Below are 576716 nucleotides of genomic sequence, written 5' to 3'. Positions count from 1 at the left end.
TACAAAAGAGGCGTTGTGCGTCACTTCGGCGTTTACTTGTGTAATCTTGATGGTGTGTACTCCTAGAAGACTGACGCAATATTTTACTTTCTCCCATATGTATCCCCCGAAATAATCATGACGAGATAATCATAGAAATTACTTGTCATCTTATCAGTCACAGTCACCCTTCCCGCAAGCCATTCGTGAACAGAACAGAAAAGGAGGGCAAAATATAGTGGTCCCTGAAGTACCCTCCGGTGCGCCCCACAGTGTGGCCTGCGGAGTATAGAAGGAGATGTAGATATAGATTACGTGTCGAATAGCATGTAACGGATCTTCCATCGGTAAGGAGCACCAGCAAAAATTTTTCAAAAATTTTGACAATAGTGGATGTAATAAGTAATTTGCAGACGACTTACATTCATGATTAAGAAATGGAGGTACATTACTGGAGGTGTTGTCAGTCAACTCCACCGTCTGTATACATAGTTCAGCAGGGCACTGCATGTTTGTAAATGTTGCTGCCAGACTATTGGGAGTGTCTGCCTGGATTTAACGGCAGTTGTTCTCGATAACTCACCGATGATGCGTCGTTTATTTTTGTACACATTACCTTTAAGGTGACCACACAGAAGAAAGAAAGGGTCAAGTCACGTGAATGTGGAGGCCACAATCCTTTGAAAATCGAAAGTGACGCAACCACAGGCGTAGTCACTTTAGACGTGCGGAGTGATGCCTCGTATTGCTGGTACCAGCCACGTGTCAGTTTCTCATCATCTAGCTCAATTACAGGTTCGTGAAACAATACCTGGTGCACTTCACTTGTGACAGTTGCGTCGAATAATTTTTACCTGACGATGGGCTGCTGCGATAATGCGCAGAACACAACCACCCTCTTTGACTGAAGGGGTTTCTGAGCGACTGCATGCTGGTTGTCACTAACCTATACACGGGTGTTTTATCAGATCACCTATCCTGTCAGGTGGAAACTGGCTTCATCACTGCACCACGCGTACTGCAATATTCCAGGCCTTTCAGCGATAAGTCTCGGAAACCAATGGCATAATCCTAGGCTTTTATTATTTTCAGTCTATATCAGTTCGTGTACAACCGTTAGCCGGCCGCGGTGGCCGAGCGGTTCTAGGCGCTTCTGTCCGGAACCGCGTGACTGCTACGGTCGCTGGTTCGAATCCTCCCTAGGGCATGGATGTTTGTGATGTCCTTAGGTTAGTTAGGTTTAAGTAGTTCTAAGTTCTAGGGGACTGGACCACAGATGTTAAGTCCCATAGTGCTCAGAGCCTTTTGAACCATTTTTTGTACAACCGTTAACTTTGAAACTTTGTGGGCGACGGCCGCAATCGAGTTTTTACCTAATTCACAATTCTTCCAATAAATGCAGGCGCCCACCACAGTGAAAATCTAACAGTGTGCCGGCCACGGTGGCCGAGCGGTTCTAGGCGCTTCAGTCCGGAACCGCGTGACTGCTACGCTCGCACGTTCGAATGTTGCCTCGGGCATGGATGTGTGTGATGTCCTTAGGTTAGTTAGGTATAAGTAGTTCTAAGTTCTAGGGGACGACCTCAGCTGTTGAGTCCCATAGTGCTCAGAGCCATTTGAACCATTCTAACAGTGTTCCCATTGTCTCCAGCTCCATCACTGGGCCTTGTTGATCACCATCACGTTCAAAAAGCGATACAGTATTGAAGTGCCATCGTTGTTCAGAAGAAGATGCAATGTTCCTTCGCAAATGAATGCATGTGCGATGCAACAGGGACTGCGACGACTAAAACTGTTATGAAGTGCTTGAAATGTATTCGCAGTTTCGAATACCAATAAGCATCAGCTGTATAATGCAATGACGGCAAAGAAAGTTTTTGCCGGTTTGGCGCTCGATCCTGGATTACTTCCTTTACTGGAGTGTTTGCCCTGACCGCTTTGGAGATTGGTGCACGACTCACGGGCGGAACCAAACTTCCACTTACTGCCTCACCTGTGCTCGTAGATACATTATGTAATTCCTGTACAGGGGAGGACATTTGAATATGAAGTCGCTGCCCGATATCGACGGATAAATACGATATTTCAGTGACTGGGTTGTTAAGGATAGAAAGAGGAACGATGAAATGTTCCTTCGCAAATGCTTACATGTATCTTCATTGTTATTCCCTTTTACAGCTGATAGTTGTTCGTATCCGCAACTGTGAACAGATTTCAAGCGTTCTAAATATATTCGCTGTCGTATCTTAAAGCAACCACTTATCCAACACTTTTTCACAGGAAACAGGCACTTATCCAATACTTTTTCACAGGAAACATGCACTCCTCCACAGAATGTCTATACATTGTCAGAATCAAACAGCACCGGAAGAAGGAAGTCGCACGGATCACGACACTACACTGGAACACGGCACCCACACTCAGCTCGCTCAACATCATTGTTGCTACATTTCACTGATGCTGCCACGTCGACGAGTTACGCGGGAACATCCGCCGTTGGACCCAATACTGTGGCAGCTACATTTACGAACGCGCAGTGCCGCGTTGAATCTCCATTTCTGAACAACAGATGTATGTCATGTACAAATTTGGTTCCATATCTTCTTTTATTAAGAGAGTTGTAATACTTCTCTCAGGGCTTCTTGCGGGGCATTGGTACGGATAGCGACAGACAACCCAGCTCCTTATACGAAAAGGAATAGACACCACGATTTATTAACTAATTCATCTCCATGGGCAATGAATCCACAACATTTATAAATTTAAGGTAAATAGGGGAAGAAAGAATAGGAAATGGAGAGGATCACTGCTGTTAGCTGCATCGGGACATGACGCGGAACCAGCGGCGACGAGTGAAAATGTTTGCTGTACAGCGATTCGAACACAGGACTTCCTGCTTAGTAGGGAGGGGCGTTAATCAGAGCACCATCCGGGACACAGCAACCGCGCAGACTATCTCGGCATGCCGCACAGCCGATCCTCATCTCCATCGAGTGCCAACTATCCACAGTCGTTGTCCATTGCCTCCATGTTCACTCTCCGAGATTCGCACACGAGGTCGGATGTATTTGTGCATCTGCACTGAAAACGTTCGATTCATTGCTCAGATAGCTCACTAAACGATATGAATGTGTGGTATCTGTTCTTTCAGGCGTGTCCGAAAGAACAGACACCACGCACTCATATGTTGTTGTTGTGGTCTTCAGTCCTGAGACTGGTTTGATGCAGCTCTCCATGCTACTCTATCCTGTGCAAGCTTCTTCATCTCCCAGTACATACTGCAGCCTACATCCTTCTGAATCTGCTTAGTGTATTCATCTCTTGGTCTCCCTCTACGATTTTTACCCTCCACGCTGCCGTCCATTGGTGATCCCTTGATGCCTCGGAACATGACCTAACAACCGATCCCTTCTTCTAGTCAAATTGCGCCACAAACTCCTCTTCTCCCCAAATCTATTCAATACCTTCTCATTAGTTATGTGATCTACCCATCTAATCTTCAGCATTCTTCTGTAGCACCACATTTCGAAAGCTTCTATTCTCTTCTTGTCTAAACTATTTATCGTCCTTGTCTCACTTCCATACATGGCTACACTCCAGCCGGCCGAAGTGGCCGAGCGGTTCTAGGCGCTTCAGTCTGGAACCGCGCGACCGCTACGGTCGCAGGTTCCAATCCTTAGGTTAGTTAGGTTTAAGTAGTTCTAAGTCTAGGGGACTGATGAGCTGATATGTTAAGCTCCATAGTGCTCAGAGCCATTTGAACCATTTTTTGCTACACTGCATACAAATACTTTCAGAAACGACTTCCTGACACTTAAATCAATACTCGATGTTAACAAATTTCACCAGAAACGCTTTCCTTGCCATTGCCAGTCCACATTTTATATGCTCTCTACTTCGACCATCATCAGTTGTTTTTCTCCCCAAACAGCAAATCTCCTTTACTACTTTAAGTGTCTCATTTCCTAATTTAATTCTCTCAGCATCACCCGACTTAATTCGACTACATTCCATTATCTTCGTTTTGATTTTGTTGATGTTCATCTTGTACCCTCCTTTCAAGACACTGTCCATTCTGTTCAACTGCTCTTCCAAGTCCTTTGCTGTCACTGACAGAATTACAATGTCATCGGCGAACCTCAAAGCTTTTATTACTTCTCCATGGATTTTAGTACCTACTCCGAACTTTTCTTTTGTTTCCTTTACTGAACCATGGACCTTGTCGTTGGTGGGGAGGCTTGCGTGCCTCAACGATTCAGATAGCCGTACCGTAGGTGCAACCACAACGGAGGGGTATCTGTTGAGAGGCCAGACAAACTTGTGGTTCCTGAAGAGGGGCAGCAGCCTTTTCAGTAGTTGCAGGGGCAACAGTCTGGATGATTGACTGATCTGGCCCTGTAACACTAACCGAAACGGCCTTGCTGTTGTGGTACTGCAAACGGCTGAAAGCAAGGCGAAACTACAGGGCATGCAGCTTTACGCACTCATATAGAATCCACAAAATTCAGTCCGGACGCACATTTACGTTCGACCTCCAGCGGGGATACAAAAGTTAGCGAGCATGGAAGATATGGACGGAGACGCCTGATAGGCAGTTTGAGACGGTCAGGGAGCGTGTCGAGACAATCCGTGCACGTGAGATTTTGTCTGGCTGACTCAGTGGTAAACGCAGCTGCCTAGTAAGCAGGAGATACCGGGTTCGTATCCCGGTAGGTTACACATTTTCTCTCGTCGCCGCTGATCCTGCATAAATTCCCGATGTAGATGGTATCATTAGTTCCTTTCGTTCCCTTTCTTCCTTTTTCTCCGTTAATTCACGTACCCAGGAACTTGCTGCGCCGAGACGAATTGGATGTGTGTGACGTAAGTCTACCAACCGTGGCAGTAACAGTTGCTGGCAACAGTTCCAGTGTATTCTTAATTTCTAGGGCACGTGTGCTGTGAAACGTTCCGTCACACTTTGCGTACAATGCTGCCGAGTGCAGGGCGGTATCCCCGGAAGGCATATCTAATAACCCCGGCGGCACCGAGGCACATAAAGAGCGCCGAATTACCCGGCAGCAGTAGCAGTCCGCTTCTTTTATATTTATATCCGCGAGCATGGCCGGCCCTCGTCACGGCGCTAACTTATACGGCGGACGGAGCGAATTTATATTCTATAGCCGATCGCAATATTCCGCGAGCTCCATTAAAAAGCGCACGACTTTCCGAATTGCTCGGGGCTACAAATCAGGGCAACTTTTATACTGAGTTTTTTCTCCTTTACGGCGCTGATAAAACATTCAGTTTACTCCCTCTTCTGCCGGCCGCCGGTGTTGGCAGCCGGGTTATAAGGTGGACGCGGTGTGCCCTGAATTTTAACGACCCCCTCGTTCCGGCTGATGCGCCGCGCCCACTCGACGCAGTTGCGTCCCAGTCCACACGCCAGGTGTTCCAGGGACACAGTAACCGACTGCCGGAAAGGAAAAAGCGCGTGCACACGCCAATGGCTTGAGGCAGCCGATATACAGAAGTGGGCCACACATCAAAGACGAGTCTCGTTTCGTATCACTGCTATGCACCTCGTACGTCAAAGGTCACCAATCTTTTGTAACAGTGGGTCGGATAACTGACAAAATCACGAGCGTGGGACGCATTTTCTTTCTGTACATTGCAGCAAACCGAATAAAAGCTGTGCGAGGGATAAAAACTAAGTTCAGGATTCTGTGTAAATCGTTGGTGAGGCGCACAAAATTCACAGAAAACACGGATGACAACTAAAAAAGATATCAAGGAAGGTGACATCAGCAAAAAGATAGTTATATCTAAGTTAGTATGCAGATATTTGAATCTCACAAACTAAGCAGCAAAAGACGTTAGTGAATTTTATGGAAGTCTGGCTTTCACCATATCATCACTGCTTGATTTCCAGAATGAGATTTTCAGTCTACAGCGGAGGGTGCGCTCATATGAAACTTCCTGGCAAATTAAAACTATGTGCCGGATCGAGACTCGAAATCGAGACGTTTGCCTTTCGCGGGCAAGTGCTCTACCAACTGAGCTACCCAAGCACGACTCACGACCCGTCCCCACGGCTTCAATTCTGCAAAGGTCTCGAGTTCGAGTCTCGGTCCGGCATACAGTTTTAATCTGCCAGGAAGTTTCAATGTTTGATTTGGTATTGCTGCATTAGAATCAAGAGTATTGGTTTCAAATGTTCGTCAGTCAATTTAGTTCGATGTCCTGACTTTACATACCTAATGTTTGGAAATGTTTGTTCACCAACAAATGGTTCAAATGGATCTGAGCACGATGGGACTTAACAGCTATGGTCATCAGTTCCCTAGAACTTAGAACTACTTAAACCTAACTAACCTAAGGACATCACACAACACCCAGTCATCACGAGGCAGAGAAAATCCCTGACCCCGCCGGGAATCGAACCCGGGAACCCGGGCGCGGGAAGCGAGAAAGCTACCGCACGACCACGAGCTGCGGACGTTCACCAACATAAGTTGTTCGAAATACTGATGTCAAACCAGCGGAAAATTTCTTCCTTTTTGGAAACTGAACATGAGATACGCAGCGGTAAAATTTTACAAGCGTTCTTTCTCTTTGCTTGTCTCTCAACATTTGTGCATTTGTGGTAAGATCTTACGGGACCAAACTGCTTAGGTCATCGGTCCCTAAGCTTACACACTACTTAATGTAACTTAAACTAACTTAAACTAACTTACACTATGGACGATACACACAACCATGCCCGAGGGAGGACTCGAACCTCTGACGGGGGAAAGGCAAGCGGACTGTCACAGTTCTGTGTGCCCATTCCGTGTTAATACGGGATAAGGGCCCATTTGTGCTGTTTGTAACGGAGAATTGTCGGTGTTTTTACGAAACGTGATACGTCGTTAGATCGTCGTATGAAAAGATATCCGAGTTCGTACGTTGAGATGCCGGCGAATGCGAAATGTAGAGATGCAACTCTTCACTTGCTGCAGAAGAAACGGGGGATCTACTGACAATTGGCCCTGTTGTTGGTCGAAATATGTGGTAGGAAGTCAGTATGAGCTGTTTATCATACGCGCATTCAGCGCGAAAGCTTCATTAGGGTTTACAGACTGCAGACGAAGTAAATCTGCACAGCAGCGGTAGGGCAGGTACGTCCCGTGTTCCGCACGTTTTATCAAGCAGATTCGTGTACTGTCGGCGATCTGCTGCCGCGGGCAGTATCCGGCACGTGGGACGTAGTTTGGAGACGTCCCTTTTTTTTATTCTTTTTATTTTGGGTCATCAGTCTTCTGACCGTTTTGATGCGCCCTGCCACGAATTCCTCTCCTACGTCAAACTCATCATCTCAGATTATTTCATGGATGTATTGCAGTCCCTGTCCCCCTGTACAGTTTTTTCCCCTCTACAGCACACTCTAGTACCATGGAAGTCATTTCCTGGTGTCTTAAGAGACGTCCTATAATCCTGTCCCTTTTCCTTGTCATTGTTTTCCACGTATTACTTTCCTCTCCGATTTTGCACAGAACCTCCTCATTCCTCACCTCATCAGTCCATGTAATTTTCAACATTTGTCTGTAGCTTCACATCTCAAATGCTTCGATTATCGTCTACTCCGGTTTTACCACAGTCCATGTTTGACTACCATACAATGCTGTGCTCCAAAGGTACCTCTTCAGAAATTTCCTCCTCAAATTAAAGCCTACGTTTGATACCAGCAGACTTCTCTTGGCCAGGAATGGCCTTTTTTTCCAGTGCTAGTCTGTTTTCCATATCCTTCTTCCTCCCATGGTCGTGGTTTGCTGCTTAGGTAGCAGAATTCCTTAACTAAATCTACTTCGTGATCATCAATCCTGATGTTAAATTTCTCGCTATTCTCATTTCTGCTACTTTTCGGTACTTTCGTCTTTCTTCGATATACTCTCAGGCCATATTCTGTACTCATTAAACTGTTCATTCCATTAAGCAGGTCATGTACGTAATTCTTCTTCAGGTTCACTCAGGATAGCAATGTCATCAGAAAATCGTATGACTGATATCCTTTCACCTTAAATTTTAATTCTACTCCTGAATCTTTCTTTTATTTTCATCATTATTTCTTCGGTGTACGGATCGAACAAGAAGTGTAAAAGAGTAAATACTTGCCTTAAACCCTTTTTAATCCAAACACTTCGTTCTTCGTCGCCCACATTCACTATTTGCCCTTGGCTCTTGTAGATATTGTATGCTACCTGTGTCTTCCTACTGCTTATCCCTATTTTTCGCAAAAACGCCTATCTTATGGCAAAGAATGTATGAACAAATAAGATCGTATGGAATGAAGTGCTGGGAGACCCCGAAGGCCAGGTTCAACCGCCTAAGTGGAAAGGTGTTTCCTATCCTCTGCGCTCGCAAGCACTTTTCCTTCGCGAAGTATGAGAGTAGTGTACGTGTATTTTTAAGTGTAGATGACTAGGTGACTGTAATGGTATACGTGTAGTATAGTGTGGAGTTCGTGTTGGAGATTATGAGAGAGAGAGATAGAGAGAGATAGAGGGAGAGAGAGAGAGAGAGAGAGAGAGAGAGAAACCCACTGCCAGAACATAGCCTTCTACACTCAAAGAACACTAAGGGCACCGCCGAGCATAACGTCCCCATTCAGGAGGTGTATCAACGTGAATAGGTTTGGAATTTGACCAGGATGTTGACGCAAAGGCTGGCGATCAGGAACTTTACACCATCACCCACCTTGTCCCCTCTCCCGTAAAGCAAAAGGGAAAATTGTCAACAACACGCAGCACATCGAGACGGCCACCCTTCCAAGTATTGGCTTAGCCTGGAGGTGCTTAACTTCGGTTATCTCATAGGAGGTGGTGTATGCACCTCAGAAAGGCCGTTAACATGAAACAAGAAGAACAGTTAACAAAAGCACAAACGCAGCAGATTGCAAGGGTCGTGCGTAGCAAGATGCATATTATGGAGAACTATTCAAACGCCAGAATCTTGGCTGAGGGATCGAGGAGAGTATAGACGGCTTTGCTAAATTCGATGGCTATGCGGTCGCCGGCGAGGAGGCCTTTGTAATTGATAAGCAGGGGGGGGGGAGGAGGAGGGGGTTGACTGAGGTGGCGGTTAGCCGTTGGGCAGTACATGGATGAAGGGAGACGGCCTTGAAGATAGCGACAATGTCAATACAACAGACTCTGGTTAATCAGAAATACTTTGAACTTAAACAATAACGCACAGTTTTTATGTATAGGAAAGCCAATCCTGTCAGAGTCACTGAGGAGCAGCTTTTGAGACACTAACATCCTGTACATCAAAAAACAACAGACGTTACTTCGTAACAGCAAATGTACACTCTTATAAAACAAACTATTAAATAATAACAACACGTGAAAGCTTCATGCAGCACTGACAATCGAAGTATTAAACGGAAGTGTAGGACACTAGCTACTGTCACGAAAATGCATATATCTGTATACATTTTATTCATTGAATTATAATATATTTCATTATTTTTTGATCACATAGATGAGCCACATCATCATATTCACCACGCTTCCACAGAACATAATGCAACGATTCTCCTTGTACCTGCCCTTGTGTGCCCATATGCCACATCACAGTAGAAAAATGTTATTGTTCATGTGTACAATGTCTCGTTGAAGTCTGAAGTGCTTCATTAGTAAAGTTTTTGAAGTATTAATTATGATGATAAATAAATGATTAAAGTATCATTCTAGATTTAAGTAATATAACATTGTGATGCTTCAGTTTCTCCCAGCGTATTTCTTGCTCAAACAGTCCAAGGGTGTTCTCCAGCGCGGACTGCGGAGGGAACGCCTCGCGAGGGGAGCAGTTTTAAGACGGCAGACCGCCCTCAGGAGCTCAGTTCGTCAGCGCACCTGAAGATGGCGACGTGGCTGATCTCAGAAATATTGTGCCCGTTGGACACTTAGGACCGGCGGTACACCCATGGACTGTTCGAGTATTGTAACACTCTTTATTATTCCACAAAGTAGAAAACCCCTACATGCGAAAGGAGGAAGCCATTATGGCTACAGGTGACCTTCCAACATTCCGTTTTGGGAACATCTTCTACATGGAAAAAATTTTACTACAGGCAGACCGAGCAGGGCAGAAGTACCCACACAGCTGCGGCAGTGGACAGTCTCTTCCTGTGAGCTCTGCAGAACGCTGTACTTCGAGCTAACATCTGCACAAAATATTGGAGGAAGATGTTTACTAATACTTCTGTATTAAAAAGCCGTGTCTGATAATTACTAGCTTCAGTAGTAGGAATTACAAGCTTTAGTTATGGGTTTTCAGCGGTTGCACAACTTTGCTTCAAGTATGTTGAATATAAAAAGCCTTGATAGTGTCCTCGTCATATCGTTTAAAACAGAGAAGTGAGGAAATTTGCAAATATGTTGTTCGGCACCTGCACTGCTCATAACAAGGAAAGCTACGACCATTTAATTCTCCTTAATGAACCGGAGAATCAAATCTAAATTTAATTCATTTTGTAAAGGAAAGTGTATCTTGCACAGTATATAGTCATTTATACACCTATCCAGTGTTACTGTTTAGTTTCAGGATCCACTTCTGTTTCCTCAAATCTTCCATTCAAACGTAACGATGCTTATTGTGACAGCAGCCGCCATTGCTTTAGTGTTTTCTTAGAGTTTGAGTCCTAACATTATCCATTTTTGGTGGACGCTTTGCTACATCGCTAGAGTATACTATATTTGCATGAAAAGTGTTTCTTGAAGTTACAAGGGCACGGTATTTAAATAAGAAGTATTAACTTTATCAGTAAAAATCTAAAACTAGTGAAAGGAAGTGAATGAATACCTTACCAGTTTCTTTCAGTTCCTCAAAAGCAAGTTTTCACTTTATTGTAACTTAGCTTGAACAACTGTTCCAAACTGAATGAAGACATTTAACTTCCAAAATTCTTTCCTCTAGAATGTAGCGACTGTATACAGTAAATAGAAGCATGAAATTTAAGGAGGAATTTCTCATGGCATGTTCAGTCACGAATCTTGTTCCAGAGTGTAAAGAAAATCGTAATCAACGTAATCAGTGAAGTGCGTTGAATACTGTGTTGCTAAATACAACGACCCAACTGTTTATCTACCAAACGCTTCAGGAGACGTACGATAACAAAATTAAATTTCAGTTAGGGAAACACTAGGTCACGATTACCTAAACAGTGCACTGCAGTAGAGTACAGTGTTCAAAGAGCAAAAAAAAATTTTTTTGGATTCGCAATTACCGTTTTAGACGCTACGCCAGACAGACAAAGTCGTAGCACGGTCGCATTGCTCCACAGATTCGAGAGAGCTCTCGAAAAAACTTACGTGTTCAGAACACTATATTTGAATATAGGAAAGAGGGGTATAGGGTCGCTATAATAGGTATAGATTATAAGGTGTTTTCTAGTTTGTGCGATTGAGTATTAAATTTGATCTTTATTAAAAATTGTCATCATTTGAAAATGATAATTTAAATGTAGTATGTTGTTATTGTGGTCTTCAGTCCAGAGTCAGGTTTGATGCAGCTCTCCATGCTACACTATCCTGTGCAAGGTTCTTCATCTCCCATTACCTACTGCAACCTACATCCTTCTGAATCTGTTTAGTGTATTCATCTCTCGGTCCCCCTCTAAGATTTTTACCCTCCACGCTGCCCTCCAGTACTAAATTGGTGATCCCTTGATGCCTCAGAACATGTCCTACCAACCGATCCCTTCTTCTAGTCAAGTTGTGCCACAAACTTCTCCCCAATCCTATTCAATACCTCCTCAATAGTTATATGATCTACCCACGTAATATTCAGCATTCTTCTGTAACACCACATTTCGAAAGCTTCTATTCTCTTCTTGTCCAAACTAGTTATCGTCCATGTTTCACTTCCATACATGGCTACACTCCACACAAATACTTTCAGAAACGACTTCCTGGCACTTAAATCTATACTCGATGTTAACAAATTTCTCTTCTTCAGAAACACTTTCCTTCACATTGCCAGTCTACATTTTATATCCTCTCTTCTTCGACCATCATCAGTTATTTTGCTACCCAAATAGCAAAACTCTTTTACTACTTTCAGTGCCCCATTTCCTAATCTAATTCCCTCAGAATCACCCTACTTAATTCGACTACATTCCATTATCCTCGTTTTGCTTTTGTTGATGTTCATCTTATATCCTCCTTTCAAGACAGTGTCCATTCCGTTCAACTGCTCTTCCAAGTCCTTTGCTGTCTCTAACAAACTTACAATGTCATCGGCGAACCTCAAAGTTTTTATTTACAATGTCATCGGCGAACCTCAAAGTTTTTATTTCTTCTCCATGGATTTTAATACCTACTCCGAACTTTTCTTTTGTTTCTTTCACTGCTTGCTCAATATACAGATTGAATAATATCGGGGAGAGGCTACAACCCTGTCTCACTCCCTTTCCAACCACTGCTTCCCTTTCATGTCCCTCGACTTTTATAACTGCCATCTGGTTTCTGTACAATTTGTAAATTGCCATTCGCTCCCTGTATTTTATCCCTGCCACCTTCAGAATTTGAAAGAGAGTATTCCAGTCAACATTGTCAAAAGCTTTCTAAGTCTACAAATGCTAGAAACGTAGGTTTGCCTTACCTTAATCTTTCTTCTACGATAAGTTGTAAGGTCAGTATTGTCTCACGTGTTCCTATATTTCTACGGAATGCAAACTGATCTTCCCCGAGGTCGGCTTCTACCAGCTTTTCCATTCGTCTGTAAAGAAATTGTGATAGTATTTTGCAGCTGTGACTTATTAAACTGATAATTCGGTAATTTTCACATCTGTCAACACCTGCTTTCTTTGGGATTGGAATTATTATATTCTTCTTGAAGTCTGAGGGTATTTCGCCTGTCTCATACATCTTGCTCACCAGATGGTAGAGTTTTGTGAGGACTGGCGCTCCCAAGGCCGTCAGTAGTTCTAATGGAATGTTATCTACTCCCGGGGCCTTGTTTCGTCTCAGGTCTTTCAGTACTCTGTCAAACTCTTCACGCAGTATCGTATCTCCCATTTCATGTAGTATTACAACCATTATTGAATAGAGCGCATAGAGACGCATTAATTTTTTCTTGGTGTCTTTACAATAATATCTTTATCATTTATCGTGAGCGCATGTGGATAAATTTCGTTTTTTTTTAATTGTGCATAAATTATTAATCGTAGGATGATGTATACTGTGTGACGGGTACCGTGAGAGAGATAGCGACATTTAATTCGTCGCATAAGTTGTATTTAGAAATGATTAACTTTAACTGAATTGAAAAAGTGTAAAAGCAGTGAAAGGAAGTGAATAAATACCTTGTCAGCCTCTCTCCATTTCTCAAAAACAAGTTGTATATGGTAGTCTTTTATGTATTGTGAGTTTCGACATTGTAAATTTCGTCATTGTAAATTTCGGGAGACGAATCGAGGGCATACGAGGGTGCGAAAATGGCAGCTCATCACATCAAGAAGCGGTGTAAGCAACCAGAAAAATAAAAAAATTGTGAATAATTTTAAGTAGAATATAGCGTTTCAGTCTTCGATCGCTATTCTTTATTTTCAATTGATTGAAAATTGATTAATTGAAAATAAAGAATAACGATCGAAGACTGAAACGTCATATTTTATTTAATGAACGATCGCGGAATTCCCACTGAGACAATCGTGTCTAGTTTCGGTAAATAATTTTAAGATTAGTGAATTAGGTTAAAGTTAGAAACTGAGACACAGTGCATCAAGAAAGAGTGAAATTAAAACGCAATGAAAATATATACCTTAGGTCCAATGGAACGGTAATCACAGTGGCCCTCCCTCCTCCCTCAGAGATGGGAATAAATATGATAAAGGAAGGGTTTTGGTAGTCCCGTGTTGGGCGTCTACGTTGTGCAGTGGATCAAGTAGCTGGGATGCTGATACCGTGGTTTAGGACTTGCGATGTGATAGCTTTGGTGGCAGCGAACCACCCTTTAACATTTGTTGGAATTTTCGAGTCAAATCAGTGAGGCATCTGGAAGTTTCTCATTTCACGAATGATACGCGATGTGCAGTGTTAAACAATGACCGTCTTTGGCTGCAAATCTGAAAGTACTGTTGAACAGACTGCGGGAGTTTCTTCGTGGTTATGTGAGTTTCATGTGCTGATCGCCATGGTGGACTTCGAATAGTTATGACCTGGCAAACATTTTGTTGTTGTTAATGGAATGTGACATTGTTTCCTCGCATGCCAGTGATGTTTAAATGTATATTGGGGAATCTGATACCACTTTAAATGCGCAATCACGAAAGCTTTCAGCATTTGAATATTACTGCAATTCTGTTTTGTGGTTAAATATGATTTGTTGGGCGAACATTTTAAGTTATTTTCGTGATTAACTGACTGAATAAATTGTCAGTTTATAACAGTCTAAAGCATTTTATTGTTTCTACATCAGTTATTCGATAGAATATGCATAATATTTTTCATTGGCTTATTGTTACATAACGCATTGAAAATTCTATTATATCAGTCCGCCGTACCTGAAGATTCTTAGCTATATTTGACGAAAGTAGCACAGGATGCAACTATTTCTGCAGCGAGTGTAGCTATCATGAAAACAGCATATACAACATTAGTACTGGTCTGTCAAATGTGCGAAGACCAAAGAACTTGTCCAGTGGCTGCACAAACGACGTGATATAGGAGTGGAAACTTTAGTGATCAAATTTCCGCCTCGTGTAACCATTACGTGGCCCAAGGTGGTGGCGGAGGGGGGGGGGGGGGGAAGAGCTGTTCAGCAGATGAAGCCTAGTCGCTAGCATAAATTCTGGGCTACAATTACTGATTCTGCAAATGATGGCATTAACATGTTATGGCAGTATGACGAATAATTCGGTAATTAAATAGTATGATTAAAATACCACACAAGCAAATCAACTAATTAACAGTTGAAGTGTACAATTCTAATGAACGAAGCGCACTGCTCAGCAGGTGGCAGCGAACCGAGGCAGCAGCACCTTCGAATAAAAGGTAGTGGACTCACACAGAACTGAGAACTAAAATACTTTTATGCAGTAGGGACAGCCACATGGGGTAGGCATGCTGTCTGAGGTGCCTAGCCACAGTTCGGGCGGCTCACCCCATCGGAGGTTTCAGTCCCCCTCAGGCATTGGTGTGTTGTCCTTAGCGTAAGTTAGTTTAAGTTAGATTAAGTAGTATGTAAGCCTAGGGACTGATGAACTCAGCAGTTTGGTCCCATAGGAACTTACCACAAATTTCCAAATTTTTCCACAAGGGTGAAGTTACTTCGCGTGATCTCTACACAGAAAATTAAGATACTGCGGCGCACTCTAACTTCTGATATGGTATTATGCTTCTTAATGTTCTTAGAGAAAACGACCTTTATTACTTGGTTGCTATACCTGGATACGATCTGACTCCTTTCATATGATGAAATGGACACAAGTTCGAAATGGACACAACAGGGGAGATAACGACCTTTTTATGGAGGGCTGTGGTTCCATCTAGGTCATGCCTTTAGCAAAGACACGATGTAAACGCGTAGGAAAGAGGGCACGAAGCTGAATCTTTTTTCCTTTTCTCGCAATTAATTTTTAAAGTGCTCAAATCTGGGTATGCAGGGGGTGGGGGGTCTCCCAGCTTCGAATGCCATGCGCCAGCTCATGATTGGCTTGAGCTAGAGTGGGAGTCGTCTAAGCATGTAAATGGCTTATGTTACCGAGCTGGCGAGGAAAGCTGAGAGAAAGAGAAGAACTCACTCTTGTACTGGCGCTTCACTAGTAAAGAACTGCAGGACTTTACCTAAATGAAGAGACTTGTGTCCTTTGCTAGTGTGCCACTTGGAGCCTGAGCCAGTCACCATCCGAACCATCAGAGGTTCTTGCTTCTAGCATCATGCACACTGTGATGTGTGGGTGTAATCATTTGTTTTGAGTCAGCGGTCTAAACATTTGATTTATTCCATCACGCATAGTCATGGCATGGAGTCAAATTGGTTTGGCAGACCAGCAAACGGGTCCACCTGCACACTGGAATCCATGGGGGTTTCAGAGGCTCATAGGGAAGTATCTACATTGCGAATTAGCCAAACGCGAGACTGTGTACTTGCACTTCTTTCTGGCGCCCGCCGTTAATAACAGATTGCTGCCGCCCATGATTCCAGTCCCCAAACACATCGTGGTGTGTCGCCCTGACCAGCCGGAGGGTAAAGTATTTGCTGCTACGGCGTAGGGCTCCAATACATGCTTCTCAGCACCCTCTTCTTTAGAAACATATTTTTCTTTATGGAATGGTATAGATGCTTGACAGTAGCGTAGTTTCTGGGCCATACCACGGATTCACATGTATATAGTCAGGTAAAGAGATTAGTGTTCTGATTATTGTCATCTGTTGATCCCTAGTTGATCACTTTGTTCACCATAGACTGCATATCATTGAAAGCGTTTGTCCTATAAAGAAAATGTTTGTGTGCTGTTTCTTTAGCCTTTCTTGTACTGTGATGTTAAGAATGAATGAATCTATTGTTATTTAGACCACAACTCCTCCGCATGATCTGATTAACATTATCTTTGTCATTTTTATTTAAGTCTTGATTGCAATTGAAAGTTGGAAGCTTGCAAGGTACACGATTTTTAAACCCTCAAAGGAAGGGAAATTTGAGAGAAATGTTAAGGGAATCAGCAGATTGCTTGTAACTCTATTACTTTCTGGTACCTTCGTTATCAGAGACGAGTTAATATTACTTAATTGTCTATTATTGCGTGTCATAACTACAAGAATACCTCAAAAAGTTACATATTGTGTAGGAGACCAAGTAATTTTTTTTGAATGCTCTACTACACTTCAAAGTGACACAAGATGCAACCATATTTTTCAACATAGTCGCCAAGATTGTGCAAAGAATGACCAGAACCTTCTAGCAATAGTTTAATTTCTCGAAAGCAGAAATGCGCTGCTTGGTGACCGAGTCATTGAAGAACCACGGTGTGAACTTCCGCATCACTGGAAAATTTGCGAATGGTGCGAATTAGTTCCTTGAATGCCTCGACACTGGCATCGACACTGGCTTGTGGTCGATTTCGATGGCATTGCACCTTTATCAGCATTGCCCTCGTCTGTGTGCCTTGGTCAAATTGTTTGCACCTCACACTACAGATGGACGAGACGTATCACATGGCATACACAGCACAAGCATTTCACACCGAGTCTTTTGTAACCTTCTTCACAGGACATTATTTATGCAGGTGAGAGGACGTACAGTGTACATAAAGTGAGTGTTATACCCTGCAAAAACACTGAAGAGGGGTGACACACGCTAAAATTATAGGTTCTCCCAAATGCATTATGTAACTGACCTGCATTAAATAACAGGCAATATATATAGCTGCATTGATAGTAAAGGATATAGTGTTATTGAGAGATGAATATACTTCGTGGTCACTGTTAGGGATGGTATTTACGAACACGTATTCAGAGAATTTTTTATTTTTTTATGACAGATGATCTGGTTTTGTGGTGTTTTATGGGTCACAAAACTCATAGGATACCTCTTAATATCATGTCGGGCCTCCATTCGCCCAACGTACAGCAGCAACTCGACGTGGCATGGACTCAACAAGTCACTGGAAGTCTCTTGCAGAAATATTGCTTCATGCTGCACCTGTGGTCATCCATAGTTGCGGAAGTTTTGGCAGTGCAGCATTTTGTGCAAGAAACGGATTTCTCAATTACGTCACATAAATGTTCAATGGAGTTCATGTACGGCTGTTTGGGTGGCCAAATTATTCGCTGGAATTGCTCAGAATGTTCTGTAAAACACTTGCGAACAAGGGTGGCCCTGTGACATGATGCATTGACATCCATAAAAATTTCACCGTTACTGGGGAAAATTAAGTCCATGAATAGCTCCCAAATGGTCTCCAAGTAGCTGAACATAATCGCTTCTAGTCAATCATCAGTTCAGGTGGACCAGAGGTTTTAGTCCATTCCACGTAAACACAGTCCACACCATTATGGAACCACCACAAGTTTGCACAGTGCCTTGTTTACAACTTGAATCCATGGCTTCTTGGGGGACACATCCAACAAGGTGTAAGGTGGCAGAATAAATGAAGGTCAATATCGTATCTTAAAAAAGAGTTTTATACATCGCAGTGGGAACGTGAATATGACACCTAACGTACTTCAGCAGTAATGAGCAGATATGCCTATAAGTAATGCGAAAGGGATGACACTTAATCGACAGTATTAAAACACTGCTCCTATATAATGCATGTCAATGAGCAGAAGCAGAAATTGAAACAAGCAGCTAGAAGAAATGTTTTGGGTGGAAGCAGTTGCGGGCAGAAGCAGAGGCTGCACCACAGGAGTCACCATGAAAAGCTTTTAGAGGCATTCCACGGTGAGAGTTAGAGACGAGACAGGTGACGTATACTGGAGAGCAAGTAACAGGCCACCAGAAGCAGGACAGAAAGAAGCTTTAGAAAACGGCGTTTCGAAATTCCTGATGGATACGAACGCAGTTAATCACATTAACAGCAAGTGATACACATGTGACATAGGCATGTAACATTTAGGCGTCTGGAGAGGGCACAAAACGTCCGATTGGCAGAAACGAACTAGGAAAGAGTAAAGTGCCTTAATTTCGATGCAGTTTCATGGTAGGGTCCTTGCAATTAGCAGAGAGTGTTTCCACAAAAATAAGAGGAACACTCCTATTGGTCGAAAAAAGCCATGACGTGGAAAACGAAAGAACCAAGGTGAGGAGACAGTTCAGCTACGAGAAAGATGAGAGCGAAATTTTCGGGGACTCTTCTCTGATCTGGCATCAAGTGCAGAACGGGGAACATAACCACCTGTAAGATGCAAAGGAGAAATTTGTGTGAACATTGCATTCACTGCCGATAACATTCAGCAGCAGTCAAGTGCAGAATGGGGCACATAATGCTCTGTACGACATAGAGGAGAAATTTGTATGAACACTGCATTCACTGGAGCTGACATTCAGCTAGATATTAGATGTAATGTCATTGATCTCCAACTGTGGAGAAGCGAACCAGCCAGTTAGTTACTTATTCTTGTGAGGACTGAAAGGTTATTTTAATATGCACACTGCTCCAGCCATGCGCTTGCATATCGCCGTATTCCAAGACTAGGGATGAGTACACGTATTCTTGCATAACGAGAAACATAAGGAGAGTTTCTGCTGGAAAAGTAATCAAAGGCTTAATTAGCTTTTATAGGAATTTCAGAGGATACGAGTAGCCATGCAGATGACATCTCATCACAGGTAAGGTAAATACTGCAGGCAAAGGCGTAAACGTGTTGGTTCACCAGTTTGCATTCACTGTAAACTCGAGTGACCTTGGGTAACCTTTTGCTCAACTTGTCACAAAACTAACCATCCTCTGTAGACTTGATTGTCATCCTAAATAGTACCTAACTTTGAACCAGAATCAGATGATTTATCGTAGTACTGGCCAACATCATGACGTAGCCGTAAGAATAATTTTGTAAAGAAATTTTTGTTAAAATTTACCATTGTTGTGTTTAGGATTATTTCACATTCTGAGGACGAGATGCGTTCGTTTGACAACTGTCATAACATTGTGACATTGTAAACTGTGTAAATGTGTGTATTTCTGTGATAAGATTGCAACATTCAACCAAAAATATTTACAGCTTACACAGTTGTTGTCCTGTGCTCAAAACCTTACAGAATGGCGACCCTTCCAGGATATCAATTGGTCTGCCTGGGTGGCAGCTCCAGCTACTATTTCACATTCAAAGCCTATTACTTCCCATCGTGAGACCATAATCATATCAGACACGTTGTTACATAAATCACATGAGTACAAATGACAGCTCCACTAATGCACTACCACTTTTGTACCTTGAATACATGATAATACCTCGTAATTTATATCTGCATATCTTTATACAATGGATTTTCTGACCTAATTGTAATGTGTATGAAGAGACAACTCGATGGTTCCCAAAAAGGGAGATGAATCTTTTCACACTGAATCAGAGCAGAAATCATTTCTGCCACATGATATCGGTCGCCATGTACTATTTGTGAAATCCATTCTGCCTCTAGTGAAACAAAACAGTTCTTAAAGTTTTCATGCTAGGTGAAGAGTGATGAATTCACCCTCAAGTGACAAATAAATGATTTTGAGTAGGCATTTTTAATGTATTTTGTTGTCTAACTTTCCAGATTCAGTTAACCTGAGCTTTGCTGATACTTGTAACAATAACTTATCTATCTTGTCTGTTATAAATAGTAACCATCATAGCAGTCAAGCAGTACATATTTAGTTACAGCATCTGCAGGACGTTTTCACTCTCATGAAACTTGCAAAATTTGGTTACAATTTCATATTTTTGTAAACGTCTTTATTTCAAATTAATCTCCCTGTGGAGGGGATACAATCAGTTCCTAAATATTTTTTATAGCAAAATATTATGCTTATGTATAATGATTTGACATTTTTGAGAATTTAAAACTATATATTACTAATTTTTGATCAATCCAAGCACATGGCCAAGTGGTCCTTACTCAGGATATAATTGCCTTCATATGATATTTGTATTTCGAGTTGTCTTTTCGACGTTATTTATGATTCAATGAGGTGTATTATGTGATTTTTAAGATCAGATGAGTCGCAGATAATGTTTTTAACTTTTGATATGGGATTTATGTGTTTGTATTTATGTTGGTACTTGTATTATTGGGATAAGTATGAATGTAGCAATAGACTTAGTAACGGCTGAGTTTATTTTTAAAGTAACAGTAAAATAACGTATTGTTAAAGCAGTCAGACAGTAATTAAAAGATGAAATTATTACTGATATGAAAGTGGAAATGAGAGTTAACAAGATATGGAATCTAAAAAGTCTGAGGAATAAATGAGAATTACCTATAAAATTTGAATACTGCAAAGTTTCTTTCATAATGAGAAAGAATGGAGAATTATAAGCTGGTTGCCCTTTTTATTACGTTTGTCCCTGAAATGAAGATGTGATGCCCACACTAGCACTTGGAGTGAATGGATGTGGTACGTTTAGAAAAGACAGCAGGAAATCCTCAAGAAAATTTAATTAGTTTCTTGCTAAAGAATCTTTTCCCTGTCAAAACAACCAACCCTCTTCATTCAAACTAAGCAGATCACAACACAAAGTTTCCACGGTGCTGTCACACTGTAATCAATATTAAGCCGACGTATGTGCAAATTTTCTCACGAGCAGAGGTTTAATGAGACAAAACAGCCTACTACTGGACGTACAGATTTTTTGTGATTTCTATACTTTATTTAAATTAGTCTGGATTAAGTTCGACCGATGTCAGTTGATGGATGATCATGTTTATAGGAAAGAGCCTCAGTGATTGCAGAAATTAGGACATCAATTAACAACCTACTCCTTTATCTACACAGAGCGAATCACCTAAAACTTACACTGCAAATATTGCGGAAATGAAAAGTGCTACTGATCAGCTGTTTTGGCAGAATGGATTAGTAGTGAGGGGCTCGTATTGTTAGCCAATCCACAGATTGTAATAATACTTAGCAAGTGTATTTTTTGCGTAAACATACACATTTTAAATGGTGCGATGCCTATTGACCTTAACAAACTAAAAGTTGGGTAAATTAGAATGTCAGTGGTGTTTTTTGCAGGATTTCAGTGGGAGTCGTTCATGAGATATAGTATTTTGAAAAGTATCCACACTGACAATAGTCTGTGCCATTCAACACCCGTAGTTGCTAGGTACGATGTTGTTATGTTTCCTTACAATGTGCTTATGTGTCCCTTGCGTCATTGCGACTTATTAGTCAGTGTATGACAGTCCAAACAGTAGGTCATGAATGGATGATGGGATTTGCCATTGCACAAAAAGGCGATACCTGGTGTATGGAGGGTGTAGGAGGAATACAATTCAGCCGCGAGGGGTAGCAGCGCAGTCTGAGACGCCTTATCACGTTTCGCTCGGCTACCACTCCCACACCCCTCCCCTACCACCCCCACCCTCACCCACCGTCCGGCATGGGCGTGTGTGTTGTCTTTGGTGTAAGTTAGGTTAAGTAGTGTGTAAGCTTAGGGACCGATGACCTCAGCAGTTTGGTCCCATAGGGTCTTACCACAAATTTCCAAACAATGTAATTTGCTCATGTACGGTGTGCAGCAAGGTATCCCAATAGATGTAAACCGTGTCAGTAGGTTATTTATCAACCTTTTCCACCGTTTAAGTGATAGCTGTAGTGTGTCACATGGAAATAATGTAACAGATGCAAACAACTGGCTACAGAAGAGGGGCAAATTAATGTTTTTGCTGCTGCTGCAGTTGATCCTCACGTTAGCTCCCGTGCAATCGCACGAAGACGTAGCACGAGTCAGGCAAGTTTCCCATGCATTCTGCATCGACATAGGTTTCATCCCTATCATTTCTCTCTCAACCAGGAGCCGCACGGAAGCGATTACGAGAATCATGTTAACTTTCGTAAATGAGCATTAGGAGGGGACGTTTCAGATGTATCTTGTTTAGTGATGAAGCCAGAATTACCAATCATGGCCACGTAAACCGCCCAAAACTGCACACTATTGGTCTCCTGACAAATCCCGTCGGCTTTGTCTTGTGGAAAGTCAGCATTTGCATAGTGTAAACGTGTGGTGTTGGGTTGTGAACCGTCAGCTCATGGACGCCCTTTTTCATAGATGGAATAGGAATACTAAAAGTGTACAAGCATCGCAGCCTTCTAACAGACCATCTTCCATGTGTGTCAGAAGAAGTTTCTCTATGGACTAGCAGCAAGCTGTGGTATCGACATGATGTCTTTCTAGCCCAGAGTGTACGAAGTACTACAGCCCTTCTTCACGAACTGTTTGCAGATCGTTGGATTGGATGCAGAGGACCTGTACCTCGGGCAGCCCATTTGCAGATTTGACTTTTCCATAGGGCAAGCTGTAAGACGCTGACTACAAGGACATACCAACTACCGCCGATGATATACAACGGCGTATTACGCAAGTGTGCTCGGACATATCCGCTGAAATGGTAACACATGTGCAGCAGTTGTTCCATACCAAACTGGAAACGTATATTGCCGCTGCCCGCAGTCATTTTGAACAAAACTGTGGTTGTCAATTGTCTCGTTACTGGTTAGAATTCACATAACTAATGTATGCACTTGTGTTGTTCTTTAGTGTGTGCTGCCACAGGTAATGTAAAAGTGTCTGTTTGGAAACTTTTCTAAGTACCATACATTGTAACACCAACGACATTCTAAGTTAGGCTTCTTTAGTTTCTTGATGTCAATAGGCATTTTTTCCTTTTAAAACCGTGCACGTTTGTACAAAAAATACATTTTCTAAGTATTATTACAGTCTATTGATTGTCTAACGAAACGAGCCCCGACTACTAACCAATTATGTGAAAATCGCACATCAGTATCACTTTCCATTTCCGAGATATTGCGGTGCACGGTGATCCATCCTGTGTACTGGCGGAAACAGCATATAATTCTTTCTGTAATTTTCTTGGAGTTGGTGAATCTCAGATGGGAGCTCCGCGTGAGAACGGTCAGACGTAGGTCCCATGAAGTCCGCAGTGATGAGCACCTTAGCAGGTGAGAAACCAAGAAATGGGGCAACGTTGTGCGGCAGAGCGCTAAGCTGGCCGAGCTTCAGCATTGTGTGGGCCTTGTATCTGTCCTATTGTTGGCATCATAGCATTTCATTGAAAACAGTTCACGTTGTGTGTGCTCTGGCCACCTCCCTAAGAAAATTATATGGCACAGCAGACGAACAGCTTGATAAGCCGAGCAATCCACAAATAGATATTTCCACGACCGAAGTCCTTCCCAGGAGAGAGTGCGGTGAAATGGCAAATACCTTCCGATACTTTGACAAATGAGGAAGCCCTGCTCCTTCGACGAGGCAGCCCGGCCACTTGTTGAAAATTTGAAAGGAATCATCCTATTGGTTAAGAATTACCATTTAGCCAAGGATAGGAGCCGCACACATGCTTCCAAAAAATCTAAACATGGAACCCAGAGCCTTATACAGTGAGAAAATCAGTTACTGAGAGAACTGATAAGATCTGCTCCCTTATATATTTCAGTACTTCAAAACTGATGTTAACTGGTTAATTGGGCATTTGTTGATTTATTTAAGAGTGTAGGATTGGTCAGAAAACCCTAAAGCTGTCTTATTTTTGGACAGGAAGTCATGTAGGTTCAAGAGCGATACTTTGTCTGGGTAGCGAGCAGGAATCACTTACTCTTCAGGTGTCAGTGAGTGAAGATTTCTCCAGTGGTTAATGCGAAAGGACTTTTCCCCATCAGCAGCAATCATCGGCAGATCATGCCAGGTAGACTATTCCAGTCAACGGTTTGCAGAGTTTGATGAGATTATGAAAGATTACACAAACAGAAAGTACTTGTAGGAGCGAGTAACTGTTGCGAACCTCGTAATTTAATGATAGTCTGCAGGCTTGTTCGCAATATTCATTCTTTGCTGCAGTATTCATGGTTTTGTTAACCAATTTTTCAGCGTGATCACATTGTCACTGAACATGTATTGTGAGTTTGTGCCTTCACAGCTGATATATTAGATGACATTCTCGTCTTCGCCAAGACCTTCTGTTCTCTTCAGCTAAGAGGTTATCATTCTATGCCGTCGGCGTTTCTGAACTTCAGTTAGATCTTGTGATGAAATTTATATTCGTGTATTTAAAAAGCAGTGCTTTTGCAATAAATTGGTTTTATTTAGAATCGTACTACCCTTTTCTCTACAGCTTCGCTCATGTATGTGTCTGGCAACTATACTTCCCTCGTCTCCTCCTGCCCCCTACCCAGTCTTGTTCCACTGTCACACATCTATCTGTGGATACCCCTCACCTCCTTATGTCAGTCTCCTGCTGTCACCCACTGTGTCAGTCTCCACTTCGCCGTCCTGTCTGCCGATCTCCACCTTGCCTGCCGATATCCCAGTCTGCTCCTTTCCCCTCTCTCTGCTCGCCTCCTCTTCCCCCTCTCTCTGCCGTCCCCCTACTCTCCCCCTCTGTCCTATCCTCTCTTGGCCTCCTCTTTGAGCATATCTTCCTCCAATCTCTCTGTACATTTCCTCCCACCCAGCTCTCCCTGTCTACCACCATCTGCAGCCCTCTCTCCTCAGCCCCATCCCCATCTTACTCTTTGGTCTCCACTTGCAATGCGTCTCTGGATGCATCTCCTCCCTCACCCTATTTCACTGTTCTACCCCCCCCCCACCACCACCAATTCCGTCTCTCTATCCCTCCCTTCTTCCTATCAACCTCCTCCTTCCCTTAACGCCCTTCTATCTTCTCCTCTGCTGTACCGCCCTCCTGCTCCCCTCTCTGTCTGTCCTCCATTTTCTGGCTCCCCCTGACCAAGCACTGCTGTCCCTCTCTTACTCAATCCACTCATGTCTTCCCTCTCTTTGTCTATCCCCTCCTGCCTCCTCTCTCCCTATCCATCCCCTCCTGCGCCTTTCTCTCTGTCCATTCTGAACTCAGTTAGTCCAAATCTTCACCACCCTGTGCCTAACTGAACATCTAGCCCATGCATGATAGTTCGATGATCCAGGCTGGTACACCGCCACACCAAACGTGCCATGCAAAGCAGCATGCACATCTTGGGCTAGAAAACCGATCCTTACCCCTCATGTTTAGGCTGTCCTGGAGAACAGGCTGAATTGCAAGGCCAGAAACGGACCAACACATTACTGACTTCTTCAATTTGTAAAGCTCTGTCTCTTGAATGAATAAAGCATTTCTTCCTGAAACCGTAATCGTTTGTTTGTTTAAATGGTTCAAATGGCTCTGAGCACTATGGGACTTAACTTCTGAGGTCATCAGTCCCTTAGAACTTATAACTACTTAAACCTAACTAACCTAAGAGCATCCCACACATCCATGTCCGAGGCAGAATTCGAACCTGTGACCGTAGCGATCGCTCGGTTCCAGACTGTAGCGCCTAGAACCGCTCGGCCACCCCGGCCGGCTCGTTTGTTTGCCTGCACTTGTACATCACAGCTACCAATTTTTCCCAATTCGGAAAAAAATTTGTAGTACGCCTTTTTTTCTTGAGGGTATGCTAATGGCTGCAGACTCAATCTTTAAAGACTCAATCTCCTATGTTTAAAACAGCATAAAACATCTGAGTAAGTTACGAATGAATTAATGTGTTAAATGTTTGACTTTAAGTGTGTAAGTGAGAAAAAAATTCAATAAGGGATTCAATCAAGAGACAGAGTTTCGTAAAATTGAGCAAGTCAAGTAACTCATTGGTCCACCTCTGGCCCTTTTACAAGCAGTTACTCTGCTTGAAATAATACTTAAAGTATACTGAATGTCACTATGTGCTCTCCTTATGAAAAATTGGATTAATATAGTGTGTTTAATTAGATGTCCACTTTAAAAAGCTACTTTTTCAGGTGTCCAAATATTTATGACGTCATATTTTCTGGCCTACAATGATATATATTTTGCAAGTGCACTCAGTCATACACTGTATGAAGATAGTGTCTGCTTACTCTGTTGCGAATAGAGTCGGTAATAAAACAGTAATGAATTAAAAGGTCATATCCGATGCTGAAGGGTTATCACATGAACACGGAAAATGTAGTAAGCAATGAACTTGTATTCTTTCATCATTTTGTGTGTGTGTGGGCGGGGGGGGGGGGGGTGGAGTACTGAGAAAATGTTTTGTAAGAGTTTAAATTGATGTGTATGATCGAAGACAGAAACTCAGTTCCTACTGTAACACTTGTATCACTGCTTTAAATTTTGACATCAGATAAAACATCTTAAAGAGCAAATTATGGCAGCGTTTCCAATTTATAAATTCGGTGAACAATTACGGGAAACTATGAAAATCAAATTTTTATTGCCCCTGAAACTAGTACAGGGTACGTGGTAGCGGTATCGTGGCTTAGTAATATAGATTCTGGTTCTCTTCAGTAAACGAGTGAGTAATTCGCATTTGGTTCAGTGTCACCGTTAGTATCTGCCACACAGCGAATGTACAGAGTGATGCTTCTAATGTATTCCAAACTGGCTCGCTGTCTGCGGACGATTTGTTAAAATTGCTTCCACGAGAGGTCGTGCGACTGTTAGGTGTACTGGTGATTTTAGAACCAGAAGCATCATAAAAATATAGTCTGATCTTCCCACAGGCGACACAAACACCAAACATTGGAGGACGTTTTCGTCAGAGCAGGAAGTAATTTATCATCTAACCGTGCCGCATCTGAAGGCGAATGGAAAGGAATTTACCTCGCCTCGGTGGCTGGAAGGATGTACGCCACTGACGAGTATTTGGTTTTACCAGCAGGAACGTATTGTTCATCATTTCCAATCAGTCTTCTTACCATTGCCATATGACTTTGTATCCTCACAGAGATTAGCATGTAGGGAGATATCAAGCAGGAAACCGTGCGATAGACACAAACTCGTACTTCCTACAGGCAAGTGACCGACTTTGAAAGGGATCAAATTATGGTCTGCCACGCGCGATTAGCCGAGCGGTCTGAGGCGCTGCAGTCATGGACTGTGCGACTGGTCCCAGCGGAGGTTCGAGTCCTCCCTCGGGCCTGGGTGTGTGTGTCTGTCCTGAGGATAATTTAGGTTAAGTAGTGTGTAAGCTTAGAGACTGATGACCTTAGCAGTTAAGTCCCATAAAATTTCACACACATTTTAAATTATGGCGGGGTGGTCCTTTTCGAGAACTGCCACACAAGCTGGACGTGCTGCGTCAGTTGTGGAACGATACTGGTATCAGCGGTCACGTGAACATTCTCACACCCGTGACTAGGTTCTGGAAGTTCACGCAGCACAGATGCTGCCAGGATCATCGTACTGTAAGGGCAGCAGTGGGAGATAGTACGGATAGTTATGCTTGTGATCACAGACTTGTCAGCAGGAACTGTTGCGAACCAGTTATGAGTAGTGGGACTATAGGTAGCCACACCTCTAGCCCCTCTTCCATTCATACTACTGCATCGACATGTACAGCTCAGTAGATGCCGTCAAATGGTCACTTGGAATAGCGCACCGTGGTCTTCAGCATTGAAAGCAGATTCTGTCTGCAAGCATGTGAACGTCGTTTGAGCATATGAAGTATAGCTGGTGAGCACTGTCTTTCAGAGTCCATTCATTCAAGACACTCTGGCCCCTCCCCAGTCCTTATGGTCTGAGGTGCGTTAAGTTACAACTCTAGTTTGACTTTGGTGTTTTTGTTTTTTTTTGTTTTTTTGAGGGGACAGGTAGAATGTTGTTAGGCCCGTTTTTTTGCCGCTCATGCAACAAGAACGTGATGTGACTGCCCATGAAACTCTAGGTGCTCTGGAAGAAGTGTAGCTACTTTCCTGACCAGCATGATCTCCTGACTTACCTGCAACTAGGCAAAGTGGTAAATGCTGGAAGAAGAAGTGGCTCCTGCGACTCGTCAACCAACAGCTCTTAGAAAACTACATGAACAGATCGAGCCAGCGTGAAGTAACGTATCCAAGGACAGTATTCGCCATATGAACGGTCTACTGAATGCCAGAATAATTGCCTGCGTTGCACCCGTGGAGGCTACAGCAATAAGGCTCTTTCGACGCGGTTCGATACCTGGTACCTCAGAAACCTCTTGTTCTATTGATGTATGAATGTAATCATTTCACGTACTCGATGTCCGCCCGCGGTAGCTGAGTAGTCAGCTTGACAGAATGTCAATCCTAAGGGCCGGGGTCCGATTTCCGGCTGGGTCGGAGATTTTCTCCGCTCAGGGAGTGGGTGTTGTGTTGTCCTAATCATCATTTCATCCCCATCGACGCGCAAGTCACCGAAGTGGCATCAAATCGAAAGACTTGCACCCGGCGAACGGTCTACCCGATGGGAGGCCAAAGTCACACGACATTTACATTTATGTACTCAATATGCACTCTCACAACAAAAATCCTGAGTAAATTGGAAAACTCTAAAACGGTATACTAATTTCTTTCTAGCAGTATATTTACTCGCTCTCACAACTAGCGGTACCACATACCAACATCAAGCATTTAGCAAACCACAACAGGCTCGAAAGAAGCCCTCTTCTGTCACAGGACTGCATGAGGATTGATCCCATGATCTCTGGAAGGGAATAAAACTCCCCGCTCAGAGACAAAAAGTAATCAACGTGCTTACAGCATATGTTCCGGGTACCATCTGTTGACGATCTACCCTGCGAACACGAACTATGTTTGATGTCTGACTATGGCTGCATTTCACATCGCAATACTACATTGTGGGGGTTTATTCACTGACGTACGTTACTCGCTCTTTGCAGTACCGCAACATGCCAGTTCAACCTGCACCGTACTTATAACTTGTCCTTTTTCTTGAAATAAAGGGAACGAATGCCACTTTCCAACAAGACTGTTCCCTATCCGAAAGCGTGAAACGGTACAGTAGTTTCTGCTCGATAAGCAGCAGGTTTCGCTGCTCGCTCGCACCGCGAAATACAAACGGAGGCGGCTCCGCCGCCAATTTTATAGCACGACGCGGCTGGCCGTGGGTGCAACAGAACCCATGTAGACGGGTGGACAGAAATGTGTCAAGCTTCATAATACTTATTTATATGTGTCGTGTATCACGCATTTCTTGTACGTGAAAGTGAATCTGCACAGGAACTTTCCTAATCCTCCTCACACCTTTCCGTAAAGCGTGGCCAAATCTTAGTTGGGAAGTAGTTCCGTAGTATAGTAGTGCCAACCTTACTCCTGGGTAGGGGATCAGAAAGACAGCACAGGCAGGTAAAAGTCAAAGACGTTCCAGTGTCACAAGATTTGGGGTGCAGAGGTTGGTCACGGCCAGGTGGTTCGACCATCCCTTCCATCGGGGCCCAGGAAGACCTCCGGGTGCCCGCGATATTCTGGGAGTGTTACAGAAGACGGGTAAGTGAGCATACATGCCCCCAGTGCGTCTATCTCGATGTTCACGCGTGGAAGAGAGGTATTTCTTTTATTTCCATCTTCGGACTGTGTAAGGAAATGAATGTTTTCGTTCAATCCGGAAATTTGACCCCTTGTGTTAATGTACCTTTTTCCGTAGTTTGCCCGTTATCCTCCTCAGATAGTGTATGTCCCATGTAAAATATTGGGAGACTCTGGTGGTATACATTTGGCCAACGCAATTCCGTCTTGCCCGTAGAAATGTGCGTGCAGAGCTATAAGTTGTAAAATTGTAATATCTGTAAACTAGAACAATTGCTGCAATCACTGTAAAGTCGAGTGATAATGTTCAAAATAAATAGGTAATCAATTGTCATCAATCTTTAGCATACCACAAAAATCAAGTTAAAGGAATTCATTTAAAATAAAGGATGTAGAATGCAGGGACCCACACATCAGCGTGTGAGCCCTCCAGCCCCTTGCCTAGTATCGTACACAAAGGGCACGCTCTCTAGGTAGCGCTCTCAAGGTCCCCTCCCCAGTTATCCGTTGCGCAATTTTTATTCAGGGCTTGACGACATCAACTTTCATCTGGCGTCCCTAGGCAAGGAGGTTTGACGGTAATCTTTCGAGCGAATGCGGCAGAATTTATCTCATCTTAGTGGGTGGAAGAAGGTAGGATAAGGGTGGTTTGACTCTGCCAAACGAAAAGTACTGTGCATCACTTCCTGCCTGTCTCCATCCCACCCGCGCATGACTTTGTAGCGCAAAAGCGAGGACATAACGTTTATGGGGACACAGTGCACTAAACAGCTTGATTCGGGAGACACGCTTCCTCGTCCGGCATCTCCGCTGTTTCGTATTCCTGGACGCCTTCGGGCCCTGTTAGCAAGCAGAGAGAGACGCAATAAAATGCCTCCCGCGGACGCCCGCAGCGCGTGGCAGCCCGCAGGTGATTTTCAGAGGCGACCACCGTGCTGCGCGGCGCTGCGCGGTGCGACCTGTCGGACGCTAATTGCACGCCGTGATTGACGTGGGCGGCGCCGCCCACGCCAGCGGCGACAGGCGCCCAGCGGTGGGGCGTCGCGGCCCCTGCTAATCGCGACGGCTCGTCGGTCCCTGCCGGCCGCCGCTCGCAGCGCGCGGCTAATCGTGGCAATTGCCAATTGCTGGCGCGGCTCGCGGATTGTGCCGTTCTTGGTGCAGCGGATTTGGGAGGGTAACGGGGAGTGGGTGAGGGTACGGGGTGTGGGGGAGTCGGTCGCGTTCGAGTAACGGAAAGAAATTAGCAAATACCGGAGGGGGAATGAAATCGTGTTACCCACGTGACCGGTTAACCAAAGTAGGCACGCCCGGAATTTGGCAACCCTCCGGCGGCCCTTGGAAATACCGCGCCTCGTTGCGGGTAGCAAATCGAGTCATCTCGTTACAGCTGCGAAGCGGTTACGCCTCTCTCGTTGTCTTGGAGCGCAGAGGTGTTACAGCCTCCTATCTAAGCTGAATTTCATGATAACACTTTTAAAATACGAACAAGCGAATACATATCATCTATATCGAACGTTCTCGGCGCATTTATCGCGCTGCTTCTCGATGAAAAGTACGATATTTCGGCTACATCCACCGCTCTCATCGTAAGGAAAGCAATTCACTGACGAAGAGCTAAGGAAATGGGACAGATCTAGCTGCTGCACTTGTGCCTCTGTGACCAAAGATGACATTGGTACCAGCGATGAAACTCCACTTACAGCGTCTCTGATTCCATCGCCGTATATAATACGTAACATAGGGTAAGAGTGGGGTACAAGAAACTCACACACACACACACACACACACACACACACACACACACACACACACAAACAAAACACACTCGCACACACACACACACACACATACACACACAAACACACACACGCGCACGCATATACACACACACACACACAGTAAATTCTAATTTTTGTGCACGCTGACACACACAGCTAATTATAGTTTTCGCTCACACTGAGACACATACACGCACAGTAAATTCTAATATAAGTATATTAAAATTATTCGGATACCGTTTGCTCCTGTACCGCCTCGCAGGGACACATGACTGAAAAGAACCGCTGCTATTTGATAGGGGACGGATCTCAGGTTACCGATCAGCTTCTTGGATTACCGCCAGTGGCAGCACTTGTCGCACCACTGCAGGGACAGTACCGGTACTACCCGCGCGATTTTCAATAAAAATAACAGTACATTTCGGAGTAACAAGAAGTTATCTATTTCTAGAGCTTTTTTTCCACGCACGGGCTTCGGAGTCTTGTGTTTTGTTTACATGCAAATAATATTTATGTTATCATTAGATACAATCGATATTATTCTCTATACTATAGGCTTTGAAAATTTATAGTACAAGTAATAATAACGGAAATGTTAAACTACCACTACATTACATTCCGGTTGTATCTGACGAATTTTGCGCTAAATCTGACAAAACATGTAGAATAAAAACTAAAATTTTTCGACTCTTATTTCTTTAACAGTCAGATGATCGAGAAATCAGCGCATAAATAGGTTGAGAATACCATGTAGGGAGCCGAACAAAAATATTTCTTCAAATGATGACCAGGGGAGGCAGTGAGAAATATTCACTTCCAAGAAGTACTTCAGCAGACAAATTTAAAGCGTTGTGCGGAAAGGAATAGGTTCTCATAAAATGTATTTAGGAAAGAACAACTTTTTTCGGAGAATACTCAGAGGTGAATGAGAAAAATAACGTACGATCATGTCAAAAATTTTGATAGACAAGCTATTCGTTGAGTGCAGATACATTCATAAATTATTGTAAACACTCCCAGAGCAACTGAAATTACAGCATCGATTGAATAAGACAAAAATAAAAGTAAGTAAAAGCTTTTACTGTGATTTTGTGAAAAGACATTGAAGAATAAAGCCTGAAAACAGCTAAATCCATGCGTTTGCAACGAGTAGCAGATTTCAGCAAGGAACAAGTTGACACATTTTTTGACAAAATAGGTGATCTGATGGATACGTTACAGTTCATGATACTTCACGAGCCATTTAAACCTTATTTCAACAAAAATAAATGTTTTATAGATTAAAATTTATTTCCGATACAGCCCGCCAAATATTTAAACGACCAAAATGCAAAAGGTAGTAGAACACTGCAAAAAATCAGCGAAAATACATTCTTATGACGTCGGATAGCCTTTCTGATGATTTCAGTCCCAGCAGTTCAATATGTGGGGTGGAATCCGTGCCTCCTCAATTTGGATTTTGTGTTGTTGTTTTTTTTTCGTTTGGTCGTGCTCAGCAGAAGCAGATTTTCCTGTATTTCTGTACATGATGTGCCGCTGATTTTCTGCTGCCTACTAGATTCATATAGCAACCACCTAGGACTCAAAGGCCATGACTATCCTTCAAAGGACGCCATATCTCTCGTTTTTATGAAGGGACTTGAATACAGTTTTGGTCCTATATGCCTTTGAAGCCGAACTGTCTGCTGTTGTAGCCGTCCCTCAACTTGCTCTTAAGGCTTTCAGGCTTTCACAAGTATAGGTCACTCGAAAAAACTTGATAAGATTGTCGTTTCTCTCTAATGTGACCAAAGTGACCTGGATGCTTGCTACAATCGGGGAACCCTTCAGCGCAAAACCGCAGCGCCACATTGTCTTTGGGGAAACTACAAATAATGCTGTACGTGTGAAGAATAAACTACACCAGCTAGTATAACAGCACATGATGAGAGAAACGCAATTCATATGTCAGTAGCGGTAGCGCACCACCGACGCATAACTACGAAGCAGCTTGAATATGCGAGTGAGATCTGCCACATGAGTGTTCTGCGAATACTGCTTTCCAACACATGTCATCCATTCCACATTTCGCTCCATCAGCAGCTTCAGGGTAATGACTTTCAAAATCTGTTGCAGTTCTCCGAATGGTGCATACAAGAAACAGTGTACATGGCAACAGCGTATTCAAGCACCATTTCAGTACTAGTTTTCGTTTACCGCTGATGTAACGCTTAAAAAATGGGAAAATTAATATTCTGAATGAGCAAGACTAGACGCAGATCTACGTGGACTGAAGGAAGTGGAAAATCAACCGTCTTGTTCTATCAACATGTGATGTGGGTTTGCCAACAACTGCACAATTGCTGATGGGACTCTAAATGGCTTCAAGCACATATCTACAGCTCCCAACAGGCATAATGCTGTGATTGTTCAGAGGCATGCAGTCCACATCGTACAAACATGATGTATGTCTCCACGTGTAATTACAACCTTATTTAGCAAAGCATTTTGAGAGCGCTGGATCGGTCTTATGGGGAACACGAAATGGCCTAGACACTCACCAAATGTAACACCTTCGGAGTTTTATCTGCGAGAAAACTAAAAACATGGGATCTACAATGAAGCGCCGACTATTTCTGAAGGCATTAAATATCATATAACACTGGCCTGTGCTCCGCTAAGTCCTAATGAAATTCAACGCGCAATATTATCTGTCCGGAATTTCTAAATTTATCTACAGCCTGTATGAATACTACCCGTCGAAATTTTGGGCGCTTGATCTGTTAGCGATAATAATAACGACACTAACCGTAACTAAGTTTCAAATCTACTTACAGTTGGCACAAAAGGGCATAGGTTTGTGCGTGCTCTACCTCTGTGTTTTGCAGCATTGACATTTGTTACTATTTGGTCATGTTACTCCTTGAAGGCTGTTTCCAGAGGCACAGAAGGAATTATATTCGTAATTCAACGAAAATATAAAAAAGTACTTGCTTACGTCGGGTAATTTGCCACTTAACAGAAACCACATTCTGATATGCAGATCTGTTACTGCGCATATTGGCTATGTAACTTAACATACAAATACGTTGTCATTTATATTGCAGATTAAAAGTTCTTGGGTCGTTGCTCATTCGACCAAGTGCAAATACGTACAACATTAAACAAAGTTAAGACTTCAGAAATGAGAAATAACAATTTCCTTTTCATAACATAACAAAGACTCACAGGTTCTCACTCACTCGACCTGGTATAAAATAACGAGTAAGGAAAACATTAGACATATCCCTATGCCTTACTGTGCTCCGTTATCATATACAATTGCAAATACGTTTAAAAAATTTCGGTATGTGGCTCGGTTGTCAAACCAATAACAAACTAGAGAAGATTCAACGACATAGTTGGAAAGCCCGTAAAATATAAATTTTGTAATGCCGGCGTGTACAGGATCAAATCTGGGTCCTATTACTGTTACTGCTTTGTCCAAATAGGTAGGGAATTCAAAATACGTTTCAGGGAGCGTGGATACATAACTAATGGCTACGCCCTGTACACCACTTAACAGGGAACAGAATCATTACTTACATGCATAAAAAAATGTTCTGCATCACCCCAGTTTCGAGAACTCTTGAAGAGAGACGTTGACTGTGGGTATTGTATCACAGACACTGTCCCTTTGACCAGAGATGTCACTAAACCCGCCCAAGGATGTAAACAACCATGCATGAGCAGCGCCTTTTAGACGGAGCGGTTCCGACAGCAGATCTGTTCCAGTCATTCCACCAGGATGGAGATATATGGCTGGTGTTGTCTGTTGTTCAACCATGCCTCGACCGTCAATACCGGGGTTCTATCACGTCCACATTGTTACTTTGTGCCAGGAAGAGTTCTCAACAAGGATTAAAGCGTCCAGGTGTCTCGGAGTGAACCAAAGCTATGTCGTTCGGACATGGAGGAGGTACAGAGAGCCATTAACTGTCGATGATATGCCTCGCTCAGGCCACCCAAGGGCTACTACTCCAGTGGATGACCGCTACACTGAGAGCAACGCCACCATGTTGAATAATGCTTTTCGCGCAGCCACAGGACGTCGTATTACGACGTGCACAATAGGCTGCATGACGCGCAACTTCTCTCTCGACGTCCATGGCGAGATCCATCTTTACACAATGCAGAGCGGTACAGATGTACCCAACAACATGCCGAATGGACCGCTCAAGATTGGCATCACGTTCTCTTCACCGATGAGTGTCGCATATGCCTTCAACCAGACAATCGTCGGAGACGTGTTTGGAGGCAAGCCGATTAGGCTGAACGCGTTAGACACACTGTCTAGCGAGTGCAGCTGCTGTTTTGGGTGGCATTATGTGGGGCCGACGTACGCCGCTGGTGGTCTTGAAAGGCGCCGTAACGAGTGCGCGACACGTGAATGCCATCCTCCGACCGATAGTGCAACAATCGGCAACCAGGAATTTATCTTCATGGACGACATTTCTCGCCCCCATAGTGCACATCTTGTGAATGACTTCCTTCAGGATAACGATATCGCTCGACTAGAGTGGCCAGCATGTTCACTAGATATGAACCCTTTCGAAGATGCTTGGGATAGCTTGAAAAGGGCTGTTTATGGACGACGTGACCCACCAACCACTCTGAGGGATCAGCGCCTAATCGCCGTTGAGGAGTGGGACAATCTGGACCAACACCTGACTTGATGAACTTGTGGATAGTATACCACGACGAATACAGTCATGCATCAATTCAAGCCGACCGGTGTATACAGCGATCTTGGACCACCAGATGGTGGTCTCGCTGTATGGTGGTACAACATGCAACATGTGGTTTTTTATTAGGAATAAAAAAGGCGGAAATGATGTTTAAGTTGATCTCTATTGCAATTTTCTATACAGGTTCGAGAATTCTCGGAAGCGGCAAAATACTTTTGATGTGTGTAGTTTAAACACTGTTATTGTTTATCAATATTTCACACCGAAAATAAGGGTGATAAATTTGATATACTCGAAGAAGTGAAATTTACCATCAAAAACCGGTCTAAACCAACCCTTTTCATTAATCCGTTACTGCGTTATTAATCGTTTTCGACGGCCTGTTCTTCCACCGAAATAAAATAAAATAATACAGTATCTTGCACAAATTCTTATCACATTATCTGAGCTGTTAATGACCTTTCATTTGCGAAAATTTAACTTAAACTAATTTTATACCTAAACATTCCACTTCGGGTCAGTAACAGGTCATAGGCCTTTATTATCTTGTGAAAATGAAATTTTAATCTCCCTCTTGTGGAGTTTCAACTTTGCCTAATGTTGTACGTATCTGTACTTCGTCGGATGAACAACGGCTGGCGCTGTCATCAGTAACATCACTATTGTGATCGAGCAATGAAGGTATTGGTTGCGTCTGGCCACTGTCGTACTTCACATAAGACAAAAATCGCTTTGTGTTTTCTGCCAGATTTCGAGACGGCCTTTCGTTGTGGGAACTGTTAAAAGCATCTCGGATAGAAGATGGCGCTAAATTTAGAGCTCCTGTAAAATTTCGTCGATCTTGTGGTTCCTGCGTTCTTTTAAATTTGACATGCTTTTTTCCGTTGCTTGTGAAATAACGTTTGGATCTGTTTCGGATATCATGGAGGATGAGTCCCATGTCTTCTTAATTTGCTTGGTACATATCTCTCAATTGCTGTCGACAATCTTTCTTTGAATTCAAACCACATCTGATCTACGCTTACCTACTCAGATTGGAAGGAATGGAGACTGTCTCTTAGGACGGCGTCAAGCGAAATTATATCTGCTGTATTTAAACAGCTTTGGTGGCTGTGGATGTTACTTTATTCACTGTAGCTACGACGACCTTATGGTCAGTAATACTTGTGTCCGTCATGATGCTCCTTATTTGGTCAGAATTATTTGTTACTAGGAGGTAAAGTATGTTTTCGCAACTATCTAAAATGGTATGTATTTATGTATCGAAAAGGTTTTATTCTTGAGTACGTTCTTTTAGAACTGACTTTTACAGAAAATTTGCGTTTCTGTAAAATTTGTACCATAACATCTGTTTCCTTTGTCTTCATGGAGGGCCTTGAGATGATGCATTAAACCTAGAATGCATCGTGACAGTTATGAAACAAATTCAGAGAAAAGCTGCGACTGTGTCGAGCAACCACACAGCCTTTTTAAATTATTTACATTGATTATAGTCATAATGGTTTCAAGCTTGTCAAAGCTGGTGTGGTCATTTTGTGAAAGGGTTTCTCCGAAACGAAAAGCACTTTCCTTTTACGTTTGCCACCCCAATTCGCGTATCCACCAGACTGTCTCGCCTATTTGACGATGATAGGAAACAAGCCTCCTTACTTTTCACTTCTTCTACACCCCGCCGAAACGGTATTCTGCTTCACTTGAAGTTCGTTCGCCATCTCAAAGCGAGTTGTGAGGAGTCTCTGGAGGAAGAATGAGCGAGATAAAGCATTTATTTATCACCCATTGACATCTCTTAATGCGTTTCCCATCCCAATAACCTTTCTGAACGAGTACATGAATGAGTCAACAGCTGTCTGAAACGTTTCACAGGGACCAGAGGTCCCTGGATGAACCGATAGATTTAACTCCATCCAGTGTGAGCTATACGGTTCAAGGCAGGCTATGGTGCTATGTATCCCCTCCATTCTGTGAAAATTGCCCTATTGGAATCTGGAAGGCACAGCGCCACTTCTCAGGTACCCATCGGGTGAGCACTGCCGTGTCATGGACTTCTTGGGCCAGGCTCCGAATGCAGTCACATTTAGTCCATCAGGAGGTCGTTCCGGAGCCATCGGCATAATTGCTTTCATCACTGGCAGTGGCAATCTTTGCATCCCAGAAGAAGACGTGGCCTTGACATGGTGACCAATCAGGAGACTTGAAATAATTCTTTGCACGTCTTCATAATTGACTCGCCAGACTTAGCAAATATGTCGTTGTGAACTCTGATTTTGACACGTCACCTCGAGACCTTGTTTGGGCCACACCGTGCAAAGACTTAAGTGTAAAACTGCTTGTTTATTCACCATTTAATAGGCTTTCTGCCTTAAGTACTATCTGTGTTAAGAGACTAAAATTTATTTTATCTGTGACTCTTTTCAAACTGACTTCCACGAAGAACGATTGTGTTACATTGATTAAAATGAACTTTTAATTCAATGTATACATAGGTATTCCTTTCTGACAATCAGATGCGGATACTCTAAGTATTATATCGAATTCTTGTGAACTTACTGTTAAAGTTGGGGTTAGGTTTTGAGTTGTTATTATATCCTGTAGAACTTCAGTACCATTTCACTTCAATCTTACTCATACAATCTCGTAGTTATCTTCGATGATGTACCTCCAAGATATTTAATACAGCTTTTGTTTTTTGACGAAGTGTTACCACGTGAACTGAAATATCATTCTTTACTACATTTCCAAATCCGAATGGTTTAGAAAACTGTTTGCTATCTAAATTAGCATGTGTCTTAGTATCTACACTTTGTTAGAGAGAACATGGCCCAGCACTTAATACAGGCTCAACCTGAAGTTCCTGATTGAATGACTTATAGCCTGAAGTGGTAGTGTTAAGCCATTTCGCTGTCCTCTTTTTGAGAATATTTTTACCACTAGTGAGAGAATTTTTTCTCTGTGTTGTACTTAGTGGTCATCAGATTCTGCTACATGTTCTTTAGATGCTGCAATGTGATGCTTCTTACAGTAGTATATAAAATTACGAACCGATAACAACCGATGTGGGTAATTAATTTCTTCTTATTTGTAATTTATAAAATTTAACGTGGTTTTCATTGGTTCGATATTTGACCAGTGACAGTGACCCTAGTCAGTTCCATAGTGGTAACTGACCATCTGTAGGTTCTTAGTAGTTCTCATTTCTTAATGATAGTTTACAAATTTTCATAGGTTTGAGTAAACTGTTTTCTAGTATGGCTGTCTCGCACTATTCTCCACGTCCAGTGTGAACATAGAGTGAGATACGTCTGCGGTAGCTTTCTCGTGTTGGTGAATTTGAATTATTAGTTATTTTAAAGGACCATAGAATTACAACATTTTTTCTTGTTCTACCTGTTTTGTTGGCTTAGGTCATCCTCATTGAAGCTTCTGTTGTAAAGATCGAGGACGTAGTTTATGTTTAAAGACAAGAAATCCGCGTTACATGATTACTGAATTATTATCTTCAATAAATGAGTCATATAGATCCCAAGTACACCACACGACACAAAATAACCTCTTATCGCTGCCTAAAGAGAGTTGAAAGGGTAGATGATATTAGTCACTGAGGTGCATGTAAAACTTCATCCGTGCGTCTTCCTGTAATCTTAAGCTCGTACAGCGAGAAAAGCTTTCATTTGCATAAAACTGATGTTAATTGTATCAGTGGTCAAATCAAGTCAGATTTAAATCCTTTACGTGCACACGTGCCTCATTCAGATTCATTAATATGTAGATTTATGTGAATAAATTTTAAGCAACTACCCCTACTTAGGTCCTAACGCCCTCTTTCTGAAAAACGAGTAAATTAAAACTTATTAAAAATCCTCGCCCCCCCCCCCCCACTAATCCTTCAAACCTGCTAAGAGTTCCGCACCACGGAGCAATACTTCAGAAAAGAATGGACAAGCTTAATATAAGCAGACTCTTCACTAAGTCTGTTGCGTTTCGTATGTGTGCTGCGGATAAAACATAATCTTTCGTTCGCTTCTTCCTCAACGATTTTTATGTGAAATATCCAGTTGAAACTGTTCGTAATGTCAATTCCTAGATATATAGCTGAATCGACAACCTTTAAATTTGCGTGGTTTATCGTGTAACCGAAATCAAACGGAATTCGTTTTTTGTATTCATGTGGGGCACCTCATAGTTGTCACTTTCCAGCCTCAGTTGACACTTTTCGCACTATATAGAATCTTGTCTAAACCGTTTTGTAATTGTTTTTGAGCCTGTGGTGATTTTACTAAACGGTATACGACGTCATAGAGATCATTCGGAACAATTTATGAAGGCTGATTACATTTTGTACCAAAGTATATGAGACAGAGAGAGATAGATAGATGGAGAGAGAGAGAGAGAGAGAGAGCAGATGTAGGCCTTTAATGCTTTCATGGGAACACACGGTTTCACTACATGATTTTCTCAGTTATTACGAACTGAGGCTTTCATGATAAATAACCACAGGTCCTGGCACACAGGTGAAACGAGATTCAAGGGGCACTCAGTTTGAATAGCCCGCATCTCGTGGTCGTGCGGTAGCGTTCTCGCTTCCCACGCCCGGGTTCCCGGGTTCGATTCCCGGCGGGGTCAGGGATTTTCTCTGCCTCGTGATGGCTGGGTGTTGTGTGCTGTCCTTAGGTTAGTTAGGTTTAAGTAGTTCTAAGTTCTAGGGGACTTATGACCACAGCAGTTGAGTCCCATAGTGCTCAGAGCCATTTTTCAGTTTGAATAACAGTCGCTAATGTGGAACGTTGTCAAATGCCCTCTGAAATCTTAGATACACAGAATCAACAAGATATCCCACCTCGTCAGCATTTATTACTTGGTCCGAATTTTTTGAGCCGGTATTGTTTGATAAGGTGCTTCTTATGTGTCAACAGATAGATTCCTTTGATGAATTTCGTAATTTTCGAATATACACTCCTGGAAATTGAAATAAGAACACCGTGAATTCATTGTCCCAGGAAGGGGAAACTTTATTGACACATTCCTGGGGTCACATACATCACATGATCACACTGACAGAATCACAGGCACATAGACACAGGCAACAGAGCATGCACAATGTCGGCACTAGTACAGTGTATATCCAACTTTCGCAGCAATGCAGGCTGCTATTCTCCCATGGAGACGATCGTAGAGATGCTGGATGTAGTCCTGTGGAACGGCTGGCCATGCCATTTCCACCTGGCGCCTCAGTAGGACCAGCGTTCGTGCTGGACGTGCAGACCGCGTGAGACGACGCTTCATCCAGTCCCAAACATACTCAATGGGGGACAGATCCGGAGATCTTGCTGGCCAGGGTAGTTGACTTACACCTTCTAGAGCACGTTGGGTGGCACGGGATACATGCGGACGTGCATTGTGCTGTTGGAACAGCAAGTTCCCTTGCCGGTCTAGGAATGGTAGAACGATGGGTTCGATGACGGTTTGGATGTACCGTGCACTATTCAGTGTCCCCTCGACGATCACCAGTGGTGTACGGCCAGTGTAGGAGATCGCTCCCCACACCATGATGCCGGGTGTTGGCCCTGTGTGCCTCGGTCGTATGCAGTCCTCATTGTGGCGCTCACCTGCACGGCGCCAAACACGCATACGACCATCATTGGCACCAAGGCAGAAGCGACTCTCATCGCTGAAGACGACACGTCTTCATTCGTCCCTCCATTCACGCCTGTCGCGACACCACTAGAGGCGGGCTGCACGATGTTGGGGCGTGAGCGGAAGACGGCCTAACGGTGTGCGGGACCGTAGCCCAGCTTCATGGAGACGGTTGCGAATGGTCCTCGCCGATACCCCAGGAGCAACAGTGTCCCTAATTTGCTGGGAAGTGGCGGTGCGGTCCCCTACGGCACTGCGTAGGATCCTACGGTCTTGGCGTGCATCCGTGCGTCGCTGCGGTCCGGTCCCAGGTCGACGGGCACGTGCACCTTCCGCCGACTACTGGCGACAACATCGATGTACTGTGGAGACCTCACGCCCCACGTGTTGGGCAATTCGGCGGTACGTCCACCCGGCCTCCTGCATGCCCACTATACGCCCTCGCTCAAAGTCCGTCAACTGCACATGCGGTTCACGTCCACGCTGTCGCGGCATGCTACCAGTGTTAAAGACTGCGATGGAGCTCCGTATGCCACGGCAAACTGGCTGACACTGACGGCGGCGGTGCACAAATGCTGCACAGCTAGCGCCATTCGACGGCCAACACCGCGGTTCCTGGTGTGTCCGCTGTGCCGTGCGTGTGATCATTGCTTGTACAGCCCTCTCGCAGTGTCCGGAGCAACTATGGTGGGTCTGACACACCGGTGTCAATGTGTTCTTTTTTCCATTTCCAGGAGTGTAGTATACATTAATAACTTTACTACAAATGAGTGTTAATGATACGGGTCTACAATTCAGCGAATTATTTCTACTGTGTGTATTCGCATACAAGAGTCCAGCCTCCGGGAACCGATTTTTCGTCGAACTACTGGTTACATATGTGCGCTAAAATTGGAACTGTTTCAGCAGCAAACTCTGATAGGAATCGAAATCGTACGAAGTCTGTTCCGGAAAGTTTTCGTTTATTAAGGTACATAAGTTCATTCCGCACACCGATGGTATGTACTTCCCAGTTTCTCATGTTGGCAGCTGTGCTCGATTCTAATTATTAAGTGTTTACTCCATCTTTTTCGGTGAATGAAATTCGGAAAGCTGCAACTGCAGTAACAGGACTATTATTAAGAAGCCGTGATGGTTCTGATTGTGTCTTGTCGGTGGCACAGTTCACAAACTAGCAGAACTTGACGAAATAAATGTCGGGTGAACAGGCTGATATGAGTGTGCATAGGACACAATGTTTCGGAAATCGACCACGTTGCCATCATCAGGTGCGCTGATGTACTGACCGGCGGTGGGCCGGTGCCACGTATATGTAGGACAATCTCCCTCCTTCCTCAGGCGCTTCCTATGAGTCGGTGCAGTCCGCGCCCCGCGCGCGGTCCAGGTGCAGCGTCCGTTCTCCCGCCGTCTGGGCGCTGCGTCCTAGGTCTTCTCGTTCAGGAGGGTCTGCCGGCACCGCTCACGTTATTCTCCCCTCGTCCCCCGAAGTCGGTACACTCTGGAAAATATCATTTTTCTTCTTAATCCGTGTTATCGCGGGTTCTCACGCCTTGCTAAGGATGTAACCGCTGTCACGATTTAGTTGTGGCTCCCTTTCTCTGATCTCAGAACATTTTTCGATTTTCTTCAGGATTCCGAGAGAGTTTCGCTGTGGAAGCTATTGGACACTTCTCGAGCTTCAGCGACGTTTCTGGTTTTGCTATGCACGTAGAGGGCTGATAGTGGAGTACGAGGCGACGAGTGAGCAATATGGCGCCGTCGAGCTCCAGCCGGCAGTACTGCGCATTCCATAAAGCGGAGCTGTGCTGCGCGCCGGAGGCAATAAGGCCCTCCCGAGTGCCTGGCGGAGTGTCGGCCAGAATATGGTGCATAAACTGCGAGTGACGGGCGGCACTTACCTCGTATCAAGGCGACTGTCATCGCTCCCTGCCGGCGAAGCCTCTGGGATAAATCCAGAGCGCTCGACCGTGGCAGCATCGCAACGCGCCCGCAGGACATATTTTCTTTACTTTCCTCTTTTTTCATTTTGTTAATTTTCTTGTTATAGACTTAAAGCACATCATTAACTATACTAAACAATAACAAATGTGGGAAGGTAACTCGCCATTCTTTTTTCATTTTTATTCAGAGTGCCACAGGACGAAACATTTAGATGCCACTGGAGAAAAACAGTGTGTAGCCTGGGTCATAGAGGCGAAGCAGGATACAGTACGAAACTTCGCACGCACTACAGAAGGGGACCACTGTGCTGATCTACTATTCATGCTTGGCATACGTCGTTTACGTAAGTCACTCATTGGTTTCATATGTCAATGCCGAGAGGAGCCTGGACGGCAGCCGTTTGCAACGACTGTGACAGAATCAGTACATACGGCGTCAAGAGAGATGGAAATACCACGATAAACATTGTACAAAGTTTTGCATAAGAGCTTACATCTTAATGACAACAATGTACAGCTGTTTGAGGTGTTAAGGCCGAAGTACAAACCTCAGAGCGAACATTTGTGGTGGATATGTTAGCCAAGATTGGGGCAAACAGTAAGTTTTCGCATATGATTTGTTTCTCTGATGAGGCAGCTTTTTATGCATCCGAAAAAATTAATCGTGAAAATGTTCGCATGTGAGGTTCTGATATCGTCACGTTTCACATCAGATTGGAAACTACAAATCTGAGATTAGCGTTTGCTGCGGACATGTTCAAATGTGAACTACTGGCCATTAAAATTGCTATACAAAGAAGAAATGCAGATTATAAACGGGTATTCATTGGACAAATATATTACACTAGAACTGACATGTGATTACATTTTCACGCAATTTGGGTGCATATATCCTGAGAAATCCGTACCAAGAACAACCATGTCTGGCCGTAATAACGGCCTTGATACGCCTGGGCATTGAGTCAGATCTTGGATGGCGTGTACAAGTACAGCTGCCCATGCAGATTCAACACGATACCACTGTTCACCAAGAGTAGTGACTCGCGTATTGTGACGAGCCAGTTGCTCGGCCACCATTTACCAGACGTTGTAAATTGGTGAGAGATCTGGAGAATGTGCTGGCCAGGGCAGCAGTCGAACATTTTCAGTATATAGAAAGGCCCGTACAGGACCTGCAACATGAGGTCGTACATTATCCTGCTGAAAAGTAGGGTTTCCCTGGGATCGAATAAGAGGTGACCTTTACGTGTAACCAATGGCACCCCAAACCATCACGCCGGTTTATACGCCAGTATGGCAATGACGAATACACGCTTCCAATGTGCGTTCACCGCCATGTCGCCAAACACGGATGCGACCATCATCATGCTGTAAACAGAACCTGGATTCGTCAGAAAAAATGACGTTTTGCCATTCTTGCACTCTGTGATGCAGCGTCAAGGGTAACCGCAGCCATGGTCTCCCAGCTGATAGTCCATGCTGCTGCAAACGTCGTCGAACTGTTCGTGCAGATGGTTGTTGTCTTGCAAACGTCCCCATCTGTTGACTCAGGGATAGAGACGTGGCTGCACGATCCGTTACTGCCAAGCTGATAAGATGCCTGTCATCTCGACTGCTAGTGATACGAGGCCGTTGGGATCCAGCACGGCGTTCCGTATTACCCTCCTGAACCCACCGATTCCATATTCTGCTAACAGTCATTGGTTCTCGACCAACGCGAGCAGCAATGTCGCGATACGATAATCCGAAATCGCGATAGGCTACAATCCGACCTTTATCAAAGTCGGAAACGTGATGGTACGCATTTCCCCTTCTTACACGAGGCATCGCAACAACGTCTCACTAGGCAGCGCCGGTCAGCTGCTGTTTGTGTATAAGAAATCGGTTGGAAACTTTCCTCACGTCAGCACGCCACCGGCGCCAACCTTGTGTGAATGCTCTGAAAAGCTAATCATTTGCATATCACAGCATCTTCTTCCTGTCGGTTTAATTTCGCGTCTGTAGCACGTCATCTTCGTGGTGTAGCAATTTTAATAGCCAGTAGTGTACATTGAAACTTCATGCAAATACATGTGTGTTTTCTGTATATCATCTCTCAAATGCGATATAAATCAAATAATATGACAAGTGATGAAAAAAGTAGATTAATACTTAAGTTTGAGCGGGAGTTAAACCGTCGCCTCTTACATGTTCGTCTTACGAAGCTCGAACGGTAATCGCTTGACCACTTTATTTATTTAGTTTTTTTTAAGTAGCTACCTCTTTTTCTTTACCAAATAATACTGAAAATTCAATAAAATCTCATGCAGATACAAGTGCCTTTTCATCAAATTACCCTTGAAATGGAATGTTGTACGAAATAATGCGACGAATGTTGAAAAAATATAAATTAAAAAAATGTGAGCTGGATTCTACCCAGCGATCCACCAGTTCACGAGTTTTTTTTATTTTGTGGTCACCCTCCAAAGCACTTATTTAAGGCAATCAATTAAAAATAAGACAAAAAAGTCATTTCGACAAAAACAAAAGGGTTAAATCAGAAAAACGTACCTTTTTTCCTCGATCACTCCTACATCGTGTTACATTTAAATACAAACATGTGTGTTCTCAAAAAAATGGAGGGAGAGGGGGAAAGAAGACATTATTCTAACCCTCCCCACCGGAAGCCGAGGAATCATTGTTTTTTATTTACAACGCGCCTCTGCACGTGCAGATTGACAACGCTGTTTCACACCACTCCGTGAAAATATACACTCTTGATGTGGAAGGGTTGGCGATACGTCAAGCTCCGATTTGATAGAGGATCCATCTGCACTGCACTCATCGGAAATCGGGGAGCACAATTCAGAACGGCTTACAGCAACATCATGTACAGAAGAGACAGGTAATGCAGTAACGGTGTCGGATTGCAACACCTGATCATCAGGTTGAGAACCCGTAGAATCCTGTTGCCCCACCATCTCAAGAGTGGAGGAGGATTGGTATTTCACTGGAACACTGTAAAGACTGGCCAGCAGGCAACGTCTCTGCGGGAACATCTGAACTCACGGGAACCGTCGCGTCTACAGGTGAAGTGGGGGACGCGGATACAACACTCATTTCAACATCAACAGAAGCAGCTACATCATCTCTGGTAATACTGGAATCACAATTAACGTCAGTAGACAACTCATTACCGCCAGAAGGTGCACCCTCTGTCAACACCGTATCAGAAGAACGAGACTGGAGAGAGGCGCTCTCGAAATCTGTACCGTCCTCAGTTCGCTGGCGTTTGACTTGCGCTGCAGAAATCGTCCTCCCTTCATGGACAGAGGCCGCACTGGGACACGCCGGAAGCGGTGGACGCTTTTCTGTTGGCGTTTGGGGCTACCTCTCGGCTCGGGGAGCATTTCCCCTATGGCATATTGAGAGGAACCTCAACGGAGAAGCGTATGTTAAAATTTGAGAACACATAACGAAGTTAAGCGCTGAGCTGGAGTATCCTCAAGGAGACCTCTATTTCCTGCAGATATGAACAACAAGTAGCATGAAAGCTGTTTCATAGTTCGCAAATACTGATTCACACTCTTACTATGGTCTACAATTTATCGAAGAAACCATTGTATTCCGTCGTTTGGTAGTCTCTTGATGTTGCATTTTGTTCTGGTAATGATGTCCTGAAAGTAGAGATTTCTCTTCGCCCTCGTAGCCCCTAGCCTCACACCTTATCCGTAACTACATTGATGAGGATGAGGATGTATATAAAGATATATGATTTGCACCTTCCTTCTGTTTATTTTCCCTATTTGCCTTCCTTACCATCTCGTAGTTCTTTCAGATTTTTCATTCTTTCCATCCATATTGTTCTAGCCGCCGTCCCTTGCACGTAAACTACTGTTGCTTCCAGAAAGTTCTCTGCTTGATTGCCTAGAGTTATAGGGATGTAAATCCGGTACAGTTGATTTTGCATTGCATTTATGTATTACCTCTTTGATGCGTTTAATTCTTGAAATGTCTTGGCTATAAATGCTTGCTTTGTTATTACGATTCTTCTATTTACTTGTACTAAGCATCTGTTATCGTTAACTAAAGACCACGTTCGACATAGTTGAAGACCTCGACGTGATTAACTTTTAGTACCCAACGCTTTTCCATGTGCGTTGATCTCATTACTATTTTTCTTCATTGCCGTCCATTCTGTGGGCTGCTTAATTAGATGTTACTTTGAATCTCGTCTTTCATAATGCGTTGGCTGGCACCTGAATGGTCATTTTTATTTCCTGAATTTTGTATTAATGCTACTACTGTTATTATTTATTTATTTATTTATTTGTTTATTTACATTGCTTAGACCCGTAGAGAACCACATAAATCAAATTCTGTTGCTGTTGTTTTTCTTGTGCTTCCTGAATTCATTCATTATCTAGCTGTATTTAGCGCTACGTCCTTCTGTCCATTCTCTCCTAGATATGTTGCGTTTATCTTCTGGAATTGTTTCCCAACGGTGGATTTTATGTCTGTGGGTGTAGTGTTGGCATTTTTGAGATCAATTTCGACTTGTTTGATCCAGACTTGTAGTTTTTAGTTTCTGTGGATGCATAAACATTTTCCTTGCCAGTAGGCTGTCGTCTAATCTCGTGATGTGACCGTAGAATTTCAGTCTTCGTTTGCAGAAATCTGTTTCGATGTTGAAGTGTTTCTTTTTAATTAATGTGTGTGATTTTAGACGTTATTCTTCATGTGTTAGTTTTAGCCTAAGGATTTTTCGGGTGATTTTTCTTTCAGCTTTCTTGATGTTCTCGATGTCCCCTTTGTAAATGAGGTTTAGCGTTTCACTGTCATAGTGTTTCAGGTTTGGTAATAGTCGTGTAGCCTCGAATTTTGGTTTTGATGTTCAAGCATTTCTCGTTGTAGATGCCCGCGATTTTTCCATATGCTTTCTGCATTTTCAGTTCGCGTGTCTTTCTTTTTTGTGCTAATCTTTCCGTACCTATGGGTTGAATGATTTCATCTAACAAGGGAACCTCCCCATCGCACCCCCCTCAGATTTGGTTATAAGTTGGCACAGTGGATAGGCCTTGAAAAACTGAACACAGATCGAGAAAACAGGAAGAAGTAGTGTGGAACTATGAAAAAAATAAGCAAAATATACATACTGAGTAGTCCATGGCAAGATAGGCAACTTCAACGACAGTACCAGCACAGGAGTGCCGTGGTCCCGTGGTAAGCGTGAGCAGCTGCGAAGCGAGAGTTCCTTGGTTCAAGTCCTCCCTCCTGAGAAAAGTTTAATTTTTTATTTTCAGACAATTATTATCTGACAAACTCTCATGTTTTCATCACTTTTTGGGAGTGATTATCACATACACAAGAAAAACCTAAATCAGGCAAGGTAGTAGAATCTTTTTACCCATTCGCCAAGTGTGCAAGCTAGGTGGGTCGACAACGTATTCCTGTCATGTGATGCGCATCCCGTCACCAGTGTCGTATAGAATATATCAGACGTGTTTTCCTGTGGAGGAATCGGTTGACCTATGACCTTGCGATCAAATGTTTTCGGTTCCCATTGGAGAGGCACGTCCTTTCGTCTACCAATCGCACGGTTTTGCGGTGCTGTCGCAAAACACAGACACTAAACTTATTACAGTGAACAGAGACGTCAATGAACGAACGGACAGATCATAAGTTCGCGAAAGTAAAAAAATTAAAATTTTCGTTCGAGGGAAGACTTGAACCAAGCACCCCTCGTTCCGCAGCTGCTCAGTCTAACCACGGGACCACGGCACTCCTGTGCTCACATGGTCCTCAATGTTGCCTATCTTGCCCATGGACTACTCAGTTTGTATATTTTGCATATTTTTTTCATAGTTCCACACAACTTCTTCCTGTTTTCTCGATTGATCTGTGTTCAGTTTTTCAAGGCGTATCCACTGTGCCAACTTACAACTAAATCTGAGGGGTGTGCAATGGGGAGGTTCCCTTGTAAGTATTTAAAGTAGTTGACTTGTTTATACTGCCTATTTTGCGATCAAATTTTGTTTTGTTGCCTTGAATTCGGTTTTTGACAAAGAAATTTGTAGTTCAACTTTCTCGGCACATTCTTTGAGGACTTGCAATCTGATGAATTGCTGTTTGTTCATCTCCGGAAAGGATCATAAAATCGTCAGCAAAAGGTAGGCATGTGACGTTGATGTTATGCTGCTGTCTTCCTAGCCTGGTGGGTCTCAGGATGTTTGTGTTTCTCATTTCTTTTTTCCATTCTTTGACGACTTTATCTAGGACGATGTTGAAGAGTAATCGGGAGAGGCCATCACCCTGCCGGACGCCAGTCTTAATGGAGATGAGTTGTAAGATTTCTCCGTTGAATTAGGTTTGTTGGATGCGTCGTCTTGTTTCAGGGTCGAGATTCCTTTCTTCGAATATATTAAAAAGTAATTGTCTGTCGATGGAGTCGTAGACTTTCCTGAAGTCGACTAATGTGCAGATGGTTGGAAGATTTCTTATGGCTCTTATTTTCAGTGTGGATTTCAGATTGAAAATTTGTTCGGTGCCAAATCTGTGTCGTCTAAATCGCACTTGGTATTCACAGATTAGGGGTTCGACTTGTTCTTGTGCGCTGTGTAAAAGGCACGCGGAGATGATTTTATAAGAGACTGAAAGGAGAGAAATTCATCTGTAGTTACTCACATCAGATTTGTCTCCTTTTGTTGTGGAGTGGGTAGATCAGCGCACATTTCCAGTCGTCTGGGAGCTTTCCACTTCGCCATATTTCCTGAATGTGTTATTTCCTGTAGTGATCGTGGTCCAAGATTTTTCAGTAGTTATGCGATGATTCCGTCTTCTCCGACGACTTTCCGTTCTTGAGTTTTTTGATGTGGTGATGGATTTCTTCTTGTGTCGGTGGATCGCCTTCGGGTTTTGTGTATCTTGGGGATATGTGTGGGAATAGGTTGGTTCGAGGTAGTTAAGGAGATCGGAAAAGTTCTTCACAGTTTTCTTGGTTGGTGAGGGCGAGTTTTTCACTTTGTTTCTTGAAGGTCAAATTTTGTGATGAGTAGCCTTTAATTTTGTCGTCGAAAGTTCTATAGAAATTTCTGCTGTTGTAGTGTCTGAAATTCTCCTCAACTGAGTTCAGCTGTTTGGTGATGAAATTGCGTTTGGTTTTCCTGATGGTTCTGTCTGTCTGTTTGCGGATGTCTAGGAAGTGTTGTAGGGTTCCTATCAATTTGTTGCTGTTGTGTTTTTGGAAGGCAAGTCGGCGATTGATGATGGCTTGATCGTAGTTGGAGTCCCACCATGGGTGTTTTGCCTTTTCTGAAGAGGGATTAGTTCTTTGGCTTTTCTAGTAATATTTATGCAGAAGAAAGTCGAGTTGTTCGTCGGTTCTTTCTCCCATTCTTCTGTGATATTGGTTTCTTGAATTCTGGGTGGGTCGAACTTTTGAATGCAGAGATTTTTTAGCTGAATTCTCTTCGGAGAGAATTTTACTTTAACTCGTGTGGGGTAGTGGTCTGAGTCAATGTTCGCACCTCGTCGGACTTGAATATCGTGTATGATTCTGTAGTGGGCGTAGGAGATGGCAACGTGGCCGATCTGGTGTTCACCAAGATGCTGGATCGGGGATCGCCACGTTTTCTGTTTTTCTGGTTTTTTCCTAAAGTGGGTAGACATCATTTTGAGGTTGAATTGTTGGTAAATGTCAAACAGGAGTGCGCCGTTGGTGTTAGTGTTTTGGTGCGCTGAATTTTTACCAATGATTTTTCTATAGGTGTTTTTCTGTCCCAAACTGAGCGTTGAAGCCACCCAATAGGATTTTCACGTCATCTTGGTGAATTTTGCTCATGGTTTTTTGCGAGTGGGTTCCAGAATTTTTCGATATTTTCATGAATTTTCTTATTTCCGTTGGTGGTGGGAGCATGTGCCTCGATGTGCGTATATTTTTTATTGGAACTATGAATGCACATAGTCATGAGTCGATTGTTGATGGCTGTGATTTCTTTGACAGACTTCATGATGGATCTGTGTACGAGAAATGCCATGCCGAAGATTAGTCCGCCTTTCGCTACCTTTTGTTGTGTTTTGCTCTTGAAGAAGCGATAGTTTCCGTAATGCAAGGTTTCGTTGTCAGTTTGTCATATTTCTTGAAGAGCAAGGATGAATATTTTTGTCGGCCGATTTCTTATGTGAGATTATGTAGTTTTCCTTTTTGGATCAATGTATTGATATTTATTGTTCCAAAGAATGTTTTCTGCTTGTAGGGAAGTTTACCAGAGACCTCAGATATTCTCTGCTGTGCAAGCCTGGACCCCTCAGAATCCGAAAGTCCAGTTGCCGTCTATTGACGGGCGGGTTGTGTACCACCTGGGGTAAAGTTGAATTTACTTGCAATGTTCACGTTTGATTGTGCTTCATTAGTTTGACCTGAATGATACCAGGACCGGGTAGGACCAGAGATTGTTGAAGCCTTCGGAAAAAATGTTTTCAGCCGAGCTCATTGAGCTAACAGACTCTGACCCAGAGTACAATTGATTTTCACTTAGAGGTGTCAGGATTGTTGGTTCAACAGGCTGAGTAGGCATTGAGGATTGTGTTAGTATTTGGTCCACCCGAAGTATTTGCTTTCCTCGGTACCACCCATATCTGGGAGGCTTTTCCCTATCCGCTACCTGGGGAGGCGTTCGATGGAGAATCTAACAACCTCACACGTGATTGTAATTATTATTTTTATATTAGCAAATCCGATCTGATGTATCTTTCCACCACTAAAACAGGTGTATATTGTTCGATTCAATGTTTCCACCACATAAATAAAGGTTATAATTACGTTACATTACTGCGAGTATACATATTTCTCACTTTTTCTTAGTTGCTACCTGTTACTCCATCAAAGCCCCCCAGGGGGCTCACCGGTCTTTGGCACGTGCTTGGCGACCACGGGGCCCCAGCCCTCTCAACACCTGTGAGGCCACTACCCGAATTTACTGTATTATTATTAGACCATGCGGCATCGGACTTCCGGAAAGCGGGTCTCGCTTGTAATAGGTTTGAATAGACACCCTATGATGATCCAACTACTACACGGAATTTTTGGAATAAATAATGATAATGGCGCGTAACAAACTTATTTTTACGTCTGTGTTTGATTATTAGTAGCACTGATAATCTATTTGAAGTGACTGAACAGGGAGCACTTTATTCTGTATGTTTGATATTGCCGAGCAAGAGGGCACTATTCATTTAAAACAATACCAAAGTCTGATATCGTTTCCTAATACATAAACACACATGATAAACACTTGAACTTGTTTTAGGTTAATGTAAACTACACAAATTGTAATTATTGAATTTAATGTTATTGAGCTTGCATTGTGCTGAAGGCACTATGTGTATTGTGGTGGCAGCAATTTCCTTGAACGCTTAATTAAAGAACAATATAGATCTGCTTGTCAATATAGTTACTGAAAACACTAATTGAGAATCACGTTGCTCGGACGGAACCGAGTAATTTTAGACTATGGCAACGTACTGAAAAGCCACCACATCGAGCTGGATAGTAATTAAGGTGGCATCACAGTACCTGTTTGTGCTTCATTAGTTTGACCTGAATGATACCAGGACCGAGTAGGACCAGAGATTGTTGAAGCCTTTGGAAAAAAAAATGTTTTCAGCCGAGCTCATTGAGCTAACAGACTCTGACCAAGAGTAGAATTGATTTTCACTTAGAGGTCTGCAGGCAATTTCGGCCTTAATTCCGACTATTTTCTCTTGTAATATAGCTACGCCGATACTCGCGCACCATAACTTTTCACTGATGTTGCAGCACATAGAAATCACTGGATATGGGGTAATAATGAGCTATTTTCTTTAAATAATTGATTACGCTCGGGGAATGCAATTTAAACCACAAAATTATTATCTCCTCCAAACATTACACACTGTAGAGAACTTGATTTGACTATTACACAAACTAATTCACAAAATAAAAATGTACTGGTAACGGCGTCGGTATAGCAACCACTGTTCATAATAATACTCTTGTAAGGTAACTTCTAGTTCGTTGCTACCGCAGTGAGCTCACAAATGGACCTCATCAGTTGTTGAGAACACAATACGCCGTTGGATGTGGCTACTGGTCCCTTCATACCTCGCCGTTGGCACAAGCAACTCGTCGCAATTAACCCAGCATTGCGCCATGCAGTGCCATGTACCTCAGAGCGGGAAACCGTACTATTTTGCCGCTCACCTCCCATCTCCGTCGTAATACCGCATCTTACAAGCCTTAGTGTCCCTTTACGGTAGCTTGTAGCCATACGATAAGCGAAGTCCATATCTGTTTTCAGCTCACTTCTAAATGGTCTGTTAGCAACATTACCGTAGCACACACCGGCAGTCACTTTTACGCCACGTAACACTTGTTCTGCCTCAGAGCTACGCCAACTTACTCCTAGCGCCAATATTACGCGCCAACCTGTACACTGTTCTCATTCTCGGGGATTCCCCCCACACCTAAACATTATTTTACATTACGCCAAGTTCTCTATTTACAATTAAACATACCATAGCATTACAATATTCAGTTACAGTAATTTTCATATATTAAAGTAATATTACATTTATATTTTTACTACATGTAACAATATTATTTTGTTTAATTCTTTTGTTATTTCGCTGTCAGAGTGCAGTAAAAGCCAGACACTGTCTCCTGCATAGCTTTCCTTAATTTAGGTGCCACCAGGCGGAAGCACTTCCGGTTTGCTTTCGATTCTGGCCACAGATGGTATAAGCGTCCACTTTCTCTACCGTTGCACTTTGCCCCTTGTTACATTACACACCGCTTCTCTCTCTGTGCTGCTTGTCTCCCCTTCTCCCGTCCTTTTCCCCCCTCTTAGGGAGATGTCTCGTGCCTCCATGGGCTCTTGAAGGTCATTTGCATTGGTTTGCTTGTAGCAATATTATCTCTTGTACTGCTCTTTCCCTGTACTGCTCTTTCCCTGTACCGCTCTTTCCCCGTACTATTTTTTCCTCGTTTTGCTCTTTCCCTGTTTAACTCTTTCCCTGTTTAGTTTTTTCCCTGTTCCACTCTTTCCTTGTTTCACTCCTTGTTCCACTCTTTCTTTGTTCCACTCCTTTCTTGTTCCACTCTTTCCTTGTTCCACTCTTTCCTTGTTCCTGCAGGATAAAGCAAAATCCCCACACTGCAGTCCACGCCAGGCAAACCTTGAGGTATGAGTATCTAAGGATACTTGAGTGGTCTTCCTGGTCCCTTGGTATGTCACACGTGAACATGCCTGGGATGCAATTAGAGGACTTATACTTCCATAGAAGTGTCCATCCTGCAATGTTCTTACGTTGTCGTAGCATGTGTTCAGGTATGGCCAAAAATTTTTCCAGATGACATTGGGAGGCTGTCTGCTCCAATGTCACAACGAATATAAGAGTGTATTCCCGCCTGCGGACCTCATAAATGGTGGCCGTTGGTTTAGAATGAAATGATAGTTTAATCATCAGTACCCATTAGATGATAACCCTCTCCTCAAAGTTTAATAAATACCGGGCGAGTGCGTTAAGATGTTACATATGACCATGAGTTGTAACTCTCTAAATTTTTTTGTTGCTACTTTGTATCAAAGAGTTTCTGTTTCGCAGCTGCTGTATTCCACCACTCTCTCTCTCTTTCTCTCTCTCTCTCAAACACACACACACACACACACACACACACACACACACACAACACACACACGAACACGCCCATAAATATATATTGCTCTTTCGCTCTGTCAATTTCCAGCAATTACCGAAGAACTGTGAAACGATATTTGCTTTGTGTATTCTGTGAAACCACTTCCTGTATTCAGTTGTTTCAGAAGACGATTTCATCTCCATCGTCAGTACAATGCTATGATTGGAAATAAAAATTTATGGAAATAGGTTTCTTATGTAGAACCTGAAATCCCGCTCAGGCTGTCAAGTGTGTGTACTCAATACGGCAGATTCATCTTCTGTTTTCAGTCGAAGAGCCCGCATCTCGTGGTTGTGCGGTAGCGTTCTCGCTTCCCACGCCCGGGTTCCCGGGTTCGATTCCCGGAGGGTCAGGGATTTTCTCTGCCTCGTGATGGCTGGGTGTTGTGTGCTGTCCTTAGGTTAGTTAGGTTTAAGTAGTTCTAAGTTCTAGGGGACTGATGACCATAGACGTTAAGTTCCATAGTGCTCAGAGCCATTTGAACCATTTTATTCAGTCGAAGAGTTGGCAAGCTGTCGACATGTCCCAGCGCGGAGCCCCAGTAGCCAAGGGGGAGGGCTCGCACGTTGACGTATGTTTGATTGGCCACTGGGCGGCAGATATTATGCAATTTGCGGACGCTCGTGCTGACAGCGCGCTGATTGGCGGGCAGCGGCCACGCCGGGAATCCCCTAGCTGCGTGCCAGGCCGCAGGGTCCCGGCACCGCATTCCTGCAAACAACGGCCCGCAGCTGCAAAGCTGGTAGCTCCCCTCAGCTATGGGCAATCTCGCGGTGCTCGACACTACTAGGTCACGCTAATGCGAATTTTAACATACTGTCTTACGGAAATAGTTAAGGTCGCACAACGAGTGGAGGAAATGATACGAATACCGAATGTTGCGTGTTTGGTTGTTATTCGATTTTTACGCACCAGACAAAAAAATTAGTCATCCCTTAATGACATATCGGTAATACCGTATAACACTGTCTCTAACCTCAGTAATATTCTTCGTTCGGGGACGTATCCAACTGAAGCTACTCGTTAATGATTAGACCCACTAGAGCTACCAAACTGCACGAAAAGTAATTACTACGTTTCACCTGCTATTGCAGACGGTCCCACGTATTTTCTGTTAGATTAAGATATAGTCGTCCAATGGAGATCTGATACGATACCTGATTGTTCATCAAACTAGAAACATATGCGTGCAAATGCTTTGATTATCGTGGAAGACGAGACCGTCATGCTTATCACGAAGACGGAGCTTGTTGAAATAAACATCCTGGTTCACGTTTATGGTAAGCAGAGTGCGTGGGCCCAACTTACGTTATGGAAAACATTAGCAAAAATTCACATAATGAGGTGTGGCTTGAAGAACACCCACTACTCACTGTAGGTTAAACGCTTCATAGAACCATTGAGGTACTTGGTGCCTTGCGTCATCTCAAGAAGAGAAAAAATAACTACACGTGGTTTGAAATGCACCCAGTGCACACTCCATTGAAATGCCTCATAGAACCATTTGAAGAAATGGGAAAAATCACTGAACAACTTGCCGCCTGAAGTACACGGCAGGTTAGATCAGTCATGGAACCATCGAGGTGCTCGTTGCTTGGCGTCATTTGAAGAGGGACAAAAATTGCAACACGTCTGACCAAACCATGTGTTTCCAGTCAGGTTCTGTTCCGTTCCTCTGTTGAGTGCCTCACTGAATGTGCGCAGCTTTATGTGCCGTTTCTTCAAGATTCTAGGCTACAAAATGTCGATTGCATCGTCTCCCCTAGGAAAGTGAGATATAACACTCTTCTCAGGTGCCTGTCAGTTGTGATATACACTCCTGGAAATGGAAAAAAGAACACATTGACACCGGTGTGTCAGACCCACCATACTTGCTCCGGACACTGTGAGAGGGCTGTACAAGCAATGATCACACGCACGGCACAGCGGACACACCAGGAACCGCGGTGTTGGCCGTCGAATGGCGCTAGCTGCGCAGCATTTGTGCACCGCCGCCGTCAGTGTCAGCCAGTTTGCCATGGCATACGGAGCTCCATCGCAGTCTTTAACACTGGTAGCATGCCGCGACAGCGTGGACGTGAACCGTATGTGCAGTTGACGGACTTTGAGCGAGGGCGTATAGTGGGCATGCGGGAGGCCGGGTGGACGTACCGCCGAATTGCTCAATACGTGGGGCGTGAGGTCTCCACAGTACATCGATGTTGTCGCCAGTGGTCGGCAGAAGGTGCACGTGCCCGTCGACCTGGGACCGGACCGCAGCGACGCACGGATGCACGCCAAGACCGTAGGATCCTACGCAGTGCCGTAGGGGACCGCACCGCCACTTCCCAGCAAATTAGGGACACTGTTGCTCCTGGGGTATCGGCGAGGACCATTCGCAACCGTCTCCATGAAGCTGGGCTACGGTCCCGCACACCGTTAGGCCGTCTTCCGCTCACGCCACAACATCGTGCAGCCCGCCTCCAGTGGTGTCGCGACAGGCGTGAATGGAGGGACGAATGGAGACGTGTCGTCTTCAGCGATGAGAGTCGCTTCTGCCTTGGTGCCAATGATGGTCGTATGCGTGTTTGGCGCCGTGCAGGTGAGCGCCACAATCAGGACTGCATACGACCGAGGCACACAGGGCCAACACCCGGCATCATGGTGTGGGGAGCGATCTCCTACACTGGCCGTACACCACTGGTGATCGTCGAGGGGACACTGAATAGTGCACGGTACATCCAAACCGTCATCGAACCCATCGTTCTACCATTCCTAGACCGACACGGGAACTCGCTGTTCCAACAGGACAATGCACGTCCGCATGTATCCCGTGCCACCCAACGTGCTCTAGAAGGTGTAAGTCAACTACCCTGGCCAGCAAGATCTCCGGATCTGTCCCCCACTGAGCATGTTTGGGACTGGATGAAGCGTCGTCTCACGCGGTCTGCACGTCCAGCACGAACGCTGGTCCAACTGAGGCGCCAGGTGGAAATGGCATGGCAAGCCGTTCCACAGGACTACATCCAGCATCTCTACGATCGTCTCCATGGGAGAATAGCAGCCTGCATTGCTGCGAAAGTTGGATATACACTGTACTAGTGCCGACATTGTGCATGCTCTGTTGCCTGTGTCTATGTGCCTGTGGTTCTGTCAGTGTGATCATGTGATGTATCTGACCCCAGGAATGTGTCAATAAAGTTTCCCCTTCCTGGGACAATGAATTCACGGTGTTCTTATTTCAATTTCCAGGGGTGTATTTACGACCAATGATCTTACTCCATGTTGCAGACTCTGGAACATAGCCATTCCTCACTGACACGTTGGACGGTCGGGCAAATTCTTTCACGGTGTGGCCATTCCCCCACGTCTCCCCGTCGATCAGTCTTACTGCCATGATTCCATACAGCAGACTCGCACATGGGCACAGCACTACACTGCCATTGTCGTCAGCGGTGGAAGGTCGTCTGGTCGCTTGGCACCAGCTCTGCGCCACTGACTAATTTTCTTTTTTAAGAGTGAGAGAGTCTTAGATCAATTAACAGTAGCCAAGAATAGGTTGACTAAGAGTTTTGTGGACCACCCCATTCGTACAAGAATTACATTTCCGCAAGATTCCTCCCAGTGAATTTCCATCCAGGATTTCCTTTCCCCACAACTGGTTTTATGTGCCACTGCACTTTAGATCGCTCAGGATACGCATTTTTACGCTGTTTATGGGCATTACGTTATAATAATTTATGCTCTGGTCAACTGGAATTCCCAGCCAATAGTCGATCCTCTGCGGGTCTTGCCCGATTCCGTGTTCTATAAATTTGGCTGCTTTACTTGACAGACGTCAATGATGTTGTCTGGTTACAAGATTCTGTCTGGGTATTATACTGGTTTGAGTATATTTCTGTTTCGTCTAAAAGGGTCACTCCTTTAGGTATTACATTTAGGATTTTTATTGCATGATCGAACTGGTTTACGTTGGAGTTCACTGTTTTTCAAACGAAAGAAAACAATGTGGGGTTTTGTGGCGCCCTTTCGCTACAGCTTTCTGGCGTTACTACTTTCCTATAGACAGCAGAGTCCTCCGTGATTAGCCTAACGGAGCTTCTAGCGTTGTGTGCCAGTGAGACAGATATCACTATCGGAAGTGATACACGTTATTGTACTTAAAGAGGAAGCAACATGAAATGCAAACAGAAACATGAAACGGCTGCCTAACTCTATCAGAAATTGTTTTCGACAGAAGAAGATACATGAAAGATTGGTATAACACGGAAAAGAATGTTCTTACATACTTCTTACATATTTAAAACTGTCTTTGTATGCTGACCATTAATGTGTATTGTAAATACTAGCGGGTCAGTAACACTTTGTTTGGCTACTGCCGAAATTACCTTACACCTGTCGATTTTGTTGAACGGAGAAGGACGTGTTGAATTCTATTTACTTTGAAGTCCTCTATCCAGTTGCAAGTCTGGTGCTACATTTGATGAGCTAATATTTTGTTCACTAAACGACAATGCCTACGTGAAGTGAAGAAACATGGCATCAACCCGAGCATTTTTGCCTACGATACCGCGGATCTCATGGACAAAGAGACATAATTAGTACATGAAATGTATTCGCAGTTGCCAATACAAACAACAACGAGCTGTATAGAGGAATAATACAATGAAAATTTGTACCGGGCCGGGACTCGAACCCGCATTTCCCGCCTTATCCAAATTATTGCCTTAACCGTACACGACTCACAGTCCGACCCAAACTTCCATAAATATAAAGATAGTAACTGTTCTCTAAAGAACAGATACCATTGACGACCGTACAGCTTCTCTAGAATAAATGAAAATCAATTGAAACCCTCAACTGCCAACAGGTGTTGTTGATATACCTCGATGAGGACAGCTGAAAATGGTTTAAATGGCTCTGAGCACTATGGAACTTAACTTCTAAGGTCATCAGTCCCCTAGAACTTAGAACTACTTAAACCTAACTAACCTAAGGACATCACACACACCCATGCCCGAGGCAGGATTCGAACCTGCGACCGTAGCGGTCGCGCGGTTACAGACTGTAGCGCCTAGAACCGCTCGGCCACACTGGCCGGCCCGCTGAAAATGTGTGCCCCGACAAGGACTCGAACCCGAGATCTCCTTCTTATATGACAGAAGCTCTATCCACCTGAGCCACCGAGGACGCAGATGAATAGCGCGACTGCAGGGACTTATCCCTTGCACGCTTCCTGTGAGACCCACATTCCCAACTGTCCACAATCTACAAACGTAATGTTCCTAATAGGTATTTGCCCATCCACTCATTACTCCTGCCGACTAAGGTGACGATTTCCGTAAGAGTTCGGGCAACCATTGCGCAGTCACACAGACGAAGGTCAATGGCCGGGTTGCCCGGACTCTTACGGGAATCGTCATGGCACCTTTTCACTTACAGGCCACATATCCTGAGGATATACATTACGTATCATCAGTGCAGTTGTTTCCATTGCTTCCTGTATCCTCATACCGCTGATCATTGCCAATTCTGCCAGCTTTTAGGATTAGTGTGCCAACTGCATGGAAAGAGGGCGTCCGTTTCTCCACCCTTTTTAGCAAGGACACAGTTTGAAAGACGGATACTCCTTATACCAAAAGTCGTAGGCCGCAAATCCTCGTGTTTGTATCGGCGCTCAAAGGCAGTGTCCTTAGTACCTACATTAAAATATTTTCTGAGACTGGCGTGAAATAAGAAAAATAAAAAACTATGAAAATATCAGAAGACCCCACAAACCTTTCCCATTAGGTAAGTGCGACTGGCGTATCACTTGATTAAGAATGGCGGAGAGCTTAGACTAAATACACAAAAAAATTAACTTAAATACATTCTTCAGGTTACCCTCCATTCAGAGGCTGTTGCACTCAGCGACCGTTATTTTGATTTGTAAATAATAGATTTCAGCTATCAGTCGTCCTTTGGAATTTTTATTGGTAGATCTATATTTCAGCTAGCAACTAGCCATTCGATGAACCCTCTGCCAGGCACTTGAATGTGATTTGCAGAGTATCCATGTAGATGTAGATGTAGAGATTTGCCCCTCCTATGTTCATGGGATCCGCTTTAGAACCCGTGATAATCTCGGACGTCAGTTTAGAGGAGTTTACATAACAAAGTGAAAAATCTTACACTTATACTAGGGAAAAATCTATAGATCCTCCGTGCTGTTGTTCCTGTGTGCCAATGACGTTGTCATTTGGCAAGCACAAATTTTTTAGTAGCTTCTTTTTAGTGATTTTGTGGGCAGTGCAATCCTGTGCATCTACTAGATTAACTCTGGGCATACTCCTAGATATTTTACTTTCACGCCTATGGGGCTAATTCTTAGCAAGACTTGGCGTACTTTGACAGGCGTTGTACTAAGAGCGTCTGCCAGAGTTACCAATCTTTCTCTTTGGACGTGTTGCAGTTTGACTGCGACGACATATTCACTTCTTAATTTGGAATCCTATCCATAGTTTTATCCTACAAATGCAGATACTGGTGGCCGGTACTCTTTTATAAATAATGTTAGAATGTTCTGCTTATCTATTGTAGTCCTTCACAAATATGAGCTAAGGAATTCCATCTTTCGTGTAGAAGGACACCCAAATACTTGCAAATTGCACTTACCAGAATCGAGACCCAGTATCGCTATAAAGAGGTACTTTTTACCAACTTACCATGAAGTAGAATACATGTCATCTTATTTGCAGAGATCTTAGTTTTTATTGTGAACTCCGTGTTTCAGCATCAGAGGTTCGTCTCTCCAACTATTGTCTCGAATTGTGAAATGCAGTCATCATCCTGTCATCAGCACATGTTATGACGCCATCAATGAATGAATACGCTAGAAGTGTCTTAAACAGTGGAGCTATTATTCCAAAATATGAGGCCATACGCTGAGCCCTATGGAATTCCTTTTATAACAATCTTTTTAATTTTGTCTGTATTTGTTTCCCACTGCACTACCTTGAAATTAGTTCTGATTTCCTCCATTTGTGCTATTTATTAAGTTCATTCCGTAAGTTTAATAAACACAACAGATACAGATAATAGATCCTTTAGTCATCAATAATATAGTCTCCTTCAGTATCTGCAACGGTCTTCCAATACTGGCGTAACTTTTCGACTCCGCGATCGTAGAAATCACGCGCTTTTGAGGCGAAGAAGTCATCGAGTCATGTTCCGAGAGCATTTTCAACTGCAAAGGAAGTTCCTTGAAGTTTTTTCACTAGAAAGGGCGCAATATGAGGTATGTAGTGTGGGTGGGGGCATGGGTGCTTTCTGTCACTGTGGCAGAATGCCAGGGGGCGTTATCATAACTTAACGCTGTCTTCCTGGTCGTTGTTCTTGGATTGCATCTGCAAGACGTCTCAGTTGTTGACAATAAATGTTAGCAGACACATCTCGGGGAAGCAATTCTTAGTACACCACACTGTCGCTGCCTCACCAGATGTATAACATTATCTAAGGTGAATGCGCGAATTTTTTGAACGCGGAGTTGCTGCTTTGCTTCGGCTCAACCATTCCGTTCTTTTCCTTATGTTAGCGTAAAGACACCATTTCTCGTCACCATTTACGGTACAGGATAGGAATGGTCAGTGCTGTCCACGTGTCAATTAACGAGGAAGCTAAGATGCACATAAGGCCACCAGCTGATTTTTGTTATTGTGGCTTAGAGCATGCCATACCAGATCAACCAGTTTTTGGGCCCACCGCATGCAATTGCAAATGTCGCATCATGGTGGAATGATCACCCCGAATACTACGAGGCATGTTCAGTAAGTATGTAGACTGTATCGTTAACGGACTGTGGTTTTTTGTTTTTTAATTGTTGGCAATAGTTAGTGGTAAAGCTGGATCACCTGGCCGAAGCGAGCATGGAAATAACACGTAGTACGTAAAATCACGGTGCAGTGTCCAGTTGCGTGAAAAGTGTCCCGCCGAGTGCGAGCCGTTCGCAGTGATCCGCTTCCTAGTCGTAAAACTGACAACGGCTGGGAGAGCGATGCGCTGACCACGTGCCCCTTCTTATCTGCATGCCGTGATGCCTATGGGCTGAGGATGACATGGCGGCCGGTCGTATCGTTAGAAAAAATAACAACTACAGATTTGTTTTCTCGAATCAGAACGCATTACGGGGAAGGAGTTATGAACAGAACGAGGCTATGGAATTGGTAAAGGGCCTGTAGTGGCGGAAGAGTAAATGTTCGTGATGACCGGAGGTGGGGAAGTCCTTTCTTTTCGACTGATGCAAAAAGTCGAGGGAACTATCTGTGAAGATCGCCGATTGACAATGCATGAAATTTCTACGATGTTTCCACGACTCTTTAGAACTATCTTATACGAGATACTCACAGATACACTGAGATAATCGAAAAGTGTGCGCAAGATATGTCCCAAAGCAACTCGCGGAACGGCACAAGAAAAATCATGTCTATAGCGCCTGCGAGTTCCTTGAGCGACATAAACTGGAACGCGAGGGTTTTCTGTTACTACTGCATAAGAAATTAGGGCAACTCATTATACGCCTCAGACAAATAGACAGTCGTCAGAGTGGCGTCACACCAATTTCCGACCTGCCAAAATATTCAAAATCACAATTTCGGAAAAAAAATTATGGCATCTGTTTTGGGATCGAAAAGGCATCATTTTGATCGAATTCCTGCCTCAGCGAGAGACAATCAATGTGTAAGCCTAAAAAACTCAAAAGGAACATTCAGAACAAAAGGAGGGCAATGCTGACGAGAGACGTGTGCTCGTTGCACGACAACGCCAGTCCTCACACAGGAGTCCTCTTGGATTTGGCGCCTTCAGATTATCAAACTTTCACCTCCCTGAAGGCACACCAGTGTTGAATTAAATTTTCAGCCGACGGGCAGGTGCAGAAGAGGTTCTGAGGCAGGGAAAGAAGCTGGCGGGAGAATTCTTCGAGATGGGCACAAATGAGCTTGTGCCACGGCTCGCCATACGCATTGAATGAGATGGCCATTATGTGGAAAACTAGTCAATAAATATATGAATAATATCCTGCTTTTTTTTCAAATGCGCTTTTTCTAAAAATCTAAAACACTTAGTTCCCGACCATGCCTTGTATACGAGAAGTTATGCTGCTTAACATGTCACTCTTGTGCGGTCTTTCCGAAGTTACTTACGTCTCACTGCTCATTGTCCATGTGGATAAGTTCCTACTTGACAAGCAGCCATCGAAGGTTTCTTTCCATTTTCTGCATTAAACTGTGTAATAAAACGTTGTGGAACTTTTCCTACTTCATTGTTCATTGCTTCGGACATCACCATCGAACATGTCACAAAATACCATTGGAGTTGTATTGGAGAATATGTAGCGAATCACTTCTCCAATACAACTCCATTATCAAATGGTTCAAATGGCCCTGAGGACTATGGGATTCAACTGCTGAGGTCATCAGTCCCCTAGAACTCCGAACTACTTAAACCTAACTAACCTAAGGACATCACACACAGCCATGCCCGAGGCAGGATTCGAACCTGCGACCGTAGCGGTCGCGTGGTTCCAGACTGTAGCGCCTAGAACCGCTCGGTCACTTCGGCCGGCGAACTCCATTATCATTTGCTGAAAATTGCGAATTATGAAGTGCAAAGGTATTACCAGAAATCGGTTTATATATTCAGAGAAAGTCGTAGGTGATTAATAAATTCACCCAACACCAATTTTTAAATTATCGTCAAAAAATTATAAAAATAACGAGAACTATAATAATAATTATTATTATTATTATTGTTACTATTAACTACTATTATTATTATTATTATTATATTATTATTTAAGGCGTCTTTTTAAAATCTGGACAAACCTGTTAATTCCACATTACATGTTTTTTAACATTTGTATGTAAGTAAAATAATGCAATACATCTTACTTATCTGTATCCCAAAATCAAATTTCTTTTATGATTTCTAATTAATGTGTGCACCGATTTACCCATATACATCTACATCTACATACACACTCCGCAAACCACCATACGGTGCGTGGCAGAGGGTACCTCGTACCACTACTAGCATCTTCTCTCCCTGTTCCACTCCCAAACAGAACGAGGGAAAAATGACAGCCTATTTGCCTCTGTACGAGCCCTATTCTCTCTTATCTTATCTTTGTGCTCTTTCCGCGAAATATAAGCTGGCGGCAGTAAAATTGTACTGCAGTCAGCCTCAAATGCTGGTTCTCTAAATTTCTTCAGTAGCGATTCACAAAAAGAAAGCCTCCTTTCCTCTAGAGACTCCCACCAGAGTTCCTGAAGCATTTCCAAAACACTCGCGTGATGATCAAACCTACCAGTAACAAATCTAGCAGCCCGCCTCTGAATTGCTTCTATGTCCTCCCTCAATCCGACCTGATAGGAATCCCAAACGTTCGAGCAGTACTCAAGAATAGGTCGTATTAGTGTTTTATAAGCAGTCTCCTTTACAGATGAACCACATCTTCCCAAAATTCTACCAATGAACCTAAGACGACTATCCGCCCTCCCCACAACTACCATTACATGCTTGTCCCACTTCATATAGCTCTGCAATGTTACGCCCAAATATTTAATCGACGTGACTGTCAAGCGCTACACTACTAATGGAGTATTCAAACGTTACGGGATTCTTTTTCCTATTCATCTGCATTAATTTACATGTATCTATATTTAGGGTTAGCTGCCATTCTTTACACCAATTACAAATCCTGTCCAAGTCATCTTGTATCCTCCTACAGTCACTCAACGACGACACCTTCCCGTACACCACAGCATCATCATCAAACAGCCGCACATTGCTATCCACCCTATCCAAAAGATCATTTATGTAGATAGAGAACAACAGCGGACCTACCACACTCCCTGGGGCACTCCAGATGATACCCTCCCTTCCGATGAACACTCACCATCTAGGAAAATATACTGGGTTCTATTACTTAAGAAGTCTTCGAGCCACTCACATATTTGGGAACCAATCCCATAAGCTCGTGCTTTAGTTAGGAGTCTGCAGTGGGGCACCGAGTCAAACGCTTTCCGGAAGTCAAGGAATATGGCATCCGTCTGATAACCTTGATCCATGGTTCGCAAGATATCATCACAGAAAAGGGCGACTTGCGTTTCGCAGGAGCGATGCTTTCTAAAGCCGTGCTGATGAATGGACAGCAACTTCTCTGTATCAAGGAAATTCATTATATTCGAACTGAGAATATGTTCGAGAATCCTGCAACAAACCGATGTTAAGGATATTGGTCTGTAATTTTGAGGATCCGTCCTTCTATCCTTATTATATACAGGCGTCACATGCACTTTTTTCCAGTCGCTCGGGACTTTACGTTGGGCAAGAGATTCGCGATAAATGCAAGCTAAGTAAGGAGGCAATGCAGTAGAGTACTCTCTGTAAAACCGAATTGGAATCCCATAAGGACCTGGCGATTTATTTATTTTCAACCCATTCAGCTGCTTCACAACCCCAGGGATGTCTATCACTATTTACTCCATACGGGAATCTGTACGAGACTCAAACGGCGGTATGTTTGTACGATCCTCCTGCGTGAAAGATATCTCAAATGCTAAATTTAAAATTTCAACTTTCGTTTTGCTGTCTTCCGTTGCCAGGCAAGACTGATCAGTGAGTGACTGGATGGAAGCCTACGACCCGCTTACCGATTTTACGTAAGACCAGAATTTCCTTGGGTTTTCAGCAAGATCTTTTGCTAAGGTATGCCGGTGGTAGTCGTTGTATGCTTCGCGCATCGCTCTTTTTACAGCAGTACGAATCTCTACTAATTTTTGCCTGTCCTCATTCTCCTGATCTTTCTTGTACCGCGAGTGCAACTGCCTTTGCTTCCTGAGCATTCTCCGAATAGCTCTGTTAAACCACGGTGGGTCTTTTCCATCCGTAACCCACTTTTTCGGCACATACTTGTCCAATGCGTGGTTTACAACGTGTTTAAAATTTGCTCATAATTCTTCCACGTCCATCGTACCGGAAGTAAATGAAGTCGATTCATTTACTAAGTGGGATGCTAACAACTGCTTATCTGCTCTTTCTAGTAAGAATACTCTCCTAGCCTTCTTGTCTATAACTTAACTGTCGTAACCATAGTCGTAATGACAACATCATGATCACTAATTCCTGTCTCAACACTGACACCGTCGATGAGGACTGGTCTGTTCGTGGCTACCAGATCTAAAATATTTCCATTAATCGTTGGCTGTCGATTTTGCTCTTCAAGACAGTTTTCGGATAATGTGTTCAAAAGTAATTCACACGACGGCTTGTCTGTTCCATCTGTAATGAATCCATAGACATCCCAGTCTATACCTGGTAGGTTGATGTCGCCTCCGACTAATATAGCATGATCCGGGTGCTTCTGCGATACAGAGTGTAGACTCCCTTTGAATGATTCTAGAACTGTCACGGTGGAACCTGGTGGCCGGTAATAACACCCAACCATTAACTTTATTTCTCCTACCCCTGTTAAACGTGTCCAGATAACTTCACAATCACACTCTTCTTCGACCTCGGTAGACACAATATTTTTGTCAACTGCAATGAAGATACCACCTCCTTTGGTGTCTAATCTGTCTTTCCGATACATGTCCCAACCCTCACTAAATATTTCAGAACTATCTCAGGGTTCAGCCAGGTCTCAGTCCCGAGAATAACTTGCGCGCCACACGCTTCCTGGAGAGCAGTAAATTCAGGAACTTTATTCCGAACACTCTGAAAATTTAGTGCTAATATCTTGATAGCTGAAGCGTTTTTACACTGAGCGCGTCCTGATTTCCCCGTCTGCACGTCGACTGGTGAGTGTTCATCAGGACACCTCGCACTACGGCCTAGCCTAAAACAAAACCCATGTGCACGCCACAAGTAATCTGCTACCTGAGTAGCCGCTTCCTTTGTGTAGTGCACCCCTGATCTATCTAGGGGCGTCCTACAATTCCCCACCCAATAGCGCAAGTCTAGAAATCTGCAGCCACAGAGTCGACGAATCCTCTGGTTGAGACACTCCACTCGGCTCCAAACCAAAGGACCCCGATCAATTCTGGGAACGATGCTGCAAATAGAGAGCTCTGCTTGCACCCCGCTTGCGAGGCCAGCGGTCTTCACCAAATCGGCCAGCCGCCCGTACGAACTGAGGATCGCCTAAGAACCCAAGCGACAGGCATCATTGGTGCCGGCGTGAGCTACTACTTGCAGACGACTGCACCCCGTACGCTCGATAGCCGCAGGCAAGACCGCCTCCATATCTTGGATGAGGCCCCCCGGCAGACAGTGCACGTTGGAATTCTTTCCAGTCCTGTACGCTATTTACCTAAGGGGCTCCATCACCCGCCTAACGTTGGAGCTCCCAATAACCAGCAAGCCTTTGCCCCCGTGTGCCTGCTCGGGCCCTGCTGAAGGAGCGGCCACCTGCCCACTGGCAGGATGAACGGGCGAGGCCAGCCGGCCAGCCTCCACATTAGCCCTCCGCCTCGAGCGACGCGAACGCGTAGCAGTCCGCCACTCACCCTGAGGTGTGGGCGGCCCCGACGCGCCGGTTACACTAGAAGGTGCCTAGGCGGCTGAGTCAGCGGACGCAGCAAGCGACACCTGGAGTGTCTCAAGCGACGCGCCAGACCCTCCGCCGTCGCTGCACCTCGAGGCAGCAGCCTGAAGGCGGCTGACCGTCGCTAACAGCATGCTTAGTTGCTCGCGAACCGCGGCCAGTTCCTCCTGCGCCCGCACACAGCACGCATACACCCTATCCATACTACTGCTAATATCTGGACGTATAGAGTTGCGACAAGTAAAACAGCAATATGCGACTGCACAGTTGCGACACCAGCGCCAGATTGAGCTGCGATATATGAACAATTACTTACGAACTAAGCAATCAAATGACCACGACTACGCCACTGTACAGATATAACAATGCGATCCTACCGCTGTTTTAGTACAAATGACAACCGCCTACGCGATGTTACACTCTACCGTTATTAAAATAATTCGAATAATTCGAAAATACGCAAAGATCCAAAAAATTTCACCACGTAAGCACACAAACACACAAAGTAATTTGAATTAAACCTGCGGAACTAATACAAAAAACTGAATATACGACTAGTTTCTGCTACTGCTGCTCGCACACGTCACTCTGCAAGCACAGATGAAACTGCACTGGCTTCTGTGTGCTGCTAACTGACTCTACGAAATAAACAGAAAGCACTGGATGTCCAAAACAAACAACTGACTAACGACTCCGCGAATTTATGCTCTACGGCTATAAATAAGTAATATTACTCCTCTCAAATACGAGAATACGCAAGGATTTTATGTAATTAAATATGCAAGCGCACAAACACTCGGAACGAAATTAAGACCAAACTACAAAACATATATGAAAGCTAAATATGCGACTCCCTACTGCACTGCTGCTGTACTACTGATGCAATGATACTTCACCATCGGCTGCTCGAGGCTCATTTCATCTGAGCGCACATAGTAACCAATTTATTTAAAGTGTATCGAGAAGTACAAATTGTAGCGTAAATGGGTCACTGACCAGTTCCATTTCGTAGGCCTTAAGGCTGCGCTAGAGTTCTAGAAAAGTTCATTTCTTTAAGCTGTGCAACCGGAGAAGACCACAGTCGAGGTGCTGTCTCCGTCCCACTGCAAAAAACTCCTCTTTGTTTACCACTGTGGGCAGGTGAGAGGTCACCGCCTGCTAGACCTGCGCTGCATTCGGGTCAGTGGGTCGGCCATTCGCACAGTGTTAACTACGTCACAGGGCGGCCCCTACTCTCGGTGAGTTCACGTGCCGGCGCCGATAGCCCCACTCGCGAGCAGCGCTCCCGTAATTTTCTCTTAATTTATCACGCAGATAATGGCCGCGCGATGGAGATATTTCGTTGACGCGCAAATAATGCACTTCCGCTTGTAGTAACGCTTCCCTTTCGTTGCCTACATTTCCTGTGGGGCGTTTAAAACACGCGAGGATGCGCCTTGCTCCCGCGTTCTTTCTGCCTGTTCTGTTAACCCTCTCATTACGGTTATAAATTTTCGGCATTTGCGTGCTATATTTTCAGCGTAGACGAGAATATCTCAAATCTGAATCACCACGGCACTTTTAAGCCAGCTGAAAATTTTTTAATTATTCTCTTAAATCTGGATTCTCAACATTATGTGGAAAAAAAGTATGAAAAATCCATATGAGGGTTTTTCCTTTGGAGACTGCTGCAGAAGAAAAGGTCAAATATGGTAAATTGTAAATGAGCTCAGGCGAATACGAACACACACATATGCTCGTTTGTGCCAGGAAATAACTCATTTGTTATGATATTGGTATACGAGGAAGGAGAATTGCAAACAACATAAACTTTTAGTGCGAGCCTATTCACAACCCACTGCTCTGATTAGGATAACAGAAATGGGCTATCGATCTGTATCATGGTGAGCGACGAAAGTGCAGTAACAACTGTGGAAAGATGAGGTTTGAAAAATTAACCAAAACATGGGATTTCAATCTCATCTATTTCGTATGTACTAGGCCCTAATCGGGATGTGCACACTATAATAACCGTGTAGACAACCTTGTAGATAGGGCAACCGCAGCTTTGGGTAATCATCTTGAGCAGTAATAAACCGCTTCAACTGTATTTAGTACTTTGGTTTTAGATCACTACCAGTTTTCACCTGACGTGGCTCATAGTACCATGAAACCACAAATGATCTAAAAATGAAGGACTAAATACTTCTGAAGCGGTTTATTAATATTGAAGACTGTAATAATTGTTACTAACAAAGAAAAGAGAATTATATATGAAGGTGTTGCGTTACTGAGTTCACCAAGCGAAATAACATACCACGAGCATCTAGTTTGTGATGGTCCCTAAGTCTAACTCAATGGAATAGATAACCTTGATCCCAAGTACTAACGTTTGTAATCAATTACAATCCATGTATAATCTATATGATTGTGATTGAACCACAGCTATTAAACAGCTTGACTAAAAATATCCCACAAATACTTTGTTTCTTTAGTACAAAATACGTTACTCCGTCTGAGTGCGAAACTTCTATGGGCCTCAGCTACGGGGCTTCTCCCATAAATCAACTGAATTAAAAGTTGCAGTTGCAAATAAAAATCGAAACCAAAATGCTTTTGTGCACATTCGGCCTGAATCTTCATGATCATGTGACCAATGATGAAATTCGCAGGCGGTACGGAGTGTCACCTATCTTCGAGATGAAGAGTGAAAGAAGTCTACAGTGGTGTGGACAGATACCGCGAGGAGATCAAGAAACAAGAGCAGAACGCAGATTTTCGTTAAAAGCTGATGGTCAACGACCTATTGGCAGACCGACACAACGTCAGTTAGGAACCTTCCATATAGCAAACATCAAGAGAGTTGGCATCGCCTCCGATTAAAATACCGATTGCATCAACTGGAGACAGACAGCCAGAGGTGCGAACTACGCTACATTGTGGAGAAACGCTGTGGAACAAGAGGAAGAAGAAGCAGGAGAAGGAGAAGAAACAGTTGTATCACAGTGTAAGGACCAATTACATTTTTAATTTTAAAACTTTATATCACTTAAAAGCAAATGAAAATAACTGAATCACATATTTCCATCACTTTTCAAACGCTCCTGCAATTGCAGGGGTGGTTTGAAAATAAACACCAATGACTTTATTACAATACGATTTTAACTATCAGTTTTTTAAACAAAGATTGCGGAAGTCACCTCATAGCATTCCTTGTTAATTCTTCGAGGATTCCGCCTAGTGCACATCAAATTTACCTGGTGCTCAGTCTCCTGGCAAGCGATGATGCATGAGGTTTCAGAGGTTCTTTTATCGCTTGTAATACGAAACATGTTTTAACGTATAGAGTAAATTACGTAATTCACGCACTCGTTCCACATTTTCCATCTCTTAGAAAAGGATACATTTCTATAAAGCATCTTCCAATTTAAATGATTGTTCTAGAGAGCAGCAGATATTATTACGCTCATGTTTCTGTGCAATTGTTGACGTTTTTTCAATAGCCACTCATTACTTGTTGGGTATATTTCATAAAGTATTTAGATTTATAAAATTTCATATTGTTTTTAAGTAGCTTTTACGTTGTATCCAATTCCGCATCAACTTAAATTTGTATTATTGTTTGCATGTATGCTCCGCTATTGCAAGAAAGGTGCACATCTTTCCCCCTGATATGTCTTTCACTCTACAGAAACTAAATCCTGTTAAAAAGCCGTAGTTTTACTTCCACCCTATCCCCGCTAACCAATTTCACAAGTACGTTACCTTGCCGAGGTATGAAGTAACCCAAACCATTCTCAGATTCTTTTTCTTGTAGTTCATACTTCTTCAGCTTCTCTTTAAGATATAAAGTGGTGAAAATAATTTGTGCTGCGTCATTGACTTTGCCAATAAGGTATTTCATATTGTACAGAATATTATTAATATCACATGCTTCAGTAGAGATCCGTGCTACACTGTGAAATCAGGACAAACAGTATTCTGCTTGTTGCTACTAAAGTTGAAACTTTTGTCCATCTGAGACTACACTTGCAAATATCACATTCTCTGGAGACTGCTTCGTGAGATTTTTATTGGATTGTAAGAAGAATGAAATCTGAAAGTATTAGGTGATTAGAAAATTTACAAATCTCTGACAGGTGATCTTCAAAAGAATGAGTCAGATGTGCATAATCGTATAGTTTCTTCCTCCTTTATTGTGGTTTTAATTCTGCGTCTCTGTTGGGCAGAGTGAGGTGCCAGCTGCAGAAATTGAAGATTTCACGTAGCCTGATTTCCAGTCACACACACTAAAAGATTAACTCTATATGTCTATGAAAAACATCTGAGAGGATGTTTAAAAACAATGGCCGTGCAGAGTGGCCGCGCGGTTAGAGGTGCCATGTCACGGATTGCACGGCCCCTTCTGCCGGAGGTTCGAGTCCTCCCTCGGGCATGGGAGTGTGTGCTGTTCGTAGCATAAGTTAGTTTCAGTTGTGTGTAAGTCCAGGGACCAATGACCTCAGCAGTTTGGTCCCTAAGAAATTCATACACATTTGGACATCAAAACAACTCACCCTCGGTTGAACTGCATTCTGTTAACACTCCCGTAAGACGTGAACAAATCATTTCTCCTCAATATCATTTCAACTAAGAGATTTAGTTAATAAAGTTATGCAAAACAGCAGCAATGAAATTGGAACGTAGGTGAGTTTCGTTTGGGATGCCGGGCCAGGAAGACGAGTTCACCATAGCTCTCGTCTTCAGATGCAAACACGCATAAGAGCAAGCACTCAGCAGAATGTAACAGTTATGACAAGAGCAGAAACGGAGCAGTTCTCCAAGCACTGAGGCGTGCATGACCGTTACAGTTGGCCGTTGAATCTCTTTTGGATTCCTGTTTGGTCCGCAGATGTCTGAGAAAGTTCGACTGAGGTAACATGGAGTAAAAATCTTATAATGCAACGTTTTGGTTAACGCTGTCTATGTTAAATTGATAACGATTGAGAAAAATTATTGCGAAGAGTCGAATTGCAACAGAAAGAATAAATCAGAAATGTCTCTGGGGGTATTTATATGGTTGTATGACCTCGGGGAAGATCAGTTTGGATTCCGTAGAAATACTGGAACACGTGAGGCAATACTGACCTTACGAATTATCTTAGAAGAAAGATTAACGAAAGGCAAACCTACATTTCTAGCATTTGTAGACTTAGAGAAAGCTTTTGACAATGTTGACTGGAATACTCTCTTTCAAATTCTAAAGGTGGCAGGGGTAAAAAACAACGAGCAAAAGGCTATTTACAATTTGTACAGAAACCAGATGGCAGTTATAAGAGTCGAGGGACATGAAAGGGAAGCAGTAGTTGGGAAGGGAGTGCGATAGGGTTGTAGCCTCTCCCCGATGTTATTTAATCTGTATATTGAGCAAGCAGTAAAGGAAACAAAAGAAAAATTCGTGGTAGGTATTAAAATCCATGGAGAAGAAATAAAAACCTTGAGGTTTGCCGATGACATTGTAATTCTGTCAGAGACAGCAAAGGACCTGGAAGAGCAGTTGAACGGAATGGACAGTGTCTTGAAAGGAGGATATAAGATGAACATCAACAAAAGCAAAACGAGGATAATGGAATGTAGTCGAATTAAGTCGGGTGATGCTGAGGGAATTAGATTAGGAAATGAGACACTTAAAGTAGTGAAGGAGTTTTGCTATTTGGGGAGCAAAATAACTGATGATGGTCGAAGTAGAGAGGATATAAAATGTAGACTGGCAATGGCAAGGAAAGCATTTCTGAAGAAGAGAAATTTGTTAACATCGAGTATAGATTTAAGTATCAGGAAGTCATTTCTGAAAGTATTTGTATGGAGTGTAGCCATGTATGGAAGTGAAACATGGACGGTAAATAGTCTGGACAAGAAGAGAATAGAAGCTTTCGAAATGTGGTGCTACAGAAGAATGCTGAAGATTAGATGGGTAGATCACATAACTAATGAGGAAGTATTGAATAGGATTGGGGAGAAGAGAAGTTTGTGGCACAACTTGACCAGAAGAAGGGATCGGTTGGTAGGACATGTTCTGAGGCATCAAGGGATCACCAATTTAGTATTGGAGGGCAGCGTGGAGGGTAAAAATCGTAGAGGGAGACCAAGAGATGAATACACTAAGCAGATTCAGAAGGATGTAGGTTGCAGTAGGTACTGGGAGATGAAGAAGCTTGCACAGGATAGAGTAGCATGGAGAGCTGCATCAAACCAGTCTCAGGACTGAAGACCACAACAACAACATGACTGTGTGCTGGAAATAATACCTCAGAATGTTTTATGTGAAAACTCTTAAAGTACTTTAAATGAAATACGAAGGTAGCAAGAAGATGATTCAGGATGGAGTAACTGTTCACTACTTGCAGCAGTCCACTGCTGTATAGGTGAGTGGTCGGCTGTCATTTGCCCGTCTGTCAGCTATTTCAGTTCCCACTGATCGACAGCGACACTTGTTAGCGACGCCTTTTGCGAAGGCTGTTATCGACGGCTTTTCTCCGAATCAAGGTACAACCCCGAGAAAGAAGCGCATTAAACGCCAAATGCGCCACGCGTGATTAGCCGAGCGGTCTAGGGCGCTGATTCCGGCGGAGGCTCGAGTCCTCCCTCGGGCATGTGTGTGTGTGTTTGTCCTTAGGATAATTTAAGTAGTGTGTAAGCTTAGGGACTGATGACCTTAGCAGTTAAGTCCCATAAGATTTCACACAAACGCCAAATGTCTGAGCGGCCTCAGAGTTGGAATAAGCCACATATCGTGCACGAATGATGTGGCCCCGATCAAATGCATCAATATCGGGTCAATATGATATGGTACTCGAATAAGTTCGACGTGCAGCATATGGTCTAACGATAGCCAAGTGATGTGATACTTTGAATTATTGGTTTGGTGCATAAGTTCGTAGCATTTTTCCCTAATTTTAACGAAGATAAAGAGACTTTATTCATCAATAACATAGTCTTATTTACTATCTATAACAGTTTGCCAATACTGTATTAACTTTTGATTCCGTAACTGTAAAAATCAAATGTTTTGAAAACGAAGAACTCATGGAGCCATGCCTGGAGCGCATTTTCATCCGCCTTGAAGGCTGTTCAATAGAGAGTAGAAAAAGTTAAAAACTGAGGGCACAAGATCAGGTGAACATGGTGCGTGCAGAATGACTTCCCAAATCAACTCCTGTATAGTGTTTTTTTGGTGGTCCAGCAGAATGCGGCCGGGCACAATGGTAGGATAGCATCGTTTCACGCAGACTTCATACTCGGTTTTCTTGGATTGCGTCCGCAAGACGTGTCAGCTATTGACAATAAATGTCAGCAGTGGTGGTACCTGATGTGTTGGCAGAAGAGCCGACACCGTATAGCTAGAGGAGGCCGAAATGCACGCGTTAAAGCTCACGCAGGCTGGCGTGAGGTCTGGAAAATGACAAGGAATTATAGTAGCCAAAAATAGTACATAGCTTCTGGAATACTTAACTTTAATCCATAATTGTTGTACATCGCTCTTGATGATACATAAGTGCAATCTCAATATACACTGGTAATGGCGCCTTGCTAGGTCGTAGCAAATGACGTAGCTGAAGGATATGCTAACTATCGTCTCGGCAAATGAGAGCGTATTTGTCAGTGTAGCTTCGGTAGCAAAGTCGGCTGTACAACTGGGTCGAGTGCTAGGAAGTGTCTCTAGACCTGCCGTATGGCGGCGCTCGGTCTGCAATCACTGACAGTGGCGACACGCGGGTCCGACGTATACTAGCGGACCGCGGCCGATTTAAAGGCTACCACCTAGCAAGTGTGGTGTCTGGCAGTGACACCACAGTAACACCTCGGGGAAGTAATTCGTAGTACGCCATACCTTCGCTGCTTTATAGCACTGTCTTTTGTGGATGAGCGTCGGACTAAGTATCGCGAGTTGGTACTTTGTTTTGCTCTTTGACTACTGTTTTTCATTTATGTTAGCATAAAGACACCATTTCTCGTCACCAGTAACCATACAACATAGGAATGGTCGGTATTGTTTACGAGGCAATTGCTGATAAGCAAGCAGACACGGCCACACGCTGAAATTGTGATTTTGGCGTAGAGCATGCGTATTTTGGAACCTTGCTCATTGTACGCAGATGTCGTACGACGGTGGAATGATCGCAATTCATCGCATCTGCCAGTTTTAGAGCACAATGGCGTTAATCATTGTGATTTTATGAGCTTAAACAATCATCACGAACCCCAAGGGTCTTCATGAACCTGGAGAGTCATTAATGTTAAAATGATTTTCCTTAAAACGAGGAAACAATTTTCTTGTCGAGTCCCGCCCAATGGCAGTATCCCCACGCGGCGAAAATGTTTCTGGCTGCGTCCGTTCCTGACACACCTCTACTGAAATCAAACAGAAGAATATATCGGAAGTGTTCCGATTTCTCCACTTGTTACTGCATTTCTTACCGTCCGCGGCTCCACTCATCTCCAAAATGAGAAAATAGCATTACGTGAAGTCAAACAACAAAATGAGAAAATAGCAGTACGTTAAGTCAAACAACAATGGTGAACTACAAATAAAAAAATGACAATCGATAAATAAACCCATATCAACCGGAACACCAACATACAAAACAAACACCCTTCGAACATACAGTTGCGCTCTCTGCACAACACAGCATCTACCACAAATTTAGTTCCTCGTGAGAACATTATTACCTGCTCACATAAAAGGCAATGACCTGAGTAACAGACTCAACATCACCCATCCTAAACCACTAAGGTTAGAAACTTGAAATTTGAAAACAGCGTTGATCTTACAATGTAGGCGTCCTTTAAGAAGGGATCTTTTTTTTAAATTTCAGCGCCAAAGGGGGGTGGAACGGGGGGTTGGGGGGGGGAGCGAGATATAGGAGACGAAATGTTTTATCAAAATATATCATTATGGAAGCACTTTTAAAGTGCATGTCACTATTTTTGGAAATTCAACCCCTAAAGAGGGTGAAATAAGGTGTGAAATGTTTTATGAAAAGATTTCATTGTGAAAGAATTTTTAAAGGTAAATCCTTGAAAAATTGTATGTGGCTTCACGGTTAGAAACGAAAAAAAATATGTTTCGCTCTTTTTGGAAATTCAGTACCAAAGCGGTGTGAAATAGGGCTAGACTGACCCATCATTGCCCAATGCATACCGTCAAGGACAGAATCTTGAAATTCGGAGAGGATGTTAATCTTACATTGTAGGCACCGCTTAAGAAAAGGCTGTTCAAAACTCCACTCCTAAGACTATGAAATAGGGAACGAAAGACATTTTGAAAATATTCCGATATTAATGCAATGCTGAAGCTACAACTACGAAAATTTGTATTTCATTTGTCAGTCAAAATTTAAAAACTACGTGTTTCAGAAATTTTAGAAATTCAAGCGGCTAAAATAGTGGGTCAAAGTTATTTTGAAATCAATTATTATTACTGAAGTAGTTTTAAAGCTTTGAAAACTGGTACTTGACTTCTGCGTCATAAATGAAAAAAGTATTTCCCTGTTTGAGGAAATTCAAATCCTAATGGGATGAAAATTTTTAAGAAAATACTTCGTTATATTAGCAGTTATTAAGATAAATCTATGAAAATTTGTGTTTCAATCCTCGGATAGATGTAAAAAAATATGTTAGCGGATGAAAGCTTCTACGGAAATACCACAATAAGAACGAAAAAGGTGTGATTAACAAGAATCTTGGACTCTAGCTACTAGAATCGCTTCTGCTCAGAAGTACCTTCTGAAAAGGCGATGTTCCAATGGACATAATTAGCGCTAAAACATTAGAAGGTATTTCAATTTGTGAAAATACGTCTGAAACGAGAGCAAATAATAATAATTTCACTGTCGTCTGAGGGTATACAGCGTTCGACAGAAACTATACAGAGCTGTCATCTATGGAAGCATCAACTGTTGTAACCAGACAGGGAATCGAATCCAACTGGGCTGGGATGACAGATGGGAGTAAGTGACACCAGGCTGCTCCAACTAAACGCTAAAGTTCGTCAGTCATAGTAGATGGCGAGATGTGGCGTAGCAGCCTCTCGGCAGTCCACGATCAGATGTTTGCAGTGGGTGAGAGACCTGCAGAGCAATAGCGGAACACTGCCTTCGTTGTGGTAGATCAGGACAATACGGGAAATACGCGGTCTTATGGTTGAAACATAGCGCCACACAGACATCCAAGGCAGGGCGAAGTCACGGCCAGGGCAAAGTCACGGCCCTCAAGATGTTAGTAACATAACGTCTACTGTAGAAATTACCGGCTATGCAAACCAGAAGTGGTCGTGTTGAGGGCTCAGTAGCGGTTCATAGTACGATGGCAGCGCTGGGTCCAAGTGAAATGCTATGTGGTGAATCAGGGCTCGTCGAAAAAGACAGTGTGTTACCACTCTTCTGGCCAATATTGAGATGTGCACCGCACTCCCGGCACGCCACTCTCGTCTTCCGTGTCAAGGGAAACCTAACAACTGTCGGCTATGCTACAGATATCACATCGTTCACATGGGTATTTGTTTTGCTAAAAACCGGCCTGTCCCCTTACTAAATCATATGACGTGGTTCTGTCTAGCAAAAACACGGGTGCTCTTTCGGGCGCAAGTGTTGCAAGTCCGCTGAAATCCTACACGGTGTTGAGGATGCCTTACTACAAACCATAGTCGTAAATGTTCCCATTACAGTCGTGGGACACTGACCAAAACGAGCAGCAATATTACGAAGCGACATGGTGTGGCGGTTGCACACTCTAACCTTGTGTACCAGTAACACAACCAGTTGGTAGTTGCAACACTACTTTATTGATTACACATACACATGAATTCATCAGCAGTATTAACCAATTTGCATATCAAGGCCCTATCCACAATTAGTATTTACAATATTAACCGTCGCACTTGTGACAACGGCCCCACTACGCGACGGTAACAACAGATAACCAAATGTTTACGTCGGCTATCGCCTTTTTCACTCAGTTTTACACTTACTGAAAAGGTAAAATTAATTTTATGCTAACTGACCTGAAGCATACTATTAATTGTTCTGTTTACACTTAGCATTCTACTACACTCAACGCCCAGAAGATTCTAGACTTTGTGCAAAATGTCAATTTGATGAACCTGTGATGGACGCGAGCAAACGTTAATCTATTACGATTTCACAAACACGCGATCGAAAGGGTGAACTTATACTCAGCTTTGGGCAGTAGGAAATCTTTTGCCTAAAACAAGCTTTCGTTGAATGGAATATAGGAAACGCGCCTTAACGGGGTCCGGACGGCCCTGAGATCAGATTCTGAAATTTCCGTCACACTGCAAGCTAGCGGGGCGAGGTTTGCTCGCGTCGACCACTATACACGTTTCTGAAAACAGGAAAACATGAGCGGCAGACACACTGTAGTATATACATGTTACAAAAAAATATATATATAGTAAAGCAATACCTTAATATAAGCATATTACAAATTAACCACGAACGGAATTAAGGATCTTAGTTTCCTTTGATCCAGAACAAAATCAAAACAACAACAAAAACAAAAAAGACAAAAAAAATCTAGATACTACGTGGATAGATGTGCCAGTCCACACTCAGTGACTTACGGTAATCTGTCTTTGCTGAATGACTGACACCACATAAATCAAACGTGCAGTACGTAATGTGACAATCAACCTTCTGATAGGTATTTGAAATTCCAATAGGAAACCAATGTCACTTCAATACACACAAGAAATTATTAAGAAACAACAACTACCACTAGTTTGTAAAACCAGAAAATTCTAAATCTATAACTTAATTAAGAAATGACGTTCATGTGAACCAGCTACCGTCAGCGTGCCACTAAGCGCCAAATCCAAACTTACAAATGCGAGGCGCTATTTCTAGCCACTTTAGTAACATGATTTCATGGCCATTCCAATACATAACTCGCCTCGCCACCACTGCAGTGAATGTTTTGCTGGCCACTAGCACGAGCAACTGCAACAGTCAACAGTCCTTAAGTACACAGTAATATTCACTATATATAGGAGGAACCCACCACGAAAGCTTGGGTATTAATATTTTTCTTCTTCATGTGAAATTCACACGCCCTCCATCCACACAGCTCTCGAGATATTAGCAAATCCTGGTCGCCACTGGCCAGCCGTGTCAATACAACTTTAATACCTTCCGGCAGCGGCCCATGCTTCTTCGTTGCTCCAATCAACTGGTCCTCACGGCATACGGCCGTGCCACGTGACATGGTGTCGCCAACTCCGCACAACGACAACATCGAAAGCACGTCACGTCACGGACTGACTCGGCTCATGCGCGGACCCACTCTTCTCGACTTGCGCACGCGCGCCACCATAAATAGCCTGCCTCAAAGACGCAAAGAGAACAAGGCACAGGGACAACGATCAAAGATGGAAGTAAGAATCGATATCGCCTGGCGCCAGAAACCCACCGGCTCAGACAAACCAGAGTCTCAATAGGCTACGATCCTGTTACTGTTGAATACCAACAAGTGGCGACAGATACCTGTATCTCTCCTTTTTACACAAGACACAACAATATCATGTCACAGACAACCAGCACTTAACGTTATTTCTGGATGAGAAAACAGGTACATAATTTTTCCGTAAATGCAGAATGCCTATGGCGTAATGTCTGTATACACTACTCTGCAGAACTTAAGGACGGGATAGATAAAGTAACGTAACATATTAACAAATCAGTTGGAGTAAATGGAAGTGTGGGAGCACGTAGCCACAGATTTCCTAGCCGTGCATAGAAAGTTTACGTCGCATGCCGTGAGCTCAACATAACTATAGCGCCAAGTGCCCTGCAACTCGAAGCAACTGAATGAACGGGAAAGGCAGTGTATGGCAATCATCGAGCTGTTGCGGTGAACTGCAGAGGTATTATTTATTGGAACATAGTGTAAGTAGGCTGTTTATGTTTTCTTATTGGCAATGTTACGTAGCTCTCTGTATGAAAATCACTGGCTGTGCTGTGTGCAGTCTGTGGCTAGTTTGCATTGTTGTCTGCCATTGTAGTGTTGGGCAGCGGCAGCTGGATGTGAACAGCGCGTAGCGTTGCGCAATTGTTGTCTGCCATTGTAGTGTTGGGCAGCGGCAGCTGGATGTGAACAGCGCGTAGCGTTGCGCAGTTGGAGGTGAGCTGCCAGCAGTGGTGGATGTGAGGAGAGAGATGGCGGAGTTTTGAAATTTGTAATACTGGATATCATGAACTGCTATATACATTATGACTTTTGAACACTATTGAGGTAAATACATTGTTTGTTCTCTATCAAAATCTTTCATTTGCTAACTATGCCTATCATTAGTTAGTGTCTTCAGTAGTTTGAATCTTTTATTTAGCTGGCAGTAGTGGCGCTCGCTGTATTGCAGTAGTTCGAGTAACGAAGATTTTTGGTGATGTAAGTGATTTGTGAAACGTATAGGTTAATGTTAGTCAGGGCCATTCTTTTGTAAGGATTTTTGAAAGTCAGATTGCGTTGCGCTAAAAATATTGTGTGTCAGTTTAAGTACAGTCCTGTATAATTGTACAAAGGGGACGTTTCAATAGCTCGGATACAACATCTGGATGACTTCACACGTGCAAGAGTAATGGAGAATCTGTAACATGTTCGAAGTATGACGTGTGTAGTTCAGGAGCTTGGTATTGCTCACAGCTTTGCTTCATGTGCATGGGGAGCATTCCGAGCAGCATGCACCGCTACTGGAAGTTGTGGAGTTGGTCGCCCAAGGTCAGACACAGCAGCAGGTGACGCTTCACGATGTTACGGGCAAGATGCACAACAAGTGCGATTACAAAAAGAGTTAACAGGACTGCAAAGCAGTCCACAGTGGCACGGCGACTGCACGGCCGTGATCCTTTTTCCCGATGACTATCTCCTTGTTAAAATTGAAAGTGAAACCTTTAGCTCTGATTTATTTTGCACAATTCATTATTAGTTTCTGTCAGCGGTCATTATTAAGCTTAGCTTTGTGTTACTAGATGTCGATGTGGACTTGCCTCGTGACGAAAATTATCATACACGTTGTTACTGTGAGAAATTTTGTACGTACAAAGGGCGTTTAAAAAGTCTTGCACAGTCGTCTCTAATTTTTTTTATTTTCTGCAAGAGGAGAGCGAATTTTTTGTGAACGTACTTGCAACATTTAGCTGAAAGTTGCCATATAAAAATATTTTCTTTTATTTGCAGGTGAGCCATCATGAACCGTGAAGCAGATGTCAGGTTGCGACAACGGTCGGTGATGGAGTTCGTCTTCAAGACCGGTGATGACTCTGTCACGTCGATTCACAGGAAATTGATCCCTGTTCATGAGGCGGACACAGCGGATCGCAGCAGTATCCAGCGGTGGTTGCAGAGGTTTAACGAAGTTGATTTCTCTTTACTGGACAGTCCATGATGCAGTAGACCGTCGACCGTGTTCAAATAAAGCAGAATTACAGATTTGTGACGACACGACAGCTTTCTGAAGTGACTCGTTTGTCACTGGGTAGTGTGGTTTCCCTGGCACAGTCACTAGGTTACAGAAAAATCTTTGCACGTTGGGTGCCTAGATTATTGACTAGAGAAATGAAACCGATGAAGAAGAATGTGTGCGAGGGTCTCATGAAGACCTTTACTAAAGAGTGGAAACAGTGTTTGGACGGCGTCATTACCCAGGATGAAACATGGTTGTCTTTGTCCGAACCTGAGAGCAAAACACAAACCATGGAGTGGTGTCATCCGGATTCACCTCGGAAGAAGAAACCAAGACTTTCACGAACAGCAGGCCGAAAGGTGATGATCTCCTTGTTCTGTGATCAGTGTGGTGTCATTTTCATGACGCCACAATTAACTGGAACGGTTACTGTTTGTCATTAGACAAGCTGCGACGTTTCATGAAGACGCATAGACCATAGCTTCAGGGTCAGCTCATCAGACTACACCATGACAATGCCAAACCCCATGCAGCCTTTATGACGCAGGAGAAAACCAGGAAAATGGGCTGGAAAATTGTTCCTCATCCCCCCTACAGGCCGTACTTGTCTCCGTCTGATTTTTACCTCTTTGGTCGTCTGAGGGCCCACCTGCGCCGTAAAACAATTGATAGTGACAAAGTCCTTATTTCCTGTGTCATGGCCGGCCGCAGTGGCCGAACGGTTCTAGGCGCTTTAGTCCGGAACCGCGCTGTTGCTATGGTCGCAGGTTCGAATCCTGCCTCGGGCATAGATGTGTGTGATGTCCTTAGGATAGTTAGGTTTAAGTAAGAACTACTAGGGGTCTAGGTGACTGATGACCTCAGATGTTAAGTGCCATAGTGCTTAGAGCCATTTGAACCATTTAAACCTGTGTCAAGCGATGGTGCAAAAGTCAATCCCCACAATTTTACCAAAGTGCATTTACAACATGAACGTTGGGCAAGATGCGACACAGCTGATGGAGGCAACATTGAATAGGCCCAATGTATAGCTAAATGTTCCAAGTATGTTCACAAAAAAATTTCATTTTTCTCCTGCAAAAAATAAAAAAAATTAGAGACGACTGTGCAAAACTTTTTCAACGCCCTTTCTACTGTGGTGTCCTTATAAGAGCAACTTATTTTTGTTTAAATCATGGTATAACTTACAGTTTTAACGGTCAAAAGACCAAATAGACGTTGCCCGTTGAGACGACCAACCGAACGACCGACCAACGGTCCCCCTGCTCCAATCTCCTTCCGTCGGACAGTTCATGTGTGTCGCCAGCGGTCGGTGAGCACTGGCTGTCCCCACCTCACTGGCGCTCCGTCCACGACTTAACTGCTGCTGCGTCCGGACTGAACTCCCAACTGACTGAACTCCCAACTGACTGAACTCCCAACTGACAAGACGACCTGGAAATACTAGCGGTCGTTCCAGAGATGGTACGACAGTGCCCTTATTGATAAGCGCCGACTTAACTGCTGCTGCGTCCGGACTGAACTCCTAACTGACTGAACTCCCAACTGACTGAACTCCCAACTGACTGAACTCCCAACTGACAAGACGACCGGGAAATACTAGCGGTCGTTCCAGAGATGGTACGACAGTGCCCTTATTGATGAGCGCTGCTGCTACCACTCACGGGCAAGCAAAGCAGGAACCTAGTGACGCCATTAAATCCTATTAAAAGAAAAACGAGGCGACAGAACCACAGAAACAGGATGACGAGCAGTGAACGGCATAACCACGAGCCGCGTACAGCTCACAGGCTTTCAACAGTTGGACACATTAATGTCAATGGGCTGTGTACTATTATTATTTTTTAAATTATTATTATAACGGAATTGAGCCGCTGTTACAGAGTGAGGTGACATAGTGGTTAGCCACTGATCTCGTACTGGACAGGAGACGGATGAAGTCCACGTAGGGCCATCTAGACTTAGCTTCTCCGTTGTTTCCCCTAAGTAGATTTACCCAAACCCCGGAATGTTTCCCTTGAGAAGGACAAGGTCAATTTCCTTCCTTTTCTTTGCACAGGCCGAGCTACAAACCCGTATCTAATGACCTTGCCGTCGATGGGGACCTTAATCTTATTTTCTCTCGATTTAATCGTTATCCTGTCCGCAGCTCGTGGTCGTGCGGTAGCGTTCTCGCTTCCCGCACCCGGGTTCCCTGGTTCGATTCCCGGCCGGGTCAGGGATTTTCTCTGCCTCGTGATGACTGGGTGTTGTGTGATGTCCTTAGGTTAGTTAGGTTTAAGTAGTTCTAAGCTCTAGGGGACTGATGGCCACAGATGTTAAGTCCCATAGTGCTCAGAGCCATTTGAACCAGCCAATCGTTATCCACTTAGGAGGACCACACACTGCCTATCTAACCTATGTTAATTTAGACAAGTATTTGACCCATTTCTGAAAAAACAATTTGATGCAGGACCATAATATTTTTACTGTATGTTACATGATGCTAATAGACTCAACTGTACTAAAATCTACTTTATCCATTTTACAGTTTTTAAGAAACACTTTTTTAAGTTTATTAACAAAAAATATTATGTTTTTTTCTGCAGAAAATATTTTTTGTGACCTTCCTAACGGGTTAATATTAATGAATGTAGTACCAGAAGTGGCTTTTCATGTTACGCAGAGTCTCTGAAAATTTCATTCATTTATTCTGATAGTTTCTGATATAATGGGGCATATGTACTAAAAATTTTAGTTTGTGGGAAATTGACTGTAAAGAAAAACTTTTTAAATTTGTTAAAGTTAATTAAAAGTGTCCTGTTGCATATGATGTCCCTTCATTGGCCTCTAGCAGTTCTTCCAGCTTCTTTTTCACCTTCCTGGATGTTTGTCTTGCTTTCTTGGCCATATTGGATGCAGACCTGTCTGCATCGGCTATCCTTGATTTTATCGCAATGTGATCAATTTTTCACCAGGATTAATTCCCAGATTTTTCAGTAGCCAACACTTTCCAATATTACCACAATTTAATATAATAACAGCATCATGAGCTCCTAGGTGCAATGTATGCATGCCTACAAATACAGTTTTAGGACGGCGGTTCCAAATTATACTGTTGAAACATTCATGTGGGCTCTGTGTCTGCCCATGCAGACATTTCCTTAGAAGGTAAGGATGAGCCAAGTCTCTGAAAATAGGTTTAATTGCTGTAATAACAACAACAGGAAGAGAATGCTGGTGAGAATAAGATTCTACAGTTGCCTGAGCCCTATTGTATTTGCACCGCGAATTTTCTCCTGATAGACACAATCCATGACATGGCCCAAACATCCCTCTTCATTGCCTCCAGATTTTCTTTATTTCTTCTAATTGCCTGCCCATGTATACCTGCTCCCTTTTCTACTTCGCTTTTAGTTAACCGACCCTGTCCAGTCAACAGTTTTACATCTAATTTTTTTCCTATCATATCAACAGTTAGTCAAATTGTTCAAATGTGTGTGAAATCTTATGGAACTTAACTGCTACAGTCATCAGCCCCTAAGCTTACACACTACTTAACCTAAATTATCCTAAGGGCAAACATACACACACACACACACACACACACACACACACACACACACACACATGCCCGAGGGAGGACTCGAACCTCCGCCGGGACCAGCCACACAGTCCATGACTCCAGCGCCTTAGACCGCTCGGCTAATAGCGCGCGGCAACAGTTAGTTTTCTCAGCCTTGTTCCCAAACGTTTTTTAACATGGCCTACACATTATATTTTGCTAATAATGGCATCTCCATATGGTTTAGAGTTGACAGTGGGTGGGTTGACAGTCGGTTACAGACAAGTAGGCGTGGCACATAAACACACGTGGTAGGAAACTGCTCTTGAAATGCTCGAAAAAAAATTTTGCGGCAAAATCCTTTTCAGAGTACTTAAATAAAATCTTAATCTATCGAAATATGATGAAACTCGAAAATCGATTATTTTCGACCTGAACCACGGTGTGGTCCCCTTAACAGAGTTACAAGATACAATGAGTGCTTGGAATAAGTAACAGATCACAATGAAATTCAGAATTAGGAGTTATTGCAGAGTTATTAAGAAGAGACCGCCTACGGAGCCATTCCGAGACACGGGGGTGTCTGCGCCGCGGCCCACTGCGCAGCGGCGGGCGCAGTGGCACAGTGTCGCATCCGCAGCTCTGGCTGCCGGCTGAGAGCTTTACGGGCGCTGATAACGCGACCGGGGGGCTGTTGGTCGCGCTCTCGCGAGGCATAAAGTGGCGCCGCAGTTAACGCCGGCTTTGTTACGCCGGCCTGAGTTACGGTCTGATATTTCAGCGGCGCAGAAAGGGCCTACCCGCGGCAACAAGTACGGCAGGAGCGTCTGGGCCACTGCACGTGCAATAAACCAGCGCAACAAGGCGGCGCCCGTCTCGCGGAAGTTCGCAAGACGGCGCCAAAAGCTACACGGCGTTCATGGGAAGCACCGCTGCGGATCTGTGTAATTATATCGAAGTCAACTCTGTTATCTTCTTCTTCTATACCTCCCGTTTCATGATTCAAATTTTGTTTCATCAACGTTAACTGTGAAACCACGTCTCTTCTCAGGTCTTCCACAACTCTTGAGTCAGACCTAAAGTAGTAAAATTATCGTTGGCCACCGTAGACTACCGTAGTATTCCAACGAGGCTTGGTCATTTACACTATTGGCCATTAAAATTGCTACACCAAGAAGAAATGCAGATAATAGACGGATATTTATTGGACAAATATATTATATTAAGACTGACATGTGATTACATTTTCTCGCACTTTGGGTGCATAGTTCATGAGAAATCAGTATCCAGAACAACCACCTCTGGCCGTAATAGTGACTGGCGTATTGTGACGAGCTAGTTGTTCGGCCATCATTTACCACACGTTTTCAGTTGGTCAGAGATCTGGAGAATGCGCTCGCCAAGGCAGCAGTAGAACATTTTCTGTATCCAGTAACGCCCGTACAGGACCTACAACATGCGGTCGTGCATTATCCTGCTGAATTGTAGGGTTTCGCAGGGATCGAATCAAGGGTAGAGCGCCGGCCGGTGTGGCCGTGCGGTTCTAGGCGCTTCAGTCTGGAACCGCGTGACCGCTACGGTCGCAGGTTCGAATCCTGCCTCGGGCATGGATGTGTGTGATGTCCTCAGGTTAGTTAAGTTTAAGTAGTTCTAAGTCCTAGGGGACTGATGACCACAGATGTCCCATAGTGCTCAGAGCCATTTGAACCATTTTTAGAAGGGTAGAGCCACGGGTCGTAACACATCTGAAATGTAGCGTCCACTGTTCAAAGTGCCGTCAATGCGAACAAGAGGTGACCGAAACGTGTAACCAATGGCACCCCATACCATCATGCCAGGTGATACGCCAGTATGGCGATAACGAATACACGCTTCCAATGTGCGTTCACCGCGATGTCGCCATACACGGATGCGACCATCATGATGCTGTAAACAGAACCTGGATTCATCTGAAAATATGCACCCAGGTTCGTCGCTGAGTACACCATCGCAGGCGCTCCTGTCTGTGATGCAGCGCCGGCCGGAGTGGCCGAGCTGTTCTAGGCGCTACAGTCTGGAACCGCGCTAACGCAACGGTCGCAGGTTCGAATCCTGCCTCGGGCATGGATGTGTGTGATGTCCTTAGGTTAGTTAGTTTTAAGTAGTTCTAAGTCTAGGGGACTGATGACCCATAGCGCTCAGAGCTATCTGAACCATTTGAGCATGCCCTTTCATACGTCAGATAAATCGCTCCGTTTCTGCTATAAATGAACGGCTGCACTGTTTTCCACGTTCCCACACTTCGTATACCACCCACTGCTAGTGCTGCCACCTGTTATATGTGTGGGGGGGGGGGTTTATTGCACGTTGACGTCCAACATAAGCGATGGTCTCATTAATGGTACAGCATCATGTACAAAACGGCAGCGTAACTTAAGGAATATTTTTGTTCTACTTAACTGTTCCTCCTGCCTTTTATTTAAAAATAAACCATATTTATAGTAAAATTGAAATTGGCAGTGTTTAAATCAGGTTTTATTCGAAAATTGTTGATTTGTAACTTGAAGAGGATGGACGTTGTAGTGAGAATAAAAAAAAAAGAAAAGAAATCCCCAAAACAAAACATATCAAATATCCCTTCAGTACTACGCCTAGCTTATAAGAAACATGTTTCTGTCACTCATAAATAATTTCAGCACTTGTCAATAATGACAGGAAACTTTTCTTTCTATCGTGATAAGAATTTTGTATTTATTACAAAATGACAACAATAATTATATAGATTTTTTAACGTTTTTAGTTGTAAACCTCAGTTGTATCAGAAGTAATTCCTCTGGTTACATGAAAGGGTAGAAGCAATGGTATAAGCTAATTTTATTACTTATAAAATGCACATTATATTTTATAGCTATATTCAATGCAAAATGGACTAACACTGTATACGCTCAGTTCCAATTATGTGCGAAACAAACAGTCAAAGAATTAAAAAACGAAGAGAATTCGTCGGAACTCAATTCCTGTCCTGTTTATTCATTTATTTTCCTTTCCCCACCAACGCTACAAATATTACCAGTAATCCTACTGTTTTTTACGTCATTGATGTACTGCATCAAAATTACATCACCGTAGTTTTGATACAGCGTACATAATACTAATTCGAATTCCAACAACTTTTGCTTCCGAAGTATTCAGAACCGTGTAATACATAAACGAGCCAAAAACGTTGTGGTTGTCTGATTAAAATCTTCTGGCCCACCTTCGTAACCAACATAGCAGTGAGTCTACGTGAAATGGATTCGACAAGCCATTGGTAGATTTTCTTAGGTATGTGGAACCTGATACCAAAGCACGGTTCGCTTTGTACCTGTAAATTTTGGTTTATGTTCTTCGTCTGATAGACAATGCCAGCAGTTAGTCCAAAGTTGTAATAGAACACAAATATGCCATATTAATCAACATTCTAAACGTGTTCTGGAAAATGAACAGTGATTGATAACAGTAAATTTTTTTCTCCCGTGTTGTGAACGTGTCTATCTGTCCAAGAGGCATGTCAATTCAATACGACTGCGCCAATGGTAGTGCTGAAAGCAAATACACAAACAAATAATGCGACTACAATAGCTGCATTTATTAGAAAACTCAGAAAGAACATAGAACTCTCGTTTAATTGAACACAAACAGCCTTTCCTGAAACAGACAACTCCCAGTAACTAAACCCGCAACTTAACATGCAATACCACTCTTACAAGTCTGTACCCATCAAGTTAAATTCCGAAATGACTGAGTGGAGGTCTACTGTACTGACGGCGGTATCGCTTGCTTCTTAGCGTGGACTCCACAGTGGACTGGTCGCGCCATGAACTGGCTGTGGACTTGCTATGGCCTGAAAGTTGACTGGCTCTAGAAGTACGGCGATGCTGGGTATGTTATCACGTAAATGAGTGCGCTCAATATGCGTGATTGGTTGCTGCTGGCTAGGATGACAAGCTGCCTGTTTATTAGCCCTCCATGAAATCTGATGTCATCCGACAGGTGATTGGTGTCTGCGGAACGTGTAGCAAATATACTTCCACCTGCTGAGATCCCCTCTTGGGGCAGTCGTCGCTATGTGCCCTGCCGGATGGTCGCGCCTGTTGACTATGCAGCCCGTGACACTGCGCTGATCAAAGGGATGTTACCTGGCGGGCGCCGGAGTACATGGCATTTTGGTATCTCTCGCAATGTGCAGATATATTCTTCCAATTTTTTATCTATTTTCCTTTGTCTTGTTGCCGTATATCCCGCTTCACACTTTTTGATCGGTAGCTTGTCTTAACACATGTCTCATAGCGGACGTTGCATGCACTCTTTTAAGTATTCGTGTGCATTTGCTATTAGAATATCTTCATGGGTGATATGCCTTGAGGTGTACGCCATCTATCTGTTGTTGCGGCATTGGCTCTTTCGGGCAACATGTGAATCAACAGTTGCAAAAATCCAGTAGCAGGCACTGACATAATGCTACTTTAGTCTTCTGCACTCAGCAAGTTGTCTTACAGCAGGCAGGTTACTCCACATACAGTACAACGTCTGTTGCAGGGCTTTTAAGGTGTACATAACAATAAGCAGAGCTTTTTACCGGAACAAACGCCACCCACCGAGTATAGCTGCGTCTCCAGTCCAGCGAAATATTCCTTGCGTAGGGAACATGTTGAAGCAAACGAAGCGCTGTATCATGTGTGAGATACAGAGGCGAGCGAGTGCGTCGGGACTTACCCCCTGTTCACTGCTAGTAGCGCCACGTCACCTTAACGCGTCTGCATGTAGCGCACAAGTATTGCACCACAATTTAGTATGAAATTAAAAATCAGAATTAATGTTTAGAACTTTGTTAAATTATAGTTTAGTGTAATAACGTTCCAAACACAAAGTCTTGATGTTCTAAACTTAATAGTTTACGGAAAAATGCCGTTTTAAGAGAAAAATCAGAGGCGCTAAATAATGACGCTAGGAAGCCATAATTTGGTCAGAGGGCGCAGTTATAAGTTATAAATAAGTGATGCTGGTTTCCAAACCCATAAAACAGAACTCAACGCCAGAATCCACGATCTTCGGAAAAATCAGAGGCGCTAAATAATGGACTTAGAAACTTGAAAATTTGTTTTATGCTTCAGTACACCCCAGAAATAATAACAGAGAATCCACGTTAATCTACCTCTTATAGCTTTTGAGTAATTAAATAAAAACTAATTTTGTAACTAAAATGTACCTAAGTGTTGTAGATTAAGTACTTTAAATTTTAATGATAGAGAATTTTGGTTAAACCAGGTGATCAAATATATCAAATAATAGAGCTACACCAAGTTTAAGACTTGTAACATAAATAGCAACTGATGTAAGTCTTAGCAAAGGCATGGTTCAGAGGTAACAATCTACCGTTAATTCCACAAAATAAATTCTATTAAGCAACGTTTTCATTCTAGCGAGCTGAAACTTTCTACGTGCTTTCAAACTGCTTATCTGCATACCAGAAAAAATTAAGAAGTTTCTGAAGTAATTGGTAACTATATTATTAAAGATTATGTGCCCAAGATAGCGGTCGTTTGTAGACTGCCGCCGTATGCAAGTAGACAGATACAACAGATGTTTTCTCGGCAGTCCGCACCGGCACCTTATAAATACAGCCCCTGAAGGAGGGGGAAGGTTCACTTCGCTCTCAGACACTGTGAGGTCCACGCCAGTTAAACTTCTGGTCGCGCTCTGCCTTGGATGACGTCAGAGCCGAGCTTTGACAAACGCGTATTTGGCAGTGAAAACGGAGAGTGAACTCGCGATGACTGTACACCGTCCTGGGTCGTTTAGAATTCAGTGAAATAACTGTTAGTGTGCCGTCCGTGTGAAATTCAATTCCGCGTGTCAAGTGGTGAATTTACTTCCACTTGCATGGCGAGCATTAATTTTTGAACATTTATTGCTAACTTTCAATTGAGTGATGTTAGTTAGGGAGAAAAACAGTCTGGCAGGAAATGGGATGAGAAGTTCCGCCTTATGCAAGACACCTTTTTTCTTTTGTTTCACCCATACATGTTTCAGCACTTTTGTGCTATCATCAGTGGGTTCTATTTTTATTTTTAACTTACATTATGTTATTGTCCTCTTGTTTTGGTAGCTGTTATGCTACACAATATACAACATGTCATAGTTTTGAAGTTGTGGTACGTTTTCCTGTTTTGTTGGCGAAGTAAATAGGCTTACTTCTTTGCCTGTGTTCGCGTGGCAATGCAGTTTTACGATTACTCAAAACATAAGCAGTTTTCGCTGCCATTACGTGTTGTTGTGCCTAAGGCGGAACTTCTCATCCCATTTTCTTAGCAAGCACGGATACAACAAGAAGAACTGCACCAAAAGATGATTAAATCTGGTAGGAAGTTACCGTAGAGGTCGCCTCTGAACTGGTAAAGGTGCTGTTAGATTAGAAAGACTTGTTTACAATTGAACATAACGCAATTTTAAGTGTTGTTTGTGAGAAACTTGAATTAAATTAAATCTTGATTGGAACTTTAAACTTTTACAGAAGTCATAGTCCTGATCCCGCAAAGAAATAGACACTTTTCTTTCAGTGGGCTGGACCGGAATGTGGCCGTGTAAACTGGAAACTAAGGTCAGTATGTTTCCCTTCGCTATCTGGCTGACCACCAAATTAGTTGCCAGGCTCACGTGGTTAATGACGGCATCAAAACTTTAAAACCAGTCAAGTAACTTACTCGCCACCCCACAAAGTCTCTCGTCAGCCAGCGTGTTACCCGTCCTGTCCTGACGTCTGATGGTCTTGCCACACGACCACCGCTGGCACTTCGGTACTGACTTCGACACTTGGTCACCGCCGATGCAGTCTCAGCGCCTGCCGGCTGCCTCCTCACTCCGCATCTCAACTGGATGCAGTTACTGATGTGCCAGAGCCATATAGCCTAATAGCCTACGGCACCGAACTGTGCCCATTCTGGTGGAGCCATACAGTGTATGTCAGTACCTAGCACTACGTCGTCGCCGGAAGTCCTAGGTTGGACTCAGGCTACTCAGAGCAGGTAGCCATCTCCGGGTCGGTCGGGAGCACTTGCTGCCACTCCGACAGAGGGTTGTGTGGACACCGCATTCTCGGTCAGGCCTCCCCAGACGGTTGTTCCCGACTCTGCGATGTTCCCATTCTGCCACCTTTTCTGTTCTCCACTACAGTCACTGGTCAACTCTGCTATACAGTTTGGGCTGTCAATAAAGACTGTTTACTTCTGGGACCGTTTTCTGGCTTCGCCATCGCCATGGACGCGGCATTTTTCCTATTCCCTGAAGTCACCCCAGTACAACATCCTGATGACCAAACGGCTATCATGCCTTGCGTGTGTCAACAACTGGGCTGCTACACCCTCTTCAAGTGAACGTGTAGACATGCTACACCAGTGTGTACGGAATTTTTCTCCGATTTCACTTTAAGTAGGGTTACTTTTATATTCATTTTAATATTGTCTGTGTTATTAATCCCATATTAGCAATTTAAAAATTGCAAATTTTATTCTATGATGGAGCTAATTGTTGCCTGCCAATCAGAGTGCAGATATATATATATATATATATATATATATATATATATATATATATATATATATATATATATATATATATATGTATGTATGTATGTATGGGTCATGTGATGAGTTTTTTTATGCTATTAGACATTAGTACGTATCAGTATCTTGTCATAAATAAACTATCTACAGAGTGTGAATGTGTGCGTTGGGTGCCGGGTGGGGGGGGGGGGGGCTATTCTTCGGGAGGCGTGACGACGGCCAATGATCTCTTTAGTGTAGATAGACACGAGGCTCGTAGTCTTACGGAAATCGGCAAAATGCCACGAGTAATGAAGATAATGACCAAGGGAAAATAAATTTGTAGTGTGTGGATAAGTTGAGAATTTGGGTCTGACAGTGCTAGTGTAGACCGTGCAGCTGTAATGACAACTGCGTCCAGATGGCTCAGTGGTCAGAGCACCTGCCTAGCAAGCAGGAGATCCGGGTTCTTGTCGGGCACAAATTTTCATCTTTGCCAGCCGATTTCAACCAATGACCTCTCGCAGCCAATGTCTGTAATTCTTTTGTGTACTTATCAGAGTGTGTTAAGATAATTATTACAGCTCCTGTTTCGTAGAACACAGCCGGTAGACGATGGATCTACAATTGCATCCACTCTTGCATTTCCTCGTCCATCTGAAAACGACGTCCACGCATGTCTTTCTTCAGGTCGCCAAAGATGTGGAAATCCCACGGTGAAGCATCTGGACTGTGCGGATGATATTACAGCGTTTGTCAACCAAATCGCTGGAGCGTAGCCTTAGTCCGATTGGCAATTTGGGGCGGGTATTATGATGCGACAAGATGATTCCGCCCTGGAGCGGAGAGCCCCTGCAGTCGAAGGAGGTCACCGTGACTTTGCCGAAACGTGAGTGAACAGCTTTAGATTTCTTTGGCGAGGGACGGATGGGATGTTACCACTGATGGCTTTGCAGTTTGCCCTCGGGCTGTCGGACGGAATCATCCATTTGTACGATAAGGCCCTCTCTCACTCAACGTGTCGGCCGAAGGCTACGCTTCAGCGATGTGGCTGGGATACACTGCAACATCCTCCATACAACCCGGATATTTAACGGTGTGATTTTCACTTCGTTGACGACCTGAAGGAATAAGTGCGTAAACGTCAGTTTCAGTCCGACGAGGAAGTGCAAGAGTGGGTGCGGTTGCGAATCCGCCAGCGGTGGACCGCGTTCTGCGAAGCTGGAAATGATCGCCTCCCAGTGAAATACTTTTCTTAACGTGAGTGGCGATTACTTTTGAATGGAAACGCTCAATGGTACCGTTGTGGCGCGTGTTTGGTTTTCATTTGACTAACCCTTATACGTGTATACAAAGTTATGTATATCTCAGTAGTTAAGTGTGTATATTCTAAATAAACTTATTAATGTGTTAATTCTTTTATTGGCCACATTTACTACCGGCGGATCACAAACGAAGCAGGTTACTTCCAAGAACTACGTCGCGTCTGGAATCCGAGAGCGATGCATAATCGATGGCCTAAAACACAGACAGAAGTGTACGTCACGACTGAAAGCGAGTTAAGCGTCAATTGGACCGATGAACAAAGCCAGGGTTGGCTTAAACAAAACATGCGATCAATAAGAGCCTCAGGCCGAAGTCCTGCTTCGGATAAGCGAAGTACCTGTTGTAGGTCCATATTTGTGAGTGCTATATGACTGACAAGTAATTTCACTCCCAGTCTCTGTGTCAGTCTCCGTATCGCTGGAATCGCTGGATGTTAGATGACTTTAAGCAGTGGAAATAGGTAATGGATCAGTTCGGTGACTCGGAGCAGGTCAGACACAATAAGCGTAGTGTTTTTGCTAGAGGGACGCTGTGCTACATTTAGTCTATATGCGCAGAGTGTGTGAATTTAATAGCTTTAACTCACTTCCACCTTGGAACGTGAGAAAAATAAATAGCCAGGGCTGAGAATCTGATTCGAAATCCGAAAAAAACAGACAATAATTAAATGTAAAACCACCTGAGAATTTTATGTCGCAGACATCAGACCACCTAATTAACACAAAGAAATATATTGGATCAAAAGCAAACCTGAAACTGTCACTTCCTATCCATCCTAATGAACGTCCTCATTAGACTAAACTAGCGACGTCGGACCTGGTTATTAAACAACATAAATATGAAAATCTTATCTGCCCCATTCCTACCGAAGACAACATAGCTATTACGTCCACCCCGAAGTATTGTATCTCTCTTCAAAACCTGGAAGAACGAACCACCATTTTCGCGTGAAACTAGGCAGTTACACTCATATCCTACACAAGCTCACAAAGTTCCTGCACCTGCTAAACTATCTAGAATACTTTCTTTCCTCACAACCTTCCGAAAACTGAATTCCAAAACCGTACAGTCTACCTCATTTTTAAGAAACCGGCCTTCTGGTGCTCTTGGTTATACCTAACACATCTCCCAACTGCGATATACATTTACTTTCTTGTCTGTAATGTGGCATGGTGCTATATTTTCTTTTCGCTGATGCTTTTCTTCATACCGATTACGGGCACATTTGTTGCCAAGGTTCCGTTCAACCACGTGTGACCTCCATAAGGGAGGGTGACTGAATCGTGCACCAAACACAGCGGTGACCGTATAGTGCACCGGGCACACCACGACCCCTTCAAATCTACTCCTAAATACAAGGACAAGCAACAAGTAATGGACTTCTTGCAACTACACTCCTGGAAATTGAAATAAGAACACCGTGAATTCATTGTCCCAGGAAGGGGAAACTTTATTGACACATTCCTGGGGTCAGATACATCACATGATCACACTGACAGAACCACAGGCACATAGACACAGGCAACAGAGCATGCACAATGTCAGCACTAGTACAGTGTATATCCACCTTTCGCAGCAATGCAGGCTGCTATTCTCCCATGGAGACGATCGTAGAGATTCTGGATGTAGTCCTGTGGAACGGCTTGCCATGCCATTTCCAACTGGCGCCTCAGTTGGACCAGCGTTCGTGCTGGACGTGCAGACCGCGTGAGACGACGCTTCATCCAGTCCCAAACATGCTCAATGGGGGACAGATCCGGAGATCTTGCTGGCCAGGGTAGTTGACTTACACCTTCTAGAGCACGTTGGGTGGCACGGGATACATGCGGACGTGCATTGTCCTGTTGGAACAGCATGTTCCCTTGCCGGTCTAGAAATGGTAGAACGATGGGTTCGATGACGGTTTGGATGTACCGTGCACTATTCAGTGTCCCCTCGACGATCACCGGTGGTGTACGGCCAGTGTAGGAGATCGCTCCCCACACCATGATGCCGGGTGTTGGCCCTGTGTGCCTCGGTCGTATGCAGTCCTGATTGTGGCGCTCACCTGCACGGCGCCAAACACGCATACGACCATCATTGGCACCAAGGCAGAAGCGACTCTCATCGCTGAAGACGACACGTCTCCATTCGTCCCTCCATTCACGCCTGTCGCGACACCACTGGAGGCGGGCTGCACGATGTTGGGGCGTGAGCGGAAGACGGCCTAACGGTGTGCAGGACCGTAGCGTAGCTTCATGGAGACGGTTGCGAATGGTCCTCGCCGATACCCCAGAAGCAACAGTGTCCCTAATTTGCTGGGAAGTGGCGGTGTGGTCCCCTACGGCACTGCGTAGGATCCTACGGTCTTGGCGTGCATCCGTGCGTCGCTGCGGTCCGGTCCCAGGTCGACGGGCACGTGCACCTTCCGCCGACCACTGGCGACAACATCGATGTACTGTGGAGACCTCACGCCCCACGTGTTGAGCAATTCGGCGGTACGTCCACCCGGCCTCCCGCATGCCCACTATACGCCCTCGCTCAAAGTCCGTCAACTGCTCATACTGTTCACGTCCACGCTGTCGCGGCATGCTACCAGTGTTAAAGACTGCGATGGAGCTCCGTATGCCACGGCAAACTGGCTGACACTGACGGCGGCGGTGCACAAATGCTGCGCAGCTAGCGCCATTCGACGGCCAACACCGCGGTTCCTGGTGTGTCCGCTGTGCCGTGCGTGTGATCATTGCTTGTACAGCCCTCTCGCAGTGCCCGGAGCAAGTATGGTGGGTCTGACACACCGGTGTCAATGTGTTCTTTTTTCCATTTCCAGGAGTGTATAATGCCACCCCGCACCGTCGGTCAGAAACTACCAGCACCCAGGCCAGGTAACTACCGCCCAGAGTATAGGCTGCCATTAACACCGTAACGCTAACGCCGGAGTTTGGAGTTGTGCCTTGACCGGGAATAATGGAGTGCTCATGTAGGGAGTCGCACTGTGTTCGATACTGAATCGCGTTTCTGCATTACTCCGAAAGACCGGCGTCAGTAAGCTGGACCTTTGCCTATCGTGGACTGTTGGTCTGCCCATAGAGCTACCCAAAGCGACACACGACCCTTCCCTGCAGCTTTACTTCCACCAGTATCTCATCACCTACCTTCCAAACTTCACAGACGTTCTCCTGCGAATCATTCTGGTACTTGTTTCCTGTCTCATCAAACACTTCACATCCTTTCCCAACGTAATTTAAATCGCCTTTCCCTCCCAAATTAAGATCTCGTCCCTGAAATCCTATCCTGTTCTGCCCAGTCCCTCCCAAACCAACTTTCCAGCGCACTTCATCTATCCTCATCTGGTATCACACTCTCTGGCCAACACCCGATTCCAAATACATGTCTGACATCCTTTTCCACATAATATTCTCCGCAACACTTCCCATTTTCCTCACCCACAGTTTCCATGACCAACTATCGTACCACACTCATATGAGAATTAATGTGCTTCACAACATCGTAATACTATCACAAAATTAATCAGCTGTGTACTTCCTGAAGTTTTACTTCATTTTTCGGGAGCGCATGAGCCCATCCAGTATTTATTAACTTATCATTTACTCGTGTCCCGATATTTCGTCTGACAACCTTTAAGCAATTCCCAAGTTCTATCTAACGATTTTGTTACAACAGTATTTTCTTTAACGAATGCGGGTTTAGTACGTTGAAACGTCTCTGTGAAGTCGTTTCATAAGACGCTTGTCGAATTCGGTACAACCTATTCACTTTACTACCTGATTTTAGCTCAATTCATGAGCTCTTCGAAAAAGACTGAGCACTCAAATAAGGCCTGTTGATTATTGTATGTGTGTTTTAATGTGGGTTTCGGTTTTGTTTTATGGGAATCGCTGACTTGGTCATCGTTTGCTGGGAGCAGACGATGTTGCTTCTCGTTCAAAGGAGAGGACAGGATGACCAACTTAGGTTTCCAATACCTGAACAGAGAGGTTTACCCATGTTAGTCGAGGGCTGTGTCGAAGACTGTTTTTGTGTGTGAGGTTGGTGACGGAGGGCTACCCCTCTGGCAGCTTCCGCTGCACGAGGAGCTAGGTAATCTGGAAGAGAAAGGGGCACTCTTCGGTGAACGCTTGGTGAGTACGGATGGTAGCTCTTAAGGGGGCCTTTCAGGTGATAGGAATCAGTTTGAGTTAGGACTTCGTTATGTTTAACTGGTGAAATACTTAAGAACTTTAGATTGTCTGAAGCGTGTGAAGCGAGTTATTTTTTTAATGATTTTTAATCTTATATTTTGTGGAAATTGCTTTTGTCTTTGGGTGTCGATTTTGTGCCACGTGTTTGGTAATGACTCTTCTGGTTCACCACGGTACCGCAATAGGCTTTATTTTAAGAGTTTGCTTGTTTAATGAGCCACAATTTCTGCAAGAATATCTGTTCATCGTGCGCTTTCTACAAAGCAGCACAACAGTTTGAGTCAGAATGCACCACGTGCTCTAGTTCGGCCGTTTTCAAGCATCAGACGCAGTTACTATGTTAAATAATTATCGCACAGCCTTGTGTATTGGTTAAACCTCTGTCCAGAATAGTGCATGCGTAGAATCGTAATGCAAATCTCACTGAGATATTTTTATGGTATTAATGCAAAGGAGGTGATAGTATAATTGTCTCCCACCCCCGTCTTCTGTGTTTCTTACTGCTGTAGCTAAATTGTGCTCTGTTTCATTCTCACGTAATTCTTACTCAAATATTTCGAGTCAGGCACCAGTTATGTGTAATTAGGATGTGCAACCAAATATTTGGTTACAGTAAATAATTTTACTCTAATTTCCATTCCTGAATTAATCAAGTTGATTCATGCGTGACATGGAGTGCTATTTATCTGGCTGTTTAAAAAAAATTGCGTGCTTGTAATTAAATTATTAAAGTAATTAAAGTAATAATTTTCCAGCTCCGTTTTTTCTAAATGGTTAGGAAAGGCTTGGGCTTGTGGCGACCCAGAATTTCTGAATTTTTATGATTATTTGTGTGAGAGAAGCAGCTAGCAATGCGAGATAACGTATATGGCTCGATGAGAAATGTCGTAAACATAGTAATACGTCACAACATCGTGCAACATGCGCTAAAAATCTTGAGAGGCGAAATATCGGTACACGAGTTGATAATATCCCGAATTCACTCCCAAAAAATGATGGAATAACTAATCATCTTCTTTCCCCTCCTACATTTTTTGATGGAATACCTGGCATTCAGTAATTCAGGTGCAAGCATCCTGCAGCCAATAGTGGTTATGTAAATAACCATTAAATGTAAAAAAGTATCTGCTAACCTTGTGTGACCTCGTGTGTCAAGAAGCCGGTACATGTACTGTTCTTCGCACCTGCACCGCGCACTTGCGGCTGAACCCCGCCAGCAAGGCGCCACCAGCGGGCCCCCCTACTCTAGTCTCTGCCCTACTGTGGCGAGGGCCCGTTCTGTCCCGGCCGGATTACCCGACGGATGCGATCGGCCGCGTCGGGATGACGTCCGCCGGAGCTGCGTCTTCAGCGGCCACGTCGGCAGAAAGCGGCAGATAAGCTGCCCCGGGATTAGGCCCGCGGATGGGCGCCCGGGCCGAAACAACGCGCCCCGCTTTATGCAAGCGCCGATTTACGAGGCTTATCTCGTCCACGTCATGCGCCCGGCCGTCCGCCCGACCAGGCACACGACCGCCGGTCCCGCGCAGCACAGATACCGGATGGCCTGATAGCCGCTTCAACACGGAACAGGGCCGCGACGTGTACTTCGACTTATATTGACTCTGCAACGACGTTCCTTTTATGCTATCGGTCCATGCACGACAGTGCAAGGTACCAGTATGTTCCACAAAGCCGCTGCGCGAAGATGTGATTTTCCGGCGGGCCATATCTCGGTAACTATTGGTCATAGAAATAAGGGGTCAAGAGTTTTGGATAGCCGTTGGGTTGACAACCATATGTATACCTATCGGAAAAACGGACATAGTGTAGCTCCTCTACGGTAGAGCGTCAAAACTGAAATATTTTACTCTTCCTTCAGCCATGGCAAATTAAGCGAAACGGATGGCTCATTTGAATTAGCTGTTGCCTAGGACGAACCTTAGACGGCTTATGTGAGCACCATTTGTCCATGAGCCGTTTCTGAGAAACCTCCGAAAAACAATTATTTTTGGGCACGAAAAATAGCAGCTGTGGTGCTGGCCATTTCTATAATTTCTGCTTGTGACAGACTCTCGAAATATTGACCATATGTTCTTAAGATGTCATTCACTTAGGGCTTCGAAACTTTTTCCAAATCATTACTAGTTACCGAGCTCCAGAGGTTCAAAAGCAGCGAAAACCGGTTTTTAGCCGTATTTGTACCGTGGACCGCAATTATCTAAATAATTAACCATGGAAAATGCCTAAAATTTCAAATATATATTCCTTAGATATTCATTTAAAGACATCATTTTCCCATTTTCGAAAATCAGTATCCGTCATCGAGATACGCCAAAAAACTACGAATTTTGGATACTAAAAGTACAAATTGAAGGGATAGAGACTGCTATAATTTTTATTCATGGTAAATGGTAGAAATTTTTCCGTAAGTTTTTGCGATGATGTCCTTAGGGAAACCTGAAGTTTTTTTCGAAATAATTATCCGCTACCGAGATCTAGAGGTTCTAGACCGCTGTGCTAATGCCGTAAAATATGCGCGTAATATCCGGTTTCGGCCGCAGATTTACTCTTAGCTGACATAGGGAACACATAGAAGGGGTTCTGGGACCATTGCAAGGGGTCAGAGGTTACCAACCTACATTTTAATCAGCATTTTTACCAATAAAACTTCACAACGATCTTTCTCTGAGTAGTGGGCATTTCACGTCTATAGAGACACATCCAAAGTCGTACTGCAGTGACAAAGAAAGGACTAAAATGATCTTAAAGAGCGTGTAAAGAACGTAAAATTACTATCAAAATTATGTAAGACTAGAAATATTGTAAATTCAGTAACGTATTTCTAATGACATGTTTACTCTATTAAGATACACATTATAAACTGAGTAATTTCGCTGAACTGCTATCGGTGAGAAAAACATCCTTAAAGAATGTAAAGCAAATGGTTTTGTGTTAATCTTACATCAAGTGTACTTATTTGTTGTTAATGTTTATCAGCGTATATAAATATGTCGAAGTACATAAATAATCTGTTAAATTTTACTAATCTATAGAAGTCATTCTATGTAAGCAGCACGCCCTGCTGTTACAGAGAAAAGAAGGGAACCAGCGATAAAATGCTCCTCTTGGAGCACAAAAAAGGTGAATACGCTCCTCTCTAAAAGACTCTGACAGAAATATGGAGAAAGAGGTGTCTCAATTCTGAATCCACCTTCGTCACCAAAAGATTTTGCATGTGAACGTATTCGCATTTTTTTGTGCTGAAAAAGAGTAGGGGGAGAGACAGTGATGGTGGAAGAGAAACGATAGAGTGACAGTTAAAGAGGGAGGAGACAGTGAAAGAGAAAGATGGATGAAGGCAACAGCAGTGAGAGCCAAAGAGAGAAACGATATTGGAGGAGATATTGATGGTCACTGAGAGACAGAGACAATGGCAGTGTTGAAGAACCGTGACAACGCGAATCGGACCACCAGTCCTGAAATGTCGAGGTACGATGGAAACAGTGGCAATGGCAGCGGGCAAGAAATACAAAAGGATACATTGTGAGAGAGGTGACAATGGCAGTGGAATATACTGCAAGTCAATGGCAGAGAAAGGAGGCAATTGGACAGAAACATGAATGTAGACAATGGCAGTGAGAACGTTTTGAGTTAAACCACCGCGAATAGGTTCGTATACCAAAATTTATGGTGGAGAAGGAAAAATGAAGATTGTGGCACATGGTTCCCCATCATTCCGTCAAAGGCTTTTAAACAGGAACATTGTGTTGCAACAGGAACATTGTTCCGCTGGTCAATATTTACCTAAGCTCTACTGTTGACTGACCTATTTCTGCAGAGAAAAAAAATGGTTCAAATGGCTCTGAGCACTGTGGGACTTAGCTTCTGAGGTCATCAGTACCCTAGAACTTAGAACTACTTAAACCTAACTAACCTAAGGACATCACACACTATCATGCCCGAGGCAGGATTCGAACCTGCGACCGTAGCCGTCGCGCAGTTCCAGACTGTAGCGCCTAGAACCGCTCGGCCACCTCGGCCGGCTCAGAGGAACAATGTGGTATTACAGGGTCAGCCTAAATGCAAACAATGTGTCAATTGTCCCTCCTTCTCTCCCCCAAACAGTTTCAGCAAAAAGTGATCAATATCGGTTTGTTTCCCTTTTATTCTACAAAGTTTTCCAAAATTGTTATTACAGGCTACATTGTACACGGGACCTAATGGAATGAAATTTCCACTTTGAAGCGGAGCATGCGATGATTCGAAACTTCCTGGCAGATTAAAACTGTGTGCCGGAACGAGACTCGAGCACGGAACCTTTGCTTTTCACGGGCAAAGATTCTAGAAACTGAGCTATCCAAGAACGGCTCATGACCCATCCTCGAAATTTTACTTCCAACAGTACTTAATAGGTTAAAGTTCTGGTAACGGTTCCATGTCCCAAAATGATATCATGTAAATCAGAAGATCGGATCGCTCTGAAATGTGTTTCGCATTACACATGCAAACAGAGAAGAGTGCTCCGCTGTTAGCCGTTTTGTATTATTACATCGCATACCAATTTCTCCCAGTGACAACAATGGCTGCGAGAAACTGGTACGTTCGCAGTTGGGTGGGTTAACTGTGAGGCTCGATGGATGCGCAGCACTCTCGACTTTGAGGACATCCTTCGTTATGTACAGGAGAACCCAACGACGAATACTCGAAAGAGTGTCAGTATTATGGACTCATCTAGATCATATAGGCCAGAGCTAGTTCTCCCTGCAGTGTGCGTACCGTGAAGCGAGAAGTTTGAAAGTGATCCCAACTTCAAACTTATTTTGCGTCTAGACGGTTCATTTTCGGGCATGTGTTCCTAATCAAAATGTTGTGACGTAGCAAAACAGCCACACCACTCGGAAGTAGCCGAAAGGCACGCGTTAAGCTCACGCAGATGGGCGTGAGGTCGGGAACAGGATACGTAATGAATGCTATAAAGAAAAGTAAGTAGCTTCTGTAATACTTAACTTTAATCCATCATTTGTATACAGCATTCTTGATGATACAAGTGAGACTCTCTCTAGAAATGGATAATGGCGCCTTGCTAGGTCGTAGCCATGGACTTAGCTGAAGACTATTCTAACTGTCTCTCGGCAAATGAGAGAAAGGCTTCGTCAGTGTAGTCGCTAGCAAAGTCGTCGTACAACTGGGGCGAGTGCTAGTCAGTCTCTCTAGACCTGCCGTGTGGTGGCGCTCGGTCTGCGATCACTGACAGTGGCGACACGCGGGTCCGACATCTACTAATGGACCGCGGCCGAATTAAAACTACCACCTAGCAAGTGTGGTGTCTGGCGGTGACACCACACAAAATATTTTCTGATAAGTACGCTCTACCTCCTATAGGACAGGGACGGCCAGAAATACTCCACACGTACGTAACTGCTGCGAATGTACAACTTCCTGGTCACAGTGTGCACACTTGCCAGTAGTGTAAACAGGGAAACGGAAGCGTCATCGCTCATTTAGTGTGTGTCTCTAAGCATAGATGTCACCTCATCGCTTTAGCCATAAGCTGGGATACACTCTACCTGGGGCACTCTCGTGCTCTTTTCACGTGTGCAATGCAGTCATGGGATGGTATCGTTTATTTCATCGCCCTATCAACATATGTGACGGTTCTAAAACGAAACAGAAAAACAAATATCCCGGATTGGTTTAACGCCCACGTTAGGTACGTATGTACCATTCGTGGCAATGGTATCAAACATGTCTCTCAATAATTAAAGGTTAAATTTTAACCGTGTAAGTATACCTTGGATAATCAGTTAATACCAAATTTTTCAGATAACAAAGTTTGCCTACGTAACATGGATCAGGGTGAGGCACAGTTACTAAACAAGAATTTGGAATTAGGAAAAGAAATAAATCCGAAACATGTTTATCACTGATGACAAGAGACGATAAAGTTAAAGTCGGGCACAAAAGCACGGCACATTGATAAACGCAAGTAGTTGCGAAGATTTATTCATTTTCATTGTGGAGAAAAATCTTTCACGCATATTCGGAGATCCGAACATGGACACAACTCTCGCAGCTTCGTGCTGCAGGCGTGGAAATTCTTGCTGTGAAAAGTTTTCGTAGCATTATTTTCTACTGCGTACTGTAGGCCGTACTTCAGCTAGGTATTGCAGCGAGGGGTCATCAGTTTGTAGCGTCTTCAATTGATGCCGAAAACGGCCGTGCAAAGGAACAAATGACAGGTCACACACTCTTAACATACACAAATTGTGATCGAAACTTTTCATTAAGTTTTACAATTATTCACATATTCTTGAAACTAGCACTTTATTGGACCAAACAAAGGGTCAGGGTAGTTAGTAATACGAGTTGGAAGTGTGAGGATGGAGTACAAGTTACGTGTTAGCGTCGTGGTTGATGTTGATTTGTACTGCGAAGTGAAATGACTGAAAATGTGTGTGTTCGACGCCAGAAAGTGCACCATTGTTCATATTCAGATAGTTTACAGTACGCACGACAACTTGCATGACGTTCTTTAATGCTACTGATTTTGCACAAGGCGCCTCTCGATGTATAATGCAGTAAATTCCATTTGGCGTCTCTTCTGTGCGTCCTAGCTTTTTACGCGTCGGTGCTATGAGTCCTCTCTGATGGCCTCGCATTGCTGATGCTGTCCGTCCCCGGTAGCTGAGTGGTCACGGCGACGGAATGACAAATCTAAGGGCCTGGGTTCGATTTCCGGCTAGCTCGGAGATTTTCTCCGCTCGGGGACTGGGTGTTGTCCTAATCATCATCATTTCATCCCTATCGACGCGCAAGTCGCCGAAGTGGCGTCAAATCGAAAGAATTGCACCCGGCTAACGGTCTACCCGACGGGAGGCCCTAGTCTCACTACATTTACATTTACTTTGCTGATGCTCCATCCGTGGTCACTGAGATTAACCGATCCTAATCCAGACCGGGACCATCAGTTGCTTGCTCGAAAGCTTGGAGTAAGTCCACTCCTATTGTAGTCCCTTTCAAAGGCACTAGGTCCAAAACGTCCTCTGCTACATGCATAGCATTTTCGACACCTCGTATGTATATCACTGCTGAGCTGTATTTGTAACATCCGTTGCTTCATCCAGCGCAACAGAGAAGGCGACAAAGTCTTTAGCTTCATTTATCAGCTGTCTCTGCACATCGTATACGGTGTCATTGTTTGTTTGCAAAGGCCGATTTCTTTAAATCTGATAACGTTTCTGGGACACGAAAGTTCTGCAGCATCAAGGAGGCAGTCTTTTACAAACTCCCCTTCGGATAACGATTTCACGGAACTTGCTAATCTTAATGCAGTTTTGAACCCTGCTTTTAGTGCAGATACGCTGTAGTTGTCATTGTGGAAATTTGAAAACAGTACGGTGTACAGTAAAATATAAAGGAAAGTACCACAAGAAACGGAGATTTCAAGAGGAATCAATATTATGATTTACATTAAAATCCTGTTGATATACCTCAGCCATTTTCTTACGCCCATTTAATTTGGCTTGGTGTTCTTCATTGTTCAGTACACTACATTAGTCTTTATGAAATGAGCTGTAGTGTCTCTCAATCGTGAACTTGCGCTGGCCGCCTATTATTCGGCTGCACAGCAAACACTGTGAACTTTCACCTACTGCTGTAAAGAAGAAGTGCAGTTTCTAGTCATGTTTAAATGACTGAGAATACAGAGCTCCCATTCTTTGCTTTTCTGCAATATTCGCCATATCTCCGTACTTCTCACGTAAGGCTACCGTCGGCAGAGGGCACAAGACCGAGTGTGCTTCGGTCCTCCAGTTACCGCGTAAACCACATGAAGCGCAACCATCGCCTCATTTGATGTACACGTCTAGTCACAGATGCCGCTGTTCCGCGTTGCCCGTGGGCTAAGATGTCCGCACCTATGCCACACTTCCGCAATTTTTCCGAGAGTGCTGCATTTACCCGGCCTTGGTCTAGCGGCATGTGCTAGCAATTGTGAAACATTCGGGAAAACACATGAAATATACATTGATACGGAGTACAATATATTAATTTTTAACTGTAATTTATTTGTTTATTTTTATTTAATGTCCTAAGGCTCTCCGTTACATCTGACCTGGAAAACCACATACCAAAGTATTTTACACAATAATAACAATAATAATAACTGACTATAATAATAATAACCGTAATAGAGGGAATTAAGACTGATATTGATTATTTTGGGATTTAGCACATCTGTAGCGGTGTTTAACATTATCAAAGGTGAAAAGGATAGTGAACGAGGAGAAGATTGAAAAGGAAACGAGAGTGTCTCTTAAGAAAGAACAGAATATCAACACACAAATGTGGAGGCATTCGGGAGGCAAAAGTGGTAGAAAAGGGGCAGATGTCGGGAGTAAGCAGCAGACACGTATGTGGTAGAGATAGCTACTGCGCCAGAGAGTGCACCATCAGCTGTCTTTTGAAGTTGGAAGACATTTTAATTTCGTTAATATTATGAAGCCAGTTGTTCCAAATTCGCGTTCCTTATACAGAAAATGGTTTAGAGAACATCGAGGTGTTATACAGTGTTACAAAAAGGGTTTTACTTCGATAATAACGAGTGTTTCTGCTGTGTTGTTTATATAATAGCTGTAAAGTAGAAGCTGAATAAGGTGGAATGCAATTAATGTAGTTCCAATTGAATTTTTGCTGTGTTCGTCACGGTAGCTTTTAGTTTCTATGTTCCTCGTTTGTCGCAGCTTTGATAGCCTATTGTGAATTTATTATTCAGCAAGCATTTTACCAGTACGGGCGACAGTTATGAATGAATTTTTGAATCTTACTTACTGTGGATATACTGAAACTGCCGAATTATCGTTGTAATAAGAGGATTCGGCTGGTTTTAAGTGAACAGAGCATTTGTTTATTCACTAGCTGGTTTCAAGTTACCACTGGTCTAGACTTTCTACATGGCTGCTTTGTAAACGTATTTACGCGCTGAGCGCAGTGAGTTACCTCTCGATTTGTGTGTCAGGGTACTTGTGTGTGTCTAGTGATAGCTTACAAGGAAACTATACTACTGAGTAACATTTGAGTGACACTATACAAGAAAAGTGGATTTTTATGTATTTGTTTGATATATGCGTGTCTGCGGATCATTTTCTGTTCCTGAGACGTGAGACAACCATACAAATACGTTCTACCCCCGTTTTATCCATGCCTGTAAATGTCTTTCTGTTTCTGCGACGTGATTAAACTATACAAATACATTCTAACCCTGCTTCCTCTTTCAGGCTGACCTAAACACTATGTTGTAAGTAAGTCACTGTTGGCCAAATAACTACGATCAACACGAACAAAGAGAACAGCTTGCGTAGTGGCAGTATTACATTGAATTATGGTGAATTCAATTGGAGGTGACAAATTTTTTGTCCAATGTGTTTATTATTTATTTTTCAGCTAACAACAAGCAAATTCATTTATAGTTACTACATAGGTTTCACAGCTAAAACTGCTGTTATCACTTCCATAGAAACTGCTGCGCTAGTATTAGTCTTAGTCGTAGGAAGCGGGAATTTTGTTGAAATTCAGTAAAGGCGCGGTTGGGCGATGAAGTCTGGGGCCGCTGGCAGTGTGTAGTAATAGTTGGCAGCCAGTATTCCAGGCGGAGTAAATATGGCGCGGAGCTGCAGCGGCGTATTGCACGTACACTACTGGGCATTAAAATTGCTACACCAAGAAGAAATGCAGATGATAAACGGGTATTCATTGGACAAATATATTATACTAGAACTGACACGTGATTACATTTTTAAGCAATTTGGATGTATAGATCCTGAGAACTCAGTACCCAGAACAACTACCTCTGACCGTAATAACGACCTTGATACGCCTGGGCATTGAGTCAAAAATTGCTTGGATGGTGTGTACAGGTACAGCTGTCCATGCAGTTTCAACACGATACCACAGTTCATCGAGAGTAATGACTGGCATATTGTGACCAGCCAGTTGCTCGGCCACCATTCACCAGACGTTTCCAATTGGTGAGAGATCTGGAGAATGTGCTGGCCAGGACAGCAGTCGAAAATTTTCTGTATCCAGAAAGCCCGTACAGGACCTGCAACATGCGGTCATGCATTGTCCTGCTGAAATGTAGGGTTTCGCAGGGATCGAATGAATGGTAGAGCCACGGGTCGTAACACATCTGAAATGTAACGTCCACTGTGCAAAGTGCCATCAATGCACCCCATACCAGCACGCCGGGTGATACGCCAGTACGGCGATGTCGAATACACGTTTCCAATGTGCGTTCTCCGCGATGTCGCCAAACACGGGTGCGACCATCATGATGCTGTAAACAGTACCCTGGATTCATCCGAAAAAATGACATCTTGTCATTCGTGCACCCACGTTCGTCGTTGAGTACACCATCGCAGGCGCTGCTGTCTGTGATTCAGGCATGGTCTCTGAGCTGATAGTCCATGCTGCTGCAGACTTCGTCGAGCTGTTCGTGCAAAATGTTGTTTTCTTGCAAACGTCCCCATCTGTTGACTCAGGGATCGAGACGTGGCTGCACGATCCGTTACAGCCATGCGGATAAAATGCCTGTCATCTCGACTTCTGGTAATAGGAGGCCGTTGAGATCCAGCACGGCGTTCCGTATTACCCTGCTAAACTAATCGATTCCATATTCTGCTAACAGTCATTGGTTCTCGACCAACGCGAGCGGTAATGTCGCGATACGATAAACCGCAATCGCGATAGGCTACAATGCGACCTTTATCAAAGTCGGAAACGCGATGGTACGCATTTCTCCTCCTTACACGAGGCATCACAACAACGTTTCACCAAGCAACGCCGGTCAACTGCTGTTTGTGTATGAGAAATCGGTTGGAAACGTTTTTCATGTCAGCACGTTGTAGGTGTCGTCACCGGTGCCAACCTTGTGTGAATGCTCTGAAAAGCTAATCATTTGCATATGACAGCATCTTCTTCCTGTCGGTGAAATTTCGCATCTGTAGCACGTCATCTTCGTGGTGTAGCAATTTTAATGCCCAGTACAATTTGTTTAGAATGAAGCAAAGGTGAGGCAGGGAATTCGTGCGTTGCTTTACGTGACTGCGATGTATGAGGCGAGGCAGTAGGCCAGAGCCGGGAGTGGTGATGTGTAAGTGGCTGACGCATGGAAATTTACCCCTGCCATAGTTTCTGTCTCTCTCTGACACAACTTCAGAAGCGAGGGGAAAAGCAGTATAAATAGTCAGGCACTTTTAGCTTGAGAGGTGTGCCAGGTCAGTCGAGAGTCGGGTTTGACCTGTGCTGGTCAACGCTTATTGGGGCCAGTCTGGCAGCGATATTGTAATACCTGTGAAACCTGTTCTTTGTTTCTATGTACTTGTTTGGGCTGTATTCCGCCTCCAGGAACACAACACCGGGGCGGGACGGAACAGCAGCCTTGTACTTGTGAAACGTCCCCTTTGAACAATTATACATGACTGTGTTTAAACTGACACATAATATTTTTAGCGCAACGCAATCTGTCTTTCAAAAATCCCTACAATAGAATGGCCCTGACTAAATTAACCTATACCTTTCACAAATCACTTACCTCACAAAAATCTTCGTTACTCGAACTACTACAATACAGCGAGCGCTACTACTACCAGCTAAATAAAAGATTCAAACTACTGAAGGCACTAACTACTGATAGGCATAGTTAGCAATTGAAAGATGTTAATAGAGAACAAACAATGTATTTACCTCAACAGTCATAATATAAATAGTAGTTCATGACATCCAGTGTTACAAATTTCAAAACTCCGCCATCTCTCTCTCCACGTCCACCACTGCTGGCGGCTCACCTCCAACTGCGCAACGCTACGCGCTGTTCACATCCAGCTGCCCAATACTACAATGGCAGACAACAATGCAAACTAGCCACAGGCTGCACACAGCACAGCCAGTGATTTTCATACAGAGCGCTATGTAACGTTGCCAATAAGAAAACATAAACAGCCTACTTACATAGCCCCCATGCTCCCCACAAATAATTTTACAAATTGTTTTGGGCAGTGGCCAATAATGATTTGATAAAATTTTTCATAATTACAATAACAACGATATCAAATGGACACACTTATTGATACAATGTTGGTCAAAAGCTAAAATTTTCTCGCAGTCCATAAGGACAGTCCTGATCATTCATCACAGTAAAATTGCAGTGTTTTTCTCAAAGTCTGAGCAGTAAAAGAAAATGCACACAGAAGTAGTGGATTTCCATGCAGTCTTGAAGACGTAGTGTTGTCCTTCCAATGGAAAGACAGTGCTGACTCTTGACATGCAGACAGGTAATGGGCCACAACAGAGCAAACCCACAGCAGAGTCAGTCGAAGTTGAAGAATATTGGTAGGTAGGTCATCACAGAGCAGACCCACTGTAGTCCTGGTAGAGAGTATGGTATTGGTGGGCCACCAGAGGTGCAGACCCACTGCAGTCCTTGTAGAAATAGTGGTATTGGTGGGCCGTCAAAGATGCAGACCCACTGTAGTCCATGTAGAGACGGCCAGCAGCCATCTGTTGCGACTGTGCAGGTGCACAATCACCATCGAAGAGTCTTGCGGAGAATATAGCAAGTCCATAAACCACCACTTGTGCACGCACAAAGTTTTTGGAATTGTGCTTAGAAGTCTTGCAGACAATATAGCAAGTCCATAAACCACCACTTGTCCACTCACAAAAAGATTGTTTGAAACTTCCTTAGAACCAGCAATGCTGTTATCCAGTCCCTTGCTGAATCATTAACACACGTGCAAACACTATCAGTCCCTAGTTCTCAAATATTGTCCATATACTATGACCAACAGAAACGTGTGCAGTGAAATGTAACTTACAAGTTACTTAATTTGATGAACTGGTGTCAATTACAATTTTATAACATGAGAATACAATAACAAAGGTACAAAATACATCATTAAAGAACATAACAGTACAGATAACATTTGTAGTAACACAGGCTTTACAAAAGAATCGAAATAACACATACATCAGTGTTACAGGAATTATAAGTACCTACATAAAAGATCAGAATAACTTCTGAAACATCAACTTCACACATGAGCAACAAAACAGAACAGATAAATAATGTATAAACATCTTTACAAAGTAAATAACATATTATTAATGCAAATTATATTTGAGGATAACAGTATTCCTCATCATAGTGAATGTACCTGAGTATTAGAAAAATTCTACAACATAAATCGTATCAGATAAACACATAAAGACAGGATGAACACAAATACACAAGGGTACACAAACATATAGCGGAATAATACAAAAGGAAAGGACAGGGTTTGTTTTACTGCAGTATTTTGCAAACAAAACTTTCTTTACTTCTTGGAGATCTTCCTTCATTCATCATTATTCCCAAAAAGTTCTATCTATACCTGCTTTCTGTATTCTATTCATATTTGTTTCAAAATAATTATTTCTCAGTGTACAATACTCATTTTGGCCCAAATCTTTTTCATATAACTTCTCAATGCATTCTTTCCCTATTGTCTATAGTCAGTTTCTTATATAGTCTACACCCTCTTAAGCTAACTTAAATCTAATGAACTCAGATGCATAAACTAAGGGACGAAGCAATGCAGCAGCACAAAACAATTAATACAAACAGCAATGACAAAAAATGGAAATTGGCGAAGCAAGCAGCATTACAGAAATTAGCAAAGCAATTGCAATATTACAACTAATATAAGGCAATGTGCAGCAAACAATAAAAATAAATCAGTAGTAAAACTGGCTTAACAGAGTAATACAAAATCGAATTCAGTAACATTATGCCTGGCAAAGAGCAGCAGCAAATGCAATAATTTATAACTAAACATGACAAAGCTCAAGCAGAAAAAATATTACAGTAAAGATGGCCATGTCTAATATCTATGTCACATCTTAGTGTCTATGTAATTAAAGTGGTGCACCACAACAACTTATTGTAAAAAAAATATTAGCATGTACTTGAAATGAAAATTATGTATGCAGTTACTGTTACTAGTCCCTTCTTATTGTTCTTTCCTTTCCAAGTGCTCCTTTTTTGAAGAATTTGGATCACAAAATTATTATTTAATAGATCTGTTGACAGAAAGTGTTCACATCAGCAAATGCATTTTATTATCCCTACAATAGAATGGCCCTGACTAAATTAACCTATACGTTTCACAAATCACTTACCTCACAAAAATCTTCGTTACTCGAACTACTGCAATACAGCGAGCGCTACTACTGCCAGCTAAATAAAAGATTCAAACTACTGAAGGCACTAACTACTGATAGGCATAGTTAGCAATTGAAGGATGTTAATAGAGAACAAACAATGTATTTACCTTAACAGTCATAATATATATAGTAGTTCATGACATACAGTGTTACAAATTTCAAAACTCCGCCATCTCTCTCCCCACATCCACCACTGCTGGCGGCTCACCTCCAACTGCGCAACGCTACACGCTGTTCACAACCAGCTGCCCAACACTACAGTGGCAGACAACAATGCAAACTAGCCACAGAATGCACACAGCACAGCCAGTGATTTTCATACAGAGCGCTACGTAACGTTGCCAGTAAGAAAACATAAACAGCCTACTTACACTTGGAGACAGCACGGTCTGCCTGAAGGAGGGCAGTGCCAGTGGTCCACAGCACGTCCAAGACAGGCAACATTCACTTCCCACCTGGCGTACTGGTGTCCGGGCGAGGCGTACGCTGCAGGAGGTGCAGCAGCGCTGGAGCAGTGCCAGGGACGGCGGCGGGTGTTGCCATCCGGCACGCACCATTAGCGGGAAGTTGCGGCACCGCATACAGGAGGGCACGGGTTTGAGTCAGGTCCTATCCTGGAAGCAGTGGTGGCCCGATGGCCACGAGTGACCAGCACATCCACCTTCATCCCATGGTCGGACAGAGCAGGCCAAACGGGGTGGAGGGCGGCGGGGCCCAGGGACTGTAACAGCCTCCGAATTTGCGGGCAGCTACGCGGTGCAGGACGTGATGCCTCAGTGGGCGGCGAGCGGGCAAAGCGCGGCCGACTCCCATCTGAGATGTCTTGATGACGGAGCAGCGGCGTCGGCATAACAGGAGCTGCTGAGCCGGCAGGACTCATGGAACAATGCTGCGGGTGGCAGGCCGACACTACGCTGCACCCATCAAAGTACCGTAAATTATGTGAATAAAGCAATGCTACCGAATACCGCTGTATTACTCTGCACTGCCCCTCGACGCTATTGAACTTGCTGGGCCTCCTGATGAGAAGTGGCGCGGTGGGCCCCAGCTTCAGCTCTGCCAACCGGAGTCACGGGTTCGACCATCGACACCCAGCAACAAAACCCTTTCATCGGCTGGGCGTTTTAGAGTTCCTTTATTTTACCGACCAGCATCTTCACGCAGTAAAGGATAATATCTGTCTTATACCTTTCTAAAAGTCAATAATTATATACTGTGAGCTCTAGAAACTATCAAAACCACAACGCCAGTGACGAGAGGGTATTTACCGTCAACAACCATCGAGATGGTCCACGCTTAGCCTCCAAAGAACCAATATGAACTTATATTTCATCAATTGTCTCATAATTACTGTGGGTTGTTTCTCATACAATTTTGACACACTGTTTCACGAACTTATTTGATGAGCAATTACCAAATGCAGAATCCGTTATATAAACATCATCATAGTAAGAAGAAATTTATTCGTAATGCAGTGTAGACACTCAAGTGATATGTATACCATCTGAAAACTCATCTGTCGTGAAACAACGAACTTTTATTAAGATACCTTGAATTGTATCAATTATAGGCTCAAAAAAACCTTCGTGTCATCTCAAGAACACGTTGAACATACAATTCACATACAACGGCTTTTGAAATGTATTTTTACTGTAATAAGTAGCATTGAGCGTTTAAGTGACATAATTAGGAACATGACTGAATTTAGTCCCGCACCACTGCCCGTTGATATTCATTCTTCATTGCACTTAAATGTGACACGGACCGCTTGAAGCAGCCACCAACAAACATTTGCTCGTTGTATCAGTTCCATTACTTGAAAATAATCGTTAGACGGCCGCGGTGGACGAGCGGTACTAGGTGTTTCAGTTCCGAACCACATGGCTGCTATGGTCGCAGGTTCGAATCCTGCCCAGGGCATGGATGTGTGTGATGTCCTTAGGTTAGTTATGTTTAAGTAGTTCTAAGTATAGGGGACTGATGACCTCAGATGTCCCATAGTGCTTAAAACCATTTTTTGAAAATAATCATTGTAGTAATAAAGGCTTTTCAACAGTCAGGCCGAGTAATAACGAGTCATTATTAAATTTGGTAGAAATCTGCTGACTCACTGTTCTACCCTTGAAGATAGTAATACTGAGTATTTAGAAATACGAGACTGCGTCAGAACAGTCGACCCAGTGGTGTCCTCATACATAACATGTTCCTAATTTTATTTAAGGGCAAAAATGTAGGAGAAATGAGAGTGGCAATGTTTGTTGCTGTCTTAAAAAGAATACATCTAAACATTTTGTTCCATACCACGATCGTCTGATTAATGTTGACCTCATTGCTGCTAATTATTACTTTGAAATTTATATTTTCTGCTTCTTGTTTCAGTAAATAATCCACTTTTTCGAGGTGGGTTTCGTGTTATTAGCCCACTGCCTAGCAGAACTGACAAGCATAAGGTTGTGTATAATAGTATAAAAGTAAACAGCAAAGAATTTGCAGTAATCAGATAAATTTGTTACTAATACTAAGCACGCAAAATAATAAATTCACAATCATAAAATACGCAAGTACATAAATACCTGGCATATCGCTTTATACCTTAGAGACACTAAGCAAAAACTTTTTCTCCAGAGACTAGGCCCTAATGAACAAATGTGGAGTCTGTAATAGCAGACGTACAGAGTGTGGGTCATACTACGCGGGAGAAACAGGCAGATCTAAGAGCCCTACACAGGCACCGAAGCTGCAGAAGGAAGACTCCGCTTTTACACAGGATTGTCTATAGAACAGAGTTACAGCACAGTGTGACTGAAATGCTGGCACATGAGAATGAATGGATCTGTAAATAGGAGTTGCACTGGATTCGTTCTGTCAGCCGCGGGAAGATGGCAGCAGAGGTGTTACCGACAGCAAACGAAGACTCCAAGGTAACGGGTAAAGGTAACATGGCCTCTGTAGTACTGCGACGTTCATTGCTTAGTAAACATTTCGTTTTTCCAACAGCGACGAGTTTTCGTTGTTGAACACCGGTTTCCCAGTCTTTTCCAGGCACGTGTTTTAGATACATTTCAGGGGAAAACATCCAAATGCCACAGTGTTGCACAGTTCGACAATAACGAGCTGAAGGGGGGACGTATGACAAAATACACAGGTACGTATAAGCTAATGTAGTTTTTGCTGTATGAGGAATAACTTAACCAAATTTTGCACATATTATCATTATATTACTCACTATAATCTGGAAGTTTCTGGGAAGTGCTTAACTTGATCAGGACGTTGCCGCATACTTTCAGAACGCGTACTACTGTATCAGGAACATTTCTCAAGGGTTATTTAACTTGTCACTTGAAAAATGTGGTAGATCATCCTTAGTAATCAGATAATTTATGTGCTTGGCACATAGCGATTTTTGTCTCTCATAAATTTAAATAAAGTTGACAGCAATGCCCTCCGATAAATTTTGCACTACAGGAAGTTGTGTTACAGAGTTTACAAAGTCTGCACCAGATTTAACTTTTTTGTTTGCAGTGGTTCAGAAGAAAATAATCCTAATACGCTAAAAAGTGGAAGTTGGGGGGAATGCAGAAAAAAGATGTTACTAGTATTGATGTCAGAAACAAATCTCCTAACGCTGGCCATAACTACCCATTTGGCCTCTTTTGTCTTTATCTAGGTCTTTTCTTCTAGTCTGGCACTTCTGGCGGATCCTTTTGGCAATATCCTTCAGTGACATTTCAGAACTAGCAACATACAGTTATCAGTCTTCAGTGGGGTTTCGGTGCAGCAGCGAGCATCACATCCTTGTCTCATAAGGGTCCTGTTTACTCGAGGATTACCGTCACTGAATACCAGACAAATATCATATGACAATGAGCAAAATGTTGTCTTTGGTGCCTGTTCTTGAGGAGCTTATTAACGATATCGTTTGTATTTTTTGTTCCACAATGTGTGTATTTCTTCAATAAATCCTATTTAATTGCATCGTGAATAGGCTCACAGCTTCCTATGGTCTACAGATGGTTTCTCTGATGGAAGGAAGTAACAAAATATGGCAAACAGCGACAGTGCCATGCAGAAAAGGGGGCGTGGCACTGCACATTGGTTGAAACGAGATGGCATTTACATCATCTGTAGCACGAAATAAACTGTGAAAATTGGATACAATATTCTCACTTGCTACAGAATTATATGCTGGCAAAAAAAAATTTCAAAGGTGTTGACCAATTTTACATACATCCCCCAAAGCCGGTTTCCGGTAATGTGACTAGTTGCAGACAAGAAGAAAAACAAGAGACCGGCCATTTGGACGGCTGATAAACTGAATGAGATCAACGACGTGACGATGCGTTCGCCTTCACAAAGTCTGAGGAGACTACCTATCAAATTTCCAGAATGTGATGCAAAACTTAAAATTTCGAGTAAATCGCTTTGTAGTGTGCAGGAATTGAATACGTCGGATAAAGAAACGTTACTGTAAATGGTTTTGGTCACTTTTTGATATCCATGGAATTCCATAATTTGATCGTGTTCCCTTCACTGATGAGGCGCCGTTACATCCTATTGGATTCGTGAATAGTCCAAATACAAGAAACTGACTAACCGAAAACTAAATATCAAGTGTTGTTTGTCGTATCATGTCATCAAATAGTGGGTCCTATTTGCTTTGAATCTATCGTGAACAGGGGATGTGCACCAGGGCTTCACTACACTGTTTATTTCCCTTTTTGAAGTCGTAGATCGTTGTACATACAATCGCTTGCTCGACGAAAGATCAGTACCTAAAGACTGCAAACTTGCACAGATCACACCAGAACTCAAGAGACAAAACAGGAGCAACCTGCTGTATCAGAGACCCACATAACGAACGTCGATATGCAGTAGAATTTTGGAACATACACTGTGTTCGAACATTATGGCAAAGACGTTTTATTAACAAACAGTCAGCACAGACAAAAAATATTTTTCTTGTCAAACAGTACAAGTTCCTTATTCACACGAAGTATTGAGTGACACTGACACGGATCTTAAATTGATTCCATATTTATAGATTTCCAGAAGGCTTTTGATACTGTTTCTCACAAGAGACTTCAAATAAAACTGCTTGCCTAAAAAGTATCGTCGCAGATGTGTGACTGGATTTGAGAATTCGTCAGGAAGGTCTCAGTTTGTAGCAATTTGCGAAAGTCATAGAGTGAAACACAAGTGAGACCTGACGTTCCCCCAGGAGGTGTTATAAGCCCTCTGCTGCTTCTAATCCATATAAACGCTTTAGGAGACAATTTGGGCAGCTTTCTTGTATTGTTTACAAGTAATGCTGTCATTTAGAGTACATTAAGGTCATTAGAAGATCAAAAGCAATTTTCTATTAATATTTATTTGACTAAATATTGAAAAGCAGATTGAATTCATCCACACCAGTATTACAAGGAATTTGCTAACTTTTGGTAACACAGTAAGCAACACAAATCTAAAACTTGAGTATTCAACTAAATACAGAGTGACAATTATTGAATTACATAAAGAAAACGTAAATTAGTTACAAACTGCGGGGTGCACACACTTTATTCAACATGTAAACTTCACTACAAATATTCAGATCTAGGTTATGACATGTTCGATATGCATGCCATCCTCGGCGATAATATGGCGCATGACCGGTGAAGTGTTGGAACATCGATAATGTCGATAACCTCCTGAATGGCTGTTCTCAACTCAGAAATGGTTTTGGAATTATTGCTGTATACATTGTCTTTAATGTTGCCACATAAAAAGGAGTCGCATGTGTTCAGATCCGGAGAATGTGGTGGCCAATCGAGGCCCATGCCAGTGGCTCCTGGTACCCCAGAGCCAGAATGCGGCCTCCAAAGTGCTCCTCTAGGACATGAGACACTCTCCTGCTTCGATGGTGTCGAACATGAAGTACATCTTGTCGAAATCAGAGTCATTTTAAATAATGGGGTTAAAAGTATCTTCCAATACCTTCACGTAGCATTAGGCAGTCACCCTGCTATCAAGGAATATAGCACCGGTTATTCAGTGACTGGACATTGCACACCACACAGTCACCACCTGAGCGTGAACAGATATCTCTGTCGCGAAATGCGGATTTTCAGTCCCCCAAAAGTGCCAATTTTGCTTAATGACGAATGCATCCAAATGAAAGTGGGCTTCGAAGCTTAACCAAACCATACATTCGCCTGCTAATTCCCATCATGAAACGCGGCATTTTATGGCGATCTTACATCATATAGTTCAATAATTGTCATCCTGTACTTAGGGATTACAGTTTTCCATGACTGAAATTGGAACGAGGATACATATAAGCAATGGGAAAAGCTAACCAAAGACTGCGATTTATTGGCACAACACAGGATACAACAGGTCTACTGAAGAAATCTGTTACATAGCCTTCCCTGCCACTTTTCGTCCCCTAGTGGAGTGTTGCCACGTGGTGTAGGTCCATATCAGATTGGACTGGCGGAGGATATCCAGAAAGCTTAAACAAGAAAGCTCGTCTTGTATCATCGCGAAATCTGTGAGAATACTGGGGATATGATATGCAAATCAAGTGGCAGTCATTAAAATACAGACATTTTCAGTTGCAGCAGGGTCTTATTGTCTAGTTTCAATCTCCAACTCTCTATTCCGAAAGGGAAAATATTTTTTGGCGCCCATGTGTATAGGGAGAAATGGTCATGGTAAGAGGGGTGTTCAAATAAAAAGGTGCGGTACGATATGGAGGGCGTAACTGCAGTCTTTATTCAAAAGTAATGACCAGAGACTTCAGCACAACTGTCCGAGCGCTAGAAGATTCCCCTTACCAGAATTACTGTGGCTGCCACAGGAGCCAGTCCTCGACTGTGTCCTTCAGTTCGTCGTGCAAATTGAAGCGCTTCCTTTTGAGATTTCTTTTAGTGGACCAAACTCTTGGCAGTCACAAAGTAAAATAACCGGTCTGTAGGGTGGATTCGTACCTTTTCATTTGAACACTCCTTATATTAAAATAAGGGAAATTAGAACTCACACTGAAAGATTTAAGAGTTCGTTTCTCTCATCGGCTCTTCGAGGGCGGAAAGGTACAGAAGTAGCTTGAAGGCGGTTCGACGAACCTGCCAGGCAGACGATTGTGAATTGTAGAAGTCATGTAGACGCTGATGATGCGTGACGGAGACACTTGTTACAAACTTAATGAAAGCGTTCATTTCCTAAGGAACTTCTATCGTTATGCAATAATCTTTGTAGAATAATGGTCCCCACGCGCTCTCAATTTAAGTTCAGACTTCTTTATGTGGAACGAACTGAAAGGAAGAATAAAAAATAACAGACGGTATGCACTGATGGAACCACTGATTAACTAATAACTCGTGTGTCATAGTGCCCAAAAAGTGTCCCGAAATATGATAAAACGAACTATATTATATTCTGGGCAGTCGCAGCTGTTGGAAGACATGATGTTGGGAAGAACTTCGCTAACAGCTGGTAAAATTGTTCTTTATTAAAACACAATCGGTTTCACGGCCTGAAGCCATATCATGAGGTGTAACCTAGACGGTAAAAAGCAAAGAATATCGTCATAGTACTAACAATATTCTCTGAATAGTAAATTTTGACTAGATGCGATGGCTATGCCTATTATCTTTCAAAGTTGTGAGTGTATTTTAGACATTTCTTTATTGATGTTAATACCCACAAAATGTTGTTATGCGGTACTTTGCTTTTTACCGTGGAGTTTGCACCTGATGATACGGCTTTAGACCGCGAAACCGGCTGTGTTTTAATAAACAACTATTTTACAAGCTCTCTTCGGAGTTCTTCCAAACATGATCGTAAAACGAGTTTCAGAACATGGCAACCATTTTGGGGATGTGTTGTAAACAATGTATCACCCGGTGGACTTATGAGTAGAAGTATTGCACCATACGGCCACGAGCCTAAAGTATTATCACTGCTTGAAATACTCGAGATCGGGAGACACTACAAGACTCATCTGGAATCACTACCGAATTAGTAAAAATACTTAAGGCGCCCTCCGTTTCTTGACGCTACTAAACCTCACTAGCTAGCCAGCCCATTTTTTAAACTGTGCCCCACTGCACTGAATCAATGTGCATCGATTTGGATTCCTGTGAAATGTAGGAAGACGCAAGGCAATACTGACCCTACGACATCTCTAAGAGAATACACTGAGAAAGGGCAAACACATGGTTACGCCTCTTCTCGACTTTGAGAAAGCTTTTAGCAATGGTGACTGGGATACTTTCTTTGAAATTCTGAAGGCAATAGGCATAAAATATAGAAAGCGAAAGGCTATATACAGCTTTTACAGTAACCAGCAGGTAGTTATAAGGAGTCAAGACGCATGTTTAAGGGAAACAGTAGTTCAGAAGAGAGTGACACATGGTTGTAGCCTGTTCAGTCAAGCAGTACTGGAAACCAAAGAAAAATTTCGAGTAGACCTTAAGGTTCTGGGAGGAGAAATAAAAACTTTGAGGTTAGCCCATGACATTATAATTTTGTCAGAGACAGAAAAGGATTTGCAAGAGTATTTGGAAGAGTAGTTGAACGGAATGAATAGCTTCTTGGAAGGAGGATATAAGACGAACAGCAACGAATACAAAACAAGATAATGTAATCTAGTCGAATTAAATCAGGCGATGCTGAGGGATTTGGATAGAGAAATAAGACACTAAACGTGTTAGACTAGCTTTGCTATTTTGACAGCAAAATAATTGATGACGGTCGAAGTAGAGAGCAAATAAAATGTAGACCGCCAATGGCAAGAGTAGTGTTTCTGAAGAAGAGAAAATTGGTAACATCTGTTGTAGATGTAAGTGTTAAGAAGCACTTTATGAAGGTATTTGTCTGGAGTGTCACAACGTATGGAAGTGAAACATGGACGATAAACAGTTTCAACAATAACAGGATAGAGGCTTTTGAAATGTGGTGCTACAGAAGAACGCTGAAGATTAGATAGGTAGATAACGTAACTAATGAGGAGGTACTGAACAAAATTGGGGAGGAAAGAAATTTGTGATACAACTTGACTAAAAGAAGGGATCGGTTGACAGGATACGTTCTCAGACATCAGGGATCACCAGTGTAGTACTGGAAGGACGTGTGTGGAGTAAAAATCGTACAAAGAGACCAGGAGATGAATACACTACGCAGATTCAGAAGTATGTAGGTTGCAGTAGATGTTGGGAGATGAAGGGGTGTGCACGGGATAGAATGGCACATAGAGATGCATGAGACCACTCTACGGACTGAAGACCACTCCAAGGACAACATGCTCCACTGTAAAACTATGTTTATTTATTTATTTATGATCGATTTATATGATTATAAACGTATAATTTCTTCGCTGATTGTAAATTCTTTGCTGTTTGCGTTTATACCATTATGCAAAATCACATCTTTGTCCGTTATGCTAGACTTTGGGCTAATAGCCCGAAATATATGTCGCAGAATAATTACTGAAACGAGTGGCGAAAACATGTGTTCTTCTCACATACACATGTAATTTGTGGTATGCTGTCTCGTCGCTATAATTATACAAGTCTTTACATGGCACAGTAGTTACGCCATTAGCGGCTGCCAGAGCTGCGTACGCAAGTTGTAGCACAATTAAAAAATGGAACATTAGTGAAAGTATTGCTCTGGTCGACGATGTGTGTATTGCGTGTGTCCGTTTATTACGCAGAAGTCCCCGGAGCAGCTGGGAAGAGGGGCGTCATGCCGGCACTGAGGGCGAGTGCTGCAGAGCGGTGCAGACATTCCTTCTGCGCACACGTTCTTGGCGCTTTTTATAAGTTACAGCAGCTGGCGTGATGCGCAGTTGCACGACCACAAGCACTGTGCTGGAAATTACTTTTTTAAAATTAAAACAGGGAAAGATGCACACTGTTTCCACTACACAAGTAATGTTTGTTTGTTGTGTCGCCGCAACGCGGCCAACCTGCTTTTTACTGTTAGTCCCACGTGTAATTTGTACAACTCATGCTAGATGTATGGGGGAATTCTTTTAACGTCTCCTACAGAACTTCGTTGTGAAATTACCCAGAGATTCTGCTTCTATGAAACACATGAAGTAGCCGTTTTGGAGTGTACTTCGACGTGACTCTTCTACTTTGATGAACCTTTTCGTTATGCATCTCATCCACTCAAGCGTAGCGTTAGATGACGTTTGAATGAGTGACAACATCTCAAATGAAGTAGTTTCTAGAGATATGTGGTGCAGTGGTTAACAAATGGGACTCGAATTCCGCGGTACACTTAAAATCCCCGTCCGCCCTTCTATGTTTGCCCTGTGGTATGACTAAGTTACCGAAGGCAAATGTAGGGATTATTGCTTATAAAACGATCGATCGACCACAAATGGTATCAAGGTTGCAGTCAAAGAGGACGCGAAAATTTCAACCAAACGATATAAGGACGTCATGGAATATGCTAAATGAAACAAACCGAAAATTTCTTCCAGAGGATATGCAAAAATGTAATTACAATTTTAAAAAATGCATTAGAGATTATGAGTGCGAATGTGATGAAAAATTAAGTAATTTTGTGTAGGTACCACATTTTGACAGTTGAGATAACTACACAACAGTAACAAAGAACAGAGGAAATAGAAAAAAAAAACGTTATGTCACTTTTCTAAGAATGTATGTGTGGTTCACGAAATAGGCTACGAGCATAGATTCCTAATGTAATGCCATATTTTGAAGCACAGATCGCGGCAGAATTCGCGAGCCCCCTTACGTTATCGTTGAGGTAAGCAACATAGCGTCACTGTCTGCTAACATAGAATAAAACATGCAACGAAACGAAGAGCTACCAAAATATTGTCTATAGTTCTGAAGCTGAAAAACTATTCTAACATGTCATAATGTTTTAGATAATAAGGGACAAATTTATTTCTAGCGTCTACCTCTTGTGTTCAACAAAGTAATGAAGAAACGCTATTTAGAATGCACTGTACTAATAAAAATGTATTGCAACTTATCATGATAACATCATGTAAAACAACTTGTAATAAATTGTCACAGATTACCTGGATATTACGCACTTCCTCCTTCGAAACCGTATGTTCTACATTCAGTCCACAGTGGTACTAAATTAGCGTTACATGACTACAACGGAAGTACGTACAAGGAGCAGTGGTGTTAGGTATGTTAAAAAAGCAATTATAATCATTTAGTGCCGCAGTTAATAAAATTGACAGAATCAGAGAAAGGAGACACTAACAAATGTGCAGCTCGCCTTTAGATCTACATGGCACAGGATGAAGGTGGGGACAAAACTTATGGTGAAGAAGTTTTCTTAGGATTTCATTACTGATTGTCGATCTACCTGCGCCGGCCGGTGTGGCCGAGCGGTTCTAGGCGCGTCAGTCTGGAACCGAGCGACTGCTACGGTCGAAGGTTCGAATCCTGCCTCGGGCATGGATGTGTGTGATGTCTTTAGGTTAGTGAGATTTAAGTAGTTCTAAGTTCTAGGGGACTGACGACCTCAGATATTAAACCCCATAGTGCTCAGAGCCATTTGAACCATTTGATCTGCCTGCTAGTGGCTCTTTCTTAAATAAAGTAAATTCTTGTAGCCAGTGAGACTGTTAAAATTGAAACTTAAGAATTTCTTCCACTTCAAGTGCAAACACCTGCCCTCGACGCCTGCCCACCGGCTATGGCTGTGCTGATCTCTCACATGGCGTGGCCTTTTTTAATTTTTATTTATTTACTATTTTTAAAAGTCACATCACGCTACTCAAAAAGGAAAAGAAGCAAAATCGGAGTTAATCCTGCTTGGCTTCCGCCACTGAAAAAGAAAAAAAAAATACCATCTCCAGTCGTTTCCTGCAACCATTTCATGTTCATTTTCTACTAATTAAGGAAACAAGACGAACACGGCAGCAAAAATAAAGTAAACTGTGTGACGATACGGGAATACCGCGAGGACTCATTAACTACCTTTTTTTTAAATACCGTACCAGAAGCGAGGTAATAGGAATGAAACATCCGAACAGAAAAGGGATTCTACACATCATCTGACTCCTTAACATTTGAATACTAGATACAGCATATTCGCAAAAAGAACACGATAGCATGGCATCCTCTGGCCATAAACTTATATGGGTTATATGGGTAAAAAGCACTCTGCTCCGGGTCGTACCTGCTCCCCACCACGTAATGAACATAATGCACGACAAGCCATGCTGGGATAGTAGGCTGAATCGGGACGCAGCAGACTCTCACTGTAGATTGTCGCTTCCGTCGTCCTGGCAAAATCATCGGCGAAGCAAAGATCATTGTCTGTGTCCGCCAGTGATCAACCGATGACGGAATGTATCCGTTTCATGGCAATGCATCGGTTTGTCTCCCTAAGGCCAATGAGAAAAAGTCAAACGTTGGTGGAAGCAAAGTTATGAACGACTTGGTGTCATGATGGAGCCACATCTGAAATAGGGAAGCTGGACCAATCAACTTTCCGATCTCTCTCTGGCCACAGTAACTCCACACAGGAAGCTCGACTTGGGAAATTCCAGCGAAATAACTAGTCACTCGTGGTCTAGGGGAGTCGTCAAGATAGCTCAGCGTGCTCGGTCAGAGGGTCAGCTGTCCTCTGTAATATAAAACTGAGTTAATGGATCAACGACGAACTGAAACGGGTATCTTGCGACGTCCGCCCCGAGCAGATACAACGAACCAAAGCGAACAAAATGAGATTAAAAAAAGTGGTAGCGTCATTCATTCATAATCAAAACGTCTTTTGTTCCAGGTTCGAATCCCACCGCTGATAAAATTTTGATTAATTATCAGCACTGGCAGCCGAAGACTTACGGCATAAGAAGTCACCCTCATTCCGCTAACGGCCTTGTCAAAGAATGTGGAGAAGCGGACAGAGGTTCAGGGCACTCTCTTGTCCTAGGGGTGGGAAACTGCCCAAATAGGTGGAAGAATCAGCAATGATCAACTGCATGAGAATAAAGAATGCAATGAAAACCAGTACATTAAGTACACGTAATATGTATCCACAACATGTGGCCTGTAAATGAAGAAGTGTCATGATGATCTCTACACTGGCAAAAGATTCCGGAGTAGTCCCCCATTCGGATCTCAGGGAGGGGACTGCCAAAGGGGAGGTTACCATGAGGAAAAGATGGGATAATCAACAGAACAATAACGTTCTACAAATCGGGGCGTGGAATGTCAGAAGCTTGAACGTGGTATGGAACTAGAAAATCTGAAAAGGGAAATGCAAAGGCTCAGTCTAGATATAATAGGAGCCAGTGAAATGGAAATAAGAGAAGTATTTCTGGTCACATGAGTATAGGGTAATACCAACAGCAGCAGAAAATGTTATAACAAGAGTACGATTAGTTATGAATAGGAAGGTAAGACAGAGAAAGTGTTAGTGTGAACAGTTCAGTGACAGGGTTGTTCTTATCAGAATCGACGGCTAACCGACACCGACAAAGATATTTCAGGTATACATGCGGACGTCGCAAGCTGAAAATGAAGAGACAGAGAAACTGTATGAGGATATTGAAATGGTAATACAGAATGAAAAGGGGGAAGAAAATCTAATAGTCATGGGGGAACTGGAATGCAGTTGTAGGGGTAGAACAAAAGGTTACAGGAGAATATAGTCTTTGGACAAGGAATGAGAGAGGAAAAAGACTAACTGAGTTCTGCTCAAATGGTTCAAAAAATGGTTCAAATGGCTCTGAGCACTATGGGACTTAATAACGGAGGTCATCAGTCCCCTAGAATTTAGAACTACTTGAACCTAAGTAACTTAAGGACATCACACACATCCATGCCCGAGGCAGGATTCGAACCTGCGACCGTAGCAGTCTCGCGGTTCCGGAATGAAGCGCCTAGAACCGCTCGACCACCACGGCCGGCAATTAAGTTTTGTAACAAGTTTCAGTTAGTAATAGCGAATACACGGTTCAAGAATCACTAGAGGAGGTATACTTATACAAGGCCTCCGAAATCAGGTATTGGATTGTAAGGCGTACCCGGGGGCAGATATAGACGCAGATCACAATATAGTACTGATGAAGAGTACGCTGAAGTTAAAGACATTAATCACGAAGAATCAATACGCAAAGAAGTGGGATACGGTAGTACTAAGGAATGACGAGATACTCTTAAAGTTCTCTAAGGCTATAGATACAGCAATAAAGACTAACTCAGTAGGCATTACAGTTGAAGAGGGATGGACATATCTAAAACCGGCCATCACGGAAGTTGGAAAAGAAAAATTTAGTACAAAGAAGGTAACTGCGAAGAAACCATGGGTAATAGAAGAAATACTTCAGTTGATTGATGAAAGGAGGAAGTACAAAAATGTTCCGGGAAACTCAGGAATACAGAAATACAAGTATTTGAGGAATGAAATAAATAGGTAGTGCAGCCGCATCTCGTGGTCTCGCGCTAGCGTTCTCGCTTCCCGTTCACGGGGTCCCGGGTTCGATTCCCGGCGGGGTCAGGGATTTTTCCTGCCTCGATATGACTGGGTGTTGTGTCGTCTTTATCATCATCATTCATCCCCATTACGGTCGGAGGAAGGCAATGGCAAACCACCTCCACTAGGACCTTGCCTAGTAAGGCGGCGCGGGTCTCCCGCGTCGCTCCCCTACGCTCTGTAAAGGAGTATGGGACTCATCATCATCATCAGGTAGTGCAGGGAATCTAAGACGAAATGGCTGCAGGAAAAATGTGAAGACATCGAAAAGAAATGATTGTCGGAAGGACAGACTCAGTATACAGGAAAGTCAGAACAATCTTCGGTGACATTAAAGCAAGGGTTATAACATTAAGAGTGCAAAGGGAATTCCACTGTTCATTGCAGAGGAGAGAGCGGATAGGTGGTAAGAATACATAGAAAGCCTCTATGAGGGGGAACATTTGTCTGATGTGTCAGAAGAAGGAACGGGAGTCGATTTAGAAGAGATATTAGATCCAGTATTGGAAGCAAAATTTAAAAGAGCTTGGGAGGATTTAAGCTCAAATAAGGCTGAAGGGATCGATATCATTCCATCAGAATTTCTAAAAGCATTGGGGGAAGTTGCAACAAAACGACTGTTCACGTTGGTGTGTAGAATGTATGAGTCTGGCGACATACTACCCGACTTATGGAAAAGCATCATCCACACAATTCCGAAGACGGCAAGAACTGACAATTGCGAGAATTACCGCAAAATCAGTTTACAGCTCATGTTGCTTAGAAGAATAATATACAGAACAATGGAAAACAAAACTGAGGATGTGTTGGATGACGATCTGTTTGGCTTTAGGAAAAGTAAAGGCACGAGAGAGGCAATTCTGACGTTGCGGTTAATATTGGAAGCAAGACTAAAGAAAAATCAACACACGTTCATAGGATTTGTCGACATGGAACAAAAAATAGGGGTAAGCTATTGGGAGAGATGGGTCATATAAAGTACGTACACCCGCCGAGATGGAATAATAAGAATGGACGACCAAGAACGAAGTACTCGTATTGAAAAGAGTGTATGTAGCCTTTCGCCCCTACTGTTCAATCTGTACATCGAGGAAGCAATGATGGAAGTAAGAGAAAAGTTCAGGAGTGGAATTAAAGTTCAAGGTGAATTGATATCAATGATACGGTTCGGTGACGACATTGGTATCCTGAGTGCAGGTAAGAAGTACATCTTCTATCGAAAGGAACGAACAGTCTAATGAGTAAACAGTATGGATTGAGAGTAAATCGTAGAAAGACGAAGGTAATGAGAAGTAGTAGAAATGAGAACAGCGTGAAACATAACATCAGGATTGATGATCAATAAGTAGATGAAGTAAAGGAATTCTGTTATCTAAGCAGTAAAATAACCAATGACGGACGGAGCAAAGAGGACATCAAATGCAGGAGCAAAGAGGACATCAAATGCAGACTAGCAGTGGCGAAAAAGGCATTGCTGGCCAAGAGAACTCTACTAATATCAAATATCGGCCTTAATTGGAAGAAGAAATTTCTGAGAATGTACGTCTGGAGTACAGCATTGTATGGTAGTGAAACATGGACTTTGGGAAAACCGGAACAGAAGGGAATCTAAGCACTTGCGATGTGGTGCAACAGACGAATTTTGTAAATTAGGTGGACGGATAAGGTAAGGAATGAGGAGATTCTACGCAGAATCTGAGAGGAAAAGATTATATGGAAAGCACTGATAAGGAGGAGGAATAGGACGATAGGACATCTGTTAAAACATGAGGGAATGACTTCCATGGTACTAGAGGTAGCTGTGGAGAGCAAAAATTGTAGAGGAAGACAGAAATTGGAATACATCCAGCAAATAATTGAGGACGTAGTTTACAAGTGCTACTCTGGGGCGAAGAGGTTAGCACAGGAGAGGAATTCGTGGCCGCATCAGCTAGTCAGAAGAGTGATGACAAAAACAAAAACAGCATTTTTACAGAGAGATGGTACTGGGAGAGAATGTCAACCACCAAATAACTGACATAAATAAAAAATTCCCGTATATGCCTTAATTTGTTTTTATCCTACCATTATCATCTGGAGTGGTTAATCTCGCAGGTGAGACATAGGTAAATAGACGAGCTGCGAATGACTGTGGGACATGAAGGAATAAATAAAGCACAAGGCTCGGTCTGAACATCAGGGAGGCCCATATCTCCCATCAGCCGGATTTTCAACATAACCTCATAGAGTTTCACTGGATAAACTTGCCCGACAATCGTCGTAACCGTTGGGATATCATGGGAGGGAGTTGAAAAATTCATACAACAATATAGACTTTACGCAACTTATAATTTAGAAGGTGCGAAACTTATGAAGTAACGAGAAGAAGTGACGCTAGTGTTCAAAGATCACTCTCTGAATCCTGTCAATGACGGACTTGCAGTTCATCGCAGCTATCTTCATCGGACAACACTCAAAAATAACACCCAATGTTTGCCGGCCGCTGTGGCCGAACGGTTCTAGGCGCTGCAGTTTGGAAACGCGCTACCGTTACAGTCGCAGGTTCGAATCGTGCCTTGGGCATGGGTGTGTGTGATTTCCTTACGTTAGTTACGTTTAAGTTCTAAGTTCTAGGGGACTGATGACCTCAGATGTTAAGTCCCATATTGCTCACAGCCACTTGAACCATTTGAACACCCAAAATTTGATGGTGGGAATAGCAACCGCGCCATATCACCACAGATTAAGAAACTGAAATTTCCGATGGTTAAATTGTGCAAAATGCATTCACAGCGTCCTTGAGCATTTTTATGTTGTCATAGGTGCTATAAAGTGCCGTAGTGTCATCGAAATGCTCGTGGACAATAAGTCTTTCTCCCAGTAACGACCAGCCACAGAATCAAGCAGCGGTGCACCGCATTGAGGATTCCAAAAAGAGCATGAATAGCGACATAGATAGAAGATTGGCCTGCGGGACACCTCGACACGCTTTTTTGGGGGAGGTGGTTCAAATGGCTCTGAGCACTATGGGATTTTACATCTGAGGTCATCAATCCCCTAGAACTTAAACCTAACTAACCTAAGTAATCTCACATATCCATTCCCGAGGCAGGATTCGAACCTGCGACGGTAGCAATCGCGCGGTTGCGGTCTGAAACGCCCAAAACCGTTCGGCCACAGCGGCCGGCTCTTGGAGCGAGAGAGAGACGACACTTCACATCAGTAGACGCCTAGCTACTATTAGTTAGAGAGATGATCATTGATCGTGCAGCTGCGTTAAAACCAATAGCCGTAAACACTCGCAACACAACGGGATGGATGTGTACTCATTTCATTACTACCTATCAGAAGAAAAAAATCCGAACCGAAACTCATTTGGGAACGCCATCCAAATCCGATGATTTGCGGAAAGGAGAGTGAACTACAATGTAAGATATCTTATCATGGCGAAAAGTTGCGAAAAATCGCCTCATGGGAACTGGCGTAACAACACTATCAATGAGGGAAGTAAAGTACCGTCTGATCCACCACAGTGTAATGATTGGTAAAATAGCGGGGAAGTTCTCACATTATATCAGATTGGGATGACCACTCACTTCCATCGATAGAATGAAGGTATTGACATACATTCTTTGAGATCACTTTCGATACCGAATTAGATGATACACAGTCGCTAAAACCAAAACAAACAAAGCCGCTAACTAATCCTGGAGAATCGAACGTGATTGGGAACGCAAACGAACCCCATCTGACTACAATCTTTGTAGTTGCAGGAGTTTCGCCTTTACGTGGTGAAGTTCCATAACTCTCAACGGGACGTCTCGAGCACTTACACAAAGATCACGAAAGACAGCACAAGAAAAGTCCCGAGTGCTATTCATTTCAGTCACATTACCAGCCGGCCGGGGTCGCCGAGCGGTTCTAGGAGCTACGGTCCGGAACCGCGCGACCGCTACGGTCGCAGGTTCGAATCCTGCCTCGGGCATGGATGTGTGTGATGTCCTTGGTTAGTTAGGTTTAAGTAGTTCAAGGTTCAAGGGGACTGATGACCTCAGAAATTAAGTCTCATAGTGTTCAGAGCCATCTGAACCATTTGAATCTCATTACCAGTGCTAAAACACAGGACTAACCGTAATTGACAGAAGGGAGGCAGACGAAAACGCGCGAGTCGACTATGAGTCATGCCGGATCACATCGATCCCACTTTCGACGTGCTGGCGCTACCCGTCGCGCTTCCGCGCCGCTAAGTGGCACTTCGGCTCTTGGTGAGCAGCCATAGCGGCAGGAAGAGAGTTGGGCAGTCTTCCGGGCCGGAGGCGGAGCGTGACGGTATTGGCCGGCGTTGATTGAGTACGCGTTGCTTTCCGTGTCGTGGAGCGCTTGCTGGTTTCTCTTTGCGGTCAGTTTGTGGTTTCATCGTCTGGTTGCCTTTCGAGGGCTATTCGTGCATTGCTTATATGATCTGTTCTTGATGCCTTGCTTGTACCACCGATGCATGACTTTGGTGGGTAACCCTTGTGACTGTTGATTCTATGGGTCCGTCTGGCACTACATTATTGATTGATGCTCCGGCCCCCATTGCCCTGAGTTAGCTTACTATCTTGTTAGCGACTTACTGTGTAATTTTGCTGGTGTCTCATTAACGTCTACTTGATATTTGTACTACTGTACTTGTTTTACTAAAGGCAAGCTCGACAGCGTGGAGTTTCATCCCACGCCGCTGTCTTTTTAGTTTTGTGTTTAAATTTTCTTATTGGAGTTCAGGCACATATATATGTAAATTTAATAACGTTATTTTGGTTTTTTATTGTGTTGGTCGTTATTTTCCTGTAGAAGCTCTGGTAATTTGACGCTACTAGGGGTTGGAGAGAAGTAATCAGTGGCATTTCGGTTGGTTATTTGGGTCGCACTCTCCTGTTACTGAATGTCGATATATTTTGGGGTAAATGATTTCACCTGTGTACCTTTAGCATTTAGACTTATTCTTCAGGCGGAACTCACTGTGGCCTCCTGTCTGTTGCGTCGGTGCTGGCCGTTATGTACTTTTACGAGGCTGGCGCCGGGAACGGCAGGCAGTGAAGTACAACTTGTGTTGACTCGCTGCGTCATGGCTCCGGCGAGTGTTATACTTGCCCGTGTGGTGGTTTGATTCCAGTCTCCCTTCCTGTGTCTTTGCCAGCTCTCCGCCGAGATATGTAAGTCGAGTTTCTTGCTTTATTTCAGCCTAAATTGGTGGCCGTTAAATTAGTTTCGGGTGCGATCCTTACTTCAGTTAGTTTGGGAATGAGGAGTGCCTCTTCTTCTCTGAGCAATTCTGTAACTGCCATCAGAGGGAGGTGGGGTTTTAAGGGAGAATGTTTTATGTTCATATTCTCGAAAGGTTCTTATTTTACTTACATTGCAATTCTTTATCTTTTGTCACCTAGATTAACATGGTAACTTATTGTAATTGGTTGTGCTGTCTTGTTGGTTATTTCATTCTCAAGATAAGCTGAATCATTCACTCGAGTTCTTGTAATTGTCAGTAATTGTGTAAGTAGGCTGTTTAGGTTTTTATGTTGGTAACACCACGTAGCGCTCTGTATGAAAACCATTGACTGTGCTGTGTGCAGTCTGTAGCTGGTTGGCATTATTGGAATATTCGCCATTGTAGTGTTGCGCAGTTGGAGGTGAGCCGCCAGCAGTAGTGGATGTGGGGACGAGATGGCGGAGTTTTGAGAGTGGATGATCTGGACGTGTGTCCATCAGAGAGAGTAAATTTGTAATATTTGACATCATTAACTGATATATATATATATATATATATATATATATATATATATATATATATATATATAATAGTTATACATATATGATATATGACTTTGGAACATTTTAAAATATTTTAACGTAAATGTTTGTTCTCTATTAAAATCTGTCATTTGCTGACTATGCCTATCAGTCATTAGTGCCTTCAGTAGTTAGAATCTTTTATTTCGGTGGCAGTAGTGGCGCTCGCTGTATTGCAGTAGTTCGAGTAATGAAGATTTTTGTGAGGTAAGTGATTTGTGAAAGGTATAGGTTATTGTTAATCAGGGCTATTCTTTTGTAAGGATTGTTGAAAGTCAGACTGCGTTGCGCTAAAAATATTGTGTGTAAAGAGAGTAATGTCTGAGTACGTTCAGTTTTGGTCAGCTGTTTGAAATGCAAATAACGTAAGAGGTTTATCAGCAAAGTAATTCATTAACTCTCACCGACCCTGGGAGCAGCAACACGCAAACAACAGTGATATCTCAAACAGTGGGGGTTTCAGTACTGGACACGGTACACTTAACTTCAAACGTCGTGGGTTCGGTCGTCGGCCACAGCCCCTTAGTCCGACAGTGCCGGTACTTCGCCAGTGGTCCCAGTCTGCCCTTGCGCCGCGGACCTCCTCGCTGCTCCGTCCGAAGCCGAACTACCGACACCAGTACGCAGGCAGCACTTAAATAACTGGACATTAAAAATCACACAAGATACACACGGATCCAAGAAGACAATTCCACAATGTTTCAAACAATACTAAAACCAGTCACTGTGAAACAACAGAAACGAATTATAGTTCGGCACAAACACAGAGAATCCAAAAGCGGTCGGAAAACCAAATGCACGTCACCCGCTGCGACGGCCGACCGAACGACAAGCCAACGGTCGTCCCCACTGAAGTCAGGCACCGAAAATATCCCAATATCAATCGTGGACTAACAACTTATTGTGATGAGGGCACTTCGACGGGCGGACACACATACACACACAGGTGAAAGTTGCACTAATCAGATGTGACGGTTCATTTAACCAAAACTCGCTGAATCCGGTCTTTGACGTGGTCTTGCACTCTCGCGACCGCATCCTTCCGTCGCACAGTGCATGTGTGTCACGAGCGGTCGGGCGAGTACTGGCTGTCCGGCCCTCACTGCTGCTCCGTCCCAACTCCCTGGACACACGACGACCCGGAAATACCAGAGGCCGCTCCAAAGATGGTACCACAGTACGCGCTATCGATAAGCTCTGTTGTTGCCACTCACGGTCAGACAAGGCGAGCAAACGTAGTGGCGCCAGTGAACGCACTAAGGAAACGAGACGCCACTACCGCTATTACGAGACGCCTAGCTATGAACGGCATCAGCGCGAGCCCCACACGGCTCAGTGTTTTACTCCCCGCTTGGTAAAAGTATTGAGCACTTAAGGGGCTCCGGAAAGGCTCAAAATCATGAAAAGTTCAATTTTTACATTTTTGCGTTTTCTGAATCTGCAGACTATTACCTTTTAATAGATATATAATTTATTCAATTCCGAAGACTACAACTATTTTTAAAATTTTTTTTGAAATGTGTTCTACATGTGCGTGATCTACTGTGGCGCTGTTAAACTGCTGTCAAATGGTGTTATTATTAACGTCCGTGTTCATCAGGTACATTTTAGTGATGTGAGATAAAGTATGTGTTGTGGCTAACCTGTGATGGTTCAATATATATCGTTGGTGTGATTGTCGATTGTTTCATGTTTATTTTCTCTGTCGTTATCTCGAAAATATTCTTAATTAATTCTGTTTCTTGAGTCTCTGTTTTGTTGAAGTACAATAATGAGTAAAAGTTAAGTTATTAGAAATACACAAAGTGTCGACGAAATGAAGAAGGCTGTTTGGGCTCTTTTTTCTCATACTTCTTCAACCGATGAAAATCCCCAACATAGCTTGTGTCCCAAAGAAGAAGACAGTTGGTGTAAATATAACAAAGGATTGCTAACTGGTGAAGTGTACACTCATAAGCATAGTCTGCCTCATGCAATAATGGAGGTGATAAAACCTATTTTCAGAGACTCAGCAGCACCTGAACTGTTCACAAAGTGTATTCACGGAAAAACTGAAGACCCCAATGAAAGTGTAAGTAGTGTTATATGGTCGAGAATCCCCAAGACTGTATTTGTTGGAATAGAAACACTTCACTTTGGTGTGTATGATGCTGTTGCGACTTTCAATGATGGCAACATTGTAAGGTGCAAGGTATTTAGAAATATGGGAATGAAGATAGGTTCTAACATGGTACGAGCGATGCTTGCTTTAGACAAGGAACGCCTTCGGGCTGCAGACAGGGCTGTAAAGAGTTTAGAAATACAAGCAAGAGTAAACAGGAGGAGGAACAAGAGGAAGCTGGAGGAGTTTGCAGAGGATGAAGATAATCCATCCTATGGACCTGGAATGCACTAAAAAGTTAATCCAATCTTTGTCGCTCGATTCCCAAAACTTTTATTTTCTCATACTAATTACATGTTTTCTAAGGATCTTCCAAACATATTTGTTTCAAACTTTCAGTAAATGTTACACAGTACTTTCTGCATAATTTAACACAGCATTTTTCCAACAAATTGTATATTTTTGAATATATAAATAAAAAATTGCAAAAAAATGTTGTGAATTTTCATTACAATTGAAAAAAAATCATCTTCAACAACTGATCTAAAATTTTGTAAAATCCCTGTGTTAAGTTGTAGCACATATTCCAATAAATAATCTGTAAAAAGTTCAACTTCCTACCTCAAATACTTTGTCTATATCGTCTTATAACATGTTTTATTGATTGTGTTTACTGATTTTTTTAAAGGTTACTCATTTGCCTTACAGCAAGCTTGCAATGTGTGAATGCGTTGTCGCATCAATTGTTAACATTTTAGAAATTGATAGTAAATGCAACTATTGTTGCTGAAGGAATATATCTAATTTGGGGCCCGCCCTTTCACGTTTACCCGGTATCCTTCTGGTTCCCTATCGTGTGGCATTCCAGACTACTAGAAGTAACTGTAAAATACGTAAATCACGCTAATATGGTATATATACAGATCCAAGCGTTCTGAAGACTCAACCACGCCACCATAGCATAGCAATAGATGTAACTGGAAATCTGATCCACAGCAAATAAGACGCAGTCTAAATCTCCCCCCTTCAAAATTTTCTGCTGATTGTGACGAAGTAAATAAATGGCAACGTACTTATAAAAACGCGAACGGTCATACGTACAACCAGATTCAGGTGGAACATAAAGAAAAATTAAGGAGAGATCATAAAAACGACACCCTATTCCCAGACCATTGTCAAGCGTTTCAAAGTCCGTCAACGGAATACCGTCCCTAGAAGACACGGCCATGCCAGTAGAACTTTCCGGAGGAACATTAAAAAACACAGAATACTCATGATGACAAAACACATTAAATAACTCTTCTAGAAATCACACTATATCAGCTTGGGAATCATAAATAATATGCAGCAAGCCGTAATGGAGAGCTTATCTTATTAACATTTAAGGTAAGGAATATATAGATCTGCATTAGTTAACACATGTAAGGCATGAGAGTAGAGTTCGAAAGAAATGTACATGTCGCACTCCTCTCTCCACAGTACCAGCAGACGGCGGAGACGAAGGTACAGGATTTGAATCATCTCTGCCGGAATTTTCAGATCCCATACTTTGTGGTTTAGCGTCACAACGCTGTTTGTGCAGGTTGAAAACGTTGTTTAACTTCACTCCCTGACAGCATAACTTCTTAACGTGGAATTGCAGACGGCTCATCAAAGTTCCGCTGAAAGGGAGGGGGGGAGGGGAGGGAGGGAGGGAGGGGAGGGAGGGGAGGGAGGGGAGGTATCCCAATCCACTCCACGGATTACGAGAAAGCCAACTGGGAGCAATGAAAATCATCGTCAGATAAAGAAGAGACAGGCAATGCAGCATTTGAAGCTGGATGCATCATCTGACTACCCGGAGATGAATACGTAATAACCTGTTGCTCCACCATATCAGAAAGTGAAGGTAATGATATTGCACGAGAACACTGTAAATGCATAACCGTAGACCATGTCTCCGTTAAATCATCAGACCCGACCAGAACAGACGTTCCTGCGGATAGAGGACAGGACGCAGAAGCAATATCCATTTCAACATGAAAAGAACCTATTTAGAACCGATTTCCTCGGTCATGAAGAAACAAGAACTGTAGTTAACGTCAGTATTTAAATCATAACCACTGCAAGAAACACCTTCCACTATCACCTTTTCGGAGACGCGAGATTGGGGAGGGATGACTCCAAACTCTTCACCATCCTGAGTCAACCGACGTTTAAACTCTGCTACCGGTACCGACGTCTTTAACGGCAACAGGGTCACGTCTGAATGTGACGGTAACGACGGAGATTCGCGCGTAATGTGGGGTAACGTCTCCACAATGGCCTCTAAAGTTGAAAAAGTACTGACAGCAGATTCCGAAGACACTAATTCACCTAATATCAAAGGACAACGTTTCCATAGGTTTACTTTCAAACAGTAACACGACGTAGACCACTAGATCTACGATGACCACTTTCGTTGCAAAAGAAGCAGGTTTCTCCTTGACCTGCGTACGTAACATGAATTCTGTAGCCACAGACATTCAGATGTGATGGAATATTCCTCTGAACACAGATTTCTGTTTTTCGGATACCACTGTAAGATTGCAAGTGACGTTGTGCAGGCCAGCGATCCCGACCGATAAGCTGGACGAATTAAAAAGCAAGCAACGCCGCCTTTGGAAATGAATCGTCCACTTCGGGTAGAAAATTGTAACCAGAATGTACTGGACTGCCGCGTTTGAAAAGATAACTTGACTAATGGAACCATCAAAATCTAGAAACTTCACGTGGGAACCACCTGGAGAGAGAAGCCAGTCTAATTGCAAGGGATCTTGGAACTTCACAAAGAAATTACACAAATCAAAACAAACAGTGTCTACCAGATCAGGTGTATTACGAATTGCATCAAGCAGCCTGCCGTGAATTTCTAAAGAACCTCGCTGAACTTGACACGTACTCTTGGTAATAGTGAAATTAACGGTACCCCAGTGAGGAATATTCTTGGGAGCCTCGACACACATCACGGTGCAGGCAGTGAAAGCCGCCGCCAGACAACTTGACAACAAACTCCGCTGTGCAAAAACGATGCGTCACCGACCGATACACCCCAAGACTGAGTACACACAAGTTTGACAGGCGTGGCGCTGCAGTACGGGCGGAAGTAAAAACAACCTGCTCGCTCGACGCGCGAAGCGGGACACAGTGATGCGCTGGCACCCGACTGCGTCATAGAGCACTCCTTGGTTGTATCAGTGGTGGCTAACATGGAGTATTCACTACATAAATGGCGATGTAACCTGCAAATTTTCGTTGGAACGACCTTGTAACAGCGAAAATGCAGGATGCATGGCACCTGCTACCGATATATATATATATTTTCTGATTTGTATGTAAATATTTGTAATTTAAATGCTTTCCTTTAATAAGTAAGGACATTGCTTCACCATAAGTCTACCTTTAGGTAGACGTCTGTTGAAATTTCATTGTAGTTATCTCTGTCTTACTGTGAAACTTACAAGCTCTGGGGAAAAGCTAAAAAAGAATTGTTATTTGCAACACCTAGCAACGATAATAGCAGTGCTTGTGCGTTGTAAAATCTTTGGGTAGGGAGTTATTGCGCGGAGCGTGCGGAGACAGGGAGACGGGTTCCAGCGCTTGTAGTGTGCCGAAGTCTCGTGTTAACGGTCTCGCAGTAGAGAGTACAATTACTGCGGCATCGTGTACGCGCGCCGTCCATATGTCTAGTAGCAGGAGTAAGGACAGTGGACGGGCGTAAGAGGCTGGATTAATTACGATTGCCGTTCCTGTAATTAGCTGTGCTCCACAAGATGCTACCATCTTCAACAACAGTAGCAGTTCAATCAACGCAGATTCGTTGTCGGCTGCGAGTTTCGTCGTATGCACAGCACTGTAGTAAGACTGTTCATTGGTAGAAAGTATTAATGGCTACCCAGCAGCGCAACTGAATGTGATTTAATTGATTAAATTTATTTAAATAATAGTTAAACTCAGGGCGATTGTGTCCTCATTGTCCTCAAACATTGTTACGAAGCAGGGTCCTTGTTCCTTTTCTTTTCTTTTTTTCGTTATATGCTAACCGAGTGTCATAAGAAACAAATTGAATACTTACAGCCAATTTATTAATGAATAACTTCATTTTTAAGAATTTTAGCCTCAGTCTACTTTCAATTAACTGTTGTACAACAGAGGCTTCAGTATATGAGTAAAGTAAAGCAATTTCATTTTTCAAGTTTGACAATCAGTCCCTGGAAAAAATCCAAATCTAAAGAAATTCACAAATTAAGAGTGCGGAAGTTTTATTTATTTGTCATATAGCTTGGAGAACTTGGTAGTTTGGTTTGGTACATATTCTGTTATTTATTTCTGTTCAAGACAGTAACCAAAGGGTCAGTTGTTTAGACAATAATTTCAAATCCAGTTTGCAAAATAAGTAACTGCAATGTAAAAGTGCTTGCTTTTTTTTCTAAATTTCGTTGATGACGTTACGTTGATGTTACTGAAAGTCATTGTTCACATCACGAAGTTCAATACCAACATACAGTTTAACTGCATATTTTCAAATTATTGCTCGATTTTTTTTAAAATTTAATGACAAAAAGAACGTAAGAGTGACTTCTCAGTTTTCTTTATCATTACACACTTACTTAAAATTAGTGTCAAAAAACGTGAAAACCTTCAGTTGCCACGTCAGTGTTTAATAATACATGCTTTTTTTCCCATCATCTTGTATAGGAATTTGGATGTAAATTAGCCACATGGGCTGGCGACCGTATTTCCTTTTCGTTCATTAGTGTAACTTTTGGAGTCATGATCAGTGGTACCCCATTTCTGTCCAGTGTTATTCGTGAGTGAATACACAAAATAACTTTCATTTTTCCAAATTATAACTCTGTTCATTTTAATTACTTTTATTTTTAGTAGACTTTTCCATCATAAGGGTCTGTTGTACACTTTCCTCCTATTTATCGGTATTATCTCTTCTGGAATGATAGCCTTACCCAATTAGTAAAAATCCATTAGACATACATGCGATCCAGGGTCATAGTTTATATCGCAAGCAGGATGGGCCGATTAGTAAGGGGGAGGTTACAACCTTCCAGGATTCAAAATATGATTTTGCTTCCATTGGGTCTTTCAATAAGTGATAATAATTCAGAATATTCAATTTAAATGATAAAAAAATCAAGTGAATGGACAGAGATAAATCTGAATAATTAGAGGAAGTACATCAAAGGCCAAAATGTTGCAAAATATCAATAATGTTTATATATGAGGGGTGTCTGCTCCTCACACATGTCTGACACAACAGACATCACTCGTGATGACGTGGCTGGTGTATACATTTAAATGAAGTAGAGTAAGAAAAATAATATTAAGAGTTGAGCAGGAGTTCGTGACTTTAAGCCGCACAGGGTTGTAATGCAATGGTGAAATTATAAAATTTGTGCTGGACCGGTACTTGAAATCGCACGTATCGGTTTTCGTGAGTGATTGTCTTTACATGCACTAAAAAGAAAATATTGAATGTAAAAATACAACGTCCTCGAATCGAACACGGATCAGTGGTTTGGTAACCTAATGACTTGACCGCTTTTTAATCTGTATCTGTAATTGCTTACATTCTCCGCATGCCACCGAATGCAGCGTGACGGAGGGTACCCTCTACCACTTCTAGTCACTTCGTCGATATGCCTTTGTACGAGCACTAATGTCTCTAATGTTATCTTCATGATCCTATTGCGAGATTTACTCTGGCGGCTGTATAATAGTTCTGCACTCGGCCGCAAATGCCGGCTCTCTACATTTTATCGATAGCGCTCCTTTGAAAGAACGTCTCATTTCCTCCAGTCATTCCCACTAGAGTTCCCAAAGCATCTGCGTAATACCTTTGTGTTGTTCGAACCTGCTGGTAATAAATCTAACAACCCGCCTCTGAACTGTTTCGATATCTTCCTTTAATTCGACCTGATGCGGATCCCAAACAGTGGAGCAGTATTTAAAAATGGGCCGCACTAATGTCCTACATGCCATCTCCTTTACAGATGAACCACACTTCCCTAATATTCTTCCAATCAACATAACTCGACCAATCGTCTACCATACTACATACTACACTCATCGTCTACCATACTACATACTACACTCATCGTCTACCATACTACATACTACACTCATTCCATTTCACATTGATTTACAATGATGTGCCTAGATACACTCCTGGAAATGGAAAAAAGAACACATTGACACCGGTGTGTCAGACCCACCATACTTGCTCCGGACACTGCGAGAGGGCTGTACAAGCAATGATCACACGCACGGCACAGCGGACACACCAGGAACCGCGGTGTTGGCCGTCGAATGGCGCTAGCTGCGCAGCATTTGTGCACCGCCGCCGTCAGTGCCAGCCAGTTTGCCGTGGCATACGGAGCTCCATCGCAGTCTTTAACACTGGTAGCATGCCGCGGCAGCGTGGACGTGAACCGTATGTGCAGTTGACGGACTTTGAGCGAGGCCGTATAGTGGGCATGCGGGAGGCCGGGTGGACGTACCGCCGAATTGCTCAACACGTGGGGCGTGAGGTCTCCACAGTACATCGATGTTGTCGCCAGTGGTCGGTGGAAGGTGCACGTGCCCGTCGACCTGGGACCGGACCGCAGCGACGCACGGATGCACGCCAAGACCGTAGGATCCTACGCAGTGCCGTAGGGGACCGCACCGCCACTTCCCAGCAAATTAGGGACACTGTTGCTCCTGGGGTATCGGCGAGGACCATTCGCAACTGTCTCCATGAAGCTGGGCTACGGTCCCGCACACCGTTAGGCCGTCTTCCGCTCACGCCCCAACATCGTGCAGCCCGCCTCCAGTGGTGTCGCGACAGACGTGAATGGAGGGACGAATGGAGACGTGTCGTCTTCAGCGATGAGAGTCGCTTCTGCCTTGGTGCCAGTGATGGTCGTATGCGTGTTTGGCGCCGTGCAGGTGAGCGCCACAATCAGGACTGCATACGACCGAGGCACACAGGGCCAACACCCGGCATCATGGTGTGGGGAGCGATCTCCTACACTGGCCGTACACCACTGGTGATCGTCGAGGGGACACTGAATAGTGCACGGTACATCCAAACCGTCATCGAACCCATCGTTCTACCATTCCTAGACCGGCAAGGGAACTTGCTGTTCCAACAGGACAATGCACGTCCGCATGTATCCCGTGCCACCCAACGTGCTCTAGAAGGTGTAAGTCAACTACCCTGGCCAGCAAGATCTCCGGATCTGTCCCCCATTGAGCATGTTTGGGACTGGATGAAGCGTCGTCTCACGCGGTCTGCACGTGCAGCACGAACGCTGGTCCAACTGAGGCGCCAGGTGGAAATGGCATGGCAAGCCGTTCCACAGGACTACATCCAGCATCTCTACGATCGTCTCCATGGGAGAATAGCAGCCTGCATTGCTGCGAAAGGTGGATATACACTGTACTAGTGCCGACATTGTGCATGCTCTGTTGCCTGTGTCTATGTGCCTGTGGTTCTGTCAGTGTGATCATGTAATGTATCTGACCCCAGGAATGTGTCAATAAAGTTTCCCCTTCCTGGGACAATGAATTAACTGTGTTCTTATTTCAATTTCCAGGAGTGTATTTGATCGACGTGACTGTGACAAGCAGCAAATTGTATGCGTAAACTACAGGTTTGTTATTCCTGCTCATGTGCATTACCTTACTTTTTTCTATACTTAGATCTAGCTGCCGTTCATTATACAAACTAGAAATTTTGTCTTCGTCATCTTGCATCCTCCTACAGTCATTCAACGACGACACCTTCTCATACACGACAGCGCCATCAGCAAACAGCCGCAGACAGTTGCTTTCCCTGTCCGGTTGGTCATTTATGCGTATAGAAAATAAGAGACACTGTTGACTATACCACTGTCCCTGATGGACACTCGCCGTCGAGGACTACATGATGAGTTCTGTTACTTAAGAAGTCTTCGAGCCACTCACATACCCGGAAACCTATTCCGTATACTTGTGCCTTCGTTAACAGTCGGCAGCGTGAAGCCGTGTCAAATGCTTTACGGAAATCTAAGAATGTGGAATCCGCCTGTTGACCTTCATCCATGGTTCGCATGGTATCATGTGTGGAAAGAGCAGGATGACTTTCGCACGAGCGATGTTTTCCAAAACCATGCTGATTTGTAAACAGAAGTTTTTCCTCTCAAGGAAATCTGTTATATTTGTGCTGAGAATATGTTTAAGGATTCTGCAGCAAACTGATCAGATATTAAGATTAATGTTCTGAAATTTCCGATTCAGTTCATACCTGTTTAAGTTTAATCCTTAAAAATGAAAAAGCTGTCCGTACTTCGAACCGTCACTTATATCCCACCAAAAAGCTATTGTTCGTCTTTAGGCGTTGCTCCAAGTTGTTCCCAAAACTTTCTCCAAGGCGATATTATCAACGTTTCCATCTATTTCTTTTGTTTTAGTAATTTTTGTTGCTTATGTGATTATAATTAATAAATGCGCACAAATGAAAGACGTATAAAACGTAACCTTGTAAAACGTTTATTCAGAGTATAAGGGAAAACAACAATTGTATATTACTTGCTCAAATACAGCTAAAGGATCCTTGTTCAAGAAACGGTCCAATTTGACTTTACTTGTCTACTGCCACTGCTGTTTTCTGTCTCCAACCGTGTGGTGCAAAAACATATACAGCAGACCTATTCTACTTTGTTAATGACTCAGTGATTGCGGCTTTCCATGAATCAGCCATTTGCTTTCCTTTCTGACCGTTTAAGGTCCAGATGCTGCATGGGACGTCAAACTGAGCCTGTCACTCCCCAGCCATTTTGGAGTTAACGAAAACACTCAATAAATAAGTTGCGAAAAGTATACGGCCGGTCGGTGTGCATAAGAGGGCTTAGTGAACGTTTTACACGTACCACCAGTAATCAAGCGTCATTTTCTCCTCTTCGCCGAAAGATATAGTGGTTGTTCACTCCTTGAATTATGTAAGCAGGAAGGCCCAATGTTCAGTTACGTCTGGTGTGAAACGGAAGTAACTAGTTAAGACCTTCCGTGTCGTCACCAAATGCCTGATGACGACAAACACGTGAAACGATGTTCGCCTGTGTCCAGTAGGTGACTGTCAGGGCAAAGGGGGGAGTCTGTTATGGACATTTGGGTACTAGGATTCGACCATGTTGCGCAGAACCGCCCACAGAAGGGTGACAGAAACCCTTTTGCCTACAGTGGGCGTGCTGCGGGGAGATTCTAGATCGCATATGCGTACTCGAGAGTGTATTTCAGTGCATCTGAAAGCTTTGTTGCAATGTGCACCACCGTCCTGGTGGGATGTGGGAGATCAGCACGAGAACCTGCAACAGACGAACTGTAAGGGAGGCGTATTATTGATACATCGTTTCCACATATTGCTCATACAGTGGGCCGCTCCTCGTGCCTGGACGTTAACCACGTACGGGGGGATGTTGAGAGTGTCGTAATGTACTTCGAATGCGTGTCCAATGTGCAGGAAATGGGCGAGGACTGCCTGAAGTATGTGCCACGTGATTGTGTTTTGACGCCACATAGAGGTTCAAGTAATCTACTTATTGCAGCTTGTTCAAGTCCCAGAGCAGGTTCTGGCGCACCATCAGGAATACGATCTGTAGTAGCCATTGATGGCTTTTTGCGACAGTCCCGCGTATATCCATCGTAAATGTGACTCACAAGTACTTCATTTCAGTAGTCGGTGGGAGGGGTGCGACAGCGCCTGGCCTGAAACTACGCTTGATTTCACAGCCGCCGACTTGTTGATATACAGTGAGCTGTGCGCGGCTCCTGTTCGTGCCGTTCATTGCTTGACATCTTGTCTCTGCGGTACTGCCGTCCCGTTTCTTATTCGATTTACTAGCGTCACTAAGTTGCTGGCTTGCCTACTCGTGAGTGGCAGCATCAGCGCTTATCGATAAGAGCACTGTAGTACTATCTTTGGAGCGATGGCTAGAATTTCCGGGTCGTCGTGTGTCGGGAGTTCAGGCAGGATGGAGTAGGAGTGAGGTCCCGACAGTCATGACTCGCCCGACCGTTGCCGACACACATGACTTTAGTGGGGACGACCTTGGTTGGTCGTTCGGTCGGTCGTCTTATCGGACAACGTGTATTTGGTTGCCGAGCGCTTCTCGGTTCTCCGTGTGTGTCGACTTGTGATTCGTCCTTGTTGTTCCACAGTCATTGGTTTTGGTATTGTTCGAGTTGTTTGTGGAAGTGTTATCGTGGAACTCTGTATAGCTTGTGCTGGTATTGGCTGAGCAACTATTTTAATGCTGTCTGCGTGTGTGGCGGTCATTCGGTTGGGACGGAGCAGCGAGGAAGTCTCCATGGCGCGTGGTCAGGCCAGACTGCTGGCAGCGAGAGCGTGCTGTCGGATCGTGAGGCGCTAGCTACGAAAGCGCAAAGTTCATTGCTCACCGACCTGAATGCTGAAGTTGCGTGATCAGTTAACCTGTTAAGAAACCTCAACTATTGTGACATCTCTTCGTTCATTTGCAGGTTGTTTCTGCCTGGGCTGTTCAGGCTTGCAGCAACGTATGATAGAGTTGGCGAAATCTTGGAACTGTCTTCCTATATTGTGATTAATTATTAAATTGACTATTTCTTACCAGTGAAGTGCACCAGTGGCTGTTGCACCCCATTTGCCTGACCTGGTCGTTAGCGTACTTTTCCGGCAGTGTGCGTTTCCTCGTTCTAATCCAGCTCAGAGATTAGTTCTACATTCTTTTAAGTTGTTTGGTTCATATTTGCATAGAGTGGTTATTGCTCCCTTATCTGTAATTGAACGCCAATTTCTGAAGACATGGTGCTGTTCGTATCCTCGCCCTTGGGCGATATTTTCCATCGTTGTGCCTTTGGTCGGATGGAAGGCAATTGGTTAAATTGTTGGTCGGGCCTGGGGCCGTCCCTAGTTTGGGTTGCCATCCGATTATTTAACTTCAGCTCTTGGCTGCCTCTCTCACTTCACCTTACGTTTGGGCTACATTCTCAGGCCGACCCTTGGAACGCTTCTGAGCACCACTTGTTCTGTTTGTTTAAGATTTTCTTTGTTTAGTTTGAAGGATTGTGCAAGGCCTTCGGCTGTGTATTAATTCAGTTCTTTTTAAATTTTACATGAAGGTCTTCAGCCGTTTTAAATTAAGATTTTGAAGATTGATTTTATTTTAAAAAAGAAAAAATTGTTTCTATCTGAAACTGTTTTTAATCCAGACCCTAAGCCGTTAGTTGTTCGATGTGTTATGTGTTGCCTTAAGCCAAGAATTTACGTGAAACCCTTTTAATAAGACGTTCAGCCGTATGTATTCTTTAAAGGAAAGTTTTTTATTAGAAGGGAGGGGTTTGTTTTTAATTGTTTGTCTCACTTGTTGTTCAGGCCTTCAGCCATTGTTTCAAATTTGTTTGTGGCCTTCAGCCATGCTGTAAGTTAATATTTCTTTAATTAGGCTTTCGTTCTGTTGTAAGTTTAAAAATAATTTTCTTGGTTCCAAAATTTTTTTGTTAATGTGTTTTAATTATATTTGTCCTTCAGAAGTGTAGTGTAGGCCTTCAACCGCATTTCTAAGCCATGCCTCCAGCTGTTCTTGTTCTGGTGTGGTTTTTGCGCCTACAGCCCAGAAAGCATCTCAAGTTCTTTAACTAGGCCTTCAGCCGTATTGTTTAGTTGAGATGTTTTAAAGCAATCTGTAAATGAGCGGTTCTGTCTTTGATTGTGCAACTCACAGTAACTGTTTACGGCACCATCCACAATCGTAACCTTATCCTCTCTGAGTACCTACCAACGTGGTTTCATTCAGAAGACTACCTGTGGTCTGCTGCATCGCTCGATCCACTTTAATGCTCTGCGGACCTCACTAGTGGAACGAACCGTCAGTATCAGGTCGTCGGCATATACTCTGCACTGAAATGTGATGACCCACAGTATAACACCAGATAGCCTGCAGTTGCTCGAGGGCGACTGCACGAAGATAGTTACAAAGGCGGCAACTTTGCCACTGAGATCTCTCAATGTATATTGGGTCCACCTTCCGTCTGTCGAATTGGACTTGTGAACTGGCTCCTGCCAGAAGTCTCCGCAGGGTGTCAATGAGGTTTGGGGCGAAAATCCCACGTCCATCACCTGTAGGAGGGAGTAACGGAGCACTCTAACGGAGACCCAGTCGAAATCTATGTAGACGACTTAATGCGGCCTGCCGAAAGCCTGGAGAAGCTCTTCTTGTAGGTGTTGAACATTATAATTGGCCTATAGTCCTTGATAGTTCGCCCTTTCATTTATTTGTTTTCTATTATAAGACGTCCTTCTACAGAGGGGAGTGCAGTTGGGTACGTGACTTTCCGGAACATTGTAACCCAGAGGCGCATAAAGGAATCGGGGAAGGTCCAGTAAAACGCGACTGGTAATCAGTTAGGTCCTGCAGACTTACTGACAGCACCATTATCGAAGGTACAAGGCATCCCCCATCTCTTCAGGCGAGACTTCCTTCGTTAACACGGCCACCATTGCCGTGCTGATATCGTCACCTGCTCTAACATTTCCGGAGTTCCCTCGTCATCTGTGGTTCTTTCCTGGTAAAGATGACGAAAGGAATCCTCCATGATATCCATTACCGTTGCTCTGGTTGTGCAGGAGTTACCATCTTGTGTCATAAGCCGTGTGATTAATCGTTGGCGATGTTGGCCCATCTTTGCTACAATGTGGTGCACGGTGGGTACCTCTGCAGCTATTTTGTGGTTCGGTCGTGAACGGACTACAGCGCCCTCTAATTGGCTTTCCGATAATATATGACCCTTGCTTCAGTTTCATTCTCCTTGTCTCTCTCGTAATGGGAGTAGAGCGTCAACATCCCTGAGTGCTGCATAATAAAAATTCAGGATCTGTCAGTGCCACACAGCTGTGTCCTTGTCAAACTGCATAAGTGTCTCGCAGATTGCCGGTTTGGTGCACAGCAGCCACCATGCCAAAGTAGATGAGTGTCGGAAGTGACGTTGCTCATAGTTGGCGGTGACTAGTGGCAGTCCAGGTCCTGGAGGTGAGTTATGTTTATCTTCCAAAAGATGTTACTGTGCCAGAATTGTTGTGGGTGGAGATACATCATGAACATATAGGCGCTGTGGTCGGATTTGACGAGAGGCCATCGTTCAGCGGCTACCGCTACCTGTGTAAGACCATGTGACACAGATATGCGATCCATTCGGCTAAGTTGTATGAATCCAGAGCTGTCCCTGTGTAACTTTTCCCCCGCGTTTCACACGTGAAGATCATGAATCACTATACCAGTTCTGGACAAGTCGTGGATTGTGCGATGAAGGAAGCAATGAAAATCGGCAGCAAAACCGCTGTGTTCATATCGTTCTAGGAACAGGGAGGCGATATTCCTGGGGTACAACCGTCCTTGTCACGACCTTTGGTGATGCTCAACGGTGCATAAACATTAATGAACCCGGAGTTAAGTGCCGTGGCCACTAATCCTAGAGCGGAGGAGAGATAGTTGATTTCAGTGCCTTCGATACCGTCACACACTAAAATCGCCGGTGCTGGGGTACCACCAGGCGTCACGTACGATATGTAACCATATAGTCCTGGGAGTGCGTTTGTTCGCACTTCTTGCAGGAGTGCCAAGTCTTTTCTTGTGGAAGGCATTGTTTCTCTCAGTGTGTGTGTGTGTGGGGGGGGGGGGGGGGGGGGGGAAGGGGTTGGGGTAGGAGACCAGACTGCGAGGTCATCGGTCTCATCGGATTAGGGAAGGATGGGGAAGGAAGTCAGCCGTGCCCTTTCAAAGGAACCCTCCCGGCATTTGCCTGGAGCGATTTAGGGAAATCACGGAAAACCTAAATCAGGATGGCCGGACGCGGGATTGAACCATCGTCCTCCCGAATGCGAGTCCAGTGTCTAACCACTGCGTCACCTCGCTCGGTTTTCGATCAGTAGGTGAATCTTGACAGGGAAGGTAATCGTGTTGATATTCATCATGGCCAAGCAGTAAGCCTGGTGGTGTAGCCGTTGAGCGGTGTTATCCATGGTGACGTTGGAGAGAAACAGACGCCATGAGTGGCGTCAGCACAGTGCCTACTCTGCCATCCCGATGATGTCCAGACTGGGCGGTCTACTGACATCTGACGACCCATGACATAAGCGCAGAAGTCTGTTCATATTTCATAAGATCGTAGTGGTGGTAGGAAGGGATCGAGCTGCTTCGCAACCTGCACTGGGGCATTCTTGCTGATCACTGTTTGCCATAGAAGAATGGCAGATGGTCTGCACCCGACTTACCGTTCGCTCTGCAGGGTTGGAGTAGGTGGTAATGGTGTCAACCTCATGGGTGGTGTCCTGTGGGATCAGTCCTTCTTCCTCTGGTAAGTGGGAGCTGCCGAGTTCGCAGCATTTCTGCGACATCGGTTGGAAGTTTCGGTGAACGCTGTTTGGATGCGTGTCCATTTTTGTCGAACAATGGCATTGACTAGTGCCTCGCCGGCACAAAGGCTTCAATTGGTATGATAAGTGAATCGATTGTTATTCTGCTTTCGGCGGTGCTGCAGTGTTTAGTGGTATCGATGGTATCATACAGCGTTTTGCCACGATCCAGGCTGACTGTTCGTTCTGGTGTCAGTTCATGGACGGTTTCTCCCGTACAGCAACGTCGATCTGTTGTATATGAGCAAGTGAAGACGTCGCGAGTGCCACCGCCTAAGTCACAGGGAGGATTGTCGGCATCGGTGGAAGCATCATGTCCTGCAGTGAAAGTGGTATGACCCGATGCTGGACGCACATGGAATGTAGGTGACCTTACTAGCCACATCTGAAACATGTTTCGGGCTGGCGTCACTAATAACTTTGGCGGGACAGCCTCGTATGTAGAAGTATGATGAACTTACATGCACTCCGTTAACGAGTGGACACATCTTAAATCGGGTCCACTTTTCTGCCATATGCTCTTGTGCTGAGCCAAAGTGGTGGAACGTCGTCTGCTGCTAAGGGGTTTAAAGGTAGTTCGAAAATGCGCGTAATACACAGCCCCAGCCCTGCGGGGTGAACCTCAATGTTGTCAACATTTCTGTCTACATGACAGAAGGGAAGTCTTTGCTTCAGCTGTCAAATATCCTTTTCGCATGGAGCGTCATTAGTAAGTTTAACATAGACAATGCTACTTACGGTCGAAAAATGGATGCCGATGCCGACGCTGGTCTTTGACTCATCCTTTGAAAAGCTGTCAAACTCGTTTCAAAAAGCGAATGTCAATGTTGATTTTTTGTATTGATTCGTCATGATCTAGTCTCGCTGTGGCGTCACGTTAGGAAGTAAACAACCCGTGCGTGCTTGCTCAGCAGGCAGAAACACGGTCGAAAAATGGATGCCGACGATGGTCTTTGACTCATCCTTTGAAAAGCTGTCAAACTCGTTTCAAAAAGCGAATGTCAATGTTGATTTTCTGCATTGATTCGTCATGATCTAGTCTCGTTGTGGCGTCACGTTAGGAAGTAAACAACACGTGCGTGCTCGCTCAGCAGGCAGAAACACACAGCACATCTTCTCCACTCGGCTGCTAAAGCTGAACTGTTACCGCTTCAGCCATCCAGTCGTAGTTCCTGCCCGACTCAAATTTCCAACACATCACATGCAGCAATGCAGCGTCCGTTGTACATTAACCTCCAACTCGCAAAATATTAATTCCCTCAGGGGTTTGGACGATATTAGTGCAACTGGATGCGTCTGACATACGTCAACGAGCCGTCGTGCTCTTACAGAAGGGTGTATACTTGAGTGGCGTGTGTTCTGTTGGACTGTCCAGTATGGATAAACCGTTCCGAAAAACATAAACTAGTAATCTCGAAGAAGTCAGTGGAAAATTTGATCCTCGAGTCCAACAATAAGCACACTATTCGACTGAACGGCATAATAATACGTATGCAACAGCTCCAAAATCTGGAAAACTCCCAAAAGAAACCTATCATTAACTTTTCGGCAAAGTTTTTTGAACTTGCATATAAATAGAGGCGTTTCTGTCAAAGCTGTTCCTCTTTATACTATCAGCTGATTGTCAATGAAATCGTGATTTTGAACTATTCACTGAAGGCATTTCCGACAAAGTGTGTGCCGGTTTGTCAGTCCTATGACGTATACTTTCACTGAGAGGTGAATAATGACATTAGCTGTACTATTCTCATCGCACAGCAAGCGGAAATCACAAGTAGAAGCAATGCAGTTAATAAAATACACGCCTCAATGTGTAATCAAATGCAGGTTCCAGTTGTCGAAAAAAGTTTTGATATGCTTTGTCTTCCGCGGAATTATTGCCATATCGCAGTGTATGTAGCAACGTTACCGATGTTACTTCCCTAACGATTTTCGCATTAAAATACATGACTGTGGCATATGTGCCTTCCGGTATTGCTCGTGCTGCCCTGAATTTTATATACATTGAATGGTTTTATGATATATCTCACCCTGGGGAATGCACTGGCAGTCTTGAAGTAAAAAAAATACAAGCATTTATATTTTTTATATAAGGTTGTATGAGAGTTGTGATGGTAAAATCTGTTTTTCATAACGTTTTGAGGGCTTGAAAAAAGCAGAATTTTATTGTCAAAGCATCACACGCAGCTGTATTGTAATCATCACGAATAGACAAAACTTTGTGTCTCCTTTTTTATGGGATGAATGAGAATTTTACTTAAGAATGACCATTTTGCTAAAGAATGACAATTTTGCTTAAGAATGACACACTCGACACATTACTGTCTACATTTTTTGTTCCTCGTGTCAACATTACTATCAAAACTGCTTCTCCTTTCATGTTATCAGAAGCTGGAATATAAATTTAATGACAATGATTCTTTTGTTCAATTATCTTCTCATTTTTCGAGTCCTTTTCTTTCGGGAATTGCACTGGATTTTCTTGTATGATTTGCTTTACTCATCTGAAACAATGTGTTTTTCGCAACTTATGAAACTCGATTACAATACACGAACATCAACAAACAGTTTGATGTTGTCTTTCTGTTCGTGTTATTATGTGCTAGAGATGGTGCTAAAGCAGGCATTCTTAAGGAAAACGGTTTTTAATTATATAACATTAAAATGAATGCTACTGATCGGTAATATTAATAACGTCTGGTGACGCTAAAAATGGAATCTCTTCCGGAGAATGAGATTTTTAGTATGCAGTTCACTTAAGACGGTAAAAACAAAAATACCAATGATAGGTACTGTAGAGGACCACCACCCAAACAATTTTCCCTTCTCATTATTTCTGATGATCAAGTTGCAGTCGGTGCATCCTGATATTATTCGTAACTACACCTTAGACCTAAATTATAGTTACAAAAATGCAAATAAAACTCCTTGGACTATACTTTAAGATACTTCTTCAGCCAGTTAATGTGATGGCAGCTGGCGCCGGGCGCGGTCTTCAAAATGCGTTATAAGTCAGCGCAAGCCATCTCGAGAAACACTACGGCTCAGAAAATGTGTTCTGTCTGTCACCAGTCAAATGGAAAACTGGCAACCGTGTAGAATACAAACGGGAACAATGTTGGCTTCTGTTTAATTCCTGGAATGTTTCAGAATTACACAGCTCTATTCATTCGATACTGTCTCAACATTTAGATTAAATATTCTGAATTAGTCTCACTTCAGGAATGACAAAGAGGTAGTAGATTGGTAGTTCTTGACTCCAAGAAGCTCGTTTCAGTGGAAACTACAGCTTATTTCGCCATTTATGTTGCCAATACTCTGTCTTAGCAATCAATGGGACAGTAAGGGAGTGCTGCCTGACGCAGTTGTACGAACCTGATAGCTTAGCACTAAAGAGATTACTACTGAAGCGGATGACTGTCTTAGTTCTCGATTCTAATCTCTCTGGAGTCTTCTGTGACAGCCAGTTGCAGGTAGATCAACAATCAGTAATTAAATTCCAAGATAATGTATTCCCAATAAGTTTTGTGCCTGTCTGCATTCCGTATCCGGAAGATTTAAAGGTGAAAACCTTGCTGGATTGTACACTTATTAGCGGCTGTTTTTTCTGTTTCTGTCAGTTGTACTGACTTAATCGTGGCATTGAATGATTTTTTTTTCAATTGACTTTTGTTACGCGTCTAATCCAACTGCTATAATTCCCATACATTCATTATAGTCCTGTAACGATACTTCAGTATGACGCTGGAGTTAATATAGACACAGACCAATTCGAAGCCGAAAGTGCATGCTATCCCGTTAATTCGTCACAAATTGAGGTACACAGGTTTACCAGTAAATACTTTCCCTAAATTTATCTTAATAAGCTGTAATTCTTTTGTGTTAGAGCTGTGCATTCTAAATAGCGTTTTTTCATTATTTTGCTGAACACAACAGTTAAACACACAAGAGATCAATTAATCAGTAGCAATACATTGTCGCTCATTATCTTAACAATCTGACATGCCAGGATAGTTTTTCGACGTCATACCTGTAGAAAATATGTCGGTAGGACCCTGCCTCCTTGCATGTTAAGCTGCGTTAATAGACAGTAAGGCTGTGCAGTTCAACATAACGATAAAACAAGGGGTCTCGCGAATTCTGTCATCGACTGTATCATGTAATTGTTATTTTTACCCTTTCAAGCTTTTTTCGATTGTTCTATTTCGTTATATTAATAACATATAAGAAAATTAATATTTGTTGTGAACTTTATATATCTGATTTTAAATTATATGATGACACCAGGGCACTGACGTCCAAATGTTACTTTAAATACCACTAAATACGGGAGACACAACGCTAGACCTATCTGACAGCTGTGAACTCAACCGCATAGTGCAGTAAATTGAAGGAGCTGGTGACACTGGGAGAGAGGTCGCGCACCTAAGAGAACAAGATTAGTAATTGCGCATGCGTGATACCTTAATTCCTTTGTGCCACCTGAAAAACGATGAGCACAGAATTTTTATAAAATTATGATCTACCACTTGAGCGAAAGAAGGTCACGTGACTGTTGTTAGATTGCCCCCCAAAAAATGTACGACCCCTATCTCTTGCTAATCAGTGCTGCTGTTATTATCATTAATAAATTTTATCAATGAATCGCATTGTAATAATCATGTAGGGCTAAGAAAATGAATGTCGAGGTCACTATTGTTGAAGTTGATGCCTTAATCAATCGTGATAATCTGCAAAGAAGTTCAGAGTTGCAGTAGTTAGCATGCAATAAAAATATTACGATCAGACATTTCTTAGGTGGAGAATTGCTTATGGTGAGACTCAAATAAATTTCATTTTGTGTCAGTTAATGGCATACAGCGGTGGATAATGTGTAGTGAATAACTAGTTGAAAAGGAACTACACTGAAGCTCCAAATAAACTGGTATAGACATGAGTATCTAAATACAGAGATATGTAAACAGGCGGAATACGGCGCTGCGGTCGGCAACACGTATATAAGGCAACAAGTGGATCGGTTACTGCTGCTACAATGACAGGTTAACAAGATTTAAGTGCATTTGAACTTGGTGTTATTGTCGGAACACGAGCGACAGGAAACATCATCTCTGAGTTAGGGATGAAGTGGGAATTTTCCCGTACGAACTTTTCACGAGTGCACAGTGAATATCAGGAATCCGCCAAAACATCAAATCGACGACATCGCTGCGGCCGGATAAAGATCCTGCAGAAACGGGACCAGCTACGACTGGACAGAATCATTCAACGTGACGGAAGTGCAACCTTTCCGCAAATTGCTGCCGATTTCAATGCTGGCTCATCAATAAGTGTCAGCGTGAAAACCATTCAACAAACCGAGCGAGGTGACGCAGTGGCTAGCACACTGGGCTCACATTTGGGAGGACGACGGTTCAATCCCGCGTCAGGCCATCCTGATTTAGGTTTTCCGTGATTTCCCTACATCGCTCCAGGCAAATGGCAGGGTGGTTCCTTTGAAAGGGCACGGCCAACTTCCTTCCCCATCCTTCCCCAATCTGATGAGACCGATGACCTCGCTGTTTGGTCTGCTCCCCTCAAAGAACCCAACCCCATTCAACAAGTGTTGCAACACGACTTGGCATGCACTCGACTAATGTCTGAAGTAGTGATGGAGGAAACTGACACCATGAACGCAGCAGGACTGTCCATAAATTCGTAAGAGTACGAGGGAATGGAGATCTCTTCCGAACAGCACGTTGCATGACCTCCCAGATATGCTCAATAATGTTCATGTCTGGGGAGTCTGTTGGCCAGCGGAAGTGTTTAAACTCAGAAGAGTGTTCCTGTAGCCACTCTGTAGAAATTCTGGACGTGTAGGATGTCGCATTGTCCTGCTGGAATTACCTAAGTCCATCGAAATGCACAATGGACATGATTGGACGCAGGTGATCACACAGGGTGCTTAAGTACGTGTCACAGAGTCGTATCTAGACGTATCAGGGGTCCCTTATCACTCCAACTGCAAACGCTCCACTCCAAGACAGAGTTTCCAACAGCCTCAACAGTCCCCTGCTGACACACAGTCCTTGGATTCATGAGGTTGTTTCCATATCCATACGAGTCCATCCTCTCAATGTAATTTGAATTGAGGCTCGTCCAACCAGGAAACATGTTTCCATTCATCAACAGTCCAATATCGAAGCTGACGGGCCCATGCGAGGTGTAAAGCCTTCTGTCGAGCAGTCATCAAGGATATAGAAGTGGACTTTCGGCTTCGAAAGCCCGTATCGATGATGGTTCGTTGAATGATTTGCACGCTAACACTTTTTGATGGCCCAGCATCGAAGTCTGCAGCAATTTGCGGAAGAGTCGCACTTCTGTCACTTTGAACGATGCTTTTGCGTCGTCGTTGCTTCCGTTCTTCGAAGACCTTTTTCCGGTGACAGCGATGTTGGAAATTTGATATATTACCGGATTCCTGATATTCACGGTACTCTCGTGAAATGGTCGTACGGGAAAATCCCCACTTCATCGCTACCTCAGAGATGCTGAGTCCCATCACTCGTGTGCCGACTATAACATCACGTTCAAAATCTCTTAAATATTAGTAACCTGCCATTCTAGCAGCAGTAACCGATCTACAACTGCGCCAGACGCTGTTGTCTTATATAGGCGTTGCCGATCGCAGCACCGTATTCTGCCTTTTTTGTATCTGAATATGCATGCCTATACCAGTGAATACTTCTTAGTCATGCTGCACTGTTTGTGGATATCAGGCCAAGAATTTTTGTCAGTATACTATGAGTAGCCTCCTGATCAAGAGAAAGAGATAAGTTACATTTTTAATTTGTCTGTATTTGTGGTTGGAAATACTGTACTGTGGAGATTGTCCAGAAGTTTTTTATGTTGTTCCTGAGTTGTGGACGCTTGAGGGGGAGTTGATGCATACCTCAGAACAGAATATATTCCTTCTGTTTTAGTGATACGGTCTATTGCTCAGAATGTTGTGACATGGTACCCGAGACTTTTGTACCTTTTCTTTGCCACAATTAATGATGCAGCTACATCATTTTCCATTCCGCCGAACTCTAAACACTGAGCATCATAAATAATTTTTGGATATTAAATTTCATGTGCAATATCTTGGCGACCGTCGGCTTGGTTTGCAATATTTCCTGCTTGGGTCGGACAGCTCAAACAAGTGATGATGTGTCGCTAACATGGGAATATTATATGTTGACTGATAACATTACATATGGCAGTCTTGCATTCCTTTGTGTTGATCTTGTCTCATTGGTGTCACATTTTGGCGCATACTGTGGTTTCCGTCACGGCATGTGCAAGTGAGACATTACATGATGAGGCATACCATCTCATTCATTTCATCAAGAAATAAATTACGTGTGAAGATGATAGCATGTTGAAATATGCGGTTCAAGTTGGTGACAAAAAAATATAAATGAAGATTCTAAAATTGTTTATAGAATGATTGCGGGTAGAGACAGCTTCGAATAACTAGAACAATAATGCAGTAGTCGTGCTTTATTATAAGGGAAACAGATAATACGTAAAGACTATAGACCTACGGTCAGAAGCTATCAGGAAAGCTAGTGGGATTATTGTAGGGTAGTCTGTGCTGGGATTACATTGGTGCGTACAGAAAACCCTCAAGGGGGTGGGGGGGGGGGGCTAAACATATCTTAAACTACCTTTATTTTTACCGTAATAAAAAATTAACCAAGTCACATGCAAAGTTTAAGAAAGTTTTATTTAAAATGATTATACACATATACAAGACTATGTCATCTTATGATATAAAAGAGTTACAGCGGTGGTTCTCTTCCTTAAATGATGAATACTATGTGCCTGTTCCTCCTGGCAAATTGACGTCACCCGGCAATTTATGTATGTGGAACTTTTATTGTTGTATCCGTTCCTTTCTAGAACATTCGATAGAGGGCCTACATAGTAACAATGACTTTTTAGGACTCTTCTCGAAAGTCACTATTACCTGAGATATACGCGTTGTTACGTTATTAATAAAAATATTATTACGAGTCTCGTAACAATATTTTTACTGAAAAATTACTATGAATTAATATTATTAATACTTCACAATCAACTTATCACGCTCACTCCTGACTAATCTTCACACTTGCACTTGCTAAGACTGGGACTTTTTACATATTCATTCTTCAATCTTAATATTTCTGCTTCTAAATGTGAACTAGCTTTCTATTCGGCGAATATTCCGTATGTACAGCATTACGTTCAAATGGTTCAAATGGCTCTGAGCACTATGCGACTTAACTTCTGAGGTCATCAGTTGCCTAGAACTTAGAACTAATTAAACCTAACTAACATAAGGACATCACACACATCCACGCCCGAGGCAGGATTCAAACCTGCGACCGTACCGGTCATGCGGTTCCAGACTGAAGCGCCTTTAACCGCACGGCCACACCGGCCGGCTAGCATTACGTATCGAAGATTCTCTGTAGAAGAAAACAGTAGAATATCTCCGACTTTTCTCAATCAAATGCGAGACGGAATAAGCTATCGAGATCACTACAATGACCGCGAGTTTCCTAGTAGGTACGTGTGAGCCAGACAGAAACGTATGCAATACGATTTAACAGACGCACGTGCTACATAAGACAGTACAACTACTGGATAACTCGATTCAGTCGAGTCGACTGACGGAAGAAACGAACGAATAGCGAGCGGGCTGTCCAGCGGTGGCGACGCGGGTGGCAATGCGGGCGGACCCGCAAGGGGCCACTCGCTGAGAAAACAAACAAAAAAATCAGTAAGATGCGCCGTTTCCGACTTAACTAGCGTTGAAGTTAGCCAGTCAGGCCGTTACACGCGCAGATTCAAACCGGCCGCCTGATACAATTAGTAGTGTCAGTTGTTCTCACATCATAGACGGTAGCATAGGAGCAGCTCAGTCTTTGGTTCGGCTTCGATCCTTGAGACCGTCTCATGTTCAACTTTTCTGTAGCTCTATTGTTAGATTTTAGTAAAGCAAACGAAGAATGTGTCTGGCGACATCGTCTCTGTCAGGTCACTTGAATTTGAGTGGGCAATGCCGTGATTTGTTAACAGCAGCGCTAATTAACCTCGAAGAGGAGCAACGAATCGAATTGTTTCTTAACGATTACTTCTCAGCACAACGTACCCTGCTTCGCCCTTACAAGTTTTTCAGATCGTTACTGACCACAGCGTATATTGTTATGCGTATCCAGTCGATCCTGGTAACAGTATAGTTGTGGAATCCGAGGTCTCTACTACCCGTCTCGACGGTCGTTTCTATAAGAGGAATCGACACCCGGCTACGACTGGAATCCTTCTAAGTAGTTGACGAAAGGCTGATTTTGATTCTGCACATTAGTTTTTGGTGGACCCAGTAAGTTTACATCGTAGGCCTACAAGAGAGATATCTAACTTGATCAACTAGTTAATAGTCGGCTTGCACACACGTAACTTCAGTGGAATCTGCGTTGAAGAGCATAGCCACAGTCTTGGCTAGGGACGAGGGGGAATCTCATGTTAGTTTCGAGGATGAGCAAAGGGTGGATGAAATGAAGCAAACTTTCTGATAAACAAAACTCAGAATAATCGAAATGTCATGGTCATTAACCAACAGACATACCAATTTTATCACTTTGCAATTAAGGTTCCTGCTGCTTATAATGTAATTAAGAAGGACAATATACTTTTGGATGAAATTTGTACATATTACTTTGCCGTCAGGCAAATAACATTAGCTGGTAACACAGCAAAAACCATTACCAACTGAAGGTACAACGCTATCTGAAACTTTTAGAATACAGAGACACATAGGATTCGCAGTTGCAAGCTGTATAGAGACGAATGTCAAATTAGTTCTGGGATTTCACGACAAATGTCCGTCGGTACATTTGGTACTCCTCAGTATCCGTGGTGCGGACTATGAGCTTGGTTTGCGAAAAATACACATTTTCTCCTTGTGGTGGCGTTGGATTGCAGTTGACTTCCCATATGAGTTACGAAATACAGCCAGGCCCAAAATTGTTAGGCCATATATGCTTCACTTCATATTCCTACATTTGTCTCCTGCCATGGAATTCAGCTTGTACAGCTCCTTCTATTACCCTTGAGGTTATTCCTTGATGTCTCATCATCCTCTCCCTTCATTTTGTCTATGTCTTCCACATGTTTGTCCCCTGACCAATTCTACGGAGAAGCTCCTTATTTTTTATCTAATCAGCCCACCTAATTTTCAACATATTTCAATAGCATCATATCACAAACGCTTTGATTCTCTTCTTTTTCCAGTTTTGTTACAGTCTATGATCCACTTCCAAACAATTTTGTGCTCCACACACACATTCCCAGAAATATCTTCCTAAAAATTTAGGCCCATTTTTGATATGAGTAGACTTCTGTGGCCAAGAATGCCATCTTAGTCTCTGCTAGTCTGCTGTGTGCGTCCATGTTTCTTCCGTATTGTGTTACTCGTTTTTTTTCTTCCAACGCAACCGAATTGCTTCACTTCGTCTACGTTTTAGTGCCCAGTTTCATGTTACATTTGTCGCTAATGTCATTTCTGATATTCCACGTTACCATCATATTTCTTCGATTTACTATCAGACCGTACTGTCTGCTTATTAAACTGTTCATTCCGCACAACAGGTGCTGCCGATGTTTCTTCATTTCGGTGGGGATAGTAATGTCATCAGCCAATGATATCATTGACATCCTTTCACCCTGGAATTTTAATGCTAGTCTTGAAACTGTCTTTTACTTTCGTCATTTTTCTTTGGTGTATAGACAGACTGAACATAATGAAGGGAAAGACCACGTCCCTGTATTAAACGCTAAAATTTCATTTTGATCTACTGTCGCATAAAACATGAGCATTACAGTTATTTAAATGTTATGTGTCTTACTGGTATGCCTCTAATTCCCTCTATATTAGATAAGATACAATATGATACATACAATTTAATAGTGTAGCCATATCGGTAAACAGTACGGTTGGACTGATCGATGTAGTTGCTTTCGCACTCACAGGACATGCTATAAATTCGAAAGATTCTGAGACTGAATCTGTCCTTAACCAGGTGCAGAATCTCTTCTGTCTTTAATGGTCGGTAAACACGCCTTATTCCTCATCTTCTCAAGACTCTGCCTCTTTTGCTTGATATGGTGTCGCAGAAACGGAGGAGTGGCTCTGAGCACTATGGGACTCAACTGCTGTGGTCATAAGTCCCCTAGAACTTAGAACTACTTAAACCTAACTAACCTAAGGACATCACACACATCCATGCCCGAGGCAGGATTCGAACCTGCGACTGTAGCGGTCGTGCGGTTCCAGACTGTAGCGCCTTTAACCGCTCGGCCACTCCGGCCGGCAAACGGAGGAGTACACTCGGGGCTGACCACGAGATTGTTCAAGTTTTTCACTTTTTCATTTGTTGGACAGTGCCAACGTTGTATCACGTGAACCATAATCACCTGGAAATACGTACTTCAGGTGCTTAATTTAGAAATTCAATTGGTTCTCATCAGAAACAGCAGTAGCTCCATATATCAATGTATTTAATACGGCTCTCTGCTCGACTGGATGGTGCAAACTCTGTATGCTGCGACAAAAATCTTGTGAGTCAGTTTATGGTTCAAAGTGACCGAGATGTCCATCCGGCTACGTTGTAACAAAACATCTAAAAATGTCACGGTTGTTCTTAATGCTACTGAATATCGTAGCAAAGCATTAGCATTGTCGGAGGACAATATGTATGAATGGGACCGTTATCTGTCACACAAATTGGTGTAACTGCCGCAGAATTTTGGTTTACGAGAGGGTGTCGTAAAACATGAGTTTCCACACCTAGATGACCCAGGCCCTCCGGATGATCTAAAAACCCACAAATAAGGTATGCCATTTAAACCCGTTGACGCTATTGGTTCCCACACCTACTGGATATGTGTAACCATGATTACGACTTCAGCACTTGTCCACTGAGAACATCACATTGGAAACTCTCTAATGTTCATTTAGAAAATCAGACAAATTGGCGTTGGGTCAAACGGTATTTTAGTCAGCCTGGATGTGGTCTCTCTACATAAAAATAAGTTCATGTGGAGGACAGAATGAATCTGTTGGCGTACTAATTCCCTCTTTTTGTGGATAATTTCAAGATATGTGCGTTAAATTTGGCTCCAATTCACACTTGTTCATTTTCTCATTAGGTTGACAATATGTTGTTGATCAGGCTTCATGGCGTGTAAGCTTTTGAGTGGTTCCATGAATACACATACACGGACAGCAGACATCTAGGAATATAATTTATTGTGGGAACAGAGATACAAGGAAACCTGGCAGTTTTAGATGTTTTGTTACAACGATAATTGGATGGGTATCTAGGCCACTCTGTGTGCCACAGAGCTACCCACACTGATTTATAACTGAGAGTGATGAGTTTCCACCATTAAGTATGGAAGAGATCCGTTTTAAATTAGCTCATATAGCGTGCAAAAACTGTTTTTGACAGGATTACGAAATTAATCTACTGAAGTATCTTGTTCCAAATGAACTGCTGTAGTTCACGTGATGTACAGTTAGCGCTCCCCAAGAAACGGAAGCGTGGAAGTATGGAACATTCATGTGATGTAACAACAATTGTTGCGGTGCTACATTTAGGGAATAACAGGTATTTTATGAACACTTATGTAGATAGAAGAGAACAGGCGCCCGATTAGCGACATTCTCGGTATCAAGGTCCCTGAGATTTATGGAATATTGTGTGAGAGCGGAAAGCCCGGTCAGTCCACCCAGTACCGTTTTCGACCACTGTGTCCAACACTATCCACTCTCCCTCTCATAGATGCATGACTCTGTACCTCAACAGCGAGGTGACAGGGCACAGGGGGCTGGCACACTGAACTAATTGAGGATTACAGCACGCCAACCTGCCTGCTATATCCGCTCTTTCATTCCCAACAGTACCCCTGTGCCCTCGCACCAAACTGAAGGATATATCCTTCTCCAGGCTTTGTAAGTGGAGAATGGTGTCATGATTACTGTCGACTACTTTGTCCTTCAATCTCTGCAAGGCTTGTATTCAGCCGATACTCTGGGAGTCGGCACACACGAGAAATTTAGCAAGCATATCACATGTCATCTGCCACAGCGCCCTCGTGATCCAGTACACTTCAGCACAGCAGACAGTGAATTCTGGAGGCAACCGAAGCTTGAGGACATGTCTACATGGATACTCTGCAAATCATATTTAAATTCCTGGCAGAGGGTTCATCGACAGGGTCAGGGAAAACAAAAGAACAACAAACGGCAACCCCTGTTTAGATCCATCCACCAACGAGCTACATAGTTGTAGGGCTCATTTAAAATGTAGGAAAATTTTGTATTAAAAACAAAGGCAGGAGTGCAATCTCTCCTGTATTTCGCTAAAGCTAAAATTACTCTGGGCCTCTGCAGTAACCAGTGTAGCAGTTGGATAAAACCGCAGACTTGAGCCTGTACAAGCGCCGCAACAAGGAACTCTAACATACACTTTACGCGAATCACCAATGGCTTTGTTCCAATAAGTAAAAAGGCGTTCCACTGCTGGACGAACAGCTGCGGAAATCGAAGTAGCGAGAAATGGATGCGTCTGACTGACGCTCCATGAGGTGTTTTTCCCGTACAGCTAGTGACAATTCACCAGCAAAAAAAAAAAAAAAAAAAAAAAATTGGAACGATGGTGGTCCTGTAAAAAGCCCAACCCTTGGAACGAGGGTGGTCCTGTAAAAGCCCGTCGCGAGACTGATCTGTTCATGGCACCCAGCGTCAATTATATTTAGGTATTCAGGTAAGAAGGTCTCGCTAATCTGTATACTATGCACCCATTGTCCAGCTCGGATCACGCAAAGACCCTGTGGAACTGGAGCTGTGGTAAGGCACTTTAAGTTGTTCCGTGCCTTCCTGGACCTTGCTTCAGATTTCTTATGTGTGCTAACCACGGAAATCTGAGTTATGAATGAGACCCAGAAACCTCACTGACTCTTTAAAAAGGAGGGTGGTATCCCAAATATCCAATTTAGGTAAATTAAAAATAATTCGAACGTGATTAAAATGAACACACAGGTACACACTTCTCTGCAGAAAATGTAAAACCAGCGTAGCTGGGTCTTCCAGGCTGAGCTCCATCCATTAGATGAATCCACAGTGGGAAGCGGTTACTAGAATGAAGGTCATCAGTCACTTCGCACTGAACAAAGCCCACTCGTACTAGAGAGCAGAAAGAGGTGTCGATGGCTAACAATGACCCAGTAGACGTACAGAAATGAGTGGGAGTCCGTATGCTGAAAATGTACAGCTTCACGAAGCTCTCCTGGACAGTGGACCAGAGTGAACCTTTGGACTGGTGGGGAGCTCCGCACCGTCGTAAACTACAGGTTTTTCTGATGTTCTGCGGATGGTCTTCCAAATAACTAGAACAGTACAAGTGCGTTGACAAATGCAGCTACTAATGCTGACACTAGGAATGACCGTTTCTGCAGCAACATCAGTTTCCTGAACAGGCTTTTTAAGAACTGATGCAAACGAGCTAGCGAATGTGAGGGGGGGGGGGGGGGTCAGTGTGCCCTTGTACATTTCTTTGGGCCTCAACAATGTGCACTTCTTCGTTTTGGGCTCTACTCCAGACATGGGGATTCCCAAAACAATGCAGAGACTTTAAAGGCAATGAAAAAATGTATCCTTCGTGGGTGGCTTTACCACATTTTCCGTAACTGGGTTATCCATTACATCCTAAAGTGCTGTGCCAAAAGCACTGCCATTTAAATCAGCGCACTGGGTTGAAAACATTGGGCGGCCAGCTTAAGTGAAGGGAACCTGCCTTGTCATGCTAAGGGAGTTTTGTACTGTTGAACGTAAGTACAAAGGAGTCGGATTTTAGCAGATCCCCCTCCACCCTCTGCGGATATTTAGCACTTCGAGTATACCTGTTGAGCCCACTCTTTCCTCAGCTCTTTTTTGGGATCCCTGCACATCACAACACCTTTGCTGTAGTTTAAGGTGACAAGAAGCTCAGTTTTAGTGACGCATTGCCCTCGAGCATTTCACTTTGTGCAGGTGTCACTTGCTGGGAGCTAAAGATTTAGACCAACAGTGTGCATTGTACAACCGCTTAACAGATTTTACTGCACCTGTGATGTTCTGCAAGCCATTATGAATGTAGAAAAGGAAAAGTTTCTCAAAGTTTCCCTCTGTTCTTCCAACTGTCAAAAACACATTCTGAGCTACAGGATGCTATCTGTTCCTAAAAGCTGAAACACCTCGAAGATATCCGCGATCTGGAGGACTCATCACTCGATTCCTCTCGTGCAGTTGGGTGCTGGTAACTACCAGCAGTCCACTGACTCCGCTGGGAGTAAGAGGATAAAATATCAAGGGTTCCTTTTCAGCCCACGAACAGCTTGGAAATTAAAGGTCCACCCAGACAGAACCGTCCGCAGCTCGTGTTCCCGCGGTAGCGTTCTCGCTTCCAGAGCACGGGGTTCCGGGTTCGATTCCTGGCGGGGTCAGGGATTTTCACCTGCCTCGAGATGAGTGGGTGTTGTTGTGTCATCTTCCTCATCATCATTCATCCCCATTACGGTCGGAGGATGGCAAACCACCCCCGCTAGGATCTTGCCTAGTACAGCGGTGCGGGTGTCCCGCATCGTCCCTTACGCTCTTTCACCGAATATGGGACTTCATCATCATCAGACAGAAACCCGCAAGTACACAACTGAGGTGCGGCAGGTTCCACAGAAGTAAGTTGTTCCAGGTAGGCACTCCTGACGTGACAGTTGTCAGTGGAGGCAAGGCTGAAGAAAAATAATTTGTCGACCTGGGAAAAGCGTTCGACAGTGTAAAATGTTGGAATATTTTTGGAAGTCTGAGGAAAATACCGGTAAGGTATAGGGAAAGACCGGTGATATACAATACGTGCAAGAAACAAGAGGGAAAATAAGAATGGAAGACGAAGGACGAAGTGCTCGGATTGAAAAGGGTGCAGGTAATGTAGTCTTTCGTGCCTACTGTTCAATCTATACGTCGAAGAAGCAATGACAGAAGTAAGAGAATGTTTCGAGGGTGGGCTCAAAACCCAACGTGGAACATGCCAGTAATAGTAGTCGCCGACGACATTGAAGTCTTAACTGAAAGCGAAGATGAATGAAAGCAACTGCTGAAAGGAATGAACAGTCTAATGAGTACAGAATATGGAATGAGAATAAACCGGGTAAAGACGAAAGTAATGAGAAGTGGTACAAATGAGAATAGCGGGAAACTTAAAATCAAAATCGGTGATCACGAAGAGGATGAAGTTAAGGAATTGTACTAGGTAGGTAGCAAAATAACCATTGACAGGCATCAGAAGTAGATTAACACTGGCAAAAAGTTCATTCCTGGCCAAGATAAGTCTACTAGTATCAAACATAGACCTTAATTTAAGGAAGAAATTTATGAGAATGTACGTTTGGAGCACAGCATGGTATGGTAATGAAAGAGAATCTGAGATGTGGTGCTAAAGACGAATGTTGAAAATTAGGTAGACTGGTAGGGTAAGTAATGAGGAGGTTCTGCGCAGAATCAGAAAGGAAAGGAACATGTGGAAAACACTAACAAGGAGAAGAAACAAGATAATAGGACATATGTTAAGACCATCAGGGAATGACTTCGGTGGTACTAGTGGGCCAGCAAAAAATTGAGGACATTGGTTGCAAGTGCTACTTCAAGGTGAAGAAAAGAAAAGGCTGTTGCACCTGAACAGCCATGCATCTAATCTTTGGCGCACAGCACACGTAGAGACCAAGGTTTTTCTTTATAAAAGTTTTGACCACTCGTGCTATCCAGGCGGTTAGGCAAAGTTCCCTCTTAATAGAGTGCGCACTGAAGCATGACTGGCTACGCTTACCAACTATCACCTGGGAATCCCTGGGGTGGCCAACCTGTACCCAGAAAACGACTGCTGAGCCCCTGAGGGCGTAAAAAAGAAGGCAGGACAGCCAGACAGCGCACACGGCACCGTAACAAAGTAAATGACAATGTAGTGATTGGTATGAAACTTCCTGGCAGATTAAAACTCGGTCCGACATACAGTTTTAATCTTGCAGGAAGATTCATGTCAGTACACACTCCGCTGCACAGTGGAAATTTCATTCTGCAAACACCCCCTAGGCTGTGGCAAAGCCTTTGTCTCTGCAATATCGTTTCTTCCAGGATTGTTAGTTCCACAAGTTTGGCAGGAGAGCTTCTGTTGAGTTTGGAAGGAAGGAGACGAGGTACGGGCGGAAGTAAAGCTGTGAGGACGGGGCCTGAGTCGTGCTTGGGTAGCTCAGATGGTAGAGCACCTGCCCGCGAAAGGCAAAGGGACCGAGTCTCGGTATGGCACACAGTTTTAATCTGCAAGAAGTTTCATATCAACGCACACTCCACTGCAGAGTGAAAATTTCATTGTTGTGAGTGGTAGTTCACAAGCTGCGAGTACCTTTGCCTATCACTTTCTAAATGTAGTAGTAAAAATAGGACTATGTACTTCATTTGAAGAAGTAAAGTAATGTACTAAAATGCCGTTCCACAAAATTTTGTTCAACTAGGTATAGCATCAACATTTTTCATTAAAATTAAAAGAATTATAAACATTATAACGGACCGAAGGTTCTTTCAAACAGAATTGTGGAAAGTGGGTCATCCTTAATAAGTAATGTTTCTAGTGATGTATGTAATGCATCATACGCACTGAAAATTTTTACAGATATATTAAAATATGTGATTGTTGAACAACTTTGTATGAAAGATGGAAAGAAAGATTTAACACTCTATGGTGCTATTTCCTTAGTGAAGTCATCTTCCACAACATACGTGAAAGAAATGTTCTCAAGGTTAGATCCACACGTAAGCAGAAATAATTTACTTAGCATATCATATTCTGGATTCCAGAGGGGTTGCTCGACTGAGAGTGCACCCACAAGTACGCATGCTCTCACACACACATACACACACACAAAATGTTACAGGACTTCTGCCGCCAAGTATTGGCCGCTCGTATACATTGTGATTTTTCCAGTGCATTTGGTTGTGTAGATCTTGTAAATCTTAAGTTTAATGGAATTCATGCCTTTACACTCAATTAGTGTGAATCGTAATTAACGAACAGAATGCAAAATGTTGTGCTGAAAGATTCAGGTATTGTTGGAAAGGTAGAAAATTTTAGTGGGGAAGGGAAAAATCGCAAAGTAAGTCTCACAGGTTTCTCTTTCGGTTCCACTCCTATTCCTTATGTATGTGTATGACCTTCCACTGTATTTTTAAGAAGCTGAATTGGAACCATACTTTCTGAGACGATATTGGTGTTATAATGAATTCCGTCGAAATGTATAATTTTTCTTATTACGTCATTTCTTAAAATGTACAAATTCGCATAGTCAAACTTTTCACTTTTAACGCAGAAAATCTATTTCAAAAGCGTTTTGGTCTGTGGAAGACCTCTTTAACCTCTACGTTTTCCACGATAGCCCTGTTTAACCCTTCTTATTCATTTTACAACGTAGCCTCTTTTTAGTTGTACAAGGTTACAACTTTCAAATTCCGGCCATAGTTGTAACGCATCTCCCTTTGAGTTATGTGACAAACATAGCGTCTCATTTATGTACGTAATTACAAGTTAGCAAATAAATTTATTAAAAATTTCAAACAGTCACCTTTTAACTATTTGTTTTGCGTACTGCTAGATATTTACCATAACAGGTTGTTCACTACGAAGTGCAGGTTATTACGTTAAAATGAGCGCGAATTGCAGCGTTTCATTGTTTACTGCTCCAAAAATTTGAAGTGAAATTTATTTAGTTTCACATAATTTTTACGGTGTCTGGCACACTACATTACTAGCGTTTCATACAATATGCTATATGCTGGCGAATCCTGATGCCTGATGTGTTGTGTTCTCACCAACATCTGCGCTGGTTTACAACACCACAAAATGAAATGTTTTGAGTCTCACGTCCACGAAGACCTATAGTAAAACAAGAAGGTAATGTTAGAGACGTATCCCTTCTGAAAATGTATGTGCTCTACTAGAAAACGCGTAAAGTGAAATATCTAACCTTCTTCGCCTGTGAAAGGTAATATTTTTCACTTTCTCGAATGTAATCACGCAATTATACGTGACACAACTCTGCACCATTTTTCTTCACGTGCACTGGATGTGTAGAGAGTACAATTACATCAAACAAATACTGTATGTTCGACCAATCTACGTACAATGTTCGGTCTGTGTCCTTACAAGTCACAATACACTTCCCCATAGTAGACTCTTATCATCACAACGGTGTCCCGCCGAAGGTTCAAAATATCCTGCACCCCGCCCTTGGGAAATCTACTTAATTTTACAAGGCTTATTTAAGAATTAGAGAGTTCCGCCGCATTAATTACGCTCTCACGCTAGTTGTGGTGCCATTAGCACAGATTTTAACACCATAATTGCAAGCATAACAGTAATTATCGAATAATCAGTAGCCATTCATGAGGTGTATGATGCCGCCACAGCAGCCACCCACACGGCCAGTTGCTCATTACGAAGACGTCGGTAACCGTCAAAGCTCAAGGTTATACCAGGAACTGGCAGGGCAAAAATTCCGAGAATATTTTATGCAAGAGTGTCGTCACGAAAAGCTTCGTTGCCGTAATCTCCTTCACAGACTGATTTCCTTGTTCTAGTATTCTACAACTGAACCGAAGTTTGCCACCTGATTACCAAAGACTAAGCCTACAGAGTTATTCCATGGGATATCTTTACAAAGTGTCGCACCAAGACATTTGTATAAGTTGACCGATTTAAATTAGTACCCATGCAGACAGTAGTAGTAAGATACTATGTTTCTCAATTTTATTTTAGAACATTTAAAGGAATTTGTGTTGCTGCCTTAAGACTCTACTTCACTACAGATAACTGAAGAATGTAAAAAAGATGTGAGGTTACAGTTAACATCGCCTGTCTTATCCTTAACTTACAATATGAATAGAAAGAGTCCCAGCACACTCGTGTGAGCCAAACCTGGAGTTATTTTTAAACAAATCCACTTCAGGGATTGCCTGTACTACGCTTATCCGTCATCTGCTGTGCGGTGTGCAAGCCTTACCAGAGACGATTCACAGAAGACATGAAAAATCTTCAAGGAAGCAACTCGTTCTGCATTCTAAGAAATAGGGGAAAGAGTGCCACAGATATGACACGTTAGTTGTAGTGGTAATCGTTAAAACAAAGGTGTTTTTCGGAGCGGTGAAAGCTTTTCATGAAATGTCTGCATCTTTGTTTTTTGGAAATTTCCATCTCAATATTTGTCCTTCAAAGTGGAAAATATTTTGTTCACGCTCACCATACACAAGGAGAAACGGTCATCGTAATAAAATAAGAGAGATTAATACTCGCTTGGTAAGATTTAAGAGCTAGTTTCTCCCTCGCGCTGTTCGAGAGTAGAACGGTAGGGAAAGTGCGTGAAAGCGCTTCGTTGAACCTGTGCCAGACACTTATTGCAGAGCAGTAACGTAGACGTAGATATTTCGATCATTTACTGTCCAGTATATCAGGCTGCATCGGCCGTACCAAAAATCTTTTGAACTACTAAGAAATTGTGTTTAACGCCCCAAACGATCCTACTTTCTTTAATAAATATGGTATAAATTCTTCCCGGAAGACGGTAAATACTGAATTTATCTTGTTGCCTTTATGTATGGCTTTTCATATGTCATATGAGAAAATTTCTAGTTACGTTTCGCATGCCTGTTCTTCCTTGGAGTCATGCCGGTTGGCATGGGAGAGATTATTCTGATAGACAAATTATATTTCACATGCGTCTGTCGTAGAATATTGGAATGTGTCAGAGGTGAAAGATTATATACAATAATATCTTTTAATCATTTTTACAATTCTTCCTTTAGACAGACTTGACTTCTGTTTTCTTCCATCTACTAAGATTCTTCAGAGAACTGTTGTTTACGTAGAACAGTTAAGTGTCGTGGGAGTTGCGCTGGATTACACGAGAGTGATGGTGTAAGAACTCAGCGTTCGTCTCGCTCAAACATAGACACTTTATGCCGTACTGGAGTGGAGGAAAATATTGCCCAGGAATCGTCAGGAAATTTGCCAAGATACAGAGTTGAAGTACCCACATTATTAACGGTTGATCGAATGACAAAATACATTCCTAAAAGTTATTGTCTGTCGATATTCAAACTCAGAAGAAAAACAGAGGTTAAGAATCGTTTCTGAAGCTACTTTATGTGAGACATGGCGAATTAAGTTCCAGTTACAGTCAGTGGCAGCTTGAAGAACATCGCTCCGGACAACAACTACGAGCAGTCACCGACGTGCGCTGGTCGAAGTTCGATGCTCTGCGGGCCCTTCGACAGACTGCTGAGCTACGTTGGCGGCCATCGTTACTATCGACACGTCAGTGCGTTCGGCTTAGTATAAGATGGGTGTTAACGAATTATTTGTCAGTGAAGTAGGACATAATGCAGGAGGACATGCGTGATAAACTGGACCTCACCGAGGTCAGTGCTGAGCGTGGCTTTGAAGAGGTAGACAATGAAATGGTGGTAAGCGACGAAGACCTTGAAACTGCTGATATTAGATCCATAGGGTCAGAATTGGATTACAAAAATAAGTCATCTGTAAGGTGTAGTTAATCGATAGTTGTGAGACCCCATCGGAGACTGGAACGCAGGAGTGCAGTGGATTTAACAGATAGGGATTCAGTGGAGTCCACGAAGGAAAATTTACTATTCAGTAAGAGAAGCGAACCTAGAGAAAGGACTACAAGTGCAATCTGTGCTCTTAGAAACATGTACACAAAAGTAGATAGTATGTTGCACATGAAGTTTGAAGTTAGCATTGCAAATGTGAGAGACGTTGGCTGTATGGTTGTGGGCTGGATTCTCTGTCCAAGCTGAAGGATGTGAACATCAACAGAGGCCGTTCCTGGTGAAGATACAAAAACTATTAATTTTCTCTTCTAATTTGTACAGTTCAGAGACTCTTAATTTGTCTGGTCATAGTGTCCGTAGTTGCTCTATAATTCTTGAGGGTGTTTTTGTTCTGTCGTTGCAGCCACAAAAATGCGTGACATTTTTCACGAGAAACGTTTCACTTTATCGAGGTAAAGAATCATCAGTGGTCTGTAATGAAGTCATTTACATTTTGATTTGCTTTTAGATCGAAAAACAGTTCGTTAAGAATAAGTTGAATTGTACGTACGGCGATTTTCGGTTTATTTCTCGCTTACATCGGGAAATGCCGTCTGCTAGCACATTGTTGTTATTCTGCGTAAGACACTGATAATTTTGGTCTAACTTTTAGATATTCCGCAGCACTATGCACTTCTTATGTTTTCCAAAACACATTTTTATGCACACCAATGTATTTTGTTTGTTGTTGTACTCTAAGTACGTCTTGTGGTTTGTGTTTTGTAGTGTTGCCAACATTACCTTTCCACTACTTTATCTTTGAGCTATAACATTTTTTTAAAGTTAGATTATTATATGTGTGTACTTCTATTTAATTATATTTCCGTGTATTTATGTACTGTGTAAGAGTATATAAGGAATAGTGATGGAGTTTTTTTGTGTAGAGAAGGGAGAAACCAAGCTGAGTGGACATAAGTATATAGTAGTGTGATGGAGTGTGAGTTAGTGGAGAAGGTGAGTAGCAGGAAGTGAAATGATCTTTCAGAGTGGGACGGCTGTTGTTGGAGAGTGGGAGGGGGTGAAGGATGAAGAAGGCTCTTTCTTTATCATGTAATTTCATCAATTATACTATACAGAGTCTGGATTCAAATATTTATTTGGTCATTGAGCATCTGTTTATTTTGTGTTAATGCTTTTTGAATATGGAAATTTTCTTGGAAAGGGAGGTGGTGTTGTGATAAACCTTTTGCATTTCCTTTATGTTTTCGTCTTCTTTAAAGGCAAAGAGACAAGATGAAGCGGTAGCCCATCATAGAGCCTATGCCTACCGTCATGTATTTTTTGACTTTCAGTTGTTAAAAACAGAGGATTTTTTCTGGTACCAGTAGGAGGAAGGAAGGATTCGCGCTCAGCTAGTGAACGAGTGAGAAGCACGCCATTTTTAGCGAGTAATTGTAGACCGCCATTTTGGGGTCGCTATGAATAAGTGAGGAGTATGTATTTCATATGTGCACCGTTTAGAAAAATACAGTATTGTTTTATTAACAGAAAGGTCGTGTGAGTTGTTATTTCAAATAGTACAATAATTACAAGAACTGAAGCCCACCTGTGTACTTTGGAAAATTACGAAGATCCGATAAGCTTAATGGGAACACGGTCAAGACTTCAAAGGTGAACACGGCGACCAAACGTAGCATTATAAAGAATGGTAAGCACAAATCTACAGCGGAGAAAGAAACTACTTCGCCCTGCAAAATAATATGAACTAATACGAACTTATTTCCAGGCATAGCTCAGCTTATTGTGCATGTCATTCATGCCGAAAAATTAATCTCATTAATTCAATACATTTTAAAAAGCCATGCATTTTATTATCATCTATTCCATTATTTTATTATATTATAGTGTCTATCTTTACTGATTTTCATAATATTCATATCGTTTTCAATATTGCTTCGTCTACGGTGTTCTCGTTTTAGATTATCTGCAAATGTTGAATGATTTGTACAGCATTTAAATGCTCTGATGTGTTCTTCGTACGTGTATCTTGTGTCGAATCTCCTGCCACTCATTCCAATGTATATCTTCTCACAATCTCTGCAACTGAGCTGATAGATACCACATTGTTGGTATCTGTCTGGTTTTGATTTAAGTTTTGGGGTGTGCTCTTGTATGGGACTGTTTGTTTTGTAAGCAATTTTTATGCCTTGTTTTTTGAATACATGACTTATTTACTGTGTGAATTTGTTGTGGTAGGTCACTGTATGCTATTTATTGGTTGTAGTGCAAGCTGAACGAGTTAGTGTGGTTTTTTTCATTATTTGTCTCTTTTTTTGCTTAGTTTGTCTACCATTGTTTCTTTTCAGCAAACTTTTCATGCCATTTTTGTTTTATAATGCCTAGCTGTTTCTGGTAATTAGAAGTGTTTAGGGAGATCCTGTTCAGACTGTTTAAATGTATCTGACTGCTGCTTATTTGTGGTTCTGCTGGTTGTTTGAGGTTGCTTTTAAGATAATGTCACTTGTTGTGGGTTTTCTTTATATGTCAAACGTGTGTTTATTATTGTCTTTCCTAATGCTTATATCTAAAAAATTGAGTGAGTTTTCTTCTTCTCCTTCTACTGCGAACTTTATGTTTTCGTGTATATCTGACTGTGTGTAGTTGGTGTATTCTGTTTCTACGTTCAACTACTATGAATATTAGGTCATCCACGTATCTCTACCAGTAGATGACATTGTAACTTCTCTTTGTTTTTATATTTTCAAATATTGACTTTTCTATATGATTCGTGAAAATGTTGTCTAAGTTCCTGAAATAGGTGAACCCATGTGTAAACTTTCTTCTGGTATGTAGTATTCTTGATTGAATGCAAAATAATTTTGTTGTGTTACTAACTGTAATAATTTTTTTGTTTCATCTGTGTGTTCGTGAGGTAGCTGTATGTGTGTTTTCAGGTTTTCTTCAATTATTTTTATGATTTCATTAACAGGGATGTCACTGCACATACTTTCCACATCAAAGGAGAGCAGTGCTGCTGTGTCAGAGATTTTAGTGTCTATTGTATGCTCTACCAGTTGAGAGGTATTTCTGATTGTTTTATCATTTTCTAGTTTATAATACTGGGTGACGTGTGACTGCATATATGTGACTAGGAGCTGCTCTGAAATTTACTATCGGATGGACTGCATAAAGTTCTTTATGGACCCTTGGTTGACATCTCATGTTGAGGGTTTGAGGGTTGTTTTCTACAAGTTGCTGTTTCCCTCTGTCTGTAAATTTATACTCCATGTTTTTGAGTGTGTTTCTACCATATATTTGAAATCTGTTAGTTGGGTTTGATTTTAACTTTTTTGTTGTTTTTGCTGATGAATTCTTCTGTTTTTTCTATGTATTCTTTTGTTTTCATGATGACAACACTATTACCTTTGTCAGATATTGTTATAATGTCTTTTTCTGCTTGCAGTTTTTTGTTTAGACTTATAAGCAGTGCTCCATAACAATTATTTTTGAATTTACTGTTATTTTTAATCTGTGTTGCTATGTTTTTAATTTCTTGTTTTATTAACTCCCTAGTTAGCCTTGTGTTTACACTACTGTTTTAATTTTCTCTCCTATAGTGAGAATATAGTCAGATTCTATAATCAGATCTTGTATCTGTTGTTCATTTGCTGATGAGTCAACATTGTGTTTTAAAGACCTTTCATCTAGTGTTACATCGATAAGATTGACCACCCTAGTATAGACTTTGTGTGTGTGAATGTGTTTGCTGTTACTGTGTGTTGCAATTTGAGATTTTCACATTTCTTATTATGGTTTAGTCACATTTTGTTTATAGCTTCGCATGTGCAGCATAATGGAAGCAAAAATAGCCAGATTATTTCATTTCTGTGCCAGCTAAAAGTGAATTTTGTATAATTCCTCGTTTAATGTCTCTTTCTTTGTATGTAGTGATTTAATTTCGTGTTTCAGCCAAGCATTTTTAGCGGCCTGTCTGGAAACTTTTGCTGTTTTCGAACTGTTTTTGATCTATACTTTTACGTATTTTGGCATAAGATCATTATGTTTACAATGGTTATTGAATCTATAAAATAAATAGCATTAAAATGGACACAAAGGAATAATTGTAGGAAAACTAAACAAAAAAATAAACAGACAAATAATTAAAAAACTAACCGAACGACACTAACTCGTAAAACTTGCACTACAACAAAAAATGGCATACAGTGAGTGAACAACCACAAAAAATTCACATAAAATGGGTAACATATTCAAAAACCGAGATGGAGATGATGATTAACGAAGAGACATCTGAGAGCGCAGCTGCTTTGTTCCTTAACGAGGAAAATTCTATGTTTAATCGTGATACCTTGCCGAAAGCAGAATGTGCATTGCGGGGCAATGCCGTCAGTATTACGATAGTTGAATAGAACAACGGGCCACTAACAGTGGATAGCCGAAGGCCTGGCGGGAATGTAGCAGGTTACAAAGAGCACATAATTGGGACGGATGAGGATGGGAGTCATTTAAGACATTAAGAAACAGTAGTATGTTGGATTTGGTCATGTACTAATACAGACATTGCCAAGTTGGAATATTGTGTTTTTATTCTTGAATGTTGTATTTAAATTGAAATCAAGGTAAGGATTTTAAGTGGTGCATTGGTGTATGAATATACAGAAAATACAGGGCTGTTGATTTTGAATACGGTTGGAAGTGATTAGTAGTTTGGACTTGGGTGACTTCTTCTGTCCAGTAGTTACAAAATACCCTGGTATAGTTTGAACTCAATCAGTAACAGTCTTGATTGAAAACAGGGAACAGATTACACGAGTGACAGTTTACTTACACGGTGGCAATGAGGCCACTTGACCTTCTGTGCTACTTGCCTTAGATCTGTCACTCCAGTGCGTTTCCAGCTTGCGTTATTAAACTAAGAAAAACAGCAAAAACGGAAAACAAATCAATCGCAATCCAACTATTTCCTTTACATATGTTTACACTAAAAAATATGCAAGTTGTCTTACTTGGACTAGTTTTCGTTTGTTTTAATTCGAGCTGAGGCATCGGTTTATCAAGATCCATTATTTCAGATTTCTCTTCCAAAATTAAGATTGAGAAATCTGTTTCTAAAAGATAATGAACGGTGTTTATTCTTCTATGGAAGGAGACTACCAGAACAGATGAATATGCATATGAATACCAAGCTTCAATAAATAACTCAGTACACCGTTAATGACTGTAAGTAAATCACTCCAGCAAAATGAAGAAGAACGGGCTAACTGTTTTTGTTGTGGGCTGTAGCCTTTCAGTTTAAGCCGATTGTTGATTTCCTGTCAGTGTCCGACTCGCATTTTAGCTGGTCTTACCACTAACACAAATGCACATACACTGAAGAGCCAAAAAACTGGAAGAGGCATGCGTATCCAAATCTAGAGACACGTAAACAGGCAGAATACGGCGCTGCGGTCGGCAACGCCTATATAAGACAACAAGTGTCTCGCGCAGTTGTTAGATCGGTTACTGCTGCTACACTGTCAGCTAATGAAGATTGAAAAAGCTTTAACGTGGTGTTACAGTCGGCGCACGAGCGATAGCACACAGCATCACCGAGGTAGCGATGAGGTGCTGATTTTCCCGTACGACCATTTCACGTGAGTACTGTGAATATCAGGAATCCGGTAAAACATTAAATCTCCGACATCGCCGCGGCCAGAAAAAGATCCTGCAAGGACGGGACCAACGACGGCTGAAGAGAATCGTTCATAGTGGCAGAAGTGCAATGCTTCCGCATACTGCTGACGATTTCAATGCTGGGCCATCAACAAGTGTCAGCGTGCGAACCATTCAACGAAACATCACAGATACGGGCTTTCGGAGCCGGATGCCCACTCGTGTACCCTTGATGACTGCACGACACAAATCTTTACGACTCACCAAGGCCTATCAACACGGATATTGGACAGTGGTAACCGGAAACCTGTTGCCTAGTCGGACGAGTCTTGTTTCAAATTGTACCCTACCCTACCCTATACTATGCAGGTGTACCACGTTCTTTGGCTCTTTAGTGTATTACTAGCGACGTTTCCTCTTACCTCCCTGCCGGAGGAACACTCATAACATTATTCTCGGGGGTTCAGAAGAGGAACTGAATCTGGCAAATGCTGGGGCAATGCTTTGGTACGTATACGTCCTACCTGAATGACTCAACTGTTATCATACGAAGAAATTTAACTTCGACAATACCGGGGAATGCTTTGGCACATATGATTCGTATCTGAACGACTGAAACATATACACGTAACAGAAACGACATGTACACATTTTAACAATCAACTTTATTTCCAGAGGGTTCATTGAATAACTGAAGACATAGGAGGTAGCAGCCTCTGCTGTCGTCGGTAGCTCCCACCAAAACGGTAAACGTTAGCAAAGAGGCGAAGGAGTGGAGCTGACGTAGAGAAAGATGTCTGTGTCCTATCCTTTGCTGTGACGCCCGGGATAAAGTTTGATGAGACATTGGGCATGAGGTTTACAGAACCACCCCACAAGTGTCAAAGGTGGCAGCCGAATTACAAGTTTCCGTCAGGCGCTGATAACAGTCACGTGGAATCTGGTTGACCCAAGGGTGTGCACCCACTGATCCATACCTCCAGCATCTCCATACCACGAGCGCCCTCTGCCGCCGCGATATAGAAGGGCCGGTGGCAGTGACACAGCCCACTTGCACTTGGAGCCTCTTCTGTGCGACGCTGTGCAAATGCCACCTGGTCTTGGCTCCGACACCATCGTTGGTGCTTTAGTTCAGAGCGTCCCATACTTGTTGTTATTGTATCAACTGGACTCTACTTCCTGCTGCATTATTTGTAATGAATCTTCCTAAGTTTGGAGAAGTAAAAGTTAAGTAAGTCTCCTGTTTACTGTGTTAACTTGTTAGATATTCGTTTCAGCTTCTTCCCAGCTTTCCTACGACGATAGTTGGCCCACCACTCCGACCCCACCTCTTCGTACCGTTGTGTATGAAGTCGCATAAACAGATCTATCCATGAGAGCATGCCGTTGTCACCATCCCACTCGATGCGAAGTCATAATTCGTACCTTCGTGAACGGGAGCACCGGCCATTTGCCATTAAATCATCACGCCTAAAGTGAACATAGTTTCCATTAGAATGGTTCAAGTGAGCGACAACTAGGGCGCGTTCTGCACCAGTCACCTGCTCTTAAGTTCAGAGAGCGAGGAGGCAGAGAAGAACGCTCCCCTCTCGGTATAAAGGATGTTTGTATTAACTTTAGACAACCAAGTATCTCGAAAACGACTTATCGTACGAAACTAAAGTTCAAGGTGAAAAGTTAATATGTATCAGTAAAGTGGACATTTGTCTGTGCTACAGCAGCGGGGTCGGGGCAAACCTTGTATTTTAGAATAAGAACTCCCTCTTTTATTATGTATTCGGATTCTACGAATAAAAATACGTACTGTTAAACAATTGTTTTCTATTCGAGATAACTGGCGCTGTAATTGAAAAATATTAAAATTGCCTGTTTTCGTAACTGAGTACCGACCCATTTGATTCTGCATTTAATTTAAGACGGTTGATATTTAAGTTGGATATGTACCTTAGCGTTGCAAATCTGATTCTACAGGACAATATGGTTAGTCATCTGATGACTGGTTAGAAACTACGTTTAGCTCGATATAGGAATAAAGACGTGGATGTAATAATTTCTGTTCGCAACGTGAGTGAGTCCCCTTGTCTCTCACGACTGGGGCGCTTGATTTCGGCGAGTACCCAGGGCAAGTGAGTGTGTCATTTCCCTTGTATGGACATTTTACCTTATTACTCTGTTGTGGTTGGTATTCCTCAGGTAGACGCGTAGCCGACAGTGGAAGAGTAACGGCTGTTGTGTGGAAGCATATACGGAAATCAGTCACCGTGATGGCGGTGATCGAGGACGGTCACGTAAGTCAAGCATTCTGTTGGTTTGGGGACACACCACAATCAACCATCTAGGGAAAAGAAAATTTTGTTGCCTTACTAGTAGCTTATCTGCTAGAGATGCGAACGTCTGTTCACCTCATTTGTACTGTACAATCACATTTGCAATATTCAAGTGACATTTGAACAACAGTATCAACCGTTATAACACTAAGGTTAACATTTACATCGTAAATGAAATGTAGAATCAAAGGCGTCTGTTCTTAATTGAAAATACAAGCATATTTGATATATGTCGATTACAGCGCCATATATCACGAATGGGGAATAATGGTATGAGTAAACTATAGGTATTTCTTACGTAGAATCCGCATACACATTAAAAAATGGGAGTTACCGTGTGAAATTTAAAAGCTGACCCCCCCACTCAATCAGGAGCGGCAGTTAAGAGGTGGCCTGTTGTAGAACAGCCAAATGTCGCGTTTTGCTAATGTAAACTTTTTACCTGGAACATTTAATTCGTACAATGCTTCATTTTAGAGATACTTAGTTGTCTCAGTTAAAACAAACGCTCTGCATATTCTGTCCCATGCAGGCAGCGTTTCAAACAAGACAGAACTTGTCCTGAAGGAACGTTGTGCTAAGTTTTTCCCGAATCCTCCCTCTGCCTCCAACTGACCCCTTTGTGTTCCTGCGACCAATAAATGTATCTACACCCTTTAAAATTTCCGAAATAGTAGAATAGTACAGAAAATAAACGATAAACTGAGAGTTGCAGGAAGTATACAATCTTTCAGAAAATTCCTTGAAACTGTCTATCCATTCACAGAAAATGGTCTTAAATTACTTGTTCAGAACTTTTTTGCTACGCTGTGGCAGACTATACTGGAACTGGTGACGTTCCCGACACTTACCACTGTAGCAGATTCTGAGGTAGTTATCAGTCAATTGTACCGCCGGAAAGTTTATCCTTTAACTAATATGGGGATTGGCTAACGCATGCATAGTAAAATATTTATAAAACACATTTTGAAATTGTTTTGGTAGATATAGGACAGTTCGTATTCAAGAGCAGTCTCATTTGGTAAGCGGTCATCTACACCTGGAGCTTCATACGAGAACCATGCGGCAACATTGTAATTGATGGATACAGGGGAATTTCTTCCATCTGCATTACAGCTCATTAAATTTATTTTAGTTGTACATCAATGCCTTGACTTCGTAGCAAGTTCAATTCCCGGAAGATAGCAAAAACACGCCAGATATCACCTTCCCAGAGCCTTCGTAACGCAGTACTTGCTGCGAGTTGACGTAAGTGTGTGCGTTCGTAGGCCGTGAGGCAAAGTGTCCTTTGCAGAGCGCCTAGGGCAGAAAGATATGGGACAGGGGGACAGAGGGGCTTAAGTGTGCGCCCAGCAATGGGCGGTTTGCGAAATCCTCGTCGGGCATCTCATTAAAACGAGTAATGGCGGCGCCGCGGCTGAGCGATGACGCAGGAAATTAAACTGGAGGCGTGTCCAGCGTCCATTCCACCGCCAGCCGCCCTTCCCGTTTTTCCAGGCTGGACCACGCTGCTGCTCGCACGTACCGCGGTTGATGAACCGGCCCCGAAGAAGTGACAAAGGAAAAAGCGAGAATATTGGTTCTGATAGCATCAGCCGTTTGCAATCATCAAAAGCTTACATAAAAACGTACAGTTCATGCTAGAAAAAGAGAATAACGGCACGACCACTTTCCTGGAGCCGGAAGTGCACAGAACATGTAGCGACGGCTTAGGGAAGTATGTAGGAAATCGATACAGACCAACTGATATCTAAACAACCACCATCCAGCACAAAAAATACTGTGCTACGTTCAGGAAGATATTCAGGTTTTGATGAAGACCGTTTGAACGCACTAAACCAGGTCAGTGTACTCGAAAACCGTTACACGTGATTATCTGTGATTATTCCGCCATCGTGTAACTTCTTCTTGTAATTGAAAAGTATCAAAAATCAGATGTATGCGTACCGCATGTTCCATGCCAAAATCACAAAATCATCAGATAGTTATATGAGCATATTAGCTTCTTCGTCATTAATTGGCTAGTGAAGAACACAGTCCATATTCTGTGTACCCGTGTTCTAAAAGTCAGTTGGCTTTTAGGCGTGGACACGTGTGGACGGGCTCCGCTTTTACTTCCGCGTCGCGGTATTTGTGTTGTGTAGCGCCCGTCACTATTTTTCCTCATGGCGCACTCTTGCTGCAGAGCGCACTTAAAGCAACATTCCAAGCAGAATTATGTATGACCACGTGCTTTTGATATCGAACAGTTTATTCGCGAAGAGATACGTCTTGATCCACAGGAAGTGACAGGTATTCACTTCTCTATCAGCGGCAGTATCGTCTACATTAAAATGTCGACAAGGAAGCACGTGCTGCGTAGTTCGACAACACCATAGGGACTCAAGTTTACGCATTTTGACCGGTATGTTTGGAGGATAAGAGTAGATCACGCTAATCTAGGCCTTCCAGAAGCTATGGTCCTCGAAGTCTCCCGACACTACAGCAATGTTGTTGAATACATCGCGGAAAAGTGGCAGACGATCACGACATACCGCGTTTTAAGTGGTGTCCGACAGATGAAGTTCGAACTTTCCACATATCCTCGTATCTGCTGATAGGTGGTGTATGAGCTGTCATTAGGCATGATGACCAGCTCTGGATGGGGACAAGAGGGCCATGTTAGGTCCAATCGTCTCCATCGCCGTTTGCTACACTTCCCAACCAGTGACGCTGTTCCCAAAACGATAGGCATTTCTTTAACAGACAGTTAAGCCACATCCAAGCGCAATTCTGATGCGTCACTTCAGGATCCGTCACTTCTCCCCGTTAGATATGACGATGCGGCCGACATCTCACCGGCACCGTCTCCTCTCTACTACTCGATGAACGCCTCGCCTGTTACGAGTGGCGCGACTTTGGGCGCCGAACGACCACATTCTGACACAGAACAGAGGTCTCCCCGAAAACGGAAGAATCGAAGTTGAACACCCTCCGATGACACACTTCTTCATATAGCATCCATCACAGGCAGTGGACTGGATACCAGACAGTGATCTCCCTTCTTGCATCCTGAAGTGATGACAGCAGTGGCCACTCCAGCTGTCCCATGTGGGTATTGTCTATTCTGTCACCTGCAATCCCACCTGACAATGGCTGATCCAGTGGAGAGAGTTTCCTTGGATCCCACTGAGGTAGCATCTCATTCCATAGCCTTCGGTGGGCGTGAAAGTCGGCTGCCACCTATTCTGATCTTCTGGGCTGATGATGTTGACGATGGAGCAGATCAGAATGGTGGCTCACCCTCAGGCAGTGCCCTACAGCAGCAATGCCCTACAGCAGTGACTGTCTCACCATCCACCCAGTGATTGTGGCCACAGTGGCTGCACTGGGCGTTTCACATTAGCCAGACGTCTCTGCTAGACCCTCCATGCCAATATCAGGAGCACGTCCACAACACTACTGCACTGCACTGATGAATCTAGTTCACCATTCTGGGTCCCATAAACTAGCAATGTTTTGGGATACTATTGCCCTCCTACAAGAATTGATCGTCACTGGTTTCTATGTCGCCACTGGCTACTCGGCGTACACCTCCCATGCTCCCTGATGAAGATTTAGTGTACCTTCCTAATGTTGGAGGTATGGCGCTCACACTGTTCAGCGTCCGCATCCTCAGTGTATATGCGCCATCTGGCTCCAGTAGAAATCGTGAACGACGCACCTTCTTTGCTGACAAGGCTTATTGAGGGTCCTCTGGGTGAAGTGGTACTCGGTTGCGACTTAAACTCCACACAAGAGCCTGCTGACCAACTTCCATGACATTCCCCGTGTGTGGCATTCTCTGTCATCAACGACTGACTTCAGCTTGTTGACAGAGGTTCATGCCGCCCACACAGGTTTCACATACTATATGACATACACGTCCAGTCGCCTCGACTGTGTATATGTAATACATTCCCTTACTGGTGACACTCGACACGACGATGTTTGGCCTCTGTCTTTCTCCAATCATGAGTCCTACATTTGTTGTGTCGTCCTCGCCTGCCAGTAGGTGTGGTACAGTCACGACCTGTGGAAACTAAACATTGAAACGCTCTGCTTAAATCCACAGGACAGAACAGGTAGTTAGAATTGTGGAAAGGGGCCAAAAAAGGCTGTCAGTTACACTCAAACATATAACTTTATTTAGTTGTCCCAACAATACAGCCTAAACGTCAAAGGCGTAACCGCCCACAACCAAGTATGCATAAGCTGTCAAAACTACACACACTGTGAGGAAAGGACAGTCAGTGGACAGGGCAGGTAGCCGGAACGCTAACGGCCACAAGGCAGAAAGTTCCGCTGGTGCACTTGGACTTCAAGTAACCAAAGTACAGTTAAGTACACCGGATGGTGGACAAACTTTCGCCAAATCGCTGTTGCTCACGGGAGTACCCCCAAAAGCCAACCATGTGAACCAGCAGCACAATGTGAACAATCTGGCTTCGGTAATTAATCACCACACAATTTTGATGTCCTGGGTCGGTGAGCCACGAACCCCTTAGCAATCAGAACAGCTCCCACACACTCTGACCACCAGCAGGCCCGGTCCACTGCGCCGCGCGGAGATTTCCTTGCTGATCCACACCAACCGACCGACTCACTCCAAGTACGCCGACAACATTTAAAACAAGTTGTCAGTGGAAATGACACCAACTACACACATAGTTTGACAAACACTTGCACAAAGACTTGAACGACACTAAGCAGTGGCTGTGCAATCACGAAGACAAATACGGAGTCGATACACACACACAGCCAACCCATAAGCGATCGGCAAGCCAATTCACATCGTCCGGTAGGACGAACGACCTACGATCCACGAAGACTGTCCCCGGCTCAAGTGACGTATGGCGGCAACGGTGGGGCGAGCCATGGACGTCTGGGCCTCACTACTTCTCTAACCCGAATGAACTAGTGCCGTGTTCCAATTGCCCGACTGGCAAGTCCGAACTGCACTCCTGGCACGATCCAACTGACTGACAGATCCCAACTCACTCACAACACACGTCAACCAGGAAGTAATAGCAGTCTGCAAAGACAATACGCCAGGGCTTATATCGATAAACGCTGCTGCTGCCGCAGACGGGTCGGCAAGGCAGCAACTCAGTGACTCCACTAATTGAAATTAACGTATCGAGATGGCAGTACAGTAAAAACAGGATGTCAAATGAGATATGGCACGAACACGAGCCACGCACGGCTAAAAAATTTCCAACCTTACTGTCCCTGATTGTCAACGGATCTTTGAGGATGTGTAGGCTCTCTATTGTTGACGTCGCCCACCTACACATCCTCCTTAGTCTGGTGGCTACCTTGCATGAAACCGACTATACACAGAACGCCGATGCCATCATAGTGATCTGATACAACACCTCACCGATGCGGAAGGAACTATATGCCACGCAATGCACCATTGGTGATGCTTTCCATTCTCATTTCAGCCATCTGTACTTTGCGTCCCTCATCACCCAACTTTAATTGTGGAGGTTCCGGCATTCACGGTCAATACTGTGCCAAAGGACGTGGCTCAAGAACTTCAGGAATAAGTCCTAGAAGCTGCCAGTAAGTTCCCTGGACTTGACTGCCACCCCATCGAATTTTACAAGTTTTTTAGCTATCTATTAGTACCTTACTTGGACGTCCATCTGTCGGGAACTGAAGTCACCATCAACGACGATCCCAGCCACCTTCCTTGATGGGGTCGTCATTCTGGTCCCTAAGCCACATGGACGATCACGGATCTGTGATTACCGGCCCATCATTCTACTCAACAGTGACATGAAAATTTTCGCCCATTTGTTGGCATCACTACTCAAGAAATGGTTCAAATGGCTCTGAGCACTATGGGACTCAACTGCTGTGGTCATAAGTCCCCTAGAACTTAGAACTACTTAAACCTAACTAACCTAAGGACAGCACACAACACCCAGCCATCACGAGGCAGAGAAAATCCCTGACCTCGCCGGGAATCGAACCCGGGAACCCGGGCGTGGGAAGCGAGAACGCTACCGCACGACCACGAGATGCGGGCACACTACTCAAGAAGGCAGCAAGATACATGACATACCTTGATCAGACTTCGCCGGGTGGTGACGACTTTATTTATATGGCCCTTTACCGTTACAGAGCATGATCGCACTCGCCAGGTCGCAACATCAAGCTAGTGCATTGACATCGCTTGACTTCAGTCACGTATTCGACCGTGTCGACCACAGTCCTCCATCAGTGTCGAACACACTCCGCCAGCACAGGGTTTTTCCGCCTCATTAAGTAACACTGGCAGTGCACATCTTGAGCAGCGTGGCTTCAAGACTACTCTGTACGGTCGCTTCACCACGGCGCTGGCGATCGAGCGATCTGTCCCACAAGTTGCCGACATTCCTTCATACTATACGCTATGGCGTTAAAGTGCCTACTGCAGGGATTTCACCAATACCTCGTGAACATGACATTGCATGGACATCGCTTCTGTTGTATGGCCTATGTTGACGATCTTGACCTTTACCTACGCAATGAAGATGATACCCAGGCGACTATGATTTAGGTGGCGGCATATGGCAAGGCACCGGGCAGTTCTCTTACCGTTTCCAAATCTGCTGTTTGGGCATTGATTTCATAAATGACCTCCATAGTTCAGCGGCAGCAAACAGACGTCTCCTCCGAACGATCAGGGCTGGCCTCGAGGACCACCGGCTTACACCCCTTGACATCGTACAGCGTGCGTGAATGTCTACCACGCCTCCGGCATCCCCAATGTGGTACAAGTGTTCCCGGTCCCAATTACCCTCGCCCGGCGTACGTTGATGGTGATGGGATGCTTTGCCTGTATTTGTTTATTATTTACGATTCAATATTCCTCCCTTGCCCTCCCATGGGAACATGATGGGATGGGCTTATTCCACATGCCAGATAGAGTTACGGCACTTTTCATTAGCTCCCAACTGAAAGTCTGGCGCCGTTGTCCAACGAGCCAGAACGGACTGCTTTTGCACGAAATGCGCCAGTCTGCTTGTCAGCACCAGTCATGTTATCAGACATTCCACCCTCCTTTTATCACTTTAGGCATTTCTTTCTGGAATTAAGTTACATCTTCCACTCCTTACCAGTTCCACGTTTACTCCAGACACAGACTGTACACGACGCATTACAAATGCGTCGACTGCCACAACCCTATCGAACAAGTTTCCGCAGATCGTATGGCGTCGTGTATGGAAAGCGAAGCATGCAGGTTTGCTCGATACCAGCGTGCAGTCCGCCTGGTATATCACCGTCAATGGCAAATAGTTCAACCAGTTTCGTTTGCACCGTATCCAGCTCGCTTACACTCCCCTATGTGATCACTATGGTATGGACGACACAGAGGCTACCGATTCTCATGTGATCTTGCGTGACGTCTGGAGGCTCTCGCAGCATAGCTTGGCTTTCCTTACCCGACAGACACCTGCTCAGATCTTTTTCCAGACTCTTTTATTTCCGGACGTGATTCCCTACACCGCAACGAAAACTGAGCTGAGAATGGGACACGCATCCATGCGATCCATAACCTTTTTGGCCCCAACGAAAAATCGGAAATGAGTTATTGTACGTACCTTAACAACAGACACTCTGCAACCATTCGCAGTCCCAGATACAAGCAGTTCTTTTCCAATTTTCTATGGAGCACCTTTCATGACCCGCCTTGTAGCTGGAATGTCCAAGCTCTGAACGACTAGGAACCTCCATTAAAATTTAGAGAATGCACATTTGGATGTTCCGACAACCCTGTGATTCTGGTACACGAAATAAAACAAAATAAAAAAGGAAAAAAATAAAAAAAATACGAACAAGGACAAATAAATAATGATAAAAAACGAAAAACAAAAAAATTAAATTGAAAGAAAATGAATTAAGAAAAAAAAGCCCCTACACAATTACTTTCATTTTCATTGCTACTCTGCATGTTATGTCCTCCTACATTCTTCTTTTCCTATACCCTGTTAGTAATTGGTTAGTTGTTTTGGGATTGGAGTAGATAGGCGCTAACGTCTGTAGATGTGCAATTTCTTTGTTTCCTTAGCACACAAGTGGAGGTAGGAAGTAGATCTTTTGTTTTTCTTTAGTTTCCCATTCCTGTCCAGGGCGGAAAAATAAGTTGGTAGAGCACTCCCCGTGAAATGGAAAAAATGATTAGCGTGTTTGGTTAGTAATAAAAATGTCCTCGGTCCTCGGCTAGTACAACGCCACCGCCTACATTTTGAATAAAAATCACTAGTAGTGGTGGCCCATAAATCCTGGCATAAGAAGTCACCGTCATTCTGCCAACGGCCTTGTCAAAGAGGGCGCAGGATCTGACAGAAGTTCAGGGTACTCTTGCACTTGAGGTGGGAAACTGCCCCCTAAAAGGCGGACGAATCAACCACGATCAACGGCATGAAGATGCAGAAGGCAGTGGAAACCACTGCAATAAAAACACAGAATGTGTATCCACAGCATACGTGGCCTGTAATTAAAAAAGTCTCATGATCTCTCCATTGGCTAAAGATTCCGGTATAGTGCCTCATTCGTATCTCTCGGATGGGATTGCCAAGCAGGAGGTGACCATGAGAAAAAGGTTGAATATCCAATGAAAGGATAACCACCAACGAATCGGGTTGTGGAACGTCAGAAGTCTGAGCGTGCTAGGAAAGCCAGAAAATCTGAAAAGGGAAATTCAAAGGCTCATTATAGGTGTAGTGGGATAAGTGAAAAGGAATGGAAAGAAGACAAGGATTTCTGGTCTGATGAGAGTAAGGTAATATCAACAGCAGCAGCGAACGGTATAACGGGACTAGGATTCGTTATGAGTAGGAAGGTACGGCAATGAGCGATTTATAGTAAATAGTTCAGTAGTCGGGTTGTTCTGGTCAGAATCGACAGCAAACCAACACCGACGACAATAGCTCACGTAAACGTAACGATGTCGCAAGCCGAAGATGAAGAGATCGAGAAAGTATGTGATGAAAGTGAACGGGAAATTCAATACGTAAAGGAAGATGAAAATCTCATTGTCAAACGGGATTTGAATGTGGTTGCAAGGGAAGGAGTAAAAGAGGGTTTCAGTAGAATGTGGGCTTGGTACTAGTAAAGGGAGAGGAGAAAGACTAATTCAGTTCTGCAATAAACTTCAACCAGTAATAGCAAATGCTGAGTTCAAGAATCACAAGAGGGGAAGGTATACTTGGAAAAGGTCTGGGAGATACGGGAAGATTTCAGTTAGATTACATCATGGTCAGGCGAAGATTCCGAAATCAGACACTGGATTGTAAGGCCTACCCAGGAGAGATATAGACTCAGATCACAATTTAGTAGTTAGGAAGAGTAGGCTAAGGCTTAAGAGATTACTCAGGAAGAATCAATGAGCAAAGAACTGGGATAGGAAAGTACTAAGGAATGAGCAGATACCTTGAAGTTTTATGAGGCTATAGCTCAGTAGGCACATCACATGAAGACGACATCTCTAAAAAGGGCAATCTTAGTAGTTGGAAAGAAAAACATAGGTACAAGGAGATAGTCGCTTGGAAACCATGGGAAGCGTGAGAAACAATTCAGTTTAACTATGAAAGAAGGAGGTACAAAAATGTTCAGGGAAATTCAGGAATGCAGAAATACAACTCACTGAGGATTGCAATAAACAGGAATTGCAGGAAGCTATGAAGCAATGGCTGCATGAAAAATGTGAAGAAATCGAAAAAGAAATGATTATCGTTTCAAATGGTTCAAATGGCTCTGAGCACTATGCGACTTAACTTCTGAGGTCATCAGTCGCCTAGAACTTAGAACTAATTAAGCCTAAATGACATCACACACATCCATGCCCGAAGCAGGATTCGAACCTGCGACCGTAGAGGTCGCTCGGTTCCAGACTGTAGCGCCCAGAACCGCACGGCCACTCCGGCCGGCAAGATTATCGGAAGGACTGACTTAGCATACAGAAAAGTCAAAAGAACCTTCGATGAAACTAAAAGCAAGAGTAGTAACACTAAAAGTGCAATGGGAATGTCACTTTTAAATGCAGAGGAGAGGGCAGGTAGATGGAAAGAATACACTGAAGTACTCTATAAGGGGCAATATATGTCTGATGTAATAGAAGAAGAAAAGGAATCGATATGGGAGACACAGGGGACCAGCATTACGATCAGAATTTAAAAGAGCTTTGGAGGAATTGAGATCAAATTCCCAAAACTATTTGGGGAAGTAGCTACAAAACGATTACTCATGTTAGTCTTTACGATGGATGGGACTGGCGATATACCACCTAAATTCCGGAAAAATATCCACACAAATCAGAAGACTGAAAGAGCTGACAAGTGCGGAAATTACTGCACAATCAGTTTAACAGCTCATGCGTAACATTCTGACACAAATATTATACAGAAGAACGGAAAGGAAAATAGAGGATGTGTTAGATGACGATCAGTTTGGCTTCATGAAAGGTAAAGGCGCCAGGGAGACAGTTCTGACATTGCGGTTGATAATGGAAGCGAGATTAAAGAAAAGTCAAAACACGTAGATCGGATCTGTCGACCTGAAAAAAAAAGCGTTCGGCAAGTAAAATGGTGCAAGACTTTCGAAATTCTAAGGAAAGTTTGGGCAAAGTATAGGGAACGATGGGTAATGTACAATTTATGCAAGAGCCAAGTGGGAATAGTAACTGTGGCGGACCAAGAACGATCGGATCAAATAACGCGGAAGACAGGAATGTACCCTTTCGCCCGTACTGTTCAGTCTGTACATAGAAGAAGCAATGGTGGAAATAAAAGAAAGGTCAGGAGTGGGATTAAACTTCAAGATGAAAGGATATCAATTACCAGGTTTGCTGATGACATGGGAAGAAGAATTACATCAGTTGCTGAATGGAATGAACAGTGTAATGAGTACAGAATATTGATTGAGAGTAGACCGAAGAAAGACGAAAGTAATGAGAAATAGAAAAAAATGGAAGAAGCTTGAAGCTTAATATCAGAACTGATGGTCACGAAGTAGATGATGTTAAGGATATCTCCTACCTTGGCAGAAAAGTAACCAATGACGGACGGAGCATGGAGGACACCAAAAGCAGACGTACTGGCAAAAAGGGCATTACTGACGAGGAGAAGTCTGCTAGTATCAATCACAGTCTTTAATTTGAGGAAGAAATTTCTGAGAATGTACGCTTGCAGCGCAGCATTGTATGATAGTAAAACATGGACTGTGAGAAAACCGGAACAGAAGAGAATCGAGACATTTGAGATGTGGTGCTATAGACGAGTGTGGAAAATTTCGTGAACTGATAAGATAAAGAATAACGATATTCTGCGCAGAATCGGAGGAACGAAATATATGGGAAACACTGACAAGACGAAGGGACAGGATGCTAGTATCCAACGTCTGTTAAGACATCAGAGAATAGTTACCATGGTAATAGAGGAATCTGCAGAGGGTAAAAACTATAGTGGAAGACAAAGACTGGAATACATCCAGTAAATAATTGAAGACGTAGGTTTCAAGATGAAATTTCTGAGATGAAATGGTTGGCACATGAAAGAAGTTGGTGGTGGTCCGCATCAAACCAGTCACAAGACTGATAAAAAAAAAAAAATCATTTGTCACTCGTAACTATAAATGGAGTCTTTATGTTAACAACACAGGGGTGGTTCAAAACGCAGGAAATCATGGAGGACGTACCCGAAATGTTCGGACATCAGACTTGGAGGAAAATGTGATTAACACTGTGGAAGGCTATCGCCGTGTCAGTACCAGGCAGTTGGATTGCCAGTACAGAGTAGGCCAGACGACTGTATGGAACCTTCTCCGTGACAATTGTTTCTACCCTTATCACTTACAGCGAGTGCAGGGTTTACTAGCGACAGATTTCCCACAAAAGCAGCATTTTTGTCACTGGTTTCTTCACCAGGCAACCACGATTCCGCCATTCCTGTCACCCATCCTGTTCGCAGTTGAGGACACCTTTATGCGGAGTGGTATCTTCAGATTTCATAACAGTCTCCTGTGGGAAAGCATGCAGAGTCCCCACGGCATGGTAACAGCGAATCATCAGCATCGGGGCAGGCAGAATGTGTGGGCCGGGATAATTCATATTTTAGGATCAGTCTTCCTTCCATGTCGCCTAACAGGCCGATACTGTCGGCCTTTCTTTCGGGTAGCAACCTCCCCTGTTAGAAGAAGTGCCACTGATGATACTAACAAGGGAACCTCCCCATCGCACCCCACTCAGATTTGGTTATAAGTAGGCACAGTGGATAGGCCTTGAAAAACTGAACACAGATCAATCGAGAAAACAGGAAGAAGTTGTGTGGAATTATAAAAAAAATAAGCAAAATATACAAACTGAATAGTCCATGGGCAAAATAGGCAACATCAAGGATAGTTTCAGCACTGCAGCGTTGTGGTCCTTTGGTTAGCGTGAGCAGCTACGGAACGAAAGGTCCTTGGTTCAATCTTCCCTCGAGTGAAAAGTTTAACTTTTTATATAATCAACTTCGCTCTCCAAAATTCCAGGACATGTTCAGATTTGCTTGGACATATGCAAGGTTTGACGGTCTACACAAGGAAAAATTTGAAAAAGTTAAAAACATATGTTTTGACAGAGCACAGGGAAAACTGTGCGACTGTGAAACTGTTGCATTCACTTGTTGCAGTTTATGTGACAAACTCTTTTGTTTTCATCACTTTTTTGGGAGTGATTATACACAGCCACAAGAACCTAAATCGGGCAAGGTAGAAGAATCTTTTTACCCATTCGCCAAGTGTACAAGTTAGGTGGGTCGACAACATATTCATGTCATGTGACGCACATGCCGTCACCAGTGTCGTATAGAATTTACCAGACGTGTATTCCTGTGGAGGAATCGGTTGACCTATGACCTTGCGATCAAATGTTTTCCGTTCCCATTGGAGAGGCACGTCCTTTCGTCTACTAATCGCACGGTTTTGCGGTGCGGTCGCAAAATACAGACACTAAACTTATTACAGTGAACAGAGACGTCAATGAACGAACGGACAGATCATAACTTTGCGAAAATAGAGAAAGTAAACTTTTCACTCGAGGGAAGACTTGAACCAAGGACCTCTTGTTGCGCAGCTGCTCACGCCAACAACGGGACCACGGCGTTCCTTAGCTCACTCTCTCCTTGATGTTGCCTATCTTGCGCATGGACTACTCAGTTTGTACATTTTTGCTTATTTTTTTATAGTTCTACACAACTTCTTCCTGTTTTCTCGATTGATCTGTGTTCAGTTTTTCAAGGCCTATGCACTGTGCCAACTTATAACTAAATCTGAAGGGGGTGCGATGGGGAGGTTCCGTTGTAAGGGTTATGTGGTTGCTACATAATGGTGCTCCTGCCCACTTCACCGTTGAGGTCCGGACGCATCTCAACCGTGTCTTTCCTGGTCGACGGGTCGGACGATGGGTTCTAGTTGCATGGCCTTCTCGTTTACCGGATCACAGTTAGTGCGATTTCTGGAAATGGGTCCATCTCAGAGCCCATTCCAGATTTGAAGATACTGGAGCAGTGTATTAGTGCTGCCTTTGACACTGTTCGGATGCAACCTGGACAATGAGAACGTGTGAGACAGAACATGCTACGGCGTGTACACGCATGCGTTAAGGCACATGGTAACATTTTCAACACGTACTGTAACTGTAGCTGTATGGTACAGCCAGTGTTAGGCCACAGTCTCTGTAACAATATATGATTGAATAAATGGTCTCTAGCATGGAAAGCGTGCATTTCCGGACAAAATTCATTACACTTCTTTCAGCCGTATTCTATCATTAATCAATCCCTACGGTTTGTAAATGGCTCTGAGCACTATGGTTCTTAACTGCTGAGGTCATCAGTCCCCCAGAACTTAGAACTACTGAAACCTAAGTAACCTAAGGAGATCACACACATCCATGCCCGAGGTAGGATTCGAACCTCCGACCGTAGCGGTCGCACGGCTCCAAACTGTAGCGCCTAGAACCGCTCAGCCACTTCGGCCAGCTACGGTTTATACATGGTGGAAAAAATCACACTGTATAAGCATTGACAACGTCAAATGTTGAGTGACGCGGAGATCCATCGGAATCGTATAAGACAGCATTATCAGCACTTAACAGTGTTTGAACGGGGGTGCATTATAGGTCTCCATTTGGCTGGCTGCTCGAATCGTACGTTGTTCGGATTTGTGGAGCATTCGGATGTGATAGAAGGCAGATAATGGACAGCATGGAAAAGTGAGGGCAGGCAAACTCGTAGTAGTAGAGCAGAGAGCGGCGCATAGGTCTGTGAGGTTCAATGTTACATCACTGGGACGCTGGTCTACTCTCTTGGACAGGATTACTGTTTGAGTTAGTGTCAAAAAGTCGCATCTGCGCAGTACTTTTACCTCTGGACAACTCGCAACACGCAAGTCCTTTAAAACGCAACATGTCTTGCATTTTATTGATTCTGATTTGGATTTAGTATTCAACAGTTTCCCTTAACTGTATCTGTGAGCTGCTCAGACTTATTGGAACCTCACTTGCACGTCCGCTAGCAGTCTGCCTCGTTACTAGTTTCAACTGCTCGTAAATAATTGGGATACAATCAATTGTCTTGTTTGATAAATACATCTTCCTTGTTGAAAAGCCATTGTTAATAATTACTTTAATGCCTTTGGACACCAAAGTTAGCCGGCCTTTGTGCCCGATCGGTTCTAGGCGCTTAGGACCGGAGCCGCGCAGCTGCTACAGTCGCAGTTTCGAATCCTGCCTCGGGCATGGATGTGTGTGATGTCGTTAGGTTAGTTAGGTTTAAATAGTTCTAAGCCTAGGGAACTGATGACCTCAGATGTTAAGTCCTGTAGTGCACGGAGCCATTTGAACACCAAAGTTCCCGAATCTGTGATAATTTCGTGGATAGTTAAGATTATGCAATTTTTAGTTTTAAGCCAGCTTTTTCTTATTGTTATACAATTATTACAACAAATTCCATTTTTTATGAGTACCACGGACCTAACATTGTACTGTATACTCTGCGTCAAGAAATAAACTTGATTAACCAAAGGTGACACTTTAACTGATGTCGTTCAACTTCATGATTCTGAATAGGCGACGCTTCATTATTGAAAATCCTATAAATATGTTCAGTCACATTAGCTTGTTTTAATCTATCCTTTGCAATAGAGGTACCACCAGTGAGATAAGCTGAGGGATTTTCAGTGGAGAAATTTGATTCGCATATTCTGCATGAATGATTGTTCAATGTGCAAATATCTTATTAATTTTTCGAAGGCGTGAAACCACTGATAGGAATAATAGAGAAAAGGAACTGTGGGTTGTGAGAGTTGCAGTTAGATTACACGACTGCTGCTGATCCCCAGAATGTCTAATTGCAAAATTAGGCCAATAAGGATAAGAACAAGGAGGAAAGTAACATTTATAGTGTTACAGTGGTATAGTGGTACACCAGCGCCGATTCCGCCCCAGTGTATTGGCAGGTACCACTGGCGACCGCCTCGTGCACTAGTCATCCTTCCACAACGCCTCAAAGGCGAGGCATAGCTGCACTTCCTCTTTGTGACCCTGCCTCCGCTGCTGTAAGACGTTCCTTTGGTCGTAGGAGGGGTAATGAAACTACTACACGATGCTATCCAACTACTTTCCACTTTTCCATACGGATACATCTCACAATATCTACCTGGACTACACATTGATACTGAACTGGTGGTGATGATTGGCTACTACCACACTACTAAACCGCTAACACAGACAGGTCATCCAGTTTGTGTTGTGTTGTATCATGTGTGCTTTCAATCACTTAAAACTACTCTCCCAAAGATTTCTTTCCACTATCTTCAAGTAGGTGTACACATTTCGAACCAAACGTCTCTATCACTATTTTCGGCTCTTATACTCTTAAGAATATTTTCACGTAATTTGTCCCCAGAATCCCCCTGTATATTATCAGACATATTTTCAAACATGTCAGTGACCCGAGCTATGGAGATAACAAAGGAACAACATGGGATGCATATCGTTACACTTGGGTCTTGGTTGTGTTTGACGCAAATTCACACAATCGTCGCGTCTTGTAACAGAAAGTGAAAGTGAAGCCTTTAAGTTCAGTCTCAGCAGAGAAGAGAAAATACTGCTTGAGACACAGGCCTTGTACAGAAATCTACCCTAACAGTAATCTAACAGAAATATATTCTTCAGTCAGTTTTGAGGAAGAAGACGGCCTACAACACCAAATATGTTGACAACTTCGGAGGAGTCACTGCAAAAGAGTCTCTGAACTCAACCATCGATGAAAGATTAGCAGTCTTCGTGGTCGAATAAATGGTGGAGTCTAATCGGGCGTGCACTGCCAAGACTGATGATCTGATGTTCCCCTTACTCAACGAAATTCTGTGTGTACCGTCATAGTTTGTGTACTGACTTCATTAAAGTTGCTGCAGATGTTACCTGTGCTCCTAATTACTAATTACTAATTACTAATCAAGGATTACTAATCAAGATGTCCTAAGAAGAATGGGAAAGGAAAAAGAATTAATTAAAACTATTAAAGTAAGGAAGCTACAATATTTAGGCCATGTTATTAGGGGAGTAAATTACAAAATATTGCAAATAATACTAGAAGGGAAAATTTGTGGGAAGAGAACGAGGGGTAGAAGACGGACATCCTGGATTGACAATTTAAAAAATTGGTACAACTGCTCAACGTCAGAACTCCTTAGATCAGCCAAATCAAGATCAGAAATTGCCATGATGACAGCCAACCTTCTTAGAGGAGACGGCACATGAATAAGAAGTAAATTATTTTGCTTGAGCAGTCCAATTAATATACTGAGTATTGTTACCACACCTATTTTGCAGAGCTAAATCGAATCATTGTTACAATATTACTGTTGAAGCAGTCAAGCAATATCAAACGGATGCCCTTTGCTTCAGAGCATTTTTTGAAAACTATCTTAGTTGTACTATTTCGTTACTATTTCAACACATAAAATTAATTCGGCACATTCATTTAAAAATTCAGACTGCCAAAGGCTATTAACAATCTCAAGTGGAGACGACAGTGGGAGGTACCGCCATTGGTTAGGTCCTATGACGCAAGTATGATCCCAAATGAAGCGTCAGCACCATCTTGTTGAAGCTCATGAAAGAGGTACGTGGAGATGTTAACAATGTAGAGAGCTTGGGCAAAATAACTTGCACCTGACGCAGAAACGCATTCTCATCCACAGCGTTAGCGGGTCCATCCCCATATTCCGGAAGGGGCACCTCCTCAGTTGACTGCTGCGTGATTAGCGCTTACCAGCGCATTTCGGGCGTTTTCACTGCTTTGTGTTTACTATACAGCATGGTACCGCAGTCTTCGCGCACGATAGCTTAAACGAAAGTTACTCATAAGCAAACAGGTTTGGTTATACATAATGTCACTAAATTTATGTGTGAAGAGCAAACAAGGAAGCATGAATATTTCTGAAGCTCCACTAGAGAAAGTTGCATGAACTTCTAGCTATTTCAGTCATACAATAAAGAAGATAAAAGAGGAGCAGGGAAACATAATTACAACTATCGCATAAGGCGACTTCAGGTCAGACGTGGAAGCAGTGGGAGAAAACTACATATTTACGTACCAACAGCCATCAGCCCTTGCTGTGCATGGCCGGTCAATGTTTTCGCATTGGGGAAATAAATTACATACAAAAACATTCCTTGTGAATCACACAGTCTGCATGTGAAACACGAGGTTAGCCTTCACATACAGACAATAAAACGCGGAGGGGGACTTTATTAATAAGTATAGATGTATAGACTACCTAACAGGTTGTAAGGGTGGTGACTCAGAGGACTGCGAAGCAATTTTTATGCATGATATATTATTTATTTTACATTGTCAGTATTGTAGTAAGCGACATTGTCCGGTACGCTACGTCTGTTTCACCTGCTCCTTCTGACAGTGCACAGTAAGACATTTTTGAGTTGGTTGATCCTATATTATGTGGTTATTACTTTTTCGGTACTGGAGTGACAAACTATTGGCTTTGGACGTCTATATTTGTTGTATTATCCGTTGTACCAACACAGACTGTTAACACGTTGCTTACAGATGCGCTACCTGTATTTCGCCTCCCCTAGAGCGTGGTAGCCGGTTAGAACGGAGCCCCACCACTACCGTTATCCCATACAATTCGCGCCATGTGCGCAGGTACGGGACAAATAATCTTGTACGCACTCCACCTTCACATTTTTCGAAGTGGAGCTCTCCCACGCACTAACCAGACCCAATGACAATGGACGTGAATACCACACTGTTGGAAACTGGAGATTTATTTTAGACAACATTTATCCTGTTGCTCACAACGTTTCGATGAGAGTATCAGTGCATATCAGTGTAGCCACTTTCTATGCCACTGTTACGACCTTAGTTGCACTGAGGAAACGTCTTCTACCGACTCTTCTGTTGTGTTTTAAATAATCCGCCTTGGTAAACTGTGTTGTCCACTGTTCTGCACAGGCGTTCTCTAACGCTGTTCACATGTGGTTGTTAGAGTTTTCATTACGAAAACTGATGATGTTGTCTTCATGACAGCCAATATGTGGAAGTCCCTTTTTCTCTGTACAACCACTTCACTGAATTTCCATTTCAACCTTCTTGCTCGTTTTCAACGTTGGTCTCCCTCTACAGTTTTCGATCGTAATACCTCCCTACAGTGTCTAACTATACTTTGTTGCCTAAATATGTGCTCTATCAGTCTGTCTCTTCTGTTGGTCATTTCTATCTTTAAACTATTTCCTCTGCAATTAGATTCAGTAGGTACTTCTTCATTACTTACCCAATTCTGCGTTTCTCCACAACAAATACAAAATACTGGAAGCGATGGATTATCCACAGTTTACTAGGTAACAAGGCGCCAATTACGTGAATCGACGAACATGAAGACGGGGGGGGGGGGGGGGGGGCAGTATATTTCAAGGCCCACAGATGCGACTGTAGACTTTCCACCATGTCCTCTAATTTGTAACACAGAGCAAGCAGTATAGGAAGATAAACATCAATGAATGTAAAACGAAAGTCAAGAAGCATAGTGAGATCTGGTGATGCCAAAGGTTTTGTATTAGTAAATGAATACCTAAACTAGTAGAGGAGGGTTACTATTGCGACAGTAAAATACAGACGAAGGCAAAATTATACAAAATATGAAGCTCCGACTGGTAAAAGCATGAACAACGCCGCCTACCAATGGCTTTAAGCCAGTACTTACACAGGAATGTTTCTTAGAGTTCCATGTACCTATTGCAATTTTCGAAGGCTCTGCGAACTCCTGTGTCAGCATCATCTTCGAGATAACCAACAAAAAATTACTTTTCATTTGCTGCCCATCCCTCCCGATCATGAACATTAAATCATTTTCAAATTGCTGGAATCTGAACGCATTGACAAGCAAACCCTCGAGTGCGAGGTCACAAGTGTGATGTTGAGAATTGCGACTCACCATGAGCATCAGGAGGGCTACAGAAATCGAGTGTCTCGTAAGTGCAGAGATCGACCTTCTACGGGATGTATGCATGACATTTCACAAAATGGACATCGTTGACATTCAAAAATGTTCAAAACAAGCCATTAACTAGCACCATGAACGCTTAATGAGAAATGGCGCACCACACTGATCACAAAGGTTTTCCCCAACAAGGTCGAAGGCGAACTCCTTGGGAGTCACAAACCGTGCAGGACGTTCAGCTGTTTACCCACTTTTAAGAATGCATATAGGATCAAATTGGTGTAATGGGGTGGTGAGAATTCATGGAATGTAGTGGCATGCAACCGAATGCGAAACAGTCTGTCGTGGAGATTATCGTGAAACTGGCTATTCTTTAAAGCTTAGCTGCATCTCTTGCGGCAAAAAGTTTCATAGGCACGGAGAGAGAAACAATCAGAGGCTGAATTTGTCTACTGAGTCCACGTGGTGTGAATTGTAATGTCACACACTTTTCAGGAGAGACAGTTCGGTCTAAACGAGTGTGGTTTTCATATGCAGATCAGGAGTCAAGCAAAATCAAGTTTTTTGCCCAGATATTGACCAAAAACCGTAGTTGTAGTTCTCTTAAGCCTATTTTCCCACTCTTGATTGCTGGGACTTAAATATTCCTAGTGCTCCTGCAATTTCACGCACACGAGAAAGAATCGTAGGAGGTAGAGAACCTCCAGCTTTTCGCAGCACAATAAGTAATTTTCCAGCTAATTTATCATTCAGATCAACAGTTAGCATAATTGTATACGAGTACGTTAAGACATTGATGTTTGCTGCTGTTGAGACAGCTCTCTTAGTTTCTTTCATAAGCATTTCCTCTTCAAATCCCGATTGGTCAGAGCTCAGAACAAAGTCATTAGTCAACGATGGAATAAGTTTGCTTACTTCATCTACTAATTTTCTGCCCACGAGGTAGCAGTCCGCTGCATTACGAAAATTTCTCAAACAGATAGCAGCTTTACAATACTCTTACATACAACGTTATTCACTCACTTATGTTTGAAAGTAGGTTCTCCGAGACCAACTTTTCTTAAATTGTGCTTCAAATCAACATATCAAGTTCTGTCCGACGGTCTCTGTTAATTTACAATTTTCGGTTGTTTTAGAAGTGAAATTGTCGTTGCTGCCGACAGCCAAGTTCGCAGTACGCAGTTTGTAAGTAGGCTGTTTATGATTTCTTATTGGCAACGTTACGTAGCGCTCTGTATGAAAAATCACTGGCTGTGCTGTGCGCAGTCTGTGGCCAGTTTGCATTGTTGTCAGCCATTGTAGTGTTGGGCAGCGGCAGCTGGATGTGAACAGCGCGTAGCGTTGCGCAGTTGGAGGTGAGCCGCCAGCAGTGGTGGATGTGGGGAGAGAGATGGCGGAGTTTTGAAATTTGTTATACTGGATATTATGAACTGCTATATATATTATGACTATTAAGGTAAATACATTGTTTGTTCTCTATTAAAATCTTTCATTTCCTAACTATGCCTATCAGTAGTTAGTGCCTTCAGTAGTTTGAATCTTTTATTTAGCTGGCAGTAGTGGCGCTCGCCGTATTGTAGTAGTTCGAGTAACGAAGATTTTTGTGAGGTAAGTGATTTGTGAAAGGTATAGGTTAATGTTAGTCAGGGCCATTCTTTTGTAGGGATTTTTGAAAGTCAGATTGCGTTGCGCTAAAAATATGGTGTGTCAGTTTAAGCACAGTCTTGTACAAATGTTCAAAGGGGACGTTTCAAGTTTTATTGCAGAGGGCAGCGTGACAGTCGCCTGTGATCGCCTGCAGAGCTGCACTCTGACATATCGGGTACCGTGACGACTATCGCCATGACGTTGTTGTTTATCTTAAATATTATTTCTTAAACAAGTGATCCGGGAAAACGTGACACATGGCGTTATTCGTGGATACGTTACAGCTGTGACGTAGCATCACCAAAGAAAACAGGGGAAAAATACGAGGTGTGTTCAATATGCAGTACTTTTTTTCTCGACCAATTTAGGTTGAAAAAAGGTCGAATTTCTTTAGGGACATTGAGAAAAGTTTCCGCTTCAGCCCCTACAGTTTCACGAAGCTCCGATAGTTTGTGGCGCTACGGGTAACCTTCAAAATGCTACGGACTGCGCGGCCCTTCCCGCCAGTGGTTCGAGTCCTCCCTCGGGCATGGGTGTGTGTGTGTTATTCCTACCATAAGTTAGTTTAAGTAGTGTGTAAGTCTAGTGACCGATGACCTTAGCAGTTTGTTCCCTTAGGAATTCACACACATTTGAACATTTCGAAATGGGTCTGTAATGGAGTTCCGTTCCAAGAAGAGAGCTTTCGTTGACTTTCTTTTGGCGGGAAACCAGAGCATCGTAAATATTTGTAAGTGTTCGCAGAATGTTTGCGGAGAACTGGCAGTGAACGAAACCACGGTAAATCGATGGGCGAGGCGTCTGTTATCATCGCAACAAGGTCACGCAAACCTGTGAGGTCTCCCGGGTGCCACCGAATCCCCATACACTGTGCAATCAAAAGTATCCGGACACCCGGCTGAAAATGACTTAGAAGTTCGTGGCACCCTCTATCGGAAATGCTGGAATTCAATATGGTGTTCGCCCATCCTTATTGAACAGTCTGAACAGTCAAAGGGACTGTGATACAATATCCAGTCACGGTCTATCTTCAGGAGTTCTGGGAACCGAGGTGATGCAAAAAAATTTTTGACGTGTGTATTATGCGTACCAAACTGAACGAAGCATTGAAAGTGGCTTAAAGATTATTGTGGGCACTACAACAGAACCGTAGATAGGCCACACAAAGAAAACGGCATGTATGAACTTTGTACAGTTGAAGAACAGACGTAAATGTTGCACAGAGCTGGAAAGGGTTTAGAAGGGTGTGTTAGAAGAATTTGAAATTAACCCCAACAGCTAAAATAAATAAATAAAAAAATAAAAATAAAAACAAAAATGAAGAGAACTGCTGAACGAACAAAGTCGTTTTTCGGAGAATACTGATTATGAAAATTTTAAACAGTACTTTTAGCGTTTATCAGCGCTCGTGTTGGGACAGGAAGGTACGCTTTACCTCGCGTCTGCTGCGGTGGAACTTCGGGCCCTATGGGCGCTGTGTCGAGTCTGATACGACGGAGGAAACTTCAGCGTGGCGCTTCTTTCTGCCTGTATTTTACGGAGGTAATTCTAAGAAGGTTTTATGGAAGAATAGGAGGACACATTCTTGAAAGTTCTTTTCACTGTTTCCCCTTAATATAACATGTTTGTCAGTCAAGTCATCCTGTGTAATGATTAATGCTGTGGCATGTTTTGCACATATATTATTTCAAGATATATTTTTAAATCCGTTAGTATCTCATTAACCCTACAGCCTTCTTCTATCAGCCAAATTTGTTTTAAAATTTTAATATAAATCGACAGCATAAAAGTAAGCCTTTACTACGAGGGCGGTTCAGTAAGTAATGCATCTCATTTCTTTCTGAAAGCAGATTGGTTTATTCAGGATAACAATACACCAGTAATTGTGCTCACATTTGGCTACAAAATCCCATTTTTCAACATAATCTCCGTTCAATGCGACGACCTTACAACAGCATACTTGTAGGGCATAAATGTACTCATGGTATCACTCTACTGGCCGGCTGCTGTGGCCGAGCGGCTCTAGGCGCTTCAGTTAATCCTAGCTGCTGCTATGGTCGCAGGTTTGAATCCTGCCTCGGGCATGGACGTGTGGTGTCCTTAGGTTAATTAGGTTAAGTAGTTCTAAGTCTAGGGGACTGATGACCTCAGAAGTTACGTCCCATAGTGCTTAGAGCCATATGAACCACTCTGCTGGTGGATGTTGGAGCTAATGTCTTGTTGCATCAACAACCTCCCCATCACCCACGTCGTCTTCGCGCGGAGTGCGTCCTTCGCTGGGCCAAACGGATGAAAGTCGGGAAGTGCGGGTTCCGGGCTGTAGGGTGGCGCCACTCCATCGATCACGGTGCTCAGGTTTTCCGCCAAAAGAAGCCCAGTAGCAGCTCTCTGCTTGGAATTCAGCTTCATTACAAATGCCATACTGAAGGCTACGTATAACGCCTGCCGCTATCTGGACTTTGTGAAACTGTAGAGGCCGAGGCGGGAATATTCCACGATATAATAAACAAATTCCGCCTTTCCTTCAACTGTAATTTACCGAGAAAAAAATGTTTTGCATTACTTATTGAGTCGCCCTGCTAAACCCGCAGGACAGGACAGGTAGCTTAAACTGTCGAAAGGGGCAAAACAAGTGGCTGTCAGTTACACTCGAACATACAACATTTTGTTTGATCAATCATTACAAGAGCAAAGAAATTTTTTTTTCAAAAACTGAACACACGTTTGGTTTTGGAACTTAATTAGAGGCTGAATGCGCCGTACAATCTAATGCCTTAAGGACAAGACCACTTTAATTTCGGCTGAAACCAATAGCTTAAGGCTCAACCAAAATCAGAAATTTTAAAGGCAAAGCCTTACCTTAAAACAGTTCCCTAATTAGGCGGAAGGCCCAAAGAATCTGACAGTTTAAGAGCAAATACCTTAAATTCAAAATCAGATTAAGTAAAGACTTAACTTTCGTGTCCGGCATGGGTGACCCACGAACCTCATACCAATGGGAACAGAACCACACACTGCAACACCACGTAGAGGCCACCAGCAGGCCCAGACAAACCACAAACCGCGGAGATTTCCTCGCTACTCCACGCCAACCGACCAACTGCCTGGCCCGGAAACGGTGAAAGGACCAGGTATACGTCGGCCGATGAGACGACCAACCGAACGACCAACCAATGGCCGTCGCACTCAAATCTCCCTCCGTCGGACAGTTCACGTGTGTCGCCAGCGGTCGGCGAGCACTGGCTGTCGGCGCCTCACCAGCACTCCGTCCCCCGACTTCACTGCCGCTGCGTCCCGACTGCACTGCTGGTCTGTCCCGATCTGACAGCCAGACGCAAGACGACCCGGAAGTACTATCGGTCGCTCCAGAGATGGTACTACAGTGCACTTATCGACACGTGCTGCTGCTGCCGCTCACAGGCAAGTAAGGCAGGAAGTTAGTGACGCCAGTAAACTGTGTGGCAGTACCGTAGTAGAAGATGACAAACAATAAGTGGGATAAACGCAAGCCATGCGCGGCTCACTTATTTAGGACTCCTGGTATATGACAGTGGCTCCTTTAAGACTGGTTATGGTACTATGTAACTACTGGAAATAGTATATTGTACAACTTTTAGATTTTAATTACATTTTTTTCCTGTGGAACATTGGAATCACTGGTTTAGAAGCACATTTTCACTTACTTTAATACTGAAACTTCCTGGCAGATTAAAACTGTGTACCCGACCGAGACTCGAACTCGGGACCTTTGCCTTTCGCGGGCAAGTGCTCTACCAACTGAGCTACCGAAGCACGACTAACGCCCGGTCTCACAGCCTTACTTCTGCCAGTATCTCGTCTCCTACCTTCCAAACTTTACAGAAGCTCTCCTGCGAACCTTGCAGAACTAGCACTCCTGAAAGAAAGGATATTGCGGAGACATGGCTTAGGTAGCTCAGTTGCTTCGGTAGCTCAGTTTGGTAGAGCACTTGCCCGCGAAAGGCAGAGGTCCCGAGTTCGAGTCTCGGTCGGGCACACAGTTTTAATCTGCCAGGAAGTTTCATATCAGCGCACACTCCGCTGCAGAGTGAAAATCTCATTCTGGAAACATCCCCCAGGCTGTGGCTAAGCCATGTCTCCGCAATATCCTTTTGTTTCAGGAGTGCTAGTTCTGCAAGGTTCGCAGGAGAGCTTCTGTAAAGTTTGGAAGGTAGGAGACGAGATACTGGCAGAAGTAAGGCTGTGAGACCGGGCGTTAGTCGTGCTTCGGTAGCTCAGTTGGTATTAAGTCGTGCTCAGGCACTCGGCCAGTGCACATCGCGCGGTGACGGGCGGTAGCGCGGGCCAGTGTTTACGTCGCGAGCAGTGCTGCGGTGGAGAGCTGAGCAGCGTGTGCGAGCGCTGTTAACGTTTGTTTCTGTACCACTGTTGTAAGTAAGATGTCGACAATTAACAGAGCGAACAGCGTTCAATGTGTTTTCGATCGTGCTGCCTTGCGACCGACGGCTTTTGAAATCCATGAGTGGATTTTTGAGGATCTGAAATTGCCGGAAGATATAGTCGACACGTTCCAGTTGGACTTTGTGCAGTACTCGTTATTTATCAAATTTATTTCGAGTGACACTTATGAGAAATTCGTTGAGGAGCATGCTGGTGTGAGACCATTTCGTCATAATGATGGCAGTATTAGTAACGTCCAAATCGTGCCTTCGGGATACGGAGTGAGAACCGTCAGGGTATTTAATGTGCCACCCGAGTGCCCTAATGATCTGATTGCACGTTCTCTGTCACTGTACGGCGCTGTTTTGTCAGTTACCAATGAAAAATGGTCGAGTGCATATCGCTACCAAGTTAACAGCGGGGTGCGAAGTGTACGTGTCGACTTAAAAAAGCATATACCTTCGTATGTTGCCATTGGCGGCTGTCGTGCACAGGTAACTTACATTGGACAACCCCCTACCTGTTCCATCTGCCATTCAACGGAACATCTGCGGATGAACTGTACACGTCGACGTCCATTTCAACTTCCACGGGAACATCCTGCAGACGCTAGTGAAAAGCTTGTTCCGCTATTGAGTGAGGTAGTCGCGGGGACGGTACCACCACCTCGGCAGCCGGAACGTGTTAGCGATGCGGAGGTGCCAGTTCAGGTGGAATGCAGTGCCAAAGACATTCGCGGTAGGACGGATGTCGATCCGGCACCGTCATCCTCACCGGGGCAGTTACCGCTGGATACCAACGATGCCCCAGCCACCTCTGAAACTAAGCCGTCTGAGATACAGGAGCGGGTGCAGATCGGTTTGCCTGAGCCACCCCTATCGATAGAGACTGCAGCAGAATCGAAGAAAGGCCGTCGAAGGAGAAGCAAAGGGAATAGTAGCAAAGAGGAAAAGTCGGATGATTTGCGACCCGTACACGTGTCAGGAAGTGGCAGCGAGTCTGAACCTCAATCTTCTTGCTCCGTGCGCTGCGAGGACACAGCGAGGCAAGAACGCATTCGAGAACAAACAAAACACCTGAAGGCAATACTGAGTGCTGAGAGGGAACAGAGCACTGTAACGGCTAAGAGGAAGAGCGAACAGAGTAGCGAGCAGCTGCAGCAGCGCTCCCGCAGGCACTCGCTGACGTCAGTCGCAGCCCCGCGTGGTGGACAGGCGGACGCGACCAAGCTGACAGACTCAGCCGGCGGTGGCGGGCAGGGCGATGCGCGCACCGCGCAGCACCCCGACAGCGATGAGCCGTGGTGGCGGCAGGACGAGGAGATGCAGCAGTAGCTGCTCTCGCGCATGACCATCGCGCTGCGACATTTCCACTCGCTGACCCATTATTGGTTTTGACATTTCGTTTCGTACTCCAGACGTTCCCAACGAGTTTGATTCACAGCCGTCGAGAAGGACGATCCAACACAGAGCTCATTGTCCTCTGAACCATCATGTGCGATAGCCAAACCTACAACGTTACCACACTTAACGTCAATAGAATTCAAAGTGCGGTGAAACTCCGTTCGCTAACTGATTTCTTGTATGGTACCAGCGTTGACATTGCCCTCCTACAGGAGGTAGTCACAGTCTTAGAAGTGCCCGGTTACGTTCTCATTGATAACATCAATCTCCAGGATGCTTTAGGCACTGCCATACTTCTGCGCGACGGTATACCTTTTACAGATGTGCAGCGGCTGCCTAGTGGTCGTGGCATTTCTCTTCGAGTGAATGGTGTGCAGATTGTTAACGTGTACGCCCCCTCAGGTAGCACTCATAAGAGAGATCGCTCAACATTTTATAAAAACGAGGTTCCCATTCTTCTTAGCGCTTATCGTGCACATCTCATCCTCGGTGGTGACTTCAATTGTGTGCTCAACGATAGAGACCAAACTCCTAACACGAACAGATGTATCGAACTTGAACATTTAATTCATGGCATGCGTCTTCACGATACATGGCAACAACTGCACGGTGAACGGGTAGCGTACACCTACGTAACCAGTCATTCTGCCAGTCGGCTGGATAGGATCTATGTGTCCGAGGCCCTCCAGCGACACGCTGTGAACTGTGACATAGCTCCTGTCAACATCTCCGACCATTGTGCGTATCAGTGTTACCTTAACCTACACCGCCAGCAAATATACCGCGGGAAAGGCTACTGGAAATTGAATGTCAGCCTTCTGCAGGATGCCCAACTTGAAGAGGAGGTGAACATAACGTGGCAACAGCTCCAGCGGCAACGTCGTCGTTACGATAGCGCTCTCCAGTGGTGGACTCAGTGTGCTAAGCCTAAATTACGCCTCACCCTCATGAGTTACGCCCGACAAAAAAGCTTTTGGCAGAAACAGACTATTGAATTTTATTATCGCTGTTTGAGAGAACTGTACAGTCGCGCTACCAATCCTTCTCGCGATATCGACATAAAGATCAAACGATATAAAGCGAAAATCACGGCGATACAACGCCAACGAATGCAAGGCATCATCGTGCGAGCCCACCCTAAGGACGTTGCCGCCGAAGAACGGGCCTCTCTGTACCACATCCTGAGAACGACGAAACGGTGTAAAGCCATGTTGATTGAAGCCGTCGTTGATGACGCTGAGAATGCCATCACGAAGCAACGTGACATCATCTCGCACGTCTACGACTATTATAGTCACCTTTACAAGAAGCAAGCCGTTGATGAAAACTCGTGCGACGATTTTCTTAGGACGTTGAACTGTCGCTTGTCACAACAGGATAATGAAAATCTGGAATCTCTTTTCACAGAGGACGAAATCCGACTGGCGGTCCACAGTGCAAAGAAAGGGAAGTCACCAGGACCCGACGGTCTCAGCGCTGAGTTTTACCAGCGTTACTGGAACCTCCTCGGTCCGACATTCCTCCAGATAGTGAATGAACTCTGGCACCTGGAAGTTATCCCCAAGGCATTTACGGAAGGTATCATCCTGCCCTTACCGAAAAAAGGGAACAGCAGGAAGGTCGAAAACATGCGACCCATCACACTCCTGAATGCCGATTTCAAAATCATCACCAGATCGATTAAGCTAAGGATGCAAACTGTTATGCACAAGGTTTTGGGCAGTTACCAGTACAGTGCAGTGCAAGGCCGAAGTGCAATTTCAGCAGCCTGCGATTTGAGGGACATCATCTGTTCGTATGCTGTAACCAAAGGACAGGGCGCTCTGATCTTTCTAGATTTTGAGAAGGCTTATGACCGTGTACGTCATGACTTCCTCTTTAAAAGCATGAAGAAACTAGGATTTGGACTTCATATCATAGAATTAATTCGCAAACTTACTACAAACGCCTCCTCACGGATTCTCATTAATGGCCATTTTACAAAAGAAGTTTCCATTGAGCAATCCGTCCGCCAAGGATGCCCTCTGTCAATGATTTTGTACGCCATTGCAGTGGAGCCGCTACTGAACAACTTGGCGCATAGCGGGATCGGACTTAGCGTCGAGTCTGTCACTATCCCATGCATTGCGTATGCTGACGATATATGCGTAACTGTGTCATCATCGCAACAACTTCTGTCAGCGGAAACTCTTTTACAAACATTCACGTTTCTTTCAGGTGCCATACTCAACAGAACTAAAACCACAGCTTTGCAGATCGGTGGCGGTATCGGAGACATATCCCAGGTTACGTGGTGCGAGGTCAAGGATTCTCACACAACCCTCGGTGTTACTTTTGAGGCCAAACCAGACAAATTCCTGACGAAGAACTGGTCACACATGCTTAATAAATTACGTGCTGCTTTGATACTTCACTCCGACCGTGACTTGAACATACTACAGAAAGTTAAGACCATCGAGATCGCCATCACGAGCAAGATGACTTATTTGGCGCAAATTCTTCCAATCTCCGACCATCTAGCCAAGAGTATACAACAAGCGTTATGTTGGTTTCTTTTTAGGGGGCACATTTTCAAAGTTCAATTCGATACCTTAACCTTACCTTCGTTCAAAGGTGGCCTTAACCTCATTAAAGTACACAAAAAATGTGTCACCCTGCTCCTAAATCGCATCAGGAAGGAGTTCCGTACCCGGAGGACCAGTATCATCACAAACCTCATTCAGCGGTGGAAGCCTCATAGCCTTGACCCACCCGTTAATATCGCCGGCATTCCACTTTGTTACCGACATGTGCGACTGTACTACATGGAAATGAGCTACATTCGACACAACATCGTCGATAACGGAAGCCTGACGAACAGGAAGCTTTATGGCCTTCTCACGACAACAAACCACAGGAATCGTCTCGAAGAAAAACATCCACATACACACTGGAGTATAGTATGGCGGAATGTGCACAGCGACGTGTTACCGTCACGCGTCATAGCCGACTGGTATCTAACAGTCAACGATAAAATAGCAACGAATGAAAAGCTACATAAAATTGGCCTTCATCCAACGCCCAACTGTGACGCATGCGGAAGGGTCGATACGCTTCTTCATAGGTTCACGTGCGGACATGCAGCAGAAATTACTACATTTCTTCGTCAACGATTGTCGGTGATAGACCGTACGACACCCTGTGGTGTAGATCCTTTAGAGATCTTTCAGCCACAAAAACTGAGATATCCACGAGCCAAAAACAACGCTGTAACGTGGATCATGGGCCACACAGCATCGTTTATTATGCAGAATAGGCATGCTACTTTCCTCGACTATTATTCTTACATAGAAATTGAACACTTTAAAATGAGACAACATTGTGACTACAGGAGGATATTTGAAAATATGCTGAACATCATAATTAACGGTTAAATGCTTCAAATACAATATTCCGGATCGCAGAGGTTGCCAGTGACCTGTATGTATGAATCCCATTTGTTTCCTGGGACTTCAGTACTTGTCGGAAATATACGATACTATTCAGATGCTCACTAATGCAGAAAGCATTTTTTCTTTCCCATTTTCGTTTTCACATTTCCCTTCTCTCGCAGAGCAGCGGAGCAACTTACCTTCACTTACGAAGTGATAGTCCTTTGTGCACCATAAAAATTTCTGTTTACTATTTGGACAAAAAAAAAAAAAAAAATAAATAAATAAATAAATAAAAATAAAAAATAAAAAAAAACAAAAAAAATCAAATAAAAAAAGGCCTCAAGAAGACATTTCATTTCTTATATTGCGCTACGGCGCCCTAGCAGAAAAAAAAAAAAAAAAAGTGGTAGAGCACTGGTCTCGTAAACCAGGGGTCGTGAGTTCGACCCTCACAGAAGGCATTCATTTTTTTAACTTTGCTGCTGAGAGCAGAGCTAGCTCGAGCAGCATCTAACAGATGGCAGTGCACTGAATGAAGGGGAAGTTCTACAACCGATAAAGAGTGCTCTAGTTGCATCAGAGGTTTACTGAATGTGTAGGTGGAACAAAAAAAAAAAAAAAAAAAAAAAAAAGACAAAAAAAGAAAAAAAAAGTTGGTAGAGCACTTGCCCGCGAAAGGCAGAGGTCCCGAGTTCGAGTCTCGGTCGGGCACACAGTTTTAATCTGCCAGGAAGTTTCATATCAGCGCACACTCCGCTGCAGAGTGAAAATCTCATTCTGGAAACATCCCCCAGGCTGTGGCTAAGCCATGTCTCCGCAATATCCTTTTGTTTCAGGAGTGCTAGTTCTGCAAGGTTCGCAGGAGAGCTTCTGTAAAGTTTGGAAGGTAGGAGACGAGATACTGGCAGAAGTAAGGCTGTGAGACCGGGCGTTAGTCGTGCTTCGGTAGCTCAGTTGGTAGAGCACTTGCCCGCGAAAGGCAAAGGTCCCGAGTTCGAGTCTCGGTCGGGCACACAGTTTTAATCTGCCAGGAAGTTTCATATCAGCGCACACTCCGCTGCAGGTGAAAATCTCATTCTGGAAACATCACCCAGGCTGTGGCTAAGCCATGTCTCCGCAATATCCTTTCTTTCAGGAGTGCTAGTTCTGCAAGGTTCGCAGGAGAGCTTCTGTAAAGTTTGGAAGGTAGGAGACGAGATACTGGCAGAAGTAAGGCTGTGAGACCGGGCGTTAGTCGTGCTTCGGTAGCTCAGTTGGTAGAGCACTTGCCAGCGAAAGGCAAAGGTCCCGAGTTCGAGTCTCGGTCGGGCACACAGTTTTAATCTGCCAGCAAGTTTCATATCAGCGCACACTCCGCTGCAGAGTGAAAATCTCATTCTACTTTAATACTGTTTAACAGATGTGAGCTGCCCGAAACAGTGAGTTTGATATAACAGAAACAGAAATCCGGAGAGAGGGTTCTTTTTTTTATGAGGATCGCGGATACATCCGTGTGTCAGGTATACTTCTGACGAGAATGGCGAAAGTGATTAGGTAAAATGCGTAATGTGTATTGCTTTTCTGATGTTTCTACAGAGTGTTAGCATATCGCAATGGTATAATGCTGTATTGTAAATTCTATTTGGGTATCAGGTATTACCTTTTATGCTTCAGCAAAAACTGAAGGTTTTCTTGTTTCTGGTAGTAAAGTGATGGGTGTAGGTGAGTTCGGTTTATGTAATGTTTTTGCAAGCTCTGGTGACGTAATTACATAGCTGTTTTACATTAAAATGTAACTTGTTTAAATTTCAGGGATACACCGCCATTGGGATGACGTGCCCCAAAATCAAGGTAAAGTCATAATCAATGCAGCACCCGATACGTGAACACGTCATTCCCAAAATGGTTCAAATGGCTCTGAGCACTATGGGACTTAACATCTATGGTCATCAGTCCCCTAGAACTTAGAACTACTTAAACCTAACTAACCTAAGGGCAGCACACAACACCCAGCCATCACGAGGCAGAGAAAATCCCTGACCCCGCCGGGAATCGAACCCGGGAACCCGGGCGTGGGAAGCGAGAACGCTACCGCACGACCACGAGATGCCACGTCATTCCCGTCGTCTATAAAACGTAATGATAACCTCAAGATCCAATATTAAACGGAAAATGCCATTCGGAGATACCATTCTATCGCTGGAATTGGCTGTGTAATGTGTGGGAGAGTATCGCAGTATGTTGCTGTTATTCTGCCTCTGAGTAGGTATCGATCACAGCGAATACAAATCGGCCGAACTTGATCCCCTCAAGAGCTCTTCTCGTGTGGACAGCGAAATTCTCTGGCGACCGGATGCCCGGCAGCCGCCGTTACGTGTGCTGGCGGGTGAATTCACAGTCCGCTGCTGTAGGTCTTTCTTTTTTTTTTCCAAGGGAGCGGAGCGGCGGACGCTGTGTCGAGGCTTTGCAGACTCGATGTCCAGCGTTCCTTTTTTCTCGCTGGGGAGTGTAAGCCGTGACCCTGCAGGTGAACTTCGACGAGCAAGCAAACAGCGCCACACACTATACGGGATTTTCTGCCCTACATGCCCTTAGGAGACAACGCCTGTTCCAGTGCAAACTCTTTACTGAAGACGAGGGTGAACCGCGGCCAGACGCGCTCCAATACTTCACGTAAAACGGCTCTATATGGCATTACTGACAAAGTCCAGTGCATCAACTGTGATATTCAGTCAGACGATATTATTCCTATGGATTAAATTTCACTGCAGTATCATTAAATATTTAAGATATATGTTTGACTTGTGTCAGTCGTTGGACCTATCTAAAATTTATATTATTCTCTAAGAGTAAAGTTTGCCAAGATCGTTAGTAAAACTTTTTATTATTATTACCAGTTTCGACAAAGTTACACTGTTGTTGGTATGCCGGCCGGGGTGGCCGAGAGGTTCTAGGCGCAACAGTCTGGAACCGTGCGACCGCTAGGGTCGCAGGTTCGAATCCTACATCGGGGCATGGATGTGTGTGATGTCGTTAGGTTAGTTAGGTTTAAGTAGTTCTAAGTTCTAGGGGACTGATGACCTTAGTGTTCAGAGCCATTTCAACCATTTTGTTGTTGTTGGTATTTAGTCTAATATTGTTACGATGTTCATCTACCTTTCCCTTTAAACTAATCAAACGTTTTGTTCAATGCATTACGGACATGCCTCTCAATAATAGGTTGAAATAGCCTCCTGTTAATTTTGTATTTATATGTTAGCATTTTATGTCGTCTCTTAGTGTTTTTTATTGTATTTCAATTATTCATCCTTTAGCTGGCTAAATGCCGTCAAATGCCGAGAACCAGGTCAAAGAAAATAAAACACAACTACCATGCACGTGAGAGTGCAACTGGTTCTGTAACTTAGGATGGTCGTCACCGGTGGACATGCGTGCTTCGCGCAAACGCAGAAAATCTTCATGTGATGTATTATCGCCAAATCGGAGAGAGAGCGTCGCATATCTGATATAAGAGTTGGGCTGGTAATCAAAGGCGTCATTCGCTGTGGCGAGATCTTTTCACGAAATTTCAGTCACGAATGAATGTGAAAATATTTTGTTGGTGCTAACCTACATCGTGAGAAGTCATCATCGTCATAAAATAAAACACGTTAGAGCTAACACGGAGAGATTTAAGAGTTCGCTTTGTCCTGCTTGCTATTCGAGAGTGGAACGGTACACAAATAGTCTGAAAGCGGACTGATGAACCTTCTGCCAAGCACGTAAATGTGTAGAGCAGACATGTCACAGTATGTTGAGTGTCTTTGGTTGTTCATTGATCATTGTTGCTACGTCTGTCGTTACGAAACGGGCCAGACAGTAGTTGGAAAGCCGGTCGCGGTGGTCTAGCGGTTCTAGGCGCTCAGTCCGGAACCGCGCGACCGCTACGGTCGCAGGTTCGAATCCTGCCTTGGGCATGGATGTGTGTGATGTCCTTAGGTTAGTTATGTTTAAGTAGTTCTAAGTTCTAGGGGACTGATGACCTCAGATGTTAAGTCCCATAGTGCTCAGAGCCATTTGAACCATTTTGAGTAGTTGGAAACCATTTCCTAGCTAAGGAATTAGGACGTCAAGACACTTTTTATTTAGCGCGAAAATTACGCACTTGTCTGACAATATGTATAAAACATTTTGCGATAGATTATTTAGCACTGGTAATTGAAAAGTTTACAGTATAGCTACGTAAAGTATGAAAACCTCTATGTACACTGATTTGCGTTGTTCATACATGTTCGACCACGCCTAACACACTCCAAAGATACTGAAAACATTTTGACTTATTGCAAATTAAAAGAGGCCTCCTTAAGTTCTTAGTCAATCGGAATCCCGAGAATGTCAATGTTCCTTACAAGGTGATGCGATGTGTCTGTTGCTGCGGCCTTGCATCCATCACAGGGAGTCAGGAAAGTGAGTTATTAGCTTGTAAGGTAGCAATGCAGGCGCGGTACTGTGAGTGCAAGGCACTGTTCAAGAATTTGCGTCTTAATGAATTGCCCTTGAAACAGCTTGACAGCTCTAGTTAACGTATAGAACTAACTAAACAGTGTCCGATGTATGTTTGTATTGTCTCTAAAAGAACTGCCATCAGGTATACCGCACGCTGAGGCACTGTACAATAAATGCCATAATCAGCCCCCATCCACCAAGAAACGGACATGCTGAAAAGTAATGCCTCCTAATTATTTATGTAAGTAATCTTTAATGTTTTTTAAATAAAACACATTATCAACGTTCTACATCTCTATTCTTCATGTCTCCATATTGTATTTAGTTACGTACTTTTATAATATAGGTATTTATAATGTAATAGTGTGACCCTTCAAAAAGACTAATGTTTTGTTGAAAGGCAACTTGAGGGGAGACATGCGCGAAATCGACTCAAAAAATTGAAATTTCTTTCATGGTCATTTCAAATACTTTGTAGTTTTTTTATAAAATGAGCTTTGTTTCATGTAAATCTGACGATAATTTTCCGAGATATCGTCAATTTTACAATACGTTGTCCGTCAAGTGCCACATATATTTTCGTGTTACTGTAATATTTCGTGCATATGACCTCGTGGTATGTCCTTGTGGTGTTAGTATCTTTGATTTACATTTCAATGGGTTTCCAGACTGTAATTGAAAATTGAACGTCGTTTGACAACAGATGGTGAACACTTTGTTTTGTTTATTTGCTCACGTGAATTGCTGCTATGATTCATTTCTGCAGAGGAAATGCCGAGAATAAAGAAGTTCTCCCCAAAGATAAGATTCAGAGGAAGTCAATATACAAGTAAGAAAAGCAGCAAACAAGAAGAATATCTGCCTTGACGTACTTCAAGCAAGCAACTCGCAAGTGCATCAAGAATGAAGTTGAAAGTAAAACTTGATTCTGTGTTTGACTGTCACATAAACCTTCATAACAGAGAAGACTGTGGCTGTATTATAATAGACTTGAAGATACTGAGTGAATTTATAATTTCTATTACACGATGTAAGGAGTGAGGTGGTATTATATCTTTGGGTCAGAACAGAAATATTCGCAAGGGTATTGTGAGTCAGCTAGTTTTAGAATGTGCTAAGTGCAAATATACTGCGGCAATAATGAGGTCTAGTTTACGTCCAGCGAAGTTATATACAATAATATACGCCTTGTACATGGACGCAAATAAATAGATAAAGGTATGCAGGCAAGAAAGATTTTCTGTGCACTTTTAGATGTTCCTCAGCCTCTCAGGCGATTTTCAGTTTATAATAAAGTCATTGGTACAGCTGTCAGTGACGTGTGTAACTTGTCAATGAAGGAAGCAGCTCAACAAGCGATAAATGAAAACACCGAAGATAATTCCACTCACATAACAGCTTGTTTTGATGGTTCATGGCAGAAACGAGGATACACGTCTCTCACTGGCATCGTTTCTGTCTCATCTTTTGACACTGGAAAAGTTTTAGATGTAAAAGTGGTGAGTAAATTTCGCTTTGTTTGTCAAAATGACCCAGGAGCAAAACACATCTGTGAAAGAATCATAGTGGACCAAGTGGGGCTATGGAAGTGGATGGAGTACGAAAAATATTTCAGCGCTCTGTCAGTGCAAGCGGTGTCATGTACACGAAATATCTCGGTGATGGCGACAGTAAAGCCTTCGCAAAAATCTGTGAAGAGAAGCCATATGGCCCTAACATTCATTTCACAAAACTAGAATGCATAGGACACGTTGAGAAAAGACGTTGCTTAAGGCCGAGAAAGCATCTAAAGGAAAAGGCAGGAAATAAATTAGAAGATGGAAAAAAACTTGAGGAAAAGGACGTCTTACAAACTGTGAAATAGACAAGCTGTAAGTTTACTATGGGTTATCCACAAAAAGGAACTGTAATGATTTGGAAATTATGAGAAGAGCTGTATGGGCAATATTTTCCCAGAAAGTATCAAGTGATGGAGACCTCCAACACAGCATTTTCCCAAACGATCCTGAAACTTGGTGCACATATAATAGGGCATTATGTTCTGGTGAAAATTATAAATACGAACATTCTTTACCTGTAGCAGTTATGAGTGCAATAAAACCTATGTTTATGGACTTGGCTAGTACTGATCTACTCAAGAAAAGCTTATATAGAAAAACTCAAAATTTGAATGAAGGTTTCAACTCTGTAATTTGGAATCGCCTACCGAAAACGATTTTTGTACACCATGAAACTTTAAAATTTGGGGTATTAGACGCTGTTTTGTGTTTTAATGATGGAACATCTAGAAAAATTGAGGTACTGGAGGGACTTGTAGTAAATGCAGGTGCAAACACTAGATTGGCGTTGCGTAATATCGATTTTTCAAGAATTCGTAAAGGCGACATAGCTGCTCTCAATTGCACAAAAGAAGAAAGATAAAGAAGAAGAGCCAAGACTAAAAGAAGGGAGGATGCCTACAATTCAGATGATGCTGAATATGGTGCAGGAAAATATGAATTGTATATACTGTAACAAAAATTTATAAATAATATACAAATAAATATTTAAATCAAACTTTTCTCAATACTACATTTTTTATCCTGTAGGTACCATCATTTCCTGAATGGTTTGACACATAGCGTTGAAATTTTGTGCAGTTTTTCCAAGACAACAAATGAACAAATACATGCACATTTGGCGTTGTGTGTGTATTTCTTTTGAGGTAGGCCAAAAACAATTATAAATTAAAAAAAAACCGAAACCAAATGTTTGAAAAAATGTCAAACGGTCTCTACAAATTCGATGTGCCTGAATCTGCACTATATTAAAGCAATTATTACTCACAATATGCATACCAAGTTTGAAGGTTCTATGTTCAATAGTTGTTTCAGAAGCGGTAGCTGAATACCTAGGAAATTTGCATTGCCGGCATACGGAAGATGGCTTGCATCTGTCTCCCCTTAAGGTTTAACGTTCTGAACACCTTAGAGCCTTTAAAGGCAGCAGCGTTACTCAGACTTTTGGACAGCTTCCCACCATGGCGACGATCACATTTCTCCCAACGAGCAACCAATTTGTTGACACCGTCACTGTTGAATGTTTGATTTTGATGACGGAGGCATAATCTGATCTCTACTTCACCGCTTCACCACTATCAAACTTAAGTTCTCGAAAGTGTTCCTTAAGTTTTCGAAACAGATCAAAATTTTATGGAGGATTATCAATGACAGTGAAACCAAAGCTTCGGATTGTTATAGAGGTCGTATTCCTGGTGCCTAGTCTGACATTGTCATGCTGAAAGTGAGGTGCTCCATTTGTGGACGAAATCTTGTGTTACGGGACGCTGTTACGTTACCGCTACATTGAGCGCTACACTTCGGAGCTCTCTAACAGCAATGCCTGTAAATATGTAGCTATAAAGTCTAAAGAAGTAGTATTAAGAAGGTCTCTTTTGTTGTAAAAGCTTTAACTCATTTTACAAAAATATTTCTTACCATGCCCTCCTCAACACCCTCAAAGACCATTTTGGTGGAAAGTGATGTGACAAGTAGGTGATGACTGTCACAAATTCAGACCAAATTATACACACATACCACAGTCGTATCAATACGCAGCAGAGCCCCCCTCTGGCGGCAACGAAAGTTTGTATTGTTGCATGCAAACGATCGTAAATGTGCCGAATGGCATCCTGCGACAAACTATCCCACGCAATTCGTTAATGGTTCATGCTGGCTCAGAGGAACGAGTAAGTTCCAGCTTAAACATGACCGTTACATGATTAATTGGAGAGCGATCTGGCGATCTTGTTGGCCAGGGCAGTTGTTGTAAATCATCAAGAGGACGATGCGTCGCAACAGCAGTATGTGGACGTACACTCTCCTGCTAAAAAAGCACACACGTATGTCGAAAAAAGTGGCAGTAGCGGGAAATGATTACTTGCAGAAACAACAAAGGTGGCTGCGACTCATAAAGGAAGAAACTACTCTCATCACTGAAGGCAATAGTGTTCTATTCCAATCTCCAGTCGGCTCTTAATTATACTCAGCAGTACTGCTCCAAGCATATGGCTCCTAGACGTGCTTGGTGAGACGTAAGGTAAAACATGTGTTTAAAGTTCTTCCCTCTATGATGTTCGCTCGGCTCGTGCTGCTGTCAGAATACGTCGATCTGGTTGTTCGTCTGTAATACGTGGACATCGCGAATATGATGTAAAATAGCATTTAGTGCCTTTCTCGGTTCCTATCTGCAGGTGAAGAGCATTTATGATAACAAGAAAAACTGAACCAAGTCATAAAATATTGTCGCTCGCTATGGGATACATACTACGCTAGGTAAGCTAGAGACAGAGGGGTAAGTTACAATTAAGGAGGAACACGTGGTGCGTCTCTTATTAGTGGCTAACACAAATACTTTTTGACAATTAGCAACTGTAATTAGCTGCCTTGCTTTTTGTTGGCCTGGTTAAGTGTAAGAACGAACAACTGAATTGCTGTTATTAAGAATGTAGGAATTCGTACAAATGTTAGCCGTTGGTAAATAAACATTCTATTTACTTGGCATGACATCCTATGCGAGAATCCATGAAAAACTCAAAGACTAGACACTGTATTTCGAAGCTTGATACAAAAAAGTCAGAAATGTCGCCATAGTCGACAGTGACATATAATTTAATTTAATCCTAGGCACGTCCGATGATTTGACCAGCGCTTTACGCGCTGATATTACACAACGTTCAACACGAAATGGTCGTGTGGACGACATCATGCGTGAGCAATGACTATCTGCTTGTTTTAGCCTCGTGCGTACTGCAAATTCTGAATAACGGTTTGTATACAGTCGTTTTCTAAAGTGTATTTACAAAGTGTCTTGTACTACACAAAGTAGAGGACATATGGGTACGTGCTCCACAGTTCAGCAATTAACTTGACTAGGGAAGTACTCGCTATACAAGACTAAAACGTAGCATGACATAACTTTTAAAAAGTCTCTTTTTCTTAATAGTTAATTATTATATTTTCGAGGTAAATTAAAGCTCATTAATGCAGAAGTATGTAGTACTAGGCTAACGTCAAACAGTAAAAATAATATCCGCCAAAGTTGAAGGTTGCACTAATACATGCTTTGAATGAAGGTAACATACAGCCTGTGGTTGGTCATACTATTGGGATATGTACACAGATGGTGCTACTTGGGAATTAAATTTCCAGAATCGGGGGTTGTATGAGCAAAAACTATATAATAAGGTCTATCCATGAAAATCTACCATCAGTCTTCGTAGAAGATCCTCATAAGACCGCACACGAAACTATTTACGACTTGAACAAACGTTATTGAGGAGAATTTCATATTCATTCGTGATCATTGCTCGACAGGCCGCCGACCTTGCTACAAACCATTCGCTAGTTAATGAAATAGGAAGAAGAGAAGTGATTTTGCTAGGGGACAGTGCAAGTGAACACCAAGAGATTGTGAGGTTGTGTAAATTCACTTGTGTACCTCCGAGATTCAGTACCTACGTCAATCTACAGGTAAAAGGTACCATCCACGCTAACAGATTCCAGTCATGAAGCATGAAGGAGGAAACGCGTTGGGGATGCATGTCCAGCAAAGGTGTACACAAAGGGTACCATGAACAGTCCGACGACAGGGTTATTTTGACAAACATAAGTTACCAAATCTTACAAAGCATATTCCACGAGACTAGATTTCTCAAAATTTCAATGATACAAAGCACCTTCCAGTGTGCGTCCGAGAATGTCTTAGGGAAAAAAATCTAAAAATTTTAACGTGATGATGTCAACACCCGGATTTAAACCTGGCAGATTATGTGTGCGTGTGTGGGTGGGTGTGAGGGGGATTGGGGGGGGGGGGAGGGAGGGACCGGAAAGATCTCTGACTCTGAGAGACTACCGAAACGAATTTATATTAAAATCTGCAGTCTGAATGGAGAAGTATTTCTCAGAGCAGAATAATACATTTCATTCAACCGAAGGCTGTAAAATTTGCTCTGTAAAATCAGCAAAGTGTTTTGGAATGAAATATTAACATTATTTTTTATAAATAAGTGTGACTGCTTTTCTGTTCACCGCCATAAACATCTGATTTACTGTGAAAGAACTTACGAGCCATGGATTTATGAATTTCCGCTTCTAACACATTTGTCCACGGATTCTTTCGCTGTGGCATGCTTTAATAAAATCTCAGTTTGCAAGCTGCAGCACTTCGAATAGAACACTCGAACATTCAAGAGCTGCCTCCATCATAATCATCAGGAGTTAATATCACAGATTGCCGCGTCCGACGCGGTGTTCTCTTTATACAGACGCAGCGGCAGCGTCTGGAACCTTCCGCACACGGCAAGTATGACGGATGCGCAGGAGGCACGTTGTGTAGCTCCAGCACCTCCGTCCCACCGGGCGACCGACTGACGTCAGAGGTCAGCGCCATGTCTGAAACAGCCACTCCCGCGGCCCTGCAAACGTCAAGCCTCTTTTAAATTTATTTTCATGCCTGTATTCTAATAAAAGTTCTGCCACGCCAGACTTCTGAATTATCCTTTGTTCAGTACGTCGTGGAAGATCTGCAACACGCTCAGCAACAATGCAAATAGTTCGCCCTACACTATGTGATCAAAAGTATCCGGGCTCCTCTAAAGACATAAGTTTTTCATATTAGGTGCATTGTGCTGCCAACTACTTCCAGGTACTCCATATCAGCGACCTCAGTAGTCATTAGACAACTTGAGAGAGCAGAATGGGGCGCTCCGCGGAACTCATAGACTTCTTAAGTGGTCAGGTGATTGGTTGTCACTTGTGTCACATGTCTGTACGCGAGAGTTCCACACTCCTAAACATCCCTAGGTCTACTGTTTCCGATAAGATAGAGAAGTGGAAAAGTGGAGGGACACATATAGCACAAAAGCGTACAGGCCGACCTCGTCTATTGACTGACATAGACCGCCGACAGTTAAAGAGGGTCGTAATGTGTAATAGGCAGACATTTATCCAGATTTGATTCTTCAGTTTCTCCCGGCCTATGTCTTGCTCGAACAGTCCATGACGATGGCGACATGTCTGATCGCCGAAATACTGTGGACACTATGGACCGGAAGTACACCCGTGGACTGTTCGAATCTATCCAGATCATCACAGGAATTCTAAATTTCATCTGTATCCACTGCAAGTACTACGAAAGTTGGGCAGGAGGTGAGAAAACTTGAATTTAATGGTCGAGGGGCTGACCGTAAGCCACACATCACGCAGGTAAATGCCAAACGACGCCTCGCTAGGTGTAAGGAGCGTAAATATTGGACGATTGAACAGTGGAAAAACGTGTGGAGTGACGAATTATGGTACGCAATGTGGCTATCCAATGGCAGGGTGTGGGTATGCCGAATGCTCGGAGTAAGTCTTCTGTTAGCGTGTGTAATGCCAACAGTTAAATTCGGAGACGGTGGTGTTATGGTGTGGTCGTGTTTTTCAAGCGGGGGGCTTGCAAACCTTGTTTTTGTGTGGCACGATCACAGCATAGGCCTAAATTTATGTTTTAAGCACATTCTTGCCTGCCACTGTCGAAGAGCAGCTCGGAGATGGCGATTGCATTTTTCAACACGATCGAGCACCTGTTCATAATGCACGGTATGTTGTGGAGTGGTTACACGACAATAACATCCCTGTAATGGGCTGTCCTGCGCAGAGTCCTGACCTGAATCCTATAGAACACCTACGGGATGTTTTGGAACGCCGACTTCCTGCCAGGCCTCACCAACCGACATCGATACTACTCCTCAGTACAGCACTACGTGAAGAATGGGCTGCCATTCTACAAGAAACTTTCCAGTACCTGAACGATGGAACGCCTGCGAGAGTCTAAGCTGTCATCCAGGCTATGGCTGCGCCAACACCATGTTGTATTTCAGCATTACATGGAGAGCGCCACGAACTTGTTTTTCAGCCAGGTGTCGAGATCTTTCGATCACACAGTGTACCTAAATGGCACCACATTCATAGTGGACGCCATAGTCGCCACCAACTTTATGACCTAAGCTGTTTTCACCAGACCGTGACGTATCACTTATTCTGGATTCGGACCAAAGCACTGGTCTCAGTCTATGGCTCTTCACCACGCATCCTGTCTTGCTCCTAGTTGCGCCACTGTGTGGAAGGAATGCACCTGGCTTGTCCTCATGTAGTGATTCACGATGCGTGTTTCATCGGTGACACCAGAAAGTGTTTGAAATTTCTCTCTTGCAGTAACCATTTTCTCTGATCACGCTTCAGATGCAGAAAAAAATGGTGCAAATGGCTCTGAGCACTACGGGACTTAACTTCTGAGGTCATCAGTTCCCTAGAACAGAAGTACTTAAACCTAACTAACCTAAGGACATCACACACATCCATGCACGAGGCAGGATTCGAACCTGCGACCGTAGCGGTCACGCAGTTCCAGACTGTAGCGCCTAGAACCGCTCGGCCACCCCGGCCGGCTGAACCTTATCGCCAACATCCTGTATACACTAACAGGCAATGACAAGCAATTAGAAACAGTCTGTCTCTCAATATTGTTCTCCGGAGGGATACAAATAAATCCAGGACAAACAACCCTGAGACTACCGTTCTTGTAATGGGCCTATTGTTAAATCCTTTTTTCACTCATTGTGACGCAGAGATATTATCTGTTTCACAACGGTTTTTTTGATAACGGTGTGTTCCAAAACGAAACATTAGTGGAAGTAAAGCTATTCCGGTGCAATTTACTGACGTTCGTACTACAATTTGTAAGTGCTGTATTCAAGTACGATTATTCTATAACTAGACTTGCCCACAGCTTCACCCACCTACATATAGGTCACTTATGTTTCACACGGATACACAATTCACAGTATACAATCGAAGACACGGATATACAAATCACAGTATACAGTCTCAGACAAAAAAAGAATGCACCACGAATGTATTATCCGAATGGGACGGAATTTCGTAGATATACATGTAAAGACAAATGAATGATTACATTTTAAGAAAAATTGGATGATTTATTCAATAGAAAGAGCATCAGAAATTGAACAAGTTAATAACGCATTGGTCCAACTCTGGCCGTCATATAAACAGTTATTCGGTCTGGCACTGATTGACAGAGTTGTCGGGTGTCCTCTTGATGGATACCGTGCCAAATTATGTCAGCTGGCGAGTTATAGCTTCAAATTCCTGATATGGTTGGATGGTCCTGCCCATATGCTCCAAAGGTTCTCAGTTGGGGAGAGATCCGATTGCCTTGCTGGCCAAGGTAGCATTTGGCAAACACGAAGAGAAGCAGTAGAAACTCGGTTTTCCAGGCGAGCATTATCTTGCTGAAATGTAAGCCCAGGATGGCTTGCCATGAATGGTGACAATACGCGGTACAGAATATCTTCGACGTATCGCTGCTCTGTAGCCGTGCTTTCTGAGGTTCGCGCGGGTTCCCCCCCCCCCCCTCCCCACCCACCCACCAGTCTGAGGTTCGAGTCCTCCATCAGGTATGGGTGTATGTGTGTTGTCCTTAGCGTGAGTTAGTTTAAGTAGTGTGTAAGCCTAGGGAGCGATGATCTCAGCTATTTGGTCCCATAGAACCTTACCCTAAATTTCCAATGTAAGCGTGCCGCGGATGACAACCAAAGCTGTCAAGATATGAAAAGAAATCGCGTCCCAGAAGATCAATCCTGTTTGTCGGGCTGCATGGCACGCGTCGGTCAGGGTGGTATCCCACCGTCGTCTGGGCCGTCTCCAGACACGTCTTCATTTGTCATCGGTGCCCAGTTACAAGTGAGAATCATCGCTGAAGACAGTCCTACTCCAGTGAATGCGACTCCAGGCCGAATAGGTTTCTGTAAAGGCCCCGGACAACGATGGGACATCAAACCGACTGTCACCCACCATATGGCTCGACAACAAAGATGTAATACATGAAATTTATTCACAACTGCGAATACGGACAACCATCAGCTGTATAAGAATATGACGACAATGAAATTTGCATATACACTATGATGGACATGTCGGAAAGAACAGATACCATCGGTGACCTAGCAGCTCGTTAGAATGAAATTACAATGAAGTGAAAACCCTTAGCTGCTTACAGGCCGCTGGTACAGCCAACCATTGTCTGCTAACTGTTCCTTAACAGTTGGCAGTAACAGTTGGCAGTGCACTATGCTGTGAAATGTGTTCATATCCCTCCGCATTTAGCGTTTTCTTAACCACAGTAAGAGACCACAAAGACACCTATACCGTTAACACCACCTGTCCATACTTCGCTACTGGTAATACACGTAACGTTCTCCAGGTGTTAACCAAACCCAGAACTTCCCATCGCATTGCCACAGGGTACAGTCCAAATTACTCGGAAATTAAGTAAGATCCGCATGAGCACAGGTTGTGCCGCAGGAACGACGGCGTGTGGAAGTTTACCTCTAGGCGTGGGTCGAGCACAGATAGCCAAAGCGGTTGAAGTGACAGCTCGCGTAAAACGGGAAATTCGGGCTCGGATCCCATTCTGGCACAAATTTTCATTACAGTGTAATGAAAACCCTTAACTGCTTACAGGCGTTGACATACGTCAACAAGGACAGATGAAAATGTGTGCCCCGACCGGGACTCGAACTCGGGATATCCTGCTTACATGGCAGACGCTCTATCCATCTAAGCCACCGACATCTTAGCCACGGACATCATTCTAACGAGGTGCTTGGTCACCGATGGTGTCTGTTCCTTCGGACATGTCCGAAAGAACAGATACCATCTTAGTATATATGAGTATATATAGTTAAGGCTCACCGGCCACTTGACCATCTTCTTCTTCTGTGCGTATGCACAAACAGTGCCCGAACCCTTACGGCAGGGGCGGGCAGGAATCCTGCACATGTGCGGTGCACTTGCACGCGTGCAGTTAACAGATGTTCCGCGTGCACACAGGGGCAAGCTGGCCACCCGCTTATCTCCCATCCCCACCATACCTTCTGTCCGCTCCTCCCTCTGTAATGCGTTTTGTTTCCTAGCTTCCTTTACTGAGTGAATGAATAAGGTTAGTAGGAGTACTTGAAAGAAATCATGGTTTGAAATAGTACCTATTACCTACGATACGTTTTATTTAATTATCACAGGTGGAGTTTACAATACGTTTAATATCTGGAACAAAATTTCTACATACACACAAACACAAACAGTTACGTAAATTTTCATCACTGATGTTTGCTCTTAACCGAGACTTATTAATTCAGCAAACGATTTTCCAGCTCTCGCTATATTAAGCGCAGTCTTATAACTTGCGCATACCGCTGGACTATTATTGTTGTCGTCCTGAAAACTTGAAAACAGTGCTCCGCAAAATGTTAAATCAGTTAGATGAGAAACATGACGAGAGAAAGTCGCAGATCTCTCGTGACAACAGCAACTACGACAAATTCAAATGCCTCTGAGCACTATGGGACTTAACTGCTGTGGTCATCAGTCCCCTAGAACTTAGAACTATTTAAACCTAACTAACCTAAGGGCATCACACACATCAACCTGCGGCCATAGCGGTCGCGCGGTTCCAGACTGTAGTGCCTAGAACCGCTCGGCCACTCCGGCCGGCCAACTACGACAGATTCATCTGGTATCGTCAGATCGCTCTTCTTAAGCTCAGTCAATTCCCCATTCGCTGAGAATCCGACAATAAATTGTTCTCGTCCTTGTGAAATTAATGCCCTTCAATACTAAACTTCCGTTGACCAGCGAGAATACTGCCACATATTAAACATTTCGAATTTTCACGTTTTTGCACAAAGAAAAAATGATTCTCCCATTACTTTTTAAAAGATAGCAAATCTCCACTTCTCCGTTTCTTGAAATACGACGTTCACTACATAGTGCTCGCTTAGCATCAATGTCCGCAGCTTAGCCTGGCACTACACTGCCGCAACCTGCCAGCTGTCTCCACAGCCCCGGTCGACGCCTGCACGCGAGCAGCACACGTGCAGCGCTGTGCGCTCATGAGCCGCGTGCAACGTTTGCCCGCCCCTGCCTTACGGGAATCGCCAACGCGCCGGGAGTAATGAGTATAATGGGCGGGGGCACAACGTATGTAGTGCGGGACAATACGTTGAGAATGTGGGTTTCAACGGAGGCGTGCCAGAGATAAATCCCTGCAGTCGCACTATCATCTGTTTCCTCGGTGGCTCAGATGGATGGAGCGTCTACCATGTAAGCAGGAGATCCCGGGTTAGAGTCCCGGTCGGGGCACACACGTTTCATCTGTCCCTGTTGACGTAAGTCAAAGCCTGTAAGCAGCTAAGGGTTTTCATTACACTGTAATGAAAATTTGTGCCAGAATGGGACCCGAGCCCGAATTTCCCGTTTACGCGAGCGGTCACCTCAACCGCTTTGGCTATCTGTGCTCGACCCACGCCTAGAGGTAAACTTCCACACGCCGTCGTTCCTGCGGCACAACCTGTGCTCATGCGGATGTTACTTAATTTCCGAGTAATTTAGCCTGTACCCTGTGGCAATGCGATGGGAAGTTCTGGGTTTGGTTAACACCTGGAGAACCTTACGTGACGTCATGTGTATTACCAGTAGTGAAGTATGGACAGGTGTGTTAACGGTATGGGTCTTTTTGTGGTCTCTTACTGTGGTTAAGAAAACGCTAAATGCGGAGGGATATGAACACATTTCACAGCATAGTGCACTGCCAACTGTTACTGCCAACTGTTAAGAAACAGTTAGGAGACAATGGTTGGCTGTACCAGAATGACCATCAAGCGGCATCTGTGAAGCAATTGTTTGTGGGTAATAACATTCCTAAAATAGACTGCTCTGCCCAGAATCCCAAAAAGGAACACAACAGAAAACTTTCGAGATGAGTTAGAGACTGACTTTGCTCAGATCCCAGCATCCTTCATTGCTATCTACTTTGATTTCGGCTCCTGCGGTAGAATAGGTAGCCATTCCTCCACAGACATTCAGACACCGCCATGAAACTGTCCTCAGCAGTTTCAAAGCCATCAAAAAGGCGGAAGGAGGAGGTAGGCCACATCAATGAGCACTAACAGGTGTCTGGGGATATTTCATAAATTAGTGTACAGTTACTGTGCACCTTTTATCGGACACTAACGAAGGTATACATAGGGACCCCAGAAAGTAAGTTACACATATCATCCCAAGCTTAGATCCTTACATAATGAGACTGGTACATTGTCAAATGAGAGTTTGTGGCGACTGTCCTAAAAACAAAATTCTGCTGCGACACTCGTAATCGTTAAATCCTCGTCTATCTATATCTACATCTACATATACATCTACGTGATTACTCTGCTAATCACAATAAAGTGCCTGGCAGAGGGTTTAATGAAGCACCTTCAAGGTGTCTTTCTACCGTTCCCCTCTCTAATGACGCGCGGGAAAAACAAGCCCTTAAATATTTCTGTACGATCCCTGATGATCATTTCTCCCTATGTAGATGGATTCCAACAGAATGTTTTCGCAATCGGAGAAAAAACTGGTGATTGAAATTTCATGAGAAGATCCCGTCGCAACGAAAAGCGCCGTTGTTTTAATGATTGCCACTCCAATTCACGAATCATGTCTGTGGCACTATCTCCCCTATTTCGGAATAGTACAAAACGAGCCGCCCTTCTTTGAACTTTTTCATTGTCATCCGTCAGTCCCAACCGATGCGGATCCCACACCACACAGCAATACTCCAGAATAGGGCGGACCAGTGTGGTGTAAGCAGTCTCTTTAGAAAACATGTTGCACCTTCTAAGTGTTCTGCCAATGAATCGCAGTTTTTGATTTGTTCTACCCACAACATTATCTATGTGATTGTTCCAATTTAGGTTATTTGTAATTGTATTCCCTAAGTATTTAGTTGAATTCATAGCCTTAAGATTTGTGTGACTTACAGTGTAATCGAAATTTAGCGGATTTCTTTTAGTACTCATGTGAATGACCTCACACTTTTCTTTATTCAGGGTCTGTGAATGAAATGCCATGGTAACTGGAAACGTACTCGGAAGTTGAAATTCAGGAGACAGTACGGTTTCTTGTGACAAAACGTCTAAATTGCACCCAGATTCACCGCGAAAATCCAGCGGTGTATGGACCAAACGCGATATCGCGACCAGCTGCAGTGAAATGATGCCAATAGCTTTACCACCTCGCTCTAGGCAGAGAATCAGAAGCAACGACGAACATTAGTCTGCCAAGGGCAAGGTTTTTCTTCCGTACATTAGAAAGGTCACAGCTCGCATTGGGAAAGTCTTAAGCTAGTATTGAGTGGAAAATATTTTCAGACCCACCAGGAAAATAAAAGAATATTTAAGATCGGCAAAAGGTGCACGACGTCCTTTGGCTACACTGTGGGTATGTAAAATTCCTTTTAGTTGTGGACAGGTGTATATCGGTACCACAAAGGGAAGTGTGAACACCCATCTTGTTGATCATAACAGGAATTGCCTGGGTCACACGGATAAATCAGCCGTAGCGGAACGTGTTTACCAGGAATGTGTTCATGAAATAAAATTCAGCGAGACGAGCGTCATATCTAAAACCTCGCATGTATAGAGAGGCTATCAAGATTGATAAACACCGTAATAATTTTAACAGGAAAGACGAAGGTGTTGAACCGGATAAAATTTGGATGTCAGCGTTGCACCGCAAGCGTGACGATCGATTACTTTCAAAAAAATGTTCAAATGTGTGTGATGTCTTATGGGTCTTAACTGCTAAGTTCATCAGTCCCTAAGTTTACACACTACTTAACCTACATTATCCTAGGAACAAAAACACACACCCATGCCCGAGGGAGGACTCGAACCTCCGCCGGGACCAGCAGCACAGTCCATGACTGCAACGCCCGAGACCGCTCGGCTAATCCCGCGCGGCCGACTACTTTCAATCGAGAATGTTGGCGTTACCAGAGGCAGTCTCATAGCGGACGTCACTTGGTAGACAGTGGCGCCCTCTCTACTGCCTATATAATCAGCGCTTCCTCGAGTTCTCTTCGCATTTCGCCTCTTTACTTCGGAGGATGTCTGCCGCAGTCGGAGACGAAACCTCAGGGGAGAGTTTTATACGTCGACCACGGCCTATCAGCCCGCAAGGTTTTAAGTGAAGACAATATCGGCCGTGAAAGCCTACATTGTATGGTCAGCTTTACCAAGCCACGCAGACGTGCGTGATGCTGGTCGGCCGTAGAGTTCAACTATTGAGCCATCTGATTTCCATGTTTTCTGCAAGCTGAAAGAACTTCTAGGGAAACAGATTTTACAATGACGAGGACGTTCATACAATAGTTCTCTTACGACTCTGGGATCGCTGAGCGGATTTATCACCGAGCAACTGAACGATTGTTAGAATATTCTGACCGTTGTGATATGATGACTGATGAAATGTAGTGTAGTGTATCTCTGTCACTTTCAAGTCTAGTGTAGCATTTAATAAAAGTTCGTCTTTGATGACCTCGACGTCGACGGAACGATAAATCCTAATTGCGCTTCCTTCTTCATTGAATAAAAGTTACTTGACCTGTCATGATAATGTGTAACTTACCTTTCGAAACTCCACTCTACTTGAGAAGGCTCTGAGGGACTGAACTGCACAGCACCTCCTGCCGTTCCTTCCTTGATGATACTTTAAAGAATGACTATTAGGGTTTAATGTCCTGTCGACTACAGACACATTAGAGGCGGAGCGAATTGGCAAGTTCTTTGAAGGGAACTGTCCCAGTGTTCCCCTCAAGTAATTTCGGGAAATTACGAAAACCTAAATCTGAATGGCCTGATTAGCTTTCGATACACCATCCTTCCGAAGGAGAGTCCAGTGTCTGCATTTCAGTGCACGTAATGAGGATCTATCCCAACCTACGACTATCGCATGTGCTCTAAAGTCCTATCCCTTTTGTACTCTTATCCTCAGCCACAATCTAGGTGATTTGTTCTGGTTGCCAGGCAACAGTACCCTAGTCTGTGGCTAAACTATTTCGCCGCTATTACCTGTCCTCCAGGTGTCGGAGACAAACTTGGAGACGCGCTGGAATAGTTTGATGATTAATTTTATGCGGTATTTCGATCTGATTTTTACGCCTTCAGTGTAGCTATTTTATGATATAAATTCAATTGTCCTTCTCTTTACGAATACTTGAACTAAAGCAGAAAGACCAATTTGCGTTCATCAGGTCGTTGAATTACACTCTTTTGTGACGGGCTCCGTCATGCAGAATTGGTCACCATTACAAGAGGCACAAGTATAGGAATATTATTTCGGAGAAAGAAAGTCAAATATATTTCAAATTTAACATGAGTGCAGTTTTGTTAACTTACGTGCTCGAAACAATAATGAGCCAAAACCGAAAAAGAAGTCATTCTTCTGTTATTTATGTATGTCAACTAGCCCAATTAGAAACTTGTGTTTCCAGATTAATTTGCTACATATCTCCGGAAATGAGGATTCATGTTCTTTTATACCTGCTTCACCCCACACCAAGAGCCTATAATTTAATTTAATTAATTGTAAGAAGTGGGATTTGTAGCATTATTTTATCCAAGCCAAATAATATCATCTCTCGACAGGGAAGTACAATGTTGTAGACGAGGAGAGAAAATATATACGACTCAGTATTCACTAAAAATAAGAAATCCCAATTCTAGACAAAGTCTGACACGGACGTTCGTCAGTCACAACATATTCATCGTAGTAAAAGTCAGATGATTCTAAAATATGTTCATGCCACACGGTCACAGTACTTCATTCAACTCATCCTCATCGATAACAGCCATGGCGATGAAACTGATTCAGTTGGTATCTTTTTTTCCCTCATGGTAGATGGTACGTGGTGGCGTAAAGTCGGTTTTCGTTTAGGGTTTGTCTGATAGACGAGCATTTGTTTATCATGATGGCTCTGTGTGAACAGGGAATTTGCTAGACAAATAGCATACGTTTACTACCGTTTTCTTTGTGTTCACCGTTCTGCAAATAGTATTCATGGATTACTTGTATAATACATGTTGCTCGGCGCTGTTACCATCTAGTTATATCAAATTACAGATCTAGCATTTTTAAGTACTCACTTAAACCTTAACTATTGTAATGACCTTTTAAAGTCTTTAGGCGTGGAAGCTTTGTAAAGGAGTTTCAAATTTTGTGCATGGCTTTAGTGTTGCATATCACACTATACCACTGAAAAGATATTTCCCGTTTACATGTCAATACATGTGCATAATGGTCGCATGTATCAGGAAAGTGCAGTTGCTGGTAATGCGGTGCGTTAATTCAAGTCCACTTTGACAGAAGCGTTGAAATCGAATGAAAGCACTGCGTTAATTGATACGTGTGGTATTGCGGAAGCTTGGAGGGAAGCCATAGCTGGGACTATTACCAAGTCTCTGGCAGCGACGATTGACAGATGCTGCATATGCTTGTGCTCTGTCTGTTGCAGAACACAGGTTTAAGCACAAGTAACGTGCTATTGGCTTTTATGTAAAATGGCCAGAGTACCAATTAACTCATTAACCTGAAGGGGAATCTCTGCTACAATCACTGGCGTGAAAGAGCTACGCATCTTTCTTTGTGCCGAGGTGCAGAAGTTCTTTGGATAGTGCAAAAAGGAAACCGGAATCTGACGTACTTCAGACACTCTTTGACATGTTTCCAGACTAGATTTAGAAGGCCAGGAGTATTGCCATCGATCACGTCACAACTAATTTTTATTACTTCATACTTTAGATAATATAAATTGTTAGAGGTAAGCTATGGCTATAGACGGGCTGTGTTTCAGTGTTGAGACATAGAATTTTGTTTTTTGGTTTGCCAGAATATATTCTTCAAATATATTTCGGTGTTGGAGCACGCGGTAGCAGACGTCATCTGTTGTGCAGATTTATAAATCAACGTACCTCATGCTCAAATTCCGGAACATTTTGATGCGATTGCTCTCTCTCTCTCTCTCTCTCTCTCTCTCTCTCACACACACACACATACACACACACACACACACACACACACACACACACACTAAATATCCGCCTGACCATTTGGAAAGTGGAAACGTTAAATGTTGCATGTTCCAAATGTCGTACGTGTCAAGAGAAACTTCTCTTTTCGTACACAAGTAATTTGTATCCAAAAAACTGACAAGATACTCAGATATTAGAGAATTATGCTTCTCACTTCGTTACTGCAAAGAATGTAGATAAATTAAAAACTGAGTGGTTCTAAATGCCAATAAAAATGATTTTCTTTCAAGTACCATTAATACTCAGGCACTACGCTTTATTTGTGATATTAGAAGTACGGAAATACGGCAGTAATGTTTAACCCTTACTGTCCCAGATGCGATCTCGGAAACCGCTATTGCTTATTGTTACTCTTTTGATAATGCGTAGGGGTGGAGTAGGAGATTACAAAGTCGTTCGTCTACCGTGGTTTTCTTTGTCAGTAGCCGCTTAAGCGTAATGTGGGACGATACTGTTACGTAAGTAACCAAAATATCATAACTTTAATAGATTGTGTACAACATTTAAAGTCGTTTTGTCTTCTGCTCGTGGTCTAGTGGCTAGCGTTGTTGCCTCTCGATCACGGGATCCCGGCTTCGATTCCCGGCTGTGTTGGGGATTTTCTCTGCATGGGGACTAGGTGTTTGTGTTGTCCTCATCGTTTCATCATCATCATCATCATCATCATCATCATCATCATCATCATTCGTGATAACGGCTAGATAGGACTGTGTGAAAAATGGAACTTTGTACGGTCGCTGATGACCACGCAATTGAGGGTCTCACAAACCAATGATAATCAAATTCGTTGTGAGGCATAATTACAGTTTAAGGGACATTGTCTCGCATCTTTTTTTGGTTGGAGAGCACCACCACCCAAGACAATTTCATCATTCGGAAAAACAAAAAGTATAAGCTAATGTAAAATGTATCTCAACGTGAATTAGCCGTCTGAAGATGAAGTGTAATGTTCGAAACCGGTATCGGCGCTATTTAAATTAATAAATAGCATTATAAAAAGTGGCTGGTTGGTGTCATCTTTCATGTAAGAGTCCTCCTATACTTTTTATACAGCCATGGACTCAGAATGTCAGTTTTCGACAAAATAGAATGCAAACGCTTTTTGTGAAAAAGATGACACTTCGAACGTTTGACATTTCCACTCCTCCTTTTTTAATGGGTTTTTGGACAGAAATCAGATCTGTGTTAGCATTTTTATAGATATTGACAGGTTCCAACAGCGCCACAGTAATCAAGTAACGAAGGAAGGAAGGAAGTGTATAAATTGAGAATGAGTATTTCGGTTCGGCGGAATTCCTGCACAGCGAATAGACTAATTACAGTATTGTAACTCCGCAGCCGAAATCTTTCACAACTCTACCAGACAAAACCACATCGTCTCTTGAATGAAGAAAAAATTTTATTTTCCCATTTCATAGAAACTGTATATTGAATGTATTAAAGGTATTTAATAGCGGATAAACAATTTCAATAATTTCTTCATGTACGGGTCTATAGCCTCAACACTTTTATGTTCATTTAGTTATTTATTCTTCATAGTTACAGCATATTATGCGAAAAGCCAAAATTGGTCATACAAAACACATTTCCTTAGATAGTAATAAACTATGTATTAATTACTTATTTCTGATAATTAAAAATATGTTTACTCTAAACGCCTGTTCGAGAAAATGCGCACTTCAATAACTGACACTTCCACTACCTGTGAATACATGAACGACTTGCCAAAAGCGGCACTTGCCACAAGAAAACACCCTTTAAACACGGAGCGGACGTCAAGATGCAGCCGGTCTTGCAGCCATCTTGTCTCAATATATCGTCTGCATGATAGAACCACTTCAAACACTGTAGGCTATTAGTTTTATTCCTGTAATGCCTCATGACTATAAAGACATTACTGGCCATTTTAGGGCTTAGGCGATTATCAGATGTACGATATTCGTGATTTGTGTGCCACATTTAAAAGTCATTGTTTCATTATATTTGGGGACAGCCACATTCCCACACATACACATGCCGAATGTTAGAGTTGCAGTCTTGCACGTACCCATCAGCTTACAAGAGCAACTTTCACAACATGTCATCTATGCAAAAACGTTATTAAGAAGTAGCTTACTGCCCCTTGTACACTCCTTGAGCAGCCTGCTGTACCTTTCTGCATTCATACATATACATAACTGTTATATCATATATGAGATGATAAATAATTACATTACTGATGTGTTACACATGACATAAATTCTCCACTCAGCCCATGAACGTATTTTAGCACCGGTTCTGTTATGACATATGAGTGTGAAATGGCACATGGTGTTCTACTAAACAAATATGCAAGGGCCAGTAAGCAATCTGTTTGTAAGGTTTTTTCCCACATGAAGTGTTGTTAAAGTTGTTCTTGTTAGTCTGATAGGTATGTGCAAGACTATATCTTTAATTTTTGACAAGTACATGTGTGCTAGCGTGTCTGTTCCCAAACGACATGCAGCAAACATTTTCAAATGTGGCACACACACATCACTAGTATTATGGTTTAGGTTATGTTCTTAGGCCGAAAGTGGCCAGTAATGTAATTTATAATCATGGTGCATTATAGGAAAAAAACTGAGAGCCCAAAGTAGTTCAAATGTTTCCATTAGTTAAATAATGATTTCATTACTGACACATTACACAGAAAATAAATCTCCTGTTAGATGTATGAACGAATTTTAGCACCAGCTCTGTTACTACACACACAAAAACAAACACATACACAAGTAATATATTTACGGTACACAATAATTAATTTAGTTTGAAAGGATTTTCCTACCGTGGCATGCCGAAACTAGCTGAAGAGGGTTCTACAAGGCGAGTGCCGCCTGGATTGCGAGTTGTTTTCTCCACTCGGGCGCCACGCCGGGGCTATATTTATGCCGAGAGTTTCCTCTGGAGAGGGGGTCGGGGGTGGCAGTGGGTGGCCGGCGATAGCAGGAGGGGAGGGCCCGGGGATGGCGTGGTGTATGGGACGGCGAACACTCCCGCTGGTATTCCTCCGCGCCATAAACGCACGCAGGCCGTGACGGAGGAAAAATACTTTTGCGATGTTCGTCCCGATATCCTATTCGTGGTTTATGGGCAGCCGATTGATGCGATGAAGTATCTTCCTCCCTTTTAGAAGCGTGGGCGGAGTGACGGGGGGGGGGGGGGGGGGCTTTGCGGAAGAGACGTAAAAATAGATCGAGATTGAATGGCGGCCGACCGTTCTGAGGGGTGGGTGCTGTGTGCCGTTCTGTCTCGCGGGGTTCTTAGCCTGCCTCGAGCCATCAGACGCAGCACGGCAGGGGCTCAGCGTTTAATGTTGTCGCCAAGTGGTTCCCTCTGGCACCGGAGGCGCGGAAGCGTTTTATACGTCGCAGGGCGCTCTAGTATCTCCTCGTTAATGTTCTCCTAGGCTCAGTCACAGTGTTACAGAAGTATGCAGAGCAAAAACCGCAGCGCAGCGTATGATTTGGTCGCTGTGAATGTAACTAATTACAGATGGCATTGCTCTCACATGAAAAGTGTTCACTGAGGTGATAAATTGCCCGTTCTCGTGTCTCAACATGGCCAACTTCACAGAGATCTTTGTCGGTCTGCGTCCATTCAGTAAACGTAGAGTTTATTCAGAACATTTTCAAGTAGCGCCATTAGTAGTACAATTGATACACATCTTGTACCGTTACAGTTACTGGTTAGATAGAAATTGTTATTATTATTATCCTCTAGTTCGTAAAAATTTTCTCCCAAATGTACATCTTGATGCTCACCTAGCATAATAATAGCTTATGCAGGGTTTTCCTAATTTAGACAAACTTCATAACATAATTCATTTACTTAATTATTCATCGCTTTCTCAGAACTGCTCTCCCGTGTGTGTCAAAGCCAGTATGAAAAACAATGAATGGCCTGTGTGTTTGCCCTACTGCAATACCAAAAATAGTAATTTATACGATATAACTTAACCTACGCTGAGATACAGGCAGAATTGCTGTATTATATCCAGTGCCGGAAAGCCTCGGCAATAGTGAAGATTTAAGAAGGGAAAAGTAAGCTACAGCCTTGAATTGAAGACAGTGTTAGGAGAACTTTAGCCTAGAGTAGTTCATGCACTTGTGTTACCTACACTGCCTCAGTGGTGTAATGGCATTCGGAGGCGTGGTACTTCCCGCAAACGAAGACGATCTCTGAAGTGAATTTGTGGACACGCAGTTCACTACTTCTTTGGTGATGGCGAGAAAAGTATCCTTGATTTTTGGCAGATCCTTAATGAATGCTATTGTGCAGTTGTCCGCAATCCAAATTACAGACAACTTTTCTTCAATTTCCTTTGCAGTGTCTTTCTTAACCCACCGCGGAGTTGGGGTGTTCATGTCATGAAGAGTTGATACGCACCACTCCCACACTTGGAACCGGTATATTCTCTGATGATTAATATGTTCTTCTCAGAAAATATTATGTCGATAGTCTCAATGAGTCTGACGTTTTGCTACTCCCTCTTCCTCGTGACGCCGGTCTCCTGGTATTCTCGATGGTGTTAATGTGACGAAAATAAATAAATAAATAAAAGTTGTTAATGGCACATCTACTCCACGTTTCTACGCCTTCCTTCGTACCTGGAGGATGGGTACGGGACACAGTGGCAGGCTTTGAATTGTGACCCGTGCCCACTTTGCCCCCACCCTTCCCTTTGCGCGCCGGGATGGGAAAAAGAATGGCTAGCACACTTGCCTAGGGAGCAAGGTCAGCCAGCTTTAAGTCCCGACAGGGGCAGAAGTTTTAAATCATTTCTTTAGTTTCCAACATTATCATCAACAAGGTATATTAGAAAGATACTAACCCTATACCGAGTAGTGTTGCAAGTTGCGTACCTGTCAGATTCCATGGGGCAACAAATACTTTATTTATAATATTACGCGTAGTTACAGACCGAATTTAAAAAATTAAAATGCTGTCATAAATTACTTATTAATAGGTACAATTTTATGTGAAAAATTAACACAGTAAGGTAAGTATTGCAGTTAGAAACTGTGTGTTTGTTTTGAGGCAGCGTATAACTGATGGCACGCAAAAGCCCGGACTTCATTCATCCGGTATTCTAGAATGAGATCATTCAGCGACTGCAAAATACTTTACACGGAACTTCACACCTTTTTTGAGACTTTTTCTCACTGACACTCCACACATAAATATTAAAGGAAAACATGAAATTACAATGAAATCCAGACCATTAGCTGCTTACAGGTGCTGATAAATATCAACGGGGACAGGAATGCAGTAGAAAGGCAGCCTCAAGCATTACGTTTTAATTTACTACCCGTTTACTACTAACTCCATGCATGACACACTTTGCATATAGTATCCACATACATTACTGAATGTACCTATAAAATTGTATAAATCTACGACTCATAGTGCAGGAGATGTGACGTCGCAGATGTGACGTCGCAGATGTGTGAAAAACAAGCTTTTTGGTTAAAAATCTAGCTATGTACGAGTAGGATTCGCACACTGACAGTTCCGTACGAATTCAATATACACAGTTCATTCGTCCTGGGAATCGAGAGTCTCAATTACGTTGCCTGTTATCCATATCAAAAGAGGCAAGATATTGGTCCCAGGACTTCGGAGACCGTACCAAAATCTCTACAGTAGCTCCTCAAAGTAGCCTAGAAGCTGAACATACAAAGAGAACCAAGCAGAGAACTTGTACATATTACATTTTACATTTTCATGGAGTAATAGTCGTTCCTTATGCTCTTAACAGATGATTAGTGTAATGTATGTTCGTATGGTAAAAGATATTTTTATGTGATGTAATTACAATGTAACAGGTTTCGGATTTTTTACTATATTTGAACTGTGCAGCCTCGCTTCTTGTCGACTTTCATGATTCTAGGACAACGGGAAGTATCGTACAGGTTTTGATGATTGAGTGACATAAATGACCGAACTTTTTGATTGCATTGATTTAGAAGCTTAAATTTCTTACGCAGCGAAGGGATCATGCAATTCAGCATTTGCAACAAATTTGAACTTGATACGCGATCACGTTTCAAACAAGAAGGCTCCTTAAAGCATGACATACTCTTATAAAAAGACGGATAAAAATGACAAAAATATTTTTTCGTCTGATGTAATTACAAATTAACTTTTGTCGGAATTTTTCCTTTATTCGTACTGCGAAACCTTGCTTGTCGCCAAATTTCATGATTCTAGGTCAACGGGAAGTATCCTATAGGTGTTGACGATTGTGTTTTCGAGTATCAAAGGATGTGACATAAATGGCTGCATCGTTTGATTTAAGTGACTTAGAAGCGTAAAATTTTTACTGCCCTAATGGAGCCCAGACGTTAATACGTAACATAAACGTGAGCGTGCTATTTCACCCGTTCCTGACAAAGGGTTCTTAACAGTCGGTTATACAGACAGGCAGACTGACAACAAAACGAACTTATAAGGATTTCACTTTTACAGATGAAAGCACGGAACCGTAAAAACGGACGCAAATCCTGTGTTTGATAATGAGAGCACATGCGACTTCCAACAAACTTTAAGCATAATTTCCAACCTATCCTAAAGTTTTCCTCACTTAAGTCCTTAAAGTGAAATATTTAACAGATTAAATCATTTGTAATCAGATGTTTTAAGCTTTTTTTTTACATAAGAGTTGGTTTTTTTTAAAGAGTCGGGGTTTAAGGGAAAGAAGAATAAAGTGGCGACCTTGCGGAAAGCAGCCACTGCTTGTTTGATGTCTTCGACAGTGCTGCTTCTTATCGAGAAATGGTCATACTAGCTGTAATCGAGACCACTATTGTTGTAAGCGACGTCGACAAAGGAAGCTTTCTCTGATATCTTTCTCTGAAAACATTTAGGATTTTCGGTCCTTTCGTGTAAGGTAAGTCACAGTACTTTAGTTGCTGCACTTTTATATAGAGCAATAGGTTTTTGCGATATCACGGTTCACGCAATGCCTTTTGGCCTACAAATGTAAGTCTCTGTCGTTTCCTTCGGTCGTATTGTTTTGCGTGTGAGCCACTGACACGAACACGGCGTTCGACCGGGAAAGCTGGCCACACTACACAGATGTCCAATGTTTGCGACAGTTCTTCCTCAGTCTGCCTCTCCCAATGAGATTTAAGTATTTCATATTTGATGCATAGCATAACAACTGAAATTAATACATTAAAAATCGTTTTAAACACAGAAGCAATATCCATTATATTGTTCTACTCTTCTTAAACGGTTTGCAAGAGCTTCAAGAAGCTAAGAAAATACATGTAGAAAACAGAGCAGTAAATGTGATACCCTGTTGCGATGCAGAGGGTAATTGAAGCAGTAAACAATGATACAATGTCTTTTTCAACAACAGCAAAACAATTCAATATTGCAGGTAATAAGCAAAAACGAAGAGTGATAGGGAAAAATAGAGGGGCAGTTGACAGTAAAAAGGTTATGACCTGCTTAAGGTCAGTGTTCAGTAAGGAACAAGAGCAAGAAAACCAATTACATTTTTGAAATAGAAAAGCAATTTTATGGAATCATAGTGAATGGCATGCGACGAATAGCATTCCAGTTGGCAGAGCACAACAAAATACCATATCGTTTCAATGGCGAGTCTGAAATGGCAGGCAAAGATTGGGTGGATAATATTTCTGAGTTGTAAACGCTGGGCTCATGAACTGTGCGCTGTATGTGACGAGGATGATGACAACTCACCAGAGAATTTTGTACATGACTGAATATTGTTTCTGAGTGGATAATTTGTGAATGAATTAGATTGAAATAGTAACCCATACTTAAACTTTATGTATTCATTTATGTCATCAATTGTTGACCTTTTTCAGCAACATGTATTGAAACATATTTCTTTCTCATTTGTATTATTGTTCTCCTAATAATAATCAATGCTGAAGAAAAACCATAAGTCTACCCAGTTTTTTAACACTAAAATATCCATTTGAAAATGGTGGCGAAGTTCTCGCCATTTTACCCCATTAGGTAGGGAAAAGTGGCCACTACGTAAGAATTAAGAAAAACTGTTATATGTCTTAAAAATAGCTATAAATATATTGTATCTTACAGTACGTAGATTCGAGATGTATATGCCACAAGCTTCAGTTAATAGCCACGATTTCATGAAAATTCAATTTCAGTTAGAGCGGCCACTTTCCCCGACCTTCCCCTACCTTCCCCTACACATAACTATATAAAAGAATCATAGCTGATTACTATCAGATTGCAATGAAATTAGCTAATAAAACAAAATTTACGGTTTTTTCCAATTTTCTATCAAAGTTGTACGTCGTCTTGTTTTCCAAACACCGGATGAGAAAACATAGCCTGACAGTCATATGTGCGTTATTTGCAAATAAAGCACCTGCTCGTATCGATTAACACGTAACGCGTTAGCCTGTGACATAGAATTATGAGCCATACCAGAACCGAAGCCACGCGGCGGGTTAACGATAGCGGCTGTTACACCAGCCAGATTGTCTCTGGGTTTTGAGGAATTTCAGACGCTGGTTTAGGCACATGGTTGACCGTTCCCTCAGATATTACGATAAAAAAAGTTAAAATGCCATCACACACAGAATCAAGTTCACAGAATTCACATGAGAGTGGTTCACATGACTTCCCCACTTCGCTAAGTGCGACTACCGCAACAGGAACGGCACACGGGCTCAAAGTAAAATAAAATAAATTGGCAAACACTGTGTCCGGTGTTTGCCATCGTACGCGGGATTAACGCTAATGGGATAAAGAAGAAAACCTTAAACAATACTATTAGGAATCCGTTGTGTGAATGTGTCATCGGCCTATGTGTGGCTTTGCAAGTCTCGAGCCAGTACAACCCGATACGACAATCAGAATCTATTCGCATACTACGTAACTGCGCAACATTTAATACTGCAATTACACTACTGACCATTAAAATTGCTACACCACGAAGGTGATATGCTACAGACGCGAAATTTAACCGACAGGAAGATGATGCTGTGGTATGCAATTGATTAGTTTTTCAGAGCATTCACACAAGGTTTGCGCCGGTGGCGACACCTACAACCTGCTGACATGAGGAGTTTACAACCGCCGCTAACACAAATAGCAGTTGACCGGCGTTGCCTGGTAAAACGTTATTGTGATGCCTCGTGTAAGGAGGAGAAATGCGTACCATCACGTTTCCGACTTTAATAAAAGTCGGTTTGTAGCCTATCGCGATTGCGGTTTATCGTATCGCGACATTGGTGCTCGCGTTGGTCGAGATCCAATGACTGGTAGCAGAATATGGAATCGGTGGGTTCAGGAGGGTAATACGGAACGCCGTGCTGGATCCCTATGGCCTCGTATCACTAGCAGTCGAGATGAAAGGCATCTTATCCGCATGGCTGCAACGGATCGTGCAGCCACGTCTTGATCCCTGAGTCAACAGATGGGGACGTTTCCAAGACAACAACCATCTCCACGAACAGTTCGACGACTATTAGCTCGGAGACCATGGCTGCGGTTACCTTTGACGCTACATCACATACAGCAGCACCTGTGATGGTGTACACAACGACAAACCTGGGTGCACGAATGGCAAAACGTCATTTTTTCGGATGAATCCAGGTTCTGTTTACAGCATCATGATGGTCGCATGCGCGTTTGGCGACATCGCTGTGAACGCACATTCGAAGTGTGTATTCGTCCTTGGCATATTAGCGTATCACCCGGCGTGATGGTATGGGGTGCCATTGGTTACACGTCTCGGTCACCTCTTGTTCGCATTGACGGCATTTTGAACAGTGGACGTTGCATTTCAGATGTGTTACGACCCGTGGCTCTACCCTCCATTCGATCCCTGCGAAACCCTACATTTCAGCAGGATAATGCACGACCGCATGTTGCAGGTCTTTTACGGGACTCTTTGGATACAGAAAATGTTCGACTGCTGCCCTGGCCAGCACATTCTCCAGATCTATCACTAATTGAAAACGTCTGGTCAATGGTGGCCGTTCAACTGGCTCGTCACAATACGCCAGTCACTACTCTTGATGAACTGTGGTATCGTGTTGAAGCTGCATGGGCAGCTGTACCTGTACATGCCATCCAAGCTCTGTTTGACTCAATACACAGGCGTATCAAGGCCATTATTATGGTCAGAGGTGGTTGTTCTGGGTACTGATTTCTCAGGATCTATGCACCTAAGTTGCGTGAAAATGTAATCACATGTCAGTTCTAGTACAATGAATTTGTCCAATGAATACCCCTTTATCATCGGCATTTCTTCTTGGTGTAGCAATTTTAATGGCCGGTAGTGTATATGAAGTTTTCTGGCTTGCGTGCGGCACATCAAAATCTAATCGCACTTCTATGTAGAGAAGCATACCAAAAAAATTAGTTGCAAATAGACTATGGAAAAAAAAGACGCATTACGAAGGAATTATCCGAATGGGAGAGAAATCTGTACATGTGGCATACATTTACAGACAGAGAAATGATAATTTCAAGAAAATTGAATGATCTATCCAGGAGAAACACACAAATTGGGCAACGCGTTGGTCCACCTCCGGTCCTTGTGGCAGCAGCTATTCTTCTTGGCATTCATTGAGAATTTCTGGATGTCCTCCTGAGGGATGTTGTGCCAAATTCTGTCTAATTGGCGCCTAAGATTGCAAAATTCCGAATTAGTAGGAGGGCCTTGCTTGTAATGCTCCAAAGTTTCTCATTTGGAAAGAGATCTGGTTACCTCCCTGGCCAAGGTGTGATGTCGTAAGTACGAAGACAAGCAGTAGAAACTTTCGCTGTTTGTGGGCCGGCATTGACTTGCTGAAGTGTAATCGCAAGATGGCTTTTCATGAAGAGCAAGAAAACCGGTCGTAGAATATCGTCCACGTACCGCTGTGCTGTAAGGGTGTTGCGAATGAGAACCAAAGGAGTCCTGCCATCAAATGAAGTAGCGGCCAGACCATCACTCCTGGCTGTCGGGGCCTATGGCGGGTGACAGTCAGACTGGTATCTCACCACTGTCTGGGATGTCTCCAGACACATCTTAGAGGAATGGAATCTTAATGACTGAAGAAGAGCTCTCTTCATGGGTAAGTGCCGCTTCGAACTGAGTCGCAATGACCAGCGGGAATCAGTGGTAAGCCAACCTAACTGTCGCCCGCCATACGTCCCGACAACCAGGAGTAATGATCTCGGGTGCCATTTCATTTCAAACCAGGACGCCCTTGGTTGTCATCCGCGGTGCCCTTACAGCACAATGGTATGTCGACGTTATTCTAAGCCCCGTTTTCTTGCCTTCCATGACAAGCCGTCCTGGCCTTACGTTTCGGCAAGATAACGCTCCTACGCACGAGAGAGAGTTTCCAGGGCCTTGTCTTCGTGCTTGTTAGTTCCTACCTTGGCCACGAAGGTCGCCAGACCTCTCTCCAATTGAGTGTGTCTTAGGAAGATACTGACTGTGCTCACTAACTAGTAAACTGGAGCCTACATTGAAAATTGTGACCAACTTATCGACTTGTACTGGGATTCTTCTTATGTTCCTTCCTATCATTTTCTTCAAACATTTTATATTTACATTCCTGTTTTTTTTGTATCTAATCCTGCATTTACCGCCATTACCCCTTATTTTCCTAGACTGAAATCTGGACTGTACTACTCGAAGATCTGAGCCTCTATCTTGGGAGGTAAAGTAGTTTTACGTCCTATCTCTACGTCTGCAGATTCACCCCTTTGCGACTTTAGAGTCCTCAATACGCCATGTTCTCGGTATCCCAAATTCACGTACCGCTTGTTTAATAGACGTATTTTACTCTTGAACAGCTTTAATTGGACTGAACATTGCATTTTTGTCTCAGTTGATGATATGCTTAGCTATTTACACAAATATAGCTTTGGCCCCTTCCCCCGCCCCCCCCCCCCCACACTACTTTTAAACCAACCAACCAACCAACCAAATATCGCCCGGTGCCATAATTAGGTCCGGTTTGGGGACCATATAAGGAGAGCGGCAAGCATTGTATAGGGCTCGTGATGGTACAGTTGAAGTAAAATATCTTCAACGAATCCAAATTAACGGAAATAGTGCTGACTACCTACGATTAAAAAACTCTAATATATTTCGCAGTGAAGCACATTCTGTAACCAGAACATAGCAAAAACTTATCTTTGTTCCGCAAAAAGAAAACAAAAGATTCCTTACTACCACAGAGAAAGCTTCTCTGTCGTTGCTAGGTCCTCAGTTCAATATACGCAATACACCGCTGGGAGAACTGCGAATGTGTTAATGTTAACAGGCATTATCATTTCTTGCATTGGGAAATGTAGATCAGCTTAGCAAATGCATTTTCAAAAAGAAATGCAAGGAGGTTCAAAAATGGTTAAAATGGCTTTGAGCACTATGGGACTTAATATCTAAGGTCATCAGTCCCCTAGAACTACTTAAACCTAACTAACCTAAGGACATCACATACACCCATGCCGGAGGCAGGAGTCGAACCTACGACCGTAGCGGTCACGCGGTTCCAGACTGAAGCGCCTAGAACCGCTCGGCCACTACGGCCGACGAAACGCAAGGAGTGCTTGGTGACCTACTAAACCTAGAATCCCCCATGACAAATGTTCCGGTACGCTCTAACATTATGTAAACCAATTAAGACAGCAGCCACAAAGCCGCAAACAAGCTACAGACTCATAGTGCACGAGGAAGCTACCCGCATATCTGCACAGAACAGGTGTTATCCGCGCTGTTAGCGCCGCATCGCTGTTTATGGGATTTCAATTACGAAAATCAGCGCTAACAGCATAAATTATTGTTTACTCGGCATGTATGCTCACAGCGAGCGGCCCGGACGTTTAGCGACAAGAGTTGGGACGTGGAGGGTGTAAATGAATCACGATGCCTGTCAACGTGAGAGTGTGGCAAAACGTCCGACCGCTGGCCGGGTGGAGCTAGTACCTCCCTATGGTGGATATGTTGTAGCTAGTGGCAGCGGTTAATAATGTAGCGTGCATTTTCGCGCGCGCCTGTTGTGTGTGTGTGTGTGTGTGTGTGTGTGTGTGTGTGTGTGTGTGTGTGTCTGTCTGTGAGTGCTTAATAGTGCTGAAGGAGTGGACTAGTAATGGACCTCTAGTGGATCGAGCACCCTCAGTAGATCCATTAGCTATCAGCGCAAATAGTCGTAGCGAAGGACGAGTGTACACTCAGCTCCAAAAAACACACACACACACACACACACACACACACAAGCGTGCACACGCACATGCACTCACACATGCATACATACACGCACACACACACACACACACACACACACACACACACACATACGCACACATATATGCATACACCCGCGCACACGGCCTGTGAGGAGGCATGTGGGAAAGTTGCAGCGTCACAGTTACAGCCTGGACAGGATTTGTAAGCAGGTGCGAGTTTTGCACATCACCCGATGGTAAAAGAGCCAAGTCTGATGTACGAGGCATCGTTGCTCTGCGTTCGACGAAAACATTGTTGTAGACCCAACGCCATAGCTAGGATTACGTGGAGTGCGACACACGTTTTCCAATGAGTAACAGGAACTGCACCCGCCCAACTGTTTGAATGACTGATTCTTCTGTCATCGCAACTAGTTATGGCCAGAGCTCATCCTCTGATGACAGCGAGGATTTCCCCGAAGAAATTTCACATTTTTGTCCCGCAATATAATAGAGTACTAATGATTTTCTGGGTTATAAAATCTTTTACCTTACATTATGTCTGTACATTTTACTCATTTAAGGAAAGTTGTTTTGTACTCTATGTGATCAAAAGTATCCGGACACCCCCGTAAAACATTCGTTCTTCATATTAGGTGCATTGTGATTCCACCTACCACCAGGTACTCCATATCAGCGACCTCAATAGTCTTTAGACATCGTGAGAGAGCAGAATGGGGAGCTCCACGAAACTCACTGACTTCGAACGTGGTCAGATGATTGGGTATCACTTGTGTCATACGTCTGTACGCGAGATTTCCACACTCCTAAACATCCCTAGGTCCACTGTTTCCTATGGGATAGTGAAGTGGAAACGTGAAGGGACACGCACACCACAAAAGCGTACAAGCCGACCTCGTCTGTTGACAGAGACCGCCGATAGTTGAAGAGGGTCGTAATGTGTAATAGGCAAACATCTATACAGACCATCTTACAGAATAAACTGCATCAGCATCCACTGCAAGTGGTATGACGGACGGGAGATGAGTCAGGGTCGCATGCAGCCCTGAAAAGACGCACGGGTGATATCACTTTCGTGTCACAACAATGTTCGCCGCTAAGTGTGCCGTATTCAGAGATTTGGATATCACTACGCCCATGAAACGAGTGGGATCGGGTGCTCTTATCAGATGAGGGCAGACTCATTTTCAGTAGCAATTTTGTCTGTCTCCTAGTGTGACGAGGAGCACTTGGATTTTACGGTCGAGCGGCTGCACGTAAGCCACACATCACGCCGGTAAATGCCAAATGATGCCTCGCTTGGCGTAGGGAGCGTAAACATTGGACGATTGAACAGTGGGAAAACGTTGAGTGATGAATCACGGTACACAATGTGGCGATCCGATGGCAGGTTGTGGGTATGGCGAATGCCCGACGAACGTCATCTGCCGGCGTGTGTAGTGTCAACAACTAAATTCAGAGGCGGTGGTGTTATGGTGTGATCGTGTTTTCATGGAGGGGGCTTGCACCTCTTGTTGTTTCGCGTGGCACTAACACAGCATAGACCTACACTGATGTTTTAAGCACCTTTTTACTTCCCACTGTTAGGGGGCAGTTCAGAGATGGCGACTGTATGTTTCAACACGATCGAGCACCTGTTCATAATGCATGGCCTGTGGCTGTGTGGTTCACGCCAGTAACATCCCTGTAATGGAATGGCCGGCAAAGAGTCCTGGCCTGAAACTTATAAAACATCCTTGGGATGTTTTGGAATGCCGACTTCGCGCCAGGCCTAACCGACCTACATCGATACCTCTCCTCAGTGCAGCAGTTCGTCAAGAATGGTCTCCCATTTCCCGAGAAACGCAAACAGAGAAACACGAATGTGCAAAGCTGGTGGCCCTGGCAGCAGTCCACATACGCAGAGTTGTGCTGGTGCATCTCAAAGTACGGCGTAGCGAGTAAGTGCGCAGATGTTTCCAGGCGTGCTAATCGTGACTGTGTGTTGAAAATGGCTCAGAGAACACATATTGATGACGTTATGGGGGGTAGAATAGTAGGACGACAGGAGGCTGGACAAACACAGCAGGACGCAGCACGGGCCCTCCGTGTGCCACGAAGTGTGATCTCACGATTATGGCACGATTCCAGCAAACAGGTAACGCGTTTAGGAGCTACAGTACGGGACGTCCACAGTGTACAACGCCACAAGAAGAGCGGTATCTCACCATCAGTGCCCGCAGACGGCCACGGAGTATTGCAGGTAGCCTTGCTCGGGGTCTTACCGCAGCCACTGGAAAAGTTGTCTCCAGACACACAGTCTACAGACGACTCGCCCGGAGACTTGCAACGTGAATTCCACTGACCCCTGGTCACAGGAGAGCCCGTAAAACCTGGTGTCAAGAACACAGTACATGGTCATTGGAACAGTGGTCCCAGGTTATGTTCACAGACAAGTCCAGGTGTGGCCTGAACAGTGATTCTCGTCGGGTTTTCGTCTCGCGTGAACCAGAAACTAGATACCAACCCCTTAATGTCCTTGCAAGGGACCTGTAAGGAAGTCGTGGTTTGATGGTGTAGGGTGGGGTTATGATTGGTGCACGTACACCCCTGCATGTCTTTGACAGAGAAACTATAACAGGTCAGGTATGTCGGGACGTCATTTGGCGCCAGGTTTTAAATTGTAAGACATTTCCAGGGGCAGATATGGACTCTGACCACAATCTATTGGTTATGGGCTGTAGATTAAAACTGAAGAAACTGCAAAAAGGTGGGAATTTAAGGAGATAGCACCTGGATAAACTGACTAAACCAGAGGTTGTACAAAGTTTCAGGGAGAGAATAAGGGAACAATTGACAGGAATGGGGGAAATAAATACAGTAGAAGAAGAATGGGTAGCTCCGAGGGATGAAGTAGTGAAGGTAGCAGAGGATCAAGTAGGTAAAGATACGAGGGCTAGTACAAATCCTTGGGTAACAGAAGAAATATTGAATTTAATTGGTGAAAGGAGAAAATATAAAAACGCAGTAAATGAAGCAGGCAAAAGGGAATATAAACGTCTCAAAAATGAAATCGACAGGAAGTGCAAAACGGATAAGCAGGGATGGCTAGAGGACAAATGTAAGGATGTAGAGGCTTATCTCACTAGGGGTAAGATAGATACTGCCTACAGGAAAATTAAAGAGACCTTTGGAGAAAAGAGAGCCACTTGTATGAATATCAAGAGCTCAGATGGAAACCCAGTTCTAAGCAAAGAAGGGAAAGCAGAAAGGTGGAAGGAGTATATAGAGGGTCTATAGAAGGGCGATGTGCTTGATGACAATATTATGGAAATGGAAGAGGATGTAGATGAAGATGAAATGGGAGATACGATACTGCGTGAAGAGATTGACAGAGGACTGAAAGACCTGAGTCGAAACAAGGCCCCGGGAGTAGACTACATTCCATTGGAACTACTGACGGCCTTGGGAGAGCCAGTTCTGACAAAACTCTACCATCAGGTGAGCAAGATGTATGAGACAGGCGAAATACCCTCAGACGTCAAGAAGAATATAATAATTCCAATCCCAAAGAATGCAGGTGTTGACAGATGTGAAAATTACCGAACTATCAGTTTAATAAGTCACAGCTGCAAAACACTAACGCGAATTCTTTACAGACGAATAGAAAAACTGGTAGAAGCCGACCTCGGCGAAGATCAGTTTGGATTCCGCAGAAATGTTGGAACACGTGAGGAAATACTGACCCTACGAAAATAGATTAAGGAAAGGCAAACCTACGTTTCTAGCATTTGTAGACTTAGAGAAAGATTTTGACAATGCTGACTGGAATCCTCTCTTTCAAATTGTAAAGGTGGCAGGGGTGAATTTAGGGAGCGAAAGGCTATTTACAATTTGTACAGAAACCAGATGGCAGTTATAAGAGTCGAGGGGCATGAAAGGGAAGCAGCAGTTGGGAAGGGAGTAAGACAGGGTTCTAGCCTGTCCCCGATGTTATTCAATCTGTATATTGAGCAAGCAGTAAAGGAAACCAAAGAAAAATTCGGAGTAGGTATTAAAATCCAGGGAGAAGAAATAAAAACTTTGAGGTTCGCCGATGACATTGTAATTCTGTCAGAGACAGCAAAGGACTTGGAAGAGCAGTTGAACGGAATGGACAGTGTCTTGAAAGGAGGATATAAAATGAACATCAACGAAAGCAAAACGAGGATAATGGAATGTAGTCGAATTAAGTCGGGTGATGCTGAGGGAATTAGATTAGGAAATGAGACACTTAAAGTAGTAAAGGAGTCTTGCTATTTGGGGAGCAAAATAACTGATGATGGTCGAAGTAGAGAGGATATAAAATGTAGACTTTCAATGGCAAGGAAAGCGTTTCTGATAAAGAGAAATTTGTTAACATCGAGTATAGATTTAAGTGTCAGGAAGTCGTTTCTGAAAGTATTTGTATGGAGTGTAGCCATGTATGGAAGTGAAACATGGACAATAAATAGTTTGGACACGAAGAGAATAGAAGCTTTCGAAATGTGGTGCTACAGAAGAATGCTGAAGATTCGGTGGGTAGATCACATAAGTAATGAGGGAGTGTCGAATAGAATTAGGGAGAAGAGGATTTTGTGGCACAACTTGACAGGAAGAAGGGTCCGGTTGGTAGGACATGTTCTGAGGCATCAAAGGATCACAAATTTAGCATTGGAGGGCAGCGTGGAGGGTACAAATTGTAGAGGGAGACAAGAGATGAATACACTAAGCAGATTCAGAAGGATGTAGGTTGCAGTAAGTACTGGGAGATGAAGAAGCTTGCACAGGATAGAGTAGCATGGAGGGCTGCATCAAACCAGTCTCAGGATTGAAGACAACAACAACAACAACAACATGTCCGCCCTTTCGCGGGTGCAGTGGGTCCCACCTTCCTTCTGATGGATGATAATGCACAGCCCTACAGAGCTGCCTTCGTGGAGGAGTATCTTGAAACAGAAGATATCAGGCAACTGGAGTGGCCTGCCTGTCCTCCAGACCTAAACCCCATCGAGTACGTCTGGGATGCTCTCGGTATTGCTGAACGTCTTCAAACCCCTACGATACTTCAGGAGTTCCGGCAGCCACAGATGCAAGAATGGGAGGCTATACCCCAGCAGCTGCTCGACCACCTGATCCAGAGTATGCCAACCCGTTGTGCGGCCTTTGTACGTGTGCATGGTGATCACATCCCATATTGATGTCGGGGTACATGCGCAGGAAACAGTGGCGTTATGTTGCACATGTGTTTTGGGACGGTTTTCTCAACTTATCATCAATACCGTGGACTTACTCATCTGTGTCGAGTGTGTTCCCTCTGTGACTATGCCATTAGCGCCAGTTTTGTGTAGTGTCACATTGTGTGGCACTACATTCTGCAATTATCCGTAATTTATGAGCATGAGTGTAGGTAAAAGGGTAGGACTACAGTCTCAGAACAGCGCTTACCCGTGTGTCTACCGTGTTCAAAGACTTCGAGGTCAGTACTCCCATGCAATATAAATTCCTGCCCACAACATAACACCTGCACCACCAAAACGATCATTCAACAATGTTCCTGAATGTATTGCGTGATCTCACTTCTCGCCACACGAGGAGACAGCCAAAATCGCTACTGAGAATTAGTCTGCTCTCATCTGATAAGAGCACGCGGCCCCACCCGTTTCATGGGCGTACTGACCTCCAAATCTCTGAATACGGTTCACTCAGAGGCGAACATTATTGTGACACGATACTGCTTTCACCTGTGCGTCTTTTCAGGCGTGCATTCGACCCTGACTTCATTTTCATGGATGACAATGCGCGACCACATCGAACTGATGCTCATTGAAAGAGATCTCGGAATCACAAGATATTCACTGAGTTTACGTCACCTCTAGGAAGACTTTCAACACTGTCAATAGACATTTCGTGCGCCGCCGAACAAATCACTAAAACAGAAAAGACTTTCGGATAAAAATTTCTGAACACCACCTGGTTATTCTGCATATTGATTTCGTTGGGAAGTTTGGAAAAAAAATCACAGGTGGATCACACGACTGTATGCCACTCACAAATGAGCCGTTAAAAATGGTCAGCTTCTCATAAGCTTCAACCAAAATTTTATTCACAAAATTATGTAAACAAAATTCCTGAAACCCACACAAAAACCCTATAAAGCACTTCGACAATTCCAGATTGACCATATCGCTACCTCGAGGACGAACACCAAATAAGGCCTAAATGTAAAGAATTCTTGAAGTCAGACCTCCACTTACTGCAAAGGAAAGTAAACTTCCAGCTCAACGAGATAAGGACAAGTGTTTCTAGACTGATCCAGAATACCAACAACACAACAAGAACAAGGTCATTGAAGAAATGTGTAGTGTGGATACCACAAACTTATCAGAATTCTCGGAGAAAGAGAAGTAAACAATAACAGTAGGTGAACCCCAAAGAAAAAAAAATGTAAGTGTCGGAACATCATACGTGACGAAGCTGTCGAATATAAGATTAAGGTGTAGAATAAATTCAAAAGTCATAAAATAACAGAAAAGTGTCTGGACCTCATACAACCGCGGACCAACGATTCTAAAATTATTCGATGCGAAAATCGCAAATAGGACGACAAGCAGTTCAACGGTATAGAACACCACTTTACCAAGAACACCTCAGGCCGTGTTTGCAGTACGTTTAGAGAAAATTTACCAGGCTGCGATCCTCCTAGCGTATGCTTCCAACTACCTGATGGATCCCTCGAAACTAGTACAAAGCATAATTGTAATATTGTAGTCAAATATGTTATACACCTCACAACTACGAAGAGCAATCTGAACAATTCTGATTTACAAAACATGCACGAAATCGTCGTTCGCTTCCATCCTCACACAAGGAAATAATAAAAATAATTACATCAGTAAGAAACAGTAGTGCACTTGGCCAAGATTTCATTCTGCTGAGTTACGGAAACTGAACCAAAAAAACACATCACCTAAAATTCACAGAATAATGTCAGAAATTTTGGAAACTGAGAAAATCCGAAAAGAATGGAAGAGCTTATTGATACACCCACTCCAGAAGAAAGAAGTCAAAACAAATCCGAACAATTAAAGATGAATTTAAGTTCTTCCAGTAACGATTCTCTTTAATGCTGTGCTGAACCGACTTACTCCGCAAGCGGACCAACAAACAGAGGAATTCCAGGCGGGATTAAGAAAAGGGAGATGCTGTACTGAACAGATCTGACATCTGAAAACCATACTACACGTCTTACGATACCGGGACACTACAGTCACATTTCTACATTTCAAAGAAGGTTACGATTCTACTGACAAACGCTGTTTAATAGTATGTAAGAATTGGGAGTCGACTGAAAGACCAAAGCTACCGTCCAGGGAACTTTATCAGGAAGAACCGCAAAAGTGAAATGCATGGGAGAAGTTTCAAATTCATTCGAAACTCAATCAAAATTCATACTAGTAGACTCCTTGTCGCCACTATTTTTCAACATTCTACTAGAAAACTTAAGTTTTGAGATGGGAAGAAACGAAGTAAAGGAAGAAAAAGGAATTTGTCACATATTAAAAGGTATCTGGAGTCAGCCAAGCTGCATATTAATAATCAAAACCTTAACATTTACAAAAATTTTAATTGGCTTTTAAATATAATTTTTGAGCGATGAACTCGCCACCCACGTAAATGATGGTGGATGGGGCTGGTCCTGTACAACAAGAACTGCAACAGACTAAGAACTAACATTAGAAAACTATTAAAAGTGCCTTGCTTTACAAAGAGCGGCACATATTTTATTATATTATCATTTAAGAGTCAAATGTATATATAAATATAAAAAACATTTGCCCTGTTAGTGAATATGGTGATAAGCAACAAAGCACTTACCATTTGGATAGAACTCTCATTACACGAATAAGAAAACCAATACGGCTTCCGTAGCCCCAAAATTAATTGGCAATCAGTTACTTAGTTACTTGTACTAATGATGCAACAGGGACAGTCATTATACACTATATAGAAATGAATGAAAATTTAAACTCGTTGACTTCTAAAATATTTTGCAGAAAGACACTAGCCATAAGTAACGAATCAGGCAGCTCTTAGTAACGTAAACTCCACTGTTTCAGATAGATAAGCAACCGTATCTCAGATGTCAAACTTGGTTTACAGGCTGCCAATAACATCTGCGGTAGAAAGCACATTTTTATATTTGCAGAATTTACAACAGAAAATCTCAAGGCGCGTCAACTTACAACCCCACCAAAATGTTTTACAAATACTTAACTAAATTGATTATTGTGAAAAGTCTCTCTGATTAGACTTCACTGTATTTAATAGGAAGAAAGACACGCAGTTCAGCCCTCAACATGGTCCAGAATAAACCACTCGAAATATGATCAATTTAAACAGGCAGTTCTGCCTAACGTAACTGTACTAGCTCTGTAACACAGACCACTGAACTTCCACACATTCCACAAACAATTGCAAACTGATGTCTGTAATGAAATACAGTTGCTTCCATTCAGGTAAACGTCAGTTCTCTCGGAGCGAGCTCCTGAAAACAGCAAACACAGCAGACATTCCGTCAAGGAGGGAGTAGTTGCAGCACCAACCCTTTAACAAAACACAGAAAGAGTAAAGAATACTTGATGAGTTGGTAACGAAGTGGCACTCGATATCTCCAATCGCTCGGCACAGGCATATTTCCAGACTTCCATCGCCACCTCAGCCAGTCTAAAGCACCACCTTCAAAGATGAGGTCTATGCTCCGCAAAATCCGCTTTCCATCACCTCCAGATGGCGGAGGTAAACCTTCCTCGCGCGGCGCTAGTGCTCCTTCGAATTCGGCCCACAAATTCCAAATCTCACTCTCGTGCTGGTCGAAACACCTTGCGCGGAGAACCACCAGATTGTGTTCCGTTACCGCGATCTATGATGACTTCCAGACTTCCATCGCCACCTCAGCCAGTCTAAAGCACCATCTTCAAAGATGAATTTAAGTTCTTCCAGTAACGATTCTCTTTAATGCTGTGCTTAACCGACTTACTACGCAAGTGGACCAACAAACAGAGGATCGATGCGAGGTGGCACAGCTCAACCTCCTCCATTTAAAATTAGGAACCCCACATCCCCCCAAGTATGGAGAATGGGCTTAAGCTTACTTTAAAATCCTAATTTGTCCTTTTATTTGGGAAAACATGGACCCGGGATACCTTGCCCGTGAGGAGCTTATTACCGAGAAGCTGACCAGATTAACACTTTGATACCTCAAAGGGTGCTACGAAGGGAGGAACCAGTTTACCAGATATCGTTGTGTCGTCTCGCCCTGGCCACGGAAGTTAGACATGTAGACGCGGTCACCAACCTTCACCTGGCATGCTCAGCGACCCTTACTGTATCGCTGTGCCTGTCTTCGCTGTGCGATAATGTTCTTCCTGATGGTCTTCCCGTTTTGCTGACCACAAATGAGCGAGTGGGGAATTGAGAGGGTCGCTCAGTATCAACGACGCAGGCGTTGCCTTCAACACTTCGTGATTGGCCGAGGTAAAGGCTAAGTTAAACCACGGTACGGACGCATCCCTTCTGCTCTACGACTCAGCGTAGAAAATTATCAGAACCGATTTCAAGTAGCGGTTCGGCAAGTGACATTTGATGGTAATACGGTCGTGAGACTGGTGGTGGCATGGTTAAAACAGAAGCGCTTAAATTGCCTCGACAATGGTGGCGCAGCGTTGTTACTAACTAAGGACCGGGGAGGGCCAAAGGTGGAAAAAATTCTAAACAAATGCTAAATAATTAAGGATGTAGTCACTCCATTGCTTGGGATAGTGCACAAAAACCTGCTAAAGGCATTCATTGCCACTAAAACATAACAACTCCAGTTTTTTGTATATTGAAACGGCCCGATGTAATCAATGAACATTTAGTCCATAGCATTACCTTCTAGACTGAACTGAAGCAACAGTCTCCGTAGACTTGAACTGAGCTTGACAGCTTTACAATCTTCGCACTGTCCCAATAACCTAAGGACGTCTTTAAGCTAAGTGGGACACGTCTGGTGCTGTTTAATTTTCTTCAAGATTTTATTCACGCCAAAGAGCTCACCAATCAGGGAACCATTAAGAATTTAAAGATCACTGGAACCAGTTCTTTAGGTAAACAGATGTTAAAGCGCTTAACATTCTTGGTCCTATAACACACAACGCCTTTTCTTAATTCATAGCACGGCACCTGCTTCCCAGCAACAAGCTTTTACTTGACCCTCTGAATTAACGGATCTTAGCTCGCTTCTCCTTTAAGTTCCCGAAGATCATTTCAACGCCCAGAGACTCCCTACACGGCTCCTGCTCAATTTCATGCTAGTGGAACATACGGCTGTGGACGTCCACTACCTGATTGTCGGCTCCCCGAATATGCTTGACGGAGAAGCGAAAGGCAGAAATAGCACAGCCCACCTCGCGATGCGTCCTGTCTTCCTGGGTCCAGCCAGCTCCCAGCCCAAAACTTGATTGTCGCTTTTCGAGGTCAAAATGCCAGTGCTCCAAATAAAATTTAAACTTCTCGAAAGCTAACATTACCACCAGGGCCTCCCTGTCACACACGGAGTATTTCAATTCTGCTGTCGACATGGCTTTGAAAGCGTATGCTACGGGACGATGCTCACCCTCACGTTCTTGTAAAAGCACGGCAACTATTCCAGAAATGGATGCGTCAGTTTGCACAATAAAAGGATGTTCAAAATAAAGAATAAACAAAACGAGTAGGCTATTTAAAGCTACTTTAATCGCGTCACAGACAGCTTACTCCATTTGCCCCCACTGGAAACTCACTCCTTTCTTCTCAAACTTGTGCAATGGAGCCACCAGTTGGGAGAAATTTGGCACAAATTTTTTGAAAAAATTTAACATTCCAATAAAGCGGGCTATTCCTTTCTTATTAGCCGGCCGTCGTGGCCAAGCGGTTAAAGGCGCTACAGTCTGGAACCGCGCGGCCGCTACGGTCGCAGGTTCGAATCCTGCCTCGGGCATGGATGTGTGTGATGTCCTTAGGTTAGTTAGGTTTAAGTAGTTCTAAGTTCTAGGGGACTGATGACTTTAGAAGTTAAGTCCCATAGTGCTCAGAGCCATTTGATCCATTTGAACCTTTCTTATTATTAAGGAGAGCAAATTTCTGAAGGTCCCGAGTCCTTTCGTGATCTACTTTAAGCCCGTGATTAGTGGAAAATGTTCTGTAAAGGAGGTCTCACTCAGATTTATCTTCGACGGCTTCATGCTCAGATTTGCTCCCCCCGGGCGAACGAGGACCTGCTCAGTATGCTAGAGGGGTTCAGAAAAGGCGATACTTTGCACGACTACATCGTCTAAGTAATTACAAACTGACTCGAACTTCAGATTATCCGAAACAGAATCTAACAAATATGACAATACAACCACACCAGTGAATAAACCAAATGGAACAGGACTAAATTCATATATGTTCCGATCAGTGCAAAACGCTGTCACATGCTCAGAAACCTTAGGGAGAGGAATGTTGTGGCAGCCGTGCATCAAATCTAAGACGACAAAGTATCATGCCCCGTCAAATGACGTAAAACAGTTACGCAAGTCTGGTAGTGGTACAGACTGGTCCCGACTCTAAAATGACTTTCTGATTGAGAATTCTACAATTTACCACCGGACGGTAATTACTTTTCTCCGTTCAGTATCAAAAGTATGGCAGACACATATGGAAAGGTTAAACACTGTATCAGTCGTCTCGAAACATGTTATCAATCAGCTGTCTTAAAATTTTCATTTTTGCTGGCGACTTTCGGTATTGAAGTTGGCGAACCGAAATATTTGTAGTCAACATGAGCTTATATTGAATTCTGTTAGTGACTTCCAGGTTATTGGTCAATACATCAGGAAAGCGCCCAAGTACTTCCAACAGAACTTAGCGTCGCACTCCCCCAAATGACTGACCTGCAACTGAGTACCAGGTACTGCGACACTATTAACCCTTTTGATAGTCTAGGAAGTACCAGCTCAAAATGCTTCCTAGAAAATTTTTTAAAAGAAAACTTCTTGTCAGCATAATTAAGAATGAAGCTCGTTCACTGCAAGAAGTTGCAGCCCAATGACAGATTAACTGGTAACCCTTGGATGACTTAATTCCACTAGCTACCAAAATCTGTGTATAGCCGAGCTTCCGCGCGAGATGACCCACTAAAGGCAACACCTGCCCATTGGCATTACAACATCTCTGCTGAGTTTCCTGCTCTGGAGCGAACTTGTTGGTTGGTTGGTTTGGGGAAGGAGACCAGAGAGCGTGGTCATCGGTCTCATCGGATTAGGGAAGGAAGTCGGCCGTGCCCTTTCAGAGGAACCATCCCGGCATTTGCCTGGAGTGATTTAGGGAAATCACGGAAAACCTAAATCAGGATGGCCGGATGCAGGATTGATCCGTCGTCCTCCTGAATGCGAGTTCAGTGTCTAACCACTGCGCACCTCGCTCGGTGGAGCGAACTTACAAATGCCACGCCTCTCCAAATACCAGTTATGATCAATAAGAGAAATACTACTTCCTGAATCTGTAAAGACACAGACAGGTTCGTGATTGGCATAAGCACAAACATAAGGTAAAAACTGACTACTTACTATCCTGATATGGTTACACCATGTGGGTTGTAAAGACCCCTAGGACGCCAATGATTCAGGCTCAGCTGCTCGGACGCACAATATGCTGTAGATGACAGTGGGGCACAAAATGATAGGTATCGCCACAACTAAAACAACATTTCGCCTTTGATGGAACCGTTTGCATACTCCTCTTGGTCTGAAGCCTTTCCACACGTTCGCATTACACTTCTCTTTCAGAGATTGGATTTTACATACTAATTCATTTAACTCGGAAAAGGTGGCTAGTCTCCGGGAAAACATCAATCGTGACTTGTTTTCCGGCTTAATGCTTTCAACAGTATTTTCAACGACTTTCTCCCAGTTACTGACAATTCCAATGTTGTGCTCTTCAATATACTGTTGGGCTGTTTCGCCCTGTGACTGAACGCGAAGAAAATATGTATTCATCAGTTCGCCTCTAACTCTCAGACAGCCTTTCTCCTTAAGTAGCCTAAGGTTCCCAAATCTTCCAGAACCTCAGCTACCCTGTGACTTCACAAACTGCTAGTGAGTGGATACATCAACTGAAGTATCACGTGATGCGAGACGCCAAGTGCATCAGCGTGTTTCACAAAACGTACCAAGTACCTCGTTGCTCGAGGAGATGGACTGTGGGTGAAGAAGGAAATGGGAGGAGAGAGGGGAAGGAGGAGACGCATGGAATAAATATATACCCGGGCAACGCCGGATACTCAGCCAGTAATAATATAAATTACGGTATCATCAATCAGAAATTTTGCCAGACAGTGCACTCATTCATGGAACACCGACAGTCAGAACTCATTTTATATCGATTAATACGATGTAAATGCTTTTATGAACCTGATGATGGTCTGTGGATCGAGGTTGTTTATTAACCGAAAAAAAATTACAACAGCTCTTAGCGTTAATCATGACGCTAAAAGCTAGAGAAGACGAATTTGTACTCTGGTCTGTTTGCTTGAGATGATTAATATATTGTCTCCGTCCAGAAACATCGGACCACTGTGTTAGACATTCGAAGAAATGGAGGTCATTTCAGGTCCACGTCTGCTTCTGGCTAACCGGAATCCTCGGACTCAAAAGCTCAGATTAAAGGGGCGCGCCGTGGCACGTTTATATCGGCACTAATCATCCCTTCCGAATCGTCCGCGGCGGATAATGGGTCGCTGTACAGAGGGCAAAGTGCCACCCACGTCTCGTTGGCGGCTTGCGCCGTCCGCCTACTGCGGCCTCAGCCGCAGGACAGCCGTGGGCCTGGCTCTGCAGTAACGCAGTAAATTGAGTGGGCGGAGGCAATAAATGCGGAGGTTAGCCCTCTACCGCCTCCCCCAGCCTCTGCCCAGAGGGCTCTTTGAGCTCTTCACTCGCGTCTCGCCTGTAAACCCGCCTGCTGGGGGCCGTAATATTTAATTGCCTGGAATGGCATAGTTGTAAATACACGAGGCTCTGGCGACAGTAACTGGGGAGGAAAAGGCCAGGTCGAATCTTCCGTGGTGAGCAGGGCAGCGCTGTTGAGATTTCGTCGTCGCCCTTCTCACATTCAAGCTCGATGAGCTATATTTTCTGTTTAAACGTAATTCGTGTTTCGTATTCTTTGCTTGGATATCTTCTCCTATTTTTTGTTTTAAACATCCATTATTAGGCAACCGTTTTGTGAACAAAGATAAAACACCACGTTGCACCAGGAAGGAACTATCCGAATGGAACGGAAATTGGTAAATGTGGTGTACATGTACAGACAAACACATAAAAAAATGGGAATCAGGATATGGCACCGTTGGCCGGGAGGCCCCATTAGGGGAAGGTCGGCCGCCAAGTGCAACTCTTATTTCATTCAATGCTACATTGGGCGACTTGCGCGCGGAGATGAGGATGAAATAATGATGATGACAACACAACACCCAGTCCACGAGTGGAGAAAATCAACAACCCGGCCGGGAATCGAAACCGGACCCGCTTGCATGGGAGGCAAGCACGTTACCACTCAGCTAAGCAGGCGGACGAAACACAAGTAATTACAGTTTCATAACAACTGGACCATTTGTTCGGGACAAAGAACTTTACAAACTGAGCAAGCCGATATCACGTTGGTCCAGCTCTGGCCTTTACGCAAGCATTTATTCGGCTTGGAATTGATTAATGGAGTTGTTGGATGTCCTTAGAGGTATCCAGTTTGGCTGGTTAGGTCGACAAAATACCGACATAGCTGGCAAGCCCTGCACATAATCCTCCAAGGTTCTCAGTTGAGGAGAGATCCGACATCCATGCTGGCCAAGGTAGGGTTTGGTAAGGATGACGACAAGAAGTAGAAACTCTCGGCGTATGTGGACGGGAATTATCTTGCTGAAATATAAGCCCAGGATGACTTGAGGTAAAAAAAAAAAAAGGGTCTTGGAACATAGTCGATGTACCGCTGAGCTGTAAACAGTGCTGCGGGTGACAATCAAATGGTACCTGCTATGAAAGAAATGTCATACCAGGGTGGACGTCTGACTGCATGGCTAGCGACGGTCAAGTTCGTATCCCAATGGTGTCTTGGCGGTCTCCAAACACATCTTCGTTGGTCATTGGGGCTCAGTTCGAAGAGGGAAACCGGAACCAATCACTGAACACAGTTCTACTCCAATCAAAGAGATTCCAGGTCGAAGATGTGTCTGGAGATGACCTGGACAGCGGTAGGGTAGCAGCCTGACCGTCGCCCACTGTACAGCCTGACAATGAGGAGTGCTGGTGTGGGGTGACATTTCTTTTCATAGCAGAAGGCCTCTGCTTGTCATCCACGGCACGCATTCAGCATAATGGTGCGTCGACGACATTCTACGCCTCGTTTGTTGGCCTTCATCTATATCTACATCTACATCTACATGGATACTCTGCAAATCACATTTAAGTGCCTGGCAGAGGGTTCATCGAACCACCTTCACAATTCTCTGTTATTCCAATCTCATATAGCGAGCGGAAAGAATGAACACGTATATCTTTCCGTACGAGCTCTGATTTCCCATATTTTATCGTGGTGATCGTTCCTCCCCATGTAGCTCGGTGTCAACAAAATACTTTCGCGTTCCGAGGAGAAAGCTGCTGATTGGAATTTCGGGAGAAAATTCCGTCGCAACGAAAAACGCCTTTGTTTTAATGACTTCCAGCCCAAATCCTGTATCATTTCTGTGACACTCTCTCACACATTTCGAGATAATACAAAACGTGCTGCCTTTCTTTGAACTTATTATACGCCGCCAGTCCTATCTGGTAAGGATCCCACACCGCGCAGCAGTATTCTAAAATAGGACGGACAAGCGTAGTGTAGGCAGTCTCCTAGTTCTGTTACATTTTCTAAGTGTCCTGCCAATAAAACGCAGTCTTTGGTTAGCCTTCCCTACAACATTTTCTGTGTGTTCCTTCCAATTTAATTTGTTCGTAATTGTAATACCTAGGTATTTAGTTGAACTTATGGCTTTTGGATTAGGCTGATTTATCGTGTAACCAAAGTTTAACGAGTTCCTTTTAGCACTCATGTGGATGACCTCACACTTTTCGTTATTTAGGGCCGACGGCCACTTTTCGCACCATTCAGATAATTTTTCTAAATCGTTTTGCAGTTTTTTTTATCTTCTGATGACTTTATTAGTCGATAAACGACAGCGTCATCTGCAAACAACCGAAGACGGCAGCTAAGATTAATCGTTTAAATAGATAAAGAACAGCAAAGAGCGTATAACACTACCTTGGGGAACGCCAGAAATCACTTCTGTTTTACTCGATGACTTACCGTTAATTACTACGAACTGTGATCTCTCTGACAGGAAATCACAAACCCAGTCACATAACTGAGACGATTTTAGATAAGCACGCAACTTCAGTACGAGCCGCTTGTGCGGTACATTGTCAAAAGCCGTCTGGAAATCCAGAAATACGGAATCGATCTGAAATGCCTTGTTAATAGCACTTAACACTTCATGCGAATAAAGAGCTATTTGTGTTTCATAGGAACGATGTTTTCTAAACCCATGTTGACTGTGTGTCAATAGACCGTTTCTTTCAAGGTAATTCATAATGGTCGAACGCAATATACACTCCTGGAAATTGAAATAAGAACACCGTGAATTCATTGTCCCAGGAAGGGGAAACTTTATTGACACATTCCTGGGGTCAGATACATCACATGATCACACTGACACAACCACAGGCACATAGACACAGGCAACAGAGCATGCACAATGTCGGCACTAGTACAGTGTATATCCACCTTTCGCAGCAATGCAGGCTGCTATTCTCCCATGGAGACGATCGTAGAGATGCTGGATGTAGTCCTGTGGAACGGCTTGCCATGCCATTTCCACCTGGCGCCTCAGTTGGACCAGCGTTCGTGATGGACGTGCAGACCGCGTGAGATGACGCTTCATCCAGTCCCAAACATGCTCAATGGGGGACAGATCCGGAGATCTTGCTGACCAGGGTAGTTGACTTACACCTTCTAGAGCACGTTGGGTGGCACGGGATACATGCGGACGTGCATTGTCCTGTTGGAACAGCAAGTTCCCTTGCCGGTCTAGGAATGGTAGAACGATGGGTTCGATGACGGTTTGGATGTACCGTGCACTATTCAGTGTCCCCTCGACGATCACCAGTGGTGTACGGCCAGTGTAGGAGATCGCTCCCCACACCATGATGCCGGGTGTTGGCCCTGTGTGCCTCGGTCGTATGCAGTCCTGATTGTGGCGCTCACCTGCACGGCGCCAAACACGCATACGACCATCATTGGCACCAAGGCAGAAGCGACTCTCATCGCTGAAGACGACACGTCTCCATTCGTCCCTCCATTCACGCCTGTCGCGACACCACTTGAGGCGGGCTGCACGATGTTGGGGCGTGAGCGGAAGACGGCCTAACGGTGTGCGGGACCGTAGCCCAGCTTCATGGAGACGGTTGCGAATGGTCCTCGCCGATACCCCAGGAGCAACAGTGTCCCTAATTTGCTGGGAAGTGGCGGTGCGGTCCCCTACGGCACTGCGTAGGATCCTACGGTCTTGGCGTGCATCCGTGCGTCGCTGCGGTCCGGTCCCAGGTCGACGGGCACGTGCACCTTCCGCCGACCACTGGCGACAACATCGATGTACTGTGGAGACCTCACGCCCCACGTGTTGAGCAATTCGGCGGTACGTCCACCCGGCCTCCCGCATGCCCACTATACGCCCTCGCTCAAAGTCCGTCAACTGCACATACGGTTCACGTCCACGCTGTCGCGGCATGCTACCAGTGTTAAAGACTGCGATGGAGCTCCGTATGCCACGGCAAACTGGCTGACACTGACGGCGGCGGTGCACAAATACTGCGCAGCTAGCGCCATTCGACGGCCAACACCGCGGTTCCTGGTGTGTCCGCTGTGCCGTGCGTGTGATCATAGCTTGTACAGCCCTCTCGCAGTGTCCGGAGCAAGTATGGTGGGTCTGACACACCGGTGTCAATGTGTTCTTTTTTCCATTTCCAGGAGTGTATGTTCTAAAATCCTGCTGTATATCGACGTGAACGATAAGGACCTGTAATTTAGTGTATTAATTCTACTACGTTTCTTGAATATTAGTGTGACCTGTGCATCTTTCCAGTCCTTGGGTACGGATCTTTCATCGAGCGAACGGTTGTATATGATTGTTAAGTATGGAGCTAATGTATCAGCATACTCCGAAAGGGAGCTAACTGGCATACACTCTGGACCAGAAGACTGGCTTTTATTCAGTGATTTGAGTTGCTTCACTACTCCGAGGATATTTACCTCTACGTTACTCGTTTTGGCAGCTGTTCTCGATCCTAATTCTGGAATACTTACCTCGTCTTCTTTTGTGAAGGCACTTCGGAAGGCTGTGTTTAGTAAATCTGCTTTGGCAGCACTGTCTTCGATAGTGTCTCCATTACTATCGCTCTTCATGACAGGGAATCCTTGGTTTAAATTCCAGCAAGATAACGTAGACCGCATTCGGTGACCATTTCTGTTGCTTGTCTTCGTACTTGCCAAACCTTATCTTTGCCACCAAGGTCATGGAATCCCTCCCCAATTGAGAACGTCTAGATCATTATTGGTAGTCACAGTATCCCTCCGGATGTGCGACAACAATCAAAACCAAGCCGAATAATTACTTGCATAAGGGTCACAGATGTACCAGCAGGAAATTGACTTGCTCTATCTGTGAAACTCTTTCTCTCGAGTAAGTTATGCACGTTTTCTGAATCAGTAATCAATCTACCGATTTCCGTCTCATTCAGATAATCCCCTCATTATGCGGTATCTGACTTTTTTGTCTTAGAGTGCACCATCTGCACGTCAATACGCGAAACTACTTTTGCATTGTCAAGTAGCATAGCTCGATGAAGCATGGATCATGTATAGAAAGAAATGCAACATTATATAGCAGAAGTTAAGTTAAAGAACTGCGCAATTAGACTAACAGAAACGACACTTTTATTTAGAAACGGTAATTACACTGCAGTCTCCGCTATTTGTGATGGTCCCTAGGATTTTACAAATGGCACGGTAATGTTCTTAATAGAACAACCAATCAGCACAGTCATCATTGCGTACTCCGCAACCTGCTCCCATTCTGGCCGCAAGGCTGGCAAGAGTTATAGTGATACGACGTACCTTTCCACAACGACTGCCACTGGTAAATGTTGGGCGGTCGTTGGTTCATATCAACCTGCTGTATTGCGTCTTTAAAAAATGGTTCAAATGGCTGTGAGCACTATGGGACTTAACATCTGAGGTAATCAGTCCGCTAGAACTTAGAACTACTTAAACCAACCTATCCTAAGGACATCACACACATCCATGCCCGAGGCAGGATTCGAACCTGCGACCGTAGCAGTCGCACGGTTCCGGACTGAATTACGTCTTCCCAGTGGCTCCCGCCAGTGCTCGATGGGAACAGGCATGGCAGGTCAGTCAAATCGCCGAATATTCTCTCGTCCGAAGAGCTCCTTCAGCTGCACTTTTCGATGATGTCACGCATTGTCAACCCACAAAAATCAAATCGCTGCCGAATGCATCCCTCAAAAGGCACACATTGGGTAGGACTACAGTGGCACAGTAACGTTGACCACTCAGTGTATCGTGTTCAAAGATATGGAGTTCGGTGCACCCATGCAACATCATAATTCCCTTCGCCGTAACACCTGTATCACCGAAATGATCATGTTCGACAATGTTTCTGGATGCATTACGAGTTCCCATTCTCGCCATATAATGGTATGTCCTGAATAGCTACTCAGACTGAGTCTGCTCTTGTCCGAGAAGAGGATACGACGCCACTCCTCTTTAGTCCACTCCCTATTCTCTTAGAACCATCACAAACTGTGTAGCCGTGCAGCTGATACAATTTAGTGGTCGTCGGGCAAAGAGACCACACACATGCAGTCGCCACATCTCTGTGGATCTTGCCTGTCAAATGTATTTGTAGTTGCATCTGCTGTTTGACGACGATCCCTTCCTGCCTGCTGCACTATGTTGCGTTCATTTGCTGATGTAGTTGACAACAGCTTTTCACAAGGTTGACTGGAATACTCTCTTCCTATATCTGAAGATGGCAGGGGTCAAATACAGGGAGCGAAAGGCTGTTTACAATTTGTACCGAAACCAGATGGCAGTTATAAGAGTCGAGGGGCATGAAATGGAAGCAGTCGTTGGGAAGGGAGTGAGGTAGGATATAGCCTATCCCCGATGTTATTCGATATGTATACTGAGCAAGCAGTAAAGGAAACAAAAGAAAATTTTGGAGTAGGAATTAAAATCGACGGAGAATAAATAAAAACTTTGAGGTTTGCCGATGACACTGTAATTCTGTCGGAGACAGCAAAGGACTCAGCAGTTGAACGGAATGGACAGTGTCTTGAAAGGAGGATATAAGATGAATGAACATCAACAAAAGCGAAACGAGGATAATGGAATGTAGTCAACTTAAATCATGTGATGCTGAAGGAATTAGGTTAGGAAATGACGCACTTAAAGTAGTAAATGAGTTTTGCTATTTGGGAAGCAAAATAACTGATGATGGTCGAAGTAGAGAGGATATAAAATGTAGACTGGCAATGGCAAGGGAAGCATTTCTGAAGAAGAGACATTTGTTAACATCGAGTATAGATTTAAGTGTCAGGAAGTCTTCCCTGAAAGTATTTGTATGGAGTGTAGTCATGTGTGGAAGTGAAACATGGACGATAAACAGTTTAGAGAAGAAGAGAACGATATGAGTTTAACACCGCTGGACCCAACTCATCACACGCCACACAGCCATACACTCATAGATATAACAGCAACAAAGCGACCAGATAAAATAATTCGCGCCAATCAGACATCCGCTCCATGACTCTCTGCTCACGACGTGATATTCTTAAATTACTCAGTGCATACTACCAAAGAAAAATCTCACTTGGTAACCTACAGAAACCTAAAAAATGTTAACCATGACGCTCTTCAAAAGGATTGCTCAGACATCCCTTGGCATGATATAAGCAATGAACCGACTTTAGACGGAAAAATTCGGGAATTATGTCGCAAAATTATTGCACTGTATGATAAACACGCTCCTCAACGCACTGTCAAGGTAAAGAGAGCTCCCGCTCCGTGGCTCACCACTGCATTACGCCAGTTAATGAATAAACGTGATGCTGCACTTAGGACCTTCAAGCGTAACTCAACTCCCGAGGCGTACGAAGCTTATAGGAAACTCCGAAATAGAACCAAGCAAAGCGTGAGGAATGCCAAATTCAGACATGCCCGCTCTGTCGTGTGCGGTATAACAAAATCTGCTGCACTGTGGAGAAAGCTGCGCAGTTTCGGTATAGGGAAGCGAAGATCAGACGCTGTTTATCAAGCGTCTGCAGAAGAATTCAACGATTTCTTCTCAACAGCTGTAAACTGCCACGCAGCGACAAATTACCAGCTCCAAGATATCAATCTCTCGAGAGACAAGTTTTTCCTAAAACATGTAACTACCGGCACAGTACACAAGGCAATTATGAGAATCTCTTCCGAAACAGTAGGAAATGATGGAGTGAGCATTGGCATGATTAAGAACGTCGTAGATACTATTACTCCAGTTATCACAGACATCTTCAACCTGTCTCTTGTCAGTAGTACATATCCTACTGAGTGGAAGCAAAGTTTAATTCAACCTATACCCAAGACTGACAACCCTAAGTCGCCAGGTGACTACAGGCCGATCAGCATACTACCTGCAATATCTAAAGCCCTAGAATACATCGTCCATGAACAGCTGACGGATTACCTCAAAACTCATAACATCCACAACAAATATCAGTCAGGCTTTCGAAAGCACCATAGTACAGCAACTGCATTAATCAAAGTAACTGATGACATTAAACGTGCTATGGACAGACGTGAAGCTACCACCTAACACTGCTTGACTTTAGCAAGGCTTTTGATACAGTTGACGTTGATATACACTCCTGGAAATTGAAATAAGAACACCGTGAATTCATTGTCCCCGGAAGGGGAAACGTTATTGACACATTCCTGGGGTCAGATACATCACACGATCACACTGACACAACCACAGGCACATAGACACAGGCAACAGAGCATGCACAATGTCGGCACTAGTACAGTGTATATCCACCTTTCGCAGCAATGCAGGCTGCTATTCTCCCATGGAGACGATCGTAGAGATGCTGGATGTAGTCCTGTGGAACGGCTTGCCATGCCATTTCCACCTGGCGCCTCAGTTGGACCAGCGTTCGTGCTGGACGTGCAGACCGTGTGAGACGACGCTTCATCCAGTCCCAAACATGTTCAATGGGGGACAGATCCGGAGATCTTGCTGGCCAGGGTAGTTGACTTACACCTTCTAGAGCACGTTGGGTGGCACGGGATACATGCGGGCGTGCATTGTCCTATTGGAACAGCAAGTTCCCTTGCCGGTCTAGGAATGGTAGAACGATGGGTTCAATGACGGTTTGGATGTACCGTGCACTATTCAGTGTCCCCTCGACGATCACCAGTGGTGTACGGCCAGTGTAGGAGATCGCTCCCCACACCATGATGCCGGGTGTTGGCCCTGTGTGCCTCGGTCGTATGCAGTCCTGATTGTGGCGCTCACCTGCACGGCGCCAAACACGCATACGACCATCATTGGCACCAAGGCAGAAGCGACTCTCATCGCTGAAGACGACACGTCTCCATTCGTCCCTCCATTCACGCCTGTCGCGACACCACTGGAGGCGGGCTGCACGTTGTTGGGGCGTGAGCGGAAGTCGGCCTAACGGTGTGCGGGACCGTAGCCCAGCTTCATGGAGTCGGTTGCGAATGGTCCTCGCCGATACCCCAGGAGCAACAGTGTCCCTAATTTGCTGGGAAGTGGCGGTGCGGTCCCCTACGGCACTGCGTAGGATCCTACGGTCTTGGCGTGCATCCGTGCGTCGCTGCGGTCCGGTCCCAGGTCGACGGGCACGTGCACATTCCGCCGACCACTGGCGACAACATCGATGTACTGTGGAGACCTCACGCCCCACGTGTTGAGCAATTCGGCGGTACGTCCACCCGGCCTCCCGCATGCCCGCTATACGCCCTCACTCAAAGTCCGTCAACTGCACATACGGTTCACGTCCACGCTGTCGCGGCATGCTACCAGTGTTAAAGACTGCGATGGAGCTCCGTATGCCACGGCAAACTGGCTGACACTGACGGCGGCGGTGCACAAATGCTGCGCAGCTAGCGCCATTCGACGGCCAACACCGCGGTTCCTGGTGTGTCCGCTGTGCCGTGCGTGTGATCATTGCTTGTACAGCCCTCTCGCAGTGTCCGGAGCAAGTATGGTGGGTCTGACACACCGGTGTCAATGTGTTCTTTTTTCCATTTCCAGGAGTGTATTACTAATTAAAATGAAACAGCTGAATTTCTCAAACAGCGCAATACACTGGTTCGACAGCTACCTCATAAACAGAAGACAACAAGTCATTTGTGGGTCGGAAAAGACATCATGGAAAAACGTGCGCTCTGGAGTTCCCCAAGGCACCGTCCTTGGTCCATTACTCTTCTCACTGTACATTAATGATATTTCTTCAGTGATGCACTCCTGCAACTACCATCTATATGCCGACGACATCCAACTGTACATAAGTGCAAACCCCAAGAACATTGCTGACGCAGTAGCGAGTATGAACGCAGATCTTTCGTCTGTTTCTCGATGGGCACAAAACCTAGGTCTGAAACTAAACCCCAAGAAATCGCAGGTCATACTTATATCTCATCCAAAGTTAATCAGTCGGTACTTTCTCGAAACAGTCCCTCAAATACTCCTCAATGGTACCCAACTACCATACCAAAAAACAGTAAAAGACCTTGGAATAATCTTGGATGAACACCTAAACTGGGAAGAACAAACAGTCACAGCTTGCCGGAAATCGCTCTCCTCCCTACATGCAATTCAAAAATTTAGAAGAATATTTCCAACCTAACACTAGTCTTGCCTAATCTTTACTACGTGATGTAGTTCAACACGGCACAAATAATGAAAATTCGAGATGCCTCGAGCTAGTGATGAATGCTTGCGTTAGATACGTATGCAATATACGGTTGTATGATCATATCAGTCCTTCATACTCCCAGCTAGGTTGGATACGCCCACATAAGGCACGCGATCTCCACACGATGTGCTTACTTCATCGATTTCTTAGCCACTGGTGCCCCCAATACTTATGTTCTCACATTAAACACCTATCATCATTCCACAACCGCAATACCAGATCGGATACGTCTAGCATCTTGGCTGTACCTTTACATAACACAAAATCTTTCTCTGTGTCATTCTCCATCTCAGGCATACGACTATGGAACGCGCACCCCTGTGATCTGCGTCTTATCCAGAACCACTTAACATTCAAGAGGGAACTCAAGACTTACATATTAGGGACGGTATAGCCACCATTGTCGTGCCCCTCTCATCTTTTTCTTTCTCCTCTCCATCATAGCTTCGAATTTTACCATTCTATTTCTCTTCCTCTAACCTATCTACCTCTTCTATATCTCTTTCACCCCATTCTATCGTATTATGTCTCTGCTTGATGAGAATAACTCACTAGCTGCAAGAATATAACGAGAAAATTCCCAACTAGCAATAGGACTGACATTCATAAAAGAAAAAATATGTTTACTTTCCTATACATAGTCATTACTATTATTATTAATCTTGATTGTTATAATTATTTTTTGATTGTTATAATTATCATTGTACTACTTTTATAATCTCTAATTTTTTCTGTAACATTAATACTGTATAACATGTTATATGTCCTTAATGTTCTGTAGAAACTGAAATTTGTTGAATCTGAGTATGCCTGGTTAGGTGTAAGAGAGGGCCTGAAGGCCCTAATCTTGCCAGGTAAAATAAATGCATAAATAAAATAAAATAAATAGAAGCTTTCGAAGTCTGGTACTACAGAAGAATGTTGAAAATTATATGGGTAGATCACGTAACTATTGAGGAGGTACTGAAGAGGATTGGGGAGGAGAGGAATTTGTGGCACAACTTGATTACAAGAAGCGATCGGTAGGTAGGAATGGTTCTGAGGCATCAAAGGATTACCAGTTTAGTATTGGAGAGCAGCGCGGAGGGTAAAAATCGTAGAGGCAGACCAAGAGATGAATACACTATGCAGATTCAGAAGGATGTAGGTCGCAGTAGTTACTTGGAGATGAAGAGGCTTGCACAGGATAGAGTAGAATGGAGATCTGTATCAAACCAATCTCTGGACTGAAGACAACAACAACACCGAGCGAGGTGGCGCAGTGGTTAGACACTGGACTCGCATTCGGGAGGACGACGGTTCAATCCCGCGTCCGGCCATCCTGATTTAGGTTTTCCGTGATTTCCCTAAATCACTCCAGGCAAATGCCGGGATGGTTCCTTTCAAAGGGCACGGCCGACTTCCTTCCCCGTCCTTCCCTAATCCGATGAGACCGATGACCTCGCTGTCTGGTCTCCTTCCCCGAAACAACCAACCAACCAACAACAACAACAACAACAACAACAGTTGATAGTGGACAGTAACTTGTTCTCCTTAGGGCAGCGACGCCTGTGGTTCGGAGCATTACTCATGCTCATAAAACAATGCTGTGAGCAAAACCACTCCTGGGCTATTCTCGTCGCACTACGTCTTTCCCCCAGTTTCCAGATTATTCCTTCCATTGCGAGATCAGCCATATGTTGTCTCTGGGACATGTTGTAATGACGAACACAACCACTGCATACCTTAACTGCTCGCTTATTGGCACAGACTGTCTTTTCTTGTTCCTTCAACTGCCTCGTGTGTCAGATCCAGCCACATTTGGCGCTGTAGCACACAATGTGACGTCCAGGTTAGTGTGCACGCCTGGGAGAATTCTGGAAACATGCTCCTGCACTTTCATTCATTTCCACCCAGTAGTTAATAGTTTATTTTACTCTCTCTATCTCGTCCTTCAGTTTTGCCGATCAGTTTATATATAATTTGCAAGCCGCTGTACAGTGCACAGGAAATAGCAGAGTGTACATAGTACCAACATTATTGATCCTCTGCAATTTTTCATACGCATATCGTGCGATGCTGTAACTGTTTGCATACCTGTGTATGCTCTTTAATAACCCATGTTCTTATCACCATCCCTGCGCGAGAACACTGTCGGGGGTAGCGCAACTGTCACGCAAGCTTCTTCGGACACGAATTCCCTTACAGTTACATAGCAGAGTTTCACAAGAAGTACCGTACGCCATATTGTATATTCGGGATTCCCCGTTAAGTACACTGAAAATTTTTGTTACACATCATACTGATGTGTTACGATCCTATCACAGCCTCTCTGAATCTGATATTTATTGCCACGCCTACTTCGTAAGGGCGCCAAATACTGTAACATTACTCTAGAACTGAAAATAGACATATTATCCTTGCGTCAATTACTTATTTTATTTTTCTCAAACTGGTCAGTTTAGGTCAGTTTTGCCCGTATTTAGATCATATCTCATACTACAGTGAGAAAGGTGGTGATTCAGAGGAAGTTTCATATTTCGTGAGAAGATCCCGCCGCTATGGGAATAGTCTCTGTTTTAATGATGTCCCTACCACAACTCCTGTATCATGTCCGTGATTCTCTCTCCCCTATTTCTCGTCAAAACATACTGCTCTTCTTTGAACTTTCTCAGTGAATTCCGTCAATCCTTTCAGGTAACAATCCCACACGGTGCAGCAGTACGTCAAAAGAGGACGGACAATAGTAATATAGGCAGTCTCTTTAGCAGATCTGTTGCTTAAGCTGGAGATATGAATTAAAGTCTGTGTTGGAGAGGGCATTGGCTTGGGTAATTCGTGCTGCAATGTTCACCATAGTGCAGCGCTGGTGTAAAAAAAAGAGTGTAATGGTCAGCATTTCTGCCTAGTAAGCAAGAAGATCCGTGTTCGAGTCCAGGCAGTAGCAAAAATTTTCATTCTTTTGTTCAGCTTTCATCATTATCATCATTTAAGTGTTCTGTCAGTAAGTTTCGCCTTCGCAACAACAATTTTTACGTGTTCTTATCAATTTAAGTTGTTAGTTATTGTATTTCCCAGTTTTTAGTTTAATTTACGCGCTTTGGATATGATTGATCGTGTAACCGACGTTTAACGGATTTCTTTTAGCACTCATGTGGATGACCTCACACTGTTTGTTATTTAGGGTCAATTGCCAATTTCGGAGATAAAACTCAGTTCTTAAGGACTAATCTTCATGCTTTTAGTGGGACATCTGCTCGAGTTTTTCACTATTTGAGCCGCTGGGTATTTTCCGTCTACACCAGTGGAATAACTCCGAAGTAGTTTTTACACGTGATGTTTAGCAATACTTGTATGAAATGTCACTTTCGTAGAGTTGATATTAGGGATAATGTGAAAGTTTCCGCTACTAGACGCACCAAATAATAACTTTAAACATTCATATAGACATCATGTCGAAATAATTGACAAATATTTAATGAGTAATGTCAGTTGGAAAATATTTAACCCTTTACCAAAGTGTGAACTCGTTATGTTTCGTTATTTATATTGCACACTCAGCAGGATTTAATGTATTGCGAGTCATAGTCTCAGTGATGGAACTGCGTTCGTCAGCTTACAGAGATCTCATAAAGGAGCATTTGCTAACGCTGGCAATTGTTGTCTCGCCGACGCGGTTTCCACGGAAATCACGCAGTTGACAACATTGATGGCGTCTACATCGCTGCTCTCGCTGCAGCTACAAGAGCGGGCAGCTACTCACTGTGAGTACTTAATGCTTATGCGCTCACCGCGAAGTACAGCTGACACTGAGTCCCACGCTGGCTTCAGAATACTGTTTTCGTATCGTCTGTCACGACGGTGGAAAACAGTGTTAACCGAATAGGCGAACAACAGGATGAAACCAGATCATTACTCATGGTTTAAATTATCACGACAACTGTGAAATTTGCTAGGTGGACTTCAGTGCAGAAATAGCATGTTGCTTTATTAATAGTAACGTATTTTCCGGATATGGCCTTCAGTTCAAAATAGAGATGTTTTGGGTCAAGCAAATGGTACGATTCCACTCGTCCGCTTTGACCCATAAAATCCTTTATGATGCCAATAGTTTACGTTGCGCAGGCTGTAAGTGAGCTGTTGATAAGTGTTTTCTGTACGTCTGTTAGTTTGTAAACTATGTTGTTTTTCCAGATATGTCATGTACGTGGATATGGTTTTGGTGCAACCTTAGAGCATAGTTTATTAGCTTAAATTAGCTGTTTTTGTAACGTGGCAGTGTTATCTTATAATTGGCTATAATATAGTTCCAATACCGGAGGGCTCTGCGAATAGTGTGTGGCTGTGCGGTTCTAGGTGCTACAGTCTGGAACCGCGTGACCGCTAGGGTCGCAGGTTCGAATCCTGCCTCGGGCATGGATGTGTGTGATGTCTTTAGGTTAGTTAGGTTTAAGTAGTTCTAAGTACTAGGGGACTGATGACCACAGATGTTAAGTCCCATAGTGCTCAGAGCCATTTGAACCATTTTTTTCTGTCAATAGTGACAATTTAGGGGAAAAATAAGCTGAAGATATGAAGTTTGTTGTTGAGGAGGGCAATCGACTTGGGTAGTTCGTGCAGCAATATTGACAGCAGTGCTACGGTCGTGTAATGGTCAGCACTTCTGCGTAATAAGCAAGAAGACTCGGGTTCGAGTCCTGGCAGTAATACTAATTTTAATTCATTTACTCACCTTTCATCATTATCATTATCTTCTAAGTGTTCCGCCAATAAGGTCCGCCTTCCCACCAACATTTTCTGTTTTCTCTCCAATTTCAGTTGTTAGTAATCGTATTTCCTATTAGTTTAATTTATGCCCTTTCGAGTTGACTGATTTATCGTGTGACCGAAGTTTGACGGATTTCTTTTAGCACTCATGTGGATGATCTCACACAGTTCATTATTTAGGGTCACTTGCCAATTTTTTCTCCGTACGAATATCTTTTCTAAATAGTTTTGCCATTTGTTTTGATCTTCTGATGACTTTACTAGACGATAAAAGACAGCATGATCCGAAAACAAATTAAGAGGCTGCTTGGATTGTCTCCTAAAACGTTTACATAGATAAGGAACGGCAGGAATCACTTCTGGTTTACTAAGAACTGTGATCTCTCTGACAGGAAATCATGAAACCAGTTCCGCAACTGAGACGATATTCCATAAGCATGCAATCTGATTATAAGCCGATTGTGAGGTACAGTGTCAAAAATCTTTTGGGAATCTAGATGGCAAGAAAAATAAGAAAATTGGAAATTGCTATAATTATAAGGTCGGTGTGTGTGTGTGTGTGTGTGTGTGTGTGTGTGTGTGTGTGTGTGTGGAGGGGATGGGTGAGGGGCGTTACGAAGGCTCTGCGCAAATAATTTGCGAAGAGATGTAGACAGTACTTTCAAATGTGCTGTGATTGTCTTGTAGTTATTGCCAATACCCAAGATGCATCTTCTCATCTGAGAATAAGTAGCAAGTGGACATACCTTTAGGTCCTTACGATTGAGAAGTGGGTATACTTCGGGCATAGGACGATACCGTGGTTACTCCTACGAGGCAGAGCGCAAAGGAAGCAGGCGAGGATATTATATACCAGCATCCATACTTCCAAAGGTGATCCACATATTAAACGGTGTTCTCCAGTGTCAGGGATGTGGCACTGCAGGCAGACGAAGACTTATCAGCGCGATGCCGTGTAACCTGTCTCTCACCGAGGATTTCTTGTAGAAAAACTTGTATCGTGTTGTTCGTACCCGTGTAGGGATGAATAGCTGTTTGACTACTCTCCACATTGCAGGGTGCGCAGTTGCGAGGAATGGACCTCAGCAGCGAACGATAAATGTATCCCTTGCAGCCCGAGTAGTGGGAGGATCGGGGTGCACATAACTGCATTCGAGTATGAATGACAAGATGTGGGAAAGAGAGAGAGCGCTGTGCGCAATCGTAACAGGTGGCATGGTGGCTACGGGCATCAGTTTCTCTGACAGGTGTCCCGGAAGTGAGGTATGTTGACGAGTCCATAGTTTCGCCATTGTGTGCAAATATAAAGCTGCAGACCTCATTCATATATTTATGCCGTGGTCCGTCCTCATTTAGTGTAAGGGTGAGGGTGTGGCAGAAGACTTGAAATCGGATTCCAGCAATAAGGTTATATCCAAATGATCCTGTTATTCAGTGGGCAACCGCTGACGGTAGATTGTGAGCCATGTGTATCAACTTTGATAGCACCTGAGGTTTGAGAAACTGAACACGGCATAGGAAATCCATGTGTCGAATTAGTTTCTGGCGAATTTACGTGCTCATCACCTGCGGTAGTCATCCACAATTCGTGGTAGTCATGCGGCGCATGTACTGTGTAAATGTAATGCCCAAATATCTGAACGCATCCACCTGTGGAAGTGCACCATGCAGCCATCCTGAAGGCTCCTCGCAGTATGCATCATCTACGAATTGGCTACATTTGTGTGACTTCTCACCGCCAGTACATATCACATGATCACATGATCCATTCGAGAACAGAGCGCACTTCGTCACCTGATTGGGCTGCCAATAGAATGTCACCAGTGTACGTTTTGCAATGGGTGGTATGGCCCATCAACTTATTGTTAATTTGCTCTACATCTCCGCTTAAGGAACTTTGGGGATCGTGGCTTTTGGGTGTATCCTTCTGTCCCTGTGTATCAGATGAAGACAACGACACACGGAACTCCGGCACAAAGGCCACGATTGACACGATCAGCATGACTGTGACCATGAACTCGTCGTCTGTCGACGGGGGTGCCACTGTCAGAGTGGAGTAGAAAGGGCATTTCATTTCCCCGCCACATCGGAAGATGCTGCGTTTAGTCATCAGGGAGTGTCGGATGCCGCGGTGAAGCGGCAGCAGTCGTGAGGGTGGCACGGGTAGCAGCATCACCTGCGACGGCAGCGCCACGTCTGCCGGTGGTAGTTACGCGAACCGGCGTTGGATGCATTCGGATCGGAGGTGCCACTCCTTCCCACAGATGGAAAAGGTTTTTGGTTGTTCGTTGCAAATGAGAATCGCCGTTGTGACGGAACATCGCTTTTAAATTCAATTCGGATTTGTCGGAATCCGTTCAGAACAGCATATATTCGTAACTGTCAGCATCTTTCCGTGACATGACTACTCAACATATCGTAGGGGCAAAGTGCAGAGTCGACATCTGCCGATGGGAGCCAAACTGAAGTTCGAATATGCTGACTGCACGGAATCTCAAACCAACATGATTAACACCCATGGTACTCACATTGCCATCAACGTGGCAGAATCGGAGGCCCCATTTCTTCTTCCATGAGATGCCTTCACATGTCGCATCGTTAACGATCTTTACATAGACCATATTGATCCCGATGAATAACATTATACCGATGTCGTCGGGTGCCGGAATTTTCACCTCTTCAGGTAAAAATCGCTCTTCTCCGAGTGTTTCGGGTAGTTCCATATCGCTTGGGGAACGTATATTAGAGCGTCGATGTTTTGTGTTGGTATGCCATGCTGATCTGTTTGTTTAAGCCAGCTCATTGCTAAGTAAACGCCGGCACGGTAGAGCAGCGTGTTCGGTTAGAGGGTTAGCTGACCTCTGTAATAAAAAAACTGAGTTAATGGATCAACGATGAACTTGAACAAGCGTGATGAGACGTCTGCCCCGAACAAATAGAACGATCAGTAACGAACAAAATGAGATCAACGCTAATAAAAAAAAGTAAACAAGACGGACGGTAAATCCGCGTCGAGGACACGAACAGCAAGTTAGTACCGCAGCACTTCCAAAGGCAAAAACTGGCACTTCGACTGTCCAAACACGTCTCTACGACCAGCCCAGAGTCGAAAACCGTTAAGCTCGCACATTTTGTGATTCCGAATAGGGAGAGACAAACATTTTATCGTCGTTTTAGCTCGTCCAGACGTGATAGATCACTTACGTTAACGCTATGTGTTTAGACATTGTCTCTATCTTCACATTACATGCATTCAAGCATATCTGAAGTACACTATAATGTGGAGATACAGACTTTGTAACCATCGATGACGTATCTTTACAAATGCTTTCGAACCTCCCGAAGACTTTCCAACGAAACTGTCTTTTGCTGCCCTAATAATGATCTCTGTATTTCATATTGCTATTTAGTATTACTCCTACGATGTGGTGAGCTGTAGATTTTCACCACCAGTCTTGTAATCAGGTACTATCGGGACCACCCTGTTGGCTTCAACGTCATACATTTATCCACTTTTAAAAATAATGCCGTTCACTGAACCAGTTCTAAATTTTGTCCAATTCTTTCTGCATCTCCACCAACGATACTCTCCTGCGAATGAAATCAACGTCAGCAAATAATTTTCTTCTTCTGCTAATGGTATCCGGTAAATGGTTTTGTATTGAGAACATCTGTGGTTCTGTTACACTTCGTTGGCACACACAGGTGTAACCTTCACTTTTGTAAAATACTTTCCGTCCATCGTACAGTAATGGGTTTAATTATTCAAACAAAAATACATCTTAGCACATATTTTCGGAGATCCTCCCATATTATTGTTCTTGATTACAAGCCGACGGCTTGATACGCTGCGGAGGAGCTTGCGGTAGGATACAGAAGTATATTAGTGAGAGGCATGGATACGTTTTCATATTCGAATTCTCTAGCTAGTCAAACAGTGTGCACGTGGTGGCCATGAAACATCCCTTCAACCAAAAGTATCTGATTGTGTGAGCGCATGCTTCGGCGGGCATTGTCATCTTTAGTAAATCTTCGGCTAGCTGGCTGCCACGTAATGGGGTTATACAGGGTGTCGCAGCTATCTTGTCCACTCAAAATATCTCTGGAACAATAACAGCTATTGGAAAACGACTTTCACCGGTATCACTGTAGGGCTGGGGCCCATGATTGTACATATTTGGAAACATTCTAAAACGAAAGCATATGTGTTTTTTAACATAAACTTATGTTTTTTTTTAAATGGGCCTCCTATATTTTTTCTTGAGCAATCCATAGCATGACAAAGCACATACACAATGGCGTTGATTGCATCGCAATATTCCCATTACATCCCGAGAAATTAAGACGCGAATTTGACGCTTGAAACACCCGACATGCGCTGCTAGCGCACGTCCTGAGGCTCAGGCGTGAACCCCATGCTGCCCGTAATCGCGATGTGATTGACATACGTAATCACACTTCCATACTTATCAAGAGGTCCGAAACGCATAATACGGTCTGCTGCCATCCTGCATTAACGTCGTACATTCCAGCAGGTATTCATCCCATAGGCTAGGGATGATGCGGTTCTGCAACATATCTGTGTACCGCAACGTTAGTCACAAAGTTAACTTCGCTTATCGTTAATCCGTTACTAAAAAGGTAATGCCGTTCGACGTTAAAACTTTACTTTACTGTAGATCTAGCGCAAGTGACAGTTAATCATTCACTCGTAATAGTAAAATTCATGTTGATGGTTTTAGTGAAACGAGCAAGTGGACTAAAAGTTTTACCGTTGTTTAGGTAAAAATGTTTTGATTTGGGAAGTTCAGGTAGGACATAGAAGATGAATGTAAACATGTTTAACCAATTAGTTTTATTATCACATAATTATCAATGTTATGTTTATCTAATGCGTTAAATGACAAATTGTTGCAAACAAATGTTTCTTAACATCACTGGGTAAAATGGCCCTTTGTAGAAACTTCCACTGTGATACCAGCACTACATACTAAACATAGCGTTCACATCTCGTGCTCAAAGTGATGCCCATTGGCTTGCATACATAGGATCACTCTGCGGATGAAGGATGACCTACTTCGTGCTACTGTTTCCTCTTTGATGGCCGTACAAGCATCAATAATGCGTTGCTTCATGTCCTCTGGTGTTGTTGGTTCATGTTGGTAAACAGCATCCTTCACTGCTCCCCAAAGAAAATAATCCAGCGGTGTAAGGTCCGGAGATCGGGCAGGCCACCTAACTGGGCCACCTCGTCCAATCCACCTACCAGGGAACTTACGGTTCAGAAGTCGTCGTGCTCGTAAGGCGTTATGTGCAGGGCATCCGTCATGCTGATACCACATGATCATTCTCCGGTTCAGAGGTACGGTGTCCAAGACAACAGGAAGATTGTGTCGTATAAATCTGGAGTATTGTCTGGCATTTTGGATGCCATTTATAAAGAAAGGTCCGATAATGGTCTCTCCAATAATCCCACACCAAACATTAACTTTCCACGGACGTTGATGCTCTACCTGACGGAGCCATTTTGGATTATCTGCGGACCAATAATGCATATTCCTCATACTGACAAGTCCTTTGTTGGAGGATGATGCCTCGTCGGTAAAGAGAACATCTGCAAAAAAATTTGCATTAGTCAGAAGTTTTTGCTGAGCCCACAGACAAAATGTTACCCTATTGCGGAAGTCATTTCCATGAAGATCCTGGTGTAAATGAACATGATAAGGATGAAATTTATGACGTTTAAGAATACGCTGTGCACTTGATTTCGACACACAAACTTCACGTTCAATTTGACGTGTGCTGATTTGAGAATTCACAGGTATGGTAGCAAGCACAGCAACTTCAGCACGTTCATCTGTGCGTGTTCTAGAACGATGTCGAGGTCTTGGATTTAAGTTTCCCTTTTCACGTAGACGAGATGTGAGACGACCAAACATCCGGCGCAAAGGCGATGGCTTGTCAGGGAATCGTCTTCTGTACAGTCGTTCTGCCTGAACAGCATTTCGTCCACCTACAACAGGTACAGTACAGGTATGTAGAGTACGGTAGAAAACAGACATATTAACTTAATAATCATAATGTTCGCTAACAGTACTACCAACAAACAAGCAATTTCATAACGTATTTCCCGTCAACGTACATTCTCCATAGATCAGCAGCATTTCTACCATATCTTCATGTATGTACATTATACTGTACAGTATAAGTTCCACAACACAACGTTTATTCACAATGTGTACTACCTCCGTGCCGTCACTAGATTACTCTGATGCACGACTACACTGGCAAGCGGTGTACTGCACGCCAAAGCAACAACAAATGGGATGCTCGGAGGGTGGTAGGGTATAGGAGTTTGTATGGGTCGCAAATTATAAACAAGGCGAAGTGGTAACTGTGACAGTAGTGGGAACTACGTTGGACACTTGACTAGGTAGAGCCAGGCCCTGCGCGACAGGCACAATGGGTCATATAACGCATTAGATAAACCCTATTTTGGTTATGCAGGATAAATAAGACAACATGACGGGTGTACACCGATCGGTACTGGTTAATATTGTGTACGTAGATTCGTAAAACGTGCAAGAGGAAAACCATTAGGTGCTTATGAGAGTTGATGGCAGCAGACCGTATTATTCGTTTCGGACCTCTTGATAAGTATGGAGGTGTGATTACACATGTCAATCACATCGCGATTACGGGCAGCATGGGGTTCACGCCTGAGCCGCAGGACGTGCGCTAGCAGCGCATGTCGGGTGTTTCAAGCGTCAACTTCGCGTCTCAATATCTCGGGATGTAATGGGAATATTGCGATGCAATCAACTCCATTGTGTATGTGCTTTGTCATGCTATGGATTGCTGAAGCCCCAGCCCTACATTGACGCCGGTGAAAGTCGTTTTCTAATAGCTGTTATTGTTCCAGAGATATTTTGGGTGGACAAGATAGCTGGGACACCCTGTATAGGCCAACGTTTTGGCCTCTGCAATTGACTTTCACCAGGGTGGGATGTTTACTACTACGGTAAAAATGTTATCCGAAAGAAGGTCATTACAGCACTGATCGAAACGTCCGTTATTAAACAGCATGGCTCTGTCACTGTTCCTCAGCCGTGCACTTAAGAAGTTTCAATTTGTGGCTAAACACTGCGGCAAAAATCTATAGATTACGTTACCTTGCAAAAAAGTGACTACGTGTTAACGTAAGAAAATAGACCACGTAATTTTCAGAACAAGCTTGACAACTAGTGTCACGATTATACACTGAAGCGCCAACGAAACTGGTATTGACATGCGTATTCAAATATAGAGATACATAAACAGGCCGAATACTGCGCTGCGGTCGGCAACACCTGTATAAGAAAATAAGTATCTGGTGCAGTTGTTAGATCAGTTACTGCTGCTACAATGGCAGGTTATGAAGATTTAAGTGAGTCTGAACGTTGTGTTGAAGTCGGCGCGCGAACGATGGGACACAGTGTCTCCGAGGTAACGATGAGGTGGGGATTTTCAAGTACGATCATTTCACGAGTGTACCGTAGATATCAGGAGTCCGGTAAAACATCAAATCTCCGACATCGTTGCAGCCGAAAAAAAAATATCCTGCAAGAACAGGACCAACGACAACTGAAGAGAATCCTCGAATGTGACAGATTCGCAACCCTTCCGTAAATTGCTGCAGATTTCAAGGCTGAGCCACCAAGTGTCAGCGTGTGAACTATCAACGAAACGTCATCGATATGGGCTTTCATAGTCGAAAGCCCACTCGTGTACCCTTGATGACTGCACGACACAAAGCCTTACGCCTCGCCTGCACTCGTCAATACCGACATGGGGCTACTGATGACTGGAAACCCGTTGCCTGTTCGGACGAATCACGCTTCAAATTGTATCGAGCGGATGAACGTCTTAAGGGTACCGTGAAACTCTCATGAGTCCATGGACCCTGCATGTCAGCTGGGAGCTGTTCAAGCTGGTGGAGTCTCTGTAATAGCGTGGGTCGCGTGCAGTTAGAGTGATATGGGACTCCTGATACGTCTAGATACGACTCTGACAGGTGACACCTACGTACTCATCCCGTCTGATCACCTGCATGCATCCATGTCCGGACTTATACAGTTCTAGCAGGACAATGCGACACTCCAGAAGTCTGTAATTGACGTATCAGGGGCCGCGTATCACTCCAACTGTACACTACCCACACTATTACAGAGACTCCATCAGCTTCAACAGTTCCCTGCTGACATGTACTTTCCATGGATTCACGAGATTGTCTCCAACCATTACACGTCCATCCGCTCCATACAATTTTAAACGAGACTCGTCCGAACAGGAAACATGTGTCCAGTCACCGACAGTCCAATGTGGGTGTTGACGGGCTCAGGCGTAAAGCTTTGTGTCGTGCAGTTATCAAGGGTACACGAGTGCGCCTTCGGCTCCGAAAGCCCATATGGATGATGTTTCGTTGAATGGTTCAAACGCTGACATTTTCTGATGGCCCATCATTGATATTTGCAGCTATTTCGGAAGGATTTCATTCTGTCACGTTGAAGGATTCTCTTCATTCGTCGTTGGTCCCGTTCTTGCAGGAAATTTTAAATAAATAAAACGAAAACAATGACGTTCGATGGTATCGGTAAATATACTGTTAGAATCAAAATGATATATTAGACAAGTCACGGGTCTTAATTATTTAGGAACACATGTCAGTTATAAATATGAAATGGATTGTCCATGTTCCAGTAAAAATGCGGTACAGCAAATAGAAACCCAAGAACTGAGACCAGAAAAGAAACACTAATAAACTGCTACAAAATAATGTGTGTGCCCCCTTTTTGTATGGACCTTAAACTTGGAGGTTGACGAAGGCTAATAAAAACAGGATACGGGCTGCCGAAATGAAATTCATAGGAACAGTAGAGGGATGTAACCTTACAAATAAAATAGCAAATGAAAAAAAAGTAAGGAAAGAACTAGGAATAAATACTTTGCAAGGAAAAATTGAAGACTATAGACATGACTGGAGGCAGCACGGCTGGAGTGGCCGAGCGGATCTAGGCGCTACAGTCTGGAACCGCGTGACCGCTACGCTCGCAGGTTCGAATCCTGCCTCGGGCATAGATGTGTGTGATGTCCTTAGGTTATTTAGGTTTAAGAAATTCTAAGTTCTAGGGGACTGATGACCTCAGAGTTTAAGTTCCATAGTGGTCAGAGCCATTTGAACCATTTGGAGGCAGCAAGTCGAAGGACAGAAGGAGTACCGAATGAGGGTATCCAAAGAAGCGTGTTGTCCTACAAAACTAAAGAAATAAAATATGCCGGAAGATCAAGAAAACGATTGTCAGATGAGTTTTGAAGACGATGCAGGCAACACTGATTAGTCACGGATTGCAGGAGGAGAAGAAGAAGATCAACTACAAGAACAAGAAGAAGAAGAAGTACTTACACTAGAGTACATCGTGTTGTTGTGAATCGAAAGTGACTAGTAGTTTTGCAAATTATTTGGGGCTTCGTTGCTAGACAAGTCTTAACAACAACCGACGCTAAACCCTCGTTCTGCATAGCACCTTGCAAAGCTTGAGAGTCTAGACGAGAAAGTTACCTGTTGAGTTAAAATCATCTACATTACTCTATATTCCGACATAACTGTCGTAAAGGACGGTGACTATAATATTAGTTAAATGTCTATTTGACACTACAATACTGGAGCCATAGTCACGGTACATAATGTTTTCTTTAAAAAAAAGGGGTTACAGTACCGGTTTCAACGAACTACGTCTTCGTTTTCAAATATAAAATATCAGTTGGAGAATATATAATGGGAATTGTGATCATACATGTGACAATAATTACGAAAAATAGTGATAACAGGCCACCGAGGCAATGGTCGCACAATCAAATCACAAGTTATGCTCATGCTTGCCCAACCGTTCACTCCATGTACTAATGGAGAATAGATAAAAACTACACCAAAGTAAAAATTGACAAAGATTCTTGCAATCTGTCATGCTCTGACACAACGATTGTACGGCTGATATAAATTTAGAGGTCGTAAGTGTCCCATCAAGCTTCCATGTGGAATGTGGCACATAATTTTACTATATTCCGAAAAAGTTATCTCAAAACACGCTGTTTCTCATGTAGGACCGACACACAACTAACTTGTTAACACAACATTGCTCCATTTTCATGGTACAAGTTTCTTCTGTCATTATTATCACGCAACACAAATAATAATAATAATAACAGATAAAATATTAACCCAGTGCAAGGGTAACATTGTAAATGCAAATACCTGTATACATTTTTAATTCATATAGTAATATTGGTATATTATATAATGCATCACATTTTGTGCATCTTTTGCAATCGTCAGAAACAGAATGCGTTTTACTTTTTCATGTTTACTGATTTTTATTTAATACTTAATGTTAATCTTGAAATCATCTGTCTGTGTTTAAATTAATTGTAATAATATTTTGCGAGAGTTTAGATATGTTTCGATAGGAAGCGACTTCAGATAAACACTGAGTGGAGAGTAATTACCTATGAGTGGTGGATTGCTGTCGGTATGCGAGAGAGGTTAGTGACATAAGTTTTGTGGAAAAAAATTGTGAACAAAATTTATTTAAATGTTAAGCGTCTCGAATTAATCTTCCATGCAATGGTGTAAGACTGTGATAAGGGGCCAGTGGAGATACACCTTTATTATCTGGACGGCTTACAAAGCACATCGCGAACTGCCGTGTTAAAAATTTCACTAAGTAGTTGCGGTTATTATTGTGATGTGGACGAATATGAAAGCAATGACTGCGGAATCAAAGGTTTATTGAGTGAACTGACATCCATATTGAGCATTTATAGTTCTACGAACTGTGTACCAATGACAAAGTGCCTGTTGTCATCAATTAATGTGTCGTGTACAGACATGAAATCAGGAGCTATTAAGGGGCGTTTGCCGAGTTATTTCAATATTGAGCGCATTCTCAGAACTGTGTGCGATACACGAGAACTACTACATTCTAACGGTGTTTACATGTGCTTATTACATGTAGCGACGTTTGCAAACGTCGCATTACATTTGCATCGTCGGCCACCAACGTTTCCGACAACAAGACAGTAAGTATTCTTTACGGCATCTTAACATTAAGCACCTTTTTCGACAGGAAAGTTGAAGTGGCATTATTTAAAGAGCATTACAGTAAATGAAGTACGTTTGTGTGTCGTCAACGTGGGACAACCACACGCCGTTTCCGACAACCAAATTTCTTTCTGAACATCGTTACTAAATAAAGCGTAACTTCCCTTTGACGAGTTCATATGCAGATTATTCTGTGTTGTTCATCCACCTCACGCAACTTTTTGACATTCATTTAAATAACTTTTCCATTAATTGTAAACAGTGATTTAAAGTCACTGTGTAATGCTTGTCACAGTAAGGTGTTAATTAGAATGGTATCTGTTTTCGTTAAATTCCTTCAACACTAGCATGCGTTACACATACTTAACATCCTACTGTAAAAAGAAATGTTCTACTTTTCTGTGTGTTTTCTTACTGTATGTAAATTGGTATTTGCAATGTTAATAATCTTTGCTCTTTCATTCGTATGTTTAGTGAGACTTTTTAGTAATTTATTCAATATTTAATATACTTTGTTAGAGAAATATGGGTGTGAAAAATATCTGTAGTTAAACCATACAGCTTCGACCGAAAGCAACACAATATCTTGGTTTTCAGTGGTAGAATGCTTAGACAGTAGGAAAGCTTTAAAATGGATATTTGGTTTCTATTGTTTGATAAATCCTGGCAATAGTCAAACTTTACAAATTTTTGAGTCGTTCAAGGGATTAAATATATAATACTTTTACTCGTTTCATTAATGAGTAATCAGGTTTCTTCCAATTTCTCTAACTTTATTCACTATATTTAGTCCCGATTTAACATGTCAATTGGTTATTGCTACCTTTTTTTTGCACAAAACGGTAATTGCTGGTACGAAAGTTTACTACAGGGGGGAGGAGGGACTCCTGATTTCGTCACATGTGGCAATGTGTGTGAATCGAAAATTATAACCGAAAAATCGATCTGATTGTTCTGATGATAGATTGCCTGACCATTACTGTTGTTGCAAAATTTGTTGTCAGGGAACTTTAAGAGGAGAAACAAGAAAAAAAACAGTAAACATGGATTCTAAAACGCATACCTTAAGAGCTATGAGCACTTATTCACCTTCAATACTGTAATAGACATCTCTTCTACTGCAACCTCTTTGCTTTCCATTTATTTGGAGGCAGTAGTATGGACCATCAAGAAAAAGTTTCCAGTAAATATGGACTCTACAAAGCATACCTTATGAATAATGAGCACTTGCTCTTTACAAGATATGATTTTCACAGAGTCGAAGCACATTACAGCACACAGAATTCAATCGTTTAACAGCACGTGTTAACAAGACTTTTTTTCTTGTTTTCGGCCGTAACACTACCTTTAAAAGTTACCTACCCTACAATATTAGCGACAAATGTACTAGTACACCTGTTCCAGAGATATCGGGATTATTTTCGCACATGATTTTCGACTTGCGCACTTCTGAACCGGGTCCCTTACCGCTGATTGACCCATTTATCTTTCTTCATCACCAATGAAAGTTTCTAACATTATCATGCAAACACCCTGTATAAAGATGATTAGTATGGGGAAATTTGTGAATCGTATGAGATCAACAGGTTTGAGAGTCGTGGTAATTTTAGAGGATGTGAAGATTTCTGTAACCAAAGCAGTTGAGAATCCCGTACAGAAACGAACATGTTGGAACAGTTGGGGTCCAGCCTGTTGTGAATGACAGGAGAGACCCAGTGTGCTGATAGAATTGTCACACTGAGTCTTAAAATGATTACATAGTTCGATCACAAAAAAGCAAGATACATAACGTCAAACTGACAAACAATCTTGCTCCAAGTTATAATAAAAATGATGAAGGAAAAGTAGTACTGAAAAAAAAAAAGGTTCAAATGGCTCTGAGCGCTATGGGACTTAACTTCTGAGGTCATCAGTCCCCTAGAACTTAGAATTAGTTAAACCTCACTAACCTAAGGACACCACACACATCCATGCCCTAGACAGGATTCGAACCTGCGACTGTAGTGCCTAGAACCGCTCGGCCATCCCGGCCGGCAGTACTGAAAAAAGTTTGTATGTTTGTGGTACCCAATATAAAGTCACCAATAGCTAGTGAGAGATGATGCACAAGATATGGAGGAGATGAGAGCAATATGTTGAATTATGTCAGATGTATAAGGGATTGGATGAATATAATTGTAAGCAATAGATAACAGTTTATAATGAAAGAAGGAGCCAACAGCCATGCCGCAGATCGCCGAAGTTAAGCACTGTCATGTTGGCGTGAACTTGGATGGGTCACCATACGTGTCTGAAGTTGGCAAGTGGGTTGCACTCAGCCCTCTTGAGGCTAGTTGAGATGCTACTTGATGAAGAAGTAGCGGCGCCGGTCACAAAAACTGACAACGTCTGGGAGAGTGGCGTGCTGACCACACGTCTGGTGGCGCCTTACAGCTGAGGATGACCCTGCGGTCGCGCGGTACTGATGGGCCTTCAAAGCCTGTTTGGCCACTGCTTTTTATTGAAAGAGCGAAGAAAGAAAATAATGGAGCAATGACAAATGCTGTGGAAGTGAAAGGAGTAATTATGGTTGTACCGAGAGAGCATGTAATATAGGAATTCTGAGGCCCATCAGTATGCGACAGAGATGAAGATGAATGTGTCAATGTGAAAGGGAGCTAAATATCTCAAACAAAATGTGTCATTAGGAAGATGTAGAAGAGGTATTGAGAAACTAGACAAAGAAGAAGAACGTAAATTGTTCATTTGTGAAAGATTGGAGGACAGCTAACCAGTTGAACACAGCCGGGAACTCAAGATGAAATTATATCAAATAAAAAAAGTTGGTATCATAGATGCAAAAGATGAGTGGAGGCAACTGAAGAAGATCTTTTGCAGGAAGATCATAATAATGCTCCTGGTAACAGACAAAATCAGTTAGTGCTTTTCAAAGTACACAGCATAGAACAAAGAGTGTTCCTATATACAGGCAGTTAGAGTGGTGTTAGTTTGTGGGAAAATAAAGAAAGAAGAAGAAATAGTGGATTCGAAAGTATCAAGATTGATGATAGTGGGAGTAGCAGGAAAACTAATCGGTAATATTTAGAGATAAGTGATCACAGATTTTCAAATAGGAAAAGTTGGTGTAATACATACTTTTTTATAATTCTTGATCTTATGTATAATTGTTGGAATGGACTTGTTGACAGATTTTAAAGCTAATATAATTTGTGACCAGTATGTAGTCCAACTGGCAGCAGAAAATGGTGGTGATGGATTCAAACAGTAGATTAAAATTGTCAGCTATGTCCGTAGGACAAGAATGGAAAAGGGAGACAAGAATGACAAACAGGATCAAGAAGAAGGGGCCAAAACGATTGATAATAAATGGGAGTGAATAATGGATCATGTGAAAGGTATAAGTGAGTGAATAAAGCAACAGTTGTGAGAAGTGCTATGGATGAATAGAGGTGTATTCTCTAAGAACCCACGTTGTATTAAGAATACTGAATACAAGTTTCATGAAAAACTAAATTAATTATTTGCAGAAAAATAATGTCCCATACCATTCACAGAAACGGAGGTTGTAACACGGGAAATTAAAATAAATTTGAGCTGAGGACTAATAGAGAGGTCTAAGTGAATAAGTGAACTCATCACTGCTGGCTGGGAAAAAAATGGAGGAGTGTGCACAGGAAAGTATGTGGAAGAACTTAACGTGACTATTACAAGAGAAATGGCTAGTAGAGATTGTGGAAGAGATTCTTATAAGAAATTTAAGGCTGTGACATGTTTAAGAATCCTAGGTTCAACTGCTAGGTATTAGAAAATTCCATTAGTACAAGCATACCAATAGCATAATGTATCTTCTGAGTGGTGGGCGGGGGGGGGGGGGGAGGGAGGGAAGAAATGAATTCAGGGTATTGCAATGTGGCCTAAACACCAGTGTGTCCCTCTTTCCAGAGCATTAGACTCAGTGCTGGTACCTGAATTAAGTGCAAAAATTGTTGTATGTGTTGATGATTTTCTAGTTGCTACATCCACAGCAATTGAGTGTTGTGAATTGTTAAATGAGGTATGATCCTACGATTTATAAAAAAAAACTGCATTCTTGAATCGAAATTAAGTAATTAAGTTTCTGGGCGAATTATTGAAACAAAATATATCACACCAGACCAAGAAAAATAAAAGTGTTAGGAGTATTCGAAATCAAAGAACAGACCGAAACTTGAGTTATTTTTAGGGACGTGCAGCTTATATGAAAATTTTGCACCAGGCAAATATTCAGTGATCCAAATTGTAACAGATTACTGAATCCAAAGGAAAAATATGAACAGAATGACAAATGTCATGAAGCAATCGAGGGTCTGAAAGAAGCACTCGATAGAATATTACATCATCCGGATTTGAGCAGGCCTTTCTGTATCACTATAGGCAATAGTGGGTTTGGAGGAGGAACAATGCATTCTCAAAGATTTAGGGATGAAGATAACAAAGATACTCAAACAACCTTGTCTGCAAGCCGCACTTTGACTAGGTACGAAAAAAATTACTGTGTAATAGAGTGTAGGATTCTGGCCATAGTTCGGAGTTTACAGAAATTCAGGATAAATCTGTGGGGCATATGACATATGAAGGGCTTACTTCAATAGTGTTACATGTCTATTACCTCCACTTTTCTGCCTATAATGCTTCTGCAATTAATGATCTAAACAAACAGAACGAAAGGTTCATCTTTAGCAAGAAGCCATATGTTTGGATATTTCTGGTATCTCAACTTCAGATTTTTCAGCGCCCAATTATCTTTAGGACTCTGCGCCTCACAATGAACAAAAATGGACTTGTACCACTATTGAAATAAGCCCATCATATATACACCGACCATCAAGCATTAGTGTTGCTGAAGAAATTCAGATTAGGTCATGAGTGACTAACTCGGTGGACACTATATCAACCAGAGTTGCAGTATGAAATTGAATTCATTGAATAAATACATGATAGGATGCTAAATTCAATGTCCAGGTTACCTGTAAGAGAGGATGGGGATGATAGGATAGGAGAATCGGAATGAATATGATTTATGGAAATCAGTTAAGAAAATTGCCCAAATTTTTATAAAATACTTGACAGAGCTCTGTTTGTGAGGACCCAGGAAAATACAGATGAGTGGAGAAGCTATGTCCAGGGTTTGTTGTGAAAGACGTGACTGATTACTGCCATTTGAGCTATGGGTATGTAGAACCAAGAAAATTTGTTGCAAAACTGAATGGTACTATCTGTTTGGCAATGTGGTAAAAAGAGTATATGAGAGGATATGGGTGTTGATATCATATCTGTGTTGATACGGCAGGTGTTGACAGATGTGAAAATTACCGAACAATCAGTTTAATAAGCCACAGCTGCAAAATACTAACACGAATTCTTTACAGACAAATGGAAAAACTAGTAGAAGCCGACCTCGGGGAAGATCAGTTTGGATTCCGTAGAAATACTGGAACACGTGAGGCAATACTGACCTTACGACTTATCTTAGAGGAAAGATTAAGGAAAGGCAAACCTACGTTTCTAGCATTTGTAGACTTAGAGAAAGCTTTTGACAATGTTGACTGGAATACTCTCTTTCAAGTTCTAAAGGTGGCAGGGGTAAAATACAGGGAGCGAAAGGCTATTTACAATTTGTACAGAAACCAGATGGCTGTTATAAGAGTCGAGGGACATGAAAGGGAAGCAGTGGTTGGGAAGGGAGTAAGACAGGGTTGTAGCCTCTCCCCGATGTTATTCAATCTGTATATTGAGCAAGCAGTAAAGGAAACAAAAGAAAAATTCGGAGCAGGTATTAAAATCCATGGAGAAGAAATAAAAACTTTGAGGTTCGCCGATGACATTGTAATTCTGTCAGAGACAGCAAAGGACTTGGAAGAACAGTTGAACGGAATGGATGGTGTCTTGAAGGGAGGATATAAGATGAACATCAACAAAAACAAAACGAGAATAATGGAATGTAGTGGAATTAAGTCGGGTGATGTTGAGGGTATTAGATTAGGAAATGAGACGCTTAAAGTAATAAAGGAGTTTTGCTATTTGGGGAGCAAAATAACTGATGATGGTCGAAGTAGAGAGGATATAAAATGTAGACTGGCAATGGCAAGGAAAGCGTTTCTGAAGAAGAGAAATTTGTTAACATCGAGTAAAGATTTAAGTGTCAGGAAGTCATTTCTGAAAGTATTTGTATGGAGTGTAGCCATGTATGGAAGTGAAACATGGACGGTAAATAGTTTGGACAAGAAGAGAATAGAAGCTTTCGAAATGTGGTGCTACAGAAGAATGCTGAAGATTAGATGGGTAGATCACGTAACTAATGAGGAAGTATTGAATAGGATTGGGGAGAAGAGAAGTTTGTGGCACAACTTGACCAGAAGAAGGGATCGGTTGGTAGGACATGTTCTGAGGCATCAAGGGATCACCAATTTAATATTGGAGGGCAGCGTGGAGGGTAAAAATCGTAGGGGGAGACCAAGAGATGAATACACTAAGCAGATTCAGAAGGATGTAGGTTGCAATAGGTACTGGGAGATGAAGAATCTTGCACAGGATAGAGTAGCATGGAGAGCTGCATCAAACCAGTCTCAGGACTGAAGACCACAACAACAACAACATGGGTGTGCGACCTTTGTTATAAGGTAAAGGTGAAGAAAGAACCCAGCAGATCACCAGAGCTAAATATCCAACCAAGTAAACTTACAGAGTTATTAATAATAGATTTTATGCGCTATTGCGAATAATGGGAGGAATACTTAGCTAATACATTTGTGTTTTTGGAAGTTTCTTTCGAAATACATCAGGTTATGTCTTTTAAGATACGCAATATATAAAGTAGTATTTGGAAAACTGAAGATAGAATATTTTGTGAAGTACAACCAACTTAAATGGATGCTATGATAAAATTGACCCCAATCTAAAAGGCTGAAGGAAATACAGTTATCAGGGTGTAAAAGTAAAATACAAAACGACAAATTACTACTCGAGTAATACAGTACAACAGTATACAAGCGAAATTGTCGATTTATGTACGACATAGTGTTACATAACCCTAGTTCTCGTGGAAACATTGTAGTAGATACAGGAAAAGTAGTTCACTTCGTGGAGCTTGCTGTAATTGGGCTTAAACCATTTGAGATAGTGTTGAGCAAGAGGAGTTTAAGTTTAGTAGTAGAGATTATGTATTTTCTAGCCAGAAAATACTTGAACTAGGAAGGTGCGAAGGAAGACACATTAATATCTTGGAACTATAGGAAGGAATCACGTATCGAATCCAAGGTCAGAAAATAGGACAAAGTTGGAAGAGTAGGCGTATTTTGTGAGTTCTTAAAAATGGAGAGTGACAAAGAGTACTTTGTAAACATTTTCCATTATAACCGATATATGGCTTTGTAGGAATACAGAATATTTTGTAGAGAGTAAGAGTCTTCGGTGTTGATGCATGTATTTCATGCAAAGGAAAATGCTTTTTTGAAATGAAGCTTGTAGTTCAAGTTCACTTATGGCAATGGATATATGAAAGTATGGCAAGATCTTGGTTTCGCTATACCGAGTAACTATGGGAAAAAGAAATGATGTTCTTTATGCTCAAGAAATGATTCCACCCGACAACAAGTCTTCTGAAACATAAGGCAAGAACCATATCTTTCAGTGAGAAATTGTGATATAATTTTAAAACTGATTCATTTCACATCATGTCGATTAGCTGCAGTTGCGAACCATGGAACAAGCGATTAACCAACTAAATCATTGGAACTTTTTATGCTTTCTTCCTCTTCTCATATACTTACATATCCTACACTTGGACCAAGGAGCCTGCCTAATATTATTTAATGTTTTCAATGCCCTCGATAAGAGAAGTCCCCCTTGCACACCATAAAACTTTAGTCATCTCATTGTGAGCAGCTAAAAATAAACCATTCTTGTGTGGTCCAATGAACTAATCTTTTATCGTTGTTTGGTTTCAGTTTAGAAATGGTGGACCGAAGTTTAGTTTGCAGCAGCAGACTGGCTCGAAAAGCAATTTAAATTCTTTTCAGAGATAATACAGACATCGCAGACAAATTTGGTCTTGCAATGGCTATTGGTTAGCATTCAACAAATACACATAATGGTACAAACGTTTTTTTTTCGGTATTGCTTTTCCATTAGGGAGCAAACTAATGTGTTATGTACCGTGTAACATTAATAATAAATTTTGATCTCTTAAGTGTACTAACGCACAGTGGGAGCTGTGGTATACAATATGTCAAACAAATGGGCAGGAATTTTTTCAGCGAAGATAAGAACGCATTTGTAAACAGAGTAATGAAATACCATGCAGTGAACACATCATCGCCATTGGACATATTATGAAAGCCATTCAGGCCGATTTAAAACGGCTACACCGAGAACAAAATGGTTCTTAACGTACTAAAAGAAGCCGAAATCTGTGTTAATAGATAAAGCAGCTACGTGAAATCCGTAAATGAACAAATCGAGCTGATAGAACACCTAGTTTGACATTTTCAAGAATGTGTTATGACAGACCACAACTCGAGGGTGCCGTCTATTGCGAGTACAGCATATTGTGATTGCCTTCATCCTTATTGTGGCAACTGTGAATCACGCTAGTAGCTTCCTCACAAGGCGTTGATGGCAGGACAAGGCAATTATCAGTGTGCGCCACCGCCATTGTTGCGGCTACTATTGCTGATAATCACTTTGTATCCAAAAGAACAAACATCAGGTGAAATCCGACGCTGTGATACATACACTCCTGGAAATGGAAAAAAGAACACATTGACACCTTTGTGTCAGACCCACCATACTTGCTCCGGACACTGCGAGAGGGCTGTACAAGCAATGATCACACGCACGGCACAGCGGACACACCAGGAACCGCGGTGTTGGCCGTCGAATGGCGCTAGCTGCGCAGCATTTGTGCACCGCCGCCGTCAGTGTCAGCCAGTTTGCCGTGGCATACGGAGCTCTATCGCAGTCTTTAACACTGGTAGCATGCCGCGACAGCGTGGACGTGAACCGTATGTGCAGTTGACGGACTTTGAGCGAGGGCGTATAGTGGGCATGCGGGAGGCCGGGTGGACGTACCGCCGAATTGCTCGACACGTGGGGCGTGAGGTCTCCACAGTACATCGATGTTGTCGCCAGTGGTCGGCGGAAGGTGCACGTTCCCGTCGACCTGGGACCGGACCGCAGCGACGTACGGATGCACGCTAAGACCGTAGGATCCTACGCAGTGCCGTAGGGGACCGCACCGCTACTTCCCAGCAAATTAGGGACATTGTTGCTCCTGGGGTATCGGCGAGGACCATTCGCAACCGTCTCCATGAAGCTGGGCTACGGTCCCGCACACCGTTAGGCCGTCTTCCGCTCACGCCCCAACATCGTGCAGCCTGCCTCCAGTGGTGTCGCGACAGGCGTGAATGGAGGGACGAATGGAGACGTGTCGTCTTCAGCGATGAGAGTCGCTTCTGCCTTGGTGCCAATGATGGTCGTATGCGTGTTTGGCGCCGTGCAGGTGAGCGCCACAATCAGGACTGCATACGACCGAGGCACACAGGACCAACACCCGGCATCATGGTGTGGGGAGCGATCTCCTACACCGGCCGTACACCACTGGTGATCGTCGAGGGGACACTGAATAGTGCACGGTACATCCAAACCGTCATCGAACCCATCGTTCTACCATTCCTAGACCGGCAAGGGAACTTGCTGTTCCAACAGGACAGTGCACGTCCGCATGTATCCCGTGCCACCCAACGTGCTCTAGAAGGTGTAAGTCAACTACCCTGGCCAGCAAGATCTCCGGATCTGTCCCCCATTGAGCATGTTTGGGACTGGGTGAAACGTCGTCTCACGCGGTCTGCACGTCCAGCACGAACGCTGGTCCAACTGAGGCGCCAGGTGGAAATGGCATGGCAAGCCGTTCCACAGGACTACATCCAGCATCTCTACGATCGTCTCCATGGGAGAATAGCAGCCTGCATTGCTGCGAAAGGTGGATATACACTGTACTAGTGCCGACATTGTGCATGCTCTGTTGCCTGTGTCTATGTGACTGTGGTTCTGTCAGTGTGATCATGTGATGTATCTGACCCCAGGAATGTGTCAATAAAGTTTCCCCTTCCTGGGACAATGAATTCACGGTGTTCTTATTTCATTTTCCTGGAGTGTACTATGTAAACTGAAGGTCGAGAGGCAGAGAAGAGAAACGAAAGGCAAGGAACCAATAATATCACCTGCATTGGGACTTTCGCGGAACCAGCGGCAACGAGTGAAAATATACGCCGACCAGGACTCTATCTGGGACGACCTGCTCACCAGGCAGTTGTGATGACTACTGTTCCACCTGGAAACAGCGTTTATCGCAAATCCACAGAGGACCTCAACACTCTCCCTGGCAGACTCATATTCCCTCACAGCGTGACTTATTGTCTGTTCTTGTCCATGACTTCCATGTTTGCTAATTTTAGACCTCCGCTGGATGTCTAACGAGAATCTGTATGTGTAGTGAAGGTTGTGGATTCATTGCCAATTGAGGCAAATCGATTACATGAATACGTGGTGTCTCTTCTTTCAGACATCAAAAAACAGACTTCATGCGAAATGCGCTGATGTTTATTATTATTACTCTCGTATCAGAAACATACAGGTACATGTACATACATTTTACACAGTTATGATTAAGTTACTTTTGACCAAAACTTGGCCACTACCAGGGCATTTTCCGTTGCTTGTTGAAGGTATTCTTCTGTGCAGGAGACTGGACACAATCGACACCGAAGCATGTGCTGGACTGTCTGTTCTCCACATTCACACCCCAATTTGCCAGGTTAACTTTTGAAGATGGGGGAGTGAGAGAAAGGAAAAGAAAGGGAACGGAAGGTGTTAATGATATCAGCAGCTTCAAGACTTTATGTGAATTTAGTGGCGACGAGTGAAAATGCGTGCCACAGCGTGACTCCCTACAGGATCTCCTGCTAAGTGGACTATTGTGTTAACCACTGCGCCCAACAGATACAGCGTTTTTCGCAAACGCGCTGATTAACTCAGCATGCTTCCCGGCTGACTTCCATGCCCTCCTACTGCCACCTACCTGCATTCCCTGTCCATGTGCTCCATGCTCGATAATTTTAGGTTCCCACTGGAGTTTGAATGTAAATGTGTATCCATACTGAAGGTTGTGGATCTATTGTCCATCGAAGCCAATCATTTATATATGAATGTGTGGTGTTTGTTCCTTTGGTGTTCTTTTGGAAATGTCTGAAGGAACGGAAACCACACATTCAGGTAATCCGTTGGCCTCAATGGGCAGTAATCGACAACATTCTACATCTACATCTACATCCATACTCCGCAAGCCACCTGACGGTGTGTGGCGTAGGGTACCTTGAGTACCTCTATCTGTTTTCCCTCCTATTCAAGTCTCGTATTGTTCGTGGAAAGAAGGATTGTCAGTATGCCACTGTGTGAGCTCTAATCTCTCTGATTTTAACCTCATGGTCTCTTCGCGAGATATAGGTAGGAGGGAGCAATATACTGCTTGACTCCTCGGTGAAGGTATGTTCTCGAAACTTCAACAAAAGCCCGTACCGAGCTACTGAGCGTCTCTCCTGCAGAGTCTTCCACTGGAGTTTATCTCTCATCTCCGGAACGCTTTCGCGATTGCTAAATGATCCTGTAACGAAGCGCGCTGCTCTCCGTTGGATCTTCTCTATCTCTTCTATCAACCGTATCTGGTACGGATCCCACACTGATGAGCAGTATTCAAGCAGTGGGCGAACAAGCGTACTGTAACCTACTTCCTTTGTTTTCGGATTGCATTTCCTTAGGATTCTTCCAATGAATCTCAGTCTGGCATCTGCTTTACCGACGATCAACTTTATATGATCATTCCATTTTAAATCGCTCCTAATGCGTACTCCCAGATAATTTATGGAATTAACTGCTTCCAGTTGCTGGCCTGCTATTTTGTAGCTAAATGATAAAGGATCTATCTTTCTGTGTATTCTCAGCACATTACACTTGTCTACATTGAGATTCAATTGCCATTCCCTGCACCATGCGCCAATTCGCTGCAGATCCTCCTGCATTTCAGTACAATTTTCCATTGTTACAACCTCTCGATATAGCACAGCATCATCCGCAAAAAACCTCAGTGAACTTCCGATATCATCCACAAGGTCATTTATGTACATTGTGAATAGCAACGGTCCTACGGCACTCCCCTGCGGCACACCTGAAATCACCCTTGCTTCGAAAGACTTCTCTCCATTGAGAATGACATGCTGCGTTCTGTTATCTAGGAACTCTATAATCCAATCACACAATTGGTCTGATAGTCCATATGCTCTTACTTTGTTCATTACATTCAGTGCACATGCATATTTGCCTTGGACCTCCAGTAGGAATGTAAAATTATGAGCATAGAGGACATGCACAGGGACTGGGGGTACGTGGGGCTGGATGAGAGTGTTAGTCAGCTGGAAAATATGCTGAGACAGTCCGTACATTTGCGACAAACGCTGTGTCCGGTTGGTTCATTGGTTAACACAGGAGATCCCCGGTCGGAGTCACAGTCCGGTGCACATTATCACTTTTTTCTCTGATTCCGCAGAAAGTCTCGATGCAACAGACGGCAGGAGTTCCTTCCTTTTACCTTCCGTTATGTGACCCATCAACCTCCAATTTACTTAACACGTTTCGCAGCTGCATACTCTGCTGGGTGTCTGTCCTTTTAGACATGACCAAAAGAACAGACACCATGCATTCACATAATCGATTCATCTCGATAGGCTCAAATGGTTCAAATGGCTCTGAGCACTATGGGACTTAACATCTGAGGTCATTAGTCCCCTAGAACTTAGAACTATTTAAACCTAACTAACCTAGGGACATCACACACATCCATGTCCGAGGCAGGAATCAAACCTGCGACCGTAGAAGCAGCGCGGTTCCCGACTGAGCGCCTATAACCGCTAGGCCACCGCGGCCGGCTTCTAGTGTAATATGATGGATATTTGATAAAGCGTGTATTAGGAGAAAGGACAGTCTGGCGACATGAAATCACCAAGACTACAGTTATTGAATTCTGTTGCCAGAAGTAAGTGAAACAAGTGAGCCGTGTTATCTCGTTCTTTGTTCTTACATATTTGCCTACTGACGCCATCCGTCTCTGTCTTGTCCCCAGTTAGCGCTTCGGTAGGCTGTTAGTTGAGTCTTTGGTTGTAGTTACTTGGGCGCTTTGTTGACGACATCTACACTCAATCGGTCTCAGTCAGGGCGAGAGAGAAAGAGAGAGAGAGAGAGAGAGAGAGAGATGGGACGCACATGTGACGTACGGGGGACTGTTCACGGAGCTTACGGGCGCACGATTGCCTAAGCGGCCAGTCGTCACTAGAGTTGTGTTGGTCGTATTGTCAGACGTAGCCGATTTACCCGACACTCAGGAGGCGTAGTTGCTGTTATGGATGTTGGAATGCTGCTTATTTTCTGGTGCCGTCTGTTTTCTCCTCGGGGGTATGCTACTCGGCACTTGATTGACACATGTGCCCCCGTGTTGAAGTAACTCCCACTACGTTCGATTGCCTGTGGTTCTCCACCCCTCTGTTTGAAGAATTCAGTTCACGATCTGGTGCCTCTCTTTGAAATTATTTTATTGCCACAATTGTGTGTTTCAAAATATTCTTTTAGATTACAACTTGTTCAATGTTCCTTCATTTGTCAGCTGCGCCTCAAATTAATTGTCATGCGTTGTAGTGACCACTGAGGTCGAAATTGAGTCTGATTTGTAATGGAAATTGTTGCTTACCTGAATAATGTAGCAACTAAACATATAAAAAAAAATCATGCATCAACCCGGTTCCGAGAGTTCCGGAAGCTGTACAGAAAATTGGGAATACAGATCACCATAAACATCATTTCCGTCCTTTTTATTGCTCATGAAAACCACACATTGCACGTTGAACCAACATACAGCGAGTCCTTCAGAGGTTGTGATCTAGGTGCTGCACACACCGATACCTCTAACACCCTGTAGCACGTCCTCTTGCATTGATGCATGCCTAGCCGGCCGCGGTGGTCTAGCGGTTCTAGGCGCTCAGTCCGGAGCCGCGCGACTGCTACGGTCGCAGGTTCGAATCCTGCCTCGTGCATGGATGTGTGTTATGTCCTTAGGTTAGTTAGGTTTAATTAGTTCTACGTTCTAGGGGACAGATGACCATAGATGTTAAGTCCCATAGTGCTCAGAGCCATTTAAACCATTTGATGCATGCCTGTATTCGTCGTGGCATACTGTCCACAATTTCATTATGACTCTGTTGAGCCATATTGTCCCACTCCTCAACGGCGATTCGGTGTAAATCCCTCAGAGTGGTTGGTGGGTCACGTCGTCCATAAGTAGCCCTTTTCAAACTATCCGAGTCATATTCTATAGGGTTCCTGTCTGGAGAACATGCTGTCCACTCTAGTCAAGTGATGTCGTTATCCTGAAGGAAGTCAATCACAAGATGTGCACGATGATGGCGCAAATTGTTTTTAAATAAAGACGAATGCCTCGTCAATATTGTTGCACTATCGATCGGAGGACGACATTCACGTATCGTACACCCGCTAACAGTGCCTTCCATGACCACCAGCGATGTATGTCGGCCCTACATAATGCCAACCCAAAAGAGCAGGGAACCTCCACCTTACTGCATTCGCTGGACAGTGTGTCTAAGGCATTCAGCTTGACCGGGTTGCCTCCAAGCATATACGATACTAATCGGTGAAGAGAACGTGATGCCAATCCTGAGCGGTCGATTCAGCATGTTGTTGGTCCCATCTGAACTGCGTTGCATGATGTCCTGGTTACAAAGATGGACCTCGCCATGGACAGCGGGAGTTAGGCGGCGCATTATGCAGCCTATTCGGCACAGTTTGAGTCGTAACACGGCGTCCTGTGGCTGCACGAAAAACATTATTCAACATGGCTACATTGCTTTCAGGGTTCCTCCGAATCATAATCCGTATGTAGCGGTAATCCACTTGCAGTAGTAGCCCTCGGCCTGCATAAACGAGGCATGTCCTCGACAGTTCCTGTCTCTCTGCATCCTCTCCACGTCCGAACAACATCGCTTTGGTTCACTCCGAGACGCCTGGACGCTTCCCTTGTTGAGAGCCCTTCCTGGCACAAAGTAAGTATGCGGATGCGATCCAACCGTGATATTGACCGCCTAGGCATGGTTGAACTACAGACAACACGAGCCGCGTTCCTCCTTCCTGGTGGAATGATGGGTACTTATCGGCTGTCGGGCCCTCTCCGTCTAATAGGCGCTGCTCAAGCATGGCTGTTTACATCTTTGGGCGGGTTTAGTGACGTCTCTGAACAGTCAAAGAGACTGTGTCTGTGATATGTTTGTAGTTTGCACAGTCAATGTTTATCTTCAGGAGTTCGGGGGACCGGGCTGATCCAAAATGTTTTTTGATGTGCGTATAAAACTGCCTACCGTTGTGGTAAGCAAACACTAGTGGCCCCTGAATCTTGGCTCCTTTGTGTAATTGAGTGCAATAACTCTAATGAGACTTTCGTGTTTCAAGGAAATTAATACACTCCTGGAAATTGAAATAAGAACACCGTGAATTCATTGTCCCAGGAAGGGGAAACTTTATTGACACATTCCTGGGGTCAGATACATCACATGATCACACTGACAGAACCACAGGCACATAGGCACAGGCAACAGAGCATGCACAATGTCGGCACTAGTACAGTGTATATCCACCTTTCGCAGCAATGCAGGCTGCTATTCTCCCATGCAGACGATCGTAGAGATGCTGGATGTAGTCCTGTGGAACGGCTTGCCATGCCATTTCCACCTGGCGCCTCAGTTGGACCAGCGTTCGTGCTGGACGTGCAGACCGCGTGAGACGACGCTTCATCCAGTCCCAAACATGCTCAATGGGGGACAGATCCGGAGATCTTGCTGGCCAGGGTAGTTGACTTACACCTTCTAGAGCACCGTTGGGTGGCACGAGATACATGCGGACGTGCATTGTCCTGTTGGAACAACAAGTTCCCTTGTCGGTCTAGGAATGGTAGAACGATAGGTTCGATGACGGTTTGGATGTACCGTGCACTATCCAGTGTCCCGTCGACGATCACCAGTGGTGTACGGCCAGTGTAGGAGATCGCTCCCCACACCATGATTCCGGGTGTTGGCCCTGTGTGCCTTGGTCGTATGCAGTCCTGATTGTGGCGCTCACCTGCACGGCGCCAAACACGCATACGACCATCATTGGCACCAAGGCAGAAGCGACTCTCATCGCTGAAGACGACACGTCTCCATTCGTCCCTCCATTCACGCCTGTCGCGACACCACTGGAGGCGGGCTGCACGATGTTGGGGCGTGAGCGGAAGACGGCCTAACGGTGTGCGGGACCGTAGCCCAGCTTCATGGAGACGGTTGCGAATGGTCCTCGCCGATACCCCAGGAGCAACAGTGTCCCTAATTTGTTGGGAAGTGGCGGTGCGGTCCCCTACGGCACTGCGTAGGATCCTACGCTCTTGGCGTGCATCCGTGCGTCGCTGCGGTCCGGTCCCAGGTCGACGGGCACGTGCACCTTCCGCCGACCACTGGCGACAACATCGATGTACTGTGGAGACCTCACGCCCCACGTGTTGAGCAATTCGGCGGTACGTCCACCCGGCCTCCCGCATGCCCACTATACGCCCTCGCTCAAAGTCCGTCAACTGCACATACGGTTCACGTCCACGCTGTCGCGGCATGCTACCACTGTTAAAGACTGCGATGGAGCTCCGTATGCCACGGCAAACTGGCTGACACTAACGGCGGCGGTGCACAAATGCTGCGCAGCTAGCGCCATTCGACGGCCAACACCGCGGTTCCTGGTGTGTCCGCTGTGCCGTGCGTGTGATCATTGCTTGTACAGCCCTCTCGCAGTGTCCGGAGCAAGTATGGTGGGTCTGACACAAAGGTGTCAATGTGTTCTTTTTTCCATTTCCAGGAGTGTATTTATTGTTTCAAATATGATTGCGAATGTAGTTGTGTGAGAGTTAGCCTTCAAGATTTGCATGTTACACCCTACGCCGCTTAAGTTAATGTGTCTGAGGGCTGTGTGATTGTTCCGTTTACTAGTTAAATTTTATTGGAAAATTTACCGGTTAATCGTTTTAATAATTCTTCTCCTAAAATTCTTGTTGTTACACGCAATACTTGGTGGAGACGTGGGGCCACGCTCATATGAGCTCCTCGTCTTGGTCTGAACATTTTCATATGTTCCATGATTATTACGCATGATTTATATGTCTGGTTGTTTTTCTTGGTCTTTCGATCTGTCCGTAACGTTTGGAGGCGCTGCTCCTACGTGTTATTTGTTATCCGCTGGTCCACCGGGCGTAGCCTTTCCGCGACGGCTGTGTGCGTGCGCTGCTTCCCGTCTCGCCGTAACCCCTGAGACGCTACGGCCTCCCGGCTTGCTACGGCATCCCTCATAAGTTGAGTCTATGTCTTGCAGCAATCGAGCGTAATTTGCCTGCCGTACCTATCACTTCCGTGGTTTCCCTCTCTGAAGATTGGTTTTAACGTAATAGTTTTAATATTGAAGTAATGGTCAATTGTTAAATGGCAATGGTGACAGACGTGTAACCAATGGCACCCCATACAATCACGCCGGGTGATACACCAGTATGGCGATGACGAATACACGCTTCCAATGTGCGTTCACCACAATGTCGCCAAACACGGATGAAACCATCATAATGCTATAAACAGAATCTGGATTCATCCGAAAAACTGACGTTTAGCCATTCGTTCACCCAGGTCCTTCGTTGAGTACACCATCGCAGGCGCTCCTCTCTGTGATGCAGCGTCAAGGGTCACCGCAGCCATGGTCTCCGAGCTGATACTCCATGCTGCTGCAAACACCGTTGAACTGTTGGTGCAGATGGTTTTTGTCTTGCATACGTCCCCATCTGATGTCTCAGGGATTGAGACGTGGCTGCACGATCCGTTACAGCCATGCGGATAAGATGCCTGTCATCTCGACTGCTAGTGATACGAGGCCTTTGGGATCCAGCACGGCGTTCCGCATTACCCTCCGTAACCCACCGATTCCATATTCTGCTACCAGTCATTGGATCTCGACCAACGCGAGCAGCAATTTCACGATACGATAAACCGCAATCGCGATAGGGTACTATCCTACATTTATCAAAGTCTGAAACATGATGGTACGCATTTCTCCTCCTTACACGAGGCATCACAACAACGTTTCACCAGGAAACATCGGTCAACTGCTGTTTGTGTACGAGAAATCGGTTGGAAACTTTCCTCATGTCAGCATGTTCTAGGTGTCGCCACCGGCGCCAACCTTGGGTGAATGCTCTGAAAAGCTAATCATTTGCATATCACAGCATCTTCTTCCTGTCGGTTAAATTTCGCGTCTGTAACACGTCATCTTCGTGGTGTAGCAATTTTAATGGGCAGTAGTGTATGTTTTCAGAATTACGTGTTGCAATTTGGCCAGTGTTATAAGAAATTAATTTTTTTACCTGTAAATCTGAATTAATGTGTTTCCATTTTTAATGTATGTCTGAAAAATGCTCTATAATTATGGTGGTAAGATGAAATAGGAGAGTTCAGAAGAAATGTGCTTTTTTTTTCACGCACCTGAATTATAAGGTTTATCTGTGCAATAAAATAGCGTTGGATTCTTGTGAACTAGCGAATGAATTGTGGTAAAGGACCTACACTTTACCATGCCCGCTTAATTGTTCCTTCGTCCTGAGGCGTCCACTGACATTTCAGTGAAGTAGATTATAAGGTCGATGCAAATAGCGTTACAGCCTTGATAAAGCAGAACATGATCCACGAGTCGGTACACAATCAGATGGTTATGACTTCCTGACTTTGTATCATCCTACACTGACTCAAAGCGGCGGTATGTTGAGATACAACACGGTTGCGAAGTGTTCTTTAGAAGTGACATCATCATTAAACCACTCTATGCCCCTCGAGATAGAGTGAGTATTGTTGGAGAAAACTTTCGTACGATGTATGTCCAGGCCAGAGATTTGCCATTACGGACGAACGAGTCGTGTATTATGAAACATGGAAGGTGTGTTAAGAGCTTGAAATGGTTCAAATGGCGCTAAGCACTATGGGACTTAACATCTGAGGTCTTCAGTCCCCTAGACTTATAACTACTAAATCCTAACTAACCTAAGGACAACACACACATCCATGCCCGAGGCAGGATTCGAACCTGGTCTGTTCCGGTCTGAAGCGCCTAGAACCGCTCGGTCACAGCAACCGGCTCTTATGAGCGTAGGAGGGTGTTTGGAAAGTGACTGTGACCTAGGAAATAAGTCTGCGGTGCCAGAGAGCTCTATGGAGCCTCTCCGTGTCAGAAGGAACAGTGGATTGAGATATTAAGATTTCTTATAATGAACTTCATTTATTTAATCGTATGCGTAGGGGCCCCCGTCGGGCAGACCGATCGCTGGGTGCCGGTCTTTCAATTTGACGCTACTTCGGTGACCTGCAGTCGATGAGGATGATAGGATGATGATGAGGACAGCACAGTACCCAGTCCCTGGGCAGAGAAAATTCTACGACCCAGCCGGGAATCGAAATCGGGCCCAGAGGAGCGACAGTTTTGTGTAATGGATTCATTGAGCCAAGGAACAGTGGTGTCTTTCCTACTCAATAAGCTTGAAAGGTTAGCCATGCCAATGCTGCCACTGACTCCTCTCTTTTGTTAACAGTTTTGCTTACTTGCTATGTCATAGTGATTAAGCAACAGAGCAGATTAATGTAAATGAGTTCGCACCAGTGAAGATGTGGCTGGATTGTAATTTTGAGCGCCAGAGAGTGCATGATATTTTTTGATAAAGTTAATTTGAGGTATGATTGAACGAGATATACGAGACTTTTTTATTGTGTATTAGTGGTGTGCTATTATTATGCAGGATGCATAATAATTAATGCCGAGCCCCGCGGGGTAGCCGCACTGTCTCAGGCGCCTTGCCACGGTTCGCGCGGCTCCTGCCGTCGGAGGTTCGAGTCCTCCATTGAGCATGTGTGTGTGTTGTCCTTATCGTAAGTTAGTTTAAGTTAGATTAAGTAGTATGTAAGCGTAGGGACCGATGACCTCAGCAGTTAGGTCACATAGGAACTTAACATCAATTTAATGGCGAAGACGAATACAGTTGACAGTACACCGTGCTAGAAGCAAGAAAATCTCACTATACACTGGTTACAAAACGCGTACATTAAGAGCTATGAGAACTTTTCGATCTCTGATACTGTGAAACAAATCTCTTTACAGGAGACTATATCATACATCATCCACTTTCTCTGGCGCTGCAGTTCTATTCTTCTTCTGGACTCGTAGTCCATCCATTAACCAAAGCGAGGCCTCATCTTCCCAGAAATGATGAGTCCATTTGCGATGTTCCAGGTAAGCAGCTGCTAACACATTTGTATAGTAACTCATCTTCAAGACTTCTTCTTTCCTCATATAAGCAGTTTTCGTCGAAACAGCACCAATAATCGTATTCTTATTAATTCGTGTAGCGCCTTTAAAAAGATACTGAACACGTCACCGTATTACAATTTAAGAACAACAAAATTAACGTAGTTTAATACACAATAATTTATGTATCTACAGATCTAGTTTCACAAAGATAAGACAGACAGTCGGCCGTGGCCTTACAGTAGGAACCTTCGCGGTAATGCCGGAAATAAATTTGGGAAACCAAAAAACTCAAATCGAGTTAACTGGACGAAGACAGGAACCAATACAAGTCTGATCATTTAGAACAGTTCAAACTTGTTCGGTTTATCCTTATTGTTCAATACTGTTTGGCAAGTAAGTTATTTAATAACTTGTAACGTTAGTGGTACACTGTTCATTCATCTAACTAACAGACACTGTTTCATAAAGTCACGCTATATACACTGTCGGCTGACACCAGAACTATAGCAAAGACGTTCTGTTATCATTTTGTGCAAAAGGAAATATCGCTCTATAAAATCAGAAATCCTCACTCTATGCTAACTTAACAGGCAGATTTTGCCAACCACAGTTATTTTAATAATTTTAAAGACTTATTTTAAATTTAATACTTTGTATGGCAATTTGAGTTGCATAATTCAGACGGTTGGACCAAAATATTTAAAGATCGCGAAAAACGCATGCTTGAAAATAAATGGAAATTCTAGCCGAGACTGCAGTTTGTGCTGCTGTATTTGACTAAGAACGGCGCCTCTCCAATGTTCTCAATATCTTGGAACTGTCAGCCGTGGTCGGACTCGTGAGTACATTACGTCGAATCCAACTGCATTAGTATTTGGGCAGGTTGTTGATCTCGTACGGTGGGAGCTTCCGTAACAAAGGAAGCCGAAGTGTCTTGTGTTTTAGGAAGCACCAGATGGAAAATTTATACCGCACAGAGGGAAGGCGGAAAAAAGTCATCCATAAAGTCACAAAGCGGACGAAAGCGTATTGAGTGATGACGCCGGACGAACATTGAAGAGGATTATGTCGAAAAATAAGAGGACGATAGCTGCAGAAGTCATTGCGGAACTGACTGTCGCACACAGGAACCCCGTGACAAACAAAACAATACGAGTGGAGCTCCATGGGCATGAAATTGCAGGGCGAACAGGAGTTTCAGGACTACTAATCCGTATTTCAGATGCCTGTAACAGGGAAAGGTGGTGCCGAGGACATAAAGCATGGCATATGGAGCAACGGGTGAAAGAAATTTGCAGACAACTTTGTAGGTGGGGCAACCACAGCTATGAGTAGTCATCTTGGGTATTAATAACCGCTTCAGCTGCATAGATCTGAATCGGTTATTAATACCTAAGATGAAAGCAGTTTGGTCGGATAAGTCTTGTTGCACATTGTTTCCAACTTATGTCCCCGTTTACATCCAAATAGTGAAACGTGGCTGGGGTCGGTGCCTATGTGGGCAGCCATATCGTGGTCTCCACAAGTAACAGCATTGTAGCGTTACTGGCAGGGACTTGGTGCCAATTTTGGATGATCAGGTCGATCCCATGGTACACTATTAATTTCCTAGTGATGACGTTATGTTTCAAGACGAGAGAAACTCTGCTCACACAATTCGCATCGTGCAGTATTGTCTTATATATATATATATATATATATATATATATATATATATATATATATATATATATATATATATATATAAACAGGCTCAATTGTCACATTTCCTCTGGCCACTACAGTTACAATGTCTCCGTATTATCGAACTTTTGTAGTCTTCCTTCTGTGTCTCAGGTAAAATTGTATAAGATTCCCAAGAAAAAACTTGCAGGAGTTTATTGATCCATTTCTAAACGGATGGAAGTTCTTTTGAATGCCAAAGGTTTTCTACACGTTATTTGGCAGGATAATGTGTTGTGGTTTTGATGTTTCCAGATTTATGTCCACCCCACTCCCTTCCCCTTATATTTTCACGGGTCTCTTAAAAGAACTAAATATGAACAACGTTAATGCACAATGAGATTTTCACTCTGCAGTGGAGTATGCGCTGATATGAAACTTCCTGGCAGATTAAAACTGAGTGCCGGACCGAGACTCGAACTCGGGACCTTTGTCTTTCGCAGGCAAGTGCTCTACAAACTGAGCTACCCAAGCAAGACTCACGCTCCGTCCTCACAGTTGGAAGGTAGGAGACGAGGTAGTGGCAGAAGTACAGCCCGCAAAAGGCAAAGGTCCCGAGTTCGAGTCTCGGTCTGGCGCACAGTTTTAATCTGCCAGGAAGTTTCAACATTAATGCAATCTGGTGGCCGTCATATCTGTCATGTCTGTCACACAGAATTGCAACTGTAATCATTTACGCACCTGTCGATGACGTATACATTTACGAAGGTATAAGTACATTGACACGTGACGATATAGTCTGGGTGCTTTTTTCTTAAGGCAGTATGTTTTAGTATTATGATACCCTGTACTACATAACAGGCTTCATCTCTGATAGTCTCATATTTTACTGTATCTGTGAATTGTTTTGAAGTGTAGAAACAAGAGTGCGCCTTCCACCACACTCGTATATTTAGAGAAGGCGTAAATTAACGTTCCGTGACATTGCAGCATAAAAAGATTCTTTCTGACACTATCGGTGAATTTTTTCGCTGTTTATCATCTTTCTTCCGTTGTATGACTCGCGAATTTCGAAGTTTATCATCTAACCTTCGCGTAACGTGAACGTACATTTCGTATTATTTCGCTCAAGAACAGGTAAAATAATGTATTAAACTAACTGCTATATGCGATGGACCAACAGGGTCCGAAACGCCCTAATATGATTTAAAAGAAAACACAAAATTTTTGTGAATGAAGGCATTCCGATTCACATTTCCTCTGACGCGAAGGGCTTTCCGACAAGATTTCTTCCGCCGCAGGGAACGTTCAGTTGGTGCCAACTGCCGCTGCTGAGACGTGCAGATCCGCCCGGCGCGTGTCGGAAGTGTTCCCAATAAAACGGCACGGCCAGAAGATGGCGAGGTCGGCGCCGCTCGATGGTCGCCCACGGGGGCCACGTGGGTCGCGAATGGGAGTTGCGCGTATGAATAAAACACGGGCCCCTCCGCCGCGAGGTGCGCGCCTCCGTTAATGAATACTGCAGGCGGCCCTGAATAACGGAGCGCGCCCTCCGAGGCATCCGCTGTTCGCTCACGCCCTCCCCCGTTCTGTGGTATGATCGCGAGGACCGACTCCTGTGTACATCACTACCAGCCACTGACCGCGTACTTCGATCCGTCTGACTAAACTTCTCCATCAAGTGTGCAATGTGTGTGAGACAAGGGAAATATCCCCAGACTTCAAGAAGAATGTAATACTTCCAAATACAAAGAAAGCATTTGCTGAGAGGTGTGAATGTTAGTGAATTATTAGTTTAATAAGTCATGGCTGCAAAATATTAACACGAATTCCTTACAGAATAGTGTAAAAACTGGTAGAAGTCGACCTTAGGAAGTTCACCTTGGACTCCGGAGACGTGTAGAAACACTTGAGGCAGTACAGACCATACGACTTACCTCAGAAGAAAGGGTAAGGAAAAGCATATCTACGTTCATAGAATTTGTAGACCTAGAGAGAGCTTTTCAAAATGTCGAGTGGAACACTCTTTTTCGAGATTCTGAAGTTAGCAGAGGTGAAACACAGAGAACGAAAGGCTGTTTGCACTTCTACAAGAACCAGACTGCAATTATAAGAGTCGAGGGTGTTGAAAGGGAAGTAGTAGTTGAGTAGGGAGTGAGACATGGCTGCAGTCTTTCGCCTATATTTTTCAATCTCTACACTGTGCAAGCAGTAAAGGAAACCAAAGAGAAATCTGAAATAGGAATTAAAGTTCAGAGAGAAGGAATACAAGCTTTGAGATTTGCTGATTACATTGTAATTCTGTCGCATCCAGCATAGAACAAGAAAGACCAGTTGAAAGAAATGAACAGTCTCCTGAAAAGACGATATCAGATGTTCTTCAACAAAACTGAAACACGGATGATGGAGTGAAGTCTAATTAAATAAGGTGATGCTGAAAGAGTTAAATTAGGAAATGAGGCACTTAAAGTGTTGCTATTAGGGCAGCAAAATAACTGATGATGGCCGACGTAGAGAGAAAATAAAATGTGAACTGTCAATAGCAAGGAAAGTGTTTCTGAAGAATATGAAACGTCCCCTTTGAAAAATTATATAGGACTGTGCTAAAACTGACACACAATATTTTTAGCGCAACGCAATCTGACTTTCAAAAATCCCTACAAAAGAATGGCCCTGACTAACATTAACCTATACGTTTCACAAATCACTTACCTCACCAAAAATCTTCCTTACTCGAACTACTGCAATACAGCGAGCGCCACTACTGCCAGCTAAATAAAAGTTTCAAACGGAAGGCACTAACTACTGATAGGGATAGTTAGCAAATGAAAGATTTTAATAGAGAACAAACAATGTATTTACCTTAATATCATCAAAAGTCATAATATATGTAATTTCAAAACTCCGCCATTTCCTTCCAGACATCCACCACTGCTGGCGGCTCACCTCTAATTGCGCAACGCTACGCGCTGTTCACATCCAGCTGCCGCTGCCCAACACTACAATGGCAGACAACAATGCAAACTAGCCACAGACTGCACACAGCACAGCCAGTGATTTTCGTACAGAGCGCTACGTAACGTTGCCAATAAGAAAACATAAACAGCCTACTTACATAGCCCCCATGCTCCCCACAAAAAATTTTACAAATTGTTTTGGGCAGTGGCCAATAATGATTTGATAAAATTTTTCATAATTACAATAACAAAGATATCAAATGCACACACTTATTTATACAATGTTGGTCAAAAGCTAAAATTTTCTCATAGTCCATAAAGACAGTCCAGATTGTTCATCAAAGTAAAATTTCAGTGGGTTTTTTTTTTTTCAAAGTCTGAGCAGTAAAAGACAATGCACACGGAAGTAGTGGATTTCCATGCAGTCTTGAAGAAGTAGTGTTGTCCTTCCAACTGAAAGACAGTGCTGACTCTTGACATGCTGACAGGTAATGGGCCACAACAGAGCAAACCCACAGCAGAGTCATTCGACGTTTTGAAGAAGATTGGTAGGTAGGTCATCACAGAGCAGACCCACTGTAGTCCTGGTAGAGAGTATGGTATTGGTGGGCCACCAGAGGTGCAGACCCACTGCAGTCCTTGTAGAAATGGTGGACAGGCCCACTGTAGTCCTAGTGGAGATTGTGGTATTGGTGGGCCACCAGAGGTGCAGACCCACTGTAGTCCTTGTAGAAATAATGGTATTGGTGGGTCATCAGAGATGCAGACCCACTGTAGTCCTTGTAGAGATGGCCAGCAGCCATCTGTTGTGACTGTGCAGGTGCACATTCACCATCGAAGAGTCTTGCGGAGAATATAGCAAGACTTAGAGAAAGCTTTTGACAATGTTGACTGGAATACTCTCTTTCAAATTCTGAAGGTGGCAGGGGTAAAATACAGAGAGCGAAAGGCTATTTACAATTTGTACAGAAACCAGATGGCAGTTATAAGAGTCGAGGGGCATGAAAGGGAAGCAGTGATTGGGAAAGGAGTGAGACAGGGTTGTAGCCTCTCCCCGATGTTATTCAATCTGTATATTGAGCAAGCAGTAAAGGAAACAAAAGAAAAATTCGGAGTAGGTATTAAAATTCATGGAGAAGAAGTAAAAACTTTGAGGTTCGCCGATGACATTGTAATTCTGTCAGAGACAGCAAAGGACCTGGAAGAGCAGTTGAACGGAATGGACAGTGTCTTGAAAGGAGGATATAAGATGAACATCAACAAAAGCAAAACGAGGATAATGGAATGTAGTCAAATTAAGTCGGGTGATGCTGAGGGAATTAGATTAGGAAATGAGACACTTAAAGTAGTAAAGGAGTTTTGCTATTTAGGGAGTAAAATAACCGATGATGGTCGAAGTAGAGAGGATATAAAATGTAGACTGGCAATGGCAAGGAAAGCGTTTCTCAAGAAGAGAAATTTGTTAACATCGAATATAGATTTAGGTGTCAGGAAGTCGTTTCTGAAAGTATTTGTATGGAGTGTAGCCATGTATGGAAGTGAGACATGGACGATAACTAGTTTGGACAAGAAGAGAATAGAAGCTTTCGAAATGTGGTGCTACAGAAGAATGCTGAAGATAAGGTGGGTAGATCACGTAACTAATGAGGAGGTATTGAATAGGATTGGGGAGAAGAGAAGTTTGTGGCACAACTTGACTAGAAGAAGGGATCGGTTGGTAGGACATGTTCTGAGGCATCGAGGGATCACAAATTTAGCATTGGAGGGCAGCGTGGAGGGTAAAAATCGTAGAGGGAGACCAAGAGATCAATACACTAAGCAGATTCAGAAGGATGTAGGTTGCAGTAGGTACTGGGAGATGAAGAAGCTTGCACAGGATAGAGTAGCATGGAGAGCTGCATCAAACCAGTCTCAGGACTGAAGACCACAACAACAACAACAACATGACCAACAGAAATGTGTGCAGTGAAATGTAACTTACAAGTTACTTAATTTGATGAACTGGTGTCAATTACAATTGTATAACATAAAAATACAATAACAAAGGTACAAAATACATCATTAAAGAACATAACAATACAGATAACATTTGTAGTACAAGCTTTACAAAAGAATCGAAATAACATATACATCAGTGTTACAGGAATTATGACATAAGTAAATACATAAAAGATCAGAATAACTTTTGAAACATCATCTTCACACATGAGCATTAAAACAAAACAGAATAAATAATGTCTAAGCATCTTTACAAGGTAAATAACGTATTATTAATGCCAATTATATTTGAGGATAACAGTATTCCTCATCATAGTGAATGTAGCTTAGTATTAGAAGAAGAAAAAGTTCTATGAAACTACACAGAGACAGGAAGAAAACAAATACACAAGGGTACACAATCACATAGTGGGATAACACAAAAGGAAAGGACAGGGTTCGTTTTCCGTGTAACATTTGGTACTGCAGTCCAACCCAAAACTGCATTCAATAGATTTTACGTCTTATTTCAACATTTGTTTCCACCAAAAAATCCTATCCAAGCATGCTTTCTGTATTTATATATTCACATTTTTCTTACGTCATTATTTATTTTTCATTATCGTACCTCATCATTTATTTCCAAGAAAATCCTACCTATACCTGCTTTCTGTACTTTTTTTGTACAACGTCTCAATGCATTTCTTCCAATTAATCGCAACTCATTGTCTTATAGTCTACCCCTTCTTAAGCTAACTTAAATCTACTGAGCTCAGATGCTAAACTAAGGGACGAGGCAATGCAGCAGCACAAAACAATTAACGCAAACAGCAATGACAAAAAAAATTCAAATTGGCAAAGTAAATCTAAATTAAAAGAGAATATGCAGCATTACAACTAATATGAGCCAATGTGCAGCAACAAGAAAAATAAATCAGTAGTAAAACTAGCTTAACAGAGTAATACAAAGTGAAATTTAGTAGCACTATGCCTGGCAAACAGCAGCAGCAACTTATATCTAAACATGAGATAGCTCAAGCAAAAAAAAACATTACACTAAAGACAATAATGCAGATAATGGAAATGTATATTCACATCTTAATGTCTATGTAATTAAAGTGGTGCACCACAAAAACTTATTCTACAAAAAAATTACCAAGTACTTGAAAAGAAAATTATATGTGCAGTTACTGTTATTAGTCACTTCTTATTATTCTTTCCATTCCAAGAGCTCCTTTTTCGAAGAATGTGGATCATAAAATAATTATTTAATAGATCTGTTGACAGAAAGTGTTCACATTAGCAAATGCATTTTATTTTATTTTATAAAACCAATGCTGCAACACAGCTGGAAACTAGATATCAAATGAAATAAGCAACTATGAAAAGCAAAGCATAAAAATATCATTCAATAGTCATGTGACATTTCATAAGTTAGTAGCTCTCAACTCTCGTAGAAAGACACTTGTCATAATCAGGTTTGCAGATGTAAGAATATTTCCCATCTATAAGCATTTCAGTAAGTAGCACAAAGTACGATATGTTTCCAAGTAATGAGCGTGTCGTATTTGCGATGTTTTCTACAATGGAATGTCAATAGCGAGGTTAATGGCCTCCCTTTTTTTTCTGCCTGTGCCTCTGAAAGGCTTTTTTTTCGGGCGTCTGTCGCACAGCTGGGTGCCCATGACGCATTACGTGAAGGTGGTCACTTAACTTTCTTACGGAAATATTTACGACAGCAGTTTCCGCTACAGTGACAGTCTCATATAAAAATATTTCACAGGTCGAGAATTTGCGTTGCAAATGTGTAGAAACAAAATCCTATAACTATAACAGTCTCCAAAAAATTTTCGCCGGCATTGTGATACATTCACGCATATACACACACATTTCATAACTCTTAAAGTACGTTTCTTGGTTTCCAACATCCTTTTCATAAATCAGAGTCCCTAACCACTACTCATTATTCCTTACCTTATTACACATATATATATTCGTCGACGCGTCAATCTTGCGACGACACTTCAATATTTCATCATAATAAATATGTAGCATAATCAAATTCCTCATATAACATCGGCTTATTGATCATAAACATACCTCAACAGCATAATACACATCGTCGTCGTAAAAATAACATCATAACACGTCAGGCAACTCTCAAAATCGTCGTAGCTTTCTGCAATAATTTCAAAACCTAAAGAAAATTCTCTGCTCATGTCAAAAGTGTCATCTGCCGCAAACGTACTTTAAAAATCGTGATCCCATACCAAATATATCATTCAAAGCTCTCATAATATCACAATGGGTCCGAAAAACTATGAACAATTCACACAGTACGGACAAAATACAATTTCGTAAGTGTGAAGTTACCCAACTGTGTAACTGCGTAAACATGTGTCACTGATGTAGTAAAAAAGTTTGTCTCTCTCAGTTAAATGATCAGATAGCTGTGTAATTATGTGTTAGAGAAATATGGTACCGATGTGTAAAGTTGTATAAGCAAATACCATATTATCTAGGGCTCCTTGTGCTTGCCAAACACATGGTACACAAAGTAAGCGTGTACCCCCCTGAGGATTAATGTAATTATACCCTCAGGTGTTACAGATTACAAGAATGGAATGAAATGTGTTACGGAAAACCTTTGTATCACTGTACTTCAAATATCTTTAAAGATAAATGATTTAAGTACAAAATTAATCACTCAAATACGTGTCCTGTAGCGCTAAATGTGCGTCTTGCTGTAAGATAATCTCTGTGGAAGTGTCGTAGTTATTGTCCTCCGAAAGCTAAGTTCTGCAGAAGTCAATGTACTTACCTCATGATAAACAAAAGTGAAATGCTTTGCGTATAGATATCTTACTTATTACGCTTATTGCCGTGATGAAGAAAGTACTGTGCTGTAACGTATTGTTGTGCTACAGAGAAGGCTGTCTCCTTGTAGCTATACCACAAAAGTTACTACTAAAACATGTTTTGCTTTCCAGAAGAATTCAGAAAAACCGTGCAGATATAAAACAGATACTCCGCAAAAGCAACATTGTAAATTGTCACTCATTAGTAGCGTCGTGATAAAATCGTGTAGCTGTCACATAAACTAACCACTGTGTCATCTGGCATTTCACAGAAAGCACCTCAAATCCAGAATCCACTCGTAAGCAAACCAAAATGTTGCATGTTAACAGTTTCTTAAGTCTGACAAAGCATACTAGAAATGTGAAGTGAAAAGTCTTATGGCAAAGACAAAGTTAAAAGGCAGATTATCTTTCAATAAACGGTTTCACATGTGAAATGTGGTCTAAACCTTTACTCTTCCTAGTACGTAGTGTTTCAACTTCGACGCAATTATCATGTGGTATACGTCGGGATTCTGTAAGGTCCATTGTAAACTAGAAAGAATTTGTGACTCAAGTGTTTCTTCTTATGTGACAATGAATGACCTTTAATGAGAACTTTCTGACCAATACATAATTTCTTTGCCTTTGCTTTACCGTGTAGTTTTCTCCTTTTGTCTGCTGCAGATTTTATATTTTTAAGAGCCAAATCAATTATGTCTTTGTGTCGAAGTTTACGTGTATTCGGGAAAGGTACAAGCTCTCTGATTCTGTTCGGTGGTTCTACATTTTTCAGTACAAGAGTAGGTGGTAAAGCAGTGGAGTCATGAGGCATTTCATTCAGCACGTTTTGAAATAAGTGTAAATATTTGTCCCAATGCTGATGCTTTCTGTGACAATAAAGTCTGCAAAGCTTATTGATTTCTTTCATAATCCGTTCAGACGGGTTACAATGTGGTGAGTACAATGAAATAAAAACAGGTTTGATTTTATGATTCCGAAGCATGTGACCAAACAGCAGATCTGAATTGCGGTCCGTTATCTGAAATGACTTTAGCAATGTGGCCTACTTCACGTAAGAAATTTTTAACAAAGGCGTTGGATACAGACCGTCCAGTGGCTTTACGTAACGGAGTGAAAGAAACAAATTTTGAAGTAAGTTCAACAGCGATTAGAACGTACGAAAATCCATTAGATGTTCCGACAAGCGGTCCCAAGAGATCAACAGCAGCAAATTCTTTTAATTTAGAAGGAATGATAGGAAACAGAGGAGCACGATGGGAGATAGTAGATGGTTTCGCCTTTTGACAAAGTTTACAAATAGACAATACTCTTCGAATTCTCTTTTCCATATTGTTAAAATAACAAGTCGTCCGAAGAATATGATAACATTTTCGTGGACCAAAATGTGCGGAGCTGAAATGAATGTACCAAATGAGCTTATTAACAAAATCGTATGGAATGCAAAGTACCCATAGCTAGTCATCAACAGTGCAGCGTTTGAACGGTATGTTGTTTCTCACCAGATAATAATGCCGAATCTGTGTGTGTGTCTTTTCATGCCATTTGCTCTTGATGTCTTTCCAAATCGGATTTTTATCTTGTTCATGAGCAATGTCCATTAAAGATGTGGTGATGAAGTTTTCAAAGGCGACTTTCTGAATGTAAAGAACACAAATTTTTTTCGAGGTTGCCTTCTGTGTTACTTTTCTCAAGCCCAGCCGGTGCGCGTGACAGCGCGTCCGCAACAATGTTCTCCTTGCCGGGAATGTAGACTATTGTGAAGTGGAATTCTTGAAGAAACAATGCCAAACGTTTTAACCTCTCACGATTTAATTTTGAAGACATAAGAAATTGTAATGCACGATGATCACTGTATACTTTTACGTGCTTACCAGAAAGAAAGAAACGGAATTTGTTAAATGCCCAAACGATAGCTAAAGCTTCTAATTCAGTAACGGAATTATTTTTTTCATATTTTGTTAGCACTCGGCTAGCAAAAGCAATGGTTTTCTGAACAGTAGTGTCATATTCTGTGGCTTCTTGAAATAAATGAGCACCAAGACCGACTTTAGAAGAATCCGTGCTAAGGCAGAAATCTTGTGACAGATCTGGATGAACTAGTATTGGCGCGATAAGTAGCGATTCTTTCAAAGAATTGAATTCCAATTGTGCTTGTTCGTCCCAGTTCCAAATAGTATTTTTTCCAGTGAGAGAACAAAGTTCTGGTGTAACTAGAATTTGCATATGCAGAAAACGACGGTAAAAATTTACGTGGCCTAGAAAACTGCGGACTTGTCTTTTTGTGGATGGAACTGGAATGGCTCTGATTGCTTCGAACTTTTCAGGATCCGGCTGAATGCCTTCAGAAGAAATAATATGTCCCAAAAAACTCACCTTTGACCTACCGAATTCAGACTTTTCCAAGTTAACTGTAATTCCAGATTCTGCAAAAATACGTAACAAACTGTTGAGGATGCGATTGTGTTGTTCCCATGAGGCTTCTGCTATCAGAATATCGTCCACATATAAGGTGATGTGACGTTTTAAGAACTCAGGTAATATAGAATTTAGCCCGCAAATGAATGCTGCCGAAGAAGTGTTCAAACCAAAAGGAAGTTTCCGAAACTGATAACAAACGCCGAAACAAAGAAAAGCTGTGTATTTTCTACATTCTGGGTGAAGTTCGATCTGATAAAAGCTGGATCTGAGATCAATCGAAGACAACACTTTTACACCATTAAAATTTTGAAGAAGTTCTTCCAAGGTCTGCGGCCTGTCTGTTTCAGGAATAATGATAGTATTGATTTGTCTCGAATCTAAGACAAGCCTAATCGATCCATTTTTCTTCTCAACAACATGTAACAGATTGTTGTATGAGCTTACTGCAGGCTCAATAATGCCCTCGTCAAGCATAGATTGTATTTCTGTTCTAACACGGTCCCCATAATGTGCTGGAATTACGTATGGTGTAACACAAAATTTAGTATGCTCACGAACACGAAATTGGTATTGAAATCCCTTGATTGTTCCTGTTTTGTGAGTAAAAACTGTGGAATGTGCTTGTAAAATCTCAAAATGTCCTGCCTATCAGTGTCATTACAATTCTCAATTGTTTGAATTTTATTCTGAATTAACTCATTAATTTCAAATATGCCGTCGATATCATCCCTGTCATTACTTGCAGAGTGATTGTTAGTTTCTAGTTCCGTAGAAAATTCCGAACTGTTGTCTAACAGAAGGTAAAGCTGATTAATTTCCTCGTCATGGTTTGAGAGCCAGTCTTCAGATTTCAAAGCTATTGACTTACCTTCTTTCTCTAAACTTATTTCAGCATCGTGAAAGCTTAAGATTGCTTTGTATTCATTCAAAAAGTCTACTCCCAGTATAATTTCCGTCGACAATAATGGAACAATAAGAAAGTTCATAGAGAAGCTGTGGCTTTGACAAAAGTATTCTAAGTTGGTTTGTTGGCGTACATCTACACTTTTTCCAAAGATTGCACCTTGTAATTTAATCTTATGTAACGTATGTGTTTGGCAATCGTTCGATTTGTTGCACTTACTAAAAGCTGTTTCACTAATTACTGAAATGGGACTGCCAGAGTCAAGTACTGCCGTAAATTTTACGTCATTTACTGTAATGTGAATCACAGGATATGCAATGTTGTTATGTTTTACGTCATGCTCCTGGAGTAAGATGTCCCTAATGTGTTCCATTTTTACGTAATTACTAGCAACGGCAGCTGCGTCGTCAGTTTCATAAGTACGTTTTGTGGCTGCCAGCGGTGTGAGTCATTGCCTATTGTCTCTTTGTTGGCGTGCGTCGCGTCGTTATTGGGATTTGGAGACCTAACTTCTACAAATTCACCGTGACGAGAGGGCTCTGCTCTGTTTGAATCCCGCCAGTTATGATGCAATTCAGGTCTGTCATTACGATCATATCGTCTGTCATCATGTCGGTAGATTCCATAGTTTCTTTCTTGTCGGTCACGTGGTGGAGAATTTCTCCCTGAGTCATATCTGCGCACTGGACCATTGCGTCTAAATTTATTCTGTCTCCCTTGATAATAATTATTTTGGTTCCCATATTGTCTGTTTCTCTGATTGTCTCTGTGATAGTCATTACCGCGGAGAGGTGATCTTTCCCTGTAATTATTACTACTCTGCCAACGGTTGTCATACGGGTGGTGTCTGTTTTGGTCACGATTTACGTTGTAAGAATAGCCTTGTCGTGTCCATTTATTGTTTCTGTCATTGCCGAATTGTGACAGATGTGACCTGTAATTGTTGTACTCCTGTTTTCGCGTTCCGCGATTGTCAGTGTCAATTTCCAGTTCTTGTAACAGTCCCTGAAAAGCTTCAATGTCGTCTTTGCAACGTCCTGCTAAAATAATATGTCGTAAATGTTCAGGCAGCTTGATTAAGCAAATGCGGATGAGTTCTGAGGGGCTGTATGGGTTTGAAAGATACTGATTCTTATGCAACATGTCTTCAAAATATTTCATAAGACTGGAAAATTCAGGTTGTTCGTAACGTTTCATCATTATGATGCTATGTTTTACTCGGTCTTGTGTAGCTTGAGACCAATATGCTGAGAGGAAGGCATGATAAAATTCTCCTTCACTGTGACAATCGTGAATGACCGATCGCATTCTTACAGCTGGTTCATTCCCCAAGTCATCATCATCATCTTGGACAGTTTCCAGCCACTGGCTGGGTCTGTCGGGAACACAAGCCTCTCCATCGTGTTCTGTCTTTCCACCATTCCCCCTCTTCCACCTTCGTCCAGTTCTCTCCTCTTCTCGTCACACATTCCTTCACTCCCTTCACCCATCTATCTCTTGGTCTTCCTCTGGGCCTCTTCCCCTCCAGTTGCAGATCAAACATCCTCTTAGGAATTCTTCCCTCATCCATTCTCTTCATGTGTCCATACCACTGCAGTCTTGATTTTTCTATCCTGTCCTGTACTGGTTCCTCCTTTAGTCTTTCCCTCACATACTCATTTCGCAATCTGTCTCGTCTTGTTACACCCAACCTGCTCCTCTGGAACTTCATTTCGCTAGCCTGTATTCTACTTTTGTCGCTTTTGTGCATTACCCATGTCTCACTTCCATATGCCAATATGGGGACAAAGTAGGTTCGGTATATAATTCCCTTGGATTTCTGTGGCACCTCCTTGCTCCAAATAAGCCCCCTAATGCATTTGTAGAACTGCCCTGCTTTTCTGCACCTTTCATTTATTTCCATTGGGTTTCCCCCCTTACTTTCAATCACGCTTCCCAGGTACTTGAAGTTCTCTACCACTTGTAGTTTTTCCCCTCCACAAGTTATATCCACATAAATTCTAACCTGTGCTCCAATGACCAGTTGGGAGGAAAACAATGAGAAAATTGATGACGCCATGCTTGTGGATGAATGTCGTTGCCAGAATTCTTAAATGTTTTGAATTTACGTGTAGTAATGAACAGCTTATAGTCGAAATCATCGTGTCGGCGAGTCGCACATCGCTCATTGTTACTTCGTTTCGGCGGTTCCATCTCAAAATCCAATGCGCCTTGCCAATTTCTTTCATAATTTCCGAAGTGTCCTGTGTTATTATTTTGTGGTTGTTCCGTATTTCTATGTCCCTCTTCCAGTACTGGGGCGCGAGTGTCCTCTGAAATATGTAATTCTTGTATTACCTGCGTCAACTGCTCTTGTAGTTCCCGGATTTCTCTTTTGTACTGTGTATTGATTTGATTTTGATTTTGTTTGAATTTTCTATTTTGTTCATACTCTTCTGTGTCAGTGAAGGCTACGGGTCTTGTGTCATTCAGATCATCATCTACCTTTGTAGATAAGTTAGTGACCTGATCCGAAAGTTCGGCTACTTTCTCCGATAGTGAACACATTTCCTCAGTGTGTTTTTCTGAACCAAGTTTCAGAGTGTCCATTTGTGTTGAAATCGAATCTACTGTGTCCTTTAAGTTTTCCTGAGTTTTTGCAACTTGCGTAACCGAATCGGTAGATGCAACTGAGTCAATTTTAGCTCACAAGGTCTCATGATTTTCATGAACAATGGTTTGCAGTTCTTTTATGGCTGCTTCGTGATTCTGTAATGCATTTTTGTGCCGCGAAAAAATAGGTTGAAAATGCTCAGGTGTTGTATCACAGACACAGTCCCTTTTTCTTTTTAGAGATGTCACTAAACAAGTCCAAACATGTAAACCATCATGCATGAGCAGCGCATATTAGACGGAGCAGATCCTGCAGCCGATAAGTTCCAGTCATTCCGTCAGGAAAGAGGTACACAGTTCGTGATGTCTGCAATTCAACCATGCCTAGACGCTCAATACCGCCGTTCGATGGCAACCGCATTGTTACTTTGTGCCAGGCAGGGCTCTCAACAAGGGAAGTGACCAGGCCTCTTTGAGTCGGACAAAGCGATGTTGTTCGGATATGGAGGAGATACAGAGAGACAGGAACTGTCGATGACATGCCTCGCTCAGGCCTCCCAAGGGCTGCTACTGCAGTGGATGACTGCTACATACGGATTAAACTCGGAAGAACTCTGACAGCAATGGAACCACGTTGAATAATGCTTTTCGTGCAGCAACAGGACGTGGTGTTATGACTCAAACTGTGCGCAATTGGTTGCATGATGCGCACCTTCACCCCCGCATCATGGAGACATCCATCTTTGCAACCAAGACACCATGCAGCGCGGTACAGATCGGCTCAAGAACATGCCGAATTGACTTCTCAAGGTTGGCATCACGTTCTCTTCACAGATAAGTGCCGTGTATGCCTTCATCCAGACAATCGTCCGAGACGTGTTGGGAAGCAGCCCGGTCAGACTGAACGCCTTAACACATTTTCCATCGAGTGCAGCAAAGTGGAGTTTCCCTGCTGTTTTGGGGTGGTATTATGTCGGGCCAACGTACGCCGCTGGTGGTCATGGAAGGCGCGGTAACGGCTGTACGATATGTGAATGCCACGCTCCGATCGATAGTGTAATCATATCGGCAGGATATTGGTGAGCCATGTTGAATAATGTTTTTGTGCAGCCACATGGCGTCGTGTTACGACTCAAACTGTGCCCAATAGGCTGCATAATGCGCCGCCTAACTCCCGCTGTACATGGCGAGGTCCATCTTTGTAACCAGGACATTATGCAGCGCGGTTCAGATGGGCCCAACAACATGCCGAATCGACCGCTCAGGATTGGCATCACGTTCTCTTCACCGATTAGTGTCGCATATGCCTTCAACTAGGCAATCGTCGGAGACGTGCTTGGAGGCAACCCGGTCAGGCTGAACGCCTTAGACACACTGTCCAGCGAATGCAGTGAGGTGGAGGTTCCCTGGTCTTTTGGGTTGGCATTATGTGGGGCCGATGTACATCGCTGGTGGTCATGGATGGCACTGTTAGCGGGTGTACGATACGTGAATGTCGTCCTCCGATCGATAGTGCAACAATATTGACGAGGCATTCGTCTTCATTTAAAAACAATTTGCGCCCTCATCGTGCACATCTTGAGAATTACTTCCTTCAGGATAACTAAATCACTCGACTAGGGTGGCCAGCATGTTCTCCAGACATGAATCGTATCGAACATCCCTGAGATAGATTGAAAAGAGCTGTTTATGGGTGACGTGACCCACCAACCACTCTGAGGGATCTACGCCGAATCGCCGTTGAGGAGTGGGACAATCTGGACCAACAGAGCCTTGATGAACTTGTGGGTAGTATGCCATGACGAATACAGGCATGCATCAATGCAAGAGGACGTGCTACTGGGTATGACAGTACCGGTGTGTACGGCAATCTGGACCACCACCTCTGAAGGTCTCACTTTATGGTTGTACAACAGGCAATGTGTGGTTTTCATGAGCAATGAGAAGGGTGTAAATGATGTTTATGTTGATCTCTATTCCAATTATCTTGTACTTGTTCCGGAACTCTCGGAACCGAGGTGATGCAGAACTTCTTTGATGTGTCTATGTTAACATCAGACGTAGATTTAAGTTTTCGGAAGTCTTTTCTGAAAGTATTTATCCGGAGTGTAGCAACGTATGGAAGTGAAACATGGACGGTAAATAGTTCACTCAAGAAGAGATTTTGAACTGTGGCGCTACAGAAGAATGCTGAAGATTCAATGGGTAGAACACGTAAATAAAGAGGAGATACTGAATGGAGTAGTGATACACGAGATATGAGGACAACTTCACTAGAAGAAGGGAGCCTTTGTCACGATATATTATGAATCATCAAGGGATTACCGAGTCTGTACAGGAGGGAAGCGTGTGTGGTAAAAATCATAGAGGGAATTCGAGAGATGAATACAGTAAGCAGATTCAGAGGGATGTAAGTTGCAGTTGTTATTCGGAGATGAAGAGGTTTGCCCAGCATAAAACAGGATGGAGAGATGCACCAAAACAGTGTTCTGCCTGAAAACTACAGCAAAACAACACCCCGATGTTAAATAAATTTTCATCGACAGTCATTAGCGGTGAATCGTAACGTTGCTCAAAAATATACTACCTGTGAAATACCACTTTCTGTAAATATAATGTATGAGATTTTGCTGTTGGCGGCAAGCATGCTCACAGTGTGAATAGGAACATCTTCCTGGCTAGCATGCTCTCTATAGAAACTCAAAGCGCAAGCTCATCAATGTGGTTAGTTAGATAAATGAAAGAAATCTTGTGTTTACCGAAACTTGCTATTTATTAGATTTTCTTGTCATTTTCCAGGCTGTTAGTGTCCATAGTACTGTATTTTCCTAATGCTAGCTGAATCTTTTGGGTATACATTTGCGTAAAAAAAATATAGACGCTCTCTGTAAAATGTTGTTTTGGAGGGGGAATCGGATTTACAGCTGTGTGTGTTAACGCACAGATTCCAGGATTCGGAAATCGAGCAACCCGCTCTTCCATTCCACAGTGCAGATTAACAAGGGCTGGTGAGACGGCTATCATGGTAGTCGCTTTTTTACGCGGTTTTCCACATCTAGCCACGTGAATACCGGACTGGTACTAAGTTCCGGCCTCGGATACACACTAATCAAATATCTGTAAAACATTCTCACACATGAAAATGAGTTGTACCTTAGGTACAGAGAGTTGGGGGGTACGTAAATTTCGTCCCATGGTGGAGTAGTGGCATGAGTATGTACATCCGGACACAAAATGTCAGGAACATTGCCAGAACGCGTGTAACAAATTCTGACCCCGTAGTGAAACAAGAAAAGCCAAGAACGAACATGATATTTGTGTCTAGGTATGAGTCAGGGCAGGGTGTAGAGGAAGGACCATTAATGATCACAATGACCTCCCCTACCCACCTCTCCTTCGACCCATGCCTGTCTGCATCAGTGACAGATGGTGTCCTATGTGAGTGCAGGCTTTCTCGGCGGGTTTCATATATGAAGTCTTCTCGGGTTGTCAGCCGAGTAGCATCGTCGTCCCGTAGCAACGTTTCGATGGAATGCATCTCCATCATCTTCAGGCGAAGTGTCGGGATATCGTCGGTCGCGGGCTTATATCTCTGCTAGACCGCTCTCCGCTTCCCGCGGCCGGCCAATCACGCGCCCGCGGAATCGCCCGATGCGCCTGGATCGGCAGGTGGTGTGGGGACGCGTGCGCGGGGTTCGAGTCCCGGTGTCCGTCTCTGTCTGCTCCGTCCGTGGCCCTTGGAGGAACGGAACGTTCTTCTCTGATTTTCCTGATTGCAGGCTCCCAGGCTGTGCTGAGATGGTAGCCACATTCGCGGTTGATTAGGTTGTCGTGTAACCGTATATACATATGGACTCTTTGATTACTGCGTCCCAGAAACCGTCTGTACTGCATATTTTCTTTGTGTCCTCGAAATCGAAGGTGTGCTTCTCGTCAATACTACACTCCTGGAAATTGAAATAAGAACACCGTGAATTCATTGTCCCAGGAAGGGGAAACTTTATTGACACATTCCTGGGGTCAGATACATCACATGATCACACTGACAGAACCACAGGCACATAGACACAGGCAACAGAGCATGCACAATGTCGGCACTAGTACAGTGTATATCCACCTTTCGCAGCAATGCAGGCTGTTATTCTCCCATGGAGACGATCGTAGAGATGCTGGATGCAGTCCTGTGGAACGGCTTGCCATGCCATTTCCACCTGGCGCCTCAGTTGGACCAGCGTTCGTGCTGGACGTGCAGACCGCGTGAGACGACGCTTCATCCAGTCCCAAACATGCTCAATGGGGGACAGATCCGGAGATCTTGCTGGCCAGGGTAGTTGACTTACACCTTCTAGATCACGTTGGGTGGCACGGGATACATGCGGACGTGCATTGTCCTGTTGGAACAGCAAGTTCCCTTGCCGGTCTGGGAATGGTAGAACGATGGGTTCGATGACGGTTTGGATGTACCGTGCACTATTCAGTGTCCCCTCGACGATCACCAGTGGTGTACGGCCAGTGTAGGAGATCGCTCCCCACACCATGATGCCGGGTGTTGGCCCTGTGTGCCTCGGTCGTATGCAGTCCTGATTGTGGCGCTCACCTGCACGGCGCCAAACACGCATACGACCATCATTGGCACCAAGGCAGAAGCGACTCTCATCGCTGAAGACGACACGTCTCCATTCGTCCCTCCATTCACGCCTGTCGCGACACCACTGGAGGCGGGCTGCACGATGTTGGGGCGTGAGCGGAAGACGGCCTAACGGTGTGCGGGACCGTAGCCCAGCTTCATGGAGACGGTTGCGAATGGTCCTCGCCGATACCCCAGGAGCAACAGTGTCCCTAATTTGCTGGGAAGTGGCGGTGCGGTCCCCTACGGCACTGCGTAGGATCCTACGGTCTTGGCGTGCATCCGTCCGTCGCTGCGGTCCGGTCCCAGGTCGACGGGCACGTGCACCATCCGCCGACCACTGGCGACAACATCGATGTACTGTGGAGACCTCACGCCCCACGTGCTGAGCAATTCGGCGGTACGTCCACCCGGCCTCTCGCATGCCCACTATACGCCCTCGCTCAAAGTCCGTCAACTGCACATACGGTTCACGTCCACGCTGTCGCGGCATGCTACCAGTGTTAAAGACTGCGATGGAGCTCCGTATGCCACGGCAAACTGGCTGACACTGACGGCGGTGGTGCACAAATGCTGCGCAGCTAGCGCCATTCGACGGCCAACACCGCGGTTCCTGGTGTGTCCGCTGTGCCGTGCGTGTGATCATTGCTTGTACAGCCCTCTCGCAGTGTCCGGAGCAAGTATGGTGGGTCTGACACACCGGTGTCAATGTGTTCTTTTTTCCATTTCCAGGAGTGTATGTTCCGCCACAGCAGATTTGTTGGTCTGACCCAAGCGTACATGCCTAGTGTGTTCAATGCGGCGCTGTGAGATGCAACGCTGCGTCTGTCCTATATGTTGCATCCCACATTCGCATCCGATCTTGTACACGCTTGGTGCCGTCAGACCTAGTGTATCCTTGGTTGAACCGAGAAGGTCTTTGATTTTTCCTGCTCCGCGGAAAACGGTCTTCACTTTATGAACCTTGGAATTCTCGCGATCTTGGACGTCGGAGTACCTGCGTATGGGAATAACGCACAGCCCATTGCTTCGTCTTCATCCGGTCTCTCTTCTCTCTTCTTGTGGTCGGTCTTCAGAGCTCGCCTTATTTGTGTCTCACTGTATCCATTTTTCTTGAAGGTGTCGTTTAGGTGTTGCAATTCTCCTGGCAAACTTTCCTTATCGCAGATGGACCTGGCCCTGTGCACTAATGTGTTGAGTACAGCGTTGCGTTGCGCAGGGTGGTGGCATCAATTGTCGTTAAGATCGAGGTACGTGTGTGTTTTCTTTCTATACACTGCGTGTCCCAGCGTGCCGTCCATGTTTCTTGTGATCAGGCTATCCAGAAAGAGTAAGCATCTGTACTGTTCTATCTCCATGGTAAATTTGATATTTCCATGTATGCTGTTGAGGTGTTAATGGAACTGTAGCAGTTCGTCCCTGCCATGTGACCAAACTACAAAGGTATCGTCAACGTACCTGAAGAAGGCTTTTGGCCTGTGTTTAGCAGTGTCCAGTGCTACCTTTTCGAAGTGCTCTATGTATAGGTCGGCTCTGCCTGGTGCTAGGGGGAGCCCATAGCTACACCATCTATTTGTTCGTAGAACTTCCCACCACACTTGAAATTGGTGGTGGTTAGAACATGGCGAAAGAGCTTCGTGATATCCTCCTCAAAGTGTTCTTCGAGTAAAGCTAGGGAGTCTTCTATTGGTACACTTGTGAATAAGGATGTCACATCGAAGCTGACTAGTAAGTCTTCATTTTCCAGCCGCATTCCCTGTAGTATTTTCACAAACTCAGCCGAGTTTTTTACATGGTGTGGACCGTAACCCACTATGGGTTTTAGCATCTGTGATAAATGCTTACCAATACCATATATCGGCGAGTTAATAGTGTTTAAAATAGATCGTAATGGGACACCTTCTTTGTGCACCTTTGGGAGGCCATAGAGACGTGTTGGTGCCGGTGACCTCGGGGCAGCTTCCCGATGATATCCTTCTCTAGTCACGAGTTGTTGAGCATCTCAACGGTCTTGCGGGTCACTATTGTGGTGGGGTCCTTTCTTAGTCTTTTATAGGCAGGATCTTGCAGGAGGACGTCGATTTTCTGCCAAATATCTTCTGATTTAAGCAGCACCGTGGCGTTGCCTTTGTCCGCTGCCAAGACCACTGTGTCCTGGTCATCCCTGAGCGCCTGTAGCGCCTTTCGTTCTGCCGCCGAAATGTTATTCTTCGGCATCTTTGCTTTGTCTAGTAATCTGCTGACGTCTCTTCTTCCTTTTCTGCAGCTTCTTCAGGTAGTCTTCTTACGGCTTGCTCTACCCCACTTATGATGTGCCGTTTCGGCAGGGTGCTCGGAAACCGGGGCGAAGTTTAGGCCCTTGGACAGCACTTCTTGCGTATGGCCATGCAGTTCCTTATTTGTTAGATTAATGACCACCTTGTTTGGGAAATGGTTATTCTTTCTGTTGTCGCACTTCCGGAAGTTGAAGGAATTTCTTGCACTGCCTTTCGGTGGCTTTCTTCTTGGACCTACCTTCTGCAGGTACGTTGACGATACCTTTGTAGTTTGGCCACATGGCAGGGACAAACTGCTACAGTTCCATTAACACCTCAACAGCATACATGGAAATATCAAATTTACCATGGAGATAGAAGAGTACACAAGCTTACTCTTTCTGGATATCCTGATCACAAGAAACATGAACGGCACGCTGGGACACGCAGTGTATAGAAAGAAAACACACACGGACCTCTATCTTAACGCCAATAGCTGCCACCACCCTGCGCGACGCAACGCTGTACTCAACACCTTAGTGCACAGGGCCAGGTCCATCTGCGATAAGGAAAGTTTGCCAGGAGAATTGCAACACCTAAACGACACCTTCAAGAAGAATGGATACAGTGAGACACAAATAAGGAGAGCTCTGAAGACCGACCACAAGAAGGTAGAAGAGAGACCGGATGAAGACGAAGCAATGGGCTGTGCGTTCTTCCCATACGCGGGTACTCCGACGTCCAAGATCGCGAGAATTCTCAAGATACATAAAGTGAAGACCGTTTTCCGCGCAGCAGGAAAAATCAAAGACCTTCTCGGTTCAACCAAGGATACACTAGGTCTGACGGCCCCAGGCGTGTATAAGATCGAATGCGAATGTGGGATGCAACATATAGGACAAACGCAGCGTTGCATCTCACAGCGCCGCAGTGAACACATTAGACATGTACGCTTGGGTCAGGTCAACAAATCTGCTGAGGCGGAACATCGTATTGACGAGAAGCACACCTTCGATTTCGAGGACACAAAGAAAATATGCAGTACAAACGGTTTCTGGGACGCAGTAATCAAAGAGTCCATATATATACGGTTACACGACAAACTAATCAACCGCGAATGTGGCTACCATCTCAGCACAGCCTGGGAGCCTGCAATCAGGAAAATCAGAGAAGAACGTTCCGTTCCTCCGAGGGCCGCGGACGGAGCAGACAGAGACGGACGCCGGGACTCGAACCTCGCGCTCGCGTCCCCCCACCACCGGCCGATGCAGGCGCATCGGGCGATTCCGCGGGCGCGTGATTGGCCGGCCGCGGCAAGCGGAGAGCGGTCCAGCAGACATATAAGCCCGCGACCGACGATATCCCTACTCGCTGAGTAGCAGTCGAGGGTTGAGCATCGCTCCTCTCACTCGCATACTGTCAGCCATAGGCTCCCGCTTGCACGGGAGTAAAAACAGAAGTGATCTCCGGCTCTGTTTTTATTAAAACATTGATGGGCACTTGCGCCTAGGTCTTAGCACGAACGGCACTTGGAAAAAATTTTTGCATGGCGTCGCCTGGCAGAGTTGTCGTGTCTTCTCGTCGTTGTGGTATGTCGAGCTTGGGTGGCGCCTTGGGGTCGCGGCGGTCTCTCTCCGCGTTTTCTTGTTGCCGCGGGACCGCGCGGCCGGCCGTCTCGAGCACCTCAGCTGCCGCAGAGTCAGTCTCTGCCCCCCCCCCCCCCCCCGGCAACCCCTCCCTCCCAAAGAACAGGGAAAAAGTAGGCCAGGACCTGGAAGCGGGCCGCGGAACCACAGAAAGGTTTTCCGCCACCCCCGTCCAGAATTCCGCGTCTGCCATCGTGATCGTAGGGTCAGCAATGCAACCGGAAAACCCCACGGTGTCAACAAAAGTTGCAACTGACAATAACCTGGCAGCAAGCCCCCTTTCCGCTACCGACATGGCAAAAATACACGATACACAAACAAACAAATACATCGACAGTATTTGCGATCCCGCCCCTCCCTCCCCTCTCCTCAGCCCTCTCCTGCTTGCCAACGACTGTGACCGCCTTGCTGAACATATCCTCAACCTAACTGAAATCGGATCTGATTTGACCAGACCACGTTATACCAGTCGTCTAGGATCCAAAAGATATAGTCACGAGCCCAGGAGACCTGCTGGAGGCGATTCAGAGCTGTCAGCAAAGGCACTGGAGTTAGTCCTCTGTTACCATAGTCCATTAAGGCAAAATGTCGAAGCACTATCCTAATGGATACGTGCGTCCGCAGCTCGTGGTCGTGCGGTAGCGTTCTCGATTCCCGCGCCCGGGTTCCCGGGTTCGATTCCCGGCGGGGTCAGGGGTTTCCTCTGCATCGTGGTGACTGGGTGTTGTGTGATGTCCTCAGGTTAGTTAGGTTTAAGTAGTTCTAAGTTCGAGGGGAATGATGACAATAGCTGTTAAGTCCCATAGAGCTCAGAGCCATTTGACCCATTTGATACGTGCGTTGTACGTTCCACATTGATTTCTGCCGTTATTTCACTCAGTGTTGCTTGTATGTTAGCACTGACAACGATATGCAAACACCACTGCTGTCGGCTGGTAAATGAGGGACGTCGGCCACTCCTTTGTCTGTGGTGAGAGGTAATCCCTGAAATTCGGTATTGTTGCCACACTCTTGACACCGTGGATCTCTGAATACTGAATTCCCTAACGATTTCCGAAATATAAAGCCCTATGCGCCTAGCTCCAAATACCATTGCACTTTCAAAGTCTGTTCATTCCCGTCGTGTGGCTATAATGACGTCAGACACCTTTCCACACAAATTGCTGTTGTTGTGGTCTTCAGTCCTGAGACTGGTTTGATGCGGCTTTCCGTGCTACTCTATCCTGTGCAAGCTTCTTCATCTCCCGGTACCTACTGCAGCCTACATCCTTCTGAATCTGTTTAGTGTATTCATCTCTTGGTCTCCCTCTACGATTTTACCCTCCACGCTGCCCTCCAATACCAAATTGGTGATCCCTTGATGCCTTAGAATATGTCCTACCAACCGATCCCTTCTTCTGGTCAAGTTGTACTACAAACTCCTTTTCTCCCCAATTCTACTCAATACCCCCTCATTAGTTATGTGATCTACCTACCTAATCTTCAGCATTCTTCTGTAGCACTACATTTCGAAAGCTTCTATTCTCTTCTTGTCCAAACTATTTATTTTCCACGTTTCACTTCCATACATGGCTGCACTACATACAAATACTTTCAGAAACGAGTTCATGACACTTAAATCTATACTCGATGTTAACAAATTTCTCTTCTTGCCATTGCCAGTCTACATTTTACATCCTCTCTACTTCGACGATCGTGGCCAGAATAATGCGTTCACTATGCTGTTTGTCGTAGCTTACCCGTATTCCTACTTTTTTATTCACATAAATTACCAGAGTACTAATGACAGCCGGCCGGGTTCGCCGAGCGATTCTAGGCGCTACAGTCTGGAACCGCGCGACCGCTAAGGACGCAGGTTCGAATCCTGCCTCGGGCATGGATGTGTGTGAGGTCCTTAGGTTAGTTAGGTTTAAGTAGTTCTAAGTTCTAGGGGACTGATGACCTTAGAAGTTACGGTCCATAGTGCTCAGAGCCATTTGAACCATTACAAATTACAGTTCTGCCAATTCGCTGCCCTTTTGTACTCCAACATGCAATATGACAGCCATCTGCATACATACAGGGGTAAAATTTTAAGTTGACATACCAGAGTAACTCGAAAAATAAGCTTCACACAAAAAAATGTGTAGAATCCAAAGTTGATTACTTTCGAGGGAGACATCTGCTGGTGCTAACATTAGCCCGCCACCACAGCCCCTTGGGGGTGGGAGTGGGAGACAACTTTAAAATTTAAAATGGAAACCCACATTTTTTATTGCTGAATGAGATTCCTCATAAAAAACTATGAACATTTTGTCTTAAACATTTGTTTTCGTTCTTGGTAGTTGGCGCTGCAATTCAAGAGATTCCATGTTCTCATTTTTGCGTGGAAAATGGTTACGGTGACATAAAAATTACTTATTTACTTCATAAATTTTCATTCGCTATAACTAAAACTCTCTCTCTCTCTCCGCATAGGGTGGGGTTTGAGGGAGAGGAATTAGAGTTTTACAAAAGTTGACTCAAATATTTATGTCAACATTTGTAAAACTCTAATTCCTCTCTCTCAAACTCCACCCTATGGGGACAGAGGGAGAATTTTGGTTTTAGCGAATAAAAATTTATGAAGTAAATAAGTATTTTTTATTTATCCGTAAATATTTTCCACGCGAATTTAAACATGGATTTTATTGAATTACAGCGCCAACTACCAAGAATCAAAACAAATGTTTAAGACGAAATGTACGTAGTTTCTTTACGTAAAATCTGATGCTGCAATAAAAAATGGGAGTTCCCATTTAAAATTTTAAAGTTGCCTCCCGCCCCACCACAAGGGGGGGGGGGGGTGGCTAATTTTAGCATCAGCAGACGTCACCCTTGAATATAATCAACTTTGGATTCTACACATTTCTTCGCGTGAAGCTTATTTTCCGAGTTATTCTGGTATGTCAACCTAAAATTTACACAGCAAATAAACAATTTTTTCAGCCTTCAGTTGCAAGGTAATTTTACTCGTTTACCTAGGTTTCGATTCCAGTAATGGAATATTCTTCAGAACAAAAAATGAAATTATTTTGTGAGCCAAACACTGGCCATGTCACAGATTAAAAATTAAAACATTAAAGACGCATAATCATAAGATTATGTCAGTCAAAATTAAAACCATTAGGGCGAACGTAGACGGAGCTGCGCCGGCCATATATCAGGACCACACGTAAGCGGCTCGAAAACTCTTACGCTTACGTGTGGTCCAGATATATGGCCGGCGCAGCTCCGTCTACGTTCGCCCTAATGGTTTTAATTTTGACTGACATAATCTTATGATTATGCGTCTTTAATGTTTTAATTTTTAATCTGTGACATGGCCAGTGTTTGGCTCACAAAATAATTTCATTTTTTGTTCTGAAGAAGATTCCATTACTGGAATCGAAACCTAGGTAAACGAGTAAAATTACCTTGCAACTGAAGGCTGAAAAAATTGTTTATTTGCTGTACATTTCACAGTTGCTGACACGCTGCAATATGTTAAAGATTTCTAAAATTTACACCCTGTATATACACTACTGGCCATTAAAATTGCTACACCACGAAGATGACGTGCTACAGACGTGAAATTTAACCGACAGGAAGAAATTGCTGTGATATGCAAATGATTAGCTTCTTAGAGCGTTCACACAAGGTTGGCGCCAGTGACGTCACCTACAACGTGCTGACATGAGGAAAGTATCCAACCGATAAATCATACAACAACAGCAGTTGACCTGCGTTGCCTGGTGAAACGTTGTTGTGATGCCTCGTGTAAGGAGGAGAAATGCGTTCCATCACGTTTACGACTTTGATAAAGGGCGGATTGTAGCCTATCGCAATAGCAGTTTATCATATCGCGACATTGCTGCTCGCGTTGGTCGAGATCCAATGACTGTCAGCAGAATATGCAATCGGTGGGTTACCGAGGGTAATGCGGAACGCCGTTCTGGATTCCAATGGCCTCGTATCACTAGCAGTCGAGATGACAGGCATCTTATCCGCAAGGCTGTAACGGATCGTGCAGCCACATCTCGATGCCTGAGTCAACAGATGGGGACGTTTGCAAGACAACAGCCATGTGCACGAACAGTTCGACGACGTTTGTAGCAGCAAGGAGTATCAGCTCGAAGACCGTGGCTGCGGTTACCCTTGACGCTGCATCACAGACAGGAGGGCCTGCGATGGTGTACTCAACGACGAATCTGGGTGCACGAATGGCAAAACGTCATTTTTTTTGATGAATCCAGGTTCTGTTTACAGCGTCATGATGGTCGCATCCGTGTTTGACGGCATCGCGGTGAACGCACATTGGAAGCGTGTATGCGTCATCGCCATACTGGAGTATCACCCGGCGTGATGGTATGGGGTGCCACTGGTTACACGTCTCGGTCACCTCTTGTTCGTACTGATGGCACTTCTCGGTCACCTCTTGTTCGTATTGATGGCACTTTGAACAGTGGACGTTACATTTCGGATGTGTTACGACCCGTGTGTCTACCCTTCATTCGATCCCTGCGAAACCCTACATTTCAGCAGGATAATGCACGACCGCATGTTGCAGGTCCTATACGGGCCTTTCTGGATACAGAAAAAGTTCGACTGCTGCCCTGGCCAGCACATTCTCCAGATCTCTCACCAACCGAAAACGCCTGGTCAATGGCGGCCGAGCAACTGGCTCGTCACAATACGCCAGTCACTACTCTTGATGAACTGTGGTATTGTGTTGAAGCTGCATTGGGGAGCTGTACCTGTTCACGCCATCCAAGCTGTTTGACTCAATGCCCAGGCGTATCAAGGCCGTTATTACGGCCAGAGGTGGTTGTTCTGGGTACTGATTTCTTAGGATCTATGCACACAAATTGGGTGAAAATGTGATCACATACTAATTCTAGTATAATATATTTGTCCAATGAATACCCGTTTATCATCTGCATTTCTTGTTGGTGTATCAATTTTAATGGCCAGTAGTGTACATGTCGCTACTCGATGACTTTTATCTCCTGAGTGCATATGCACTTTCATCTACTTCCGACCGCGAACATTTCCGGTTGGAGCACGCGACAGCTGCTTTTAAACACCCTATACATGGGAACCACGGGCCAGTTGTGATAGTGCGTCCCGTCTAAGGTGCTCCATGGGCTGTTGACGGAATGTGCTGATCCCAGGGAGGGAAACGCTCTCGCACCAGGCTGGCTTCGCCGCCTTCGCTGCCCTCCGTCCCCACGGCTCGCCAGCCGAATGACCGGACGAGCGGACTCCCTACCGCTAAAAACGACCGACGGCAGCCGGCGGCGTTTCCACGTGGCGGCAGGCCTGAATAATACGGCGCGCCCGGGGGGTGGGAGAGGAAGAGGGAGGGGGAGGCCAGCAAATCATCCCCCTCCCTCCCAGCACTGCTGGGCGGCCATTTGTTAGGGAGCGGAGGCGGCCCCTTCTGGAACCTGGCCGGTGGCTTCCTACGCCCACACACCGACGCCACTGCGCGGCTCCCACGCACCAGGTCCGCAAAAAAGACCCGCCGTGCCGGAGAGGCGCGTGCAAGAAGTCCTCGCCGGCCACTCCGAATTTATTCCTGGCCGAGGAGTCATTTTTCATCCGCTGGAACCGCGGTTCAAGGAGGGCCGACACGAGCGTTCGGAGCGGGGTGCGAGAGAAATTAAACTGTGGTCGTGGAATTCGAGTGGGAGTGGAGAACACGTTTCGCCGGCCGTTTATTCGCTGGAGTGGAGGAGCCATCTCCCACGAGTGCCGGAAGCATCTCTCTCTCTTCCTTCCTAACATCTGTAGTAGGAGGCTCTAACAAACCTTGTGACAGGGCTGCTGTTCACTTATGGTATATCGCCCGTCAACTTTTAGATAACCAGGCGTCTTGAAATCCACACCTGTCGACAAAGATTTGGGTCAGTCATGTGAACAGTAGGAAATTCTTCCTGTAATTATACAAATATTTTGAATCATCACAGCGGTACTCGATGTGTGGTACTGAGACAATGTTACACTGAGGTGGCAAAGTCATTGGAGACCGACATGATTATACAGGGTGTTACAAAAAGGTACGACCAAACTTTCGGGAAACATTCCTCACACACAAAGAAAGAAAATATGTTATGTGTACATGTGTCCGGAAACGCTTACTTTCCATGTTAGAGCTTATTTTATTACTTCTCTTCAAATCACTTTAATAATGGAATGGAAACACACAGCAACAGAACGTACCAGCGTGACTTCAAACGCTTTGTTACAGGAAATGTTCAAAAGGTCCTCCGTTAGCGAGGATACATGCATCCACCCTGCGTCGCATGGAATCCCTGATGCGCTGATGTAGCCCTGGAGAATGGCGTATTGTATCACAGCCGTTCACAAAACGAGCACGAAGAGTCTTTACATTTGCTACTGGGGTTGCGTAGACAAGAGCTTTCAAATGCCCCCATAAATGAAAGTCAAGAGGGTTGAGGTCAGGAGAGCGTGGAGGCCATGGAATTGGTCCGCCTCTACCAATCCATCGGTTACCGAATCTGTTGTTGAGAAGCTTCGACTGAAATGTGCAAGAGCTCCATCGTGCATGAACCACATGTTGTGTCGTAAAGGCACATGTTCTAGCAGCACAGGTAGAGTATTCCATATGAAATCATGATAACGTGCTCCATTGAGCGTAGGTGGAAGAACATGGGGCCCAATCAAGACATCACCAACAATGCCTGCCCAAACGTTCACAGAAAATCTGTGTTGATGACGTGATTGCGCAATTGCGTGCGGATTCTCGTCAGCCCACACATGTTGATTGTGAAAATTTACAGTTTGATCACGTTGGAATGAAGCCTCATCCGTAAAGAGAACATTTGCACTGAAATGAGGATTGACACATTGTTGGATGAACCATTCGCAGAAGTGTACCCGTGGAGGCCAATCAGCTGCTGATAGTGCCTGCACACGCTGTACATGGTACGGTGGTTCTCCCGTAGCACTCTCCATACAGTGCCGTGGTCAGCGTTACCTTGTACAGCAGCAACTTCTCTGACGCTGACATTAGGGTTATCGTCAACTGCACGAAGAATTGCCTCGTCCATTGCAGGCGTCCTCGTCGTTGTAGGTGTTCCCCAGTCGCTTCTCATAGGCTGGAATGTTCCGTGCTCACTAAGACGCCGATCAATTGCTTCGAACGTCTTCCTTTCGGGACACCTTCGTTCGGGAAATCTGTCTCGATACAAACGTACCGCGCCACGGCTGTTGCCCCGTGCTAATCCATACATCAAATGTGCATCTGCCAACTCCGCATTTGTAAACATTGCACCGACTGCAAAACCACGTTCGTGATGGACACTAACCTTTTGATGCTACGTACTGATGTGCTTGATGCTAGTACTGTAGAGCAATGAGTTGCATGACAACACAAGCACCGAAGTCAACATTACGTTTCCTTCAGTTGGGCCAATTGGCGGTGAATCGTGAAAGTACAGTACATAATGAAGAAAGTAAAATGAGCTCTACCATGGAAAGTAAGCGTTTCCGGACACATGTCCAGATAACATCTTTTATTTATTTGTGTGTGAGGAATGTTTCCTGAAAGTTTGGCCGTATCTTTTTGTAACACCCTTTTTTACAGATGGCGGCAGAATCGCGTATACAACCTTTAAAAGGGCAGTGCACTAGCAGAGTTCTCATTTGTACTCACGTGATTACGGTCGCAAGACGGAAGTTTTCAATCTGGATGGTAGCTGCAGCTAGGCTGATTGGACATTCCATTTCGGAAATCGTTAGGGAATTCAATATTCCGAGATCCATAGTGCCCAGAGTGTGCCGAGAATACAAAATTTCCTTCGTTACCTAAAACCACGGTCAACGCAGTGACCAATGGCCTTCACTTAACGACCGAGAGCAGTAGCGTTTCCATAGATGTGTCAGTGCTAATAGGCAAGGATCAGTGCGTGAAATAATCTTAGAATACAACGTGGGACGTACGACGAACGTGTCCATTAGGACAGTGCTGCGAAATTTAGTGACTCGAGTTCATTTGCTTACAGCTCGACGTCGCCTGTAGCGCCTCTCCTCGGGCCGCGACGATGTCGGTTGGACCCTAGACTGGACAACGGTCGCCTGATCGAATGAGTCCCGATCGTAATTGGTAGGAGCTGATGGTAGTGTTCGAGTATGGCGCAAAATCCACGAAACTATGGACCCATGCTGCCATCAAAACAATGTGCAAGCTGGTGATGGCTTCATAATAGTGTGGACGGTGTTCACACGGATATGTTTATGTTCGGCTACTGCTTATGTTACTCCGGAATTTGCACTCCTCGACGCTGCCCTGTCTTGTCAGCCATTTAAGGAGTTAACGCTTCGAAAGAACGATGGAATTTTTATGGATGTTAGTGCACTATGTCGTCGGACCCCAGTTGTTCGCGATTGGATTGAAGAACTATCTGGACAATTGAAACGAATCTTTTAGCCAACCAGATCGTCCGACATGAATCCAATCTAACGTTTATGGGATATAGTCCATAGTTCTGTTCGTGCACGTAATCCTGCACCGGCAAAGCTTCCGCATTTGTGGACGGCTGTTGAGGCAGCATACCTTAACGTTCCTTCAGGAGACTTCCAAGGATTTGTTGAGTCGATGCAACGTCGATTTATTGCACTACTCCAAGAGGTTCGAGACGATGTTGTGAAATATCCGATGACTTTTGTCAACTAGGTGTATGTGTTAACCATGCAATACTTCGTTTCAGGGCCGGAATTTACCTTACAAGATGCTACTTCAGTCGGATGTAAAATTAGTGTGTGGAACGGAAAATAATGAATGCTAAACTGATGATATGGCTCTCTCTGACTATCCTCCTGAAGCAGATCTTAGGATCTCTTAATACTCCTTAACATACAAGTTACAACCTCAACATAAATGAATGATTAAGGCAACTAATATTACCATATGATAAACGTTGTTTCTTACTATACATTTATTGTAGATTAATACAGCTCTTTGTATTACAATTGTCTGTATATCCTGACTAAAACTGCTGATCAATTGCCCAACTCTGCCCCTTTTTATGGTCACGCGATCTAACATAAATCACGCGAAATGGCTGACGTCATCTACGTACCAAACGCTAGAAAACACTACTTTCAAAGATGATCTACGGTGGTGTGGAACCTCAGTGGAAATAAACTAGCGTGATCACAGCTACTTAGCTTTATAACCCTAATAAGCTGAAGCAATTAGCAATATCACTATATGTACTGCGTCCGGTTGTTTGGAGTGATGGTTCTCATACACAACAATGGAAGAACTCCAGTCACAAAATGAAACTCTTTCAAACACTAGGATGTCAGAAAGCGGTCCTCTGAATAATGTACTCTAATACTGTCTTCTACTCTCTGTGCTCTACAGTCGAGAAACGCGAACTCCCAGCCACAAGGACAGAGTTCAAATAACGTCTCAACTTAAGTATAGGCAGAAGAAGTGCTCTCAATCACTGAACGCTGCGTACTCAACGACGAGATCCAACCCAGAGGCGAACTCCAGAATCGTATAAGTTCGTAACAGTACAGTGCCTAACCGTTCTAGCTATAACCATCCTGAGAGCAAAGATAGCAAGTCCGTCTGTACCAACAAAGCTGATACTGAGCGACCATCACACTATGATGTATCATGCAGCGTAACTTGCTGTGACAGTGGGAGAGAGAGAGAGAGAGACAAAGATATTGTTTATTACTCTGTGGCGGTCAGCGTTCACATAGTTATTCTTAGGAGATAGAGCTTTTAGAGCTTTTCTTCTTCTTAAGAGTAAAATTTTAGGAGAAGAGAGCCATTCTTGTGATGTAAAAATCGACGCCATTGCGAGTTTTTGATTCACATTGCAAAATATATGTGTATATGGAAGGAAATAAGTTAATAGAACAATAAAATATTGTTCATTTCAAGAATGTACGTGTTAATATGCACCCAGCGATACACTTCTGTTGTGATTTACTAATAAACACCAGCTTGAGAACAGTTCCGACGGGAGCGTTCAGTTCTAGAAAAATAGTTCGATGTTTTCTCTCGGAAAAGAAGTCACTTCATGGATCATTCAAATCTACAATAGTACCTGGACATTTCTCAGCAGTGAAAGCAATCTGATTGCTATGCAACAGAGCCCCGAAGAATGTTTCTCCGTACTTTGGTTACCACTTTAAGCTCAACACGGTATCTGCAGCATCTGGAGCAGATTTCTACAACAGCGGAAGCGTGTAATCGCTGTCAGTTTCACACATCGCCCTGTGTACGCTGTATGTATTTACCCACAACAGTGAACATACAGTTAATCACACACATAGAAAGACAATACTAGGTGGTGTGGGGAAACATTTCAGTATAAAGGTCCTGTAGAGCTAAACAGTAATTAGCCTAGTAGTAGTAGTGGTAAACAAAAAAAATTTTCCTTTTTTTCCAGAGGAGTCTTTATAACACACGGGTGCTCAAAACGCAAGACCACTCCCTCTCCACCGCTGGCTTCCCAGCAAGACTCGTCTCCTCTCCCTCATAACTGCAGAAGGCGAATCATATGCTCGAAATCCCGGAGTATTCTCCCTGTGTATAGATTCTTCTGAACAGCGACCAACTATTCCCCCTGTCTATAGATTCTTCTGAACAGCGACCAACTATTTTTTAGCCTTTTAGTCTCTGATTTTAAACTGAGTTTTTAATGTGTTCTTGGTGGTTGGCTTTTCCTCTTTTTTTCTCTATGGTCGGCCAACCACCATCACTCTCTGTGTGTTTTCATTTGTTTTGTCTGATCTGTGTCGGAGTCTTTCTTGTCCCGTGTCATCTGACGTCTTTCCTGTTGTTCGTTTTTTATTCTCTTTGGGCGGTTTTAATTTTTTTGGAAAAAGGGACCGATGACCGTCGCAGTCTGGTCCCTTTCATCCCACAAACCAACCAACCAACCAATGGTAAGCTTCTGAGTAAAAATCCTTGAAAGTAACCCATCCTGCGTCATTTCCGAGGTGACGCTTCCTTGTTCCTCTCAGTTGTCTCCTAGTGTCCTAGATTTGCAGAGTTCCCGGTCATCCTTCCGGTCCGGCTACAACATCCACCAGCCGCGACTCTGTTGTGCTCCAGCGCTCAGGTGCCCCAACGTCTGTCTTGCTACCTCCTGTGTTTAAGCGTGACCAACACGCCTGTGTAGGCCTTCCACACAGGGCTTGAGTTCCGCCTGCCATTTCATCTCTGTTGGCGTTCTAACCAGAACTAGTATAGGCAATCATTCATTACGCCGTTTTGGTACTAAAGACACTCCGTCCCCTTTCATGCAAAAACGTTAACAATTATTTGCAAGGCATACGTGACTATGACAGTCTCTTTAAATATTCATATATACGATGTACAACCTATCAAATGATAACTAATTATGGTTGTAAATCACAGCAAAGTATGTAGACGAGTGCTTGTAAGGTGCGAAATTACAGCCACCTTACAACCTACTTGATGATTTTTTGTGATTTTTGATTTATGAGGGTTAGATCGTGATCGAGGTTCATTTCTCTACTTGACGTCACGTCTTCCAGTGCTTGAGTCACCATCACAGTCTATAACGACTCACAGACCACCTACAATCTCCAACTGCAGAGTTCTCGACAGAAATATGGGTTACCCGCCTAGAAGTCCATGTTTGAACATAAATCCAGATGCAAGCAAAGCCGGCGGGTAGTGCTGTTTTAAGTGATCACGGAGAAAACCTGTACTATGTCCCCAACAGGTTTGCAAGTGTCATTCGTGGACAGAACAATGTTCTGTACAGGTGAATTCGAGCGATGACAGATGGGTACTCACAATTTGCTTGCTTCCGTAACCAAGGTAGGCGAAGTGTTTAGCCTTTCCAATACAGAGGTCGAGTAGGCTAGCAGAATTGGCGTTCCCATCTGAGAACGGCAGACTCTAGTGGTAACCTACGAGGGATAGCCTCTGAGGTGTGCTTGGAGACCCACTGAACCGCGCCGTGTGTTTTGTTAACCACACCATGCTTCTGTAGGAAAGAAAGAATAAGTTGGTTGAAGACATATCAGCTTCTTCATGTTCTTTACGACATATTCTTTCACATATTTCATTAATCACGTTTTATTATTTCTCCCTCAACTAATACGATGAAATAATGTTCATAGTGGTTCCCTGTCGCGTTGTATAACCGACAACATTTAGAAAACCGATTTCCTTTCAGCAAAATCTTGTGATGACGATAACAACATTCAGTATTGCAATTTGCGGTACTTAAATGCAATTTATTATAAAGATAGTACATTACCTTTTAGGCGATGGGCTTTAATTTATAGTGGAAAATGTCTCACAGTAGATACCCAGTACCTGCTGTTTTAAGATCACATATTTTAGCTACAATGGAAGTGTCAATTGTGTAATCAAACACTGAAGTAGTATCGCAGTGCACAAATCCATCTTTAATATGCCATTAACATTACCAAAACCAAAATAAAAGACATGAAGCCAACACCTACCACAACTGTTACAAGTTACATACGAACTAATAGCTAAGGATTTTTCTTTTCTTTCCTTTTTGTTTTTTTGTATAAGTCATCATATTTTGACTGATTGAATGTTCTCATTATGAGGGCATTGAAGGGTAAGCTGTTTTAATGGTTAAAAACGATTAAAAATCCAAGATCTATAGCATCCCCATTGAAATACTAAGAAAAGACTTAAAAATAGTATTTATAAAGAAGAGACATTTAAAAATTTAATAATAAGTGGATACTTGCCACTCAGGCGAACATGTATTTTTCTCATGTATCCGTATTATAATAAATTCTCTGTGTGAGTTTCGAGTGCAAATAAATATAACAAAATGATCTAAAGAGACGACAAGATACGTTCCTTTGTTAATTTTTTAGTCGTCTTTACTTCTTCTCTTGTCTTGGTTGCGTGTAGAGGGACATCTTGCGAGTGCTGGCAAATGTAAGCATATTTGTACTAATTAAGCAGATAATATATTGATTTAATATTATTGTTCACTTTTAATTTGTAAGAGGTGATCCCGATTTCGTGTCCGCCTTCCTTGAATTACCCTGCATTCGAGTAATTTACAGTGCAACAATCGCAGCGGCCGATGCAGCAAACGTCGCCATTACGTGCCGATATTAACTTATAAAACTTAGCGGAAGCGAAAACAAGTCCGCTATTAACATAATATACATTTTTATCCACAGCCGCCCGACGCTGCAGAAAATACGTAGCTTTAAGATTCTTATTTTCGGTACAAGAGCCGAGAGCCAGAGCCAGGACGCCGACTACAATGCAATGGTTAACGGAGGTAAGAAGAAATACACTCGCGCGTGTGTGGGCCGCAGTTGTAATTAATAACTAAAGATTTTTTGCTTTAAAGTGAACTGACTAGCCGAGGAAATTAATATGAAAAGTTTATGCCATTGGTTAACTTATATGCTCATGTTTTAAGATTCAGCGAGTATAACGTTCATTAACGTAACAAAGATTAATATGGTTAAAAAAGAGAACTTCACAAAAGCATTTAATTTTAAATCAAAGTTGAATGATATATCATTTCGATTAAGGCCCACCACGTAAGTCGGCAACAATCACCATTACCAATCAATTTCTGTAGTAAATAATAAATTAAATTACGACGGGCGACGGATGCGAGAGATTCCAGAAAATATTTTTATTCAAGGCAATCGGTTTCGAAATTCTTAGCTGTTATCTTCTGACTGGTTTGATACAACCCGCCATGGATTCCTCTACCTTGCCAATCTCCGAGTAGCACCCGCAACATACGTCCTCAGTTATTTGCTGGATATATTCCAAGTTCTGTCTTCCTCTATTGTTTTTATCGTCTACGGCTGCCTCTGGTACCATGGAATTTATTCCCTAACGTCTCAACAGGTGTCCTACAACAAGCATTAACTAGCAATACCTTTGAACAGCTTGCTAATACCCTTGATCAGCAAGATAAGTTGTATATTTTATTGCAAGAAAATTTGTTTGATCACTTGCGGGAATTGATGTGTACATCACTAGTGACCACTGCAAACAGCCTTTTAGTAGCAAAAATTTACAGCTTGCAATTCAGTTAACTTACAGGGACAGTCAGCAAACAATCTACATCTACATCTACATGACTACTCTGCAATTAACATTTAAGTGCTTGGCAGAGGGTTCATCGAACCACAATCATACTGTCTCTCTACCATTCCACTCCCGAAAAGCGCGCGGGAAAAACGAACACCTAAACCTTTCTGCTGGAGCTCTGATTTCTCTTATTTTATTTTTATGATCATTCCTACCTATGTAGGGTGGGCTCAACAAAATATTTTCGCATTCGGAAGAGAAAGTTGGTGACTGAAATTTCGTATATACACTCCTGGAAATGGAAAAAAGAACACATTGACACCGGTGTGTCAGACCCACCATACTTGCTCCGGACACTGCGAGAGGGCTGTACAAGCAATGATCACACGCACGGCACAGCGGACACACCAGGAACCGCAGTGTTGGCCGTCGAATGGCGCTAGCTGCGCAGCATTTGTGTACCGCCGCCGTCAGTGTCAGCCAGTTTGCCGTGGCATACGGAGCTCCATCGCAGTCTTTAACACTGGTAGCATGCTGCGACAGCGTGGACGTGAACCGTATGTGCAGTTGACGGACTTTGAGCGAGGGCGTATAGTGGGCATGCAGGAGGCCGGGTGGACGTACCGCCGAATTGCTCAACACGTGGGGCGTGAGGTCTCCACAGTACATCGATGTTGTCGCCAGTGGTCGGCGGAAGGTGCACGTGCCCGTCGACCTGGGACCGGACCGCAGCGACGCACGGATGCACGCCAAGACCGTAGGATCCTTCGCAGTGCCGTAGGGGACCGCACCGCCACTTCCCAGCAAATTAGGGACACTGTTGCTCCTGGGGTATCGGCGAGGACCATTCGCAACCGTCTCCATGAAGCTGGGCTACGGTCCCACACACCGGTCCCACACGCCCAACATCGTGCAGCCCGCCTCCAGTGATGTCGCGACAGGCGTGAATGGAGGGACGAATGGAGACTTTGTCGTCTTCAGCGATGAGAGTAGCTTCTGCCTTGGTGCCAATGATGGTCGTATGCGTGTTTGGCGCCGTGCAGGTGAGCGCCACAATCAGGACTGCATACGACCGAGGCACACAGGGCCGACACCCGGCATCATGGTGTGGGGAGCGATCTCCTACACTGGCCGTACACCACTGGTGATCGTCGAGGGGACACTGAATAGTGCACGGTACATCCAAACCGTCATCGAACCCATCGTTCTACCATTCCTAGACCGGCAAGGGAACTTGCTGTTCCAACAGGACAATGCACGTCCGCATGTATCCCGTGCCACCCAACGTGCTCTACAAGGTGTAAGCCAACTACCCTGGCCAGCAAGATCTCCGGATCTGTCCCCCATTGAGCATGTTTGGGACTGGATGAAGCGTCGTCTCACGCGGTCTGCACGTCCAGCACGAACGCTGGTCCAACTGAGGCGCCAGGTGTAAATGGCATGGCAAGCCGTTCCACAGGACTACATCCAGCATCTCTACGATCGTCTCCATGGGAGAATAGCAGCGTGCATTGCTGCGAAAGGTGGATATACACTGTGCTAGTGCCGACATTGTGCATGCTCTGTTGCCTGTGTCTATGTGCCTGTGGTTCTGTCAGTGTGATCATATGATGTATCTGACCCCAGGAATGTGTCAATAAAGTCTCCCCTTCCTGGGACAATGAATTCACGGTGTTCTTATTTCAATTTCCAGGAGTGTAGATCTCTCCGCAACGATAAACGTCTTTGCTTTAATGACTTCCATCCGAATTGGCGTATCATATCTGCCACACTCTCTCCCCTATTACGTGATAATACGAAACGAGTTGCCCTTTTTTGCACCCTTTCGATGTCCTCCGTCAATCTCACCTGGTAAGGATCCCACACCGCGTAGCAATATTCTAACAGAGGACGAACGAGTGTAGTGTAAGCTGTGTCTTTAGTGGACTTGTTGCATCTTCTAAGTGTCCTGCCAATGAAATGCAACCTTTGGTTCGCCTTCCCCACAATATCATCTATGTGGTCTTTCCAACTGAAGTTGTTCGTAATTTTTACACCCAGGTACTTAGTTGAATTGTTAGCCTTGAGAATTATACTATTTATCGAGTAATCGAATTCCAACGGATTTCTTTTGGAACTCATGTGGATCACCTCACTCTCTCTGCAGGAGAGACGCTCAGTAGCTCGGTACGGGCTTTTGTCAAAGTTTCGAGAACATACCTTCACCGAAGAGTCAAGCAGTATATTGCTCCCTCCTACGTATATCTCGCGAAGAGACCATGAGGATAAAATCAGAGAGATTAGAGCCCACACAGAGGCATACCGACAATCCTTCTTTCCACGAACAATACGAGACTGGAATAGAAGGGAGAACCGATAGAGGTACTGAAGGTACCCTCCGCCACACACCGTCAGGTGGCTTGCGGAGTATGGATGTAGATGTAGATGTAGATTTTCGTTATTTAGCGTCAACTGCCACCTGCCACACCATACAGCAATCTTTTCTAAATCACTTTGTAACTGATACTGGTCTTCGGATGACCTTACTAGACGGTAAATTACAGCTTCATCTGCGAACAACCTAAGAGAACTGCTCAGATTGTCACCCAGGTCATTTATATAGATCAGGAACAGCAGAGGTCCCAGGACGCATCCCTGGGGAACACCTGATATCACTTCAGTTTTACTCGATGATTTGCCGTCTATTACTACGAACTGAGACCTTCCTGACAGGAAATCACGAATCCAGTCGCACAATTGAGACGATACCCTATAGGCCCGCAGCTTGATAAGAAGTCGCTTGTGAGGAACGGTGTCAAAAGCTTTCCGGAAATCTAGAAATACGGAATCAACTTGAGATCCCCTGTCGATAGCGTCCATTACTTCGTGCAAATAAAAAGCTAGCTGCGTTCCACAAGAACGATGTTTTCTGAAACCATGCTGATTACGTATCAATAGATCGTTCCCTTCGAGGTGATTCATAATGTTTGAATACAGTATATGTTTCAAAACCCTACTGCAAACCGACGTCAATGATATAGGTCTGTATTTCGATGGATACTCCTACTAACCTTCTTAAACAGTGGTGCGACCTGCGCAATTTTCCAATCTGTAGGTACAGATCTATCGGTGAGCGAGCGGTTGTATATGATTGCTAAGTAGGGAGCTATTGTATTAGCATAATCTGAAAGGAACCTAATCGGTATACAATCTGGACCTGAAGACTTGCCCGTATCAAGCGATTTGAGTTGCTTCGCAACCCCTAAGGTATCTACTTCTAAGAAACTCATGCTATCAGCTGCTCGTGTTTCAAATTCTGTAATATTCCATTCGTCTTCCCTGGTGAAGGAATTTCAGAAAACTGCGTTCAATAACTCCGCTTTAGCGGCACAGTCGTCGGTAACAGTACCATCGGCACTGCGCAGCGAAGGTATTGGCTGCGTCTTGCTGCTTGTGTACTTTACATACGACCAGAATTTCTTCGGATTTTCTACCAAATTTCGAGACAATGTTTCGTTGTGAAACATATTAAAGGCATCTCGCATTGAAGTCCGTGCCAAATTTCGCGCGTCTGTAAATTTTAGCCAATCTTCGGGATTTCGCGTTCTTCTGTACTTTGCATGCTTTCTCCGTTGCCTCTGCAACAGCGTTCGGACCTGTTTTGTGTACCACGGGGGATCAGTTCCATCTCTTACCAATTTATGAGGTATGAATCTCTCAATTGCTGTTGCTACTATATCTTTGAATTTGAGCCACATCTCGTCTACATTTGCATAGTCAGTTCGGAAGGAATGGAGATTGTCTCTTAGGAAGGCTTCTAGTGACACTTTATCCGCTTCTTTAAATAAAATTATTTTGCGTTTGTTTCTGGTGGATTTAGAAGAAACGGTGTTGAGCCTAGCTACAACGACCTTGTGATCACTGTATCTGTCATGATGCTCTCTATCAGCTCTGGATTGTTTGTGGCTAAGAGGTCAAATGTGGTTTCGCAACCATTTACAATTCGTATGGGTTCGTGGACTAACTGCTCGAAATAATTTTCGGAGAAAGCATTTAGGACAATCTCGGAAGATATTTTCTGCCCACCACCGGTTTTGAACAAGGATGTTCGCCAAAATATTGAGGGAAGGTTGAAGTCCCCACCAACTATAACCGTATGAGTGGGGTATTTATTTGTTACGAGACTCAAATTTTCTCTGAACTGTTCAGCAACTATATCATCGGAGTCTGGGGGTCGGTAGAAGGAGCCAATTATGAACTTAGTTCGGCTGTTAAGTATAACCTCCACCCATAACAATTCGCACGGAGTATCTACTTGGACTTCACTACAAGATAAACCACTACTGACAGACACAAACACTCCACCACCAATTCTGCCTAATCTATCTTTCCTGAACACCGTCTGGGACTTCGTAAAAATTTCTGCAGGCTTTAGCCAGCTTTCTGTACCTATAACGATTTCAGCTTCTGTGCTTTCTATTAGCGCTTGAAGCTCAGGTACTTTCCCAACACAACAACAACAATTTACAACTACAATTTCGACTGTTCCTTGATCCAAGCAGTCCTGTATTTGCCATGCTGCCTTTGAGATTGCAGCCCACCCCGTACTTTCCCGAGGCCTTCTAACCTAAAAAAACCACCCAGTCCACGCCACACAGCCTCCGCTATCCGTGTAACCGCCAGCTCAGTGTAGTGAACTCCTGACCTATTCAGCGGAACCCTAAACCCCACCACCCTATGGCGCAAGTCAAGGAAATTGCAGCCAACACGGTCGCAAAACCGTCTGAGCCTCTGATTCAGACCCTCCACCCGGCTCTGCACCAAAGGTCCGCAGTCGGTTCTGTCAACGATGCTGCAGATGGTGAGCTCTGCCTTCATCTCGTAAGCAAGACCGGTAGCCTTCACCAAATCAGATAGCCGCTGGAATCCAGAGAGAAATTCCGCAGATCCAAAGCGACACACGTCATTCGTGCCGACATGTGCCACCACCTGCAGCTGGCTGCACCCTGTGCTCTTCACGTCATCCGGAAGGACCCTTTCCACATCAGGAATGACTCCACCCAGAATGCACATGGAGTGCACACTGGATTTCTTCCCCTCCTCAGCCGCCATATCCCTAAGGAGCCCCATTACGCGCCTAACATTGGAGCTCCCAACTACTAATAAGCCCACCCTCTGTGATTGCCCGGAACTTGAAGGCTGAGAATCATCCTCTGAAACAGGGCAGGCAGCTGCATCTGGCTCAGCCAGAGACAGTGCGTGAAACCTGTTTGTCAGACGCACCGGGGAGGCTTTCTGATCAGCCTCCGGTGACGTCTTTCGCTGCCTGCCACGCCTTGGAACGACCTCCCAATCAACCACAGGCGAGGGCTCAGCCCCACTGCGCGTAGCAACCGGGGCAACCACAGCGGCAGACCGATCTGGGGACAGACGGGACGAGCTTGACATCCCCGTGACACCCAAGTCCGGCTCCCCACAGTGGTGCCCATTGGCAACAGCCTCAAGCTGCGCGACCGAAGTCAGCGCCGCTTGCAGCTGTGAGCGAAGGGATGCCAACAATAATGTTGAATTAACTCAACAATAATGTTGAATAAAATGGTTCAAATGGCTCTCAGCACTATGGGACTTAACAGCTGAGGTCATCAGTCCCCTAGAACTTAGAATAAGGACATCACACACATCCATGCCAGAGGCAGGATTCGAACCTGCGACCGCAGTGGTCGCGCGGTCCCAGACTGAAGCGCCTAGAACCGCTCGGCCACTCCGGCCGGCTATGTTGAATTACCATATTCTCCATATGTATTTGTGACATTTTCCATAAAACATAAATTTGCGATGTTATCCGTAAATCATCACAGTTCGTTCATGAACGGACAACAAATAACTCGCCCGGGTTCCCGGGTTCGATTCCCGGCGGGGTCAGGGATTTTCTCTGCCTCGTGCTGACTGGGTGTTGTGTGATGTCCTTAGGTTAGTTAGGTTTAAGTAGTTCTAAGTTCCAGGGGACTGATGACCTCAGACGTTAAGTCTCATAGTGCTCAGAGCCATTTGAACCATTAGAGCAAATAACTGGTTGCATATCACGCATGATTAAGTGGGCTGGGAGTGTACGAGTCGGCGATGGGAAAAGTATTGTAATGCAATTCTGCAAATGGCGCCATACATATCTGGTTCAGGGAAGGCTTTTCCGCTGACTTCAGACATCATGTGGCAATTCTCACGCATGTTACAGGATGCACTTACGTCGTATAAAAGAATGTTTAATTACCATTGGTCTCGCAGAGGCAGGATAGTCAAAAAGTAGTACAGCAGTTTGGCAACAAAAGTACCGAATCGACCATTACATCATAACAACTAATATGGTGACTGGGAAGCTAATTGTTGTGACTGATCCTATAACTACTTGAACGACTGGGCTCAATGTTTATGGTCATCTAGTATCTTGTATTGTGCTACAGAGCTTATGGATATAGAGGAGATGCAAAAAAAATTCTGTTTAGTACTTCAAGCCAAGGCGTTTCCGCAAAAGGATGCAATCACAGATGTACAATGTTTCGGTAAAATAAATTGACTGTAAGATGTAATTCTTTTGTCTCGTGTATCTTACATGCAGATTGTTATTTCTTGCAATAAGTATAAATATTATGAACACAGGAGAGGAAATCTTTTTTCAGTCAACACCAATTTCAGTTGCAGATCAGGCATTGATAAGCATTATGATAATCGAAGAGCCCTCTGTGTTAAAAATCTATAGATACAAATTGGTGAAAGTTGACGCTTATTTTGAATGGAGCAGATGTGGGATTCTTTCTGCACGTTGGTCAGGGGGCCTCAAGATGGGGCAATATTGGGCTAAAACCGGTTGCTCAAATAAAATAACAACTATAAATTTAGAGGGCGAAGGTGTTTTGATTCGATATTTTTTATTTATAAGGTTTTCAACGTTTTTCTTGGTGTCAATAAAAGTAGTTTCTGATCTGTTTATAATAACTATATTTGAGGCGGATGTTAGTACCTTGTGGTCCTATACCTATAATCACGATGAAAATGGTCATGTTGCATTCTAGATCTTATACTTCACGTTAGGTTATTTTTATCATGTTCCATGTTCCATATAACATTATACCAAATACTTGCAAACATTGACGAAACACTGGATTGTACTCTATACTCTCCATAAGTGTGCAGCTTCCTGGACACCTATTATAAAATAATTTTTTTATAATTCAAGATCATCAACGGTTATGATATTTCTCTCTGGAAAAGTCTTAGCAGCTGTAAAGAGAATAGTACTCTCAAATCATTTAAAGGTCATTAAAATTCTTTCACTCGTATTCGGTATATTCACCTATTCTTAATTTTTTTTGTCTTTCAGGCAGTAAAGTTTGCATATTATCTTACGAATAGAGCTAACTTCTTCAGTTTTTCCAGCCCTTCTCTAAGTTTGTAGCAATGTCAAAATTTTCGTAATGTTTCCTCTTTATGTACCTTGTTTTTAAGTCAGACTTTATTTTTTCGGCGTTCGATCAAAAAAGTTGAATGAAATGTGACACTTTATGTTGTGAGAGGCCTATATGGGTTTATATCGACCATTGATAAAGTTAAAGCACCCTCTGAATAATAACTGGATGTAAGAGATGCCACTCTTGGTTTCTGTAACGATGTATGTACTGGACCAACTCACCAGCCAGTGCTCCATGACAGATGTTAACTGTGCCAAGTCATGTGCGTATTCTCTGACTGTGATGAATGTTTTCTGGTAGCAATGTTTTTATTGTTTTTGAATCATCAGTCTTCTGAATTGTTTGATACCCGCCACTAATTCCTCTGCCAACTTCTTCATCTCAGAGTAGCACTTGCAACATATGTCCTCACTTATTTACTGCATATATTCCAGCCTCCGTCTTCCTCTATAGTTTTTGCCCTCTACAACTCCCTATAGTACCATGGAAGTCATTTCCTGATCTCTTAACTGATGTCCTATCATCCTGTCCCTTCTCCTTGTCCGTGATTTCCACATATTCCTTTCATCTCCGATTCTGCGTAGAACCTCCTTATTCCTTACCTTATTAGTCCACCTAATTTCCAACATTCGTCTGTAACACCACATTTCAAATGCTTTGATTCTCCTCTGTTCCGGTTTTCTTACAGTCGATATTTCACTGTCATACAATGCTGTGCTCCATATGTATATTCTCATAAACTTATTTCTCAAATTAACACCTGTGTTTGGTACTAGTAGACTTCTCTTGGCCAGGAGGCCTTTCTTCAAGTGCTAGTCTGCTTTTGATGTCCTCGTTGCTCCATCCGTCATTGGTTATTTTACTGCCTAGGTAGCAGAATTCCATAATTTGATCTACTTCATTTTCCGCCCCCAGTAGATGAATGGTAAGAGTGACGGATTCTCAATACTCTGGACCCGGGTTCCATTCCCGGTTGGGTCGGGGAATTTTCTCCTCCCAGGGGCTGGGTGTTGTGCTGTCCGCATCATGGTCCTATCAGCCTCATCGACTGCAGGTCGCCGAAGTGGCGTCAAATTGAAAGACCGGCACCCGGCGAACGGCCTGCCCGAGGGGGACCCTAGCCATACGATTAAATAAATAAAATCTACTTCATGACCATAAATCCTGATGTTAAGTTTCTCGTTGTTCTCGTTTCTGCTACTTCTCTATACTTTCGTCATTCTTCGACTTACTCTCAGTCCATACTCTTTACTCATTAGACTTCATTCCATTCAGAATGTCATGTAATTCTTCTACGCTTTCACTCAGGATAGCAATGTCATCAGCGAATCGTCTCATTGATATCCTTTCACCTTGAATTTTAATTCCGCTACTGAATCTTTCTTTTATTTCGATCACTGCATCTTCGACGTACAGACTGCGCAGTAGGAGCGAAAGATTTCACCCCTGTCTTACAAGCTGTTTAATCTCAGCACTTCGTTCTTGATCGCCCACTATTATTATTCCCTCTTGGCTCTTGCATTGTATATTACCCGTCTCTCCCTGTCGCTTACCCGTATTTTTATCAGAATTTCGAACATCTTGCACCATTTTACATTGTTGAACGGCTTTTACGGATCGAGGAATCCAATAAATGAGTCTTGATTTCTCTTTAGTTTAGCTTCCATTATCAACTGCAACGTTAGAATTGCTCTCACGTGCCTTTACTTCCCTAAAGCCAAACTGATCGTCATCAAACACACCGGTATATTTCTTTTACATTCGTCTGTATATTATTCTTGTCAGCAACTTGGGTGCATGAGTTGTTAAGCAGACTGGGCGACAATTCTCGCTCTTGTCAGCCCTTGCAGTTTTCGGAATTGTCTGGATGATATGATTTCTAAAGTCAAATGATATGGGGCAAGACTCATGCATTCTACACACCGACAGTCCCTCTGAAGCCACTTCCCCAAATGATTTCAGAAATTCTGATGGAACGTTATCGGACACTTCTGCCTTATTTGAACATAAGTCCGCCAAAGCTCTCTTAAATTCTGATTCGAATACTGGATCCCCCATTTCTTCTATATCGACTCCTGTTTCTTCTATTACATCAGACTAATCTTCCCCCTCACAGAGACCTTCAGTGTACTGTTTCCACCTATCCGCTCTCTCCTCTGCATTTAATAGCGGAATTCCCGTTGCACTCTTAATGTTACCACTCGTCCTTCTAATTCCACCGAAGGTTGTTTTGACTTTCCTATAAGTTGAGTAAGTACTCCGACAATCATTTCTTTTTCAAATGCTTCACATTTTTCATGCAGCCATTTCGTCTTAGTTTCCTTGCACTTGCTATTTATTTAATTTCTTAGGGGCTTGTATTTCTGTATTCCTGAATTTCCCTGAACATTTTTGTACTTTCTTCTTTAATCGATCAACTGAAATATTTTTCTGCTACCTATCGTTTATCCGCAGATACATCTTCAACTGTACCGCCTACTGAGCTATTCCTTATTGTCGTGTCTATAGCCTTAGAGATCTTCAAGGGAATTTCCTCATTAAATAGTACTTAAACTTCAGCCCACTCTTCATCACTACTACATTGTGATCTGAATCTATATCTGTTCTGAGTAAGCCTTACAATCTCGTATCTGATTTTAGAATCTCTGCCTGACAATGACGTAATCTAACTTTCCGTATCACCCGCCCTTTTCCAAACATACCTCCTCCTCGTGTGGTTCTTGAACAGATATTTGCTATTACTAGCTGAAATTTATAAGGGAACTCAATTAGTCTTTCTCATCTCTCATTCCTTGTCTAGAGCCCTTATTCTCCTGTAATCTATTATTCTACACCTTTCAATCTCCTCATACACTTTCTCTCTCTCTCTCTTCACCTTCAGCTTGCTGAACTATCGTTGTCGGTTTGCTGTCGATTCTGATAAGAACGACCCTATCACAAACTGTTCACAGTAACACACTCTCTGCTCTACCTTCCTATTCATAACCAGTCCTTGTTTCATTATACCATTTTCTGTTAGCCGGCCGGATTGGCCGAGCGGTTCTAGGCACTACAGTCGGGAACCGCGCGACCGCTGCGGTCGCAGGTTCGAATCCTGCCTCGGTCATGGATGTATAGTCTGGAACCGCGAGACCGCTACGGTCGCAGGTTCGAATCCTGCCTCGGGCATGGATGTGTGTGATGTCCTTAGGTTAGTTAGGTTTAAGTGGTTCTAAGTTCTAGGTGACTGATGACCTCACAAGTTAAGTCCCATAGCGCTCAGAGCCATTTGAACCATTTTCTGTTGCTGTTGATATCACCCTATATTCGTCTCACCAGAAATTCTTGTCTTCTTTCCATTTCACTTCGCCGACCCCTATTATGTGTAGCATGAGTCTTTGTATTTCCCTTTTCGGATTTTTTAGCCTCCCTACCACGTTCAAGTTTCTGACATTCCAGGCACCGACTCGTATAACGTTATCCATTCGTTGGTTATTGAATCTTTTTCTCATTATCATCTTCCCCTTGCTGGTCCCTTCCAAGAGATCCGAATGGTGGACTATTAGCCAATGGAGAGATCATAATGACACTTTTTCAGTTACGGGCCACATGTTCTGATCATATACATTATGTGCCTTTTAATGCAGTGGTTTCCATTGCCTACTGCATTCTCATGCCGTTGATCATTACTGATTTTTCCACCTTTAGGGGCAGTTTCCCACTCCAAGGACAAGAAAGTGCCCTGAAACTCGGTTCGCTCCTCCGTCCTCTTTAACAAGGGCGATGGCAGAACGAGGGTGACTTCTTATGCCGGAAGTCTTCGGTCGCCAATTCTGAGGGTGCCATGTTTCAAACACGGGACGGAGAACGTTTTGATTACTAATCAAAGACACTACAACTAGGCCACGTATGCACACACTTGAAAATTCCTGGGGCTGTGAACGTCCCTTGCACATTTTTAATGTTTACTGCAATAAAAATATGCGAGGGACATTCGTGGCCCCAGTAAATGGGTCAATGTCAGCGGAGCCGTTATGTAACTAAAACTTCTATCTGACAGGTTCACCGCAATGTAAACGTAGAAAAAGTTCTGATTATAGCTGCAATACGATCTGAGTTCGGTATAGAAGCGCAGAGTGAGTTAAAGTAGGACGGTAACAAGAAAACATGAAGAAAACACGACACCTTGACACCTAGCAAGTTAACTAAAGAAGCTTCGCATACTTTGGGTTAATTGAATAAAAACATTTTCTCATGTATATCTCTTACATTCTGGAAATCAGTGGATCAATGACCGAGAGAGAATAGAACGGAAACGACCTCTATATGTCTCTTTTCTCTGTAAGAAAGATTGTTATGAGGCAAACTTCAGATTTATGCATACATCAGCCACATACGTTTGGTTCCTAGGGTGTTGAGAAACAGCTCCGTGACTGTGAAATGGTTGGTCATCCGCGGGTAATGCAACATGGTGTTGTAGGGAACACTGGATGATCTATAAGATGCAAGAATGGGATTTGTTACTCATACTTGACTTTCGTCAGCGAAATAACTTGTGTAAACAGTATACGAGGGTTGGAACTTTAATAATGGTGACTATTTATTTATAGCTCGAAGAAAATAGATACGTGCTTCAAAGTTTTACTATCCTTCAATGTAGTCACCAGCATTGTGTATAACCAGTTGCCAGCGATGCGGAAGTCGTAGGATTATCTTAGCAGTGCCAGTTGCGTTGACAGTTCGAGTGGCGCGGTCTATTGCCCGACGAATTTGTAGCAGTTCTGAAGCGAATGCCGTGAAGTGTTTCCTTCACTTTACAAATCGAGTTGAACTCACGAGGGCTTAAGTCAGGGGAGTGCAGTAGGTGGTATAGCACTAGCAGCCCCGTCAGTCAAACAAATCAATAACAGTTTGCACTGTACGTGCTTGAGCATTGTCTTGCAAAATGATGGTCAGGTTCTGCAGAAAGTATCATCACTTCTGTCTCTATGCTGTTCATTTTTTGAGTACAACCTACGACCAGCTTTAAGACTGTGCAAACATGCGCTTACGTAAATATTTCCCTTCTAACATAGGTTTTAGGATGCTGTCTTCTTCCTTCGAATTAAGTAGCTAAAATTTTGTTACTTTGCAAGTTTTATGGCGGTGGATTGACAGTTTTCAGTAACAGAAAGTATTCATCACTGGACACGTGAGCTGTCTCCTGAGTCTTCTCTAATACCACATTTACTAGCTTCTGTTCTCCTCTCGTGCGTGCTCTTTTCACGTCACGTTTCAGTTTCATGTAAAACTATACACCAGTGAATTACTTTCAGAGCAGACGTCCTACCACTTAAACATATGTTGATGAGCCAAAACGTCATAACCACTGCCCACCGCGAGATTGAATACAACTCGATGGTGTTTTGGGCAAGTGACTCGGTAAAGGCAGTATCGTCTGTAAGCGGAGTATAAACGAATGGAAAATGATTCTGCGATATGAGCCGTAAACAGATAAATTAATTAAAGTAATCCATTTTGACAGAAGGAAATTTCTTTTGCCTGTGATGCCTGAGAACGGGTATCTTTGAAACAGGAAGGCAGGTTGGTTGTCCACGTGGTAATGTCATGAGCATCTATGCAAAGCTATTCAATGACGGGTAAACCACGACAAATTCTACATCTACAGCTACATACGTACTCAACGAACCACCGTACGGTGCGTGGCGGAGGGTACCCCGTGCTACTACTAGTCACTTCATTTTCTGTTCCACTCGCCAACAGACGAAAAAATGAGTGTCTACGAGTCATAATTTCAAATACTTTATCCACGTGGTCCTTGCGTTAAATGTATGCTGGTGACATTAGAATCGTTTTGCAGTCAGGTTCAAATTCCGATTAACTAAATTTTATCAATAGTGTTCCGCGAAAAGAACGTCGCCTTCCCTCCAGGGATTCACATTTGAGCTCCTGAAGCATCTCCGTAACACTTGTGTGTTGTTCCTACCCACCAGTAACAAATATAGCAGCCCGCCTCTAAGCTACTTCGATGTCTTCCTTTAATCTGACTCGAGCAGCACTCAAGAACAGATCACTCTAGCGCCCTATGTGCGATCTCCTTTACAGGCGAATCATACATTCCCCAAAATTCTCGCAATAAAACAGAATCGACCATTCGTCTTCCCTATCACAATCCTAATACTGGACGTCTGCAACCCATCACAGAACATGGGTGCCGGAGGCTTTGCCGCTTTGCAAAGTAGAATAGGGAGCGATGTTTGGCGACAAAGTACAACCCCAGTGCAAGCATAAATGTTTAGGCGCACACCTTTCACAGAACATTGTGCTACAAAGAGCAGATGATCGCTAAGTAAACCCATGTTGACCCACGACATCGTCAGCTACGATGGATTATCGAGATAAGACAGTGATCAATGGAAACTTATTGCCTGGTATGGCGAATCGCCGTGTCCAGATACGTTGTTGTGCAGGCGAACTGCGGTTCAACACATGCACCACGCAACGGTAGCAAGACACTTGGGCAGTATTATGCTATTGGCACATTCTCCTGGGTTTGCATCGGATCTGTGATAGTAATCTAAGGCAGCACGATAGCTGTGGTTCCCGTTAATATTATTGTGGACCACATACGATCGCTTATGTTTAATGTGTTCGCTATCAGTGATCACATTTTGCAGCAGGAATAATGTCCGTGTGACAAGGCCAGAAACGTGCCACACCGCTTCTGGAAATATGATAGTGATGGCACGTTGGTGTCATATTGTTTTCCAGAAACAAGTTACGACGGAGGTCATAAAGTTTTGGCTTGTCAGTATATATTACACAATTCTTGCATTTAAACTTTAGCTACTTGAGTCAGTGTAGACGGAGAACTATTTACCGTATGGATAGCCAGCTTTATAGGAATGATGTTCAGACTGAGCTGTGCACAATTTGCGTTATAGCACTGATGTTCAGACTATGTGGTGCAGGATTTGCGTTGTTAGCAGTGTCAGCATCATGACGTGCCGTTAGGTGCCGATAAGGTACGGCGCCTAGGGTTGAAACACAGTCATCAGTGTGCATTACGGCTGCAGACAGTCAACATCGGTCGGGACAATGTGAGCAGGGCTTTACTCGTAAAGCTGTTCGATCAAAACAATTGCAACAGTGTTACTACTTTTTGCGAGTGTAGGCATATTAAAGGAATTCCGCACTTGGGTGGTGTTGTGGATTGGCAAGAGAGCCAACCCGTTTTTGAGAGGAAGCCGAAAGGCACGCGTTTTAGCTCACGCAGGCTGGCGTGAGGTCTGGAACAGGTCAAGGAAATTAGACTAGCAAAAAAGGACGTAGCTGTGGAATACTTAACTTTAATCCGTAAATGGTGAAAATCACTCTTGACGGTTCATGTTTTACAGCATCAATAGTAACTGGTAATGGCGCCTTGCTAGGTCGTAGCAAATGACGTAGCTCAAGGCTATGCTAACTATCGTCTCGGCAAATGAGAGTGTATTTTGTCAGTGAACCATCGCTAGCGAAGTCGGTTGTACAACTGGGGCGAGTGCTAGGAAGTCTCTCTAGACCTGCCGTGTGGCGGCGCTCGGTCTGCAATCACTGATAGTGCCGACACGCGGGTCCGACGTATACTAACGGACAGCGGCCGATTTAAAGGCTACCACCTAACAAGTGTGGTGTCTGGCGTTGACACGACAGGTGTAAGTACATGATAAGGAAGTTAAGATGAACTGGTGATTTGGGAAATGCTCCTGGGAGAGTCCGACGGCCAATTGCACCACAAACTGTTGATGAGGTTACTGTTGCCATAGCTGAGAAAGCTGGACGCAATGTACGATCTTCAATCAGTGCACGAGGTGTGTCAAGACAGCTGAACATTCCATGGTTCACCGTTCGATAAGTGCTGCGAACAGTTGCGAGAAGGAAGGTTTAGTGCTGTTCCAGGATCTCGTTGATACAGATGATCGTCACATTGAACAGCGTTTGTAATCTGGAACGTAAACGTGATACGCAATGAACAAACAAATCTAATGCTCTCGCTTGAAAATAAAATGCGTTTGTATCAATGGCTTATTGAATATTTCGCTTCCGCATGTCGTCATAAATGTTTCCAGAAGATTCATGGTCCTACGATCACTGGTTTTCCGCGAGGCTCTCTCAAGTGGCAAACTTCAGTTAAAACCACGTGTACTTGTTAACGTATTTTTCGTGTCCACAAGTGCTTTCTCCTTTATCACATGTTCCCATAATGCATTCTGTTTACGTCAGCCACAGTCAGCCAGCTATAAATCCCGTTGCTGTTGCCGTAATTTTTAATATGGCATGTCTGAGATTTTTTTTTATCTTGGTGATTCCTGGACTTCTTTAAGCAAGGAATGATTTATTAATTCCAGTAACCGATCTCGGTCTAAGAAACCGTCTTCAGATAAGGAGCTCCATGACGACGCGTGGAGCCGGTTCATGGAGTTGCTGCTGTTGGTGACTGGTACCTACTGATAGTCACGGCAGCTTAGTGAACAGGCTCCGTAAGTCATCATGAAACTTGTGGCCTGAAGATGGTCGATTAGACCGAAACCAGTAACCGGAATTCGAAACGAGTCTCGTCCGACCAGGGAACATGTTTCCAGTCACAAACAGTAAAACTTCGGTATTGACGGGCCCAGGCGAGGAGTAAAACTTTATGTCATCGAGTTATCAAGGGTACACGAGTTGGCCTTCGCCTCCGAAAACCCATACGGTAATGTCTCGTTGAATGGTTCGCACGCTGACATTTGATGATGATGTTTGGTTTGTGCAGCGCTCAACTGCGCGGTCATCAGGGACCCTACAAAGTCCCAATTTGTTCAAAATCCAATTTTTTCACTGTCCAATCTACCCAACAGGATGACGATGGAATTATTAGGGCAACACAAACACCAAATCCCCGGGCATAGAAAATCCCAGACCCGGCCTGGAATCGAACCCGGGTCCCCGTGACTCAGAGGTAGCTACGTTAGCCACAAGACCACGAGCTGCGGACGACACTTGGTGATGACCGAGGACTAAAATTTGCAGCAGTTAGTGGAAGGGTTGCACTTCTGTCACGTTGAACGATCTTCTGTCGTCGTTTGCCCCGTTCTTGCAGGATATTTTTCAGGCCGCAGCGATGTCTGAGATTTGATGTTTTACCGAATATTAACTGTACACTTGTGTAATGGTCGTACGGGAAAATGCCCAGTTTATCGCTACCTCGGAGATGCTGTGATGATGATGATGATGTTTGGTTTGTGGGGCGCTCAACTGCGTGGTTATCAGCGCCCGTACAATTACCCAATCTTTGCTCAGTCCAAATTCGCCACTTTCCTGGATGATGATGAAATGATGAGGACAACACAGACATCCAGTCAACTCGAGGCAGGTGAAAATCCCTGACCCCGCCGGGAATCGAACCCGGGACCCCGTGCTCGGGAAGCGAGAACGCTACCGTTAGACCACGAGCGGCGGACTCAGAGATGCTGTGTCCCATCGGTCGCGCGCAGACTGTAACATCACGTTCAGAATCACTGAGAACTTGATAACCTGCCATTGTAGCAGCAGTAACTGATCTAACAACTGCGCCAGAGACGTACTGTCTTATACAGGCATTGCCGGCCGCAGCGCCGTATTCTGCCTGTTAACATATCTCTGTATTGCAATACGGATGCCTCTACCAGTTTTTTGGGGTTTCAGTGTATAAGGGGCAGTGCTGCAGCGCATATGCAACGGAGCACAATATGTAGGCAAAGTATCAGTGTGGCATTCGTGTCTTTCCGACGTGCGTGTGGCAAATGCGGAAACGTGAAACAGGCCCAGCGTTGCGTTTATCCCTTTCTTGGCTGCTGAAAGACAAACACCGGTAGAAATCAGCCGGAGAATGAAGAGTGTGTATGGAGCAGCATGTCTCTCGGAAACCACCATCGTTTAATGGTGTGAGACAAGGGGTGCAGCGGCTGGTCCCGGCGGAGTTTCGAGTCCTCCCTCGGGCATGGGTGTGTGTGTTTGTCCTTGGGATAATTTAGGTTAAGTAGTGTGTAAGCTTAGGGACTGATGACCTTAGCACTTAAGTCCCGTATGATTTCACACACATTTGCATTTTCTTTTGCAAGGGGTGCTGCTGATAACACATGTCCCCATATCGCAAATCTAACGCACAAGTTACCCCAACTGAAGTAGAAGACACTCGATTACACGCATTACAATCTTGACTTCTCCTAATGCTATTATCGAGCCTTCGATCCTTTAAAAAAAAGCCTTGAAGGATCAAGGATTCCCATCGGACGAAGACGTGCAGTGGGCAGTTGCGGAATTCTTCACGCAGCAGAACGCCATGTTTTACCAAACGGGCGTATCAACCTGTACGTCGGTTGGATGCTTGTACAAGGCGTTTCTGCCTGATCGTCAAACCGATTCTGGACTCCACGGCCTTCGAACGGAACTCTTTTGATCGTACGTTATACGTTTGGATGCATGAAAATCCAGCTTTTGCAGAGTAAAACTTCAACACCAGGCAATACCTTTTAATTTATTAGTTCTCCTCTATTAACTCTATCGATAACTCACTATTCAGACAGTATCTACATATATCATTGAATACATTAAAAAATATAGAAACAAAGTAATAACAACATATAATGACATTTCCACTAAGATCAATGGCTATAGCTTCAGATTTCTGAAGTGGTGGCCACCCACCGTATTACCTTCATCCTAAGACATATCCAACAGCCATTAGTGCATTAGTGCACTACAATGGTTGCATTGCCAAACGGTAGTCTTATTAAAATGTAATACGTAAGTGAGCAAAATCTGTGGATTAGAAAATATGCTCACTAGCCCCTCCAGCAAAGCACAGGACGCTTAAAGACAATTTGCTTACGACAAATCAAATTTTACACCAAAACTGCTTGGGAATTAACTACCTAAAATTGAAATCTCAAATTTAGCGAGTTTTCCGAAGTGACCTGGCAGCTAACCATTTATAAATGACCAGTACTCAACCAAGGCAAATAACAAACACACTTTTTTAGGTGTGGACTTTAAATGACTTATTACAGTCTAATAGGACACTTTTTGTTAAGCGCTGTTACGTAAACAACAAGAATAAAGATAATTTCGGTTTGAAATCAACAACCACATTGAGCGACACGGTAACTGTCGGTTCCCTAAAAATGCAACACTTAAATTGGTGCTTTGAGATTTTGCTATTAAACAGAATTAACTGTTTATTCCTTTTAAAATTTAACCGCTTAAGTGTGAGCTTTACGTATTTGTCATCCAAGAGAGTAGCCCACAACTTTACTCTTGGAAATGATGAAACAAGAATACACAATTACTTACAGTACCTTGAACCGACTACCACCTTTCAGCATTCGGGAATCAAAATTATAATACCCATTGCGTTTCAGATTGTTTATCAATGCGTTCTGCGATCGTCAGAAGAACTGTCAATCGGTAAACACAACCCATCAGCTGATAACGTTAAGCGAGCAACACACTGAGGACCTTTCACTGCGTACGTATATACCTTCCCACTTCTACAACAGTTAAGAGAAAGAAACGTTAATCCGCACTGGAGCATGAAAGACAGCACCCGCCACTCTTCTCAAAGCACGAGCAACAAAATTTTCAACATGCAGTTAATGTGCTGGATCAAGTAGAACACCGTAACTGAAGTACTAGTGGTGCCCTTCCAGCCGAAGACAGACACCTCACTGGCCCGCTTTCGCCTCTCTGCGGCACATCAAACAACTGCCGAATACAGACTGCCGAGGCGCGGCCGTGTTCTCCGAATGTTATTCCGTCAAACCTGCTTGTAGGGAACCTCTTCCGTTCACGGCCCTCAGCTCACTGTTCAGGCGCACAGGCAGAGGGGTATTCTATGCTCGTGGCGAGTACTACTTCAGCCGCATACATACACTGACACCGCCGATTGACAGGTCCAATTGATACGCACGTGTCAGTGTCAAATATTTGACTTTAAGCATCGAAGCGAGATAAAGATTAGGCGAGGTTAGAAATTATGCGTAAAGTTGCTAAGTGCTCTTATTATGAAACACTGGATGAATATAGTCTGGGTAAGTTTTAGCAAAAGCTAAATGATGGTCAATGGTTATGAAGTCGTATCTCATGAACTATTTCTTGTGCAATTTTGGTAGACTGAAGTGTCTAGAGCCGCTCGGCCACACCGGTCGGCTTAATGTATTACTAGTGCCTCGAAGTAATTAAAGAAATGTTGTTAGTTTTGTTAGAACCCTGTCCAATTGATACGCACGTGTCAGTGTCAAATATTTGACTTTAAGCATCGAAGCGAGATAAAGATTAGGCGAGGTTAGAAATTATGCTTAAAGTTGCTAAGTGCTCTTATTATGAAACACTGGATGAATATAGTCTGGGTAAGATTTAGCAAAAGCTAAATGATGGTCAATGGTTATGAAATCGTATCTCATGAACTATTTCTTGTGCAATTTTGGTAGACTGAAGTGTCTAGAGCCGCTCGGCCACACTGGTCGGCTTAATGTATTACTAGTGCCTCGAAGTAATTAAAGGAATCTTGTTAGTTTTGTTAGAACCCTCTAAGTGACTTAGTACCATCAATCAACAATGTTAACTGTTTTTCATTTAAATAAAAAAATTCATGATTTGGAATCACGATGTAAGTAATCCTGTTGAAAACCCTAAATACCAATGTATGAACCTTAAACGATGTTAACAAATGCTTTCTAAATCTGTCGTCCAGAGGCTTTCCACGCAATGATTACTGTATGCAAGCTATCCTGCTCTAAAGGTTTTAATAGGGTCGTTAGTTCCGAAGTAATTCCATCTACCTTCACCAGACCCGACCTCTCTCCCCTACCCCCCCACCACCCCCCCTCTCACGTTCCTATTAGACGCGTAATCCATTCGTAAAGTAATCGGACGTTAGACTTTTTTAATGATCTGGGGTTACTGGTATTTATGTAAGCGATCTAACGGGAAAGAAATCACTGAAATCACGCAGCAGTTGAGTGCACTGCGAACTGTGTGTAATGATTCCGGTGCAGGACCACCGCAGTCGGGTTTCAGATCGTGTGGGGACGGAGGCACCCTTGGCGCTAATGTACTGCGTTAGGGTACGTGACGCGGCTTATCGCAGCGGTGCAACGCCGATAAACCTGTACTAATAGACCAGTACATTGGTCCTATACGTGCACTTGCATACGTAATAGGCGCGTGTAGTTTGACTTGTACGTATCGCTCACACAAACGATCACATCGGGGTGTATTAATAAGACACTAAGATCGATAATATTACGCGTAGTATAAAGAAATAAAAATAATGCAACTCATATTTATAGCTCTTATCTTCATCGACATGTAAATGGAAGTTTAAGACATAGTTAAACGTTGCGGTTTGCGTGTCTTTCAAGTGATGGAAACAGGTGATACTGTACTGTGCCCATTTTACACGGAGTATTGAAATATTTCTGCAGATTTTCAATCACAGACGCAGAAGTGAATCTCCCGGGTTCACAAGAGTGTGCAAGATACTTGGTATACCTTTTTATGCCTTGCTCAGTTCTGGGCTCCAAATATTGTGTGGCTAATTTCAGATACTACGACATGCAAGTGTTGTGGCTCTTCCGGGCCGACAAACGTTACAGACATAAGGTGTCACGCTGGGGTGGAAACACCGAAGTAGTCTGTTTATTCTAATTTTCTGAGTAACACAGTTTTTATCAGAATTTTTAGTATACTATCAATTGTGGTTATCAGATGCTACTCTTCACTTTCAGATCAATAAAATAGTCGTCACAACTGTTCCACCTCGGCGACGCGCAAAACATCTGTGACGAGGTTCGCCACCCAAAGATGACCTCGACTGGCTGAACCGTAATCGACACTGTTATGAAAAGTATAATCTAGATTGTGTTATCTAGACACTTAAAATGTGATCTGATTCAGTTTATGGCTTGAGTTTATTCGATAATTACACCACCTACAAGTAAAAAAATAAACGCCCAAATGGAAAGAATGAAACGAAGTTTGATATCAAGAGTTGAGATGGTGTGTGATATTCTTTCAGAGATTTATCGAGTGAAATTAACGAAGAATTTGGCAGCATGAGTCCAATTATCAGTATAATGTTGTACTCCCTCTGGATCCAATGCTTCCACTGATTCTATTGGGAAGTGTGTTACACTGGCCCACAATTGTTGTAACTAAGCCATGATATCCTCGATATATTGAGACTGGGAGCAGTAGACTTTGAAGATACACCCAAATATGTTCCGTCGTAAGACAAATCTATGAATCTTGCTGGCCAGGAAGTGCTTTAACATGACGCAACAGGTCATAGAGACACGTGCCAAGTGCGGACGACCATTGGGCTGTTAAAAAGTGGCACCATCATAATGTTACTTGGCATTTAACTCATGAGAATGTCCATGATGTACACTTGTCCCACCAGAGTTCCCTCAGTCACTGCCAGCCATTACCTGAAGATATATCTGATGGCTCCCTGCAGTAACACCACTTTGGCTCTCGAAAACGTTGGAAGAAATAAGCGTTTCACCAGCTCACAATAATCGCCGAAGATGGTCATCCGGGTTAATGCAGTACTGCGACTCATCGCCGAATACAACGCAACGCCATTCCTTTTCAGTGTATGTTTCCCGGTCACGGAAGCACTCCACACGCAAGAGTTTGTGTTGTGGTATTAACGGGGGCCTTAGCATAGGGCAGTAATTCCCTAGTCCAGCAACTGCCGGTCTCCGACTGATGACGCGGATGACATAGAATGTTGGAGCGAGTCCGCTACTTGTTCTCGGATGCCAGATGCAGACAACTGAGGAGTCTTGGCGCACGATATGGTACTCTTCCATTGTGCTGGTCTGGTGTGGTCGACTTCGACGATAGTACCGGTATGTCTGCACTCACTTTCCCATGCAAGCGAATGTCAGGCCACTGTCACATCCGAACGCCACACAGCTCTGCATATTGCTCGATTCGACCATTCGGCTAAATCGGTATCTGGAATTAAGCAGTTTTCAAACTCTTTCAGTTGCTGATACTGCTGTCTCACACTAGTACGATCTCCGTGTCATTCATAGGGATCACTGAACAACCGACGCTTTTCAAGCCCCTCATATACCCTACCAGGTCCGGTGACAACAGTAAATGCGAACAACACGATCGCACTCTGGTGGCCGTTATATTTTTCTACCACCGTCTTTGGAGTCGCTGTCGTCTTCCAGAGAGGTGGACGATACACGTCGAATGATCAGAGTAATCTATTAAGCCACCAGCCGCCAAACAGCCAACAGTCTGCCTCCAGGGAGAACTGCTCTCGTAGATATGTTATATTTTTCTTTCTCTCTCCCTTTCCTTTTTTGAAGGCTGTTTTCCTCCGAAAATAGGAAAAGTCTACAGAACATCCATGGGTTACCAAAGAAATAAAGTTATCTTGAATTACAGAAGAGTAATTATCTCCGTCAGTCAGTAACTGCTCTGGCATCGACGCTATGTCTCATTAACAATTTTGTGGTTGTTACGCTCTTCAGTTCAAAGAGTAGTATGGCGCACTACTCCACGTTAGTCTAATCCTGTGCAAGCCTCTTTACCCTTTCATAGCTGCTTCAATTTACACTGTGTAGTCACAGCAGTGTGACCCTTGTCAAAAAGTCTGAATAATTACCTTTTGAAACATGGGGCGCTGTGAGACGTAGAGGAAGAGTGTTGTTGATAATTCTTCCGGGTTATATGGCCGTGGTCCATGGAATTCCTCTATTCCTAACGTTTCGTCCAATACTACTTCGGACATCCTCAGAGGTATGGCTGGTCCTGCTGAGTCCTGCCGACTGACGAGTCGGGCGTCGCAGAGCGGCGTAAATACCGAGGAAAATGGGAGTGGTCTAGCTTGCACATAGTAGCAGAGAAAACTTGTCAAAAACAAAATGTAACTATCGATAATAGTCCGTCATAGATAAAAATCACTTATCGATTCTGTAACGCCACTGTCCATATCTCGCTTAATTTCAAGGCCTCTTCTTTTCTATTAAAATTATCTTCATGTTTATAAATTTCAATAGCCAATAGTGGATAATATTTCGTGGTAGCACTTAAAACTGAAGATAATTTTAATAGAAAAGAAGAGGGCTTGAAATTAAGCGAGATATGGACAGTGGCGTTACAGAATCGATAAGTGATTTTTATCTATGACGGACTGTTAATGATAGTTACATTTTACCTTTGCCTAGTTTTCTCTCTGCTACTATGTGCAAGCTAGACCACGCCCACTATCCTCGGTATTTAGGCCGCTCTCCGACGCCCGACTCGTCAGTCGGCAGGACTCAGCAGGACCAGCCATACCTCTGAGGATGTCCAACGTAATATTGGACGAAACGCTAGGAATAGAAAAATTCCATGGACGACGGGCATATAACCCGGAAGAATTATCAACAACAGTACCATCCGGTCGTGAAAGCCTTTATTGTATGAGTAGAGGAAGAGTGCCAGTGAGGCTCTGGAGCGTGCCGGCAGGGCTGTGGAGCCACGCCAAGTTCATTGCTGTGGACAGATGCGTTAGGATTCTCGGTTTAGGAATAGCCCGACTGAGGTGGTCCCACGCAATCGCGATCGGATTAAATCCAGGGAGTTTGGTAGCTAGGGGAGTACCGTGAACTAATCGTGGGCACTTCGAAGCTCGCATGTCCACTTACTGGCTGTGTGACACCTTGGACTGTCGTAGTGGTAGTTGGTATCGTGGCGTGGGGAAGTAAACTGCTGTACGGGTGGACAGATGCATAGTTGTGTTGATTCACTGTGCCTTTCAGAAGACGAGTTCACACAGGTAATGCCTCGAAAACACTCCTCGACCATAACTGTTGTATGGTGCGTACTTTCAGACGTTTCACTCCGTACATGCCAACGGCCACCTGTCCGATGGAGCACAAAACGTGATTCATCTGAAAAGGCCACCTCTCGCCACTCAGAGTATGTCCACTAGCGGTACTGTCGTGCAAGTTTCCAACTTTGCTGGCGATGAAAAGCAGTCAGCATAGGTAGATGTAGGAGGCGCCTGGCGCCAGCTGCGGAGGCCTGTACGCAGCAACGTTTCCTTAACGTTCGTTGAGGAGACACTGGTGTTAGCCCCTTTCTTCATCTGTTGCTCAACAGTTTCACGTTTATTCGGCCGTACACAACACCGCAGCCCCATTCACCCTTTTCATCTATGGTCCATGTTGCACCACAGTTGCCTACGCGCCAGTTTGGTGTAGTAGCGTTTTGCCATGGAGGACATACATTAATCACGGCTACACAAGAAAGATATACAGTCGGAAATGCCTCCGACCTTAGTCAAAAGTCAATGATAATGCTGTTTTGGACGTCACATACATCCCTCCGTTTCCGCATTACGACAATGCCTGCACTGTTCTCCACGTCCCCCTTCTCACGTTTTCTGCATCCTACACTGCAATTGGTGTCAACTACCGTCTGTGAGTGGTTATTGTACTTTGACGTCGAACGTAAGTGTGGTCACAATGTGAACGAGCATTGTTTATCCTTTTGAAACGTTTTTTCTGTATTTTAGCCTTGGTCTCTGTAAAATTTACTCCCTACACTGTCCTCCATTACCGAATTAATGACTAGTGGATGTCTTAGCATGTTTGCTATAAACCGATCCTTTCTTGTAGTCAAGTTTTGCCGTAGCTTTCTTTTTTCAAAAAATGGCTCAAGTGGCTCTGAGCACTATGGGACTTAACACCTGAGGTCATCAGTCCCCTAGAACTTCGAACTACTTAAACCTAACCAACCTAAGGACAGCACACACATCCATGCCCGAGGCAGGATTCGAACCAGCGACCGTTGCGGCCATGTGGCTCCAGACTGAAGGGCCTAGAACCGTTTGGTCACAGAGGCTGGCTCTCTTTTTTCATCCATTCGCGTCAGTAGGTAATTAGCTACTCGATCTACTCCACTAACATTCAACATTCTTCTATAACGCCACATTTGAAACGCTCCTGCTCTCCTCGTGTCTGAAATGGTTACAATTCACGTATCACTTTCCTACGAGGCTGTACTCCATAAAAAGATCTTCACATAATACTGCCTAGCCCTTAAAGGCGTGTTCGACGTTAACAAATGTGCCTTCTACCAAAAAGCCATTTTTCTCTCAGCTCCCCATATTTTTCTGCTAAGGCATTCCAAAGTATTCAATGACTGACAGGCCTATGCTCATAGGTCATTCAGGTATGGGAGCCAAGTTAATTTCGAGTCAAATAATAAACCCAATAAGCACACAGCTTCTTGAAAATATAAAATATTGTCCCCCACAGTGAACACTGGTTGGCTGTAAACTTCGACAAGCGTGGTTAAAATTGACACATACAGTCTTCTCGAGTGAGAACCGAAAACCAGTTGTCTCTGATCAGGTTTCCAGCCTCCTGCTGGTCAGTTGTAGCTGCCTCGTCGTCGTTATAAGATCAGGAAGAGAAGAAGATTGCAAAGACATCCCAAACAAAGAATCTGACAGAGCTCCAGACTACAGTGGAAATGCCACTGATAGCTACGGCAAACACTGCGACACTGAGGACACTGCCTTGAGGCATCCCATTCTCCTGAACATAGCAGTCAGACGTGGCATCACCAGAGCGATATCGAAAACGCCGGTCCCCGAGAAGAGTTTGGATAAGAAGCGGCAGGTGCTCATGTAGTCCCCATTCATGAAGCTGGGGAAGGATTTTGTACCTCCAAGTAATGTCATACGCCTTTTTGACGACAAAAAAAAATACAACCAAAACGGTTTCGGCGTAAGAAGGGCTTATGTATCGCTGTTTCCAGTAGAATAAAGATGTCAAGGGTGGAACGGTAGCCCATTAAAGCGCACTGGGGATAGCTCAGGGTACCTTGGGATTCGAGTAGCCAGAAGTGGTGGCGGTTGACCATACGTTCAAGAGTCTTACCCATACAACTGGTAAGGGCTACACTCCAGTACCAGGTAGGGACACTAAAGTCCCTAACTCGTTTCCAGAATGGAATTAATATTACTTCCTTCCAAGTCGTGGGGTACTGTCCATCAAACCAGATCTGAGTGAAATAATAGATGAACTGTCCTTTCGCTTCAGAGCATAGATGACGAAAGATGGTATAATGGATCTCATCTGGTCCTGGAGTAGTGCCTCTGGCTGCAGACAAGACTGATTCCCACATGGGGAATGGAAGGTTGTAGACTTCCTCCTTACATGAGAAGAAATTGAGCTTTCTCATCTCTGCAGTGCTATGGAGCACCTGAAAAGCAGGAGCTTGTCTGGAAGACGTGGTAACAGAAAAGAAATGATCAGTTAAAACCTGAGCTATGTCTTCTGGTGTGTCCACCAAGACCTTGTTTCTTGGCAAGGCTGTAAGGGGACATTTACTACCCTTGGCCTGTAGTCCGTCTTATTAATTCCGAAATTTACACAGTGGAAGTGGACCTATTAATGGAAGTCGTGTATTCCCTCCAGGAAGCCCTCTACTGTTCCTTTATCTCTCGCCTTGCATGTGCTCTTGCAGAGTTGGACAGTGAAGTTCCTCAGAGCTGTTCATCTGGCCTTGATTGCTAGTCAACAGTCATCGTTCCACCAAGATACAGACCGTCATCTGAGGTGGTTACTTGACTGGAGGATGGACTCTGAGACAACCCGTCGGATATCGCAAGTGATATGGGCCACTGTCTTCTATGCACAGCCCTTTTGTTTAAAAGTAGCCTATCGACTGTGCTGTAACCAATTTGCCCTTTGTGTCATCCTTCTGCATGGTCTCCTGTCAGCCAGCATCCAAGTCGGCAGACAGATCCATACTGGGAAGTGGTCACTAGAATGTAAATCTGTAGCTACTTCTCACTGAACTGAGTCTGCAATAACTGGGGAACAAACACAAAGGTCAATGTCTGAAAAAGACCATGTAGCTGTGGAAAAGTGTGTCACCTGACCCTTGTTCAGAAAGCAGATATTCTCAGAATGGACGAGTCGCTCGATCATACGACCCCGGAAGCAAGTGGTGTCCGAGACCCTCAGCACACTGTGTGCATTCAAGTCCGTCATAACTAGAAATGGAAATGGGAGTGCCCAGAAGAGTTCTACCAGAGCGTCTGCGTCCGAAGAATCATTAGGTGGTAGGTACAAAGAAAACACTGTGATATTAAAGGTGCGAGAACTTTCACGGCAGTAGCCTGCAAGGTCGTGGTAAGAGGGACAGGAGAGGAGAGGCATCTACACTGCGCCTTTAGTCCTGTCTCCAGTAGTAGCGTCCTTTCTGTTTGGGTGATAATCCTGTTATGCAGGTATATCGGTGACTTTAAGATGCGTTTGTTGTAAACAGACGCAGAACGGTTTCTCCTGGACCAGGAGCTGTAATTCCTCCCAATGTGAGCGATATCCTTAAAATTTCACTATAGCACAGAAGTCCCTGTGGAAGCCATTGTTTAGTGGTGGTTGTTCTTTTCTTCCAACCCTGGAGGTGGTGGTTTACTGGGGCAATTGGGGCGAATATTAGCCAGTTCCCTGCTCTCCGGTTCCTCCGATTGGAAGTCCATATCCTCAAGAGCATAGTCGCAATCAGAGAGTGACAGAGCTCGCCGATCCGAAGGTTTAACTGCTGCTTTTTTGGATTTTGAACTACTTTACGAAGGACATTGTCCTTTACTGATGAGGTGGTTGCCTGGGTTGCAGGGACAGCTTACTTGGCTTCTGATGTTGGTAGTGGTATGTGGATTAGGTGGTAAGCCCATTGCTTCCGAACGACTTCAGTTTCAAGTGGAGGGTTTCCCTCATAGGAATGCTGACAGGTGAATGTGCTCGTACTTGAATCTGTGGTCTGAGTTTGTGTGGTCGCATCATACCTAGTGATTGCCGTCTTAAGGGCTGATGCAAAAGAAGTAGCGAAAACCGGCGGTTGCATGGCTTTGAAAGTATTTTTACCTTCGCCATAGGCGATGGAGTCTCGACTTTCAACTCCTGAATTCTCCTTTCTTCACTGTAAACAACCGTAGTTTCTGCTCCACACCGGATGATCCCCGGAGCTGTTTGCACACTTCGGATGAAGTTTACAAGAACTGCGTGATTCGTGAGCTGAGCCTCCACAATTGCCACACACAGCCCTCCCATTACATACCTTGGCGGTATGGCCAAATCTTTGACATTTGTGGCACCGAATTTGGGTAGGAACAAAGTGCGAACCTTAAGGGGGATGTAGCCTGCAAGGATATCTTCAAGTAATCCCGGAGTACTAAACGTCAGAATAAATCTTGCAGATTTTTGCAGTTTTCCTTTGACTCTCCTCGTATAGCTTTGCACTTCAGTGACGCCCATATTTTTCCATTCTGCACGTAACTCACGAGGTCCACCTCTATTAGATCGGAGGTAACCACACCATTAATAGAGTTAAGGTGTGCAACTGAGACTCGACTGGGTAGTCACCTAAGGCCTTAATAGCAAGAGTTTAGATATTTGGGTTGAATTAGCAGTTTCAACTAGAAGCGTTCCACTATGAAGTCGTTTGACACCTTTTAGAGACCCAACAATATTTTCAGATGCCTTGTGAATATAGAAAGAGGATACCTTCTCAAAGGTTCCCCCTGCTCGCTTGATTACAATGAAACTGTTATGGCTCACTAATGCCCTGTTACTATGAGTCTGAGTCTTCTTTCGGGAGGACTGACCAACCAAGCTCTCTTTGAGGAGTGGATGTTGGTACTACATGACGGTATACAGATCCCGTTAGGAGTAATAGTTTGATGGACCATTACATAGGGATCCCACCAGATACTAGGGAAACAACCGTCGACCCAGGCAGTGCCCTTCATACCAGAACAAGTGTTATACAACTGTGGGGGGGGGGGGGGGGGGCGACAGGTGCCCCAGAGGTGGCTCGCTAGAGACTGTTTTACCTCAACAGCCATTCATCTCATCAGCACGTAGCACATCTTGAGAGTGAGGTTTTTTTTATATAGAGGTGTGCCCACGTGGTGAAGCCAAGACCCCCGTTCTCCAAAATACACAACATTCCACCGCTGCGCCGCACAGTGGTCGCTGAAGCATGCCCAGATATTACGGTGACAGAGGGCTGGCGGCGCTTACGAGATGCAGCTCGGGAACCACGGGGTTGCCAAGCCCATACTCAGCAAACGAATGCTGAACCTCTAAAAGGGATTACAGAAAACTTTCACCGATGTTGACTGTAGGAAGCTCTTTGAAATGCTGAAGGTAGCAAAAATAAAATGAAGGGAGTGAAAGGCTACTTACAACTTGTACAGAAACCAGACTTCTGTTATAAAAGTCTAAGGACATGGAAGGGAAGCACTGACAGAGAGGAATGAGACAGGCTTGTAAACCACCCTCCGTGTTATTGATACTGTATATTAAGCGAACAGATAAAAAAAACAAGGGAAATATATGGAAAGTGAATTAATGGCCAAGGAGAAGAAAGAAATCCTTTGAGGTTTGTCGGTGATTTTGCAATTCTGCCACATATGGCAGATCTTTCGGAAGTGGAGTTGGACGAAATGAAAATGTCTTGAAGAGATGTTGAAGGTGGAAATCAACTAAAGAGAAAAACGTTAATGTACTGCAGTCGAATAAAAATCATGTGAAGCATCAGGGAATCAGATACTAAACGTAGTAGATAATTTTGCTATTTGTACAACAAAATAACTGATTGTGGTCAAAGTACATATAACATAAATGCCCACTGGGAACAGAAAAATGGCTTTTTGGGAGAAGGCACATTTGTTAACGTCGAACATGCTGTTTTATAGGGCATTTGTTCGATCACAGTTAGATCATGGCAGCTTGGTCTATGGATCGGCCCATCATCTCTACCTCAAGATGTTAGATGCTGTCCACCATGAGGACATTCGGATATCGACTGGAGCCTTTCAGACAAGCCCAGTTCCGAGTCTGTGTGAAGAGGTTGGTGACCCACCACTATGGATTTGTCGACGTACCCTTTTGACTTGACAGGCTCTGAAAATGTCAGCGTCACGTCAGTCATTGGCATTTACTGCATTGGTCCAACTCATCTTTGAACCGCTATTCAGGAATCCGCCCCATGCGGCGAAGCCATTTGGGATACGTGTCACAGACTGCCTCAAGGATCTGGAGCTATAAGGCATCCAAATACACAGCCAGGGATGGAACATATTGCTGCCTTGGCGTTTTCAGAGGCCCAAAGTGATTTTGAGAGTGACACAGTACAATAATACTTGTACGCCATATTTTGTTTTTACAACTTTATTTTCGTCCATTTTAAGTATGTACCACAGTTTTTTCGTTGTTCATACAGATGAGTCCCGGCAAGAGAATGTCCTCAGTTGTTCTGCTGTTTTCCCTACCAGGGTTTGTAAAGTACGTCTTCTGGATCAATTTACAAATGGTGAAGTTGAATGATATGGCATTCTGACGGCACTGGAGGGGTTTAACAGGCATCACCACACAAGGTTTCTCACTTAGTGCACCGCAAGCACTTCACCAAATGTATTCAGGAGACGCGCTGATTCAGCTCATCCATGACTCCTTACAGTGGCTCCAACACTGTGGCAAGGAGGTGATCTTTTGCTGGGCACCTGGCCACATACATATGAAGATACAGGGAAACGACATGCCCGACAAATCCGCTAAGGAAGCATGTTGGGATGGTGTTGTCCATCAACGTCTCATCTCGTGGCACGCCATCGTCTCATTTTTTGACAGACACACCATGCGTCAGTGGGAGACTGAATAGTTTCGGATACAAACAACAAACTATGGTCGCTCAAATTAATCACAACAGCATGGTGGACTTCGTGTCAGCTTCATTCACAGCTTACCAGACTGTGCACCAGCCCTAGCCCTTCAACACATGGTGGTTTCCTCCTACAGTGTGAGGATCCACAACTCTGTGAAGTGCTATATATATATATATATATATATATATATATATATGACCACCATCCTCGCAAATTCGGATTCCAGTGTTACAAGGGCGGTGAAATTTTGTGAATTGTCAGGCCTCATCCCTAAACTAGTAAGGAAAGGAGGCAGGCATTAACACATTACAAGCTGCTCCAGATGTGGGGACAGCCTTCGTCCCCACCAATGAGATGAGCATGCTGACTTTTCGTCAGGGTGCTCATGACAATGATGCCGAGCGCCCCTCACCTCAAATCATCGTCATCTCTCTGTAATCTACAAATGCTGTTAACACAGTTTCTCCTTTCTTGAACCTACTTTACAAGTCGTATGGCTAGTACTTCCTCTCATTTTCCTACATTTCTCGGGAACCCAAACTGATCTCCCCGTATTCTTTTTCTATCAATTCCTTTCATTTTCCTGCAAACCATTATAGTTGACGTACTGAAAACATGACTGATTGAGGATATACTTTGGTAATGTTCATTCCTTTTGGCACCATGCATCTTTGGAGTATAAATTATTATAATACACTTAAAATCTAATGGTACCTCGTCCATCTCATATATCTTACACACCAGCTGGTATAATTATTTCATGGCTTGGTCTACGAAGAATCTTAATCATTGTCAGGAAATGTCGTCAACACGGCGTAACCTCGTTTCGGATTTGGAGTTTCATTGATTTCTCAATACTTTTCACAATCTAATACCACACATCTCTTCTTCAGCTACCTTCTGTTTATTTTCTGTATTTCTGTTTTGAAGTACATTTCACTTGTAACACATACTGTACAGTACTGAAGACAGAAGTAGAGACATAAAATAAAATGCATTATGAGAATATGAGGTAACAAACTGAAGGTAGTATAGATATAGTTCGTTAATATTCACACATATAACACCTGCCTTTTTTAAAATTCTCTTAAGGTCACAGAGTATAATTCTATATGATAGATATAGATAGGTAAAATTCGCACATATAACATCTGCCTTTTTTGAAATTCCCTTAAGGTCTCAGGGTAGAAATCTATATGAAGAAGAGTAGATAGCATCAAGAGTAAATGATACATTTACTACAGATGTGTACAGTCCTGCAGAAGATTTCAACAAGCATTTCGTAACCATTACTGAGAAGCTGGGATCGATATGTCCTATGGACGGAGCCGTGGAATATCTCAGAAGAACTACATTTATAACATGAATGTCTTCATAAATTCTTTAGGATTCAAAGGAGCTCTAGTGGTTATGGTAACATGTCGACGAAGTTAACTATCGTATGTTTCTCTTAGTTTCGTAACATATAAAGTTATTTGTGCCAAGCAGTCATTTATCGTTTGAAAATTGCCCGATTGGGTGAAATATGCTGAATAATGTGAAAGAAGATAAGGAAACATCGTCAGACTTCGGTTAAACTTAAAAAAAACCTTGAAATCATTTGAACTATGAAGCCAATGCTGCAATCCTACATCTGTGCGACGATTATCGTCGATTCTACATCCAGATGTTACTGTGTTCTGTTGAAAAATGAAATTTTTGTTCTGTTGTCGCAGTTGAGGAAACAGCCGAGGTATGCGATTACTTTTGCGGAGGGACCGTGTCAACCACGGTTACCCATACCAGCAACAGCATGAATCAGAAGCTTCCAGTTGATGTCGAAGTATATTTTGAGTTTCGATTCGCAAGTTAAAGTTTACCTCAGGTTTCAGTCTTGAGTCATGAGGATGATATAGTCCTGTGATACAGATTGAATCGTTCTGAAATATTCTGTAGTACACCTGCGTACAGATGTACTTCATCTCAGCTGCAAAATAAATTATTCATTCAACATTTTTCACCAATGTCGCTTTGTTAGGTAAGAGGCGAATGGTAAATAATAGTTGCCCGTTCTGCTACATACAGCTTACCGCTCCGGGCTGCATCCGTATTCGTATAGACCTCAGAAGCGGGGGTGAAGTGTGGAGACGGCAGAGGAAGTTGAAGCGCGCCGTGGCGCGGCGTGCTGGAGTTGACGTCCTCGCCGTGCGGCATAATCAATGAAGCGACAACCGCAAACTGTCTTTGAGACCTGTTGCGCGTTTTGAGAGCAAAACGTTAAGAAAAGGAGAACGACGGCCTGCTAAATTCATCCCCGCTCTCCGCCGCCGGCACTTCCGTGAAGCACTTTGCGCGAGGATCAGGGGGCGCGAAGTTACACAAAGTTGTTTGACATGTTCGTCTGAAAATGTTATCGCGCGCGAGTGGAGGATCCGTGTGTGAGGCGCCGGTGCCTCGCCGAGCTGAATATTCAGGCCGTTGCCTGCCGCCCCCCACCGCCCCCGCCGCTCGCAGTCAACAACCCAGCCTCGTCGCCCCTGCCCCGCCCCCGCCAGCACTCTTCTTCCGCCTGCCTCTCGCCTTCTCCACGTTGCCTCCGCACGTCGCGAGCATACGGGAAACCTTCGTGTTTCTGCCACGCTGGACTTAAGCTGCGTTCTGATCCTCAGGTGCGGAAGCAAGCCGTCTTTATTTGTTCTGTAAACTATAACAGTCAACAATAATCCATAAATCGTTGGGTCACGAGACGGATGTATTCCAATGTCTACCTCCCTTTACAGTTTTTGCCCTCTACTGCTCCCTCTAGTACCATGGAATTCATTCCCTGACGTCTTAACAGATGTCCTATCATCCTACCCTTCTCCTTGTCCGTGTTTTCTACATATTCGTTTCCTCTCCGATTCTGCGCAGAACCTCCTCTCTGCTTACTATATTAGCCCACTTAATTTTCAACATTCGTCTGCACAACCATATCTCAAATTCTTCGATTCTTTTCTGTTCCGGTTTTGCCACAGTCCATGTTTCACTGCCATACGGTTCCAAACGTGCATCCTCAGAAATTTCTTCCTCAAATTAAGGCGTATGTTTGATAGTAGTAGATTCTCTTGGCCAGGAATGCCCTTTTTGTCAGTGATAGTCTGCGTTTGATGTCCTCCTCTCTCCGTCCGACGTCGGTTATTTTGCTGCGTAGCTAGAAGGATTCCTTAACTTCATTTACTTCGTAACCATCAATTCTGATGTTAAGGGGAGTAGGACGTGAAACGGGCCGACTTGGAGCAGGAGAGGCACCACAGGACATATTAATTTCTACTATCTATACTTTTACAAATAAATTCATAAAACTTTGTCAGCATGGCCAGCAAGGATTCAGGATTCACATTCATAGCAGTGGAAGTGCAAAAACATAACAAAATAATTTTTTTTTTAGATATGAAATTTCATCATTTTTTCACTTACTGTTGGCTGCATTTGTTGCTATAGGTACATTTTTCTTCACAAGTAAGAGAGATTCTTTGACGAATTTTGCACAGAATACAAATCATACTTACAAGTGTATGAAACTCTGGAACTTTCCAAATCTATTAAAAACTGTGGTAAAAATTGAGATAATTAACTACAAAATTTGATTTTTTTCTAAACATAAAGTTTAAAACGTAACAGCTCATTCATTTTTTCGTAATAAATAGATTCTAGAGTTTCAGACACCTGTAAGTATGGTTTGTATGCTGTGCAAAATTCATCGAACAGTCTCTCTTACTTATGAAGAAAAGTGTATCTATAGCAACAAATGCAGCCAATAGTAAGTGAATAAATGATGAAATTTCACATGTAAAAAAATTATTTTGTTACGTTTTTGAGCTTCCTCTGCTACGAGTGTGAATCCTGAATCCTTCCTGGTCATGCTGACAAAGTTTTATGAATTTACTTGTAAAAGTATAGACAGTGGAAATTAAAATGTCCGGTGGTGCCTCTCCTGCTCGAAGTCGGTCCGTTTGACGTCCTACCCCCCGTTAGTTTCTCGCTGTTCTCATTCCTGCTACTTCTCGTTAAATTCGCCTTTCTTCGATTTACTCTCAATCCATATTCTGTACTCATCAGATTCCGTTCAACACGTCGTGCAGTCCTCCTTCACTTTCTCTAAGGACAGCAATGTCATCAACGAATCGTATCAATTTTAATCCCACTCTAATCTTATCTTTTATTTCCATCATTGCATTTTCCATGTACAGATTGAACAGTAGGAGAGAGAGAGACTACAGCCCTGTCTTACACCATTTTTAATACGAGCACTTCGTTCTTGGTCGTCCAATCTTATTATTCTCTCTTCCCTCTTGTACACATTGTACATTATGTGACTTTTCCTATATCGTAGCCCTATTTTTCTCAGAATTTTGAACATCTTGCACCATTTTACATTATCGAACGCTTTTCCCAGGTTGACAAATCCTGTGAAAGTGTCTTGATTTTTGTTTAGTCTTGCTTCCATTATCAACCGCAACGTCAGAATTGCATCTCTGGTGGCTTTACCTTTCCTGAAGAGAAACTGATCCTCATCGACACATCCTCAATTTTCTTTTCCATTATTCTGTACAGTAATCTTGTCAGCAACTTGGACGCACGAGCTGTTAAACTGATTGAGCGATAATTCTCGCACTTGTCAGCTTCGTGTATGCATGACATTGTAAAAGAGAAGTCAGAATTTGGAAGGAAAAATTTAATGTATATAGGATCTCACCGTCAACATTGAGAAGAGGCAACAATAATACTGAAATAAACTGTCTTGCATTTGGTGATGACTTTTGAAGAAACAGCAGGAAAAACCAAAATTTTGAACAAATATCAAAAACACACCGAAATTTTTCGAAAATATGCAGGGTAATCAAAGAAGATGGACACAATTTCAGTTCACTATATTTCCTGAAACATATATTGTATTTTAATTATGTAAGTTACCTTTGTTTTCGCGTACATACGTTCAATTTGCCCTCCTCCCGCTGCACGGATAACATCTGGATGGTAGCGGAGTTCATTCCACACTCGATAACGAATGTCTGGCATCACTGAGTTCACCGCAGCTGTGATAAGTTTTCTTGTTTCATTCAGAACTGTGGGAAGAAGTGGTACGTAAATCGCAACTTCCACGAACCTCCACGAGGAAAAGTGGCAGTGTGTGAGATCAGGAGACTTCGGTGGCAAGAAGTGAAGTTCATTTCCGTTACGGCGCATCTATCGTGGAGGTAGAGATTCATTCAGAGAAAGTCGATATTTCAGGTACCAATGGGGTGGAGCTCTGTCGTAATGAAAAATGTAATGTCTTGAATCTTCATTTATTTGAGGAATAAGCTACGTTCAGAGCTCTCTGTAATGCTCTCCAAGTGCTGCTCCAGTACACGCGGTCGGCCTTGGCTTCGTTGGAGGTGCAACCTTAAATGAAAGCCGAAATGTACTTTGTGCCGCAGTCGCAGACTCGCTTTTACTGAACTCACGAACGCAAAAAGTCTTGTGTTGGCAAGTAGCCATCTCGCTCACAACTGACACGGTGTACGCTACAGTCAGCGGTGCTGGAGCACTTTAGCGGTAGTATTCGAAACATAATGTTGTTGTTGTGGTCTTCAGTCCTGAGACTGGTATGATGCAGCACTCCATGCTACTCTATCCTGTGTAAGCTTCTTCATCTCCCAGTACCTACTGCAACCTACATCCTTCTGAATCTGCTTAGTGTATTCATCTCTTGGTCTCCCCCTACGATTTTTACCCTCCACGCTGCCCTCCAATACTAAATTGGTGATCCCTTGATGCCTCAGAACATGTCCTACCAGCCGATCCCTTCTTCTGGTCAAGTTGTGCCACAAACTTCTCTTCTCCCCAATCCTATTCAATACTTCCTCATTAGTTATGTGATCTACCCATCTAATCTTCAACATTCTTCTGTAGCACCACATTTCGAAAGCTTCTATTCTCTTCTTGTCCAAACTGTTTACCGTCCATGTTTCACTTCCATACATGGCTACACTCCATACAAATACTTTCAGAAATGACTTCCTGACACTTAAATCTATACTCGACGTTAACAAATTTCTCTTCTTCAGAAACGCTTTCCTTGCCATTGCCAGTCTACATTTTATATCCTCTCTACTTCGACCACCATCAGTTATTTTGCTCCCCAAATAGCAAAACTCCTTTACTACTTTAAGTGTCTCATTTCCTAATCTAATTCCCTCAGCATCACCCGACTTAATTCGACTACATTCCATTATCCTCGTTTTGCTTTTGTTGATGTTCATCTTATATCCTCCTTTCAAGACACTATCCATTCCATTCAACTGCTCTTTCAAGTCCTTTGCTGTCTCTGACAGAATTACAATGTCATCGGCGAATCTCAAAGTTTTTATTCCTTCTCCATGGATTTTAATACCTACTCCGAATTTTTCTTTTGTTTCCTTTACTGCTTGCTCAATATACAGATTGAATAACATCGGGGAGAGGCTACAACCCTGTCTTACTCCCTTCCCAACAACTGCTTCCCTTTCATGTCCCTCGACTCTTATAACTGCCATCTGGTTTCTGTACAAATTGTAAATAGCCTTTCGCTCCCTGTATTTTACCCCTGCCACCTTCAGAATTTGAAAGAGAGTATTCCAGTCAACATTGTCAAAAGCTTTCTCTAAGTCTACAAATGCTAGAAACGTAGGTTTGCCTTTCCTTAATCTTTCTTCTAAGATAAGTCGTAAGGTCAGTATTGCCTCACGTGTTCCAGTATTTCTACGGAATCCAAACTGATCTTCTCCGAGGTCAGCTTCTACTAGTTTTTCCATTCGTCTGTAAAGAATACATGTTAGTATTTTGCAGCTGTGGCTTATTAAACTGTTTGTTCGGTAATTTTCACATCTGTCAACACCTGATTTCTTTGGGATTGGAATTATTATATTCTTCTTGAAGTCTGAGGGTATTTCGCCTGTTTCATACATCTTGCTCACCAGATGGTAGAGTTTTGTCAGGACTGGTTCTCCCAAGGCCGTCAGTAGTTCCAATGGAATGTTATCTACTCCGGGGGCCTTGTTTCGCCTCAGGTCTTTCAGTGCTCTGTCAAACTCTTCACACAGTATCGTATCTCCCATTTCATCTTCATCTACATCCTCTTCCATTTCCATAATATTGTGCTCAAGTACATCGCTCTTGTATAGACCCTCTATATACTCCATCCACCTTTCTGCTTTCCCTTCTTTGCTTAGAACTGGCTTTCCATCTGAGATCTTGATATTCATACAAGTGGTTCTCTTATCTCCAAAGGTCTCTTTAATTTTCCTGTAGGCAGTATCTATCTTACCCCTAGTGAGATAAGCCTCTACATCCTTACATTTGTCCTCTAGCCATCTCTGCTTAGCCATTTTGCACTTCCTGTCGATCTCATTTTTGAGACGTTTGTATTCCTTTTTGCCTGCTTCATTCACAGCATTTTTATATTTTCTCCTTTCATCAATTAAATTCAATATTTCTTCTGTTACCCAAGGATTTCTACTAGCCCTCGTCTTTTTACCTACTTGATCCTCTGCTGCCTTCACTACTTCATCCCTCAAAGCTACCCATTCTTCTTCTACTGTATTTCTTTCCCCCATTCCTGTCAATTGTTCCCTTATGCTCTCCCTGAAACTCTGTACAGCCTCTGGTTCTTTCAGTTTATCCAGGTCCCATCTCCTTAAATTCCCACCTTTTTGCTGTTTCTTCAGTTTTAATCTACAGGTCATAACCAATAGATTGTGGTCAGAGTCCACATCTGCCCCTGGAAATGTCTTACAATTTAAAACCTGGTTCCTAAATCTATGTCTTACCATTATATAATCTATCTGATACCTTTTAGTATCTCCAGGGTTCTTCCATGTATACAACCTTCTATCATGATTCTTAAACCAAGTTTTAGCTATGATTAAGTTGTGCTCTGTGCAGAATTCTACCAGGTGGCTTCCTCTTTCATTTCTTAGCCCCAATCCATATTCACCTACTACGTTTCCTTCTCTCCCTCTTCCTACACTCGAATTCCAGTCACCCATGACTATTAAATTTTCGTCTCCCTTCACTATCTGAATAATTTCTTTTATTTCATCATACATTTCTTCAATTTCTTCGTCATCTGCAGAGCTAGTTGGCATATAAACTTGTACTACTGTAGTAGTTGTGGGCTTCGTATCTATCTTGGCCACAATAATGCGTTCACTATGCTGTTTGTAGTAGCTTACCCGCACTCCTATTTTCCTATTCATTATTAAACCTACTCCTGCATTAGCCCTATTTGACTTTGTGTTTATAACCCTGTAGTCACCTGACCAGAAGTCTTGTTACTCCTGCCACCGAACTTCACTAATTCCCACTATATCTAACTTTAACCTATCCATTTCCCTTTTTAAATTTTCTAACCTACCTGCCCGATTAAGGGATCTGACATTCCACGCTCCGATCCGTAGAACGCCAGTTTTCTTTCTCCTGATAACGACGTCCTCTTGAGTAGTCCCCGCCCGGAGATCCGAATGGGGGACTATTTTACCTCCGGAATATTTTACCCAAGAGGACGCCATCATTATTTAATCATACAATAAAGCTGCATGCCCTCGGGAAAAATTACGGCCGTAGTTTCCCCTTGCTTTCAGCCGTTCGCAGTACCAGCACAGCAAGGCCGTTTTGGTTATTGTTACAAGGCCAGATCAGTCAATCATCCAGACTGTTGCCCTTGCAACTACTGAAAAGGCTGATGCCCCTCTTCAGGAACCACACGTTTGTCTGGCCTCTCAACAGATACCCCTCCGTTGTGGTTGTACCTACGGTACGGCTATCTGTATCACTGAGGCACGCAAGTCTCCCCACCAACGGCAAGGTCTATGGTTCATGGGGGGGGGGGGGGGGGGGAGGGGATCGAAACATAATATCCTCTTCCAAATACACTTGACAGAATTCAATTACAAACTACAGTGCAGGAAATATAGCCAACTGAAATCGTATCCAACTTTTGAATCACTCTGTCTATCGGACATATAGAGAAGGTTACTTACTTACTTCCTCCAGTGCTAGGTACAGCTGTCACTACAGCTCTTGCCCCAGGCGGTCTATAAAAGCATTGAGCTGCACTTTTTGACCGACCTTGGATGCTGAACTTCACCCGGATTAATTTCCATTCGGTGTCTGTGATAACTTCGCTGGATATTATAGACTTCTCCTGCAATAAATACACGCCACCATTGGCGACTAACCTGTTTTGACGCCAACCATTGTGGCCGAGCGGTTCTAGGCGCTTCAGTCCAGAACGGCGTTGCTGCTGCGGTCGCAGGTTCGAATCCTGCCTCAGGCACGGATGTGTGTGATGTCTTTAGGTTAGTCAGGTTTAAGTAGTTCTAAGTTCTAGGGGACTGACGATCTCGGATGTTAAGTCCTATAGCGCTTAGAGTCATTTGAACCATTTGGACCTATTCTCACAACAAATATTCGAACCTGTACTCAGAATTTCGTTGCTGTTCACATCTGTTTTCTACCTAATTCCCGTTCCGAGTTCTTTCTGGCAATATAACGTTCAATAAGTGATACTAATTCTGGGACCTTTCTCTGCAGTTTACTAATATCATAGCCTTTTATATTTCCGATCTGCGAGGATGAGCCAACGTTATGGCTGATGTAAATTCCATTTCTAGAATCCCTAGAGGGATGTGTTCGCGAACATGCGTCAAATGTTCGTTACCCTTGTAGCCACTTTCTGCGTCTAGGTACCCATAACCTATTAAAGGGAATCCCTCCACCCGATAGAGGACGACAAGAAATATGCATCTGACACCGTCACAGAGTCATTTGAGTTTCTCGTTTAGGCCTTCCACTCTGCTCCAAACCAGAGGACCGCAGTCGACGCTGGGTATGGTGATACAAATAGCTGCACTTCGTATGCAATGCTATTTGCCTTCAGCAAATCAGCCACCCGCCAAAAGGAGCCGAGGATGACCCAAGTGGAAGGCTTCAATCGTCCCGACATGTGCCACTATGTGCAGCCGGTTGCACCCAGTGCGCTTCCACACTGTAACTTCTGAGTTAATCTTAACTGCTTTGTTTCTATTTTTTTATTAGATCTTATGTCAATATCTTACGCTGAACGACATGGTTAGGAACTGTAATAATTGTGAGCGGACACAAGGAGGAAGGACTGGTGCCCGGAAACAGCTGAGGCTGCGTTGGCTACAGTCGATGTGCTTCTGACTACTGCTTAAAACTCAGAGAAATTGGGGGGGGGGGGGGGCGGGTGGCGGTTACAATGCACGCGACACCTTCGGTGCTGTCGGAATCCAATTTTGGTCGTCGCTAAGTCTTCCAATGGGCAACATCGAATCCGTTCGTCGTGAGACTTTTGGGGAAAATTTGAGTGTATATCGGAAGGATAGGCTAGTGAGAAATGGTGGTTGTTATAAACTCACTATCGAACTGTTCGTCATTGTAATGCATCTTATGGATTCATTACGTATGTTCATAATACCATTTGATCTGATTTTGGAAGCTACGTCACCCTGCGCTTTGTGAACTGTAGGCAGCAAGGTATTTCTTTGTTAATGGTCCAACAAGCAAAATGACAACTTTTTGTTTGGTCAAGACTGGAAACAGGGTACTCAGTGGATAACGGTCCTTGCACTTGTCTACATTCAGAATGAGCAGTCTAGAGAGCGGGTGAATTTTTTGAGTTTCCCCATCTGCATCATTCTTTAATGAACTATTTTAACTTTATATATATGCAAAATTAATGGTTCATTACGTCAGGTCTATTGTGAGTGCGTCTCCTAATCATTAATTAAGAGCGTCGCATTATAAAGTAATCAAGGGGAATTATGTGAAAGAAGCTGTCACAGACTCATCATACAGGCGCGCAAACTGTGCAGTGATGTAAGCTACTGCAGTTATAAAATGATTGTGCAGGGGCTGACTAAGCAGTTTGAAAGCAGGAGAATAGCGTCTAACAAATTGTTTCAGCGCTCAGTTAAGTATTTAGCAGGAAAAATCTCAGTTGAAACTTCCTGGCAGATTAAAACTGTGTGCCCGACCGAGACTCGAACTCGGGACCTTTGCCTTTCGCGGGCAAGTGCTCTAACATCTTTTTTTAATTTTTTATTTTTTTACCATTTTTTTAGTGGACCGGTGGGGGCTCGTGGGGCAAAGTGGGCAGGGGTCGAAACCTGAGGCCTGGCCACAGTGTCCCCCTCACCACCACCGAGTCTGTGGTGCTTAGGGAAGTGGGAGAAACAGGAATCAACAGTAGTGGAAGGCGTTGTTATTTATTTATTTGAATGTGTTTTGTAAGATTCACTAATAGCATGAAATTGTGGGAACACATATGCGAAAAAAAAATAAATATAAATTCTGGTTAAAGAAAAAGAAAGGAAAAAGGAAAAGTAAAAAGAAATAAAATCCGCGCAATCTGCGACGCGCTCTCCCATTCGCGGAGGTCAGAAGTAGAATAGATCGTAGGCGGTGGAAACTCAGACACCGCCGGGGGAGGAGGGGTGGGTGCCCTCTGAGCCACGCACCCCCTAACTCAGTGGAGGTCTAACAAAGACCGCTCGAAGATAGTTAGCAAAGAATGTTCGGTAACGTGGCGTGTTTTCGAGAGCTGCATGGGCTGTTCGTAAATAGGTCCAGAAGTCGAGGCGGGATTTAGGTCCCTCATGAAAGACATAAGCGACCGCCCACCCTTTGACCCACGTAATAGCATGACATTTGGTGGCGGGAAAATGTCGGTCCTCCGGGTATAGAAACATTCGAGGTTCGACTGTGTCTGGTGGCACCCGGAGATAGTAGGCAATGATTTGCTGCACGAAGCGCCATACATCTTGCGATGAGGCGAGACGGATTTCATCAGTGTCCAGTTGCTGGCAAAGGAGACAAAGAGGGGATTCTGAGAAGCCAATGTTGTGCAGGCGCTGCTTCGTGGCAAATTTCCTGTTGACTATGTGATACCACAGTGCCCGGACGTTCGCAGGGAGGAAGGGCTGGTGGATGGTAGTCCACACTATGGGCCACTGGATGGAGGGGTGTTTGGTCTCCATCACATTCCGGGGAACACAGCGCAGCAACAGGCTGTAGAAATCCTTAGTCCTAGGTGGGCGTGTATCTGGGAGACTGGTACGTATGTAACTGTAGTCGACGAAAAAGGTCGAAATATGGGACAAATAAGGCACGATATGGCCGACAGACACCGGTGGTGAGGTGGAAGCAGGTAGGAGGACCTCAAGCAAGCTGCGTGTTAGAGATGTACCCTGGCCCGTTCACTGTTTTCTCATGGTACTCATGTACAAGGCTGCAGCTCGCATACGGACATTGACGAGCCCGACGCCACCATACCGTGAGGGCAGGGTAAGCGTCTCACAACGGACTTTAAACATTGAACCAGCCGTGAGATAATAGCCAAAAGCCGCCTGAAGGTTGCGCCCAATTGCAGTTGGCAGAGGGAGAACTTGCGCGATGTGAACCAATTTTGATGCCACATAAAGATTAATAAACTCAACCCGTTGAAGTGTGTCCTGGCGGTGCAAGAGGTTCTGGCGGACGTCGTTGCGGATGACGTGTAACAGGCGACGGAAATTCGTTGCCGCCGTGTGTGTGACCGTGGGGGTAAAGGTAATGCCCAGGTACCGGAAAGTCCGCACAAGCGGCAAGGGTGCCACTTCACCCTCCTGGAGGCCTCGTCCAATGTGCATTGCAGAAGATTTGGGGACATTCATGGCACTGCCAGCGGCAGCCCCATAACGGGTAATCAATTCGAGGACATCCCGAATCTCAGAGCCGGAGCGAATGAGGAGAAGGAGGTCATCAGCATATGCCCGACAGCGAAAAGTGTGTTGGCGTAGGGTGAGGCCAGAGAGCTTGGTCGTCTAGCCCCCAATAAGGGGCTCAAGGGCAATGGCATACAGGAGGGTAGAGAGGGGGCACCCCTGCCATATCGAACGGCAGATAGGTACCGGCCCTGCTAAACGTCCATTGACTTGGACACGAGAACTGGCACTGTCGTAAAGCGCCGGATGACGTCGAGAAACGGAGGGGGGATGCCCATTCGGGCTGCCACCGAAAACAGGAAAAGATGACGCACTTTATCGAAGGCGCTGTCGAAGTCTATAGCGACGACCGCTGCCCGGAGCCTGTAGGCTGCCGCTATCGCAATTTAGTCGCGGCATTCGCCTGTGGCAGTCTGTATGTTAACCTGTCCGCCAGGCGTCGTTTGCTCTGGCGAGAGAATATGAGGGAATGTAGTTCGGAGCCGCATTGCCAGTAATCGCGCGAAAATCTTGTAATCGGCATTGAGGAGGGTGAGCGGTCCGTAACTCGTGACCATCGAACCACGTGCTGGTTTGTGGACGGGTATAATGATGCCCTCAGCTAAGGCGGGTGGGATTGCTTGGTCAGATGTTGTCAGTTCTTGATACATAGTCGTCCACCGTGGGGCCATGAGGTCCCGAAAAGTACGGTAAAACTCAATCGGTAAGCCGTTAATTCCTGGCGATCTGTTGACTGCACCCTTAGCTATTGCGTTGTTGACTTCGTCTGGCGTGACCGCCACTGTCAAAGCATCCGCCTCCGTATGGGGGAGGGTGCGCGTGACGTAATGCAAAATGGAGTCGTCTGCTACAGTTTCAGCGTCGTCATCACCATAAGTACGACGGTAGTGCTCGACAAATGCGCGGACGATGTCATTCTGAGTGGTCACCTGCGTTCCATGAGGCGTGGTCAGAGTGCTGATGATCTACCGACGACGCCTTCGTTTGTCGGACACTATATCATGCATGGATGGAATTTCTAAATCCGCGTGATCGTGGCGCCGCGTCCGTATCACGACCCCTTGCAGTTTCCGGCGTGCCAGCGCAATTATATTCGCCTTAGTTCTTTGACGTTCCAACTGGTTGTCCGGGGTTGGCGGTTGAGCATCCAGATCTCGGAGACTCGCGTAATAGAAGTCAACAGTGGTGCGATGCCAGTCGGCCATGTCCTTCCCGTATCTCATCAGTGTCCTCCGGATCGCCGACTTGGCGCAGTCTAACCACCATGTCAATGCCGAGTGGTAGCGGGGAAGGCGTCGTTCGCAGGCTGTCCACGTTTCAGTGACTTGTTGGCGACACGCCAGGTCATGCAAGTGTGAGGTATTGAGTTTCCATGGCACACGGCTGCGCCATACTGATTGCGGCGGAAGGAGGACCGTACAGATGTAAGCGCAATGGTCGGAAAAGGCCAGCGGCCAGCGTTCGGCGCCCCGTATCGCAGATCTAAGAGTTTGTGAGACATATATCCTGTCTAGTCGGCTTGCGGAATGACTTGTAAGAAAGGTATGGCCAGAAAGGTCGCCATGTTGTACTTACCAGGTATCGTGAAGCAGGAGGTCTCGCACCACTATACGTAGTTCCTGGCATGTAGTATAGTGGGGAATCTGATCTTTAGGATGCAGAACGCAGTTAAAATCACCTCCTAGTAGGCAGTGGTCATAACGCCATAAAAAAAGGGGAGCGATTTCCTCGGGATAAAACTGGGCTCTTTCATGTCGTCGGTCGGTGCCTGAGGGAGCGTAGACATTAATGATGCGTGTCCCCATGGCAGTGAGTGCCATGCCCCGAGCTGATGGAAGGAAGGCGACATCGGTCACAGAAATCCCGTGGCGGACGTAGATGGCCACCCCGCGGCCCATAGGATCACTCGCGGAGGCGTGGGCGGTATAGCCATTGATATCCGGGAGACTAGCCAAGTGAACTTCCTGCAGAAGGGCGAAATCAATATCCGGAGCCCAGAACATCTCCTGCATAAGGCGGATTTTCACCCTGGAACGGATGTTGTTGGTGTTGATGGTTGCTATCCAGTAGGCCTGGTGTCAGATTGCTGGAGGCTGGTTCACTCCGCCGTCCGCGCAAGGGTGTGGGCGTCGCAGCGGAACGTTATCCCGCTGGCCCGCAGGGGAGTCTGGGGAGAGTATGATTAGTGGTGCAGCCGTGACGGTGCAGGGTCCCGTAACGGCTCCTGCTCCGTGACCTCCTCCTCGTGCCACGCTGTGGAAGCGGAAACTGGTGTATCGTCCATTTTCTGTGCAGAAGATGTTGTAATTGTGCGTGGTGTAGTGTCGCCTGTGATGCGTTAATGAGCTAGTTCAGCGTCAGCACGGGGCTCAGACACACCGATAGACGTCTCCGCGCTCATTACGTCTTCGTCAGCAGTAGCGGGTTCTGAGGCCCGTGCTGGTCGACGGTTACGTCCTCCTCGACTTGTAACGTCTCCTCTTGGCCGGAAACGGTGCGACGTCTTCGCTTGCGACGTTTCGGGGAACGTTGTATCCTTGTGCGACCCTCCGTGTCCGACGACGGAAGGGAGTCGCGTCGTTCTGGCAGAAAGGCCGCTGTAGGAACGATCAGCGAGTCGATCTCCATCGTGTTTCCGAGATCAGGGTCAGCGTCTGGTTGCGCCGGCATCTTCGGAGCGGCGTCAATGGCCGGCCGAGGCGGCGGTTCGTCCGAGGCGCTCTCCGTCGGCGTCTGGTCGGGCTCGTTGGTGGCGTCGCTTGTGGTGATCGGGCGACGTTGCAAAGTGGTAGGAGAAGCCAGAGCAGCGGCATAGGTCACCGGTAGCACTGTAGGTTGCGACGTGGGTGGTTCTTCGGCAGCTGGAAGTTGCGTAATACGCCGTTGTAGGCATTCGGATCTAAGGTGGCCTTCTTTGGCGCATCCGGAAGAGGTCCGAGGCTGGCCGTCATATATAACTATGGCACGGCATCCGCCGATCTGTAAGTAGGACGGGACGTGGCTTCGGAGATCTATGGTGACCTGTCGGACCCCGTTTAGGACAGGATACGTCCGAAACTGTGTCCACTTCTCCGCAGTGTGGCCGTGGACTGTGCCGTATGAGCGTAGTGCCACGACGACTTCCTCAGCTGGAATTTCGAATGGCAATTCGAAAACGCGTATCGTTCGCATACCTAAGCCTGCGTGGTCGACGGTTACCTCCCCCACATTGCCATCAGCGTGACAGAAGCGGAGCCCCTGTTTGGTCTCACGTAGTATGCGTTCGCACGCCGCGTCGTTAATGATTTTCACATAGACCGTGCTGCTCACAATGGACAAATGTATGCCGATAATATCGGTCGCCGGGATCTTCACTTCCTCTCGTAGAAAACGCTCCACTTCGAGTGCTTTGGGTCGGGCATAATCGTTGCAGAAAGTAAATCGGAGTGTTGATTTACGGTAACGGTTCGCCATGGATCGTACAAGGTAAGCCGGCACTTAAGCAACGGCCTTCAGAAAGTAAACAAGGCGAACTCGCACGCCGCACGAAATCAACACGTACGCGTCCGCTCCGTTGCCCTGCCGAAGGCAGACTGTCTGAGCTACCGAAGCACGACTCACGCCCGGTTCTCACAGCTTTACTTCTGCCAGTATCTCGTCTCCTACCTTCCAAACTTTACAGAAGCTCTCCTGCGAGCCTGCAAGGAGTCGTGCTTCGGTAGCTCAGATGGTAGAGCACTTGCCCGCGAAAGGCAAAAGTTCCGAGTTCGAGTCTCGGTCGGGCACACAGTTTTAATCTGCCAGGAAGTTTCATATCAGCGCACACTCCGCTGCAGAGTGAAAATCTCATTCTGGAAACATCCCCCAGGCTGTGGCTAAGCCATGTCTCCGCAATATCCTTTCTTTCAGGAGTACTAGTTCTGCTAGGCTCGCAGGAGAGCTTCTGTAAAGTTTGGAAGGTAGGAGACGAGACACTGGCAGAAGTAAAGCTGTGAGTACCGGGCGTGAGTCGTGCTTCGGTAGCTCAGATGGTAGAGCACTTGCCCGCGAAAGGCAAAGGTCGCGAGTTCGAGTCTCGGTCGGGCACACAGTTTTAATCTGCCAGGAAGTTTCATATCAGCGCACACTCCACTGCAGAGTGACAATCTCATTCTGGAAAAACTGAGTTATTTTAATGTAATGCAAAGAAATTTTGAGTATCCTACTGTTTGTACTCTCTAGCTGTATCTGACTGGTTATGCGATCGCTCTCGGTAACACCATCACGCACGATAAATTACCGCGGGTTGAAGATTATTCTTACATTTGACCAGAGATATTATTATTTTGAATCAACTCAAACTACTGGAAACATTACAAGCGTCTGTTATCCACCACGCTTCTGAGAACAGCCTAACATAAATGCTCAAAATCTACAAATCAATTTTACACTCGACACCAGCTGTGTACCCATATCGACTTCTTTCTCTGTAATGTTCTCATAGGTAAAGCCTTTGCACAGAGCGTGCGTAATGCAAGCTCACGTCTGTGAGGAGGAGGGAGGGGGGCGGGAGGGCGACGGGGGGGGGGGGCATTGTAAAATCATTTAAAACACACTCGCTGGCTGTAATTGCCTTTAAATAATACCTAAACCTATTCTTATAAACACACTAGAGAATACGAGCTAACTCAAAAGCACTAACGGATTTGGTGCGCTTCTATAATTTATGTACAAAGAAATCGGTGAAAATTACCGAAAATTACCCCACATTAAGTTGAGTTTGAATTCACAACTACTTCTGCTAAAGACTCAGCTGTTTCGTACCCAATGCCTGAATATAATTTTCATTGTTACCAATTGGCACAAACCGTTACATCAGTACCCATCGCAAAGAAGTTCTCTAAATTTTTTTTCTCTCAAATTTGCTGATTTCAACAAAAGATACTTCATTTCCTTAAATGTGTGAAACCTTGAGAATTTTCATGGCTTAAGGCCCTCCTTCATTTCGCACCAGTTGTACTCCCTACAATGGCACAAAGAAAGGTATGTAAAATTATCATTGAAACATTACAAACCACACATGAGATCGAACCATTTCATTTGAGCTATGCATTAAAAAACTTTTAGTTATTAATTATTGACTTACCCGAATACCCAGCCAATGGGCAATACTCCACCTCACGAACCTATGTCCGTAACTTACCACCAGTTAATTAGCCCAGAATTGCCAAAGTAATCATATTATCACGCCTGTAACTTTGTGAGTATGTTGGCGAACTAATCGGTCGCCTAGAATTGCTTCCAGGTAAGATGAATTTGATGTACAACTGAACGACAGTGGGCCCAATAGGCCAGGGCGCGCCGCGACAATCCCAGGTCCTACTAGGTGACTGGTACCAGACGGTCCATGTACAAAGACTAGCAGTGTCGCCGTAAATAGAGAAAGTCCCAGCGTGGTGAATTTTGGTGGCTGTCACTCTCATGGCCTTTGTGCAGGAGACAACGCTCCAACAGATGGCGAAGTGTCAGACAAGCTGAAAGACTCATCCTATTAGCTCTTTGAGAGTCTATAACAATTCACGTCAAGTACTGAAGCAATTCTGAATACACCAGCAATCTCAGATAAATGAGACACATCCAATGACAAAACAATATTTCAGTATCCTTAGGAGTGAAATATTTCACAGTAAATAAACACTTTCACAATGAACGTCTGAATTAACAACTTTTAAATGCTTCATGCAAGGTCAGCAAACGTTATCTCAGATGATAGCTTTGCACTATAGCGATGATCCCTGAAAGTCACATATCTGTATATTTCTTATTTATTGATTTACATTGTCACTTATAACTTTTTCATTACGCAAACGTTTGTCAGAAAATTATATTCTCCACATTTATACAGTTAATCAGTACAACATCAGTACCTGATGTTCGTCGTAGTTATGTATTTATTTATTGAACAGTTTACTATTTTGCCAGCAACTTGATTTAAATGCTGACTGCAAGTGCTCTTAGAAAACGGTGCTAAAAGTGGTTAGTTGCATGTGTTAGTGGATGCCACTGTTAAAAGGAGAACAAAATATGCTGCTGTCAAAAAGGCATAAATAATTGTTTGCATAAATTTTAATCACAGTTCGTTGTCATTTAATACGAGAATATTTGCGCAAGAACACTAGCTTACTTGTAATTATTATGAAGGATCTGAGAGTGACCGAATATTTGTAACATTACTTTATCAAAATTTTGTATCAATATTAGTGTAGTGCAAGAAAGTGGTCAAGATGAATCCAATCACTTCTATAGAAAGTAAGCAAGATATATTTTTGGTGAGGATGGCCTTCAGCCAATGGAAAAGCAGACAGTAGCGCAACTATACGGGAATCAAGTAGAGAGGGACATTTCGAGTGAAGAGCTAAAGTGAGCTGGAAGGAAACAGATCTGCCTGTGGGAACGAATGTCATTCGATAGTGCAGATGTTTAGTTATGGGTGGTGAATGGCAGATACTGCATTTTAATTTCTGAGGAAACTTTGTATTTCGAGAGGTCCTAAAGTGCTTCAGAGTATGACTCTATTTTTTGTTTGATTTACAGAACTGAGACACGGCAGAGTATGCGCTATTATTCTTTGTATCAAGTGTGTTAGTTTGTAAATCATCGTGTTTAACCCTGAACTATTTTGAGCTGATGAATAGTTCGTGTATTGAGATCGCGAAATGAGCTTGGATGACTATTTAGTTTTGGTTTTTGACACTATTACCGTAACGCTCTCAACATTATTTTTCTGCATTTAATAAGGGTATTTTCGGCTCTGATTTAACTGAATGTCATAGGACCACTTCCCATTTATTTGTTCTTTATAGAATAAACATCATTCAACCTAATTCTTGGTCATCTACATGAATTGCAGACACTATAACAGAACCCTTGTTATTAAATTAATCGTTTAACTTTAACTTCCGTTTCTGTCTATATGATTAATTCACAATTATAGCCAATACATAGACTGCCTGAACGCAGGATCACAGCTACAGGTTATTATTTGCAGCGATTTAGCTGCAGGACATGAAAGCAGCTGTGCACAGACAGACTCTGTGACTACATCAAGCTATTCTTTTTCAAACAGAGCCATGCCTAGTCGAAGTACCTAAAGTATAGTAGCCACAGATACAGAGGCAACTGGTTTGCTCATATGAGATGTTGTTTAAAAGAATAACTACTCCACACCAGTAAACGTTATCTACCATCTCACGCGTTTCCACGTCGACACTGATTATAAAGCACACATTGCTCGCAATATTAACGATTCTGTGCTCCATTTGCAAAAAAACACTTTTCTTACCATCGTGACTTCGAGCCTGGAGACGTTTTCCTTCTCAACTGACCAGGAATACTCTGCCAAAATTTGGTGTACACGGCAGCCAGCGTTCTCTACGTCTCCAGCGTCCTGAACAAGAAGACTGTTATTGGCTGAGCTGCCTGGCTTCCTCTATTTATTTATTTACACGTCAAGTTCCGTAGACTAAATTGAGGAGAAAATCTCCAAGGCCATGGAACATGTCAGTTCATGAAATTACAACATAAAAGTAATAACAGATAAAAATAAAATGTTTATCAACCCATAAAAAGTCAATCCATAAGTTTAAGTAAGCGCAATCAACAATACAACAAGAATCAGCTTAATTTTTCGAGGTACTCCTCCACAGAATAGAAGTGAGGACCCATGAGGAGACTCTTCAGTTTCGATTTGAAAGCATGTGGATTACTGCTAAGATTTTTAAATTCGAGCGGTAACTTACTGAAAATTGATGGAGCAGTATACTGCACACCCTTCTGCACAAGAGTCAAGGAAGGGCGATCTAAATGCAGATTGGATTTCTGTCTAGCATTAACAGAGTGAAAGCTGCTTATTCTTGGGAATAAACTGATATTGTTAACAAGAAATGACAGTAAGGAGTATATATATTGAGAGGCCAATGTCAAAATACCCAGACTCGTGAACAGGGGTCGACAAGGGATTCGTGAACTTACACCACTTATTGCCCGAACCACCCGTTTCTGAGCCAAAAATATCCTTTTAGAATGGGAAGACTTACCCCAAAATATAATGCCATACGACATAAGCGAATTAAAATGACCGAAGTAGACTAATTTTAGTCTCGAACGATCACTCACTTCAGACACCGTTAGAATAGAAAAAATGGCAGCATTACGTCTTTGAACAAGATCTTGAACGTGGGCTATCCACGACAGTTTATTATCTATCTGAACACATAGAAATTTGAACTGTTCAGTTTCACTAATCATAAGCCCATTCCGTGAAATTAAAACGTCAGGTTTTGTTGAACAGTGTGTTAGAAACTGTAAAAACTGAGTCGTAGTGTGATTTAGAGTTAGTTTATTTTCTACAAGCCATGAACTTAGGTCATGAACTGCACTATTTGAAACCGGCCCAATGTTGCACACAACATCCTTTACTACCAAGCTGGTGTTATCAGCAAAAGGAAATATTTTGGAATTACCCGTAATACTAGACGGAACATCACTTATACAAAAGAGGAACAGGAGTGACGGTAACACTGATCCCTGGGGCACCACCCACTTGAGTACCCCACTAAGACCCCACATCACAGCCATTCTTAACACTGTTAATAATGATCTTTTGCTGTCTGTTGTTAAAGTAAGAGGTGAACAAATTGTGATCTATTCCTCGTATTCCAAATTGATCCAACTTCTGGTGCAATACTTCGCGATCAACACAATCAAACGCCTTAGTTAAACCAAAAAAATCTGCCTAGCTTTCGATACCTTTTGTTTAACCACTCCAGCACCTCACAGACAAAAGAGAATATAGCATTTTCAGTTGTTAAACGACTTCTAAAACCTAACTGTATATTTGATAGCAAATCGTGTGATATAAAATGATGAGCTATCATTACATACACAGCCTTTTCTATAACTTTATCAAATGTTACTGATGGCATAGAAATAGTTCTAAAATTGTCTACATTATCCTTTTCTCCATTTTAATAAAGCGTCTTTGCTACTGAGTGCTTTCATAGCTCAGAAAACTGACCCTCCCTAAAGGAAAAATTACAAATATGGCTAAATAGGGCTAACATGTGCAGCACAGTACTTTAATATTCTGCTAGGCACTCCATCGTATGCATGACAGTCCTTAGCCTTCAGGGATTTAATTATTGACACTAATCTCCCCCTTGTCAGTATCACAGAGGCGTATTTCAGGCATCAATCTCGGAAAGCCATTTGCCAAGAGAGTTATATGATTCCCTGTAGAAACTAAATTTTTATTTAATTCACCAGCAATGCTCAGAAAATGATTGTTAAATACTGTACATATATCTGATTTATCAGTAACAGAAATATTATTACTGCAAACAGAGTTTATATCGACGACCTTGTGCTGCTGACTTGATACCTCCTTCACAACCGACCGAATGGTTTTAAATTAATCCTGTGAATTAGGTATTCTATTTGCGTACCACATACTCTTTGGTTCCCTAATAACATTTTTAAGCACCTTACAGTACTGTTTGTAATGGGCTACTGTAGCTTCATTGTGACTAGTTGTAACATTTTGGTATAATAGCCGCTTTGTTCTACGTGATGTCCTGATCCCACTAGTCAGTGACACAGGCTGCCTATTACTGCTAGTACCCCGTTTAGAACGTCCTAATCGGAAGCATCTCTCAAAGAGCATGAGAAATGTGTCATGGAAAGCATAATATTTATAATCTATGTTACTGGCACTGTAAACATCCTGCCACTCTTGTTCCTTCACAGGGTTTAAACAACTCTCTATTGCTGTTGGATTAACTTTCCTACTTAGTTTGTAATTATATGTGACATTTGTTTGAGTACAAAAGCCTTTTAGCGTTAAAATTAGTGCATCACCGTGTGCAACGCCATTCACCCTTTTACTAACGGATGTCCATCTACTAATGAAGAATGAATAAAAATATTGTCTGTGGCTGTGCTACTGTTCTCTGCGCCCTAGTGTGAAAAAACAGAGTCTGCATCAGGTCATATGAATTTAGGAGATCTACAAACATCCTTTTTCTTGCACCATCATATACAATATTTATACTGAAGTCATAACATGTATCTAATTTCTGATACTTCCTACAATGTGAATCAAGAACCTTCTCTAGCTTCAGCATAAATGCTCTGACGTCAGAGTAAGGGGACTTATAAACAACAACAATTAGAAGTGTAGTTTTAGTAAATTCAACTGCCCTGCACAAAGTTCAAATATCTGTTCAGTGCAGCGTCGTGATACATCTGTGGACTCAAATGGAATACTGTCTTTTTACGTACATAGCCACTCCACCATCTCGCAAGGAACTCCTTGAAAAACGGCCAGCTAATCTGTATCATGGTACAGGTAGCCTCTGAATTGTCAAATTATTGAAGTGGTGCTCCGATATACCAATAATTTCAGAATCAACATCTGTAGGCAGTTCACTAACTATATCTCTAATACCTCCTATATTTTGATGAAATATACTAATTCCTTCTCTACTTGGAAACATGACGTCCTCTGAAGGTGAACCTTTAGTTAGAGGGACTTATTTTTAGCAGGTATATCTGTCAGCTGACTTCAATCTAAAAAGGGGCAGCTCTAATACCAACTACTACAGGAGTTTTCCCATGAGTGATCCCACCACCACCTTCTACACTGTCACCTATAAATTTTGCCAGCCTCCCCTTCCCGTACCTATTGAGGTGCAGGCCATGCCAAGTGAAACCACATCTTCTCAGAGACCCAACTGGCACCACTAAAATTTGACCTCTGCAACCAGCACCCTCTCCAGCCCCAAGTTAACGCTGCTAACAGCCGCATTAAGTTGAGGCCGATCATGACGCTGAAGCAGTTGCACAAAATGCACACTAGTGCCACCAGTTTGAGTAGCTGTCTTTACCAGTTCACCACCTACTTCATATTCCGCATCGCCTGTTCCCTGCTCCACCCACTATCACAACCTGATCCTACCTCGTAAAATTCCTATGTAACTCCCCTATGTTGTCAGTCATCTGAGCCAACCCTACACTAGGCTTCACTATGCTGGTGACCTAGTACTCACTCCCCAACACTTCCTCCAACTACTGGCCCACACCTTTACCATGCGAACTACCTAGCACCAGAACGTTCTTCTTTCTGTTAGACTTTGCAACTGACCGATGCCTCCTAACCGCTGAGGACTCCTGCATGTTCCCTACATCTACAGCTACAAGAGGCTTCTCTACACTCAATTCTGACAGTTGGTCAAATCTATTGCGTATAGGTAAAGTATAACTGTTTGAATGTCTCCTCCTTCTGGCTTCCTTCTTGCGAACTGCCAGTTCCCATTCCCCACCACCTTTCACCTTCCTTAACCTGTCCAGTTCCTCCTTTGCACGTCGTAACTGCACCTGAAGGGCACAGATCTCACGCACCTGCTGCTCTATCGGTTCATTTCTACTACATATTCTGCATTCCCAGGAGAGGATCTCGCTAGAATGACCACTGGCTTCCCACTGCATTCCGTCTAATGAAAATGCTTTGAACAAATTCCACACCGTAACCCACTACCCACAAATCTACGACAGAACCCACACTTCTCACTTTTGGTAAAATTTTACAGTTACTGAAAAAAAAACTATACGTCTACGTTACGTAAGTTCAGTTACACCAGTAGTACTATTTATAGAACTCTCTAGCTACCGGTACTAGCCGATCTGAACGTCTGCAACTTTCTTTGTCCACTCTTCCCTAAAGTTTCATCTCTCCAAACCCCCACTCTCACTGTATTTGCTACTAGCACAAGCACGCTGTCGTTCATACTTTCACATGTTAGTAAATAAAAAAGGAGAACTGAAGTGGGACCATTGAGATAAAACAACACTCTGGCCTTCCCACATCATCATCACCATGGAGTGTGAGAATCTTTATGTGTAGCTACCTATTCTATCATAATGGTATTGTTTCCACACAGTATAATTAACTTCAAATGCAAATAGCCTCACGGGCCTTAATGGGACATAGCTAGTAGTTACGTTTCATGGTGTGTTTATTGCGGTAGAGAAGACACTTTATAAGTCTGTCTTTATGTGAACAAGAACGACGAGGCGTGTGGCTGACACACGCTGTACACCAGACTACGGGCAGGTGAAAGCCGCACGTGTAGCTGAGGTATGGTATACTGAGTATATCCACATCGAAACTGGTATCAGTGACCATGACGCGATTGTGGCAACAACGGCTATCAAAGTAGAAAGGGAAATAAAACAAGTATAAATATATACAGTCTGAACATTAATAAAACGATTACCAAAGTACAAGTGGAAACTAAAACAAGCAGAAAGATATACAGGGTGAATATTAATAGAAACAGCAAACTGAAGGGACGTATTCCTGACTAGAAATGGAAGATAAGATGTCATATGACAATGTGTCCAGAAAAGGATGGTATGCATGCAGTGGAAACAAATCGTCCCGGCACACAGAACAGATCTGCATTTCATTCACGTAAGAACAAACATTCAATGTGGCCGTAAGGTTAGCATATCTGAACAAATATCGATAAAGCCGACATGGCTGAGTCACTGTAATCATTATACGGTAAGGTTCAGGTAAATTTCACAATTTCAGATGCGAGATTATTTAGCAAATCTGACACCACTGAGTAGCTTTGCCAACTCGTAGTTACAGTTCTGTGACAATCATGGCTAACTCTGTAAATGCAACTTCAGTAATGTCGAGATTGTTTTGGATGCTTCACAACTCTAATGCTTTCTGTAGTAAACTGCAGAGTTCATTTAAATATTATGCTTATTATCATATTTAATACACATATCAATGATAAAATGCAAATTCCTCATCTTAAGATTCACTTCCATGGCCCCAATAATTGGTAGCAGTAATCAATCCGGTGCCTCCAGTAATTCTAGTATTGAGGCTCGAGGGTGTGGTAGGTTTTGCAGTACCATCCCACCACTTCCTCTGTACTTCACTGTATGTGCAACACAGGATAGTAGGTTATGTTCTTCGGTTATTCATCTCGTACATCAGTTTGTCATCACTCCAAATATCTCACTTCCAGACTGCCAGTGTCAAGTGGCGTCTCTCTTAACATCACCTCAAACATCGCTTAGTACAAACTATAGAAATGTGTGGCTTATGAGAAGTTGCTCGGCCATTGTATCCCATTTATTAACTATCTACGCACATACTGCTAGCTAGGCTGCCGGTAGCACTATGGAACTCACAAGTGATTTCTTCTTCTGATAGCATTTGATTTCTTAGGAGTAGCCTCCGCAGTGCTTGAAGGTCCCTGTCCATCTGTATGTTAGGTCCGGCTGGTCTTGGCTTAGCTTGGTCGTTAGCTTGTGTTTCCACTTTGCTATGACATTACCATCATTTGGCATGGGCAGCTGTGGATGTCCCTCAGGCATCTGTTACTCAACGGATATCCAATAACACGCCCACAATCGAATTCTTTAAGCCCCCCTGACAGACCGATTCTGTTGCTACTGTTTTTCTACTGATAGCACAGTACTCCCCATTTCACGTTTATACTGGCCGGTCCATTTCACGCGACTGGTAGCCAAGTCTTCATTACGCTAGAGTGTACAAATACGTTTGATCAGGTACTGTGTTACGTTTGACGGGTTACACATAGCAATTGATCTTAAGATGACTGCCTGTTAAATGTAGACCAGTCAGCCTGGTTTGAATATGGGATCAAGGCCAGTAAAGTTTATCCTGAGGCCATAAAACACATTATTAATCTATAACGAGGTATTTGTGACAACAGGTCCTGTACACCGAAACAGTTTCCGAAATTTTGTCGGTGCAGATCATATACAGCCTGGTATGTCTACACACATTTCATGCTATGGCAACGCTCTTTACCACGTACATACCTGCACTCACATCACACTCTTTTCCCAACTGAGTCATCACTGTCATATACAGGCTGGCCATATTAACTTATAACGTTGAAATATCCCGAAAACTACACATCGGATCAAAAAAAGTTATAATTCCAGTTTGTCTGTGTCAAAGGGAGACATCCAAACTACTTGAGGGAGACGGAGCGGCAACTTTGAAATCTTCAACGGGAACACCTGCCTTTTATTTCAGATTAAGATCCTCCTGCAATACGTACATACCTTTTGTCTGAATCATTTTTTTTTTTCGTTTCGCCACAAAGGCGTTATAATCGGATGAATAGGAATGGGTACACAATCGCAGTTTCGTACATACTACTCAATAGCCCTTGAATATCCAATGGCACGTGGGAACTCACCTCCATGCTGCGAGTCTAGGATAGGCCAGTATTTCATAGCTTCTAATTGGAAAAAACATTCACGATGTTTTATTCCTCTGACGTATCGAACAGGAGACTACTCGAAGCGCCCCCGTGGCCGTGTTGCGAACTACGAAGCATCGTAACAGGCAGTACACTGCGATCAGGGATCACGTGTCGTACAGACATGGAACAGAGAGCGGCTCTATACTTTAAAATACAAGGGCTATTCGGAAAGTAAGGAAAGATAGGTAGCGAAATGGAAACCACAGTGGAAATAGAAAGTGTTTTATTTGCAACAGTTAGCTACAACTTCCAGCTACTTATATCTATAGTCGCCGATCCGACTTAGACGATTATCGTAGCGTTGTACCAACTTTCCAACACCCTCGTTATAGAAGGCAGCCGCCAGTGCTTTCCGCCAAATCTCTACGCTGGCCTACAGCTCGTTGTCTGTGCCAAAATTTTGTCTTCATAGCCAGCGGTTCATGAGTGCAGAGATGAAACGCAGAGGGAGACAAAGACGGGTTATATAGTGGGTAATCAAACATTTCCAACTGAATACGATGCAGGAGGATCTTCATTGCCCTTGCAGAATGCGGCTGAGATATGTTTTGAAGAAGAAAACGCACGACAGTTATGTAAAGTTGGCGGCATAGCTTCAGGCGAAATTTCTCACCAGGCCCTCGTACTTGGTGGGAAACATTATTGAAGTTAACGAAGTGCAGACTTACATGGAGACATTATTGTTCTAGGTATCTTTATGTGCTCCCTGTGTGCTCAGAACTAAAACGAACGACGTAATGTGATCGACTGACATACTAGAGACACTCCCCAACACACCTGTGCAAAACTTCATCGGATTTTCACAGTGGTTTCCATTTCGCGACCGATCGTTCTTACTTTCCGAATAACCCTCGTACTTGACTGCACACCTACCTATCATTTGTAGAAAAGACGTGCAAGTGGACAAAATGAATGTTGGCACCACAGAAGAAAAATTTTATTCTGATTTACAGAGAATGTAGTAGAAATGATGAGGCAGCTGTTGCCCTCTGTGCCGAACGCTTTCCAGAGAAATCTCGCTCTTGTTCGTTCTTTTACAGGGCTGTGAATGCGTTTATGTCTGATGGTAGCGTACAGGCCAGCAAAGGGAAATGACGCAAACGTGTTACAGGGCAAGCTAATGAAATAGGTGTACTAGATGCAGTGCACCACAACTCACGGATAAGCGCCCGGCAATTACAACGCGGTTCCGGTACGACCGTAGCTATTATTGGCATAATACTGCTGTGCCATAAGTATAATCGATACCGTCTGTCACTGCATCGAGAACTTTGTGCCACCGTTTCCATAACTGGCCAGTGTTCTGTGAGATTCCCCCCCCCCCCCCCCCTATGTTTCAAGAGTAAAATCAATTAACAACTGCTCAACATTTTAAAGGCACTTGAGTAAACAATTTACAAAAACGGGAGGACAAGTCTTTTATACCAAGATGTGCCAGGACCACAACACAGGGGCCATAAATTTGACAAATTACTTTCTTTATTACGGACGAATAATACAATTAATAATCAGTTCACATTCACATGTACGTAAGAGTTAAATTTCAAATTGAAGTATTTCCTTTCTTGAAAACGGGCACAACCCGCCCAGGTGCCAAGACTACGCCAACAGCGACCGCCTTCAGCCAAATAACATTAAAGAAACACTAACCAGCTGTCTGTCTGAAACAGAACCTGAACACCGAAACAATTATAAAACACTTACACCAAAAGAGGCCAAGTTATGTAACTTTAAAATTTATTTAAAAAAGAAAAAAACTTCTAAACGTTAATAAATTTTAAAAAAACCAGCAAGAAATGCTGAAGATCAACTAAATCAATGACTGTTTCATGTTTACGATCGTGCAACAGAAATCATATTTACGCAGTACCAGAGACTGCATATTAGATTTACGTAACAGTAATTAACTTGACAATCGCAAAGCCCCATCTAGCGTAAACACTAAAGTTCAGTTAAATCAATTAAAGTTCTATATTTATAACCGTAGAACCAAAATCAAATTAACGCAGTAGCGCAAACTGGAGATTAGGTTAGCTAGCAGGCATTCACATAACAACTGCAAAGGCTCACGAAGTTTGAACAATCTGAGCTTAAAATTTGAATATACTTAAAAACCTTAAAACATTCAGATCGACACAATTAATAATCACTTAATATGACTACCGAAAGGGCCACCAAAACATCAGCGTCAACAAGCTGATACTTGCATTCTATTACTATGTAACGCCAGGGTCTGATCATGATCAATCGTGCCAAAATGACCACCAATCTCGCTCTCCACCCATCCTGAAGCCAAGGTGAAATCAATATAATGCCGTAAACTCCGCAAAATATCACTTATCCGGGAGCATAGCGGCTAAGCCTCCCCAATTAAGCAGACTGCGATGTCTACTTCCGTACAAATGCAAGGACTCAAGGCAGGGCTAAATAAACAGCCGTGGTCGCTTGTCGTTACAAAAGGTACAGCACAACATGTTCACGTAACTTCACTAGCACTGCTAACAGCATATTCCAATCCACATAGCGTTGTTTACAGCATGTATCGCAGTGAACGAGTATTCTGGCAGAAAACCACCTGCATTCTCTCTTGGTGGTCCGTACGCGCACTGCTTCGAGACGGTCTGTGAGCTCTCTTGAAACCTCTGCGGCCCCACCCGACCCCCTATCGCCGATATGAACCTTGCACGTAAGGAATTTTTCGCTACCATTGGCCACAGATCGTTTCAACCACCCACACCCCCCCTCCCACTAAAACCAGGACAATTTGGAGGGGTGGAAGTAGTGATTAGCCACTATACCTTAACATTGACATTGTCTTTACTATCTGGCTTTATTTGACTGATGTGCACCCGCATACGTATTTTGGTTGTAATATGCTGTACCCAGAAACTGAGAGCCGTAATTTTTTCCACTACCTTACACCTTTTTCAGCTACCTTACACGGATGGGTAGCTCGTCACTGACTTTGTTTGAGCTCAGAAGTTTTACGCACGCAAACTAAATCTCCCATCTGGAGATTGCACTCTCGGCGCCCCTTTGTACCTCCCTCCCAGCCTCTGATGTGATCGAGCAATGTTACCCCGGGTCGCTCTCCACTTGACCTTTGTATCAGAATGGCCAGTTTTCTCTGTCAGAAGATCACCAGCCAGCAACAGGTTGGAAAGGGGTGAGTTAACAGGCTAGCCCAACATCAAATGGTCTGGTGTAAGCTTATGTTCATCATGAAGAACGGTATTAAGGGCTAACCTATCGAGCTATCCCAGCACGATTCATTCTTGGCGTGATATGCGATTAAAGCCGCGTTTAAATTGCGTTTAATACACTCCGCGAAGGACGGTTAAGGGTAGTACCGTATGGTCGTAACATGCTTGATGGCATAGTCATAACAAAGCTCCTTTGAAGGGTAAGGACACAAACGCGGCTGCATTATCGGAAAGTAGTGTCTTAGGTGGATCGAAAGAGGAGAAAATACTGATAAGGTGGTCACCGGTGCCACAAGCGTGGCTGGTCTTCTGAGGATAACCCACACAAAGTAACTAAGTGCATCAACGGCCACAAAGATATATCGATAACCGGAGTAAAGGATAAACATAATAAATAGTTTATCGATGGTGCTCTCCTTCCGTGATGAACACAACAGTCCCTGCTGGTTGTTAGAGTTCAGCTTAGCCATCTTACACACCTTGCTTTGCGCCATCAACCACTTAACGTCCTTTACCTAACCGTTCCAAGTAACATCTCTTTTCATCATATGCATTGACTTAGCTACATCCAAACGTGCATCACAAAGCGAAGCGCGAAAGTAATTAAAAATAGCGGAACCAGATTCTTAGGAAAACGGACCTTCAGTCTCTGATCATAGCGGTTGCGGTACCAGAGAATGCCTCGGGACTGCAATTATGGTTTCACAGCTCCACCCTTATCGATCGTTTCGCGGACTTGGGCAACATTAGCGTCCTGACGCTGCTGTTCCTTCAAATTACCAAACAGCGGGGTCACCTCCACTAAAGCCGCGGCAACCCTCTCCTCGACCAAGCGGTACTCTACAAAAATGGCTCTGAGCACTATGGGAGTTAACTGCTGTGGTCATCAGTCCCCTAGAACTTAGAACTACTTAAACCTAACTAACCTAAGCACATCACACACATCCATGCCCGAGGCAGGATTCGAACCTGCGACCGTAGCAGTCCCGCGGTTCCGGACTGCAGCGCCTAGAACCACTCGGCCTCCCCGGCCGGCGGTACTCTACAACTTCGTTATATTCCCCGCCTTCGTCCTCCTTCAACGTCATACTCAGTACTTCCGCCACCGGATTTTCTGTGCCGCGACCACGAACTTAAAGGCAGAAATCCCGAAGCTCCAGCGCACGATCCGCCTGGTTTTTAGTGGTTTAGCCAGCAGCCAGTTCAGCGCTTGAATGTTTGTTTCGAGGTAGAAAGACCTATGCTCCAGGGGAACTGTTAAAGCGCAAACAGTGCATCTTACTGCACTTTATGGTCGCAAGATAGAATCTTAATATTTGCCTTAAACTTGAAAAACACATTGGCGGTCAACATAGGTAATAACCCAATGGATTATAAGTAGGAGTCCCACCCTAAAATCACCGATGTAATAAGCCCTTCAAGAATCAAAAAGTAAAATTTCTAGGAAAATTTCTCTATTTTAAGTTTCAGACAAGATCAATCCAGAATAGGCAAGGCACTACCATTAGCAGCTGTATATTTATTATCGGCACAGGTCATTGGACCAAACTATGATGGCACTTATAAAACTTGCTGTCTACCAGTGACACTAAACAGGCAGAATCCTGTAGTGCACATGCTGGTTCCGAATTCAGAATCACACAAATGAAAGGTAATGCTTAGCCTGAGTGTCACACATGCTTTACAAGCAATGCAGCGGCGCTCGCATATGCTTATGTAGTGTATCGATTGAATTCAGTCAAAAAGTATTCCACAGCGGAAGTGAGTTGCAACAGAGCCAGCTGCTAGCAGGCAGGAGTGTGATGCATTGCGATTAAAAACAAGGCTGACAGGAGTTGTGAAGCAGAGCTATCAGGCCACCAGTAGATGCCACAATATGCTAGCAGAAGGACGGAAGCCTTTCCTGCCACCATGGAAGTTTTTAGAGTACGTACCTTAAGCAATAAACAAATGTAATCTGCTGTATATAAGTAGTCAGCCAGTCGTGTACTAAAATAGTCTCGTCTCAGTGTCACAGCCTACACCATGAGCCTAGGAAACCCGGTGCCACATCCTGGAATTCAGTACAGGGTCCTCTGTTCGGCCACGGAATAGTGCAGCCTGCCCTGACTCACGAAAGCAGCTGCCACTGGAGGAAGAGCGGCCCACTTGCTGGAGGGAAGTCACGGCCGGCTCTGCAGTATTGTCAGCTGCACTGCCGTGCTGTCATCACAGTCGCACTTGGAGACATTGTTGACGGAGGCATCTGAGTGACGCCACACTCGGTCCCACTCTTTGCGCTGTCAGCAATCCGATATGTATATTGTTTCACATGACAGGCAATTGTATGCCTCCACCAAGCTATTCCTATTGTACTATGGCCGAGGTCCAGAACAAAGAAGTTAGTTATACAAATCTACTGACATCACACTCCACAGGTGACCATTCACGGCTCACCTGACTCTGTTGTCAGATAGCTGACGTCACCTTCTTGAGCCTACACTATGGTGAGATCACGAAATTTCGTTGAACCATGGTCATGGGGAAAAGGTTTAACGATCTTGCATTACGTATAGTAAATTTTATTGCGAGTCAAGAACCAGTAGATTTGTCTAATTTTAGAGGCAAAGGAAGTCATAATTGGCTGGTGCCCGTTAGACGTGTACAGCGTAACCTTGAGGGACATTCAGCACCATGTATGAAATCAGTTCCAGTAAAATATTATGCGTGTAAACATTGGAGGCATATTGCTAGGCAGTGCCATGAGTTGAAATGGCTCTTGATTAAACGTAAGAATTAAGTTAATATATTTTTTTCCTTGTCTTGTGAGTGTTAGTTCTTAAAATAGTATTGTCGAGAACAAATCTTCGACAGAACCAAAGCAACAAAAGCTGAGAGGCAGTGCGCATAGTGCTATAAAAAGTAAACCAATTATCAGCGGATAATACAGAATCATGTGTTTTTAGAATCACGATCAGCCCAAAGGGGTGTTGCTTTGTCAGACAAATTTCACTAATCATTTTTCTGGCTCCGAGAATATGCAGGTGTTCGTGGGAGAACTTGAAAATCTGGCTGAGATTTATGGATTATCTAATAACGGATAGTTTAGTGTTTCAAAATTGAGACTAATAGGGGAAGCTTAAACTTATGTGGCGTATACAAAGATGTTAAGAGAGTCACTGCATTCGAAGAATTTAAAGAAGGGTTCATTCAGAGATATACGATACGAAATAGTGCCAGATTTTAGGGCACAGTGAGGGCAGTAACTAAGAGGAACACAGGAGCTGGTGAACAATTTTCTGATATGATAAGGGGTAATTAATGGATGTACCTATTAATTAGGACAGTATGCTGCATTCAATGATATTATTTTGCGAGAAGCTGCGCAGAGCGCGCTCGATGCTCTTTTAAGAAGGTTGCATGCTGAAATGTCAAGACAGAGCGATGGATTTGTGCATAGCAGTGTGTTTAGCTATAGAGTGTGAGAAGATCGATTTGTAGATTGGAATGCATAGTAAATGGACAGTGTTTGCACCAAATATAAAATGTTTCAGGTGTGAGAATACGAGCCATGTAAGGAGACAGTGTCACCAAGCTCAGGATAATGTGAATAAGGTAAGAGGAAGTAATACTTTTAGAAGTAGAGCACCAGGGGAGAATAAGGTGTTAGACGCCAACGGGAACTCCAGATCCACCGATGATCATTCCAAGTAAGTTTTCAATATGATTGGAGGCTGCAAACTCGTATGGATGGTGGTTTGTGCAATAAGAGGAAAGCAAAGGAAAGGGTTGCAGGATATTATCGGACACAGGGGCGCATGTGCAGGCCCGCCAATAGTGATATGGTGAAACGTAAGCAATGGGACCCACCACAGTACCGATTTCGCAGAGTGTGGAATAAATAAGTCACACCATTAAGATCAGGAAACATGGACTTTTACCTGAAAATGGTTCAATTTAAACAATTTGACGAGACTGTTCCACACTTGAGTGGGGCTACATCATAATTCTAGCACTAGGTTTCTTTCATCAGCAGTGTACCATAATCGATCTTTGGCAACGTAGGGTGTAACTTTCTAGAAAAATGTTTCAGATGGGTGTAGCTATTGCCAGTGTAGCGATGTCGCAAGGGGAATCTGTCACGGAAGACGAATCGATGAAACTGTTAACGATCACACTAGGACTTGATTTGCACAATTGTGTACTTACGGCGACTGCGAAATCACTTTGCGTCAGTGTTACGTCTAGCTTGTGTGTGGGGGAACCGCGCTGGACGCCACTGAAGCCGCATTATGAGGAAAAGTGAAGCACCTAGAGGGAAGCAATGAGGGACAAATGGGAAAATTGCTTTTTAATTTAAGGATTTATTTTTCCCAAAACCGCCATTACCAGTTACGCACATTACACTGCACCACATACTAACGGAAAATGAATCACCTCTCTACCCCAAACCATACATAATATCTAGTTAGTTACAGCCAATTTGGGAGGAATTTAACGATCAACAGCGGGGAGATGGAATACTTGAAGGAAGTAATAGCCCATGGGGGGGGAGGGGGAGGGGCAGGAATAGACGTCATGCTAAAAAAATCAAAGGATGGAACGCGGAAATATAGGTTTTGTTGTGATTACAGACATCCAGCTGTGAAAAACATAACAGGCACTTACCATTGGCCAAACATCACAGAAATTTTTGATCATTTAGGTCAATGTAAATATTTTTCAACATTGGGTTTGAAGTATGGTTATCACCAGATAGATGTTACACCACAGGATCGACACAAAACCGTATGTTCAGTACTATTGGGACACTACCAATTCCGAAGAATGCCATTTGGATTAAAAAATGCACCCGCGACGTTACAGAAATTGTTGGACGTAATAGTCAGACGTTTAAAACCATGGAAATTTTTAGTGTGTCTCGATGACATAATCGTCTACTGGAGTCATTGTTGTTGTTGTGGTCTTCAGTCCTGAGACTGGTTTGATGCAGCTCTCCATGCTACTCTATCCTGCGCAAGCTTCTTCATCTCCCAGTACCTACTGCAACCTACATCCTTCTGAATCTGCTTAGTGTATTGATCTCTTGGTCTCCCTCTACGATTTTTACCCTCCACGCTGCCATCCAATGCTAAATTTGTGATCCCTCGATGCCTCAGAACATGTCCTACCAACCGATCCCTTCTTCTAGTCAAGTTGTGCCACAAACTTCTCTTCTCCCCAATCCTATTCAATACCTCCTCATTAGTTACGTGATCTACCCACCTTATCTTCAGCATTCTTCTGTAGCACCACATTTCGAAAGCTTCTATTCTCTTCTTGTCCAAACTAGTTATCTTCCATGTCTCACTTCCATACATGGCTACACTCCATACAAATACTTTCAGAAACGACTTCCTGACACCTAAATCTATATTCGATGTAAACAAATTTCTCTTCTTGAGAAACGCTTTCCTTGCCATTGCCAGTCTACATTTTATATCCTCTTTACTTCGACCATCATCGGTTATTTTACTCCCTAAATTGCAAAACTCCTTTACTACTTTAAGTGTCTCATTTCCTAATCTAATTCCCTCAGCATCACCCGACTTAATTTGACTACATTCCATTATCCTCGTTTTGCTTTTGTTGATGTTCATCTTACATTCTCCTTTCAAGACACTGTCCATTCCGTTCAACTGCTCTTCCAAGTCCTTTGCTGTCTCTGACAGAATTACAATGTCATCGGCGAACCTCAACGTTTTTATTTCTTCTCCATGAATTTTAATACCTACTCCGAATTTTTCTTTTGTTTCCTTTACTGCTTGCTCAATATACAGATTGAATAACATCGGGGAGAGGCTACAACCCTGTCTCACTCCTTTCCCAACCACTGCTTCCCTTTCATGCCCCTCGACTCTTATAACTGCCATCTGGTTTCTGTACAAATTGTAAATAGCCTTTCGCTCCCTGTATTTTACCCCTGCCACCTTCAGAATTTGAAAGAGAGTATTCCAGTCAACATTGTCAAAAGCTTTCTCTAAGTCTACAAATGCTAGAAACGTAGGTTTGCCTTTTCTTAATCTTTCTTCCAAGATAAGTCGTAAGGTCAGTATTGCCTCACGTGTTCCAACATTTCTACGGAATCCAAACTGATCTTCCCCGAGGTCGGCTTCTACCAGTTTTTCCATTCGTCTTTAAAGAATTCGCGTTAGTATTTTGCAGCTGTGACTTATTAAACTGATAGTTCGGTAACTTTCACATCTGTCAACACCTGCTTTCTTTGGGATTGGAATTATTATATTCTCCTTAAAGTCTGAGGGTATTTCGCCTGTCTCATACATCGTGCTCACCAGATGGTAGAGTTTTGTCATGACTGGCTCTCCTGAGGCCATCAGTAGTTCTAATGGAATGTTGTCTACTACCGGGGTCTTGTTTTGACTCAGGTCTTTCAGTGCTCTGTCAAACTCTTCACGCAGTATCTTATCTCCCATTTCATCTTCATCTACATCCTCTTCCATTTCCATAAGATTGTCCTCAAGTACATCGCCCTTGTATAAACCCTCTATATACTCCTTCCACCTTTCTGCTTTCCCTTCTTTGCTTAGAACTGGGTTGCCCTCTGAGCTCTTGATATTCATACAAGTGGTTCTCTTTTCTCCAAAGGTCTCTTTAATTTTCCTGTAGGCAGTATCTATCTTACCCCTAGTGAGACAAGCCTCTACATCCTTACATTTGTCCTCTAGCCATCCCTGCTTAGCCATTTTGCACTTCCTGTCGATTTCATTTTTGAGACGTTTATATTCCGTTTTGCCTGCTTCATTTACTGCATTTTTATATTTTCTCCTTTCATCAATTAAATTCAATATTTCTTCTGTTACCCAAGGATTTCTATTAGCCCGCGTCTTTTTACCTACTTGATCCTCTGCTGCCTTCACTACTTCATCCCTCAGAGCTACCCATTCGTCTTCTACTGTATTTCTTTCCCCCATTCCTGTCAATTGTTCCCTAATGCTCTCCCTGAAACTCTCTACAACCTCTGGTTCTTTCAGTTTATCCAGGTCCCATCTCCTTAAATTCCCACCTTTTTGCAGTTTCTTTAGTTTCAATCTGCAGTTCATAACCAATAGATTGTGGTCAGAATCTACATCTGCCCCAGGAAATGTCTTACAATTTAAAACCTGGTTCCTAAATCTCTGTCTTACCATTATATAATCTATCTGAAACCTGTCAGTATCTACAGGCTTCTTCCATGTATACAGCCTCCTTTCATGATTCTTGAACCAAGTGTTCGCTATGATTAAGTTATGCTCTGTGCAAAATTCTACAAGGCGGCTTCCTCTTTCATTCCTTCCCCCCAATCCATATTCACCTACTATGTTTCCTTCTCTCCCTTTTCCTACTGACGAATTCCAATCACCCATCACTATTAAATTTTCGTCTCCCTTCACTACCTGAATAATTTCTTTTATCTTGTCATACATTTCATCTATTTCTTCATCATCTGCAGAGCTAGTTGGCATATAAACTTGTACTACTGTAGTAGGCATGGGCTTTGTGTCTATCTTGGCCACAATAATGCGTTCACTATGCTGTTTGTAGTAGCTAACCCGCACTCCTATTTTTTTATTCATTATTAAACCTACTCCTGCATTACCCCTATTTGATTTTGTATTTATAACCCTGTAATCACCTGACCAAAAGTCTTGTTCCTCCTGCCACCGAACTTCACTAATTCCCACTATATCTAACTTTAACCTATCCATCTCCCTTTTTAAATTTTCTAACCTACCTGCCCGATTAAGTGATCTGACATTCCACGCTCCGATCCGTAGAACGCCAGTGACTGGAGTCATATGGAGCAGCATATGCAGCGATTAAGGTTAAAAGCATCAAAGTTAAGTTTGCGTACAGAAATATGTAATTTTCTGATGGGAGTATACTTGGGTCATATCATAATGAAATGAAATGCCGTGTGACGAGGGCCTCCCGTCGGGTAGACCGCTCACCTGGTGCAAGTCTTTCGATTTTGACGCCACTTCGGCGACTTGCGCGTCGATGGGGATGAAATGATGATGATTAGGACAACACAACATCCAGTCCCTGAGCAGAGAAAATCTCCGACTCAGCCGGGAAACGAACCCGGGCCCTTAGGATTGACAGTCCGTCGCGCTGACCACTCAGCTACCGGGGGCGGACATATCATAATTATAGATGGGGTTAAGACTGACCCAAGATTAATTACAGCTGTAAATGAATTTCCTGTACCAACATCTGTAAAGGAGTTGCTATCGTTCTTAGGAGTAGCGAACATTTACCGCCGGCTCGTAAAAGGATTTGTGGACATTGCCAGACCATTGACACAGCTGTTAAAAAAGGAAGCTTTAACATCGTGTCCGATATTCGTATTTCCGGATGTTAATAGAGAATTGCAGCAAATCATGCACTTGGTTGTGTGTTGTCACAGGGGGTAGAAATCGTAAAACATCTGGTACTTTACGCTTCAAGACAGCTAAATTCTCTCTCTCCATTCGACAATGGAGAGAGAGACGTCAAGCCTTATTTATGCATTCACATATTACACATATTATCTGTGTGATAAAAAGATTAGAGTAATCACAGAAGACGCAACGTTAAAATGATTTTTGGGGTTAAAGGATCCTTTAGTTGGTTTATGTGCTGAGCAGTAATACTAAGTCAATTTTTTCACATAATAATTGCGAACCATGGATGAAGGGTATAAGACAGATGCCATATTCCTTGACTTCCGGAAAGCGTTTGACTCGGTGCCCCACTGCCCCACGTACTAAGGTACGAGCATATGGGATTGGTTCCCAGTTATGTGAGTGGCTCGAAGACGTCAAAAATAAATAAATAAATAAAACGCTCTGAGCACTATACGACTTAACTTCTGAGGTCATCAGTCGCCTAGAACTTAGAACCAATTAAACCTAACTAACCTCAGGACATCACACACATCCATGCCCGAGGCAGGATTCGAATCTGCGACAGTAGCGGTCGCTCGGCTCCAGACTGTAGCGACTAGAACCGCACGGCCACTCTGGCCGGCTCGAAGACTTCTTAAGTAATAGAACCCAGTACGTTGCCCTCGATAGTGAGTGTTCATCGGAGGTGAGGGTATCATCTGGAGTGCCCCAGGGAGGTGTGATAGGTCCGCTGTTGTTTTCTATCTACGTAAATGATCTTTTGCATAGGGTGGATAACAATGTGCGGCTGTTTGCTGATAATACTGTGGTGTACGGGAACGTGTCGTCGTTGAGTGACTGTAGGCTGCCGTGCTGTCATCACAGTCGTAGCTGAAGACGTTGCTGATATAGCACTCGAGTTATGCCATGCTCGGTCCCGCTCCTCGCACTGTCGTCTATTGTTTTGCATGACGGGCAACTGGACGCCTCCAACACGTTGTTCCTGATCTACTACTGCGGGGGCCAGAATAAAGAAGTTAATTTAAAAAATCTACTGTCGACTTGATGTCTCATTTCACTCTCTGGAGGTGACGTTCCATGCTCATCTAACACTACCTAATGTAAGCGTATTGTCATATCGCTGGCTTAGTTGTGGAGTATCTTTGCGGGCGGGCGCGTCTGTAGAGTCGAGCGCGGGACACGGAAATGTTATGTTGAGGAGTGTGTAGCTCTGCATGTGAGAGGCATTGTTAGTATGGAAGTTGAAGTGTTGCTACAAGTGCTGTTACAGTAAAGGATAATATAAATAAATGATTCAGAGGAAAGTGCGTCAAGAAGTAATTTAAAAATGAACAGTGCTGTTGATAACGTATTTGTGTATCCTCTCGTTGCGTGTCGTACTGTACAGTATCAATCATCCGCGCCATGTTCGGTCTTCCATAAAATGGTTCAAATGGCTCTGAGCACTATGGGACTAAACATCTGAGGTCATCAGTCCCGCAGCACTTAGAACTACTTGAACCTAACTAACCTAAGGACATCACACACATCCATGCCCGAGACAGGATTCGAACCTGCGACCGTAGCTGTCGCGCTGTTCCAGACTGTAGCGCCTAGAACCGCTCAGCCACTACGGCCGGCAAGGTCTTCCATAATGAACTGATATGAATCAGTAGAAATTAGTTACCATAAAAGAGTGAAGACAAGTGTCACTGTCTTGTGGGGAGCGTGGGGACGTGCGTTCGACCATCGCGTTCCGCATCATCAACAATCAACTGCGCCGCGACGGTTACGCGCACGCTCGTACAACTGAGAACTGTGAACTGTAAATTTAACTTTGTAAACAGTGTTAAAATTTATTACTATTGTCAAGGAGGACTGGTACCAAATATCTGTGTATGCGTGACGAGCGTAAGAATTTTCGTGCGGTCATTCGGCTTCCACATCATCAACGACCGTCCGCGCCGCGTTCGGTTACGAGTACGTTCGTCCAAGTGATTTGGTGGACAGTAAATCACCTACAAGGTGACATCGAAACTTATGACTTAGACTGTAAGCAGTGCAACTTGTGATTTCTTACCGTCAGATGTTCATACCAGCCGTAGGACAGTGTTGAGCTTGACGTTGAGTGGGTCCCCTAAACCCGCTTGCATATTTCGATAGATAATTTCAGGCGAGCCAGCAGCACTGTGGAGCAGAATAGTACGACCGCCGCGGGATTATCAGGTACGTGTGGACAGGGCGCACGGTCAAGCAATGGTCCGAAACAACAAACAATTTAAAGGTACCCCACTCATTTGTACCACCGGGCGTGTTACACTAAGCGTCCTCACACCCTGGCGTCAGTACGAGGTGCATTCAAGTTCTAAGGCCTCCGATTTTTTTTCTCCGGACTGGAAAGAGATAGAACCATGCGCATTGTTTTAAAATGAGGCCGCGTTCATTGTCAATACATCCCAGAGGTGGCAGCACCGTACGGCAGATGGAATTTTACCGCCAGCGGCGAGAATGAGAACTGTTTTAAATACTTAAAATGGCGACGTTTTCCTTACTTGAACAGCGTGCAATCATTCGTTTTCTGAATTTCCGTGGTGTGAAACCAATTGAAATTCATCGACAGTTGAAGGAGACATGTGGTGATGGAGTTATGGATGTGTCGAAAGTGCGTTCGTGGGTGCGACAATTTAATGAAGGCAGAACATCGTGTGACAACAAACCGAAACAACCTCGGGCTCGCACAAGCCGGTCTGACGACATCATCGAGAAAGTGGAGAGAATTGTTTTGCGGGATCGCCGAATGACTGTTGAACAGATCGCCTCCAGAGTTGGCATTTCTGTGGGTTCTGTGCACACAATCCTGCATGACGACCTGAAAATGCGAAAAGTGTCATCCAGGTGGGTGCCACGAATGCTGACGGACGACCACATGGCTGCCCGTGTGGCATGTTGTCGAGCAATGTTGACGCGCAACGACAGCATGAATGGGACTTTCTTTTCGTCGGTTGTGACAATGGATGAGACGTGGATGCCATTTTTCAATCCAGGAACAAAGCGCCAGTCAGCTCAATGGAAGCACACAGATTCACCGCCACCAAAAAAATTTCGGGTAACCGCCAGTGCTGAAAAAATGATGGTGTCCATGTTCTGGGACAGCGAGGGCGTAATCCTTACCCATTGCGTTCCAAAGGGCACTACGGTAACAGGTGCATCCTACGAAAATGTTTTGAAGAACAAATTCTTTCCTGCACTGCAACAAAAACGTCCGGGAAGGGCTGCGCGTGTGCTGTTTCACCAAGACAACGCACCCGCACATCGAGCTAACGTTACGCAACAGTTTCTTCGTGATAACAACTTTGAAGTGATTCCTCATGCTCCCTACTCACCTGACCTGGCTCCTAGTGATTTTTGGCTTTGTCCAACAATGAAAGACACTCTCCGTGGCCGCACATTCACCAGCCGTGCTGCTATTGTCTCAGCGATTTTCCAGTGGTCAAATCAGACTCCTAAAGAAGCCTTTGCCGCTGCCATGGAATCATGGCGTCAGCGTTGTGAAAAATGTGTACGTCTGCAGGGCGATTTCGTCGAGACGTAACGCCAGTTTCATCGATTTCGGGTGAGTAGTTAATTAGAAAAAAGTCGGAGGCCTTAGAACTTGAATGCACCTCGTAGTCTCCCCGAGACTGCTTACAATCCGAAATCAAATGTTCCATTTGTTGACCGATAAGATGCTCTCTCCTGCTCGCCAATCAATTTAACAGGGTGACCGCAATCCACTCGAGGCCTGTCGCCCGGGTACCACAAAGTTTTCACAAGAGTTGATTGCAAATTTAACATTCTCTATTGTTGAAACCACAGAAAACAGATCAGCAAAAGACTTTGGTCATTCACAGAGCTCTAGGCAACTATGATTCTCTGGCCACATTCCTTCTAAAATGGCGGCAAAAGAAATGCGCACACTTTCTCGCACTCCTTGAACCCTGAAACAATAATTACTTACCAGTTTGTCTCCCAAATTAATCCCTAAGCTCTCTTTGATAACTAGTTAATGAATCTCACAAAATGAACTTCGTTTCTGAATGGGCTCTGCTAATACTCTGTGCAACAGACCACTCGCTAGAGGAAAAATGAATTGCAACAGAAATTCTTGTAGCAGGTGCAGGAGAAGAGCCTGCTCTTCTAAACTCACAGTTAACCGTCGTCACAGCCCGACCACCCTCTACTGACAAAGAGTTATATTCGCTTAAAGTAGCTAACAAAGGCAATGGTAATGGGGAGGAAAGCGTTTCTGAAGAAGAGAAATCGAGTATTGATTTAAGTGTCATGAAATTTTTCTGAAAGTATTTGTATGGCCTGAAGCGATGTACGGAACTGAAACATGGGCGATAAACAGCTTAGACAAGAGCTTTTGAAATGTGGTTGTACAGAAGAATGCTGAAGACTTCATGGGTCGATCACGTGACTAATGAGGTGGTACTGAATAGGAGAGAAGAGAAATTTGTGGTACAACCTCACTAAAATCGGTTGGTAGGACACATTCTGATGCATCAAGGGATTACCCATTTGATACTGGAGAGAAGCGTGAGGGGTAAAAATCATAGAGGGAGACCAAGACATGAATACAGTAAGCAGATACAGAAGGATGTAAGCTGCGGTAGTTACTAGGAGATGATGAGGGTTGCACAGGATACAGTAGCACCGAGAGCTGCATCAAAGAAGTGTTTGGACTGAAGACCACAGCAACAACAGCTAACAAAGGATTCGGTAACTCAGCAAACATCTGCCAAAATCAGTTTCGATATCATATACTCGCACACTCATGCCCACATCCCCTTGTGAAGTCTGAGACTCACCATCAACCTCCCAACTTAAAAGGGTGACGCCCAGTTCCAAGGCACATAGTCTGATTGAATTCATAAAATCTGTGTACCATTGACAGTTTCTGTAAATATTGAGCAGAGGTCAGTATACCTACCAAACAAATGCAGTCAGTATGCCTGCAGACGGACAAATTGCGAGCGAGCGCCAGCGCAACAACTCTGTGCCGCATCAGTAAGCAGTTCAGTACAAGAGGCGCAAGCAGCCCTTACCTCGTCCGTCGTGCCCGCCGGCAACTGTACCGGCAGACCGATCAGTCCCGCAACCATTGCGCGAGGTCTACAGCACTTCCTTCAACCGCGCGGATTTGTAACTCGTAAATTAGGCATGCTTTCTTAGAGTTGTGACTTCCATGACAGGCCTGGGTGCAGTCTTCATTTCTGTAACAAGACTTCGCTACATACAGTACCAATTCTTACGAATCTTGTGGCCCCTAGGATTCATTTTTAGTCTGTTACCAGACAGATCCTCCCCCCCCCCCCCTTTCAGCCGCTATGATTACCGAGGAACACACTAAAATTTCCGTTAAAACTTAAAAGATACAGGTAAAATTAATTAAGAACAACTCAACATTTTAAAGACACTTGAGTAAACAATTGAAAAAATAAAACAAAAGGACAAATCATGAAAATCAAGAGGTGCCAGGAGTACAGCCCAGTGGCCACAATTTCTACATATTACTCTCTTTATTAAAAAGTTATAATACAATTAATAATCATTTAAAGAATTAAATTTCAAATTCAGTTTGTTTTTATTTTTTTTTACAAACTGACGCAACTTGCCCCAGTCAACCGTCAACAACGGTCGCCCTGAGGCAAATGACGTTAAAAAGAGTACACTAACCAGGTGTGGCAGGTGCAAGTTGACGCTAAATAACGAAAAGTGTGAGGTGATCCACATGAGTTCCAAAAGAAATCCGTTGTAATTCGATTACTCGATAAATAGTACAATTCTCAAGGCTGTCAATTCAACTAAGCACCTGGGTGTAAAAATTACGAACAACTTCAGTTGGAAAGACCACATAGGTAATATTGTCGGGAAGGCGAGCCAAAGGTTGCGTTTCATTGGCAGGACACTTAGAAGATGCAACAAGTCCACCAAAGAGACAGCTTACACTACACTCGTTCGTCCTCTGTTAGAATATTGCTGCGCGGTGTGGGATCCTTACCAGGCGGGATTGACGGAGGACATCGAAAGGGTGCAAAAAAGGGCAGCTCGTTTTGTATTATCACGTAATAGGGGAGAGAGTGTGGCAGATATGATACGCCATTTGGGATGGAAGTCATTAAAGTAAAGACGTTTATCGTCGCGGCGAGATCTATTTACGAAATTTCAGTCACCAACTTTCTCTTCCGAATGCGAAAATATTTTGTTGAGCCCGACCTACATAGGTAGGAATGATCATCAACCCACGTTTTCTAAAAATTGAACCACGTTAGTTTTGTTAGCACATGCGCATACTGCATCGTCACCGCATTCACACGTTTCATGTGTCGCTACATCAGCAATTACATGTGATGACTTTAATCATCGAGTGCAATTCTGTCAATGGGCATGAACAGAGAATGCGTTGCAGTTCTACCTGTTTACCTATGAAGCGGGTGTCACAAACCACGGGGCAGTGAATCTACGGAACATGCATTACTGGTCCGTGGACAATCCTCGCTGGCTCAGACAGGTAGAGCGACAGCAACGTGAACTGTAAATGTATGGTGCGGAATCATTGGCGACCACTTCATTGGTCCTCACTTCATTGCAGGGGCCCAAACAGCTGCAACATACATCGCGTTTCTACAGAATGATCTGCCAACGTTGCTCGAAAATGTCCCACTGGAAACGCGTCGACGTATGTGGTATCAGCATGATGGTGCACCTGCACATTCCGCAATTAACACTAGGCTGACCCTTGACAGGATGTTCGACGGGCGTTTCATAGGACGTGGAGGACGCATAAATTGGCCAGCCCGTTCTCCTGATCTAACACCTCTGGACTTCTTTCTGTGGGGTACGTTAAAGGAGAATGTGTACCGTGATGTGCCTACAACCCCAGAGGATATGAAACAACGTATTGTGGCAGCCTGCGGCGACATTACACCAGATGTACTGCGGCGTGTACGACATTCATTACGCCAGAGATTGCGATTGTGTGCAGCAAATGATGGCCACCATATTGAACATCTATTGGCCTGATATGTCGGGACATATACAGGGTGAGTCACCTAACATTACCGCTGGATATACTTCGTAAACCACATCAAATACTGACAAATCGATTCCACAGACCGAACGTGAGGAGAGGGGCGAGTGTAATTGAAAACGGAAAACACGTGTGTACGTGTACCTCACCCCTCATGGTAATGTACATGTGCGTCAGTGAAAAAGACCAATAAAAAGGTGTTAGCATGTGGACGTAATGTGCTGTTCCAGTCTCTTCTGTACCTAAGGTCCATCACCGTTCCCTTTGGATCCCTACGTAATTCGGTGCTCTCCGATACACACGATCGAACAGCGGAGGAGTGGTACTCAAGCGTCAACTTTAGGTTGCAATATCTCCAGATGTAATTAACATTTTACAATGCAACAAACAGCACTGATTACGTATTTGTTTATATGTTCGGATGTGCTAACAAATCTAACGGGGTTCCATTTAAAAAAAACGTACGTTTGTGTTAAAAAAAAAACCCTTCCGTGCATTTTTTTATGGTTTGTATTAACCAATTACACTCGCCCCTCTCCTCACGTTCGGTCTGTGGAATCGATTTGTCAGTATTTGATGTGGTTTACGAAGTATATCCAGCGGTAATGTTAGGTGACTCACCCTGTATATATTCCCACAGATATTTTTCTTTCCTGTTTACGGCCATTTGAAAAATGGTTCAAATGGCTCTGAGCACTATGGGGCTAAACATCTTAGGTCATAAGTCCCCTAGAACTTAGAACTACTTAAACCTAACTAACCTAAGGACACCACTCACACCCATGCCCGAGGCAGGATTCGAACCTGCGACCGTAGCAGTCCCGCGGTTCCGGACTGCAGCGCCAGAACCGCTAGACCCCGTGGCCGGCGGCCATTTTAAAAGCGGATCACTAAGTGTATGGAAGTTGGTGGTGCTGCATTTGAACACTTAGTCTAATTGGGAAAGTAGAGTTGCGTTCACCTCCAGCCACGGCCAAAATGGCGCGTCGAGTAGTCCCCTGTTCGATATGTCGCAGGAACAGAAAGTCGCGAATGGGTTTCTTATTAGAAGTAGTGAAACAGTAGCCTGTCTACCCTGGCAGCGTGGAGGGGGCCCCACATGTCACTGGATATTCAAGGGCCATTGAGCAGCACCTCGTAAATTACGACTGTGACTCATTTCTATTCTTCCGTTTACAGCGCCATGTGTGACGAAACTAACAATATGCCTCAGACAAAACGAATGTAGATTTTGCCGTAGAATCGTAATCTGCAATACAAAACGGGGTTTCCAGGTCAAAGTTGTCCCCCACAGAGTGGGTGCGGGAAGTGGGAGTCGAATGTGGTCCCGTTAGATTTCCACCTCCGAGGCAAACGAATAGGAATTATTGTACTTTCATCATTGCAGCACAGTCAGCAATCATGATAATCTAATATATAAGAAGCTATCAGCCTCGATTGCGGTAATGAAACCAACCTTTACCTAGGTTTCAAAAAATGGCTCAAATGGCTCTGAGCACTATGGGACTCAACATCTGAGGTCATAAGTCCCCAAGAACTTAGAACTACTTAAACCTAACTAACCTAAGGACATCACACACATCCATGCCTGAGGCAGGATTCGAACCTGCGACCGTAGCAGCAGCACGGTTCCGGACTGCAGCGCCTAGAACCGCGTGGCCACCAAGGTCGGCACCTAGGTTTCAGCCCTAATAATTCGGCCTTCTTCTTTCATTAATAACGATGGGTGCGTTATACAGCATTCGTTGTGAAAGGGCCGATTTATTCTAATAGTGTAAGTCGGGGTAGTGTGTTCGAACTTACATAAATCCATGCGTAGTTTGTTACATTTTAGTCATAAGGTGGTGCAGAGACTTTATGTTTAAGATTTACAACCTTTCTATAAGTCATTTGTTTTAAGATAAAGCCGGCCAGTGTGGCCGTGCGGTTCTAGGAGCTTCAGGCTGGAACCGCGTGACTGCTACGGTCGCAGGTTCGAATCCTGCCTCGGGCATGGATGTGTGTGATGTCCTTAGGTTACCTAGGTTTAAGTAGTTCTAAGTTCTAGGGGACTGATGACCATAGATATTAAGTCGCAGCCAGCCAGAGTGGCCGTGCGGTTCTAGGCGCTACAGTCTGGAACAGCGTGACCGCTACGGTCGCGGGTTCGAATCCTGCGTCGGGTATAGATTTGTGTGATGTCCTTAGGTTAGTTAGGTTTAAGTAGTTCTAAGTTCTACGCGACTGATGACCACAGTAGTTAAGTCCCATAGTGCTCAGAGCCATTTGAACCATTTTGTTGAGTCCCATAGTGCTCTTAGCCATTTTTGATAAAGATATAACTGCGCTGGTCTTTTATTTTTGGCAGTCACGGTCTCAGATGCGCGATGTTCCCCGCCACATTGATTTGCAGCGCGTCATCTAGTCCTACTCAGTTTCACGTGAGCCCCCGAGGCCCACTGCACGGCGTCCATGGAGACGAGGCGCACGCCAAGGCTTAAGTTAAGTCTTAGTGTTACATAGTACTTACATACCGTATTTTTAAATTGTGACTACGCTTATTCAGGCTGTTTTAGTGTTATTTCTAGACCATGCCCTCTTAGACAAATTATAGCTACAGGTTTATCTTCTGAAGAAGGCTCAATTATTCAGGCTGAAACCTAGGTAAAGGTTAGTTTCACTACCGCAAACGAGGCTGATGGTTTCTTATATATTAAATTGGAACTATGCCTTCAGTTAAAATGAACACCCTGTATGGATGCCATCTGCAGCAAGGATGTTCGGTAGTATGTTGAAGACCCTGTCTTGCACGGTAGCACGCTGGTGAGAAGCGCTGTCACTGTCGTTGCTATCGACCACTGACAGTCTCATTTTTTATCCTCCTTATCGCAATACTTACGACATGTGGAGGCCATTTCAGATGTAATTTAAAGCATCGCCGAATGAATGAAACAGTATACTCTCAGCATATTGGTGAGACACCGGAGGAGAGGGTTCGAGTTGAAGCGTCAAACTGGCACCAGAGCAGACAGTCGCTTCGCTGAGAGCAGGCTGGAGTTCCGACAAGCCGGCCCTTGAATCAGGTGGGACGGCTGGGGAGGACGATTACGGCTAATGCGGCCGACAAGAAGCGCGCGGCGGGCCCGGCATCGTTAAAAGCCATTCGTCTTCCGAGAAATTAGTCTGGAAACGGCGCGGGCCGCGCTAAGCCCTGAGAGAGCTGGCTGGCTGATTGATTAGAGGAGGATGCGGACGCGCGTCTGCCAGCCTCGGAGCCAGCCGTCCCCGACAGCGGATCCGCAGGGGGGTGCGCATTAATACCGCCGCAGAATAAAGGCCAGACGTACACTTCCGCATCTACGTACACTCCGTGGCGGGGGGCACGTCGTACCAATAGTGTAGATTCTACGCCCTGTTCCGCTTTCATGTTGCGTGTAGGAAAAATGCATATATACATGCATCTACACGCGTCATGATCTATCTACGAGGGCTATTCGGTAAGTGATGTCCAATAGGGCGCGAAATGGAAATCCTAGTGAAAAGCCTACAAAGCTTAGCTCATATGTGTTGGGAAGTGTCTTTAGTATGCCCGTCGATCCCGGCATGTCGTTCTTTTCAGCTATGAGCGCAAGGTAAGCACGTAAAGATGCATAGAAAATAGTATCTCCCGCCAGATATAGGTGACTCGTTAGAGACTTCGCCTGATATCATGCAACCCACATAACATAACTGTTACGGGTCTCTTTCTTCAAGGCAATTCTCAGCCGCACTCTGCAGGGCCAGTGAAGACGTCCTGCAGAGTTTTCGATGGGAAGTGTTTGATCACCCGCAATACAGACCGTATTTGACTCCCCTGAGTTTCATTCCTGCACACAGGAAGCGCTGGCTCTGAAGACAACATTTTGGTACAGACAACGAGCTGTATAATGGTGTAGAGAACTGACGGAAGGCAGAGGCGGCTACCTTCTATGATTAAGGTGCTGGAAAGTTAGTACAGTGGTATGACAAATGTATGAGCCCGATCGGCGACTATGTAGACAAGTATCTGGAAGGTTTAGCTAACTGTTGAAAATAAAACATTTTGGATTTTCACAGTGGTTCCCATTTCGCGACAGATCGGACCTTACTTTTTTCCCGAATAGGCCTCGTACGCCTGCACCTACATTACACACATAATCGGTAAGTTACGGTACGGTGCGTGGCAGATGGTACGTTGTGCCACTGCTAGGCACTTCCCTTCCTCTCCCACTCGCAAATATATCGACGGATAAACGACCTTCTATATGGCTCCGTACTAATCCTAATTTCTGTTCGTGGTCCTAACGCGAAGTGTAAGTTGGCGGAAGTTCGATTTTTCTACTGTCAACTTCAAATGCGTGTTCCAAAAATAGCCTTCCTCGTAAAGAACGTCACCTTTCCTGCAACTATTCCCATTTGAGTTCCCAAAGTACCTCGGCGCGTTGTTCGAACCTACCCGTAACAAATCTACGAGCCCGCCTCTGAATTGCTTCGATATATAACCTTCAACGGGACCAGTGCGATAATAAGTGTGATATAAATGGGTTTTCACGAAAGATCTGTTAAAAGATGGTCACCGTTACATGGGATTACAACTCCTATTTTGAGCTACACTGTTTATGAAACTGACATATTTTTGAAGATTTCCTTTGTGTACAGCAATCAGTCCCCTTAATCCGACCTCATGGGGGTCCAAGACACACGAGCAGTACTCAATAATATATCGCACTAGTGTTCTACGTGCGGTCTCCTTAAAAGATGACCACACTTTCCTAGAATTCTCTCAATACACCGGCCATTCACCTCCCCTATCACAATCCTCACGTCCTAGTTCCATTTCATATCATTATGCAATGTTATGCCTAGTTAATTAAACCACGTCTCTGCGTCAGCCTACAAATCTGGCAGAAAACGCAAAGGGATTCTGCTCATACATAAAGCACACCAGTGGCAAGACGCAATCAACACTTTCACTGCACGATAACAACGGTGAAGTCACTGATGACAGTGCCACTAAAGCAGAGTTATTAAACACGGTTTTTCCTAAACTCCTTCACCAAAGAAGACGAAGTAAATATTTCTGAATTCCAATCAAGAACAACTGCCAAGATGAGAAACATAGAAGATGATATCGTCGGTGTAACAAAGCAGCTTCAATCACTTAATGAAGGCACGGTCTGCGGTCCAGATTGTATACCAATCAGGTTCCTCTCAGAGTATGCTAATAAAATAGCTCCATATTTAGCAGTTATATACAACCACTCGCTCACAACGAGATCCGTACTTAAAGACTGGAAAATTGCTCAAGTCACACCAATACCCAAAAAGGGAAATAGGAGTAAATCCGCTGAGTTACAGGCCTATATCAGTAACGCCGATTTGCAGTAGGGTTTTGGAACATATACTGTATTCGAACATTATGAAGTACCCTGAAGAAACGATTTATTGACACATTGTCATCACGGATTCAGAGAATACCGTTCTTGTGAAACACATCTAGCTCTTTATACTCATGAAGTAATAAGTGCTATCGACAGAGGATGTCAAACTGATTCCATATTTTTAGATTTCCAGAAAGCTTTCGACACTGTTCCTCACAAGCGTTTTCTAACCAAACTGCTTGCCTCCGGAGTATTACCTCAGTTATGCGACTAGATTCGTGATTTCCTGTCAGAAAGGTCACAGTTCGTAGTAATAGACGGAAAGTCGTCGACTGAAACACAAGTAATATCCGGCGTTCCCCAAGGAAGTGTTATACACCCTATGTTGTTCCTGATCTATATTAACGACATGGGAGACCCCCTCTGATGACTATGGGACTTAACATCAGAGGTCATCAGTCCCCTAGAACTTAGAACTACTTAAACCTAACTAACCTAAGGACATCACACACATCCATGCCCGAGTCAGGATTCGAACCTGCGACCGTAGCGATCGCGCGGTTCCAGACTGACGCGCCTAGAACCGCTCGGCAACACCGGCTGGCAACATAGGAAACACTCTGAGTAGCCGCCTTAGATTTTTTGCAGATGATGCTGTCATTTACCGTCTTGTAAAGTCATCAGATGATCATACCGACTTGCAAAATGATTCAGATAAGATATTTGTATGGTGCGAAAAGTGGCAATTGACCCTGGATAAAAAAAGAAGTGTGAAGTTATTCACATGAGTACTAGAAGAAATCAGGTAAATTTTGATTACGCGATAGTCACACAAATCTGAAGGCTGTAAATTCAACTAAATACTTAGGGATTACAATTACAAATAACTTAAATTGGGACGATCACATAGATAATGTTATGGGTAGAGCAAACCAAAAACTGCGATTCATTGGCAGAATACTTACAAGGTGCTACAGGTCTACTAAAGAAACTGCTTACACCACCCTTGTCCGCCCTATTCTGGAGTAGAGCTATGCAGTGTGGGATCCGCCTCAGGTGGAACTGACGGATGACATCGAAAAAGTACAAAGAAGGGCAGCTCGTTTTGTATTATCGCGAAATGGGGAGATAGTGTCACAGACATGATACGTGAATTGGAGTGGCAATCATTAAAACAAAAGCGTTTTTCGTTACGACGGGATTTTCTCATGAAATTTCAATCACTAGTTCTCTCCTCCGATTGCGAAAACATTCTGTTTGCATCCACCAACATAGGGAGAAATGATCATCACGATAAAATAAGGGAAATCAGGACTCGCACAGAAAAATTTAAGTGCTCGTTTTTCCCGTGTGCCGTTCGAGAGTGGAACGGTAAAGAGACAGCTTGAAGGTGGTTCATTGAACCCACTGCCAGGCAATTTATTGTGAATAGCAGAGTAATCATGTAGATGTAGATGTAGATGTAGAATCTAAAGAATACTACAACTGTGTCAGAGCATTACTGTTTTGTTTTTCCGATTCATCCCCATTGACTTACCTTTTTATACATTTACAGCCATCTACCATTACTCACAGCAAGCAGAGATTTTGTCTAAGACATCTCGTATTCTTCTACCGTCACTCAACTTCGACACCTTCCCGTACACCACAACACCATCAGCAAACAGATGTAAATTTAGAACTATGGTATCTGCCTGTTGCTCTTCATCCATAGGCCTCAGGATATCATGTGAGAAAAAGGCGAGCCGAATTTCCCACGCGCGATGCTTTCTAAAAGTGTAAATTAGTGGACAGAAGCTATTCCGTCTTAGGGAAGTTTATGATATCCGAAATGAGGATATGTTCCAGAAACTCTGTTTTCTTATTCTCACGGTACCTGAGTGATGTGAAGTGTGGTTGCATCATGAGTGCCGCACTGGTTTCTTCGAATACGGTTTCTCTAATTTTCCTATCATTATTGCACAACAACTGCATCGCCTTTGTTCCATTAAGTTTCGGGTGTGCAGCCGCAATAAATCTCCTTCTTCTTCTAATATTTCGGCTGCATAACGTTCAGCCATCTTCAGAGTGAGCCGCAAGTCTTGCGGCTCACTCTGAAGATGGCTGAACGTTCTACAGCCGAAATATTAGAAGAAGAAGGAGATTTCTTGCGGCTGCACGCCCGAAACTTAATGGAACAGTCTTTACGCCGCCAAAACTTGAAGATTTACGTCGCCTTTGTTCCACAGATGATCACTTAAGTTCCCCAAGTTTCGTGTGTGCTGCACCGACCCGTTACAATACTAATAACATGGCTCTTAATTCGTCTCGTGCCTGTTTTCGTCGCCATTTGATTACGACTCCAAGCACTAGAACAGCACTGTAGGTTGGGCCGTATTAGGGTCATACACTGAAAAGCCAAAGAGACTGGTACACCTGCGTAATACCGTGTATGGGTCCTCGTGAGCACGCAGAAATGCAGCAACATGACGTGGCATGGACTCAACTAATGTCTGCAATAGTGCTGGAGGGAACTGACACCATGAAAACTGTAAGACTGTCCATAAATCGATAACAATACGACGGGGTGGAGGCATACCAGATATGCTCAATAATGTTCATGCCTGGCGAATATAGTGGCTAGAGAAAGTGTGTTCCTGCAGCCAATCTGTAGAAATTCACGACGTTGGGTGGGGGGGGGGGGGTGGGGGGGGGTATGGGGGATTGCATTTTACAGCTGGATTTGCCAAAGGCCATCGGAATGCACAATGGGATATGTATGGATGCAGGTGACCAGAGAAGGTGTTTACATACGTGTCACCCGTCGTATCTAGGCGTTTCAGGGGTCCCATATCACTCCAGCTGCACAAGCCACGGCCTGTTACAGAACCTCCACTAGCTTGAAGAGTCTCCTATTGACATGCAGGCTGCATGGATTCATGACGGTGCCTCCATAACTGCAAACGTCCATCCGCTCGATACAATTTGAAAGGAGACTCATCTGACCAGGCAACATATTTCCAATCATCAATAGCCCAATGTCGGTGTTGACAGTCCCAGGCGAGGCGTGAAGATTAGTGTCGTGCAGTGAGCCTTCGGTTTCCGAAAGCCCATACCGATGATGTTTCGTTGAATGGTTCGCCCGCTGACACTTGTTGATGGCCCAGCTTTTAAATCTGCAGCAATTTGCATAAGAGTTGCACTTCTGTCACATTGAACGAGTCTCTTCAGTCGTCGTTGGTCCCGTTCTTGCAGGATCTTTGTCCGTCCCCAGCGATATCTGAGATTTTTTGATTTTTTACCGTATTCCTGATATTCACGGTATACTCGTGAAATGGTCGTACAGGCAAATCACCACTTCATCGCTACCTCGGAGATGGTGTGTCCCATCGCTTGTGCGCCAACTACAACACTACGTTCAAATTAACTTTAATCTTGATAATCTGCCATTATAGCAGCAGTAATCGATCTAACAACTGCAGCAGACACTTGTCTTATACAGGCATTGCCGACCGCAGTGCCGTATTCTGCCTGTTCACATATCTCTGTATTTGAATACGCATACATATACAAATTTCTTTTGCGCTTCAGTGTAGATGCGATTTTCTTTACACATGCATTGCTTTTACCCAGGACGCTATAACATTTACATTAAAATGAATGTCAATTATCTGTAATACGTAGCGATATGTCATAAGACCTACAGTTTGGGCAGAATATCGTGGAGGTTGTAGGATGGCACTTTGCTGACGTGGTATGGCGTCACCTACGTGAGAAAAATGTCCTCGCTTGCTATTGGCCAAGCAAGGCTCGACTACACACAGTGGCATAGAATATACGCTGCTGTAATTGACTGAAACGTCAGAGGCAGATTCTCCCTTGCGTCTCAAGAAACTTGGAGGTTGTGGCTGATAGCGACTGTCTAATAGTAGTTCCAAATTAGAGGTCATATCGACGGTGGCTCTCGCCAGATTTTGTAAAATGGTATTAATTGTTTATTAAAGAGAATGTGAGGGCGACAGACAAAGGAAACATTCAAATGGTGATGGCAAGAGTCAGTTGTTATAAAAAATCATATTACTAAACTTGTCGTACTCGGACGCAAATGTGACGACGAAAATCACCTCCGCCCAGAAAAAGCTTTGGCTATTATTTCCTTTCGTGTTTAAAAAGAAGCCATGCTTGATTATGGTGATGACATTCTTCAAGGACTTTCGCATGAAAAATCACACAGGCTGGAACTGCCGATGAATGCTTATGCACAATAAATTTGTGACGTATGCTTCTTCGATTACATCTCACCAGTCTACGAACAATTGTCACGGCTAATAGCCGAAAAGTGTAAAGATTATGTTTGCTCTATCGGCTTCTCAGTCGCTACTCTCCCTCTTATTCGTCAACTCTTACATTACTGTCTGAACAGCACAGCAGAAATACTCATTTTCAATAAAGTAAAATTGTGCCATCACATAAGACTGCAGTGTTCTTTAAATCATTTTTTGTATCATGAACCAGACTTTGCAATAATCTTCCTCAAAGTTTTACAGATACCTTCCAAACTTCAAAAGAAGGTTAATGGTCCACTTTCTATCTCAATAGCCATTCCTACCATGTACTAGTGTAAGACTCACTCAGAAATCAAAGCATAGTGTTCGTTATTTTCTAATGGAACTATACATTTATTCTGCACTCGCCCCCACCCTTTCCCACAGCTTTTCCCTCCTCGCCTCGGGCCGCTATAAACGATAAAAAATTGCTTGTGAATTTCAGGAAATTTGCCGTAGCGTCCATTATTACTTGGTGACCGCATGTGTCCAGTCAAGGTCGTTCAGTAGGACGTGTGCAACGCGTCAGCTATACTAGTACACCACTAATGTAATATGGATCAGTCCTCATTTTGCTACAAGATGTCTGATCATGACCTTCTGAATCCTTACGCTCCACAGACATAACAAGCGGCCCTGCTTTCTAAGCACTCTGTACAAAGTTTTAGTCATCCCCCTCCCTCTGCCCAGGGAGATACCACACTAATACGATGTAACACAGCCCCAGTTCGGCGAGGGAGAGAATCCACAAAAATTTCCTCACATGTGTCGTATCCAACTGCTGACGCCCATGGATGATTGCATACCGTAGAGCTAACAAATTGCGGGGATGTTTATTACTACGTTTCACCCGCTGTTCCACACAGTACCGCAAATTTTTATGGGATTTGGTCGGGGTCATTAAGAGGGAATGACAGTGTGACGGACGAAAATAGTGCCCAAATTCAGGATTTGTTTCCTTTGTACGGGAATGTAGTGGATAAATGGGGTTCGCTGTAATGGATCGAGCATACATTGACGTTTTTAATAGTATTTTTAATTGAAAAGTGTTAATATCTTCATGTGTAATTGGGATTTTCCCGAGGCAGCTCTGAAACGAGGTAGATCGAAATTTGTCGCTGTAACTCCTGTTGTGGTTATCTGAAACATGAAATTAACATAGCACCCCAATCCTTACAGATGCAATTTTAGTTCACCATAAGTATTTACAAAAAGAAGGCGAAATTACAGATATTTTAAAAAATGGTCATTTTTTTGAACTCCTCTTTTTTGAAAAAAAAAATACTAAGTATCAACATAAAAAATCGGTTAAGGTGAACTGAAAAGTTTCAGTTTTCATCAAGGGAGACTAAAAATCATTTAAATGGGATGAAAACTGTAACGTGGGCGACGACAAACATGCCGGAAAACATTATTTTGAGAAAAAGTCGTTTGAACTTTGAAAAGTATTTATCATATAAAAAAGGGACAAAGCTTGAAACTTACGGAATGTCATCAATGCCTGATCCATAACAACTGTGGCCCCAGCTAATGGATGGCTGCTTTCTGCTACTTTGATCTGATAAGCCCTCATTTTTTTCTTCAAAGCCCTTTTCGTCGCTGAGCGCTTCGCCACTGGCATATCTGTCTTCTTAAAATCGTCGCATTTCATCGCTGATTTTTCTTTGAAGGCCATTTTCCACTTGGATTAATGCAAGATGGCTTACTTTGAATAGACATACGGCCAAATTTGAAGCAATGTTGACGCTTTCGCTTCTGCTGTGTCTATTTTTTGAGCGTCTCTCCAGATAAGACTAGTGGAACTTTCGTTCACATTTTGAGTAAAACCTCCCAAACAACGCTCCAGCAAATCAGGTTTAGTCAAATCGGTATAAATAGGGGTGATGGCATTGATAACGTCTTGTGCCAATGGCGTTTTGTGTTTATGAGTTTCCAATTCTCCGTTTTCTTTGACTTCAATCGCTCACAGAATCGTTCCTTTTTGAATGGGGAATAATTCTTCAATGTATATACATTCGAATTAAGTAATAAAAAAAGTTCGAATTTCTTTGACAGTCATCTTGTCGTCCCTTAAGAAGGCCAGTGCATGTGCCATAGGCTGCCCGAAGTATCGTCAAAATGGGAAGGTATGCGATCAGTCATCGAACACTGCTCTTGTCACCTTCGAAGACGTGAGTTCCCATAGCACACTCATCACGACTATGTAGAAGGAAAGACAAAACTTTTCACCGAGAATGTTTAAACATTCCTGTTCATATCCACTTAACTTGATCGATACGGCCTAAGCTATAGTATGGTAAACGTCTCCAAAAGAATGCAGAAATACTTCCATCCTGAACTGAACACTTCACACAGCGCCGGTTAAACGACTCGTTTGGCCAACGGTGCACTCCATTCCTCAAATAATTTGAAATGAGTCATCAACCACTCGTCTCCAAATCGTTTCATGCAGTTTTCACCTCAAAACTTCCATTCTCTGGTGGAGGGAAGACTTGTCGGGTTTTTGGTCGACAGTTTCTGGCAAGGTGTGACGATCGTGTCCAGACCCTGCTGGATAAGATGTTTTTACGACTACTGCCGTTACGCTACGTTACACCGCTGACAAGGGGGGGTTCACAAACGCAGCCACCCGATTCAGCTTTTCTTTTTGGCATTTACTTCTGTACAGCCTAAAAATAAATACTTTGAATCTTTTGACTCAATAACTCCTCGTTTTTGGAAAAAATCAACCCAAATGTTCGTAACGCATAATTGACTAATTTGACGGGATCGACAGCTCATTAAAAACTAAGCACATTTTATCATTACACATGGGGATCCGCAACTATAGCGTCGCTGGCTGTGAAGCAGCGAACTTTTGAATGATTACCAAGTGGATTCGTTTTCTTTAATGTGTATTGTTCTCAAGTTCTAAATTACTAAGAGTATGAGGGTTCATAAGGTAAGTTAATCAATAAGGATTAATAGACAAATAAATATATTAAATTATTTGTATTAGTAAGGAATTAAAATTTTTATCCTGTTCGTTTTATACGGCCTCTTTCACGCACTCTGCCATAAGTCCTCAGTTGCTTTCGAAAAAGTAAACAGATGGTACTTCACATCAACATTCGAACGAAACATACTCGCAGCACCAAGAGCATCTAGCGAATGAAATCTTTTCGCAGATACATCGCTCCTTGCAAAAACTCGACGCAAAACAGTTTTGATTTATATTTAAAATATTTATTTTTCGGGAACTAATTTTGAGACATGCCACGCAGACGATAACATAGCCTGAAAAATCGGTGCTGAAAGCTGATGATGAATTGCGCCGGTAATCATTATTGCATCAGTGCAATTGTGCAATTCCCGCTAGGTTTCCAGAGGCGGATTGAAATTTTATAGCCACGAAATGTAGTTTCTAACTTGGCGAGAGTAACAGACATCACAAGGCTGGCACACAGGTGTACAGTTTGGTGATATTCCTTCTGCCGTGCCAGTCGGTTGACCCTCGTCATCTATAAACATTCTGTGATATATGCCGGTGTTAGTTTCTACGTCGCAAGGATCCAATATCATATAAAACTTGCTATCAGCAACATATAGTTTCAAAATATTCTCAAGATATGTTCTATAAATTTCATTTGTGAATTTCCCAGATTTGGAGCAACTGCCGAACATTTTTAACGAGCTGGTTAAACTATTGACCTGTACCCCAACGATCAAATTTCTCATACTTCCTTACAGGTACATGGAAACGTAAGGCAACAATTTTCCAAACGCTATGGACTATTTTGCCGTGTACGAATGCGTTACATTGTGGTTAAAAATGGCTCTAAGCACTATGGGACTTAACATCTGAGGTCATCAGTCCTCCAGACGTACAACTATTTAAACCTAACAAACCTAGTAGTACACATCCATGCCCGAGGCAGGATTCGAACCTAGTAGTACACATCCATGCCCGAGGCAGGATTCGAACCTTCGACCGTAGCAGCAGCGCGGTTCCGGACTGAAGCGGTAGAACCGCTCGGCCACAGCTGGCTGCGTTATTTTATGTGTACTACCAATTGCGAGTAGGTTTTGTTTCTCTTTCTTACGGCACAACGTGCGTCGAATGCTCGCTTTCGCAACAGTCTCGTACGGATCTCTTGTATAAAATGAGGCTACAAGTTTTAAAACATTTCCAGTCCAAGTCGTTTGCTTGCCTTATTACTGTTCTTAATTGATTTTCTTATCTTATTAACTCCCCTGTTCCCAAAAATTTCGAAATGGAAAAAAACTCAAATGAATAAAAGGTAGACGTATTTGACAATCGAACACAGGTTCTCTGCTCTCCAGCCCTATGCCTTGATTGCTACGCTAGCGAATATTTCGTTGAACAGCGTTTACCATGTTGGCACAAAGTGTTAATCAAAACAGGTCTTTACCTTGATTTCTAGGAAAATATGCGTTTGCGGACCTTCTATATGAAGATGAAAAATGGTCATCTTTCTGCCATCTACACTCCTGGAAATTGAAATAAGAACACCGTGAATTCATTGACCCAGGAAGGGGAAATTTTATTGACACATTCCTGGGGTCAGATACATCACATGATCACACTGACAGAACCACAGGCACATAGACACAGGCAAAAGAGCATGCACATTGTCGGCACTAGTACAGTGTATATCCACCTTTCGCAGCAATGCAGGCTGCTATTCTCCCATGGAGACGATCGTAGAGATGCTGGATGTAGTCCTGTGGAACGGCTTGCCATGCCGTTTCCACTTGGCGCCTCAGTTGGACCAGCGTTCGTGCTGGACGTGCAGACCGCGTGAGACGACGCTTCATCCAGTCCCAAACATGCTCAATGGGGGACAGATCCGGAGATCTTGCTGGCCAGGGTAGTTGACTTACACCTTCTAGAGCACGTTGGGTGGCACGGGATACATGCGGACGTCCATTGTCCTGTTGGAACAGCAAGTTCCCTGGCCGGTCTAGGAATGGTAGAACGATGGGTTCGATGACGGTTTGGATGTACCGTGCACTATTCAGCGTCCCCTCCACGATCACCAGTGGTGTACGGCCAGTGTAGGAGATCATTTCCCACACCATGATGCCGGGTGTTGGCCCTGTGTGCCTCGGTCGTATGCAGTCCTGATTGTGGCGCTCACCTGCACGGCGCCAAACACGCATACGACCATCATTGGCACCAAGGCAGAAGCGACTCTCATCGCTGAAGACGACACGTCTCCATTCGTCCCTCCATTCACGCCTGTCGCGACACCACTGGAGGCGGGCTGCACGATGTTGGGGCGTGAGCGGAAGACGGCCTAACGGTGTGCGGGACCGTAGCCCAGCTTCATGGAGACGGTTGCGAATGGTCCTCGCCGATACCCCAGGAGCAACAGTGTCCCTAATTTGCTGGGAAGTGGCGGTGCGGTCCCCTACGGCACTGCGTAGGATCCTACGGTCTTGGCGTGCATCCGTGCGTCGCTGCGGTCCGGTCCCAGGTCGACGGGCACGTGCACCTTCCGTCGACCACTGGCGACAACATCGATGTACTGTGGAGACCTCACGCCCCACATGTTGAGCAATTCGGCGGTACGTCCTCCCGGCCTCCCGCATGCCCACTATACGCCCTCGCTCAAAGTCCGTCAACTGCACATACGGTTCACGTCCACGCTGTCGCGGCATGCTACCAGTGTTAAAGACTGCGATGGAGCTCCGTATGCCACGGCAAACTGGCTGACACTGACGGCGGCGGTGCAGAAATGCTGAGCAGCTAGCGCCATTCGACGGCCAACACCGCGGTTCCTGGTGTGTCCGCTGTGCCGTGCGTGTGATCATTGCTTGTACAGCCCTCTCGCAGTGTCCGGAGCAAGAATGGTGGGTCTGACACACCGGTGTCAATGTGTTCTTTTTTCCATTTCCAGGAGTGTATATCTCGTCAAATGTGAGTTGAATGCGCGACACGAATTTTAAGGGAGATTTTCTAAAAAACGGGTAGGTGTTGTGCCAAAATATATTAGTCTTTATTCTTAGGTTGTACACAAGCTACCTGTCAAATAAGTTTAGAACCTGTTGGCAGCGTCTGAGGCCTTCCACTTGTGAGAGACGTAGTGGTACAGTAATCCTTGTAGACACGTTGGTCAGCCCTCGTTGATATTACAAGAAATTCTCGGTTGGCCATAGATAAATCTAAATATAATGGTTCTTCTCTGCCATTCAGTCACTTCTTCAAGTCAGCTCACCTTACGGCAGTAGTTCAGTACACCCGTCTATCACACATATACCGCTTCAGTCGCCTGGCAGAAGTTTCAGGCTACAACAATCCTGAGATACCGTTGTGCTCATTTAAGGGGAGGGACTAACAACTTGAAGAAGCTTACCCGGCAGCAGATGTTTAGGTAGAGAAGGTGAGGGAGAATGATGGCTGCTGAGACTATCCTCACCGTCCCGGGGATATACGCTCAGTGTTGCGCGTAATATTCTCCGGTCGAACCCAACGATGGTCGCTCAAGCACGTGGAGTTTACGGAGTCTGGGTGATGGCGGAGTTAGCTCGCCACAATTTCAGCGTGCACACCTTCCCTAAGCTCGTACATTGCTGGCACTGCTTGAGCCCTAATAGGGGACGGGACCGACTTAATGTGCCGGGGAACGCTGGCTGCGCTTGTATATTAGGCAGTGCTTACAGACTTTATAATATGATGCAACTCAGCTCCTTGCATTAGCGGAGACATGCCTACCTAGAAACCAACGCTAGGCAGAATCCAGAATTATTTTCATTTTCGAAAACTTCTTGGATTACTGCTGTAGTAAGACGTGTAAAACTTGAGATTATGAAGAACAGATCAGCCGGAGAAGTGCTTAAACATCGTATTTTCCTCATGTGTATAAATGAGTGCAAAGAATAAATTTCAGAGATTAAAGGGATCTTCGGTTACAGAATTTCATATACTGAGTTAATAGTATCGGTAAAAAGTAGACCACATATTTAATGTTAATCTACAATGCAGCCTGGGATTATTATGATTATTATAATTATTTTATTGTAATCATGATTCACGTTTACTATACACGAAAGCTTCACTAAATAATTAAAAATATAGCCTCTTTGCTGTGTAATCACAAGTAGTTTTCCATTACCCAGTATCTCTTAATTTTCTGAGATCGATCTACATATTGTAAAGATATATATACGTGGTCATCCAACAGTTCGTATTTCAGTGAAAAGCCCTTCTGTCACTTTCTTGCAAGTGCTGTTTGGTGGTACTGGTGTGTTGGGGCTTATGGGCGCCCAACATCGAGGTCATCAGCGCCCTTTGGTGGTACTTTAACGGTATGCTGTCTACATTACAACATTTTTACTTTAGTTTTTGCTACTATACCTGATTCTTTATAAAAGTACAGAATTAGCCATTATCTTATGTTCTTCGGAAATTATTGTTGCTATCCGTTACGTGTCAAGATATTTTCCGAAAGATTTTGCTTTCAGACACCCATATTTCGATTTCATATTTTCTTTGATGGTTCACGTTCTTACACCAGCTCGTTAAAACCGCTGTAATCTTTCATTTGTGATTCTGATATTTGAAATTCTTCGAAGTAACCGTGATAAAGGCACAAGGAAATTAGTCTTTTGATGTGATGAACTATGTCCTTGTAGAAATTTGGATACCGCCTTCCTTTGATAACGTAATAAACCGTCATAAATGAAAAGTATTTGGCGTGTGATGTCTACGAAGTCTTATCTCAGTTCGTCCAGATTTATCAGAAACTATAAATAACTACTTAGGTATATCTTTTTATCATTCACATAGCAAGAAGTCTGTAAAATGCGGACACAACATTTATAGTATGATGTGCAGCCATGCTTTCAGATAGCTAAGAAAATAACAAATGTTTGTCTAAACTAACCCACGCTTCCGAAGAGCGCTAAAACGCAGTCGACTGACATTTTCGGGCAGTTATAGTTCTCCTTCCACTTTTAACTTGACGTAAATAACTAAGACAACGTACAGTCCATAAAAATCACTCCGTGTTCAGGCCACAAGTGGCTCATCGGGACCATCCGACCGACGTGTCATCCTCAGCTGAGGATGCGGAGAGGAGGGGCGTGTGGTCAGCATACCGCTCTCCTGGTCGTTACGATGGTTTTCTTTGACCGGAGCCGCTACTATACGGTCGAGTAGCTACTCAGTTGGCATCACGAGGCTGCGTGCACCCCGAAAAATGGCAACACCTCATGCCGGCCCAATTGGTCACCCCTCCCAGTGCCGGCCACGCCCGGCAGCACTTAACTTTGGTAATCTAACGGGAACCCGTGGATCCACTGCGGCAAGGCCGTTGACTGACAGTCTGTAAGGTGCACAGCAACTTCGTAGTCTGTGATAACCGAGTCCGGATATTTATCCTTCTTTTTTCCGTATTACACGCAGAACAAGGAATAAAATCAAAATTTATCTCCCGCTACACTGAATTGCTACCGTTTCATTGATGTGAAATGTGAACAGTACAAGCATCAAAAACCATTGTAAACGGTATTTTTTTACGTCTTTCAGATTTATTTATCGTCATTGATGGCGCAACGCCCCGTTAAATAAACGGACAGTATCTTTCGTAAAATATTTTGAAATAAGTTGCACGTAACAAATACATTTTGTTGTAATTTTTAAAGTAGCTAGTCTATACTGATTACAGTGTTCCCTGGCGACAGACGAACAGATCTGCAGTGGCCGTTGTTCTGCACGTGTTCTTTCTAAGTAATAACTATAATTTAATCAGAACTAATTGTACAGCATGGGGCGCATGGGCAGGCGGTGGGCGTTGTGGAATAATAGGGTAATTTTTACAGAAAGGCCCTTTATTGGCTAAAGCGTGATGAAGAGGGGCTACATAGGTCTAGGGAGGTGAGGGTGAGCCAGAGCTTATAGTTTGGCGAACATTGTTCGCGAAGCTGCCGAAAGTTGTTGTCTGCCAATACTAGGTCCACAGTGCCGCAGCATCGGGAGAAGCGGGAGATGTTCAGTGCTACAGGGCGCGCATCCGACTCGCGGGTGAGCAAGAATACGAGACAGCGAGCCCGGCGAAGGGCGGCCGGGTATATTCGACGCACCACGCGGCTTCCTCCGCCCTGATTGGTCAGGACCGAGAAAACCGTGCGGGCGGCATGGAACTTTCCTGAGCGTTGCCTGCTAAGCGACGCCTGGGACGGCGTTACCTCGTAAGCACATGAGAGAGGTGCGTGATAAAGGTGCCCTTCCTCGGTGCTGACTTCCTGTTACTAGACCCTGGGATGAAAGAATTTACAGGCAGCTGACACTGCCGGCCGTGGCTTGGCCGCAATAGAAAAATGAAGTTACGGTTTGGGTGCTCATATAATAAAGTAAAATCCCTTATTGTCTGGCTCATCCTTTACATAATTTATTTATTGCAGTTGGCTACTGAAACTATCTTCCAACTTATATTATAAAAGAGACATTCCATTAATTACTATAAAAAGGAATTAGTTTAATTAAAAGGGTGAGTGATTAGTTGGAAGGAACAATAGACTGAACAAAACGGAAGTTCTAATTGTAAGTGAGCTAATGCAGTCTCAATAACTAGGGCATATCGTTTCTTTTTCCGTATTTTTCATTGGCCTTAGGAACATTATGGACGCGGAAGCAAGTCGAAGGTGTACTGAAATGTTTGGGTTTAGTATGAGTGTCGTAGGTGAGGTGCCCGCGGGCCTGCTACGGTCGCAGGTTCGAATCCTGCCTCGGGCATGGGTGTGTGTGATGTCCTTAGGTTAGTTAGGTTTAAGTAGTTCTAAGTTCCAGGGGACTTATGACCTAAGATGTTGCGTCCCATAGTGCTCAGAGCCATTTGAACCATTTTTGTAGGTGAGGTGCCAAAAATTCAGTCTCTCTGCAGAAGAGGCACTGACGGGAACAGACTGCAACCAACTAAAAACTGTGGCCTACATTGGAACAAATGATGCCTGTCGTCAAGGCTTCGACATCACTTTTTTGTCGTTCAATAGAATGGCAGGGGCAGGTTATACAGAGTTTTGTTGAAGTTCACCATCTGCATGATCGTTGCCCCTGGTTCTGAATTGAGTGGAAGGCTTAAAACAGAGACTTCCAGGCTGTGTGATACGGTATTATTGTGACTTCCTAAATTTGCAGCTTTAACCGTTACTGATAAACCCACAACTTACTCTATATTAAGTAAGACGTATCCTTAAACATGGACATCGGCAGAAATTTATGCAGGAGGGGGAGAGATTGTAGACATTGCCATATTTGATACAAAGGAAATTGAGAAATTTCTGTCTATTATTAAGAACAGTAGTCCACAGAAATGCCACTGATTACTATTCTTCGAAGTGAACGAGCAGGAAATAAAGTTTAAAAACGCTTATTCAGCTTATGCAAACTACAACAATGTTTACGTGCAAGTCTTCATGCATGAACACGTTAGTGGATTTATTGCATCATTATCACGCATTCTATTTTTGTAGATTGATTGACATAATTAAAATTTAATAAAAGGTGATTTTAAAGCAGCATGTTTGGGCCACTTGGGTAATCAGTAACGCAGGATAGCATTTGACGAGATGAATGTCGGAAACCTCGGAGAACAACCACAGATTCTGCAGAACGACCTAGGGCTGAACCAAGACGAACGTTGCCCCTATGTTAACTGACAAACGGGAAAATTATTATGAAACCATTCCAACTGTACTTCTGAATTCGTAATTATATGACAGCGTATTGTACCGCGTTGCATCCCATGGAGTATCAGAAGACCCCACTTCTTGAAGTGAATCGCTTTTCCACTTTAATTTTTCACGCATTTTTCCTTCCGTTCCACCGCAGAGTACGGTATTTTCCCCCTCCGGATGATGCTTACGAGGGCACAGATAAAGTGGAGATGAATACACCGACGGTATAGCAAGACCGTTCTTCAGACTACCTCTCTGCTATTTTAAAACTGAATATAGTTTGAACAAGCCAGACCAGTTGTGAAGAACTACTACGACTAAGCTTTTCAGCACCAGGACGAGAGACTGAGCTTGTGCTAGATTGGGACGGGTGTGAGGCAGTAATTCTGCATCCACGTTAATACGTGCTGGGTATAGGCGCCGGAATTCTCGCACCAGCATGTTGGAAAAACCCCTGTTTCGATAAGAAGTATATGGGGACGAAATTTTGGTAACGTTCTAAATATCTCAAAACATAAATGCAGGACATCTCCAAAATCAAAGCTGCGCCAAATAAAAGACCTAATTTCTTGCGTTTCTTGCGAAAATCATGCATGAGAAATCTTTAACCTGGATTCCAGTAGGAGGTAAGTGATCCATCTTGCACCTCGTTGCATACGGCTACGGCTTCAAATTCTGTCGAGACATGCAGAAGAAAAAGGAAAGGTTTTTATAAGCTACTCCAGCATGCACCACAATCCTTCAAACGCATCGGAAACTATTTGGAAAAAAATGTATCCCAATAGGACGGAAATCGATACACACGATGTACACGTACATACAAACAAATAGTTACAAAGTCAAAGAACTTCACAAATTGAGTATCGCATTGGTCCACCTCTGGCCTTTGTGGAAGCACTTACTCGGCTTGGCGTTGAAAATAAAATTGTTGGGTGCCCGATGATGGATAACGTAGCAAATTATGTCCAATTGGAGGCTTAGATCGTCAGATTCTCGAAATAAGTGGAGGGATCTGTCCATAGTACCCTAAACATTCTCCATTGGAAAGAGATTCGGTGACCATGGTGGACAAGGCAGCTCATCGCAAGCATGAAGACAAGCAGTAGACACTCTACAGTGCGCGGGCGGGCGTTATCTTGCTGAATACAAGTCCCTGATGGCTTGCCATGAAGGGCAAGGAAACGGGGCGTAGCATATCGTCGACATACCGCTGTGCTGTATGGATGCTGCGGATGACAACCGAAGGGGTCCTCCTATGAAAATAAATGGCATCTCCAACCATCAGCTCTGGTTGTCGAACAGTGTGGCGGGCGACAGTCGGGCTGGCATCCCACCACTGTACACGGAGTCTCCAGACACGTCTGCGGCCTGGAGCCTCGTTGACTGTAGCAGAATTTACTTCAGTGGTGAATCCCGCTTCAAATACAGCGCCAGTGACCAGCGAAGGTGTGCTTGGAAACAGCCATGCGGCCCGACATCCAAGAGAGATAGTCTTGGGGCCATTTCTTGATTCCCATACATTTATCGGTAGCAAATGACATTTCGCAGTTCGATGAACAACAGGCTGACGTTCTTCACAACTTTGGACACTACTGCCACGCCCTGGGTACTGCAACCGTACGGTAAGTTCATCGTAGGGCTATAATCCCATTGAACGTGGTTAGACCCTTTGAGCGTAGTGCGACCGTAATTTTTTTCTCTGCTTTTCGGTTTGGAATCACTAAACACCATTAAATACCACTACACGAAATCTGAACGTTATCCGAAGCAGCAAATGGTTAATATGCTTTCTCATACCTACTTTTCCACGCCCTCCTATGGCTTGATTACGGCGGGAGTTTGTGTGTGTGGGGGGGGGGGGGGCAGGGGGAGAGCGGGGGAGGGCAGGGCTGCAATATTAAAATGTGCACGAATAAAAGAACAAGTGCCCCATGCACTCTAGTTTAACATCTTACAGATGTACTTCTCAGAAACATCGCTACACATTCTGCTTTGCTGCTCGTCTAGCGCCTGAAGGCAGGCAAACACCATCTGAGAGATATCGAAGGGACTGATTAACCTTTAGGCACTACAGCAATCACGAGGCTAAATGTGTGACGACATTTCTGACAGGTACCTTCCTTATGTGCTCAAATAAGGTGTGTGGGTGGCACCAATGGTGTTATGGAACTAGGGTACTTAGAGGGACACTTTGTCGTTTTATTTTATTTATTTATTTTTTTTTTTTTCCTTTATTGAGTTTCGGTTCCCCCTAAAGGGGGCGGACTGGCAGCAGCTTTGTCGTTTTACTCACGCACATCTTAATATTGCGCTTCTCGCCCACATTGTCACGACTTAGGAAGGTGCGAAAATGAGAGATGAAAAAGCACATAGCCCATTTGCTGATTCGGATCACGTTCAAACATCACGTGTTTAACAGTCCCCAATGATTCCAAGCTGTACAGCAGTGCAAAAATTTGCGGTCGCGCTGCAGTCTAAAGGACTCACGTTCGATGTGGTTGGATGCCTCGACATACTTATGAGTGCTGTTCAAATGCCCAGGGGGCGGCAGCACTGTCGAACGTTGTCAAGAACTTCGTTGTTTATGGCACTGCTAGCTCTCCTTTTCGACCGCGAGTGTGAGAATCACCGCCCCAAACGAAGTGGTAGTTTCATCGACGCCCTTCATTCCCACCCCCCTTACACCTTTTCGTGTTGAACCCGAGCTGCGGTGTGTGGATTGTTTTCCTCGGCCACTGTAATGAAACCTCGCCGTTTCAACTCTGGGTGTCACGGTTCTGACCTCTATCGCAGATGTGTCAAAAGAAGGGGTGAAATGTGGGTAAAAATTGGCGTGACAACCTTTCCACCATGTGGTACTTGCATGACGGCGTTGGACAGAATTATGGTGAAATTTGGTGCCGTTGTGACGTCATTAACCTACCTTACAGCTCACATGACCCTCTCAAATTTGTGGCCTTTCAGTTATATATTTGTTTTTCATCGGAGGGTGACGTCTAAGGCGCCACGCCACGCCTTTGCACAATTACAGAGGAAGGTTGTCGGGATCTTCGAGCCAAACTTCGAACTTATGCGTTGCACTAGGAGACAATCACGGGGTATCCAAAAAGTGATACTTTAATTTTGTTGTGCAATATAGGTCCTCTGCCCCACAGCCGTCAGCCGTGCCGCTGTTCTCACAAAGTCGTTCTATTTCCGGAAAACACTCTGCAAAACTTCACCGAAAAGAACCACGTAAGGCACGCATGTCTCTGTCATAAAGACTTAGCTGTTTCAGATATATCTATAGTGTCATGGTATGAAAACGAAGTCTTTCGCGACGGAACTGTTGTGTAAACCATTGTTGGGCTTCTTGCCGCGTCATTTCAGTGTAGAATCTCGATCTTTCTATGATTACCTCAATGACTGTCAAAACTACTTCTGTGGTTACCTTATACGACCCGTGGGCGGCTTCTGACTGGTCAGCAATTACGTCATGCGGTCGTACAAGGTGTCAATATCTGAGATGGTGGAGCCACAACTCCCGTAGTATTGCAAACATTGCGACCTATATCTCTCCCTCCTCTCTGCATCGAGAACTCGCTCCCATAAATTATATCCGCTGTCATACATGAAGTTCTTCTCGCTCATTCGTGTTTCTCCAGCCCTTTACTTACAGAATCCCACGACATAGGAACCTGGGACAAAATTTTTGTCTCGTCAGACAATATTTTGTTCTTTGTTTATAAGTCAGTACTCAGCAACTGCATATTTCTCCAGTTCTCGATTTGTAACACTCCATTGATGTTCTGCACAGCGGTCGGAAGCGGTGCTGATGGACTGGCCATTATAACTGAGTCCGCAGTCCAAAGTTATGTTATAAATCCCATGGATCTTAAAGACAAGACTGTTATATTACGTGAAACATAGTCATTCTTCCGGAACATGTACCTCAGAAAATTAATTTCGGATACTATGTGGTACTCCTCAGAAACAGCTTTTGCTCGGTGTACCCGTGTATTTAAAAACGATGCATGAGGAAAAGTCTGGGCGCTAAGACGGAAATCAGTGTGTATCCATACACAGAGTGGCCGAGACGTCCAACCGGGTTTCGTTGTACATGAACAGTATGCACCCAAATATCCAGTTCACTGCTGAGACAGAGAAAGAAGGAAGACTACCATTTTTAGATGTTTTAGTACAACGAAAGTCGGGTAGACGTCAGCCAAAGGTTTTACATATCTAATACAGATTTTAAAATTTATAAATGGAGTTAACAAAATTGGTTTGTTATGATGACATACAAAAATGAAATAGTTATGATTAAATATGAAGTTGATTAACATACTGGAAAAAGTTTACAACATGTTCAGTTAAATGGCAGGAAAGGATATGTGTAATAGCACATGTGTAGAAGAATTAAGTTAAGAATATGGTGCCATGCGTGATGCTAGCACTTCTTTCAAGTGGCAAGAAAGCAGAAATCTGCCATTGCAGAAGGGTATAGACATATCTGTCCTGTGATGGAAAGATAAGAGTGGTAGACAGTGCAAGCACCTGTAAAAGGATCTAGGATGTATGTGACTTCCAGAATTGTTTGTTCAGAAGCATTTTTAAAATTTACTTGATTGGAAGATTTCAGATTATTTGAGGACTAATGCAGACTCAGCTGAAAGCCGTCAGGTAAAACTGTAGTGGTCTTTACCAATAGGTGGATGATGATTTGATGGTCATCTTTGATGTACATAGTTCCTGAGCTGTCTGGGTTACTGTTGGAAGTATTTAAACTGATCAGCCAGAACATTATGAACATTGACCTACTACTGATATAAACCTGTCCACGTGATAGCAGCGTCACCTGGTGAGGAATGAGTGATGGTTGTACACATGCACAGTACATGTGGTATGAGTGAGAGTGCTGTCAGTTTATAGAATGGGGAAGGTGCGTGATTTATCTGCGTTTGACTGAGGGCAGAATGTGGTGGCCCGTAGGCTCGGCACAAGTATTACAGAAACTGCACAACTTGTTGAGTGTTCAAGGACTGCTGTGGTAAGTGTCTTCAACACGCAGCGATGCCAGGTCCATATGTTGTAGAGTTGGGTGGCCACCCCTCATTACAGATGTCAGGCGTCATAGGCTGGACAGACTGGTGAAACAGGATAGTTACCGAACTGTGGCAGAACTAACTTTAATGCTAACAGTCTTTAATGCTGGGCAGAGTACAAGTGTGTCTGAATGCACAATGCACTGAACACTCCTAACAGTGTGCCGCCGCTGCCAGAAACCCACGCATGTGCCAATGTTAACACCACAGCAGCAGCTATGACTGAAATGGGCACTGGATGTTGGTCCAGTGGCAGAACATTGCAGATGCTCTGAGGATCACTCATGTGGGCATCTATGGGTCCAGTGGAGCTCGTGCAAGGCACCATGATGGCCACGGAATATCTTACACTGGTTGCAGACCATGACTCGCTTTCATAACAATCATATTTAACAATGGCAGTAACGTTTTTCTACAAGATAATGCACCATGTTAAAAGTTGAGATGTGCGATGAAGTTGGTCGAGGAACACAGTGGCGAGTTCCAGTTGATGTTCTTGCCGCCCAGCTTGCCAGACCTGAAGCCAATCGAAAACGTTTGGGTGAAATTAAATGTGGCATCATAGTTCAACAACAACCCCTCCAAAATTTATGGGAATTAGGTGATGTGTGTGGAGATGTGGTGTCAACTCCCTCCAGCGAACTGCTAAGGCCTTACTGCTTCCATGCCAGGATGTGTCGCTGCTGTTATCTTAGTCAAAAGTGGACATACCAGCTATTAGGTATTTGATCATAACTGTTCTGGGTGATCAGTGTGTGTAAAGCCTTATCAGCTGCATATTCTGTACGTACATATGTTTAAGATAAGCTTGAAATGGTGTGTGATTCATTTTATAACAACTTCAACTTTGATGCAAGGTTCATCAATTAGCATCTTGCTTAAGAGTGCTGGATAATAATGTAATAATCCCCCCCCCCCCCCCTGAACCATGGACCTTGCCATTGCTGGGGAGGCTTGCATCCGTCAGTGATATAGGTACCCGCACCGCAGGTGCAACCACAATGAAGGGGTACCTGTTGAGAGGCCAGACAAATGTGTGGTTCCTGAAGAGGAGCAGCAGCCTTTTCAGTAGTTTCAGGGGCAGGAGTCTGGATGATTGACTGATCTGGCCTTGTAACATTAACCAAAACTGCCTTGCTGTGCTGGTACTGCGAACGGTTGAAAGCAAGGGGAAACTACAACCGTAATTTTTCCGGAGGGCATGCAGCTTTACTGTATGACATGGAGAGCTGCATCAAACCAGTCTCTGGAGTGAAGACCTCAACAACAACAACAACAACAACAACAATAATAATAATAATGCTCTTTTGAACACAGTTTGCTTGAGATTTTTCATTACTTTTAAAAGTTTTCAGATGATTTTATATCACAGATAAAATATAATCACTAATGACAAAATTGCTGCTGTAGTATAATGGTGAAGCTACTGATGCATGAGAATGTTGGGGTCTCATGGAGTAGCAAATAGTGACCAAAAGGACTGGACCCGATGGTGGGTGGCGTGGGGGGGGGGGGGCAGAGTGAAAGGGAAGAAAGATTTACCTTGGGACGGATTTCATCGTTGAATTGTAGTTACTTGAGGTTCCAACAAGAGGGTAGATAATGCATGAAGATAGAAGGCTGCAAGGGCGACGACATTTTTTTCCTCGTGCATACAATGGGTGATCGAAGAGTTTCCATTCGAGGGCGCTGTTGCTACATATATGGAAAGTAGTGCGACTCAGACGCGGGCATACATGCACCGACATGTAGGCAAGAGGCTAGTGCTGCATACGTGCATTTTCGAGATGCTTGTGGTAAACGCAGAAAAGTGACCTAAGAATAAATTATTACCAAATGCGTCCAAATAGAACCAACGTGCTTTTATTCTTCTCTTAATTTCAGAAGGAAAAACAGAGACAGACATCCATCGAAGAATGAAGAATGTTTATGAGGCAGTACGTCTGGCAAAACTACCGTCGTGGAATTGGGCGCCAAGTTTGTTATTTGGCTGCAATTCGACACAAGATGCCGAACGGCATGGGAGGCCAGCTTCAACTGAGAGACTCAAGTTGGGAACACTCAAGCACTCACCCTACACGCATGCTCTCTTTGCATGCGAATATCACGACGTCTGTCAGCCGTTTCGTGGTTGGTGGAACAGAGATGTTACCACTAACGTAATACTCGGTTTTGAGCGTTGGAACGTCTGTATCTCACATCTGTCTAGTGCTAACATGTAGCGAGATTCTTTTGGAACTTAGAGAAAGATACTGCAGACCAGGGGTGCGGTATATAGAATACAGTGAGCGAAAAAATGAGTGACATGTGTTTATACGTGGCACAGTGAGTCTGCGTTACGAACATGAGATAAAATCACCTTCTTCTCTATTCCAAAAATGGCTGAAGTTAGTAAATGTGTTTTCTTACCCATTATTGACATTGTTTTCAAAAATTACTAAAAATTCTGCTGGTTTATACATGATTGTTACTAAGCGAAACGTATATGCCGAAGAAAACTTCACAGAGTGTAGAAGGCATTGGTGTGTGGTATGTCGAAGCCATCTTCAAATGTTAAGTTGAAAACTTGTATGCGATATTTCACGTAATATGTAATAATTTTTCTATTCATTGCCATCCGATTAAAATCATTCAAAGATTAAACATTTAAGTCAGAAAATCCCAGCTGGCCTCTGTGGCCGAGCGGTTCCAGGCGCTTCAGTCCTGAACCACGCTGCTGCTACGGTAGCAGGTTCGAATCCTGCCTCGGGCATGGATACGTGTGATGTCCTTAGGTTAGTTAGGTTTCACTAGTTCTAAATTTAGGGGACTGATGACCTCAGATGTTAAGTCCCATACTGCTTAGAGCCATTTGAACCATTTTCAGAAAAACCCAGGTTGATATGAGAACGTGTGTCCCGTTAGGTTGGTGGTACACGGGTCCCACTTCACAGATTTTCAAAATCGGTCAGCTTAAAATTTCTTGGTCGTGAGTCTATTGTTAACCATGAAAGGGTTTAAAATAGGTCTTGAAGAGTCGACGATTCCTATCAGACAAAGATGTGAAGAATGCAGTCTTCACTCAGCAGGACACGGTGTTTTACCAAACGGGAATCTTCAACCTGAAACTATTTGAACGCCCCTTATAAATGCAGGCACCTAAAAAATAGTGGCAGAGGACTAATGACAACAGAATGAAACTTGAAGAAGGAACCGGAAAATGTATTCTGACCACAAGTATTCGGTATTCAGCTCTTCAATTCGAAATCTCGCTGCCAGTATTCGCAGGAGCCACAACGGCTACACGCAACACGCCTTCATTGACGACGCTGGCTCATCGAGAGTGGTGGCTCAGCGGCGGTAACCCCAGGAAGAGCCCCCGGCGCGCGCCGCCTCCGCCAGTTTCTGCCGGAACCCCTCCCACGGCGAGGCCCTGCACTGCACGCCCGATTGGGCGCGCCCTGGATAGCCGTATCGTCATAACTTCGTTACCGGGCCGCGTCCGCCGGAACGGAACCGAGCGGGACGAGGCGGAGCGCAGTCCAGGTCCGTATTAGGCGCGGCCCGGCCTGCTATACGGCTGCCGCTCTAAGCCCCGCTCCCCAGATGTTAATCCGCAGAGCAGCGCCCTCCGGCCCTGCCACGCAGCCAACGACCCGACAACGCTGCACGGGGCTCGTGGGCGACACTGCCTTACGAGAGACTCGTCTCCCGCGAGAGACACTGCCCTCCCTGTTGCAGAATATTGATATTTATATTTCCGCGATTATACAAGGGGCGTTCAATAAATAATGCAACAGTATTGGTTAAAAACTGTCTTGGTTGCAATTTTAGTTTCTTATTTTTCAACGACGCGTTTTGTTTTATTTAGGCATCTATTATGCTTACTACCTAAGTACCAATCTTACTCTGTTACTCGCTCCTGTGAACGGAAACGCGTTATGCAGATCTTGGTGCCTCTCGGGTCCATCTGGAAGAGATAACCTGAAGATGCCTAAATAAGGGGAAACGCGTAGTTGAAAAATAAAAAACTAAAATTGCAACCAAGACTGTTTTTAACCAATACTGTTAAGCACTGGTTTGCTGTATGCCACAGATCTATATGGACTGGAATAATTTCTAATGCAACACTTATTTTTCTCGGCCAATTTCAACTAAAACAAAAAAAAATGCGGCATTTTTTGTGGGGCATCGCGAAATATTCGCGATTCAGGCACTACAGTTTCACGACGTTCCGACTGGTAGTCGCGCTGTACGAGGGTGAGTCAAATGAAAACCAGAATGAGATTTTCACTCTGCAGCGAAGTGTGCGCTGATATGAAACTTCCTGGCAGATTAAAACTGTGTGCCCGACCGAGACTCGAACTCGGGACCTTTGCCTTTCGCGGGCAAGTGCTCTACCATCTCAGCTACCGAAGCACGACTCACGCCCGGTACTCACAGCTTTACTTCTGCCTGTATCTCGCCTCCTACCTTCCAAAATTCGAGTTCGAGTCTCAGTCGGGCACACAGTTTTAATCTGCCAGGAAGTTTGAAATGAAAACCTTAAATATTTTTTAAATATTATTTATTGTGCAGAAGTGGTACAAACCTGTATCACTTTCCAACATAATCTCCCCCACGCTCAATGCAAGTCCTCCAGCGCTTACAAAGTGCATAAATTCCTTAAGAAAAAATTCTTTTGGTAATCCGCGCAACCAATCATGCACGCGTGGCGTACTTCTTCATCAGAACGGAACTTCTTTCCTCCCATTGCGTCTTTGAATGGTCCAAACAAATGGAAATCACTTGGGGCAAGGTCTGGTGAGTATGGTGGATGAGGAAGACACTCAAAATGCTGGTCTGTGATTGTTGTACGAGCAATGTGGGGCCTTGCATCGTCATGTTGCAAAAGGACACCTGCTGACAGCAATCCACGTCGCTTTGATTGGATTGCAGGCGGCAGATGATTTTTTAGGAGATCTGTGTATGATTCAGTGGTGACAGTGGTCCTCCTAGGCGTGTAATTCTCCAGAATGTCGCCTTTTTTGTCCCAAAACAGAGTCAGCATAAACTTCCCTGCTGATGGTTCTGTTCGAGACTTCTTTGGTTTTGGTGTTAAGGAATGGCGCCATTCTTTGCTCGCTCTTAGTTTCCGTTTGGTGGAAGTGAACCCCAGTAATGATTCTTGCAAAGAAGCCATCACCTTCTCATTCAAAGCGGTGAACAAGTTCTTCACAAGCATCAACACGTCGTTCTCTCATTTCAGGAGTCAGCTGCCATGGCACCCATCATGCAGATAATTTCTGAATCTGGAGCATATCATGCACAATGTGGTGTGCTGACCCATGACTAATCTGTAAACATGCTCCAATGTCATTCAGTGTCACTCGGAGGTTTTCCTCCACTATGGCTTCAACAGCTGCAATGTTCTGTGGCGTCACAAATGGTTCAAATGGCTCTGAGCTCTATGGCACTCAACATCTGTGGTCATCAGTCCCCTAGAACTTAGAACTACTTAAACCTAACTAACCTAAGGACATCACATACATCCATGCCCGAGGCAGGATTCGAACCTACGACCGTAGCGGTCACGTGGTTCCAGACTGTAGCGCCTAGAACCGCACGGCCACACCGGCTGGCTGTGGAGTCACAACTCGTTGTGCTTGACCTGGACGAGGAGCATCTTCCACTTCTTACACCATTCGTAGAATTCTTGCTTTGAAAAACATGTATCACCGTACTGAACCTTCATTCGTCGATGAATTTCAATAGGTTTCACACCTTCACTACGCAAAAACCGAATAACAGAACGTGGTTCTTCCCTGGTGCAAGTCGCAAGTGTGGCGGCCATCTTTATACTGATACTTCGACGGTATGTGTGCATCTGCACTATGCTGCCACTTCAGGCCATTCTGCACGCTGTTTGTAGCACGCTTACCAACTTACAGGAAAACGGGGCGAAATTTCGATTTGTTATTGTTGGGTTGGCAGAAGAGCCAACACCGTGTTACTAGAGGAGGCCGAAATGCACGCGTTTTAGCTCACGCAGGCTGGCTTGATGAGGGAAGGACTATACTGACGTGAGGTCTGGAACATGACAAGGAATTAAAATTCAGAAAGCGGACGTAATTAGTTTGATACTTAACTTTAATCCATTAATGATGAACGTCGCTCTTGACGGTACACGATTCACAATATTGTCAGTTCAGAAAACTTTCTTGAAGAATATGGCGCCTTGCTAGGTCGTAGCAAATGACGTAGCTGAAGGCTATACTAAACTGTCGTCTCTGCAAATGAGAGCGTATGTAGTCAGTTAACCATCGCTAGCAAAGTCGGCTCTACAACTGGGGCGAGTGCTAGGGAGTCTAGACTAGACCTGCCGTGTGGCGGCGCTCGGTCTGCAATCACTGATAGTGGCGACACGCGCGTCCGACGTATACTAACGGACCGCGGCCGATTTAAAGGCTACCACCTAGCAAGTGTGGTGTCTGGCTGTGACACCACAGTAATTACAAATTTAAGGTTTTCATTTGACTCACCCTCGTATATAGCCTTCAAAGTGGCTTCCACAACGAAGATGCGTTCCAAAGAGAGAGCTGACATTGAGTTTCTTTTGTTGGTGCATCGTAAATATTCATAGTTGCCTGCAGAATGTCTACGGAGAGCTCACAGAGAACAAAAGCACGATGAATTGTTGGAGTGAAATGTCTGTCATCGACGTGACAAGGTCGCGTATACCTGTCCAACCCCAGTGCAACGGTCGACCGCACATTGCTTTGAGTCCTATATGTCGTAACATGCGGACACTCTCATTCGATGTGACTGACGGATCATAATCAGACACCTCGCTGCTCAACTCTACGTCTCCTTTGGTAGTGCTGACGCACTCGCCCTCCTACTGGGCAACTCAAAAGGTATTGCGTACATTCCGACTTCCATCTAATTAGCCTATTGAAGGATACACTCAACGGCAAGCACTACATGGATGATGCGACGGTTGTTCAGCAGATTGGAAGCACTCAGTACGAGGTGCATTCAAGTTCTAAGGCCTCCGATTTCTTTTCTCCGGACTGGAAAGAGATAGAAACATGCGCATTGTTTTAAAATGACGCCGCGTTCATTGTCAATACGTCCCAGAGATGGCAGCACCGTACGGCAGATGGAATTTTACCGCCAGCGGCGAGAATGAGAACTGTTTTAAATACATAAACTGGCGACGTTTTCCTTACTTGAACAGCGTGCAATCATTCGTTTTCTGAATTTGCGTGGTGTGAAACCAATTGAAATTCATCGACAGTTGAAGGGTACATGTGGTGATGGAGTTACGGATGTGTCGAAAGTGCGTTCGTGGGTGCGACAGTTCAATGAAGGCAGAACATCATGTGACAACAAACCGAAACAACCTCGAGCTCGCACAAGCCGGCCTGACGATATGATCGAGAAAGTGGAGTGAATTGTTTTGGGGGATCGCCGAATGACTGTTGAACAGATCGCCTCCAGAGGTGGCATTTCTGTGGGTTCTGTGCACACAATCCTGCATGGCGACCTGAAAATGTGTCATCCAGGTGGGTGCCACGAATGCTGACGGACGACCACATGGCTGCCCGTGTGGCATGTTGCCAAGCAATGTTGACGTGCAACGACAGCATGAATGGGACTTTCTTTTCGTCGGTTGTGACAATGGATGAGACGTGGATGCCATTTTTCAATCCAGAAACAAAGCGCCAGTCAGCTCAATGGAAGCACACAGATTCACCGCCACCAAAAAAATTTCGGGTAACTGCCAATGCTGAAATAATGATGGTGTCCATGTTCTGGGACAGCGAGGGCGTAATCCTTACCCATTGCGTTCCAAAGGGCACTACGGTAACAGGTGCATCCTACGAAAATGTTTTGAAGAACAAATTCCTTCCTGCACTGCAACAAAAACGTCCGGGAAGGGCTGCGCGTGTGCTGTTTCACCAAGACAACGCACCCGCACATCGAGCTAACGTTACGCAACAGTTTCTTCGTGATAACAACTTTGAATTGATTCCTCATGCTCCCTACTCACCTGACCTGGCTCCTAGTGACTTTTGGCTTTTTCCAACAATGAAAGACACTCACCGTGGCCACACATTCACCAGCCGTGCTGCTTTTGCCTCAGCGATTTTCCAGTGGTCAAAACAGACTCCTAATGAAGCCTTCGCCGCTGCCATGGAATCATGGCGTCAGCGTTGTGAAAAATGTGTACGTCTGCAGGGCGATTACGTCGAGAAGTAACGCCAGTTTCATCGATTTCGGGTGAGTAGTTAATTAGAAAAAAAATCGGAGGCCTTAGAACTTGAATGCACCTCGTAGAGTGGAACCACGTAGGCATACAGGCCTTCGCACCGAGGAGACGTAAGGCTGTTGCAGTGGAGTGACTAAAAATATGCTTCGGTAGCCAAAAGGGCGATGAATGTTATGGTGAATAGGAATACTGAAAAAAGCCAACTTGCTGTCAGAGAAAAACATGTTTTGCGTTACTTACTGAATGGTAAATATTCAAATGTGTGTGAATTGCTAAGGGACTAAACTGCTCAGGTCATCGGTCTCTAGACTTACACACTGCTGAAACTAACTTACGCTAAGGACAACACACACACACCCATGCCCGAGGGAGGACTCGAACCTCAGGCGGAAGGGGCTGCGCAATTCGTGACACGGCGCCTCTAACCGCGAAGCCACACCGCGCGGCTATAGAATGCTCCTCGTACATAAGTACGACTGGCGTTTCAGAGGATGGCTATGCAAAAGCTACCACAGACACTGAAAATACACACGTATTAGTGGATACGGCACCTCTCCAAGCTTTTAACTCACATTACGTGAGCTGTACAGTGGGATTCATAAAACCTATTATACCGTTATGGTAGTTGCAAGGACACCAGTGCACATACATCAATCAACTGCCGCCTGTGTGGTATTACGCGGGCAAGGAGATCGTCCTGTGACTGCACAGGAGTCTTGTAAATACTACTCTTCATGTAGCCCCAGAGGTAAAGGTACAGAGGTGTTAAATCGAGCGAGCTTGATAGCCAACGATTTCGTCTGCCGTGACCTAACCACCTGTCTCCTAGTATTTGGTGAATGCGCCCTTGGATGTCTTGTGAAAAGTTGGCTGGCTTGCCATCATGCTAGAACGACATCGTCCAAGGGATATGAAAGGAAACATCCTCCAAACGCTGTACAAACATGTCTTGCAGGAGAGCAAAGTATGTGTGGCCTTGTTAGATAAAGTGGTATAATATATGGAGCAATAAGAAGAGCATGGATAATACCAGCTCCCACATTAGTTGCGAAACGATGTTGAATTCCATGAGGATGTGTGGGCATGAGGGCTTATCTCATCCAAAATGTGGCCGTTTTGACGGACGAGAAGACCTCCGTTTGTGAAATGTGCTTCATCTGTGGAAAGAATGATCCGAGGAAACTATAAAACATCGACACGATGCTGTAGGACCTAGGTGCAATTATCGTCACTTGGCGCTAAAACAGCTGGACAGAATTCCAGCACCTTATGGAGGTGGAATGGTTGAAATTGCCAGACGCTCCTCTCGGATACATCCACGGAACCTGCGATGTTGCGGATGATCGTCAACGAGTTCTAGTCAACCAGTTGCAGGCCTTCCACGTCAACAGTGCGGCACCGGCAGCCACAACTACAGTCAGCCCCATTAGCCTTGAAGGTGCCGGTTACCCAAAGCGGTCGTTATAATCTTGCAAAAATGGTATAAGATGGATTTTCACGACCTGGAAATCGTTCGTGATACAGGCGTTATGCTTATCGACCGTTTCGTCCACTTTCACCGTAGATGAGCAACATATCGGTGCATTCGGAAAACGCATACTCTGTGCCATTATGTAATGCACCGTCTCCCTCGATCACTCAGTAGCAACTGTCGTACAGGCTTTTCAGTTCATTGGGTTGTTCCCTGACGACACGTGACATGAAGTCACACAAGGCATCACGAGACACCGATCACTGTCAATGTGTATTGCCTTTCATAGTTCAAAGCAGTTACTCTTCCACATGGCACATTTCTCCAAATGTTGCTGTCCTGGGTCCTCTCCACAACATCTATAACTGTGTAGTAAGAATTGTTAATCAGCCTGTATATGGGTATATCTACGTGTATGTTATTGATGCCGGTGACAGTAATTGCCCGAGAAGGCGAACCAGCAACATGTGTTGCACACGTGTTGCATATCTGCAGGCACGAACTAATTCAGTACGAAAAAAACGATTCGTCTACATGTTCTGATACACCTGCCCCCTACTACACGTACAACTGCTCCACGATGCATATCACGAACCGAAGTTCGGAGAGATACACTACTCACTGATGTGGATCAGTTTTTTGGCCAATTTTGTAATTTTGACACAGTCGTCTTCTGAATAACCCTATATCTGTGTAGGATGCTGTTGCTTCGGTTGTTGTTGGTGTAATACTAGCCTGATGCAGCACTTCACGCTGCTCTATCCTATGCAAGCCCCCTCATCTTTGGTCTGCTTGCAGCAGGATTGAAGTCACCTGTGGCATTGACCAAGATACCACTGAGACCACTACACCACCAAGCATGACCACTCTAGTGCCGCGGGTGAGCTGACTGGAGAGTCCAATGGCACTCTCTTGTATCCAGTCAGGAGAGGAGGCTCTGTTTGTATGTGAATGATGGACGTACACATGTATGTCATAGACACGATGAGGCTCCTATTCCACGGTCTAAATTTGCTAAATTACAGAGTTCATTCTAAATGTGTCTGGGCTTGCAATCTACACTCCTGGAAATGGAAAAAAGAACACATTGACACCGGTGTGTCAGACGCACCATACTTGCTCCGGACACTGCGAGAGGGCTGTACAAGCAATGATCACACGCACGGCACAGCGGACACACCAGGAACCGCGGTGTTGGCCGCCGAATGGCGCTAGCTGCGCAGCATTTGTGCACCGCCGCCGTCAGTGTCAGCCAGTTTGCCGTGGCATACGGAGCTCCATCGCAGTCTTTAACACTGGTAGCATGCCGCGACAGCGTGGACGTGAACCGTATGTGCAGTTGACGGACTTTGAGCGAGGGCGTATAGTGAGCATGCGGGAGGCCGGGTGGACGTACCGCCGAATTGCTCAACACGTGGGGCGTGAGGTCTCCACAGTACATCGATGTTGTCGCCAGTGGTCGGCGGAAGGTGCACGTGCCCGTCGACCTGGGACCGGACCGCAGCGATGCATGGATGCATGCCAAGACTGTAGGATCCTACGCAGTGCCGTAGGGGACCGCACCGCCACTTCCCAGCAAATTAGGGACACTGTTGCTCCTGGGGTATCGGCGAGGACCATTCGCAACCGTCTCCATGAAGCTGGGCTACGGTCCCGCACACCGTTAGGCCGTCTTCCGCTCACGCCCCAACATCGTGCAGCCCGCCTCCAGTGGTGTCGCGACAGGCGCGAATGGAGGGACGAATGGAGACGTGTCGTCTTCAGCGATGAGAGTCGCTTCTGCCTTGGTGCCAATGATGGTCGTATGCGTGTTTGGCGCCGTGAAGGTGAGCGCCACAATCAGGACTGCATACGACCGAGGCACACAGGGCCAACACCCGGCATCATGGTGTGGGGAGCGATCTCCTACACTGGCCGTATACCACTGGTGATCGTCGAGGGGACACTGAATAGTGCACGGTACATCCAAACCGTCATCGAACCCATCGTTCTACCATTCCTAGACCGGCAAGGGAACTTGCTGTTCCAACAGGACAATGCACGTCCGCATGTATCCCGTGCCACCCAACGTGCTCTAGAAGGTGTAGGTCAACTACCCTGGCCAGCAAGATCTCCGGATCTGTCCCCCATTGAGCATGTTTGGGACTGGATGAAGCGTCGTCTCTCGCGGTCTGCACGTCCAGCACGAACGCTGGTCCAACTGAGGCGCCAGGTGGAAATGGCATGGCAAGCCGTTCCACAGGACTACATCCAGCATCTCTACGATCGTCTCCATGGGAGAATGGCAGCCTGCATTGCTGCGAAAGGTGGATATACACTGTACTAGTGCCGACATTGTGCATGCTCTGTTGCCTGTGTCTATGTGCCTGTGGTTCTGTCAGTGTGATCATGTGATGTATCTGACCCCAGGAATGTGTCAATAAAGTTTCCCCTTCCTGGGACAATGAATTCACGGTGTTCTTATTTCAATTTCCAGGAGTGTAGTTACATTGTTTTGTATGTGTTGTGACCTGAATACTCCAGGACCATGGGGCCAGATGTACTTTCCATCAATGACGGGCAACATGCACGTATTTTGTTCGTACGCAGAGCGGTACCCTGCACTCCAAAAACGCATACATAGTGGCATATATTTATTACTAAAGTATCGGTCCCCGAGTGTATAAAAATAGCAAGAGACCACTCCCAAAACCGACAACAGTATAGAAGAACCTGATAGAGGTACCATTGCGTGGGTCGTCATAATGTATGTATGACGTTGATATCGTTTCATGTAAAACTACGATGCTTAGTTTGGTAAAATAGTATGAACAATCTAGACCGAAGTCCTCAGTCCTGTTCTTATACATCATCTGCAATAGTAAACTTATCAAACACATCATTGTTGACGACCACATGAATATCACAAGTTTGCACAATCAATTTCCACATTAAATAACTAAAATTGTTGACAATGATAATACTTTGAATTAGACCCTCAGATGTCTAACACAGCATAGTAGATGATGCATAACGGTAGCAGAGTAGCAAAGAAAAGAAGTCGGGGTAAAGATTAAACATGTTAGCACTTTCAGTCATTTCCCCGGCCAAGGTTAGGTATATGATTTTTAACTCTCCTCAACACATTAAAACGCATACTACTGGAGGAAATTCAGTTCTAAGTCACCCAGGTCCATTTTATATATCAAGATTGCACTTTTTTATAACAATAATGTATGACGGTAAAATGTTAACATTAAAACCGTAGGATGGGAACAGGAACACACAGGTCGACGAGTCAACAGCGCTGGCCATAACCTACCACACAGGGACGACGAGATCTGGGCACTATCTGTGCTGACTGCATCTTCGACCATCTCTCTTCAACATGCGTTCACTCTCCTCCGATGTAGTAAGTTATATATGTGTCAAAAGCAGTAAATTTCCCAAAGCTGATATTGCCGGATAGAAAAATAGAATTAAAAATGATCAAACATATCATAAACAGTTTTAAATTTCCACAAACGCCGAGCAATAAATAGTATTAGGTGCTAATCTAAGTCATGGTGAAAACATATATATGCTACCTGTGACCAGCAAACTTACGTGATTTCATCTATACTAACGCCAATATGCGATCCACCTGTATCACTTTTCGATCTGGAATCATACCCTTTTACATTGCATCCAGATATTTAATATGATTCCAGATACTTATGACGTGGAACTCGAGTGTGCTGGGGAAGAGCACCAAAGCATTCAGAACAAAATAAATCATTGCCATTTCTGCAGGCACATAGGCCTAGTGGGAGTATTACAGTTTCTTCTAGTCACCACGATTCTCACTGGAATGCACCGTCTTTCCATTATTAAAGCATATGCGGTGTCATTACATTCAAACCTACTGTCTACTCCATCTTTATAATGTTCTTTTTATAATTATTTTTAATTTCTATATACAGGGTGTTACAAAAAGTTACGGCCAAACTTTCAGGAAACATTCCTCACACAGAAACAAACAAAATATGTTATGTGAACATGTGTCCGGAAACGCTTACTTTCCATGTTAGAGCTCATTTTATTACCTCCCTTCAAATCACATTAATCATGGAATGGAAACACACAGCAACAGAACGTACCAGCGTGACTTCAAACACTTTGTTACAGAAAATGTTCAAAATGTCCTCCGTTAGCGAGGATACATGCATCCACCCTCCGTCGCATGGAATCCCTGATGCGCTAATGCGGCCCTGGAGAATGGCGTATTGTATCACAGCCGTCCACAATATGAGCACGAAGAATCTCTACATTTGGTACCGGGGTTGCGTAGACAAGACATTTCAAATGCACCCATAAATGAAAGTCAAGAGGGTTGAGGTCAGGAGAGCGTGGAGGCCATGGAATTGGTCCGCCTCTACCAATCCATCGGTCACCGAATCTGTTGTTGAGAAGCGTACGAACACTTCGACTGAAATGTGCAGGATCTCCATCGTACATGAACCCCATGTTGTATCGTACTTGTACAGGCACATGTTCTAGTAGCACAGGTAGAGTATCCCGTATGAAATCATGACAACGTGCTCCATTGAGCGTAGATGGAAGAACAAACTAAAATGAGCTCTAACATGGAAATTAAGCGTTTCCTGACACATGTCCACATAACATCTTTTCTTTATTTGTGTGTGAGGAATGTTTCCTGAAAGTTTGGCCGTACCTTTTTGTGACACCCTGTATATGTGTGACGGTGCATCTCTACCTCCCTCCCACTGTATAAACAACAAACTACCTTTACGAGCGAGGTGGCGCAGTGGTTAGTACACTGGACTCACATTCGGAAGGACGACGGTTCAATCCCGCATCCGGCCATCCTGATTTAGATTTTCCGTGATTTCCCTAAATCGCTCCAGGCAAATGCCAGGATGGTTCCTTTAACAGGGCACGGCCGACTTCCTTCCCCATCCTTCCCTAATCCGATGAGACCGATGACCTCGCTGTTTGTTCTCTTCCCCCAAAACAACCCAACCCGGACCTGGGACCGTAGCGGTCGCGCGGTTCCAGACTGAAGCGCCTAGAATCGCTCGGCCACTCCGGTCGGCTCCTCCAAACAACCCAACCCAAACTACATTTTTTTCCATGGGATGTACGAGGTCTCTTAACTTTCAGCACATACCTTTCAGAGACTTCGGGAGCAGTTGGTGCTGTGATTCTAATAGGTGTCTTACTTGGTACAAACTCATAGTTTTCTAGGACAATATAGAAGAGATCTACAGACACTTTGATGTAGCTCTTATGTCATAAAAAATTTCGACTATTTCCTTTATATAAAAGGCGATCAAAAAGTTTCCATTCGAAGGCTGCGCAGTCCAGAACTAGTAAGCCAATCAGGAAAAATCGCTGAAACTATTGAGGTAATCATTCGATCAACACACGTTGTAGAAGATAGCCATTTGTTAAAACACCACACCCTGCTGTGTGAAGAAGTCCATAACTGCCTGTTACACATCCTCATCTCACAAGAATTGTCGCCCCTTCAAGGTCTTCTGTGAAGGACTGAAGATGTGGTAAACGCACGTGAAGAGATCAGTAGTACTATATAACTGTAGCTTGAGTGTCTCCCACCTGACATAACTATTGTTGCAACATACGTCGTTTGTGACTGCGTTATCATGAAACAGCAGCACTCAATGGTACAGCATACCGCAATAGCGGTTTCCGCCAGCCAGCTGCCCGTATACATTCTCCATTCTTCGATGGATGTCTACTGGATTTTGTTCTTCAGCAGCCAAGAAAAGAATAAGTGTGTTAGTCCTATTTGTATACATTTTGTAATATTGTCATCATACTTCACGTTTACAAATTTACCACGTGAACCTTGGAAAGACGCAAATGCCACACTAATCCCTTGTCTATATGTTGTTGCTTACGGTACATACACACACCACTATCATGCTACGTTACGTATATGCTGCAGCATCACTCTTAAACTGACACTTTCGTTCGTACCTTGTATAAATAGAGACATCCTGTACGACCATCTTATATCCGAGTTTTACAGTATTTTTTTATATTTTTTACCGTCTTTTCCATTTTTTCGTTTTTTTTTCTAGTGAAATTGACTTAATAAATTCCTGCTGCACGGGTAAACTCTGTTGTCATTAGTAGTATGTCATTACTGGTGTTACTCTTGGTATTCCTGGAGACGTATACTAAGAAAACATTTTCAGAGCTCTTTATGGCTGCGTGCGTCGAGGGACCACTGGCTGCAGAGTGCTATCGGAAGGTGACGCACTGGCCGCCTTATCGAGCACTGGCTTCTTGCTCCTGCAGACGTCGCCTCGACTCCCGTTTCTTTGCTGATCACAGAGCGGCTTCTCTGTTCTGGATGTTGCAGTGCATCGCTGTTTCCTGGCTGCGGGGAGCGGGAGGGGGGGGGGGGGATAAATGTGGCCATTATCGGTAGCGACACACAGGGCGGGGTTTTCGGCGATTGACGTCAACCAGTGTTTGTAATTTGAGGTCGTGGTGGTTCTTCACCGGCCTAGACGTTTCATTCACTGCAGAGTACTGGGTGGCCTGGCCAGCATTCCCAGTGCTGGCTGGAGGCTCGAAGCGGCGACATCGATGCGCCAGATACAGATCACTTTATTTATGAAAATACAATGTACAGTCAGCAACAAATTTAACATACTCACAAACACCTTTCCCTTTCATCCAGACAAATACAGATTCATTTACAGAAATTTTTCTTTTATTACGTGTATACAGGGATAGAGAAGAGGTAGACATATAAGCGCATTTTCCAAAATCTTTATTGGCTAATTCTGCAATGTGATAGGTGCGGTAGGCGATGATGTCTCTGTCGACGAAACTCTCCAGGCCGGGAACATTGGGAACTCCAGTACCTCCACGTACAATGGCTACTGTAAGCCATCCGTTACCATGTGAAAACGAATCGTTCAAATCAATGCTGAAGTTAAGTCTACAGCTACAGAAAACAGCAGGTCCGTCGAGAAGTGCAGTTGAAGCAATGTTTTTCATAGCGTTCTTCTTCTTGTCAGCGGCAGACGTTGAGAATTCTATGTTCTCAATGGTTTTATAGAGAACATAGAATTTTGTAGACTGTTTGCCTTGCACGACGACGATAGCGTCTGTTGGGCATCTTGGCAGCGTTCAGTGCAGTTGCCTGTGCAGCAGCAGCAGCGCGAGTGAGCCGCTGCGCGGCGCTCGCTCGCTTTTATAGAAGCGCGATAGCGCGTGACCTTGATTGGGACTTAGCGTATTCCACAGTGCCAGCGGCGCGTTATCCCGGATTTTCATAAATAAAGTGATCTGTAGCGTAGCTGAGAACCGTACAAGGGTACATCTAGAATCTGTCGGCATAGAGTATGTAACAGCATGTTGCAATACGCTAAGTCCCAATCAAGCTCACGCGCTATCGCGCTTCTATAAAAGCGAGCGAGCGCCGCGCAGCGGCTCACTCGCGCTGCTGCTGCCGCACAGGCAACTGCACTGAACGCTGTTTCTGCTTATTATTATTATTATTATTATTATTACTATCATCAGTATTAGTGGCAGCAGCAGCTGTAATACAAGTACTGTTGTTACTATTTTTTTCATTTCCTAATCAGTATTATTTACTCACATTGTTGCTATAGAGCCTTAAATCATTTTAATACTGTTGGTCATATTGAAATTGTTATTTCTTAAGTGAAAATGATATAAAAAAGATACTGTATGAGCAAAATCCTAGTCCAATGCAAGTGAGGACCTCATGGCCCCAATCAAACCAGATTAACTAGATAAATAAATATCTTCATTGCTACGAAAACTATGTCTTTGTTAAACTGGAAGGAATATAGACTGTTTCTTAGGAAGGCATCAAGTGAATTTTTCTAAAGTAGATTTACTTTGAGTTTATTCATTGTAGGCTTGGATGTTAACGGTATCCATATCGCTACAACGACCTTGTAGTAACTTATCCCTGTATCCGTTATAATGTTCCTTAATTTGTCAGGATTATTTGTTTACAATTTGATAGGGTTACTGAGCTAAATTTTCAAAATAACTTTCGGAGAAATTGCCTACCAACGATTTTAAACTTGTTTTTTTGCCAAACATATTGAGGGGTGATTGAAATCACCAGCAATTATAATTGTATGAGCGATCTACCTATTTGAAATGAGACTCAAGTCGTCTTTGAACTGTTCAGAAACTGCATCAACCGAAACGGGATGTTGCTAAGATTTATTCCGGTTGGCAGGTATAATCTGTACCCATACTAACTCAAAGGAAGTATTTACCTCAATTTCACTTCTTCTTACAACAAAAAATTGGTCACCACAATCTGTATTTAATCTAACCTACCTGAGCATCGTCTGGACCTTTGCAAAAATTTCGGCTGAAACTATCTCCCGTTTTGGACAGCTTTCGTTACCTACAACGATTTATTCTTCAGTGGCTTCTATAAGCGCCTAAATGTCTGGTTATTTCCCAAGATATCCATGATAAGTTGCTACTACGATGCCTAGGTCAAACGCTGTACTATCATCCACCTGCACCCCTCGAGATTGAAACACTTTTTGTTCTTCCAGAGACTCTAACCCAAAAATAAGTCCAGTTTACTCCACATAGCCACCGATAACCTCGAAGACGATTCCTCTATATAGCGGACCCCTGACCTATTAAGCAGGACTTGATACCCCTCCGCCCTATGAAGAAAATCGAGAATTCTGCAGCCTAAACTGTCTCAGAATCGTCTGAGCCTCTGACTCACCAGTCCCTTGGCTCCAGACAAAAAGTTCGCAATCAGTCCCGTCGATGATGATACAGAAGATGGTGCTGTCTGTCTTCATCTCGCAAGCAAGACAGGAAGTCCTCCCTAGTTCAGTTAGCCGTCACGAACTGAAGATAATCTCTTCCGATCCAAAGTGCCACTCATTAGTACTGACGTCAGCCACCAACCGTAGTTGGCTGCACCGCGTGGTCTTCGTGGCAGTCGGAAGGACCAGTTTCCGGTCCTACAAGAGGGACCAACAGCCTGGTGACGTGACAGAAAAAGAAATGGGAATTGATGTGGCAGACACAGCCGATCAAGTATAAGACAGAGTTTAACTGAGCTTTGGAAGATTGGCTCTGAGCACTATGGGACTTAACTTCTGAGGTCATCAGTCCCCTAGAACTTAGAATACTTAAACCTAACTAACCTAAGGACATCACACACATCCATGCCCGAGGCAGGATTCGAACCTGCGACCGTAGCGGTCGCGCGGTTCCAGACTGTAGCGCCTAGAACCGCTCGTCCACCCCAGCCGGCAAAGGTTGATCACTTTAAGTTCCTGACAAGAATAATACAGCTTGTTTCACAATACCTATTACAGGATTGTAGGAACTGTAGATAAGACTTAGTAGATAAAGTTTTGATAATGAATCCGTGTCCAGAAATGTATAGTTTGGATATAAAATAATTTTGAAGATAGGATCGCATAGGATCGCACCCCATTTCGCCGGACAGTATAGAAGGGGGCGCCATGATCAGTTTACTGAAGTAGTGTGCACTATTTTTACAGCTTACTGCTCCTGAGTTCTGTACACTGTATACTCATTCCGTCATTAAGCCTTGAGCCGTAAGAAGCACCTAGACAACACATTATAGTCGAATACGCTTTTCAATACACAGAGCTTGTTGTAATGTACGGTGAAACAGGACGTAAAGGAGGCAGCACAACACATGTATCGAGGAAATATTCCTGGTCGCCTCAGCCCATGACATCACATTAGTCAGAATACAACGACCGCTGCGAGAGACTAGTACATTCGCAACTACGAGGGTTCACTGTAGTGCTTCACGGACGCGCCGCCCTCTCAACTTCGAAGATGACATCCTTCGTCACGTAGAAGATAACGACGAATAGCTGAAATTCTGTCCATGCCATGGTCGTGCCCCATGCCAGGGTCTGGGATGTTCTGCAAGACCAGAACTCTACACTCTCCACTCACAGAACGTGCACCAATTGGCTCCGGCAGATATGCCTCGAATTTCTATGCCGCAGTTTTTTTCACATATGAAGCTCATTTCACCAGGGAGGCTGTTTACAGTAATCGAAGCAGCCGTATTCCAGATGACGGAGATGACGAAAACTTCGCTCCGCATGCAGGTGGCTCCCAGAAACGGATCGGTATCAGTTTATGGGCTGGTGTCACCGACTGTCGTCTTATTACCCGTACATTCTCCCATATGGCCTAACTGATCCCAGATACCTGACATCCCTGCAACAGGTATTGGCGGAGATATCGGAAAATATGCCATTGTCATTATGTCATGAAATACGGTTCCAACTCGACAGCGTACCGGGGCATTTCAGATGTGTCGTCCACGAATACCTGAAGAAAACGTACAGTTAAATGTGGATATTTCGAGGTGGAACAATATTTGGGTTCCACTGTAGCTAGATGGCGCGTCTCTCGACTTTATCTTGTAAGACGACATGAAGAGTCTTGTGTATGAGACCCCTGTACAGACGGAAGTAGTTCTCCTCGCTGGAGTTACGTTAGAAACATAAGTTATTCGACATCCACCAGGGTTTACTGACCTTGTGTATTCGTTGCAGATATTTCTTGTTCAATAAACAGCAGATTTGCCATGTGGACAGTTCCTATAGGGTACATAGGCCAGAGCCCAGTTTCTTCAGTGGGTGTGTGTAGGTAGTGTAAAGTAGGGGATTCGAAACTGATCCGATTTTGAAACCTAATTTACTTGGAAACGGTAGATTTCCGGACTGAAGTTCAGGATGAAGAATAGAAGCAATTCGAAAATTAATTTAGCTCCCTGAAATATTAAGGCACCAGAGAGGTAGATCTCAAGTTATGACTGGTAATGGAAGCAGGATGAAGAAGAAAAGAAATTCGAAAATCACTTTAGGCACCGCAGAGGCAGGTCTGAAGTTATGACTGGTAATAAAATCGAGGTAAGAAGAATCAAGACTCATTCAAATGATTTGTTAGGTGTAAGCTTACCGAAAGAGTGGTAATACACAATACGTGCAAGAACCAAGAGGGAGCAACAACAGAAGGACAGGAACGAAGTGTTAGAATTAAAAAGGGTATAAGACATGGGTTCTGGCTTTAGCTCCTTCTGTTCATTCTATGCATCGCAAAACCCATAAGGTAAAAAAAAAAAAAGTAAAGTTGAGGAGCAGGCTTGAACTACAGAGTGAAGGGATATCAATTATAAGATGACATTGCTATCCTCCTCAACGAATCGGAAGAACAATAGCGGGCCCTGTTCAACTGAATAACAGTGTAACGAGGAGTAGCAGAAAAGAAATTTGCGATAAACTTAACTTCAGATTTGGTGATTGAGAAAAAGACGAAGTAAATGAATTTTCCTGTGTTGGAATCAAAATCACATTGACACACGAAACAAGAAAAGATTGAAAAGCAGGATAGCACAGATGAAGTGGGCACTCCTGGCCAAAAGAATACTACCTGTATCAATAGTAAGCTTTTATTTCAGGAAGAAAATTTTGACAATGTACGTTTGGAGCACAGCATTGTAAGGAAGTGACTCATGGACTGTGGAAAAATGTGGAAAAAAGAGAATCAAACCATTTGAAATATGGTGTTATTGGAGGACATTGAAAATTAGGTGGACTGAATAGGTAAGGAGTGAGGAGGTTCTCCACATAATTGGCGAAGAAGAGAACATATGCAAATATAAACAACAAGAAGGTACAGGACAACAGGACACATGTGAAGACATTAGGGAACAAGTTCAACGGTGCTAAAGAGGTCAGTAGAGGGTAAAAACTGTGCAGGCAGACAGGGACTGGAACACATCCCACAAATAATTGAGGACGACAGTAGCAAGTGCTACTCTGGGATGAGGCTAGCACAACAGAGAAATTCGCTGTGCGCAACATCAAACAAGATAAAGGACATGTGACCCAATAAAAAGAAGGAAATGTACATCGCATCCTGGGATTCTTTACTTACCTTGAAACCCTTTTATTTGTGCCAACATCTCCTCCTCAGCGGAGCACTTGCTTAAATCATTACAAGTAGGCGGGGCGTGGGGGTCCAAGCCACAGTGGTGAAGATATTTTAATGTAACTGGAGATTGAGGTGTGATTAATATTTTTAGGTGAATTCACCAGTTCCTGTTAGCATCTATAAGTAGTTGATTTTTTATTAGATTCTAATTGAAATTTCTTGTACGGTCTGAGCAATAGTGATTTCGATGCAATAAATGTTGTCAAAATTTAGTGGCAATCCTTCAGCCTTCCATCATCTACCGATACCATTCTTTCGTTAGTTATCCATTGTGACAGTCATTTCTACACTTACATTCTCTCTAAACAGAACGTCTTACTTTGAAAAGTTAAAAGTAGAAATTCATTAAAGCGAATCTCGTACGACATAAGTAAAAACACTGTGGCAGAGCATGACACATTGTTGCACCAGAGGCTGTACACGCGAATCTCCTTTACTTCATTGATGCACAACCGTCTTGGACCTTTTGATCCTTATCAGATATCTGAATACAGAAAAATACACCAAAATAAGAAAGTGCATTTTCCGATTGAGTGATAAAAGTAACAAATATACAAGATTATTCAGAGTGCAATACCGAACAGAACTTCGCGAGTGTTACATTCATGCTTCTGGTAGATTTCAACTTCTTTTTCACATACGAACCTCATACACTGGATTTGGACTTCGTTTTCACGTACGAGCCTCATACACTGATCAGCGAAAACATTATGACCATCTACCTAAAAGGTGAAATGGTTCAAATGGCTCTGAGCATTATGGGACTTACCACCTGAGATCATCAGTCCCCTAAAACTTAGAACTACTTAAACCTAACTAACCTGAAGACATCACACACATCCATGTCCGAGGCAGGTTCAAATGGCTCTGAGCACTATGGGACTCAACATCTCAGGTCATAAGTCCCCCAGAACTTAGAACTACTTAAACCTAACTAACCTAAGGACATCACACACACCCATGCCCGAGGCAAGATTCGAACCTGCGCCGTAGCAGTCGCGCGGTTCCAGACTGAAGCGCCTTGAACCGCTCGGCCACAACGACCGAGTACCTAATAGCTGGTATGTCCACATTTGGCATGGATAAAATCCGAGACGCGTTATGGCATGAAAGTAATAAGGCCTTGACAGGTCGCTGAACGGAATTGGCAATTGCACACACAAGTCATCTAATTCCCGTAAATTTCGGGGAGGGGGTAAAGATGGCACCACGTTCAGTGACATCTAAGATGTGTTCGATCGGGTTCAGATGTGACGAGGTGGGGGGCCACATATCAATTGGAATTCACCACTCTGTTCCTCGAACAACTCCACCGTGCTCCTGACCTTGTGATATCGTGCATTATCTCGTTGAAAAATGCCACTGCCGTCGGGGAATATGATCGCTTGAAAGCAGGGTACGATACTCCTCGGCCGTCATGGCGCCTCGCACGAGCTGCACTGGACCCGTGAATGCCCACGTTAATGTTGCCCAGAGCATAATGAAGCCACAGCCAGCTTCTCTCGCTCTCGAAATATAGGTGTAAATCGCACGGATGCACGCGCCCTCATCGCTTTGATGACGAAAGTATCGGGGTTCATCAGACCACGAAACGCTCTGCCACTGCGTCAACGTCCAGTTGCCGACGTCGCGGTGCTGAGGCACATCATTAGGAGTGTTCGGTGCACTGTGTGTTCAGACACGCTTCTACTCTGCCCAGCATTAAAGTCTGCTGTTGGTCCCACCAAGTTCGCCTCCTCTCCTGTTTTACCGGTCTGACCCGACTACGACATCCGACATCTCTGATGAGCGGTAGCAGCCAAACCCCGCGATGTCACGACGTGGTTTCAACTTGCCTTTGCCACGTGTTGACAGTCACTACAGCACTCCTCGAACACCTGACATGTCCTGCAGTTACCTAAAAGCTTGTGCCGGGCCATCGCAATCTGCCCTGGGTCAAACTCAAACAGATCGCGCTCCTCCCCCATTGTACACGAGGACTGCACGCTCACTGATACTGCGTCGTGCGTGTGTCTGACAAGGAGTTGTTCCTTGCCAGGTGACGCTGCTATCGCCTGGACGGGTTTATGTGGATAGTAGGTCGGTGGTCATAATGTGACTGATGACAGTTGTTCAGGTACAGGGTGTTTCAAAAATGACCGGTATATTTGAAACGGTAATAAAAACTAAACGAGCAGCGATAGAAATACACTGTTTGTTGCAATATGCTTGGGACAACAGTACATTTTCAGGCAGACAAACTTTCGAAATTACAGTAGTTACAATTGTCAACAACAGATGGCGCTGCGGTCTGGGAAACTCTATAGTACGATATTTTCCACATATCCACCATGCGTAGCAATAATATGGCGTAGTCTCTGAATGAAATTACCCGAAACCTTTGACAACGTGTCTGGCGGAATGGCTTCACATGCAGATGAGATGTACTGCTTCAGCTGTTCAATTGTTTCTGGATTCTGGCGGTACACCTGGTCTTTCAAGTGTCCCCACAGAAAGAAGTCACAGGGGTTCATGTCTGGCGAATAGGGAGGCCAATCCACGCCGCCTCCTGTATGTTTCGGATAGCCCAAAGCAATCACACGATCATCGAAATATTCATTCAGGAAATTAAAGACGTCGGCCGTGCGATGTGGCCGGGCACCATCTTGCATAAACCACGAGGTGTTCGCAGTGTCGTCTAAGGCAGTTTGTACCGCCACAAATTCACGAAGAATGTCCAGATAGCGTGATGCAGTAATCGTTTCGGATCTGAACAATGGGCCAATGATTCCTTTGGAAGAAATGGCGGCCCAGACCAGTACTTTTTGAGGATGCAGGGACGATGGGACTGCAACATGGGGCTTTTCGGTTCCCCATATGCGCCAGTTCTGTTTATTGACGAAGCCGTCCAGGTAAAAATAAGCTTCGTCAGTAAACCAAATGCTGCCCACATGCATATCGCCGCCATGAATCCTGTGCACTATATCGTTAGGGAATGTCTCTCATGCAGCAATGGTAGCGGCGCTGAGGGATTGCCGCGTTTGAATTTTGTATGGATAGAGGTGTAAACTCTGGCGCATGAGACGATACGTGGACGTTGGCGTCATTTGGACCGCAGCTGCAACACGGCGAACGAAAACCCGAGGCTGCTGTTGGATCACCTGCTGCACTAGCTGCGCGTTGCCCTCTGTGGTTGCCGTACGCAGTCGCCCTACCTTTCCAGCACGTTCATCCGTCACGTTCCCAGTCCGTTGAAATTTTTCAAACAGATCCTTTATTGTATAGCTTTTCGGTCCTTTGGTTACATTAAACTTCCGTTGAAAACCTCGTCTTGTTGAAACAACACTGTGTTCTAGGCGGTGGAATTCCAACACCAGAATAATCCTCTGTTCTAAGGAATAAACCATGTTGTCTACAGCACACTTGCACGTTGTGAACAGCACACGCTTACAGCAGAAAGACGACGTACATAATGGCGCACCCACAGACTGCGTTGTCTTCTATATCTTTCACATCACTTGCAGCGCCATCTGTTGTTGAAAATTGTAACTACTGTAATTTCGAAAGTTTGTCCGCCTGAAAATGTGCTGTTGTCCCAAGCATATTGCAACAAACGGTGTATTTCTATCGCTGCTCGTTTAGTTTTTATTGCCGTTTCAAATATACCGGTCACTTTTGAAACACCCTGTATGTGACCTCATGGAAAGCATACGGCAGTATGTAATCCAACTGTCTATCCTGTGAGTAATCTGACGTATGTTACATTTCTCATACAACAGCTGAAATGAACTTAAGCGCATTTTTCTGTATGCAGACACTTGATAACGACGAAGAAGGTCCAAACTGGACGGGCTTCAATGAAATAAAGGTTTATGTGCATTTTCTGTAAATTATTTGCGTGGATTTAGTGTTTCATGGTGGTAATGAAAACCGTATGATTTCCCCTCGTACGTAACGATGTAGTCTGGCAGGTGTGCTTCACTTACAGCCGAAGGGTACTGACGGCAACAAAGACGTCTTTTACGAACTTCATTTGCGTTTGCAACAGTTCGGAAATAGGTAACTATCGTTGCAAATCGAGCCCTAATGCTTGGTTTTACCTCCCTGTCACGCAACCAATCCTGTGTGACGCACTATACCGAGAATTCTGGACTCGTCTGTAAAATAAGAGAATATATAGTCTCTGTATGTCGTCTTCTGTGTGTGTGTGTGTGTGTGTGTGTGTGTGTGTGTGTGTGTGCGTGTACTGTTGGTCTGAGTCCCAGCTAATTGTAATTGTGCACTTATTTGAGGCTGCTAGGGCACATACGTCCGGGCACACAACCAGCCTTCATGTCGGTGACCACTGAATATACTTGCAGAGGCGACCACAATGTCTGCACGCAGTTTGATACTGTCCTCCTCTTTGTTTGAGCACTCACGTGCATGTGACTGAGTACCGTGAAGTACACTGTTTGACAAATATTTGCCGCATCCTGCTTAGGACATTGGTCCACACAGCATGGGCCGTATCGGGTTCTAACAGCTTGTCTGATGAGCTATGCCATCTCTGTACCGTATTTTTAAGGAATGGATATTCTGAATGGGAGATTCGCCGTACATTACGTCCGGCGCGTGCCAAGGTAAGTGACGAGCTGGAAGAAAGGGACGAACAAAAAGGAATGGTCATTGGCGGTATCTATTCGGAAACAGGAAGATTATTGGGAAAAATAAAGTTCAATGCGCCTTTCGTCCGCCAATGAAATAGAGCTCTTTCAGACTCAGTGAAAGATGATACTGGTTCACGATTTCTTGGTGTCTGTGAGAGACCCTGTAGCTGCGGGGTTCCATACATTGGGCGAACTTGTCGCTCAGTGCAGGACAGGCGTGTCGAACATCGACGACACACAGCTCTGGACCAACCAGAGAAATCAGCAGTGGCCGAGCATTGTCTAGGTACAAGACATTGTGTGGAATACAAAAACGCCGAAATTCTGTTGTCGAGTCTTCGTACTGGTACAGCGTTATTAAAGAAGCAGTGGAAATTCGCAGTTCTACTAATTTGCCTAACAGGAACACGGGATACCAATTCAATAGGCATGAGATCCAGCGCTGGCCATGTTATTGATCACAAAAAAGAACTGTCATTCGTACGAGGGATGACGCAGCAGTGGCAACGTAGAAATTTAGTTGACAACTGCGAGGACGGGCAAACGCCAGCGCGGACTTGTATTTCGGGAGGCGGCTCCCGCCAAAAGGCTCTGGGGCGGCCGACGGCAGCGCACAGTATGACCGACAGCTGGCGTAGCTGTCACTCTCGCTACCGATCTGCATATCTGCGCTATTGGTTATCGAAATTCGACGCGTTCTCGCCTGCCGTGTTTCTTCTCTGATTTTCATAAATAGGAGGCTTTGGTCACAGGCTGAGAGGCGCCCAGTCCTCGTCCACAACATCACTACTGCAGGCGTTCATGTCCCATACCCCTTATACCAAATATCTAGATGTCCGGAAGGATGAAAAAACTGCTCTTTCATCTACATGCAGAATACGTCACCCAAAAAAAGCAAATCTGATAAAAGCATTGACCTCTCTCTTCAACAGCTGTGAACTGAACTTAGACACTAAGCTTCCACTGTACCAGAAGGTTGTCCACCCTTCCCTCACCTATGGCTCCTCTGCATGGGCCACGATTAGTGCCTCCCCGATGCAAACCCTCCAACGCCCGCTGAATAAGATGCTTCGGTTGAAACAAAAATGCGTTGTCTTCTATATCTTTCACATCACTTGCAGCGCCATCTGTTGTTGAAAATTGTAACTACTGTAATTTCGAAAGTTTGTCCGCCTGAAAATGTACTGTTGTCCCAAGCATATTGCAACAAACGGTGTATTTCTATCGCTGCTCATTTAGTTTTTATTGCCGTTTCAAATATACCGGTCATTTTTGAAACACTGAGCACTATGGGACTTAACTTCTGAGGTCATCAGTCCCCTATAACTTAGAACTACTTAAACCTAACTAACCTAAGGACATCACACACACCCATTCCCGAGGCAGGATTCGAACCTGCGACCGTAGCGGTCGCGCGGTTCCAGACTGTAGCGCCTAGAACCGCTCGGCCACCCTGGCCGGCTCGGTGGGAACCCCAAGCTCCTCCACTCACGAGGGTTGTTACCCTCCACGAGGGGACAAACATGACGTCCCTTCGAGAGAAGGCAAGGCGTCTCTATGACAAAGTGGATAACCTGCACGACACATTCAATGGCTTACACCACATTGGCACCACGAGTCCGTGACATTGGTAGCGCCACCCTGTTCCTCTTACCGTCCTCGAGGAATCAGATTTGGACCATGGCTTACGATAGCCCTGTTACGTCCACTAATAATTTGTCGTTCTTGATACGGTCACTTGATATGTCAGTTCCATGGTACGATGACCAGTAGATGTGTCCCCTCTTGCCCGCAACCTTGAACTTCCAACGTGGGAGGGTGGTACGAGACATCAAGTCCCACCCCCATACCTTCAACGTGCACTCCAATGATGTCATTGCAATGAAGTCATTGTAAGATAAAATTTGACCCTTACACCAAGACAGTAAGACCGCCATCCACCAGTGACGCTGGACCACTACTTACTTCGAAGGTCATTAAGGGAAAGCAGTGGATGAAAATTGAGTGAGAGAAGTTTATATTATGTCCTAGTTGTTATTTTGTCTGTACACTGAGAGAACACTATATATAGACAACGAAGGAGAAGTGTGGAAAAAGTATTAACGTTCATGGAGATGAAATAAAATTTATGAAATTTGTTGGTGACACAGTAATTCTCTAAGAGACAGCAAAGGGCTAGGTGGAGCAGTTGCATGGAATGGATAAAGCGGTGAAAAGAGATTATAAGAGGAACGTCTACAGAAGTGAAACGAGGATAATTGAATCGGGCGGTTCGAAACACGGAAAGTAGTGGATGAACATTGGTATTAGGTAGATGAATGACTGTTGACGGATAAAGTAGGAACGATATAAAATGCAGACATGCTTAACAAAAAAAGCACTTCTGAAAAAGAGGAATTTGTTAAAACCTAATGTAAATTTCAGTCTTAGGATGTCATTTATGAAGGCTTTACTGGAGTAGAGCCCTGAACGTAAGAGAAACGCGGAAAATAATCTGTTCAGGCAAGACGAGAATAAAATTCTTTGAAATTCGGTGTTAAAGAAGTATAGTATTCGCGCATCGGCTGATATGGTTCGCAGATGACGAAGCAATTAAGAAAATATATATCGAGATAACAGAACTTATTCAAATATTTGGCACTGGAATTCGATAGCAGGAAACTGAAGAGAAGAAAAGTAGTAGGTGATCATAATTTAATCATCGCTAGCACTTGATTTAAAAATCACGAAAGAAGGTTGTATACGTGGAAGAGACGTGGAGACACTGAAATGTTACAGATTGATTATATAGATCTATGGGACGATGCTGTGCTGAGTATATTTGTTTTGACGATGCCATTACGGTCTTATCACTTTAGGACAGGGTGTAGAAAAGTTCTGAGGATGGTCATTACTGACTGAAACCGGTCATCGTCTAAAGAACTGATATGGTGATCAAAGACTGGAATAAAAAAACATTTGACAATATTGGATCACTGTTCATATACGCGACTATGTCTCAGCTGATGAGATATAGTGGTAAGACTTAAATTTCGGAACCGAATTTTAACTTGTAAGACATTTCCAGGGGGATATTGGTTACGTACTGTAAATTAAGACAGAGCAAATTGTCAAAGGTAGAAAATGAAGTAGACGGCACCTGGACAAACTGAAAGAACGAGAGGTTGTTGACAGTTTCAGAGGGAGCATTAGGCAACGATTCGCCAGAGTAAGGGAAATGAATACATTCGATGATAAATGGGTAGCGTTGAAAGATGAAATAGTGCATGAATCACATAATCAGATAGGTAAAAACACGTAGTCTAGTAGAAATCCTTGGATATCACAGGCAACATTGAATTTAATCGACGAAATGAGAAAATATTGAAATGTAGCAAATTAAGCAGACAAATGGGTATACAAACGTCTAAAAGTGAGACTGATAAGAATTAGAAAATAGCTAAGCCGCAACGGCTTGAGGACTAATGTACCGATTTAGAAGCATATTTCACTAGAGGAAAGATAGACACCGCCTACAGAAAATTAAAGAGGCCTTTGCAGAAAAGAGCAGCCACTGTATGAAGCTGAAGAGCTCAGATGGGTATCCAGTACTAAGAAAAGACCTGAAAGCTGAAAGACGGAAGGCATATAGAGAGGGTCTATACAACGGAGATACACTATGTGATCAAAAGTATCCGGACACTCCAAAAACATACGTTTTTCATATTAGGTGCATTGTGCTGCCATCTGCCGCCAGCTACTCCATATCAGCGACCTCAGTAGTCATTAGACATCGTGAGAGAGCAGAATGGAGCGCTCCGCGGAACTCACGGACTCCGAACGTGTTCAGGAGTTTGGGTGTCACTTAAGTCATACGTCTGTACTCGAGATTTCCACACTCCTAAACGTCGCTAGGTCCACTGTTTCCGATGTGATAGTGAAATTGAAACGTGAATGGACACGTAAAACACAAAAGCGTACTGGTCGACATCGTCTGTTGATTGACAGAGACCACCGACAGTTGAAGAGGGTCGTAATGTGTAATACGCAGACATCTATCGAGACCATCACACAGGGACTCCCAACTGCATCAGGATCCACTGCAAGTAGTGTGACAGTAAGGCGGGAGGTGGGAAAACTTGGATTTCATGGTCGAGCGGCTGCTCATAACCCACACATCACACCGACAAATGCCAAACGACGCCTCGCTTGGTGTAAGGAGCGTAAACATTGGATGATTGAACAATGGAAAAACGTTGTGTGGAGTGACGAATCACGGTACACAACGTGGCGATCAGATGTCAGGGTGTGGGTATGGCGAATGCCCGGTGAACGACAACTGCCAGTGTGTGCAGTGCCAACCGTAAAATTCGGAGGTGACGGGGTTATGGTGCGGTCGTGTTTTTGAAGGAGGAGGCTTGCACCCCTTGTGGTTTTGCGTGGCACTATCACAGCACAGGCCTACTTTGATGTTTTAAGTACCTTATTGCTTCCCACTGTTAAAGAGCAATTCGAGAATGGCGACTGCATGTTTCAAAACGATCGAGCAGCTGTTCATAATGCACGGCCTGTGGAGGAGTGGTTACACAATAACATCCCTGTAATGGACTGGCCTGCGCAGAGTCCTGACCTGAATCCTATAGAACACCTTTGGGATGTTTTGGAACGCCTACTTCGTGCCAGGCCTCACTGACCGACATCGATGCCTCTCCTCAGTGCAGTGCTCAGTAAAGAATGGGCTGCTATTCCCCAGGAAACCTTCCAGCACCTGATTGAACGTATGCCGGCGAGAGAGGAAGCTGTCATCAACACTAAGGGTGGGTCAACACCATATTGAATTCCATCATTACCGATGGAGATCGCTATCAACTCGTAAGTCACTTTTGGCCAGGTGTCCGGATACTTTTGATCACATAGTGTAAGCTTGGGGGCAATATTGAACAAAGGGAAGAGGACTCACAGGAAGATGAGATCGGAGATTTGATACTGCAGGAATAATTTGACAGAGCACTGAAAGATCTAATTCGAAACATGGCCTCTCTAGTATACAACATTCCTTAGGAACCACTGATAGCCTTGGGAGAGACAGCCATGAGAAAGCTGTTCCATCTGGTCAGCAAGATGTATGAGACAGGAGAAGTATCCTCAGACTTGAATAAGAATGGAATAATTACAATTTCGGAGAAAGCAGGTGTGACAGATGTGAATACACCGAATTACCATTTTCATAAGTCACTGTGATAAAATACTTGCACGAATTCTTTACAGAGGATAGTTAAAATTGGTAGAAGCCGACCTCGTGGAGGATCCGTTTGGGTTTCGGAGAAAAGTAGAAACAACCAAGTGAGTACCAACCCTACGACTTCTCTCAGAAGATAGGTTAAGTATAGGGAAACCACCATTTGTAGAATTTGTAGACTTATAGTTTTTTACAGTGTTGTTATCTGGAATACTTTCTTTGAAATTCTGACAGCAAGGGTAAAACATAGGAAGCGAAAGTTTGTTTACAACTTGTACAGAAACCACACGACGGTATGCGAGTAGAGTAGTATGAAAGGGAAGCAGTGTTTGAGAAATGAGAAAGACGGAGTTGCAGCTTATTTACAGTGTTATTCCATATGTAGCATGAGGAAGCAGTAAGGGAAAACCAAGAAACACTGAAGTACGAGTTATAGTTTAGGTACAGGAGACAAGACCTTTGAGGTTTCCTGGTGGTGTAAGTGTCTCAAAGACACCAAAGGACTTGAAAGAGAAGTTTAATGGAATGGACAGTGTGTTGAAAGAATGATATTAGATGAACATCAAGAATAGCAAAACAATGTTAATGGAATTTAGTCTAATTAAATCATGTTCTGTTGAGACAGTCAGATTAGGAAACAAGAGACTTAAAATAATATATGAGTTTTGGTGCTTGGGCAACAAAATAATTGATGATCGCAGAAGTAGAGAAGATATAAAATGTATACTGGGAACGGCAAGAAAAGCGTTTCTGAAGAATAGAAGTTTGTTAGTATCGAAGAATTTTCTGACGGTATTTGCCGGAGTATAGCCGTGTATGGAAGTGAAACGCAGACGATAAACATTTTAGGCAAGAAGAGAGAAGAAAATGTTGAACTGTGTTGCTATGGAAGAAAACTGAAGATTAGATTTGTTGATCCCATAATTAATAAAGAGCTACTGAACAGAACTGGAGATATAAGAACTTTCTTGCACAATTTACATAAAAGAAGGGATCGGTTGACAGGACACATTGTGGGACATCAAGGGATCACCAATTTTGTACTGCAGGACCATGTGGGTGGGAGGGAGGTAAAGTCGTAGAGGGAGACTGAGAAATGACTACAGAAAGCAGATTCAGAATGATATACATTGCAGTAGTTAGTCGAAGAGCCTTGCACAAGTTAGCGTAGCATGGAGAGCTGCGACGGAGCAGTATTCGGACTGAAGACGACAACAAGAAACAAGTTTCTTCTATTCTGCCTCTCTCGTGCTTTTATTCACCATACTTATATATCGCTATGTATCGCGTTTGGTACTAAATTTTTTCGTTCTTCGGGCATCCATCCTAAGAACATATCCAGACCAGACTTATTAATATTACATGGCAGTGCTACCCAGCATTTTTCCTTGATCTTCGTATACCACGGTTGATTATTCTAAACGACACTATAGTTATTGCACAACCGCTACTCATCAGTTACATCTCTAGGTTACGATAGGACTGGCAGTTATTTTGTCCGTTAAATATCCAGGAGGCCAGCAAGTTCTCAAACGTGTGGAAGCATCTATGACGACTTCAGAAATGTGTTTTCCTTTCAGTTCACGTGGGTTTTGCCCTGTCAATAATACTAGATTCCAGATATTAAAATTTCTGCACTTGTTGAAAATCTGCTGAGAATCGCCTCAGACTGGTATTTCCCGCCCTGGTGAGCATCATGTGCTTGGTCTTAATTTCACTGATAGCCAGGCTGCTAGGTGGTCTGGCTTCCTTTAGCTCAATCACTGTGTGGGGAAGCAAGTAAATCTGTCTTCCAGGATTTATCAAGCTTTAGACACAAAGGCAAGTGCTGTGCTCGTCGTCCGTTCCAATGTTTAAGAGGTGACTCCACAGCCTGTTGTGTAACAATTCTAGACCCGCTAAGGAAATCTTGTACGGTAAATATACTGACAATGCGTGGAGCGTTCTCAGTAAATATAAGGTTATCATAAATGACTGGAGCGATATCATAATGTGATGTTATGTGCAGTTTATAGATCTGCTAGGGGAAATCAACGGGTCGGCCTGCAGTGAATGAAGAAACGGTTGATGACTTGCAGGCGAGTTTCACACGTAGCCCATATAACTCTTTCAACAAAACTAGAGAGAGCTGCACGTACCATGGATGTTGAGAGGATCCAGAGAAAACGACTGAAGCTGATACTTTACCGCAGTTGCTACAAGCTGTGACTCCGAATGACAAAATGAGAAGGTTTGAATTTTCGGCGCGGTTGCAACAGTTTATGGAAGAGGATGGGTTTTGTGAGCAACTCGTTTTCAGCGATGGAGCAAACATTTTTTTTTGTAAATGAAACGGTGAACACATATTCGACATTCGCCAAAAGTTAATATGTTCCGTTCTGTCTCTCAGTTTAAAGTTTACGGTTCCTTTTTCTTCTGCGCACAGTCCGTTACAGCACACAAGCATCTGGACATGATGGAAAATTGGCTCATGATATAACTGGAGACCGGCAGTGTGGCCTTCGTCTATCAACAGTATTGTGCTCGACTCCAGTTCCATCATGATGTTCGTAACTTTTTAAACATGAAACAGAGAAACCGGCGGATCGCTGGCGTGGGACTGATGACCAGCAATATATGTCACGGCTTCCAGTCTCTCCCGACCCTGCCCATGGCATTTTGTTACATGGAGCTGTGGGAAAGGTTAAGTATTTACATCTCCTCTATCATAAAACCTGCCATAACTGCGAGCTAGCATCATGGTACGACAAACGTGGGAAGAACTTGATTATCGACTTGATATTTGCCGAAAAAGTAAGAAGCCGCATATGAAGTACTAGTAATGTGATAAAAATCCCGCCCGGTTAGCCGTGCGGTCTAACGCACTGCTTTCCGGGAGGAAAACCGTGCCGGTAGCGGGCACGTCAAGGTCCGCTTTGCCGGACAGTCTGTGGACGGTTTTTAAGGCGGCTTTCCATCTGTTTCGGCGAATGCGGATTGGTTCCCCTTATTCCGCCTCAGTTACACTATGTCGGAATTACTGTGTACACTTTCTCCACATACGCGTACACGATAGTTACTCTACCACGCAAACATGGGGGTTGCACTCGTCTGCTGTGAGACTGTCCCAGGGGTGTCCATTGGGGGCCGGAGTGGGGCGGCGGAGGGGTGAGTGGACTGCTGTAGCATGTTGTGAGGTTGTGTACCACTGAGGCTACGGCGGGGACGAAGCCTCTCCGTCGCTTCTAGGTCTCCAGTTCAATAGAATACAATATAATACAGACAAAAGGACTTTTTAAGTTTTTCTTTGTATGTGTGCGAAGCGCTGAATCAATATGCCAAATCATGTAGCTACAGCACATCTGTGAAACATTTTCAGTAATTTGCAATAACCTTGTGTTTTATGCTGATTTTACGTGTCCTATTGGAGATATTATGTTTCCTATTGATATGTTTATTGCATACTGGGAATGTCGTTAGAGAACTCTGTCTCAGCAGTATTGTTTATTTTCTACGCAATAAGCTTTCCCTGTACCTATTTATAAATGTCTTTCGGTTTGGGGAAGTTAATCCGATATTATTGGTCTTAATTAAGAATTGTGAAAACCTGTTTAGATTAGTTATCTTTCGAACTTAGTCCTACATTTGTAGCTTTTAATGTGTTTCTTATGTGGAATTTCGTAGGTAAGTGTGATTTCTGAGCGGTGTAAAATCAAAGCTGCAGCCAAAATGAAGTTTTTAAGCTCTCTTTCAGAGCCCGCAGTCGACCACTCGCGTCTTGAAAAGTTTCCTTCCCCCTTCCCTTCCTGAAAATTAGCCGTTGGCCTTTGCTCAGGAAGAGTACCCCGAATGATGAAGAAAGTTATCAATCCGAAAGAGAAATTCAAATGGCAACGGTACAAGTGATTTAATTGGTGAGATGGACCACATTTGCTCAAGGTGAAACCAACTACTGGCAGTGAGTTGTGGGTGGATGTCCTGTCCACCGTCTACAGAGCCAAATAGAGGCTGCGACCCTCTCCGGCCAGAGAACAGTAGAGGTGAAGGACGACGCTATTTCTGCGTTACTCTGTGCTCTGCTTTGGAAAAGAGTTGTTGGGTGTGGACTTCATTATCACGCTGGACGGCCATCTTTGGAAGAATCTACTCAAGTTCGAACTCTAGCTTTTGCCGAAAAGTTCAAGCACTATTAACATTGTAAGCTGTATCTCCTCTAATGGCGGTATATAGTATCACGTTCCGAGTGGATTATAACTGAACCTTGTGATTTAAAAGCTTACGTTTTGGGTCGAAGCATTACATTAATTTACCCAGCAGTATTGCAGAGTAATTCCTCTGACAGACTACAAAGCAATGACGAGTGTAGGCTCCGCAAGTAAACAGTGTAGAAAGAAGAAAGACTTATTAGTGAATACACAGGCTCTGTAAGATTTTAATTTCTATAAATGAAACTGAAGCGTTTCTCAGATTATGTCTAATACTCTACAGCGTGTCTTGCATTATACAGGGTGTTTCAAAAATGACCGATATATTTGAAACGGCAATAAAAACTAAACGAGCAGCGATAGAAATACACCGTTTGTTGCAATATGCTTGGTACAACAGTACATTTTCAGGCAGACAAACTTTCGAAATTACAGTAGTTACAATTTTCAACAACAGATGGCGCTGCGGTCTGGGAAACTCTATAGTACGATATTTTCCACATATCCTCCATGCGTAGCAATAATATGGCGTAGTCTCTGAATGAAATTACCCGAAACCTTTGACAACGTGTCTGGCGGAATGGCTTCACATGCAGATGAGATGTACTACTTCAGATGTTCAATTGTTTCTGGATTCTGGCGGTACACCTGGTCTTTCAAGTGTCCCCACAGAAAGACTTCACAGGGGTTCATGTCTGGCGAATAGGAGGGCCAATCGACGCCGCCTCCTGTATGTTTCGGATAGCCCAAAGCAATCACACGATCATCGACATATTCATTCAGGAAATTAAAGACGTCGGCCGTGCGATGTGGCCGGGCACCATCTTGCATAAACCACAAGGTGTTCGCAGTGTCGTCTAAGGCAGTTTGTACCACCACAAATTCACGAAGAATGGCCACATAGCGTGATGCAGTAATCGTTTCGGATCTGAAAAATGGGCCAATGATTCCTTTGGAAGAAATGGCGGCCCAGACCAGTACTTTTTGAGGATACAGGGACGATGGGACTGCAACATGGGGCTTTTCGGTTCCCCATATGCGCCAGTTCTGTTTATTGACGAAGCCGTCCAGGTAAAAATAAGCTTCGTCAGTAAACCAAATGCTGCCCACATGTATATCGCCGTCATCAATCCTGTGCACTATATCGTTAGCGAATGTCTCTCGTGCAGCAATGGTAGCGGCGCTGAGGGGTTGCCGCGTTTGAATTTTGTAGGGATAGAGGTGTAAACTCTGGCGCACGAGACGATACGTGGACGTTGGCGTCATTTGGACCGGAGCTGCAACACGGCGAACGGAAACCCGAGGCCGCTGTCAGATCACCTGCTGCACTAGCTGCGCGTTGCCCTCTCTGGTTGCCATACGCGGTCGCCCTACCTTTCCAGCACGTTCATCTGTCACGTTCCCAGTCCGTTGAAATTTTTCAAACAGATCCTTTATTGTACCGCTTTTCGGTCCTTTGGTTACATTAAACCTCCGTTGAAAACTTCGTCTTGTTGCAACAACACTGTGTTCTAGGCGGTGGAATTCCAACACCAGAAAAATCCTCTGTTCTAAGGAATAAACCATGTTGTCTACAGCACACTTGCACGTTGTGAACAGCACACGCTTACAGCAGAAGGACGACGTACAGAATGGCGCACCCACAGACTGCGTTGTCTTCTATATTGTTCACATCACTTGCAGCGCCATCTGTTGTTGAAAATTGTAACTACTGTAATTTCGAAAGTTTGTCCGCCTGAAAATGTACTGTTGTACCAAGCATATTGCAACAAACGGTGTATGTCTATCGCTGCTCGTTTAGTTTTTATTGCCGTTTCAAATATACCGGTCATTTTTGAAACACCCTGTATATAGTTTGTATCCACCCCACTAAAAGCATTTCAGTAACTGACTTGCAATAATGGAACTGTATTTTAGAGAAAATCAAACAAAGTTTATTGGGTCTGTTGTGTTACCGCATCGCGTTACTGGGCCCCGATGTCTATTCGCACAAACGAGTTTAAATGGTTCAAATAGCTCTGAGCACTATGGGACATAACAACTGGGGTCATCAGTCCCCTAGAACATAGAACTACTTAAACTTAACTAAACTAATGACATCACACACATTCATGCCCGAGGCAGGATTCGAACCTGCGACCGTATCGGTGGCGCGGTTCCAGACTGGACCGCCTAGAACTGCTCGGCCACACCGGCCGGCCCAAAAACGAGCTAGCAGTATTATTGTAAGAGTTTAATTTGGCTGCAATGTTGGTTATTCTTCCAGCATGACGGGACTTCTGAACATTCTAAATGAAGAGCAGCCAAAATTTCGTACGTGTAGTGTGCTCTCGCTCGTGTGCGTAGTTCCGTCACTTGGTTGCACACTTCCACCACCATCAACTGCTCGCTATCTGAGTGGGAAGAGGACGAAGACTGGGAAACTGCGGACGTGTTTCATTCAGATGGCATTGCAATAGTGCAAGGAATACTGAACATCTTGCATGAAGGTTGGTCTCATACGTCAAACACAATATAGATCACATCAGCGTTATTTAATTGTTTCTGGCGCACTGCTGTAAGAAAATATTTGTATGGTGCAACCTGTCGTCATGCGGAGAGATGCAGAAAGTTTAGCAGGTTTTCGTCACTCGGGTTGCCATCTGATTGTGACTCAGTTAGTTACCTAATCAAAACAGTCTTTAACCCACATATGTTGATCGAATCGTGGATGACGTTCTCATACCCACTAAACAGACGTGGAAACAGTTCATGAGGAAAACAAAGTACAACAGCTGGACGGTTTAAACATAAAAGAATTTGGGTTTTTAACGGGAATTGCGTTGCGCATTGATAAGTTTCATCTGCACAAGCTTTCAGCGGAAACGGCAAACGATCTCGAAAACAACTCAAAAACTGATGTAAATCTGGTAGTGTCCCACAAACATTTAGAGTATTAATCCTGTAATTCTCATCAAGCCACAATCAATTCTTCAAAATTCGCGTTTTGATTAACGCCAGTGAGCTCGTGGAAACGAATGATTCTTTTGTCAGACGTCTTCCACACTGCAGTTTTCTTTTTAAATGCATCACCACTAAATAAGAAATAAATTCTTTCTCTCCTTGAAACATCATATTATTTGAGATGTGCAATAAAGTCCACTTAAAATGAGAGATCTGCTGTCCTTTCTGGACTTTCAAATTTTCGCTCTAGGTTTCCTTTTTTCCTTCATAAGGCCAACAATTGCGGCTCTTAAATCGAGAAATTGGTCTAGGTATGCCCCTTGACTTAATCAATGTACTTTGCCGTAATATGTAACGTCTCCATTTCCATAAAAATTGCTGCAACCGCCCGTTTACTAACTCGTGCCACTGAAGAAAGTTTACTCTTCGTAACATCATTTTGATCACGTGATCAATGCCTGCTAATAGTGTAAGTGCTTCTAGATGTACAGGACAATGACTGCTGTACAAATCGTCCATCGATCGTTGTAACTCTTCGTTCTTTGATCTTCAACTATATATTTAAATTGTTTCTGCATGCTGTTGTAATGCTGTTCCACTGCAATCTGCGGTACCCGTTGATTATTGGTATGCGTAATAGATACTAAGAGTTCTCACCCTTCCTTTCTGTGATTGCCATTCAGGACGATAGAGCGCTATGCCGCAACTTTTTATGCGAATAACTACTGGAACTATGAACTCCCTCAGTACCATGAATAAATAGCGAAGGATGAATAGCGCCAACACCACGATTCTTTGGAAATGGTGAAAGTCGTGACAACCGCAAATTGACACGCTAAATTCCGGAAGAAAGAGTCTCGCATAGCAGTGCTAAATGAAATATCACACTCAACCGAGTAGGTATGGTAAGGATAGAGCAACACGGAGACATGCTGAGACCGGCCGATCATCATACTGCGCGCATGATGTACATTGTGCTCACATGGCACTGTCAGATGAAGTGTCTTACTCAACCGGGTAGGTACGATAAAGACCGAGAAAAGCCGAGACGTGCCGAGACAGGCCAACCCTAGGACTGCACGCAAGCTGCACACTGTACTGTGGCTGACCCTGTTCTAAATGGCAGCATTTCGTGACCTCCAAGGTCCCCAGCCGTTATACCTTTAGCTTTTTGCCTATACAGATGGATGAAAGACCAGTTCTAGAACGAAAATGTAAACTTAGTAGACGAATTGATCATTTGGATTCTGGATAGTGCTGCTTCCATAAAAGACCAACATCAGAAGAGCTACATCTGATGTCGTCATTTTGTAAAATTGAGAAACAACATAACAGCTGCTGAATGTACAATAGTTTGTTGTATATACGACTGGTTTCAGAAAGCTTTAAGTGTCATCATCTGTTGTAAAAAAATTAAATCACTTATCCATCTGAAGTCATCCTCACCTCAGTGTTGTCATGGAATAAAAGTTCCATGTTAAAAGAGTAAAAAGTGGGGGCGGTGGTGGTGGTGGTGGGGGGGGGGGAAGGGAGGGACATAAATTCCACGAGAATGCATTTTTGTCATTTCTCTGTCGGAGCCGCATGGGAGAACGGTTGTCATGAAATTTATATCCCGCCCCCTTTTTACTCGTTTGACACGGAACTTTTGTGCCATGACAATATTGATGTGAGGATGACCTCAGATGTTAAGCGATTTTATTTTTTGTACCACGTGATCCCCCCCCCCCCCCCCCCAATGAACCATGGACCTTGCCGTTGGTGGGGAAGCTTGCGTGCCTCAGCGATACAGATAGCCGTACCGTAGGTGCAACCACAACGGAGGGGTATCTGCTGAGAGGCCAGACAAACGCGTGGTTCCTGAAGAGGGGCAGCAGCCTTTTCAGTAGTTGCAGGGGCAACTGTCTGGATGATTGACTGATCTGGCCTTGTAACACTAACCAAAACAGCCTTGCTGTGCTGGTACTGCGAACGGTTGAAAGCAAGGGGAAACTACAGCCGTAATTTTTCCCGAGGGCATGCAGCTTTACTGTATGGTTAAATGATGATGGCGTCCTCTTGGGTAAAACATACCGGAGGTAAAATAGTTCCCCATTCGGATCTCCGGGCGGGGACTACTTAGGAGGACGTCGTTATCAGGAGAAAGAAAACTGGCATTCTACAGATCGGAGCGAGGAATGTCAGATCCCTTAATCGGGCAGGTAGGTTAGAAAATTTAAAACGGGAAATGGATAGGTTAAAGTTAGATATACTGGGAATTAGTGAAGTTCGGTGGCTGGAGGAACAAGACTTATGGTCAGGCGAATACAAGGTTATAAATACAAAGTCAAATAGGCATAATGCAGGAGTAGGTTTAATAATGGATAAAAAATAGGAATAAGGGTAAGCTACTACAAACAGCATAGTGAACGCATAATTGTGGCCAAGATAGACACGAAGCCCACGCCTACTACAGTAGTACAAGTTTATATGCCAACTAGCTCTGCAGAGACGAAGAAATTGAAGAAATGTATGACGAAATAAAAGAAATTATTCAGGTAGTGAAGGGAAGCGGAAATTTAATAGTCATTGGTGACTGGAATTCGGTAGTAGGAAAAGGGAGAGAAGGAAACGTAGTAGGTGAATATGGATTGGGGGTAAGAAATGAAAGAGGAAGCCGCCTGGTAGAATTTTGCACAGAGCACAACTTAATCATAGCTAATACTTGGTTCAAGAATCATAAAAGAAGGTTGCATACATGGAAGAAGCCTGGAGATACTGACAGATTTCAGATAGATTATATAATGGTAAGACAGAGATTTAGGAACCAGGTTTTAAATTGTAAGATATTTCCAGGGGCAGATGTGGACTCTGACCACAATCTATTGTTTATGAACTGTAGATTAAAACTGAACAAACTGCAAAAAGGTGGGAATTCAAGGAATTTGGGACCTGGATAAACTGACTAAACCAGAGGTTGTACAGAGTTTCAGGGAGAGCGTAAAGGAACAAATGACAGGAATGATGGAAAGAAATACAGTAGAAGAAGAATGGGTAGCTCTGAGGGAGGAAGTAGTGAAGGCAGCAGAGGATCAAGTAGGTAAAAAGACGAGGGCTTTTAGAAACCCTTGGGTAGCAGAAGAAATATTGAATTTAATTGATGAAAGCAGAAAATATAAAAATGCAGTTAATGAAGCAGGCAAAAAGGAATACAAACGTCTCCAAAATGAGATCGACAGGAAGTGCAAAATGGCTAAACAGGGATGGCTAGAGGATAAATGTAAGGATGTAGAGGCTTATCTCACTAGGGGTAAGATAGATACTGCCTACAGGAAAATTAAAGAGACCTTTGGAGAAAAGAGAATCACTTGTATTAATATCAAGAGCTCAGTTGGAAACCCAGTTCTAAGCAAAGAAGGGAAAGCACAAAGGTGGTAGGAGTATATAGAGGGTTTATACAAGGGCGATGTACTTGAGGACAATATTATGGAAATGGATTAGGGTGTAGATGAAGATGAAATGGAAGATATGATACCGCGTGAAGAGTTTGACTGAGCACTGAAAGACCTGGGTCGAAACAAGGCCCCGGGAGTAAACAACATTCCATTAGAACTACTGACGGCCATGGGAGAGTCTGTCCTGACAAGCCTCTACCATCTGGTGAGCAAGATGCATGTGACAGGTGAAATACCCTCAGACTTCAAGAAGAATATAATAATTCCAATCCCAAAGAAAGCAGGTGTTGACAGATGTGAAAATTACCGAACTATCAGTTTAATAATCACGGCTGCAAAATACTAATGCGAATTCTTTACAGGCGAAAGGAAAAACTAGTAGAAGCCGACCTCGGGGAAACTCAATTTGGATTCCGTTGAAATGTTGGAACACGTGAGGCTATACTGACCATACGACTTATCTTAGAAGCTAGATTAAGGAAAGGCAAACCTACGTTTCTAGCATTTGTAGACTTAGAGGAAGCTTTTGACAATGTTGACTGGTTTACTCTATTTCAAATTCTGAAGGTGGCAGGGGTAAAATATAGGGAGCGAAAGGCTATTTACAATTTGTATAGAAACCAAATGGCAGTTATAAGAGTTGAGGGGCACGAAAGGGAAGCAGTGGTTGGGAAGGGAGTGAGACAGGGTTGTAGCCTCTCTCCGACGTTATTCAATCTGTATATTGAGCAAGCAGTGAAGGAAACAAAAGAAAAATTCGGAATAGGCATTAAAATCCATGGAGAAGAAATAAAAACTTTGAGGTTCGCCGATGACATTGTAATTCTGTCAGAGACAGCAAAGGACTTGGAAGAGCTGTTGAACGGAATGGACAGTGTCTTGAAAGGAGGATATAAGATGAACATCAACAAAAGAAAAACGAGGATAATGGAATGTAGTCGAATTAAGTCGGGCGATGTTGAGGGTATTAGACTAGGAAACGAGACACTTAAAGTAGTAAAGGGGTTTTGCTATTTGTGGAGCAAATGTAGAGAGGATATAAAATGTAGACTGGCAATGGGAATGAAAGCGTTTCTGAAAAAGAGAAATTTGTTAACATCGAGTATAGATTTAAGTGTCAGGAAGTCGTTTGTGAAAGTATTTGTATGGAGTGTAGCCATGTATGGAAGTGAAAAATGGACGATAAATAGTTTAGATAAGAAGAGAAAAGAAGCTTTCGAAATGTTGTGCTACAAAAGAATGCTGAAGATTAGATGGGCAGATCACATAACTCATAAGGAGGTGCTGAATAGGATTGGGGAGAGAGAAGTTTGTGGCAAAACTTGATTAGAAGAAGGGATCTGTTGGTAGGCATGTTCTGAGGCTTTAAGGGATCACCAATTTAATATTGGAGGGCAGCGTGGAGGGTAAAAATCGTAGAGGGAGACCAAGAGATGAATATACCAAACAGATTCAGAAGGATGTAGGTTGCAGTAGGTACTGGGAGATGAAGAAGCTTGCACAGGATAGAGTAGCATGGAGAGCTGCATCAAACCAGTCTCAGTACTGAAGACCACAACAACAATACCGCGTGACGGAGTCTAATGTGTTCCGAAGCCGGTGACGTGTGCAATAAGAATTTGTTGATGTTGTGTGGTTTCTCCATTTTATAAAATACACTTGTGCAGTTGCGGCTGTCTCACAAGGAGAACATATTTTGATTTTAATCAGTGAGTTACTTTTTAACAGCTTGTCTCTGTAGCGGATAAAATTAGATACTAGTTGTATGAAATACTTTATTCAAAACATTACAAAATATTTACTATTACTCGTGAAATACTCTGCACAACAATAGAAAAATCATTTTAAATAATTTTTCATTTTAAAATGGATTCGGGATGAAAACTTGGTGAATCTTATTGTATATGTCATTTCAAAGGAAGGAGGCAGATGAGCAGTAAATGTAGCATGCTTTTTACATAACGAGACTCGATGGTACGTCACAGTCTAGAATTTTTTGTGTTGTCTTATCACAGAAAATTCAGTTGCCAGGGCAACTACCAAACTACCCAACTTCCGTAATCCTGCTTGATATGTGCTGTGGAGGATGCAAAGTCTCCCAGTACAATTTTCCTTCTTTCTATTCCATTCGGGCACGGTACGCCGTGAGGAAGTGTGTTGGTATCTCTCTGTGTGAGGCAAAACTTCCCCCGTGTTAGCGTCATGGTCATTATACGAGATTCATGTTGCTGGAACTACCATCGTATATTGTGCTACGTTAAACATAATTAGCCTTCTCTAACGGCATCACACACAAGGTCGGAAACATATTTATACCACTTAAGCTTAATATCATTTTCCGTTTACAGAACGTATGTACATAACTGTTAAGCGACGAGTATATCATCCGTCAGTATAAATCTCTCCTCTAGCTACATTTTAGTTGTGAAACGACTGCCTAAAATAAAGTTTCATGCGGATTTAGTTTCCGGTAGAAATGCTGGTTCCATAACTGATTAATCAGTCTGTTAGACATGCTGAGTGTCGGTATTTAGATTGAATTATTAACAGCCAGCGCTGCGGCCGCAATGCACGCGTTAAGTTGCACGCTTCGTTTCTGGTGACAACATTCTTCCTCCACTATGTACAACACGCGCTACGTTACACTATATTGGCTCACAGCTTTTCAGCTGTGCGAAACTACACATTATTGTTTACGAGGAACGTAGGTAGCGAGGGAATGTCCATAGCAAAAAATCCAGCACCAGTGAAGAATGATCGACTTTTTGAGCAAACGAATTGAACCACCAAAACGTGCGTACCTCTTCCGCCATGAAATACACCCTTCCTGTCAGATACCTGCCAATTACAGTAAGGTTACTGTACATTTTGCCGTTCCTTTTCTGAATGATATCTCTGATTACTTCCGAATTTGAAAGATTTTATTCCAGTGCACACTGTTAAATGCTTTTTCTGAATCAACAAATGGTGCAAATGTAAGTTTGCCTATCTTCACCCTGTCTTCCATGATGAGACGTAGGATTAGGACTGTTCCGCATACTCCTACGTTTCTTCAGAATTGATGCTGATCTTCCTCCAATTCGGTTTTGAGTCGTTCCATTCTTCTGTAGATAATCCCTGTTAGGATTTGCAGTCCTAGCTGACTGCCTCGATGGTTCGATGATTTTCACACCGTCCATCGCCTGCTTCTTTGGAATTGGAATTGCATTTTTTATGCAGGGTGAACACCAATCAAACCGAAAAACTGTAGGGACGGGTTCCTGGCTGGAAATGGAAGAAAAAGGTCCTGTGAAAATGCTTCGGTGCCACGGTAGATGGCACTGACGAATGAAAATTCCTCTGTCCACATGCCGTGTGTTACTTCTGTGTTTCAGACTGTGTCATTGATGCTGCGTACTGTAAGCAGCAGAATGATCCGGTGTTCATGTCAGGAACAACCTGAGGTGGTGTTTGTGTACAGCCAACTAGATGGAAACGGGCGACAGGCAGCACAGCTATACGAATCCAAGTACACTCATAGACACCAACCACACCACTGAACATTTCAAGCTAAGTACAAGAGGCAGGCAAGTGACCCGCCAACAGGGTGCAATTTTTTTTTACTTTATTGTTATTTTAATACCTGTACAAATCAGGTAGGCTGGCAGCGGCACACTACGCTGCTCTTCAGCCATAGTGTTTACAATAGTATAAGAACGGAGAATGATAATGATCATAACGACGGGAAAAAGAGAGAGGTCACAGAGACACAAAAAACACGGAGTCGTTCACACGTGACGAGAACAACACTGAAAACAAGTTGACACGGCGCACAGAACACTGATGAATCCGATGGCACAAGTGAACGTAGTAGCGGGACGGGGGACACCAAAAACACTAAACGACGTCACACACACGAGACACAGAAGGCGATGATCTCTGGCGCGCGAATGTTCACTATGCGTGTGTGAGTCCGGGGACCTGCCAAGAGAGGAGGAGGAGGAAGGGGAGTGGGAGAGCGAGAGGGGAGAGCAGGGATGCCACGGGCAGGGGAGATAGGGGGGAGGGAGGGAGGGGGAAGGGAAGCCCAGGGGAAGAGGGGTGGAGGGAGGGGATGGGGGAAAAGGAAAGAGAAGGCAAGAGAAGAGAAGGGAGGGAGGGTGCCGAAAGGAAAGGACACAGGAAGTGGGGGGTGGGGCAGGGTCAAAGTTGATAGGAGGGGTAGATGGAGGGGACGAGGACATCATCAGGGAGGGGGAGCTGGCGGAAGCCACCTTGGGAGAGGGTAAGGAGGGTGGAGAGATGGAGACCGGGTGGGATGTGGGAATACAGGCACGCCAGCGGGCGGGGATGGGAGAGGAGCGGGGATACGAGCAGGTGAGGAGGATCAAGTTTACAGGAGGTGTACAGGATCCGTATCCTTTCAAGGAAAAGGAGGAGGTGGGGGAAGGGGATGAGATCATACAGGATCTGCGTGGGGGAGGGGAGACGGATGCGATAGGCAAGGCGGAGAGCATAGCGTTCAAGGATTTGGAGGGATTTATAAAAGGGAGGGGGGGCGGAGATCCAGGCTGGATGGGCGTAACAAAGGATAGGCCGGATGAGGGATTTATAGGTGTGGAGGATTGTGGAGGGGTCCAGACCCCACGTGCGGCCGGAAAGGAGCTTGAGGAGACGGAGACGGGAATGTGCCTTGGCTTGGATTGTCTGGAGATGGGGAGTCCAGGAGAGGCGACGGTCGAGGGTGACGCCAAGGTACTTAAGGGTGGGAGTGAGGGCGATAGGACGGCCATAGACGGTGAGATAGAAATCAAGGAGGCGGAAGGAAGGGGTGGTTTTGCCTACAATGATCGCCTGGGTTTTGGAGGGATTGACCTTGAGCAACCACTGGTTGCACCAAGCAGTGAACCAGTCAAGATGGGATTGGAGAAGGTGTTGGGAGCGTTGCAGGGTAGGGGCAAGGGCAAGGAAGGCGGTGTCATCAGCAAACTGGAGAAGGTGGACGGGGGGTTACGGCGGCGGCATGTCCGCCGTGTACAAAAGGTACAGAAGGGGGGAGAGGCCGGAGCCTTGGGGCACACAGGCGGAGGGGTAAAAGGTGTAGGAATCTGTGTTATGGATGGACAAGGTGCAAGCCAAAGTACGATTATATGTATCCTGTAGGACAACCGTACTATCCAATTCTCTTGTAACGAGTGAAGTCATTATCAGCAGTGTAGTTTACCCTTCGGGAGGGGTTTTGTCAACGGTTTTTTCTCCAGGCCATCACAATTATGGCTCTCTGTCACGAACCCTCTTTACGGACGATGCAACCTTTACCATAACTGGCATCATCAATCTGCATAATCGTCATCTGTGGGCTACAGACATGGCACGTAGTTAGAGGAAGTTTCATTCGTCAGCGCCATTTACCGTGGCAACGATGGATTTCCGGACCCAAGTTCATAGGACCATTTTTCATCCATTACCAGTCACGAATCAATCCCTGCAGTTTGTCGGTTTTGCTCGTGTTCCCTCTGTATCTCCCTTACAACAGGTGTAGTTTTTGTTATTGTTGTTCCATCAAGGATATTAGTAATTCTCAGAGGATTTCGTCTGTTTCAGGCACTGTTTTCATTTATACTTCGGCACTGTCGAATTCTTCTCGTTAACGTCTCCATGTCAGTGTATTTTTACCTACATTATCTCCTCATACTCTGTTTTATGTCCCCTTTTTTGTCGCCTTATATGTAACATTTTCTTCTTGTATTAGCTGTCATGTCACTCGGCTGAAGAGCAGTGGATTGTGCCGCTGACAGCCCTCCCCTGCCCATATGGGGCAGGGGAATGAAATCACAAGAAAGAAATAAAAAAAATTCTTCTCGCAGTGTCGTATCTCATTATTATTTTCATTTAGATCGTCTGTCCTTTCTGTAACATTGTTTCCAAGGTTTTTCATTCCTTGATTTCTCTATGTGGTGCTCCAGGATGAATAGAATTATTTTTAGAGGAGGCCCTAAAGACGAATGGGAATAAAACATTTCAAGTGACACATGACCAGTTTTTATTAGTTTTCAGAAATACAGTCAGTTGCAGAGAGAAGTTTTCATTTTCGGTGTTAGCAGCCCAATGGCTATGGTATTATCAATTATAGTCACTTTTTTTTTTAATTTCAAGTTGCAGAGTTGTACTCAAGTTTACATAACTGAATTTTTCAACTCTGATTATAGCTGTCATCCGTGGGCCCCTTCGACTGTATCGTCTAGGCATGCTACACCTACAAGAATGTGTTCAAAAGAAATGCCTCCGAATTTTTGTTGTGAAAACTCTTACTGCATTTTAAAGACAGAAAATGTCTACATCTTCATTCTTCATGTCTACATCGTTAGAGCACTATGTCACAACAGGACTACGAACTGTAGCTGTGCCATGGCAGTACGTAACGTAACTATATCGGTAAGAGAAAAAAAGCATACTGTAATCGAGTTTCGGATTCGGAGAGTTGTCCACACATGGAGCCCCCTCTCTTTCAGCATGGCAATGGCATACCGCACACGAGCGCTAAGACATCTGCAACAAGCCGACACCTCCGGTTCACTGTTATTCATCATTGTCCATACAGTCCCGACTTGGCCCCATCCGATTTTCATCTCTTTCCGAAGCTTAATTAACACTTTCGAGAACTTCAATCTGACAGTGCTGAATCGACGCAAGCAGAGGTGAAGTTTTGGCTCTGTCAACAAAGTCAAATATTTTACAAGTACGGCATCAAGGACCTAGTCCCTCGCTGGGAGGAATGTGTTCGTAGCCATAGCGATAACGTTGAGATATAAATATGTAGACTTGAAGAATAAAGGTGTACAATGTTAACTGTGATTGTTTTATTTAAAAAGTCTAAAGATTTTTAACATAAAAAATTCCCAACACACCCTGTTATTTACAGATTGTGAGTACACCTATATGGTATTCGTAAATGCAATTTGTGAAGAAACTGCTCCTACTGTTTATGTAGCCTATTCGGTGTTCCCTCTAGTATTTTACATGAGTTTGGGTGGTCCCCTTTTTCATACCAAACAATGTAAAACAACCGTTATGGTTAGAGACAAAGTAAAGGTAGATATAAAAATTTTCTGGGTATGGTAAATAAATGTAAATGGCGTGTGACGAGGGCCTCCCGTCGGGTAGACCGCTCGCCTGATGCAAGTATTTCGATTTGACGCCACTTCGGCGACTTGCGCGTCGATGGGGATGAAATGATGATGATAAGGACAACACAACGCCCTGTCCCTGAGTGGAGAAAATCTCCCACCCAGCCGGGAATCGAACCCGGGCCCTTAAGATTGACAGCCCGTCGCGCTAACCACTCTTTCTTTTTTTCGTTATTGATCGTTGTGTTTGGTCGTTGCGGACGTCGCAAGACATCCTGTTCAAGTTCGGTGGTTGATCCTTCCACTCAGTTTTTTATTACAGAGGCCAACCGGCTCTCTGACCGAACACGCTGAGCTACCGTGCCGGCTACCACTCAGCTACCGGGGGCGGACTCTGGGTATGGTACCGCGTCATAATGTACGAAACTACTGCTGCTGGAGAAAAACCAACGTTTCGACCACGTTTGCATCGGCCTTATTCTGGGCCTACTGGTGCGTTCTAGCTGTGCAGTGTCCTTTATACACTCCTGGAAATTGAAATAAGAACACCGTGAATTCATTGTCCCAGGAAGGGGAAACTTTATTGACACATTCCTGGGGTCAGATACATCACATGATCACACTGACAGAACCACAGGCACATAGACACAGGCAACAGAGCATGCACAATGTCGGCACTAGTACAGTGTATATCCACCTTTCGCAGCAATGCAGGCTGCTATTCTCCCATGGAGACGATCGTAGAGATGCTGGATGTAGTCCTGTGGAACGGCTTGCCATGCCATTTCCACCTGGCGCCTCAGTTGGACCAGCGTTCGTGCTGGACGTGCAGACCGCGTGAGACGACGCTTCATCCAGTCCCAAACATGCTCAATGGGGGACAGATCCGGAGATCTTGCTGGCCAGGATAGTTGACTTACACCTTCTAGAGCACGTTGGGTGGCACGGGATACATGCGGACGTGCATTGTCCGGTTGGAACAGCAAGTTCCCTTGCCGGTCTAGGAATGGTAGAACGATGGGTTCGATGACGGTTTGGATGTACCGTGCGCTATTCAGTGTCCCCTCGACGATCACCAGTGGTGTACGGCCAGTGTAGGAGATCGCTCCTCACACCATGATGCCGGGTGTTGGCCCTGTGTGCCTCGGTCGTATGCAGTCCTGATTGTGGCGCTCACCTGCACGGCGCCAAACACGCATACGACCATCATAGGCACCAAGGCAGAAGCGAATCTCATCGCTGAAGACGACACGTCTCCATTCGTCCCTCCATTCACGCCTGTCGCGACACCACTGGAGACGGGCTGCACGATGTTGGGGCGTGAGCGGAAGACGGCCTAACGGTGTGCGGGACCGTAGCCCAGCTTCATGGAGACGGTTGCGAAAGGTCCTCGCCGATACCCCAGGAGCAACAGTGTCCCTAATTTGCTGGGAAGTGGCGGTGCGGTCCCCTACGGCACTGCGTAGGATCCTACGGTCTTGGCGTGCATCCGTGCGTCGCTGCGTCCGGTCCCAGGTCGACGGGCACGTGCACCTTCCGCCGACCACTGGCGACAACATCGATGTACTGTGGACACCTCACGCCCCACGTGTTGAGCAATTCGGCGGTACGTCCACCCGGCCTCCCGCATGCCCACTATACGCCCTCGCTCAAAGTCCGTCAACTGCACATACGGTTCACGTCCACGCTGTCGCGGCATGTTACCAGTGTTAAAGACTGCGATGGAGCTCCGTATGCCACGGCAAACTGGCTGACACTGACGGCGGCGGTGCACAAATGCTGCGCAGCTAGCGCCATTCGACGGCCAACACCGCGGTTCCTAGTGTGTCCGCTGTGCCGTGCGTGTGATCATTGCTTGTACAGCCCTCTGGCAGTGTCCGGAGCAAGTATGGTGGGTCTGACACAGCGGTGTCAATGTGTTCTTTTTTCCATTTCCAGGAGTGTATTTTGTCGTTACCTTTCACTGTGCATGCCATTACGTCATAATTTTAAAAACATAGCTTGTTTCATTGGTCATTTAAGGAAGAAGGAGAGGGAACTTGATTTTGATAGATTATTGCGGTGGAGAATGAACGTAATCTCTGTTGTCTATCGGCTCCTGTGTTTTGTGCCATGATTGGTGCTCACCGTTGGTTGCTGGACGTCGGCCGCGCGGCGGCAGTTACTCGCCGGTAGTGCTCGTGACTCATGTAGACAGTGCGGTCTGTTGGGCTTTGATTGCGGGCAGCCAAGATGGGGCAAGCCTGAGTCCATCCTCCCTGTTCATGTTGTTAGTGTGTTTAAGTATTTCGATGGCCTCTCTGATTTTGCGTTTCGTCATAACCAGCTGCTTGGCCAACACATGCTTCACTGAATTTTATTTCTTTCCCGCAGTCTTGCTGATGTTACGCCAATGCAGATTTGTTGTGTTGCCTTAGAAGAATATAGCGCGCGTGTTTCCGAATGCGCGTTGCTGTTGGCCTGCCAGTCTCGCCGGTGTATGCCTCAAGATATTCGCATCCCACCTTGTACACGCCTGCAGTGTGTAATGCATCGCCGGCCGGAGTGGTCGAGCGTATCTAGGCGCTACAGTATGGAACCGCGCGACCACTACGGTCTCAGGTTCGAATCCTGCCTCGGGCATGGATGTGTGTGATGTCCTTAGGTCAGTTAGGTTTAAGTAGTTCTAAGTTCTAGGGGACTGATGACCTCAGGAGTTAAGTCCCATAGTGCTCAGAGCCATTTGAACCATTTGTAATGCATCCACGTTGTCCTTAGTGGAGCCTAGCACGTCCTGGATCCTGCGACCACTGTAAGAACACTGAATAGGTACAACGCAGCAGTAGACCCAGAAAAAGGCCGCTGCAGCCGTGGCCGAAACGTCGGTTTTTCTCCAGCAGCAGCAGTTTTATACACTATAACGCGGTACAATAACCAGAAAACTTTTATGTCGACTGACTCTGGCCGCGAAATCTTACGCAATAATAAAATAAAGGAGGTCGAAACACTAACTAACAACGTCCCACATGTAAAATGCCTGTATCAGGAAGAAATTGTTTAAGTGGGGTACATCGGAAGAGTGCATAGCAGACTTACGTTTGTGGTTCTGCGTCTTCGAAGTCCAACCGCTCTATTCACATATGTCAAATTTACTTGAATCTACCCACAGAACTGGTGCAGCTTGTTGCACGACAACCTACGGATTCTAAGGACGCATATGCTACGAAAATAATACTCTGGGGGAGTTGTCACACCCTTACACAAATGGTTCAAATGGCTCTGAGCACTATGGGACTTAACTGCTGAGGTCATCAGTTCCCTAGAACTTAGAACTACTTATACCTAACTAACCTAAGGACGTCACACACACCCATGCCCGAGGCAGGATTTGAACCTGCGACCTTAGCGGTCGCGCGGCTCCAGACTGTAGCGCCTAGAACCGCTCGGCCACTCCGGCCGGCCCTTACATAAATCATAGAAGAATCTGGAAAAGTGTTATATACTGTTGATATCCAGTGTTCTCCAACTTCCTAGCTGTACATTCGCTACAGCAACTGCAGGAAGTTTCAGCTGCGTCGATCAGAATTCAACGTGCTTCACAATCACAACTTTTGACCCTCGGCCCGCCACCACTCATATGAAACAGAAGGTTTCTTCTAACATAATGCACGATACTAATCTATCACAGTTCCGCTGTGCTTTGAAAGGTATATCTGGCACGCAGAACTTGCTATATCACCGACAGGATAATTTCTCAACAAAGATAAGGTAACAAAATTCTTTCTCTTCCACGGCCAAATGATAATCAACGACGATTAAATCACGGCATTGAGACAGCTCAAAATGGAACAGTGAAGACACCCAACTTATCAACATGACATGTAGTAAAGTAGTAAAAGCGCCACGTCTGGCATAATCTGTATGCATTGTCTCATTTTGTCAAAGTATGCTAATATGTCACCAATAAAAAGCTCTGGTAATCACTAAATAAATTCGTTTCCTAAGAGGTATGACTTGTTTTATCGTAACTGTGCCGCCAACTTCCAGAATACACCTGCTGACTCCACGTCATAGCTGCGTTTTGCTCAACATTGGCGGGTCCTCCTCACTGCTGTCCAACTGGCGCACCAATGGCACCACACCACCGTCTTCACAATTGTTAATGCTGTTGATATTACAACAGTTTCCGTTTATAGCGCCAAGTGCCACCATTGCGGAATGAAGTCTGTCAGAATCTTACCTCTCTCCTAAGTGATACAATTCGTAACTTTATTATGACCTATTTTTCCTCTGACTTCTTACGTCGCCTTGGACCCGTCAACGCATTCGGAAAGAAAATATGTCGTCTGTTGCAAATTACGCAGTATTTGTGAATAGGACACAGTTCATTTCCATCCGCCCGGCTTCGAACCTCCCAGACGCTGTTGCTTCACATACGCTCCGATGACTGGCGTTTCTCAGAAAACATCGCCTCACTCGACGGCACTAGTGGAGCTCTCTCGCTTCTGTTAATGGTGAATTTTGACCGATCAGCTGAATTAAAACTTGAAAATCCCATGATCTGCTACTGAGACGATGTCGCGAGTTTCATCACACGTTTACTAACAAAATTCTCTATAAAGCTATATACGCTCGTACTTGCTTAGTTCTTTCTTTTATTCTTTTCATTTACACAATCATAGACGAGGAGTACAATCAGCGTGGACAGTTGACAGACCTACCACTGCCATGTCTCAATACCAGACTCAAACGTGTTCACTCTTTTTCTCATTAAAATGACACTGGTGTAGTGACGAGCAGTCATGTTTCATATGAACATAAACCTTAACAGTCTGTCGATGAAACAGAAGACATTATTCTAGCTGTAGACCGTTGCCCTTCTACACTGAAGAGCCAAAGAAATTTGTACATCTGCCTTGTATCGTGTAGGACACCCGCGAGCACGCAGAAATACCGCAACACGACGAGGCATGGACTCGACTAATGTCTGAAGTAGTGCTGGAGGGAATCGACACCATGAATCCTGCAGGACTGTCCATAAATCCGTAAGAGAACGAGGGGATGGAGGTCTCTTTTAAACTGCACGTTGCAAATCATCCAGATATGCTCAATAATGTTCATGTCCGTAGAGTTTGCTGGCCAGCAGAAGTGTTTAAACTCAGAAGAGTGTTCCTGGAGCTACCCTGTAGAAATCCGGGACGTGTAGGTTGTCGCATTGTCCTGCTGGAATTGCCAAAGTCCGTCGGGATGCACAATGGACAAGAATGGATGTAGATGATCATACAGGATGATTACGTACCTGACATTTGTAAGAATCGTATCTAGATATATCAGGGGTCCCATACCACTGCAACTGCACACGTCCCACACCATTACAGAGCCTCTTCAATCGTCGTTGGTCCCGTTCTTGCACGATATTTTTCCGTCAGCAGCGGTGTCTGAGACTTGATGTTTTATTGGATTCCTGATATTCATGGTACACTCCTGAAATGGACATACAGGATGGTGTCTGGGAGACGGTGTGTCCCATTGCTAGTGCGCCGACTATAAAACCACGTTCAAACTTATTTAAATCATTGTAACGTGCCATCGTAGCAGCAGTGACCAATCTAACAACTGCGCCAGAAATGTGTTGCCTTATATAGGCATTGTCGACCGTAGCGCCGTATTCCGCCTGTTTACATATCTGTGTTTGTATACGCATACCTATACAAGTTTCTTTTGCGCTTCAGTATACAAGAGCACGAAGGATTTCATGTGGTATCGTTCTACATGGAATAATATCGCGAACATTATGTATCGAAGGCCACAATCGCCATTATTTAAGTCGGTTTCAGTTTTCTAGAGAAGGAGTTAAAAATAGACAGTACTACAATTTTGTCATTGTTGGGTTGTCAGTCGCTGACTGTTCCGTTAATACAATTTACTGGAGAAGTCTTTTTCACACATGGCAGTGTCACTATTGTACGGTTCCACGATTCAAACTCAACCACTGGAAGCAGTTAAATTTATAAAATATGTCGGAGTATGCCTGTGGAACAATCACACAAAATTCACTGCGGGTAATGCAGATGTCAGACTGACATTGATTGGGAGAATCCTCCCGACTTGTGGTCTATCAACAAAGGAAGTAGCTTACAAAGCCCACGTTCCACCAATAATCGAATGTTGTTCTGCAGTCTGGAATGCATACAAGATGGTCTGATATAGGAAACAGAGAAGATCCAAAGAAGAGAAACTCATTTCGTTACAAGTTCATTTAGTAAGCGCGAAAGCGTCGCGGAGATGCTTAGCCAATTCTAGAGGCTTGTGCTGCAAGAGAGGCGTTCTGCATCGCAGTGTGGTTTACCGTTAAAGTTCCGACAGTGCTTGTTCCTCGAAGAGGCAGTTAATATATTGCTTCCTCTTATGTCTCTCTCGCGAGAAAAACCGTGAAGATGAAATCAGAGCGATTTTAGCGCACACAGAGGCTTACCAGCAATTATTCTTCCCGTAAACTATTCGCTATTTGAACATGAAAGTGGGATTTTTACACGGGTACACGAAATATCCTCCGCCAGATACCATAAAGTGGCATGAGTGGTATTGATATTGATGTAGATGTAGGTGAAACGTACTCCTAAGAGTAATGTCCCTACGAAAGCACACATGTCTCTATGAAGGCAATTTTTTCAAGAACACTTTTGTGTAAATGTGTGGTGTGCTGTGATAGACAATCAGCTGATTGTGCCTGTTGTGTTACAACTTCTTTTTACAGAAACTCATCATCTAGCCTTTCTTGGAAAAGAAGTGTCGCCATTATTGGAAGAGATTTCTTTGGCTAGAAGGATGGGTATGTTCCCCCACTTGTTCTTCCAGTATGCCTAGAGAACGAGTCTTTGATTTCAAAATTAAATATCTAAGAAACTAAGATCGATAGAACAGTGGAACAAATGTATGTTTTCTGTGAAAGCTGTGAGAATTTTATACAGATGCTTTTATACAGAAGTTTCGAAATAGTTCGGAAAGTTGCAAACAGATGGCGTTCTACGCTTTGCAGCCCGTACAGTATCAGCACACAAAATATGTTTTGACGATGCCATAATGGCCTTTTCACTTTAGGACATGGTGTGAAAAACATCTGAGGATGGTCATTATGGACCGAAACCGGTCATCGTCTAAAGAATTAATATTGTGATCAAAGACTGGACTAAAAAACATTTGACACATAATTAAATTCGTCCCGTGCAAGTAGTCTTTCCAATCATGCCATAATCAAATTTTCCGCACTCGCAGTACAGAGGTGGTGAAGCAATGAAATTTGCCATGATATCCTGTGGCGTTTCAACAAAAATGGATCAGATTCCACACAAATCTTCGATTCAAACTCGTCCAGTGTGGTCAAAAGTAGCCCTACAGAAAATACTCACAAGCTGTCAAATTGGAGGAATAGGAAGGCAAATCCATCTCTGCGCCAGTAAATTTTCTATAATCTAACGCTGTAAATAATCCTCGAAGTACGTGTTTGGTGCGATGTGGTCTGGAGTCATCTTGCATGAACTACTCCGCTCCTCCAACCAAGCTGTGTAGCGAGAGATTGTTCCACAACTGCAAAGTAACATTAACTAGTGTCGTTTTTCATATGGAAAACGGGCCAATAATGCCTCATCTCCAAACTGCAGTATAAACAGTAAGTTTGGGAGAACACAGTTGTTTCGCTTCACACAAATGGGGATTTTCGAAACCTCCGAACCGCCAGTTTCGTTTACTGATAACTGCATTCTGATTAAGGTGTGCTTCATCTGTGAACCAGATGCAGCCAACATCAAATCCTTCAATATCAGTCACTGTGCGAATCTGGTTCGCAGAGTCAGTCCTCTGTCGCAGAGTTCTTACAGGTATGGCCTGGTAGCTTTGGAGTTTTAATGGAAACATATGCAAGCTCCGTCTCAGTATTTTCGGCTTGCTGAGACGCTTCAAATAAGTCTCTGAGGCAATTCCTCGGAGGGATTTCCTTCCATTCAGGTGAGTAATTGAAGAAACCGTGTCGACATTTTCAGAAGTAACTGCTGTTTGCCCGGTCCAACATTCCACGCCGGATCATTAGGCGCAGTGCCTGTACATTATAATTTGGTGAAGTGCCTGCGAATGGTTTTCCCATTGGTCAGTTTGGAACATTAAATCGCGTTTTAAATCTTCACATTGTTGCCGCTGGCTACTCTGTGGTATTCCAGAAGCAGGAATACCAGATTTCAACCTCTTCCTTCGGTACACTAACCTCACTTCACGTATCAACGTTGGAAGTGATCCTTCTGAGCCGCGGAGTACTATTTATAGGCGCACTGTACTACGATTACAGCACCACCTTTTAACAGACAGCAGCTTTTCGAGCTTTCCGAAACTTCCGTACAACTTCTGCATGACATTATCACAGCCATCACAATAAACATACCATCTAACGATGTCAGTCTTCGATATATTTAATTTTGAAATCAGGGTTTCCTTCGTTGGACAACTTGTATATGAGAGGGCTCCTGCTCATTCTTGTCCTCAAGTGACAGACTATCTCAGTCTGTAATTCTACTGAAGATGAACAGAGAGTTTCTTGGCCACGACCGTCCTCGGACCGTATCTCTTTAGAATTTTACTGTGGGAAGTTTGAGGAAAAAAGGAAAAATGATAGAGAAAGAGATCGTTCAGGGTATAAACAGTGCTAGCAACGAAAACCAACGTCAAGACGTCCTCGGAAGAGTTACAGGCGATGTTTTAGAGAGAATTCGAAAGTTTGTTGAAGCCTGAGGTGCAATTGATGAAGCTTGGAAGGTAGGAGACGAGGTACTGGCGGAATTAAAGCTGCGAGGACAGGGCGTGAGTCGTGCTTGGGTAGCTCAGTTGGTAGAGCACTTGCCCGCGAAAGGCAAAGGTCCCGAGTTCGAGTCTCGGTCCGGCACACAGTTTTAATCTGCAAGTAAAGTTTCAGCTTTGAACTTAATCGTGTCAGTTCCTTCTTTCTGTGAGTACATGTTGGGACACCTTCTAATAGCTATTTACGCGCAAGCAATAAAAATTGGAAACAGGTTACGGGGATCGTTTTATCCGAATTATTCTATAGTGCCAACTCCATCAAATTCTTGCGATTTCCTATGAAGCATCCTGTGTACCTTCTACCATTCAGCTCATTCTTCTCCAATCAGAGCTGGCTAAACCTACAGATGAATTTTTAGTCGCAGATTTGTGATGGAGACTCTGCTGCAGAATGATAGTCCGAAGTTCAGTAAGCCGAAGCAGGCTACGTCCTTAGGCCTCACAGACGCTGCCACACTGTATTGTTTTTATTAGCGAGTTTCCGAGAGCTTCCACCGTCGACTTGTCGGTAAATCACGGACGCAAATCCCTTGTCCGACTGTTTAGCTACCTGAATCAGTCTGAAGTAATGCCTCCGCCGCTGATGGCGGTGTACAAGGAAAGTAATTGATGGCAGCAGCGGCCCAGGAGACGATAAATCTGAAAACAACAGGCCGGGCCGCGGCCGGCCGCGGCGCTGCAGCAGGTGCGCCTCGGGCAGACGGATGCCCGCGCGTGCCCCGCCGCGGTCGCCGGCGTATAAATCAGACGCGCCGCGCCGCGGCCGCCGCCGCAGCCACAGCCGCGGGACAGGGCCAGCCCGCGACACCCAGCACCACAGCTCTGTGGACCTCCGAGGCGCGCGCCGCGTCTCCACGACGTGGACGTCGGCAGAACAAATGTCCCCAGTTATAAGGGTAGTAGGAATGAAGCACTCGGATTAAAAAGGCTGTAAGGGATGTGAACTTGCGCCCCCACTACTCAATCTATACATCTAACAGTCAGTGAGGGAGATCTCGCTTTGCTGTCTTCCGTTGCCAGGCCAGACTGATCAGTGAGTGACTGGATGGAACCCTTCGACCCGCTTACCGATTTTACGTAAGACCAGAATTTCTTTGGGTTTTCAGCAAGATTCGGTGCCCCACTGCAGACTCCTAACTAAGGTACGAGCATATAGGATTGGTTCCCAAAAATGTGAGTGGCTCGGCGACTTCTTAAGTAATAGAACCTAGTACGTTGTCCTCGATGGAGAGTGTTCATCGGAGGTAAGGGTATCATCTGGAGTGCCCCAGGGAAGTGTGGTAGGTCCGCTGTTGTTTTCTATCTACGTAACTGATCTTTTGGATAGGGTGGACAGCAATGTGCGGCTGTTTGCAGATGATGCTGTGGTGTGCGGGAAGGTGTCGTCGTTGAGTGACTGTAGGAGGATACAAGATGACTTGGACAGGATTTGTGATTGGTGTAAAGAACGGCAGCTAACTCTGAATATAGATAAATGTAAATTAATGCAGATGAATAGGAAAGAAAATCCCGTAATGTTTGAATACTCCATTAGCAGTGCAGCGCTTGACACAGTCATGTCGATTAAATATTTGGGCGTAACATTGCAGAGCGATATGAAGTGGGGCAACCATGTAACGGCAGTTCTGGGGAAGGCGGATAGGCGTCTTCGGTTCATCGGTAGAATTTTGGAAAGATGTGGTTCATCTGTGAAGGAGGCCACTTATAAAACACTAATACGACCTACTCTTGAGTACTGCTGGGGCGTTTGGGATCCCTATCAGGTCGGATTGAGGGAGGACATAGAAGCAATTCAGAGGCGGGCTGCTAGATTTGTTACTGGTATGTTTGATCATCACGCGAGTGTTACGGAAATGCTTCAGGAACTCGGATGGGAGTTTCTGGAGGAAAGGAGGCGTTCTTTTCGTGAATCGCTACTGAGGATATTTAGAGAACCAGCATTTGAGGCTTACTGCAGTACAATTTTACTGCCGCCAACTTATATTTCGCGGAAAGACCACAAAGATCAGATAAGAGTGATTAGGGCTCATACACAGGCATATAGGCAGTCACTTTTCCCTCGTTCTGTTTGGGAGTGGAACAGGGAGAGAAGATGCTAGTTGTGGTACGAGGTACCCTACGCCACGCACCGTATGGTGGATTGCGGAGTATGGATGTAGATGTAGATGTAGGTTCGAGAGTAGGGCTGAAATCCAGGATAAAAAGATATCACCCATAAGACTCGCTGATGACACTGCTTTCCACAGTGGAACCACGGGATGTCGTGAATGGAACGACCAGTCTAATGAGTACAGCATATGGATTGAGATTAAATCGGAGGGATAAGGGAGTAGTGAGAAGTAGCAGAAATGAGAACAGAGAGAAGCTTAGCATCAGAGTTGGGGAACATGAAGTAGACAAAGTTAAGGAATTCTGCTACCTAGACACCAAATAACCAGTCTCCTGCCACACCTTGATAGACTTCACGCCACCAGCAGCCGACCAGCGGTATGTTCGCCCTGAAGATGGCCCCTGCTATGGATTGAAACCGGTCGGCATTAAATACACTGCTGGCCATTAAAATTGCTACACCAAGATGAAATGCAGATGATAAACAGGTATTCATTGGACAAATATATTATACTAGGACTGACATGTGATTACATTTTCACGCAATTTGGGTGCATAGCTCCTGAGAAATCAGTACCCAGAACAACCACCTCTGGCCGTAATAACGGCCTTGATACACCCGGGCATTGAGTCAAACAGAGCTTGGATGGCGTGTACAGGTACAGCTGCCCAGACAGCTTCAACAGGATACCACAGTTCATCAAGAGTAGTGACTAGCGTATTGTGACGAGCCAGTTGCTCGGCCACCATTGACAGGCGTTTTCAGTTGCTTAGAGATCTGGATAATGTTCTGGCCAGGGCAGCAGTCGAACAGGACCTGAAACATGCTGTCGTCCATTATCCTGCTGAAATGTAGGGTTTCGCAGGGATCGAATGAAGGGTAGAGCCACAGGTCGTAACACATCTGCAATGTAACGTCCACTGTCCAAAGTGCCGTAAATGCGAACAAGAGGTGACCGAGACATGTAACCAATTGCTCCCAATACCATCAAGCCAGGTGATACGCCAGTATGGCGATAACGAATACACGCTTCCAATGTGCGTTCACCGCGATGTCGCCAAACAAGGATGCGACCATCGTGATGCTGTAAACAGAACCTGGATTCATCCGAAAATATGACGTTTTGCCATTCGTGCACCCAGGTTCGTCGTTGAGTACACCATCGCAGGCGCTCCTGTCTGTGATGCAGCCTCAAGGGTAACCGCAGCCATGTTCTCCGAGCTGATAGTCCATGCTGCTGCAAACGTCGTCGAACTGTTCGTGCAGATGGTAGTTGTCTTGCAAACGTCCCCATCTGTTGACTCAGGGATCGAGACATGGCTGCACGATCTGTTACATCCATGCGAATAAGATGCCTGTCATTTCGACTGCTAGTGATACGAGGCCGTTGGTATCCAGCACGGCGTTCCGTATCACCCTCCTGAACCCACCGATTCCATATTCTGCTACCAGTCATTGGATCTCGATCAACGCGAGCAGCAATGTCACGATACGATAAACCGCAATTGCAATAGGCTACAATCCGACCTTTATCAACGTCGGAAACGAGATGGTACGCATTTCTCCTCATTACACGAGGCATCACAACAACGTTTCACCAGGCAACGCCGGTCAACTGCTATTTGTGTGTGAGTAATCGGTTGGAAACTTTCCTCATGTCAGCGCGTTGTTGGTGTCACCACCGGCGCCAACCTTGTGTGAACGCTCTGAAAAGCTAATCATTTGCATATCAAAGCATCTTCTTCCTGTCAGTTAATTTCTGCGTCTGTAGCACGTCATAATCGTGGTGTAGCAATTTTAATGGCCAGTAGTGTAAGTAAAAAAACGCAATTGAGACAGTTTCCTTAATATATCAATCGCTGCTACTCCACAACCATGTTGTCCAAACATCAAAATAACCAATGACGGACGGAGTAAGAACGACATAAGAAGGGCATCCTTAGCCAAGATAAGTCTGCTAGTATCAAACATAGATGTTAATTTGAGGGGAATGTTTCTTAGAATGTAGGTTGGAGCGCAGCGTTGTTTGGTAGTGAGACATGGAATGTGGGGCAATCAGAAGAGAATCCAACCCCTTGAGATGTAGTGCTACAGACTAATAGTTAAAATTAGCTGTACTGAAAAGGCAAGGAATGAGGAGGTTGTTTGGGGAGGGACATATGGAAAATACTGACAATAGAAGTGACAAGGTGACAGGGCATGCGTTAAGACATCAGGGATTAACTTCTATGGTATTACAGGGAGCTGCCGAGGATAAGAACTGTAGAGGAATACAGACAATGGAATACATCGAGTATATAATTGAGATCGTAGTTTGCAAGTGTTACTCTAAAATGAAAAGGCTGGCACATGGGCGACATTCGTGGCGGGTTGCGTCAAAGCAGCCAGATGACTCGAGAGAAAAGAAGAAAAACAATAAAGGAAGATGTACACAGAAAAAAGAGGCAGCTGGAGTAGGAAATGAGGAGATGGAAGAGATGAGCATAGCAAGGTGTGTCAAGCAACGACGGTCACTGTCACCGAAGCTGTTCAAGAACCTAGTCGTCCCAGGGGGAGAGGTCAATATTCGGAGAAATGACAGGAACACTCATTTCAAGCGAAGTGCTCCACATGGACATACGCCCTATTTCGAAAGGTTTCCGAGGATGATGAAGATAAAAGTACCTATGGAGCTAAACTTCGTATCAAGTTTTTCGGGCCTGCCAAACAGAAACTCACCATTCTCTCATCGAACAGTGCATATGTTATCTCCTCGTCACTTGTATTCTGGAATCTGTATAACACATCGAGTTTGAGTGGGCGAGGAGAAAAACGAAGGTCAAATCGAGATGTCATTAACGAGTATGACATTAGGTGACAGATTTGGGACGTTCCTATGACGAAATAAGACTTGCTCTGTCCTTAATTTGCATATCATTTTAATTAAGATTCAACCTTGGATTGAAGCACCTAAGTAATTACGGAAACGCGAGGAACCTTGTGGTAATAATTCTCTACACACAGAGGAACGAAATCTGCAAAATGGATTTGTGCTGCCGTCGTTTTGAGAAGAATTAATAAACAGTATATCTGCAGCCGCTAAAAAGTCTTAGGTTTAAATCGAGCGTCTTGTTGGGCTTGAGGCGCGCCCGAACACAAAAAATGGTTCAAATGGCTCTGAGCACTATGGGACTCAACTGCTGTGGTCATAAGTCCCCTAGAACTTAGAACTACTTAAACCTAACTAACCTAAGGACATCACACACATCCATGCCCGAGGCAGGATTCGAACCTGCGACCGTAGCGGTCGTGCGGTTCCAGACTGTAGCGTCTTTAACCGCTCGGCCACTCCGGCCGGCCGCCCGAACACAGAAAGCCCGCTGTCCTAACGGGCGAGGCTGCGCCATGTTACGAAGCCCATGGGGCAAGAAGGAAGCAGTGAGTTCTATTGCCTAGCAGACGATAAGCAGCCGCTTGACCACACAGAAAGTTGGAACTGCAACAATTTTTTCAGCCGTAGGCACACCAGTGGCGACCTGCTAACAAATCCCCTGAGCATCGCCGCCTCGGCCGTTCTGCAACGTCTTCCTTGGGGGATCTGCCAGCTGCCGTTTCACCCGCGACCGTCTCTTGTCTATAGGACCGCTTCACCATGAGACAGAAAAAACGGCTTGTTACTTTACGCACAGTCTAATAATGATGCTCGGTTTCGGTCGCCCATTTCGGTCGTTTGACGATCGCGAGTATTTTGCAATACCACGGGAGAGCAGCAACGCCGATTTAGTATTCTCTCATCGGGGTATTCCCAGTCGAATTTGTATAGTTAGAGGTGATGTTATTTCTACATGTCGTTCTGTGAACGTGTTTGTGTCAGTGGTGGCTGCCCTCTCGTAGGAGTCGTTTTCCTGTGTTACTTTCAGAATATATCTCTTTTTGCTAGTTTCTAAATCTATTTATGTGTTGCGATTTCTACACCTTCCTCCAGTATCCATTCAAATCAGTGGCTCCGTGCAAGTAGAGTCGTATTCCATGCCCCCCACGAACTGGTACTGCGTAGAATAATAACATGACATCCCAATGGTCTATGAATATTTATCTCGCCCACTAACTGGTGCAAGCGCTTTTTATTCAAGCCACCTGGGATACGAAATCTGTGCCGGTCAGTTTAGGTGAGGTAGCACACAGCGTACCATTCTCTCCCTTACATCCAGAGAAGTCATTTTTGTTCGTTTTGAATAATTTTGATTCAGTATTAAGTATAAACCCGAATATATTTAAAAACTGGATAAACCGGAATTGGCGGCTATAAACTTCCAGTATCCTCCTTGGTCTTAATAACTTTAGCTGTATTTGTTATTGCAGAGGAACTGGTCTTCGTGAAGCGGTGGTTCTGAACTGGGAGACGAGGAAACGTTTTCAAAAGCACTTTCATTTTCGAGGGAAAAGAAATTCCACTTCCAGATGGTGACTCCCTGTTCCACACACATATACACAAAATATATTCATCCTATTGGTCAAACAGCAACAATAGTATTAACAAAAAATTTCAAGTCACAAATATAAGTCAGCCATGGTTACCATGAATTGGCACTAAAGACGACCACCTTAAATTCTTACGTAAAGCTCAATCGTTTAAAAACAAGGACATTAGCAGATACACTATGTGATCAAAAGTATGACTGAAAGATACAAGTCCGTGGCGCCCGCCATCGCTAATGCTGGAATTCAATAGGGTGTTGGCTCACCGTTAGCCTTGATGACAGCTTCCACTCTAGCAGGCATACCATCAGTCAGGTGCTGGAAGGTTTCTTGGGGAATGGCAGCCCATTCTTCATGGAGTGCTCCACTGAGGAGAGATATCGATGTTGGTCGGTGAGGCCTGGCACGAAATCGGCATTCCAAAACATCCCAAAGGTGTTCTATAGGATTCAGGTCGGAACTCTTCGCAGGCCAATCCATTCCAGGAATGTTATTGTCGTGTAACCACTCCACCACAGGCCGTGCATTATGAACAGGTGTTCGATCGTGTTGAAACATGCAATCGCCATCCCCGAATTGCACTTCAACAGTGGGAAGTAAGAAGGCGCTTCAAACATCAATGTAGACCTGTGCTGTGATAGTGCCAAACCAAACAACAGGGGGTGCAAGCCCCCTCCATGATAAGCAGACAACACCGTAACACCACCACCTTCGAATTTTACTGTTGGCACTACACACGCTGGCAGGTGAAGTTCACCAAGCATTCGCCGTACCCACACCCTGCCATCGGATCGCCTCATTGTGTGACGTGATTCGTCACTCCACACAACGTTTTCCCACTGTTCAATCGTCCAATGTTTACGCTCCTTACACCAAGTGAGGCGTCGTTTGGCATTTACCGGCGTGATATGGGGCTTATGAGATCCAAGTTGTCTCACTTTCCGTCTAACTGTCGTAGTACTTGCAGTGGATGCTGACGCAGTTTGGAATTCCTATGTGATGGTATGGATAGATGTCTGTCTATTACACTTTACGACCGTCTCAATGTCAGCGGCATCTGACAATCAACAGACGAGGTCGACCAGTACGATTTTGTGCTGTAAGTGTCCCTTCACGTTTCTACTTCACCGTCACATCGGAAACAGTGGACTTAGGGATGTTTAGGTGTGTGGAATCTCTCTTACAGACGTATGAAACAAGTGACACCCAATCCCCTGACTACATTAAAAGCCTGTGAGTTCCGCAGAGCACCCCATTCCACTCTCTCACGATATCTAATGACTAGTTAAGTCGCTGATAGGGAGTACCTGGCAGTAGGTGGCAGTACAATGCACGTAACGTGAAAAAAGTATGTTTCGATCACATAGTGTATAGTTCAAAGCACAGCGCTCGTCAACGCCCAGTTTCAGTTATCCTCAAACTGGACGAAAGCTGTATACTCAAAGTTGCTGACGTAAAAATTCTGTAAAAAATTTGGAAACACAGCTGCTGCTGCAATTCCAGCGTCAGTCGTGACCAGTTAATCAAATACACTCACACGACAAAAGGCATGGGAATGCGGTATGTACAAAGGCAGATCGCGGTAGCATCGCGTACCCGAAGATATAAATGGGCAGTGCACTGTCTTTTGTACTTCTGTGATTCTTGTGAAGAGCATTAGGACGTGATTATGGCTGCACGACGGGATTTAACTCACTGTGAACGCGGAATGGTAGTTGGAGCTAGAAGTCAGGGACATTCCATTTAAGACATAGTTATGAAATCCAATATTCGCTCTCAAGGGTGTGCCAAGAACACCAAACTTCAGGCATTACTTCTCACTGTGGACAAAGCAGTAGCCGACGGCTTTCACTTAACGACCGAGGACAGCGGCATTTGCGTAGAGTCGTCAGTGCTAAGAGACACTGCGTGAAATAAAAGGAGAAATCAATGTGGAACGCACGACGAATATATCCGTTAGGACAGTCCGGCAAAATTTGGTGTTAATGGGCTATAGTAGCAGAGGACCGAGCCGAGTGCCTTTGCCAACAATCCGACATCGCCTGCAGTGTCTCTACTGGGATCATGAGCATACCGGTAGGTCCCTAGACGACTGGTAAATCGTTGTCTGGTGAGATGAATCTGCCGATTTCAGTTGGTAAAAGGTGATGGTAAGGTTCGAGTGTGGTGCAGGCCTCACGAAGCCATGGTTCAAAGTTGTGAAAAAGGCACTGTGTGAGCTTCTGGTGACTACATGATGGTGGGGGCTATGCTTACAAGGAGTCTGGTCCAACTGAACCGATCGTTTATTGAAAATGGTTATGTTCGGAAGGTTGAAACTTCAAGAGCATTTGCAACCTTTCATGAACTTCATGTTCCCAAACTACGATGGGATTTTTGTGGATGAAAATGTTCTACGTCAGAACATTCTGGACAATTTCGGCGAATGATTTGGCAACTCCGATCGCCCGACATGAGTGAGTTGCATTGAGTTTCTATGGGAGAAAATCGAGTGGTCAATTCGTGCACAAATTCCTCTACCGGCATCACTTTCGCAATTATGGACGGCTATACACGCAGCATGGCTCAATATTTCTGGAAGAGACCTCGAAAGATTTGTCGAGTCCATGCTATGTACAGCTGCAGCACTATGCCGGGAAAATGGAGATCCGACACGATATTACGTGGTATCCCAATACTTTTGTCATCTCAGTGCAGAGATAATCTTGATAAACAACCACCCATATCTCACAATGGCCCACTTGCTCAAACGACCGCCGCACATTGTTTTAACTTGACAACGAATGCCTGTTCCGACAAGGTCACAAGTCTTCATCAGATCTTCGCAGTCTACCAAACGATCCATCTTCATACTACTTCTTCTAACAGTACTGACTCAAAAGACAAATTGTGGCGGCTCCGAAGATCGCAGTCCATATTTTCACCCCATCAAGAAATTATGTGCGAACATTTACACCATAACCCGTACTTATGTAGTCCCACATAGCGTTTTCAACCATTTTTGGTGGTGTTTATCTACCTTAAATGCCCCGTTATTCCCTTAGGGAAAAACAACTAATTTTTTCTTTTCTGTTGTTTTTCTTTCCTTGGGTAGTGGTATTTTCAAACACACTTCGAATACAATCACGCCTTCCATACTGACATTTTTTTCCAGAAACCGACCCAGAACGTAAAATCGACAGCCATGAACAGAAGCACTCTACCATCAAGTTCTTGCCCTTATTGAAAATGGAAGCTTAATACGACAGCATCCGAATACACCGGCTTTTCAGAGACTCCTTCGGAAAACGTCTGAATACGGAAGGTAGTGAGTATCGCGGCCGATTCATAAAATCTTTGTCACTGGAGGCAGAACAGGGTATAGTGCAGCACTGATTTCTCTCGATAAATATTTTTGGTCTTACTCTTAGGCCCTTAAGACATTTACGTTTTGAATTCACAGTAAAAAAACTTCGTAGTTGGTTTTTGCATGTAGTTATTTGTAGTCCTTATTTTCTTCACTTGGGAAGAAAAGGACGCAATGCGTACCCCTGCCCCAGGCCTGCGTAATCTTACCCCACAGCATAGGATAGGAGTACACAAAAATTGTTTTTATTGTAACTTTTATTAATCCTTTAAAAATTATTGGATGAGAATGAAACATTTACACAGTGCTAGCAAGATGACGACGTAGGTGCCGCATGTATAATTCATATGACACATCTACATGATTACTCTGCTATTCACAATAAGGTGCCTGGCAGAGGGTTCAATGAACCACCTTCAATCTCTCTCTCTCTCTCTCTACCGTTCCACTCTGGAGCAGCGCGTGGGAAAAGCGAGCTAATAAATTTTTCTGTGCGACACCTGATTACTCTTATTTTATCGTGATGACCATTTCTCCCTGTGTAGTTGGGTACCAACAGAATCTTTTCGCAATCGGAAGAGAAAACTAGTGATTGAAATTTCATGAGAAGATCCCGTCGCAACGAAAAACGCCATTTTTTTAATGGTTGCCACTACAATTCACGTATCATGCCTGTGGGACTATCTCCCCTATTTCGCGATAATAAAAAACGAGCCGCCCTTCATCGTACTTTTTCGATGTCATCCGTCAGTCCCATCTGATGCGGATCCCACACCTGCACTGCAATACTCCATATGAGGGCAGTCAAGCATGGTGTACGCAGTCTCTTTTGGTAGACTTGTTACACCTTCTAAGTGTTCTGCCATTGAATCGCAGTCTTTGGTTTGTCCTACCCACAACATTATCTATGTGAACGTTCCAATTTAAGGTATATGTAATTGTAATCCCTAAGTATGTAGTTGAATTTACAGCATTAAGATGTGTGTGATTTACGCATAATCGAAATTTACTGGATTTCTTTGGTATTCATGTGAATAAGCTCACACTTTTCTTTATTCAGGGTCAATCGCCACTTTTAGCACCATACAGATATCTTATGTAAATCATTTTGCAATTAGTTGTGATCATCTGATGACTTCACAAGACGGTAAATGACAACATCATCTGTAAACAATGTAATAGAGCTACTCAGATTGTCTCCTATGATCAGGAGCAATAGAAGGCCAATATCGATATTGTGTGTTCCCAAGAACAATGTTTTCTGATTGCTTGCTGACAATGTGTCAATAAATCGTTTACTCCGAGGTAATTCTAATGTTCGAACACAGCATATGTTCCAAAACCCTACTGCTAATTTACGTTAGTGATATGGGCCTGTAATTCAGCGGATTACTCCTACTTCCCTTTTTGGGTACTGGTGTGACTTGAGCAATTTTCCAATCTTTAGTGAGCGAGCGGTTGTATATAATTGCTAAATATGCAGCTATTGTATCAGCATACTCTGAGAGGAACCTGACAGGCGCGCAGTCTGGACCAGAAACTTTGCCTTTATTAAGTGATTTAAGTTGCTTTGCGACACCGAGGATATCTGCTTCTATGTTTCTCATCTTAGCAGTTGCTCTTGATTGCAATTCAGTAATATTTACTTCGTCTCCTTTGGTGAAGGAGTTTCAGGAAACCCTATTTAATAATTCTGCTTTAGGTGGCACTGTTATCAGTGACTTAACCGTAGTTACCTCGCAGTGAAGGTATTCATTGCGTCTTGCCACTGGTGTGCTTTATGTATGACCAGAATCTCTTTGGGTTTTCTGCCAGATTTCGAGACAGAGTTTCGTTGTGGAAATTATTAAAAGCATCTTGCATTGAAGTGCACGCTATTTTCGAACTTCTGTAAAACTTTTCCAGTCTTGGAAATTTCACGTTGTTTTAAATTTGGTATGCTTTTTTCGCTGCGTCTGCAACAGCGACCTGACACGTTTTATGTACCATGCGGGATCAGTACCATCCCTTATTAATGTGGCAAGTTTCTTTTAATAGTTACTAAAACCCAAAATGCGTACTCTTACCTCCACCTACCGTCCACTTGTTTTCGGCTAGTGTATGCTGCTGACGTCATTAGGGAACGTGCAGAGGCATTCATAGAAGCAGCTCAACATGTTCTTCTAAAGACGCGCAAATGCATCGAAGTTGACGGTGTGGTACTCGAACATTTACTATGCACTGTGGAAAAGATGTGACTTGCATGATATTCCTTAGATGTGAATGTGTTAAAAACACGTATTTTTCAGTTGGTTGTCTGGAAAATGCTTGTTGTAATGCTTATAATCATTGTACGTGAGTATATGTTTATCCTGACGATGTACTCAGTATTAAAAGAATAAATGGCAACGTACATTAAATGTGTTCTATCTCGAAAACCGTTCGGAATAAGTACTTGCAACTTACAGTTTTGAACATGGCTGTTACTCAATAACCCTATACTAGTTTCAACATAGGATTAAACAGCCAACCGGTTGCACGTAAACGGTAGGTACATTGACCTATGTTTTGACACCTACTAGGGTAGTCTTTATCAGAATGAAATGTTGCTAAATCGTAAAATTACATTGCTAAAAAGTGGTCTGATGTTTTTCCCTGCTGGGCACAAGCTGATATGAGTATAGTTGCTCCAAATTTTATGATTTAACAACATATCATTCCGATTAAAATTCTCAGGCATCTTCTGTCACTGACTCTCCTATGCTTTATGAGCGAAGGAAAGGTTAGTCATTGGTGCCGAGCCTTTAAAATTTTACCATACACGTACGCATGAAAAAAAAATGAAGTGGCAGGCCCATTATCCATACAAGTGGACCAAAACATGCCATCCGTTAGACGTATCTGGCTCTGGCTGATGAATTTCCTCTCGTTGGACGCATTAAGTGAACGGAAAAGCTAGGACTTCGACAGTACTGCACTCAGTCACCGCCGCCCAAACCTACAGACGGTGCAAGCTGCCGGCCTGCCTTGTTTGTGATGAGGCGTGAACACCCAACACTTGTCACCTGCCCGTGGTTTTACTGTACTTCAACCACTTGCCATGAACATTCAGGACGTCGAACGATCAGCTTTTCCGTTTCCGAGACGCTCGCCCTAGGCACCAGCTCACAACAATTTTCCCTTTCGGAAAGTCACTTACGTCAGTGGATTTCCCCATTTGTGGCCTGTATCATTGCTACAATGAACCTTCATTCTCTTCGCTGCGCTTATACAGGATGAATGGCCTAAAACTTGCTCTGCAAATACTGTGGAAATGGAAAGTGTTTCTGATCTCCGCATTTCACAAAGTGCATTGATAGTGAGTGGCCCGTACGGTTAGCCAAGAAACAGATTGTAATAATACATACAAAGTGTATTTTTGATACGTATACTTTTTAAAGGGATCACTGGACACTGACATTAACAATCTAAAAGTAAGGTCAATTATAATGTCAGTGTATTTGTTGGCCCGCATCTCGTGGTCGTGCGGTAGCGTTCTCGCTTCCCACGCCCGGGTTCCCGGGTTCGATTCCCGGCGGGGTCAGGGATTTTCTCTGCCTCGTGATGGCTGGATGTTGTGTGCTGTCCTTAGGTTAGTTAGGTTTAAGTAGTTCTCAGTTCTAGGGGACTGGTGACCATAGATGTTAAGCCCCATAGTGCTCAGAGCCATTTGAACCATTTTTGTATTTGTTGCAAGATTCAGGTGCCAGTTGTTTACGAGGTATCATATTTTGGAAAGTTCCAACACCGCCACTTGGTTGTTCCATTCAATTTGCGTAGTTGGTGTGTACGATATTGTAACTTCATTTACAGTGTGCTTGTGTGTCCCTTGAGTGCACTGCGACTTGCTAGTCAGTTAGAGTGTGGCAGTCCAAGCAGTAAGTCGTGAATGGACGACGCATTTACCAATACAGAGAAAGCCGACTTGCTCATGGTGTATGGGGAGGGTAGAAAGAATGAATTTTGTTCTTCTATAGTGTACACGGAAATATATCCTAATAGACGTCAACCATATCGGCTGTTTTTTACGAACCTCTTCAACCAGTTACGTGGAAGCAGTAATTTAAAATCTGGACAAGGTAACAGAAGGACCCAAGTGACGACAGAAGAGGGGCAAATTAATGTTCTTGCTCCTGTTGCAGTTGATCATCATGTTAGCTCCTGCCCAGTCGCATGAAGAAGTGGCACGAAACAGACAAGTGTCTAACGCATTCTCCATCGACATAGGTCTATAAACAGCTATATGGAAACGATTACGAGAATCGTGTTAAATTCAGTACTTGGGCATTAAGACAGGATACTCCATAGGTAACATGTGCCTTGTTTAGTGATGAAGCCACATTAACCAATCATGAACACGTAAACCGCCGAAATGTGCAGTGTTGTCTGCTGACAATCTCCGATGATTTCGTCAGGTGGAACGTCAGCATCCGTGGCGTGTAAAAGTGTGTTGTGTGGTAGTGAGCCATCGGCTCATAGACACGCGTTTCATTGACGGCACACTGAAGGCGTACGGGTACCGCAGCCCCCTAACAGATGATCTTCCACGAATACTAGAAGACGACGCTGTCCGTACTAGGAGGAACCTGTAGTACCAACATGACGGCTCTTCAGCCCATAGTGCACGTAGCAGACACGAGTTGTTTCCAAATCGTTCGATTGGACGCAGAGGACCTCGTACGCCAACATTAGCTGGCGCGTTCCCCGAACTTGAGGCCAATAGACTTTTCTGTGCGGGGACGGCTCAAAGAAGGTATTTACAAGGACGTACCGAGTACAGCCGATAATATTCAACGACGTACTACTGCAGCCTGCTGGGATGTTCCCGCAGAAATGTTAGCACGTGTACAGCAGTTGTTACATACCAGGCGTGTTCTGTCGCTGCCGGTGGTCATTTTGACACACCTGTGATGGCCAGTTGTCTCGTTACTTGTCACATCTACGTACCTTGCCTATGCACTTATTCTTTGTTCAAAGGGGACGTTTCATATCTTACGATTCTCCTCTCTAATTCCATGCGGTGAAAAGTTGCTATTCCTTCACACGCGGACTTCCCACGCAGCGTCTCTCGTCACCCGGGTCTTAGCAATAATTGCTTTAATTATTATACATCGAGGTTGGCTTTAGAACAAAAAGATGAACAGAATACCGCCATCGAAGTTTCTGATCACTTATTCAACGATACAAAATACACTCCTGGAAATGGAAAAAAGAACACATGGACACCGGTGTGTCAGACCCACCATACTTGCTCCGGACACTGCGAGAGGGCTGTACAAGCAATGATCACACGCACGGCACAGCGGACACACCAGGAACCGCGGTGTTGGCCGTCGAATGGCGCTAGCTGCGCAGCATTTGTGCACCGCCGCCGTCAGTGTCAGCCAGTTTGCCGTGGCATACGGAGCTCCATCGCAGTCTTTAACACTGGTAGCATGCCGCGACAGCGTGGACGTGAACCGTATGTGCAGTTGACGGACTTTGAGCGAGGGCGTATAGTGGGCATGCGGGAGGCCGGGTGGACGTACCGCCGAATTGCTCAACACGTGGGGCGTGAGGTCTCCACAGTACATCGATGTTGTCGCCAGTGGTCGGCGGAAGGTGCACGTGCCCGTCGACCTGGGACCGGACCGCAGCGACGCACGGATGCACGCCAAGACCGTAGGATACTACGCAGTGCCGTAGGGGACCGCACCGCCACTTCCCAGCAAATTAGGGACACTGTTGCTCCTGGGGTATCGGCGAGGACCAATCGCAACCGTCTCCATAAAGCTGGGCTACGGTCCCGCACACCGTTAGGCCGTCTTCCGCTCACGCCCCAACATCGTGCAGCCCGCCTCCAGTGGTGTCGCGACAGGCGTGAATGGACGGACGAATGGAGACGTGTCGTCTTCAGCGATGAGAGTCGCTTCTGCCTTGGTGGCAATGATGGTCGTATGCGTGTTTGGCGCCGTGCAGGTGAGCGCCACAATCAGGACTGCATACGACCGAGGCACACAGGACCAACACCCGGCATCATGGTGTGGGGAGCGATCTCCTACACTGGCCGTACACCACTGGTGATCGTCGAGGGGACACTGAATAGTGCACGGTACATCCAAACCGTCATCGAACCCATCGTTCTACCATTCCTAGACCGGCAAGGGAACTTGCTGTTCCAACAGGACAATGCACGTCCGCATGTATCCCGTGCCACCCAACGTGCTCTAGAAGGTGTAAGTCAACTACCCTGGCCAGCAAGATCTCCGGATCTGTCCCCCATTGAGCATGTTTGGGACTGGATGAAGCGTCGTCTCACGCGGTCTGCACGTCCAGCACGAACGCTGGTCCAACTGAGGCGCCAGGTGGAAATGGCATGGCAAGCCGTTCCACAGGACTACATCCAGCATCTCTACGATCGTCTCCATGGGAGAATAGCAGCCTGCATTGCTGCGAAAGGTGGATATACACTGTACTAGTGCCGACATTGTGCATGCTCTGTTACCTGTGTGTATGTGCCTGTGGTTCTGTCAGTGTGATCATGTGATGTATCTGACCCCAGGAATGTGTGAATAAAGTTTCCCCTTCCTGGGACAATGAATTCACGGTGTTCTTATTTCAATTTCCAGGAGTGTATTTGACAAACAGCATAGAGCAAAGTTAAATATAAAACAAACTGATACAGTTTCTCCTTGACTACTCCTTCTATTCCGTGAAAGAATATTTTATGGTACATAAATCGTATTTACGGTCAAGTTATTTTACAATTATTGTACTACTCATTTTGTAAACTATATGCCGATCATTTACAAGTGTTGTGCACTTGTAAATTTTCTGTATGTTGCCGTACTTAACGTTCGTAAAAGACTCGTTCCATACCATTACTATTAATCGTGCGAAAGATCAGTGAAACGTAGAAGTACCTAAACTATACACGGAAATTCTGCAAAGTACCAGTGAAGTCGTAGAACCAGCGTACGGCTGATGGAAGATAGTTACCGGCTGGGCAGGAAAATAAAAATGTAGAATGTTGAAAAATGAAGTAAAAAAGCAAGCTTGGGAAAGTAAGCTTTTGATGAGCCTGATAGAAAGATTAAGAATTAGTGAATGTTATCAGATTTCAGTTATGATAATAGGGCAAGTGGGGCAAGGACTTGTAATGCAAAGGCACACAAAAGTAATATGTAATTGCTCAGTGAACAATGCAGGGCTGCATATTTTCAAATAATTCATTGGCAAATAAATTGACGAAAATCGAAGCACGACAAGGCTTACCCCTACTCTGTACGACTGCATAGTGCTAAATACTTGTCAGTAGCTTTATCTTCGAAACAGAAAATGAAGATTGTGTTTACGGAGTACTTCGTCAGAACTTGGAGGAATATTGCAGTATTACAAAGTAAAATGCACAAAATGGATATTCTACATTAATATTTATTTTACAGTTCGTTGTTAACCGAATTTCGGATTTCTACACTATACTCAGACAACTGAAGACTGAACGGCTAGTCCACACATCAGTAAGAGCTACAGACTATACAGAGATTGTTTTTCCAAAAAGAAAAACAAAAGGAGAATGAAGTACTCAAAGCCGGTATGAACGATATATCTTATATTAAATTGCTTCCTGTAAATAGATGTTTAAAAACGTCAGTCCAAAACTATTGTGTTCTACGGAGAAATGAACAGATAAAAATGGGGGGAAGGGTGGTTGTGTCTTAAGTTGTCGGAGTAAGATCTAAAACGGTGAAAGCCGATTCACAGCGACCTGTAAAATAAACCATACTGCGTATTTCAGTAAAAAAGAAAAAAAGAACAGTAAAGTAATTCATTGTAGTTATGGAGTTATTGTATGTGTCATCTGGTTTTAACAGATACACTCTTGGACTTTTATATTGAATGTTATTCTTTACGGCCCAAGGAAAGCGCATATCAATGCACACTGAAAAAATCGGGTTCTTACTACGGTCTCATTCTTTGTTCCATTTTCCACTTTTTAGACGATTATTCAGCTAAGAATCCTCAGAAAATTTTGCACCCTAAGTACTTCATATTTCCAATTCAGACTTTTCAACGAGAGCTTTGCCTGATAACTTTTCACCATTAGCTCTATCTAAGAACAGCTTTCTACAGATTTACGCCTCGGTAGTATTGCCGTCAAAACAAGGAGAATGTAAACAATGCAAAACTTAACTGTAAATGTGATCTGCACATTAACTCTTTGGTTTTGTTTTCACAAATTTTGTTTTCATTATCACCGTAGTTTTAATGGCTAACATCTTTCTCTTTCAATTAGAATTTCAGAATAATATTTACATAACTTCTCAGTAAATAGATTACACCATTACTATCCATTAAAAAGCATCATAATTGGTACTATTTCTCACAAACTTTGCATTACATATGTTTATACGAGTGAAGACTGTTTATTTCTTTCATATTTTAAACTCATTTATTCTCATTAAGGAAAAGCGAAATTATAATAAAGCTATCTTTTGTTCAGTGTGGTCTACTAGTGTGTCCACGCTTCTCGAACTGCTTATGTGAATCATGAAACGTTTACATTTTGTAGTAACTATTCGGACCAAGCGTGACTCAATACTTTTTTTGTAAACCACCCGATCCGCTATACGTCATTCTCATTACAGTGGTTGTGTGGTACAGGTAAAATGCTGAAGCAACCTATTTGTGTATTATACGGAACCTTAGTTGACGAAAAAGTCTAGAGAAGGCCTGTCTTCAGCAACGGATATTAAACTGCTGGTGATGAGGTTAATGACGATATTGTTTCTAATGGCTTTCAACTGATTCTCCCAGACAACAATCTAACAAAGTGTCGAACTTGGGTGCTTGGAATACTATCGATGTTTTTAGTTCCTTCAGCTCATCTTTTGTTTCCATCCCATTTCAGCATCTTTTCTTGCACGCGCCCTGAGATACTGCTTCTTTGGGCTACTAGGTTGCTGCTGATGTTCAAGCAGGTGGAATTATCGCCCTCTAGAGTCGAACATTAAATTCATGGAGGGGTGATAAACCGCCAAAGCGGCTTGTTGCGAGTTACGGGACTGTAAGTGCTGAACTTTGTGGCTGTTCGTCCGCCGCCGCAGCCGCCGAAAGGGGACGATTACCACTGTGGTGAGAGGCGTTTTATGACTCGTGCCCAGTGGCGACTAGGTGTACGCGAGGGAGTGGCGGTTGGAGGCGAACATTGTTTTATGGTCCACCTTACAGCGGCGACGCTGTGTCTGTGTGTGTGTGTGTCGGTTCGGCTGGTAGAGAAGCCACTAAGTATTGTTGCTGGCGACCTTCCGGCCACGGGGACACAGTACAGCGGCGCGTGGAGGTCGAGGCATGGGAAGGGGCCGACGTGTAGAATTCGGCCACACATCATTGCGGGGCCATTGTGAGCGCTCATACATACGCATGCGCAGTAAATCGTCAGCGGCGGTGAGACAAAGCGCGGCCGGAAGTCTGGCCTGGACAATGCGCTGCCCTGGCCGGGGATTCCCCCTCTTCCCACCCTTCATCCCCCCCCCGCCCTTCGCCTTTATCACGGCTACCCTGGCGACTGCCCCGGCGTTCTGGAGACTCAGTGCCTCACTGCATCTTTACTGTCTCGCAGAGCGAGACGGAGGAAAGGGTAGTCGACGACATCGGAAACCAGTTCGTGTGTAAGAGAAGGTTGTGCGGTGCTCTCTCCACCGACTCAGACGGAGTATCAGGCTTGGATGAAAATGTAATGGGAGGGAGCTCATGAGTATTGTCCCTCCCCAGAAAAGAGCCTCTTGTTGTAAGGGTTCATGTAACACACAGGGTGATTACAAATTATTCATCGCATTCTGGCATCTTACAGTTTCAAATATACAATGTCAACCCATTTATACTAGTGACCAATGAAAACACCATATTTAAGAATTTTCTTTATATCATTGGAGATTTTATTGTGATTTATCAGGTGTTAGGTTGACAACGAAGTACGATGTTTGCAAAGGCATAAGTTTTTCGGAGCTCGCCGTTCAGTGCGCGTTGGTGAAGACAGGCCTGCCTCAATTATTACTGCTGTCGACATGGGATCATTGGGATTGGAAACATGTCACCGAATCGGATGAATCACGTTTGATGTTACATCAGGTCGTTGGTAGCGTCTGTATACGCCGTCAACCCGATGAAAGACTGCCACATTCAGAGGCCTGAGGGGCAATATTGCACTATGCGGGACAAACACCTCGGATTTCATGGAACATACGGTAATAAACGATTTACTAAAACAAAACAGAAAGTGTAAAGGAAGTACCCATACATGGTTGAAGGGCTGTTTTGAGAACAGTAGTACCAAATGAAATACTGACAGTGGGAGTGGACACTTCAATTTTATATCGTGCACACCATGATGATGTCATAATTACACATTTATTCAAAACATCAACGAACTTTGTCCCCAATATTGTGCATTGTCTTCTTCGAAATACTCTCCTCCACAATTGATAAACTGCTCCCGTTTCCACTTCCGGAAGCAGTCTTGGTACGCCTCCTGCTGGATAGCGAGAAGCGCAGTCTGCAAATTTTATTTTAGTACTTCTATTGTTGCAAATCTTCGTCCTTTCGACGAGATTTGTAGCTTTGGAAATAAAAAAGTTCTCAGGGACCAGGCCTGGAGAATATGGAGAATTAGGCAGCACGGTGGTTTCGTTATTTGTGCAGATATTCGTACACCAACGGGGATGAACGTGCAGGCACGTTATTGTGATGCAAGAGCCATGAACTGTCTCGCCACATTTAAGACCGTATCCTTCTTAAATTTTCTCGTAGGCGTCGCAACACGTCTCAGTAGTACGATCTATTAAAACTTTGTCCCTGTGGCACTAATTCATGAAGAACTAATCCTTCAAAGAAAAGTATGAGCGTAGCTTTGACATTTGACCTGACCTGACGAGCTTCTTTCCGTTTATCAAAGATGAAACTTAACTATCGATTGTCGTCTTGTCAAAGATAAAATTATCTAGTGATTCTGCAGAGCTACTATTCATATGTCGTTAAGTTTCATAGCCTCTTCTTTCATATTATAATTATCTTGATGGTTATAAATTTCAAGGCTTCTCTGCATAGTAGTGGATAATAATTTGACGTTGTAGATAAAATTTCTGTTTCAGGAAACTTCACTTCGTGGTCGGCAAAGACTTGTGTGCTCTTTTAGCCATGTATTTACGCTCCTCTTGGTAGTTCAAATATAAACTTTACCATACGTACACGGAATTTTGTACACATCACATGTCGACAGAGAAGGGCTTTTTTCCTTCAAATATCGGAATACTTGACTTATTTTGTTGTTGGTCTAAAGACCAGTGCGATGTCATGTTTGTTTTTTTAATAAAAGGGAGAGAAACTGTATTTTTCCGTCGTTGTGGTTCATCCTTGTCCTTCGGTCTTTTATATCTTGGTCGCAAAATTCTCTTTACCTCTTTCCCAGCAGCCATTTTTCTCGAAGGCTTGGTTCATATGTTTCATTTCAGCGTCCAGGTGTTCTTATGTGCATGTCTGTTCGGCTCTATCGACAAGACTTTTAATGACACCTCTCATTTGTTGTGGATGATGATTGGACTTTTTATGCAAATATCTGTCAGTGTGTATTACTTTCCGAAAAACTTTATGTTCCAAACTTTCATCGGGCAGCCTCATAACTAAAACATCCAAGAACTTTATTTTGTTACCACTTTACATTTCCATGGTGAAATGGATTTTCGCATTAATTTTATTCAGATGATGAAAGAATTCGTCCAAAGCCTTTCTCCCATGAGACCAAATCACAAATGTTGCATGTACAAAGCGATACCAGCGAGATGGTTTCTTATTTGTTCTGTCCAGAGCCGATTGTCCGTCTTCTCCTTCCATTTTCTCTCCATCTCCCCCCCCCCCCCCCCCTGCTCTGTCGATCCCCTCCTTGGCAACTCCCGCCGCTCTATGTCTATTTCCTCCCACACTCTTCGGCCCATTTACTCCTCCTCCTCTGGCTTTGGGCCTTACGTATTGTTACTGCGAATTCAGATTCCGTAGCAGTATTCTAATAATAAATCATAAATACAACTTTCCTCTTTTGTGCATACGTGCATACGTTCTCTTCATAAGTTTAAGAAACACAACAGATACATTTAGCAGAGAATTTAATCGTCGACAATATATTCTACTTCATTATTTACAACATGAACCATGAACCATGGACCTTGCCGTTGGTGGGGAGGCTTGCGTGCCACAACGATACAGATAGCCGTACCGTAGGTACAACCACAACGGAGGGGTATCTGTTGAGAGGCCAGACAAACGTGTGGTTCCTGAAGAGGGGCAGCAGCCTTTCCAGTAGTTGCAGGGGCAACAGTCTGGATGATTGGATGATCTGGCCCTGTAACACTAACCAAAACGGCGTTGCTGTTTTGGTACTGCGAATGGCTGAAAGCAAGGGGAAACCACAGCCGTAATTTTTCCCGAGGGCATGCAGCTTTACTGTATGATTAAATGATGATGGCGTCCTCTTGGGTAAAATATTCCGGAGGTAAAATAGTCCCCCATTCGGATCTCCGGGAGGGGCCTACTCAGGAGGACATCGTTATCAGGAGAAAGAAAACTGGCATTCTACGGATCGGAGCGTGGAATGTCAGATCCCTTAATCGGGCAGGTAGGTTAGAAAATTTAAAAAGGGGAATGGATAGGTTAAAGTTAGATATAATGGGAATTCGTGAAGTTCGGTGGCAGGAGGAACAAGACTTTTGGTCAGGTGAATACAAAATCAAATAGGGGTAATGCAGGAGTAGGTTTAATAATGAATAAGCTACTACAAACAGCATAGTGAACGCATTATTGTGGCCAAGATAGACACGAAGCCCACGCCTACTACAGTAGTAAAAGTTTATATGCCAACTAGCTCTGCAGATGACGAAGAAGTTGATGAAAAGTGTAATGAGATAAAAGAAATTATTCAGGTAGTGAAGGGAGATGAAAATGTAATAGTCATGGTTGACTGGAATTCGACAGTAGGAAAAGGAAGAGAAGGAAACGTAGTAGGTAAATATGGATAGGGGCTAAGAAAAGAAAGAGGAAGCCGCCTGGTAGAATTTTGCACAGAGCATAACTTAATCATAGCTGACACTTGGTTCAAGAATCATGAAAGAAGGTTGTATCCATCGAAGAACCCTGGAGATACTAAAAGGTTTCAGATAGATTATATAATGGTAAGACAGAGATTTAGGAACCAGATTTTAAATTGTAAGACATTTCCAGGGGCAGATGTGGACTCTGTCCACAATCTATTGGTTATGAACTGTAGATTAAAACTGGAGAAAATGCAAAAAGGTTGGAAAATAAGGAGATGGGACCTGGATAAACTGAAAGAAAGAAAGGTTGTACAGAGTTTCAGGGAGAGCATAAGGGAACAATTGACAGGAAATGGGGGAAAGAAATACAGTAGAAGAAGAATGGGTGGCTTTGAGGAATGAAATAGTGAAGTGATCAAGTGGGTAAAAAGATGAGGGCTAGTAGAAATACTTGGGTAACAGAAGAGAAACTGAATGTAATTGATTAAAAGAGAAAATACAAAAATGCAGCAAGTGAAACAGGCAAAAAGGAAAACAAACATCTCAAAAATGAGATCCACAGGAAGTGCAAAATGGCTAAGCAGGGATGGCTAGAGGACAAATGTAAGGATGTTGAGGCTTATCTCATGAGGGATAAGATAGATGCTGCCTACAGGGAAATTAAAGAGACCTTTGGAGAAAAGAGAACCACATGTATGAATATCAAGAGCTGAGTTGGAAACCTAAGCAAAGAAGGGAAAGTAGAATGGTGGAAGGAGTATAAACAGGGGCGATGTTCTTGTGCACAATATTATGGAAATGGAAGAGGAGGTAGATGAAGATGAAATGGGAGATATGATACTGCGTGAAGAGTTTGGTTGAGTACTGAAAGACCTAAGTCGAAACAAGGCCCCGGGAGTAGACAACATTCCATTAGAACTACTGACAGCCTTGGGAGAGCCAGTCCTGACAAAACTCTACCATCTGGTGAGCAAGATGTATGAGACAGGCGAAATTCCCTCAGACTGCAAGAACAATATAATAATTCAAATCCCAAAGAAAGCTGGTGTTGACAGATGTGAAAATTACCGTACTATCAGTTTAATAAGTCACAGCTGCAAAATACTAACGCGAATTCTTTACAGACGAATGGAAAAACTGCTATAAGCCGACCTCGGGGAAGATCAGTTTGGATTCCGTAGAAATGTTGGAACACGTGAGGCAATAGTGACCCTACGACGTATCTTAGAAGAAAGATTAAGGAAAGCCAAGCCTACGTTTCTAGCATTTGTAGACTTAGAGAAAGATTTTGACAATATTGACTGGAATAATCTCTTTCAAATTCTGAAGGTGGCAGGGGTAAAATACAGGGAGCGAAAGGCTATTTACAATTTGTACAGAAAGCAGATGGCAGTTATAAGAGTCGAGGGGCACGAAAGGGAAGCAGTGGTTGGGAAGGGAGTGAGACAGCGTTGTAGCCTCTCCCCGATGCTATTCAATCTGTATATTGAGCAAGCAATAAAGGAAACGAAAGAAAAGTTCGGAGTAGGTATTAAAATCCATGGAGAAGAAGTAAAAACTTCGAGGATCGCCGATGACATTGTAATTCTGTCAGAGACAGCAAAGGACTTGGAAGAGCAGTTGAACGGAATGGACAGTGTCTTGAAAGGAGGATATAAGATGAACATCAACAAAAACAATACGAGGATAATGGAATGTAGTCGAATTAAGTCGGGTGATGGTGCGGGAATTAGATTAGAAAATGAGACACTTAAAGTAGTAAAGGATTGCTTTTTTAGAAGCAAAATAATTGATGATGGTCGAAGTAGAGAGGATATAAAATGTAGGCTGGCAATGGCAAGGAAAGCGTTTCTCAAGAAGAGAAATTTGTTAACATCGAGTATAGATTTAAGTGTCAGGATGTCGATTCTGAAAGTATTTGTATGGAGCGTAGCCATGTATGGAAGTGAAACAAGAAGAGAATAGAAGCTTTCGAAATGTGGTGCTACAGAAGAATGCTGAATATTAGATGGGTAGATCATATAACTAATGAGGAGATATTGAATAGGATTGGGGAGAAGAGGAGTTTGTGGCACAAGTTGACTAGAAGAAGGGATGGGTTTGTAGGACATGTTCTGAGGCATCAAGGGGTCACCAATTTAGTATTGGAGGGCAGCGTGGAGGGTAAAAATCGTAGAGAGGGACGAAGAGATGAATACACTAAACAGATTCAGAGGGCTGTAGGTTGCAGTAGGTAGAGGGCAGCGTGGAGGGTTAAAATCGTAGAGGGGGACCAAGAGATGAATACACTAAACAGATTCAGAAGGCTGTAGGTTGCAGTAGGTACTGGGAGATGAAGAAGCTTGTACAGGGTAGAGTAGCAAGGAGAGCTGCATCAAACCAGTCTCAGGACTGAAGGCCACAACAACATCATTTACAACAGTCTCCCAATGCAGTGGTAACTTTTCGATTCCGCGACTGTAAAAATCGCGTTGTTTTCAGGCGAAGAACTCGTCGAGCCACGTGCGGAGTGCATCTTAATCCCGAAAGATAGTTCCTTGAAAGTTGTTGAAAGAGAGCAGGAGAGGTGAAAACCTTCGGGCGCAAGATCAGGGAATGCTCGCGTAATAAATTCCGAACTCAACTCCTATACAGTGTTTTTTTATCAGGCTAGCAATATCACGGACGAGCATCACTTCTTGCAGTCTCCCTGGTCGTTGTTCTTAGACTGCGTCTGCAAGACGTCTCAGTTATTGACAATGGAGATCGGAAGTGATGGTCTTACGCAATTCGTAGTATCGGGTGGTTATAATTAGAGTTTCAAAATGCTGTAGAAATAGCACCACTGGTCAGATTGATGTCAAATTGCTACGGAATATTATAGGGGGGAACACGTGTGGCAGAAGAAGAAAGAATAGTGTGAAAATTGATCAATAGATGGTGCCGTATGTGTCATAGAACGTAAATGAAAACACCTGTCATGTGCACGACTCATTGAAGTTGGTATAAACAAGCTCGGCACACAGCTTCTCCTCCTCTCGCGTCTGCAACGTTCGCTATGACTGTCTCAATGCAGCATCGCGCGCTGCTTGTAAAGCTGTATTACAAGAATGATGACTGTGCACAAGTCGCCCTGCAGAAGTTCTGGACACTGAAGGGTTTGGAAACAAGGTGTTGGTCCAATGACTGCCGTGGGTCTGGAAAAATGATTCGGAAATTCGAAGAGAAGTGTTCTTTTGTTGTGAAACCTGGTATAGGGAGGAAACGAATTGATTCGACTTGGAGACGAGTGGTGGTGTGCACACGTGTAGTGCACGAATTGCCATAAAACTGGACATTCCCGTGGGTACTGTGAGTAAAATCCTGCGAAACATCCTCCTTTGCTATCCATTCAAAATTACCCATCTGCACGAGTTGCTTCCTGTTGACCTTCCAGCAAGAGAGACCATTGCTTTAGAATTTCCTGCTGGCGTAGAACTGGACAATGACTGGCCGTGGAAGATTTTGTGGACAGACGAAGCCCATTTCGATCTGACAGGATATGTCCATACATAGAATAGTCGAAAATGGGCAACGGAAAATACACACACAAATCGACCAGTACTACTTTATCCTGAAAATGTCACTGTGTGTTGCGGGTTTATGGCATCATTTATCATAGGGCCATATTTTTTCGAAGAGACAGGTGCCTCCGGTTCTGTTACCTGTACCGTCACTGGCAAGCACTGTGAGTGTCTTTTGGGCAACTACGTCATTCCAGCTCTCCAACAGCACGGATCTATGGATGGGATCATTTTTTTGCAAGATGGTGCAGCCTCCGCACATTGCAAATCCAGTTAAGCAGCTGCCGAAGCGCCATTTCGTAAATGCTAGAATTATCTGCCGCCATTTCCCTTCAGCCTATCTGTCCCAATCACCTGATATTAATCCGTGTGACTTCTGGCTGTCGAGCTATCTGAAAGATGCTGTATTCAGTGTTGTGATTGCAAACTTAGCTGCATTGAAGGCACGCATTGCGCAATACATTCTGTACGTGACCTCGGAAACACTTCGATCAGTTGTGGAACATGCTGTTTCTCGATTTCTGCTTGTTGCAGAAAACGGTGGACAGCATACTGAACATGTTTTGAGTCAGCCACACTGAAATTAATAGTACGATTTGATTTCAATGGATGCTTTTTATGCGGTTTTTGGCCTCAGGGCTATTAAAAACCGATGTGTCATGCTTTTTATGCGATTTTTGGCTTCAGGACACTTAAAAAACGATTTTTCCCATCCAATGTGATATGACCTTTCGTGGTGGATGGGCGTACGCGACTAACAGTGTCACAACTGTACCCTCATGCACACTGAATAGTACAGTTTGTTTAACGTCAAACGTACACCTTAGGCATTGTTGTGTGATTCATTTGTAGTCGACCACTATTAAATTTGATGCTTGGAGTGCCATCTATTGCAACATTTTGTAATTATTTATTTTTCTTCTGCCATAGGTTTCCGCCTCTCCGATAACATTCCGTTGCAATTTGACGTCATTCTGACCAGTGGTTTATTTATGTAGCGGCTTGAAAGTTTAGCTTTCATTATAATAACCTGTATATCACACCGTTGCTGTGCCTTCAGATGCTTAACATTATTTTTTGTGGATGCCCCAAGGTCTTGGTACGGTAAGTTTCTGCTTTGTTTGGGCTCAACCATTCCTTTCTTTTCATTGTGTTAGCAAGAAGACACCATATCTTGGCACCATTAATGATAAAGGAGGGAAATGATTGGCGTTGTTTACGAGCGAATTGATGACGAACGACCATAGAGGCGGATTCGGTCACCGTTGATTCTTGTGATCCATAGCTTAGAGCATGCGGGCGGTAACCACACACTAGATTTTTGAACCTTCTCCGTTGCATAAAAATGCCACACGATAGTGGAACGATCACAGTTCATCACATTTGACAGTTCTCGAGTACACTGACGTGCATAATTGTGCATTAATGCATTTAAACCGTCTCCCTGAACGTGGAGAGTTGCTACAGTCAAAACGATCCTCCTCAAAACGAGACAACCACATCCTTGCAGTGTTCTGACAAGTGTGTCCAATAGCACTATCCCAATACACGGCACAAATGTTACTGGCTACATTCTCTGCTGTCACCCCTCAACGAAATTCAAACAGAAAAATATGGTGGAAATATTCCGACTTCTCCGCTTGGCACTCCATTTCCTGGTGTCCACAGCTCAATTAACTATCTCCAAATGACCAAATGACAGTATGTTAAATAAAACAGAAATAGTGAACTACAAACAATAAATGAGAATCGATAAAAAAAAAACTCCAGTCAGCTGAAATACCAACGTGGAAAACAGAAACACCACGAACCAGTGCACCAACCTGATATAATGAGGAAGAATATCTAGTGGAGCAACAATTTCTCTAATGGTTTAAACGCCCTAATACCGTAGATAAAACTCTATGGCAGAAAGAAAACAAACCTCACATATTCAGAGCAGAGCACAGCGCAGCTTTCTGTTTCTAGCAGCCAGCTGTAACAAAAAAAACCGTATTTTTTTTAATTGCTTCTGTCTGTATGAAGGATTATTAGCGTATGCTTTGCCAACATCGTTTTCCCTTTACACATGTTTTAAAATCTGTAGCCTGCGTCCGTCCGAACGTTTAGTAATCGTGTAAAACTTTTAAACAAATCCATCAAGTACTTTCCGAGATTTTTGGTAACAATGTTAAAGAACGACGTCTTACATGATTGTGTATATGATTAAATGCACGATATGTGAACCGAAAACTAGGATAAAACTGGGTACCTAAACTTTTTGTTCGTGGCAGTTATTGTCAGTGAGCCACAAGACTCCAAATTAAGGCTATTCAGGTCTATTATATATCCAACAACATAAAATTAGTCTGGTTTCAACTTAAAATAAACCATATCACTACAAATTTTAGAACGTTCGTTAGGTGTTAAGAAAACATCTTTTCCCAAGATGGAGTGTAATATGGGGAACCCACTTAAATGAATGTAAAAACTGAAAAACAAGAGGATCATTATATTCTACAACAAAGAATAATTGAAAAATACAGAAATCCTTAAAAATATTGTCAATGGATAACCTGTACCTATTTTAAGTTCCAAAATTTGTTACTGACAGATCTTCAGATTTTAAAAATATTACATTAACAATTCGACAGTTCTCAATAATTCGTCTTAATAACAAACAAAAATATATGTTGTTAAGAACAGAAATCGCAGACGAATTAGCTGATCGGTCTAGTCTGCTTCTTCTCGTCACTTATGGCGAAGCATTTTGGTTCATCCCCATAAAAAGCTTTAGTTTCTTTTTTTTTTGTTCTCTTCTTTTTAAATCCTGCTTTTTCGTCAGCATCCAAATAACTTTTGTTTGAATAGGAGATTAGTATTACTGTTACAACGCTTTTTCCTGTAGCTCGTTTTCTTCCAACTTACTACAAATTCTACCTTTGGTGGACGCTTTACAAGCTTTAGTGACACTAGGAACGACGATGGCGTACCAGAAGTTATAGCACGGCAACAAATCTAACCGATGTCGTTTCCAAATCCCCTGGAACATTTATTAATTCATCTTGCGGTTCTAGAAATTTCTCGGTTGTAGGAGATTACTAAAGTTTGTCTGGGAGCACATTGTCTTGAATGACGTCTCCTTTGTTCTTTAAAGTGGATGGCACAGCAGTGTTCTCCCAGTGTTCTCCACAGTGCAAAATTGAACAAAACATGGCGTTGGAAAGTTAGCACTCACACTATGTTCATAATAAAAAGCCTCTAATACACGAAGGAATATGTTTAACTGAATTAATCACTCACATGATTCTTATCAGATAACGTTCTCTATAAAACGCTGCTCCAAGAAACGCAAACATCTGAGAATGTCCATTTCCTCCTCCCTTCTCTGTCTATCTGCTTCTGCCCCTTTTTCTAATCTTATGCCTGCTTTAATGTTATTACAAATTCAGATTCGTCAATAGTATTAGTAGTAGTAGTAGTAGTAGTAGTAGTAATCTAATCGTAAGCTGATCAGCCATAAGTACAACTTTTCCGTTTTCTGTGTCAGGAGGAAAACAAAACAGCACATTGTTGTGTATACAACTTCTGTTTAAAAATATATACAGTGAGAAAGATTATATTTTGTTTAAAAATGTAAGTAATGAGAAAGAATATTTATGGGAGAAACAGTGATAAATGCAACAAAACAGCGTGTATTGACGGAAAAACAAAACACAGTATTGTCTTTATCACCGTCGTTTTTAAGGGAGAACCTGTACATTGTTGTTAAAAAATTATATAGTCTATGTATGGAGTGTCTAGACTTAGAGAAAGCTTTTGACAATGTTGTCTGGAATACTCTCTTTCAAATTCTAAAGGTGGCAGGGGTAAAATACAGGGAGCGAAAGGCTATTTACAATTTGTACAGAAACCAGATGGCAGTTATAAGAGTCGAGGGGCATGAGAGGGAAGCAGCGGTTGGGAAGGGAGTGAGACAGGGTTGTAGCCTCTCCCCAATGTTATTCAATCTGTATATTGAGCAAGCAGTGAAGGAAACAAAAAAAAAAAAATTTGGAGTAGGTATTAAAATCCATGGAGAAGAAATAAAAACTTTGAGGTTCGCCGATGACATTGTAATTCTGTCAGAGACAGCAAAGGACTTGGAAGAGCAGTTGAACGGAATGGATGGTGTCTTGAAGGGAGGATATAAGATGAACATCAACAAAAGCAAAACGAGGATAATGGAATGTAGTCGAATTAAGTCGGGTGATGCTGAGGGTATTAGATTAGGAAATGAGACACTTAAAGTAGTAAAGGAGTTTTGCTATTTGGGGAGCAAAACAACTGATGATGATCGAAGTAGAGAGGATATAAAATGTAGACTGGCAATGGCAAGGAAAGCGTTTCTGAAGAAGAGAAATTTGTTAACATCGAGTATAGATTCAAGTGTCAGGAAGTCGTTTCTGAAAGTATTTGTATGGAGTGTAGCCATGTATGGAAGTGAAACATGGACGGTAAATAGTTTGGACAAGAAGAGAATAGAAGTTTTTGAAATGTGGTGCTACAGAAGAATGCTGAAGATTAGATGGGTAGATCACATAACTAATGAGGAAGTATTGAATAGGATTGAGGAGAAGAGGAGTTTGTGGCACAACTTGACCAGAAGAAGGGATCGGTTGGTAGGACATGTTCTGAGGCATCAAGGGATCACCAATTTAGTATTGGAAGGCAGCGTGGAGGGTAAAAATCGTAGGGGGAGACCAAGAGATGAATACACTAAGCAGATTCCGAAGGATGTAGGTTGCAGTAGGTACTGGGAGATGAAGAAGCTTGCACAGGATAGAATAGCATGGAGAGCTGCATCAAACCAGTCTCAGGACTGAAGACCACAACAACAACAACATGTCCATATGAATGGCTATTACAGTGTTCTGTAAAATTTTGAAGTTATTTGATCAAGAATTTTTCGAGATTTTTGCTAACATTTTTTCCCTATTATGTGTACATTTATATAATACATATTTTAAAAGTTTACAGTCTCCGTTCGTCGGTAAGTTTATTAAAGTAACAAGTAAAAATCTTAAGTAAATTGGCTATGAAATTTTCAATATATTTTGTAACAATGATTTCCCTTTATACACTGTATATATGTCCCTCTGAATGTTCTTAGAGCAGCACAATATATGTCCCTCATAATGTTCATTAGAACATCATGCAAAAATATAAAACAAATAGGTCAATAAGTTTTCAAGATATTTGTTAACAACGTGTCTCCGAATGTTCTTTACAGTATTACGTAAGAATTTGAGTTCTATCGGTCAAGCATTTTTCGAGATTTTTGGTATCAAAATTTCCTCTTTCTGTATTTTTTAGGTATGTATGTATTATATCATGGCGTTCCAGTGGGATCATAAAAACACGCGCATATTCGATTGCAGCATTGTGTCGAAATCTCACAGTAGTCGGTGAAGGCCTTTCGGAGATTTAAGGTTTTCATCAGGCGAACAGGTGAGACAGTTGAAGTGGTCACTGCAATCAATATATACTAACCAGTATTGCTGGCTCCTGTTTTGATCACAAGTGAGGTAGATTATTCCTACACGTCGTTTAGGGCCTGAAGATGGCATAGTAAAACGCTGAAACTGGTTGCCCAATACAATAAGACTGGAAATTGACAGCTGAAAGTCGTTTGAATTGACATCCTCTATTGAACAGCCGAGTCCCGTGTCCATCGCTAAAAAGATGAACAGGCATAGATTTACATTTTTATTTATATAAAGAAACAAATTTTTAATTATTACTATTAAAATCGTAAGCATGTATGACAATTTAAAACTCGATCCGACAGTACGTTATATTTTGGAGAGTGGTGTTATGACGACAGCATTTGTACACCCCCCCCCCGTCCCCACCCCCTCTCCATCACTTGCCGACACTGTACCTCACGTGCGTCGTTATGGAAAAGACTACAGCTCCGTTTATGATGGAACAGAGGAAGCACAAAGGCGGAATGCAGTTTGCAAATGTACGAAAGTCGTTGCGTTGTCATTAGGCGTAGTTTCAGTCTTCAGCACTCATCCTTTTTCTCCGAAACCGTTAAGTGTTATTTGTTAACTGTTGGATGTTTTACAGGTCACCAGATTCCGCTACGACAGTTCTAGAGTCATTCGAAGAAAATCTGCAGTTAGTAGGTCATGCAATACTAGTATAAGGTGACTTTTAATCTACCGACTTTATACTGGGACATCTATGGATTCGTTGCAGAGAGTACAAAAAGTCTTGCGGAGCAGTTATAGACCATTTTCCGTAAACTGTCTTGAGATAGTCTGGCAGCTCTCACGCAATGGAAATATCTTACACCTTGTAGCTACAAACAGGGTGGGCCTTTCGACGGTGTCAGTACAGATTCAAATGGTTCAAATGGCTCTGAACACTATGGGACTTAACTTCTGAGATCATCAGTCCCCTAGAACTCAGAACTACTTGAACACATCCATGCCCGAGGCAGGATTCGCACCTGCGACCGTAGCGGTCGCGCTGTTCCAGACTTAAGCTCCTAGAACCGCTCGGCCACTCCGGCCGGCGTCAGTACAGAGACGGGTATTAGTGTTCATAATGTTATCATAGTGATTATGGTCACGAAAGTTAATAAATCATTCGCGAAGGCTAGGACAGTGTTTTTGTTAGGAAAAAATAGATAAACTGTTGTTAGCATCTCACTTAGACAATGAACTAATATCATTCAGTTCACTATGATGGACATAGAGGAATCATGGATAAAGGTCAAACAGAATAAAAATCGTTCTCTGGAGAAATATGTGAATAGTAAGTGAATTGAGGACGGAAAACGCCTAACGTTGTTTAACAACGAAGGATGGAAAATGCTGAGGAAGCAAAGGCTGTAGCGCTCTCGGTTCAAAAGAGAACGCGCAAGTGAATACAGGCAAAAGTTAGTAGAGATTCGTGTATCTGTGAAAAGATCGATACTCGAAGCATACATCAGATTCGTACCATAGCAAAACATCTGGCCGAGAACCCGAGAAAATTCCGGTCCTATCTAAAATTGCTAAGTGTGTCTCAAGCTTCGATCCAGTCACTCGTTGACCAATCTGGTGTGACACTAGAGGATGGCTAGACGAAAGCATAAATTTAAAATTTCCAGTTTAACAAATCGTGCGAGCGCGAGAATCGTACGAACATACCGTGCTTTAGCCGTCACACAGAAGCCCGTGTGGACGATATAGGAGTAAGTATCCCTGGGATAGAGAAAAAACTGAAACAGTTGAAAACAAGTAAGTCGCCAGGTCCGAATGGAGTCCCAGTTCGGTTTTACAAATAATACCGTACAGCACTGGCCCTTTACTTAGCTTACATTTATCGTGAATGACTCGCCGACAGCAATGTCACAAACGAAAAAAAAAAAAAAAAGTGAGCAGTTGACTCCTGTATGTAAGAAGGGTACGAAAACGGACCCGCAAACTTAAAGAGCAATATCTTTAACATCGGTTTTCTGCAGGATTTTTGAACACATTCCGCGTTCGAAAATCGTAAATTTCCTACAGACCGAAGAGATTATATCCACAAATCACCATGGTTTTAGAAGTCAGAGTTCGTTCGAAACTCTCACATGGTATACTAAGAACTACGGATGAAGGGCAAACAGGTGGATTCTATATTACTAGATTCCGGTAGTGCATTTGACACTATCATGTGGAATGCGTTCCCAGATATGTGAGTGGCTCGAAGGCTTCTAGAGTAACCTAACCAGTACGTTTTCCTCGACGACGAGTGTTTATCAGAGGCAAGGATATCGTCAGTAGGGCCCTAGGAAAGTAAGATAGGACCGCTATTATTTTCCAAACCAATAAATGATCTAGCAGTTTGCTGATGATGCTATGGTGTACGGGAAGGTGTCGGCGTTGCGTGACTGTAGGAAGATATAAAATGACTTAGCCAAAGTTTGTAGTTTATATGAAACAATGGCAGCTAAGTGTGGAAAAATGTAAATTAATGAAGGTGAGTAAAAAAAAAATTCATAACATTTGAATACAGCATTAGTTATGTGCTGCACTGTCACGTCGATGCAACATCTAGGAGTAGCGTTACAAGGCAGTTTGAAATGGAATGAGCATGTATGGATTGTGGTAGGAAAGGCGAATTATCTACTTCGGTTTACTGGGAACATTTTAGAAAAGTGTGGTTCATCAGTGAAGGAGATCGCTTATAGGACGCCAGTGCAACCCATTGGTGAGTACTGTTCGAGTGTTTGGGATCCACCCAAGGTCGGATTAAACGAATACATGGATCCAATTATTCACAGATAGAATTCTTCTCGGTAGATTCGAACTACGCAGAGGTATTAGGAAGATGCTTTCGGAACTCAACTCAAATGCGAATCCCTGGAGAGAAGGCGACTTTCTGTTCGAGGAACTCTATTACGAAAATTTAGAGATCCAGCATTTGAAGCTGACTGCGAACTATTCTAGTGCCGCCAACATATATTTCGCGTTAGGTCCAAGAAGATAAGAAACGAGGAATTATGGGTCACTCAAAGGCATGTAAACAGTCTTTTTCACTGGCTCTACTTGTCAGTGGAACAGGAAAGGAAATGATTATTAGTAGTACAGGATACCCTCCGCCACCCACCGTACGTTGGCTTCAGAAATATTTGTCTGGATGTAGAGGCAGACATTCGAACTCTTCGGCTCAAAATGTGTATCAAGAGACTTTTAACGTAGATTGATTGCTCACCCTCCTATAGTCTGCTACCTGTTACAAAGATCAGTCTATGAAGTCAACTTGAAAATTTCAAATAACAAACTATCAAGTTCCAGTACAATTTCCCAGGTTTTTTTTTCTAATGGAAGTCACTTTATTGGATATATTTGGGGACACCAAGAAAAGCGATATATCTGAATAACTTAAAAAGGGCTTCAACCAATAAACATACATTTGTAAGTGCACTAGACGTCTAAATAAATACATTTTTAATACTTAGTTTCATTTTCCTATCCTTCTCCTTGGCATCGACGTATTTTTTCTACAGCACAAACATTCGTGATATCTGGAGAAAGAAAATAACCTACTTTATCCATTTTGCCGACATACAATGTTGTATTAATGTGAGTCTAGCAAATTTTTAAAATTGTTTCTGTTTTATGGAAAAGAAACCTGCAATTTTTCGTGTAGCTGAGGTATCTCGAAGTAACTATGCTCATGCAATAATTCAAACATTTTCGACTTTAAATCATTCATTTTACCTCTTGTTCTGCAATACTGGTGAAGCGCTGTGAAGTGTCGTCCTCTTCTTATAATTCTTTCAAGACAAATTCTTTATTTCACTGTAGCCACGGCCAGCCATGAATTTCGGAGGTCTGAATGAGGTGAATATGTTCTTATTTCCTGATTTCCAAACAAAAAGATTAGCTACAGTTAAGTAGAAGTACTTTTTCCTATTACAACTTTAGCCTCACATTTTAAAGCATATTTATTTTCTGAAATGAAATGTAATTAATTTCGTAAAATACTACACAGTTTGGTAGTGATAGGAAAGTTTTTCCTTTCATTTTATCGAGATTTTCCAAATATTAAAAATAAATAATTAAGATAAAATAAAATAGCGCTGCTAAATGTATCCTATCTATGTTGCCTGGAATCTGTAGTTTTATCGTTTTACACCTGGCGCACACCTAGTGGAAACATTAATAACAGTTGACCTGCTTTGTAAACGTATCATTTAACTCGAAGTTTTATTTTAGATGTCTTCAGAACTCTCTTACTTCTCATCATACGTAATTCTCGATTCTCTTTGCAGCTGTCATTTCATGTTATTATTGTTGTCGTCTATAACTTATACACTGAGGAGCCAAAGAGACTGGCCACAACACGTCGTGGCATGGACTCTGGCCACAAATCCGTAAGAGTACGAGGGGGTGGAGATCTCTTCTAAACAGCATGTTGCAAGGCAAGCCAGATATTGTCAATAATGTTCATGTCTGGGGAGTTTGGTGCCCCGAAGAAGTGTTTCAACTCAGAAGAGTGTTCCTGGAGCCACTCTGTAGTGATTATGGACGTACGGGATGTCGCATATTCCTGATGGAATTGCCCAAGTCCGTCGGAATGCACAATGAACATGAATGGATGCAGGTGATCAGACAGGATGCCTACGTACGTGTCACCTGTCAGAGTCGTATCTAGACATATCAGAGGTCCCATACCACTCCAATAGCACACGCCTCACGCCAGTACAGAGCCTCCACCAGCTTGAACTGCCGCTGCTGATATGCAGGATCCATGGATTCATCGGGTTGTCTCCATACACGTACTCGTCCGTCCGCTCCAATCAGTTTGAAACGATACTCGTCAGACCAGGTAACATGTTTCCAGTCTAATGTCGGTGTTGACGGGCCCAGGCGAGGCGTAAAGCTTTGTGTCGTTCAGTCATTAAGGGTACACAAGTGGGCCTTCGGCTCCGAAAGCCCATATCGATGATGTTTCGTTGAATGGTTCGCACGCTGACACTTGTTGATGATCCATCGTTGAAATCTGGAGGAGTTTGCCAAAGGGTTGCACTTCTGTCAGGTCGAACGATTCTCTTGAGTTGTCGTTGGTCCCGTCGTTTCAGGATCTCCTTCCGGCAGCAGATACGTCGGAGATCTGACGTTTCACCCGATTCCTCATATTCACGGTATACTCGTGAATTGATCGTACGGAAAAATCCCCACTTCATCGCTACCTCGGAGATGCTGTGTCCCATCGCTCGTGAGCCGACTATAACACCACATTCAAACTCACTTAAATCTTGATAACCTGCCGCTGGAGCGGCAGTAACCGATCTAACAACTGGGCCAGACACTTGTTGTCTTACGTAGGCGTTTCCGACCGCGGAGCAGTGTTCTGCCTGTTTCTGTATCTCTGTATTTGATTACGCATTTCTACACCAGTTTCTATGCCGCTTCAGTGTATAATGAAGTGAGAATTTTTTTTCGCTGTTTAGGGAACAATTAATTTATATTCCAGATTTGATTATTTTCGTGTAGATACGATGCCTTGCTGCTGATATAGCATTACTGAAGTTGCACATTGATTTTCATTGGCATAATTTTTGTTGTTTGGTTATTGTTATTATAGACCGATGCTGCCATTGCTGACGTCGTCAACGGTGACGCCTGTCCTGCGGACTCAGCCGATATCCATTGATAGCCTTCGTACCGCTCCAGGGGATCCCCACCCTCTCACACAACCAAAACTGCTGTGTCACTATATGCGCGCCTACAGCCTTTGGCTGCATTTTCAGCTGGTGACTCCGGCCACTCGAAAGTTGGATGCTGGGATGCGGACAGGGAGCTGCCATCGTCCGTCGTTACACTCCCCTGTCTCGTCTTCTACTTCCGCATTCAGAGCCTCCCCCCCCCCTCTGTCATCACGTGACGACATCTGAAGGTTTTGGGGGGGGGGGAGGGGGGTGCTGTGACAAAGTTTGTATCTCGAGACGGAACCAAAAGGAAGCATTGTCGAGTCGCTGCCAGACACAGCAACTAATGTGTGTAGTTCGCCTAGACACGTCCACAAGTGTTTCTTATACCACCGCTGAAGCGTGCTTGCTGACGGCAGATTCGAGTGCCTCTCAGTTCCAGTCTGCAGTCATCGCCAAAGACGACAGCATCATCTCTTTACAGTCGGTAGTGTAAGAGTGGTTTTAGACAGGAGCATGCATCAACGTTTATGGTCAGTTGTACTTTGCGGGAAGAGGGTATTATGTTGTACTGTAGCAAGTGATACGTTGGGGGATTCATTGACATAACAGATGTAAATCACATTGCAGTGGCCAAGGGTGGTTTCAGAGGTAAGTATTTCATCTTATTAAATGATCTAATATTTCGTATATATTATAGCATGCACTTGGCCTCCTTCAGAAGTAAATCTAAGAACACACCTCTGCGGTATTTTTTCTGGTACAACCATGTAGGTAACATGACAAAATAGCAACAAGCGACATAGTAGAAGCACAACTTGAGAACTGAAAATTATAGCAATGAGGCAGCGGAAGTAAAAGCTATTTCTTCACTGAGGATGGCCACTAATAAATATGAATGTAATTTCCTGACACTATGTTGATATTTTTGGAAATTCTGCTGGTAAGAATATCTATAGTCACACATAATTCTACAGCTTTTAGTTAACTGTACACTATTAACACAAACTAATTGAATGAATATTTTACAATTGAAATGATTTTCAAATTTATTACTGTCATCCACAATAAATGCACGGATCAATATGTAATACATCATTTAATCCTACATTATCTTGAGAAATGCCACTACTGTTAGGAAACATGATCGTCATGAAGGGCTGTTCGTGGTGTGTAACTAGTTAGCTGCAGAGGCCCTTTGTCAAGTGTCTTCAGTGTGCTGTGTATCCAGACGCACATTGCTCAGCATTAAAGTCTGATGTTGGTTCCACCACAGTTCACTGCCTGTCCTGTTTTACCATCTGTCCAGCTTACGACCTCCCGATCAAACACATTTGGGATGTGACTGAATGCAGCATGAGGATGAGGGGTGGCCGTCCAACTCTACGAACTCTAAGCATTGTTTCACCTTGATTTCATCACGTGTTGAAGACATTCACAACAGTGCTCCTTGAACACCTAAATAGGAGCACGGTTTCCGAAACGCTTGTGCCTAGTCTCGAGGTTATCAGAATCTGTCCTCATCGCTCAGATAGATCGCACATCCTCCACATTCTACACATGGACAGCTCGGTCACTGATACTAGATGCACTGTGTATGTATCTCATTAACAGTTATTCTTCACCAGATGACGCTGCTATCACCTGGACAGGTTTATATCGATAGTAGATCGGTGGTCATAATGTTTTGACTGATCAGTGGATTTATCTCTCCATTGGAGGACTCACACACTCATATATATATATATATATATATATATATATATATATATATATATATATATATATATATATATAATACAGGGAAATTCTTATTTACGTTGAAAATCCCATTAAGTGACGTAGATGACACCCAGACAAGTAATTTCATACAAGACACCTGGAGCCCCAAATGTTAAGAAATACCTGAAAAGTGGACGACAAATGTTGAAAATGTGACGTCAGCAGATGATGTACCTCACTCCACGTGCAGTGGTTGAGTCTATTGGTCTGTCACGCCTGATCATCCAAAACCAAGTCACGCATTTACTTGGAGAAATGCATGGTAAACACTATGCTGTCTTGTAACATAATTGTTCACAACTGGTTTCGGTCATTGATCATCTCCATATTGTCAGTACAGAAATGGAAATAAAGTGAGAACTGTGAATATCTATTTCAAATTACATATCTATGAGAATTATTAGTCGGAAAAATGAAGTGTACATACAAAAAATATTGTAAGAACTTCACATGTCGTACTTGCTATTTAACCAGAAACGATACCATACATGTCTTGTACACATCAGGAAAAGATACTTGACACCATAATAATCGCTTAACCACACAGAAAACATTGAAAAATGAAACCTTATGATAGCAGTCAGTGCATGGCATCATTGCTCAAGAACAACATCCAGCAGATTAGCACACATGTGGTGAACAAAGAAGCTACAAGCCAGTGTCATGTACATGCTTTACAGAAATTATTTAATGCCATGCACCCCTCCATAAAATTCACTGTAGAAACGTACAAAATGGGGAAATAGATTTCTCACACCTTACAGTGGAAAAATATGAGAGCAGACATCACTTCAGTACTTACAGAAAGACCACTACTACAGACACCACCATTAATAACAACTCATGTCACCCACAAATGTACAAGCATGCCCTTTCCGTTCAATGCTTGACAGGATGATTAAGCTACTCTGTCATAACGCAATGTTGAAAAAGAACTCAACAACTGATAGAAATTGATTTGGCTCACAGATTCTAATGAGATAATACAGTATGAAATTAAAAGACAAAGAAAAGACTGATAACTTTAAAATTTCCTTGGATAAAATAAATGAGAAACCAAACACCAAATGTGCAGTCCTAAGTTATTATTGTTATGTCTCTGAGAAAATTAAACAATTTTTGAAAAGAAGTAGTATAATTGTATTATTTCAGACAGATAACACACCAGGTACAAAGTTTTTGCATGACATTGGATGTGAACCAATATTTAATCAATCTTGTGTTTACAACAAAATAAAATGTTAGCAATGCGACAAAATCTACATAGGTCAAACAGGTAGGAAACTAAGAATAAGATGATGATTCATGTCCAATTAATTCATCTGCTAATAGCACCCATTTGAGAGAACATGATCACACTTCAGGGAACATCTCAGACCACATGCAGTTATTACAGAGGGTAGATAATGGTAGTAACAAGAACCTATTAGAAGAGATTGAATTTTTTGGAAACTTAATTATACACCCTAATAGTGTTCTTAATGAACAGACCAATTTAAAAAAATAAAAATTTGTTAAGTAACTTTTCTGATATATTCAAAAGTTTACTTATGGCTGACTAGGGTAAGCCAATGACCCAAATATAATTTTATCTTTAATTTACATTTCCTCGTCTTTTTCCTCTTTTATCCTCTATACATCCTCCTTAATACTGTGTTGATGGTATATCATTGCATATAATAGCTATTAACGAGTAATGTATAAATGAAGTTGTTTTTTTTTTTTTTTTTTTTTTTTTTTTGACCTTGTTCTTTGACTCTGCCTTCCTTATTCTTTGATCATCGCTTGTGTTGACCAACTCTATGTTTGTATGCAGGATCAATGGTGCTGTGCACTTACTGGTGTCACGAGGTTTCAAATGGTTCAAATGGCTCTGAGCACTATGGGACTTAACATCTGTGGTCATCAGTCCCCTAGAACTTAGAACTACTTAAACCTAAGTAACCTAATGACATCACACACATCCATGCCCGAGGCAGGATTCGAACCTGCGACCGTAGCGGTCACGCGGTTCCAGACTGAAGAGCCTAGAACCGCACAGCCACACCGGCCGGCCACAAGGTTCCATTTCTGTTGTTTTCTGTTTGTTTATGCCAGTATTATGGGGTCAAGTAGCTTTTCCTGAGGTTTGCAAGTCAGCTATGGCATCTTCTCTGGTTAAATAGCATTTATGACGTGTGAAGTTGTCACATTATTTTTTGTAAGTAGTACAATTAAATTTTGCGACTACAAATGCTCATGAAAATGTAATTTGCATTAATATTCACAGATTCACTTTGTTTCCACTTTTGTGCCAGCACTGTGACGATCATCAGCGATTGAAGGCGGTTGTGAATAAATATATTTTAAGACAGCACATTGTTTACCATGCATATCTCTATCTACATCGATGCTGTTAAAGCCGTCTGAAAAAAATAATTGTCAAAGGTTCTCGTCGGTGTGGCTCCATGGCTGTGGGCGCGACTATACCACGTCGTGACGGTCACGGTTTTTGCGGTCTTTGTCACGCGTCTGTAATTAAGTTTTTTTTTTTTTTTTTGCAATTGGTTCGACAATTGTGGGTGTACGATGAGGTAATATTTATTATTTAATTTACCGGTCTCGAGGCCTTCTCTGGCCTTTGCAGAGTACAGTACGACAAAAAACTAGTGTATAGCGTCACGAGTGAATGAGTACAAGCTTCAGAATTGTGTTGCTAACGGTAAATGACCTACGTCTTCTATGGTACATAAAGTCTGTAAAAAAAGAAAAAAAAAGGACAAAAGAAAAGAAACATGAAATAAGAACAGCTATTGCTCAGTTACAGTGAGGATATAAATTTCATAACGTTTACAACATATCACGTTTACAAAAGGTGTTCGAAAACTAGTAGCCTAGCGGAACGATGCGCAGCACTGCTCCCTACCGGCGATCGTACGAACGACAAGTCCAACCGCTGCTTCTGTAGCGAGGTACGTCATCTGGTGACGTCACACGTTCAACATAGAAGCTCACGAGAAATACAGACCTTTCTACGAACTTCTGAAGTCACACAAGTCAGCTTGTCCATCACATAACGCTCGGCTCCGTGGAAACCCCAAGGGAAATCAGCATGTAAGGGAAACGTTGCCCTTTGGAGGTCCTACCTTCGTCGTGTGCTATCGACAGCTTGCATGCATTTAAACGCGCAGTCAAGAGTTATTAAACTCGTTTTAAGTAGTTACTCGCTCCCCGTCGGTGACCGCGGCTGGCATTCGTAAGACCTGCAATGTCAAGTGCTTTAATGTACGAGCCACGACCTGTCTTTCTTGTGGGCCTTCTTCAACGTTTGTCGTCCATTTTTCGGGTGTTTCCCGATCTTTTCAGCTCCATGAACCTTAAATTAAATTACTTGTTCCAACGTCACCTATGTCGCTTCGGTGGTATTTAAACGTTAGTAAGAATCACCCCATATAATGGAAAATACAGCAGCAATAGCCGGCCGCTGTGGCCGAGCGGTTCTAGGCGCTTCAGTTCGGAACCGCGCTGCTGCTACGGTCGCAGGTTCGAATCCTGCCTCGGGCATTGGTGTGTGTGATGTCCTTAGGTTAGTTTGCGTAGTTTCTAAGTCTAGGGAACTGATGACCTCAGGTGTTATGTCCCATAGTGTTTACAGCAATTTGAACCATTTTGAAAAGCATCAATAAACCCTGTACATCATCACTTCTCATTCATAGAGGGAGCTGAAAAGTAATGCCTCCGCTTGTTTATTCTGTTCTCAATATCGGTTGAGGTATTATATGTCTTACACATTACTCGGTCGGTTTTCCTGTTTGGCTGACCGAATTTGCAACCCTCTGCCGCTAGAGGGCTCCGAATTTTATCGTATGACGTGGTGGTGTATAATGCAACTACGTCATACGCTATTCATCTGTGTCCTCGGTGGCTCAGATGGATAAAGCGTCTGCCATGTAAGCAGGAGATCCCGGGTTCGAGTCCCGGTCGGGGCCGCATTTTCAGCTGTCCACATCGAGGTATATCAACAACATCTATCGGCAGCTGAGGGTTTCAGTTAGTCATCATTTATTCCAGGGAAAAGCTGCACGGTCATCAACAGTATTCTGGTCTTTCGAGAACAGTTACTGTGTTCATATATATAGGAAGAATAGAGACATAGAACGTTAATAAAGTCTGTTTTATTCAAAGAGCTTTACGAGTTTTCACATAATACATTTGGAGACATAACTTGTCAGCATGCCGTTACATTTCTTTTATCCTTAAAACAAAAAATTTACTTTACAATCTCTCACTCCTGCTACAAAATAACAGTAGTTTCTTCATCGCATCCTGCTACCCATATGGAAAACTGTCATACCACAAAAAATTACATCATTGACCTAAAAGTCTTACCATGTGAAAAATGTGCTTAAACGACAATGTATAAGCTACCTGATACTGAAGAACATACCGAAGCAGCCCAATTATACAACTTAATTAGCAAATAAACAAAAATACTAAGTAATTGATAGGAGATACATGGAAATATGAAAATATGGCATCTACACAGTTCCTAACACTGAGACTTGCACTAGATCCAGCAAAAATCCAGTCCTTGTACCTTACTTTCTCCAGTTGTATTCACAGTCTCTCACATGTAGTACTGTATGAAACGAAGTACAGAGTAGTACGTGTTGAAAATCTCTTCCATAAAACTCATAGTTTTCCACACACAGCAGAATATCACTTTTCCAAGTATCATCGCAATAAAGTGAATCAGACACTCTCTCACACTCATCTGGCAACAAACACAATGATAGCTTTCAGGATGGACGTGAAGTACATTGAAGCCATACCCTACAGTGACATTGCATTCACAATACAACTTTCAAAAAAGTTCCTAATATTCCACAAGTGATATATCCTGCTCCTTTTCCACAACAGTCAGCACTCAAATACTGTTTTACTATTAAAGTAGATAATACCAGGCCCGCTCGGTTGGCCGTGCGGTCTAACGCACAGCTTTCCGGGCGGGAAGGAGCGCCGGCGGATTTGTGTCGAGTTCCGGTCAGCCGGTAAATCTGTGGATGGACTTTAGGCGGTTTTCGATCTGCCTCGGCAAATGCGGGCTGGTTCCCCTTATTCTGCCTCAGCTACAATATGTCGGCGATTGCTGCGCAAACAAGTTCTCCACGTACGCGTACACCACCATTACTCTACCACGCAAACATAGAGGTTACACTCGTTTGGTGTGAGACGTTCCCTGGGGGGTCCACCGGGGGCCGAATCGCACAACAACCCTGGGTTCGGTGTGTGGCGGCGGAGGGGTGAAGTGGTCTGCGGTAGTCGTCGTGGGGTTGTGGACCACTGCGGTTGCAGCGGGGATGGAGCCTCTCCGTCGATTCTAGGTCCGCGGTTAACATAACATAACATAAATTATACCATCTCAGATTCAACTCTCACGTTGCGTTCAACATGCAAAGTGTGATCAGCAGGTTCAACCAAAGTCTTCTCCTGAATATCTGTAGCCTCCACTAAGTCACAAACACTAAATGGGAACGTGCTATTTAATCTCTGTTGACGTTCGACAGTCAGCTGAGCTGTAGTATCAGCAGGTTCAGCGTCTATTACAACCCCTGTACCTCATATGTTCCCGAAAGTGGTTTACAATTCCTCGTTCTTTCCCTCATTATGATATATTTACTGTTCCCCCTATTCTTTCTTGACGTTTACTGCCTGCCAACTTACACCTATATTCCAATCCTTTATATTAAGCATTCATTCTTTAACCTATTTACTTACAAGAGTAGTGAAACATATTACCTACCCTATATAAAGCGTTGGCGAACATCTGGATTCCTTCCACAATCAGATAACCTAAAGGTGATTGTAAAAGGAATGCAAATAGTAAACACCTCCACAAAATATACAAATAAACTACACTAGTACCTCGAATATCAAAAGTCCAGATTTTCTTCAAAAATAGAATATCGTAAAATTCTCCAATATCTCTCCAAAACCTTTTAATTTTCAAGACAACGAAAACTACAGCTCAAAACCTGATCTGAAGTAGGTGAAGAATAAATTCTGAAATGACAAGGGTGCCAAGTGAGTGATATTGTTAGTGGACGGTTGAGGAGTATGATTCTTGCGATGGCATAATAGGAGTCAGCATATGGTAGCACTTGAGTGCGCACTGCAATGTCAACGGCAATATTTTGTGTCGCCAGTGTACGGGACAATGCTCGAGATCTATAAGGTGATGAAAATGTTTCAGAATTGACTTTTAAGCATTTATACGAGAAGTGGGAAAAGACTTATTATTATATTGTGACCTATTATTGTACTGAGAAATGTCCAACAACAATATGTTTTATTATTTTTATAAGCAGTCTTCTACAAAGAATAATCATATATCAAAACATAATACCACTAAGGGAATGTATTGGCATTGTATTGTCTGTGAAATCCTGTTGTTCTCTATGATGTATGAAGCTGATGAGATCGAAGATAAGCTGAGGTCTGTTCTTTTAATTATTGTAAAAGGTAGTCATAAGTGCTCTAAAGAAAACTATAATGTTCAATTTACTAAATGAAATGCCGGCCGCTGTGGCCGAGCAGTTCTAGGCGCTTCAGTCCGGAACCGCGCTGCTGCTACTGTCGCAGGTTCGAATCCTGCCTCGGGCATGGATATATGTGATGTCCTTATGTTAACTGGTTTTAAGTAGTCCTAAGTCTAGGGGACTGATGACCTCTGATGTTAAGTCCCGTAGTGCTTATAGCCATTTGAACCATTTGAACTAAATGGGATTCTGGTGTACAGACTCTTATTTGTAACATGATAACCAACTATGAATGTTTTAATTTTGTGTCCACAGCATTCCTGACTGTGATTTGTCTGCAACCATTACGTGAGCGTATGGAGCAACAATTTCAAACTGCAGAAATAATCAGACATTAATTCATTTGATCGATATTAAAATATTTGAACTCTTAGGACAAGAACCCACAGGAATTTATTATTTTCTATTCTAACAGCAAAAATAACTTTCAGTAGAACAAGTAAATGAAATAATTTTTAATGCTGGTGGGAGAGATTAATTTTTCCCAGAATAATTTATCAGTGACTTTAAATAAAAATATTTACGACAACAGTGTTGTTATGAGTAGAGTTTGTGGTGTGTTATATTAATTATTTGGTATATACATTTTAGTGTCACATACTGAATTATTGAAACACCATTTCAATATTTATTTGTAGGGAAAAGGTATGCCAAAATAATTCATTATAGTCTGGCTCAGCAGCACATAAATAAGAATGATCAGAGATTTTTTTTTCAAATATTACTGTTGTTTTTGCTGCCACATTTTCATGCGTTTTACAATAACACGTACACACCACCACAACAACTTTAAACCGAAGCACAAAAACCCATTACATTGACGCCCAATGTGGGGCTCGAGTACAAATATTGTAATCATATTTATTGTAATGAGGGTATTCGTATTTCTTTCTGTGCATAGACAGCCACTGTAAAGTATTAATGCTTGTTTTGTTTCGCCTTTCATGTACCAACTGAACATACAATGTACTGTTGTAAATATCAAACTGACACCTGCCAATTTGTAAGCAGTCTGCAGCCCTGTTTCACCTTTAGCGTCGCCTGTCGATAAAGGTAGGAACAAACATATATATACGCAAGCACACAACTGACATATGCAAGTGACTACAGAATTTTGCAGCACTACACTCAAAATCACAAGAGCCATAAGAAATAGCATTATCATATTTTTTTCTTGTCTCTAGTGACTTGTTGTGTACCAAAAGACACATTTGGTTGTAGTGATTATTCTTGTGTTAGTTATAGAATATTTTTGGGGATTTGAATTGGTTGTAATTGCTTTATTGTGTGAAATATTTGCTGATAAACAGGGTTAGGCCTAAGAAACAGGCAACAACGAACGAGCAGGATGATACAGATTTAGTGTCAGATGCTTAAGTGAACCAAATTCCGCACACTTTGGTGCAGGAGGTAGATAGCTTAAATGTTGAAGATAATATTATTTTACTTGACATTTCAAGTGATATTGAAAATTAGGAGCTGCCATTATTGAGTGACACTCCTATGGTCAAAGCTTTAGAAGCAAATGATATTAATTTCACCGAGCAAGGAGCAGGACCAACCAATGCTCACGTTATGCCATTGCCAGATGGTAATATATTAGCCATGTTACTTCAGAAATTAGAATTGACAGAAAAGCAACGTAATGAAACAGACACTCGTAAAGAGCAGCAACGTTTAGAGGCAAAGGCTTTTAAAGAGAAGTGACGTAGGGAAGAAGAAGCTCTTAAAGAGCAGGAGCGTTTAGAAGTAAAGGCTTTAAAAGGAAAACGACGTAGGGAAGAAGAAGCTCTTACACAGCAGGAGCGTTTAGAAGCACAGGCTTTAAAAGCAGAGTAACGCGAATTAAAGGAACAGGAAAGAGAGAGAAAATTCTTAGAATAAATCAGTCGGGTCTTTAGCCAGCGGGACAAAGAAATTGCTCAAAATATTAACCAAATTATAATCAACAGGTATGAAGCATTGTCAGCACACTTGAATGCGGAGATAAATGCACTTAGAGGCACGATCAGACCTTTGGATAACATTCCCACCAAAGCAAATGATGCGCAGACTCAAATCAGTAACTTAGAAACTAGTTTTAAAATGCTGAATATTGCCGTAGATGGAATTGAAGGTAAAATACAAACCAAGTGACGTAACAAGCACAAACGGAGGTATCCAGAGTTTTCTATCTAGACAATCGAAACTTAGGGCTAATGTCGGAATCCCATAATGAGGAATCTGTTCCTGACGGGGAAACTAACATTGATCATTTGCCGACTGCTAGGGTGGCAGTGTAGAATAGGCCACAACATTTGCCCACTGTTCATGTTATAAATCACAGTAATACACAAAGTTTGCCAGCTACCGCTGTTGCACTTTATGATAAATTAAGCCATGATAGCCAACCTTTATTACCACAGCCGCTGGTGCATACAAAAAATTCGAAACTAGAAGCAGTATACCTGTAGCAATACGGGTACACCGCCTGCTAATTAGAGCCGATCCATGCATTTGAGTACGTTGATGCATGCGGAGAACCTCATTAAACATCGTCAGTTTCCGATTTTCGATGAAGAGAGCGATAAGAGTATCCACCCAGTCATATTTATACGTAACTTCAGAAGTGTCCTTCCGAAATCTTGGACTGAAGAACAGAAGACAATTCGTTGTATCACATATTGCAGGAGATGCTTCGGTTTGAGCATTAAATGGTGCCGAGACTTGCCACCAAACTTTCAATGATTTTGAGAGGGCATGTCTTGATCAGTTTTGGTTAGCCTCGATACAAGAAAGACTTAGAAAAATTGTTTACCATGTAGAAGTGTATAATCCGAAGTCTGGGTCTCTACGAAAATACTTTGAAAAATAAATCAATGTGACTCAGTACTGGGACGAGCCGGTCACTACCCGAAGTTTATTGGAGTATTAAAAGCAAGGTTACCGATTAACATAAGGAAAAAGGTGTTCAATGTTACGGGCACTGACCTTAAAGAATTTCTGTCCGTAATAGACTCACTAGACCTAGCCCAAGACGATGTAAGGAAAAGTTCAAAAAAATGGCTCTGAGCACTATGCGACTTAACTTCCGATGTCATCAGTCGGCTATAACTTAGAACTAATTAAACCTAACTAACCTAAGTACATCACACACATCCATGCCCGAGGCAGGATTCGAACCTGCGACCGTAGCGGTCGCTCGGCTGCAGACCGTAGCGCCCACAACCGCACGGCCACTCCGGCCGGCAAAATGTTAAGATACAGGAAATTCTAATACCGACTTGGAGCAAAAATAGTCCGAAGAAGAATAAAAATTAATTTAATCGTAATAACAATTACAATGAAGAAGATTATTATTACCAGAAAAAGGACAATCCCAGTAATAATAATTTCAAGGGAAAGCGACGTTATCAACATGCGAATGATAATCAGAGGCAGTATTCGAATGAGAGTACACACAATAACCATCAAAATAACAAAGAAGGAGAAACCATAGCAAATCAGGAAGTCCATATAAGGATAGACCAAAAAATTTGCGTAATGGCAATCTGTACTGGCAACAGCCAGGGCCGAGTCATTGGCAACCTCACTGCAATTTTGCAAAAGAAGGGCAGCCTGTAAATTATATACAGACTGTACCTGTAAAAAACAGTCTGTTTGCTCAGTTATGGGATCCAAACAGACCACCTCCTTCTAAAAATACCTAGAATATGAGAATAGTGGAAATATCTCCAGATATGAAACAAGTAACAAAGACCTTCGTCAGGATACCGGACTACAAAATGAAGGCAAAAGGTCTATTCCCAACAGAATTAATACGATTATATATCAGGACGGAATAAACTTAGAGGACGAATTATACCGTCTCTGATAATGAAACAGCAAAATATACATAAGCAACAGTTAATGCATCTGTAAACGGAACTGTTACCTCAGCATTCCTTGATACTGGTGCAAATATTTCAGTGATGAGTGGACCATTTTTTAAGAAGGTTTCGCAAGTCAAGCGATTACCGGTTCTGCCAGTGAGCAATTGCAACGTTATAGGTGCTTTGTGAAAGTAGTCACAGACTGTGAAGTTCCAAACGCAGACAGAGCTAGCCTCAAGTACACGTTCCTAGTAATGGAGAACTTGGCTGTACCAATAATTTTGGGTTTCGAATTTCTCCGTGATAGAGATGCAATAATAGATCTCGCCCGAGGAGTCTGCAAACTGAAGTACCAGGAGCGAAAACCGAGCGGGGTGGCGCAGTGGTTAGACACTGGACTCGCATTCGGGAGGACGACGGTTCAATCCCGCGTCCGGCCATCCTGATTTAGGTTTTCCGTGATTTCCCTAAATCACTCCAGGCAAATGCCGGGATGGTTCCTCTGAAAGGGCACGGCCGACTTCCTTCCCTAATCCGATGAGACCGATGACCACGCTGTCTGGTCTCCTTCCCCAAACCCACCAACCAACCAGGAGCGAAAGATAACCTTACAGCTAAATCGGGAAATCGAGCACGCCTTTAGCTGACTAGACCTGTAAATACAGCGGTCAGCGAACAAAACTTATTTATATTAGAGTATGATCATCCGAAAGAGTGGCATAGTAGCCAAAAAGATGATGTTCACAACAATGTGACATCTGTGCTATGACTGAGGAGAAAATGAAGGAAGCTCCATGCACTGACAAAATCCAAGCAAGGCAATTAGTAAATCGTCTAACTATGAAAAAGTATTCATACATCGCCCAGATGTTGTAAAAGGTTATATTTATGATATAAAAGTGTAGCCCCACCAGAACTATTGTAAAGCTTTGTAATCGGTCTCTTGGACGAAGAAGAATGAGGTAATGAGAGAGATAACTGGTACTGTTTAGAACACATCCTAAGCCATAGTTGATTAAGAAGAAAAATAAAAAGTGGCATCTACTATATGAAGGGCCATACAACATTGTTTCAATTCCTCGTGGTGGTTGCTATTTACTGCAAGACGTCAATACTAAAAGTATAAAGGAACCCTATTGTCACATGGACCTTAAGAAATATTTGAAATAAGAACCACAGTTCATTGATTGGAAGTAACAAAATATATGCAGTGCACAAGAACCATTGTAAAACATGTACACAGTAGTTATAGAGTAATTTTATTGTAAATTCTTTTACTCATATGTCTTAGTTTATAAGGGTTTACTCCAGGTCATGAATGACCAGATGATATGTTCAACTGTAAATTCAATTCCTTATTAAGTTAACACAAGGGAACAATTAAAGAATTTAAAGCCCTGAAGTTTCAATACTGAAAGATCATTCACTAAATTCATTTAAACAGTTAGAATAAATGTTTTAAGGTAAATATGATTTTCTGATTTTTTCTACCTAGGTTATATTGGCGTAAAAATGAACATACACAGAAAAAAGTTTTGCATCAGCACGTTTCTCGGAGTTCCGGAATTTGTACAGAAAATTGGAATAGAGATCAACATAAACATCACTTCTCCCCTTTTTATTGCTCATGAAAATCACACATTGCATGTTGTACCACCACACAGCGAGACCTTCAGAGGTGGTGGTCCAGACTGATGTCCACATCAGTTCGTCTAATACCCAGTAGCACGCCCTCTTGCATTGATGTATGGTAGTATTCGTCGTGGCATAGTATCCAAAAGTTCATAAAGGCACTGTTGGTCCAGATTGTCCCACTCCTCAACGGCGATTCGGCCTAGATCCCTCAGAGTGGTTGGTGGATCACGTCGTCCGTAAACAGCCCGTTTCAATCTATCCTAGGCTGTTCGATAGGGTTAGCGTCTGGAGGACCTGCTGCCTACTCTAGTCGAGCGATGTCGTTATCCTGAAGGAAGTCATACACAAGATTTGCGCGACTGGGGCGCAAATTGTCGTTCATGAAGAAGAATGCCTCGCCAATATGCTGCCGAAATGGTTGCGCTGTTGGTCGGAGGATGGCATTCACTTATCGCACAGCCGTTACGGCACCTCCCATGACCACCAGCGGTGTACGACGGCCGCACATAATGCCACCCCAAAAGATCACGGAACCTCCACCTTGCTGCACTCGATGTACAGTACATCTAAGGCGTTCAGCCTGACTGGGTTGCTTCCAAACACGTCTCCGACGATTTTCTGGTTGAAGCACTCATCGGTGAAGAGGAAGTGATGCCAATTCTGAGCGGTCCATTCGGCGTGTTGTTGGGCCCATCTGTACCAGGCTGCGTGGTCTCGTAGTTGCAAAGATGGACCTCGCCACGGACGTCGAGAGTGAAGTTGTGCAACATGCATCCTACCGCGCACAGTTTTCGAGTCGTAACACTAAGCATGGTGGCGTTGCTGTCAGGGTTCCTCCGAGCTATAATCCGTAGGTAGCGGTCATCCACTGTAGTAGTAGCCCTTGCGCGGACTGAGCGAGGTCTGTTATCGACAGTTCCTGTCTCTCTGTATCTCCTTCATGTCCGAACAACATCGCTTTGGTTCATTCCGAGACGCCTGGACACTTTCCTTGGTGAGAGCCCTTTCTAGCAGAAAATAACAAAGCGGACGCGATCGAACAGCGTTATGGACCGTCTAGGCATGGTTGAACTACAGACAACACAAGCCGTGTACCTCATTGCTGGTGGAATGGCTGGAAATGATCGGCTGTCGGACCCCCTCAGTCAAATAGGCGCTGCTCCTGCATGGTTGTTCACAACTTTTTACGGGTTTAGTTACATCTCTGAAAAGTCAAAGAGACTGTGTCTGTGAAACAATACCCACAGTCAACATCCATCTTCAGAAGTTCTGCGCACTGTGCTGATGCAAAACATTTTTGATATGTGTATTTCTCTTTTTCAGAAAAGCTTTCCATGTCATTGTCAGTTCACATTTTATTTTCTCTCTACGTCGGCCATCATCAGTTACTTTGCTGTCCTAATAGCAAAACTCATCTAATACTTTAAGTTCCTCACGTCCTCATTTCACTCCTCCAGCATTATCTGATTTAATTAGACCACATTGCATTACCTATGTTTCGCTTTTGTTGATGAACATCTGATATCGCCCTTCCATCCCCCAGGCTGTAGCTAAGCCATCCATGTCTCCGCAATATATTTTCTTCTTTTAGGAGTGCTAGTTCTGCAAGGTTCGCAGAAGAGCTTCTGTGAAGTTTGGAAGGTAGGAGACGAGGTACTGGCAGAATTGAAGCTGTGAGGACGGGCCTGAGTCGTGCTTGGGTAGCCCAAATGGTAGAGTACTTGCCTGCGAAAGGCTAAGGTCCCGAGTTCGAGCCTCTGTCCGGGAAACAGTTTTAATCTGCCAGGAAGTTTCAGTGTTTTTCATTTTTAAAACTGTGTTAAGTAGAGAAAAATCAGTCAAATCAGTAATAATATGAACGATATTCGAGTGCATGTGTTAGCAGCAACAACTGGACGTTGGTAAACTGTTAACAAACACTAAAATAGAAAAATAATAATTTTTGAACAGCCCTCAGACTTTTACTATAACGTGACAATCTCGCGAGTATACACACTTGAAACAGCAGTACTGCCAGCTGTGTGCCAACAATGAGAGTGCAACGCCGGTTCCCCTGCGCCATGTGCAAATGTTCACGTACAGTGAGAAATAAACAAAGCACACCATGAACACCGGACTCTTTAAAAAGTGCAGTGTCATACATGTGCCATTTATTTAAACGAACTGTGAATCATTACATTAACCAGAACAGTGTTTGTACATAGAATATCTTCCGTAAATAAAATGAGAGTATGCATGTGAATGGAGATAAACTTGCTTCTTCAACATGATATGGTCCCTTTCATCCCCCCCCCCCCTCTTCAACATGATAAAATAAATTATTTCTTTTGGACGAGAGGAACGTGGAACTTGGAAGCAGCACCGGTGGCGGAAATACTAGACCAACAACCGGGTGCAACTGACAGCTGCCGGCATTCCATCGACGTGCTGGGGGCGAACCAGCAACAGCCTCCACCAGCAGCGGCCTCCACTTGTCTTCGACATCCGACCGAGCAACTCGATACAGGGTTCGTTATTCAGCGTCGCCAGGAACTTCATTCAAATTTTCTTTCGATTGAAATGAACTTTAAAACATTTATTTAATTCTTTTGACCTCAACAACAAATTCAATATTTTCTATAATGAACATATCAAACCTCACACTAAGACAGGTAACTGTACTTTTTCGAAGCCCGTTGAACTGTTTTGTTTCAGGTTTTCCGAAGTCAGTAAACCCGAATGGGGCGGGATAAGCAATTCGGGGAAGTCGCTGCAGCCTTTTCCGAAACTGTATAGTTGCTGAAGCCATTTAAAACTACCATATCCACCCCAGACATATGGTATACTACTTGATGTTGTGTATATCCACTATCCAACTTTGCAAACAAACACTCTTTATCTTAATTGAAAATTGAACGATATGTGGCATTGATTTAGTGGACTCTAAGAAAAAACTAATCTGTCAACAAAAGAATAGCTTTTCCCAGCCCAAGGGGCAGTGTAATGTCAACGCCAATATTTCGTGTCGCAAGAGTATGGGACAGTGCTCGAGATTTATGAATTGATGAATATTCTTCCAGAAATGATTTTTAAGACTGTATGCGAGAAGTAAGAAAATACATATTGTGACTTATTACTGTATTGTGAAGTGTCCAACAACAATATATTTTATTATTTATAGAAGCAGTTTTCTACAACGAATAATCATATAACAATATATAATACCACTAAGAGAATGCATTGGCATTGTATTGTCTGTGACATCCTTCCTTCTTCTGCTGTTCTCTACGATGTATGAAGCGGATGAGATCGAAGACCAGCTGAGGTCTGTTCTTTTAAATATTGTAAAACGTAGTCATAAATGTTCAAAAGAAAAGTATAACGTACAATTTACTAAATGGAATTCTAGTGTATGAACATTTATTTATAACTAGATAACCAACTATGAACGTTTTAAGTTTTGTGTCTGCAGCAGTACAGACTGTGATTTGTCTGCCGCCGTTACGTGAGCGTATGGAACGACAATTTCCAATTGCAGAAATAATAAGACATTAACTCTTTCGATCGATATTACAGTATTTCAACTCCGAGGACAATAACTCACAGGCATTTATTATTTTTCTAACATTCAGTAGAACATTCTTAGAGTTCACGGAAATGAAATAATTTTTATGGCAGATGCGTAAGATTAATTATTCTCAGAATAATTTATCAGTGACCTCAAATAAAAATATTTGCGGCACCAGTGTTGTTATGGGTAGAGGTTGTGGTGTGATATATAAATTCTTTGGTCCATACATTTTACTGTCACACACTGAATTACTGAAACACCATTTCAATGTTTATTTGTAGTGATAAGGTATGCCAAAATAATTCACGATAGTCAGTCTCAGCAGCTCATAAATAAGAATTATCAGAGATCATTTATTTATTTCAAATAATACTGTTGTTCTTGCTGCTATAAATGGTTCAAATGGCCCTGAGCACTATGGGACTCAACTGCTGTGATCATAAGTCCCCTAGAAGTTAGAACTACTGAAACCTAACTAACCTAAGGACATCACACTCATCCATGCCCGAGGCAGGATTCGAACCTGCGACCGTAGCGATCGTGCGGTTCTAGACTGTAGCGCCTTTAACCGCTCGGCCACTCCGGCCGGCCTTGCTGCTACATTTTCATGCGTTTTACAATAATACGTACACAGCATCACAACAATAAACAGAACAACAAAATCCCGTTACAGCAACCAATCGCCGTGGGTTGACACTCAGTGAATGCAGGAATTGTAGCGACTAGTGACAAAAGCAGTTATAAATAGAAAATGCCAATATTAGTTGATGTCTACTGCACCTGCCAATGGATTGTCATGTGGATTCCGTATGTAACTCATTATAGCAGTGTCTGACGTTATTTCTGTGTACGTGTGTGTGTGTGTTGGGGCTCATGGGCGCTCAACATCGAGGTCATCAGCGCCCTCTGTGTACGTGACCTCTGTTGAGATTAGACATGAACAGCTGTGTATTAAAGAAGTAGTCACTGTCTTACATAGTATTTAACAAGCATGTATTTTTTAGGTTATTGCAAACGTACATACATTGATTATGACGTAACCTTTATTTCTCAAATGTAGTATAACTGAGCAGCCAAAATCCGATTAAAACCGCTATCACAGCAGATAAAGCCGATAACCTCCCATCCATTAGGTAAAAGCGAATAAAATAAAAAGGTAAGCAGCTACGCTATTCTACCACAAACAATCAACGACTGTAGTATGGTAACAGGGAAGTGGGGCGTTTTGATAGTGCAGGTTGCATAGATTCAGGGGAAGGTGTACATTCAGGAGCAAACCTATTGTTCTCCATTCGCTGACGGGTAATAAACCTTTTGTTCTGCTATTGTTATGCTAACTGAATGATGATCCCCTGAGGATAATCCCCACCCCTCCCCTCCTCCTCCTCATCTACTCTTCATCAGCTGTTAACAGTGACTTATTGCCATGTGCAGTCTTACATTATAACTAACACTGAAGCTTATGCTCATTAGACAAAAGTAGCAACTGCAGCAACAAAAGTATATGCTGACACATGAAAATTAAATAGACACTCACCACAATCAAGAGCCATTACCACCTGTCCTAGTGGACACGCATAGTCTGACTGCAGCTGCAGTGATGCTGGATCTGGAACTGTGTTTGGCAAAATGTCACTTTTTTATCAAATCAACTGGCTAATTAATTAAATCTATGAATTAATTGACCCCTTCTCCTACATAAACCCCCAGGCCTCCCCCTCCCCTCCCCCAATTGGAAATTGTCAGGAAAACGACTCGGTTGATTGTAACTTCTCTCATCAATATAAGCACACATTTCATATAAAAATTAATTGACTAATTAATGAAACTGATCAGTTAATTGTCCAATCCCCCTCTGGGAAACCCACGGCCCTCCCACTCCCCTCCGCCTCCTGTAAATTCGCGGGGAAAAGACTCAGTTGACTGGCTTTGTGGTAGGGAATCGATTGCAGTGTAAGGAATATTGTTTAAACAATTTCTGATATACAAGGCTATATGTGGAAGATTGTTTAATCAAACTCTTTATTCTATACAGTGTCATATAGTATATAATTTATTTATTGTTTAAAGATTTTGATGTGAAATCGATTTTAGTGTATGCAATATCATTTAATTTCTTGTGAACATGGTAAAACATGGAACATTGGATATAATGAAATAATAAGCAATCAGTTTCATATGAGAAATTTAATGTCTTGACTGGTTTCAGGCATTTGGTGCCCTTTCTTCAGAAGGCAATGCCTGTAGCGTTATTTGTGAGTGACATTAATAAAGAGCATACAGCACCTTGCTATGGTTATGTATTCACAGTGTCTGTGAACACATGAACATCGCATTGTGGTGTATGCACTTTATTAATGTCACTCACAAATAACGCTACAGGCATAATCTTCTGAAGAAGGGCATCAAGTTCCCAAAACTGGTTAAGAAATTAAATTTGTCATATGCAGGTGGTTGCTTATTCTTTCATTATAGAAGACTACATTTGCTGAAGATGGACAAAATAATAAATATTGGATATTTAAACAATTTATGGGATATGAGGCAGTGTTTGGAATATAGTTTACTTATGTGTATATAATTAAAGAATTTGTCGGGATGTTAACTGCACTGTACGGAATACTGTTTATTTAATCATTTTCAAAGTGATAAGGCAGTATGGAATATTTAAATAACAATTTAAACTGACTAATAAAATCGATACCCTTTGTCTGGGCCAGTGTTACTTGGTTCCTATTGATGGAGACTAGAATTGGAATGTTTGGCAGGATTCAATCCTGCAACCATTCGGTTTCCAAAACTTACTGGATTCTTTTTCCTCTTTTCACCTATCACTGGATACAGCCACAGTTGGGTCAGTTGCACGCTATGTCCTTAAACAATCTGCCACAATCTGGTGTGTGTGCTCTTAATACCAATATCGAAAACTATAAAATGATCAAAAAGGAATTTGAAGTTGCAACTGTGTTTTTAAAGCACTATACAACTCCTAAGTTGGTTATCTCGGCTAAATTGAGAAGGAGGAGGAAGGACCTACTATGTGGTATGATAGAGACAGCAAAATATACCTCTGCAAGACAGTGTCCACTGCAATGTGTTGAGAAACACTAAACACGACACACTTAAACCACGATACAATCTGTAGTAGTAGTTGTTGTTGTTGTCATTGCTGGATGTCGGAGATTGCTGAAAAATTCGTAAATACCCAGCGTTCATATTCCAATGTCCAGACGCAGTGCAACCATCTCCTCGTATACCACCAGTGCCAACATTTCTAGGCTGGAGAAAAATGCTGCAGTCACGTATCCTCTTGTATGCCAGAGTAAACCAACCCAACCATGGAGGGCGTCCAGTAATGATTGGAATGGTAGGAATTAGGATGTTATCAAAATGTCCAGCTCCAACACTTGACAGTGATCAATACTGAATCACTCAATTTTATGTGGAGAATACATGCAACACACGCAATTGCTGAGACAATCCAATGTGTAATGAGTATTAGTTTGTTATTCAGCCACAGAAAGGGCTCCATTGCGAGGACTTGCCACTGCAGCTACAGGCAAGAACCGACTAGACTCCTTTTTTCTACCTACCACTTGCGAGAGCCTTAGTCCAGAAATGCCCATTCATTCCTGCCACAGCCCACCTCTACCATGCACCTAGCACGCCAAACGGTCTGGTGTTAGGAATCCTGCACATATTTATCAGTGTAATTACAATTAAATAATATGATTGCAGCCTCAGTCTGATGAAATTCCTCCTTCTGAAAATATCAATATCTATATCACCCTATGACTGGACATAATTTTCCACATGAAACCCTTCATCCCTCCTACGGCTGTTCGTGCATTGAAATCGAAATCTCCCATCTCATATCCATATCTGACTTACGAATGGACATAGCCATTTTCTGTGCACATGTCGGAACAATAACCATAGTAACTTTACATCCCAATACAAACTTCATAATCCCGACAATTATAGCGAATCTGTGACCATAACCAGTAACTAAACGCTTGTTTCACCAAACAATATCGATCGAATATTGGCATTAGATGGACATGCCTGATTTGTTTTTCTTGGAAGTGGCACCAGGGTGTCTTGGAAAAAGAGACGTGATTTTCTTATTAGCGACAGGATGTTAAAAACACGTTCTCAACGATTATGTTATTACCACCCTGTGTGAAAAGCTGTGTTGGCTCTGCAGGCATACGCAGGTATTGCTCACGAAATCCATGCTAAAATCTATACATGCTATATAAATCGAGGTATGTTATTGCCTCCGAATGAAGTGGTCTTTCACACAAATACTGTGACATTAGCCCCCGATGGTGACCACGACGCGTGTATTAACAGATCGAACATGCGGGTGCAAGTCGCCAGCTGTGTAAGCTCGTAATGAAATCGCTCTGATCACCGAATTAACAAAGTAATTCGCCTAAGGAAAATGATATTAAACCGATATTTGCAGCTTCCTGTGTCAGCTGCCAGATATTGCCCACGCTAACAAACAGTATTTTAACACATTGTATCTTCACTCAATGTACACTGTGTAACAGAGGTTCTGCAATATATCCACAGGGTTATAGGCAAGGGAGGTTGATAGTTGATTGAGAATGGTGGCATACAGTAGATAGTTTGCTATCTGAGGAATCACATAAAAATGCAGTGTTAGATTGAAGTAATAAGAAATGCAAAAAATCCTATGAGCAATACACTGGTTTTCAGATCTATAGTGTTACGCTTTCAACTAGAAGTTCTGTCTGTAACTTGGAACCAAGTCTCTCCATTTAACCACATTCCTACGCAGATGTCTTTTAATTATTACAGCCACTGGTGATTTATATTTGTGACATTCTGATATCTCAAAACGAGTCACATTTTTCAGACGTGTCTGCTAAGGTCACCACACGGCAAAACTTCAACATGGTTTTAGAGAGTCCCTCTTCATCCTGTAGCGGTTTCAGTCTCTTGTAAGTAGGCTGTTTATGTTTTCTCTATGTAAGTAGGCTGTTTAGATTTTTATATTGGTAATGCCACGTAGCGCTCTGTATGAAAATCACTGGCTGTGCTGTGTGCAGCCTGTGGCTAGTTTGCATTGTTGTCTGCCGTTGTAGTGTTAGGCAGCGGCAGCTGGATGTGAACAGCGCGTAGCGTTGCACAGTTGGAGGTGAGCCGCCAGCAGTGGTGGATGTGGGGAGAGAGATGGCGGAGTTTTGATAATTTGTAATACTGGATGTCAATTATGAATATTAAGGTAAATACATTGTTTGTTCTCTATTAATATCTTTCATTTGCTAACTATCCCTATCAGTAGTTAGTGCCTTCAGTAGTTTGAATCTTTTATTTACCTGGCAGTAGTGGCGCTCGCTGTATTGCAGTAGTTCGAGTAACGAAGAGTTTTGTGAGGTAAGTGATTTCTGAAAGGTATAGTTTAATGTTACTCAGGGCCATTCTTTTGCAGGGATTTTTGATAGTCAGATTGCGTTGCGCTAAAATTATTGTGTGTCAGGTTAAGCACAGTCTTGTATAAATTGTTCTAAGGGGACGTTGCATATGTCGACCCTTAGCCTAGGATACCTCACTGGAATCTTCTGATGTTTTCTTGTAGTTTGTGTATTTAGTGTTCTTTTGTTTATTGCTAGCGTATAATTGTAGAGAGAATCTCCTTTGTAGTTGCAGTCTTTCATTGTTGTACTGTAAAACAGTTGTGGCATGCATGTAGATTTGCACCAAGTATTTCGCAGCTGCGCTTGTAATTAACTACATATTATTTTCAGTGCTATGTTAATGTGTTCTCTTATTTTTGCTACTCAAATTGTGCTTTTCTGTGTTATCGTGTGAAATATTGTGACAATAATGGCGTGTGAAAAACGTAACACTCGGCTCCAAATTAAACTGAGAAATGACAGTGAAGACGAAAGCAGTGTGTTGGCCCCACCATGTAATGAATTAACTAATATTCAAAGTAGTAATTTGGTAACTGTGCATAGGGAAATGGAGCGGGCGTCAAACAATGGCGTAGGCAGTGAAACAGCTCGCCTCAGGAATCCGAAATGATAGGACACAATTTTGCAAATACTGTAGATTCAGGTTTTGCGCCCTGACCGTTTTCTCAAATGAGTCAAGACACATTTTCCGCTTGTCAAAATGTGAATGTTGCCGGTGCAAATTCACTGCCGAAAAGCACTGAGGAACATGTTTCAGACACCAGTGCATTGTTATTACAGTTAATGCAACAAATGGGACAAAGGCTACAAAAGTTAGACACAATGGAACAAAATCAGAGACAAACACAGCAAAAGCTTCAAAAGTTAGACACAATGGAACAAAAGCTTCAAAAATTAGACTCAGTGGAACATACGCTTGAACAAACACATGAAGATTTAACTACTGAGTTACATAAAATCGAATCGAAATGTCAAAAAGTCTGTTATGACGTAAAAACACAAATTTGTGAGCATTTCCAACCTATTTTTTCGCGTTATGAAAATGCATTACAGAATCATGAAGCAGCCATAAAAGAACTGCAAACTATTGTTCATGAAAATCACGACACCTTGCAAGCTAAAATTGACTCAGTTGCATCTACCGATTCGGTTACGCAACTTGCAAAAACTCAGGAAAACTTAAAGCACACAGTAGATTCGATTTCAACACAAATGGACACTCTGAAACTTGGTTCAGAAAAACACACTGAAGAAATGTGTTCACTATCGGAGAAAGTAGCCGAACTTTCGGATCAGGTCACTAACTTATCTACGAAGGTAGATGATAATCTGAATGACACAAAACCGGTAGTCTTTAATGACACAGAAGAGTGCGAACAAATTAGGAAACTGAAACAAAGTCTGAATCAAATCAATACACAGTACAAAAGAGAACTCCGGGAAGTACAAGATCAGCTGACACAGGTAATACAAGAATTACGTATTTCAGAGGACACTCGCGCCCCAATATGGGAAGAGGGACATAGAAATACGGAACAGTCACAAAATAATAACACAGGGCATTTCGGAAGTTATGAAAGAAATTGGCAATGTGCACCGAATTTTGAGATCGAACCGCCGACACGACGTAACAATGACCGATATGCTACTCGTCGACACGATGATTTTGACTATAAGCTGTTCATTACTACACATAAATTCAAAACGTTTAAGAATTCTGCCAACGACATTCATCCGCAAGCGTGGCTCCATCAATTCTCTCATTGTTTCCCTCGTAACTGGTCATTGGAGCACAGGGTAGAATTTATGTGTGGCTACTTGGAGAATGAACCAGCTGTAAGAATGCGATCGGTCATTCACGATTGTCACAGTGAAGGAGAATTTTACCATGCGTTCCTCTCAGCATATTGGTCACAAGCTACACAAGACCGAGTAAAACACAGCATCATGATGATGAAACACTTTGGACAATCTGAATTTTCCAGTCTTGTCAAATATTCTGAAGACATGTTGCACAAAAATCAGTACCAGTCAAACCCATACAGCCCCTCAGAACTCATCCGCATTTGCTTAATAAAATTACCTGAACATTTACGGCACATTATTTTAGCAGGACGTTGCAAAGACGACAATGAAGCTTTTCAGGGACTGTTACAAGAATTAGAAATTGACACAGACAGTCACGGGATGCGAAAACAGGAAAACAATCACTACAGGTCACATCCGTCACAATTCCGTGACGACAGAAACGATAGCTGGACGCGACAAGGCTACTCTCACCACACAAATCGTGACCAAAATAGACACCACCCGTATGACAACCGTTGGCAGAGTAGTAATAATTACAGGGAAAGATCACCTCTCCGCAGTAATGACTATCACAGAGACAATCAGAGAAACAGACAATATGGGAACCAAAATAATTATTATCAAGGGAGACAGAATAACTTTAGACGCAACGGTCCAGCGCGCAGTTACGATTCAGGGAGAAATTCTCCACCACGTGACCGACAAGAAAGAAACTATGGAATCTACCGACATGACGACAGACGATATGATCGTAACGACAGACCTGAATTGCATCAGAACTGGCGAGATTTAAACAGAGCAGAGCACTCTCGTCACGATGAATTTGTAGAAGTTAGGTCTCCAAATCCCAATAACGACGCGCGCCAACAAAGAGACAATAGGCAATGACTCACACTGCTGGCAGCCACAAAACATACTTATGAAACTGACGACGCAGCTGCCGTAGCTAGTAATTACGTAAAAATGGAAGACATTAGGGACATCTTACTCCAGGAACATGACGTAAAACATAACAACATTGCATATCCTGTGATTCACATTACTGTAAATGACGTAAAATTTACGGTAGTACTTGACTCTGGCAGTCCCATTTCAGTAATTAGTGAAACAGCTTTTAGCAAATGCAACAAATCGAACGATTGCCCCACACTTCCGTTACGTAAGATTAAATTACAAGGTGCAATCTTTGGAAAAAGTGTAGATGTACGCCAACAAACCAATTTAGAATTCTTTTGCCAAAGCCACAGCTTCTCTATGAACTTTCTTATTGTTCCATTATTGTCGACGGAAATTATACTGGGAGTAGACTTTTTGAATGAATACAAAGCAGTCTTAAGCTTTCACGATGCTGACATAAGTTTAGAGAAAGAAGGTAAGTCAATAGCTTTGAAATTTGAAGACTGGCTCTCAAACCATGATGAGGAAATTAATCGGCTTTACCTTCTGTTAGATAACAGTTCGGAATTTTCTACGGAACTAGACACTAACAATCACTCTGCAAGTACTGACAGGGATGACATCGACGGCATATTTGAAATTAATGAATTAATTCAAAATAAAATTCAAACAATTGAGAATTGTAATGACACTGATAGGCAGGACCTTTTTGAGATTTTACAAGCACATTCCACAGTTTTTACTCACAAAACAGGAACAATCAAGGGATTTCAATACCAATTTCGTGTTCGTGAGCATACTAAATTTTGTGTTAGACCATACGTAATTCCAGCACATTGTAGGGACCGTGTTAGAACAGAAATACAATCTATGCTTGACGAGGGCATTATTGAGCCTGCAGTAAGCTCATACAACAGTCCGTTACATTTTGTTGAGAAGAAAAATGGATCGATCAGACTTGTCTTAGATTCGAGACAAATCAATACTATCATTATTCCTGAAACAGACAGGCCGCAGACGATGGAAGAACTTCTTCAAAATTTTAATGGTGTAAAAGTGTTGTCTTCCATTGATCTCAGATCCAGCTTTTATCAGATCGAACTTCATCCAGAATGCAGAAAATACACAGCTTTCCTTTGTTTCGGCGTTTGTTATCAGTTTCGGAAACTTCCTTTCTTTCTGGTAAACACGTAAAAGTATACAGTGATCATCGTGCATTACAACCTCTTATGTCTTCAAAATTAAATCATGATAGGTTAAAACGTTGGGCATTGTTTCTGCAAGAATTCCGCTTCACAATAGTCTACATTCCCGGCAAGGAGAACATTGTTGCGGACGCGCTGTCACGCGCACCGGCTGGGCTTGAGAAAAGTGACACAGAAGGCAACCTCGAGAAAAATTTCAGTATTCTTTACATTCAGAAAGTCGCCTTTGAAAACTTCATCACCACATCTTTAAAGGACATTGCTCATGAACAAGATAAAGATCCGATTTGGAAAGACATCAAAAGTAAATGGCATGAAAAGACACACACTCAGATTCGGCATTATTACCTGGTTAGAAACAACATACTCTTCAAACGCTGCACTGTTGATGACAAGCTATGGGTACTTTGCATTCCAGACGATTTTGTTAATAAGCTCATTTGGTACATTCATTTCAGCTACGCACATTTTGGCCCACGAAAATGTTATCATATTCTTCGAACGACTTGTTATTTTAACAATATGGAAAAGCGAATTCGAAGAGTCTTGTCTATTTGTGAACTTTGTCAAAAGGCGAAACCGTCTACTATCTCGCATCGTGCTCCGCTGTTTCCTATCATTCCTTCTAAATTAAAAGAATTTGCTGCTGTTGATCTCTTGGGACCACTTGTCAGAACATCTAATGGATTTGCGTACGTTCTAGTCGCTGTTGACCTTACTTCAAAATTTGTTTCTTTCACTCCGTTACGTAAAGCCACTGGACGGTCTGTATCCAACGCCTTTGTTAAAAATTTCTTACATGAAGTTGGGCACGTTAGTAAAGTCATTTCAGATAACGGACCGCAATTCAGATCTGCTGTTTGGTCACGCATGCTTTGGAATCATAAAATCAAACCTGTTTTTATTTCATTGTATTCACCACATTGTAACCCGTCTGAACGGATTATGAAAGAAATCAATAAGCTTTGCAGACTTTATTGTCACAGAAAGCATCAGCATAAGGGACAGATATTTACACTTATTTCATAATGTGCTGAATGAAATGCCTCATGATTCCACTGCTTTACCACCTACTCTTGTACTGAAGAATGTAGAACCTCCGAACAGAATCAGAGAGCTTGTACCTTTCCTGAATACACGTAAACTTCGACACAAAGACATAATTGATTTGGGTCTTAAAAATATAAAATCTGCAGCAGACAAAAGGAGAAAACTACACGGTAAAGCAAATGCAAAGAAATTATATATTGGTCAGAAAGTTCTCATTAAAGCTCATTCATTGTCACATAAGAAGAAACACTTGAGTCACAAATTCTTTCTAGTTTACAATGGACCTTACAGAATCCGACGTATACCACATGATAATTGCGTTGAAGTTGAAACTCTGCATACTAGGAAGAGTAAAGGTTTACACCACATTTCGCATGTAAAACGGTTTATTGAAAGATAATCTGCCTTTTAACTTTGTCTTTGCCATATAACTTTTCACTTTACATTACTAGTATGCTTTGTCAGACCTAGAATCTGTTTGCGGTGTTTCTGTTTCATATCTGCACAGTTTTTCTGTATTATTCTGGAAAGTAAAACATGTTTTAGTAGTAACTTTTGTGGTATAGCTACAATGAGACAGCCTCTTTCGTAGCACAACAATACGTTACAGCACAGTACGTTCTTCACCACGACAATAAGCGTAATAAATGAGATATCTATACGCAAAGCATTTCACTTTTGTTTATCATGAGGTAAGTACATTGACTTCTGCAGAAGTTAGCTTTCGGAGGACGATAACTATGACACTTCCACAGAGATTATCTTACAGCAAGACGCATATTTAGCGCTACAGGACACGTATTTGAGTGATTAATTTTGTACTTAAAACATTTATTTTTAAAGATTTTTGAATTACAAAGAAAGTTTTCCGTGATACATTTCATTACATTGCTGTAATCTGTAACACCTGAGGGTATAATTACAATAATCCTCAGGGGGGTACACGCCTACTTTGTGTACCATGTGTTTGGCAAGCACAAGGAGCCCTAGCTAATATGGTATTTGCTTATACAACTTTACACATTGGTACCATATTCCTCTAACACATAAATTACATAGCTATCTGATCACTTAACTGAGAGATAAACTTTTTTTACATCAGTGACACATGTTTACGCAATTACACAGTTGGGTAACTTCACACTTATGAAATTGTATTTTGTCTGTACTTTGTGAACTGTTCATGTTTTTTTTTTTAACCATTGTGATACTATGAGAGCTTTGAATGATGTATTTGGTAAGGGAGCATGATTTTAAAGTACGTTCGAGGTAGATGACGCTATTGAAATGAGCAGAGAATATTTTTTATGGTTTGAAATTATTGCAGAAAGCTACGACTTTTTTGAGATTTGACTGAGGTGTTATGATGTTATTTTTACGACGACGATGTGTATTGTGCGGTTGAGGTATCTTTATGTCAATAAGATGGTGCTACCATATATGAGGAATGTGATTACGTGTTTATATGTATATGAATAATGAATAGAAGTTAGGGACTCTTGACTTGTCAAAAAGGATGTTGGAAACCAAGAATCGTACTTTAAGATTTATGAAATGTGTGTAAATGCGTGAATGTATCACAATGCCGGCGAAAATTTTTTGGACACTGTTATTTTCATAGGAGTTTGTTTCTACACATTTGCAACGTAAACTCTCGACCTGTGAAATTTTTATATGACACTGTCACTGTAGCGGAAACTGCTGTCGTAAATATTTCCGTAAGAAAGTTAAGTGACCACCTGCACGTGCGTCGTCGGCACACAGCTGTGTCAGACACTTGGAGAACAAGCCATTAGGGTGTGCCTTTCCGGAAGCACAGGTAGAAAAAAAAAGGAGGCCTACACTCCCGCTAATGACATTCCTTTGTAGAAAGCATCGCAAAAACGACATGGTCGAACTTGAAAACATATGATTACACTGTGGAGCTCGTAATTTATGATATTTACTAAAATTCCTAATGAAATGATTAGAAACATTTTACATCTATTGTCTTTGTAGTTAAGAGATTGCTCATTTTGTTTAATATCTGGTTTCCAGCTGTGTTGCAGCATTAGTTTTATAAAATAAAATGCATTTGCTAATGTGAACGCTTTCTGTCAACAGATCTATTAAATAATAATTTTGTAATCCACATTCTTTAAGAAAAGGAGCACTTGGAAAGGAAAGAACAATAAAAAGGGACTAGTAACAGTAACTGGACACATAATTTTCTTTTCAAGTACATGGTAATATTTTTTTTACAATAAGTTGTTGTGGTGCACCACTTTAATTACATAGACATTAAGATGTGAATAGACATTTCCCTTTTCTGCATTGTTGTTTTTATTGTAATATTTTTTCTGCTTGAGCTATGTCATGTTTAGGTATAAGTTATAGCATTTGCTGCTGCTGTTTGCCAGGCATAGTGTTACTGAATTTCACTTTGTATTACTCTGTTAAGCTAGTTTTACTACTGATTTATTTTTAGTTGCTGCACATTGGCTCATATTAGTTGTAATGTTGGATTGCTTGGTAATTTAGATTTACTGTAGCTTGCTTTGCAATTTTCCATTTTTTTGCATTGCTGTTTGTGTTAATTTGTTATGTGCTGCTGCATTGCCTCGTCCCTTAGTTTAGCATCTGAGCTCAGTAGATTTAAGTTAGCTTAAGAGGGGTAGACTATATAAGAAACTAACTATGATGAATTTATAAGAAATGCATTGAGAAGCTATCAGAAAATTGTCTGGCAAAAAAAAAAAAAAAGGATACTGTACAGTGGAGAAAAACTATTTTTGACAGAGGATGTGAACAGAATACAGAAGGCAGGCTTAGATAGGACTTTTGGGAATAATGATGAATGAAGGGAGATCTCCAAGAAGCAAAGAAAGTTTTGTTTGCAAAATACTGCAATGAAACAAACCCTGTCCTTTCCTTTTGTGTTATCCCACTATGTGTTTGGGTACCCGTGTGTAATTATGTTCTTCCTGTCTTTATATGTTTATCTGATAAGACTTATGTTGTACAATTTTTCTAATACTCAGCTACATTCTCTATGATGAGGAATACTGTTATCCTCAACTATACTTTGCATTAATAATATGGTATTTTCTTTGTAAAGATGTTTAGACATTATGTATCCTGTTCTGTTGTAATGCTCATGTGTAAAGTTGATGTTTCAAAAGTTATTCTGATCTTTTATGTATGTACTCATGTCATAATTCCTGTAACACTGATGTATATGTTATTTTGATTCTTTTGTAAAGCCTGTACTACAAAATGTTATCTGTATTGTTATGTTTTTAATGATGTATTTTGTACCTTTGTAATTGTATTCTCATGTTATAATATTGTAATCGACACCAGTTCATCAAATTAAGTAACTTGTAAGTTCCATTTCACTGCACACGTTTCTGTTGGTCATAGTATATGGACAATATGTGAGAAGTAGGGACTGTTAGTGTTTGCACGTGTGTTAATAATTCAGCAAGGGACTGGATAACAGCATTGCTAGTTCTAAGGACAATTCCAAAAACTTTGTGAGTGCACAAGTGGTGGTTATGGACTTGTTATATTAACTGCAAGACTCTTCACTGGTGATTGTGCACCCGCACAGTCACAACAGATGGCTGCTGGCCGTCTCTACAAGGACTACAGTGGGTCTGCATCTTTGATGGCCAACCAATACCACAATCTCTACCAGGACTACAATGGGCCTGTCCACAATCTCTACAAGGACTACAATGGGTCTGCACCTCTGGTGGCCCACCAATACTCTCTACCAGGACTGCAGTGGGTCTGCTCTGTGATGACCTACCTACCAATATTCTTCAAAATGTCGAATGACTCTGCTGTGGGTTTGCTCTGTTATGGCCCATTACCTGTCTGCATGTCAAGAGTCAGCACTGTCATTCTGTTGGAAGGAGAACACCACTTCTTCAAGACTGCATGGAAATCCACTACTTCTGTGTGCAATTTTTTTTACTAATGAGACTTTGTGAAAAAAAACTGTAATTACTGTGATGAATGATCAGGACTGTCTTTATGGACTGTGAGAAAATTTTAGCTTTTGACCAACATTGTATAAATAAGTGTGTGCATTTGATATCTTTGTTATTGTAATTATGAAAAATTTTTACAAATCATTATTGGCCACTGGCCAAAAAAATTTGTAAAATTTTTTGTGGGGTGCATGGGGGCTATGTAAGTAGGCTGTTTATGTTTTCTCTATGTAAGTAGGCTGTTTAGATTTTTATATTGGTAATGCCACGTAGCGCTCTGTATGAAAATCACTGGCTGTGCTGTGTGCAGCCTGTGGCTAGTTTGCATTGTTGTCTGCCGTTGTAGTGTTAGGCAGCGGCAGCTGGATGTGAACAGCGCGTAGCGTTGCACAGTTGGAGGTGAGCCGCCAGCAGTGGTGGGTGTGGGGAGAGAGATGGCGGAGTTTTGATAATTTGTAATACTGGATGTCAAATATGAATATTAAGGTAAATACATTGTTTGTTCTCTATTAATATCTTTCATTTGCTAACTATCCCTATCAGTAGTTAGTTCCTTCAGTAGTTTGAATCTTTTATTTACCTGGCAGTAGTGGCGCTCGCTGTATTGCAGTAGTTCGAGTAACGAAGAGTTTTGTGAGGTAAGTGATTTCTGAAAGGTATAGTTTAATGTTACTCAGGGCCATTCTTTTGCAGGGATTTTTGATAGTCAGATTGCGTTGCGCTAACATTATTGTGTGTCAGGTTAAGCACAGTCTTGTATAAATTGTTCTAAGGGGACGTTGCACTCTGACTTGTTCTCCCTGCAGCTTCATCCAAGTGATTGTTCCAACTTAATTTGGAACTAAGTGGAAGTTGGAGAGTGCTACCGATATCGAAGACCATCTGCATCCCATGGAGTAAGAGGGTCAGCTGAGTTAATGCGACTGGACCATGTTTTGTCCACTCAGTGGAAAGGGATATATGTTGTCATATCTCCACCAACCATATACAACATGTAAAGCCAGCATCAAACGAAGCTGCCTCCTGCTACATGAGGTTGTAGAAAACATTGTACGAGCAGTTACAGTGGTGAGTTTCTTATCAGG

The 576716-nt window shown here is 43.5% G+C and overlaps 1 non-coding gene across 1 annotated transcript; it reads right to left on the bottom strand.

The window, feature by feature from the left end:
• Positions 1-351372: 351372 nt before the first annotated feature.
• Trnap-ggg (transfer RNA proline (anticodon GGG)) lies at positions 351373-351456 on the bottom strand. The gene is given in 2 exon segments: positions 351373-351407; positions 351417-351456. It is a non-coding gene; the product is annotated as a tRNA-Pro (tRNA).
• Positions 351457-576716: the final 225260 nt, after the last annotated feature.

The sequence above is a fragment of the Schistocerca cancellata genome, chromosome 9 (assembly GCF_023864275.1).
Source record: "Schistocerca cancellata isolate TAMUIC-IGC-003103 chromosome 9, iqSchCanc2.1, whole genome shotgun sequence".
Taxonomy (NCBI): Eukaryota; Metazoa; Arthropoda; class Insecta; order Orthoptera; family Acrididae; genus Schistocerca; species Schistocerca cancellata.
This window is presented reverse-complemented; position numbering and strand designations above follow the sequence as displayed.